This window comes from Panulirus ornatus, chromosome 1 (genome assembly GCF_036320965.1).
Source record: "Panulirus ornatus isolate Po-2019 chromosome 1, ASM3632096v1, whole genome shotgun sequence".
Taxonomy (NCBI): domain Eukaryota; kingdom Metazoa; phylum Arthropoda; class Malacostraca; order Decapoda; family Palinuridae; genus Panulirus; species Panulirus ornatus.
The window spans coordinates 24,199,122-24,775,837 of NC_092224.1; the positions used below are offsets into that span (position 1 = coordinate 24,199,122).

Consider the following 576,716-nt stretch of genomic DNA (forward strand, 5'->3'; position numbering starts at 1 on the left):
CAGAATGGAAAAAGGTGAGAACAAAGGACGTAAGGGGAGTGGGGTAGAAATGGGATGTGTTTAGGGAAGCAGTGATGGCTTGCGCAAAAGATGCTTGTGGCATGAGAAGTGGCATGAGATGGAGTGAGTATTTTGAAGGTTTGTTGAATGTGTTTGATGATAAGAGTGGCAGATATAGGGTGTTTTGGTCGAGGTGGTATGCAAAGTGAGACGGCTAGGGAGAATGATTTGGTAAACAGAGAAGAGTAGTAAAAGCATTGCGGAAGATGAAAGCCGGCAAGGCAGCGGGTTTGGATGGTATTGCAGTGGAATTGATTAAAAAAGGGGGTGACTGTATTGTTGACTGGTTGGTAAGGTTATTTAATGTATGTACAACATGGTGAGGTGCCTGAGGATTGATGGAATGATTGCATAGTGCCATTGTACAAAGGCAAAGGGGATAAAGGTGAGTGCTCAAATTACAGAGGTATAAGTTTGTTGAGTATTCCTGGGAAATTATATGGGAGGGTATTGACTGAGAGGGTGAAGGCATGTACAGAGCATCAGATTGGGGAAGAGCAGTGTGGTTTCAGAAGTGGTAGAGGATGTGTGGATCAGGTGTTTGCTTTGAAGAGTGTATGTGAGAAATACTTAGAAAAGCAAATGGATTAGTATGTAGCATTTATGGATCCGGAGAAGGCATATGATAGAGATGCTCTGTGGAAGGTATTAAGAATATATGGTGTGGGAGGCAAGTTGTTAGAAGCAATGAAAAGTTTTTATCGGGGATGTAAGGCATGTGTACGTGTAGGAAGAGAGGAAAGTGATTGGTTTTCAGTGAATGTAGGTTTGCGGCAGGGGTGTGTGATGTCTCCATGGTTGTTTAATTTGTTTATGGATGGGGTTGTTAGGGAGGTGAATGCAAGAGTTTTGGAAAGAGGGGCAAGTATGCAGTCTGTTGTGGATGAGAGAGCTTGGGAAGTGAGTCAGTTGTTGTTCGCTGATGATACAGCGGATGTGCTGGAAATGAGATGTTTGAGGACAATATGTGGTGTGAGGTGGTTTGATCGAATAAGTAATAATAGGGTAAGAGAGATGTGAGGTAATAAAAAGAGTGTGGTTGAGAGAGCAGAAGAGGGTATCTTGAAATGGTTTGGTCACATGGAGAGAATGAGTGAAGAAAGATTGACCAAGAGGATATATGTGTCAGAGGTGGAGGTAACAAGAAGTGGGAAACCAAATTGGAGGTGGAAAGATGGAGTGAAAAAGATTTTGAATGATTGGGGCCTGAACATACAGGAGGGTGAAAGGCATGCAAGGAATAGAGTGAATTGGAACGATGTGGTATACCGGGGTCGACGTGCTATCAATGGATTGAACCAGTGCATGTGAAGCGTCTGGGGTAAACCATGGAAAGTTCTGTGGGGCTTAGATGTGGAAAGGGAGCTGTGGTTTCGGAGCATTATTACACGACAGCTAGAGACTGAGTGTGAACGAATGTGGCCTCTGTAGTCTTTTCCTAGCGCTACCTCGCGCACATGAGGGGGAGGGTGTTGTTATTTCATGTGTGGCGGTGTGGTGATGGGAATGAATAAAGGCAGACAGTATGAATTATGTACATGTGTATATATGACTGTGTGTGTGTATATATGTATACGTTGAGATGTATAGGTATATGTGTGTGTGTGGACGTGTATGTATATACATGTGTATGTGGGTGGGTTAGGCCATTCTTTCGTTTGTTTTCTTGCACTACCTCGCTAACGCAGGAGACAGCGACAAATCAAAACAAACAAATAAATAAATGACTCATGATGAGGTGCCTGAGGATTGGCAGAATGCTTGCATAGTGCCATTGTACAAAGGTAAAGGGGATAAAAGTGAGTGCTCAAATTACAGTGGTATAAGTTTGTTGAGTATTCCTGGGAAATTATATGGGAGGGTATTGATTGAGAGGGTGAAGGCATGTACGGAGCATCAGATTGGGGAAGAGCAGTGTGGTTTCAGAAGTGGTAGAGGATGTGTGGATCAGGTTTTTGCTTTGAAGAATGTATGTGAGAAATACTTAGAAAAGTAAATGGATTTGTGTGTAGCATTTATGGATCTGGAGAAGGCATATGATAGAGATGCTCTATGGAAGGTATTAAGAATATGTGGTGTGGGAGGCAAGTTGTTGGAAGTAGTGAAAAGTTTTTATCGAGGATGTAAGGCATGTGTATGTGTAGGAAGAAAGGAAAGTGATTGGTTCTCAGTGAATGTTGGTTTGCGGCAGGGGTGTGTGATGTCTCCATGGCTGTTTAATTTGTTTTTGGATGGGGTTGTTAGGGAGGTGAATGCAAGAGTTTTGGAAAGAGGGGCAAGTATGCTGTCTGTTGTGGATGAGAGAGCTTGGGAAGTAAGTCAGTTGTTGTTTACTGATGATACCGCACTGATGGCTGATGCAGGTGAGAAACTGCAGAAACTTGTGACTGAGTTCAGTAAAGTGTGTGAAAGAAGAAAGCTGAGAGTATATGTGAATAAGAGCAAGGTTTTTAGGTACAGTAGGGTTGAGGGACAAGTCAATTGGGAGGTAAGTTTGAATGGAGAAAAAGTGGAGGAAGTGAAGTGTTTTAGATATCTGGGAGTGGATTTGGCAGCGGATAGAATCGGAAGGGAGTCACAAGAAGGGGGAGGGGGTGAAAGTTCTGGGAGTGTTGAAAAATGTGTGGAAGGCGAGCACATTATCTTGGAAAGCAAAAATGGGTATGTTTGAAGGAAGAGTGGGTCCAACAGTGTTATATGGTTGTGAGGCGTGGGCTATAGATAGTGTTGTGCGGAGGAGGGTGGATGTGTTAGAGATGAGATGTTTGAAGACAATATGTGGTGTGAGGTGGTTTGATCGAGTAAGTAATGAAAGGGCAAGAGAGATGTGTGGTAATGAAAAGAGTGTGGTAGAGAGAGCAGAACAGGGTGTCTTGAAATGATTTGGTCACATGGAGAGAATGAGTGAGGAAAGATTGACAAAGAGGATATGTGTATCAAAGGTGGAGGGAACGAGGAGAAGTGGGACACCAAATTGGAGGTGGAAGGATGGAGTGAAAAAGATTTTGAGCGATTGGGGCCTGAACATGCAGGAGGGTGAAAGGTGTGTAAGGAATAGAGTGCTGTCAATGGATTGAACCAGGGCATGTGAAGCGTCTGGGGTAAACCATGGAAAGTTTTGTGGGGCCTGGATGTGGAAAGGAAGCTGTGGTTTTGGTGCATTATACATGACAGCTAGAGACTGAGTGTGAACAAATGGGATCTTTATTGTCTTTTCCTAGCACTACCTTGCACACATGAGGGTTGTCATTTCGTGTGTGGCGGGGTGGCGACAGGAATGAATAAAGGCAGCAAGTATGAATTATGTACATGTGTATATATGTATATGTCCCCTATCCCTGGGGATAGGGGAGAAAGAATACTTCCCACGTATTCCCTGCGTGTCGTAGAAGGCGACTAAAAGGGAAGGGAGCGGGGGGCTGGAAATCCTCCCCTCTTTTTTTTTTTTTTTTTCCCAAAGAAGGAACAGAGAAGGGGGCCAGATGAGGATATTCCCTAAAAGGCCCAGTCCTCTGTTCTTAACGCTACCTCGCTAACGCGGGAAATGGTGAATAGTATGAAAGAAAAGAAAAAAGTCTATGTATGTATATGTATACGTTGAAATGTATAGGTATGTATATGTGCGTGTGTGGACGTGTATGTATATACATGTGTATGGGGGTGGGTTGGGCCATTCTTTCATCTGTTTCCTTGTGCTACCTCGCTAATGCGGGAGACAGCGACAAAGTATAATAATAATAATAATAGAATGCGACTAAACGGGACGGGAGTGGGGGGCTAGAAACCCTCCCCTCCTTGTATTTTAACTTTCTAAAAGGGGAAACAGAAGGAGTCACGCAGGGAGTGCTCATCCTCCTCGAAGGCTCACATTGGGGTGTCTAAATGTGTGTGGATGTAACCAAGATGAGAAAAAAGGAGAGATAGGTAGTATGTTTGAGGAAAGGAACCTGGATGTTTTGGCTCTGAGTGAAACAAAGCTCAAGGGTAAAGGAGAAGAGTGGTTTGGGAATGTCTTGGGAGTAAAGTCAGGGGTTAGTGAGAGGACAAGAGCAAGGGAAGGAGTAGCACTACTCCTGAAACAGGAGTGGTTGGAGTATGTGATAGAGTGTAAGAAAGTAAACTCTAGATTGATATGGGTAAAACTGAAAGTTGATGGAGAGAGATGGGTGATTATTGGTGCATATGCACCTGGGCATGAGAAGAAAGATCATGAGAGGCACGTGTTTTGGGAGCAGCTAAATGAGTGTGTTAGTGGTTTTGATGCACGAGACCGGGTTATAGTGATGGGTGATTTGAATACAAAGGTGAGTAATGTGGCAGTTGAGGGAATAATTGGTATACATGGGGTGTCCAGTGTTGTAAATAGAAATGGTGAAGAGCTTGTAGATTTATGTGCTGAAAAAGGACTAGTGATTGGGAATACCTGGTTTAAAAAGAGATATATACATAAGTATACATATGTAAGTAGGAGAGACGGCCAGAGAGCGTTATTGTATTACGTGTTAATTGATAGGCACGCAAAAGAGAGACTTTTGGAAGTTAATGTGCTGAGAGGTGCAACTGGAGGGATGTCTGATCATTATCTTGTGGAGGCAAAGGTGAAGATTGTGTAGAGGCTTTCAGAAAAGAAGAGAGAATATTGGGGTGAAGAGAGTGGTGAGAGTAAGTGAGCTTGGGAAGGAGACTTGTGTGCGGAAGTACCAGGAGAGACTGAGTACAGAATGGAAAAAGGTGAGAACAAAGGAGGTAAGGGGAGTTGGGAAGGAATGGGATGCATTTAGGGAAGCAGTGATGGCTTGCACATAAGATGCTTGTGGCATGAGAAGCGTGGGAGGTGGGCAGATTAGAAAGGGTAGTGAGTGGTGGGATGAAGAAGTAAGATTATTAGTGAAAGAGAAGAGAGAGGCATTTTGACAATTTTTGCATGGAAATAAATGCAAATGACTGGGAGATGTATAAAAGAAAAAGGCACGAGGTCAAGAGAAAGGTGCAAGAGGTGAAAAAGAGGGCAAATGAGAGTTGGGGTGAGAGAGTATCATTAAATTTTAGGGAGAATAAAAAGATGTTTTGGAAGGAGGTAAATAAAGTGCTTAAGACAAGGGAACAAATGGGAACTTCAGGGAAGGGGGCCAATGGGGAGGTGAAAACAAGTAGTGGTGATGTGATAAGGAGGTGGAGTGAGTATTTTGAAGGTTTCTTAAATGTGTTTGATGATAGAGTGGCAGATATAGGGTGTTTTGTTCATGATAGAGTGGCAGATATACGGTGTTTTGGTTGAGGTGGTGTGCAAAGCGAGAGGGTTAGGGAAAATGATTTGGTAAACAGAGAAGAGGTAGTAAAAGCTTTGCGGAAGATGAAAGCCGGCAAGGTGGCGGGTTTGGATGGTATTGCAGTGGAATTTATAACAAAAAGGGGGTAACTGTATTGTTGACTAGTTGGTAAGGTTATTTAATGTATGTATGATTTATGGTGAGGTGCCTGAGGATTGGCGGAATGTTTACATAGTGCCATTGTACAAAGGCAAAGGGGACAAAGGTGAGTTCTTAAATTACAGAGGTATAAGTTTGTTGAGTATTCCTTGTAAATTATATGGGAGGGTATTGATTGAGAGGGTGAAGGCATGTACAGAGCATCAGATTGGGGAAGAGCAGTGTGTTTTCAGAAGTGGTAAAGCATGTGTGGATCACGTGTTTGTTTTGAAGAATGTATGTGAGAAATACTTAGAAAAGCAAATGGATTTGTATGTAGCATTTATGGATCTGGAGAAGGCATATGACAGAGTTGATAGAGATGCTCTGTGGGAGGTATTAAGAATATATGGTGTGGGAGGCAAGTTGTTAGAAGCAGTGAAAAGTTTTTATCGAGGATGTAAGGCATGTGTACGTGTAGGAAGAGAGGAAAGTGATTGGTTCTCAGTGAAGTAGGTTTGCGGCAGGGGTGTGTGATATCTCCATGTTTGTGTAATTTGTTTATGGTTGGGGTTGTTAGGGAGGTGAATGCAAGAGTTTTGGAAAGAGGGGCAAGTATGAAGTCTGTTGGGGATGAGAGAGCTTGGGAAGTGAGTTGGTTGCTGTACACTGATGATACAGCGCTGGTGGCTGATTCATGTGAGAAACTGCAGAAGCTGGTGACTGAGTTTGGTAAAGTGTGTGAAAGAAGAAAGTTGAGAGTAAATGTGAATAAGAGCTCGGTTATTAGGTACAGTAGGGTTGAGGTTCAAGTCAACTGGGAGGTAAGTTTGTATGGAGAAAAAGTGGAGGAAGTGAAGTGTTTTAGATATCTGGGAGTGGATTTGGCAGCAGATGGAACCATGGAAGCAGAGGTGAATCATATGGTGGGGGAGGGAGCGAAAATTCTGGGAGCCTTGAAGAATGTGTGGAAGTCGAGAACATTATCTCAGAAAGCAAAAATGGGTATGTTTGAAGGAATAGTGGTTCCAACAATGTTGTATGGTTGCGAGACGTGGGATATGGATAGAGTTGTGTGCAGGAGGGTGGATGTGCTGGAAATGAGATGTTTGAGGACAATATGTGGTGTGAGGTGGTTTGATCGAGTAAGTAATAATAGGGTAAGAGAGATGTGTGGTAATAAAAAGAGTGTGGTTGAGAGAGCAGGAGAGGGTGTTTTGAAATGGTTTGGTCACATGGAGAGAATGAGTGAGGAAATATTGACCAAGAGGATATATGTGTTAGAGGTGGAGGGAACGAGGAGAAGTGGGAGACCAAATTGGAGGTGGAAAGATGGAGTGAAAAAGATTTTGAGTGATCGGGGCCTAAACATGCAGGAGGGTGAAAGACGTGCAAGGAATAGAGTGAATTGGAGCGATGTGGTATACCGGGGTCGACGTGCTGTCAATGGATTGAACCAGGGCATGTGAAGCGTCTGGGGTAAACCATGGAAAGTTCTGTGTAGCCTGGATGTGGAAAGGGAGCTGTGGTTTCGGTGCATTATTACATGACAGCTAGAGACTGAGTGTGAACAAATGGGGCCTTTATTGTCTTTTCCTAGCACTACCTCGCACACATGAGGGGGGAGGGGGTTGTTATTTCATGTGTGGCGAGGTGGCGATGGGAATTAATAAAGGCAGACAGTATGAATTATGTACATGTGTATATATGTGTATGTCTGTGTGTGTGTGTATATATATATATATATATATATATATATATATATATATATATATATATATATATATATATGTATACGTTGAGATGTATAGGTATGTATATTTGTGTGTGTGGACGTGTATGTAGATACATGTGTATGTGGGTGGGTTGGGCCATTCTTTCATCTGTTTCCTTGCACTACCTCGCTAATGCGGGAGACAGCGACAAAGCAAAATAAATAAAATAAATAATAAATATATAATAATGATAATAATTATAATAATAATAATAATAATAATAATAATAATAATAATCACTTTCCTCTCTTCCTACACGTACACATGCCTTACATCCTCGATAAAAACTTTTCACTGCTTCTAACAACTTGCCTCCCACACCATATATTCTTAATACCTTCCACAGAGCATCTCTATCAACTCTATCATATGCCTTCTCCAGATCCATAAATGCTACATACAAATCCATTTGCTTTTCTAAGTATTTCTCACATACATTCTTCAAAGCAAACATTCTCAGTGAATGTAGGTTTGCGGCAGGGGTGTGTGATGTCTCCATGGTTGTTTAATTTGTTTATGGATGGGGTTGTAAGGGAGGTAAATGCAAGAGTCCTGGAAAGAGGGGCAAGTATGAAGTCTGTTGGGGATGAGAGAGCTTGGGAAGTGAGTCAGTTGTTGTTCGCTGATGATACAGCGCTGGTGGCTGATTCATGTGAGAAACTGCAGAAGCTGGTGACTGAGTTTGGTAAAGTGTGTGGAAGAAGAAAGTTGAGAGTAAATGTGAATAAGAGCAAGGTTATTAGGTACAGTAGGGGTGAGGGTCAAGTCAATTGGGAGGTGAGTTTGAATGGAGAAAAACTGGAGGAAGTGAAGTGTTTTAGATATCTGGGAGTGGATCTGTCAGCGGATGGAACCATGGAAGCGGAAGTGGATCATAGGGTGGGGGAGGGGGCGAAAATTTTGGGAGCCTTGAAAAATGTGTGGAAGTCGAGAACATTATCTCGGAAAGCAAAAATGGGTATGTTTGAGGGAATAGTGGTTCCAACAATGTTGTATGGTTGCGAGGCGTGGGCTATGGATAGAGATGTGCGCAGGAGGATGGATGTGCTGGAAATGAGATGTTTGAGGACAATGTGTGGTGTGAGGTGGTTTGATCGAGTAAGTAACGTAAGGGTAAGAGAGATGTGTGGAAATAAAAAGAGCGTGGTTGAGAGAGCAGAAGAGGGTGTTTTGAAATGGTTTGGGCACATGGAGAGAATGAGTGAGGAGAGATTGACCAAGAGGATATATGTGTCGGAGGTGGAGGGAACGAGGAGAAGAGGGAGACCAAATTGGAGGTGGAAAGATGGAGTGAAAAAGATTTTGTGTGATCGGGGCCTGAACATGCAGGAGGGTGAAAGGAGGGCAAGAAATAGAGTGAATTGGAGTCATGTGGTATACAGGGGTTGACGTGCTGTCAGTGGATTGAAGCAAGGCATGTGAAGCGTCTGGGGTAAACCATGGAAAGCTGTGTAGGTATGTATATTTGCGTGTGTGGACGTGTGTATGTACATGTGTATGGGGGGGGGGGGGGGGGTTGGGCCATTTCTTTCGTCTGTTTCCTTGCACTACCTCGCAAACGCGGGAGACAGCGACAAAGTATAAAAAAAAAAAAAAAAAAAAAAATAATAATAATAATAATAATGAGAGGTGTGTCCAAAGTCGGAGGTCATTTCATCAAATTGGACGACGAGTGTTTGGCTGTGGCGTCTTCAGCACCGTTCATGGAAAACGAGTCTTACATAAGTCCCAAAAATCCCTGGTGTGAACAGTGAGCCAGCAGCGTTGTATAGAACGTTTATCCTTAAGCAAAGAAAGATGGTGGACGTCAAGGACCTCATCACCCACCGCTTCAAGTTCTAGGAGGATAGAAGGCGTATGAGACGTTGCGAGACGTGTGTGAGACCTCGAACTCGTGTGTTTGATGACTTTTAGAACACTGGAACGTGAAAAGAACAGAAAAGCGCGTTGAAGCAGACAAAAGGAGTGAGATAGTTACTGCTTGTGAATCGCCTCCAAAGAGTGTCCTGAAGTTTGATGATGACTCAGAATTTCCTCCAGTGTAAACAGTGCAGTTAGTAACTCTGGGACTTTCCCATAATTGAGAACATTTCTTCATGTCATGTTTTTGGGCTGAGAAGGCAGCTTATATTCAAATTATTGTTGCAAAACTATCTCAGTAAATATCATCCAGATCTTTGTGATGAATGTTAAATATTGCAAGTGTAATGAGAGATTTTAACTATGTATAATGTTTCTTGTACATTAGCATACTACTGGGAAGATGTGCTGAAGATGAAGCAAGATAAAGTTCAGTAATTTCAAGAGAATCAGTCTGTCCTGGTTGTCTTAGTTTTTTGATGCTTAACATTTGGTGAAGTAAGGCATTTACATCATATGTTTTAATTTAATGAAAGTATTTTCCTTCTTTTCAGTAATTTAAGAATATTTTTATGGTACACATGAATTGATGTATATGACTGTGTATATATATATGTGTGTGTATGTGTGTGTTATTTACTTATTTATTTATTTTGCTTTGTCGCTGTCTCCCACGTTTGCGAGGTAGCGCAAGGAAACAGACGAAAGAAATGGCCCAACCCACCCCCATACACATATATATACACACACGTCCACACACACAAATATACATACCTATACATCACAATGTACACATATATATACACACACAGACACATACATATATACCCATGCACACAATTCACACCGTCTGCCTTTATTCATTCCCATCGCCACCTCACCACACATGGAATACCATCCCCCTCCCCCCTCATGTGTGCGGGGTAGCGCTAGGAAAAGACAACAAAGGCCTCATTCGTTCACACTCAGTCTCTAGCTGTCATGCAATAATGCCCGAAACCACAGCTCCCTTTCCACATCCAGGCCCCACACAGCTTTCCATGGTTTACCCCAGACGCTTCACATGCCCTGATTCAATTCACTGACAGCACGTCAACCCCGGTATACCACATCGATCCAATTTACTCTATTCCTTGCCTGCCTTTCACCCTCCTGCATGTTCAGGCCCCGATCACTCAAAATCTTTTTCACTCCATCTTTCCACCTCCAATTTGGTCTCCCACTTCTCCTCGTTCCCTCCACCTCCGACACATATATCCTCTTGGTCAATCTTTCCTCACTCATTCTCTCCATATGTGTGTATGTGTGTATATATATTTATATTTATTTATTTATTTTGCTTTGTCGCTGTCTCCCGTGTTTGCGAGGTAGCGCAAGGAAACAGACGAAAGAAATGGCCCAACCCACCCCCTTACACATGTATATACACACACGTCCACACACACAAATATACATACCTATACATCACAATGTACACATATATATACACACACAGACACACATATATACCCATGCACACAATTCACACCGTCTGCCTTTATTCATTCCCATCGCCACCTCACCACACATGGAATACCATCCCCCTCCCCCCTCATGTGTGTGGGGTAGCGCTAGGAAAAGACAACAAAGGCCTCATTCGTTCACACTCAGTCTCTAGCTGTCATGCAATAATGCCCGAAACCACAGCTCCCTTTCCACATCCAGGCCCCACACAGCTTTCCATGGTTTACCCCAGACGCTTCACATGCCCTGATTCAATTCACTGACAGCACGTCAACCCCGGTATACCACATCGATCCAATTTACTCTATTCCTTGCCTGCCTTTCACCCTCCTGCATGTTCAGGCCCCAATCACTCAAAATCTTTTTCACTCCATCTTTCCACCTCCAATTTGGTCTCCCACTTCTCCTCGTTCCCTCCACCTCCGACACATATATCCTCTTGGTCAATCTTTCCTCACTCATTCTCTCCATATGTGTGTATGTGTGTATATATATTTATATTTATTTATTTATTTTGCTTTGTCGCTGTCTCCCGTGTTTGCGAGGTAGCGCAAGGAAACAGACGAAAGAAATGGCCCAACCCACCCCCTTACACATGTATATACATACACGTCCACACACGCAAATATACATACCCATACATCTCAATGTACACATATATATACACACACATACACCTACATATATACACATGCACACAACTCACACTGTCTGCCTTTATTCATTCCCATCGCCACCTCACCACACATGGAATAACATCCCCCTCCCCCCTCATGTGTGCAAGGTAGCGCTAAGAAAAGACAACAAATGCCTCATTCGTTCACACTCAGTCTCTAGCTGTCATGCAATAATGCCTGAAACCACAGCTCCCTTTCCGCATCCAGGCCCCACAGAACTTTCCATGGTTTACCCCAGACACTTCCATGCTCTGATTCAATCCATTGACAGCACGTCGATCCCGGTATACCACATCAATCCAATTCACTCTATTCCTTGCCCGCCTTTCACCCTCCTGCATGTTCAGGCCCCGATCACTCAAAATCTTTTTCACTCCATCTTTCCACCTCCAATTTGGTCTCCCACTTCTCCTCGTTCCCTCCACCTCCGACACATATATCCTCTTGGTCAATCTTTCCTCACTCATTCTCTCCATGTGCCCAAACCATTTCGAAACACCCTCTTCAGCTCTCTCAACCACACTCTTTGTATTTCCACACATCTCTCTTACCCTTACATAACTTACTCGATCAAACCATCTCACACCACATATTGTCCTCAAACATCTCATTTCCAGCACATCCACCCTCCTGCACACAACTCTATCCATAGCCCACGTCTCGCAACCATACAACATTGTTGGAACCACTGTTCCTTCAAACATAGCCATTTTTGCTTTCGGAGATAATGTTCTCGACCTCCACACATTCTTCAAGGCTCCCAGGATTTTCGCCCCCTCCCCCACCCTATGATTCACTTCCGCTTCCATGGTTCCATCCACTGAATGGGGCCTTTGTTGTCTTTTCTTAGGGCTACCTTGCACACATGAGGGGGGAGGGGGATGTTATTCCATGTGTGGCGAGGTGGCAATTGGAATGAATGGAAAAAGGTGAGAACAAAGGAGGTAAGGGGAGTGGGGGAGGAATGGGATGTATTTAGGGAATCAGTGATGGATTGCGCAAAAGATGCTTGTGGCATGAGAAGAGTGGGAGGTGGGTTGATTAGAAAGGGTAGTGAGTGGTGGGATGAAGAAGTAAGAGTATTAGCGAAAGAGAAGAGAGAGGCATTTGGACGATTTTTGCAGGGAAAAAATGCAATTGAGTGGGACGTATAAAAGAAAGACAGGAGGTCAAGAGAAAGGTGCAAGAGGTGAAAAAAAGGGCAAATGAGAGTTGGGGTGAGAGAGTATCATTAAATTTTAGGGAGAATAAAAAGATGTTCTGGAAGGAGGTAAATAAAGTGCATAAGAGAAGGGAGCAAATGGGAACTTCAGTGAAGGGGGCTAATGGGGAGGTGATAACAAGTAGTGGTGATGTGAGGAGATGGAGTGAGTATTTTGAAGGTTTGTTGAATGTGTTTGATGATAGAGTGGCAGATATAGGGTGTTTTGGTCGAGGTGGTGTGCAAAGTGAGAGGGTTAGGGAAAATGATTTGGTAAACAGAGAAGAGGTAGTGGGAGCTTTGCGGAAGATGAAAGCCGGCAAGGCAGCAGGTTTGGATGGTATTGCAGTGGAATTTATTAAAAAAGGGGGTGACTGTATTGTTGACTGGTTGGTAAGGTTATTTAATGTATGTATGATTCATGGTGAGGTGCCTGAGGATTGGCAGAATGCTTGCATAGTGCCATTATACAAAGGCAAAGGGGATAAGAGTGAGTGTTCAAATTACAGAGGTATAAGTTTGTTGAGTATTCCTGGGAAATTATATGAGAGGGTATTGATTGAGAGGGTGAAGGCATGTACAGAGCATGGTGAGGTGCCTGAGGATTGGCAGAATGCTTGCATAGTGCCATTATACAAAGGCAAAGGGGATAAGAGTGAGTGTTCAAATTACAGAGGTATAAGTTTGTTGAGTATTCCTGGGAAAGTATATGAGAGGGTATTGATTGAGAGGGTGAAGGCATGTACAGAGCATCAGATTGGGGAAGAGCAGTGTGGTTTCAGAAGTGGTAGAGGATATGTGGATCAGGTGTTTGCTTTGAAGAATGTATGTGAGAAATACTTACAAAAGCAAATGGATTTGTATGTAGCATTTATTGATCTGGAGAAGGCATATGATAGAGTTGATAATGCTCTGTGGAAGGTACTAAGAGTATATGGTGTAGGAGGCAAGTTGTTAGGAGCAGTGAAAAGTTTTTATCAAGGATGTAAGGCATGTGTACGTGTAGGAAGAGAGGAAAGTGATTGGTTCTCAGTGAATGTAGGTTTGTGGCAGGGGTGTGTGATGTCTCCATGGTTGTTTAATTTGTTTATGGATGGGGTTGTTAGGGAGGTGAATGCAAGAGTTTTGGAAAGAGGGGCAAATATGCAGTCTGTTGGGGATGAGAGAGCTTGGGAAGTGAGTCAATTGTTGTTCGCTGATGATACAGTGCTGGTGGCTGATTCATGTGAGAAACTGCAGAAGGTGGTGACTGAGTTTGGTAAAGTGTGTGAAAGAAGAAAGTTAAGAGTAAATGTGAATAAGAGCAAGGTTATTAGGTACAGTACGGTTGAGGGTCAAGTTAATTGGGAGGTAAGTTTGAATGGAGAAAAACTGGAGGAAGTAAAGTGTTTATATATCTGGGAGTGGATCTGGCAGCGGATGGAACCATGGAAGCGGAAGTGAATCATAGGGTGGGGGAGGGGGCGAAAGTCCTGGGAGCCTTGAAGAATGTTTGGAAGTCGAGAACATTATCTCGGAAAGCAAAAATGGGTATGTTTGAAGGAATAGTGGTTCCAACAACATAATGTTGTATGTTTGCGAGGCGTGGGCTATGGATAGAGTTGTGCGCAGGAGGGTGGATGTGCTGGAAATGAGATGTTTGAGGACAATATGTGGTGTGAGGTGGTTTGATTGAGTAAGTAATGTAAGGGTAAGAGAGATGTGAGGAAATAAAAAGAGCGTGGTTGAGAGAGCAGAGGAGGGTGTTTTGAAATGGTTTGGGCACATGGAGAGAATGAGTGAGGAAAGATTGACCAAGAGGATATATGTGTCAGAGGTGGAGGGAATGAGGAGAAGTGGGAGACCAAATTGGAGGTGGAAAGATGGAGTGAAAAAGATTTTTAGCGATCGGGGCCTGAACATGCAGGAGGGTGAAAGGCGGGCAAGGAATAGAGTGTATTGCATTGATGTGGTATACCGTGGTGAACGTGCTGTCAATGGATTGAATCAGGGTATGTGAAGCGTCTGGGGTAAACCATGGAAAGTTCTGTGAGGCCTGGATGTGGAAAGGGAGCTGTGGTTTCGGGCATTATTACATGACAGCTAGAGACTGAGTGTGAACGAATGGGGCCTTTGTTGTCTTTTCCTAGTGCTACCTCACACACATGAGGGTGAGGGGGATGTTATTCCATGTGTGGCGAGGTGGCGATGGGAATAAATAAGGGCAGACAGTATGAATTATTGTGTATATATGTATATGTCTGTGTGTGTATATATATGTGTACACTGAGATGTATAGGTATGTATATTTGCGTGTGTGGACGTGTATGTATATACATGTGTATGGGGGTGGGTTGGGCCATTTCTTTCGTCTGTTTCCTTGTACTACCTTGCAAATGCGGGAGACAGCGACAAAGCAAAATAAAATAAAATAAATAATAATAATAATAATAATAATAATAATAAAATATATGGTGACTGAGGCATGTGATAAATTTTGCAGCTGTGGTGGAAGAATGCTGGTGACATTTATAGATAATCTAACTGGGGATTCAAATGAGGGAGGGAACTATTATATCATCAATTGATGATGTTAGCAGTGAAAGTGTCCATCATCAAATGACAAGTATAACAGTTAAGGGTGATGAAGAATGCAGAGAAACATTCAGATAAATTAAGATGCGAAGGTGGGCTCTGACAACCTTGCACAATGTTAACAGTGTTCAGAAGATGACAAGAGTACATCTTGGGTGAGAAAATGGAACAAAATTCTTTGCAATATAGGTGGAGGATCAAAATCTGAAATAAACTGCCTAAAGCTAAATTGTGTTCAGGCAAAGGCTCCAAATGTTAATCACCTCCACAAAATTGGTATGTATTTTTTCTAATGGTGAGTGAAAGAAGGTGTTCTTTGGAAGGTGCTGGGGAAGCATCCATATTTTTCCCAATCATTATTAGCTTCAATTTAAAATGCACAGATTCTCTGTTAAATACATTTTTCCAATTGAATATCCCTCACAAAGCTGGGCAAAGGTGTATTATGATATGGTTGCCATAATTTTCAGTTTGTTTAGTTCACCCTATTTACTGAGCAAGATTAGTTACTAAATAGCACTAGAGAGATGAATTACTTCTGAAGGTCTTCTCTCATTCTGCTGATGATGAGGGATCAAAAATAACATTAATTTCTTAATGAAAATAGGATGTAAAGTTAATAATTATCACTACAGTGGAAATTTACTCTGAAGATGTTACATAATTTCTTTGCTAATGAAGTATCAAAAGTATAGGACTTTGGGTTTTTTATTTAAACAATATGTCATTCCATCACAGAAACATTGTACAAGTCTCCTTCAGTAAATGTGGGTAGAGGCATATTAAACTGGCTGATAGGTACTCACAACTGCTCTCCTTGGACACAGAGGCTCACACCAAATTTGAAAGACCTGGCAAAGTACAAACCTCTTGTTTTTTGATGAGATAAATCTTGCATATCTGGCCAGGAGAGTTTGTGAATGAGGTATACACTAACTTGCAAATAACTTCTAATGATGTAAAAAGACAACTCTAGCACAATTCTTGTTGAATATGTACATAAATGAAATTTACAAAGTTTGAAAATGTGTATTTTTTATGGCAGATGAAAATTGTGAAAACATGGGCACTGATGTTGTATGAGATTGGTGAACTGGTTAAAAATACCAATTCTGTATTTCAAACAAGAGTAACCAACCAGGTGTTGCCATACATGTCCACTTTAACATATTACAACAATTTCATTACTTTTTCATGTACAGATTTTTCTATTATATACTAAAAAATCAATAAAAATAAAAAAGCTACAAAAAATGCATGACTTTGTTATGTCCATTTAAACAAGTTCTTAACTTATTAAAAATCATCACCAAAGATTAAATCATGTAAGATATTCAAATAGCCAAATTTTTAAACTGATATGTAAATGAAACTTGACCTCTGATTGTAATCTTTCACTACTGATAGGGCTCTCATGCCTGCATGTCTTAAGACTACAGCAACCCCCAAACAAAAGTTTCCTACATGGGCATCCTTTTTAAAATGACTTAGACATCTCTATGGCTATTTTTATTCTCATTTTTTCAAATATCTCTACCTTGCTGTCTATGCAAATCATCATGTTCTTAACTTTAAGACATGAGCAATAACCCGAACCACAGCCATAGGCAAATGAACTCATGAGGAATTGCACATACTTTATACTTAGAAATTTGGTGTTCATGACTTTCTAGTATATGCATCCAAATTTCTGTAGAAAAATTTAACTCAGGCACTCGTCTTCCTACTTGAGTACCCAGAGGCACAGTATCTTCACAAAAGTCAGGATGCACATGAGTATTACCTCACTTTCTACCATGGACAGACATTACAGGATTCCTTTGGTAAGACTGTGATGAATCTAATTATAGAAGACACATACTACTACAATAGTTCAGTCAGGTCCCGTATGTCATTTCTGTACAAAAATGTAACTTTTTTGTAAAACCTCCCTAATTACAAAATATGATTTCAAACAGGTAAAGTCAAAATGACTTCATAATGTCAAAACTATGTCAACCACAGTGGAGCACAGTGATTGCTATTAGAATCTGCTACAACATTAATGGTAGTGTTGGTTATCGCAGAGTCTGTGAATGTAGTTGTGGTGGAAAGAGAATAGCAGCGGCGACGATGGTGGCTGGCATTATGATGGGGATTGAAATGGAGACCATTTTGGAGGTAGTGTTGCCGTCACGATGTCATCATTTCACTCCCACTTCCTCCACCACTACTGGTTACTGGCCCCTTCAATGAGTCATTTATGTCACGACGAAACACTGACAAGTTCTGGGTGAATCTGCAACAAGGAAACAAGAATATCACTAAAACAATTAGGGCCACATATTACATTTAAAAACATTTTAGTACAAACTTTGTGGCTACTACTTCTGTAAAACAGGAAATGTTTTACATCTTCAGGGCCTAATCTCTGAATTTTCTGAAGCAGGGAGGGCAATGTTGTTTCCTACAGGATGGGGTGGCACTGGGAACGGATTGAAGGCCATCAAGCATGAATATGTATATGTGTATATATGTATATGTCTGTGGATGTATATGTTGATGTATATTTTTTCATACTATTTGCCATTTCCTGCATCAGCGAGGTAGCATCAAGAACAGAAGACTGAGCCCCAGAGGAAAAACCCCCATCCGACTCCCATCTCCATTCCTTCCCTTGGAAAAGAAAAAACCAGAGGGAAGTATACATAGTATATTATACTTAATTGCTATTTCGCGCATCAGCTAGGTAGCTCAAGGAAACAGACGAAGATGGCCCAACCCCTCATATACACACACACACACACATATATTATTATTAGTATTATTATTATTATTTTGCCTTGTCGCTGCCTCCCACGTTTGCGAGGCAGCATAAGGAAACAGACGAAAGAAATGGCCCAACCCACCCCCATACACATGTATATACATACACGTCCACACACGCAAACATACATACCTATACATCTCAATGTACACATATATATACACACAGACATATACATATGTACATATGTACATAATTCATACTGTCTGCCTTTATTTATTCCCATTGCCACCTCGCCACACATGGAATAACATCCCCCTCCCCCCTCATGTGTGCGAGGTAGCGCTAGGAAAAGACAACAAAGGCCCCATTCGTTCACACTCAGTCTCTAGCTGTCATGTAATAATGCCCGAAACCACAGCTCCCTTTCCACATCCAGGCCCCACAAAACTTTCTATGGTTTACCCCAGACGCTTCACATGCCCTGATTCAATCCAATGACAGCACGTCGACTCCGGTATACCACATCAATCCAATTCACTCTATTCCTTGCCCGCCTTTCACCCTCCTGCATATTCAGGCCCCGATCACTCAAAATCTTTTTCACTCCATCTTTCCACCTCCAATTTGGTCTCCCACTTCTCCTCGTTCCCTCCACCTCCGACACATATATCCTCTTGGTCAATCTTTCCTCACTCATTCTCTCCATGTGCCCAAATCATTTCAAAACACCCTCTTCTGCTCTCTCAACCACGCTCTTTTTATTTCCACACCTCTCTCTTACCCTTACATTACTTACTCGATCAAACCACCTCATACCACATATTGTCCTCAAACATCTCATTTCCAGCACATCGACCCTCCTACGCACAACTCTATCCATAGCCCACACCTCGCAACCATACAACATTGTTGGAACCACTATTCCTTCAAACATATCCATTTTTGCTTTCCGAGATATTGTTCTCGACTTCCACACATTCTTCAAGGCTCCCAGGATTTTCGCCCCCTCCCCCACCCTATGATTCACTTCCACTTCCATGGTTCCATCCGCTGCCAGATCCACTCCCAGATATATAAAACACTTCACTTCCCCCAGTTTTTCTCCATTCAAACTTACCTCCCAATTGACTTGACCCTCAACCCTACTGTACCTAATAACCTTGCTCTTATTCACATTTACTCTTAACTTTCTTTTTTCACACACTTTACCAAACTCAGTCACCAGCTTCTGCAGTTTCTCACATGAATCAGCCACCAGCGCTGTATCATCAGCGAACAACAACTGACTCACTTCCCAAGCTCTCTCATCCATAACAGACTGCATACTTGCCCCTCTTTCCAAAACTCTTGCATTCACCTCCCTAACAACCCCATCCATAAACAAATTAAACAACCATGGAGACATCACACACCCCTGCCACAAACCTACATTCACTGAGAACCAATCACTTTCCTCTCTTCCTACACGTACACATGCCTTACATCCTAGATAAAAACTTTTCACTGCTTCTAACAACTTGCCTCCCACACCATATATTGTTAGTACCTTCCACAGAGCATCTCTATCAATTCTATCATATGCCTTCTCCAGATCCATAAATGCTATGTACAAATCCATTTGCTTTTCTAAGTATTTCTCACATACATTCTTCAAAGCAAACACCTGATCCACACATCCTCTACCACTTCTGAAACCACACTGCTCTTCCCCAATCTGATGCTCTGTACATGCCTTCACCCTCTCACTCAATACCCTCCCATATAATTTACATAAACGCACATATACATATATATACCTTTCATCATATAAATACATATACAGACTCAGACAAATATACACATGTTCATATTAATACTTGCTGCCTTCATCCATTTCCATCTCATTCCTCTCCCTCCAGTGAGGTAGCACCAGGAAAAGACAAAAAAGCCACATTCGATCACACTCAGTCTCCAGCTATCATGTGCAATGCTCCGAAACCACAGCTCCCTTTCCACATCCAGGCCCCACAGACCTTTCCATGGTTTAACCCAGATACTTCACATGCCCTGGTTCAATCCATTGACAGCACATTGACCCCTGTATACCACATCATTCCAATTCACTCTGTTCCTTGCACGCCTTTCATCTTCCTGTATGTTCAGGCCCCAATCACTCAAAATCAATTTTACTTCATCCTTCCACCTACAATTTGGTATCCCACTTCTTGTTCCCTCCACCTCTCACACATATATCCTCTTTGTCAATCTTTCCTCACTCATCTTCTCCACTTGTCCAAACCATTTCAACACACCCTCTTCTGCTCACTCAACCACACTCATTTTATTATTACCATACATCTCTCTTACCCTTTCATTACTTACTCAATCAAACCACCTCATACCACATATTGTCCTCAAACATCTCATTTCCAACACATCCATCCTCCTCTGCACAACCCTATCTATAGACCATGCCTCACAACCATATAACATTGTTGGAACCACTATTCCTTCAAACATACCCATTTTGGCTCTCTGAGATAACATTCTTGCCTTCCACACATCTTCAATGCTTCCAGAACCTTCACCCCCTCCCCCACCCTGTGACTCACTACCACTTCCATGGTTCCATCTGCTGCTAAGTCCACACCGAGATATCTAAAACATTTCACTTCCTCCAGTTTTTCTCCATTCAAACTTACTTCCCAATTAACTTGCCCCTCAACCCTACTGAACCTACTAACCTTGCTCTTATTCACATTTACTCTCAACTTTCTCCTTTCACACACTTTACCAAACTCAGTCACCCACTTTTGCAGTTTCTCACCAGAATCAGCCATCACTGCTGTATCATCAGCGAACAACATCTAACTCACTTCCCAAGCCCTTTCATCCACAACAGAATGCATACTTGCCCCTCTCTCCAAAACTCTTGCATTCACCTCCCTAACACCCCCATCCATAAACAAATTATACAACCATGGAGACATAATGAACCCTGCCACAAACCAACATTCACTGGGAACCAATCACTTTCCTCTCTTCCTACTCTTACACATGCCTTACATTCTTGATAAAAAAATTTCACTGCTTCTAGCAACTTACCTCCCACACCATATACTGTTAATACCCTCCACAAAGCATCTCTATCATATGCCTTCTCCAGATCCATAAATGCTACATACAAATCCATCTGTTCTAAGTATTTCTCACATACATTCTTCAAAGCAAACACCTGATCCACACATCCTCTACCACTTCTGAAACCTCACTGCTCTTCCCCAATCTGATGCTCTGTACATGCCTTTACCCTCTCAATCAATACCCTCCCATATAATTTCCCAGAATACTCAAGAAACATACCTCTGTAATTTGAACACTTACCTTTATCCCCTTTGCCTTTATACAATGGCACTATGCATGCATTCTGCCAATCCTCAGGCACTTCAACATGAACGATACATACACTGAATATCCTTACCAACCAGTCAACAACACAGTCACCCCCTTTTTTCATAAATCCCACTGCAATACCATCTAAACCTGCCGCCTTGTCGGCTTTCATCTTCCACAAAGCTTTTACTATCTCTTCTCTGTTTACCAAACCTCTCTCACTTTGCACATCACCTCGACCAAAACATCTTATATCTGCCACTCTATCATCAAACACATTCAACAAATCCTCAAAATACTCACTCTATCTCCTTCTCACTTTATCACTGCTTGTTATTACCTCCCCATTAGCCCCCTTCACCAATATTTCCATTTGTTCTCTTGTCGTATGCACTTTATTTACCTCCTTCCAAAACATCTTTTTATGATAAGAAAATACATTAGATCTGAGTAGGTGTACGGTACTTGTAGGGAGATGGTAGGACTAGCCTAGTGGTCCAGTTCTAAAGAAGGTAAAATGTACAACTAACAATCCGACATGGAAGGTGCAAGATGGTTTGAGGCACTACTTTAACACTCCTGGCTTAAGATGGTAGTACCAACCTGGTTGGCTGCTGTCAACAAACAGCCTTCTACCTGTTTATATATTCTTGCCTTGTCATCAAAGAATGCAAGAAAGTTTTTCTAAGTGGAATAGGTTAAATAGGTCAGCATTTAAAGACCAGATTCATTATCCCCTCAATTAGGTTTTATTCAACTATGCTCCTTAAAAGGGTGGTATTATTAAGATTAGATATATTTACACAGACTTTACAAAGACTTTCCTAAATGATAAATGAAAAAGGAGGGGATGTCTAAAAGTAAACATAATAAACACCTCCAAATCTTTAATAACTTGGCCAACTCTGGGGAAGACTATTCTATACAAATTTAACCAAAGATGCCCCAGAAAAGTAAGCTCTTTAGTATAAATACTAAGTCTTTCTTCATTTGAAAAACTTTTCTTACAAGGGGTAAACCTGAGCAGCCCAATCCCCCACTGCTTTACTGCATGGCAATGGTTAAGGTGTAGATCTGCCAGTCTACAAACACCATGTGATTCCAACCCACCTTCTGAGACTTAGGAAAAATCTTTGTCCACAAGATGTTCCCAGCATTTTCAATTCTGCAAAAAACAGTCTCTGTGAAAAGAGAAATCTTACAACTTGATCAAGCTATGGGGCCCCATAGTGGAGTGGGATTACTGATTGGCTGAAGGACAGACCTCAACTGAGCAAAAGGATGCTACCACCAAATAGGTAGTCAATGAAGGGTGAGAAGCACTAACTCACCAAATGGCTGGGAGCTGAGGAGTTTCTAACTCCTATATATCTCAAGAGATTCTCTTAAGGCTTGTGGGACAAACCACTACAAGAGAACACGGCTATTTTAGGCATGGAGAGAAAAAAACAATTTTGCGGTTAACTGAAAGTTAATTGTGAGAAATACTAGTTATGCACAAACCAGAGATAATCAGGTTAATGAGCACCAAAGAACTGTTAAGTATAGCTAAACATCTTCATATATTGTTATCATATGATATAAACAAGATACCACAACACACCTGTCTTTTTTAGAATGCCTTAATCAATAATTAACTTACAATAAATCTGTGTTCAGATCTTTACAAAAAAACTTGTAACAAATTTCTGGCCCTGGTAGGTGCAATACTGAATGGTACTAGGTTCAGTGAGATTGGAAAATTTTGCTGTAAAGTGTTTCTGTTGTAAGGCAGTTTCTAGTAATCAGTTGCACAAATAAGAAATGGAAGTAAATTTTTCTATGTGATATGTTATCCTATGAAACAGGTATATAGAGAGAGCCCATAAAATCCACTGCAGTACAGTACAGTAATAGTCATGGAAAGATCAACAATGGCAGGGTCATATTTGTTTTATAATCATCACTACATTATCAAACTATGTGACTATTCAACAACAACCATATATACATGTAATTTCCTAAAAGAATGTATTGAAGAAATTCTAAGAACAACTGCTGTAAACATAATGAAGCACAAAATAACTCACTTATCCCTATTTTTGGTGAGAAGGTTGGGCTCAATACCCTCCATTAGACTATCAAACCACTGTGCCATTGCACTCTGTTTGTCTGGTGCTTGTTGACTGATGATCTGTTGCCTTAGCTGTCCAAAATACTGAAAATAAAAGACTTTATGAAACATGAGATTAAGTGTAAATGTAAACTGAATTATAAAACAGTATAAACATTAAAGACAAAACTAAAACAATCTGAAGAAAATGCAAACTGACAAATTGGGCCTTCACAGTGTCAGGCACTGAATAATATTCAGACTTATAAAAACTCCATATAATACACCACAAACAAAGAACAAAGTAATTATAAGACAGATGGAACTTGCTATCATGAATTAATTAACACTTAAAGGCATAAGATTTTCCTCTGACAAACAACAATATCTAATGAGCCTCTACAAGGTATATACACAAGTATCACAGATCCAAATCCATGACATCAAGAGACTTTTGTAAAGTTGATACATGTTCCAAGAACTGATACTGTAAACTGTATCAACTGATTTTAGTATCCAGGGAGTCCTCGCAAAACAAAGAGGTTACATTCCAGTGATCTGTCATAATGGCAGAATGTTTTTGTGCACATAACTGACACCCATGTTATTTTTACTATTTTTTTTGGGGGGAGGGGGGGTTATATTCCTGATCAAAAATTTCCCCAACAAAATTCTCACATTGGACTATATCCCAAATAGATAACCAAATATTCCTGAACATATATTTCCCCAACCAAATTCTCACACTGGACTATATGCCAAACAGATAACCACAGTCTATTATGATGTAAGACAGACTCTCTGATTCAACAACTGCTGCCAGTTTACCAGCAAATAAGATTATTTTCAATGATTCTTACTGAGAATGCTAGTGACGAGGGACTGAGGTAGGTGGTTGTGGAGTGGCATAAGGGTTGTGTGAATAATTTGTCAATCCTTCTAAAGTAAGTTTTTTCATTTCAATATCTGATATTTATGTTTGCTGATGTATTTGGTCATTATTTTACCTATTCTTACATTCTCAAGCTAGATAGATCCCACTTTCATGGCATATTAATGATATAAAAGCATAAAAACTTGGTGTTCCTTATAAAATGACCATCAGTGGCTACTGTTAACTGTATCAATTGGTTTCAGCATGTATGGTGTCCTAAAAAAGTAGAGGTTATGTTCCTAATGGTGTATCATTTGGCAGAATGTTTTTATGTGGGTAACTAACACCAAGTTATAGGGGAGATTATATTCCTGACCAAAAATATCCCCAACCTAATATTCATGTTGGACTATATCCTATGCAAATTACCAGTCTATTATGATGTAAATTAGGCTGATTCAACAACTGTTGCCATTTTACTGGTAAATAAAATGATTTTTCATGTTTCTTACTGAGAACGCTAGTGATGAGGAACTGAAGTAGGTGGTTCTGGAGTGGAACTGAGGTTGACTGAATAGTTTGTCACACCTTCCAAAGTACATTTACCCTTTCAATATGTGATATTTATGCTTGCTGATGTATTTGGTCATTATTTTACTTATTCTACCATTTTCAAATTAAATAATCTCATCGCATAGTAAAGATATTTAAACAAAAACCTGGTGTGCATAGTGAGAGGGTCAGGAAGAATGGTTTGGTGAACAGAGAAGAGGTGGTGAAAGCTTTGCGGAAGATGAAAGCCGACAAGGTGGCTGGTTTGGATGGTATTGCAATGGAATTCATTTGAAAAGGGGGTGACTGTGTTGTTGACTGGCTGGTAGGGATATTCAGTGTATGTATGGTTCATGGTGAAGTGCCTGAGGATTGGCATATTGCATGCCAAATCCACTCCCAGATATCTAAAACACTTCACTTCCTCCAGTTTTTCTCCATTCAAACTTACCTCCCAATTTACTTGTCCCTTAACCCTACTGAACCTAATAACCTTGCTCTTATTCACATTTACTCTCAGCTTTCTTCTTTCACACACTTTACCAAACTCAGTCACCAACTCCTGCAGTTTCTCACCCGAATCAGTCATCAGCACTGTATCATCAGCGAACAACAACTGACTCACTTCCCAACCTCTTTCATCCCCAACAGACAGCATACATGCCCCTCTCTCCAAAACTCTTGCTTTCACCTCCCTATCAACCCCATCCATAAACAAATTAAACAACCATGGAGACATCACGCACCCCTTTTGCAAACTGACTCACTGGGAACCAATAACTTTCATCTCTTCCTACTTGTACACATGCCTTACAATCCTTTGTAAAAACTTTTCACTGCTTCTAGCAACTTACCTCCCACATCATATACTCTCAAGACTTTCCACACAGCATCTCTATCAACTCTATCATATACCTTCTCCAGATCCATAAATGCTACATACAAATCCATTAGCATCTCTATCAACTCTATCATATACCTTCTCCAGATCCATAAATGCTACATACAAATCCATAAAGTATTTCTCATACATTCTTCAAAGCAAACACCTGATCCACACACCCTCCACCATTTCTGAGCCCACACTGCTCTTCCCCAATCTGATGCTCTGTACATGCCTTTCCCCTCTCAATCAATTTCCCAAGAATACTCAACTATTTTTATCTCTGTATTTGAACACTCATCTTTCTCCCCTTTGCCTTTGTACAATGGCACTATGCATGAATTCTGCCAATCTTCAGGCACATCACCATGAATGATACATACTATGAATATCCATACCAACCAGTCAACAACACAGTCACAACCTTTGTTAATAAATTCCACAGCAATACCATCCAAACCAGCCGCCTTGCCGGCATTCATCCTCCGCAGAGCTTTCACCACCTCTTTTCTGTTTACCAAACCATTCTCCCTGACCCTCTCACTTTGCCCAGCCTGAGCCAGGTACCACTTTTATCGACAAAACCCTAAGGGTAGATGAACAGGTGGGTTGACTGTGGACTGACTGCTGTAACCAGCAACTGAACCTATGCACTCAACCCTGGGTGGCCCATAAAAGTATCATAGTCAGGAACACTAACTGCTACACCAGGGAGGCCTTTAAAAATATATGGGGGCAGACATGGTTTTTTTATGGATATTGTATGATGAGTAGCTTTGAGATGCAATATGACAAATATAAGCAGCATTCCAGAGCCAACCAACTTAAAGAAGTAAGAAAGAGCAAGGAAATTGTAAAGCACATAATCTATAAGAAACTTTGAAAAGAATACTGTGGACAAAGCAGGTGAAAATCCAAAACTTTTCCATAAATTTGTCAGCAGATATCACTTAAAGGGCTAAATGTTTAACAAATGAAAATATTTGAGAATGGCAATATAAAAAGTGCAGCAACACTGCAAAAGCTAACCAGGGTGAGCTGAAATGATTCAGACATATGGAGAAAAGGAGCAAAGAAAGGCTATGTGAATCTAAGTGTCAGTAATGGAGGGAGTAAGGGAGATGAGGGAAATAAAAAGTATTATGGAAAGATGGAGTAAAAGAGGCTTTAGCATATGTAGGTCTGGACATTCAGGAGGGGTAAAGGATTGCATGGGGGAGTATGAATCAAATCAACGTGATAAACAAGGGCAACCTGTTGTCAACTTATTGATCCAGAGAATGTGAAGCAATCATGGTAAAATGAAGAGTAGGCTGTAGGGCTTGGCTTGTTTTATGGTTCGTCATTAATGAAAGCCAAAGACTAAATGTCTGCAAATGAGATCATTCTTCATCTGTTCCTGAGCCATCTCACTAAGGTTAACATAAGGAAATGTAGGTACACTAAAGGAAGAGGTACAAGTATGAAGTAATGGATACAAATAAGCAGCTATATAAATGAGGAAAGAATGTGTAAATTGAGACAAAGTGATTAAAACAAGCAAGTAGGGGTAAGGAAGGTGGAGTACTGAAGCAGATGGGTAATGAAATCCTAAATGAGTTAGGTAAGGCATTAACATAAAAATATAGGAATACAAACAAATGAAGACCAATTGAAAAAGTTCTTATAAATGAAGATGAATAACATGGATATTAGGAAAGTAAATGTAAGGAAAAGGAAAAAAAAAAAAGCGGAGCATAATGTTGTGAATAAACTGAAACTACAACTGTAATTCTGGATGTTTTTAGTTCAATAATAGTTACAATTCTAGAAAAATACTAATACACAAAAGAATAAATTGGAAAAGCACACTTTACCTCATTATTCAATAAAATGAGTGGTAGAAGTGGACGTGACATGCTCCACTGGTTTCTACAATCTTCAAACATAATGATGTTGAGAACTGTGGCCAACATCTGCTGAAGGATGGATGGCTGGTGCTTCATGACCTTCACCAAGGCATCAGTCTCCAAGTCTACTGAGCCTTTTTTACCTGTAAATTTGTAAAACCTATGTTTACATGGGGTTTCTATATTCAAGGAAGAGACAGGAATTATTGAACAAATTATCATCCTACTGCAAATAGTGTTAGAGTTCTTCTCTCCTGCTGCAGCTGGGTTACATAACTAACGCTTAAAGACCAAACGCTACACAAAGCCAAGCAAAAGTAAACACATATTCACATAAATATATCAAGTCATATCCTCCCATGATATATATACATAATATATATACATGTGTATGTGGGTGGGTTGGTTCTTTCTTTCGTCTGGTTCCTTGCGCTACCTTGCTAACGCGGGAGACAGCAACAAAGTATAATAAAAAAAAGTAATATATATATATACACACATACACATCCACACACACACATATACATACCTATATATTTCAACGTATACATATCTATACATACACAGACATATACATATATACACATGTACATAATTCATACTTGCTGCCTTTATTGATTCCCGTCGCCACCCCACCACACATGGAATGACAACCCCCTCCCCCTACATGCGCACGAGGTAGTGCTAGGAAAAGACAACAAAGGCCACAGTCGCGCACACTCAGTCTCTAACTGCCATGTATAATGCACCGAAACCACAGCTCCCTTTCCACATCCAGGTCCCACAGAACTTTCCATGGTTTACCCCAAACGCTTCACATGCCCTGGTTCAATCCATTGACAACATGTCGACCCTGGTATACCACATCATTCCAATTCACTCTTTTCCTTGCACGCCTTTCACCTTCCTGCATGTTCAGGCTCTGATCGCTCAAAATCTTTTTCACTCCATCTTTCCACCTCCAATTTGGTTCCCCACTTCTCCTCTACCCTCCACCTCTAACACACATACACATAATTTTACAAAAGAAGGAATGGAGACTTGGGCCAAGTGAGGATATTCCCTCTAATTCATACTCCTCTGTTCTTAACGCTATATATATATATATCCCTGGGGATAGGGGAGAAAGAATACTTCCCACGTATTCCCTGCGTGTTGTAGAAGGCGACTAAAAGGGAAGGGAGCGGGGGGCTGGAAATCCTCCCCTCTCTTTTTTTTAATTTTCCAAAAGAAGGAACAGAGAAGGGGGCCAGGTGAGGATATTTCCTTAAAGGCCCAGTCCTCTGTTCTTAACGCTACCTCGCTAATGCGGGAAATGGCGAATAGTATGAAAGAAAAGAAAAGATATATATATATATATATATATATATATATATATATATATATATATTATTATACTTTGTCGCTGTCTCCCGCGTTAGTGAGGCAGCGCAAGGAAATAGAAGAAACAATGACCCAACCCCAACATACAAAGTATATACATACACGTCCACACACGCCAATATACATACCTATATATTTCACTGTATACACATATATACATACACAGACATATACATATATACAAATGTACATAATTCATACTTGCTGCCTTTATTCATTCCCTTCGCCACCCTACCACACATGAAATGATAACCCCCTCCCCCAGCATGCGCCCGAGATAGTGCCAGGAAAAAACAAAGGCCACATTCATTCACACCCAGTCTCTAGCTGTCATGCATAATGTACCGAAACCACAGCTCCCTTTCCACATCCAGGCCCAACAAAACTTTCTATGGTTTACCCCAGACACTTCACATGCCCTGGTTCAATCCATTGGCAGCAGGTCGACCCCTGTATACCACATCATTCCAATTCACTCTATTCCTTGCACACCTTTCACCCTCCTGCATGTTCAGGCCCCGATCGCTCAAAATCTTTTTCACCCAATCTTTCCTCCTCCAATTTGGTCTCCCACTTCTCCTTGTTCCCTCCACCTCTGACTCAAATATCCTCTTTGTCAATCTTTCCTCACTCATTCTCTCCAGGTGACTAAACCATTTCAAAACACCCTCTTCTGCTCTCTCAACCACGCTCTTTTTATTACCACACATCTCTCTTACCCTTTCATTACTTACTCACACCACATATTTTCCTTAAACATCTCATTCCCAACACATCCACCCTTCTCCAAACAACTCTATCTATAGCCCACGCCTCGCAACCATATAACATTGTTGGAACCACTATTCCTTCAAACATATCCATTTTTGCTTTCCGAGATAATGTTCTTGCCTTTCACACATTTTTCAATGCTCCCAGAACCTTTGCCGCTTCCCCACCCTGTGACTCACTTCCACTTCCATGATTTCATCCGCTGCCAAATCCACTCCCAGATATCTAAAACACTTCACTTCCTCCAGTTTTTCTTCATTCAAACTTACCTCCCAACTAACTTGCCCCTCAACCCTACTGTACCTAATAACCTTGCTCTTACCCACATTTACTCTCAGCTTTCTTCTTTTACACACTTTACCAAACTCAGTCACCAGCTTCTGCCGTTTCTCACCTGAATCAGCCAGCAGCGCTGTATCATCAGTGAACAACAACTGACTCACTTCCCAAGCTCTCTCATCCATAACAGTCTGCATACCTGCCCCTCTCTCCAAAACTCTTGCATTCACCTACCTGTCAACCCCATCCATAAACAAATTAAACAACCATGGAGACATCATGCATCCCTGCCGCAAACTGACATTCACTGAGAACCAATCATTTTCCTCTCTTCCTTCTCATACACATGTCTTACATCCTCGATAAAAACTTTTCACTGCTTCTAACAACTTGCCTCCAACACCATATATTCTTAATACCTTCCACTGAGCATCTCTATCAACTCTAGCAAATGCCTTCTCTAGATCCATAAATATATATGCCCACACACGCATGTATACATACCTATACATTTCAACGTATACATACAAATGCATACACAGACATATACAAATATACACATGTACATATTAATACTTGCTGCCTTCATCCATTCCCGTCGCCACCCCACCACACATGAAATAGTACCCCCCCATCCACCTACCCACACGCAAGGTAGCACTAAGAAAAGACAACAAAGGCCACATTCGTTCACACTCAGTCTCTAGCTTTCATGTGTGATTCACCAAAACCACAGTTCCCTTTCCACATCCAGGCCCCACAAAACTATCCATGGTTTATCCCAGATGCTTTACATGCCCTGGTTCAATCCATTGACAGCACACCAACCATGGTATGCTACATCGTTCCAATTCACTCTATTCATTGCACGCCTTTCATCTTCCTGTATGTTCAAGCCCCGATCGCTTAAAATCTTTTTCACTCTATCCTTCCACCTCCAATTTGGTCTCCAACTTCTCGTTCCCTCCACCTCTGACAAATATATCCTATTAGTCAATGTTTCCTCACTCATTCTCTCCATGTGACAAAAGTATTTCAATACACCCTCTTCTACTCTCTCAACCACACTCTTTTTATCACCACACATCACTCTTATCCTTTTATTACTTACTCGATCAAACCACCTAACACCACATATTGACCTTAAACATTTCATTTCCAACACATCCACCCTCCTCCACACAACCATATAACACGGTTGGAACCACTTTTCCTTCAAACGTACCCATTTTGTGCTCCGAGATAATGTTTTTGCCTTCTATACATTCTTCAACGCTCCCAGAACCTTTGCCCCTTGCCCCACCCTGTGACTCACTTCTTCCATGGTTCCATCCGCTGCCAAATCCACTCCCAGATATCTAAAACACTTCACTTCCTCCAGTTTTTCTCCATTCAAACTTACCTCCCAATTAACTTGTCCCTCAACCCTACTGAACCTAATAACTTTGCTTTCTTCTTTCACACACTTTACCAAACTCAGTCGCCAACTTCTGCAGTTTCTCACCTGAATCAGTCACCAGCGCTGTAACATCAGTGAACAACTGACTCACTTCCCAAGCCCTCTCATCCACAACAGATTGTATACTTGCCCCTCTCTTCAAAACTCTTGCATTCACCTCCCTAACAACTCCATCCATAAACATATTAAACGACCCTGGAGACATCCCGCACGCCTACCACAAACCAACATTCACTGGGAACCAATCACTTTCCTCTCTTCCTACTCGTACACATGCCTCACATCCTTGAAAAGAACTTTTCATCGCTTCTAGCAACTTACACACCATATACTCTCCATCCATAAACATATTAAACAACCATGGAGGCATCATGCACTACTACCACAAACTGACATTCACTGGGAACCAGTAACTTTCCTCTCTTCCTACTCGTACACATGCCTTACATCCTTGATAAAAACTTTTCATTGCTTCTAGCAACTTACCTCCCACACCACATACTCTTAATACTTCCAGAAAGCATCTCAATTAACTCAATTATCATAATCATATCAATTAACTAAATTATCAATTAACGCAATTATCATATGCCTTCTCCAGATCCATAAATTCTACATACAAATGCATATGTTTTTCTAAGTATTTCTCACATACATTCTTCAAAGCAAACACCTGATCCACACATCCTCTACCACTTCTGAAAAAACACTGCTCTTCCCCAGTCTGATGCTCCGTACATGCCTTCACCCTCTCAATCAATACCCTCCCATATAATTTCCCAGGAATACTCAACAAACTTATACCTCCGTAATTTGAACACTCATTTTCATCCCCTTTTCCTTTGTACAATGGCACTATGCATGCATTCTGCCAAACCTCAGGCACTTCACCATGCTCCTACATATATTGAATATCCTTACTAACCAGTCAACAACACAGTCATCCCCTTTTTCAATAAATTCCACTGCAATACCATCCAACCCCACCACCTTGCTGGCTTTAATCTTACACAAAGCTTTCACTACCTCTTCTCTGTTTAACAAATCATTCTCCCTGACCCTCTCACTTCGCACACCACCTCGATCAAAACACCCTATATCTGCCACTCTGTCATCAAACACATTCAACAAACCTTCAAAATACTCACTCCATCTCCTTCTCAATTCACCACTACTTGTTATTACCTCCCCATTAGCCCCCTTCACCAATATTCCCATTTGTTCTCATGTCTTACAGACTTTATTTATCTCCTTCCAAAACGTGTTTTTATTCTCCCCAAAATTTAATGCTACTCTCATTTGCGCTCTTTTTCACCTCTTACACTTTTCTCTTGACCCCCTGCCTCATTCTTTCAAACATCTCCCAATCATTCGCACTACTTCCCTCTCTCTTCTCTCTCACTAACAATCCCACTTCTTCATCCCACAATTCACTACCCTTTCTAATCTACCCACCTCCCACCTTTCTCATGCCATTGGCATCTTTTGTGCAAGCCATCATTGCTTCCCTAATATCTACATGTATATATTTATTATACTTTGTCGCTGTCTCCTGTGTCAGCAGGGTAGCGCAAAAAAACAGACAAAAAAATGTCCCAACCAACCCACATACACATGTATATACATACTCGTCCACACACGCACATATACATACCTATACATTTCAATGTATACATATATATACATACACAGACATATACATATATATACATACACAGACATATACATATATACACATGTAAATAATTTCATGCTGTCTTTATTCATGCCCGTTGCCACCCCGCCACACATGAAATGACAACCCCCTTCCCCCACATGCACGCACGGTAGCACTAGGAAAAGACAACAAAGGCCACATTCATTCACACTGTCTCTAGCTGTCATGTATAATGCACTGAAACCACAGCTCCCTTTCCACATCCAGGCTCCACAAAACTTTCCATGGTTTACCCCAAATACTTCACATGCCCTGGTTCAGTCCACTGACAGCAGGTCGACCCTGGTATAACACATCCTGCATGTTCAGGCCCCGATCCCTCAAAATCTTTTTTAATCCATCTTTCCACCTCAACTTTGGTCTCCCACTTCTCGTTCCCTCCACCACTGACAAATATATCCTCTTTGTCAATCTTTCCAAACTCATTCTCTCCATGTGACCAAACCATTTCAATACACCCTCTTCAGCTCTCTCAACCACACTCTTTTTATTACCACACATCTCTCTTACCCTTTCATTACTTACTCGATCAAACCACCTCACACCACTTATTGTCCTCAAACATCTCACTTCCAGCACATCCACCCTCCTCTGCACAACTCTATCTATAGCCCATGCCTCGCAACCATATATCATTGTTGGAACCACTATTACTTCAAACATATCCAATTTTGCTTTCCAATGTTCTCGCCTTCCACACATTTTTCAACGCTCCCAGAACTTTCGCCCCTTCCCCCATCCTGTGATTCACTTCCACTTCCATGGTTCCATCTGCTGCCAAATCCACTCCCAGATATCTAAAACACTTCACTTCCTCCAGTTTTTCTCCATTCAAACTTACCTCCCCGTTGACTTGTCCCTCAACCCTACTGTACCTAATAACCTTGCTCTTATTCACATTTACTTTCAGCTTTCCTCTTTTACACACTTTACCAAACTCAGTCACCAGCTTCTGCAGTTTCTCACCCTAATCAGCCACCAGCGCTGTATCATCAGCGAACAACAACTGACTCACTTCCTAAGCCCTCTCATCCACAACAGACTGCATACTTGCCCCTCTCTCCAAATCTCTTGCATTCACCTTCCTAACAACCCCAACCATAAACAAATTAAACAACCATGGAGACATCATGCACCCCTTTCGCAAACCAACATTCACTGAGAACCAATCACTTTCCTCTCTTCGTACTCGTACACATGCCTTACATCCTAAATAAAAACTTTTCACTGCTTCTAGCAACTTTCCTCCCACACTATATATTCTTAATACCTTCCACAAAGCATCTCTAACAACTCTATCATATGCCTTCTCCAGATCCATAAATGCTACATACAAATCCATTTGCTTTTCTAAGTATTTCTCACATACACTCTTCAGAGCAAACACCTGATCCACACATCCTCTACCACCTCTGAAACCACACTGCTCTTCCCCAATCTGATGCTCTGTACATGCTTTCACCCTCTCAATCAATACCCTCCCATATAATTTCCCAGGAGTACTCAACAAACTTATACCTCTGTAATTTGAGCACTCACCTTTATCCCCTTTGCCTTTGTACAATGGCACTATGCAAGCATTCCACCAATCCTTAGGCACCTCACCATGAGTCATACATACATTAAATATCCTTAACAACCAGTCAACAACATAAGTCACCCCATTTTTTAATAAATTCCACTGCAATACCATCCAATCCCACTGCCTTGCTGGCTTTCATCTTCCGCAAAGCTTTTACTACCTCTTCTCTCTTTACCAAATCATTCTCTCTAACCCTCTCACTTCACACACCACCTTGACCAAAACACCCTATATCTGTCACTCTATCATCTAACATATTCAACAAACCTTCAAAATACTCACTGTATCTCCTTCTCACATCACCACTACTTGTTATTACCTCCCCATTAGCCCCCTTCAACAATTTCCCATTTGTTCTCTTGTCTTACGCACTTCATTTCCCTCCTTCCAAAACATACTTTTATTCTCCCTAAAATTTAATGATACTCTCTCACCCCAAGTCTCATTTGCCCTCTTTTTCACCTTTTGCACCTTTCTCTTGACCTCCTGCCTCTTTCTTTTATACATCTCCCACTTATTTGCATTATTTCCCTGTAAAAATCGTCCAAATGCCTCTCTCTTCTCTTTCACTAATAATCTTACTTCTTCAATCCACCAATCACTACCGTTTCTAATCTGCCCACCTCCCATGCTTCTCATGCCCCAAGCATCTTTTGCACAAGCCATCACTGCTTCCCTAAATACATCCCATTCCTCCTCCACTCCCCTTTCATCCTTTGCTCTCACCTTTTTCCATTCTGCACTCAGTTTCTCTTGGTACTTCCTCACACAAGTCTCCTTCCCAAGCTCACTTACTCTCACCACTCTCTTCACCCCAACATTCCCTAAATATATATATATTTTTTTTTTTTTTTTTTTTTATACTTTGTCGCTGTCTCCCGCGTCTGCGAGGTAGCGCAAGGAAACAGACGAAAGAAATGGCCCAACCCCCCCCCCCATACACATGTATATACATACGTCCACACATGCAAATATACATACCTACACAGCTTTCCATGGTTTACCCCAGACGCTTCACATGCCTTGATTCAATCCACTGACAGCACGTCAGCCCCAGTATACCACATCGCTCCAATTCACTCTATTCCTTGCCCTCCTTTCACCCTCCTGCATGTTCAGGCCCCGATCACACAAAATCTTTTCACTCCATCTTTCCACCTCCAATTTAGTCTCCCTCTTCTCCTCGTTCCCTCCACCTCCGACACATATATCCTCTTGGTCAATCTTTCCTCACCCATCCTCTCCATGTGCCCAAACCACTTCAAAACACCCTCTTCTGCTCTCTCAACCACGCTCTTTTTATTTCCACACATCTCTCTTACCCTTACGTTACTCACTCGATCAAACCACCTCACACCACACATTGTCCTCAAACATCTCATTTCCAGCACATCCATCCTCCTGCGCACAACTCTATCCATAGCCCACGCCTCGCAACCATACAACATTGTTGGAACCACTATTCCTTCAAACATACCCATTTTTGCTTTCCGAGATAATGTTCTCGACTTCCACACATTCTTCAAGGCCCCCAGAATTTTCGCCCCCTCCCCCACCCTATGATCCACTTCCGCTTCCATGGTTCCATCCGCTGCCAGATCCACTCCCAGATATCTAAAACACTTCACTTCCTCCAGTTTTTCTCCATTCAAACTCACCTCCCAATTGACTTGACCCTAAACCCTACTGTACCTAATAACCTTGCTCTTATTCACATTTACTCTTAACTTTCTTCTTCCACACACTTTACCAAACTCAGTCACCAGCTTCTGCAGTTTCTCACATGAATCAGCCACCAGCGCTGTATCATCAGCGAACAACAACTGACTCACTTCCCAAGCTCTCTCATCCCCAACAGACTTCATACTTGCCCCTCTTTCCAAAACTCTTGCATTTACCTCCCTAACAACCCCATCCATAAACAAATTAAACAACCATGGAGACATCACACACCCCTGCCGCAAACCTACATATATACATATATATATATATATATATATATATATATATATATATATATATATATATATATATATATACATATATATATATATATATATATATACATATATATTTTTTTTTTTTCCAAAAGAAGGAACAGAGAAGGGGGCCAGGTGAGGATATTCCCTCAAAGGCCCAGTCCGCTGTTCTTAACACTACCTCGCTATCGCGGGAAATGGCGAATAGGTATGAAAGAAAGATATATATATATTATATTTATAAATATAAATATGTACTGTCTATTCCCTACTTATGACCAATGCAACTTACGACCGTACCTACATACAACCAAAAAAATATATACATGAAAAACATACATAAATACAAAAATCAAGCTTGGTCATATGTCCATCAGTGATAATGGCTGCATGCGTATAACAGTGAATGTCAGATGATGTCCAGGTATAATGTACATCACAGCATGTCTCTCAATTCTCATTCTCAGTTACCATTCAGTAAGCACATGTTATTCAAGTGAATCTAACAAATTTTCGAGGTGGATTAAACCATTTTCATATGAAACAACAAACATGATGGTGAGGAAGAGGAAAAAATCCATCACATGTTGATAGATCTGGGAAGAATCCGAGGAAGATGCTTGATTTTGGAATTGAAAAGGAAGGTAATCACCCAATATCAAAGAGGAAAAAAAAAGTTAATTTGATTGCACGTGATCTACAATTGTCCCATTCAACAGTCTCCACAATTTTAAAGGACAAAGAAAAAGTATGAGAAGCAGTGAAAAGTTTGGCAAGTATGAAGTATATGATAATAACAAAGCAATGACAAGAACCCATCCATCAAATGGAAAAGTGTTGATGTTGTGAATGAAAGATCAAATTTAAAAACGTGTACCACTAAGCTTACTAACAATTCAGGCAAAGGCCAGAAGTCTTTTTGAGACTCTGAAGGGGGGAAAGGACAGGGGTTACATCAAGAACTTCACAGTAAGTCATGGTTGGTTCAATAGATTTCAAAAAAAGATATAGCTTACACAACATTTAAATCACAGATGAAGCAGCACGTGATAATGAAGAAGCTCCTGAAAAGGTAAAAAATAAACCAAAGACTTATTCTATATTAAACCGTAGAGTGATTTAGAAAAAATGTCAATTCATAAAATTGATCAAACAGAAATGAGATAATCACAACAGCACTTAAATAATGAAAAAACAGAAATGATGAAATATGAACCAAAGAATCCTAAAAAAAAAAAAGGGTAAAAGGAAACTACAGAATCATAAAGATGGTTAATAAAAAATGAAATAACCATGATAGAAATTAAGTAGGATAAAGAAATCTGTAATGGTATAAGAATTCTGAATGCCATTCTAACATACATCCAATCTGTGTCCATTTAGAGATACAACCAGTCAGACAGTCTAAACGGTACTCGGACATATGTCGTGAGAGAAAATATATACACATATTTTTTTTCTTCCATATATTCGCCACTTCTCAGTATGTGAGGTAGAGTCAAGAACAGATAACTGAGCCTTTAAGGGAAAATCTTCATTTAGCTCTCATCTCTGTTCCTTCTTTTGGTAAAGCAAAACAGGAGGGGAGGGTTTCCAGCCCCAACCATTACCCCTCTTAGTCACCTTTTGCAACATGCAGGGAATATGTAGGAAGTATTCTATCTCCCTATCTCCAGGATCATATATATATATATATATATATATATATATATATATATATATATATATATATATATATATATATACATATATTTTTTTTTCTTTTCTTTTATACTTTGTCGCTGTCTCCCGCGTTTGCGAGGTAGCGCAAGGAAACAGACGAAAGAAATGGCCCAACCCCCCCCCATACACATGTATATACATACGTCCACACACGCAAATATACATACCTACACAGCTTTCCATGGTTTACCCCAGACGCTTCACATGTCTTGATTCAATCCACTGACAGCACGTCAACCCCGGTATACCACATTGCTCCAATTCACTCTATTCCTTGCCCTCCTTTCACCCTCCTGCAAGTTCAGGCCCCGATCACACAAAATCTTTTTCACTCCATCTTTCCACCTCCAATTTGGTCTCCCTCTTCTCCTCGTTCCCTCCACCTCCGACACATATATCCTCTTGGTCAACCTTTCCTCACTCATTCTCTCCATGTGCCCAAACCATTTCAAAACACCCTCTTCTGCTCTCTCAACCACGCTCTTTTTATTTCCACACATCTCTCTCACCCTTACGTTACTTACTCGATCAAACCACCTCACACCACACATTGTCCTCAGACATCTCATTTCCAGCACATCCATCCTCCTGCGCACAACTCTATCCATAGCCCACGCCTCGCAACCATACAACATTGTTGGAACCACTATTCCTTCAAACATACCCATTTTTGCTTTCCGAGATAATGTTCTCGACTTCCACACATTCTTCAAGGCTCCCAGAATTTTCGCTCCCTCCCCCACCCTATGGTCCACTTCTGCTTCCATGGTTCCATCCGCTGCCAGATCCACTCCCAGATATCTAAAACACTTCACTTCCTCCAGTTTTTCTCCATTCAAACTCACCTCCCAATTTACTTGACCCTCAACCCTACTGTACCTAATAACCTTGCTCTTATTTACATTTACTCTTAACTTTCTTCTTCCACACACTTTATCAAACTCCGTCACCAGCTTCTGCAGTTTCTCACATGAATCAGCCACCAGCGCTGTATCATCAGCGAACAACAACTGACTCACTTCCCAAGCTCTCTCATCCCCAACATATATACATATATATATATATATATTTTTTTGCTTTGTTGCTGTCTCCCGCGTTTGCGAGGTAGCGCAAGGAAACAGACGAAAGAAATGGCCCAACCCATCCCCATACACATGTATATACATACGTCCACACATGCAAATATACATACCTACACAGCTTTCCATGGTTTATCCCAGACGCTTCACATGCCTTGATTCAATCCACTGACAGCACGTCAACCCCGGTATACCACATCGATCCAATACACTCTATTCCTTGCCCTCCTTTCACCCTCCTGCATGTTCAGGCCCCGATCATTCAAAATCTTTTTCACTCCATCTTTCCACCTCCAATTTGGTCTCCCACTTCTCCTCGTTCCCTCCACCTCCGACACATATATCCTCTTGGTCAATCTTTCCTCACTCATTCTCTCCATGTGACCAAACCATTTCAAAACACCCTCTTCTCCTCTCTCAACCACGCTCTTTTTATTTCCAAACTTCTCTCTTACCCTTACGTTACTTACTCGATCAAACCACCTCACACCACACATTGTCCTCAAACATCTCATTTCCAGCACATCCATCCTCCTGCGCACAACTCTATCCATAGCCCACGCCTCGCAACCATACAACATTGTTGGAACCACTATTCCTTCAAACATACCCATTTTTGCTTTCCGAGATAATGATCTCGACTTCCACACATTCTTCAAGGCTCCCAGGATTTTCGCCCCCTCCCCCACCCTATGATCCACTTCCGCTTCCATGGTTCCATCCGCTGCCAGATCCACTCCCAGATATCTAAAACACTTTACTTCCTCCAGTTTTTCTCCATTCAAACTTACCTCCCAATTGACTTGACCCTCAACCCTACTGTACCTAATAACCTTGCTCTTATTCACATTTACTCTTAACTTTCTTCTTTCACACACTTTACCAAACTCAGTCACCAGCTTCTGCAGTTTCTCACATGAATCAGCCACCAGTGCTGTATCATCAGCGAACAACAACTGACTCACTTCCCAAGCTCTCTCATCCCCAACAGACTTCATACTTGCCCCTCTTTCCAAAACTCTTGCATTTACCTCCCTAACAACCCCATCCATAAACAAATTAAACAACCATGGAGACATCACACACCCCTGCCGCAAACCTACATTCACTGAGAACCGATCACTTTCCTCTCTTCCTACACGTACACATGCCTTACATCCTCGATAAAAACTTTTCACTGCTTCTAACAACTTGCTTCCCACACCATATATTCTTAATACCTTCCACAGAGCATCTCTATCAACTCTATCATATGCCTTCTCCAGGTCCATAAATGCTACATACAAATCCATTTGCTTTTCTAAGTATTTCTCACATACATTCTTCAAAGCAAACACCTGATCCACGCATCCTCTACCACTTCTGAAACCACACTGCTCTTCCCCAATCTGATGCTCTGTACATGCCTTCACCCTCTCAATCAATACCCTCCCATATAATTTACCAGGAATACTCAACAAACTTATACCTCTGTAATTTGACCACTCACTCTTATCCCCTTTGCCTTTGTACAATGGCACTATGCACGCATTCCGCCAATCCTCAGGCACCTCACCATGAGTCGTACATACATTAAATAACCTTACCAACCAGTCAATAATACAGTCACCCCCTTTTTTAATCAATTCCACTGCAATACCATCCAGACCTGCTTCCTTGCCGGCTTTCATCTTCCGCAAAGCTTTATATATATATATATATATATATATATATATATATATATATATATATATATATATATATATATATATATATATATATATATATCCCAGGGGATAGGGGAGAAAGAATACTTCCCACGTATTCCCTGCGTATCGTAGAAGGCGACTAAAAGGGGAGGGGGCGGGTGGCTGGAAATCCTCCCCTCTCGTTTTTTTTTAATTTTCCAAAAGAAGGAACAGAGAAGGGGGCCAGGTGAGGATTTTCCTTCTAAGGCCCAGTCCTCTGTTCTTAACGCTACCTCGCAAATGCGGGAAATTGCGAATATGAAAAAAAAAAAAAAGGAATAGAGTGAATTGGAGCGATGTGGTATACAGGGGTTGACGTGCTGTCAGTGGAGTGAATCAAGGCATGTGAGGCGTCTGGGGTGGACCATGGAAAGCTGTGTAGGTATGTATACACGTGTGTGGACATGTGTATGTACATGTGTATGGGGGGGGGGGGGTTGGGCCATTTCTTTCGTCTGTTTCCTTGCGCTACCTCGCAGACGCGGGAGACAGCGACAAAGTATAAAAAAAAAAAAAAAAAAAAAAAAATATATATATATATATATATATATATATATATATATATATATCTTTCTTCTTTTAAACTATCCGCCATTTCCCGCATTAGCGAGGTAGTGTTAAGAACAGAGGACTGGGCCTTTGTGGAATATCCTCACCTGGCCCGCCCCTCTGTTCCTTCTTTTGGAAAATTAAAAAAAAGAAAAAAAAAAACGAGAGGGGAGGATTTCCTGCCTCCCGCTCCCTCCCCTTTTAGTCACCTACGACACACAGGGAATACGTGGGAAGTATTCTTCATCCCCTATCCCCAGGGAGGTGAGTTTGAATGGAGAAAAACTGGAAGAAGTGAAGTGTTTTAGATATCTGGGAGTGGATCTGGCAGCGGATGGAACCATGGAAGCGGAAGTGGATCATAGGGTGGGGGAGGGGGCGAAAATTCTGGGGGCCTTGAAGAATGTGTGGAAGTCGAGAACATTATCTCGGAAAGCAAAAATGGGTATGTTTGAAGGAATAGTGGTTCCAACAATGTTGTATGGTTGCGAGGCGTGGGCTATGGATAGAGTTGTGCGCAGGAGGATGGATGTGCTGGAAATGAGATGTTTGAGGAGGACAATGTGTGGTGTGAGGTGGTTTGATCGAGTGAGTAACGTAAGGGTAAGAGAGATGTGTGGAAATAAAAAGAGCGTGGTTGAGAGAGCAGAAGAGGGTGTTTTGAGGTGGTTTGGGCACATGGAGAGAATGAGTGGGGAAAGACTGACCAAGAGGATATATGTGTCGGAGGTGGAGGGAACGAGAAGAGGGAGACCAAATTGGAGGTGGAAGGATGGAGTGAAAAAGATTTTGTGTGATCGGGGCCTGAACATGCAGGAGGGTGAAAGGAGGGCAAGGAACAGAGTGAATTGGAGCGATGTGGTATACCGGGGTTGACGTGCTGTCAGTGGATTGAATCGGGGCATGTGAAGCGTCTGGGGTAAACCATGGAAAGCTGTGTAGGTATGTATATTTGCGTGTGTGGACGTATGTATATACATGTGTATGGGGGGGGGTTGGGCCATTTCTTTCGTCTGTTTCCTTGCGCTACCTCGCAAACGCGGGAAACAGCGACAAAGTATAATAAAAAATAAAAAATATATATATATATATATATAATCTATTTTACTTTCATTTATTTTGCTTTGTCGCTGTCTCCCGCGTTTGCGAGGTAGCGCAAGGAAACAGACGAAAGAATGGCCCAACCCACCCACATACACATGTATATACATACATGTCCACACACGCAAATATACATACCTATACATCTCAACGTATACATGTATATACACACACAGACATATACATATATACACTTGTACATAATTCATACTGTCTACCTTTATTCATTCCCATCGCCACCCCACCACACATGTAATAGCAACCCCCTCCCCCCTCATGTGTGCGAGGTAGTGCTAGGAAAAGACAACAAAGGCCACATTCATTCACACTCAGTCTCTAGCTGTCATGTAATAATGCACCGAAAAAACAGCTCCCTTTGCACATCCAGGCCCCACAGAACTTTCCATGGTTTACCCCAGACGCTTCACATGCCTGGTTCAATCCATTGACAGCACGTCAGCCCCGGTATACCACATCGTTCCAATTCACTCTATTCCTTGCACGCCTTTCACCCCCCTGCATGTTAAGGCCCCGATCACTCAAAATCTTTTTCACTCCATCTTTCCACCTCCAATTTGGTCTCCCACTTCTCCTTGTTCCCTCCACCTCCAACACATATATCCTCTTGGTCAATCTTTCCTCACTCATTCTCTCCATGTGACCAAACCATTTCAAAACACCCTCTTCTGCTCTCTCAACCACACTCCTTTTATTACCACACATCTCTCTTACCCTATTATTACTTACTTGATCAAACCACCTCACACCACATATTGTCCTCAAACATCTCATTTCCACCACATCCACCCTCCTCTGCACAACTCTATCCATAGCTCATGCCTCGCAGCCATATAACATTGCTGGAACCACTATTCCTTCAAACATACCCATTTTTGCTTTCCGAGATAATGTTCTCGACTTCCACACATTCTTCAACACTCTCAGAATTTTTGCCCCCTCCCCCACCCCATGATTCACTTCCGCTTCCATGGTTCCATCCGCTGCCAAATCCACTCCCAGATATCTAAAACACTTCAATTCCTCCAGTTTTTCTCCATTCAAACTTACCTCCCAATTGACTTGTCCCTCAACCCTACTGTTCCTAATAACCTTGCTCTTATTCACATTTACTCTCAGCATTCTTTTTTCACACACCCCACCAAACTCAGTCACCAGCTTCTGCAGTTTCTCACACGAATCACCCACCAGCATTGTATCATCAGCGAACAACAACTGACTCACTTCCCAAGTTCTCTCATCCACAACAGACTGCATACTTGCCCCTCTTTCCAAAACTCTTACATTCACCTCCCTAACAACCTCATCCATAAACAAATTAAACAACCATGGAGACATCGCACACCCCTGCCGCAAACCTACATTCACTGAGAACCAATTACATTCCTCTCTTCCTACAAGTACACATGCCTTGCATCCTCGATAAAAACTTTTCACTACTTCTAACAACTAGCCTCCCACACCATATATTCTTAATACCTTCCACAGAGCATCTCTATCAACTCTATCATATGCCTTATCCAGATCCATAAATGCTACATACAAATCCATTTGCTTTTCTAAGTATTTCTCACATACATTCTTCAAAGCAAACACCTGATCCACATATCCTCTACCACTTCTGAAACCACACTCCTCTTCCCCAGTCTGATGCTCTGTACATGCCTTCACCCTCTCAATCAATATCCTCCCATATAATGTACCAGGAATATTCAACAAACTTATACCTCTGTACTTTGCACACTCACCTTTGTCTCCTTTGCCTTTGCACAATGGCACTATGCAAGTGTTCCACCAATCCTCAGGCACCTCACCATGAGTCATACATACATTAAAAAACCTTACCAACCAGTCAACAATACAGTCACCCCCTTTTTTAATAGATTCTCCACTGCAATACCATCCAAACCTGCTGCCTTGCTGGCTTTCATCTTCCGCAAAGCTTTTAGTACCTCTTCTCTGTTTACCAAATCATTTTCCCTAACCCTCTCACTTTGCAGACCACCTCGACCAAAACACCCTATATCAACCACTCTATCATCAAACACATTCAACAAACCTTCAAAATAATCACTCCATCTCCTTCTCACATCACCACTACTTGTTATCACCTCCCCATTAGCCCCTTCACTGAAGTTCCCATTTGTTCCCTCGTCTTACACACTTTATTTACTTCCTTCCAAAACATCTTTTTATTCTCCCTAAAATTTAATGATACTCTCTCACCCCAACTCTCACTTGCCCTCTTTTTCACCTCTTGCACCTTTCTCTTGACCTCCTGCCTCTTTCTTTTATACATCTCCCACTTATTTGCATTATTTCCATGCAAAAATCATCCAAATGCCTCTCTCTTCTCTTTCACTAATAATCTTACTTCTTCATTCCACCACTCACTACCCTTTTTAATCTGCCCACCTCCCACACTTCTCATGCCACAAGCATCTTTTGTGCAAGCCATCACTGCTTCTCTAAATACATCCCATTCCTCCCCCCCTCCCCTTACGTCTTTTGTTCTCACCTTTTCCCATTCTGTTCTCAGTCTCTCCTAGTACTTCCTCACACAAGTCTCCTTCCCAAGCTCACTTACTCTCAGCACTCTTTTCACCCCAACATTTTCTCTTCTTTTCTGAAAACCTCTACAAATCTTCACCTTCGCCTCCACAAGATAATGATCAGACATCCCTCCAGTTGCACCTCTCAGCACATTAACATCCAAAAGTCTCTCTTTCGCACGCCTATCAATTAACACGTAATCCAATAGCGCTCCCTGGCAATCTCTCCTACTTACATACGTATACTTATGCATTCTCTCTTTTTAAACCAGGTATTTCCAATCACCAGTCCTTTTTCAGCACATAAATCTACAAGCTCTTCACCATTTCCATTTACAACACTGAACACCCCATGTTCACCAATTATTCCCTCAACTGCCACATTACTCACCTTTGCATTCAAATCACCCATCACTATGACCTGGTCTCGTGCATCAAAACTACTAACACACTGACTCAGCTGCTCCCAAAACACTTGCCTCTCATGATCTTTCTTCTCATGCCAAGGTGCATAGGCACCAATAATCACCTATCTCTCTCCATCCACTTTCAGTTTTACCCATATCAACCTTGAGTTTACTTTCTTACACTCTATCACATACTCCCACCACTAATGTTTCAGAAGTAGTGCTACTCCTTCCCTTGCTCTTGTCGTCTCACCAACCCCTGACTTTACTCCCATGACATTCTCAAACCACTCTTCCCCTTTACCCTTGAGCTTCCTTACACTCAGAGCCAAAAAATCCATGTTCCTTTCCTCAAACGTACTACCTATCTCTCCTTTTTTCTCATCTTGGTTACATCCACACACATTTAGACACCCCAGCGTCTGGGGTAAACCATAGAAAGCTGTGTAGGTATGTATATTTGCATGTGTGGACGTATGTATATACATGTGTATGGGGGTGGGTTGGGCCATTTCTTTCGTCTGTTTCCTTGCGCTACCTCGCAAACGCGGGAGACAGCGACAAAGCAAAAAAATATATATATATATATATATATATATATATATATATATATATATATATATGTGGCAGTTGAGGGAATAATTGGTATACATGGGGTGTTCAGTGTTGAAAATGGAAATGGTGAAGAGCTTGTAGATTTATGTGCTGAAAAAGGACTGATGATTGGGAATACCTGGTTTAAAAAGCGAGATATACATAAGTATACTTATGTAAGTAGGAGAGATGGCCAGAGAGCGTTATTGGATTACGTGTTAATTGACAGGCGTGCGAGAGAGACTTTTGAATGTTAACGTGCTGAGAGGTGCAACTGGAGGGATGTCTGATCATTATCTTGTGGAGGCTAAGGTGAAGATTTGTATGGGTTTTCAGAAAAGAAGAGTGAATGTTGGGGTGAAGAGGGTGGTGAGAGTAAGTGAGCTTGAGAAGGAGACCTGTGTGAGGAAGTACCAGGAGAGACTGAGTACAGAATGGAAAAAGGTGAGAACAATGGAAGCAAGGGGAGTGGGGGAGGAATGGGATGTATTTAGGGAATCAGTGATGGATTGCGCAAAAGATGCTTGTGGCATGAGAAGAGTGGGAGGTGGGTTGATTAGAAAGGGTAGTGAGTGGTGGGATGAAGAAGTAAGAGTATTAGTGAAAGAGAAGAGAGAGGCATTTGGACGATTTTTGCAGGGAAAAAATGCAATTGAGTGGGAGATGTATAAAAGAAAGAGACAGGAGGTCAAGAGAAAGGTGCAAGAGGTGAAAAAAAGGGCAAATGAGAGTTGGGGTGAGAGAGTATCATTAAATTTTAGGGAGAATAAAAAGATGTTCTGGAAGGAGGTAAATAAAGTGCGTAAGACAAGGGAGCAAATGGGAACTTCAGTGAAGGGCGCAAATGGGGAGGTGATAACAAGTAGTGGTGATGTGAGAAGGAGATGGAGTGAGTATTTTGAAGGTTTGTTGAATGTGTTTGATGATAGAGTGGCAGATATAGGGTGTTTTGGTCGAGGTGATGTGCAAAGTGAGAGGGTTAGGGAAAATGATTTGGTAAACAGAGAAGAGGTAGTAAAAGCTTTGCGGAAGATGAAAGCCGGCAAGGCAGCAGGTTTGGATGGTATTGCAGTGGAATTTATTAAAAAAGGGGGTGACTGTATTGTTGACTTGTTGGTGAGGTTATTTAATGTATGTATGACTCATGGTGAGGTGCCTGAGGATTGGCGGAATGCGTGCATAGTGCCATTATACAAAGGCAAAGGGGATAAGAGTGAGTGCTCAAATTACAGAGGTATAAGTTTGTTGAGTATTCCTGGTAAATTATATGGGAGGGTATTGATTGAGAGGGTGAAGGCATGTACAGAGCATCAGATTGGGGAAGAGCAGTGTGGTTTCAGAAGTGGTAGAGGATGTGTGGATCAGGTGTTTGCTTTGAAGAATGTATGTGAGAAATACTTAGAAAAGCAAATGGATTTGTATGTAGCATTTATGGATCTGGAGAAGGCATATGATAGAGTTGATAGAGATGCTCTGTGGAAGGTATTAAGAATATATAGTGTGGGAGGAAAGTTGTTAGAAGCAGTGAAAAGTTTTTATCAAGGATGTAAGGCATGTGTACGTGTAGGAAGAGAGGAAAGTGATTGGTTCTCAGTGAATGTAGGTTTGCGGCAGGGGTGTGTGATGTCTCCATGGTTGTTTAATTTGTTTATGGATGGGGTTGTTAGGGAGGTAAATGCAAGAGTTTTGGAAAGAGGGGCAAGTATGAAGTCTGTTGGGGATGAGAGAGCTTGGGAAGTGAGTCAGTTGTTGTTCGCTGATGATACAGCGCTGGTGGCTGATTCATGTGAGAAACTGCAGAAGCTGGTGACTGAGTTTGGTAAAGTGTGTGGAAGAAGAAAGTTAAGAGTAAATGTGAATAAGAGCAAGGTTATTAGGTACAGTAGGGTTGAGGGTCAAGTCAATTGGGAGGTAAGTTTGAATGGAGAAAAACTGGAGGAAGTGAAGTGTTTTAGATATCTGGGAGTGGATCTGGCAGCAGATGGAACCATGGAAGCGGAAGTGGATCATAGGGTGGGGGAGGGGGCGAAAATTCTGGGGGCCTTGAAGAATGTGTGGAAGTCGAGAACATTATCTCGGAAAGCAAAAATGGGTATGTTTGAAGGAATAGTGGTTCCAACAATGTTGTATGGTTGCGAGGCGTGGGCTATGGATAGAGTTGTGCGCAGGAGGATGGATGTGCTGGAAATGAGATGTTTGAGGACAATGTGTGGTGTGAGGTGGTTTGATCGAGTGAGTAACGTAAGGGTAAGAGAGATGTGTGGAAATAAAAAGAGCGTGGTTGAGAGAGCAGAAGAGGGTGTTTTGAAGTGGTTTGGGCACATGGAGAGGATGAGTGAGGAAAGATTGACCAAGAGGATATATGTGTCGGAGGTGGAGGGAGCAAGGAGAAGAGGGAGACCAAATTGGAGGTGGAAAGATGGAGTGAAAAAGATTTTGTTTGATCGGGGCCTGAACATGCAGGAGGGTGAAAGGAGTGCAAGGAATAGAGTGAATTGGAGCGATGTGGTATACCGGGGTTGACGTGCTGTCAGTGGATTGAATCAAGGCATGTGAAGCGTCTGGGGTAAACCATGGAAAGCTGTGTAGGTATGTATATTTGCGTGTGTGGACGTATGTATATACATGTGTATGGGGGGGGGTTGGGCCATTTCTTTCGTCTGTTTCCTTGCGCTACCTCGCAAACGCGGGAGACAGCGACAAAGTATAAAAAAAAAAAAATATATATATATATATATATATATATATATATATATATATATATATATGGTTCCAACAATGATATATGGTTGCGAGGCGAGGGATATAGGTAGAGTTGTGCGGAGGAGGGTGGATGTGCTGGAAATGAGATGTTTGCGGACAATATGTGGTGTGAGGTGGTTTGATCGAATAAGTAATGAAAGGGTAAGAGAGATGTGTGGTGATAAAAAGAGTGTGGTTGAGAGAGCAGAAGAAGGTGTTTTAAAATGGTTTGGTCACATGAAGAGAATGAGTGAGGAAAGATTGACAAAGAGGATATATGTGTCAGAAGTGGAGGGAACAAGGAGAATTGGGAGACCAAATTGGAGGTGGGAAGATGGAGTGAAAAAGATTTTGAGTGATCAGGGCCTGAACATGCAGGAGGGCGAAAGGCGTGCAAGGAATAGAGTGCATTGGAACGATGTGGCATACCGGGATTGATGTGCTATCAATGGATTGAACCAAGGAATGTGAAGCGTCTGGAGTAAACCATGGAAAGTTCTGTGGGTCCTGGATGTGGGAAGGGAGCTGTGGTTTCGGTGCATTATACATGACAGCTAGAGACTGAGTGTGAACGAATGTGGCCTTTGTTGTCTTTTCCTAGCGCTACCTCGTGCACATGCAGGGGGGAGGGGGTTGTTATTTCATGTGTGGCGGGTTGGCGATGGGAATGAATAAGGGCAGACAGTATGATTTATGTACATGTGTATATATGTATATGTCTGTGTGCGTATATATATATGTATACGTTGAGATGTATAGGTATGTATATGTGTGTGTGTGGACATGTATGTATATACGTGTGTATGTGGGTGGGTGGGCCATACTTTCGTCTGTTTCCTTGCGCTACCTCACTAACGCGGGTGACAGCGACAAAGTAAATAAAAATAATAAATATGAATATACATATATTCTTTCTTTTCTTTTAAACTATTTGCCATTTCCCGCATTAGCGAGGTAGCATTAGGAACAGAGGACTGGGCCTTTGGGGGAATATCCTCACCTGGCCCCCTTCTCTGTTCCTTCTTTTGGAAAAAAAAAAAAGAATATATGGTGTGGGAGGCAAGTTGTTAGAAGCAGTGAAAAGTTTTTATCGAGGATGTAAGGCATGTGTACATGTAGGAAGAGAGGAAAGTGATTGGTTCTCAGTGAATCTAGGTTTGTGGCAGGGGTGTGTGATGTCTCCATGGTTGTTTAATTTGTTTATGGATGGGGTTGTTAGGGAGGTGAATGCAAGAGTTTTGGAAAGAGGGGCAAGTATGAAGTCTGTGGTGGATGAGAGAGCTTGGGAAGTGAGTCAGTTGTTGTTCGCTGATGATACAGCGCTGGTGGCTGATTCATGTGAGAAACTGCAGAAGCTGGTGACTGAGTTTGGTAAAGTGTGTGAAAGAAGAAAGTTAAGAGTAAATGTGAATAAGAGCAAGGTTATTAGGTACAGTAGGGTTGAGGGTCAAGTCAACTGGGAGGTAAGTTTGAATGGAGAAAAACTGGAGGAAATAAAGTGTTTTAGATATCTGGGAGTGGATCTGGCAGCGGATGGAACCATGGAAGCAGAAGTGAATCATAGGGTGGGGGAGAGGGCGAAAATCCTGGGAGCCTTGAAGAATGTGTGGAAGTCGAGAACATTATCTCGGAAAGCAAAAATGGGTATGTTTGAAGGAATAGTGGTTCCAACAATGTTGTATGGTTGCGAGGCGTGGGCTATGGATAGAGTTGTGCGCAGGAGGGTCGATGTGCTGGAAATGAGATGTTTGAGGACAATGTGTGGTGTGAGGTGGTTTGATCGAGTAAGTAATGTAAGGGTAAGAGAGATGTGTGGAAATAAAAAGAGCATGGTTGAGAGAGCAGAAGAGGGTGTTTTGAAATGGTTTGGGCACATGGAGAGAATGAGTGAGGAAAGATTGACCAAGAGGATATATGTGTTGGAGGTGGAGGGAACGAGGAGAAGTGGGAGACCAAATTGGAGGTGGAAAGATGGAGTGAAAAAGATTTTGAGTGATCGGGGCCTGAACATGCAGGAGGGTGAATGGCGTGCAAGGAATAGAGTGAATTGGAACGATGTGGTATACCAGGGTCGACGTGCTGTCAATGGATTGAACCAGGGCATGTGAAGCGTCTGGGGTAAACCATGGAAAGCTGTGTGGGGCCTGGATGTGGAAAGGGAGCTGTGGTTTCGGGCATTATTGCATGACAGCTAGAGTCTGAGTGTGAATGAATGAGGCCTTTGTTTTCTTTCCCTAGCGCTACCCCGCATACATGAGGGGGGAGGGGGATGGTATTCCATGTGTGGCGAGGTGGCAATGGGAATGAATAAAGGCAGTGTAAATTGTGTGCATGGGTATATATGTATGTGTCTGTGTGTGTATATATATGTGTACATTGAGATGTATAGGTATGTATATTTGTGTGTGTGGACATGTGTGTATATACATGTGTATGGGGGTGGGTTTGGCCATTTCTTTCATCTGTTTCCTTGCCCTACCTCGCAAACGCGGGAGACAGCGACAAAGCAAAATAAATAAAAATAAAATAAATATATATATATATATATATATATATTTTTTTTTTTTTTTTTTTTATACTTTGTCGCTGTCTCCCGCGTTTGCGAGGTAGCGCGAGGAAACAGACGAAAGAAATGGCCCAACCCCCATACACACGTACATACACACGTCCGCACACGCAAATATACATACCTACACAGCTTTCCATGGTTTACCCCAGACGCTTCACATGCCTTGATTCAATCCACTGACAGCACGTCAACCCCTGTATACCACATCGCTCCAATTCACTCTATTCCTTGCCCTCCTTTCACCCTCCTGCATGTTCAGGCCCCGATCACACAAAATCTTTTTCACTCCATCTTTCCACCTCCAATTTGGTCTCCCTCTTCTCCTCGTTCCCTCCACCTCCGACACATATATCCTCTTGGTCAATCTTTCCTCACTCATTCTCTCCATGTGCCCAAACCATTTCAAAACACCCTCTTCTGCTCTCTCAACCACGCTCTTTTTATTTCCACACATCTCTCTTACCCTTACGTTACTTACTCGATCAAACCACCTCACACCACACATTGTCCTCAAACATCTCATTTCCAGCACATCCATCCTCCTGCGCACAACTCTATCCATAGCCCACACCTCGCAACCATACAACATTGTTGGAACCACTATTCCTTCAAACATACCCATTTTTGCTTTCCGAGATAATGTTCTCGACTTCCACACATTTTTCAAGGCTCCCAAAATTTTCGCCCCCTCCCCCACCCTATGATCCACTTCCGCTTCCATGGTTCCATCCGCTGACAGATCCACTCCCAGATATCTAAAACACTTCACTTCCTCCAGTTTTTCTCCATTCAATAAAAAGATGTTCTGGAAGGAGGTAAATAGGGTGCGTAAGACAAGGGAGCAAATGGGAACTTCAGTGAAGGGCGTAAATGGGGAGGTGATAACAAGTAGCGGTGATGTGAGAAGGAGATGGAATGAGTATTTTGAAGGTTTGTTGAATGTGTCTGATGACAGAGTGGCAGATATAGGGTGTTTTGGTCGAGGTGGTGTGCAAAGTGAGAGGGTTAGGGAAAATGATTTGGTAAACAGAGAAGAGGTAGTAAAAGCTTTGCGGAAGATGAAAGCCGGCAAGGCAGCAGGTTTGGATGGTATTGCAGTGGAATTTATTAAGAAAGGGGGTGACTGTATTGTTGACTGGTTGGTAAGGTTATTTAATGTATGTATGACTCATGGTGAGGTGCCTGAGGATTGGCGGAATGCGTGCATAGTGCCATTGTACAAAGGCAAAGGGGATAAGAGTGAGTGCTCAAATTACAGAGGTATAAGTTTGTTGAGTATTCCTGGTAAATTATATGGGAGGGTATTGATTGAGAGGGTGAATGCATGTACAGAGCATCAGATTGGGGAAGAGCAGTGTGGTTTCAGAAGTGGTAGAGGATGTGTGGATCAGGTGTTTGCTTTGAAGAATGTATGTGAGAAATACTTAGAAAAGCAAATGGATTTGTATGTAGCATTTATGGATCTGGAGAAGGCATATGATAGAGTTGATAGAGATGCTCTGTGGAAGGTATTAAGAATATATGGTGTGGGAGGCAAGTTGTTAGAAGCAGTGAAAAGTTTTTATCGAGGATGTAAGGCATGTGTACGTGTAGGAAGAGAGGAAAGTGATTGGTTCTCAGTGAATGTAGGTTTGCGGCAGGGGTGTGTGATGTCTCCATGGTTGTTTAATTTGTTTATGGATGGGGTTGTTAGGGAGGTAAATGCAAGAGTCCTGGAAAGAGGGGCAAGTATGAAGTCTGTTGGGGATGAGAGAGCTTGGGAAGTGAGTCAGTTGTTGTTCGCTGATGATACAGCGCTGGTGGCTGATTCATGTGAGAAACTGCAGAAGCTGGTGACTGAGTTTGGTAAAGTGTGTGGAAGAAGAAAGTTGAGAGTAAATGTGAATAAGAGCAAGGTTATTAGGTACAGTAGGGGTGAGGGTCAAGTCAATTGGGAGGTGAGTTTGAATGGAGAAAAACTGGAGGAAGTGAAGTGTTTTAGATATCTGGGAGTGGATCTGTCAGCGGATGGAACCATGGAAGCGGAAGTGGATCATAGGGTGGGGGAGGGGGCGAAAATTTTGGGAGCCTTGAAAAATGTGTGGAAGTCGAGAACACTATCTCGGAAAGCAAAAATGGGTATGTTTGAGGGAATAGTGGTTCCAACAATGTTGTATGGTTGCGAGGCGTGGGCTATGGATAGAGATGTGCGCAGGAGGATGGATGTGCTGGAAATGAGATGTTTGAGGACAATGTGTGGTGTGAGGTGGTTTGATCGAGTAAGTAATGTAAGGGTAAGAGAGATGTGTGGAAATAAAAAGAGCGTGGTTGAGAGAGCAGAAGAGGGTGTTTTGAAATGGTTTGGGCACATGGAGAGAATGAGTGAGGAGAGATTGACCAAGAGGATATATGTGTCGGAGGTGGAGGGAACGAGGAGAAGAGGGAGACCAAATTGGAGGTGGAAAGATGGAGTGAAAAAGATTTTGTGTGATCGGGGCCTGAACATGCAGGAGGGTGAAAGGAGGGCAAGAAATAGAGTGAATTGGAGTCATGTGGTATACAGGGGTTGACGTGCTGTCAGTGGATTGAAGCAAGGCATGTGAAGCGTCTGGGGTAAACCATGGAAAGCTGTGTAGGTATGTATATTTGCGTGTGTGGACGTGTGTATGTACATGTGTATGGGGGGGGGGGTTGGGCCATTTCTTTCGTCTGTTTCCTTGCGCTACCTCGCAAACGCGGGAGACAGCGACAAAGTATAAAAAAAAAAAAAAAAAAAAAAAAAAAATATATATATATATATATATATATATATATATATATATATATATATATATATATATATATATATATATATATAATTTTCCAAAAGAAGGAACAGAGAAGGGGGCCAAGTGAGGATAATCCCTCAAAGGCCCAGTCCTCTGTTCTTAACGCTACCTCGCTAATGCGGGAAATGGCGAATAGTATGAAAGAAAGAAAGAAAGATATATATATATATATATATATATATATATATATATATATATATATATATATATATATATATATATATATATATATGCTCCCTTGTCTTACGCACTTTATTTACCTCCTTCCAGAACATCTTTTTATTCTCCCTAAAATTTAATGATACTCTCTCACCCCAACTCTCATTTGCCCTTTTTTTCACCTCTTGCACCTTTCTCTTGACCTCCTGTCTCTTTCTTTTATACGTCTCCCACTCAATTTCATTTTTTCCCTGCAAAAATCGTCCAAATGCCTCTCTCTTCTCTTTCACTAATACTCTTACTTCTTCATCCCACCACTCACTACCCTTTCTAATCAACCCACCTCCCACTCTTCTCATGCCACAAGCATCTTTTGCGCAATCCATCACTGGGAACTTCAGTGAAGGGCGCAAATGGGGAGGTGATAACAAGTAGTGGTGATGTGAGAAGGAGATGGAGTGAGTATTTTGAAGGTTTGTTGAATGTGTTTGATGATAGAGTGGCAGATATAGGGTGTTTTGGTCGAGGTGGTGTGCAAAGTGAGAGGCTTAGGGAAAATGATTTGGTAAACAGAGAAGAGGTAGTAAAAGCTTTGCGGAAGATGAAAGCTGGCAAGGCAGCAGGTTTGGATGGTATTACAGTGGAATTTATTAAAAAAGGGGGTGACTGTATTGTTGACTGGTTGGTAAGGTTATTTAATGTATGTATGACTCATGGTGAGGTGCCTGAGGATTGGCGGAATGCGTGCATAGTGCCATTGTACAAAGGCAAAGGAGATAAGAGTGAGTGCTCAAATTACAGAGGTATAAGTTTGTTGAGTATTCCTGGTAAATTATATGGGAGGGTATTGATTGAGAGGGTGAAGGCATGTACAGAGCATCAGATTGGGGAAGAGCAGTGTGGTTTCATAAGTGGTAGAGGATGTGTGGATCAGGTGTTTGCTTTGAAGAATGTATGTGAGAAATACTTAGAAAAGCAAATGGATCTGTATGTAGCATTTATGGATCTGGAGAAGGCATATGATAGAGTTGATAGAGATGCTCTGTAGAAGGTATTAAGAATATATGGTGTGGGAGGCAAGTTGTTAGAAGCAGTGAAAAGTTTTTATCGAGGATGTAAGGCATGTGTACGTGTAGGAAGAGAGGAAAGTGATTGGTTCTCAGTGAATGTAGGTTTGCGGCAGGGGTGTGTGATGTCTCCATGGTTGTTTAATTTGTTTATGGATGGGGTTGTTAGGGAGGTGAATGCAAGAGTTTTGGAAAGAGGGGCAAGTATGAAGTCTGTTGGGGATGAGAGAGCTTGGGAAGTGAGTCAGTTGTTGTTCGCTGATGATACAGCGCTGGTGGCTGATTCATGTGAGAAACTGCAGAAGCTGGTGACTGAGTTTGGTAAAGTGTGTGAAAGAAGAAAGTTAAGAGTAAATGTGAATAAGAGCAAGGTTATTAGGTACAGTAGGGTTGAGGGTCAAGTCAATTGGGAGGTGAGTTTGAATGGAGAAAAACTGGAGGAAGTGAAGTGTTTTAGATATCTGGGAGTGGATCTGGCAGCGGATGGAACCATGGAAGCGGAAGTGGATCATAGGGTGGGGGAGGGGGCGAAAATTCTGGGAGCCTTGAAGAATGTGTGGAAGTCGAGAACATTGTCTCGGAAAGCAAAAATGGGTATGTTTGAAGGAATAGTGGTTCCAACAATGTTGTATGGTTGCGAGGCGAGGGCTATGGATAGAGTTGTGCGCAGGAGGATGGATGTGCTGGAAATGAGATGTTTGAGGACAATGTGTGGTGTGAGGTGGTTTGATCGAGTAAGTAACGTAAGGGTAAGAGAGATGTGTGGAAATAAAAAGAGCGTGGTTGAGAGAGCAGAAGAGGGTGTTTTGAAATGGTTTGGGCACATGGAGAGAATGAGTGAGGAAAGATTGACCAAGAGGATATATGTGTCGGAGGTGGAGGGAACGAGGAGAAGAGGGAGACCAAATTGGAGGTGGAAAGATGGAGTGAAAAAGATTTTGTGTGATCGGGGCCTGAACATGCAGGAGGGTGAAAAGAGGGCAAGGAATAGAGTGAATTGGAGCGATGTGGTATACCGGGGTTGACGTGCTGTCAGTGGATTGAATCAGGGCATGTGAAGCGTCTGGGGTAAACCATGGAAAGCTGTGTAGGTATGTATATTTGCGTGTGTGGACGTATGTATATACATGTGTATGGGGGTGGGTTGGGCCATTTCTTTCGTCTGTTTCCTTGCGCTACCTCGCAAATGCGGGAGACAGAAAAAAAAAAAAAATATATATATATACACATAGCAGCGGAGGGAACCATGGAAGCCGAAGTGAGTCACAGGGTGGTGGAGGGGGCGAAGGTTCTGGAAGCACTGAAGGATGTATGGAAGGCAAGAATGTCATCTCTGTAAGGAAATATGAGTATGTTTGAAGGAATAGTGACATCGTCATATGCTTTTTTCAGATCCATAAAAGCTACATACTTTAAACTTTTTGCAAGACACTTTTCCACAGTCATCTCTACAACAAAACTCCGATCATTATTGGGGTGGGAATGGGGAGCTGGAAACCCTTCCCTAACTGTATTTCAATTTCTAAAAGGGGAAACAGAAGAAGGAGTCAAGAGGGGAGTGCTCATCCTCCTCGAAGGCTCAGATTGGGGTGTCTGAATGTATGTGGATGTAACAAAGATGCAAGATGAGAAGAAAGGAGAGATAGGTGATATGTTTGAGGAAAGAAACCTGGATGTTCTGGCTCCAAGTGAAACAAAGCTCAAAGGTAAAGGGGAGGATAGGTTTGGGAAAGTCTTGGGGGTAAATTCAGGGATTGGTGAGAGGATAAGAGCTAAGGAAGGAATAGCAATACTCCTGAAACAGTTGTGGGAGTATGTGATAGAGTGTAAAAAAGTGAATTCTAGATTGATGTGAGTAAAACTGAAAATGGATGAAGAGATGGGTGATTATTGGTACTTATACACCTGGTCATGAGAAGAAAGATAATAAGAAGCAAGTGTTTTGGGAGCAGATGAGTGAGTGTGTCAGCAGCTTTGATGCATGAGACCAGGTTACAGTGAAGGGTGATTTAAATGCAAAGGTGAGTAATGTGGCAACTGAGGGTATAATTGGTGTACATGGGGTATGGTTAAAGGGCATCATTGGATTACATGTTAATTGATAGGCATATAAAAGAGAGACTTTTGGATGTTAATGTGCTGAGAGGGGCAGCTGGAGGGATGTCTGATCACAATTGTGTGGAGGCGAAGATGAAGATTTGTAGAGGTTTTCAAAAAAGAAAAGAGAATGTTGCAGAGAAGAGAGTGGTAAGAGTAAGTGAGTGCAGAAAGGAGACTTTTGCGATAAAGTATCAGGAGAGATTGAGTGTAGAATGGCAAAAGGTGAGAACAAATGACAAAAAGGGAGTGGGTGAGGACTGGGATGTATTTTGGGAAGCAGAGATGGCATGTGCAAAAGATGCCTGTGGCATGAGAAAGGTGGGAGGCGTGCAGATTAGAAAGGGTTGTGAGTGATGGGGTAAAGAAATAAAGTTGATAGTAAAAGAGAAAAGAGAAGCCTTTGGGTGATACTTCCAAGGATGGAGTGCAAATGACTGGGAGACATATAAAAGAAAGCAGAAGGGGGTCAATAGGAAGGTGCAAGGGTTGAAAAAGAGGGCAAATGAGAGGTGGGGTGAGAGAGCATCATTAAACTTTAGGGAGGATAAAAAGATGTTTTGGAAGGAGTTAAATAATGTGTGTAAGACAAGAGAACAAATGGGAACATCAGTGAAGGGGCAAGTGTGGAACTAATAACAGGTAGTAGCCCTCTCATCCCCTACGGACTGCATACTTGCCCCTCTCTCTAAAACTCATGCATTTACCTCCCTAACCATCCCATCCATAAACAAATTAAACAACCATAGGAACATCACACACCCCTACCACAGACTGACATTCACTGGGAACCAATCACTCTCCTCTCTTCCTACTCGTACATGTGCCTTACATTCTTAATAAGAACTTTTCACTGCTTCTAGCAACTTACCTCCAACACCATATACTCTTAAGACCTTCCACAAAGCATCTCTATCTTCCATATTGTATGCCCTCTCCAGATCCATAAATGCTACATACAAATCCATCTGCTTTTCTCAGTATTTCTCTCACACATTCTTCAAAGCAAACATCTGATCTACATATCCTCTACCACCTGTGAAACCACACTGCTCTTCCCCAATTCGATGTTCTGTACATGTCTTTTCCCTCTCAATAAATACCCTCCCATATAATTTCCCAGGAATACTCAACAAACTTATGTCTCTGTAGTTTGAACACTCACCTTTATCTCCTTTGCCTTTGTACAATGGTACAATGCATGCATTCCGCCAATCCTCAGGCACTTTACCATGATTCATACTTACATTGAATATCCTTACCAACTAATCAACAACACAGTCACCCCCTTTTTTAATAAATTCAATTGCAATGCCACCCAAACCCACCATCTTGCCAGATTTCATCTTCCACAAAACTTTCACTACCTCTTCTCTCTTAACCAAACCATTCTCCTTGACCCTCTCACTTCACACTCCATCCTGACCAAAACACCCTATATCTGCCACTCTATCATCAAATACATTCAGCAACTCTTCAAAATACTCACTCCATCTCCTTCTCACTTCATCACTACCTGTTATTACTTCCCCACTTGCCCCCTTCAACTATATTCCCATTTGTTCTCTTGTCTTAAGCACATTATTTACCTCCTTCCAAAACTTATTATTCTTCCTAAAGTTTAATGATACTCTCCCAGCCCAACTCTCATTTGCTCTCTTTTTCAACCTTTGCACCTCTTTCTCTTGACCTCCTACTGCTTTCTTTTATACATTTCCCAGTTATTTGCACTCCTTCCAGGCAAGTATCATCCAAACACCTCTCTTTTCTCTTTCACTAACAACTTTACTTCTTCATCCCACCACTCACTACCCATTCTAATCTGCCCACCTCCCATCTTTCTCATCCCACATGCATCTTTTGCACATGCCATCATTGCTTCCCTACATACATCACATTTCACCTACTCTCCTCAGGTCATTTGCTCTCAACTTTTGCCATTCTACACTCAAGTGCCTGATGCATGCCATAGCATAAAGGCAAAGGGGATAAAGGTGAGCATTCAAACAACAGAGGTATAAGTTTGTTGAGTATACCTGGGAAGTTATATACGTAGGCATTGACTGAGAGGGTGAAGGTATGTACAGAGCATCAGATTGGGTAGAAGAAAACTGGTTTCAGAAGCAGTAAAGGATGTGTGGATTAGGTGTTTGCTTTGAAGAACGTGTGTTAGAAATACTTATAAAATGGATTGAAATGTGGCATTTATGGATCTGGAGAAGGCACATGACAGGATTGATAGAGATGCTTTGTGGAAGGTATTAAGAATATATGGTGTGGAAGGTAATATGCCAGATGCAGAGAAGTAGGAGGAGAGGAGAGTGAATGGTTCCTAGAGGAGGTCGGTCTGCAGCAGGGGTGTCCGATGTCACCATGGTTGTGTAATCTGTTTATGGATTGGGTGATGAGGGAGCTAAATGCAAGAGTCGTGGAGAGATGAGTGAGTATACTGTCAGTTGGGGATGAGAGGGCCTTGGAAGTGAGTCATTTGTTATTCACAAAAGTCGATGACTGAATTTGGAAGAATGTGTGAAAAGTGAAAGTTGTAAGTAAATGTCAATTAAAGCAAGATTATTAAATTTAGCAGGGTTAAGGGACAAGTTAGTTAGGATGTAAATTTGAATAAAGAAAAATGAGAGGAAGTGAAGTGTTTTCAATAACTGGGAGTAAACTTGGCAGCGAATGGGACCATGAAATTTGGAGTCATAGGGTGGGGAAATAGGCAAAGGTTCTGGAAGCGATGAAGAATGTGTGGGAGAAAATGTTATCTTGAACAGCAAAAATGGGTATGTTTGAGGGAATAGCACTTCCAACGATATCATACGTTTGTGAAGCATAGGCTAAAGAAAGGGTTGTGCAGAGGGGGTTGAATGTGTTGGAAATGAAATGTCTGAGGACAATATAAAGTGTGAGGTGGTTAATTAAGTAATGAAAAGGTAAGGGAGATGGATGAGAGAGCAGAAGAGTGTTGAAATGGTTTAGACATATGGGGAGAATGAGTGAGGAAAGGTTGACAAAGAGGATATTTGTGTCAGAAGTGGTGGGAACAAGAGCAGGGAGACCATATTAGGGATGAAACAATGGAGTGAAAAAGATTTTGAGTGATCAGGGCCTGAACATGCAGGAGAGAGAAAGGTATGCATAGAAGAGTGAATTTGAAAAATGTGGTATACTCAACAGCCATCAATGGACTGAACTGGGGCATGTGAAACATCTGGTGTAACTCATGGAAAGGTCTGGTGGGTCTGGATGTCAATAAGAACTGTGGTTTTGGTGTATCACACACGACAAGTAGAGAATGAGTGTGAGCAGATGTGCATTTCTTTGTCTGTTTCCTGGTACTACTTCATTGGCACAGGTGGCTAGCAACTGGGTGTGGGGGAGGAAAAGTAAATGTATATATTGTCTTTCATCCTTTGCTTCATGCATTTTGTGCTGTTTCCCGAGAGGCAGGGTGGTGGTGGGAATGGATGAAGTCGAGCAAGTATGAATATGGTTTGGGAAAGTCTTGGGAGTAAAGTCAGGGGTTGGTGAGAGGGAAAGAGCTAAGGAAGGAGTAGCAATACTCCTGAAGCAGGAGGAGTTGTGGGAGTATGTGATAGAGTGTAAAAAAGTAAATTCTAGATTGATGTGGGTAAAACTGAAAGTGGCTGGAGAGAGATGGGTGATTATTGGTACCTATATACCTGGTCATGAGAAGAAGGATCATGAGAGGCAAGTATTTTGGAAGCAGCTGAGTAAGTGTGTTAGCAGGTTTGATGCACAAGACCAGGTTATAGTGATGGGTGATTAAAATGCAAAGGGTATAATTGGTGTACATGGGATGTTTAGTGTTGTAAATGGAAATGGTGAAGAGCTTGTGGATTTGTGTGCTGAAAAAAAGACTGGTGATTGGGAAAACCAGGTTTAAAAAGAGAGATATACATAAGTATACGTCAGTGAGTAGGAGAGATCGTCAAGTCAAAGGGCATTATTGGATTATGTATTAATTGATAAGTGTGTAAAAGAGAGACTTTTGGATGTTAATGTGATGAGAGGGGCAGCTGGAGGGATATCTGATCACTATCTTGTGGAGGCAAGGGTGAAGCTTTGTAGAGGTTTCCAGAAAAGAAGAGAGAATGTTGGGGAGAAGAGTGTGGTGAAAGCAACTGAGCTTGGAAAGGAGACTTGTGCGAGGAGTATCTGGAGAGATTGAGTGTAAAATGGCAAAAGGTGAGAGCAAATTATGTGAGGCAGTGGGTGAGGAATGGGATGTACTTAGGGAAGCAATGACGGCTCGTGCATACGATGCATGTGGCATGAGAAAGGTAGGAGGTGACAGATTAGAAAAGGTAGTGAGTGGTGAGATGAAGAAGTAAGGTTGTTAGGGAAAAAGAGAAGAGAGGCATTTGGATGATATTTGCAGGGAAGTAGTGTGAATGACTGGGAGATGTATAAAAGGAGGTTAAGAGAAATGTGCAGAGGTGAAAAAGAGGGCAAATGAGAGATGGAGTGAGAGAGTATTATTAAATTTTAGGGAGAATGAAAAGATGCTTTGGAAGGAGGTAAATAACATGTGTAAGACAAGAAAACAAATGGGAAAATCAGTGAAGGGGGCAAGTGGGGAGGTAACAACAAGTAGTGATGAAGTGAGAAGGAGATGGAGTGAGTATTTTGAAGGTTTGTTGAATGTGTTTGATGACAGAGTGGCAGATATAGGGTGTTTTGGTCAGGATGGTGTGCAATGTGAGAGAGTCACAGAGAATGGTTTGATTAAGAGAGAAGAGGTAGTGAAATCCAGCAAGGTGGCAGGTTTGGATGGTATTGCAGTGGAATTTATCAAAAGGTGGGTGACTGTGTTGGTGATTGGTTGTATGCATGTATGGATCATAATGAGGTGCCTGAGGATTGGTGGAATATAAGCATAGTGGCATTGTATGAAGGCAAAGGGGATAAAGGCGAGTGTTCAAGAGGAATAGAGGAATGTGTTCAAGAGGAATAGAGGAATAAGTTTGTTGAGTACTCCTGGGAAATTATAAGGGAGGGTATTGATTGAGAGGGTGAAGGCATGTACAGAACATCAGAATGGGGTTTCAGAAGTGGAAGAGGATGCATGGATCAGGTGTGTGCTTTGAAGAATGTATGTGAGAAATACTTAGAAAAACAGATGGATAGGGATGATAGAGATGCTTTGTGGAGGATTTTAAGAGTATACAGTGTGGGAGGTAAGTTGCTAGAAGCACTGAAAAGTTTTTACCAAGGATGTAAGGCATATGTATGAGTAGAAAGAGAGAGTAATTGGTTCTCAGTTACTCTTGGTCTGTGGCAGGGGTGTGTGATGTCACCATGGTTGTTTGATCTGTTTATGGATGGGATGGTTAGGGAGGTAAATGCAAGAGTTTTGGATTGAGGGGTGAGTATGCAGTCTGTTGTGGATGAGAGGGCCTAGGGAGTGAGTTAGTTGTTTGCCGATGATAGAGCTCTGGTGGCTGATTTGGGTGAGAAACTGCAGAGAAGTTGGTGAATGAGTTTGGAAAACTGTGTGAAAAGGGAAAGTTGAGAGTAAATGTGAATAAGAGCAAGGTTATTAGATTCACTAGGGTTGAGGAACAAGTTAATTGGGATGTAAATTTGAATGGAGAAAAACTGGAGGAAGTGAAGTGTTTTAGATATCTAAGAGTGGACTTAGCTGCGAACGGAACCATGGAAGCGGAAGTGAGTCACAGGGCAGGGGAGGGGGGTGAAGGTTCTGGGAGCAATGAAGAATGTGTAGAAGGAGAAAACATTATCTCTGAGAGTAAAAATGGGTATGTTTGAAGGAAAAGTAGTTCCAACAATGTTATATGGTTGCAAGGGATGGGCTATAGATAAGGTTGTACAGAGGAGGATGAGTGTGTTGGAAATGAAATGTTTGAGGACATTTCAAGGGGCCCAGCAAGTGTCTCCATACCTTCCTTCAGCACAAATTGATAGACTTCATCAGGAACGAAGGCACACAAACTCACTTATCCAACTTAAAAACCAAAGCTATCCCTTATGCATTCAAACAATAAAGTTGTTTTCCTTTATCTTGCTTTAGCATTAAGTATTCTGAAAAATAGCTTCTACAGCATCAATGGAATGGCTGCTAACATTGATAATTCAAGGTCAACGTTCACATAAAGTATCATCTTCAAGTATTTGTCATATAAAGTCCTGGTTTTCTAAAATACATTCTTATCTTTTCTAAAAGCACTATGATATGATTCACCATTTATACAGTACATATAATGTCATACAGATTCTTGGCTGTACCAAACTTGAGCATGAATATGAGTGCAGTGTTGCAGCATTCTTCAAGACTGAACTTCCAAAGACAAGTCAAGAAATGGAGTTCGGTTTCAGTACCCCTGAATCACTTGGGAATATGTGGAGATAGGCAAGATACTTTCTGTGTGAGACATGACAGTCAAATGGAGTGAGAATAGGAGGACAGTGAAGAAGAAACAGTAGATTCTGTAAGGATAACAATTTTGTGTGCAAAGAAGTATAAAGAAGAAAACAGAAAGGGATCACTGAAACTGAAGCAGAGGCATGAATGTCTGGCAGAGGGTAATGGGTGACAAGCAAATGACACTGAGGCAGTGAGGAGGGTAAGAAATACCTCAGAATACTACGATGAGATTTTACCAGCATGGCAAGCTAGCATGTAACGCTAACCCCAAGTCTTGCTTGCTGAATAGTTATGCGGAAGACTGTGAGGAAAATGAATAGGGTCCTTCAAGTATGGGAGAAAGAATTTGCAAGTTCTTATCCTTACAATAATTTTCTCTTGGTAAAATAATATGCAGTTACTGCAAACATATGTAAACTTCTCTTGAACCAAAGTTTTGAAAGAGACTAACAAGAGTCAAGTAAGGTGGTGTCATTAAGGTTTGTGGGTTTGTGGGGAGGGGAGAAAGGATTTCGTAGAAGCCATATGAGTTAGATTGGGAGGGATATGGTGACCCATGGGACCACTCCACTGACCCAAAGGTACACTGGTCAGTAAAAATGGTTTCAATTAACTCACCATTATTCGGCAACTATCCAAATGACAGCAATGAAATAAAAAAAATAATCAGTATAAAGCTATGCTTTAAGTGGTCTTGGAATGATTTTGATTGGCTTTGTAGTTCAAAAGAATAAGGAGTGAGGAGTTTCCATTAATCATTTGCCATTATACAGTGATTATGCAAAGATGGTCATAAAGTTTTCTTAAACGACTGTGATCATTAACAGTGATTCTAGTTTTAATGTGATACGCACAGGGCTGAGGTACCAGAGAAAATGAGTCAATTCGTATATTTGTCCCATTATTTGCCCCATTACTTAAAATTTTCCTTATTCTTGGTTCTGTCTCATTCAAATTTGGCACAATTTTTGAAGGATAGTTGCTTAATACTGCTACACCACAGATTTTCAGGCTGTGTGCATTTCTGAATTTACCCAAATATGAACTTCTGTCTTGAACCAGAACTAAGACAATATAAAAAATAATTAAAGCTTTTCTCCTTTTATACGAAAGTTTATATATCAAAATGAGTGTCATAATGATGAAAAAAAGTTGTGAAAACACTAAAAGATAAAAGTATAGCAAAAACAATACACAAAAAGCAGCTGCATTTTATCATCTTAATGAATTGCTAACTTATCATAAAAACAAAACCATAAGTATAATAATGATAATAATAATAATAATATGGATGGATGTGCTGGAAATGAGATGTTTGAGGACAATGTGTGGTGTGAGGTGGTTTGATCGAGTAAGTTACGTAAGGGTAAGAGAGATGTGTGGAATGTGAGGTGGTTTGATCGAGTAAGTAACGTAAGGGTAAGAGAGATGTGTGGAAATAAAAAGAGCATAGTTGAGAGAGCAGAAGAGAGTGTTTTGAAATGGTTTGGGCACATGGAGAGAATGAGTGAGGAAAGATTGACCAAGAGGATATATGTGTCGGAGGTGGAGGGAACGAGGAGAAGTGGGAGACCAAATTGGAGGTGGAAAGATGGAGTGAAAAAGATTTTGTGTGATCGGGGCCTGAACATGCAGGAGGGTGAAAGGAGGGCAAGGAATAGAGTGAATTGGATCGATGTGGTATACCGGGGTTGACGTGCTGTCAGTGGATTGAATCAGGGCATGTGAAGTGTCTGGGGTAAACCATGGAAAGCTGTGTAGGTATGTATATTTGCGTGTGTGGATGTATGTATATACATGTGTATGGGGGTGGGTTGGGCCAATTCTTTCGTCTGTTTCCTTGCGCTACCTCGCAAATGCGGGAGACAGCGACAAAGCAAAAAAAAAAAAAAAAAAAATAATAATAATAATAATAATAATAATAATAATAATAATAATAATGATAATAATACTAATAATACTAATAATAATAATAATAATAATAATAATAATATGTAAGAAAAACATGGATTTGTATGAAGCATTTATGGCTCTGGAGAAGGCATGTGATAGGGTTGAGAGAGATGCTTTGTGGAAGGTTTTAAGAGTATATGGTGTGGGAGGTAAGTTGCTAGAAGCAGTGAAAAGTTTTTACCAAGAATGTTAGGCATGTGTACGAGTAGGAAGAGAGGAGAGTGACTGGTTCCCAGTGACTGTCAGTCTGCGGCAGGGATGTTTGATGTCCCCATGCTTGTTTAATTTGTTTATGGATGGCGTGGTGAGGGAGGTAAATGCATGAGTTTTGGAGAGAAGGGCGAGTATACAGTCTATTAGGGATGAGAGGGCATGGAAAGTGAGTCAGTTGTTCTTCGCTGATGATACAGCTCTGGTTACTGATTCGTGTGAGAAACTGCAGGGGTGGGTAACTGAGTTTGGAAAAGTGTGTGAAAGAAGAAAGTGAAAGTTGAGAGTAAATATGAATAAGAGCAAGGTTATTAGGTTCAGTAGGGTTGAGGGACAAGTGAATTGGGAAGTAAGTTTGAATGTAGAAAAATTGGAGGAAGTGAAGTGTTTTAGATATCTTGGAGTGGACTTAGCAGCAGATGGAACCATGGAAGCAGAAGTGTGTCAAAGGGTGGGGGAGGGGGTAAAGGTTCTGGAAGTGATGAAGAAGGTGTGGAAGGAGAGAACGTTATCTCAAAGAGCAAAAATGGGTGGGTATGTTTGAAGGAATAGTAGTTCTAACAATGTTATGAGGTTGTGAGGCATGGGCTATAGATAGGGTTGTACAGAGGAGGGTGGATGTGTTGGAAATGAGATGTTTGAGGACAATATGTGGTATGAGGTGGTTTGATCAAGTATGTAATGAAAGGGTAAGAGAGATATGTGGAAATAAAAAGAGTGTGGTTCAGAGAGCAGAAGAGGGTGTGTTGAAAAAGCTTGGACACATGGAGAGAATGAGTGAGGAAAGATTGACAAAGAGAATATATGTGTAAGAGGTGGAGGGAACAAGAAGAAGCAGGAAACCAAACTGGAAGTGGAAGGTTGAAGTGAAAAAGATTTTGAGTGATCGGGACCTAAACATAGAGGAGGGTTAGAGGTGTGCAAGGAATAGAGTGAATTGGAATGATGTGGTATACCAGGGTTGATGAGCTGTTAATGGACTGAACCAGGGCAATTAAAGCATCAAGGGTAAACCATGGAAAGGTCTGAGGTTTTGGTGCATTACATATGACAGCTAGAAACTGAGTGTGAATGAGTGTGGACTTTTTTATCTGTTTTCCTGGTGCTACCTCGCTGAAGCAGGGGGTAGCTATGCTGTTTCCCGTTGGGCAGGGCAGTGCCAGGAATGATTGAAAGCAAGCAAGTATCAATATGTACATGTGCATATATGTATATGTAGGTGAATGTATATGTATGTATATGGTGATATCTATATGTATGTTTATGTGAGATTATGGGCGTTTATGTACACACGTGTGTATATGAGTGGATGGTCCATTCTTCGTCCGTTTCCTGGGGCTACCTCACTGATGCAGGAAATAGCTATTATGTATAATAATAATAATAATAATAATTTTTTTTTTTTTTTTTTTTTTGCTTTGTCGCTGTCTCCTGCGTTTGCGAGGTAGCGCAAGGAAACAGACGAAAGAAATGGCCCAACCCACCCCCATACACATGTATATACATACGTCCACACACGCAAATATACATACCTACACAGCTTTCCATGGTTTACCCCAGACGCTTCACATGCCTTGATTCAATCCACTGACAGCACGTCAACCCCGGTATACCACATCGCTCCAATTCACTCTATTCCTTGCCCTCCTTTCACCCTCCTGCATGTTCAGGCCCCGATCACACAAAATCTTTTTCACTCCATCTTTCCACCTACAATTTGGTCTCCCTCTTCTCCTCGTTCCCTCCACCTCCAACACATATATCCTCTTGGTCAATCTTTCCTCACTCATTCTCTCCATGTGACCAAACCATTTCAAAACACCCTCTTCTGCTCTCTCAACCACGCTCTTTTTATTTCCACACATCTCTCTTACCCTTACGTTACTTACTCGATCAAACCACCTCACACCACACATTGTCCTCAGACATCTCATTTCCAGCACATCCATCCTCCTGCACACAACTCTATCCATAGTCCACGCCTCGCAACCATACAACATTGTTGGAACCACTATTCCTTCAAACATACCCATTTTTGCTTTCCGAGATAATGTTCTCGACTTCCACACATTCTTCAAGGCTCCCAGAATTTTCGCCCCCTCCCCTACCCTATGATCCACTTCCGCTTCCATAGTTCCATCCGCTGCCAGATCCACTCCCAGATATCTAAAACACTTCACTTCCTCCAGTTTTTCTCCATTCAAACTCACCTCCCAATTGACTTGACCCTCAACCCTACTGTACCTAATAACCTTGCTCTTATTCACATTTACTCTTAACTTTCTTCTTTCACACACTTTACCAAACTCAGTCACCAGCTTCTGTAGTTTCTCACATGAATCAGCCACCAGCGCTGTATCATCAGCGAACAACAACTGACTCACTTCCCAAGCTCTCTCATCCCCAACAGACTTTATACTTGCCCCTCTTTCCAAAACTCTTGCATTCACCTCCCTAACAACCCCATCCATAAACAAATTAAACAACCATGGAGACATCACACACCCCTGCCACAAACCTACATTCACTGAGAACCAATCACTTTCCTCTCTTCCTACACGTACACATGCCTTACATCCTCGATAAAAACTTTTCACTGCTTCTAACAACTTGCCTCCCACACCATATATTCTTAATACCTTCCACAGAGCATCTCTATCAACTCTATCATATGCCTTCTCCAGATCCATAAATGCTACATACAAATCCATTTGCTTTTCTAAGTATTTCTCACATACATTCTTCAAAGCAAACACCTGATCCACACATCCTCTACCACTTCTGAAACCACACTGCTCTTCCCCAATCTGATGCTCTGTACATGCCTTCACCCTCTCAATCAATACCCTCCCATATAATTTGCCAGGAATACTCAACAAACTTATACCTCTGTAATTTGAGCACTCACTCTTATCCCCTTTGCCTTTGTACAATGGCACTATGCACGCATTCCGCCAATCCTCAGGCACCTCACCATGAGTCATACATACATTAAATAACCTTACCAACCAGTCAACAATATAGTCACCCCCTTTTTTAATAAATTCCACTGCAATACCATCCAAACCTGCTGCCTTGCTGGCTTTCATCTTCCGCAAAGCTTTTACTACCTCTTCTCTGTTTACCAAATCATTTTCCCTAACCCTCGCACTTTGCACACCACCTCGACCAAAACACCCTATATCTGCCACTCTATCATCAAACACATTCAACAAACCTTCAAAATACTCACTCCATCTCCTTCTCACATCACCACTACTTGTTATCACCTCCCCATTTGCGCCCTTCACTGAAGTTCCCATTTGCTCCCTTGTCTTACGCACTTTATTTACCTACTTCCAGAACATCTTTTTATTCTCCCTAAAATTTAATGATACTCTCTCACCCCAACTCTCATTTGCCCTTTTTTTCACCTCTTGCACCTTTCTCTTGACCTCCTGTCTCTTTCTTTTATACGTCTCCCACTCAATTGCATTTTTTCCCTGCAATAATAATAATAATAATAATAATAATAATAATAATAATAATAATAATAATAATAATCGTAATAATAATAATAATAATAATAATAATAATAATAATAATAATAATAATAATAATAATAACAACAACAATAATATCATTATTATCATCACTATTATTATCATCATTATTACTATTATCAAAATTGATAGCTGATTCCCGTGTCAGCGAGGTATCACCGGGAAACATATAAAGAATGGCCCACCCACTCATATACAATTGTATATACATAAACACCCATACACACACATATACATACATATACATGTATAAGCACACATACACACAGACGTACATATATACAAACGTACATATTCATACTTACTTGCCTTCGTCCGTTCCTGGCACTACCCTGCCTGACAGGAAACTGCATTGCTACCCTCTGCTTCAGTGAGTTAGCACCAGGAAAACAGAAAAAAGGCCACATTCAACCCACGCCAAAAGAAACAGCATTACTATCCCCTGCTTCAGTGAGTTAGCACCAGGGAAACAGACAGAAAAGGCTACATTCGTCCACATTTAGTTTCTAGCTGTCATGAGTAATGCAACAAAACCACAGCTCCCTAACCACATCCAAGCCCCACAGACCTTTCCATGGTTTACCCCAGACACTTCACATGCCCTGGTTCAATCTATTATTGACAGCATGTCAACCCCGGTATACTACATCATTCCAATTCACTCTATTCCTTGCACGCCTCTTATCCTCCTGTATGTTCAGGCCCCGATCACTCAAAATCTTTTCACTCCATCCTTCCATATCCAATTTGGTCTCCTGCCTCTCTTTCTTCCCTCCATCTCTGACAAACATATCCTCTTTGTCAATCTTTCCTCACTTATTTCTCCAAATGTCCAAACCATTTCAACTCACCCTCTTTTGCTCTCTCAACCCCACTATCTTAATTTCCCCACATCTCTCTTACCATTTCATTACTTACTAGATCAAACCACCTTACATCACATTTTGTCCTCAAACTTTTCATTTCCAACACATCCACCTTCCTCCGTACAACCCTATCTATAGCCCATGCCTCACGACCATATAACAATGTTGGAACTATTATACCTTCAAATATACCCATTTTTGTTCTGAGATAATGTTCTCTTCTTCCAAACATTCTTCATCGCTCCCAAAACATTTGCCTCCTCCCCCACCCTGTGACTCATTTTTGCTTCCATGGTTCCATTTGCTGCTAAGTCCACTTCAAGATATCTAAAACACTTCACTTCCTCTACTTTTTCTCCATTCAAACTTACCTCCCAATTAACTTGTCCCTCAACCCTACTGAACCTTATAACCTTGCTCTTATTCACATTCACTCTCAGCTTTCTTCTTTCACACACTTTAACAAACTCAGTGACCAACTTCTGCAGTTTCTCACCCGAATCAGCCACCACCACTGTACCAACAGTGAACAACAACCAAGTTACTTCCCAAGCTCTCTCATCCACAACAGAATGCATACCTGCCCCTCTCTCCAAAACTCTTGCATTCACCTCTCTAACAATTCCATCTATAAACAAATTAAACAGCCATGGAGACATCACGCACCCCTGCTGCAAACCAACAGTCACTGGGAACCAATCACTTTCTCCTTACTTGCACACATGCCTTACATCATTTGGTAAAAACTTTTCACTGCTTCTAGCAACTTACCTCCCACACCATATACTCTTAAAACCTTCCATAAAGCACCTCTATCAACCTTATCATATGCCTTTTCAAGATCCAAAAAATGCTACATACAAAAACATCTGTTTTTCTAAGTATTTCTCATACATTCTTCAAAGCAAACACCTGATCCACACATCCTCTACCGCTTCTGAAACCACACTGCTTTTCTCCAATCTGATGCTCTGTTCATGCCTTTACCCTCTCAACCAATACCCTCCCATATAATTTCCCATGAATACTCAACAAACTTATGATTCTGTAATTTGAACACTCACCTTTATCCCCTTTGCCTTTGTACAATGGTACTAGGCATGCATTCCACCAATCCTTCAACACTTCACCATGATCCATACATATATTGAGTATCCTCACCAACCAAATCAACAATGCAGTAACCCCCTTTTTCAATAAATTCCAATGCAAAAACCATCCAAACCTGCCGCCTTGCTGGCTTTCATCTTCCACAAAGCTTTCACTACTTCCTCTCTGTTTACCAAACTGACCCTCTCACTTCGCACATCACCCTGACCAAAACACTCTATATCTGCCACTCTATCATCAAACACATTCAACAAACCTTCAAAATATTCACTCCATCTTCTCACTTCATCACTATTTGTGTAATCTCATTACACAAACCTCTTTGCTAAGCTCATTCACTCTCACCATTCTCTTCCCATCCACATAATTTTCTCTCTTCCTAAAGCTTCTGCAAACCTTTACACTTGCCTTCAAGAAACAGTAATCAGACATTCCACCAGCTGCCCCTCTCAGCACAATCACATCCAAAAGTCTTCTTTGCCCCTAAGTCAATAATAAACCTACACCACTCACCCACGTATACTTATGTATATCCCTCTCTGTACACCAGTCCCTTATCAGCACAAATCTTTACAAGCTGTTCGTCATTTTCATTCACAATATTGGGCATCCCATACTCCCCAATCATACTCAACTACCAGATTGTTCACTCTTGCACTCAATGCACCCATCACTTATGTATAAATATATACACAATTATTGTGCAAGTGAACATCCACTTTCATAGAACATCTAATGCCCTCCAACAGTAAGGCTTTCAATCCCAGACCATTTGTGTGGTAGTTGGGTAAACTAAACTCTTGACTATGCTGCCCATAATAAATTACTTCAATTGCTATCAATCTAATTCCTTTCATCTCACATCCAAGAGTGACGGGCTCTCAACCAGTCAAATCCCATCAGGCTCACATTACCCAGCAGCAAGCAGTTTCACGAAACTTATTGCCAAACATGGAGGTACAGAAACAATTGCAATGTAAATGAACTTGCATTTTTCATAAAAAAAATAATGCCCTCCTAAAAAAGGATTTGAGCCCCATACCATTAGGGAGCAAATGGGAACTTCAGTGAAGGGGGCAAATGGGGAGGTGATAACAAGTAGTGGTGATGTGAGAAGGAGATGGAGTGAGTATTTTGAAGGTTTGTTGAATGTGTTTGATGATAAGAGTGGCAGATGTGGGGTGTCTTGGTCGAGGTGGTGTGCAAAGTGAGAGGGTTAGGGAAAATGATTTGGTAAATAGAGAAGAGGTAGTAAAAGCTTTACGGAAGATGAAAGCCGGCAAAGCAGCAGGTTTGGATGGCATTGCAGTGGAATTTATTAAAAAAGGGGGTGACTGTATTGTTCACTGGTTGGTAAGGTTCTTTAATGTATGTATGATTCATGGTGAGGTGCCTGAGGATTGGCGGAATGCGTGCATAGTGCCATTGTACAAAGGCAAAGGGGATAAGAGTGAGTGCTCAAATTACAGAGGTATAAGTTTGTTGAGTATTCCTGGGAAATTATATGGGAGGGTATTGATTGAGAGGGTGAAGGCATGTACAGAGCATTAGATTGGGGAAGAGCAGTGTGGTTTCAGAAGTGGTAGAGGATGTGTGGATCAGGTGTTTGCTTTGAAGAATGTATGCGAGAAATACTTAAAAAAACAAATGGATTTGTATGTAGCATTTATGGATCTGGAGAAGGCATATGATAGAGTTGATAGAGATGCTCTGTGGAAGGTATTATGAATATATGGTGTGGGAGGCAAGTTGTTAGAAGCAGTGAAAAGTTTTTATTCTTTCTCCCCTATCCCTGGGGATAGGGGAGAAAGAATACTTCCCACATATTCCCTGTGTGTCGTAGAAGGCGACTAAAAGGGGAGGGAGCGTGGGGCTGGAAATCCTCCCCTCTCGTTTTTTTTTTTAATTTTCCAAAAGAAGGAACAGAGAAGGGGGCCAGGTGAGGATATTCCCTCAAAGGCCCAGCCCTCTGTTCTTAACGCTACCTCGCTAACACGGGAAACGGCAAATAGTTTGAAAGAAAAAGAAAAAAAAGTAAGGCATGTGTACGTGCAGGAAGAGAGGAAAGTGATTGGTTCTCAGTGAATGTAGGTTGCGGCAGGGGTGTGTGATGTCTCCATGGTTGCTTAATTTGTTTATGGATGGGGTTGTTAGGGAGGTGAATGCAAGAGTTTTGGAAAGAGGGGCAAGTATGCAGTCTGTTGTGGATGAGAGAGCTTGGGAAGTGAGTCAGTTGTTGTTCGCTGATGATACAGCGCTGGTGGCTGATTCATGTAAGAAACTGCAGAAGCTGGTGACTGAGTTTGGTAAGTGTGTGAAAGAAGAAAGTTAAGAGTAAATCTGAATAAGAGCAAGGTTATTAGGTACAGTAGGGCTGAGGGTCAAGTCAATTGGGAGGTAAGTTTGAATGGAGAAAAGCTGGAGGAAGTGAAGTGTTTTAGATATCTGGGAGTGGATCTGGCAGCGGATGGAACCATGGAAGCGGAAGTGAATCATAGGGTGGGGGAGGGGGCGAAAATTCTGGGAGCCTTGAAGAATGTTTGGAAGTCGAGAACATTATCTCGTAAAGCAAAAATGGGTATGTTTGAAGGAATAGTGGTTCCAACAATGTTGTATGGTTGCAAGGCGTGGGCTATGGATAGAGTTGTGCGCAGGAGGGTGGATGTGCTGGAAATGAGATGTTTGTGGACAATATGTGGTGTGAGGTGGTTTGATCGTGTAAGTAATGTAAGGGGGAGAGAGGTGTGGAAATGAAAAGAGTGTGGTTGAGAGAGCAGAAGAGGGTGTTTTGAAATGGTTTGGTCACATGGAGAGAATGAGTGAGGAAAGATTGACCAAGAGGATGTGTCAGAGGTGGAGAGAACGAGGAGAAGTGGATGACCAAATTGGAGGTGGAAAGATGGAGTGAAAAAGATTTTGAGTGATCGGGGCCTGAACATGCAGGAGGGTGAAAGGCGTGCAAGGAATAGAGTGAACTGGAACGATGTGGTATACCGGGGTCGACGTGCTGTCAGTGGATTGAACCAGGGATTGTGAAGCGTCTGGGGTAAACCATGCAAAGTGTGTGGGGCCTGGATGCAGAAAGGGAGCTGTGGTTTCGGTGCATTATTACATGACAGCTAGAGACTGAGTGTGAACGAATGGGGCCTTTGGTGTTTTTCCTAGCGCTACCTCGCACACATGAGGGGGGAGGGGGTTGTTATTCCATGTGTGGCGGGGTGGCCATGGGAACAAATAAAGGCAGACAGCATGAATTATGTACATTTGTATATATGTATATGTCTGTGTGTGTATATATATGTGTACATTGAGATGTATAGGTATGTATATTGTGCATGGGTGGACATGTATGTATATACATGTGTATGTGGGCGGGTTGGGCCATTCTTTCGTCTGTTTCCTTGCGCTACCTCACTAAAGCGGGAGACAGCGACAAAGCAAATAAAGCATTAGTGTGGCTGCTGGATATGCTAAACATGTAGCTATGCTACCCATATTTGGAAAATGACTTTTTGATTACTAGTAATAACATTTGTCTCATGTCTGTGAGCAAAGTGGTCTCGGCTGACCAAATCAAGTCAGGCTCACATAATCCAGCAGCCAGTGGTTTTATCAAACTTACTGCCAAATTTGGAGGTATAAGGTCATAATTATTGTGGAAATCACATTTACATGGAATGCATAATTCCCCCAACAGCAAGGATTAGAACCCACTAACACTTGTGCAGTAGCTAGGTAGGCTAACAACTCAGCTCTACTGCACATAATAAGGAAATGACTTCGATTATCACCAATCAATTACCCTTCATCTCTCAGCCATGAGGAAATGGTCAAATCTCCATTTTTGCTCTCCAAGACAATGTTCTCTCTTTCCATACATTCTTCATTGCCCCCAGGATTGCTAAGTCCACTCCAAAATATCTAAAACACTTCACTTCCTCCAGTTTTTCTCCATTCAAACTCACCTCCCAACTAATCCCTCAACCCTGCTGAACCTAGAAACCTTGCTCTTATTCACATTTACTCTCAACTTTCTCCTTTCACACTCTTCCAAACTCAGTCACCAACTTCTGCAGTTTCTCACTCGAATCAGACACCAATGCTGTATCATCAATGAAGAACTGACTCACTGCCCAGGCCCTCTCATCCCCAACAGACTACATACCCACCCCTCTCCAAAAATCTTGCATTTACCTCCCTAACCACCCCATCCATAAACAAATCAAACAACCATAGGGGCATCACACACCCCTGCCGCAGACCAATCTTCACAAGGTACCAGTCACTCTCCTCTCTTCTTACCTGAACACATAGCTTACACCCGAGGGAAAACTTTTCACTGTTTCTAGCAACTTACTTCCCACATCATATACTCTTAAGACCTTCCACAAAGCATCTCTATCAACCCTATCATATGCTTTCTCCAGATCTATAAATACTACATACAAATCCATCAGTTTTCTAAGTATTTCTCATATACAGGTACACCACTGAATTTCCGGCAACTGATGGTTCGGTACCTCCTTTAGTCCAGACAAAATTACGTGAGAGAACGTGAAATTACCATGGCCACCAGACTAGGTTACTGGGCGGCCACAGATGGTGTTGTGTGTAGGGCGCGCCTATTTACATTCTTCACACTGCACATGTATACACATGTACATAATTCATGCTTGCTGCCTTTATTCATTCCCGTCGCCACCCCGCCACACATGAAATGACAACCCCCTCCCACCACATGTGCGTGAAGTAGCACTAGGAAAAGACAACAAAGGCCACATTCGTTCACACTCAGTCTCTAGCTGTCATGTATAATGCACTGAAACCACAGTTCCCTTTCCACATCCAGGCCCCACAGAACTTTCCATGGTTTACTCCAGATGCTTCACATGCCCTGGTTCAATCCACTGACAGCACGTCAACCCCGGTATACCACATTGTTCCAATTCACTCTATTCCTTGCATGCTTTTCACCCTCCTGCATGCTCAGGCCCCGATCGCTCAAACTCTTTTTCATTCCATCCTTCCACCTCCAATTTGGTCTCCCACTTCTCCTTGTTCACTCCGCCTCTGGCACATATATCCTCTTGGTCAATCTTTCCTCACTCATTCTCTCCATGTGACCAAACCATTTCAAAACACCCTCTTCTGCTCTCTCAACCACACTCTTTTCATTTCCACACATCTCTCTCACCCTTAAATTACTTAGAAACACTCCCCTCCTTGTATCTTAACTTTCTAAAAGGTGAAACAGAAGAAGGAGTCACGTGGGAAGTGCTCATCCTCCTCGAAGGCTCAGACTGGGGTGTCTACATGTGTGTCTATGTAACCAAGATGAGGAAAAAGGAGAGATAGGTAGTATGTTTGAGGAAAGGAACCTGGATGTTTTGGCTCTGAGTGAAACAAAACTCAAGGGTAAGGGGGAAGAGTGGTTTGGTAATGTCCTGGGAGTACAGTCAGGGGTTGGTGAGAGGACAAGAGGAAATGGAAGGAGTAGCACTACTCCTGAAGCAGGAGTTGTAGGAGTATGTGATAGAGTGTAAGAAAATAAACTCATAAACTGATATGGGTAAAACTGAAAGTGGATGGAGAGAGATGGGTGATTACTGGTGCCTAAGCACCTGGTCATGAGAAGAAAGATCATGAGAGGCAAGTGTTTAGGGAGCAACCGAGTGTGTGTGTCAGCAGTTTTGATGCACGAGACCGGGTTATAGCGATGGGTGATTTGAATGGAAAGGTGAGTAATGTGGCAGAAATCTAGGCTTGGACTTGGCAATGTTCCTGAAATATTTTAGTCCATGTTTTGGATCCACAGGGTTATGATCTCTTGAATGAGGTGAGGCACTGATGAGGTGTTGCAGGATGCAGTTGCCTGATCATGCATCATGAGTGCCCAGAGCACCTACAAAGCTCACATGTACCCCACATTTTCTTGCTTTCAGGCAAGAATTTGAGCCTACTCCTTCTTCGAAAGATAAGAGCCAACTATCTTGATGTACAGGTACAAGAAATACAGGGGCCAGAGGCAGAATTTCCAAACTGAAGTCGAAGACAGTAAGGGTAAAGAAAAAAAAAATTTCTTAAGATAGCCTGAAGCACACTGAGGCAGGATGCTGGTACTCCCATCTTTAAAAACATCAATCTTAGCGAGCAGATTTACACTGATTCCACCAAGATAGTCATAGTCTTTTACCCACAATAAACCTTAAGTGTATATCACCTTTGAAAATATATGAGGATGGGGGGTGGACATCGTCTTTTGTGAACACAATAAAAAAGACTAAGGAAACAACTGAAATGGCAAAAATATAGAGGAAATGCAAAACTCTGGTATTCCAAGCATGCACATCAACCTGATCACAATGCACTTTTGCAATTCAGGTGCTAAAAGCCTCCAATCTAAAAGCTACGCTTCCCCAAGGAAGTCCACTTGCACCTCTGCAGTTTCCCACTCTAATGTATGATGAAGAGGCATATACAAAACACTGGAAAGAAGGTAGGACTGGGTGGACTGTCTCTATGTGGAATGCCAAATGGCATTTGACACTTTATCAAATAGGAGGCTAATTAAGAAGCTGGATGACCTAGCAGAGATAAGAGGGGAAACTCCTGCATTGGATAGATTATCTCAGTGGGCGGAAACAAAGGATGCAAGTTAGAAGAGTTTTTTTGAAACAGGTTGAAGTGACAAGCAGAGTACCACAGAGTTTGGTTCTGGAACAATTACTCTTTAAGTTCTATATCAATGACTTGCCTCAATCCTACCTGAACATGTTTACAGATGAAGCAGAGGTCATGATGATGTGGTGGTGAGGAAGATTGCATCAGCTGACAAGGAAACCTAAACAGACTATAAAGTTGGTCTTAAGTGCAGTTGATGAAATGCAACTCAAGCAACAGTAAAATAATAAGAATGGGACGAGGCAAAAGATGGCCCCAGTGCGATTATTACCTTGCAGTAAACAAATATCAGGATTCTGTGTGTGAGAGAGACCTAGGAGTAGACGTCATCCCTAACCTGTCTCTAGAGTCCAATATCAGAATAAAGAGACAAACGGCCTGCTGGCAAATATCAGAATAGCTTTCAAATACATATAGGATTATGGAAATATCTATATTTAGCAAGGTATTCATATCCTATATAAGGACAAAATCACAAAATGCTTCTCAGGTTTGGTCATCATACCTAAAGAAGCACAAAGAATTCACAGAGAATGTCCAGAGTGCAACAAAGATGGTACCAGAATTTTTTTCATACTTAACTTCCATTTCCTGCATTAGCATGATAGCACCAGGAACACATGAAGAAAGGCCACATCCACTCACATCCATTTTCAAGCTTTCATTTATAGTGCATCGAAACCAACACTCTCTATCCACAACCTGGTCACACAGACCTTCAATGGTTTACCCTGGATGCTTCACATACATGGGGTTCAGTCCCCTGACAGCATGTTAACCCCAGTATACCACATCTTCCCTTTCAACCTCCTCCGTATTCAGGCCCTGATTGCTCAAAATCTTTTTCACTCCACCCTTCCATCCCCAGCTCGGTCTCCCTGTTCTTCTAGTTCCCTCCACTTCTGACACACACATATCCTATTTGCCAATATCTCCCCACTCATTCACTCCACATGTCCAAACCATTTCAACATACCTTATTCTGCTCTCTCAACCAGTCTTTTTATTACCTCACATCTCTTTTATCCTTTCATTACTTACTTCATCAAACCACCTCACACATGTTGTCATCAAGTGTTTCATTTCCAATACATCCACCCTCCTCTGCACAGCCCCATCTATAACCTATGCCCAGCATCCATATACTATTGTTGGGACTACTACTTCTTCAAACATACCCATTTTTGTCCACCCAAATAATGTTCTCTCTTTCTACACATTCTCCATCCCCACCTCTATTCACACACACACACAAACACACACACAACTAACCTCTGCTTCCAAGGTTCCATTCGCTGCCATGTCCACTCCCAGCCATCTAACATACTTCTCCTCCAACCTTTCTCCAAACATGCTCACAGAATTGTCTGTAAATCTATCTATCTTGGAAGAGAAAATACTGAGGAGTGACCTAATTACAGCCTAATTACAGTTTTTAAGAGGTCAATGAAGTGGACAATGGACGGTTTGGACAGTTCTTTAAGAGATATTGTCATACAACTACCAGAGGATATAACATGAAATAAAGAAAGAAACTTGTAAACAGGATGTAAGGATATACTTTCATAGCATAAGAGTGGTGTATGAATGGAAGAGACTGATTGAGGACGTGGTTAATGCAGACAATAGACAGCATACATAAATTCAAGAGGTATGATAGTAGAAAGTGTTTAAATGATGGGGCCCCTTGCATGTAAAGCTTCCTCACCATACAGTACATACAGGTTTTTACGAACAGGCTATCAGTTACTGCTTCATATTATCAATTGTTGAAGATATTGAAACAAATATGGATGTTTCTTTAGAAGCAGAAATTACAAACAGTCATCAGTCATGTCTTCCTGTCGTCCATGATAATTATCAAGCAGTTTAATGAAGTATGGTTCAATTCTCTTGTTAAAAAGTGATATGAATTAATACTCACTAATACAAATAACCAGAAGATAACTTACCACTATATCATGGCTGAGTAATGCAAAAAAATGTACGAGTAATCATGTTTATTATGTACTCACCATCAGCAAGGACAACAAATACGTCTGTTTGGATGAATTTTTGTAAACTTCCATGATGACAACAAAGAAGAGGATGAAAATCTTCAAAACTTTTATAAATTCTGAATATGAATACCACTGTGTACTATTACATCTTTCAAGATGGGCAAACTATCAAGCCAGAAATGTGCTAAGATCATTCACAACCTGCACACATCATCTGAAAGCATTACTATCATTGGGAACAAAGGACAATACTTCATTCTCTTTACAACATATTGGTTCAATAACAGTAACAGACATTCCTGGAATGAATGGTATCCAATCCATACTTAACACGAGCTGGCAGAAAACAACATAGCTTGACTATTTGGAGGGGGAAAACTTTCATTAAAAACATATGACATTGTTAACAGTTACTCAAAACAGAAACTTTCCAATTTTGATACATAGGTCACTAATCTACCACAGTTTTGCCAAACACAGTCTTGAGGACACGCACTTAAAAAAATGGATACCATTCTACTAACCATGGTACCAAGTTCTGAGTACCAATGGTTTTCCACAGTACCACAAAAATTTTATCAATGCACCTGTAGAGTATCAAATGGCTGCAGGATGCGTATGGCCGTCCAAAAGACCACCATTTCTAAGAAGAGGTAGGAGGAGTGTTATGACCAGGTGAAGTTGCTAGGGTAAGCATTAAGATAGCTTTTTGTGCTGGCTGCTTAATGGGAGTGTGGAGGAATGGCATCAGTGGTGACACAATGCCACCATATCATTACTTTACAGTTCTATATACTGTTTCTTTGTACTTTCACAGATTATTCACATTGTTTTTGAGGTAAAACATGTTCATTTCTAACCATGAAGTGTAGACTACAGGACTTTATATCTCAAGGATCACTTCCCCAATCCCCTACATCCCGTAGAACCTGTCCCTTGCCAACAATGATGTTGCCAACGACAGGTTCTTCCACAAACATAACAAAAATGGTTGGCAAGGGACTTTAGTATTTTTTTTTTTTTTTTTTTTTTTATACTTTGTCGCTGTCTCCTGCGTTTACGAGGTAGCGCAAGGAAACAGACGAAAGAAAGAAATGGCCCAACCCCCCCCCCATACACATGTATATACATACGTCCACACACGCAAATATACATACCTACACAGCTTTCCATGGTTTACCCCAGACGCTTCACATGCCTTGATTCAATCCACTGACAGCACGTCAACCCCGGTATACCACATCGCTCCAATTCACTCTATTCCTTGCCCTCCTTTCACCCTCCTGCATGTTCAGGCCCCGATCACACAAAATCTTTTTCACTCCATCTTTCCACCTCCAATTTGGTCTCCCTCTTCTCCTCGTTCCCTCCACCTCCGACTCATATATCCTCTTGGTCAATCTTTCCTCACTCATTCTCTCCATGTGCCCAAACCACTTCAAAACACCCTCTTCTGCTCTCTCAACCACGCTCTTTTTATTTCCACACATCTCTCTTACCCTTACGTTACTCACTCGATCAAACCACCTCACACCACACATTGTCCTCAAACATCTCATTTCCAGCACATCCATCCTCCTGCGCACAACTCTATCCATGGCCCACGCCTCGCAACCATACAACATTGTTGGAACCACTATTCCTTCAAACATACCCATTTTTGCTTTCCGAGATAATGTTCTCGACTTCCACACATTCTTCAAGGCCCCCAGAATTTTCGCCCCCTCCCCCACCCTATGATCCACTTCCGCTTCCATGGTTCCATCCGCTGCCAGATCCACTCCCAGATATCTAAAACACTTCACTTCCTCCAGTTTTTCTCCATTCAAACTCACCTCCCAATTGACTTGACCCTCAACCCTACTGTACCTAATAACCTTGCTCTTATTCACATTTACTCTTAACTTTCTTCTTCCACACACTTTACCAAACTCAGTCACCAGCTTCTGCAGTTTCTCACATGAATCAGCCACCAGCGCTGTATCATCAGCGAACAACAACTGACTCACTTCCCAAGCTCTCTCATCCCCAACAGACTTCATACTTGCCCCTCTTTCCAAAACTTTAGTATATTTACTTCAAATATGACTTTCTGCATTACTATTACACAGCAAGTGATTCATCTTGTAAAAATTCTGGTTAAGTTCATTTCAAAAAGAAAATAGTTTCCTGATCTTTAAAAAAAAGTAGCATTCCTGCATTACATTTACTTTCATAAAAAAACTTGACTTTAGCAATACAATCATCTTTTGCTTATTCTTTGACTTAAATAATGGAATCATCTTTTGTTTATTCTAAAAGTATCTTTCTCTCCTAGCAATAAAAATGTTGTCATGCAATATTTAGATATATCAAAATTATGATTTTCTCATGATACATAACATCAAAGCAAATAATGTGAAACTAAATATCCTGAAAACATAAGTAGGCAGTAACAGTTAACTAACGCTGTAACTTATTGTTAGGAATGTAATTCTCATTCTTTACAAAAAAGGGAAAAAATATCTTAGATCTTCAAACTGTTTAAAAACTTAGTAAACCCTAAAAGCAGAAAATATTTGGTATCACACAGTCTGTGATTTTTCTTAAATTTTCTTTATTTTCAACTAAAAACTGGCAAAAAATATTTATGACTCTCAGAAACTAATCTGCAAAAAGATCATGTAAACAAAAGGAAAATCTGATAAAAAAAATCTGAATAGTACATGAGAAAACATCTCACACAATAACTTTAACCATCTAATTTCTAGGCTTACGATACTTAATTTAGCAAAAATAATTTTCATAAAAACAAAGCTCTTCTTAAACTTACTGAAATTCAAAAGCATTGTCGTTAATTTGTTGATTTTATAAAATCAATCATTTTTTTTTTTTCAAATCTTTTTCAATTCAAAAACAGTGAAAATTAATTTGATCCCTTAAAATACATTTGCATAATGATTATGTGCATAAAAGTAAATCATAAGAAATTCATTTCGTAGAGAAGAAAGCTACAACTTGCACCAAAACTTTGACTAAAGTGGGATGACAATGCTAGAGTTACATATAAACTCTTATCATTCTTCGAAGAGTCAAGCTAAATATGAATCTCCACTGTGATGGAAGACATAGAAGATTGTAAAAGACAACTATAAAATCCAAAAGGTGCCATAGATATGATGAAAAAAGATACACATCTATGCTCCAGAATCACATACAACACAATCTACAAGAAATACTACAGATTGCAAAAAAAAAAATGCATTTGTGTAACAATCTGCAAAATGTACCCAATTAAACAAAATGTGTAAGACACACAGACCTGAAAACCAAGGCTTCAAACTGACTGATTCATCATTGGAACAACAGAGTGGCTCCATACTAAATTGGGTTTTGGTGGTGTAGATGTGCCTCTAACATCAACACAAGCTTCATAAACGTATGGTGAGGTATGCCCTCTGTCATTAGTTCATTTAAAACCCACATCTTTTTTGGAAGCAATGCTAAACCTTGTTCAAAATATCATATACGCTGATGCCAGAGGGGAGTCTGTCTGAATAAAAGAAAAAATGCAAGTCTTCCCTTGGAGCCCAGTTGTCAGCAAGGTGGTTTCTCACATGCAATATATGCCACATGCTATTTGATCAGTCTATATTGTGCAGAGCAGCAGAGCAACAGCAGTCAGAGGGTAAATCAAAGCCTGTCTGATCATCATGCCTCTTGTTAAACGTTCAATGATCCAGGAGGCTATCAGATTTATCTATGATTTGATTCATAGGTATCAATTAAATAAACTTGGTAAACAATTCCATGACCAATGACATGAGTAAAAAGGATGAGATGGATACTGATACAACTAATCCAGCTATAGTGAGGAAAGAACTATTCACTGTCAAGCAGCATACGAATGGTGGTGAAATCAGTAATACAACCTAGGAACCTCCAAAGTAGTAATGATAATCAGCACTGGCTTGAATCAATTCAAATCATATGAAAATTTCAACAATTAACATCACAATTGGATCTTCCTTCACTCATATATGGGATAAAGTACCAGTCTATCAAAACAATAACTTCTTAGTCATCTTCTGATCATTTAATGTCATCTTAAATTGTGGCTTTCGCAAAAGCTATTTACATTCTCCTATGGCTTACTTACTCTAACATTAAAAATGCCTACAAAGTTTGGGTTTGGATGTGGTTCATCAAAACATTCCTGAAATCCTAGGTGCACAGACAACAAGAAATGAGATTTGATATTTAAGGTATGTAGTATTGCAATGTAATCCCAACTGCATCCAGGAGAGATTAGAAGAATGGCAAAAGGAGAGAGTAAACAAAGTAGGGGTGGGTGGCGAATGGGAGGTATGTGCAAAAGCAGTGCTGGCATGTGCAAACAACCTGGGTAGCATGCAGGAGGAGGAAGGTAGGCAGTTGAGAAAGGATAGAAAGCAGTGGGATGACCTATTAAATTTCCTACTGAAAGAGAAAACACAGGTGTATGGGTGATACTTACAGGGAAGGAGTGCAAATAATTGGAAAATGTACAAAAGAAAGCAGCATGGAGTTCAAAGAGAAAGGTGCAGAGGATGAAAAGAGGGCAAATGAGAGTTGGGGTGAGCAATTATCAATTAACTTCAGGGATAATAAGATGTTCTGGGAGTAGGTTAATCGTAGAATAAAAAACATGGGAGCATCAGTGAAAGGGGCCTATAGGAAAGTGGTAACAAGTAAGGCTGGGATGAGAAGGAGATGGAGTGAGTGTTTTGAAGGACTGCTGAATGTGTTTGATGAGAAGGATGTAGATATAGGGTGTTTGGGTCAGGGAGGTATGCAAATTGGGAGAATCATGGAAAGTTGTTTGGTGGAGAAAGAAATGGTTGTGAAAGCCTTTTGTAAAATGAAATGTGGAAAGGCAGCTGGAATGGATGGTATTGCAGTTGAATTTCTAAAGAAAGGGGTGACTGTATTGTTAACTGGTTAGTTAGGATTTTCACTCTAAGTATGGATCATGGTGAGGTGCTTCAGGATTGGTGGAATGCAAGTACAGTGCCAATATATAAAGTCAAAAGGTACAAAGGTGTATATCAGAATTACAGAAGTATAAGTATGTTCAGCACACTCGTTAAGATGAATAGGTGAGACGTGATTGATAGGGTGAAGGCATGTACAGACATTAAATGGGGAAAGATCAATAAAGTTAAGGAGTGGTAGAGGATGTGTGGATCATGAGTTGCTTTGAAGAATGTGTGGGAGAAATACCTACAAACAAAGAAGATTTTGCATGTGATATACAAAGATCTGGAGAAAGCATATGATAGGGTTGATAGATATGCCTTGTGCAAGATCTTATGAATGTGTGGTGCAGAAGGAAAGTTAAGAGAAGAGCGAGAAGTTTTTATTAAGAGTGTAGATCACAAGTATGAGTAGGAAAAGTGGAAAGTGAGTGGTTCCAATTGAAGGTTGGTCTGTGGCAGGGGGTGGGTGTGACGTTACCAAGGCAGTTTAATTTGTTGACATATGGGGTGGTGAGAAGTAACTGTAAGGGTATTGAAAAAAGGAGAGTATAAATTTTATAAATGGTGAGAGGGGGGAGGGGGTTCCAGGAAGCAAGTCAGTTGTTGTTTGCTGATGACATAGCACTTGTGGCAGAGTCAGGTATGAAATTACAGAAGTTGGTGACTGAGTTTGGGAAAATGATACCAAATCTGAATAATCCCTAGGGATGGGGGAGAGAGAATACTTCCCATGCATTCCCCACATGTTGTAGAGGGCAACTACAGGGGAACAGAAGCGGAGGGCGGCGGCTAGAAACCCTCCCCTCCTTGTATTTTAACTTTCTAAAAGGGGAAACAGAAGAAGGAGTCACGCGAGGAGTGCTCATCCTCCTCGAAAGCTCAGATTAGGGTGTCTAAATGTGTGTGGATGTAACCAAGATGAGAAAAAAGGATAGATACATAGTAAGTTTGAGGAAAGGAGCCTGGATGTTTCGGCTCTGAGTGAAAGGAAGCTCAAGGGTAAATGGGAAGAGTGGTTTGGGAATGTTTTGGGAGTAAAGTCAGGTGTTGGTGAGAGGACATGAGCAAAGGAGTATGTGATAGTGTGTAAGAAAGTAAACTCTATATTGATATGGGTAAAACTGAAAGTGGATGGAGAGAGATGGGTGATTATTGGTGCCTATGCACCTGGGCATGAGAAGAAAGATCATGAGAGGCAAGTGTTTTGGGAGCAACTGAGTGAGTGTGTTAGCAGTTTTGATGCACGAGACTGGGTTATAGTGATGGGTGATTTGAATGCAAAGGTGAGTAATGTGGCAGTTGAGGGAATAATTGGTGTACATGGGGTGTTTAGTGTTGTAAATGGAAATGGTGAGGAGCTTGTAGATTTGTGTGCTGAAAAAGGACTGATGATTGGGAATACCTGGTTTAAAAAGAGATATACATAGGTATACATATGTAAGTAGGAGAGATGGCCAGAGAGCGTCATTGCATTACGTCTTAATTGATATGCGTGTGAAAGAGAGACTTTTGGATGTTAATGTGCTGAGAGGTGCAACTGGAGGGATGTCAGATCATTATCTTTTAAAGGCAAAGGTGAAGATTTGTAGAGGTTTTCAGAAAAGAAGAGAGAATGTTGGGGTGAAGAGAGAGGTGAGAGTACGTGAGCTTGGGAAGGAGACTTGTGTGAGGAAGTACCAGGAGAGACCGAGTGCAGAATGGAAAAAGGTGAGAGCAAAGGACGTAAAGGGAGTGGGGGAGGAATGGGATGTATTTAGGGAAGCAGTGATGGCTTGTGCACAAGATGCTTGTGGCATGAGAAAGGTGCGAGGTGGGCAGATTAGAAAGCGTAGTGAGTGGTGGGATGAAGAAGTAAGATTATTAGTGAAAGAGAAGAGAGAGGCATTTGGTTGATTTTTGCAGGGAAATAGTGAAAATATCTGGGAGATGTATAAAAGGAAGAGGCAGGAGGTCAAGAGAAAAGGTGCAAAAGGTGTAAAAGAGGGCAAATGGGAGTTGGGGTGAGAGAGCATCATTAAATTTTTGGGAGAATAAAAAGATGTTTTGGAAGGAGGTAAATAAAGTGTGAAAGACAAGAGAACAAATAGGAACATCGGTGAAGGGGGCAAATGGGGAGGTAGTAAATAGGCGTGGTGATGTGCGAAGGAGATGGAATGAGTATTTTGAAGGTTTGTCGAATGTGTATGATGATAGAGTGGCAGATATAGGGTGTTCTGGTCAAGGTGGTGTGCAAAGTGAGAGGGTGAGGGAGAATGATTTGGTAAACAGAGAGGAGGTAGTGAAAGCTTTGTGGAAGATGAAAGCCGGCAAGGCAGCGGGTTTGGATGGTACTGCAGTGAAATTCATTAAAAAGGGGTGACAGTGCTGTTGAGTGGTTGATGATGATATTCAATGTATGTATGGTTCATGGTGAAGTGCCTGAGGATTGGCAGAGTGCACACATAGTGGCACTGTGCAAAGGCAAAGGGGATAAAGGTGAGTGTTCAAATTACAGAGGTATAAGTTTGTTGAGTATTCCTTGGAAATTATATGGGAGGGTATTGATTGAGAGGGGGAAGGCATGTACAAAGAATCAGATTGGGGAAGAGCAGTGTGGTTTCATAAGTGGTAGAGGATGTGTGGATCAGGTGTTTGCTTTGAAGAATGTATGTGAGAAATACTTAGAAAAACAAATGGATTTGTATGTAGCATTTATGGATCTGGAGAAGGCATATGATAGAGTTGACAGAGATACTCTGTGGAAGGTATTAAGAGTATATGGTGTGGGAGGCAAGTTGCTAGGAGCAGTGAAAAGTTTTTATCGAGGATGTAAGGCATGTATACGAGTCGGAAGAGAGGAAAGTGACTGGTTCTCAGAGAATGTCGGTTTGCGGCAGGGGTGCGTGATGTCTCCATGGTTGTTTGGGGTTGTTAGGGAGGTGAATGCAGGAGTTTTGGAGAGGGGCAAGTATGCAGTCTGTTGTGGATGAGAGGGCTTGGGAAGTGAGTCAGTTGTTGTTCGCTGATGATACAACGCTGGTGGCTGATTCGGGTGAGAAACTGCAGAAGCTGGTGGCTGAGTTTGGTAAAATGTGTGAAAGAAGAAAGCTGTGAGTAAATGTGAATAAGAGCAAGCAAGGTACAGGAGGGTTGATGGACAAGTCCATTGGGAGGTAAGTTTGAATGGAGAAAAACTGGAGGAAATGAAGTGTTTTAGATATCTGGGAGTGGATTTGGCAGCGGATGAAACCATGGAAGCGGAAGAGAGTCACAGCATGGGGGAGGGGGCTAAAGTTCTGGGAGCACTGAAGAAAGTGTGGAAAGCCAAAACATTATCTAGGAAAGCAAAAATGGCTATGTTTGAAGGAATAGTGGTTCCAGCAATGTTATATGGATGTGAGGCGTGGGCTATAGATAGGGTTGAGCGGAGGAGGGTGGATGTGTTGGAAATGAGGTGTCTGAGGACAGTATGTGTTGTGAGGTGGTTTGATCGAGTAAGTAATGAGAGGGTAAGAGAGATGTGTGGTAATAAAAAGAGTGTGGTTGAGAGAGCAGAAGAGGGTGTATTGAAATGGTTTGGTCACATGGAGAGAATGAGAGGAAAGATTGACAAAGAGGATATATGTGTCAGAGGTGGCAGGAATGAGGATAAGTGGGAGACCAAATTGGAGGGGGAAGGATGGAGTGAAAAAGACTATGAGCGATTGGAGCCTGAACATGCAGGAGGGTGAAAGGCGTGCAAGGAATAGAGTGAATTGGAATGATGTGGTATACCAGGGTTGACGTGCTGTCAATGGATTGAACCAGGGCATGTGAAGCATCTGGGGTAAACCATGGAAAGTTGTGTGGGCCTGAATGTGGAAAGGGAGCTGTGGTTTCGGTGCAGTATACATGACAGCTAGAGAATGAATATGAACGAATGTGGCCTTTGTTGTCTTTTCCTAGCACTACCTCGCATGCGTGCGGGGGAGGGGGGTGTCATTTCATGTGTGGCAGGGTGGCAACGGGAATGAATAAAGGCAGCAAGTATGAATTATGTACATGTGTATATATGTATATGTCTGTGTATGAATACGTGGAAATGTATAGGTATGTATATGTGTGTGTGGATGTGTATGTATATACATGCCTATGTGGGATGGCTGGGCCATTCTTTTGTCTGTTTCCTTGTACTACATCGCTAATGCGGGAGACTGCGACAAAGTATAATGAATATGAAATAAAATAAATCTGAATAAAAGGTTTAGCAAGGCAGAGGGAAAGGTTAGTTGGGGTTAGAGTTTGCATGGAGAAATTTCGAGGAAGTGAGGTGTTTTAAATACCTGGGAGTGGACACAGCAACAAAGGAACCATGGAAACTGAAGTCAACATAGGGTAAGTAAAGGGAGAAAAGCTCTGGGAGCAGTGGGGAATGTGTGCAAAGAGAGGTAGTTATCTGGGAGGGCAAAAATTGTTATGTTTGAAGGTAAAGGAGCCCTAACGATGCTGTATTTTTGCAAGGCCTGGGATGTTTGTAAGGATTTGAGGAGGGTGAATGCACTGGACATCAGAAGTTTGAGGACATTGTGTTAGGAAGCCTGTTCAAAAAAGCAAAAGGGTAAGAAACAGGTGTGTTAACAGGAAGAGTGTGGTTGAGAGAGCAGAAGACGGTATGCTGAAATGATACAGACATGGAGAGAATGAGCGAGAAGAGGCTGACAAACAGGAAAAATGATACAGACAGGGGGAGAATGAATGAGAAGAGGCTGACAAACAGGAAAAATGATACAGACATGGAGAGAATGAGATGAAGTTGGCAAACAGGATATATGTGTCAGAACTGGAGGGGACAAGGAGAAGGAGGAAACCAAACTAGACATGGAAGGAAGGAGAGAAAAAAAATTTGAGTAACCGGAGCCTGAACATTCAGGAGGGTGAGAGGTGTGCAAGGAATAGAGTGACCTGGAACAATATGTCTTACAGGGGCATGTGCTGTCAATGAACTGAACCACGGCATTTGCAGCAGCCAGGAGAAAACATGGAATGGTCTGTGGGGCCGGGTTTTGGATAAGAGCTGTGGTTTCAGTACACTGCACATGAAAGCTAGACATTGGATGCAAGCAAATGCAGCCTTTTTTCATCTGCTCCTGGCACTACCTTCCTAATGCAGGAAACAGCAGGCAAATATGAAAGCAAAAGAAAAAGAAAAGCTTTCAGAGCACACAACTGGTTCATATATCTACCTCTCCTGAAGTCACATTGCTTATTCCTAATGTGATGCTCTGCGCATGCCAGAATCCTATAAATCATGACTCTTCCATACTTTTTAAAAGGTATACTCACCAAATATATGACTAATTTTTTTTTTTTTTTTTTTTTTTTGCCGCTGTCTCCCGCGTTTGCGAGGTAGCGCAAGGAAACAGACGAAAGAAATGGCCCAACCCACCCCCATACACATGTATATACATACATCCACACACGCAAATATACATACCTACACAGCTTTCCATGGTTTACCCCAGACGCTTCACATGCCTTGATTCAATCCACTGACAGCACGTCAACCCCGGTATACCACATCGCTCCAATTCACTCTATTCCTTGCCCTCCTTTCACCCTCCTGCATGTTCAGGCCCCGATCACACAAAATCTTTTTCACTCCATCTTTCCACCTCCAATTTGGTCTCCCTCTTCTCCTCGTTCCCTCCACCTCCGACACATATATCCTCTTGGTCAATCTTTCCTCACTCATTCTCTCCATGTGCCCAAACCATTTCAAAACACCCTCTTCTGCTCTCTCAACCACGCTCTTTTTATTTCCACACATCTCTCTTACCCTTACGTTACTTACTCGATCAAACCACCTCACACCACACACTGTCCTCAAACATCTCATTTCCAGCACATCCATCCTCCTGCGCACAACTGTATCCATAGCCCACGCCTCACAACCATACAACATTGTTGGAACCACTATTCCTTCAAACATACCCATTTTTGCTTTCCGAGATAAATATTTGTGCATTTAATATACATGCATTCTGCCTGTATTCAGGCACCTCACTTTGGGCAATGCATACAATGAAGAGCTAAACTAACCAATTTACAAAAATATCATCCACTGCTGCCACCGTTTTGTCATATTTCATCTTCAGCAGGCTTTCAGTACCTCCTCTCTATTCACCATACTATTGAGTAGGAATTATTTGTTCTGTAGACTACCACATCCCAGAGACACCATACATGCTACTCTATATCCTATTACATTCAATAGTCCTTCAAAATTCTAGCTCCACCTCTTTTTCACCTCCTCTTTGTGTGCCGCCAGTTTCTCATCCGCTTGCCTCACTGATGCTCTCACCTAAGTTCACTTTCCTAACATTATTCATCTCTACCAAAAACAATTTTTATTCACTCTTATGTTAATCAGTAATCTCTAACTTCATGTCTTTTTCATCTTTTGTACCTTCCTCTTCACCTAAGCTGCTTTCCCTTGTAAATATTCCTAATCACACAGACTTCTTCCCTGTACCATCCATACACCTCACTTTTGTTTCATTAGCAATTTAACTTCTTCATCCCAACACACAGTACCCTTTCCCATTACTTATTTCTATTTACATCAGATACACCAAGCTCCCTAATTAGACCCTAAAATACTGCATCACCCACTCTTGTATTCCAATCCCCTAATAAAAGGCCTTAACAATATGCATCAAGATTGCCCAAGCACTTACTCAGCTCTTCACAAAAATCTGTTTTCTCTTCCTCATTCCCCTCACTATTGGGGCATGTGTACCAACAATCACCCACATCTCATTGTTTATTATCTAACTCATCCACATGACTCAAACTAAATTCATTAAACTCTTGAACACAGTCCCACTGCTAGCATCTTCATTACAAGTGCACCCATCTTTGCTCTCTTCTTCACACTATCCCTAGACTTTATTGCTTTTGACATCACCAACACATTCTACTCCCTTCCCTTTGAGCTCAGTTTCACTCAGAGCCAGATCATCCAGGTTACACAGCACCTGTCTCTTCCTTTTTTTCATCTTTAAATCAAAGCACATTTGAACACCTTAGCCTGAGCCTTCAAAAGAGCAATCTTCTCTTGTCTCTTCAGTTCCCACTTATGCAGGAGATCCATGGGTATCTTTCTTATTTCCCTATCCCCCAAGGATCAATTCAAATTAAAAAATCAATAAGTAAATAAAAAAGTAAAAAAATAACTTACTTTTTCTACCCTCAATAATACTGTGACCAGATGATTCCAGTCTAAAACCATAAGCAACCTGAGTGTTTAACTGAATACAGAAATTGGACACTTCTTGTAACTGCCAAAACATCTCAGTAAAAGAATACAAATCAGAGGGGCCATCTATGCTTGAAGTGTTCAAACACATCCAAGCAGCCACAGTGGTATGCAAGGAATATTAAAAACAATCCTATGTTTTTACTTAACAAGAGTGTTAAAAGCTTTCCTTAGTATCTTGATAATCTCAGGACACAAGAAACAGCCCACTGAAGCTGTACTCTTCTTAAGCCAACAACCTCAGTATAATCATTCATCATGCTCTAACCAACAACCAGGGAATGAAGATAATCTCACAAATTCAAATGAGAAAAAAAAAAGGTTTCTAGGAACCACAAACTGAAGCTTTATTAGACAATCTCTGTGAACGTGCTTGTGTTTGCATTTCAGCAGCACTACACAAAACAAAAATGACAAAATGAAATGTTATATCCAAGGATGATCACATCCTTCAACTGAAGTATGTCTGGGGATGCCCTGCCAAACAGGCTGCCCAAACAATACAGCACCTCATTTTGTTGCAAAAAATCATTATGGTGTCTGCCAATAACAATGCTTGACATGGTAATTCAATGAAATTAGGGCTTCACAGTTAAATTACTAAAGGAGTTAATACCCACGGTTAGATTGCCATGGTTTACCTAAAGTCAACCTACACTCATACCTACCACTTGAATCTGACAACCATGATCACATGATCAATGAATTCATTGGATGCAAAGAGTTGCCAGCTAGATGGGTGTGCACTTCAGTCAACAAAGTGCTGTAAAAATGTTTCACATACTTTGTAGCTTTTGACTGTCACTAATACTGAAATGAAGGTGAAACTCATCCAATCAGATACTAACCCAGTAAAATATCTCTGTGAATGAGGAAAGACTATGAGCCTTTTTAGGCAAACTATATCTATTTTCAGCCTATTTTGAGTCCTGATAAAATGCAGGGTACTATAATGTGGTTATCACTAAAATGACAAGCAAAGTAATTGGAAGCGATGGTCATAATAAAACTTATCAATCAAAAATTATCAATTCTAACTCTCTCATTACTTACAGTGGTAGTCATCTACCCCTATGACAGCTGGCACAGATGCTACCAACATGTGGGAATCAAAGTTATATTTAGTCTGTCACACCTCAAAAACAAACAAAATTATGAGACTTACTTTTCGGGAGTTCTAGGTTATATCAATTTACACATGCAAATAAAGGAAAAGGAAAATCTATAGGAAAATCATAGACAAACTGTCTATGATTTAACAAGCTGATCAAAAGTATGTATCCCTTTATGACTTTCAGTATTCTAATGAATTGTAACATGAAAAGATATCATCTATTACAGTTTCTATTGGTACATCATAAAAATATATATATATCTGGTAATTAATGGCTGCATGCTTGAGGGATCAAAGGATCACCATTCAATGAATTACAAGTTTAAATTGAACACAGATCCCTTCTAATATGCTTTAAAAAAAATAGTCATGATACTACATATCTGCAAATACAAGCTTTGAATTCAAAACTAATACTTTACCTTGAAGCTGGTTTGATGACATACCTATATAACTGGCAAATGCATCTCTCATAATGCTATGAAAAGAAATTTGCAAGTGCAATGACAGATATAAATGTAAATAAAATACATGGTGAATGAATACAAGGAGGGTCAAAGAGTAAATCAATACACAACTTACAAAGGTATCAAACATTTACAACCAAATCCATAAAAATCAAAATCAAGCAGATCATTCATTAATATGCTACAACATACAAGCCACAAACAGATTTTGAAAAGGTAAGTCACAGCATGTGAAAATATTACTCACTCTTCTGGTGTAAGACTTTGAAGAGGTAAGTGACTATGTGGTCAAGTGTCGCACAGCAGCCTGTACACACCATCGTATCTGGAATAGGACAGAGTTGCACATGCAAGTCTTAGTCTAAGTGGCAGAAAACCTTTACTTACTTTTCTGGTGCAAAAGTTTGTACAGGTAAGTGACTATATGGTCCAAAGTTGCACAGCAACCACTGCAGACCATTGTGTCTGAAAAAATGAATCATCATTAGTACTAAAGGTGATTACATGTCAAAAATCACTGAACCTTTCATTAGGTTCATAAACATTATTCTTTTTATAATTTTCTATCATTCTATCCAATAACCCATAATGATGATGATTATATTACGAAAAACTCTACCTATGTATGTAAGTATTTACGAAACTACTACATGTCCAAAGCCTCACATTAAAAGAATCCAAATTAAATCATTCAAAATCAGTTCATCATATCATTGATAAGATATTTCAAAGCATATCTAATGCAGTTTGTAACATTATTCTCACGTGCTAAATTCCATTCATACTTCTTACTTATAAGGTATTAGCAAATGAAACTCTCTTGAAAAATTCTTACATGCTTCAGCTTTGGCTACTCACAAATATATCAAACTCTGTTAAGCTGATGTGATATTTTTTAGAAATCATTTTTACATATATTCTCTCTAAATGCCAATAAAAGTTAAACTTATTCTCCCTGAAGTTCACTGATACTCAGTCACCCAACTCTCATTTGTCCTTTTTCAATTCATGCTTCCTCCTCTGGTAGGCAGCCACCAATCAGGGAGGTATAATACTGCTATTACCTGCCTAAGTATTGGGAGGGTTACTGATGGCTACATAGTGAGCCACCACTTCAGTGGTTGTCTAGATGAACTCCTTTGACCCAGGTAATTGTCTTTTCTCCCTGCCTCCCTGACACACAGCCTGCTGGCATTCTGTCCACAAACATACAATCTCTCCTTGTCACACATAACACTTGACAGCACTTAACTTACACAACTCTTTCTTCATAACTCAAGAGTTTTCCTGTGTTAAGCACCATGCACTAGCCCTACCTTTTGGCAAAATGGTAGGAACAACAGATAGAAGTACTAAGTATGGTAGGAACAACAGACAGAAGTAGTAAGTATGGTAGGAAGAAAAGATAGTAGTTGTAAGAAAGAACATTTGACAAGAGTATTAGGCAAAAACAGAAGACAGAAGTAGTAGGAAGGAACATTAAGTGGGAGCATTAGGTAGAAGTAATAGGTTGGAACATTTGATAGAAGTCAACACAGACATTAGGTAGGAGCCTCTAAAAACACTACACTAGGGCTGCCCCGTGCCAGTGGTCTCTTATGGGAGAGGCACTAAGGCTAAAAAAAACTCCACTGAGTTCATGATTTATGGAAACTCTTTTGCTGTGGCACTCCCTTAAGGGAGTATCTGAAAGGAACAGGCATCAGATAAATAGATAACTAGACAGCATCTTCCTCTTAAGCCCCTGCCACTTTCTCTTGTATATTTTCTAATCATTTGCATTTGCACTCCTTCCCTGTAAGTACTACACATAAGAGCACCTCTCCCTTCTCTTTCACTAGTATCTATAGTCCGTCATCCTACCGGTCATTACCCTTCCTTACCTTCCCACCTTCCATCTTTTGCAAGCCACACACTTCTTGCACATGCCAATACTGCTTCCTTGTATATCTCACATTTCTCACCTTGCTTCATTTACAAATACTTTTTGCCATTCTACACCTAGTCTCTCCTGGGATTAACCACCCTTTTCTCACACAAATAATTTCCTCTTTTCTGAAAACCTCTACAAATCTTCATCTTTGCCTCCACCAGGTAATTATCAGATATCCCACCAGTTGCCCCTATCAACAAATTCACATCCAAGGATCTCTCTCAACACATTCACCTTCAAGGATCTCTCTTTTGAATGCATATCACTTAGGATGTAGTCCAATAATGCCCTCTTACCGCCTTGCGAAGTCCCTCTTTTTAAAAAGGTTTTCCGAATCACAAGTCCTTTTCCAAAACAAAACAACACAAGCTGTTCACCATTCTATTTCACCTCACTGAATACCCTGTGTCTCCCAATCATTCCCTCAAGTGCCACATTACTCATCCTTGCATTTAAATTACCCATCACTGATATCCAATCCATTACATCAAAACTGCTGACAAACTCACTAAATGCTCCCAGATGACTTGCCTCTCATGATCTTTCTTCTCATAGCCAAGTGCATAAGCACTAATAACTAATTACCGACCTCCTGCAATCCATGTTCATTTCGACCCATATCACTCTGGGGCTCATCTTAAACTATTTCACATATTCTCACAACCCCTGCTTAAGCAGTATTGCCACCCCTTCCTTAGCTCTTGTTCTCTTACCAACCCTTGATATTACCTCTAAGAGATTTCCAAACCAATCTTCCCTTTTACCACTGAGCTTCAATTCACTTAGAGCCAGATCATCCAGGATCCTCTCCTCAAACATACTACCTATCTCTCTTTCCTCTCATGTTGGTTACATCCATGCACCTTCAAACATTCCAGCCTGAGCTCTTAAGGAGGATGAGCACTCTTCACTTGGCTCCATCTTCACTTCCATCTTTTAGAAATTGAAATTCAAGAGGGAGTGGGGTGAGGGTGGGAGGCCAGCCCCCCTGCTCCCATCTCTTTCAGTTGCCTTCTATGACATGCAAGGAATATGGAGGCAAAATTCTTTCTCCTCCATCTCAGGGATAAAATATATATGTTCACAGGTGTTACTAGACTCTGCCTACTAAAGGTTACACTACGAGTGAAAAGTTACCTTTGGCAAGGCTGTATAACAGGGAGTATATATCGTGGAATATCTTTAGTTTGGAATGGCTGGGACAAAGCATTTGCTGGATTAACAGTTTTTCCTAAGTATAAATTGCAGACATTTACAAGGCTTATAAAAGTTTAACAAGAGTAAAGTTTGAGATGAGTAATAATATCCATTATTACTCATCTCAACAAGACACAGTTAAATTATCATCATTTCAATCTAAGTTCCTTAGGGCATTATGTATCTATTATTACTCATCTCAACATGACAGAGTTAAATTATCATCGCTTCAATCTATGTTCCTTAGGGCATTACGTATTTGCGGTACAGAGTTTATTGATGATAAGTTTGAGAGGATATATTCTATTGGATCTAGGTACCCTAGATCTTTCATTGATAAATCCCTGAAGTTAGCAGAACCCAAACCTCCCATTGACACCAAGACTCTTTTAGTTCTCCCTTTTGAAGATAATTTTACTTTCCTTCCCATGTTGCTTAAATCCTTTAATGTAAATGTTGCCTTCAGCAGCAATAATACTGTAAAGAATATCTTAATCAGGAACTCACCAGAAAATTCTCCTGGATGCATCTATAAAGTGCCATGTAGAAATTGTGATAAGTTTTATGTTGGGCAGACTGGTAAGGATCTTTCTGTTAGACTTAAGAAACATAAATATAGTATAAGAACAGGACAAGAACTAAATGCCTTGTTTAATCATGTTAAAAACTACGATCATTGTACTGACTGGAGTAATGCCATCATAGTTATTAACTCCAGTACCACAAGAAATATCACTGAATCTTCTATTATTAATTACACAAATAATTAAAACCTTAATATTAGTGAAGGTCTACAGAAATTAGATGCTTTATTGATAAAATTCATAAACAAATCCCCTTCTTGTCCATATAATATGTTTACGATACACTCCTTGTCTGTCTTGGACAATCACTTGTTTACCAAATGGTGTCCTAGCTTCTTCTATTCGCTCTATATCAACTGACTTATATGTCTTTCTTGTATCTCCCCTGATGATGCAATTATTACACGAAAGTGCAATTGGGAACTTATCGTGTTTCATTTTCCCCGTGAACTCATAGGAATATATATATATATATATATATAACATGATGAGAGAGCTTGGGAAGCGAGTCAGTTGTTGTTCGCTGATGATACAGCACTGGTGGCTGATTCATGTGAGAAACTGCAGAAGCTGGTGACTGAGTTTGGTAAAGTGTGTGAAAGAAGAAAGTTAAGAGTAAATGTGAATAAGAGCAAGGTTATTAGGTACAGTAGGGTTGAGGGTCAAGTCAATTGGGAGGTAAGTTGGAATGGAGAAACACTGGAGGAAGTAAAGTGTTTTAGATATCTGGGAGTGGATCTGGCAGCGGATGGAACCATGGAAGCGGAAGTGGATCATAGGGTGGGGGAGGGGGCAAAAATTCTGGGAGCCTTGAAGAATGTGTGGAAGTCGAGAACATTATCTCGGAAAGCAAAAATGGGTATGTCTGAAGGAATAGTGGTTCCAACAATGTTGTATGGTTGCGAGGCGTGGGCTATGGATAGAGTTGTGCGCAGGAGGGTGGATGTGCTGGAAATGAGATGTATATATATATATATGTATATTCTTTTTTTCTTTTTCTTTTATACTATTCGCCATTTCCCGCGTTAGCGAGGTAGCATTAAGAACAGAGGACTGGGCCTTTGAGGGAATACCCTCACCTGGCCCAATTCTCTGTTCCTTCTTTTGGAAAAAAAAAAAAAAAAAAAAAAAAAAAAAAAAAACGAGAGGGGAGGATTTCCAGCCCCCCGCTCCCTCCCCTTTTAGTCGCCTTCTACGACACGCAGGGAATACGTGGGAAGTATTCTTAATCCCCTATCCCCAGGGATAATATATGTATATGTATATATATATATATATATATATATATATATATATATATATATATATATATATGTATATATGTATATATATATATATATATATATATATATATATATATATATATATTTTTTTTTTTTTTTTTTTTTTTTTTTTTTTTTTTTTTACTTTGTCGCTGTCTCCCGCGTTTGCGAGGTAGCGCAAGGAAACAGACGAAAGAAATGGCCCAACCCCCCCCCATACACATGTACATACACACGTCCACACACGCAAATATACATACCTACACAGCTTTCCATGGTTTACCCCAGACGCTTCACATGCCCTTGCTTCAATCCACTGACAGCACGTCAACCCCGGTATACCACATCGCTCCAATTCACTCTATTCTTGCCCTCCTTTCACCCTCCTGCATGTTCAGGCCCCGATCACACAAAATCTTTTTCACTCCATCTTTCCACCTCCAATTTGGTCTCCCTCTTCTCCTCGTTCCCTCCACCTCCGACACATATATCCTCTTGGTCAATCTCTCCTCACTCATTCTCTCCATGTGCCCAAACCATTTCAAAACACCCTCTTCTGCTCTCTCGACCTACACTCTTTTTATTTCCACACATCTCTCTCACCCTTACGTTACTTACTCGATCAAACCACCTCACACCACACATTGTCCTCAAACATCTCATTTCCAGCACATCCATCCTCCTGTGCACCACTCTATCCATAGCCACGCCTCGCAACCATACAACATTGTTGGAACCACTATTCCCTTCAAACATACCCATTTTTGCTTTCCGAGATAATGTTCTCGACTTCCACACATTCTTCAAGGCTCCCAGAATTTTCGCCCCCTCCCCCACCCTATGATCCACTTCCGCTTCCATGGTTCCATCCGCTGCCAGATCCACTCCCAGATATCTAAAACACTTTACTTCCTGAAGTTTTTCTCCATTCAAACTCACCTCCCAATTGACTTGACCCTCAACCCTACTGTACCTAATAACCTTGCTCTTATTCACATTTACTCTTAACTTTCTTCTTCACACACTTTACCAAACTCAGTCACCAGCTTCTGCAGTTTCTCACATGAATCAGCCACCAGCGCTGTATCATCAGCGAACAACAACTGACTCACTTCCCAAGCTCTCTCATCCCAACAGACTTCATACTTGCCCCTCTTTCCAGAACTCTTGCATTCACCTCCCTAACAACCCCATCCATAAACAAATTAAACAACCATGGAGACATCACACACCCCTGCCGCAAACCTACATTCACTGAGAACCAATCACTTTCCTCTCTTCCTACACGTACACATGCCTTACATCCTCGATAAAAACTTTTCACTGCTTCTAACAACTTGCCTCCCACACCATATATTCTTAATACCTTCCACAGAGCATCTCTATCAACTCTATCATATGCCTTCTCCAGATCCATAAATGCTACATACAAATCCATTTGCTTTTCTAAGTATTTCTCACATACATTCTTCAAAGCAAACACCTGATCCACACATCCTCTACCACTTCTGAAACCACACTGCTCTTCCCCAATCTGATGCTCTGTACATGCCTTCACCCTCTCAATCAATACCCTCCCATATAATTTACCAGGAATACTCAACAAACTTATACCACTGTAATTTGAGCACTCACTCTTATCCCCTTTGCCTTTGTATAATGGCACTATGCACGCATTCCGCCAATCCTCAGGCACCTCACCATGAGTCATACATACATTAAATAACCTCACCAACAAGTCAACAATACAGTCACCCCCTTTTTTAATAAATTCCACTGCAATACCATCCAAACCTGCTGCCTTGCCGGCTTTCATCTTCCGCAAAGCTTTTACTACCTCTTCTCTGTTTACCAAATCATTTTCCCTAACCCTCTCACTTTGCACATCACCTCGACCAAAACACCCTATATCTGCCACTCTATCATCAAACACATTCAACAAACCTTCAAAATACTCACTCCATCTCCTTCTCACATCACCACTACTTGTTATCACCTCCCCATTTACGCCTTTCACTGAAGTTCCCATTTGCTCCCTTGTCTTATGCACTTTATTTACCTCCTTCCAGAACATCTTTTTATTCTCCCTAAAAATTTAATGATACTCTCTCACCCCAACTCTCATTTGCCCTTTTTTTCACCTCTTGCACCTTTCTCTTGACCTCCTGTCTCTTTCTTTTATACATCTCCCACTCAATTGCATTTTTTCCCTGCAAAAATCGTCCAAATGCCTCTCTCTTCTCTTTCACTAATACTCTTACTTCTTCATCCCACCACTCACTACCCTTTCTAATCAACCCATCTCCCACTCTTCTCATGCCACAAGCATCTTTTGCGCAATCCATCACTGATTCCCTAAATACATCCCATTCCTCCCCCACTCCCCTTACTTCCATTGTTCTCACCTTTTTCCATTCTGTACTCAGTCTCTCCTGGTACTTCCTCACGCAAGTCTCCTTCCCAAGCTCACTTACTCTCACCACCCTCTTCACCCCAACATTCACTCTTCTTTTCTGAAAACCCATACAAATCTTCACCTTAGCCTCCACAAGATAATGATCAGACATCCCTCCAGTTGCACCTCTCAGCACATTAACATCCAAAAGTCTCTCTTTCGCGCACCTGTCAATTAACACGTAATCCAATAATGCTCTCTGGCCATCTCTCCTACTTACATAAGTATACTTATGTATATCTCGCTTTTTAACCAGGTATTCCCAATCATCAGTCCTTTTTCAGCACATAAATCTACAAGCTCTTCACCATTTCCATTTACAACACTGAACACCCCATGTATACCAATTATTCCCTCAACTGCCACATTACTCACCTTTGCATTCAAATCACCCATCACTATAACCCGGTCTCATGCATCAAAACCACTAGCACACTCATTCAGCTGCTACCAAAACACTTGCCTCTCATGATCTTTCTTCTCATGCCCAGGTGCATATGCACCAATAATCACCCATCTCTCTCCATCAACTTTCAGTTTTACCCATATCAATCGAGCATTTACTTTCTTACATTCTATCACATACTCCCACAACTCCTGTTTCAGGAGTACTGCTACTCCTTCCCTTGCTCTTGTCCTCTCACTAACCCCTGACTTTACTCCCAAGACATTCCCAAACCACTCTTCCCCTTTACCCTTGAGCTTCGTTTCACTCAGAGCCAAAACATCCAGGTTCCTTTCCTCAAACATACTACCTATATATATATATATATATATATATATATATATATATATATATATATATATATATATATATATATATATATTTTTTTTTTTTTTTTTTTATACTTTGTCGCTGTCTCCCGCGTTTGCGAGGTAGCGCAAGGAAACAGATGAAAGAAATGGCACAACCCCCATACACACGTACATACACACGTAAATATACATACCTACACAGCTTTCCATGGTTTACCCCAGACGCTTCACATGCCCTGATTCAATCCACTGACAGCACGTCAACCCCGGTATACCACATCGCTCCAATGCACTCTATTCCTTGCCCTCCTTTCACCCTCCTGCATGTTCAGGCCCCGATCACACAAAATCTTTTTCACCCCATCTTTCCACCTCCAATTTGGTCTCCCTCTTCTCCTTGTTCCCTCCACCTCCGACACATATATCCTCTTGGTCAATCTTTCCTCACTCATCCTCTCCATGTGCCCAAACCACTTCAAAACAGCCTCTTCTGCTCTCTCAACCACGCTCTTTTTATTTCCACACATCTTACCCTTACGTTACTCACTCGATCAAACCACCTCACACCACACATTGTCCTCAAACATCTCATTTCCAGCACATCCATCCTCCTGCGCACAACTCTATCCATAGCCCACGCCTCGCAACCATACAACATTGTTGGAACCACTATTCCTTCAAACATACCCATTTTTGCTTTCCGAGATAATGTTCTCGACTTCCACACATTCTTCAAGGCCCCCAGAATTTTCGCCCCCTCCCCCACCCTATGATCCACTTCCGCTTCCATGGTTCCATCCGCTGCCAGATCCACTCCCAGATATCTAAAACACTTCACTTCCTCCAGTTTTTCTCCATTCAACCTCACCTCCCAATTGACTTGACCCTCAACCCTACTGTACCTAATAACCTTGCTCTTATTCACATTTACTCTTAACTTTCTTCTTCCACACACTTTTCCAAACTCAGTCACCAGCTTCTGCAGTTTCTCACATGAATCAGCCACCAGCGCTGTATCATCAGCGAACAACAACTGACTCACTTCCCAAGCTCTCTCATCCCCAACAGACTTCATACTTGCCCCTCTTTCCAAAACTCTTGCATTTACCTCCCTAACAACCCCATCCATAAACAAATTAAACAACCATGGAGACATCACACACCCCTGCCGCAAACCTACATTCACTGAGAACCAATCACTTTCCTCTCTTCCTACACGTACACATGCCTTACATCCTCGATAAAAACTTTTCACTGCTTCTAACAACTTGCCTCCCACACCATATATTCTTAATACCTTCCACAGAGCATCTCTATCAACTCTATCATATGCCTTCTCCAGATCCATAAATGCTACATACAAATCCATTTGCTTTTCTAAATATTTCTCACATACATTCTTCAAAGCAAACACCTGATCCACACATCCTCTACCACTTCTGAAACCACACTGCTCTTCCCCAATCTGATGCTCTGTACATGCCTTCACCCTCTCAATCAATACCCTCCCATATAATTTACCAGGAATACTCAACAAACTTATACCTCTGTAATTTGAGCACTCACTCTTATCCCCTTTGCCTTTGTACAATGGCACTATGCACGCATTCCGCCAATCCTCAGGCACCTCACCATGAGTCATACATACATTAAATAACCTTACCAACAAGTCAACAATACAGTCACCCCCTTTTTTAATAAATTCCACTGCAATACCATCCAAACCTGCTGCCTTGCCGGCTTTCATCTTCCGCAAAGCTTTCACTACCTCTTCTCTGTTTACCAAATCATTTTCCCTAACCCTCTCACTTTGCACACCACCTCGACCAAAACACCCTATATCTGCCACTCTATCATCAAACACATTCAACAAACCTTCAAAATACTCACTCCATCTCCTTCTCACATCACCACTACTTGTTTTCACCTCCCCACTTGCGCCCTTCACCGAAGTTCCCATTTGCTCCCTTGTCTTACGCACTTTATTTACCTCCTTCCAGAACGCACTTTATTTACCTCCTTCCAGAACATCTTTTTATTCTCCCTAAAATTTAATGATACTCTCTCACCCCGACTCTCATTTGCCCTTTTTTTCACCTCTTGCACCTTTCTCTTGACCTCCTGTCTCTTTCTTTTATACATCTCCCACTCATATATATATATATATATATATATATATATATATATATATATATATATATATATATATAAATGAATAAAATAAATCTATTTATTCATTTTGCTTTGTCGCTGTCTCCCACGTTTGCAAGGTAGCGCAAGGAAACAGACAAAAGAAATGGCCCAACCCATCCACATACACATGTATATACATACACGTCCACACACACAAATATACACACCCATACATCTCAATGTACACATATATATACACACACAGACACATACATATATACACATGCACACAATTCACACTGTCTGCCTTTATTCATTTCCATCGCCACCTCGCCACACATGGAATAACATCCCCCTCCCCCTCATGTGTGCGAGGTAGCGCTAGGAAAAGACAACAAAGGCCCCATTCGTTCACACTCAGTCTCTAGCTGTCATGTAATAATGCACCGGAACCACAGCTCTCTTTCCACATCCAGGCCCCACAGAACTTTCCATGGTTTACCCCAGACACTTCACATGTCCTGGTTCAATCCATTGACAGTACGTTGACCCCGGTATACCACATCGATCCAATTCACTCTATTCCTTGCCGCCTTTCACCCTCCTGCATGTTCAGGCCCCAATCACTCAAAATCTTTTTCACTCCATCTTTCCACCTCCAATTTGGTCTCCCACTTCTCCTCGTTCCCTCCACCTCCAACACATATATCCTCTTGGTCAATCTTTCCTCACTCATGCTCTCCATGTGCCCAAACCATTTCAAAACACCCTCTTCTGCTCTCAACCACGCTCTTTTTATTACCACACATCTCTCTTACCCTATTATGACTTACTCGATCAAACCACCTCACACCACATATTGTCCTCAAACATCTCATTTGCAGCACATATTGTTTATGGATGGGGTTGTTAGGGAGGTGAGTGCAAGAGTTTTGGAGAGAGGGGTAAGTATGCAGTCTGTTGTGGATGAGAGGGCTTGGGAAGTGAGTCAGTTGTTGTTCGCTGATGATACAGCACTGGTGGCTGATTCGGGTGAGAAACTTCAGGAGCAAGTGGTTGAGTTTGGTAAAGTGTGTGAAAGAAGAAAGCTGAGAGTAAATGTGAATAAGAGCAAGCAAGGTACAGGAGGGTTGATGGACAAGTCCATTGGGAGGTAAGTTTGAATGGAGAAAAACTGGAGGAATTGAAGTGTTTTAGATATCTGGGAGTGGATTTGGCAGCGGATGGAACCATGGAAGCAGAAGTGAGTCACAGGGTGGGGGAGGGGGAAAGGCTTTGGGAGCATTGAAGAATGTGTGGAAAGCAAGAACATTATCTTGGAAAGCAATAAATGATTCTTTTGAAGGAATAGTATTTCCAACAATGTTATGTGGTTGCAAGGCATGGGCTATAGATTGGGTTGTACGGAGGAGGGTGGATGTGTGGGAAATGAAATGTGTGAGGACAAGATGTGCTGTGAGGTGGTTTGATCAAGTAAGTAATGAAAGGGTTTGGACACATGGAGAGAATGAGTTAGGAAAGATTGACAATGAGGATATATGTGTCAGAGGTGAAGGGAACAAGAAGTGGGTGACCAAACTGCAGGTGGAAGGATGGAGTGAAAAAGATTTTAAGCAATCAGTGCCAAAACATACAGGAGGGTGAGAGACAGAAAAAAAAAAAAAAAGACTTATTCGTTAACCGTCTTTAGCTGTCATGTGTAATGCAGTGAAACCACATCCAGCCCCTACAGACCTTTCCATGGTTTACCCCAGATGCTTAACATGTCCTGGTTCAGTCCAGTGACAGCACATTGACCCCATTATACCACATCATTCCAATTCACTCCAGACACTTCACATGCCCTAGTTCAACCCACTGGCAGCCTGTCAACCCCAGTATACCACATTGTTCCAATTCACTCTATTCCTTGCATGCCCCTCACCCTCCTGCATGTTCAAGCCTCATTCTTTCAAAATCTTTTTATCCCATCCTTTCACTTCCAATTTGGTCTCCCACTTCTTTTTCCCTCCATCTATGACACATATATCTTCTTTGTCAACTTTTCCTCACTCATTCTCTCCGTATGTCCAAACCATTTTAAAACACCCTCTTCTGCTCTCTCAACCACATTCATTTCATTACCACACATCTCTGTTACTCTTTCATTATTTACTTCATCAAACCAACTCACACCATATATTGTCCTCAAACATTTCATTTCCAAGACATCTGCCCTCCTTTGTCCATACAACCCTATCTATAGCCCAGGCCTTGCAACCATATAACATTGTTAGAGTTACAATTCTTTCAAACATATCCATTTTTGCTTTTTGAGATAACATTCTCTCTTTCCTCACATTCTTCATTGCTCCAAGAACCTTCACCCCCTCCCCCATCCTATGACTCACTTCCGCTTCCATGGTTCCATTTGCTGCCAAGTCCATCCCCTGATATCTAAAAAACTTCACTTCCTCCAATTTTTCTCCAATCAATCTTACATCCCACTTTACTTGTTCCTCAACCCTGCTGAACCTAATAATCTTACTTTTATTCACATTCACTCTAAACTTTCTTTTCACACAGTCTTCCCACATTCACTCTCAACTTTCTCTTTTCATATAATCTTCCAAACTTAGTCTCCAAATTCTGTGTTATCTCACTCAAATCAGCTACCAGTGCTGTATCTTTGGTGAACAACAAGTAACTTACTTCCCAGGCCCTCTCATCCCCAAAAGACTGCATAGTTGCCCCTCTTCAAGACTCTTGCATTTACCTCCCTCAAAATCTCATCCATGAACAAATTCAAAAACCATGGTGACATCACACACCCTTGCCACAGCCTGACCTTCACCTGGAACCATTCACTCTCCTTGCTTCCTAGTTGTACCCACACCTTACATCATTGACAAAAACTTCTCATTGCTTCTAGCAACTTGCCTCCCACACCATATACCCTAAAGATCTTCCACAAAGCATCTCTATCAACCCTGTCATATGCATTCTCTGGATATATAAATGCCACATACAAATCCATCTGTTTTTCTAAGTATTTCTCCGACACATTCTTCAAAGCAAACACCTGATCCACATATCCTTCACCATTTCTGAAACCACACTGCTTCACCCTCTCTATCAATACCCTCCCATACACCTTACTAGGTATATTCGACACACTTGTACCTTTAAAAAGTAGTTTGAATACTCACCTTTACCCCCTTTGCCTTTATACAATTGCATTATACATGCATTCTGCCAATCCTTTGACACTTCACTATGATCCAAACATGCAATGAATATCCTTATCAACCACTCAGCAACACAATCACCCTCTTTCTTAATAAATTCACCTGCAATACCATCCATTCCTTCAGTATCTCCCTATATTTTAGCTCTATGTTAGTGTCATCTGAACCATCTCAGTTAGATTTTCATGCCTTAAGTGCTGTGGCCCTGCTTGGGAGGCATAGTCCAATTTTGGTGTATGTTATAAATGGCTTCCCAAACATTTCCTTATCCTTTTGCCTAAATGCTATCTAAAAAATCTGCCAGCAGACATTTTGCCTCTTACACTTCTCGTGATATGGAGCTCCTATGATAAGCCTTGCACAATGCTATCCCTTTGATCTCTTTCATACACACATTCCTGTATCGAAATTTCTTATAAGTAACACATTCCAGTATCTAAAATTCTTAGTAATAAGTTCAAAAAGGCCTTGTTTAATTGTGTACCATCATTATTACCTGGCTCGTATCCCTGAGGTAGGGGGAAAGAATTCTACCTCCAAATTACCTGTATGTTGTAGAAGGCGACTAAAAGGGAAGGGAGTAGGGGGCTAGAAATCCTTCCATCCAGTTTTTCCTCTTCCAAAAGGAGCAGAGAAGGGGGGCCAAGTGAGGATTTTCCCTCTACAGGCCAAGTGAGAATCTTCCATCAAAGGCTCAGTCCTCTGTACTTAATGCTACCTCACTATTAGAGGAAATGGTGAATATACGATGGGAATGGATGAAGGCAAGCAAGTATGAATATGTACATGTGTATATATGTATATGTCCTTGTATGTGTATGCATGTGTATGAATATGTTGATATGTATATGTGTGTGTATGGGTGTTTATGAACATATATGTGCATATGCGTGGATGGGCCATTCTTCGTCTGTTTCCTAGTGCTACTTTGCTGACGCAGGAAAAAGCGATTAAGTACAATAATAAATATATATATCTATATCTATATCTATATTTTTTTTTCTTTTCTTTTTTGCTTTGTCGGTCTCCCGCGTTTGCGAGGTAGCGCAAGGAAACAGATGAAAGAAATGGCCCAACCCACCCCCATACACATGTATATACATACGTCCACACACGCAAATATACATACCTACACAGCTTTCCATGGTTTACCCCAGACGCTTCACATGCCTTGATTCAATCCACTGACAGCACGTCAACCCCGGTATACCACATCGCTCCAATTCACTCTATTCCTTGCCCTCCTTTCACCCTCCTGCATGTTCAGGCCCCGATCACACAAAATCTTTTTCACTCCATCTTTCCACCTCCAATTTGGTCTCCCTCTTCTCCTCGTTCCCTCCACCTCCGACACATATATTCTCTTGGTCAATCTTTCCTCACTCATTCTCTCCATGTGTCCGAACCATTTCAAAACACCCTCTTCTGCTCTCTCAACCAAGCTCTTTTTATTTCCACACATTTCTCTTACCCTTACGTTACTTACTCGATCAAACCACCTCACACCACATATTGTCCTCAAACATCTCATTTCCAGCACATCCATCCTCCTGCGCACAACTCTATCCATAGCCCACATCTCGCAACCATACAACATTGTTGGAACCACTATTCCTTCAAACATACCCATTTTTGCTTTCCGAGATAATGTTCTCGACTTCCACACATTCTTCAAGGCTCCCAGAATTTTCGCCCCCTCCCCCACCCTATGATCCACTTCCGCTTCCATGGTTCCATCCGCTGCCAGATCCACTCCCAGATATCTAAAACACTTCACTTCCTCCAGTTTTTCTCCATTCAAACTCACCTCCCAACTGACTTGACCCTCAACCCTACTGTACCTAACAACCTTGCTCTTATTCACATTTACTCTTAACTTTCTTCTTCCACACACTTTTCCAAACTCAGTCACCAGCTTCTGCAGTTTCTCACATGAATCAGCCACCAGCGCTGTATCATCAGCGAACAACAACTGACTCACTTCCCAAGCTCTCTCATCCCCAACAGACTTCATACTTGCCACTCTTTCCAAAACTCTTGCATTCACCTCCCTAACAACCCCATCCATAAACAAATTAAACAACCATGGAGACATCACACACCCCTGCCGCAAACCTACATTCACTGAGAACCAATCACTTTCCTCTCTTCCTACACGTACACATGCCTTACATCCTCGATAAAAACTTTTCACTGCTTCTAACAACTTGCCTCCCACACCATATATTCTTAATACCTTCCACAGAGCATCTCTATCAACTCTATCATATGCCTTCTCCAGATCCATAAATGCTACATACAAATCCATTTGCTTTTCTAAGTATTTCTCACATACATTCTTCAAAGCAAACACCTGATCCACACATCCTCTACCACTTATGAAACCACACTGCTCTTCCCCAATCTGATGCTCTGTACATGCCTTCACCCTCTCAATCAATATCCTCCCATATAATTTACCAGGAATACTCAACAAACTTATACCTCTGTAATTTGAGCACTCACTCTTATCCCCTTTGCCTTTGTACAATGGCACTATGCACGCATTCCGCCAATCCTCAGGCACCTCACCATGAGTCATACATACATTAAATAACCTTACCAACCAGTCAACAATACAGTCACCCCCTTTTTTAATAAATTCCACTGCAATACCATCCAAACCTGCTGCCTTGCCGGCTTTCATCTTCCGCAAAGCTTTTACTACCTCTTCTCTGTTTACCAAATCATTTTCCCTAACCCTCTCACTTTGCACACCACCTCGACCAAAACACCCTATATCCGCCACTCTATCATCAAACACATTCAACAAACCTTCAAAATACTCACCCCATCTCCTTCTCACATCACCACTACTTGTTATCACCTCCCCATTTGCGCCCTTCACTGAAGTACCCATTTGCTCCCTTGTCTTACGCACTTTATTTACCTCCTTCCAGAACATCTTTTTATTCTCCCTAAAATTTAATGATACTCTCTCACCCCAACTCTCATTTGCCCTTTTTTTCACCTCTTGCACCTTTCTCTTGACCTCCTGTCTCTTTCTTTTATACATCTCCCACTCAATTGCATTTTTTCCCTGCAAAAATCGTCCAAATGCCTCTCTCTTCTCTTTCACTAATACTCTTACTTCTTCATCCTACCACTCACTACCCTTTCTAATCAACCCACCTCCCACTCTTCTCATGCCACAAGCATCTTTTGCGCAATCCATCACGATTCCCTAAATACATCCCATTCCTCCCCCACTCCCCTTACTTCCATTGTTCTCATCTTTTTCCATTCTGTACTCAGTCTCTCCTGGTACTTCCTCACACAAGTCTCCTTCCCAAGCTCACATACTCTCACCACCCTCTTCACCCCAACATTCACTCTTCTTTTCTGAAAACCCATACAAATCTTCACTGGAGTGGTAGTTTTCATACATGGTGCTTTGACAAGAAAATAGTGAAATTGGAAAAAATGTAGCTTAGACATTGAAGCTTATTGATACAGTGGTCATATTGATGAGAACTACTATTGACGTCTGTGTGGATAAATTGTGCATTTCCTTTTTCCATGGCCAGGGGTTGAACCATTGTGTGACATCCATTTTTTTTCATTTCATTTCAAGCTAGAAGTTTCAGTTTTCTGGATTGTTTCTTGCATTTTTCATATGTATATATGTATGTGTGTGTGTGTATATGTGCGTGTGTATGTGTGTGTGTGTGTGTGTATATATATATATATATATATATATATATATATATATCCCTGGGGATAGGGGATTAAGAATACTTCCCACGTATTCCCTGCGTGTCGTAGAAGGTGACTAAAAGGGGTGGGAGCGGGGGGCTGGAAATCCTCCCCTCTCGTTTTTTTTTTAATTTTCCAAAAGACGGAACAGAGAAGGGGGCCAGGTGAGGGTATTCCCTCAAAGGCCCAGTCCTCTGTTCTTAATGCTACCTCGCTAACGCGGGAAATGGCGAATAGTTTGAAAGAAAAAAAAAAAAATATATATATATATATATATATATATATATATATATCATCCCTGGGGATAGGGGTGAAAGAATACTTCCCACGCATTCCTCGCGTGTTGTAGAAAGCGACTAGAGGGGACGGGAGCGGGGGGCCAGAAATCCTCCCCTCCTTGTAATTTTTTAACTTTCTAAAATGGGAAACAGAAGAAGGAGTCACGCGGGGAGTGCTCATCCTACTCGAAGGCTCAGACTGGGGTGCCTAAATGTGTGTGGATGTAACCAAGATGTGAAAAAAGGAGAGATAGGTAGTATGTTTGAGGAAAGGAACCTGGATGTTTTGGCTCTGAGTGAAACGAAGCTCAAGGGTAAAGGGGAAGAGTGGTTTGGGAATGTCTTGGGAGTAAAGTCAGGGGTTAGTGAGAAGACAAGAGCAAGGGAAGGAGTAGCAATACTCCTGAAACAGGAGTTGTGGGAGTATGTGATAGAATGTAAGAAAGTAAATTCTCGATTAATATGGGTAAAACTGAAAGTTGATGGAGAGAGATGGGTGATTATTGGTGCATATGCACCTGGGCATGAGAAGAAAGATCATGAGAGGCAAGTGTTTTGGGAACAGCTGAATGAGTGTGTTAGTGGTTTTGATGCACGAGACCGGGTTATAGTGATGGGTGATTTGAATGCAAAGGTGAGTAATGTGGCAGTTGAGGGAATAATTGGTATACATGGGGTGTTCAGTGTTGTAAATGGAAATGGTGAAGAGCTTGTAGACTTATGTGCTGAAAAAGGACTGATGATTGGGAATACCTGGTTTAAAAAGCGAGATATACATAAGTATACTTATGTAAGTAGGAGAGATGGCCAGAGAGCGTTATTGGATTACGTGTTAATTGACAGGCGCGCGAAAGAGAGACTTTTGGATGTTAATGTGCTGAGAGGTGCAACTGGAGGGATGTCTGATCATTATCTTGTGGAGGCTATATCTATATATATATATATATATATATATATATATATATATATATATATATATATATATATATATGTATGTAGCATTTATAGATCTGGAGAAGGCATATGATAGAGTTGATAGAGATGCTCTGTGGAAGGTATTAAGAATATATGGTGTGGGAGGCAAGTTGTTAGAAGCAGTGAAAAGTTTTTATCGAGGATGTAAGGCATGTGTACGTGTAGGAAGAGAGGAAAGTGATTGGTTCTCAGTGAATGTAGGTTTGCGGCAGGGGTGTGTGATGTCTCCATGGTTGTTTAATTTGTTTATGGATGGGGTTGTAAGGGAGGTAAATGCAAGAGTCCTGGAAAGAGGGGCAAGTATGAAGTCTGTTGGGGATGAGAGAGCTTGGGAAGTGAGTCAGTTGTTGTTCGCTGATGATACAGCGCTGGTGGCTGATTCATGTGAGAAACTGCAGAAGCTGGTGACTGAGTTTGGTAAAGTGTGTGGAAGAAGAAAGTTGAGAGTAAATGTGAATAAGAGCAAGGTTATTAGGTACAGTAGGGGTGAGGGTCAAGTCAATTGGGAGGTGAGTTTGAATGGAGAAAAACTGGAGGAAGTGAAGTGTTTTAGATATCTGGGAGTGGATCTGTCAGCGGATGGAACCATGGAAGCGGAAGTGGATCATAGGGTGGGGGAGGGGGCGAAAATTTTGGGAGCCTTGAAAAATGTGTGGAAGTCGAGAACATTATCTCGGAAAGCAAAAATGGGTATGTTTGAGGGAATAGTGGTTCCAACAATGTTGTATGGTTGCGAGGCGTGGGCTATGGATAGAGATGTGCGCAGGAGGATGGATGTGCTGGAAATGAGATGTTTGAGGACAATGTGTGGTGTGAGGTGGTTTGATCGAGTAAGTAACGTAAGGGTAAGAGAGATGTGTGGAAATAAAAAGAGCGTGGTTGAGAGAGCAGAAGAGGGTGTTTTGAAATGGTTTGGGCACATGGAGAGAATGAGTGAGGAGAGATTGACCAAGAGGATATATGTGTCGGAGGTGGAGGGAACGAGGAGAAGAGGGAGACCAAATTGGAGGTGGAAAGATGGAGTGAAAAAGATTTTGTGTGATCGGGGCCTGAACATGCAGGAGGGTGAAAGGAGGGCAAGAAATAGAGTGAATTGGTGTCATGTGGTATACAGGGGTTGACGTGCTGTCAGTGGATTGAAGCAAGGCATGTGAAGCGTCTGGGGTAAACCATGGAAAGCTGTGTAGGTATGTATATTTGCGTGTGTGGACGTGTGTATGTACATGTGTATGGGGGGGGGTTGGGCCATTTCTTTCGTCTGTTTCCTTGCGCTACCTCGCAAACGCGGGAGACAGCGACAAAGTATAAAAAAAAAAAAAAAAAAAAAAAAAATATATATATATATATATATATATATATATATATATATATTATTCTTTATTTTGCTTTGTCGCTGTCTCCTGCGTTAGCGAGGTAGCAAAGGGAAACAGACAAAAGAATGGCCCAACCCACCCACATACACATGTATATACATACACGTCCACACACACAAATATACATGCCTATACATCTCAATGTACACATATATATACACACACAGACATATACATATATACACATGTACATAATTCATATTGTCTGCCTTTATCTATTCCCATCGCCACCTCGCCACACATGGAATAACAACCCCCTCCACCCTCATGTGTGCGAGGTAGCGCTAGGAAAAGACAACAAAGGCCCCATTCGTTCACACTCATTCTCTAGCTGTCATGTAATAATGCACCGGAACCACAGCTCTCTTTCCACATCCAGGACCCACAGAACTTTCCATGGTTTACCCCAGACGCTTCATATGCCCTGGTTCAATCCATTGACAGCACGTCGACCCCGGTATACCACATCGTTCCAATTCACTCTATTCCTTGCACGCCTTTCACCCTCCTGCATGTTCAGGCCCCGATCACTCAAAATCTTTTTCACTCCATCTTTCCACCTCCAATTTGGTCTCCCACTTCTCGTTCCCTCCACCTCCGACACATATATCCTCTTGGTCAATCTTTCCTCACTCATTCTCTTCATGAGACCAAACCATTTCAAAACACCCTCTTCTGCTCTCTCAACCACACTCTATTTATTACCACACATCTATCTTACCCTTACATTACTTACTCGATCAAACCACCTCACACCACATACTGTCCTTAAACATCTCATTTCCAGCACATCCACCCTCCTGCGCACAACTCTATCCATAGCCCACGCCTCACAACCATATAACATTGTTGGAACCACTAGTCCTTCAAACGTACCCATTTTTGCTTTCCGAGATAATGTTATCGACTTCCACACATTCTTCAAGGATCTCAAAATTTTCGCCCCCTCCCCCATCCTGTGATTCACTTCCGCTTCCATGGTTCCATCCGCCGCCAAATCCACTCCCAGATATCTAAAACACTTCACTTCCTCCAGTTTTTCTCCATTCAAACTTACCTCCCAATTGACTTGTCCCTTAACCCTACTGTACCTAATAACCTTGCTCTTATTCATATCTACTCTCAGCTTTCTTCTTTCACACACTTTACCAAACTCAGTCACCAGCTTCTGCAGTTTCTCACACAAATCAGCCACCAGCACTGTATCATCAGCGAACAACAACTGACACTTCCCAAGCTCTCTCATCCATAACAGACTGCATACTTGTCCCTCTTTCCAAAACTCTTGCATTCACCTCCCTAACAACCCCATCCATAAACAAATTAAGCAACCATGGAGACATCACACACCCCTGCCGCAAATTTACAGTCACTGAGAACCAATCACTTTCCTCTCTTCCTACTTTTACACACGCCTTACATCCTTGATAAAAACTTTTCACTGCTTCTAACACTTGCCTCCCACACCATTATTCTTAATACTTTCCACAGAGCAGCTCTATTAACTCAGTCATATGCCTTCTCCAGATCCATAAATGCTACATACAAACCCATTTGCTTTTCTAAGTATTTCTCACATACATTCTTCAAAGCAAACACCTGATCCACACATCCTCTACCACTTATGAAAGCACACTGCTCTTCCTCAATCTGATGCTCTGTACATGCCTTCACCCTCTCAATCAGTACCCTCCCATATAATTTCCCAGGAATACTCAACAAACTTATACCTCTTTAATTTGAGCACTCACTTTTATCCCCTCTGCCTTTGTACAATGGCACTATGCACGCATTCCGCCAATCCTCAGGCACCTCACCATGAGTCATACATACATTAAATATCCTTACCACCCAGTCAACAATACAGTCACCCCCTTTTTTCATATATTCCACTGCAATACCATCCAAACCTGCTGCCTTGCCAGCTTTCATCTTCCGAAAAGCTTTTACTACCTCTTCTCTGTTTACCAAATCATTCTCTCTTACCCTCTCACTTTGCACACCACTTCGACCAAAACACCCTATATCTGCCACTCTATCATCAAACACATTCAACAAACCTTCAAAATACTCACTACATCTCACATCACCACTACTTGTTATCACCTCCCATTAGCCCCCTTCACTGAAGTTCCCATTTGTTCCCTTGTCTTACGCACTTTATTTACCTCCTTCCAAAACATCTTTTTATTCTCCCTAAAATTTAATGATACTCTCTCACCCCAACTCTCATTTGCCCTCTTTTTCACCTCTTGCACCTTTCTCTTGACCTCCTGCCTCTTTCTTTTATACATCTCCCACTCATTTGCATTATTTCCCTGCAAAAAAATCATCCAAATGCCTCTCTCTTCTCTTTCACTAATAATCCTACTTCTTCATCCCACCACTCACTACCCTTTCTAATCTGCCCACCTCCCACCTTTAGCGCAAGCCATCAATGCATCCCTAAATACATCCCATTCCTCCCCCACTCCCCTTACCTCCTTTGTTCTCACCTTTTTCCATTCTGTACTCAGTCTCTCCTGGTACTTCCTCACACAAGTCTCCTTCCCAAGCCCACTTACTCTCACCACTCTCTTCACCCCAACATTCTCTCTTCTTTTCTGAAAACCTCTACAAATCTTCACCTTCACCTCCACAAGATAATAATCAGACATCCCTCCAGTTGCACCTCTCAGCACATTAACATCCAAAAGTCTCTCTTTTGTGCGCCTATCAATTAACACGTAATCCAATAACGCTCTCTGGCCATCTCTCCTACTTACATAAGTATACTTATGTATATCTCTCTTTTGAAACCAGGTATTCCCAATCACCAGTCCTTTTTCAGCACATAAATCTACAAGCTCTTCACCATTTCCATTTACAACACTGAACACCCCATGTACACCAATCATTCCCTCAACGGCCACATTACTCACCTTTGCATTCAAATCACCCATCACTATAACCCGGTCTCGTGCATCAAAACTACTAACACACTCACTCATCTGCTCCCAAAACACTTGCCTCTCATGATCTTTCTTCTCATGCCCAGGTGCATATGCACCAATAATCACCCATCTCTCCCCATCTACTTTCAGTTTTACCCATATCAATCTAGAGTTTACATTCTTACACTCTATCACATACTCCCACCACTCCTGTTTCAGTAGTGCTACTCCTTCCCTTGCTCTTGTCCTCTCACTAGGCCCTGACTTTACTCCCAAGACATTCCCAAACCACTCTTCACCTTTACCCTTGAGCTTTGTTTTACTCAGAGCCAAAACATCCAGGTTCCTTTCCTCAAACATACTACCTATCTCTCCTTTTTTCTCATCTTGGTTACATCCACACACATTTAGACACCCCAATCTGAGCCTTCGAGGAGGATAAGCATTCCCCACGTGACTCCTTCTTCCGTTTCCCCTTTTAGTAAGTTAAAATACAAGGAGGGGTGGGTTTCCAGCCCCCTGCTCCCGTCCCCTTTAGTCGCCTTTTACGACACGTGAGGAATGCGTGGGAAGTATTCTTTCTCCTCTCTGCCATTTCCCGCATTAGCAAGGTAGCGTTAAGCACAGAGGACTGAGCCTTTGAGGGACTATCCTCACTTGGCCCCCTTCTCTGTTTCTCTTTTGGGAAATAAAAAAAAAAGAGAGGGAAGGATTTCCAGTCCCCCGGCTCCCTCCCCTTTTAGTCGCCTCCTACGACACACAGGGAAAACGTGGGAAGCATTCTTTCTCCCCTATCCCCAGGGATATATATTATTATTATTATTTTGCTCTGTCACTGTCTCCCGCGTTTGCGAGGTAGCGCAAGGAAACAGATGAAAGAAATGGCCCAACCCACCCCCATACACATGTATATACATACACGTCCACACACGCAAATATATATACCTATACATCTCAATGTACACATATATATACACACACAGACACATACATATATACAAATGCACACAATTCACACTGTCTGCCTTTATTCATTTCCATCGCCACCTCGCCACACATGGAATAACATCCCCCTCCCCCTCATGTGTGCAAGGTAGCGCTAGGAAAAGACAACAAAGGCCCGATAAGTTCACACTGGTATTCCTGGTAAATTATATGGGAGGGTATTGATTGAGAGGGTGAAGGCATGTACAGAGCATCAGATTGGGGAAGAGCAGTGTGGTTTCAGAAGTGGTAGAGGATGTGTGGATCAGGTGTTTGCTTTGAAGAATGTATGTCAGAAATACTTAGAAAAGCAAATGGATTTGTATGTAGCATTTATGGATCTGGAGAAGGCATATGATAGAGTTGATAGAGATGCTCTGTGGAAGGTATTAAGAATATATGGTGTGGGAGGCAAGTTGTTAGAAGCAGTGAAAAGTTTTTATCGAGGATGTAAGGCATGTGTACGTGTAGGAAGAGAGGAAAGTGATTGGTTCTCAGTGAATGTAGGTTTGCGGCAGGGGTGTGTGATGTCTCCATGGTTGTTTAATTTGTTTATGGATGGGGTTGTTAGGGAGGTAAATGCAAGAGTTTTGGAAAGAGGGGCAAGTATGAAGTCTGTTGGGGATGAGAGAGCTTGGGAAGTGAGTCAGTTGTTGTTCGCTGATGATACAGCGCTGGTGGCTGATTCATGTGAGAAACTGCAGAAGCTGGTGACTGAGTTTGGTAAAGTGTGTGAAAGAAGAAAGTTAAGAGTAAATGTGAATAAGAGCAAGGTTATTAGGTACAATAGGGTTGAGGGTCAAGTCAATTGGGAGGTGAGTTTGAATGGAGAAAAACTGGAGGAAGTGAAGTGTTTTAGATATCTGGGAGTGGATCTGGCAGCGGATGGAACCATGGAAGCGGAAGTGGATCATAGGGTGGGGGAGGGGGCGAAAATTCTGGGAGCCTTGAAGAATGTGTGGAAGTCGAGAACATTATCTCGGAAAGCAAAAATGGGTATGTTTGAAGGAATAGTGGTTCCAACAATGTTGTATGGTTGCGAGGCGTGGGCTATGGATAGAGTTGTGCGCAGGAGGATGGATGTGCTGGAAATGAGATGTTTGAGGACAATGTGTGGTGTGAGGTGGTTTGATCGAGTAAGTAACGTAAGGGTAAGAGAGAAGTGTGGAAATAAAAAGAGCGTGGTTGAGAGAGCAGAAGAGGGTGTTTTGAGATGGTTTGGGCACATGGAGAGAATGAGTGAGGAAAGATTGACCAAGAGGATATATGTGTCGGAGGTGGAGGGAACGAGGAGAAGAGGGAGACCAAATTGGAGGTGGAAAGATGGAGTGAAAAAGATTTTGTGTGATCGGGGCCTGAACATGCAGGAGGGTGAAAGGAGGGCAAGAAATAGAGTGAATTGGAGTCATGTGGTATACAGGGGTTGACGTGCTGTCAGTGGATTGAAGCAAGGCATGTGAAGCGTCTGGGGTAAACCATGGAAAGCTGTGTAGGTATGTATATTTGCGTGTGTGGACGTATGTATATACATGTGTATGGGGGTGGGTTGGGCCATTTCTTTCGTCTGTTTCCTTGCGCTACCTCGCAAATGCGGGAGACAGCGACAAAGCAAAAAAAAATATATATATATATATATATATATATATATTTTTTTTTTTTTTTTTATACTTTGTCGCTGTCTCCCGCGTTTGCGAGGTAGCGCAAGGAAACAGACGAAAGAAATGGCCCCACCCCCCCCCCCATACACATGTATATACACACGTCCACACACGCAAATATACATACCTACACAGCTTTCCATGGTTTACCCCAGACGCTTCACATGCCTTGCTTCAATCCACTGACAGCACGTCAACCCCTGTATACCACATGACTCCAATTCACTCTATTTCTTGCCCTCCTTTCACCCTCCTGCATGTTCAGGCCCCGATCACACAAAATCTTTTTCACTCCATCTTTCCACCTCCAATTTGGTCTCCCTCTTCTCCTCGTTCCCTCCACCTCCGACACATATATCCTCTTGGTCAATCTTTCCTCACTCATTCTCTCCATGTGCCCAAACCACTTCAAAACACCCTCTTCTGCTCTCTCAACCACGCTCTTTTTATTTCCACACATCTCTCTCACCCTTACGTTACTTACTCGATCAAACCACCTCACACCACACATTGTCCTCAAACATCTCATTTCCAGCACATCCATCCTCCTGCGCACATCTCTATCCATAGCCCACGCCTCGCAACCATACAACATTGTTGGAACCACTATTCCTTCAAACATACCCATTTTTGCTTTCCGAGATAATGTTCTCGACTTCCACACATTCTTCAAGGCCCCCAGAATTTTCGCCCCCTCCCCCACCCTATGATCCACTTCCGCTTCCATGGTTCCATCCGCTGCCAGATCCACTCCCAGATATCTAAAACACTTCACTTCCTCCAGTTTTTCTCCATTCAAACTCACCTCCCAATTGACTTGACCCTCAACCCTACTGTACCTAATAACCTTGCTCTTATTCACATTTACTCTTAACTTTCTTCTTCCACACACTTTACCAAACTCAGTCACCAGCTTCTGCAGTTTCTCACATGAATCAGCCACCAGCGCTGTATCATCAGCGAACAACAACTGACTCACTTCCCAAGCTCTCTCATCCCCAACAGACTTCATACTTGCCCCTCTTTCCAAAACTCTTGCATTTACCTCCCTAACAACCCCATCCATAAACAAATTAAACAACCATGGAGACATCACACACCCCTGCCGCAAACCTACATTCACTGAGAACCAATCACTTTCCTCTCTTCCTACACGTACACATGCCTTACATTTTCGATAAAAACTTTTCACTGCTTCTAACAACTTTCCTCCTACACCATATATTCTTAATACCTTCCACAGAGCATCTCTATCAACTCTATCGTATGCCTTCTCCAGATCCATAAATGCTACATACAAATCCATTTGCTTTTCTAAGTATTTCTCACATACATTCTTCAAAGCAAACACCTGATCCACACATCCTCTACCACTTCTGAAACCACACTGCTCTTCCCCAATCTGATATATATATATATATATATGTTAGGGTGAAGAGGGTGGTGAGAGTAAGTGAGCTTGGGAAGGAGACTTGTGTGAGGAAGTACCAGGAGAGACTGAGTACAGAATGGAAAAAGGTGAGAACAATGGAAGTAAGGGGAGTGGGGGAGGAATGGGATGTATTTAGGGAATCAGTGATGGATTGCGCAAAAGATGCTTGTGGCATGAGAAGAGTGGGAGGTGGGTTGATTAGAAAGGGTACTGAGTGGTGGGATGAAGAAGTAAGAGTATTAGTGAAAGAGAAGAGAGAGGCATTTGGACGATTTTTGCAGGGAAAAAATGCAATTGAGTGGGACGTATAAAAGAAAGACAGGAGGTCAAGAGAAAGGTGCAAGAGGTGAAAAAAAGGGCAAATGAGAGTTGGGGTGAGAGAGTATCATTAAATTTTAGGGAGAATAAAAAGATGTTCTGGAAGGAGGTAAATAAAGTGCGTAAGACAAGGGAGCAAATGGGAACTTCAGTGAAGGGCGCAAATGGGGAGGTGATAACAAGTAGTGGTGATGTGAGAAGGAGATGGAGTGAGTATTTTGAAGGTTTGTTGAATGTGTTTGATGATAGAGTGGCAGATATAGAGTGTTTTGGTCGAGGTGGTGTGCAAAGTGAGAGGGTCAGGGAAAATGATTTGGTAAACAGAGAAGAGGTAGTAAAAGCTTTGCGGAAGATGAAAGCCGGCAAGGCAGCGGGTTTGGATAGTATTGCAGTGGAATTTATTAAAAAAGGGGGTGACTGTATTGTTGACTGGTTGGTAAGGTTATTTAATGTATGTATGACTCATGGTGAGGTGCCTGAGGATTGGCGGAATGCGTGCATAGTGCCATTGTACAAAGGCAAAGGGGATAAGAGTGAGTGCTCAAATTACAGAGGTATAAGTTTGTTGAGTATTCCTGGTAAATTATATGGGAGGGTATTGATTGAGAGGGTGAAGGCATGTACAGAGCATCAGATTGGGGAAGAGCAGTGTGGTTTCAGAAGTGGTAGAGGATGTGTGGATCAGGTGTTTGCTTTGAAGAATGTATGTGAGAAATACTTAGAAAAGCAAATGGATTTGTATGTAGCATTTATGGATCTGGAGAAGGCATATGATAGAGTTGATAGAGATGCTCTGTGGAAGGTATTAAAAATATATGGTGTGGGAGGCAAGTTGTTAGAAGCTGTGAAAAGTTTTTATCGAGGATGTAAGGCATGTGTACGTGTAGGAAGAGAGGAAAGTGATTGGTTCCCAGTGAATGTAGGTTTGCGGCAGGGGTGTGTGATGTCTTCATGGTTGTTTAATTTGTTTATGGATGGGGTTGTTAGGGAGGTGAATGCAAGAGTTTTGGAAAGAGGGGCAAGTATGAAGTCTGTTGGGGATGGGAGAGCTTGGGAAGTGAGTCAGTTGCTGTTCGCTGATGATACAGCGCTGGTGGCTGATTCATGTGAGAAACTGCAGAAGCTGGTGACTGAGTTTGGTAAAGTGTGTGAAAGAAGAAAGTTAAGAGTAAATGTGAATAAGAGCAAGGTTATTAGGTACAGTCGGGTTGAGGGTCAAGTCAATTGGGAGGTGAGTTTGAATGGAGAAAAACTGGAGGAAGTGAAGTGTTTTAGATATCTGGGAGTGGACCTGGCAGCGGATGGAACCATGGAAGCGGAAGTGGATCATAGGGTGGGGGAGGGGGCGAAAATTCTGGGAGCCTTGAAGAATGTGTGGAAGTCGAGAACATTATCTCGGAAAGCAAAAATGGGTATGTTTGAAGGAATAGTGGTTCCAACAATGTTGTATGGTTGTGAGGCGTGGGCTATGGATAGAGTTGTGCGCAGGAGGATGGATGTGCTGGAAATGAGATGTATGAGGACAATGTGTGGTGTGAGGTGGTTTGATCGAGTAAGTAACGTAAGGGTAAGAGAGATGTGTGAAAATAAAAAGAGCGTGGTTGAGAGAGCAGAAGAGGGTGTTTTGAAATGGTTTGGGCACATGGAGAGAATGAGTGAGGAAAGATTGACCAAGAGGAGATATGTGTCGGAGGTGGAGGGAACGAGGAGAAGAGGGAGACCAAATTGGAGGTGGAAAGATGGAGTGAAAAAGATTTTGTGTGATCGGGGCCTGAACATGCAGGAGGGTGAAAGGAGGGCAAGGAATAGAGTGAATTGGAGCGATGTGGTATACCGGAGTTGACGTGCTGTCAGTGGATTGAATCAAGGCATGTGAAGCGTCTGGGGTAAACCATGGAAAGCTGTGTAGGTATGTATATTTGCGTGTGTGGACGTATGTATATACATGTGTATGGGGGTGGGTTAGGCCATTTCTTTCGTCTGTTTCCTTGCGTTACCTCGCAAACGCGGGAGACAGCGACAAAGAAAAAAAAAAAAAATATATATATATATATATATTTATTTATTTTGCTTTGTCGCTGTCTCCCGCGTTTGTGAGGTAGCGCAAGGAAACAGACGAAAGAAATGGCCCAACCCACCCCCATACACATGTATATACATACACGTCCACACACGCATATATACATACCTATACATCTCAATGTACACATATATATACACACACAGACACATACATATATACCCATGCACACAATTCACACTGTCTGCCTTTATTCATTCCCATCGCCACCTCGCCACACATGGAATACCATCCCCCTCCCCCCCTCATGTGTGTGAGGTAGCGCTAGGAAAAGACAACTAAGGCCCCATTCGTTCACACTCAGTCTCTAGCTGTCATGCAATAATGCCCGAAACCACAGCTCCCTTTCCACATCCAGGCCCCACACAATTTTCCATGGTTTACCCCAGACGCTTCACATGCCCTGATTCAATCCGCTGACAGCACGCCAACCTCGGTATACCACATCGATCCAATTCACTCTATTCCATGCCCGCCTTTCACCCTCCTGCATGTTCAGGCCCCGATCACTCAAAATCTTTTTCACTCCATCTTTCCACCTCCAATTTGGTCTCCCACTTCTCCTTGTTCCCTCCACCTCCGACACATGTATCCTCTTGGTCAATCTATATATATATATTTAATATATATATATTTTTAATTAGTCACTGTCCCCTGCATTAGCGAGGTAGCGCAAGGAAATAGATGAAAGAATGGTCTCTGGTGACTTTAAGTGGCTTCAAAGCAGCCTTCAATGCCAACATGCAGGAGCTTAAACCATGCCAACATTTTGCTGTACCTACACTAAAAATATGGGATATCTAGGTGCTACAAAGAGGTACAGATATTCTGAACCTTGGCAGATGATCTTTTTTGGCTTTTTGGAACAGACTATGGTACCCTAGAATCCTGCCTTTGATCCTGACATATCTTGATCATAATAAGACACTGCTAAGTTGCCCATTTTGAAAATAAGTCAACTAAGTTTAATCTATAAAGATGGGTTGGCTTCTGATGACCTCAGAGCTGCCTACAAGGCCAATTTGCAGTAGCTTAAAATGTTGCTCCCACTCTTAATTACCTACATCGAAAGTCTGGGATCTCTAGGTGTTACATGAAGCTAAAGTAACTCAACCTTGAAAGGTGGCCTTTCTTGGCCTCTAGGAGCCTTGACTCCTGCCTTTGATCTTGAGATGCCTTGGTAGCCTTGACTCCTGACTTTGATCCTGAGACACCTTGATTATAATCTAAGGCTACTGGGTCAACTAGTTTGAAAAAGAGCTAAATGAGTGAGATCCAAAAGGATGGGTTAGCCTTTGGTGGCCTTAAAACTGCCTTCAAGGCTAATGTGTAGTAGCTGCAGTTCTAAAAAAAGAAAAAAAAAACAGCTTAGACAAAATCTCATCCCATAAACAGAAATCAGAGAGCAAATACAAACTTTAGACTTCAAACTGATACTCCTTTCTGATTGCAGTGGATCACAACAGTCAGAGTAACCAACTCTAACATGCATTAAAGATGAACAACTACTACTGCACCAACCCAGCCCTTGGTCACTAACACATTATTTTCTGCAAACATATTTTTACATGCCTAACACAGCTACTGCAACTATCATTGTACATTATGCCTCCTCCTGCCCTTAATAAGTCAAAGGAATGATGAGGGGCCTTATGTCACTAGCATTGGAAAAAGAATCTTGCTGTTAGTTGCCCATATAACACACTGTGTTTGTTCACTGTTTCTGCGACATTTCCGTAAACTCAAGCATGCTCACCCTAGCAAATGGGTTACTGTCTTGGGGAACTAGTGATAGTGATGCTGATTTGGTTGGATACTGAACATGATCATAACAGGAGAGTGATCTTGATTATGATATGGAAAATAAAGGTAGATTATTCAAGAAAAAGTGATGGCAGGTTCAGATGTAAATAGTTCAGGTCATTATGCTGTAATTAACAATTAAGTTAATTAACAGTAATGCAGTTCATGATGTATCTAAAAACAATAAAAACAAGCCATGTACAAAAACTGTATGGTCTGCAGGGAGCCATTTTACTTGATCATTATTTATTCACTCGATATAATGTTAAAAAGAATTGTCAAAAGTGTGAAGTGTGATATCATTATAATGAAAACATATATATGTGAAATCATGTAGACTAAGCCTGCCGGTGGTGAGGCACTGGGGTGATGATATAATCTGTCAAGTCAGCAGCAACAATGCAGCTGGTGAGCACATGAACTTTAAATTCTGTATAACACCAAATAAGGATAGTTTCTAATTTTTTTCCTTTTTTTTTTTTTTGTTTTTCTTGCCTTTTCTTGATATCTACCTCCAATTAATTGATAAGGCCAATAAATTTATTTTTTTCAAACACCCATACTGTGGCCCCATAAATTCTAGGGGTCACACAGATTGCAGGTTAAACATTTCTGACAAAAGTAAATGATACCCTATCTCCTAAACAACACAATAACATACTGATGAGGCACTGTTAAAAAATCAGCTACAACCATACCTCACCCCTGAACAGGAAAATCATAAAAAACATAAATAAAATTCATCTAGAATCAACAGCTCACTTTCACTCCTAATGATATAAACAATGCAATTAAAACCATAAAGAACTCTCCTGCAAAAGGTCTTGACAGAATATCAAACTTTCACATAAACACCCTGGTCCAGTTGCGATCCAAGCACTTACAGATAACTTCAAGCACTCCTGGCTACACGACAAAATCCTTACCATCTGAAAACTTGTTAAATAACACTAATCCTCAAACTTTCCAAACCACCAAACTCCACCCCCCAAATCCTACTGCCCTATACCATATCACTTCTGTCTACATAACATGACTTTAAACCTAACTAGTCTACCACCACACTACACACAATCATCAAACAGCACATCCAGCTCTTACAGGACTCCAACTGCCTGTGGATACTCTGTAAGTGAATGTCAACTCATGAAAGAACTCACTCCAAAGGATTTCATCACTTCCATGCTAACTGAGGTAACACAGCCTTAGACCTGCAAGAGCCCCAGGAAAAAGGGTCCTCAGTAACACTAAGGCTCTTTCAAGAATGAAGCCCTGGGAAAATTACAAATAAAATAAATAAATGCACATACATGCAAGGTTATTAGGTACACTATGGTTGATGGTCAAGTCAATTGGGAGGTAAGTTTGAATGGAGAAAAACTGGAGAAAGTGAAGTGTTTCAGATATCTGGGAGTGAATTTGGCAGCAGATGGAACCATGGAAGCAGAAGTGAGTCACAGGGTGGGGGAGGGGGTGAAGGTTCTGGGAGTGTTGAAGAATGTGTCGAAGGCAAGAACATTATCTTGGAAAGCAAAAATGGGTATGTTTGAAGGAATAGAGGTTCCAGCAATGTTATATGGTTGCGAGGAGTGAGCTATAGATGGGGTTGTGCAGAGGAAGGTGGATGTGTTGGAAATGAGATGTTTGAGGACAATATGTGGTGTGAGGTGGTTTGATTAAGTAATGAAAGGGTAAGAGAGATGTGTGGTAATAAAAAGAGTGTGGTTGAGAGAGCAGAAGAGGGTGTATTGAAATGGTTTAGTCACATGGAGAGAATGAGTGAGGAAAGATTGACAAAGAGGATATATGTGTCAGAGGTGGAGGGAACAAGGAGAAGTGGGAGACCAAACTGGAGTTGGAAAGATGGAGTGAAAAAGATTTTGAATGATAGGGGCCTGAACATGCATGAGGGTGAAAAGCGTGCAAGGAATAGAGTGAATTGGAACAATGTGGTATACTGGGGTCGACGTGCAGTCAATGGACTGAACCAGGGCATGTGAAGCATCTGGGGTAAACCATGGAAAGTTTTGTGGGGCCTGAATGTGGAAAGGGAGCTGTGGTTTCGGTACATTATACATGACAGCTAGAGACTGAGTGTGAACGAATGTGACCTTTGTTGTCTTTTCCTAGCATTATCTCACGTGCGTGCGGGGGAAAGGTGTGTCATTTCATGTGTGGCGGGGTGGCGACAGGAATGAATAAGGGCAGCAAGTATGAATTATGTACATGTGTATATATGTATATGTCTGTGTATGTATATATATGTATACATTGAAATATGTAGGTATGTATATGTGCATGTGTGGAAGTGTATGTATATACGTGTATGTGGATGGGTTGGGCCATTCTTTCGTCTGTTTCCTTGCACTATCTTGCTAATGCAGGAGACAGCGAAAAAGTATAATAAATAAATGAATATTAAATGGCTTTACCAATGACAACCTTCCTTCCACACAGTGTTGGTGGCAACAACAACAAAAAAAAGATATGGAACCATCTGTCAACACATTTACACACAAATGATCAACTCCACCCTCAACAACAATGACAGAAAGTGGTCAGCCAACTTCACAGCTGGCTGCCATGCTTCACCTCAAGAAAAAAAGAAAATAATAATAATAAATGGATCCCTTTCAAAGAGTCATGGCATTATCCAAGGATCCATTTCAAAGGGTTCCTGCAGCTTCAATGCAGCAGTATAATCAGTAGCAGGGACAGGATGAACTCTTTTGAAAGAAATCTTTTGACAAGACTGTATTCCACTTCATCAACTGACAATGATACATCCTTCTCAAAGGTGACATCTCACTCAGACAGTAACTTCAAGCAAGTGAAGTTCACACATACATACATTTACCTTTCTGCCCCAGGATGCCCTTCTATGAGGGTTCTAGAGTGCTCAGAAAGCAGGACAGATCTGTTCAGCAGGACCAAAGGTCAAGAAGTGTGGTGAAGTTATGTGTGTCTTTGTGAAATGAGTGCAGGACATCTGAAGAGTACAAATACATGTACATTGAATCTTCATACCTGTTCACTGTTTCCCCTGATAGTAAAGTAGCAACAGGAACAAAGAGCAAACTTATTAATTCATATCCACTCTCTGGTTGTCATGTGTACTACACCAAAACCAGAGCCCCCTATCCCCAATCGTCTCACAGACCTTTCCGTGAATGCTTCATATGCCCTGTTTCAGCCTCCTGACAGCATGTTGTTCCCTGTTTACCATATCACTTCAATTCACTACATCCCATGCCCACCTCACATCCTACTGCATGTTCATGCCCCAAACTTCATCCTTCCACTTCCTACTTAGTTTCCACCTTTCCCTTGTTCACTTCAATTCAAACATGTATACCCTCATAGAAATCCTCTCCTTACTCTTGTTCTTCATTAATCCATACCATTTCAGCACACCCCCTTCATCTCTCTCATACAGACTCCTCTAAAACAAGAATGTAGCATTGTCAGTAAAGAAAATGGGCTACAGTCTCATCAAGGACTCTTGCTCCAAATGAGTACATTATTTCCCTATACTACATGGATTGCAGCCTCAAAGCTGAAGTAGGCCCATAAAAGTAGTCCGGGGTTATATAATCATAACAATGATACAATTTTGTTTATACTTATTACATGAGTTTACATGCTATGCTGCCTAAAAGAAAGCTTAACTTAATCAAACTTTGTTTTAATAGTTGTTACACAAACCACCAACTATGTTACTAATGGATACACTCTTCACTCTTGAAATTCTATCAATAAAACAGGTTTAGTGTACAGCTGAACACACATATTGAAGCAGGGGCATAAAGTGGGAGGCCTTGAATCTCAGGTGCAAATTATAGGGCTCTGAACTTTAGTCTCCTGATAACTACATCAACCAATTGACATTTCAAGACTACTCCCCTTTTCTACTATTCAAATATATAAAAAGAATTAATCATTCTAGGTTCTCTACAAAAACACCCCTTTACTAATATCTATAATGTATGATGTATGATAACACCCCAGCATTTTTCATCAACAAATATATATATATTTCCAAATAAAAGAGTAGCATCTCCATTTTTATGCCTATGCTACAGGATGCAATTTTGTTAGAGACAAAGGACGAATAAACTAAAATAGAAATAATACATAGCTGTTGGAATAAAATTCCCAGGGGGATGCCTTACCATACACAGGATCTGTGAGTTGAAGATAAAAGATGAAATATGGTCAGTTTTTCATTTCATGCGAAAGTTTACATATCATACCTGGTAGAGTTTTACATAAATATGAAGACTATAAAGCCCTGAAACTCAAACATCTCAGTTCATAAGTGTACAATAAACATTATACACTTAAAAACTCATGTCTTGCCAATACAATTATTCTACAAGAACATTACATTTTGTAATGCATTTTGTTTCAGGAAGTTCACCCACATTCCCTATGACAATATCTTTATCATGTATTACAGGTGGAAAGACATCCTGCACCAGAAACAACTAGAGAAAATATATTAAAAAAATGCACAACTTTTCACATGCAGTGACATTCATCAGCTTACTTTTATCTGAGATAAGTGTATATCACTACCATTAGCAATGGTCTTGCAAGCAAGCAAAAATGTTGCAGAACCATGAGATAGCATTGTGAAAATACATTGCAGAACCATGAGATAGCACTGTGAAAATATAAGTGATAAGGGCTTCCAAACATAAGCTCTTGTGATTTAGAAATGAAGGGAGGCAGTAATTTTTAAAGTATTAGCTGATTCAAGACATATTTCCATACTTATTTATGTGCTGTTGCCTAAGATAATAATTAAGACATAAGTAAACAAGTAGCAAGGCAAGACAAGGCTGTTTAAAATGAATGAATAGCCTTTACTGAGGAACAAAGAAGGTAGGTCACAAAATCCCCTACCTTGTTTTAATAAACATGTAAAAAGCATACTTTGACATTTATTTATCATATTTATTTATTTTGCTTTGTCGCTGTCTCCCGCGTTTGCGAGGTAGCGCAAGGAAACAGACAAAAGAAATGGCCCAACCCACCCCCATACACAATGCATATACATACACGTCCACACACGCAAATATACATACCTATACATCTCCATGTACACATATATATACACACACACACACTTTTTTTTTTTTCATACTATTCGCCATTTCCCGCGATAGCGAGGTAGCGTTAAGAACAGAGGACTGGGCCTTTGAGGGAATATCTTCACCTGGCCCCCTTCTCTGTTCCTTCTTTTGGAAAATAAAAAAAAAAAAAAAAAAAAAAAAAAAAAAAAAAACCGAGAGGGGAGGATTCCTTTTAGTCGCCTTCTACGACACGCAGGGAATACGTGGGAAGTATTCTTTCTCCCCTATCCCCAGGGAAAACACACACATACATACATATATACCCATGCACACAATTCACACTGTCTGCCTTTATTCATTCCCATCGCTACCTCGCCACACATGGAATACCATCCCCCTCCCCCTCATGTGTGCGAGGTAGCACTAGGAAAAGACAACAAAGGCCCCACTCGTTCACACTCAGTCTCTAGCTGTCATGCAATAATGCCCGAAACCACAGCTCCCTTTCCACATCCAGGCCCCACACAACTTTCCATGGTTTACCCCAGACGCTTCACATGCCCTGATTTAATCCACTGACAGCACATCAACCCCGGTATACCACATCAATCCAATTCACTCTATTCCTTGCCCGCCTTTCACCCTCCTGCATGTTCAGGCCCCGATCACACAAAATCTTTTTCACTCCATCTTTCCACCTCCAATCTGGTCTCCCACTTCTCCTCGTTCCCTCCACCTCCGACACATATATCCTCTTGGTCAATCTTTCCTCACTCATTCTCTTCATGTGCCCAAACCATTTCAAAACACCCTCTTCTGCTCTCTCAACCACGCTCTTTTTATTTCCACACATCTCTCTTACCCTTACATTACTTACTCGATCAAACCACCTCACACCACACACTGTCCTCAAACATCTCATTTCCAGCACATCCACCCTCCTGCGCACAACTCTATCCATAGCCCACGCCTCGCAACCATACAACATTGTTGGAACCACTATTCCTTCAAACATACCCATTTTTGCTTTCCGAGATAATGTTCTCGACTTCCACACATTCTTCAAGGCTCCCAGGATTTTCGCCCCCTCCCCCACCCTATGATTCACTTCCGCTTCCATGGCTCCATCCGCTGCCAGATCCACTCCCAGAAATCTAAAACACTTTACTTCCTCCAGTTTTCTCCATTCAAACTTACCTCCCAACTGACTTGACCCTCAACCCTACTGTACCTAATAACCTTGCTCTTATTCACATTTACTCTTTGACATTACAGTTTGAGAAAAGAAGCAATGATTCAACAATTTTCATGCAGAGAATTCTGAAAAGAATTTATAAGGTCTGAATGAAATCCTGGACAGTCAATTCATTTCCCTTTCATATTGAAGTTTGTAAGTAAGCTATAAACATTTTCAATTTCTTAAATTTCAAAGTCTTTCCCCTTGATAGAAAGTTACGATTTCAATATGGAAACTAATGCCCTCTTTTCATTAAAACATAACTGTTTTTGGATGTAATAAGATGGACATCTCTAATTCATTACTAAATGTATCTGTCATGTTTGAGAAATTCCTTAATGATACAGAACTACAAACACTGCCCTTGCATCAGGACCAATAATAACTTGATTTCATTTGTATTTCATGTATCAAAGAAATGGAAAAATGCAGCAAATACAATTCTTGTCCAACCTTACACTTAATGTTTTTCCTTAACAATGTGATGATGATCAATACTTCTATTCTGCCTAAATAATCACACACATCACCTCTTACCAACTTAATTTTGTTCCCTCATTTGGCGATCAACAATGATTAATGAGCTCTTAGCGAGGGCACTCATAGCAATTAACATGTTAACTTTTCCAGTTTCTGTTTATATATCCAGCAGACTCATTGTATCATTAAGAGCCTACAGAGATTTCTTCCACCTCTAAAAAGGTGAAAGAAAATTCTGCTTTCCTCAGCACCTGAAGGTCATACATATATGAAGCACCCACAGAAAATGTGCAGATTGTTGGATGACTTAAGTTGTTATAACAGCCATTTGTGTATCAGTTGATGAGGAAAGTCATGAAGAATAATATAAGAAATGTGATAAAGAAAAATCACCTGGAGGGGCTTTAGCAGGATTACATATTGAGGAAGGAAGCCTGAAATGGAGACATCCCCCTGACCTGGAGTTTATGGAAGAAATTACATAATTGCACTTGATTTTCTCTTTATATAATCCTGGGGTACTGAAGGACTTTTAGAAATGTTAAGCAAAGAGCATGATATTTCCTAAGAAAAAGTAGCTCCAATATCCTCCCCCACCAATACCAGCCACTTGATGCATCCATACATTTGCAGTATCAAGGTGTAAAATTTCCGTTTATTTTATTCATCAATGTTGTGCCTGTGTATGGAATAAGTGTTTATCAAATATAAGAAGTGTTAAGTAAATAGAAAAAACCTTCAATATCCTCCCTAAATGTACTAGCCAATCTCTCTCATCCTTGATGTTCTGAGAAAAGTGCAACATTTCTGAATAAACCTGTCATTCACAATCAATACCATACCTGTGTATGAAAAAAAGTCCAACTGAAAAAGAACGATCAATAAAAAAGAAACGTCATCTTCATGTCTTTCTTGTTTTATTGGAAGCTATCAAATGCACCATTAATACCCCCTGTACCTGCTCACTTGGCATTGGCCTACACCAACACAAAGGGTAATAATATATATTTTTGTGCATTTTCTATTACTTTTGAATGCAATTGTATCACCATCTATTCCTTTCATTTTTTATCACTGTTATGGAATTTCTGGGCCATGATTGCAATTCAAAGATTAAATTTCAAAATAATTTCTATACATGTCTTATTTCACTCAATTTTTCACAAAAGCTGATCAAACTGTATAAAAAAGGGTTCAATTGTATCCAAAACTTCTTTAGAAAATCTTAAACCAATCAAAAAAACAACCACAGTTACACCTCTTGAAACTAGGTATCAAAATTTAGTTTACTCCATTTTTATAGTTTACATCATAACTTACTATATTAAAAAACTCATACAACATAAGGTGGGCACAGTAAGTTATATCATGAAACTCTTCCACACACCTAACAGGAGTAATATATCAGTTAAAGACCAAATACTCATGGTTAGGGATCCAAGGATAGTTGATGCTTATCAGGATGAAAAAGTTTGTGAATTTCTTCTTGAAAATGTATCCATAATGTAATGCACTACAACTTTAACACTAATGAGATGGGATGGGAAGAAGACCAAGGAAAGCACTAAAATTGATATCTGGAAGACATACTAATGCTAAGGGACTGGAAGAGAGCTAATGTCATGCCTGTTTATAGGAATAAAAATAATTAGAAATTACATTAAAGATTTGTATCTCTTATGAGTGTGATCTGTGAAGATGGAAAGATAACAGAAAGCAATGAGATTACTTGCAGTCATGGCAACATGGGTTTCAGAGGAAGATTGTCATGTGCAACATAAATTCCAGGCTTACAGAATTAGCTACAGTTTAAAGATGATGATGGAAGGACTGTGTTCTATGATGGCCAGAAGGCATCTGACACCGTCCCACAAAAGAGGTTGGTAGAGAAACCACACTTTCAGGCAAGTTTAAGTGAATGACTCCTTCAGTCTTTCAAGCATCTAAGCAAAAGGGGAAACAGGGCACACATTAAAGGTGCCCTTTGGAAGTGAGTTGGAGTATCCTATCTATAGCATGCATATGACCTAATTGTAGACAAACCTCTAATTCAGTAATTTCTTTTGATAAAACAGAATCAAACTGAAAAGGGAGATTAGAAGGCAGCAATATTGATACAGTATCTAAAAGTTTGCTGTGTTACAGCAAAAGATCTTTTCTTTTTTCTTTTAAACTATTTGCCATTTCCCGCGTTAGCGAGGTAGCGTTAAGAACAGAGGACTGGGCCTTTTTTGGAATATCCTCACCTGGCCCCCTCTGTTCCTTCTTTTGGAAAATAAAAAAAAAAATGAGAGGGGAGGATTTCCAGCCCCCCGCTCCCTCCCCTTTTAGTCGCCTTCTACGACACGCAGGGAATACGTGGGAAGTATTCTTAATCCCCTATCCCCAGGGGGAACAGCAAAAGATAAACGGCTATATATATTTGCCTAGAATGAGAGACAACAAAGAATGGAGACATAATGACACCATCCCACAAAAGATGTTGGTAGAGAAACCACACTTTCAGGCAGGTTTAAGTGAATGACTCCTTCAGTCTATCAAACATCTGAGTAAAAGAGGATAAAGGGCACACATTGAAGGTGCCCTCTGGAAGTGAGTTGGAGTATCCTATCTAAAGCATACATATGACCTAACTGTAGACACATCTCTAATTCAGTAATTTCTTTAAATGAAACAGGATCATTCTGAAAAAGTAGATTAGAAGGCAACAAAACTGGTACAGTATCTGAAAGTGTGCTGTGTTACAACAAAAGGTAAATGGCTCTATATTTGCCAAGAATAAAAGACAACAAAGAATGGAGACATAATGACAACTTTCAAGTTTCTGAAAAAAGCTGTAAAATCAGGAAATAAGATCAATGAGAGTTCACCGCAAAACCAAGGTACGGAAAATGATAAAAAGGAAAAAGAGGTGTCTATACATGGAACAAAATGTGGATGAAAGGAATGTAATGACATTATGAACTGCACACAGTATACAGAAACTGGAAAAAATGTAAGGTACTACAGAAAGTTTACAAGTCAAGGACCTACAAGTTATTCTATGGGCCTGCATGGTGTGATGTTAGTGGTGCTGACCGTGATGCATTCATGGGTCAACCAGGGTCAAGTGCATAGGTGTTAATCCTGGCTAGCAGCAGTCAGTTCACAATCAATCTAGCCATATATCCTCCTCTAGGGGTTGGTCGATAAAATAAGTACCTAGCTAGTGGAGAAAGAACACTTACCACATGTTCCCTGTGTGTTGTAGAAGGTGACTAAAGGGGACAAGAGTTGGGGGCTGGAAACCCTCCCCTCCTTGTATTTCAATTTCTAAAGAGGGAAACAGAAGGAGGATTCAAGCAGGGAATGCTCATCCTCCTCGAAGGCTCAGACTGGGGTGTCTGAATGTAACCAAGATGAGAAGAAAGGAGAGATAGGTGGTATGTTTGAGGAAAGAAACCTAGATGTTCTGGCTCTGAGTGAAAAAAAACTCAAGGGTAAAGGGGAAGAGTGGTTTGGGAAACTCTTCGGAGTAAAGTCGGGGTAGATGAGAAGACTTGAGCTAAGGAAATAGAAGCATTACTCCTGAAACAGGGGTTGTGGGAATATGTGATAGAGTGTACGAGAGAGAGAAAATTCTAGATTGTTGTGGGTAAAACTGAAAGTGGATGGAGAGAGATGGAATATTATTGGTGCTTATGCACTTGGTCATGAGAAGAAGGATCATGAGAGGCAAGTGTCTGGGGAACAGCTGAGGGAGTGTGTCTGCAGCTTTGATGCACGAGACCGCGTTTTAGTGATGGGTGATTTCAATGCAAAGGAGAGTAATGTGGCAGTTAAGGGTATAATTGGTGTACATGGGGTGTTCAGCATTGTAAATGGAAATGGTGAAAAGCTTGTGGATTTGTATGCTGGTGATTGAGAATACCTGGTATAAAAAGAGAGTATACATATACACACAAGTATACACATGAGAGTAGAAGAGATGGTCAAAGGGCACAATTGGATTACGTGTTGATTGACAAGCATGTAAAAGAGACTTTTGGATGTTAATGTGCTGAAAGGGGCAGCTGAGGGGATTTCTGATCACTATCTTGTGGAGGCAAAGGTGAAAATTTGCAGAGGTTTTCAGCAAAGCAGAGAGAATGTTGGGGAGAAGAGAGTGGTGAGCTTGGATAGAAGACTTGTGTGAGGAATTATCAGGAGATATTGAGTGTAGAATGGCAAAAGGGGAGAGGAAATGAAGTGAGGGGAGTAGGTGAGAAATGGGATGTATTTAGGGAAGCAATAATGGCTTGTGCAAAACATACATGAGAAAGGTAGGAGGGGGCAGATTAGAAAAGGGTAGTGAGTGGAGGGATGAAGAAGGAAAGTTGTCAGTGAAAGAGAAAAGAGAGGCGTTTGGACAATAGTTGCATGAAAGGAGCACAAATGACCGGAAGATGTATAAAAAAAAGTGACAGGTCAAGAGAAAGGTGCAAGGAATGAAAAAGAGGGCAAATGAGAGTTGGGGTGAGAGTGTATCATTAAACTTTAAGGAGAATAAAAAGATGTTTTGGAAGGAGGTAAATAACATACGTTAGATAAGAAAACAAATGGGAACAACAGTGAAGGGGCAAGTGGGGAAGTAATAGTGATGAAGTGAGGAGATAAAGTGAGTATTTTGAAGGTTTGTTGAATGTGTTTGATGATAGAGTAGCACCTTTAGGGTGTTTTGATCGGGGTGGTGTGCGAAGTGAGAGGGTCAGGGAGAATGATTTGGTTAAGAGAGAAGAAGTAGTGAAAGCTTTGCAGGTAAATCTGGCAAGGTGGCAGGTTTGGATGGTACTGCAGTAGAATTTATTGAAAAAGGGGGTGACTGTATTGTTGATTGGTTTGTAAGGATATTCAATGTATGTATAGTTCACGGTGAAGTGCCCGAGGATTGGCGGAAATGCATGCATTGTGCCACTGTACAAAGGCTAAGGAGACAAAGGTGAGTGTTCAAACTACAAAGGCATAAGTTTGTTGAGCATTCCTGGAAAATCATACAGGAGGGTATTGATTGAGAGGGTGAAGGCATGTACAGATTGGGGAAGAGCAGTGTGGTTTCAGAAGTGGTAGAGGATGTATGGATCAGATGTTTGCTTTGAAGAATGTGTGCAAGAAATACTTAGAAAAGCAGATGTATTTGCTTGCAGCATTTATGGATCTAGAAAAGGCATATGACAGGGTTCAAAGAGATGCTCTGAGGAAGGTCTTAGGAGTATATGGTGTGGGAGGCAAGTCACTAGAAGCAGTAAAAAGCCTTTACCAAGGATGTAAGGCAGGTGTAGAAGTAGGAAGAGAGAAGAGTGATTGGTTCCCAGTGAATGTCAGTTTGTAGCAGGGGTGTGTGATGTCTCCATGGTAAATTTGTATATGGATGGGGTGGTTAGGGAGGTAAATGCAAGAGTCTTGGAGTGAAAGGAGAGTATCAAGTCTGCTGGGGATGAGAGGGCTTGTGAAGTGATTCAGTTGTTGTTCATCGATGACAGAGCTCCGGTGGCTGATTCGAGTGAGAAACTTCAGAAGTTGGTGACTGAGTTTGGAAAAGTGTGTGAAAGGAGAAAGTAGAGAGTAAATGCGAATAAGAGCAAGGTTAATAGGTTCAGTAGGGTTGAGGGCAAGTTGATTGGGATGTAACTTTGAATGGAGAAAAATTGGAGGAAGTGAAGTGTTTTAAATATCTGGGAGTAGACTTAGCAGCAAATAGAACCATGGAGGCAGAAGTGAGTCACAGGGTGGGAGAGGGGGCGAAGGTTCTGGAAGCGATGAAGAATGTGTGGATGGAAAGAACATTATCTCAGAGAGCAAAAATGGATATGTCTGAAGGAATAGTGGTTCCAACAATATTATACGGTTGTGAGGCATGGGCTATAGACAGGGCTGTACAGAGGAGGGTGGATGTGTTGGAAATGAAATGTTTGAGGACAATATGTGGTGTGAGGTAGTTTCATCAACTAACTAATGAAAAGGTAAGAGAGATGTGTGGATATAAAGACCGTGGTTGAGAGCGCAAAAGAGGGTGTGTTGAAATGGTTTGGACATATGGTGAGAATGAGTGAAAAAAGACAGACAAAGATGGTGTATGTGTCAGAGGTGGAGGGAAGAGGGAGAAGCATGAGACCAAACTGGAAGTGAAAGAACGGAGTGAAAAAGATTCTGTGCGATAGGGGCCTGAACAAACAGGAGGGTGAAGGAATAGAGTGAACTGGAATGATGTGGTATACTAGGGTCAATGTGCTGTTAGTGGACTGAAACAGGGCTTGTGAAATGTCTGGGGTAAACCATGGAAAGGTCTGTGGGGCCTGGATGTGGCTAGGGAGCTGTGGTTTCGGTGCATTACACATGACAGCTAGAGACTGAGTGTGAACGAATGCAGCCTTTTTTTTTTTTTTTTTTGTCTGTTTTACTGGCGCTACCACACTGAAGCAGGGGGTAACGATGCTGCTTCTTGTGGGGCAGGGTGGTGCCAGGAATGGATAAAGGGAAGCAAGTATGAATATGTACATGTGTATATATGTATATGTCTGTGTATGTGTATGTATATGCATGTATATGAGTATATACTGATTTTTTTTTTTTTTTTATATTTTGTCGCTGTCTCCCGCGTTTGCGAGGTAGCGCAAGGAAACAGATGAAAGAAATGGCCCAACCCCCCCCCCATACACATGTATATACATACGTCCACACACGCAAATATACATACCTACACAGCTTTCCATGGTTTACCCCAGACGCTTCACATGCCTTGATTCAATCCACTGACAGCACGTCAGCCCCGGTATACCACATCACTCCAATTCACTCTGTTCCTTGCCCTCCTTTCACCCTCCTGCATGTTCAGGCCCCGATCACACAAAATCTTTTTCACTCCATCTTTCCACCTCCAATTTGGTCTCCCTCTTCTCCTTGTTCCCTCCACCTCCGACACATATATCCTCTTGGTCAATCTTTCCTCACTCATCCTCTCCATGTGCCCAAACCACTTCAAAACAGCCTCTTCTGCTCTCTCAACCACGCTCTTTTTATTTCCACACATCTCTCTTACCCTTACGTTACTCACTCGATCAAACCACCTCACACCACACATTGTCCTCAAACATCTCATTTCCAGCACATCCATCCTCCTGCGCACAACTCTATCCATAGCCCACGCCTCGCAACCATACAACATTGTTGGAACCACTATTCCTTCAAACATACCCATTTTTGCTTTCCGAGATAATGTTCTCGACTTCCACACATTCTTCAAGGCCCCCAGAATTTTCGCCCCCTCCCCCACCCTATGATCCACTTCCGCTTCCATGGTTCCATCCGCTGCCAGATCCACTCCCAGATATCTAAAACACTTCACTTCCTCCAGTTTTTCTCCATTCAAACTCACCTCCCAATTGACTTGACCCTCAACCCTATTGTACCTAATAACCTTGCTCTTATTCACATTTACTCTTAACTTTCTTCTTCCACACACTTTACCAAAAATGCAATTGAGTGGGAGATGTATAAAAGAAAGAGACAGGAGGTCAAGAGAAAGGTGCAAGAGGTGAAAAAAAGGGCAAATGAGAGTTGGGGTGAGAGAGTATCATTAAATTTTAGGGAGAAAAAAAGATGTTCTGGAAGGAGGTAAATAAAGTGCGTAAGAGAAGGTAGCAAATGGGAACTTCAGTGAAGAGCGCAAATGGGGAGGTGATAACAAGTAGTGGTGATGTGAGAAGGAGATGGAGTGAGTAGTTCGAAGGTTTGTTGAATGTGTTTGATGATAGAGTGGCAGATATAGGGTGTTTTGGTCGAGGTGGTGTGCAAAGTGAGAGGGTTAGGGAAAATGATTTGGTAAACAGAGAAGAGGTAGTGAAAGCTTTGCGGAAGATGAAAGCCGGCAAGGCAGCAGGTTTGGATGGTATTGCAGTGGAATTTATTAAAAAAGGGGGTGACTGTATTGTTGACTGGTTGGTAAGGTTATTTAATGTATGTATGACTCATGGTGAGGTGCCTGAGGATTGGCAGAATGCGTGCATAGTGCCATTGTACAAAGGCAAAGGGGATAAGAGGTGAGTGCTCAAATTACAGAGGTATAAGTTTGTTGAGTATTCCTGGTAAATTATATGGGAGGGTATTGATTGAGAGGGTGAAGGCATGTACAGAGCATCAGATTGGGGAAGAGCAGTGTGGTTTCAGAAGTGGTAGAGGATGTGTGGATCAGGAGTTTGCTTTGAAGAATGTATGTGAGAAATACTTAGAAAAGCAAATGGATTTGTATGTAGCATTTATGGATCTGGAGAAGGCATATGATAGAGTTGATAGAGATGCTCTGTGGAAGGTATTAAGAATATATGGTGTGGGAGGAAAGTTGTTAGAAGCAAAGTTTTTATCGAGGATGTAAGGCATGTGTACGTGTAGGAAGAGAGGAAAGTGATTGGTTCTCAGTGAATGTAGGTTTGCGGCAGGGGTGTGTGATGTCTCCATGGTTGTTTAATTTGTTTATGGATGGGGTTGTTAGGGAGGTAAATGCAAGAGTTTTGGAAAGAGGGGCAAGTATGAAGTCTGTTGGGGATGAGAGAGCTTGGGAAGTGAGTCAGTTGTTGTTCGCTGATGACACAGTGCTGGTGGCTGATTCATGTGTGAAACTGCAGACTTGACTGATATACTGATATGTATATGTATGTATATGTGCGTGTATGAGCATTTATGTATATACATATGTATATGAGTGGATGGGCCATTCTTTGTCTGTTTCCTGGGAAACAGCAATTAAGTATAATAAATTAATAATAATAAATATGAATATTAATATCAATAATCAGATTTATTCAATCCCATGCATGTCTCTCACCCTCTTTAATGTTCAGGCCTCTAAACCCTAAAGCCTTGCTGACCCCATACTTTCTTTTCCCCGGCCTCTTTCCACTTCCTCCCTCTACTAACGATGTGCATGTATTATCATAAGTGACTAACATGGCACTGGCAAAACATACCCTATTCGTGGCCATCTCGGCTGAAAGGAAAATAAAGCAAAAAAAGAATACAGCAATTAATTAAAACTTCTCAGGTGTTTGTATGCTTGAATTTAGAAGGTAGAGAGGTTATGGGAAAAGTGAAAGATGAAAAATGAAAAGAGATTCCATTGTCTTGTTGTTCAATGGAAGCAGGAATACAGTAGTATCACAAGGATCAATCCTTGTGCAGCTGGTCTCCATACAGAAATAATGGGAAGCAGCAAAAGATACAAGTCTTAGGGCCAAGCTTTTGTGGCAAGGACATAAGCAGACAACACACAAAAGCAGGGACTAGTATAATACCCGTAGAATATGGACAGGGCAGCAACAACACACTGGACAGAGAGAAATGACTGAAGATGGTGCCTGGAGAATTAATGACAGAGACAGCCGTTGATTCCACTCTAAGTAACAGAGAGATGAAAGAAGAAACACCTTAAATTTGTGATAAGTACTTGTTAATGAGACAAGGAAGACCCATGTATATATGACATAATTTCTCACAAGATAAATAAAAACACTTCACCCTCAGCTTTTCAGAAGGAAATTTGTACAGTTGATTATGTGGGGTTTCCAGGGCTGAGAGAATTTTGTTGATTTTGTAATGATGATTATGCAGAGTTTCTATAATTGAGTACAGGTTTTGGTTATGTCCAACATGTTTATGTTATGGCAGGGATGAACTGCAGTGCTCTGAAACTGACTGGAGGAAAAATGTGAATAATGAATAATGAATAATGAATTTCATTATGAACTATGAATAATGATTTCATTCAAGCACCAATGAATTTTACCAGGTATGTGCTTACCCATCCTGAGATACAAATTAAGATAGGAGATGTGTTCTATATGAGAAATAAAACAAATATTACAGTGAAATGAGGAGAAAAATGAGCTGAAGTATGGAGAATGGAATTATCAGGAATGGGGTTACACAGTGAAGAGAAATAATCTACAAGAGAATGAAGAGACTAAGTAATATGGCAGAATCCTGAGGAACCCCACTATTGATAGAACAAAAAGGCTATGTTGCTCAAGAAAAACATGTTGCAATGGACCAGCTATAGGTGGAAGATAGTCATCAGGTAACAGATACAAGTTAAAAATCCAAAGGAGGGAAGTTTGTAAAGACATGCCACACCACCTGTAATATGCTTAGGAGATTGCAAAGTCCACAACAAAAGTTTCACCAAAATCTTGGATAGACAAGGACTAGAGAAGAGTTACAAAGGAGGCATCACCAGTGGACCAGTGATCACAAAGAAAGAAATAGGATTCTACGTATTTGAGAAAGTGAGAGTTAAGGATAGTTTAAAAGACTTTGGAGATGGCAGAAGAGAGCAATGGGGCAATAGCTGGAGGGGTTAGAACAGTCTCCTTGTTATGGATGAGCTATACTATGGAATGCTTCCAAGAGGAAGGAGAAATTTGGGTTTTGAGACAGACAAAATGGGAAAGCATGGATTGGAATTAGCTTGGAGGTACAACCCCTTAGGAATCAAGGAGGTATGCCATTTGGGCCTGAGCCTTGTCCGCTTCAGCTGGGAAAGCCAGTCTTTCTTTATTCATCCTTTCCACATATCTGCATTAATTCAGCACAACCTGACCAGGTCTCTCAAACACTGTGCTTACTAACTAACCACTCTCTCAAACTTTCATACATTACAGGATCAACTCACTTCACACCACATACTGCCCTAAAACACTTCATTTCCAACATGTCCATCCTCTACTATTCTGTTCAACACTGGGGACTACTATATTCTCACAAATACCTTTCTTTGCCCTAACAGATACTGAACTCTCCTTCCACATACTCCTAAGTGCACCCAGGACTTAAGCCACCTCTTGTAACCTAAGACCACTTCAACCCCAAATCCACTTCCAGGTTCCTAAAGCACTGCACTTATTCCAGGTCATCCCCATTCAACATTATTCTCAAATCATCCTGACTTTTTTCCCCTCTTATACTAATGTTCATATTCACTCTCAACCTTCTCCTTTCACACACACTCCCAAATTCCATCACTAACTTGTTGTGTGTGCTGAAAAAGGACTGGCAATTGGGAATACATGGTTTAACAGAAGGTGTATACATAAATATACAAGAAAGAGAGGGGTTGGGGTTAGCAGGCATTACTGGATTAGGGACTACATGACAAGCACGCACTGGGATACTGATGAATGTCAATGTACAAAGAATGGCAGCAGGTGGGATGGTAGATCATTTCATCATGATGAGAGTGTGGAAGCTTGTAGAGGTTTTAATTAAGATGGAATGCTATAATAGTAAAAAAAGTGGCAAAAGTGAGTGAGCTTGGAAAAGAGACCTATGTGCATAGATACTATGAGAGACTGAGAGAAGAGAAGCATAAGGTGAGAGTAAGTGGAACAAAGGAAGAGTGAGAGAAGTAGAAGGTACTTATAAAAGCAATGCACAATGTTTACAAAGACAAAAGTATTTGGAACGCAGGAGGCAGGAAGTGTGCATGTCAAAAAGGGTAGGGAGTGATAGAATAGGGATGTAAAAAATTCATATTCTATTTATCATACTTAGTCGCTGTCTCCCACGTTAGCAAGGTAGCGCAAGGAAACAGACAAAAGAATGGCCCCCACCCACATACACATGTATATACATAAACATCTACACATGCACATTTACATTTCAACATATACACACATATACATACAAAGACATAAACATATATACACATGTACATATTCATACTTACTGCCCTCATCCATTCCCGTCGCCACCCCACCACACATGAAATGGCACCCCCCTTCCCCGTGTGCGTGAGAGGTAGCACAAGGAAAAGACAACAAAGGTCACATTCGTTCACACTCAGTCTCTAGCTGTCATGTGTAATGCACCGAAACCACAGCTCCCTTCCCACATCCAGGCCCCACAAAACTTTCCATGGTTTATCTTAGATGCTTCACATGCCCTGGTTCAATCCACTGACAGCACATCGACCCCGGTATACCACATCGTTCCAATTCACTCTATTCCTTGCACACCTTTAACCCTCCTGTTTGTTTAGGCCCCAATCACCCAAAATATTTTTCACTTCATCCTTCCACCTCCACTTTGGTCTCTCACTTCTCCTTGTTCCCTCCACCTCTGACACATTTATCCTCTTTGTCAATCTTTCCTCACTCATTCTCTTACCCTTTCATTACTTACTCGATCAAACCACCTCACACCACATACTGTCCTCAAACATTTCATTACCAAAACATCCACCCTCCTCCACACAGCCCTATCTATAGCCCATGCCTCGCACCCATATAACATTGTTGGAACCACTACTCCTTCAACCATACCCAATTTTACTCACCAATTTTACTACACATTCTTCAATGCTCCCAGAACCTTCGCCCCCTCCCCCATCCTGTGACTCACTTCTGCTTCTATGGTACCATCTGCTGCTAAATCCACTCCCAGATATCTAAAGCACTTCACTTCCTCCAGTTTTTTTCCATTCAAACTTACCTCTCACATGACTTGTCCCTCAACCCTAATGAACCTAATAACCATGCTCTTATTCACATTTACTCTCAGCTTCTTCTTTCACACACTTTACTAAACTCAGTCACCAACTTCTGCAGTTTCTCACATGAATCAGCCACCAGCACCATATCATCAGCGAACAACAACTGACTCACTTCCCAAGCCCTCTCATCCACAACAGACTGCATACTTGCCCTTCTCTCCAAAACTTTTGCATTTACCTCCCTAACAACCACATCCACAAACAAATTAAACAACCATGGAGACATCACACACCCCTGCCGCAAACCGACATTCACTGGGAACCAGTCACTTTCCTCTTCCTACTCATACACAAGCCTTACATCCTTGATAAAATCTTTTCACTGTTTCTAGCATCTTACCTCCCACACCATATACTCTTAATACCTTAATACCAGCTCTATCATATGCCTTTTCCACTTCCATAAATGCTACATACAAATCCATCTGTTTCACTAAGTATTTATCACATATATTCTTCAAAGCAAACACCTGATCCACACATCTTCTACCTCTTCTGAAACCACACTGTTCTTCCCCAATCTGATGCTCTGTACATGCCCTTACCCTCTCAATCAATACCATCCCATATAATTTCCCAGGAATACTCAACAATCTTATACCTCTGTAATTTGAAAACTCACCTTTATCCCCTTTCACTTTGTGCAATGGCACTACGCATGCATTCTGCTAATCTTCGTGCACTTCACCATGAACCATACATACAATAAATATCTTTACCAGTCAGTTAACAACACAGTCACCCCCTTTTTTAATAAATTCCACTACAATACCATCCAAACCTGCCACCTTGCCAGCTTTCATCTTCTGCAAAGCTGTACATACGTATATGTGTGTAAGTAGGAGAGATGGCCAGAGAGCGTTATTGGATTACGTGTTAATTGATAGGTGTGTGAGAGAGAATTTTGGATGTTAATTTGCTGAGAGGGGCTTCTGGAGGGATGTCTGATCATTATCCTGTGGAGGTAAAGGTGACAATTTGTAGAAGTTTTCAGAAAAGAAGAATGTTGGGGTGAAAGAGTGGTGAGTGTGAGTGAGCTTGGAAAGGAGAACTGCGTGAGGAAGTACCAGGAGAGATGGAGTGCAGAATGGAAAAAGGTGAGAGCAAATGACAAGGGGAGTGGGGGAGGAATGGGATGTATTTAGGGAAGCAGTGATGGCTTGTGCAAAAGATGCTTGTGGTATGAGAAAGGTGGGAGGTGGGCAGATTCCAAAGGGTAGTGAGTGGTGGGATGAAGATCTAAGATTGTTAGTGTAAGAGAAGAGAGAGGCTTTTGGACGATTTTTGCACTTTTGCACGATTTTTGCAGGGAAGTAATGCAAATGACTGGAAGATGTATAAAAGAAAGAGGCAAGAGGTTAAGAAAGGTGCAATGGGTGAAAAAGAGGGCAAATGAGAGTATGGATGAGAAGAGAGTATCATTAAATTTTAGGGAGAATAAAACGATGTTTTGGAAGGAGGTAAATAAAGTGCGTAAGACAAGAGAACAAGTGGGAACATCGGTGAAGGGGGGTAATGGGGAGGTAATAGGAGGTAGTGGTGAAGTGAGGAGAGGAAAGAGTATTCTGAAGGTTTGTTGAATGTGTCTGATGATAAGAGTAGCAGATATAGGGTGTTTTGGTCGAGGGGGAGAATGGTTTGGTAAACAGAGAAGAGGCAGTGAAAGCTTTGTGGATGTAAAATATCTTATCAAAAAGGAAAGAGCAAATGGATGGTATATGAAGGGAAGAAGTGTGAGTGATTGCGAGGTTTATGAGAGAAAATGGCAGAGGGTCAAGAGAAATGTATATGAGTTGTAAAAGAGGGTAAATGAAAGATTGGGTAAGAGAATATTAGAGAACTTCAGGCACAATGAGAAAATGTTTTGAAAGGTGAAAACAGTGAGGAAAACAAGGAAAAACAGAAAGAGTTAGAGAACCAGGTGGAAAAGTGAAAACAGGCAATGAAAAGGTAAAGAAGAGATGTAATGAGCATTTTGATAGATTTATGTTTCAGATGATAGAGTGGTGGATATAGTGTGTTTGGGACAAGGTGGGACAAGACAGCATGCAATATGATAGAGTCCTGACAAATGGTAAAAATAAGGTAGGTAGTAAAAGTTTTGCATAAGGTGAAGTGTGGCAAAGACCCAACAGTGGACTGAATTGCGGCCGAGTTACTCAAGAAATGGGAAGATAGTGCTTTTGATTGAGTACTCGGGTTATTCAACATTTGTATGGTATAAGGTGAGGTGCCTGAAGACTGGAAGAAGGCATGAATAACACCTTTTTGCAAGGGAAAGGGGGATTAAGGTGAATGCTTGAATTACAAAGATATAAGAATGTTGGGTATACCTGGTAAAATGTATAAAAAAGTGGTATATGAGAGGGTGGTGGCACATAAAAAACACTTGATTCAGAAGGGGCAGTGTAGCTTCAGGGAAAGAAAAAGGATGTGTGAATCAGGTGAATGATTTGAAGAATTTGTTTACAAAATCCTTCAAGAAAGAGAGTGAACCATTATACATGGCATTTATGCATCTGGAGAAAGGCCATTACTAGGCTCTGAGTTCTTGTATGGGGGGTTACAAATATATGGAAAGTTACTAAACAAAGTGAGGATTTTTACCACTGGACTTTTACTGAGTAAGGCATGTGTGTGAGTAGGAAGGTTGGAGGATGAGTGATTCTAGATGAAGGTGGGTATGTGTCAAACATGTGTGATGTTACCTTAACTGTTTAATCTGCTTATGGTAAGGTGGTAAGGAAGATGAATGCAAGGGATTCAAAGCAAGGTACAGATCTATAGTATACCAAGGATAGAGCGTATGGGAGGAGAAGAAGTTGCTGTTTGTATCAATACGACTCTTGTGGCAGACTCCAAGGAGAAAATCCAAATTACACAATAACAGTATAATATTTATATGTAAAAACTGTTTTTATATGCAGTCTTTCCTTTCTGAACTGCAGCACTTCCACTAAAAAATGGCAATACTGCACAAAGGCATACTGAGGATGCTAAATTACATTAAAGCTCTCCTCACTTAAACTTAGATGCATTAAACTACATATTACATCAACTAAAGGTTTATGTAATACAAGGAACTGGCCTTACAATGACACTCACGTTCTGCTGATGGGTTCAAGTACTGTATTGTGGGTGGAGCTTTCCCTGCAACAGTCGAGTCTGGCCAAATATGTAACATGATCAAACTTCAAGAGTATCTAACACAAAAATACTACAATTTGTATAAAACATATATAAAAACTAAAACCATAACTTAGAGATTTCATTAACATTAGAATTTCTTCTTTGAAGAATCTTATCTAAATTCAGATATCAATCACCCATACAACAAATTTCTGTATCTTAACTGAAACAATATGGAAGAAGAGCATAGAAAATGTATGGAATTAGACATTGTAACAGAAACCACTAGAAACTGATATGTTCAGTCATAACAGATGAATAAGACATTACTCTGGATGTTGAACTGATGTTATAATAATAAAAATGAGGGCTCAGGCTAAGGTGCTGATATGAAGCACAGTATACTTAAGAAAAAGAGGAATGCATGCATTTCTTAACTCATCCCTCCTTTACAATTCAGGTGTCCAGTATACTTTTTATTTCTCCCTCTCCTCACTTTAGTTCCAAAATATATACTCCCTTGGTAAGCATTCTATCTACCATCCATACTGCAGTCTTTCACCACTTTAAAATATGCTGCATTACTATGACAACCATTTTCTTTTATCCTACATATCTTTGAGTTGTTAGGGAGGTAAATGCAAGAGTCTTGGAAAGAGGGGCAAGTATGAAGTCTGTTGGGGATGAGAGAGCTTGGGAAGTGAGTCAGTTGTTGTTCGCTGACGATACAGCGCTGGTGGCTGATTCATGTGAGAAACTGCAGAAGCTGGTGACGGAGTTTGGTAAAGTGTGTGGAAGAAGAAAGTTAAGAGTAAATGTGAATAAGAGCAAGGTTATTAGGTACAGTAGGGTTGAGGGTCAAGTCAATTGGGAGGTGAGTTTGAATGGAGAAAAACTGGAGGAAGTGAAGTGTTTTAGATATCTGGGAGTGGATCTGGCAGCAGATGGAACCATGGAAGCGGAAGTGGATCATAGGGTGGGGGAGGGGGCGAAAATTTTGGGAGCCTTGAAAAATGTGTGGAAGTCGAGAACATTATCTCGGAAAGCAAAAATGGGTATGTTTGAAGGAATAGTGGTTCCAACAATGTTGTATGGTTGCGAGGCGTGGGCTATGGATAGAGTTGTGCGCAGGAGGATGGATGTGCTGGAAATGAGATGTTTGAGGACAATGTGTGGTGTGAGGTGGTTTGATCGAGTAAGTAACGTAAGGGTAAGAGAGATGTGTGGAAATAAAAAGAGCGTGGTTGAGAGAGCAGAAGAGGGTGTTTTGAAATGGTTTGGGCACATGGAGAGAATGAGTGAGGAAAGATTGACCAAGAGGATATATGTGTCGGAGGTGGAGAGAACGAGGAGAAGAGGGAGACCAAATTGGAGGTGGAAAGATGGAGTGAAAAGGATTTTGTGTGATCAGGGCCTGAACATGCAGGAGGGTGAAAGGAGGGCAAGGAATAGAGTGAATTGGAGCGATGTGGTATACAGGGGTTGACGTGCTGTCAGTGGATTGAATCAAGGCATGTGAAGCGTCCGGGGTAAACCATGGAAAGCTGTGTAGGTATGTATATTTGCGTGTGTGGACGTGTGTATGTACATGTGTATGGGGGGGGTTGGGCCATTTCTTTCGTCTGTTTCCTTGCGCTACCTCGCAACTGCGGGAGACAGCGACGAGGTATAAAAAAAAAAAAAAAAAAAAAAAAAAAAAAAAAAAATCTTTGAGATTCATCCTAACTTCAAGATAACCACAAAACTTTTGGAGGAAAGCAGTATCCCACTGCTTGAAGTCATCTGGCAATCCTACAGTTGCAAATGCATATCAACACAACTGGAAATGATTTCATAAGACAATGTCTTTAACAGTCCAGCCAGTTGCCAGTCTTAACAGCCTTTATTCCTTTATCCTTGTAAACCGTGATAAGTTTAAACATTCTATATTATCTCTATTCTTTTTATAATTTCTCCATTCATCACACAGCTATTCTTACATTCTTTCAGTTCAAACAGAACTGCATTTACATCTATACATGTTAATCTCTTTGTTGTTCGCTGATGATACAGCGCTGGTGGCTGATTCATGTGAGAAACTGCAGAAGCTGGTGACTGAGTTTGGTAAAGTGTGTGGAAGAAGAAAGTTAAGAGTAAATGTGAATAAGAGCAAGGTTATTAGGTACAGTAGGGTTGAGGGTCAAGTCAATTGGGAGGTGAGTTTGAATGGAGAAAAACTGGAGGAAGTGAAGTGTTTTAGATATCTGGGAGTGGATCTGTCAGCGGATGGAACCATGGAAGCGGAAGTGAATCATAGGGTGGGGGAGGGGGCGAAAATTTTGGGAGCCTTGAAAAATGTGTGGAAGTCGAGAACATTATCTCGGAAAGCAAAAATGGGTATGTTTGAAGGAATAGTGGTTCCAACAATGTTGTATGGTTGCGAGGCGTGGGCTATGGATAGAGTTGTGCGCAGGAGGATGGATGTGCTGGAAATGAGATGTTTGAGGACAATGTGTGGTGTGAGGTGGTTTGATTGAGTAAGTAACGTAAGGGTAAGAGAGATGTGTGGAAATAAAAAGAGCGTGGTTGAGAGAGCAGAAGAGGGTGTTTTGAAATGGTTTGGGCACATGGAGAGAATGAGTGAGGAAAGATTGACCAAGAGGATATATGTGTCGGAGGTGGAGGGAACAAGGAGAAGAGGGAGACTAAATTGGAGGTGGAAAGATGGAGTGAAAAAGATTTTGTGTGATCGGGGCCTGAACATGCAGGAGGGTGAAAGGAGGGCAAGGAATAGAGTGAATTGGAGCGATGTGGTATACAGGGGTTGACGTGCTGTCAGTGGATTGAATCAAGGCATGTGAAGCGTATGGGGTAAACCATGGAAAGCTGTGTAGGTATGTATATTTGCGTGTGTGGACGTGTGTATGTACATGTGTATGGGGGGGGGGGTTGGGCCATTTCTTTCGTCTGTTTCCTTGCGCTACCTCGCAAACGCGGGAGACAGCGACAAAGTAAAAAAAAAAAGAAAAAAAAAAAAAAAAAAATGTTAATCTCTACCTTTTTTAAAACCCCACTGCATATAACCAACCTATAATTAATGTAAAATACCCCTTAATCAGTCTACAATCAATGGTAATTAATGATCATACCTTTTAGGGCAACCTATCACTGTAAAGCATGCAACAACATGCCTATGGACTACACGCACCAAGTGGACACAGCCATTTAGGAATTACATGTATCCCAGCTCTAAATTACATATAAACCAATAAATGTGGTAATTTTTTTCATAACTGTCCTCTGTTCTTCATGTTACCAATATAGTGCCAGGAAAAGATGAAACATTGACCTCATTCACTCATATCCATTCTTTAACTGTCATGTGCAATGCACACAAACCAAAAACCCTTAAACAAACCCAGTCCAACAGACCCTCTGTGGGCCCCACTGACAGCCTCACATGCCCTACTTCAGTCCAGTGACAGCACGTAGCTCCTTGTAAACTACACTGCTTCAATTCTCTCTATCCCATGCATGTTTTACACCCTCCTGTTTTTTTTTTTGTGCAAGTCCCAAGCACTCAAGACTTTTTCCACTCTGTCTCTGTATATCCAATTCAGTTTCCCCCTTCTCTTTGTACACTCCACTTCTGACACATGCACCTTTTTGTCAACCTCTCCTCACCCATTCTCTCCATATTTCAAGACCATTTCAATACACCATATTCAGCTCTCTCAACCATACACTTATCATTACAACACATCTCTCTTACCCTGACATTTCTAATTCAATCAACCTTCATCACACCACATATTGTCCTCACTCAATCATACTCTTTCATAAATCCTCATCAAAAGCCCTAGCCTTGCATCCATACAATACAGCTGGGACTACAATCCCTTAAAAGAGGCCATCTTTGTCCTCAATATACCCAGGATCTTTTTCCCTCAGCCATCTTGTGACACTTCAGCTCCCAAGGTTCCATTCTCTGCCATATCCAGTCTCAGGCATCTAAAACACTTCACTTCCTCCAAGTTTTCTTCATTCAAACTCACACAACTCCTAACCTGTCTCTTATCACTGCTAAACCTAATAACTTTGCTTTTATTCACAGGTACACTCAATTTCCTCCTTTCACACATTCTCCCCAAATTTCTGCAGTTTCTTACTTAAATGTGCCACCAGCACCGTTTCATCAGCAAACACTATTTCACCTCCTAAGATCTCCCATTCTTGAAAGATTGCAGACCAATCCCTCTCCCAGAAATTCTCATATTCACCTTCTTTATCAGTCCTTAAACAGATTAATCAGCCACTGTAACTTCACACATCCCTGCCACAGTCCCATCTTCACCTGGTATCATTCCCTCTCCTCTCTAACCACTCTCACACACACACACCTTATTTCTCTTCATAAAAATTCCTCACAAAATCTAATAGCTTTCCTCCCATACCATTTATTTGTAATATCTTCCACAACATGTCTCTATCACACCTTCTCTCCATTTCCATAAATACTAAAGAAAAATCCTTCTGTTTCTAAACATTTCTCACACACATTCTTTAAAGCAAAACACCTGATCCACACATCCTTGAGCACTCCTGAAACCACATGGTGAGATTTTCTAATAAACGTTCATTTTCATATAAAAAAAAATTACATGCTAACAATCTTGACTGCTCCATCTTGTTACAAGGACCCTACTGGAAATAAGTTTGTAAAACTTCAGTAGGTTATCCTAGTAAAAGCATCTATGTACCCTACCGGGGTGTATTGCACGTGTATATCTATCATAATGTACGAGGGTCCCCGAATAAAGTCAATCAATCTATCTAAAAGACCCCATTTTCTATAACTTTTTCTACTCACACTGGTCTGAAATCGAAAGTGACTTGGAAGTCTTAATGCACTAGTGATAATTGAATTATTGTCATAACTCCCTCTTAAAAATGTCTTAATAATAAAAAAATCTTAAAAGATGAGAAACTACCTACAACAATTTCAGATATGAATGACATATGAATAATAATGAGTAACATGGAAAAAAATCACTTTTCTCAAAGTATGTCCCAGTGTTTGCAGCCCACAGTCAGCAAAATAAATTGAAGAAGTTAAGCAACAATGGCATTTGTTTATTATCCAGAGTTCCAATAATGTAGAGTTCAATCTAATGCTCTAGACCTGACAGTCTTCACAATAATACATAAATTTGAAAATAACATTATATCGTAACTTTCTTTTAAAATTAGCTACTCTTAAAGCAAAAGGAAACAAAACTGCAACTCTTCTCAGAGAAATAAATTTTATGAATAATATTTAAGTTTATTCCCTACATGGTAAAACTTCTAAATGACATCACAATAACATCAGTGGACAGGGAAAACAAATAAAAAATCTCGAGTCCCAGTAAAACTAAAATTACATCACTGGAGACAGGCATACTGCTAAGGGAATGGAAAAGGGTGAATGTCATATCAAATGAGTGTGGTATGTAAGGTTCAAGAAAAAATGTTTGGAAATCAAATGGAAAACTTTTTGCACTAGAGAAATTTCCTAATTGAAAGACAGCATGGTTTTAGGGAAAGGAGGTCATATGTACCTAACCTCTTATAGAGTTTTATGAGAGAGTGAGCTCAGTCCTGGACTAAAGGGAAGGTTTGGAGACTTTGCATCTGGATTGCTAGATGGCATTTGACACTATACCAACAGGTGGCTGATTATGAGGCTGAACCACCATGCAGGAATAAGGGGGTAACTCCTTTGTTGGAATGGAGATTATCTAAGAGAGAGGGAACAAGGGATGCATGTCAGAGGAGCCTTTTCCAAATGGGTTGAGGTGACCTGCAAAGTTCAGCATTACCTTACAAAGGTGATCTGAAACTTGGTTCATGAAAGTCAATCCTTGCAACTGAAGATGGGACAAAGAAAAAGATGGCCTCAACATGATTATTACCTTGCAGGAAGATTCTGTGTATGTCACCAAAGTCCCATAATAACAGGAGTACAGCAAAAAAGACAAACTGTCTGCAAGCAAATTTCAGAATAGCTTTCAAGTATATGGATAAAGAAATATTCATCATGCTTTTCATATCCTACATGAAAAAATAACTAAAATATGCTTCTCAGGTTTGGTCACCACACCTAAGAAGAACAAAGAAGTCCAAGAGAAAGTTGAGAGGAGGGCAACAAAGATGGTACCAGGATTAAGAAAGCTAAGCTTCAGAGAAAAGCTGGGGGTTTTAAATCTATCCACCTTAGAAGAAAGAAGAGTAAGAGATGACTTGATCACAGCTTTAAGTTCTTTAATAGATCAATGAGACTGACAGTGCAGAGGAGTCTGAGAGGCATAAGGATAGAGGAACCTGAGGACATAACTTGAAATTAAGAAACTTATAAATAAAAATGTATAGAAATACTTTCATATTATCAAAGTGGTGGATGCTTGGAACAAACTGACTGAGGACTTGGTTATTGCAGACAGCATGCATAAATGCAAGAGGTTGTATGATTGCAGTGTTAAAGAGATGGAGTGCCATAAGTGTAAAACTCCATCCCATACATTTCAAACAGGTAATTACCACCATATGAACCCCTTTCCAACAACCACTTTCCTATCCCAAAAGGTAACCTTCTTGCTCAACTCCTGTGCCAGACCAAGGTTCAACCCCGAACATTTTCCATGCTCATGTTTTTTTTTCATCATTGGGGAGGAGGGTGATGCTGTGGTTATCGTTTGACAATTACTAATGTAAGCCAGTGGCATTCACTCCATCCCTGTATCCCTAGAGTATATCTACCTATATCATCTGGTCCCATTACTAAAAAAAATATTTCTGTAATGTGCAACAATTACAAGGACAGAGGCCTTAAATTTGCTCATCTCGTAAGCAAGAAGAGTGAGAGGTGACTTGATTACAATCTTTGTTTTTTGAACAAATTGCTAATGCAAACAGTAAACAGTACCTCAAGAAATATACTGCACAGCCCTAGCTTATCGAAATGCTACAACCGCCTGGGTCCAAGTACCTCAGGCAACAATCCCTACACACACCTTCCCACTACAAGCACCAAACAAACAATAGCACAGAAAACAAAACTTCACCCAGAACAAACTAACTCCACAGCTCAAGAGAAGTCTATTAACACACTGAACATCATACAATTTAACACTAATGGGAGAAAAAACAAGCATTTAAAAATACTCAGCCTACACCAAACTATTGCCCTCATAAGAAAAAAAAAAAATCCCATCCAGATCTGCCATTCTTCCCTCCTATAACTATACAACTTTAAGACAAGACAGATATCAATGACAAGGAAGAGAGCATCCCTTTCACAAATCAATCAAGGTACAAAAGAGATCATAAACAGCAACAACATTATTGAACCACAACACATAGAAACAGAAATGCAGAAAACTTACTACAATGTTACCAACACCTATATTCCTCCATTCATATAATCCCCCAGTACATTTTCCAACAAGAAAGCCTGCCAAACACACCTAACATCTCACTCAGGGGAGATTTCAATACCCATCATCCTGCATGGCTAAACACTGACACTCAAGATACTTAAGAAGAACTGCCCATAAACCATCTATAACCCTTCAATACCCTCAATTTCTGCAAACATCCAGCCAAACTTCTAACCCAACATCTCCAAAAACCAACCTCAAAAGACATTATCTTCTACACCCCTGCACTGCACACAAAGATGACCTCAAGCACACTACGTGAAATCCCCTCTCACCACTCACCCATTCTGAAACCACCTATACTAAACCATGTTGCATAGCCACACAGTCTCCAATAAACATACAAAAATTATAGGAAATCAGATTGGTCATCATTTACACAATACACAGCAACAAAGCTTCAAGACTTCATCAAAGATAGTTCCCCATTTCCTTAAAAACACTCAACTAACACCACAAATCAATCCCAGAAAAATCATGCACCAGAAAGGTGCAGCACATAATATACCCAAACTTCTACCTGCACACTGTAGACCTTATAAAAAAAGAAACATGCTTATTTATTCATTTGTCCTTCGATTTATCCTCAGGATGTGGAAAGTTATTAACCGCTGTTCCTTACCAATATATGTCCCATGTGTTTTACTTCTCTACTCTAACTTCTTTAAATTCATCAAGTTTTGCTATCCATATTTCATCAAAAACTTCCTCAACAGATCATGTTCTGCCTCTATGGCTATGAAACAAAATTATTTCATTATATATTTTATTTTGCTTTGTCGCTGTCTCCCGCGTTTTTGCGAGGTAGCGCAAGGAAACAGACGAAAGAAATGGCCCAACCTACCCCCATACACATGTATATACATACACGTCCACACACGCAAATATACATACCTATACATCTCAATGTACACGCATATATACACACACAGACATATACATACATACACATGTACATAATTCATACTGTCTGCCTTTATCTATTCCCATCACCACCTCGCCACACATGGAATAACATCCCCCTCCCCCCTCATGTGTGCGAGGTAGCACTAGGAAAAGACAACAAAGGCCCCATTCGTTCACACTTAGTCTCTAGCTGTAATGTAATAAAGCCCGAAACCACAGCTCCCTTTCCACATCCAGGCCCCACACAACTTTCCATGGTTTACCCCAGACACTTCACATGCCCTGATTCAATCCACTGACAGCACGTCGACCCCGGTATACCACATCGATCCAATTCACTCTATTCCTTGCCCGCCTTTCACTCTCCTGCATGTTCAGGCCCCGATCACTCAAAATCTTTTTCACTCCATCTTTCCACCTCCAATTTGGTCTCCCACTTCTCCTCATTCCCTCCACCTCCGACACATATATCCTCTTGGTCAATCTTTCCTCACTCATTCTCTCCATGTGCCCAAACCATTTCAAAACACCCTTTTCTGCTCTCTCAACCACGCTCTTTTTATTTCCACACATCTCTCTTACCCTTACATTACTTACTCGATCAAACCACCTCACACCACATATTGTCCTCAAACATCTCATTTCCAGCACATCCACCCTCCTGCGCACAACTCTATTCATAGCCCATGCCTCGCAACCATATAACATTGTTGGAACCACTATTCCTTCAAACATACCCATTTTTGCTTTCCAAGATAATGTTCTCGACTTCCAAACATTCTTCAAGGCTCCCAGGATTTTCGCCCCCTCCCCCACCCTATGATTCACTTCCGCTTCCATGGTTCCATCCACTGACAGATCCACTCCCAGATATCTAAAACACTTTACTTCCTCCAGTTATTCTCGAATAGCATCCAAAATAGTACTGTAATGTCATGTTATAATGCAGTTCTTTGCAATGAATTTGAGATAATACACTCACCAAATTACTCCCATTTTTTCATTATAAATGAGCTGTTACGACTTAATGCAAGCTCAGCTGGCTGCACACCGCAGGATGCAGACGTTGCACATGCCATGCTGCACCCCATATCAGCTCTCTGTGAGCATTCAAAAAGAGGAAGCATTGTCTACCACTTGTAGATTTCTGCACTTCTGCCCACTTCATCCAGTCACCACTAAGCCAAAGTGTTCACTTTTTTCAAGATACTGAATGAACTTGGATGTTGGTGAAGCACTTCAGCAGTTGCTTGCAGTTACGGTGTTAATGATAAGAGCATCCAAAGAAGAAAAGCAAATCTACCAGGAAAGCCTTTTTTCAGCAATCCTTTTTGAAGATGATAATGCATCTTAGGTTGCCAATATATATGAATATGGAGGATGCTCTTCCACCTAACCCTTCAACATCCACAAAAAAAAAATTTCTCCCAACCCTAAAAACTTGGGAATCTAAAGAATAATGAAGTGCCTTTTTCCTAAAAATAATAAAGATTATGTTAATGGAATGCAGAAGACAAATCTAAGAGAAAATCTGGATTGTGTTTAAATGCATAATTACAAGAATAAGTGGAGCCTTGTTATGGATAGGGAGCTCTGATTTTGGTGCATTAAACATGAGAGCGAGAGAATGGGATGTAAGTAGGTGCAGCCTTTCTTTGTCTATTCCTGGTGCAACCTCACTCATCTAGCACATTCTGCTACACTTCCAAACTAAACATTGTCAAGTATAATCTTGCCACAAAGTATGAAATACATTTTGTTTCTGCATGATTACATGAAAGTTGCTGTTATTCTTACTTATATATTGCAAACTGAGTTTTTCGTATAATGATTAACACAAAATTCCCTTGTTTAAAGAACAGAATGTAATACTTATGAGAAATATCATGTGATGTGTGGACGGCAGCCACCCAGACATGCAATTCTTTATCGTCTTTTGAGTCTGTTTAGAAGTGAAAAAGGGAGCAAATGAGAATTGGGGTGAGAGAGTATCATTAAATTTTAGGGAGAATAAAAAGATGTTTTGGAAGGAGGTAAATAAAGACAAGGGAACAAATGGGAACATCAGTGAAGGGGGCTAATGGGGTGGTGATAACAAGTAGTGGTGATGTGAGAAGGAGATGGAGTGAGTATTTTGAAGGTCTGTTGAATGTGTTTGATGATAAAGTGGCAGATATAGGGTGTTTTGGTCGAGGTGGTGTGCAAAGTGAGAGGGTTAGGGAGAATGATTTGGTAAACAGAGAAGAGGTAGTAAACGCTTTGCAAAAGATGAAAGCTGGCAAGGCGGCGGGTTTGGATGGTATTGCAGTGGAATTTATTAAATAAGGGGTGACTGTATTGTTGACTAGTTGATAAGGTTATTCAATGTATGTATGACTCATGGTGAGGTGCCTGAGGATTGGTGGAATGCTTGCATAGTGCCATTGTACAAAGGCAAAGGGGATAAAAGTGAGTGCTTAAATTACACAGGATAAGTTTGTAGAGCATTCCTGGTAAATTATATGGGAGGGTATTGATTGAGAGGGTGAAGGCATGTACAGAGCATCAGATTGGGGAAGAGCAGTGTGGTTTCAGAAGTGATAGAGGATGTGTGGATCAGGTGTTTGCTTTGAAGAATGTATGTGAGAAATACTTAGAAAAGCAAATGGATTTGTATGTAGCATTTATGGATCTGGAGAAGGCATATGATAGAGTTGATAGAGATGCTCTGTGGAAGGTATAAAGAATATATGGTGTGGGAGGCAAGTTGTTAGAAGCAGTGAAAAGTTTTTATCGAGGATGTAAGGCATGTGTACGAGTAGGAAGAGAGGAAAGTGATTGGTTCTCAGTGAATGCTGGTTTGCGGCAGGGGTGCATGGTTTCTCCATGGTTGTTTAATCTGTTTATGGATGGGGTTGTTAGGGAGGTGAATGCAAGAGTTTAGGAAAGAGGGACAAGTATGCAGTCTATTGTGCATGAGAGAGCTTGGGAAGTGAGTCAGTTGTTGTTCATTGATGATACAGCGCTGGTGGCTGATTCGGGTGAGAAACTGCAGAACCTGGTAACTGAGTTTGGTAAAGTGTGTCAAAGAAGAAAGGTGGGAGTAAATGTGAATAAGAGCAAGGTTATTAGGTACAGTAGGGTTGAAGGACAAGTCAATTGGGAGGTAAGTTTGAATGGAGAAAAACTGGAGGAAGTGAAGTGTTCTAGATATCTGGGAGTGGATTTGGCAGCAGATGGAACCATGGAAGTGGAAGTGAATCATAGGGTGGGGGAGGGGGTGAAAGTTCTGGGAGCATTGAAAAATGTGTGGAAGTCGAGAACGGTATCTTGGAAAGCAAAAATGGGTATGTTTCAAGGAATAATGGTTCCAACAATGTTACATGGGTGCGAGGTGTGGGCTATAGACAGAGTTGTGCTGGGGAGGAAGGATGTGCTGGAAATGAGATGTTTGAGAACAATATGTGGTGTGAGGTGGTTTCATCGAGTAAGTAATGAAAGGGTAAGAGAGATGTGTGGTAATAAAAAGAGTGTGGTTGAGAGAGCAGAAGAGAGTGTTTTGAAATTGTTTGGTCACATGGAGAGAATGAGTGAGGAAAGATTGACAAAGAGGATATATGTGTCAGAGGTGGAGGGAACAAGGAGAAGTGGGAGACCAAATTGGAAGTGGAAAGATGGAGTAAAAGATTCTGAGTGATTGGGGCCTGAACATGCAGGAGGGTGAAAGTCGTGCAAGGAATAGAGTGAATTAGAACGATGTGGTATACTGGGGTTGACGTACTGTCAATGGATTGAACTAGAGCATGCGAAGCGTCTAGGGTAAACCATGGAAAGTTTAGCGGGGCCTGACTGTGGAAAGAGAGCTGTGGTTTCGGTGCATTATACATGACAGCTAGAGACTGAGTGTGAGCGAATGTGGCCTTTGTTGTCTTTTCCTAGAGCTACCTCATGCACATGCACGGGGAGGGGGTTGTCATTTCATGTGTGGCATGGTGGAAACGGGAATGAATATAGGCAGACAGTATGAATTATGTACATGTGTATATATGTCTGTGTGTGTATCTATATGTATACATTGAGATGTATAGGTATGTATATGTGCGTGTGTGGACGTGTATGTATATAAACGTGTATGTGGGTGGGCTGGGCCATTCTTTCGTCTGTTTCCTTGCGCTACCTCGCTGATGTGGAGGACAGCAACAAAGTATAATAAAATAAATATTTCAAATGAAAAAGTAAAAAAGTACATTCATATTATGGAGTCCTTCTGCACCAGTCTAAAAATCAGAAAATGAGATATCTGGGATATCAAATCTCTATTAAAGTTCCCTGTTATCCCAACATGCTTCAAAGTGACAAAATGCTTGAATGAATCAAGAAATCAGTCCTTATCAGTTGAACAGGGGTCTTACATGCAACTGAGAAGTGCCGAACACTTGAAAATGATTGTGCCCAAGCATTTCTTCTGTTTAACAGTAGATATGCAACACAAAACACTGTAATATTATAATTCAAGACTCGTTATCTACCAATAAACTTTGCACCCTTATCATTAGCATTATGTCAGGTAATATGTTTACCTTCAGTTCAAAGGAACCCTACATATCTAAAACTTAAATATTTCTGCAAACACCAAGCAGTAATCTAAGTACCAGATGGATGGGCATGTCTATAACCTAATTCCTTAGTTTAACGTTAATCCCGCACACTTATAAACATCAGACATCTGACTGTGTCCAACTCCCTTACATATTTCTATGTAAACCCTACATACTGACAAACAGTAAGAAATACCAGAGAGAGTCTACAATATATCCCAAACAAAATTCTGCTGCACACAAAGAAAATATTATTCTTTTTCTAAATATCTTATTCAAATCCATATATAAAGTTTATGCACTGATGCAGTTCTGTCTTGCCAACACAAGACTAATATGACTTACCTATGGCAGAGAGTCCTTCAGATATTGAAGACAGAACATAAAGGAATACATTGGGTTCTAACGTCGATAAGAAGTTCATATGGTCCTGCGCAAGACACTCAAGTAGTACGTAATATGTCTGGGACAGCTTTGGATATACCTGTGATAAAAGGAAATACAAGACAGTGTTTGGTATGCATGTGATTAAAAAAGTAACGATCTTTTACTTTTAACCCTTGATGAAAAATTATTCAGAAGTAAGTGTACTGGCTAAAAACCTCTTTTTATGCAGAGATAATATCATTTGTCTACAGGTGTCTAAATTACAATACACAAGGTTGGATTGATTAGCAATGTCTCTAAGCTAAAAGGCATAAAAACTAAGCAGAAAACAAATGGTATTATTATAACCTAATAGTTCCAAGTAGTGCCACCAGCCAGGGCTTATAAAAGCTTGACCCAACAGAAACTAAGAATGGCACAAACCATGAGTGAAATGATGGAAGTATATGATACAGACAACTGACTTCAGTCACACTGGAACAAATATTTCATAAAAAAACTCTAAAGGACCCTGTCTGCACTCTGACAAGTTATGGTGCAAGGACTCTATCCATACTTGTATAAGTTGCCTCTCCCTGCCTTCAGTTAAATTCAAAAGTGCCCTTTTCCATTACGCTAAGGTGCTTAAAGTCACTAGCAACTATAACTAGCATTGTTATAAAATGCTTGAGTGTTAGTTACCCATATAATACAATGCCCTACCCTCTAAGGACTGTAGCCATATTTGTAAGGTTTGTCTTTTCTTACCATCATTTAAATTGTAAGGCATGCTTATCAATATGTAGAGATGTCTTCTGTCAATGGCAACTACAATCAGAGCTGGGAAAAATCTTAGTGTCCCAGTTAACCACATAACATGAAAGAAGGTACGGCCCTAGTGTGCATGACTGATATGCCACAAGCCAATTAAATTCTTATTAACAATAGTTTTGGGGGTACTAATCATCATAGTAATATTTTGGCTGTTGTTGAACTGTTAGCAATGAAAAAAAGTTCTTTGTGTTGAAGTAATACATAGGCAATGTCAGAGAAGAGACAAAAATGTATAAAATGTATAAGTCAGCAAAAGGAAAAAAAGTGAAAAGCCAGCAATACATCAAATCAAAATGTCTGTAGAGCAAGGAATATGGATAATTCAACTTATACTTCCTATTCTTAACTTTTCTTGATATTCCCTAGTAAATGATAAGCTTAAAATAATTTTCAAATTCTTTGATAAGCCTCAGTCATGGCGACCCCTATAAATTTTCAAAAGGTTTGGTACTTTAGGATTAAATGCTTATTTCATTAAAGGATCAAATGCAGGTGATTCTGAATCCAAAACCACTGAAGGCTGCCTTGACCTTATGAACAACAAAAATTTTGCCTTTCATGGAAAGAAAGATTATAAAGCCACAATGTAAACTTTTAATAAAACTAGATGCAACCCTTTTAAAGTTATTGTTGGACATACTACAAAACTAGTTCTAACAGCTGCTTAGATGTACTACGCAAGGACTCACTAAACCATCATCCATCACCAAAACCCTCCACAAATATGTGATATGACCCAAATGACCCTTTCCCCTTTAACTTCTCCAATCACCTTCCTTTCCAATCAGGAATAGCAAACATAAATGTGGAATTAAGATTGTCATTTTCTCTTTCTATTAACAGAATTCATTGTACGGTATGTATATCATAGTACATGTAAACAGTAGTTTTTTTATTGGTAAAATACAAGGTACTGTCATATTAGTAATGAAAACACTAATCTCTATTACTTACATTATTTAATTTACACAGCAACTTTCAATAACACAACTATCCACTAAATCAAAAGGTCCCTGTATACTTATGTACTCGTCAAGTCTTTAGGACCAAACAATTATGCATAAGGTAGGGAAGTTGCCCTATACACAAGTAATATCTTTGTGGGGTTGAAATCTAAGTGATGGGTAAAGTGGACCTGCATTATGGGAAAGGATAGCTCAGTGGGACAGATGGAACCTGGTAGCTTAATGCCTCCAAGACCTAGTTTCCATCAATCTCTGGGACAGATGGAACCTGGTAGCTTAATGCCTCCAAGACCTAGTTTCCATCAATCTCTTTAACAAAAATTCCTCACTGCTTTTCTCTTTCCTTTCATAGTTCTGTAATTCCACCTCTTGATTAAAATGAACACAACTGGTATTACTGCAACATCCACTCTTTCTTAAAAACTCCACATCATGGAAATAGCTGAATCTGCTTCTTAGAAATTGGGAGTCCTGTTTATCTGTCAATTATTTTCTTTTTCAATAATCAATCTGTTTATAAATAGGACCAATCTCTCCTCATTTGAAGTAATGCTCTCAAAACTGAGGTAGTTCTAGCTCTGCATCCTTACTTGACAGAGTTGAGGTAAAAGCGATTTACATCATAAACTCTCCATGGATAGCTCTAAAACTTGACTTGATTACCCTATGCTAAAATGTTGGCTCACTTTCCCAATTCTATAGGTATTACTTTGGTTCTTGCTCCCGACCAAAAACTATGACCTAGTACAGTTTAAAAGACATTTTTTCACTTCCTCCAAAATTCATGTATACTTTCCCTTATCTCTTCTTTCTCCCTTTCATAATCCTCTCTATATTTCATGTAAGGTTCAACCTTGATTTGGACTTTCGTCCATACCTGGAATCTCTAACACACACACTTGCACAAAACAAATAAATAAAATATATATCGTTAAATTTTAGGGAGAATAAGATGTTTTGGAAGGAGGTAAATAAAGTGCATAAGACAAGAGAACAAATGAGAACATCGGTGAAGGGAGCTAATGGGGAGGTAATAACAAGAAGTGGAGAAGTGAGAAGGAGATGGAGAGAATATTTTGAAGGTTTGTTGAATGTGTTTGATGATGAAAGCAGTGTGGTTGATAATAAAAGAAGATTTAGGGTGTTTTGGTCAAGTGGTGTGCGAAGTGAGAAGGTCAGGGAGAATGGTTTGGTAAACAGAAAGGAGGTAGTGAAAGCTTTGCAGAAGATGAAAGCCAGCAAGGCGGCAGGTTTGGATAATATTGCAGTGGAATTTATCAAAAAAGGAGGTTGACTGTGTTGTTGACTAGCTGGTGAGGATATTCAATGGATGTATGGTACATGGTGAAGTGCCCGAAGATTAGCAGAATGCATGCATAGTGCAATTGTACAAAGGCAAAGGGGATAGAAGTGAGTGCTCAAATTACAGAGATATAAGTTTGTTGAGTATTCCTGGGAGGAGGGTATTGATTGAGAGGGTGAAGGCATGTACAGAGCATCAGATTGGGGAAGAGCAGTGTGGTTTCAGAAGTGGTAGAGGATGTGTGGATCAGGTGTTTGCTTGGAAGAATGTATGTGAGATATACCAGGAAAAACAGATGGATTTGTATGTGGCATTTATGGATCTGGAGAAGGCATATGGTAGAGTTGACATTAATGCTTTGTGGAAGGCATTAAGAGTATTTGGTGTGGGAGGTAAGTTGCCAGAAGCAGTGAAAAGTTTTTATCAAGGATGTAAGGCATGTTTACGAGTAGGAAAAGAGGAAAGTGATTGGTTCCCAGTGAATGTCGGTTTGCAGCAGGGGTGCATGATGTCTCCATGGTTGTTTAATTTGTTTATGGATGGGGTTCTTAGGGAGTTGAACGCAAGTGTTTTGGAGAGAGGGACAAGTATGCAGTCTGTTGCGGATGAGAGGGCTTGGGAAGTGAGTCAGTTGTTCGCTGTTGGTGGTTGATTCAGGTGAGAAACTGCAGAAATTGGTGACTGAGTTTGGTAAAGTGTGTGAAAGAAGAAAGCTGAGAGTAAATGTGAATAAAAGCAAGGTTATTAAGTTCAGCAGGGTTGAGGGACAAGTTAATTGGGAGGTAAGTTTGAATGGAAAAAAACTGGAGGAAGAGAATTGTTTTAGATATCTGAGAGTGGATTTAACAGCAGATGGAACCATTGAAGCAGAAGTGATTCACAGAGTGGGGGAGCGGGCGAAGGCTCTGGGAGCATTGAAGAATGTGTGAAAGGGGAGAGCATTATCTCGGAGAGCAAAAATGGGAATGTTTGAAGGAATAGTGGTTCCAACAATGTTATATGGTTGCGAAGCTTGGGCTATAGGTAGGGTTGTGCGGAGGAGGGTGGATGTGTTGGAAATGAAATGTTTGAGGACAATATGTGGTGTGAAGTGATTTGATCGAGTAAATAGTGAAAGGATGAGAGATTTGTGGTAATAAAAAGAGTGTGGTTGAGAAAGCAGAAGAGGGTGTATTGAAATGGTTTAGTCACAAGGAGAGAATGAGTGAGGAAAGATTGACAAAGAGAATATATGTGTCAGAGGTGGAGGGAACGAGAAGTGGGAGACTAAATTGGAGGTGGAAGGATGGAGTGAAAAAGATTTTGAGAAATAGGGGCCTGAACATACAGGAAGGTGAAAGGCGTGCAAGGAATAGAGTGGATAGGAACAACGTGGTGTACCAGGGTCAACATGCTGTCAATGGATTGAACCAGGGCATGTACAGTATCTAGGGTAAACATGGAAAGTTTTGCGGGGCCTGGATGTGGAAAGGGAGCTGTGGTTTCAGTGCATCACACATGTCAGCTAGAGCATGAGTGTGAACGAATGTGGCCTTTGTTGTGTTTTTCATAGCGCTACCTCGCACGCGTGTGAGGGGTGCTCTTTCATGTGTGGTGGGGTGGTGACGGGAATGGATGAAGGCAGTGAGTATGAATATGTACATGTGTATATATGTATATGTCTGTGTATGTATATGTATGTATATGTTGAAATGTATAAGCATGTATATGTGTGTGTGTGTGTGTGTGTGTGTGTGTGGGCGTTATGTATATACATGTGTATGTGGGTGGGTTGGGCCTTTCGTCTGTTTCCTTGCGCTCCCTCACCAACATGGGAGATAGTGACTAAGTATAATAAATAAAAGAAATAACTCTCTTACCCTTTCATTACTTACTTGATCAAACCACCTCACACCACATATTGTCCTTAAACATTTCATTTCCAACACATCCACCCTCCTCCACACAGCCCTATCTACAGCCCATTTCTTGCAACTATATAACATTGTTGGAACCACTATTCCTTCAAACATACCCATTTTTGCTCTCCGAGATAACTTTCTCACCTTCCACACATTCTTCAGTGCTCCCAAAACCTTCGCTCCCTTCCCCACCCTGTGACTCACTTCCACTTCCATGGCTCCATCTGCTGCTAAGTCCACTCCCAGATGTCTAAAACACTTCACTTCCTCCATTCAAACTTACCTCCAAGTTAACTTGTCCCTCAACCCTACAGAACCTAATAATCTTGCTTTCATTTACTCTCAACTTTCTTCTTCCACACACTTTACCAAATTTAGTTACCAAATTCTGCAGTTTTTCACCTGAATCAGCCACCAGCGCTGTACCATCAGAGAACAACAACTTACTTCCCAAGCCCTCTCATCCACCACAGACTGCATACTTGACCCTCTCTCCAAAACTATTGCATTTGCCTCCCTAACCACCCCATCCATAAACAAATTAAACAACCATGGAGATATCATGCACCCCTGCCACAAACCGACATTTACTAAGAACCAATCACTTTCCTCATTTCCTACTCGTACACATGCCTTACATCCTAGTTAAAACTCTTCACTGCTTCTAGCACCTTAACTCCCACATCATATACTGTTAAAACCTTCCACAAAGCACCTGTATCCACCCTATCATATGCCTTCTCCAGATTCATAAATGCCACATACAAATCCATCTGTTTTTCTAAGTAATTCTCGCATACATTCTTTAAAGCAAACACTTGATCCATACATCCTCTACCACTTCTGAAACCACACTGCTCTTTCCCAGTCTGATGCTCTGTACATGCCTTTACCCTCTCAATCAATACCCTCCCATATAATTTCCCAGGAATACTCGACAAACTTATGCCTCTGTAATTTGAACACTCACCTTTATCCCCTTTGCCTTTGTACATTGGCACTATGCATGCATTCCCTCAATCCTAAGACATTTCACCATGATCCATACATACACTGAATATCTTTACCACCCAATCAACAACACAGTCACCTCCTCTTTTAATAAATTCCACTGCAATACCATCCAAACATAAATAAAGCATGTTAAGAATATGCGGAAAGAGATATTAATATCTGAGAAAACAAAAATGGGTATGCTCCAAGATATAGCAGTCCCAACTATTACATGGAAGCATGTCATAGGCTACTGATGATGTGTGGAGGAGGGTGGATGTGCTGGGAATAAAATGTTTTGAGGACAACATATTGTCTGAGGAGGTTTGACTGAGTGCATAATAAAGAGACAAGTGTGGTAATTAAGAGTGTGGTTGAGAGAGCTGAAGGTGAGCTGAAACAGTTTGAAGATATGGTGAGAATGAGTAAGGAAAGGTTGACAAAGAGGATATATGTGCCAGTAGTAGAGGGAACATGGAGAAGCGGGAGAACAATCTGGAGATGGAAGGATGGAGCGAAAAAAATTTTGAGTGACTGGGGCCTGAACATACAAGAGGGTAAAAGGTGTGCATGAGATAGAATGAACTGGGAGGCTGTGGTATACAGGTGTTGATGTTAACTAGATGGACTGAACTAGGGCATATGAAGCAGCTAAGGGAAATCATGGAAAGGCCTGTGGAGCCTGGTTGTGGACAGGGAGGAGTAGGTTCATTGCATTATATATGACAGTTAAAGAATGGATGTCACTGAATGCAGCCTTTCTTCATCTGCTCCTGGCACAAACTCGCTAACAAGGGAAATCATATTCAAGTATGAAAAAATATATGTACAAAGCACTCACCAAGAGATCTGACTGTGGTATTGATAGCAGCAGTTTAACAAAAGTGTGTAATGCAGAGTCCAGGGCATCATCACCATAGAGGCGGAAGACTCCAAAGTTGACATAGTTGCCACATAATGCTGCCTTGAGCATAGAAAAGCAAATGCTTATACCCTTCAGCCTCATAGGGTATATTTGATCCTTTGGAATGTTATCACCTTGAGTAAGAATTCTTGAACCTGAAATAAACCATAAACAATTACCATTTTTCAAGCAAATTTGTATGCGTACCTAAAACTTGATGTAACTATCAAATGTAACATATTGATTCTATACTTTTATATATGGGATAGAAAATCACTTCAAAACTTACAAGGCAAATCCAATAACAACCTAAACCTTTTCATTAATCATTAATACTAAGTCATCAATACTAATCATTAATATTAAACTTTAAAAAGATCCTTATTTCATTTACTCATATTGTATGTACATTGCCCATCAATAAATTTGGCATGAGTGGACCCATGCCAATTACACTGATGCAAATCACTTTACGCCAACTAAAATAGTGTTGGTGTCCACCAGTGAAGTTAGAGCCCTCTAGCGAGCTATGGTAACTACGTAATATACATACATAATATTCCCAACAAGATCATATGGATGAGAGGCATTGGCTATAGATAAGGCTAAACAGAGGAGGGTAGATATGTTGGATATGAAATGTTTGAGGGCAATATATAGTGTGAAGTAGTTTGATTAAGTAATGAAAGGGTAAGAGACATGTGTGGTAATAAAAAAGGTATGGCTGAGAGAGCAGAAGAGGGTATGTTGAAATAGTTTGGACATATGATGTGAGGAAATGTTGATACTGAGGCTATATGAGTCAGAAGTGGGAGGAACAAGGAACACGGGGTGAGGATGGAGTGAGAAAGACTTTGATCAACTGGGGCCTGAAGATGCAGTTAGGTGACAGGGGTTCACTTGATATTGAATTGGAAGAATGTGGTATACTGGGGTCAATGTGCTATCAATGGACTAAACCAAGGCATCTGTAGCATCTGCAGTAGAGCATGGGAAGGTCTGTGGGGCCTAATTGTGGATAGGGAGCTGTGGTTTCAGTGCATCACACATGCAACTGAGAGAATGGATGTGAGCGAATGTGGCCTTTCATTGTTTGTTCCTGGCACTACCATGCTGACACAGGAAATGGAGATCAAGTATGGACAAAAATAATAAATATATGTTTTTTTTTTTGTTTTTTTTTTGCCACTGTCTCCCGCTTCTGCAAGGTAGCGCAAGGAAACAGACGAAAGAAATGGCCCAACCCACCCCCATACACATGTATATACATACGTCCACACACACAAATATACATACCTACACAGCTTTCCATGGTTTACCCCAGACGCTTCACATGCCCTGATTCAATCCACTGACAGCACGTCAACCCCGGTATACCACATCGATCCAATTCACTCTATTCCTTGCCCTCCTTTCACCCTCCTGCATGTTCAGGCCCCAATCACACAAAATCTTTTTCACTCCATCTTTCCACCTCCAATTTGGTCTCCCACTTCTCGTTCCCTCCACCTCCGACACATATATCCTCTTGGTCAATCTTTCCTCACTCATTCTCTCCATGTGCCCAAACCATTTCAAAACACCCTCTTCTGCTCTCTCAACCACGCTCTTTTTATTTCCACACATCTCTCTTACCCTTACGTTACTTACTCGATCAAACCACCTCACACCACACATTGTCCTCAAACATCTCATTTCCAGCACATCCACCCTCCTGTGCACAACTCTATCCATAGCCCACGCCTCGCAACCATACAACATTGTTGGAACCACTATTCCTTCAAACATACCCATTTTTGCTTTCCAAGATAATGTTCTCGACTTCACACAATCTTCAAGGCTCCCAGAATTTTCGCCCCCTCCCCCACCCTATGATCCACTTCCACTTCCATGGTTCCATCTGCTGCCAGATCCACTCCCAGATATCTAAAACACTTTACTTCCTCCAGTTTTTCTCCATTCAAACTTACCTCCCAATTGACTTGACCCTCAACCCTACTGTACCTAATTACCTTGCTCTTATTCACATTTACTCTTAACTTTCTTCTTTCACATACTTTACCAAACTCAGTCACCAGTTTCTGTAGTTTCTCACATGAATCAGCCACCAGCGCTGTATCATCAGCAAACAACAACTGACTCACTTCCCAAGCTCTCTCATCCCCAAAAGACTTCATACTTGCCCCTCTTTCCAAAACTCTTGCATTCACCTCCCTAACAACCCCATCCATAAACAAATTAAACAACCATGGAGACATCACACACCCCTGCCGCAAACCTACATTCACTGAGAACCAATCACTTTCCTCTCTTCCTACACGTACACATGCCTTACATCCTCGATAAAAACTTTTCACTGCTTCTAACAACTTGCCTCCCACACCATATATTCTTAATACCTTCCACAGAGCATCTCTATCAACTCTATCATATGCCTTCTCCAGATCCATAAATGCTACATACAAATCCATTTGCTTTTCTAAGTATTTCTCACATACATTCTTCAAAGAAAACACCTGATCCACACATCCTCTACCACTTCTGAAACCACACTGCTCTTCCCCAATCTGATGCTCTGTACATGCATTCACCCTCTCAATCAATACCCTCCCATATAATTTACCAGGAATACTCAAAAAAATTATACCTCTGTAATTTGAGCACTCACTCTTATCCCCTTTGCCTTTGTACAATGGCACTATGCACGCATTCCGCCAATCCTCAGGCACCTTGCCATGAGTCATACATACATTAAATAACTATGTTATATAACTATTTAACTATGTTAAATAAATATGTTGTATATTTTTTATTTATTTATTATACTTTGTCGCTGTCTCCCGCGTTTGCGAGGTAGCGCAAGGAAACAGACGAAAGAAATGGCCCAACCCCCCCCCCCCCATACACATGTATATACATACGTCCACACACGCAAATATACATACCTACACAGCTTTCCATGGTTTACCCCAGACGCTTCACATGCCCTGATTCAATCCACTGACAGCACGTCAACCCCGGTATACCACATCGCTCCAATTCAATCTATTCCTTGCCCTCCTTTCACCCTCCTGCATGCTCAGGCCCCGATCACACAAAATCTTTTTCACTCCATCTTTCCACCTCCAATTTGGTCTCCCTCTTCTCCTTGTTCCCTCCACCTCCGACACATATATCCTCTTGGTCAATCTTTCCTCACTCATCCTCTCCATGTGCCCAAACCACTTCAAAACACCCTCTTCTGCTCTCTCAACCACGCTCTTTTTATTTCCACACATCTCTCTTACCCTTACGTTACTCACTCGATCAAACCACCTCACACCGCACATTGTCCTCAAACATCTCATTTCCAGCACATCCATCCTCCTGCGCACATCTCTATCCATAGCCCACGCCTCGCAACCATACAACATTGTTGGAACCACTATTCCTTCAAACATACCCATTTTTGCTTTCCGAGATAATGTTCTCGACTTCCACACATTCTTCAAGGCCCCCAGGATTTTCGCCCCCTCCCCCACCCTATGATCCACTTCCGCTTCCATGGTTCCATCCGCTGCCAGATCCACTCCCAGATATCTAAAACACTTCACTTCCTCCAGTTTTTCTCCATTCAAACTCACCTCCCAATTGACTTGACCCTCAACCCTACTGTACCTAATAACCTTGCTCTTATTCACATTTACTCTTAACTTTCTTCTTCCACACACTTTTCCAAACTCAGTCACCAGCTTCTGCAGTTTCTCACATGAATCAGCCACCAGCGCTGTATCATCAGCGAACAACAACTGACTCACTTCCCAAGCTCTCTCATCCCCAACAGACTTCATACTTGCCCCTCTTTCCAAAACTCTTGCATTTACCTCCCTAACAACCCCATCCATAAACAAATTAAACAACCATGGAGACATCACACACCCCTGCCGCAAACCTACATTCACTGAGAACCAATCACTTTCCTCTCTTCCTACACGTACACATGCCTTACATCCTCGATAAAAACTTTTCACTGTTTCTAACAACTTTCCTCCCACACCATATATTCTTAATACCTTCCACAGAGCATCTCTATCAACTCTATCATATGCCTTCTCCAGATCCATAAATGCTATATACAAATCCATTTGCTTTTCTAAGTATTTCTCACATACATTCTTCAAAGCAACACCTGATCCACACATCCTCTACCACTTCTGAAACCACACTGCTCTTCCCCAATCTGATGCTCTGTACATGCCTTCACCCTCTCAATCAATACCCTCCCATATAATTTACCAGGAATACTCAACTCTGTAATTTGAGCACTCACTCTTATCCCCTTTGCCTTTGTACAAAGGTACTATGCACGCATTCCACCAATCCTCAGGCACCTCACCATGAGTCATACATACATTAAATAGCCTTACCAACCAGTCAACAATACAGTCACCCCCTTTTTTAATAAATTCCACTGCAATACCATCCAAACCTGCTGCCTTGCCGGCTTTCATCTTCCGCAAAGCTTTCACTACCTCCTCTCTGTTTATATGTTGTATGGTTATAAAATATGTTGTATGGTTATAAAAAGTGTGGTTGAGAGAGCAGAGGAGGGTGTGTTGAAATGGTATGGACATATGGAACGAATGAGAGAGGAAAGTTTGACAAAGAGGATGTATGTGTCACAGGTGGAGGGAACAAGAGGTGAGATACCAATCTGGAGGTGGAAGGATGGAGTGAAAATTATTTTGAGCATCGGGGCCTGAACATGCAGGAGGGTGAGAGGTGTGCAAGGAATAGAGTGAATTGGAACGATGTGGTATACCGGGGTCGACATGCTGTCAATGGATTGAACCAGGGCATGTAAAGCGTCTAGGGTAAACCATGAAAAGTTCTGTGGGGCTTGGATGTGGAAAGGGAGCTGTGGTTTCAGTGCATTATTACATGAAAGTTAGAGACTGAGTGTGAACATGAGAAGGGAGGGGGTGGTTATTCCATGTGTGGCAAGGTGGCGATGGGAATGAATAAAGGCACACAGTATGAATTGTGTACATGTGAATATATGTAAATGTCTGTGTGTGTATATATATGTATACATTGAGATGTATAGGTATGTATATTTGTGTGTGTGGACGTGTATGTATATACATATGTATGTGGGTGGGTTGGGCCATTCTTTCGTCTGTTTCCTTGTGCCACCTCGCTAACGCGGGAGACAGCGACAAAGCAAAATAAATAAATAATAAATAAATAATAAATAAAATATATATATATATATATATATATATATATATATATATATATATATATATATATTCTTTCAAACTATTTGCCATTTCCCGCATTAGCAAGGTAGCGTTAAGAACAGAGGACTGGGCCTCTGAGGGAATTATCCTCACCTGGCCTCGTTCTCTGTTCCTTCTTTTGGAAAATTATAAAAAAAAAAAAGAGAGATATATATATTCCTATGAGTCCATGGGGAAAATGAAACACGAAAAGTTCCCAAGTGCACTTTCGTGTAATAATCACATCATCAAGGGAGACACAAGAGAGAATATAACAGTCAGTTGATATACATCGAAGAGACAAAGCTAGGACGCCATTTGGCAAACATGTGACAATCACATGTGACAATTCACTCTATTCCTTGCACGCGTTTCACCTTCCTGCATGTTCAGGCCCCGATCACTCAAAATCTTTTTCACTCCATCTTTCCACCTCCAATTTGGTCTCCCACTTCTCCTTGTTCCCTCCACCTCCAGCACATATATCCTCTTGGTCAATCTTTCCTCACTTATTCTCTCCATGTGACCAAACCATTTCAAAACACCCTCTTCTGCTCTCTCAACCACACTCTTTTTATTACCACACATCTCTCTTACCCTATTATTACTTACTCGATCAAACCACCTCAAACCACATATTGTCCTCAAACATCTCATTTCCAGCACATCCACCCTCCTGCGCACAACTCTATCCATAGCCCACGCCTCGCAACCATATAACATTGTTGGAACCACTATTCCTTCAAACATACCCATTTTTGCTTTCCGAGATAATGTTCTCGACTTCCACACATTCTTGAACACTCCCAGAAGTTTCATCCCCTCCCCCACCCTATGATCTACTTCCGCTCCCATGCTTCCATCCACTGCCAAATCCACTCCCAGATATCTAAAACACTTCACTTCCTCCAGTTTTTCTCCATTCAAACTTACTTCCCAAATGACTTGTCCCTCAACCCTACTGTACCTAATAACCTTGCTCTTACTCACATTTACTCTCAGCTTTCTTCTTTCACACACCTTACCAAACTCAGTCAACAGCTTCTGCAGTTTCTCACATGAATCAGCCACCAGCGCTGTATCATCAGCGAACAACAACTGACTCACTTCCCAAGTTCTCTCATCCACAACAGACTGCATACTTGCCCCTCTTTCCAAATCTCTTGCATTCCCCTCCCTAACAACCCCATCCATAAACAACTTAAACAACCATGGAGACATCACACACCCCTGCCGCAAACCTACATTCACTGAGAACCAATCACTTTCCTCTCTTCCTACACATACACATACCTTACATCCTCGATAAAAACCTTTCACTGCTTCTAACAACTTGCCTCCCACACCACATACTCTTATTACCTTCCACAGAGCATCTCTATCAACTCTATCATATGCCTTCTCCAGATCCATAAATGCTACATACAAATCCATTTGTTTTTCTAAGTATTTCTCACATATATTCTTCAAAGCAAACACCTGATCCACACATCCTCTACCACTTCTGAAACCACACTGCTCTTCCCCAATCTGATGCTCTGTACATGCCTTCACCCTCTCAATCAATACCCTCCCATATAATTTACCAGGAATACTCAACAAACTTATACCTCTGTAATTTGAGCACTCACTTTTATCCCCTTTGCTTTTGTACAATAGCACTATGCAAGCATTCTGCCAATCCTCAGGCACCTCACCATAGATCATACATACATTAAATAACCTTACCTACCAGTCAACAATACAGTCACATTAAAAGGCTCCCAAAAAACAGGCCCTAACAACATATCAAACTATGACATAAAACATTTCAACCTAACTGCAATCCATGTACAATAATCAAAGATACAGTATCTTTAACCAACCACTCAAGGCTACACAATAAAATTACTCACATGGAAACCTTCCAACAAAGATTCCATCCTGAAATCCACCAAACTAACCAACCCCTTTTTTCAATCTCCATACATCACTATTATCTTTTTTTCATTATACCTGATCACTGCTTCCTGCATCAGCGAGGTAGTGCCAGAAACACAGATGAAGAAAGAATGGCCCATCCACTTATATACACATATACAGGGTATCTTAATAAAAGTTTACCTAATTTAAATGCATGCCATTCTCTCATAATGAAACTTACATAATTTTTCCTTTCAGACTGCAATTTCACATGAAATGGTATTTACATCTGAGCAAAAAATCAAGACTTTAGTTGTGGTACAAGACCAAATCATACATCAAGGTCTGTCGTCAGTTCTGTTGCCAATACCATGTCTGGACACGTGATGCTCCAAAAAATAATGTTAAAGCATCTTGAAAACAAGGGAACTGCCCACAGCACACAAGAGCAACAGCGGGCATCCAGCAGCAACTACCAAAAAATCAAATGAACACTAATGCTAAGCACAACTCAACTGTCAACAGCCCCAAGAAATCCCACCGTCGCCACTCCCAGGAACTGGGAATGTTTGCCAGCAGTGTGTGACCTGGCTCATGCAGGATGGAGCCCCACCTCATACTGCACATAGCACTAATTGCCTACCTGCATCAGTTGTTCAACAACTGCCTCCTAACCCTCGGCATTGGTAAAGAATGGGCACTTCACAGCCACGACCTGAACTCACTGGACTTCTGGCTGTGGGGGGCTACCAAAGGATCTATGTACGCTGGCAAACCTAGTACAACAGACCAGCTACAGCTGGCTGTAGCTAACTACCTCCAGCATATCACAACTGAGACTTTCAAGAAAGTCGGACAGAACTTTGGCATCAGAATCAAGGCCTATCTTAACTGCCATGGTGCATACATCGAGAACATACATTATAAGGAATTTGCAAAAATACAAATTTAGGACCAATGAAATAATCAATGCAATTTATAATATCTGTTCTGGAAAATACCATGACATGAACTCTCATTGATAATACCCTTCAGAGTTCTATGATATATCATTGTCCCGTAATAAACAACTGAAATCGTTACAATTTTTTTGAAACACACATGGGTACATACATACATATACATATCAACATATATACATAAACATACACAGACATATACATATATACACATCACTACTATCATTAATATCCATACTCAATGTAAAGCTGATCTACAACAGATTCAGTCAAAATAAAGTATCCCACTCTCATCCAACCAAAACCCACAACGAAGTACTATTCACTATGTGTCTTATCAAGGAACTTGACCCTATTCCTTATCAAAGACTTCTTTGATAATCTCAATTTCAGCGGCTATTTATGGCTCGATTTGTCCTATTTCAATCTCTGTAAAGGATGCAAACTTGTGGGCAAACATTCAACCTTGAATAAGATAGAGTAATTTTTAAAGAATATCTCAATGCACTCTCCATACAATTCATCTACTTTACCCTAAACTACACCTCATACACCTAATCAACCACACTGTCAAAAGCACATATTACAAAGCTAGAGACCAAAGAAGAACAACACTCACAACAATCACTGGCTGCCTAGCAAACACAAACATTCAATAAACACACAAAAAAATTGCTATTACAATTTCACTTCAGTATACTTGGCACTCAGTTCTCTGCAACAGCATCACATCTCTCCCACCTGAACCAATCCATAATAAGCTTCCAACCCCTAAGTAAACAAAAAGTTCACTCCTACTTCATACTTTAATCTCTTAAGCAGGAATTTGAAATTCCTGGGTTTCTTAAAGAATGGGAGTTTTTCAAAGGAAACACATTTTCTTCTCTTGTGAAATGAAAGAACATCATATAAAAATAACAATATAAAAATAAGAGAGAAACTACAGAAACAGGCCTCACCTTTCCCTTAGATATTCAAAGAAGAAATAAAGCAAAAAAGTTTCTAGAGTGAGCACACTGATTAGATAACTAGAAACACTATAGAGTTTGGTACTAGCATATCTCGACTGTCACCAATTTGTTTATACAGTGTTTTAATGCACTTAGTCTTTTTTTATCATAAAATAGATTTTCATCATCAAACAGTTTATCCTCTAGACTGCTACACCCCTTATCTCTACTGATCAAATGCTGGTGAACTTGATGTCAACTACAATTAGCAGTCTACTGTAACATCCTTCCCACACTATGGCTCAAAGGTAAGTGAAGAACTCATGAGCAATTGTTTGTAAGATAGAATAAGGCATCTCGCATCACTAATACAGATCATCTGAAATCTGATTGTTGTTGCAAAAATACAAATCACAGATCTATGAGAGAACCCCTTTATCAGGTAGCAAACATTATATTTACATAAGGTCTGGTCATAAAGTTCACAACCCATATGTTCTCTCCCAACAAACATGTCATTCCCAAACATAAACACTCTCATTATAATGACTCAAAAACCACCAAACAACTGCTCTCCCAATTCAGTCTTAACCCTTTAACTCTTGCATATTGTATATGCAGCCTGCAAGAAATTTTGCATTCACTGCTCCACATGGCATATCAAGTTTTAAAATTACTACCATAGATTCAAATGTCAGCTGATGTATTACTCTTCCCTAAGCCTACTTATGTGAATATCAAGCCAAGTATCACCTGGAAAAAAAATTTTCATCCATTCAGTCAGATCCTAGACACAGGGTTCCCACTCTTTTACTGACATAAAATTCAAGGCTTTTTCCAGGATATTTCCAAGAAAATGCCAATCCATTCAGACAAAGAGTTAATCCACCTTGGCGTAAAGGAGAATAGTCTTAGATTAGGATTTCCTTCTATAATGTCAACTTGTTTTGGACTCAAATAAAATGCCTTTTCAATTTATAAAGATTCAATTATTTTAGCGTTAGCTATTTCCTTGCAACATTCATCCGTAACTTCCTCTGAAAATTGTTTCTCTCTTGTTAAAGTTCTTGGTTCCAATTCAATGCTAACTAAACGCTTTGAAAGTAAACATGCGATATTTATAAAAATTTCCCAATCTTTGAACGTATTTGTATTTAACGATATTGCATTGGGAAAAAAAAGACTTTAACCCAATCTGAGTCAATAAGAGTTGACTTTGCAAATGCAAAGAATGTTTTTTCAAAAAATTGGCCATCATGATCATTATTAACCATTGCTTTCATTACTCCATAACAGATGTGAGCAAGCGCTATCGAGACAGCGATTTCAGTTCGATTTGTACCATACAACTCGCCCCAAAAAAAGCCGCAATGTAGCAATAAAGTATATTCTGTTTCACGGGTTTTTCCCGGACATTTTCAATTTTACGCATTTTCCAGGCCTTTTCCCGGCCGGGAGCACCTCAAATAAAATTCCCGGGTTCTTCCTGTTTTCCCGGTAGCATGGGAACCCTGTAGACACAATGGTACATAAAGCATCAACTTCTTTGCCACAAGTGATGCACTTGCACTCTGAGGATTATAAATTGATGTACAAAATATATCACATATAGTTTCTCAAGCGAGGAAAAATTATTTCAGGCATGACTAAAGTAAACAGTGTTGAAGAACTGTTTAGAAAGCACAATGACAGCAGCAAGTGAGCTTGGTATGAGGGAGGAGAAGGAAGAGAAGTGCATCACTATGATAACCTCATCACCCATTCATGGCCAAACAACAATCTCCTAAAGCTTCCCACATCAACAGAATAGTGAGGACATAATTTTTATGCATATTCTTATTTTCACATATCTATCTATCATTTCAAAAGAAAAAACTTTTTGAGAAACAAAATCTTTATGCACAACAGGGGTCCAACAGAAAATTTTAATCCACAATAAAGAGGGCTAAACTCCCCTTCACCAGACATACGCAGACATACAACCATCTAAAACTATACTCCCGCACATGTAACGGAAGTATTTTTTCATTTGCGTTCTGTACACTACGAAGCTCTCTAACATTACAAACACTGTTTCAGCATATTCCTCCAGCTCAAGATGCAACTTCCACATCAAATATACAGTAAAACCTCTGTTATCCATAATTCAAGATAAAAAAAATTAAAATCAATGTATGTTTTTCTCTTTCAGTTGGCAAACCTTTGGAAAAAAATAAAAAGAAGTAAAAGTATTTCAAACTGCATGTGCACCATGCCACAAGGATTAGTATACTCGCAACCTTATGTTTTGTGGCACTGGCGATTGTTTAATATCTCCCATGTGCTTTCTGACACGGTGCTGTGTGGTGTTCTTGCACACATGTATTTTGTATAACCTTAATACCTGTTGTGAACAATGGAACCTTTCAAGTATCATCAGCAATTGCCTGATAGCTTCTCAAAGCCATCTACATCACACACAAAGTGAACATTATCAAGGATTTCATTGTCTGCATGACAAATATTCATGACATCACCCAGCAGCAAAAGAAGAATGAGGCATTTAGTAGTGCTTATTTTATCACATATATTAGTATTCCCTTTAAGCAAAACATTTACTATTAAGTAAAATATTCTAAAATGTGTATGCTACAGAAAGTGTGCCAAAACTTCAGTCAGGGTTGGTGGTTAAGGGAAGTATGCTACATTCCCGCCAGCGGGTCAGTCTCGCAGTTACCACCACTGTGTGCTGATTTGTGCAACTTGTGTAATTTGGATATACCTGCAATTGTGGTTTTTCTGCATTCCATTGTGATTGTGTTTGAAAATATGGCATTCAAACATCCAGCACTATCTACCCACGACCACCAGTTAAAGGGAAGAGAACCTCTCTGATCTTAGACAAGAAGCGAGAAATCTTACAGAACACTGATGCTGATTAGGGAAAGTCATTGAGGTAGAAAATGCATCAAAACTTCAGTGAGGGCAGGCAGGTGGAGAAAGCAAGGATCTTGGGTGGAGTATGCCAAGTTCCCGCCAGGGGGTCAGCATCGCAATTACCACCAGTGTGCAAATCTGTACTACTTGTACAATTTGCATGTACCTGCTAATGTGATTTTCCTGCAAAATGCAATGGTTTTGTTAATATGTCATCCATACATCCAGTAACATTGTCTCCTACCCTGGAACTAGCAGTTAAATGGAAGAGAACCTCTTTGGCCTTAAGCGCAAAGCTAGAAATCTTAAGATGCACTGATGCTGGTGAGGGAGTGTCACGTTTGAGTATGCTTACAAGTCACAACATAAAGAATGCTGAGAAAATTCGAAGTGCTGTGGTCCACTCTACTCTCCTGTCTGGTAATGTAACCACTAGAGTCAGAAATATGCTTATGGAGATGATGGAGAAAATGTTCTCATTATACAGAGAACACGAGATGAAGAAAAAAGCAGTCTTAGTAACCTTCAGCTCTGGTCTAGCTCTAATGATTTACGAGCATTCACCTAAAGAAGACAATATAGCTGAGCCAATACCATTCCAAGCAAGGAAAGGATGACTAGATAATTTTATTCAACTTCAAAAACTACATAATGTGAAGGTAACAAGAGAATCCACCAGTAATGACGACAAAGCTATGGCACACATCCCATTTTTCTCTGCATGTTTATTGGTTTGCTACATGTAATTTCCCTCTGTGCAGGGTCTTTGCAGAACATAACCCTTGCATAAAGCAAGGGATGAGCAATTTCTGAATTATTTGATACCTCTACCTATTTACATCTGATGCCCATTCCCTCTGGGCAATACATTCCAAGCTAGGAAAGGATGACTAGATAATTTTAGTCAACATCAGAAGCTACGTAATGTGAAGGTAACAAGAGAATCCACCAGTACTGACCACAAAGCTACTGCACACATCCTATTTTTCTCTGTATGTTTAATGGTTTGCTACATGTAATTTTCCTTTGTGCAGGGTCTTCACAGAACACAACCCTTGCATAAAGCAAGGGATGAGCAATTTCTGAATTATTTGATACCTCTACCTATTTAGATCTGATGTGATTCCCTCTGGGAAATCCCTCAAGGGAATGGCCATGGCAAAAGAGTCTCCACTGCTGGTGAACTCCATTGCCGCTTCTTAGCCTTCAGTGCCTCACACTTAAGAGGCCACTGGTAGAAGGCAACTCTAGCTAATTACTTGTACCTCATATGTCTACCTGATGTTCCAACCTAATGCTCCAGCTTAATGTTCTTAGATTACTAGTTCTGTCTATTGCTCCTAACATTATGCCAAAAGACAGGGCTAGTGCAGTGTGCTCACCTCTGGAAAATCTGGAGATATGGAGAATGAGTTGTGTGAGCTAAGTGTTGTCAAGTCTTATGTGTGACAAGGAGAGATTGTATGAGGTCAGAATGCCAGCAGTCCATGTATGGGTAAGGCAAAAAGAAAAGACAGTTACCTGGATCAGAGGAGTGCAACTTGGCAACCACAGAAGTGCTGGCTAACTATGCAACTATTACCAACCCTCTTGATACCCAAGTGGATAATAACGATCATATACCTCCCTATCTTTACCAAAAAAATCAGATTTTTTTCATTCTAAATAGCTGACTTGCTAAGCATTTCAGATAACAAAGGTTTTACTGTACCAGACAACCATTCCTCAAATATCTTGTACTAAACTCACATGGATATACATACATCACCACACTTCTTGACCTATAATTCTGCCCAGCAAACGAGGTTATCTTACAAGGGAATATTGGAATAAGAAAGTATGGTCAACATAAATTGGTATTCTCTGTTGTTAAGCCTTTCACATATGAATATAAGATAATCGAAGGGTATCTTGATAATACCACTTACCCTCTGTGAACTGTCTCTAAAAATTAACATCCTTTCCTCCTCTCAACTGTAATCATTTGAGTCTCATTTCAATTACTGCTTAAGTATTTAATTTCTTCCATGGAAGGAGAGAGACCAACTAACAACCAGAAGGAAACAAAAATCCCTACCTATATATAACTGTACAAAGAATATACTTCAAAGATAGTTTGAGTGAAATTTTGGGTAGTCTATCCCTTTATCAAAGACTATCAAGATCTCTCAAAAATCTAAAACATATTCACAAACCTTACCATATGTACATATGACTTTGCTGGCCTCTCGAAAAAGCAGGATACCATTAGGCGATGAGACATCAAACTGGAGCCTTTGAGATCTGTTTTGTACTAACTCAGCAAAGAGTTTGAGTACTGGGGTAGTGATTTGAGGATCATGACTCCAAATCTCCACACCTCTAACCAAAACACCTGTATATGTTGGGTATCTAAAGAAAATTGTCAAGGAAAGATTCACATAACATGATGAATATATGAGTTGCTTGCAAATTTTCATCACTGCTTTGCAAATCTCTATTACCACTACTCACTTTTCTACAAATAAAACAATGAGGATAAAGATGGTAGGAACCTCTTCAAATATTTCAGTGACAAAAACTAGTGCAAATTACTGTGACCTAAAACATTTGTGTTTTAAAAGGAATTTCATTTTATTTTGTTTTGTCGCTGTCTCCCGCATTAGCGAGGTAGCTCAAGGAAACATACGAAAGAATGGCCCAACCCGCCCACATACACATGTATATACATACACGTCCACACACGCAAATATACATAGTTATACACCTCAATGTACACATATATATACACACACAGACATATACATATATACACATGTACATAATTCATACTGTCTGCCTTTATTTGTTCCCATCGCCACCTCGCCACACATGGAATAACAACCCCCTCCCCCCTCATGTGTGCGAGGTAGCGCTAGGAAAAGACACCAAAGGCCCCATTCGTTCACACTCAGTCTCTAGCTGTCATGTAATAATGCACCAACACCACAGCTCCCTTTCCACATCCAGGCCCCACACAACTTTCCATGGTTTACCCCAGATGCTTCACATACCCTGGTTCAATCCATTGACAGCATGTCGACCCCGGTATACCACATCATTCCAATTCACTCTATTCCTTGCACGCCTTTCACCCTCCTGCATGTTCGGGCCCCGATCACTCAAAATCTTTTTCACTCCATCTTTCCACCTCCAATTTGGTCTCCCACTTCTCCTCGTTCCCTCCACCTCTGACACATATATCCTCTTGGTCAATCTTTCCTCACTCATTCTCTCCATGTGACCAAACCATTTCAAAACACCCTCTTCTGCTCTCTCAACCACACTCTTTTTATTTCCACACATCTCTCTTACCCTTACATTACTTACTCGATCAAACCACCTCACACCACATATTGTCCTCAAACATCTCATTTCCAGCACATCCACCCTCCTGCGCACAACTCTATCCATAGCCCACGCCTCGCAACCATACAACATTGTTGGAACCACTATTCCTTCAAACATACCCATTTTTGCTTTCCGAGATAATGTTCTCGACTTCCACACATTCTTCAAGGCTCCCAGAATTTTCGCCCCCTCCCCCACCCTATGGTTCACTTCCGCTTCCATGGTTCCATCCGCTGCCAGATCCACTCCCAGATATCTAAAACACTTCACTTCCTCCAGTTTTTCTCCATTCAAACTTACCTCCCAATTGACTTGACCCTCAACCCTACTGTACCTAATAACCTTGCTCTTATTCACATTCACTCTTAACTTTCTTCTTTCACACACTTAACCAAACTCAGTCACCAGCTTCTGCAGTTTCTTACATGAATCAGCCACCAGCACTATCATCAGCGAACAACAACTGACTCACTTCCCAAGCTCTCTCATCCACAACAGACTGCATACTTGTCCCTCTTTCCTAAACTCTTGCATTCACCTCCCTAACAACCCCATCCATAAACAAATTAAACAACCATGGAGACATCACACACCCCTGCCACAAACCTACATTCACTGAGAACCAATCACTTTCCTCTCTTTCTACACGTACACAGGCCTTACATCCTCGATTAAAACTTTTCACTGCTTCTAACAACTTGCCTCCCACACCATATATTCTTAATACCTTCCACAGAGCATCTCTATCAACTCTATCATATGCCTTCTCCACATCCATAAATGCTACATACAAATCCATTTGTTTTTCTAAGTATTTCTCACATACATTCTTCAAAGCAAACACCTGATCCACACATCCTCTACCACTTCTGAAACCACACTGCTCTTCCCCAATCTGATGCTCTGTACATGCCTTCACCCACTCAATCAATACCCTCCCATATAATTTACAAGGAATACTCAACAAACTTATACCTCTGTAATTGGAGCACTCACTCTTATCCCCTTTGCCTTTGTACAATGGCACTATGCAAGCATTCCGCCAATCCTCAGGCACCTCACCATGAATCATACATACATTAAATAACCTTACCAACCAGTCAATAATACAGTCACCCCCTTTTTTAATAAATTCCACTGCAATACCATCCAAACCTGCTGCCTTGCCGGCTTTCATCTTCTGTAAAGCTTTTACTACCTCTTCTCTGTTTACCAAATCATTTTCCCTAGCCCTCTCACTTTGCACACCACCTCAACCAAAACACCCTATATCTGCCACTCTATCATCAAACACATTCAACAAACCTTCAAAATACTCACTCCATCTCCTTCTCACATCACCAATTCTTGTTATCACCTCCCCATTAGCCCCCTTCACTGAAGTTCCCATTTGCTCCCTTGTCTTACGCACTTTATTTACCTCCTTCCAAAACATCTTTTTATTCTCCCTGAAATTTAATGATACTCTCTCACCCCAACTCTCATTTGCCCTCTTTTTCACCTCTTGCACCTTTCTCTTGACCTCCTGCCTCTTTCTTTTATACCTCTCCCACTCATTTGCATTTTTTCCCTGCAAAAATCGTCCAAATGCCTCTCTCTTCTCTTTCACTAATAATCCTACTTCTTCATCCCACCACTCACTACCCCTTCTAATCAACCCACCTCCCATGCTTCTCATGCCACAAGCATCTTTTGCACAAGCCATCACTGCTTCCCTAAATACATCCCATTCCTCCCCCACTCCCCTTACCTCCTTTCTTCTCACCTTTTTCCATTCTGTACTCAGTCTCTCCTGGCACTTCCTCACACAAGTCTCCTTCCCAAGCTCACTTACTCTCACCACTCTCTTCACCCCAACATTCTCTCTTCTTTTCTGAAAACCCCTACAAATCTTCACCTTCGCCTCCACAAGATAATGATCAGACATCCCTCCAGTTGCACCTCTCAGCACATTAACATCCAAAAGTCTCTCTTTCGCGCGCCTGTCAATTAACACGTAATCCAATAACGCTCTCTGGCCATCTCTCCTACTTACATACGTATACTTATGTATATCTCGCTTTTTAAACCAGGTATTCCCAATCACCAGTCCTTTTTCAGCACATAAATCTACAAGCTCTTCACCATTTCCATTTACAACACTGAACACTCCATGTATACCAATTATTCCCTCAACTGCCACATTACTCACCTTTGCATTCAAATCACCCATCACTATAACCCGGTCTTGTGCATCAAAACCACTAACACACTCATTCAGCTGCTCCCAAAACACTTGCCTCTCATGATCTTTCTTCTCATGCCCAGGTGCATATGCACCAACAATCACCCATCTCTCTCCATCAACTTTCAGTTTTACCCATATCAATCTAGAATTTACTTTCTTACACTCTATCACATACTCCCACAACTCCTGATTCAGGAGTAGTGCTACTCCTTCCCTTGCTCTTGTCCTCTCACTAACCCCTGACTATACTCCAAGACATTCCCAAACCACTCTTCCCCTTTACCCTTTAGCTTCGTTTCACTCAGAGCCAAAACATCCAGGTTCCTTTCCTCAAACATACTACCTATCTCTCCTTTTTTCTCATCTTGGTTACATCCACACATATTTAGACACCCCAATCTGAGCCTTTGAGGAGGATGAGCACTCCTCACGTGACTCCTTCTTCTGTTTCCCCTTTTAGAGAGTTAAAATACAAGGAGGGGAGGGTTTCTGGCACCCCGCTCCCGTCCCCTTTAGTCGCCTTCTACGACACGTGAGGAAAGCGTGGGAAGTATTCTTTCTCCCCTATCCCCAGGGATAAGGAATCTATAACCCTATATTACAATAGCACTACTAAAGAGCTAAAAGCAATCTAAAGGGCCACTTTCAAAGCTAAAAAAATTTTGTCCTGTGTTACAAGGAGACTTTTTTTTTTTAACTAAATAATTAACAATTTTTCCCCAAAGAATTGATGGACAAAATACTTGGCTACTTCAAAGTAAGATAATGAAATTAAAGGCAAATAAATTCAGTGTTTCAAAGGAAAGGAAAATCGCATTAAAACATCAGTCTGCACGGAGAAAATCAGGAAACTGTAAATGGATATAGATATCTGGTATTAAGGTTAAAAAACAAAGCTGACTGAAAAGCTAAAATTGTGAGCAAAGTCAGGCAAGGGAGAAAAACTAGAGGTGCAATGAAAACTTGGTGAATGGAAAAAAGTAAATGTAGAGAGTACAAAAAGCATAAATGGAGTACTTATCCTGTTTCTGATGTATGGATCTGAAAGATGTTTAAACAGGTGAAGCCACATAAAAAGTAATAGTAACAGAGGGGAGTGATTTGTGCAACAGAACTGGAAGAAAGATGATGTAAGTCATATATGCAATAGGAAGATATAATTAGAAAAGGTCATGGATGGAAGTCTTTCAGGATAGTATGGACATGAAGAACCTATGTCAGACAATAGACTGGTCAAGAAGATACAAAGTATCGTATTACACTGGTCAAAATGATAATATTACAGAACTACAGTCAGTGGTACAAAGAGGATAAGTAGACAGCAAAACTGATGGACAGAAACAGTCAGATAAAAATATAAGATGAATGATGTAGGATCAGATGAAATAGAAGCATAATGAATATGGACAGTCTTATTTGATAAATCAACTTAGAATGCACATTGCAAAATTATGCATCACATATATTTATGTTTTCTTTTTGTTAGCTGAAATGGTATGGGCAAAAGAATATCCGAATTAAGGTCAACTCATCAACCTACGTGTGTGGATGTAACCAAGATGAGAAAAAGGAGAAATAGGTAGTATGTTTGAGGAAAGGAACCTGGATGTTCTGGCTCTGAGTGAAACAAAGCTCAAGGGTAAAAGAGAAGAGTGGTTTGGGAATGTCTTGGGAGTAAAGTCAGGGGTTGGTGATAGGACAAGAGCAAAGGAAGGAGTAGCACTACTCCTGAAGCAGTTGTGGGAATATGTGACAGAGTGTAAGAAAGTAAACTCTGATATGGGAAAAGCTGAAAGTGGATGGAGGGAGATGGGTGATTATTGGTGCCAATGCACCTGATCATGAGAAGAAAGATCATGAGCGGCAAGTGTTTTGATAGCAGCTGAGTGAGTGTGTTAGTAGCTTTGATGCACAAGACCGGGATATAGTGATAGGTGATTTGAATGCAAAGGTGAGTAATGTGGCAGTTGAGTGTATAATTGGTGTACATGGGGTGTTTAGTGTTGTAAATGGAAATGGTGAAGAGCTTGTAAATTTGTGTGCTGAAAAAGGACTGGTGATTGGGAATATCTGATTTAAAAAGAGAGATATACATAAGTATACATATGTAAGTACGAGGGATGGCCAGAGAGCATTACCGCATTACGTTTTAATTGATAGGCGTGTGAAAGAAAGACTTTTGCATGTCAATGTGCTGAGAGGGGCAACTGGAGGGATGCCTGATCATTATCTTGTGGAGGTGAAGGTGAAGATTTGTAAAGGTTTTCAGAAAAGAAGAGAGAATGTTGGGGTGAAGAGAGTGGTAAGAGTAAGTGAGCTTGGAAAGGAGACTTGTGTGAGGAAGTACCAGGAGAGATTGAGTGCACAATGGAAAAAGGTAGAGCAAATGACGTGAGGAGAGTGATGGCTTGTGCAAAAGATGCTTGTGGCATGAGACAGGTGGGAGGTGGGCAGATTAGAGAGGGTAGTGAGTGGTGGGATGAAGAAGTAAGATCGTTAGTAAAAGAGAGGAGAAAGGCATTTGGACAATTTGTGCAGGGAAGTATTGCAAATGACTGGGAAATGTATAAAAGAAAGAGGCAGGAGGTCAAGAGAAAGGTGCAAGAGGTGAAAAAGTGGGGAAAAGAGGGCAAATGAGAGTTGGGGTGAGAGAGTATCATTAAATCTTAGGGAGAATAAAAAATGTTTTGGAAAGAGGTAAATAAAGTGCGTAAGACAAAAGAGCAAATGGGAACATCAGTGAAGGGGGTTAAGGGGGAGGTAATAACAATTCATGGTGAAGTGAGGAGATGGAGTGAGTTATTTCGAAGGTTTAATGAATGTGTTTGATCAAATAGTGGCAGATAAAGGGTGCTTCCGTTGAGGAGGTGTGCAAAGTGAGAAGGTTCAGGGAGAATGCTTTGGAAAACAGAGAAGAGGTAGTGAAAGCTTTGCAGAAGATGAAAGCTGGCAAGGCGGCAGGTTTGGATGGTGTTACAGTGGAATTTATTAAAAAAAGGAGTAACTGTGTTGTTGACTGGTTGGTAAGGATATTCAATGCGTGTATGGCTCAAGGTGGAAGGCCTGAGGAGTCACAGAATGCATGCATAGTGCCACTGTATAAAGGCAAAGGGGATAAAAGTGAGTGTTTAAATTACAGAGGTATAAGTTTATTGAGAATTCCTGGGTAATTATATGGGAAGGTATTGACTGAGAGGGTCAAGGCATGTACAGAGTATCAGACTGGGGAAGAGCAGTGTGGTTTCAGAAATGGTAGAGGATGTATGGATCAGGTATTTGCTTTGAAGAATGTATGTGAGAAATACTTAGAAAACAAATGGCTTTGTATGTGGCATTTATGGATCTGGAGAAGGCATATGATAGAGTTGAAAGAGATGTTCAGTAAAAGGTATTAAGAGTACATGGTGTGAGAGGTTAGATACTAGAAGCAGTGAAAAGTTTTTATCGAGGATGTAAAGCATGTGTATGAGTGGGAAGAGAGGAAAGTGATTGGTTCCCAGTTAATGTCGGTTTGCGGCACGGGTGTGTGATGTCTCCATGGTTGTTTGTTTGTGGATGGGGTGGTTAAGGAGGTGAATGCAAGAGTTTTGGAAAGATAGGATTGTTGATAGGAGGGCTTGGAGAGTGAGTCAGTTGTTGTTCGCTGATGATGCAACACTAGTGGCTGATTCAGGTGAGAAACTGCAGAAGTTGCTGTGTGAATTTGGTAAAGTGTGTGAAAAAAGAAAGATGAAATTAAATGCAAATAAGAGCAAACTTATCATGTTCAGTAGGGCTGAGGGACAAGTTAAGTGGGAGGTAAGTTTGAATGAAGAAAAATTGGAGGAAGAGAAGCATTTTAGATATCTGGGAGTGGATTTAGCAGTGGATGGAACCACGGAAGCAGAAGTGAGTGACAGGGTGGGGAAGGGGGCGAAGGTTCTGGGAGTGTTGAAGAATGTATGAAAGGCATAAATGTTATCTCAGAGAGCATAATGCGTGTTTGAAGGAACAGTGGTTCCAACAATGTTATATGGTCGTGATAGGCATGGGCTACAGATAGGGTTGTGCAGAGGAGGGTGGATGTGTTGGAAATTAAATGTTTGAAGACAATATGTGGTGTGAGGTGGTTTGATCAAGTAAGTAATGAAAGGGTACGAGACATGTGTGGTAATAAAAAGAAAGTGGTTGAGAGAGCAGAGGAGGGTGTATTGAAATGGTTTGGTTACATGGAGAGAATGAGTGAGGAAAGATTGACAAAAAGGATATATGTGTCAGAGGTGGAGGGAATGAGGAGAAGTGGGAGACCAAATTGGAGGTGGAAAGATGGAGTGAAAAAGATTTTGAGCAATTGGGGCCTGAACATACAGGAGGGTGAGAGGCATGCAAGGAATACAGTGAATTGGAATGATGTGGTATACCATGGTCGACATGCTGTCAATGGATTGAATCAGGGCATGTGAAGTGTCTGGGGTAAACCATGGAAAGTTTTGTGGGGCCTGGATGTGGAAAGGGAGCTGTGGTTTCAGTGCATTACACATGACAGACAGAGAGTGAGTGTGAGTGAATGTGGCCTTTATTGTCTTTTCCTAGAGCTACCTCACATGCGTGTGAGGGTGAAGGGGTGCTATTTCATGTGTGGTGGGGGGCAACAGGAATGGATGAAGGCAGCAAGTATGTATATGTACATGTGTATATATGTATATGTACATGTGAAGAATGTGTGGAAGTCGAGAACATTATCTCGGAAAGCAAAAATGGGTATGTTTGAAGGAATAGTGGTTCCAACAATGTTGTATGGTTGCGAGGCGTGGGCTATGGATAAAGTTGTGCGCAGGAGGATGGATGTGCTGGAAATGAGATGTTTGAGGACAATGTGTGGTGTGAGGTGGTTTGATCGAGTGAGTAACGTAAGGGTAAGAGAGATGTGTGGAAATAAAAAGAGCGTGGTTGAGAGAGCAGAAGAGGATGTTTTGAAGTGGTTTGGGCACATGGAGAGGATGAGTGAGGAAAGATTGACCAAGAGGATATATGTGTCGGAGGTGGAGGGAACAAGGAGAAGAGGGAGACCAAATTGGAGGTGGAAAGATGGAGTGAAAAAGATTTTGTGTGATCAGGGCCTGAACATGCAGGAGGGTGAAAGGAGGGCAAGGAATAGAGTGAATTGGAGCGATGTGGTATACCGGGGCTGACGTGCTGTCAGTGGATTGAATCAAGGCATGTGAAGCGTCTGGGGTAAACCATGGAAAGCTGTGTAGGTATGTATATTTGCGTGTGTGGACGTATGTATATACATGTGTATGGGGGGGGGGCCATTTCTTTCGTCTGTTTCCTTGCGCTACCTCGCAAACGCGGGAGACAGCGACAAAGTATAAAAAAAAAAAAAAAAAGTGTATATATGTATATGTGTGTATGTACATGTATGTATATGTTAAAATGTATAGGTATGTATATGTGTGTGTGTGTGGGCGTTTATGTATATACATGTGTACGTGGGTGGGTTGGGCCATTCTTTCGTCTGTTTCCTTGCGCTACCTCGCAAACGTGGGAGACAGCGACTAAGTATAATAAAATAAAATGACATTTTTTAACATAATTCAAGCAAAGGATACATCCAATCAAAGAGCATCATATATGAAGTCTTTGTGTTAAATGCATAAGCTAAGCCTCGCAGATCCCTAGCAAGGCCTATTAACCCTTTCTTAGCTTCTTCTGCCTGGAACACTGGAGTTTCTGCTTGAGCCAGTAGTCGACCTACACTATCAAATGCACCTGAAAAAGAAAGATATATGATAATTAATGAATGGGAAGAAATTAAAATACCTGTTGATGAAATTTCACGAAAAATAAATGTATCACTTGAAAAGCTGTTGTCAAAGATATTTTTATACTTACCTGCCTTGGGATCAAAACATGCAATCACCTCATTTACACATATTCAGTTTAGGTCTCTTGTATAATGTACCAACCAGACACTATCATCCACAGCCAATCATCAACTACTTTTCCATGCTTTTCCTTTATCACTTAACATGTCCTGGGTCAGTCCACTTATAGCTCAATGCCCCCTACCTCAAATCAATCAATTAAACAATCACCTTATTTACACTTATTCAGCCTCTAGCTGTCCTGTATAAGGTACCACTAACATCCACAGCCACGCCCTAAATACTACTCCATACATTTTCATTAATCATTTCACTTGCCCTCAGGCAGCCCACTAACAGGTCATTGTTCCCCCATCCAACTAATCTTATCCAAAATGTTCAACAACTGATAACCCACAGCCTCCCTCACTTCATCCTTCCATCTTGTCAATTTCTCCCTCCCCTTGTTCACAATATTTCCAATAAAAAAAATCCTCTTTGTCAGTCTCTCTTCACTCCTCTTCTCCATGTATCCAAACCATTTCAGCACATCTTGATCAGCCCTTTAAGTCAGAACAAGTTCACAATCACATCTCTATCTGTCAATTTAATTTCATACATGATCAACCAGCCTAATGCTACATACTGTCCACAGGCATATCATTTCTAATACATTAACCCTCTTCCTTCTTTTGCAGTTACTGTGACTACATTTTCATGGAGGCCATATTGTAACAGTATCCATATCTTCAAGTTAGCTATATTGTCACTGCACTCATACAACTCTGGTGAGAATAGTATACCTACAAACATACTCATCTTTGATTTTACAAACAATCCTTGATGGAATAAGGACTAAATTCTGTGTTCTACACCATGTCCCACTTCATCTCCCACAAGTACATTCACTGTCATGTCCTCTCCCAGGTAACTAATGCGTTCCACTTTCTCTAGGTTCTCTCTATTTAATCTCATACTCACACTAACCTGTCTCATGCCCATGTTGCACCTCATTACCACACTTCTGTTTAAATTGTCTTTCAGCTTTCTTCTTTTACAAAATCCCTAAAACTCAAGAACTAGCTTATGGAGTTTCTAAAGTCTCTCACTTGAGCCTAATCATTTCCAAACAACTACTAATTCATCTCCAATGCACCCCCTAGTATACAACAAACTTGCCCATTACTCCTAATCCCTCAAATTTACCTCCTTCACCATCCTGTCCAAGAAAAGATTCAAGTCTTGGCAACATTACACATCCTTTACCCAGAACCAATCACATTCTTGCCTTCCTCTCTGCACATGTGACACACTCCCAGTAAAAACTATCTGTGTTCAGTAACACTCCAATTTCATGTAAAAGAGAATAACCATAGTTACGATGAACAGCATCTTTAATAGAGACATGTAGATTCATTATAATGTCTTCATCAGTGGTAAAACAGGGAAACTGTAGAAATCATTAAAAGTCAAACTGCACAATGAAAAGCTACTAATAAGTCTAAAAAAATGCAGTAAGATATCCTTAAGCTTGCACTATATTCAAAGGCACCTATAAACATTACTGTGTAAGGGTGATGTTGTCTTACTGTGCTGTTTTCATATAGTTTTGTATTGTACTGAATAACTTTCCATCATATTAGTTTTTGCAATCTTTTACTGTTTCTGGAATAAAGGTACTGTTCATTATGACCCCATTTATTCAGTTCCCCAGAAGATAAAAGTTCCCTAAGAGCAACCTCATGTCTAAAACATTAAATCTAATCCATATATATGAAGCAACCTCTATATTGCACCTTTATCAATTTTACAGTATACTTTCTCCAGATCATCATATGCTCACTAATCATACTTCTTCAAAGTAAACAACTAGTACAACACCCTCAAACTCTCTTGAAACCAATTTTCTTTTCTTTCATTCATATTTGCTATTTCCCACATGAGCAAGATAGCATTTACAACAGATGACGGAGCCACAGGGAAAAAAACTCATTTGGCTTTTTCTTCCGTTCCTTTCTGTGTCAAGTGATTGTGGAGGAGAGGCATTCCAGCCCCATGATGCCACCACTCTCAGTCACCTTCTATGACACTCAGGAGACACATTAGCTGTATTCTTTCTCTCATTTTTGCTACTCTATGCACAACACCATCCTCTCAATCATTGCTTTTCCATACCCCATGGTAGTTATGCTCAACATACATACACCTCTGTAATTTGAACATTCCCTTTTGTCCTCTTTGCCTTTATAAAGGGGCACTAAACATGCACCCTAACAGTCCACAGAAGACTTATTTCTTTTTTTTCAATTGAGCCATGCATGCACTGAACAGCCTGACTAGCCAATTAACAATACCATCATCCTGTGTGGGGAAGTACCAGGAGAGACTGTGTACAGAATGGAAAAAGGTGAGAACAATGGAAGTAAGGGGAGTGGGGGAGGAATGGGATGTATTTAGGGAATCAGTGATGGATTGCGCAAAAGATGCTTGTGGCATGAGAAGAGTGGGAGGTGGGCTGTTTAGAAAGGGTAGTGAGTGGTGGGATGAAGAAGTAAGAGTATTAGTGAAAGAGAAGAGAGAGGCATTTGGACGATTTTTGCAGGGAAAAAATGCAATTGAGTGGGAGAAGTATAAAAGAAAGAGACAGGAGGTCAAGAGAAAGGTGCAAGAGGTGAAAAAAAGGGCAAATGAGAGTTGGGGTGAGAGACTATCAGTAAATTTTAGGGAGAATAAAAAGATGTTCTGGAAGGAGGTAAATAGGGTGCGTAAGACAAGGGAGCAAATGGGAACTTCAGTGAAGGGCGTAAATGGGGAGGTGATAACAAGTAGCAGTGATGTGAGAAGGAGATGGAATGAGTATTTTGAAGGTTTGTTGAATGTGTCTGATGACAGAGTGGCAGATATAGGGTGTTTTGGTCGAGGTGGTGTGCAAAGTGAGAGGGTTAGGGAAAATGATTTGGTAAACAGAGAAGAGGTAGTAAAAGCTTTGCGGAAGATGAAAGCCGGCAAGGCAGCAGGTTTGGATGGTATTGCAGTGGAATTTATTAAGAAAGGGGGTGACTGTATTGTCGACTGGTTGGTAAGGTTATTTAATGTATGTATGACTCATGGTGAGGTGCCTGAGGATTGGCGGAATGCGTGCATAGTGCCATTGTACAAAGGCAAAGGGGATAAGAGTGAGTGCTCAAATTACAGAGGTATAAGTTTGTTGAGTATTCCTGGTAAATTATATGGGAGGGTATTGATTGAGAGGGTGAAGGCATGTACAGAGCATCAGATTGGGGAAGAGCAGTGTGGTTTCAGAAGTGGTAGAGGATGTGTGGATCAGGTGTTTGCTTTGAAGAATGTATGTGAGAAATACTTAGAAAAGCAAATGGATTTGTATGTAGCATTTATGGATCTGGAGAAGGCATATGATGAGTTGATAGAGATGCTCTGTGGAAGGTATTAAGAATATATGGTGTGGGAGGCAAGTTGTTAGAAGCAGTGAAAAGTTTTTATCGAGGATGTAAGGCATGTGTACGTGTAGGAAGAGAGGAAAGTGATTGGTTCTCAGTGAATGTAGGTTTGCGGCAGGGGTGTGTGATGTCTCCATGGTTGTTTAATTTGTTTATGGATGGGGTTGTAAGGGAGGTAAATGCAAGAGTCCTGGAAAGAGGGGCAAGTATGAAGTCTGTTGGGGATGAGAGAGCTTGGGAAGTGAGTCAGTTGTTGTTCGCTGATGATACAGCGCTGGTGGCTGATTCATGTGAGAAACTGCAGAAGCTGGTGACTGAGTTTGGTAAAGTGTGTGGAAGAAGAAAGTTGAGAGTAAATGTGAATAAGAGCAAGGTTATCAGGTACAGTAGGGGTGAGGGTCAAGTCAATTGGGAGGTGAGTTTGAATGGAGAAAAACTGGAGGAAGTGAAGTGTTTTAGATATCTGGGAGTGGATCTGTCAGCGGATGGAACCATGGAAGCGGAAGTGGATCATAGGGTGGGGGAGGGGGCGAAAATTTTGGGAGCCTTGAAAAATGTGTGGAAGTCGAGAACATTATCTCGGAAAGCAAAAATGGGTATGTTTGAGGGAATAGTGGTTCCAACAATGTTGTATGGTTGCGAGGCGTGGGCTATGGATAGAGATGTGCGCAGGAGGATGGATGTGCTGGAAATGAGATGTTTGAGGACAATGTGTGGTGTGAGGTGGTTTGATCGAGTAAGTAACGTAAGGGTAAGAGAGATGTGTGGAAATAAAAAGAGCGTGGTTGAGAGAGCAGAAGAGGGTGTTTTGAAATGGTTTGGGCACATGGAGAGAATGAGTGAGGAGAGATTGACCAAGAGGATATATGTGTCGGAGGTGGAGGGAACGAGGAGAAGAGGGAGACCAAATTGGAGGTGGAAAGATGGAGTGAAAAAGATTTTGTGTGATCGGGGCCTGAACATGCAGGAGGGTGAAAGGAGGGCAAGAAATAGAGTGAATTGGAGTCATGTAGTATACAGGGGTGACGTGCTGTCAGTGGATTGAAGCAAGGCATGTGAAGCGTCTGGGGTAAACCATGGAAAGCTGTGTAGGTATGTATATTTGCGTGTGTGGACGTGTGTATGTACATGTGTATGGGGGGGGGTTGGGCCATTTCTTTCGTCTGTTTCCTTGCGCTACCTCGCAAACGCGGGAGACAGCGACAAAGTATAAAAAAAAAAAAAAAAAAGTGTATATATGTATATGTGTGTATGTACATGTATGTATATGTTAAAATGTATAGGTATGTATATGTGTGTGTGTGTGGGCGTTTATGTATATACATGTGTACGTGGGTGGGTTGGGCCATTCTTTCGTCTGTTTCCTTGCGCTACCTCGCAAACGTGGGAGACAGCGACTAAGTATAATAAAATAAAATGACATTTTTTAACATAATTCAAGCAAAGGATACATCCAATCAAAGAGCATCATATATGAAGTCTTTGTGTTAAATGCATAAGCTAAGCCTCGCAGATCCCTAGCAAGGCCTATTAACCCTTTCTTAGCTTCTTCTGCCTGGAACACTGGAGTTTCTGCTTGAGCCAGTAGTCGACCTACACTATCAAATGCACCTGAAAAAGAAAGATATATGATAATTAATGAATGGGAAGAAATTAAAATACCTGTTGATGAAATTTCACGAAAAATAAATGTATCACTTGAAAAGCTGTTGTCAAAGATATTTTTATACTTACCTGCCTTGGGATCAAAACATGCAATCACCTCATTTACACATATTCAGTTTAGGTCTCTTGTATAATGTACCAACCAGACACTATCATCCACAGCCAATCATCAACTACTTTTCCATGCTTTTCCTTTATCACTTAACATGTCCTGGGTCAGTCCACTTATAGCTCAATGCCCCCTACCTCAAATCAATCAATTAAACAATCACCTTATTTACACTTATTCAGCCTCTAGCTGTCCTGTATAAGGTACCACTAACATCCACAGCCACGCCCTAAATACTACTCCATACATTTTCATTAATCATTTCACTTGCCCTCAGGCAGCCCACTAACAGGTCATTGTTCCCCCATCCAACTAATCTTATCCAAAATGTTCAACAACTGATAACCCACAGCCTCCCTCACTTCATCCTTCCATCTTGTCAATTTCTCCCTCCCCTTGTTCACAATATTTCCAATAAAAAAAATCCTCTTTGTCAGTCTCTCTTCACTCCTCTTCTCCATGTATCCAAACCATTTCAGCACATCTTGATCAGCCCTTTAAGTCAGAACAAGTTCACAATCACATCTCTATCTGTCAATTTAATTTCATACATGATCAACCAGCCTAATGCTACATACTGTCCACAGGCATATCATTTCTAATACATTAACCCTCTTCCTTCTTTTGCAGTTACTGTGACTACATTTTCATGGAGGCCATATTGTAACAGTATCCATATCTTCAAGTTAGCTATATTGTCACTGCACTCATACAACTCTGGTGAGAATAGTATACCTACAAACATACTCATCTTTGATTTTACAAACAATCCTTGATGGAATAAGGACTAAATTCTGTGTTCTACACCATGTCCCACTTCATCTCCCACAAGTACATTCACTGTCATGTCCTCTCCCAGGTAACTAATGCGTTCCACTTTCTCTAGGTTCTCTCTATTTAATCTCATACTCACACTAACCTGTCTCATGCCCATGTTGCACCTCATTACCACACTTCTGTTTAAATTGTCTTTCAGCTTTCTTCTTTTACAAAATCCCTAAAACTCAAGAACTAGCTTATGGAGTTTCTAAAGTCTCTCACTTGAGCCTAATCATTTCCAAACAACTACTAATTCATCTCCAATGCACCCCCTAGTATACAACAAACTTGCCCATTACTCCTAATCCCTCAAATTTACCTCCTTCACCATCCTGTCCAAGAAAAGATTCAAGTCTTGGCAACATTACACATCCTTTACCCAGAACCAATCACATTCTTGCCTTCCTCTCTGCACATGTGACACACTCCCAGTAAAAACTATCTGTGTTCAGTAACACTCCAATTTCATGTAAAAGAGAATAACCATAGTTACGATGAACAGCATCTTTAATAGAGACATGTAGATTCATTATAATGTCTTCATCAGTGGTAAAACAGGGAAACTGTAGAAATCATTAAAAGTCAAACTGCACAATGAAAAGCTACTAATAAGTCTAAAAAAATGCAGTAAGATATCCTTAAGCTTGCACTATATTCAAAGGCACCTATAAACATTACTGTGTAAGGGTGATGTTGTCTTACTGTGCTGTTTTCATATAGTTTTGTATTGTACTGAATAACTTTCCATCATATTAGTTTTTGCAATCTTTTACTGTTTCTGGAATAAAGGTACTGTTCATTATGACCCCATTTATTCAGTTCCCCAGAAGATAAAAGTTCCCTAAGAGCAACCTCATGTCTAAAACATTAAATCTAATCCATATATATGAAGCAACCTCTATATTGCACCTTTATCAATTTTACAGTATACTTTCTCCAGATCATCATATGCTCACTAATCATACTTCTTCAAAGTAAACAACTAGTACAACACCCTCAAACTCTCTTGAAACCAATTTTCTTTTCTTTCATTCATATTTGCTATTTCCCACATGAGCAAGATAGCATTTACAACAGATGACGGAGCCACAGGGAAAAAAACTCATTTGGCTTTTTCTTCCGTTCCTTTCTGTGTCAAGTGATTGTGGAGGAGAGGCATTCCAGCCCCATGATGCCACCACTCTCAGTCACCTTCTATGACACTCAGGAGACACATTAGCTGTATTCTTTCTCTCATTTTTGCTACTCTATGCACAACACCATCCTCTCAATCATTGCTTTTCCATACCCCATGGTAGTTATGCTCAACATACATACACCTCTGTAATTTGAACATTCCCTTTTGTCCTCTTTGCCTTTATAAAGGGGCACTAAACATGCACCCTAACAGTCCACAGAAGACTTATTTCTTTTTTTTCAATTGAGCCATGCATGCACTGAACAGCCTGACTAGCCAATTAACAATACCATCATCCTGTGTGGGGAAGTACCAGGAGAGACTGTGTACAGAATGGAAAAAGGTGAGAACAATGGAAGTAAGGGGAGTGGGGGAGGAATGGGATGTATTTAGGGAATCAGTGATGGATTGCGCAAAAGATGCTTGTGGCATGAGAAGAGTGGGAGGTGGGCTGTTTAGAAAGGGTAGTGAGTGGTGGGATGAAGAAGTAAGAGTATTAGTGAAAGAGAAGAGAGAGGCATTTGGACGATTTTTGCAGGGAAAAAATGCAATTGAGTGGGAGAAGTATAAAAGAAAGAGACAGGAGGTCAAGAGAAAGGTGCAAGAGGTGAAAAAAAGGGCAAATGAGAGTTGGGGTGAGAGACTATCAGTAAATTTTAGGGAGAATAAAAAGATGTTCTGGAAGGAGGTAAATAGGGTGCGTAAGACAAGGGAGCAAATGGGAACTTCAGTGAAGGGCGTAAATGGGGAGGTGATAACAAGTAGCAGTGATGTGAGAAGGAGATGGAATGAGTATTTTGAAGGTTTGTTGAATGTGTCTGATGACAGAGTGGCAGATATAGGGTGTTTTGGTCGAGGTGGTGTGCAAAGTGAGAGGGTTAGGGAAAATGATTTGGTAAACAGAGAAGAGGTAGTAAAAGCTTTGCGGAAGATGAAAGCCGGCAAGGCAGCAGGTTTGGATGGTATTGCAGTGGAATTTATTAAGAAAGGGGGTGACTGTATTGTCGACTGGTTGGTAAGGTTATTTAATGTATGTATGACTCATGGTGAGGTGCCTGAGGATTGGCGGAATGCGTGCATAGTGCCATTGTACAAAGGCAAAGGGGATAAGAGTGAGTGCTCAAATTACAGAGGTATAAGTTTGTTGAGTATTCCTGGTAAATTATATGGGAGGGTATTGATTGAGAGGGTGAAGGCATGTACAGAGCATCAGATTGGGGAAGAGCAGTGTGGTTTCAGAAGTGGTAGAGGATGTGTGGATCAGGTGTTTGCTTTGAAGAATGTATGTGAGAAATACTTAGAAAAGCAAATGGATTTGTATGTAGCATTTATGGATCTGGAGAAGGCATATGATAGAGTTGATAGAGATGCTCTGTGGAAGGTATTAAGAATATATGGTGTGGGAGGCAAGTTGTTAGAAGCAGTGAAAAGTTTTTATCGAGGATGTAAGGCATGTGTACGTGTAGGAAGAGAGGAAAGTGATTGGTTCTCAGTGAATGTAGGTTTGCGGCAGGGGTGTGTGATGTCTCCATGGTTGTTTAATTTGTTTATGGATGGGGTTGTAAGGGAGGTAAATGCAAGAGTCCTGGAAAGAGGGGCAAGTATGAAGTCTGTTGGGGATGAGAGAGCTTGGGAAGTGAGTCAGTTGTTGTTCGCTGATGATACAGCGCTGGTGGCTGATTCATGTGAGAAACTGCAGAAGCTGGTGACTGAGTTTGGTAAAGTGTGTGGAAGAAGAAAGTTGAGAGTAAATGTGAATAAGAGCAAGGTTATCAGGTACAGTAGGGGTGAGGGTCAAGTCAATTGGGAGGTGAGTTTGAATGGAGAAAAACTGGAGGAAGTGAAGTGTTTTAGATATCTGGGAGTGGATCTGTCAGCGGATGGAACCATGGAAGCGGAAGTGGATCATAGGGTGGGGGAGGGGGCGAAAATTTTGGGAGCCTTGAAAAATGTGTGGAAGTCGAGAACATTATCTCGGAAAGCAAAAATGGGTATGTTTGAGGGAATAGTGGTTCCAACAATGTTGTATGGTTGCGAGGCGTGGGCTATGGATAGAGATGTGCGCAGGAGGATGGATGTGCTGGAAATGAGATGTTTGAGGACAATGTGTGGTGTGAGGTGGTTTGATCGAGTAAGTAACGTAAGGGTAAGAGAGATGTGTGGAAATAAAAAGAGCGTGGTTGAGAGAGCAGAAGAGGGTGTTTTGAAATGGTTTGGGCACATGGAGAGAATGAGTGAGGAGAGATTGACCAAGAGGATATATGTGTCGGAGGTGGAGGGAACGAGGAGAAGAGGGAGACCAAATTGGAGGTGGAAAGATGGAGTGAAAAAGATTTTGTGTGATCGGGGCCTGAACATGCAGGAGGGTGAAAGGAGGGCAAGAAATAGAGTGAATTGGAGTCATGTAGTATACAGGGGTTGACGTGCTGTCAGTGGATTGAAGCAAGGCATGTGAAGCGTCTGGGGTAAACCATGGAAAGCTGTGTAGGTATGTATATTTGCGTGTGTGGACATGTGTATGTACATGTGTATGGGGGGGGGGTTGGGCCATTTCTTTCGTCTGTTTCCTTGGCGCTACCTCGCAAACGCGGGAGACAGCGACAAAGTATAAAAAAAAAAAAAAAAAAAAAAAAAAAAAAAAAATCATCCTGTTATTTGAGAAACATCGGGAATCTCATCCACTTCTGATGCTCTTCCCTACTATTCATGTGCACAAACTACCGTAATCTCTTTCTCATTTCACTTTCTAATTCATCATAACTTTCAGTCTGCATGCCTCCTTTTCCCTGGTATATCACATCTGCCTTCCTATCATCTGCCACAATCCCCCTCTTGCTTTTCTCACTGTAATCCCCATTTCCTCTCTTGCTCTCCTAACACAGTTTACTTACTTTCAAGACATTTCCTTTTCTTTTTACACCTCTTACCTCCCCCTTTGTCAGCTCTCATACTATTCTCCTTATCTCCATCATTTTTCTTGTACTCCTTCCAATCACTTGCACTCCTTCCTGGCAAATGCCATCTATACTCCTCCATTTTTTCTTCCACTAACAATTCAAATTCCTCATTCGAAAGATCATCAAACTTTTCATATGTGCACAGTCCACACTGTCTTTCATATCGCAAATGCAGATACGAAATGCTTCGCTACATACCTTCAACTCCCCTCAATTCACTGATCCTTACCCTCCATCACTCTTTATCTAAACTCTCCAGGTATCTCTCCACACAGGTCATTTTCCAAGTACATCAACTCTAACTGGTTTCAAAGATATGTCATTTCCTCTTTTCCTACATCCACCACAAGCTTGTTTTTTTACTACTTTGGTCACCTTCCAGAGGCTTAATATTTCAAATGAGACATCAGAATCACCTTACTCAGTATTCTCAAAGAAAAGTTCGCTTCCATTTTTGAGCGTGTCAACAAAGTAGCTGCTTGCATATTTAAATCATACTATGGTAGACTGTAATCAACAAGAATATTATTACATTCTTTTTCTTTAGAAAGACAACGTACTGTGCTGTATACCTATACATCAACTCTGAAAATACTTGCTTATTTGAAAAATATAACAGGGTTATAATATAAGTTGGTATTTCAACTATCTCCCCTATCCCAGAGGATAGGCGAGAAATAATACTTCCCACGTATTTCCTGCATGTCGTAGAAGGTGACTAAAAGGGGAGGGAGCAGGGGCTGGAAATCCACCCCTCTCGTTTCTTTTTTCAATTTTCCAAAAAAAAGGAACAGAGAAGGGGGCCAGTTGAGGATATTCCCTCAGAGCCCCAGTCTTCTGTTCTTAACACTAATGCGGGAAATGGCGAATAGTTTGAAAAAAAAAAAAATCAACTAGAAGAGATCATTTATGTCACACTTATATGAGTATTCTAATGTACTAACATATTTACTTGGTTACACTGTAATCCTTATAAATCTAATTGGAAGCACATTTCCATTAGTCTCGCACTATACTTAGTCACTCAACCTCCTGCACTAAAAACATCTTTATAACTTACTTCATCCCTATCCTGGTCCTGCATGCTACATGGCACATACCAACATCTGAATTCACACCATCCTTCACCCGTCTCTAACCCTCTATCAACTTGTATATCTCTTGTCATACTATCTTGTAATCTTTCTCATTGTCCAGGTCTTGTTCACTAGTCTTCAAGTTCTGCCTATCAAGTTGTATGGTCCCAGAATTTGTTATCACTTCATATGACCTTTCATCCAACCTCTTGCCTCACTGTTCCCTTCTGACAGGTCTACAAGAATAATTGGTCTGATCCTTACCATATCTCCCTCTAATGGGTCAAGATCTTTAGCTGTACTATTGTGGTACCTTGCACTCTTCAAATTCTTGAGTCTTCTCTTTTCCTTTTCAAGAAAGACATCTCATAGAGAACCTAAATTTCACCATCAAACTATTATCCATAGTTAAAACTGAATAAACTCATTGCAATGCCATTCCGTCTGGGTGGAAAATAGTGGTTTCAAGTGTCTATTTCCTACAATGATTCTTTATTTAGCTACTTATTCTTTTCCATAGTTGATCACCATTTCCTGCATGAATGAAGTAGCACCAGGAACAGACAAAGAAAGGCCATTCTATAGATGTCATATGTAATGCACCGAAATCACAGCACCATATCCATAACCAGGCTCCACAGGCCTTTCCATGGTCTATATTAACATAAATACAGTGGTTCAAATATATATCTTCTCTCCATCAAACTGAATCCACAACAAATCAGGTGTCTGAAGTTTGATGATTACAAACTCAAAAACTTTTCAGTTTACTTGTAATAAATACAGTTAGCTTTTGCAATGATCTTTCATCTTTGGTCCTATATACAAAATATAATGAAATCATTTCTATATCCATATGTTTGTTTTCAACTGGATATAAGAAACAATACAAGGAAGCTTTCTTGTCAGCCAACATGCTGTGCTTGTTCATTAATGAAAAAATACTATTCACTATATGTACTATGTCTGGGTTGCCAATTATAATGAGCATCCACCAGAGACTGTTCAGAAATTTATGTCCACAACTGCATATTAGTCTCCAACACACTATCATCTAGACATGATGCATGACACTCAATGACAACAATAAATGAAAAGGACAAATAATGGCAAACACTTACTTGTAATAGGGATCATAAACTGCGTGAATTTTTCCTCATCTTCTCCTAACTCAACCATCAACAACCGCCCCAAAGATGTATAAAATAACGTCCGACTTCTCATCTCCTGAACTGAGACACCTACGCCCAGGAATGGGAAATGTTCACTCTGTAAAAATCATTAGGCTATAAAGAATAATGACCCATGCTTTAGATATCCTTACAATTAACATTAAACATGATACAATTCAAGCATGTAACAACTTTATAAATAAGAACAACTTTATAAATATCCATGAACTACCATTCATCCCCAGCAATAAATTTGTTTTTCATCCCTGACTGCCAATTCCCGCATTACCGAGATGGTGCCAGGAACTGATAAAGAAAGGCCAAATCCATTCTCTAGCTTTTATGTGTAATGCACTGAAACCACAGCTCCCTATCCAAAACCACCTCACAGACCTTTCCATGGTTTACCACATATGCTTCACATGTCCAATGACAGCATACCAACCCCTGTATTCCACATCACTCCAATTCACTTAATCCCAAGCACACCTTTCATCCTCTTGCATGTTCAGGCCCTGATTGCTCAAAATCTTTTTCACTCCTTCCTTCCATAATCAATTTGGTCTCCCAGTTCTCCCTGTTCCCTACACTTCTGTCATAAACATCCTCTTTATCAACCTTTCCTTATTCATTCACTCTATACGTCCAAACTATTTCAGCACACCCTCTTCAGCTCTCTCTCAAGCACACACTTTTCATTACAACACTTCTCTCTTACCTGTTCAATAACTACTTGATCAAACCACCTTACACCACATACTGTTCTCAAGCATTCCATTTCCGACAACACATCCACCCTCCCCAGCACAGCCCTATAGCTCATGCCTCACATCCTAATATTTTTGGAACTACCACACCTTCAAACATACAAAATTTTGCCTTCTCTAAAGATGGTCTCTCTTTTCACACACTTTTCAGTGCTCCCAAACCTTCACTCCTCATCCAACCTATGACTCCCTTCCAATTCCATGGTTCCATTCATTGTAATGTCCAATCCCAGTCATCTAAAACACTTCACCTTCTCCAATTCTTCTCTATTCAGACTAACACCCCAACTAACATGTCCCTCTAACCCAATAATCTTGTTTCTATTCACATTTTACTCTCAACTTCTTCCTTTTACACACTCTTCCAAACCTCAGTCACAACTTCTGCAATTTCTCACTCAAATCTGCCAGAAGTGTTGTATCATCAGCAAACAACAACACACTCGTTTTTCAAGCCCTCTCATCCCCTACAGACCGCATGTTTCCCCATCTCTCCAAGACTCTAACATTTAACTCCCTCACCAATCCATCCATAACCAAATTAAACAACCATGGTGATATCACAAAACCCCGTCGAGGGCCAAACTTTACATTTAATCTACTCGTACAAATGCCTGACACTACTGATAAAAACTTCTCATTGCTTCTGGCAGCTTTCCTCCAACATGCATATTCTTAAGACCTTCTAAAAGGCAGTTCTATCCACCTTATCATATGCTTTCTCCAGATCTATAAATACCACATTATTTCTCACTCAAATTCTTTGGAGCAAACACCTGACCCACACATCCTCTACCACTTCTGAAACCAATCTGCTCCTCCCCAATCTGATGCTTTGTACATGCCTTCATCCTCTCAATCACAAACCTTTCATACACCTTACCAGATACACTCAACAAACCTATAAATCTATAGTTTGAACACTCACCTTTATTTCCTGTGCCTTAATGCAATGGCATTATACATGCATTCCATCAATACTCAGGCATCTCACCATGATCCAAATATACATTGAAAATCCTAACTAACCAATCAACAACACAGTCACCCACTTTCTTGATAAATTTAACTGCAATAACATCCACTCCAGCTACCTAACCACATTTCATCTTAGATAAGGCTTTCACCACCTCTTCTCTCTTCAAATTACTCACCATGACTATTCATCATACCACTCACCATGACTCTCACTCTGCATACCACCCCAACCAATACATGCTCTATCAGACACCCTATCACCAAACACATTCAAAAGTCCTTCATCATACTCATACCATATCCTCCTCACTTCTCACAACCTGTTACCAATTACCCTATTGCCCCCTTCACCACTGTTCCTATTTGTTCTCTGGTTTTTTGTACATTATTTACCTTCTTCCAAAACATCTTAGTCTCCTAAAATTTACTAATACTCACTCACATTAAATCTCATTTGCCCTCTTTTTCAACCATTGCATCTTCCTCTTGAATCTCCTTCCACTTTATCAAAACTGGGATGAAAAAGTACCGTCTGATGTAGTATACTTAGAATTCCAAAAGGCTTTCGATAAAGTACCTCACAAAAGACTTTTACACAAAACCAAAGCACACAGATTTGGTATAGAACTCTGTACATGGATCAGAGAATGGCTTCCCAGAAGAATGCAGTGTGTCATATCAAACGACGAAGCCTAAGACTGATTAGACATAATGAGTGGTGTGCCACAGGGGTTGATCCTATGCCCAATTCTTTTCACAATACACCCTAGACCTTGGTCTCATATCTAAGATCTCCATATTTGCTGATGACACTAAACTAGGAGGTAGAGCTGTAAACAGGCGGGAGTGCATAATGATTCAAAGAGATCTTAACTCACTAGAAGAGTGGTCAGAAAAGAATATATATTACGACTACAAACTATCTGGAAACTCTGTAACTAAAGTGAATGAAGAAAAGGACCTTGCAGTTGTCATATGCAGCAATCTGAAGTAAACTAAACAATGTCAAGCAGCAAGGAAAAAATGGCAACCAAATGTTAGGTTTCATAGCCAGGAACACAGATTACAAGACACCAGAAACAATTCTAACACTTTATAATTCTCTAGTATGACCACACCTTGCATATGCAGTTCAGTCATGGTGCTTTAACTATAAAAAAAATGAGGGAAATCAAAGACATGCGACATAATTGATCCCATTCCCCAGAAATCTGGTTTATGAAGAGAGGCTAAAATGAATCTCTTCTTCCTTAAAAACAAAGACTTCACAGCAACTTCATTCAACTATTCAAAATTCTTTGTAAGTTCGATAATGTAAATCACGAACATCTTTTTGAAATACAAAAAAATACAGTTACCTGGACTTGTTGAATAAAACTCAAAGCTAAAAGTTGTAGTACAGACATGGAAAAAAGATTCTTTTCCTATAGGTGACTTGAGCACTGGAATAAGTTACCATCAGAATAAGATATAGTGAATGCTCAGACTACAAATACATTCAAAGTTGTTTAGGCAACTACCTTATAAATTCAAGTATACTCTGAGAAAAACACCAGAAATAAACTGTATAAATGACAGCGAAAACAGGGACAGTAGAAGGCTAATGTGCAGCATTGGGGAGTCAGTGACAGCTTAAAAAACTGCTGAGCGGAATTATTTTTCTTGTCAAGTTAAACTTCTCTTTCTTTTTTACCAGAAAACCCAGTCATGAGCCAATCAAGCATCCTTTTGTCTATCTTTCTCATGTAAACTCATGTACATACCCCAATCATTTGTAATCCTTCCCTGTAAGTACTACCCAAATACCTCTCTTTTCTCTTTCTTTAGCAACTTTACTTCATTACACAACTCAATACCCTTTCAAATATGCACAACTCCCACCTTTTGCAAGCTACATGCATCTCTAACAAATGCCGGCAATGCTTCTCTAAATACCTCCCATTCTCACTCTCACCTTTTGCCATTCTACACTTAATCTCTCCATGCATTTCTTCACACATCTCTTTTTTAAGCTCACTTACTCTCGCTACTCTCTTATCATTGGCCCTAGTTTCCACTTTTCCAATCTCTACAAATCTTCACCCCTCACCTACACACGATCAAACATCCCATCAGCTGCCCCTTTCTTTCTTTCATACTATTCGCCATTTCCCGCATTAGCGAGGAACCGTTAAGAACATAGGACTGGGCCTCTGAGGGGATATCCTCACCTTCCCCCTTCTCTGTTCCTCCTTTTGGAAAATTAAAAAAATGAGAGGGGAGGATTTCCAGCCCCCCCGCTCCCTTCCCTTTTAATTGCCTTCTACGACACGCAGGGAATATCAGCAAATTTACATCTAAAAGTCTCTCTTTTACATGCCTATCAATCAATATGTAATCCAATAATGCCTGTTGAACATCTCTCCTACTCACATACTTATAATTGTGTACGTCCCTCTTATTAAACTAGGTATTCCCAATGACCAGTCCTTGTTCAGCACACAACTCCACAAGCTGTTCACCATTTCCATTCATGTTACTGAATATTCCATGCTCCCTATTATACTCTCAACTTCCACACATTCACCTTAGAATTCAAATCAACCATCATTAATACCTAATCTCTTGCATCAAAACTGCTGACACACTTACTCAGGTATTCCCAAAATACTTGCCTCTCATGATCTTTCTTCTCATTGCCAGGTACATAAGCACTAAAAATCACCTATATCTCACCATCCACTATCATTTTTACCCATATCAATCTAGAGTTCACTGCCTTCCACTCTTTCACACACTCCCACAACTCCTGCTTCAGAAACAGTGCAACTACTTCCTTAGCTTTTGTCATCTCACAAATCCCTGAAATTACTGCTATGAATTTCCAAACCATTCTTCCCCCTTTACTCTTGAGTTTTGTTCACTCTGAACCAGAACATCCAGACTTCTTTCCTCAAACATACAACCTATGTCTCCTCTCTTCTCATCTTAGTTATAACATAAATCTAATAATAATTTTTTAAAAAGTCGAATAGATTTATTGTTTCTTCCACTAACATCACAATATGTTTCTCTGAAATACATGAGGTAAGATCAAACATGATAATGTATTCACAGTATAAAAAGGCTCTAAAAATATTTCAAAAGACACCTCTTAAATTCAAAGTAAAAATGTGGGTTTAGGGGAATGAAAAATCTCCTCTTCAAGGCTGCACCCTCAGGGCAATGAGACATTCCACAGGAATATCAAGTCATGATTCCTTCCTGATCCCATCAAACTGGTAACGAAGCCCTGCTTTGCCACCTTTCTCAAGCAATTTGAATCAGCCTCTGCTCTTCAAGTTTTACCCTCTCAGCTAGCTGGTGACTGACCCCTGGCTTAAGTCACCTACCCTTTGGCTCTTCGAAGCCAAAGCACTCACATTTCACAGATCTCAGCACCAACCCAAGGTGGTCACCAAAAGGTGCTAAGAATGGTTTTTCTAATTAGAGAGGAAGGCCATGTACAGCATAAAGAACAGAATAAATAGCTAGCTTTCTCTTCTTATGCTATACCCTGCTAACACTGAGAACATACCAAGAATAACATGGAAGGCAAAAAACATTCACAATACACAACAAATAAAAAGTTAAGTAAAGTGAGGAGGAGGGTGGATGTGTTGGAAATGAAATGCTTGAGGACAATATGTGGTGTGAGGTGGTTTGACCAAATAAGTAATGAAAGGGTAAGAGAGATATGTGGTAATAAAAAGTGTGTTTGAGAGAGCAGAAGATGGTGTATTGAAATGATTTGGTCACATGGAGAGAATGAGTGAGGGAAGATTGACAAAGAGAATATATATGTCAAAGGTGGAGGGAATGAGAAGCAGGAGACCAATTTGGAGGTTGAAGGATAGAATGAAAAGGATTTTGAGCGATCTGGGACTGGACATACAAGAGGGCGAAAGGTGTCCAAGGAATAGAGTGAATTGGAACGATGTGGTATTCCGTAGTCAATGGGCTGTCAACAGATTGAACCAGGGCATGCGAAGCATCTTGGGTAAACCATGGAAAGGTCTTTGGTGCCTGGATGTGCAAAGGAAGCTGTGGCTTCAGTGCATTACACGACAGCTAGCGACTGATTGTGAACAAATGTGGCCTTTGTTGTCTTTTCCTAGCACTACCTCATGCGCATGCAGGGAGAGGGGGGGGAATAAATAAAGGCAGCAAGTATGAATCATGTTCACATGTATATATGTATGTGTATGTATATATATGTATACACTGAAATGTAAAGGTATTCATATGTGCGTGTGTGGACGTGTATGTATATACATGTGTATGTGGGTGGGTTGGGCCATTCTTTCGTCTGTTTCCTTGCACTACCTCGCTAACGCCAGACAGCGACAAAGTATTATAATAAAAATATTTTATTATACTTTGTCGCTGTCTCCCACGTTAGCAAGGTAGTGCAAGAAAACAGACGAAAGAATGGCCCAACCAACCCACATACACATGTATATACATATACATCCACACATGCAAATATACATACCTATACATTTCAACGTATACATATATATACATACACAGACATTTTTTTTTTTTTTTTTTTTTTTATACTTTGTCGCTGTCTCCCGCGTTTGCGAGGTAGCGCAAGGAAACAGACGAAAGAAATGGCCCAACCCCCCCCCCCATACACATGTACATACACACGTCCACACACGCAAATATACATACCTACACAGCTTTCCATGGTTTACCCCAGACGCTTCACATGCCTTGATTCAATCCACTGACAGCACGTCAACCCCTGTATACCACATCGCTCCAATTCACTCTATTCCTTGCCCTCCTTTCACCCTCCTGCATGTTCAGGCCCCGATCACACAAAATCTTTTTCACTCCATCTTTCCACCTCCAATTTGGTCTCCCTCTTCTCCTCGTTCCCTCCACCTCCGACACATATATCCTCTTGGTCAATCTTTCCTCACTCATTCTCTCCATGTGCCCAAACCATTTCAAAACACCCTCTTCTGCTCTCTCAACCACGCTCTTTTTATTTCCACACATCTCTCTTACCCTTACGTTACTTACTCGATCAAACCACCTCACACCACACATTTTCCTCAAACATCTCATTTCCAGCACATCCATCCTCCTGCGCACATCTCTATCCATAGCCCACGCCTCGCAACCATACAACATTGTTGGAACCACTATTCCTTCAAACATACCCATTTTTGCTTTCCGAGATAATGTTCTCGACTTCCACACATTTTTCAAGGCTCCCAAAATTTTCGCCCCCTCCCCCACCCTATGATCCACTTCCGCTTCCATGGTTCCATCCGCTGACAGATCCACTCCCAGATATCTAAAACACTTCACTTCCTCCAGTTTTTCTCCATTCAAACTCACCTCCCAATTGACTTGACCCTCACCCCTACTGTACCTAATAACCTTGCTCTTATTCACATTTACTCTTAACTTTCTTCTTCCACACACTTTACCAAACTCAGTCACCAGCTTCTGCAGTTTCTCACATGAATCAGCCACCAGCGCTGTATCATCAGCGAACAACAACTGACTCACTTCCCAAGCTCTCTCATCCCCAACAGACTTCATACTTGCCCCTCTTTCCAGGACTCTTGCATTTACCTCCCTAACAACCCCATCCATAAACAAATTAAACAACCATGGAGACATCACACACCCCTGCCGCAAACCTACATTCACTGAGAACCAATCACTTTCCTCTCTTCCTACACGTACACATGCCTTACATCCTCGATAAAAACTTTTCACTGCTTCTAACAACTTGCCTCCCACACCATATATTCTTAATACCTTCCACAGAGCATCTCTATCAACTCTATCATATGCCTTCTCCAGATCCATAAATGCTACATACAAATCCATTTGCTTTTCTAAGTATTTCTCACATACATTCTTCAAAGCAAACACCTGATCCACACATCCTCTACCACTTCTGAAACCGCACTGTTCTTCCCCAATCTGATGCTCTGTACATGCCTTCACCCTCTCAATCAATACCCTCCCATATAATTTACCAGGAATACTCAACAAACTTATACCTCTGTAATTTGAGCACTCACTCTTATCCCCTTTGCCTTTGTACAATGGCACTATGCACGCATTCCGCCAATCCTCAGGCACCTCACCATGAGTCATACATACATTAAATAACCTTACCAACCAGTCAACAATACAGTCACCCCCTTTTTTAATAAATTCCACTGCAATACCATCCAAACCTGCTGCCTTGCCGGCTTTCATCTTCCGCAAAGCTTTTACTACCTCTTCTCTGTTTACCAAATCATTTTCCCTAACCCTCTCACTTTGCACACCACCTCGACCAAAACACCCTATATCTGCCACTCTGTCATCAGACACATTCAACAAACCTTCAAAATACTCATTCCATCTCCTTCTCACATCACCGCTACTTGTTATCACCTCCCCATTTACGCCCTTCACTGAAGTTCCCATTTGCTCCCTTGTCTTACGCACCCTATTTACCTCCTTCCAGAGCATCTTTTTATTCTCCCTAAAATTTACTGATAGTCTCTCACCCCAACTCTCATTTGCCCTTTCTTTCACCTCTTGCACCTTTCTCTTGACCTCCTGTCTCTTTCTTTTATACTTCTCCCACTCAATTGCATTTTTTCCCTGCAAAAATCGTCCAAATGCCTCTCTCTTCTCTTTCACTAATACTCTTACTTCTTCATCCCACCACTCACTACCCTTTCTAAACAGCCCACCTCCCACTCTTCTCATGCCACAAGCATCTTTTGCGCAATCCATCACTGATTCCCTAAATACATCCCATTCCTCCCCCACTCCCCTTACTTCCATTGTTCTCACCTTTTTCCATTCTGTACACAGTCTCTCCTGGTACTTCCCCACACAGGTCTCCTTCCCAAGCTCACTTACTCTCACCACCTTCTTCACCCCAACATTCACTCCTCTTTTCTGAAAACCCATACTAATCTTCACCTTAGCCTCCACAAGATAATGATCAGACATCCCTCCAGTTGCACCTCTCAGCACATTAACATATATATATATATATATATATATATATATATATATATATATATACACATGTACATAATTCATACTTGCTGCCTTTTATTCATTTCCGCCACATGAAATGACAAATCCTCCCCCGCATGCGCGCAAGGTAGCGCTAGGAAAAGACAACAAAGGCAACAGTCGTTCACACTCAGTCTCCAGCTGTCATGTATGATGCAATGAAACCACAGCTCCCTTTCCACATCCAGGCCCCCACAACTTTCCATGGTTTACCCCAGAAGCTTCACATGCCCTGGTTCAATCCATTGACACCACGTCGACCCCGGTATACCACATCGTTCCAATTCACTCTATTCCTTGCACGCCTTTCACCCTCATGCATGTTCAGGCCCCAATCGATCAAAATCTTTTTCACTCCATCTTTCCACCTCCAATTTGGTCTCCCACTTCTCCTCATTCCCTCCACCTCTGACACATATATCCTCTTAGTCAATCTTTCCTCACTCATTCTCTTTATGTGACCAAACCATTTCAAAACACCCTCTTCTGCTCTCTCAACCACACTCTTTTTATTACCACACATCTCTCTTACCCTTACATTACTTACTCGATCAAACCACCTCACACCACATATTGTCCTCAAACATCTCATTTCCAGCACATCCACCCTCCTGCGAACTCTATCCATAGCCCACGCCTCGCAACCATACAACATTGTTGGAACCACTATTCCTTCAAACAAACCCATTTTTGCTTTCCGAGATAATGTTCTCGACTTCCACACATTCTTCAAGGCTCCCAAAATTTTTGCCCCCTCCCCCACCCTATGATTCACTTCCGCTTCCATGCTTCCATCCACTGCCAGATCCACTCCCAGATATCTAAAACACTTCACTTCCTCCAGTTTTTCTCCATTCAAACTAACCTCCCAATTGACTTGACCCTCAACCCTACTGTACCTAATAACCTTGCTCTTATTCACATTTACTGTCAACTTTCTTCTTTCACACACTTTACCAAACTCAGTCACCAGCTTCTGCAGTTTCTCACATGAATCAGCCACCAGCACTGTATCATCAGTGAACAACAACTGACTCACTTCCCAAGCTCTCTCACCCACAACAGACTGCATACTTGCCCCTCTTTCCAAAACTCTTGCATTCACCTCCCTAACAACCCCATCCATAAACAAATTAAACAGCCATGGAGACATCACACACCCCTGCCGCAAACCTACATTCACTGAGAACCAATCACTTCCCTCTCACCCTACACGTACACATGCCTTACATCCTCGATAAAAACTTTTCACTGCTTCTAACAACTTGCCTCCCACACCATGTATTCTTAATACCTTCCACAGAGCATCTCTACCAACTCTATAATATGCCTTCTCCAGATCCATAAATGCTACATACAAATCCATTTGCTTTTCTAAGTATTTCTCACATACATGATGAAAGCCGGCAAGGCAAGGCAGCAGGTTTGGATGGTATTGCAGTGGAATTTATTAAAAAAGGGGGTGACTGTATTGTTGACTGGTTGGTAAGGTTATTTAATGTATGTATGACTCATGGTGAGGTGCCTGAGGATTGGCGGAATGCGTGCATAGTGCCATTGTACAAAGGCAAAGGGGATAAGAGTGAGTGCTCAAATTACAGAGGTATAAGTTTGTTGAGTATTCCTGGTAAATTATATGGGAGAGTATTGATTGAGAGGGTGAAGGCATGTACAGAGCATCAGATTGGGGAAGAGCAGTGTGGTTTCAGAAGTGGTAGAGGATGTGTGGATCAGGTGTTTGCTTTGAAGAATGTATGTGAGAAATACTTAGAAAAGCAAATGGATTTGTATGTAGCATTTATGGATCTGGAGAAGGCATACGATAGAGTTGATAGAGATGCTCTGTGGAAGGTATTAAGAATATATGGTGTGGGAGGAAAGTTGTTAGAAGCAGTGAAAAGTTTTTATCGAGGATGTAAGGCATGTGTACGTGTAGGAAGAGAGGAAAGTGATTGGTTCTCAGTGAATGTAGGTTTGCGGCAGGGGTGTGTGATGTCTCCATGGTTGTTTAATTTGTTTATGGATGGGGTTGTTAGGGAGGTAAATGCAAGAGTTTTGGAAAGAGGGGCAAGTATGAAGTCTGTTGGGGATGAGAGAGCTTGGGAAGTGAGTCAGTTGTTGTTCGCTGATGATACAGCGCTGGTGGCTGATTCATGTGAGAAACTGCAGAAGCTGGTGACTGAGTTTGGAAAAGTGTGTGGAAGAAGAAAGTTAAGAGTAAATGTGAATAAGAGCAAGGTTATTAGGTACAGTAGGGTTGAGGGTCAAGTCAATTGGGAGGTGAGTTTGAATGGAGAAAAACTGGAGGAAGTGAAGTGTTTTAGATATCTGGGAGTGGATCTGGCAGCGGATGGAACCATGGAAGCGGAAGTGGATCATAGGGTGGGGGAGGGGGCGAAAATCCTGGGGGCCTTGAAGAATGTGTGGAAGTCGAGAACATTATCTCGGAAAGCAAAAATGGGTATGTTTGAAGGAATAGTGGTTCCAACAATGTTGTATGGTTGCGAGGCGTGGGCTATGGATAGAGTTGTGCGCAGGAGGATGGATGTGCTGGAAATGAGATGTTTGAGGACAATGTGTGGTGTGAGGTGGTTTGATCGAGTGAGTAACGTAAGGGTAAGAGAGATGTGTGGAAATAAAAAGAGCGTGGTTGAGAGAGCAGAAGAGGGTGTTTTGAAGTGGTTTGGGCACATGGAGAGGATGAGTGAGGAAAGATTGACCAAGAGGATATATGTGTCGGAGGTGGAGGGGACAACTAGAAGAGGGAGACCAAATTGGAGGTGGAAAGATGGAGTGAAAAAGATTTTGTGTGATCGGGGCCTGAACATGCAGGAGGGTGAAAGGAGGGCAAGGAATAGAGTGAATTGGAGCGATGTGGTATACCGGGGTTGACGTGCTGTCAGTGGATTGAAGCAGGGCATGTGAAGCGTCTGGGGTAAACCATGGAAAGCTGTGTAGGTATGTATATTTGCGTGTGTGGACGTATGTATATACATGTGTATGGGGGGGGGGGGGGTTGGGCCATTTCTTTCGTCTGTTTCCTTGCGCTACCTCGCAAACGCGGGAGACAGCGACAAAGTATAATAAAAAAAAAAATATTCTTCAAAGCAAACACCTGATCCACACATCCTTTACACTTCTGAAACCACACTGCTCTTCCCCAATCTGATGCTCTGTACATGCCTTCACCCTCTCAATCAATACCCTCCCATATAATTTACCAGGAATACTCCACAAACTTATACCACTGTAATTTGAGCACTCAACTCTTATCCCCTTTGCCTTTGTACAATGGCACTATGCAAGCATTCTGCCAGTCCTCAGGCACCTCACCATGAATCATACATACATTAAATAACCTTACCAACCAGTTAACAATACAGTTGTACATGTGTATATATGTATATGTCTGTGTGTGTATATATATGTATACGTTGAGATGTATAGGTATGTATATTTGCATGTGTGGACATGTATGTATATGCATGTGTATGTGGGTGGGTTGGGCCATTCTTTCGTCTGTTTCCTTGTGCTTCCTCACTAAAGTGGGAGACAGCGACAAAGTAAAACAAATAAATAAATAATAAATACATTGAAATGTATGTATATGTGCATGTGTGGGCGTTTATGTATATACTTGTGTATCTGAGTTGGTGGGTTGGGCCATTTCTCATCTGTTTCCTTGCGCTACCTTGCTAACACGGAGATGGTGATTAAGTATAATAAATGAAATAAAAAAAATATAAAACATAATGTTTTCATGCAGCTAAGAAAGTGCAAATAACATTAGTCATGGATTTCAAGTAAAAATTTTTTCAATTCTATTCTTAAACATACATATCTATGTATGTATGATTCATGGTGAGGTGCCTGAGGATTGGCAGAATGCTTGCATAGTGCCATTGTACAAAGGCAAAGGGGATAAGAGTGAGTGCTCAAATTGAGTATTCCCAGGGAAATTATATGGGAGGGTATTGATTGAGAGGGTGAAGGCATGTACAGAGCATCAGATTGGGGAAGAGCAGTGTGGTTTCAGAAGTGGTAGAGGATGTGTGGATCAGGTGTTTGCTTTGAAGAATGTATGTGAGAAATACTTAGAAAAGCAAATGGATTTGTATGTAGCATTTATGGATCTGGAGAAGGCATATGATACAGAGTTGATAGACATGCTCTGTGGAAGGTATTAAGAATATATGGTGTGAGAGGCAAGTTGCTAGAAGCAGTGAAAAGTTTTTATCGAGGATGTAAGGTATGTGTATGTGTAGGGTGAGAGGGAAGTGATTCGTTCTCAGTGAATGTAGGTTTGCGGCAGGGGTGTGTGATGTCTCCATGGTTGTTTAATTTGTTTATGGATGGGGTTGTTAGGGAGGTGAATGCAAGAGTTTTGGAAAGAGGGGCAAGATTGCAGTCTATTGTGGATGAGAGAGCTTGGGAAGTGCGTCAGTTGTTGTTCGCTGATGATACAGTGAAGGTGGCTGATTCATGTGAGAAACTGCAGAAGCTGGTGACTGAGTTTGGTAGAGTGTGTGAAAGATGAAAGTTAAGAGTAAATGTGAATAAGAGCAAGGTTATTAGGTACAGTAGGGTTGAGGGTCAAGTCAATTGGGAGGAAAGTTTGAATGGAGAAAAACTGGAGGAAGTAAAGTGTTTTAGATATCTGGGAGTGGATCTGGCAGCGGATGGAACCATGGAAGCGGAAGTGAATCATAGGGTGGGGGAGGGGGTGAAAATCCTGGGAGCCTTGAAGAATGTGTGGAAGTCGAGAACATTATCTTGGAAAGCAAAAATGGGTATGTTTGAAGGAATAGTGGTTCCAACAATGTTGTATGGTTGCGAGGCGTGGGCTATGGATAGAGTTGTGCGCAGGAGGGTGGATGTGCTGGAAATGAGATGTTTGAGGACAATGTGTGGTGTGAGGTGGTTTGATCGAGTAAATAATGCAAGGGTAAGAGAGATGTGTGGAAATAAAAAGAGTGTGGTTGAGAGAGCAGAAGAGGGTGTTTTGAAATTGGTCTGGGCACATGGAGAGAATGAGTGAGGAAAGATTGACCAAAAGGATATGTGTGTCGGAGGTGGAGGGAACGAGAAGAAGTGGGAGACCAAATTGGAGGTGGAAAGATGGAGTGAAAAAGATTTTGAGTGATCAGGGCCTGAACATGCAGGAGGGTGAAAGGCGGGCAAGGAATAGAGTGAATTGGATCGATGTGGTATACCAGGGACGACGTGCTGTCAATGGATTGAATCAGGGCATGTGAAGCATCTGGGGTAAACCATGGAAAGTTGTGTGGGGCCTGGATGTGGAAAGGGTGCTGTGGTTTCGGGCATTATTGCATGACAGCTAGAGACTGAGTGTCAATGAATGGGGCCTTTGTTGTCTTTTCCTAGCGCTACCTCGCACACATGAGGGGGGAGGGGGATGTTATTCCATGTGTTGCGATGGGAATCAATAAAGGCAGACAGTGTGCATTGTGTGCATGTGTACATATGTATGTGTCTGTGTGTGTATATATATGTGTACATTGAGATGTATGGGTATGTATATATTTGCGTGTGTGGACGTGTATGTATATACATGTGTATGGGGGTGGGTTGGGCCATTTCTTTCGTCTGTTTCCTTCACTACCTCGCAAACGTGGGAGACAGCGACAAAACAAAATAATAATAATAATAATAATAATAATAACATCTATAGTACTACATTTAACCACTTTAATTGGTGGATCATTCAATATGTCAACAATCTGTTCAAGAAGTATTTTGCCTTGCCTGAGGTAAAATATTTGCCCACAAGTTTGTAACCACTACTTCTAGTGAAATCAGATGAACCTAACTACTATGTAAGGTGCTAGATGGACATGACCAATGCCTTCAATCATTTTGAATGCCTGTGTTTGATCATCCTAAAACCTTCACTTTTATAACTTTCCACTTGAAAAGAAAGATTTACCTACTGGAATAGGGCCAATGCAGCAGCCAAGATCATATCCAAAGTGCATGAAAACTGTGCTATAGGGAGGGACTACCAGACATGAAATTATCTATATTGAAAGAGTGAAGATAGAGGGGAGCCATGATTACAACACAAAGGTTTCTTGGTTCCTCATTTTACCTGATGAAGTTTTTCAAAACTAAAAATGAGAGGTTACAAAAAAGGAAATAACAGGAAACTAAGTAAGAATCAAGGTAATAAACAAAGATATTGAGAATGTAAGCAACTCTTCTAAAAAAAAAGTTTGTGGATACATGAAACAAGCTCAGCAAGGAAACTTTACATTTAAACAATACAATGAAAAGTTCAAACTTTTACATAATACTGAATAGAATTCAAGAGATGGAGCCCCATGAACACAGAACTCACTCACTCCCTATGTTGCAAAAAATAAGTAATCACACCCCTAATCATGTATAAACAGCACAAAAATAAACACTCATACAATATCTATGCCACAAGACCATAGCCATATTGGAGGGGCAAACTGACTGAACTCCCATCATACAAAATGTGTATCTTGTACTTCATTCGAGGACTGGAAGGTTACTATCTACCTTATCTACATTACTGCTACAATATAGTGGTTCCAGAGAAAAGGTAAACATTAAACTCACCGTGTGGTTATTGAGCATGAACTGCACCTCCTCAAGTTTGACAAGTTTACGAACACTATTATAACTGATGGACAGGTCTGATAGAAGCGTCAAGGTGCGAGTCAAAATTTGTTCACAATGGCCCCAATACTTAAGGTTGGTGATACTGGAATGAAAACATATAATGAAAAATATTTACATTAACATCTAAAACCAATAAAATCCATCAATCATTTTATATTACTCATGCAATTTACCTTTTGGAATCTAATGACATTAAAACATTATTTTCAATGTTCATCAGATATTATTTTAACAGTAAACTAGGGATAAGAATGCAATATGAAATTCTGTAGACTATTCTGAACTGCAGTCAATGTGAGTGCTCTTACCAGATGAGAAAGCAAAAATCTGAGGAAGTGGAAAACTGGTGAGAAATAGCAATGACAAGAGGTTTTTGAAAATGACAAGTGATACCTAGCAGGGTAAGAAAACCATAAAAAATTGTTCATGGGTCCCCAACTCAAAGAAAAAATTATTTCCAATTTTCAAACCCTATCCTTCTCTCCTTTAAGGTTTATTGCATTAGCAAATGAGCAGACCTACACAAGGAGGAGGGTTAGAAAAAAAAACTTTCATATAAGAGTAACCGAGAGAGAGAGAGAGAGAGAGAGAGAGAGAGAGAGAGAGAGAGAGAGAGAGAGAGAGAGAGAGAGAGAGAGAGAGAGAGAGAGAGAGAGACAGAGAGACAGAGAGAGACAGACAGAGAGAGAGAGACAGACAGAGAGAGACAGACAGACGAGAGAGAGAGAGAGAGAGAGAGAGAGAGAGAGAGAGAGAGAGAGAGAGAGAGAGAGACACTGAATCAAAGGAGCACTGAAAATCAATTCTCCTTATGAGGGAATCCCAGGACCACAGGGTTGATTCGCATCTAAGGTAAAATTCTGATGAAGGTGGAAGGGTGCTAAAAGTCTTTATACTAGAATTTCTCCAAAACGGTTCTCTACGAAGGCCAAGGTAAAGACCATCTTCTCACATGCTCTAATGGAAAACCAAAGTCAATTAAAAAAAAAGTGTTCGATATCTACAAAAAGGATGTGAAATCCTTCACAATTTCTGTCATTCTTGTGTAGGGACCCCACTAATTTTCTCTGTACTGTTCTAATTCCAGTACATATGCTGCTGCAGCAAGTACTGCAGATACATACATCTTGCTGGGAAGGACTGGTTTTGAACTAAGATGTACAAATTAAAGGTACCGATGGCAATCCTGGTGATTCAAGTGGTCAAGAGAAGCAACTGGGCATAAGGAAGGAAGCTCTCTTGAAAGTTCCAAGAGTAGATGAAAAATGGCTACAACCAGACCTGATCATTTCATTCTAGGACAAAAGCAGGGGATTTTGCTGAATTTAAACATCTTAACAGACTGTGCAAAACAAAATTCTTGTGTCAAGACTTAGTACAAAAGTTACTAACTCTCCTCCCTGAGCCCAAAGCTATAAAGATAAAAGTTCATAAGAAATGATGAGGAGCTAAACTGCCATTACGGATTCCGGACTGTAATAGGTCTAAAAAACGAAATCTCCAAATTGGGCTGTGAAGGAACTGGCAAACACTTTCCTCAAAGGAAGGTCTGGTGAAGAACATCTCAAATCAAAACTGTTACAAAGCCCCCCAAACCTAGAGACTAGGGTTCTTAAAGGGCACTCTTAAGAGGTGGAAGCACTACAGGCCTTGTTCTGCACTGTAAAACATCAGAAAAATGTAACCTGAAAACGCAAGCCATATCTAAGACATCAGATTCTTCATGGAAGGCAAATGTATTTCAAGGCAGTCTGTACTGAGTTGTGTAACATGGCACATATTATGTAAAAGATCATACATTAGCATACCAAAAACCTCTGCCTGTAGGAGGTGCATGGTATCAAGAAGTCCTTCCACTTTGAGGTTATCAGGGTTTGAATCTTAAAAAAAGAATTTGTTGAAAAAAACTTTTCCCAATACAATAACTTGGAGAAATAACTCCAACAACTATAAGCAAAGGATGGAGGACCTGTTCTAACCACCCTTACTTCTAAAAAAATAGAGAAAAACATATACTGAAAGTAACACAAAGGTTCTGGTAGCAGAGAGATCCACTGATGTGCCACTCAAAAGGAGAGAAAATCAACTGCAAAAGCCACACTCTTTAATTAAATCTATTGGTAGCATCTGATTTGGAAAAGGCATCTGCCTCGATAGTACATTCCCTGGAGATAAGAAGTTTGGAAAATAGTTCTCAAGACACACTCAGGAACATAAACTTGCCACAAAAAATAAAGGAGATGAGGATCCACTGGAGCACTGTGCATCTGGTATCTGACACACAGAGTTTTGCTCATAAAAAAAACCCACAAAGCACCCATGTTCAGTATGCTCTGGGAAATGAACAACCGCACTTCTGTATCCCTTGAAGGGCTATATAATAATCTAAAGAACAAAATTCCACCCGGATTCAAAACATCAGTCCTAACTACCAGAAAAGCTGTTGGGGATCCTACAAGTGCATGAGTTCAAAATTCAAAAAGTTCCCAGGGAAGGGCTTGGAAGATCTCTGTAGCTAAACGAAAAAATGTTAACCCACAAGTGATCTTCTGTAATGCAGCCTCGCCAAGTATGCACACGGCTTCAAAAAGTGTTTGCCCAGAAGTTGCTCTAACAGACGTCAAGAAACTATGGTCCAAGTCATTAACCCTTAAATGCTGGGAGGCTTACACAGCTGTCTAAGGAACACCAGGAGTATTAATAGTAGCATTAATCTTCTTTTTTTAACACCAATATTATGGATACTCAGAGTGGCCTTGGTTTCTACCCTATATAGGACGACACATACCTTCCTAAATTTCTCAACCACTCTCCTAAGGGATCTACGCTTTAACTTTAGGTTATAAGATATCCATATGAAATATGTTAGCTCATTCTTTTTATATATATCCACTTTGCCAATCCCTTTTAATAACTTTAAGGTTGTAATCAGGTCATCCCTCAGACTTCTCTCTTCCTAGGTGGGTAAATCTAAAGCCTACAGCCTTTCCTTGTAGTGTGTGTGTGTGTGTGAGTGAGTGCTGAGCCATGTGTGACTGTGGATACTAAAATCTCCACAGAGTATTAACAGTAGCACTAATCTTTTTTTTAACACCAATAATATGGATACTCAGAGTGGCCTTGGTTTCTGCCCTATATAGGATGACACATACCCTCCTAAATTTCTCAACCACTCCCCTAAGGGATCTAGGCCTTAACTTTAGGGTTATAAAATATCCCTATGAAATATGTTAGCTCATTTTATATATATATATAAATGTGAATAAGAGCAAGGTTATTAGGTACAGTAGGGTTGAGGGTCAAGTCAATTGGGAGGTGAGTTTGAATGGAGAAAAACTGGAGGAAGTGAAGTGTTTTAGATATCTGGGAGTGGATCTGTCAGCGGATGGAACCATGGAAGCGGAAGTGGATCATAGGGTGGGGGAGGGGGCAAAAATTTTGGGAGCCTTGAAAAATGTGTGGAAGTCGAGAACATTATCCCGGAAAGCAAAAATGGGTATGTTTGAAGGAATAGTGGTTCCAACAATGTTGTATGGTTGCGAGGCGTGGGCTATGGATAGAGTTGTGCGCAGGAGGATGGATGTGCTGGAAATGAGATGTTTGAGGACAATGTGTGGTGTGAGGTGGTTTGATCGAGTAAGTAACGTAAGGGTAAGAGAGATGTGTGGAAATAAAAAGAGCGTGGTTGAGAGAGCAGAAGAGGGTGTTTTGAAGTGGTTTGGGCACATGGAGAGAATGAGTGAGGAAAGATTGACCAAGAGGATATATGTGTCGGAGGTGGAGGGAACGAGGAGAAGAGGGAGACCAAATTGGAGGTGGAAAGATGGAGTGAAAAGGATTTTGTGTGATCGGGGCCTGAACATGCAGGAGGGTGAAAGGAGGGCAAGGAATAGAGTGAATTGGAGCGATGTGGTATACAGGGGTTGACGTGCTGTCAGTGGATTGAATCAAGGCATGTGAAGCGTCCGGGGTAAACCATGGAAAGCTGTGTAGGTATGTATATTTGCGTGTGTGGACGTATGTATGTACATGTGTATGGGGGGGGTTGGGCCATTTCTTTCGTCTGTTTCCTTGCGCTACCTCGCAAACGCGGGAGACAGCGACGAGGTATAAAAAAAAAAAAAAAAAAAAAAATATATATATATATATATATATATATATATATACATATATATATATTATCCCTGGGGATAGGGGAGAAAGAATACTTCCCACGTATTCCCTGCGTGTCGTAGAAGGCGACTAAAAGGGGAGGGAGCGGGGGGCTGGGAATCCTCCCCTCTCACTTTTTTTTTTAATTTTCCAAAAGAGGGAACAGAGAAGGGGCCCAAGTGAGGATATTCCCTCAAGGGCCCAGTCCTCTGTTCTCAACGCTACCTCGCTAATGCGGGAAATGGCGAATAGTATGAAAGAAAAGAAAGAAAGATATATATATATATATATATATATATATATATATATATATATATATATATATATATATATATATATCCTAAGTATTTCTCACATACATTCTTCAAAGCAAACACCTGATCCACACATCCTCTACCACTTCTGAAACCACACTGCTCTTCCCCAATCTGATGCTCTGTACATGCCTTCACCCTCTCAATCAATACCCTTCCATATAATTTACCAGGAATACTCAACAAACTTATACCTCTGTAATTTGAGCACTCACTCTTATCCCCTTTGCCTTTGTACAATGGCACTATGCACGCATTCCGCCAATCCTCAGGCATCTCACCATGAGTCATACATACATTAAATAACCTTACCAACCAGTCAACAATACAGTCACCCCCTTTTTTAATAAATTCCACTGCAATACCATCCAAACCTGCTGCCTTGCCGGCTTTCATCTTCCGCAAAGCTCCCACTACCTCTTCTCTGTTTACCAAATCATTTTCCCTAACCCTCTCACTTTGCACACCACCTCGACCAAAACACCCTATATCTGCCACTCTATCATCAAACACATTCAACAAACCTTCAAAATACTCACTCCATCTCCTTCTCACATCACCACTACTTGTTATCACCTTCCCATTAGCCCCCTTCACTGAAGTTCCCATTTGCTCCCTTGTCTTACGCACTTTATTTACCTCCTTCCAGAACATCTTTTTATTCTCCCTAAAATTTAATGATACTCTCTCACCCCAACTCTCATTTGCCCTTTTTTTCACCTCTTGCACCTTTCTCTTGACCTCCTGTCTCTTTCTTTTATACATCTCCCACTCAATTGCATTTTTTCCCTGCAAAAATCGTCCAAATGCCTCTCTCTTCTCTTTCACTAATACTCTTACTTCTTCATCCCACCACTCACTACCCTTTCTAATCAACCCACCTCCCACTCTTCTCATGCCACAAGCATCTTTTGCGCAATCCATCACTGATTCCCTAAATACATCCCATTCCTCCCCCACTCCCCTTACTTCCATTGTTCTCACCTTTTTCCATTCTGTACTCAGTCTCTCCTGGTACTTCCTCACACAGGTCTCCTTCCCAAGCTCACTTACTCTCACCACCCTCTTCACCCCAACATTCACTCTTCTTTTCTGAAAACCCATACAAATCTTCACCTTAGCCTCCACAAGATAATGATCAGACATCCCTCCAGTTGCACCTCTCAGCACATTAACATCCAAAAGTCTCTCTCTCGCACGCCTGTCAATTAACACGTAATCCAATAACGCTCTCTGGCCATCTCTCCTACTTACATAAGTATACTTATGTATATCTCGCTTTTTAAACCAGGTATTCCCAATCATCAGTCCTTTTTCAGCACATAAATCTACAAGCTCTTCACCATTTCCATTTACAACACTGAACATCCCATGTATACCAATTATTCCCTCAACTGCCACATTACTCACCTTTGCATTCAAATCACCCATCACTATAACCCGGTCTCGTGCATCAAAACCACTAACACACTCATTCAGCTGCTCCCAAAACACTTGCCTCTCATGATCTTTCTTCTCATGCCCAGGTGCATATGCACCAATAATCACCCACCTCTCTCCTTCAACTTTCAGTTTTACCCATATTAATCGAGAATTTACTTTCTTACATTCTATCACATACTCCCACAACTCCTGTTTCAGGAGTATTGCTACTCCTTCCCTTGCTCTTGTCCTCTCACTAACCCCTGACTTTACTCCCCAAATGGATTTGTATGTAGCATTTATGGATCTGGAGAAGGCATATGATAGAGTTGATAGAGATGCTCTGTGGAAGGTATTAAGAATATATGGTGTGGGAGGAAAGTTGTTAGAAGCAGTGAAAAGTTTTTATCGAGGATGTAAGGCATGTGTACGGGTAGGAAGAGAGGAAAGTGATTGGTTCTCAGTGAATGTAGGTTTGCGGCAGGGGTGTGTGATGTCTCCATGGTTGTTTAATTTGTTTATGGATGGGGTTGTTAGGGAGGTAAATGCAAGAGTTTTGGAAAGAGGGGCAAGTATGAAGTCTGTTGGGGATGAGAGAGCTTGGGAAGTGAGTCAGTTGTTGTTCGCTGATGATACAGCGCTGGTGGCTGATTCATGTGAGAAACTGCAGAAGCTGGTGACTGAGTTTGGTAAAGTGTGTGGAAGAAGAAAGTTAAGAGTAAATGTGAATAAGAGCAAGGTTATTAGGTACAGTAGGGTTGAGGGTCAAGTCAATTGGGAGGTGAGTTTGAATGGAGCAAAACTGGAGGAAGTGAAGTGTTTTAGATATCTGGGAGTGGATCTGGCAGCGGATGGAACCATGGAAGCGGAAGTGGATCATAGGGTGGGGGAGGGGGCGAAAATTCTGGGGGCCTTGAAGAATGTGTGGAAGTCGAGAACATTATCTCGGAAAGCAAAAATGGGTATGTTTGAAGGAATGGTGGTTCCAACAATGTTGTATGGTTGCGAGGCGTGGTCTATGGATAGAGTTGTGCGCAGGAGGATGGATGTGCTGGAAATGAGATGTTTGAGGACAATGTGTGGTGTGAGGTGGTTTGATCGAGTGAGTAACGTAAGGGTAAGAGAGATGTGTGGAAATAAAAAGAGCGTGGTTGAGAGAGCAGAAGAGGGTGTTTTGAAGTGGTTTGGGCACATGGAGAGAATGAGTGAGGAAAGATTGACCAAGAGGATATATGTGTCAGAGGTGGAGGGAACGAGGAGAAGAGGGAGACCAAATTGGAGGTGGAAAGATGGAGTGAAAAAGATTTTGTGTGATCTGGGCCTGAACATGCAGGAGGGTGAAAGGAGGGCAAGGAATAGAGTGAATTGGAGCGATGTGGTATACCGGGGTTGACGTGCTGTCAGTGGATTGAATCAAGGCATGTGAAGCGTCTGGGGTAAACCATGGAAAGCTGTGTAGGTATGTATATTTGCGTGTGTGGACGTATGTATATACATGTGTATGGGGGGGGGTTAGGCCATTTCTTTTGTCTGTTTCCTTGCGCTACCTCGCAAACGCGGGAGACAGCGACAAAGTATAATAAAAAAAATAATATAAATATATATATCCACTTTACCAATACCTTTTAATAACTACGGTTGTAATCAGGTCACCCCTCAGCCTTCTCTCTTCCAAGATGGGTAAATCTAAAGCCTACAGCCTTTCCTTGTGGTGTAGTGTGAGTGCTGAGCCATGTGTGGTTGTAGGTACTAAAATCTTCAGAGATGTGTAAAGTACACTGGTCAAGTTTTGCAGTTACAGAGCATATCTGGAGGGGCATGTGGATAGGGGAGGTAGGAAGGTGTTGATTATATTGTAATTATTCTGTGCAACTTTATTCATAAGAATTGCCTTTCTAGGGTATTGCTCTAGTGTCATTAGTAATGGAGAATGATTTAGTTATGTGGACAACTGTTTTGATTCCTTGTACATGTCCATGTTGTCTCTCTTCTCTTATGGTTGTATAGCTGTTGAAACGTGGGAGGGAGGACTTGGATGTGAGTCTGGTTTCTTGAATGAAGGTTAAGTGGATACTGTGAACTCTGGTGATAAGTTGCAGGATGTTTAGTTAGTCACTGGGGATCTGACCTATAGTAGGTTTTGCTTGTGAAGAGTAAGACTGAGTATTCTGTGCTGTTGTTCGCTGGGTGTTTGTCCTAGGGGTGCAGGGAGTTTGAGAGGGTGTGATGTATTATGTGTAAACTTGAAAAACAAAGTCCAGTATATAAAAAATTGGACCAACAAAAACATAACTCATTTAGTTTACCATTTAAAACAAAATACATCTATAACAATCGATCCAGCAGTTTTCAACAAGAGATTCTTTCTTTTTCATAATTCACCTAGGAAAAATAGGTAATCTGAAAGCCCCTACATCATGAAGTAAATATGAATCTGGGTGACAGAGCTTAAGAAAATGAAAAGTCAGGTTAGGAACTAGCTAAAACATGCAGGGATCAAAACAAAATTCAAGAACAAACATTCCTGTGAAGGGCATTTATCATGAAGTGGAACAGAATTTTGGTCAAACCTGGAAAAAAATTATGGCTAGGCCAGCAATTAACAATGGAATCCATTAGTCAAAACTTTTATCCTGACGCTAGATGCAACTGAAATCATCTCAAATCATTCATGTAAAGGAAGGCAAATCAACAGAGGACCTAAACAGGAGCTTAAATATATACTTTAATCAAAATATGTGGCTTAAACATATAAATTTCAAAATCATACTCAAACTTATGCTTTCTACCTTTCAATCCAGTTGGATATCCCATTATAAAATGTCCTGCTAATGCTATACAAAGCTAGCACTTAAATAATCAAATCAATCTTTAAGTTCCAATTAACTGTAAAAACTACCAAAATGTTATACCTCTCTTGTCACTAAGATTTAAAGAGAACCATCTTTACCACACTGTGAATACATTAAATGAACCAACTAACTGCAAAAGACCTGATGAGCAAGCAGACAACATAGGAGATTAAGATACTGAGTCTTACCTAAAACATAAAATGTTGCTCTGAACTTCAAAGAATTTCAGAGTTCTAGCATTCTTAAACAGAGGAATTATTGTGATAGTTACTGTGTGTTTCACAAAAAATCTTTTCTTTCTTTCACACTATTCGCCATCTCCCGCATTAGCGAGGTTGCGTTAAGAACAGAGGACTGGACCTTTGAGGGAATATCCTCATCTGGCCCCCTTCTCTGTCCCTTCTTTTGGAAAAAAAGAAAAAAAAGAAAAAAAATCACATCATATAATTCTCAGCAACTATTTGTGTATTTGCCATTAATACTGCTGAAAGTTCAGTGCTTTGAATGTCTTCCATATCAAGTTTGTAGCACCAAAACTATAAGATGAATAACGATTCAGTCTCTATAAACGAAATGGGAAATGTGGCACTGGTGTTAAGCCATTTCAGGTCCGGCCTGAAACTTATTGCATGAGGCAAGATACTTTACTAGATCTTTTAAAGGCCCTTTATTAAATAAGATCCAAAGAAGCTTTCCAAATCAAGTGTTAGCAATAAAACTATAACATAAAAACTCTTCAGTCTCTTAATTACTAAAATGGGAGATGTGGCAATAGTGTTGGACCATAGATGGTGGTTTCTAAGTAGGTCTGGTCTGAAACCTATTTCATGAGGCTAGATACTTTAACAAACCTTTTAAAGGCTTTCTAAATTCTCTCATTCTATGCAAAACAGAAGCTTTGTTTATTCACTGTGAAAACTGCTACAGACATATATCTTACTTACATCTTTCTAACAAATACAGCTAAAACCATGGACTCATCATTAAGTCCAAGGATTTCTGAGAGTCGTCGATAAAACTTGGAGGTCTTGTGAACTTGATCTCCAACATAAATTTTCCGAAACTGCTCAAAAAAAGATATTGTGGCTAATTCACGGCGTTCACAACCTCCCTGTGGAAGGCATGTGTCTGTCAAATTCATCAGCTGCAAAACCCTGTTAACAAGAAAAATAACATTAAAATTTACTCTAAATTTCAGTCACAGTGAAATTTAACTAATTTCTGTAAAACAAAAACAAGACACATTTACATTGACAAGTGTCCTGCCACTCATTACTTCCATTTGTGTAGAATTTTCTCTCCTGCTTTACCAAGGTAAGGTCTAGAGCAAAAGAACAATGGCCTCATTTGCACATCTCCACTGTCAAGCTGTCCTGTGTAATGTATCAAAACCAGTACCTATCACCTACAGATAAGCCCTAAAGACCACTCCATGGATATTACTATTACTGCTTCAAATAACCTGGTTCAGTCCAATCACAGCACACCATCTCCATATACAATATCAATCTATATCAATCTAATTCATCCTACAATGTCCACAAAAAAAATCTTGTCTACCTCCCCATACACTTCCAAAGGTGATGTCAAACTTGCATTTAAGAACTTTGTCATCTCTCCATTGGTCTTGATTACCATCTACAGAAGTCTTGGCATGAAACTGGCAAGGTTCCTGAAGTATTCAAAGTCCATGTTTTAGGTTCATAGGGTCTTGATCTGAATGAGGCAAGACACTGATGAGGGGTTGCAGGTGACTGATCATGCATTTTGAACCCACACTGCACTAGAATTTCAAGTGTACCCATATTTTCTTGCTTCCTAAGAATTTGGACTTTCTCCTCCTTGGAAAGGTGGGAACCAACTATCTTGAAGCACTTGTGGAAGAAATACAGTGCCAAGCAGTGAAATTTCCAAAATGCAGTGGTAGCCTGGAAGAATCAAGAAAGAACATCCTTTCTTCAAAAATCCTTTTTTCAAGATAGCATGAGGACCACTGAGGAAGGTTGTTGGTGCTCACACCATTAGAAACACATCTCAGTGACAAGATATATGATGATTTCACCCTGAAAGCATTCACAATATCATTGGAGGAAGATATAGTGAAGTGGAAGAGAGCAAATGTCATGCCCATGTTCAACACTTCTGCTGTGTAATTACATTTCACAAGAATGCCTCTAAATCAGTGTTTCCCAAACCCATGATCACAAACCAAATGAGGGTTGCAGAATGGTCTGAAAAAAACAGAAATAAGAAAATAAAAAATTCTAACATACAAAATAGTACCATTATATTTGCATCACAATTTTGGAATATAAAGCATCACTGAGACACTGGAACAGGAAAATAGTTGTAAGTAATAAAGCATCAATAAATTTACGAAAACTCCTGACGTATTCGAGTCTATTCATGTCCATTACTTGTACACCAAAGCAGCTGGAGCCTGACACACAGTGTCATTTCTTTATTCATTTCTGGAGCTGCTGTCTTGAATGACTGACGTGCTGTGATATACAGTTACAATAACGTAAGTTTTGTTTGCCTCTTACTTTTTTTGTTTAATGCGATTGCCAAGATACTTCATGAGTAGAATACCATCTAATAATCTAACAGAGGAAACAGCTTAGGCCTTGGAATTTTCACTCAAAGAAGATAACTTGCAAAAGATAAACTTTACTATTATGACTGGTGTGATACGGTTGGTAATTTCTACATGAGTGTGTTTTACAATTAAATTATTATCACTGAGTATGCGGGTGAGCATTTGTGAATAAGTGAGACTTGCAATTAAATTATTATCATTGAGTATGTGGGTAAGCATTTGTGAATAAGTGAGATAAGTATGTGATAGAACAACGAATGGTGCAAAGATAGAATATTTGAATTATTCTTATATCATGGTCTTTGCATTTACATTCAAATTCATGGGCAGAGTCCTTGTATTCATCTAATAATCATATATACATACAATTTGACGAAAAGTCACAAACTACTAATTTCTGTTTGAAAACACAGAGAGGTATACTCATACACACTTTTCTGAGAACAATTTTCATCATGTATCTGTTATTATTTTTCCCTGGGGATAGGGGACAAAGAATACTTCCCACGTATTCCCTGCGTGTCGTAAAAGGCGACTAAAAGGGGAGGGAGCGGGGGGCTGGAAATCCTCCCCTCTTTTTTTTTTTTTTTTTTTTTTTTTTTTTTTTTTTTTCCCCCCCCCAAAAGAAGGAACAGAGAATTGGGCCAGGTGAGGGTATTCCCTCAAAGGCCCAGTCCTCTGTTCTTAACGCTACCTCGCTAATGCGGGAAATGGCGAACAGTTTGAAAGAAAAGAAAAAGATCTGTTATTATCATTATTACAGGTTGAGCATCCCTAATCTGAAAATCTAAAATCTAAAATGCTCCAAAGTCCAAAACTTTCTGAGCAATGACATGATGTTTCAAGTGGAAAATTTCAAACCTGACCTCACTTACCCATGCTGGGCTCTGAAACTCTGTTGGTGCCAGTTTGTTATAAACCATCATTACCACCAGGCCTACGTGCATTACTCACTATTTTTGCTTATTCTCTGCTCTGTGTGAATAAGTGTACGAAAATGATTGCTTATCAATACCATATGAATTCAGAGTCCAGAATGAAGGTGATGCCAAAACAAAAGACTGTCCATAATGGTGACTAAGGTTGTGACACCTTAACTTTCTGATGGTTCAGTGTTACAAAAACTTTGTTTCATGTGTAAAATTATCAAAAAATATTGTATGCATTACCTTCAGGCTATAAGTTGTATATGAAACCTAAATGGATTTTGTGTTCAGACTTGGGTTCCATCCCCAATATATCTCTATCTATAATCCATCAGGACAAATGTGGAAAACAGAATGGTTTGGAAACAAACAGGTTAGAGCGGAAACATACCTCAATGTTTTGCCTGTTCAACCATCTTCCTCAGGATATACTGATCCCAGCATTCGGCAGGACCATATTCCCCAGCAAGTGATGGGCATCCACTCAGATGCCTCGGCGTGTTGCTCTCTGATTGGATTACTTGTCCTGCTGCCTTCATCCATTCACAGCAATCTGCACTGCCTGATATGACCAAAGGATGACCCCGGACTTTGTGTTAACATTGTTCTTAATCCCTTCCTCTAGGTAAGCTTTCACGCTATCACTAAATGGTTGACGCCAAGGCAACTACAGGCAAGTGACAAACCATTTAGTAATAGCATGAAAGCTTACTAAGCAGAAGGGATTAAGAACATTAATACAAGGTCTCGGTTCATCTGCTAGTCATGTCAGACAACAGAGATCATTGGGAACAGGTGGAGGCAGTAGGCCAAGCAATCCAATCAGAGAGTGAAAAGCCGAAGTGTCTGACCAGGTGACCATCATTTGCCAGGGAACACAGTCCTGCCGAATGCTGGAATCAGTATATCCTGAGGAAAACAGTTGAATGGTCGAAACGTTGAGTTATTTCTTCCCATACCATCTTGTTTTTCACATACCTCATTGTTATCTTTTTCATCATACTTGATCACCGTTTCCCATGTCAGCAAGGTAGCACCAGGATACAGACGAAGAATGGCCCAACCACTCATTTACACATAAATATACATAAATGCCCATAAACACACATAAACAAACATATAAATATACATATCAATATATACACATAGACAATCATATACAAAGACATACACATACACAGATATATACAACAATACACATGTACATATTCATACCTGCTTGCCCTCATCCATTCCTGGCGACACCCAGCCACACAGGAAAAAGCATCACTAACCCCTGCTTCAGCAGTAACGCCAGGAAAACATACAAGAAAGGCCACCTTCATTCACACTCAGTCTCTAGCTGTCATGTGTAATGCACTGAAACTACAGCTCCCTATCCACATCCACGCCCCACAGATCTTTCCATGGTTTACCCCAGACGTTTCACATGCCCTGTTTCAATCCACTGACAGCATGTCAACCCTGATATACCGCATCATTCCAATTCACTCTATTCCTTGCATGCCTCTCACCCTCCTGTATGTTCTGGCTCCAATCACTCAAAATCTTTATTACTCCATCCTTCCACCTCCACATTAGTCTCCTGTCTCTCCTGGTTCCCTTCATCTCAAACACATACATCCTCTTTGTCAACGTTTGCTCACTCATTCTCTCCATATGTCCAAACCATTTCAACACAACCTCTCTGCTCTCTCAACCACACTCATTTCATTACCATATATCTCTCTTACCCATTCATTACTTACTCGATCAAACCACCTCACACCACATACTGTCCTCAAACATTTCATTTCCAACACATCCACCCTCCTCCATACAAACCTAACTATAGCCCATGCCTCTCAACCATATAATATTGTTGGAACTACTATTCCATCAAACATACCCATTTTTGCTCTCTGAGATAACATTCTCCCCCTTCCACACCCTATGACTCACATCCACTTCCATGGTTCCAATAGCTGCTAAGTCCACACCTACATATCTAAAACACTTCACTTCCTCCAATTTTTTTCCATTCAAACTCACATCCCAACTAATTGGTCCCTCAACCCTGCTGAACCTAATAACATTGCTCTTATTCACATTTACTCTCAACTTTCCCCTCTCGCACATTTTTCCAAACCCAGTCACCAATTTCTGCAGTTTCTCACTTGAATCAGCCACCAGTGCTGTATTATCAGCAAACAACAACTGACTCACTTCCTAGGCCCTCTCATTCCCAACAGACTGCATACTTGCCCCTCTCTCATAAACTTTTGCATTTAACACCATAACCAACCCATCCATAAACAAATTAACCATGGGGACATCATACACCCCTACAGCAGACCGACCTTCATGAGGAACCAATCGCTCTCCTCTCTTCCTATTTGTACACATGCCTTACACCCTCGATAAAAATTTCTCACTGATTCTAGCAGCTTACTTTCCACACCGTATAGTCTTAAGACCTTCCACAAACCATCTATCCACCCTGTCACATGCCTCCTCCAGATCCATAAATGCCACATACAAATCCATCTGTTTCTCTAAGTATTTCTCACACACATTCTTCAAAGCAAACACCTGATCCAAACATCCTCTACCACTTCTGAAAAAAACCACACTGCTCCTTCCCAGTCTGATAACTGTACATGCCTTCACACACTCAATCAATACACTCCCATATAATTTTCAGGGAATACTTAACAAACTTATGCCTCTGTAGTTTGAACCCTCACGTTCATCCCCTTTGCCTTTGTACAATGGCACTATACATGCATTCCACCAATCCTCAGACACTTCACCATGATCCATACATACATTGAATATCCTTACCAACCAATCAATAACACACATCAACCCCTTTCTTAATAAATTTCATGCTTGAATTTGAGAGGGAACGATGGCTCAATGCAAACAATGGCAGTATAATCCTGAGTTTCTGAAATACGGCTTCGCTGAGCTGTAAGAGAAATCAGGGAATGTCCGACCTCAAAGTGTCCAGTGCCTGCAACGAATCTATGAAAGAAAACAAACTAAAACATCATTTGTGTTCAGTTCATCCAAACTTTGTTGAAAAGCCACTAAGGTACTGGAAGGATAAGAAAGAACAGATAAAATGAAGTCAGAGTGATGCTCCTTCAGGTTCAGCTTTTTCTTTGGAGAAAGCTTCCCTTGCATCCTTTGAAGTGGCATGGTGCATTGCAAGATGCAAATAGCCTCATAACATTGGAGAGGAGCTGGTGAAATCAGCAGCAGTGGCTATGGTGAAATCCTTTTGGGAAAATGTTAATAAGAAGGTTGAATTGGTGCCACTTTCTAACAGCAGCATCAAACGTTGAATTGATCACGTCATTAGATTTTTGGATCAAATAATTGTGGCGCTGAAAAAAGCAGGAAAATTTAATTGCAGACAGATGAATCTGTAGACAATGCTGGCAAACCTCAACTCACGGTTCTTGTGAGGTACAGAGGAGATGACAGAATTCTGCAGGAATTTCTGTTCTGTAGTTCCTTAGCCACAACCACCACTGGAGGAGACATTTTTGTAATGGTGAACAATTTTTTCTGGAAACACAACTTAGACTGGTTGAATTATCTGGCTATATGTACTGATGGAGCTTCATCTATGATGGGAAGTCATGTAGGTTTTGTCATTCAGATTAAAAGAAAACCCTGATGAACAGTTTCAAAGCAAGAGCTTTGAACTCATGCATTTTCCATAAAATGTGTGAAGAGATGGGATCACATCACCAGGACTTATTTTTCCACTCTGGTGTCCGCTGGCTGTCTCGAGGGTGCATTCTTGACTGGGTTATTGAACTAAAATCTGAAACAGTCTTTCTCCAAGAGAAGCTTAACCTGGCCAACTGCTTCAAAGATCCAGCTTAGGTGGCAATGCCAGCTTATTTAGGCAACACTTTCAGGCATCTAAATAACTGAACTCAGACATGCAGGGCCAAAATCAAACTATGATGGACATTAGTGAAAAAATTACCTCATTCAAGAAGAAACTTGCACTTTAGAGATAAAAATTAACCAGGGGAAAAACAGCTGCTTTTCCAGAACTGAGTGTAGTGCTTGAAGATTCAAGAAATAGCCCATGCTAACGTTAAAGTGGTTTTCTCAAGATCATTTGAAGAAGCTTCATTTGGAAATGGACAGATATTTGCCAGAAAACATTAGTAATGTGTTCAGTATAAACATCAGTGAAGTTGGAGAAAATATCCCTGGTTTTCAAGAAGAATTTATAGACCTCCAGGAAAATCTGGTGCAGAAACATTTTGAAAGTCTCTCATACTCCAAATTCTGGGCTCAACTCAAGCATAAGCCTATTCTGACTCGTGAACAAGAATTTTCAGCTCTAATGACGATCAGGACCAAAGCAAGGAACTAACAGAATCCTCAGCATGATTTGTCCTGCGCTCTATCTATCAACATAAAGGCAAATGTGGACCTCGCCCATTCAATGAAGGAACATCATGGTAGCCACTAAAATACAAAATGTTTTCTTCCTTTTAACTTTTTGCAATGAAGTCCATCTGAAGAAAGAAATTATCAAATTCCTGTCATTTGTGTGATCATATAAAAGCATCATCATGGTAACCACAATTTTTGTTTACTAAATTTAGAGGCAAAGAATTAACAGTCAGAAGGGCACACTCATGAAGCAGTGTCATAGCTGCCAGTCAAAGGTTTGTTTTTTCTTTGCTTGCCTAATTTTGCAAGAAATTACCTTTGCATGAAGTGCCTTTCATCTTCTTTGATCAACACACGAAATATCAAAACTTACTGATTATTAAATTAAAGTAAAATTCAGTAAAATCTATTGGATAAAACTACATTTCCTCCCTGATGGTCACCAGGCCAAAAAAGTTCTATGTTCAGGGTCACATCCAAAAAGTTTGGGAAACACTGTTCTAAATAACCAATTATCTGTTGAAAAATTAAAGTCCTTGTGAGTTATTTCTTACATTTTCTGCCTTAAGTATGAAGTCTACAAATATGAGATGAGAAACACTTTTAAGTGGCATGAAAGCATGAAAACTGCTTTTTTAAGGAAAATATTATCTAACATTATATCTAAATTGAACTGATAATGATGAAATGTCATGTCTAGACAATTCTACACACATGTCATTTCAAAGATCTGAAAAAAATTATATTCTTATACAGTTATGAAAGGTCTTGCACTACAGGATAATGTTTATTTAAGTACATTAGAAAGTCATACAATAAATTCACGTCTCAGACAGGGAAAGATACTTTACTAAGAGTCCCCATCTTATGAACAGGTTATGTTCTGGACCCTGTTTGTAAGCTGAATTGTTTGTAAGAGGGTAAATACAAAGATATGATAAGATTTTCCATAAAAATTGAGGAAATCCCAACACCCACCCATAATAATGTAATAAATATTGTATTCTGAAATAAGTGCAATTAATATATCATATCAAGCAACATTTCATGAAAAATATGCACATTCAAGTAATTCTGCAGTTCACAAGCATGAATGTTTGCTTATATCTCAGAGTAGAAATCAAACAATATTTTTTGGAGCTCATCTGTAGGTCACATTCATAAGTCTGGGACTCCCAGTATGACAATATTCAAGTATCATTCACATCCATAATTAAGCGAAACTAATCATCCTCATCAATTTTCTCAAATCACTCTCCATCCTTCTATATCTCTGATGCCCGTTCCCTTTGGGAACTCCCTCAAGGGGGTGGCCACGGAAAAATTATTCATAACTGATGAACTCCAGTGCTGCTTCTCAGCCTTTAGTGCCTTACCCTTAACAAGGAACTGACAAAGGGCAACTCTAGCAAGTGTTTCTAGAGGCTACTATCTAATGTTCCTTCCAACTACTACTATCTGATGAGACTACCTAATATTCCTGCCTAATGTTACAACCTATTACTTCGGCTTAATGTTCATACCTAAAGCTCCTATCTAACATTCCTACTTATTACAGGTACACCATCGAGTTTCTGGCAACTAATGGTTCAGCACCTCCTTTAGTTCAAACAAAATTACGTTAGGGAACTTGAGATTACCTCAGCCACCAGACTAGCTTACTGGGCGGCCACAGATGGCATTGTGTGTAGGGTGCACTTATTTACATTCTTTACACTGCACTTGGTGGTGATACTGCAATTCTGTGAGATTCTTAGCTTTTTTTGCTTAAATTCAACCCTAGCTATGGCTTCTATGACATGTGAGAGTGTCAGTCGTGGTGTCAAACATAAACACCAGTCCATATCAATCCAAGATAAAGTAGATCTGTTGGAAAAAATGGACCATGGTGTTTCGGTGCATAAGCTGTGTGACATCTACAGTATTGGTTCATCAACTGTTTATGATATAAAGAACCAAAGGGAGAAAATATTGAAATTCTATGCAGACAGCAATTCCAAAAAGCAAATGACAATTAGAAAAACTATGAAAGATGGTAAGAGTACTGAACACGATCGAGTGATGATGCAATGGTATCAACAGCATCGGAGTGATGGAGTGGACTTGTCAGGTAGCATGATAATGGACCAGGTTAAGTTGTTCCATGAAGAACTTAAATTACAACATGAGCGTGACTATAGTGAAGGACAGATTCAAAGATCCAAGAAACATCATGGAATTTCCATGAATAAAGAGTGCTGGTGCATAACGTATTTTATTTACTTATTTAATTTACATTTACTATTTGTTTAATTTGAATTTCTAGCAGTCCAAGGATACTTTAGACACATGGGAGATGTATAATTAGTGAGTTAGAGGTGTGTTGATGAATCATCATCATGCGACCATGGTTGGTCCGTCAAAAATGGTTAATTTGGCAAGGCTTTGGAACCAAGAGTGCTTGAAAATCAGAGGTGTACCTGTACTTCTATCTATTGCTCCTACCATTTTGCAGAAAGGCGGGGCTAGCACAAAGCACTCACCACAGGAAAATCTGGAACTGTGAAGAATTAGCTGTGTGAGTTAAGTGCTGTCAAGTGTTATCTGTGACAAGGAGAGATTGTATGTTTGTGGACAGAATAGCAGCAGTCCATGTGTTGGTGAGACAAAAAAAAAAAAAAAAAAAAAAAGCTACCTGGATCAAAAGAGTGCAACCTGACAATTACTAAAGTGCAGGCTTGCTATGCAGCAATCACTAACCCTCCTAATACCCAAGCACGTAGTACTATCATTATACCTCCCAGGTCAGTGGCTGCCTACCAGCTACTACCTACCAAATTTCCAAAAAACTTTTACCTTTCCATAAAAAATGAATAAGCAATTTGTGCAATAAATCCAATCTTTCCATGACCCATGCAAAACATTACACCATAATTTCAAATACGACTAATCCATATGATTACTTACCTACAGACAAGTTCTCCATCCATGGCATCATGGTCATCACTAGTATTGAATGATACACGACCACCAATGGCAGACCCTATCATATACACCAACCACGTTAACTGACCTAAAAAAATTAAAAAGTTCATTACACAATGGGTAACTGCAATACTTTACCATGCATATCAAAAAATATATTCGTCAAAGACATTCAAACATGATCAACAAAACCCATCTCACCACTTGCAAGAATGGGAAACAGCACAGGTGTAAGTAGAGTTCCTGCAGAACTGCTTTTTACCCTTGGGGCAATGACAATAGCAAGATCTATAACTGTATAATGGTTAAGAAGGTTAATATCTACCTTCTCACTTCTCAAGTTATCCCCATCCTGCACATTTAGTGCACTATCACACCATGGTCACACTCATCAAAGGCTTTTGTCCAGTCAGTGTATTGTGCATTACCATCATCTTTTCCCCATTTCCACTGTGAATTTACTATACTGATCAGTGATATCAAGTAACTGAGTGAGTCATGAACTTCCTTCAGCGAAAATGTTACCATAAGTTATACAGATCATTTGATTAAAAGAAATCAGTAAACTCACATCTTAGGATTCTCACAAAAATTTTGACATGCATTATGAAGGCTACTTTTTGGTGGTCTTTGGAACTACTTTGCTTGGATTTACTTAAATATTTTTTACAGTTTCTCAGATTCTTTCCAAGTCCAGGCTCACTTCCCAAAGGATGCTTACTGCCCATGCTATTGCTGCTTTGCATTTCTTTATAAACACAAGAGTTCCAAGAGCAGAATGCATGGGCATGCTCTCAATGGCCCTCTTGAAATCTTGCAGCAATGTGACAAAATCAGCTTAAATATAACCTTTGGGGAACATCGTTTAGAATAAAATCAAATAGGTCATTCATAGTTAATATTAAGTTTTCATATGTGAATGTGCATGTCATCAAATTTACCATCTTGGGTTTTCACATATTACTTGCACATATGGAGTACTGTATGTAAGTTTAATGCTGGCTTTATTACATATCATTTGTTTTTTACATGTCATTAACTTCACTGGTGGCTGGACCTCTCATCACAATCCTGGTACACCTGTCCAACTGTGATTCAGTCCACCCATGACATAAGCACCTCATGGATGTGGCTCATGTATCTGCATCTGTATGGTTGTTTAAAAAGTGTTTCTAGCACTGGCACTTCAGTGTTATATTTTAAAGCCAATGAATATAAAATATATTGGGTATATGGACATTCAAATAGTGAAAACATTCAGTTATTGATACCAAGAATGCCACAAAAGCATTCATCACAAGAGACAACATTTGGAGACTGAATTTGCTGAAACTTATTGAGCTATCAAACCCTTAAGTGTATCTGATGTGGGTGACTCTATACTGAAATATATGCAAGAAAAATATTACTAATTTCAATTCCCATCTGATTTTTTTATTTTCTTTATTATATATGATTGCCATTCCTCGCGTCAGCTAGGTAGCGCCACTAAACTGATGAAGTGGCCCATCCACTCACATACACATATATATACATAAATGCAAATACACACACATATACATACATATCAACATATACATATGCATAAACAAACATATATATATACACATGTACATATTCATACTTACTTGCCTTCATCCATTCCCAGCGCTGCCCCATCCCACAGGAAAAAGCATCGCTACCCCTGCTACAACAAGGCAGAACCAGGAAAACAGACAAAAAGGGCCACAACTGTTCACACTCAGTCTCTAGCTGTCACATGTAATGCACCAAAACCACAGCTCCCTATCCACATCCAGGCCCCACAGACTTTTCCATGGTATACCCCAGACGTTTCACATGCCCAAGTTCAGTCCATTGATAGCACGTCGACCCTAGTATACCACATCGTTCCAATTCACTCTATTCCTTGCACGCCTCTCACCCTCCTGAATGTTCAGGCCCCAATCACTCAAAATCTTTTTCACTCCATCCTTCCATCTCCAATTTGGTCTCTCACTTCTTGTACCCTCCACCTCTGACACATATCCTATTTGTCAACCTTTCCTTACTCATTCTCTCCATATGTCCAAACCATTTCAACATAAAAATATATGGCATTAGTGCAGACTGATTGAATGATACCTAAAAAAAGGATTGAGGAATTTATGCATTATTCATCTTCATATGATACCTAACACCAGGATTGAGGAATTTATGTATTGTTCACCTTCATATCTTTATTCATGCTGTAATTCTAACTAAATTTAGAGACACTATAACTCAGTAGTTATATTTTCTATAGATGAAGTAGAAATTACAAATTCTTATAAATGCACATAAAAAAGTATTCATCCTTTCACAATTTCATATAGGTATAGGCTTTTCACATGTCCACCATTCTCCATTAATCATATAGATTGGAAATAAGTCATCACTGCCAAAACTCTTGAAAATATGCAGTGGATTCCATAAGCATCTCACAGATGGGGAAAAAAGGTGAGTACAATTATCAAGCATTTTAAGATACAGTCTTCAGAACTGTTTGATAATTGTACAGTTATCTGCACAAATGAAAATGCAGTTGTGTGTTATCATCACATGCTACAGAATTTACATCTACACATGCTTCATACTCATGTAACACTTAAATAATCTAAAGAAACAGCAGTTTATGATAAATACACTGGTTGGGATGGGGTCAACTACAAATGCTTAATTTATTTATTTATTTTATTTTATTTTGCTTTGTCGCTGTCTCCCGCATTTGCGAGGTAGTGCAAGGAAACTGACGAAAGAAATGGCCCAACCCACACGTCCACACACAAAAATATACATACCTATACACCTCAATGTACACATATATATACACACACAGACATATACATATATACACATGTACATAATTCATAGCCTGCCCTTATTCATTCCCATCGCCACCTCACCACACATGGAATAACATCCCCCTCCCCCCTCTGTGTGCGAGGTAGCACTAGGAAAAGACAACAAAGGCCCCATTCATTCACACTCAGTCTCTAGCTGTCGTGTAATAATGCCCGAAACCACAGCTCCCTTTCCACATCCAGGCCCCACAGAACTTTCCCACATTAGCGAGGTAGCGCAAGGAAACAGACGAAAGAATGGCCCAACCCACCCACATACACATGTATATACATACACATATCTACTCATATAATTTTTTCTTAATTTCATGAAATGAAGCAGTTTGTGATGAATACACTGCAAAGGTGAGAGTATCCAGTACATTGCATTTGTTTTGATGGGAATTTTTGATTGCAGTTCATGATGTGTCTGTGTGACTGATTTCAATAGCTAATATAAATTAAGCAGCATATAAGAATTATACTACTAGGGAAGGGTAGTTTAAATTTTCTCCAAAAACATATGATCAGCCAAGGCTTTGATTCCGACATCTGTATACTCTACTTACAATGGATACTGTATAATAAGGAGCCATTTTAGTGCAGTCCTCTTAATATTGCATAGTGCATTATATGTAAGTTATACATTATTCTGTCCAAAATCATACAATCTCTCCTTGTCATACATAACACTTGACAACACTTAACTCACACATCTCATTCTTAGATACTAGATTTTCCTGCGGTGAGCACTGGGCGCCAGCCCTGCCTTTTGGCAAAATGGTAGGAGCAATAGATAGAAGCAACAAGTAGGAACATTTAGGCAGAAGCATTAGGTAGAAATATTAGGTAATAGTAGTGGGTTGGAACATTAGGCAGGAGCATTAGGTGAAAATAGTCAGTAGGAACATTAGGTAAGAGCTTCTGCAAACATTGCCCTATAGCTGCCCTCTGCCAGTGGCCTGTTAAGGATGAGGCACAAAAGGCTAAGCAGCAGCACTGAAGTTCACTAGTTATGGAGACTCTATAGCTGTGGCCACACCACTGAAGGAGATTTTGTCAGGAACAGGCATCAGAAATATAGAGAGATTTCATTCAGAAACGTTTTATTTATCTATTTCATTTTGCTTTGTCGCTGTCTCCCGTGTTAGCGAGGTAGCGCAAGGAAACAGATGAAAGAATAGCCCAACCCACCCACATACACATGTATATACATACATGTCCACACACACAAATATACATACCTATACATCTCAATGTACACATATATATACACACACAGACATATACATATATACACATGTACATAATTCATACTGTCTGCCTTTTTTTATTCCCATCGCCACCTCGCCACACATGTAATAACAACCCCCTCCCCCCTCATGTGTGCGAGGTAGCGCTAGGAAAAGACAACAAAGGCCACATTCGTTCACACTCAGTCTCTAGCTGTCATGTAATAATGCACCGAAACCACAGCTCCCTTTCCACATCCAGGCCCCACAGAACTTTCCATGGTTTACCCCAGATGCTTCACATGCCCTGGTTCAATCCATTGACAGCACGTCGACCCCGGTATACCACATCGCTCCAATTCACTCTATTCCTTGCACGCCTTTCACCCTCCTGCATGTTCAGGCCCCGATCACTCAAAATCTTTTTCACTCCATCTTTCCATCTCCAATTTGGTCTCCCACTTCTCCTCATTCCCTCCACCTCTGACACATATATCCTCTTGGTCAATCTTTCCTCACTCATTCTCTCCATGTGACCAAACCATTTCAAAACACCATCTTCTGCTCTCTCAACCACACTCTTTTTATTTCCACACATCTCTCTTACCCCTACATTACTTACTCGATCAAACCACCTCACACCACGTATTGTCCTCAAACATCTCATTTCCAACACATCCACCCTCCTGCGCACAACTCTATCCATAGCCCACGCCTCGCAACCATACAACATTGTTGGAACCACTATTCCTTCAAACATACCCATTTTTGCTTTCCGAGATAATGTTCTCGACTTCCAAACATTCTTCAAGGCTCCCAGAATTTTCGCCCCCTCCCCCACCCTATGATTCACTTCTGCTTCCATGGTTCCATCCACTGCCAGATCCACTCCTAGATATCTAAAACACTACTTCCTCAAGTTTTTCTCCATTCAAACTTACCTCCCAGTTGACTTGACCCTCAGCCCTACTGTACCTAATAATCTTGCTCTTATTCACATTTACTCTTAACTTCTTTCACACACTTTACCAAACTCAGTCACCAGCTTCTGCAGTTTCTCACATGAATCAGCCACCAGCGCTGTATCATCAGTGAACAACTACTGACTCACTTCCCAAGCTCTCTCATCCACAACAGACTGCATACTTGCCCCTATTTCCAAAACTCTTGCATTCACCTCCCTAACAACCCCATCCATAAACAAATCAAACAACCATGAGACATTACACACCCCTGCCGCAAACCTACGTTCACTGAGAACCAATCACTTTCCTCTCTTCCTAAACGTACACATGCCTTACATCCTCGATAAAAACTTTTCACTGCTTCTAACAACTTGCCTCCCACACCATATATTCTTAATACCTTCCACAGAGCATCTCTATCAACTCTATCATATGCCTTCTCCAGATCCATAAATGCTACATACAAATCCATTTGCTTTTCTAAGTATTTCTCACACACATTCTTCAAAGCAAACACCTGATCCTCTACCACTTCTGAAACCACACTGCTCTTCCCCAATCTGATGCTCTGTACATGCCTTCACCCTCTCAATCAATACCCTCCCATATAATTTACCAGGAATACTCAACAAACTTATACCACTGTAATTTGAGCACTCACTCTTATCCCCTTTGCCTTTGTATAATTGCACTTTGCAAACATTCCGCCAATCCTCAGGCATCTCACCATGAGTCATACATACATTAAATAACCTTACCAACCAGTCAACAATACAGTCACCCCCTTTTTTAATAAATTCCACTGCAATACCATCCAAACCTGCTGCCTTGCCGGCTTTCATCTTCCGCAAAGCTTTCACTACCTCTTCTCTGTTTACCAAATCATTTTCCCTAACCCTCTCACTTTGCACACCACCTCGACCAAAACACCCTATATTTGCCACTCTATCATCAAACACATTCAACAAACCTTCAAAATACTCACTCCATCTTCTCACATCACCACTACTTGTTATCACCTTCCCATTAGCCCCCTTCACTGAAGTTCCCATTTGCTCCCTTGTCTTATGCACTTTATTTACCTCCTTCCAAAACATCTTTTTATTCTCCCTGAAATTTAATGATACTCTCTCACCCCAATTCTCATTTGCCCTCTTTTTCACCTCTTGCACCTTACTCTTGACCTCCTGCCTCTTTCTTTTATACATCTCCCACTCATTTGCATTCTTCCCTGCAAAAATCGTCCAAATGCATCTCTCTTCTCTTTAACTAATAATCTTACTTCTTCATCCCACCACTCACTACCCTTTCTAATCAACCCACCTACCACGCTTCTCATGCCGCAAGCATCTTTTGCGAAAGCCATCACTGCTTCCCTAAATACATCCCACTCCTCCCCCACTCCCCTTACCTCCTTTCTTCTCACCTTTTTCCATTCTGTACTCAGTCTCTCCTGGTACTTCCTCACACAAGTCTCCTTCCCAAGCTCACTTACTCTCACCACTCTCTTCACCCCAACATTCTCTCTTCTTATCTGAAAACCCCTACAAATCTTCACCTTCGCCTCCACATGATAATGATCAGACATCCCTTCAGTTGCACCTCTCACCACATTACCATCCACAGGTCTCTCTTTCGCGCGCCTATCAATTAACACGTAATCCAATAACGCTCTCTGGCCATCTCTCCTACTTACATACGTATACTTATGTATATCTCTCTTTTTAAACCAGGTATTCCCAATCATCAGTCCTTTTTCAGCACATAATTCTACAAGCTCTTCACCATTTCCATTTACAACACTGAACACCCCATGTGTACCAATTCATTTTTCATAAACACTTTTTATAAAAAATCTACCAGACCCTAAGTGGGTGAGAAAGTCACTCAGACTAAGATCCTGAGAAAATCAATGGTATTTTTACTTCAATGAACACCAATTCACACTTCTTTAGTACCTCACTCATCACATGAATATCATCAAAGAATGCCCTATTTTGTTTTTAGTGGGCCAGCCTATGGAACTTGTGGTCCTTGATTTGCTTTTTGCATATATAGGGAAATGCTTCTTTTTCCATCTAAATTCTGGTTTTCTTCATACTCTAGGTCTAATGTGATATCATATAATCATCTGTCTTCTCACATTCTTGTTTAAACCTTTTGCACTTTTTAATCACTGGTGTGTCTATCTTGTTTGGACTGCTTCTGTAGTCAAACATTTCTGCCACAAAGGATGTAACTGCCATTGCATTATAAACAGTCCAAGGAGCTCTTCCAGTCAGGAGTGATTCTCACTGCATCATAAACAGCCTATTATCTACTTCTTCCCAATCTATACATTCACTACTGACAATGAATCTGTTTAATTCACCTCCACGGTTGCATGTGTTACGCCATGATGATTTAGGTGTTCGTGTTTCTATAATGTTCTGATCAGGGAATGATGTATCTGAAATGGTGACACCATAAATATGTTAAGTCCACATTATTTGTAAAAACAAATCCCTGACTTAATTTTTCTTGTTGGTTCCACTACTTGCAAACAAGGAGAGAACTTAACACACACTCTAAATACTGTAGTTCAGTTTTGTGAAATGTTTATCTGAGCTACCTTTAGCAAGGGTCTCATTTACAGTATTTTCTTTGCCATTTTCATCCACTTCTGTTTGGATTTTTCTCTTTTGTAACTTGGTTATCATGATTATTGAAAGAAGATTCCAATTTTCTTATCTGTTCTTTATGTTCTTGTGATCTTGCATCTGGTAACCTTTAGATTAATGCCATGACCAAATCAAGGTTTAAAATCTTGAAAACTATAACTTCCATGAGGAATCTAGCAGTTTATGTGTTATACGTTATCTCTGGAAACAGGGGAAAAAGAATAATAGCCACACTGGGCATGAGAAGAAAGATCATGAGAGGCAAGTGTTTTGGGAGCAGCTAAATGAGTGTGTTAGCGGTTTTGATGCACGAGACCGGGTTATAGTGATGGGTGATTTGAATGCAAAGGTGAGTAATGTGGCAGTTGAGGGAATAATTGGTATGCATGGGGTGTTCAGTGTTGTAAATGGAAATGGTGAAGAGCTTGTAGATTTATGTGCTGAAAAAGGACTGATGATTGGGAATACCTGGTTTAAAAAGCGAGATATACATAAGTATACTTATGTAAGTAGGAGAGATGGCCAGAGAGCGTTATTGGATTACGTGTTAATTGACAGGCGCGCGAAAGAGAGACTTTTGGATGTTAATGTGCTGAGAGGTGCAACTGGAGGGATGTCTGATCATTATCTTGTGGAGGCTAAGGTGAAGATTAGTATGGGTTTTCAGAAAAGAGGAGTGAATGTTGGGGTGAAGAAGGTGGTGAGAGTAAGTGAGCTTGGGAAGGAGACCTGTGTGGGGAAGTACCAGGAGAGACTGTGTACAGAATGGAAAAAGGTGAGAACAATGGAAGTAAGGGGAGTGGGGGAGGAATGGGATGTATTTAGGGAATCAGTGATGGATTGCGCAAAAGATGCTTGTGGCATGAGAAGAGTGGGAGGTGGGCTGTTTAGAAAGGGTAGTGAGTGGTGGGATGAAGAAGTAAGTGTATTAGTGAAAGAGAAGAGAGAGGCATTTGGACGATTTTTGCAGGGAAAAAATGCAATTGAGTGGGAGAAGTATAAAAGAAAGAGACAGGAGGTCAAGAGAAAGGTGCAAGAGGTGAAAAAAAGGGCAAATGAGAGTTGGGGTGAGAGACTATCAGTAAATTTTAGGGAGAATAAAAAGATGTTCTGGAAGGAGGTAAATAGGGTGCGTAAGACAAGGGAGCAAATGGGAACTTCAGTGAAGGGCGCAAATGGGGAGGTGATAACAAGTAGCGGTGATGTGAGAAGGAGATGGAATGAGTATTTTGAAGGTTTGTTGAATGTGTCTGATGACAGAGTGGCAGATATAGGGTGTTTTGGTCGAGGTGGTGTGCAAAGTGAGAGGGTTAGGGAAAATGATTTGGTAAACAGAGAAGAGGTAGTAAAAGCTTTGCGGAAGATGAAAGCCGGCAAGGCAGCAGGTTTGGATGGTATTGCAGTGGAATTTATTAAAAAAGGGGGTGACTGTATTGTTGACTGGTTGGTAAGGTTATTTAATGTATGTATGACTCATGGTGAGGTGCCTGAGGATTGGCGGAATGCGTGCATAGTGCCATTGTACAAAGGCAAAGGGGATAAGAGTGAGTGCTCAAATTACAGAGGTATAAGTTTGTTGAGTATTCCTGGTAAATTATATGGGAGGGTATTGATCGAGAGGGTGAAGGCATGTACAGAGCATCAGATTGGGGAAGAGCAGTGCGGTTTCAGAAGTGGTAGAGGATGTGTGGATCAGGTGTTTGCTTTGAAGAATGTATGTGAGAAATACTTAGAAAAGCAAATGGATTTGTATGTAGCATTTATGGATCTGGAGAAGGCATATGATAGAGTTGATAGAGATGCTCTGTGGAAGGTATTAAGAATATATGGTGTGGGAGGCAAGTTGTTAGAAGCAGTGAAAAGTTTTTATCGAGGATGTAAGGCATGTGTACGTGTAGGAAGAGAGGAAAGTGATTGGTTCTCAGTGAATGTAGGTTTGCGGCAGGGGTGTGTGATGTCTCCATGGTTGTTTAATTTGTTTATGGATGGGGTTGTAAGGGAGGTAAATGCAAGAGTCCTGGAAAGAGGGGCAAGTATGAAGTCTGTTGGGGATGAGAGAGCTTGGGAAGTGAGTCAGTTGTTGTTCGCTGATGATACAGCGCTGGTGGCTGATTCATGTGAGAAACTGCAGAAGCTGGTGACTGAGTTTGGTAAAGTGTGTGGAAGAAGAAAGTTGAGAGTAAATGTGAATAAGAGCAAGGTTATTAGGTACAGTAGGGGTGAGGGTCAAGTCAATTGGGAGGTGAGTTTGAATGGAGAAAAACTGGAGGAAGTGAAGTGTTTTAGATATCTGGGAGTGGATCTGTCAGCGGATGGAACCATGGAAGCGGAAGTGGATCATAGGGTGGGGGAGGGGGCGAAAATTTTGGGAGCCTTGAAAAATGTGTGGAAGTCGAGAACATTATCTCGGAAAGCGAAAATGGGTATGTTTGAGGGAATAGTGGTTCCAACAATGTTGTATGGTTGCGAGGCGTGGGCTATGGATAGAGATGTGCGCAGGAGGATGGATGTGCTGGAAATGAGATGTTTGAGGACAATGTGTGGTGTGAGGTGGTTTGATCGAGTAAGTAACGTAAGGGTAAGAGTGATGTGTGGAAATAAAAAGAGCGTGGTTGAGAGAGCAGAAGAGGGTGTTTTGAAATGGTTTGGGCACATGGAGAGAATGAGTGAGGAGAGATTGACCAAGAGGATATATGTGTCGGAGGTGGAGGGAACGAGGAGAAGAGGGAGACCAAATTGGAGGTGGAAAGATGGAGTGAAAAAGATTTTGTGTGATCGGGGCCTGAACATGCAGGAGGGTGAAAGGAGGGCAAGGAATAGAGTGAATTGGAGTCATGTGGTATACAGGGGTTGACGTGCTGTCAGTGGATTGAATCAAGGCATGTGAAGCGTCTGGGGTAAACCATGGAAAGCTGTGTAGGTATGTATATTTGCGTGTGTGGACGTGTGTATGTACATGTGTATGGGGGGGGGGGGGGTTGGGCCATTTCTTTCGTCTGTTTCCTTGCGCTACCTCGCAAACGCGGGAGACAGCGACAAAGTAAAAAAAAAAAAAAAAAAAAAAAAAAAAAAAAAAAAAAAAAAAAAAAAAAAAACCTCCTGAGTGTCATACAAGGTGACAAATGGGGGTGGGAGCATGCATCTCGAAATCCTCCCTTTCTATTTCAATATTTTCCAAAGATACAGAGGAAGTCTATCGAATTTTCTGAGCCTCAGTTGTCTGTTCCTAGTACTAGCTTGCGAAGGTAGGAAATGGCAAATAGGTGTGAAAGAAAAATTATGTTAAAAGTACCTATCTATCTATATCTCTGATGCTGTTCCCTTTGATAACTCCTTTGAGATGGTGGTCAGAGCAAGAGAGTCTCCATAATTGGTGAATGCCAGTACCACGTCTTTGCCTTTAGTGCCTCACTCTTACTGGGCCACTGGCAGATGGCAACTCTAGCGCAGATTTTTTTCAGAGGCTCCTTCCTAATGTTTCCACAAACTACTATCACCTAATGTCTACCTTATGTTCCAACCTACTACTCTCTAATGTTCCACCTTACTACTACTACCTAATGTTCCAACTTACTACTTCTACCCAATGCTCCCAGCTAATGTTCATACCTACTACTTTTACCTAAAGTTTCTACCTAATGCTCCTGTTTAATATCTAATGTTATAAATGCAACTCTAATTTACACATCAAATCCTCACATCCTTCTTATTTAGCAGCACCAACACAAGATAAGATTTGGAATCCAAACCACTGCTGACTAATGTATTTGTGGAAGATTCATTACTGCTAGCCAAGAATAAAGACAAATTACAAAAGGTATTTATTTATCTATTATACTTAATCGCCATCTCCCACGTCAGTGAGGTAGCACAAGGAAACAGACAAGGAATGACCCAACCCACCCACATGCATGTGTATGCATGAATGCCCATATGTGCACATGTGCATACATATATATACACATCAATAAATTTTAGGGAGAATAAAAAGATGTTTCGGAAGGAGGTAAATAAAGTGCATAAGACAAGGGAACAAATGGAAACATCAGTGAAGGGGGATAATACTTCCCAAGCATTCCTCACGTGTCGTAGAAGGCGACTAAAGGGGATGGGAGCAGGGGGCTGGACACCCTCCCCTCCTCGTATTTTAAAGTTCTAAAAGGGGAAACAAAAGAAGGAGTCACGCGGGGAGTGCTCATCCTCCTCGAAGGCTCAGATTGGGGTGTCTAAATGTGTGTGGATGTAACAAGATGAGAAAAAAGGAGAAATAGGTAGTATGTTTGAGGAAAGGAACCTGGATGTTTTGGCTCTGAGTGAAACGAAGCTCAAGGGTAAAGGGGAAGAGTGTTTTGGGAATGTCTTGGGAGTAAAGTCAGGGGTTAGTGAGAGGACAAGAGCAAGGGAAGGAGTAGCACTACTCCTGAAACAGGAGTGGTGGGAGTATGTGATAGAGTTTAAGAAAGTAAATTCTTGATTGATATGGGTAAAACTGAAAGCTGATGGAGAGAGATGGGTGATTATTGGTGCATATGCACCTGGGCATGAGAAGAAAGATCATGAGAGGCAAGTGTTTTGGGAGCAGATGAGTGAGTGTGTTACTAGTTTTGATGCACGAGATTGGGTTATAGTGATGGGTGATTTGAATGCAAAGGTGAGTAATGTGGCAGTTGAGGGAATAATTGTTGCACATGGGGTGTTCAGTATTGTAAATGGAAATGAAGAGTTTGTAGATCTATGTGCAGAAAAAGGGCTGGTGATTGGGAATACCTGGTTTAAAAAGAGAGATATACATAAGTAGGAGACATGGCCAGAGAGCGTTATTGGATTACGTGTTACTTGATAGGTGCGCGAGAGACTTTTGGATGTTAATGTGCTGAGAGGTGCAACTGGAGGGATGTCTGATCATTATCTTGTGGAGGCGAAGGTGAAGATTTGTAGAGGTTTTCAGAAAAGAAGAGAGAATGTTGGGGTGAATAGAGTGGTGAGAGTAAGTGAGCTTGGGCAGGAGACTTGTGTGAGGAAATACCAGGAGAGACTGAGCACAAAATGGAAAATGGTGAGAACAAAGGACATAAGGGGAGTGGGGGAGGAATAGGATGTATTTAGGGAAGCAGTGATGGCTTGCACAAAAGATGCTTGTGGCATGAGAAGCATGGGAGGTGGGCAGATTAGAAAGGGTAGTGAGTGGTGGGATGAAGAAGATAAGATTATCAGTGAAAGAGAAGAGAGAGGCATTTGGACGATTTTTGCAGGGAAATAATGCAAATGACTGGGAGATGTATAAAAGAAAGAGGTAGGAGGTCAAGAGAAAGGTGCAAGAGGTGAAAAAGGGGGCAAATGAGAGTTGGGGTGAGAGAGTATCATTAAATTTTAGGGAAAATAAAAAGATGTTTTGGAAGGTGGTAAATAAAGTGCATAAGACAAGGGAGCAAATGGGAAACTTCAGTGAAGGGGGCTAACGGGGAGGAGATAACAAGTAGTGGTGATGTGAGAAGGAGATGGAGTGAGTATTTTGAAGGTTTGTTGAATGTGTTTGATGATAAGAGTGGCAGATATAGGGTGTTTTGGTCGAGGTGGTGTGCAAAGTGAGAGGATTAGGGAAAATGATTTGGTAAACAGAGAAGAGGTAGTAAAAGCTTTGCGAAAGATGAAAGCTGGCAAGACAACAGGTTTGGATGGTATTGCAGTGGAATTTATTAAAAAGGGGGGTGACTGTATTGTTGACTGGTTGGTAATGTTATTTGATGTATGTATGACTCATGGTGAGGTGCCTGAGGATTGGCGGAATGCTTGCATAGTGCCATTGTACAAAGGCAAAGGGGATTAGAGTGAGTGCTCAAATTACAGAGGTATAAGTTTATTGAGTATTCCTGGTAAATTATACGGGAGGGTATTGATTGAGAGGGTGAAGGCATGTACAGAGCATCAGATTGGGGAAGAGCAGTGTGGTTTCAGAAGTGGTAGAGGATGTGTGGATCAGGTGTTTGCTTTGAAGAATGTATGTGAGAAATACTTAGAAAAGCAAATGGATTTGTATGTAGCATTTATGGATCTGGAGAGGGCATATGATAGAGTTGATAGAGATGCTCTGTGGAAGGTATTAAGAATATATGGTGTGGGAGGAAAGTTGTTAGAAGCAGTGAAAAGTTTTTATCGAGGATGTAAGGCATGTGTACGTGTAGGAAGAGAGGAAAGTGATTGGTTCTCAGTGAATGTAGGTTTGCGGCAGGGGTGTGTGATGTCTCCATGGTTGTTTAATTTGTTTATGGATGGGGTTGTTAGGGAGGTAAATGCAAGAGTTTTGGAAAGAGGGGCAAGTATGAAGTCTGTTGGGGATGAGAGAGCTTGGGAAGTGAGTCAGTTGTTGTTCGCTGATGATACAGCGCTGGTGGCTGATTCATGTGAGAAACTGCAGAAGCTGGTGACTGAGTTTGGTAAAGTGTGTGGAAGAAGAAAGTTAAGAGTAAATGTGAATAAGAGCAAGGTTATTAGGTACAGTAGGGTTGAGGGTCAAGTCAATTGGAAGGTGAGTTTGAATGGAGAAAAACTGGAGGAAGTGAAGTGTTTTAGATATCTGGGAGTGGATCTGGCAGCGGATGGAACCATGGAAGCGGAAGTGGATCATAGGGTGGGGGAGGGGGCGAAAATTCTGGGGGCCTTGAAGAATGTGTGGAAGTCGAGAACATTATCTCGGAAAGCAAAAATGGGTATGTTTGAAGGAATAGTGGTTCCAACAATGTTGTATGGTTGCGAAGCGTGGGCTATGGATAGAGTTGTGCGCAGGAGGATGGATGTGCTGGAAATGAGATGTTTGAGGACAACATGTGGTGTGAGGTGGTTTGATCGAGTGAGTAACGTAAGGGTAAGAGAGATGTGTGGAAATAAAAAAAGCGTGGTTGAGAGAGCAGAAGAGGGTGTTTTGAAGTGGTTTGGGCACATGGAGAGAATGAGTGAGGAAAGATTGACCAAGAGGATATATGTGTCGGAGGTGGAGGGAACGAGGAGAAGAGGGAGACCAAACTGGAGGTGGAAAGATGGAGTGAAAAAGATTTTGTGTGATTGGGGCCTGAACATGCAGGAGGGTGAAAGGAGGGCAAGGAATAGAGTGAATTGGAGCGATGTGGTATACCGGGGTTGACGTGCTGTCAGTGGATTGAATCAAGGCATGTGAAGCGTCTGGGGTAAACCATGGAAAGCTGTGTAGGTATGTATATTTGCGTGTGTGGACGTATGTATATACATGTGTATGGGGGGGGTTGGGCCATTTCTTTCGTCTGTTTCCTTGCGCTACCTCGCAAATGCGGGAGACAGCGACAAAGTATAATAAAAAAAAATAAATAAATATGTGCTATGTATATATATATATACATATATACATATTATCCCTGGGGATAGGGGAGCAAGAATACTTCCCACGTATTCCCTGCGTGTCGTAGAAGGCGACTAAAAGGGGAGGGAGCGGGGGGCTGGAAATCCTCCCCTCTCATTTTTTTTTTAATTTTCCAAAAGAAGGAACAGAGAATTGGGCCAGGTGAGGGTAGTCCCTCAAAGGCCCAGTCATCTGTTCTTAACGCTACCTCGCTAATGCGGGAAATGGCGAATAGTTTGAAAGAAAAGAAAGATATATATATATATATATATATATATATATATATATATATATATATATATATATATATATATATATATATATATGAACCCTGGGGATAGGGGATTAAGAATACTTCCCACGTATTCCCTGCGTGTCGTAGAAGGCGACTAAAAGGGGAGGGAGCGGGGGGCTGGAAATCCTCCCCTCTCGTTTTTTTTTTTTTTTTCCAAAAGAAGGAACAGAGGGGGCCGGGTGAGGATATTCCAAAAAAGGCCCAGTCCTCTGTTCTTAACGCTAGCTCGCTAACGCGGGAAATGGCGAATAGTTTAAAAGAAAAAAAAGAAATATATATATATAGGGGAGAAAGAATACTTCCCACGTATTCCCTGCATGTCGTAGAAGGCGACCAAAAAGGAAGGGAGCGGGGGCTGGAAATCCTCCCCTCTTTCTTTTTTTTTTCCCCAAAGAAGGAACAGAGAAGGGCCAGATGAGGATATTCCCTCAAAGGCCCAGTCCTCTGTTCTTAATGCTACCTCGCTAACGCGGGAAATGGCGAATAGTATGAAAGAAAGAAAGATATATATACATATGTATATATACATATATATAATCATGCTTGCTGCCTTCAGCAAGGTAGCACCAGGAAAGGACAAAAAAGGCCACACTCGTTCACACTCAGTCTCCAGCTGTCATGTGTAATGCACCAAAAACACAGCTAGCCCTCCACATCGAAGCCCCATAGACCTTTCCATGGCTCACCCCAGATGCTTCACAAGCTCCGGTTCAATCCATCGACAGCACGTCGACCCCAGTATACCAAATCACTCCAATTCACTCCACTCCTTGCATGCCTTTCACCCTCCTGTATGTTCAGGCCCCAATCACTCAAAATCTCCTTCACTCCATCTTTTTACCTCCAATGTGGCCAACCACTTCACCTTCTTCCCTCCACCTCTGATAAATATATCCTCTTTGTCAATCTTTCCTCACTCACTCTCTCCCCTCCACCCCTGATAAATATATCCTCTTTGTCAATCTTTCCTCACTCACTCTCTCCATGTGTCCAAACCACTTCAACACACCCTCCTCTGCTCTCTCAACCACACTTTTTTCCTTACCTCACATCTTTCTCATCCTTTCATTACTTACTCGATCAAACCACCTCAAACCACATATTGCCCTCAACGTTTCATTTCCAACACATCCACCCTCCTCCCCACAAACCTATCCATAGCCCATGCCTCACAACCATAGAACATTGTTGGAACCACTATTCCCTCAAACATACCCACCTCTGACTTACTATTGCTTTTATGGTTCCATCTCCTGCTAAGTCCACTCCCAGATATCTAAAACACTTTACTTTCTCCACTTTTTCTCCATTCAAACTTGACTCCCAATTAACTTGTCCCTCAATCCTAATGAACCTAATAACCTTGCTCTTATTCACATTCACTCTCAACTTTCCTCTTTCACACACTTCACCAAACTTAGTCACCAACCTCTGCAGTTTCTCACCCGAATCAGCCACCAGCGCTGTATCATCAGCAAACAACTGACTCACTTCCCGAGCCCTCTCATCGCATACTTGCCCCTCTCTCCAAAACTCTTGCATTCACCTCCCTAACCACTCCATCCATAAACAAATCAAACAACCATAAAGACATCACGCACCCCTGCCACAAACCGACATTCACTGGAAACCATTCACTTTCCTCTCTTCCTAGTCATACATATGCTTTACATCCTTGGCAAAAACTTTTCACTGCCTCTAGCAACTTACCTCCTACACCATATACTCTTAATACCTTCCACACAGCATTTCTATCATAAATGCTACATACAAATCCATCTGTTTTTCTAAGTATTTCTCACATACATTCTTCAAAGCAAACACCTGATCCACACATCCTCTACCACTTATGAAACCGCACTGCTCTTCCCCAGTCTGAGGTGCTATACATGCCTTTACCCTCTCAATCAATACCCTCACATATAATTTCCCAGGAATACTCAACAAACTTATGCCTCTGTAATTTGAACACTCACCTGTATCCCCCTGCACCTGTACAATGGCACTATGCATGCATTCCGCCAATCCCCAGGCACTTCAACACGATCCACACACACACACTGAATATCCCCACCAACTAATCAACAACACAGTCACCCCCTCCTTTAACAAATTCCACTGCAACACCATCCAAAACCGCCACCTTGCATGCTTTCATCCTCCGCAAAGCCTTACTACCTCTTCTCTGTTTACCAAATTATTCTTACTGACCCTCTCACTTCGCACACCACCCTGACCAAAACACCTTAAATCTGACACTTTATCATCAAACACACTCAACAAACCTTCAAAATACTCACTCCATCTCCCTCTCACTTCATCACTTCTTGTTATTACCTCCCCATTTGCCTCCTTCACCAATGTTCCCATTTGTTCTATTGTCTTATGCACTTTATTTACCTCCTTCCAAAACATCGTTTTATTCTCCCTAAAGTTTAATGATACTCTCTCACCTCAACTCTCATTTGCCCTCTTTTTCACCTCTTGCATCTTTCTCTTGACCTCCCACCGTTTTCTTTTATACATCTCCAAGTCATTTGCACCACTTCCAGCAAAAATCGTCCAAGCATCTCTCTCTTCTCTTTCACTAACAATCTTACTTCTTACTTCTTCATCCCACCACCCACTATCCTTTCTAATCTGCCCACCTCCCACCTTTCTCATGCCACATGCATCTTTTGTGCAAGCCATCACTCCTTCCCTAAATACATTCCATTCCTCTCCCACTCCCCTTAGGTAAAATGATCAAATCAACAGTTGTAAAAGAAGCAAATCAAAGGTAAGCGATACCAAGAGTAAAGTGATAGCTTTTGAAAAAGGAAAAAAAGAAGTGATAAATTTGCAAATCCTTATATACTAATAAAAAATGATGAGCCGAATTACAAAGCTGGGATGGGTGATGAATCACAGGAGGAGGTTAGACAATTTAAGAATTAGGTCCAGTACTTTGCAAACACAGCATATTGGAAGAATAAAGGAAGGAAAGAGCTGTCATAGAGAGGATGATTATTAGATACTAGAAAGGAGAACTGTGTGAGAAAGCACCAGGAGAGACTGAGTGCAGAATGGAAAAAGGTGAGCAAATGATGTAAGGGGAGTGGGGGAGGCAGCTTCCTTAAACTTCCAGCAGAGTACAATAATAATTTCTAACCCTGCTGGTCTGAGCAGCAAGTAGTTTCTTGTGATATTGGGAGAAATATATCTCACCGGACTAAACTAAGGTATATATTCTGGGATGAACAATCTCATGTTTTGTCATTTAAGATACAATACATTCTTGGAACTTATGCCAAATATGAAACAATATTTGCCCAAGTAAAGATTTTTGGCTAGCAACACTGGGAGTGAAACAAGTTTGGATAGATTCGATAAAATGTACGGAACTGTCATTGATGTTAGTCAAAAAATGAGGGCTGTAGTTCAAACTACGTCCAAGAAATAAAATTAGTAAAAAATATTTCTTTACTCTTGTGAGAGTGTTTTTAGCATATAATCCTTACCATCATCAAAGGAGACAATCAAATTTAAGGCATTTTCATTAATATTACTCAACTAATTGGTGATACTTTCTATCATCCCTTTATTAACAATACAATAGCATAAAAACTCGAACATCATCCAATGTAATCCCTTGCTGGATGTTTCATTTATATGCACACATAAAAGGGAACGAGGAGAAGTGGGAGACCAAACTGGAGGTGGAAGGATAGAGCGAAAAAGATTTTGAGCGATCAGGGGCCTGAACATACAAGAGGTGAAAGGCATGCAAGGAATAGAGTGAATTGGAACGATGTGGTATACCGGGGTTGGCGTGCTGTCAATGGATTCATCCAGGGCAAGTGAAGCATCTGAGGTAAACCATGGAAAGTTTTGTGGGCCCAGATGTGGAAAGGGAGCTGTGGTTTCGATGCATTACACATGACAACTAGAGACTGAGTGTGAACGAATGTGGCCTTTGTCGTCTTTTCCTAGATCTACCTCACGTGCACACAGGGGAAGGAGGGTGTTATTTCATGTGAGCTGAGGTGGTGACAGGAATGGATGAAGGCAGCAAGTATGAATGTATACAGGTGTATATATGTCTGTGTATGTATATGTATTATCCCTGGGGATAGGGGAGAAAGAATACTTCCCACACATTTCCAGCGTGTCGTGGAAGGCAACTAAAAGGGGATGAGCGGGGGGCTGGAAATCCTCCCCTCTCGTTTTTAACTTTCCAAAAGAAGGGACAGAGAAGGGGGCCAAGTGAGGATATTCCCTCAAAAGCTCAGTCCTCTGTTCTTAATGCTACCTTGCTAATGCGGGAAATGGCAAATAGTATGAAAAAAAAAATGTATATGCATGTATACATGGTAATGTATAGGTATCTATATGTGTGTGTGTGGGTGTCTATGTATATACAAGTGTATGTGGGTGAGTTGGGCCATTCTTTCGTCTGTTTCCTTGCCCTACCTAGCTAATGTGGGAGACACAACTAAGTATAATAATAAAAAAAAAGTTTATGACCATGTTCAATAATGTTTATGTCTTTTTATGTGGGGAGTGGTGAAACTCTGTGGTACAAAGGTTGTTCTTTATGGTATGGGCACTAACAAATGGTTAGAGAAGGACAAATAGCTATCAGAGAGAGGTCCGGAGAGAAAAAAAATAATATATGGTACCAAAACTGAGAGCTGAGTTAGTGAAAGGCTGGGGGTTATAAACTTCCCCACCACAGAAGAGAAAAAGAGTACGGGTTGATTCACAATGTTAAAGTTTCTAAACTAGTTTTGTGTCAAAAGAAAACAGTTCTTTGAGAGATGTAAAGACAGAGCAACCAGAAACCACAACAAGAAACTAAGCAAGAATCTTGTTAAAGAAGATGCTAAGCAATATTTTTCAGCATCATAGTGGATAAGTAGAATCTATTTATCTGTCTATTCATATCCTTGATGCCCGTTCCCTCCATGAACTCCCACAAGGGGGTGATCATGGCAAAAAAGTCTCCATAACTGGTGAACTCCAGTGCCACTTTTTAGTATTTAGTGCTTCACCCTTAATAGGCCACTGGAAGAGGAAAACTAGTGCAGTGTTTCCAGAAGCTTCTACTTAATGTTTCTAACAACTACTTCTACTTAATGTGTTACCTAAAGTTCTTCACTAATGTTCCAACCTACAGCTTCTACTTTATACTCCCACCTAATTTTCTACTAGCTACTTCTACCTAATGTTTCTGCCTAATGCACCAGCCTAATGCTTCAACCTACTACTTCTATCTATTGCTCCTACCATCTTGCCAAAAGGCAGGGGCTAGCACACAGCACTCATTGCAAGAAAATCTGGCGTTACGAAGCATGAGTTGTGAGAGTTAAGTGTTGTCAAGTGTTATGTGTGACAAGGAGAGCTTGTATGTCTGAGAACAGAATGCCAGCATTCTACATGAGGGTAAGGCAGAAAGAATAGACAGATACCTGGGTCACTGGAATGCAACCTGACAATCAGTGAAGTGATAGCTTACAACGCAACCATCACTAACCCTCCCAATACCTGGGTGGGTAGCACCAGTAACATACCTCCCTGGGAGGTGGCTGTCTATCAACTGGATGAATGGAATAAAGTAAGGAATGAAAATATGAATGCTGAAAGCATACAAATACCATGCAAATAGATAAATATAGTTCTATGAATGAAGCTGCAGTAATGAACGGTAGAGGATCCTTGCTGTGTTAGCAGATGAGATGGAATAAGTGATGGTGAAGCATAATGAAGATGTGAGATGTAAGAAGGAGGACAAGACATGTTTTTGGCCAGTAAAGAGTGGACAAAAACAGCACTTTAAAGTTATCTAGCACGTGAAATGGAGAAATAATAACCAAGAAAATAGAAGATAACAAAGCATTGGAAAAATGGTAGAAAGTATAATGAGAAAAATCCAACATGGTAGGAGCATGATGAAGAATGCCAGGGAGGTGTGCTCGAACACAGCTTAGAAGACTTTTTTGCTGGAGACACTTCAGGGAGAATTTCTCAGGTAGGAACGTCTGACTCTATATGATGTGTATTGGACAACATTTAAATAATGTTAAAAGCTTTTATAAAGAGAGTAGTGCTTGAGGGAGGGGTAAGTGGTGCTATGAGTGAGGTACGAAGAAATAAGGGTGTACATCAATGCTGTGTGATTGTAGTCAGGAGGTCCCTGAAGTAAATAAAAATGAAAAAAGTTTGTTGAGTTGTGTGCTAAAAGAGGAATAGTGATTGAGAATGCTTCATTCAATTAAAGGTATATTCAGAAGTAAACATGGGTGAGTATTTGGGGGTCAATGTATTATGTATTATTGGTTGATTCACAAGGACGCACAGAAGACACTTGTAGATGTAAACATGCTTAGTGGAGCAACAGGTAGAATGTTTGATCACTTTTTGGAGGAAGAGAATGTAAAAGTTGGTGGTTTTTTTTTTTCAGAGGGGAAAATGACTTGTATGTGAAAGTTGTGAAAATGAGAAAGTCTGGAAAAGTGGCCTGTCTGCAGGACAGAGGAGAATCCAAATGGAGAATGGCATAAGGTGACTGAATGAAACAAGGGAAATGGAGGAGAGGATGAAATTTAAGTATGCACTGCTAAAGTATGCAGGTGAAGTGTTTGAGATGCAATACAGGATGTGGACCCATGAAAAAGAGTAGTGAGTGGTGGCAAAAGAAATTAAATCACACTTGAAAGAGAAAAGAGTAAGTGCATGGACATTATCTATAAGGAAGGAGTGCAAGTGATTAGAAAAAATACAGAACAAAGAAAAATGAGGTCAAGAGAAATATCTGAAAGTTGAAATCATGGCAGCTGAAAAATGACAGTGTGCAAGAACTTCAAAAAGAATACAATAATGTTTTAAAAGATGAATAATGTGTGGAGAACAAGATAACATATAAAGGCAATAAAGGGAGGAGCAGATAAGGAAGTATTGAAAGACATAAAAGGTGCAACTAAAAGATAGAGTGAGTATTATAGACAACTGCAGTTAAATGACTGGTAGGTGGTGTGGTTGTTTTCAGGACGAGGTTGGAATGTAGAACAAGAATAATGGTGAATGAGAAACCCTAAAAAGAAAGAGAAAGTTAGAATCAGCCAAGGTACAGTCAGAAATGAAAACTGACTTTCTACAAGTTGCTTTGTCATTATGAGAGGCAAATGCCTTTAGAATGGAAAAGCAGAGTAAAGGGTTGTGACAAAAGTTCTTGAAGATGCTTTTGGATAAAGCCCTTAAGACCAAAAGGACATACTAGAAAAAGGAGAGATGAGGTTGTCATGCTTCCGGATGAAGGAAGTATGATGAAAATGGGAATCAGGAATTGAGTATATGCATGGGGGTAGGGGGATGGGGAAAGGGACTGGGTATGAATAGGTATGAAAAAAATTACAGATTTCTGTGAAATCAATCTTTATTCAATTAGAAAACACATTCAGAATAAAAATTTATGATTGTTAATCACTCCTTTCATATAAATAGTAATCAATATGTAACATTCCTTAGAGAGCAATACAGCAACCACATAAGCACCAGAGTCAGTTTTAGATTACAGAATATTCAATATAGCCATGTAAAAAACGACCATGGCTCAGAAACAGGGAAAACAACATGTACATGCATGTAACCCCATTTCCTTTTCTGTTTGCCCAATGAATGTCATCTGCAGTGATTTCAGGCAGAAATGTAAACTGAATGCAAGTCAGAGGGACATTTTCCATAATCTAATATGCCAAGTCCCTTATCTGAATGGCCTACATAAGAACGGGTAGACCATGGCTTGGTTGAAATAATCTTCGAGGAAGAGGGAATATACGCCTCTATTCCTGAAACAATAACCTCTGTTACTTGTTTAGCAGAGGTAAAGGTATCATCTAACGATATGCAGTTATCTTCCCATGGAAAGTTAAAAATCTACCTAATCAAGTTAGTCCAGTCACCTCTGCTGAAGTGCTAACGTCAACATTTACAAAGAAAAGCCAGAGGGGTTGTGACTATAGGGAGAAAATGACAATAACGTGAACAAATGAATCAACTAAGAACAACACTGCACAGCTACAGTGTGAAAGATTGGGGATGAAAAACAGACTCAGAGAACTGGGACTCTGGTCATGATAGTCTAAAATACGGGTAGGGCAACTGAATATTTTTCCAAATTTTTATGAGAACATGAAACTTTCAATCCCCCGCATCATCTGTAACTGAGAATTTCAGCCATTCCCTAAGACATACACTGGAATCCCTTTAATCAAGGTCCTTGGCTTAAGGATAAGAGTATGACACCACCTCAAGGCACAAATATGCAAAGTCAAAGATATCTATGCAGTCTACAGAACTGGAAAAGTAACAGGTGAAACAGGAAATCAGTGGTAACTAAGAAAATTTTAGCCACATGACATCGAGATTCAAGGTCTACAAGACATTTGACAGGCATGCTGGTGGTGGAATAGGTATACTCTCCTCATAAGTGGAATCATGAACGAAAGTTGCAGTGAATATGAAAGATTACTGAAAACAACGTTAAACAGCCATCTCCAAAGGCACTAGAATAAGATGTGCCAGCAATATGGCATTCAACACGATAAAAGTTAACAAAAAGACTGAATATGTCGGTTACATGATTGGAAAGTCAGGTCTACTACAGCAGAAAGGATTTTGGGAAGAATCACATTATTAGTGCCTGAGCCCTTCCTTTTGTTGATAGGCAAGATGTGCAAGTTTCTGGCAATTCTTTACACCACATACTTGAAAGAAAGGGCCACAAGCTCACTGAACTTGCTGATCTCTCCATCTGAAGGTTTATTATAAGAAAAATGAAGAGAAGGAAAGAATGTGAAGATAAAAAGTAAACACAAGTGGAAAATACATAAAATATGAGTAGGATGAAGAGGCTGAAATGAGCTTGATGCTTTAGTTTTAATGAAACTGAAAGCAAGAGCAGCAACCCTGACATAAAATGTGTAATCTGGTACCAGACAACATCTTGACAATCATAAGTAAAGAGACTTAAAGGCTGATGAATGAAAAAAAAATTATGGGCAAGAGTCCTAAGAGGTGCAGGTGATACTACTGCCTGAGCTCTCCTTGTTGGTAGCACAGACAACTAGAGTTTCAAGAGATTCTTTGCACCTCATACCAGAAACTATCGGCCATAAGCATGATGGACTTTTTCCTTGCTTTACTTAAAGGTTTATAAAAAAAAGAGGAAGCAGTGTGGGAAGGAATGTGGAAACAAGGATTAGAAATCAAAAGAATACAATCATGGTGCAAGTAGGAAGAAAATGCACAAACTAGCCAAGTAGTTTAGTTTCAATGAGATGGAATGTAAGACCATCATACCTGATATGGATTGTACAAGAAGGTTTTGAACACTATCTAACAATCCTTTGTAGAAAGACCAGGAATGTTGATTAAATCCATGTGAAAAGTGTCTATTTGAAGGCCAAGGATTTTAAAATGAACTGGTGCTACTGCTACCTGGGCCCACCTTCTCAACAGCATCAGAGACAAGCAGATTTTTCAAGATTCTTTGTTCCCCATACATGAAATTAGACGCCAAATGCTTGCTGGACTTTTCCACACTTGTATTCCAAGATTCGTGATGAGAAAAGGTAGAGGAATAATAATGAGAAGAGAGTAATATTAGGAAGTAAAAATGAGACAGACACAGAATGGTGTATGAAGGAAGGTGTTGATACAAGCCCAATACTTCAGTTTCAATTACATATAGTAAGACCTGCAATCCTGAAAAGGAGAGTCTAAGATAGTTCCAAGCATCAGTTTAACATCCAAATGTTGCAGCAGTAGTACCAATCAGTGGCTGCAGTCTACAACCTACCTAAAACTTCATTATTTGTACCTAAAACTTCTAAATAGTTTGAGAATTTTTCAAAGCTTTCATGTGACATGTGAATTTCTAAAATGCAACCTAAATCCTCAACATATCCTTTCCTAGCTTCACCATTGTAAAAATTGCAGTTTAAAGTCCAACTTTCAAAGTCATGTGATCATTTACATGATTTGACATAGACTGTAATTGTTGCCAGTGAGTAAACCACCCAAGCTCTCTCATCCCCAACAGACTTCATACTTGCCCCTATATATAAATAAATATTTTATCATTTTCATTTTGTTTTGTCGCTGTCTCCCACGTTTGCGAGGTAGCACAAGGAGACAGACGAAAGAAATGGCCCAACCCACCCCCATACACATGTATATACATACACGTCCACACACGCAAATATACATACCTATACATCTCAATGTACACATATATATACACACACAGACACATACATATATACCCATGCACACAATTCACACTGTCTGCCTTTATTTATTCCCATCGCCACCTCGCCACACATGGAATACCATCCCCCTCCCCCCTCGTGTGCGAGGCAGCGCTAGGAAAAGACAACAAAGGCCCCATTCGTTCACACTCAGTCTCTAGCTGTCATGCAATAATGCCTGAAACCACAGCTCCCTTTCCACATCCAGGCCCCACACAACTTTCCATGGTTTACCCCAGACGCTTCACATGCCCTGATTCAATCCACTGACAGCACGTCAACCCCGGTATACCACATCGATCCAATTCACTCTATTCCTTGCCCGCCTTTCACCCTCCTGCATGTTCAGTCAAAATCTTTTTCACTCCATCTTTCCACTTCCAATTTGGTCTCCCACTTCTCCTCGTTCCCTCCACATCCGACACGTATATCCTCTTGGTCAATCTTTCCTCACTCATTCTCTCCATGAGCTTGGGAAGTGAGTCAGTTGTTGTTCGCTGATGATACAGCGCTGGTGGCTGATTCATGTGAGAAACTGCAGAAGCTGGTGACTGAGTTTGGTAAAGTGTGTGAAAGAAGAAAGTTAAGAGTAAATGTGAATAAGAGCAAGGTTATTAGGTACAGTAGGGTTGAGGGTCAAGTCAATTGGGAGGTGAGTTTGAATGGAGAAAAACTGGAGGAAGTGAAGTGTTTTAGATATCTGGGAGTGGATCTGGCAGCGGATGGAACCATGGAAGCGGAAGTGGATCATAGGGTGGGGGAGGGGGCGAAAATTCTGGGAGCCTTGAAGAATGTGTGGAAGTCGAGAACATTATCTCGGAAAGCAAAAATGGGTGTGTTTGAGGGAATAGTGGTTCCAACAATGTTGTATGGTTGCGAGGCGTGGGCTATGGATAGAGTTGTGCGCAGGAGGATGGATGTTCTGGAAATGAGATGTTTGAGGACAATGTGTGGTGTGAGGTGGTTTGATCGAGTAAGTAACGTAAGGGTAAGAGAGATGTGTGGAAATAAAAAGAGCATGGTTGAGAGAGCAGAAGAGGGTGTTTTGAAATGGTTTGGGCACATGGAGAGAATGAGTGAGGAAAGATTGACCAAGAGGATATATGTGTCTGAGGTGGAGGGAACGAGGAGAAGAGGGAGACCAAATTGGAGGTGGAAAGATGGAGTGAAAAAGATTTTGTGTGATCGGGGCCTGAACATGCAGGAGGGTGAAAGGAGGGCAAGGAATAGAGTGAATTGGAGCGATGTGGTATACCGGGGTAGACGTGCTGTCAGTGGATTGAATCAAGGCATGTGAAGCGTCTGGGGTAAACCATGGAAAGCTGTGTAGGTATGTATATTTGCGTGTGTGGACGTATGTATATACATGTGTATGGGGGTGGGTTGGGCCATTTCTTTCGTCTGTTTCCTTGCGCTACCTCGCAAACGCGGGAGACAGCGACAAAGTATAAAAAAAAAAAAAAAAAAAAAAAAAAAAAGAGTAAACCACCCATGAAAGAGAGTCTTTTCTGCATTATTTAATTTCCTGTACATTAGTAAGTAAAATAAAATGCTTCTGAGAGAAGTAGGTAAGCATAGTGTAATTTGCATATACTAGTTTCTTTTAACAGATGCCATTTTTTAATTTAATCCAAGATACATTAACCTGTAAAATACTAGATAATGTGTGTACACTTTAGTGAAGCATGGCTTGAGATAACATACAGTATTAGACAAACTAGAAAGTTAAAAGGAATGGGAGAAGGAATGTTATTATAACAGAATGATATAAATGAATACTATATTCCCTATGATTATCTGAGATACTTCAATGAATCCCTGTAAAGCTACATACTTGACTATGTAAACATGAGGAGTCAGTATTGATGACTAAAACAATGGAATACCAAGAATGAAATATAAATAGCTAAGCTAAAAATATTTTACATCTATTATCATATAAAACTATCTTCAATTATTTTTAAAAGAAAACATCGCCTTTTAAAATTTGCAACAAAAAAACACAAAAAGAAAAAGTGAAAAAAAAAAAGCAAGCTAAAGCTATACCTTCTAATATTGCAATCTCCTCCAACGAGTGTTGTGACCGGCTGTTCATGCGTGCAGAAATCAGTTCTTGATAACGCTGAGCAGTCTGTTCAAACAGCTGTACAAGGAGTGCACAGGTTTTTGCATATTCACACCGACCAATTGTTGATAGCTGAGAACATACATCAATGGCTATAATTATAGTATACTTAAGTAAAAGGTAAGCAGGACCAAAACGTTCAAGGCATTACACACAAAAGAACAGTAGTACTATAAAGAAACTTAACACAGTAGAATTATACCAAGAGTTTTCTACAAATATACAATCAACATACATACCTCAGAATATCAACGGTATGCATAGAAAAAATAAATGGACTACTGGCAATAACCTTTACCCTTACAAAGTGGCTGCACACATAACTATACTTTCCTATGTGTACTCAAGATGAAAATGAGTAATTCCTTAGGTGAGGTTATGGTTGACAAAATAGTCATAGTCCAAATTATGTAAAACACCTTAACAATTATGATACAATGAAAACTTATAAAAACAAATCATATCACCATGAGCACATAGTGATGGTAAAGTTCTAAAAGTTGGAAACATAAATGAAAGAAACAAACAATATTAGTATGTGAAGCATCTGTGATAAACCATGGAAAGTTTTGTGCGGCCTGGATGTGGAAAGGGAGCTATGGTTTTTACACATGACAGCCACACATGAAATGGCACCCCCATCCCCCCGGGTGCGTGCGAGGGTGTACTAGGAAAAGACAACAAAGGCCACATTCATTCACACTCAGTCTCTAGCTGACATGTATAATGCACTGAAAACCACAGCTCCCTTTCCATATCCAGGCCTCACAAAACTTCCCATGGTTTACCCTATACACTTCACATGCCCTGGTTCAATCCACTGACAGCACATCGACCCCGGTATACCACATTGTTCCAATTCACTCTATTCCTTACACGCCTTTCACCCTCCTGTATGTTCAGGACCCGAACGCTCAAAATCTTTTTCACTTCATCCTTCCACCTCCAATTTGGTCTCCCACATCTCCTTGTTCCCTCCACCTCTGACACATATATCCTCTTGGTCAATCTTTCCTCATTCATTCTCTCCGTGTGTCCAAACCATTTCAATACACCTTCTTCTGCTCTCTCACCAACACTCTTTTTATTAGCATACATTCTCTTAGCCTATTATTACTTACTCGATCAAACCACCTCACACCACATATTGTCCTCAAACATTTCATTTCCAACACATCCACCCTCCTCTATACAACCCTAACTATAGCCCATGCCTCGCAACCATATAACATTGTTGGAACTACTATTCCTTCAAGCATACCCATTTTAGCTCTCCGAGATAATGTTCTCTCCTTCCATACATTCTTCATTGTTCCTAAAACCTTCACCCCCTTCCGTTTCCATGGTTCCATCTGCTGCTAAGTCCACTCCCAGATATCTAAAACACTTCACCTCCTCCAACTTTTCTCCATTCAAACTTACATCCCAATAAACTTGTCCCTCAACTGTACTAAACCTAACAATCTTCCTCTCATTCGCATTTACTCTGGGGACAAAGGAGAAAGAATACTTCCCACATATTCCCCACATGTCGCAGAGGGCGACTAAAGGAATTTACAAATATATGGATAAAACAGCTACAGGATATGGGGTGTAACTAACATTCTAAATATACAAGAATAATACAATGTATAGCATGGCAATTGCCTAAGTTGTGTTCAGATGAGCTTGAAATAATAACACTTGACATAAAAAAGAAAAGATTCATAAAGAGACAAAAAAAATAAAAAATTTTCCATAATCCTCTCAACAGACTGGTCTCTCAGGCATCATTTTCATCTGAAATACTAATATAATGAAGTGAAATAACTTTTCTCTTAAGAAATGAAAGAATATTGTATAAGAATAAAACAACAATCAAGAAGTAAATAATATTGTTCTTAAGTTACTCAGGAAGAAACAAAAAGCTTGTGGCAAGATGGTACTCCCATCACAGCAATTTTGATCAAGATATCTTACCAACTGCATACTTCCACAAGTCTTTTATTTCTCCTTGAGTAAGTTGAGGACAATTACACTTTTTTATGTTGATATTTCATTATTCTTATAAGGAGTTCTTTTGTTTCAAAAGAGAGAAATAGTTATTTCATTTACTTTATTATACTGGTATCTATGATGAATTTGATGTTTGGGAGACTGATCCAGTGAGAGCAAGAGGGCAAAGTAATTGTTTTATCTTCAACTGACATGAATTTTTTGCATTCTATGTCTGTTATATGAGCTCATTTGAACACAGACGAAAGAATGGCCCACCCCATCCACATACACATGTATATACATACATGTCCAAATACGCACATATACATACCTATACATTTCAACGTATACATATATATACATACAAAGACATACACATATATAAACATGTAAATAATCTATACTTGCTGCCTTTACTCATTCCTGTCGCCACCCCGCCACACATGAAATGACAACCCCTCCCCCCGCACGCATACGAGACAGTGCTAAGAAAAGACAACAAAGGCCACATTCATTCACACTCAGTCTCTAGCTGTCATGTATAATGCACCAAAGCCACAGCTCCAATTCCACATCCAGGACCCACAAAACTTTCCATGGTTTACCCCAGACACTTCACATGCCCTGGTTCTATCCACTGACAGCACGTCGACCCCGGTATACCAAATCATTCCAATTCACTCCATTTCTTGCACGCCTTTCACCCTCCTGCAAGTTCAGGCCCCAATTGCTCAAAATCTATTTCATTCCATCTTTCCATCTCCAATTTGGTCTCCCACTTCTCCTTGTTCCCTCCACCTCTCACACATATATCCTCTTGGTCAACCTTTCCTTACTCATTCTCTCCATGTGACCAAACCATTTCAAAACACCCTCTTCTGCTCTCTCAACCACACTCTTTTTATTACCACACATCTCTCTTACCCTTTCATTCCTTACTCAATCAAACCACCTCACACCACACATTGTCCTCAAACATCTCTTCTAACACATCCACCCTCCTCCGCACAACTCTATCTATAGCCCACACCTCGCAACCATATAACATTGTTGGAACCACTATTCCTTCAAACATACCCATTTTTGTTTTCCGAGATAATGTTCTCGACTTCCACACATTTTTCAAAGCTCCTAAAACTTTTGCCCTCTCCCCCATCCTGTGACTCACTTCCGCTTCCATGGTTCCATCCGCTGCTAAATCCACTCCCAGATATCTAAAATACTTCACTTCCTCCAGTTTTTCTCCATTCAAACTTACCTCCCCAGTGACTTGTCCCTCAACCCTATGTAACCTAATAACCTTGCTCTTATTCACATTTACTCTCAGCTTTCTTCTTTCGCAACAGGATAAAAGCAAATATATATATATTTATTTTACTTATTTATTTTGCTTTGTCACTGTCTCCCGCGTTGGTGAGGTAGCGCAAGGAAACAGACGAAAGAATGGCCCAACCCACCCACATACACATATATATACATACACATCCACACATGCAAATATACATACCTATACATCTCCACTTATACATATATATACACACATAGACACATACATATATACACATGTACATAATTCATAGTCTGCTTTTATTCATTCCCATCACCATCCTGCCACACATGAAATAACAGCCCCCTCCCCCTCATGTGTGCGAGGTAGCGCTAGGGAAAGACAACAAAGGCCACATTCGTTCACACTCAGTCTCTAGCTGTCATGTACTAATGCACCGAAACCATACCTCCCTTTCCACATCCAGGCCCTACAGAACTTTCCATGGTTTACCCCAGACGCTTCACATGCCCTGATTCAATCCATATATATATATATATATATATTTTTTTTTTTCAAACTATTTGCCATTTCCCGCGTTAGCGAGGTAGCATTAAGAACAGAGAACTGGGCCTTTGAGGGAATATCATCACCTGGCCCCCTTCTCTGTTCCTTCTTTTGGAAAATTAAAAAAAAAAAATAATGAGAGGGGAGGATTTCCAGCCCCCCGCTCCCTCCCCTTTTAGTTGCATTCTACGACACGCAGGGAATACGTGGGAAGTATTCTTTCTCCCCTATCTCCCCTATATATAAATATATATATATATTTTTTTTTTTTTTTGCTTTGTCGCTGTCTCCCGCGTTTGCGAGGTAGCGCAAGGAAACAGATGAAAGAAATGGCCCAACCCACCCCAATACACGTGTATATACATACGTCCACACACGCAAATATACATACCTACACAGCTTTCCATGGTTTACCCCAAACGCTTCACATGCCCCGATTCAATCCACTGACAGCACGTCAACCCCGGTATACCACATCGCTCCAATTCACTCTATTCCTTGCCCTCCTTTCACCCTCCTGCATGTTCAGGCCCCGATCACACAAAATCTTTTTCACTCCATCTTTCCACCTCCAATTTGGTCTCCCTCTTCTCCTCGTTCCCTCCACCTCCGACACATATATCCTCTTGGTCAATCTTTCCTCACTCATTCTCTCCATGTGCCCAAACCATTCCAAAACACCCTCTTCTGCTCTCTCAACCACGCTCTTTTTATTTCCACACATCTCTCTTACCCTTACGTTACTTACTCGATCAAACCACCTCACACCACACATTGTCCTCAAACATCTCATTTCCAGCACATCCATCATCCTGCGCACAACTCTATCCATAGCCCACGCCTCGCAACCATACAACATTGTTGGAACCACTATTCCTTCAAACATACCCATTTTTGCTTTCCGAGATAATGTTCTCGACTTCCACACATTCTTCAAGGCTCCCAGAATTTTTGCCCCCTCCCCCACCCTATGATCCACTTCCGCTTCCATGGTTCCATCCGCTGCCAGATCCACTCCCAGATATCTAAAACACTTCACTTCCTCCAGTTTTTCTCCATTCAAACACACCTCCCAATTGACTTGACCCTCAACCCTACTGTACCTAATAACCTTGCTCTTATTTACATTTACTATTAACTTTCTTCTTCCACACACTTTACCAAACTCAGTCACCAGCTTCTGCAGTTTCTCACATGAATCAGCCACCAGCGCTGTATCATCAGCGAACAACAACTGACTCACTTCCCAAGCTCTCTCATCCCCTACAGATTTCATACTTGCCCCTCTTTCCAAAGCTCTTGCATTCACCTCCCTAACAACCCCATCCATAAACAAATTAAACAACCATGGAGACATCACACACCCCTGCCGCAAACCTACATTCACTGAGAACCAATCACTTTCCTCTCTTCCTACACGTACACATGCCTTACATCCTCGATGAAAACTTTTCACTGTTTCTAACAACTTGCCTCCCACACCATATATTCTTAATACCTTCCACAGAGCATCTCTATCAACTCTATCATATGCCTTCTCCAGATCCATAAATGCTACATACAAATCCATTTGCTTTTCTAAGTATTTCTCACATACATTCTTCAAAGCAAACACCTGATCCACACATCCTCTACCACTTCTGAAACCACACTGCTGTTCCCCAATCTGGTGCTCTGTACATGCCTTCACCCTCTCAATCAATACCCTCCCATATAATTTACCAGGAATACTCAACAAACTTATACCTCTGTAATTTGAGCACTCACTCTTATCCCCTTTGCCTTTGTACAATGGCACTATGCACGCATTCCACCAATCCTCAGGCACCTCACCGTGAGTCATACATACATTAAATAACCTTACCAACCAGTCAACAATACAGTCACCCCCTTTTTTAATAAATTCCACTGCAATACCATCCAAACCTGCTGCCTTGCCGGCTTTCATCTTCCGCAAAGCTTTTACTACCTCTTCTCTGTTTACCAAATCATTTTCCCTAACCCTCTCACTTTGCACACCACCTTGACCAAAACACCCTATATCTGCCACTCTATCATCAAATACATTCAACAAACCTTCAAAATACTCACTCCATCTCCTTCTCACATCACCACTACTTGTTATCACCTCCCCATTTGCGCCCTTCACTGAAGTTCCCATTTGCTCCCTTGTCTTACGCACTTTATTTACCTCCTTCCAGAACATCCTTTTATTCTCCCTAAAATCTAATGATACTCTCTCACCCCAACTCTCATTTGCCCTTTTTTTCACCTCTTGCACCTTTCTCTTGACCTCCTGTCTCTTTCTTTTATACGTCTCCCACTCAACTGCATTTTTTCCTGCAAAAATCGTCCAAATGCCTCTCTCTTCTCTTTCACTAATAATCTTACTTCTTCATCCCACCACTCACTACCCTTTCTAATCAACCCACCTCCCACTCTTCTCATGCCACAAGCATCTTTTGCGCAATCCATCACTGATTCCCTAAATACATCCCATTCCTCCCCCACTCCCCTTACTTCCATTGTTCTCACCTTTTTCCATTCTGTACTCAGTCTCTCCTGGTACTTCCTCACACAAGTCTCCTTCCCAAGCTCACTTACTCTCACCACCTTCTTCACCCCAACATATATATATATATATATTTTTATTTAAACTATTTGCCATTTCCTGCGTTAGCGAGGTAGCGCTAAGAACAGAGCACTGGGCCTTTTTTGGAATATCCTCACCTGGCCCCCTCTGTTCCTTCTTTTGGAAAATTAAAAAAAAAATGAGAGGGGAGGATTTCCAGCCCCCCGCTCCCTCCCCTTTTAGTCGCCTTCTACGACACGCAGGGAATACGTGGGAAGTATTCTTAATCCCCTATCCCCAGGGATAATATATATATATATATATATATACATATATATATATGGCCAGAGAGCGTTATTGGATTACGTGTTAATTGACAGGCGTGCGAAAGAGAGACTTTTGGATGTTAATGTGCTGAGAGGTGCAACTGGAGGCATGTCTGATCATTATCTTGTGGAGGCTAAGGTGAAGATTTGCATGGGTTTTCAGAAAAGAAGAGTGAATGTTGGGGTGAAGAGGGTGGTGAGAGTAAGTGAGCTTGGGAAGGAGACCTGTGTGAGGAAGTACCAGGAGAGACTGAGTACAGAATGGAAAAAGGTGAGAACAATGGAAGTAAGGGGAGTGGGGGAGGAATGGGATGTATTTAGGGAATCAGTGATGGATTGCGCAAAAGATGCTTGTGGCATGAGAAGAGTGGGAGGTGGGTTGATTAGAAAGGGTAGTGAGTGGTGGGATGAAGAAGTAAGAGTATTAGTGAAAGAGAAGAGAGAGGCATTTGGACGATTTTTGCAGGGAAAAAATGCAATTGAGTGGGAAATGTATAAAAGAGAGAGACAGGAGGTCAAGAGAAAGGTGCAAGAGGAGAAAAAAAGGGCAAATGAGAGTTGGGGTGAGAGAGTATCATTAAATTTTAGGGAGAATAAAAAGATGTTCTGGAAGGAGGTAAATAAAGTGCGTAAGACAAGGGAGCAAATAGGAACTTCAGTGAAGGGCGCAAATGGGGAGGTGATAACAAGTAGTGGTGATGTGAGAAGGAGACGGAGTGAGTATTTTGATGAATGTGTTTGATGATAGAGTGGCAGATATAGGGTGTTTTGGTCGAGGTGGTGTGCAAAGTGAGAGGGTTAGGGAAAATGATTTGGTAAACAGAGAAGAGGTAGTGAAAGCTTTGCGGAAGATGAAAGCCGGCAAGGCAGCAGGTTTGGATGGTATTGCAGTGGAATTTATTAAAAAAGGGGGTGACTGTATTGTTGACTGGTTGGTAAGGTTATTTAACGTATGTATGACCCATGGTGAGGTGCCTGAGGATTGGCGGAATGCGTGCATAGTGCCATTGTACAAAGGCAAAGGGGATAAGAGTGAGTGCTCAAATTACAGAGGTATAAGTTTGTTGAGTATTCCTGGTAAATTATATGGGAGGGTATTGATTGAGAGGATGAAGGCATGTACAGAGCACCAGATTGGGGAAGAGCAGTGTGGTTTCAGAAGTGGTAAAGGATGTGTGGATCAGGTGTTTGCTTTGAAGAATGTATGTGAGAAATACTTAGAAAAGCAAATGGATTTGTATGTAGCATTTATGGATCTGGAGAAGGCATATGATAGAGTTGATAGAGATGCTCTGTGGAAGGTATTAAGAATATACGGTGTGGGAGGAAAGTTGTTAGAAGCAGTAAAAAGTTTTTATCGAGGATGTAAGGCATGTGTACGTGTAGGAAGAGAGGAAAGTGACTGGTTCTCAGTGAATGTAGGTTTGCGGCAGGGGTGTGTGATGTCTCCATGGTTGTTTAATTTGTTTATGGATGGGGTTGTTAGGGAGGTAAATGCAAGAGTTTTGGAAAGAGGGGCAAGTATGAAGTCTGTTGGGGATGAGAGAGCTTGGGAAGTGAGTCAGTTGTTGTTCGCTGATGATACAGCGCTGGTGGCTGATTCATGTGAGAAACTGCAGAAGCTGGTGACTGAGTTTGGTAAAGTGTGTGGAAGAAGAAATTTAAGAGTAAATGTGAATAAGAGCAAGGTTATTAGGTACAGTAGGGTTGAGGGTCAAGTCAATTGGGTGGTGAGTTTGAATGGAGAAAAACCCGAGGAAGTGAAGTGTTTTAGATATCTGGGAGTGGATCTGGCAGCGGATGGAACCATGGAAGCGGAAGTGGATCATAGGGTGGGGGAGGGGGCAAAAATTCTGGGAGCCTTGAAGAATGTGTGGAAGTCGAGAACATTATCTCGGAAAGCAAAAATGGGTATGTTTGAAGGAATAGTGGTTCCAACAATGTTGTATGGTTGCGAGGCGTGGGCTATGGATAGAGTTGTGCGCAGGAGGATGGATGTGCTGGAAATGAGATGTTTGAGGACAATGTGTGGTGTGAGGTGGTTTGATCGAGTGAGTAACGTAAGGGTAAGAGAGATGTGTGGAAATAAAAAGAGCGTGGTTGAAAGAGCAGAAGAGGGTGTTTTGAAGTGGTTTGGGAACATGGAGAGAATGAGTGAGGAAAGATTGACCAAGAGGATATATGTGTCGGAGGTGGAGGGAACGAGGAGAAGAGGGAGACCAAATTGGAGGTGGAAAGATGGAGTGAAAAAGATTTTGTGTGATCGGGGCCTGAACATGCAGGAGGGTGAAAGGAGGGCAAGGAATAGAGTGAATTGGAGCGATGTGGTATACCGGGGTTGACGTGCTGTCAGTGGATTGAATCAAGGCATGTGAAGCGTCTGGGGTAAACCATGGAAAGCTGTGTAGGTATGTATATTTGCGTGTGTGGACGTATGTATATGCATGTGTATGGGGGGGGTTGGGCCATTTCTTTCGTCTGTTTCCTTGCGCTACCTCGCAAACGCGGAAGACAGCGACAAAGTATAATATAAAAATATAAATAATATATATATATAGTGATTGGTTCTCAGTGAATGTAGGTTTGCGGCAGGGGTGTGTGATGTCTCCATGGTTGTTTAATTTGTTTATGGACGGGGTTGTTAGGGAGGTGAATGCAAGAGTTTTGGAAAGAGGGGCAAGTATGAAGTCTGTTGGGGAGGAGAGAGCTTGGAAAGTGAGTCAATTGTTGTTCGCTGATGATACAGCACTGGTGGCTGATTCATGTGAGAAACTGCAGAAGCTGGTGACTGAGTTTGGTAAAGTGTGTGAAAGAAGAAAGTTAAGAGTAAATGTGAATAAGAGCAAGGTTATTAGGTACAGTAGGGTTGAGGGTCAAGTCAATTGGGAGGTAAGTTTGAATGGAGAAAAACTGGAGGAAGTAAAGTGTTTTAGATATCTGGGAGTGGATCTGGCAGCGGATGGAACCATGGAAGCGGAAGTGGATCATAGGGTGGGGGAGGGGGCGAAAATTCTGGGAACCTTGAAAAATGTGTGGAAGTCGAGAACATTATCTTGGAAAGCAAAAATGGGTATGTTTGAAGGAATAATGGTTCCAACAATGTTGTATGGTTGCGAGGCGTGGGCTATGGATAGAGTTGTGTGCAGGAGGATGGATGTGCTGGAAATGAGATGTTTGAGGACAATGTGTGGTGTGAGGTGGTTTGATCGAGTAAGTAACGTAAGGGTAAGAGAGATGTGTGGAAATAAAAAGAGCGTGGTTGAGAGAGCAGAAGAGGGTGTTTTGAAATGGTTTGGGCACATGGAGAGAATGAGTGAGGAAAGATTGACCAAGAGGATATATGTGTCGGAGGTGGAGGGAACAAGGAGAAGTGGGAGACCAAATTGGAGGTGGAAAGATGGAGTGAAAAGGATTTTGTGTGATCGGGGCCTGAACATGCAGGAGGGTGAAAGGAGGGCAAGGAATAGAGTGAATTGGATCGATGTGGTATACTGGGGTTGACGTGCTGTCAGTGGATTGAATCAGGGCATGTGAAGCATCTGGGGTAAACCATGGAAAGCTGTGTAGGTATGTATATTTGCGTGTGTGGACGTATGTATATACATGTGTATGGGGGTGGGTTGGGCCATTTCTTTCGTCTGTTTCCTTGCGCTACCTCGCAAACGCGGGAGACAGCGACAAAGCAAAAAAAAAAAAATATATCTTTTCTTTTTCTTTCATACTATTCGCCATTTCCCGCGTTAGCGAGGTAGCGTTAAGAACAGAGGACTGGGCCTCAGAGGGAATATCCTCACCTGGCCCCCTTCTCTGTTTCTTTTTTTCCTTCTTGAGAAACTCCATTGCAAAGCTTATGGATTTTAGAGGTGAAACCTTTGGGAAAAAATCCTTAAACCTAACAATATATCTGAAGTCCCAGTTACTGCAGAGTTCATAAACTAAGTTGCAAGATAGCAGAGATTGTTCAAGAAATTGAGCCTCATGATTATAAAACTCCCTCCTTGTAAAGTATAAACTGGAAATTACAAATAAGTATATACATACATACATACATACATACAAAAAAAATACATACATGCATACATACATATACATAAAATCCTCTACAAACCTGGTCAAGCTGTTGTTGAATGACAGTAACATCATCTAAAGGATCATCTAAACCTTCACGCAGCACCACACTGACACTTTCTAGCCGAGAGGATACATATGCCCGAACAACTTCTGGTGTGTACGTTTCCAGTAGATGTGGTTCTGTTGCCTGTGAAGATATTCTAAATCAAGTTTTACAAAACAAGAAAATAAAATAAAGAAAAATATAACACAATAAAAGTTTTAACAATTTGAACACCTTGGGAATAAGCAATGGGTGTATTCCTGAAAATTACATACAACTGAGTGGTGAAACTGTTTGGTCTTCTCTAAAAAGAAGGGAATCAGATATAGGTACCTCTTCACTTCTGCATTGCTTAAACCAAACTTGTGCCACTTCATCAAGCTCTACTAACCTTGCTCTGGCTATGCTCTTGTTTGTTTCACTGTCAGATCTTTTCTCATTTCTTCTTGCTATCCAAAATTGTTGTGCTTACAACATCCTCAGATTAAATGATTTGCATACAGAAAAACTGTCTAGTTTCTGTAAAATTCCAACTTATGCATGGCTGTAAGATTTTAAACAAAACTGCTTCTCCAGTGTTAACAAGATAGCACCTGGAACATATGAGCAATGCCTCATATGCAAACATCATTCTCTATATGTAATGAATAATGCACTCAAATCAGCTCCAAACATTCACAAGCAAACCCTAGAGACCACTTCATATACTCTGGTCTAACCCACAGACAGTATGCTGCCCCTCTGTATATAAAAACAACCAAACTAATTTTATCCCATGCAACCACTTCACTCTCCTAAATGTTCAATCCCTAGTAACACAGTCTCTCACTTTATCCTTTCAACTCCTTCTCAGTTTCCTTATCCCCCTTCCTCCTTCCACCTCTGACATTTAGATATGCTCACTTAATCTTTCTCATCCTTTCCATACATCCATACCTCTTCAACACTTGGTTACTTCTCTCAGTCATACTGCATTTACTGCCACACCTCATCCTTATACTTCTTTACATGTACAAATCCAACTCTCAACAATGTCCTCAAGAATCTTGTTTCAGATATCTCCATACTATTCAGTTATATTGATTATGGGGGCCAAGACTCACATTCACATAACACTGCTGGGACTACTTTCACACTTACTATACTTAATCACTGTCTCCTACGTTTGCGAGGTAGCACAAGAAAACAGACGAGGAACGGCCTAACCCACCCAAGTACACATGTATGTACATAAATGCCTACACAAGCACATGTACACACATATACATTTCAACGTATACATATATAGACATATACATATATACACATGTACATATTCATACTTGCTGCCTTTAACCATTCCCGTTGCCGCCCCAACACATGAAATAGCATCCTTCCCCCCTTCCAGCAAGGTAGTGCTAGGAAGAGAAAAAAGGGCTAGATTCATTCACACTCAGTCTCTAGCTGCCATGTGTAATGCACTGAAACAACAGCTCCCTTTCCACATCCAAGCCCCTCAGACCATTCCATGGTTTACCACCAGATGTTTCACACACCCTGGTTCAATCCAGTGACAGCACATCGACCCCAGTATACCACATCGTTCCAATTCACTCCACTCCTTGCACACCTTTCATCTTTCTGTATGTTCAGGCCCCGATCGCTCAAAATCTTTTTCTCTCCATCCTTCCACTTCCAATTTGCTCTCCTGCTTCTCCTTCTTCCCTCCACCTCTGACACATATACTCTTTTTGTCAATTTTTCATCACTCATTCTCTCCATGTGTCCAAACCATTTCAATATACCCTCTTCTGCTCTCTCAACCACACTCTTTTTATTACCACACATTTCTCTTACCCTTTCATTACTTACTCAATCAAACAGCCTCACACCACATATGGCCCTAAAATATTCTATTTCCAACACATCCACCCTCCTGCACACAACTCTATCTATAGCCCATGCCTCGCAACCATATAACATTGTTGGAACCACTATTCCTTCAAACATACCCATTTTTGCTCTCTGAGATAATGTTCTCACCTTCCACACGTTCTTCAACGCTCCCGGGACCTTTGCCCACTCCCCAACCCTGTGACTCACTTCTGCTTCCATGGTTCCATCTGCTGCTAAGTCCACTCCCAGATATCTAAAATACTTCACTTCCTCCAGTTTTTCTCCATTCAAACTTACCTCCCAATCAACTTGTCCCTCAACCCTACTGTACCTAATACCCTTGCTCTTATTCACATATACTCTTAACTTTCTTCTTTCACACACTTTACCAAACTCAGTCACCAACTTTTGCAGTTTCTCACCCAAATCAGCCACCAGTGCTGTATCATCAGTGAACAACAACTGACTCACTTCCCAAGGCCTCTCATCCACAACAGACTGCATACTTGCCCCGCTCTCTAAAACTCTTGCATTCACCTCCCTAACATCCCCATCCATAAACAAATTAAACAACCATGGAGACATCATGCACCCCTGCCACAAACCGACATTCACTGGGAACCAACCACTTTCCTCTCTTCCTATTCGTACACATGCCTTACATCCTTTGTAAGAACTTTTCACTTTTTCTAGCAACTTACTTCCCACACCATATACTATCAAAACCTACCAGAAAGCATCTCTATCAACTCTATCATATGCCTTCTCCAGATCCATAAACGCTACATACAAATCCATCTGTTTTTCTAAGTATTTCTCACATACATTCTTCAAAGCAGCCACCTGATCCACACATCCTCTACCACTTCTGAAACCACACTGTTCTTCCCCAATCTGATGCTCTGTGCATGTCTTTACCCTCTCAATCAATAACCCCCATATAATTTCCCAGGAATACTTAACAAACTTATGCCTCTGTAATTTGAACACTCACCTTTATCCCCTTTGCCTTTGTACAATGGCACTATGCATGCATTCCGCCAATCCTCAGGCACTTCACCATGAGCCATACATACAATGAATATCCTTACCAACCAATTAATAACACAGTCATCCCCTTTTCTAACAAATTCCACTGCAATACCATTCAAACCCGGCGCCTTACTGGCTTTCAGCTTCCGCAAAGCTTTCACTACCTTTTCTCTGTTTACCAAAACATTCTCCCTAACCCTCTAACTTCATACACCAACCTGACCAAAACACCCTATATCTGCCAGTCTATCATCAAACACATTCAACAGACCTCCAGAATACTCACTCCATCTCCTTCTCACTTCATCACTACTTGCTATTACCTCCCCGTTTGTCCCTTCACCGATGTTCCTATTTGTTCTCTTGTCTTACGCACTTTATTTACCTCTTTCCAAAACATCTTTTTATTCTCCCTAAAGTTTAATGATACTCTCTCATCCCAACTTTCATTTGCCCTCTTTTTCACCTCTTGCACCTTTCTCTTGACCTCCTGCCACTTTCTTTTATACATCTCCCAGTCATTTGCACTACTTCCTTGCAAAAATCATCCAAACGCCTCTCTCTTCTCTTTCACTAACAATCTTACTTCATCCCACCACTCACTACCCTTTCTATTCTGCCCACCTCCCACCTTTCTCATGCCACATGCACCTTTTGAGCAAGCCATCACTTCTTCCCTAAATGCTTCCAATTCCTCTCCCATTACCCTTATGTCATTTGCTCACATTCATGTACATATACAATCAAATATATACATATATATACACATACATATACACATACATATGATATTCTCTCACCCCAACTCTCATTTGCCCTCTTTTTCACCTCTTGCACCCTTCTCTTGACCTCCTGCCACTTTCTAATATACATCTCCCAAACCTTTGCGCTACTTCCCTGCAAAAATCATCCAAACAACTCTCTCCTCTTTCACTAACAATCTTACTTCTTCATCCCACCACTCACTACCCTTTCTAATCTGCCCACCTCACACCTTTCTCATGCCACATGCATCTTTTGCGCAAGCCATCACTTCTTCCCTAAATACATCCCTTTCCTCTCCCACTCCCCTTATGTCATTTGCTCACATTCATATACATAAACACACAAATATATACATATACACACACATACATATATCCACATGTACATACTCATACTTGCTTCCCGTCATCCATTCTCTTCTTCCCCACACCCAATCGCCACGCCCAGCGTAAGGGAGGTAGCACTAGGAAACAAAGTCCACATCCACCCACACCCATACATGAGCTGTCATGTGTAATGCACTGACCATAGCTCCCTATCCACATTCAGGCCCCACAGTCATTTCCATGGTTTACCCCAAACACTTCACATGCCCCATTTCAGTTCATTGACAGCACCTGAATATGTGTGTGTGTGTGTGTGTGTGTGTGTGTGTGTGTGTGTGTGTGTGTGTGTGTGTGTGTGTTTTCAATCATACCAGGAAAAAGTAAAATCATCCTACTCTGGCCACCATCTATACAACTGATGGAGCATCATCGCATAAGAATAACACATTTTATGGGTTTAATGGTTTCTAAGGACATCAGGGCAAGATGATTTTCTGCCTGTGTCTGTCTCATCTGTAAAGGTTAAGGCCAACAGACCTGTAGTATGTGTTGCCTCAATAACTCCAAGGGATGCTCAGTGTAGGTTGTTTGGGGCTGCTTTCAGCCCCAGTTTTGTGAAACTTGAAAAAAGGCAAAGCTGCAACCACTGTTTATCTCATGCAAAAGGTGCAGATACTGTGAGCAGGTTCAAGTGAGGAGTGACAGAGCAGTGTACACGCTGGAGCTATCTGAATGGCTGAAAGCACAGCAAATCAGGGAAGCTTGTTGGAAACTGTTAGTATTAATGGGAGTAGAGCCTAACTCCATGTTAGATGGCCTCGAACATTTGTATCAAGGAGCAAGAAAAGTCCAATCAGTGCAGCTGCCACAACTGTTCAACACATACTGATAAGCTGGACAGAAGCAAAAATGCATGAGGAGCAAGGAAGATAGTGCAATCCTCACAGTCTTTCAAACCTGTCACTTTTCAACTTTTTAAAAAATAACCAAATAACCTGTAGCTTACACATTTACAATCAGAGATCTTTAGAAACCACTCATCTTTTCTCATAATTCCCAATCTTCCTTTGCAATACCATAAGAAACATTTTGGGATGAGCAATCTAGAAACTTTCTTCATTCTAAAATCTACATTACTAACCTTCATATACGGCACAGATCCAACCATGCGTTGCCACAGGGATAGCAGATAGTGCACACTGTTTGGAGCAAACTGCCACATGTTCAGGGACTCAACAGTGAACTTTGCGATCAGTTGGATTGCATCTGGATAATGTTCTACAGTCACTAGTTCACCTAACTGATAGTTGCTCTTTAATCGAAGCAGCAGCCGGCAAAATTCATGGTAGTTGGAGGGGTCACTCAGGCCCTACAGAAAAGGAAAAGTTTGCATACTGATATTACTAAAATCACCTACAGCACATGTATATATAACAAGTATCACAAACAGTACACAATATCTGTGTACTAAAATCAAAGAATAAATGAAAGAATGGTTATTCAACTGTGGTCTAGGTTTTCACTGCTGACTATGCACTGGATCACCCAGGTTCAAATCCTGAGCATGAAAGTCATCCTCTGATCAATACAGCAGTTCATCCTACCCTTAGGGCTAGTCTATAAGTGGGTGCCCAGTTTAGAATGGGGTATATATACTTCATTTCATTTCTAATAACCAAGGATCACTTTCTATGAAAGAATCTTAGTGTTATCTGAGACTCCCCTAAATTTCCTCCAGCCACGAGTAGAGAACTGAAGACTCCTTTAGGGTGAGAAATTCTTTGATGAGACTGCATTCCCAATAATACAGCCTCACGGAAGTGTAACCTCCTGTAGACAAAGTCTGGCAACACCTGGTGTGGATGGCATTGCAGCTGAGTATGTATGGATCAAAATGAAATGCCTGAAGATTGGTAAAATACATGTATAAAGAAACTCTATAAAGGCAAGACAGGCAACATGCATGTTTTAATTTCAGAAGTATTAGCCTGCTGCGTGTACTGGGTAGGATGTATGGACAAATGGTGACAGGGTGGTTGAAAGCATGAAGCATCAGACTGGAGGGACACAATGTGGTCTCGGGGGTGGTAGAGAATGTGAGGATCAGGTGTTTGCTTTGAAGAATGAGTGTGATCAATACTTAAAAGATACAGGAGGATTTGTAAATCACATATGTGGATCTGGAAAAAGAATGCGAGTGTAGATATTGGTGCTTTATGGAAAGTGCTAAAAACATCTGGTGTGGGAGCAAAGCTACTGGCAGCAGTGAGTTTTCATCAAGGGAGTAAGGAATGAGTGTATGAGAGTAAAGAGGAGAGTGAGTGGTTCCAGGAGAAAGTGGGGATGCAGCAGGGGTGTGCGATGTCACCATGTTGAATCTGTTTATGAATGTGGTGGTGAGGGAGGTGAATGCAAAGGTCTTTGAGAGAGGAGCAGGTATGCAGTCTGCTGTTTTTTTGGCTTTTTTTTCTGTATACTGATGATACAGTAATGGTGGTAGATGCAAGTAAGAAACTGCAGAAGCTGGTTTCTGAGTTCGAGAAACTATGTTAAAGGAGAAAGTTGAGATTAAATAAGAATAAAAGCAAGGTTATTAGGTTTAGCAGTGAAAAGAGAGAGGTTATTTGGAGTGCGAGTGTAAAGGGAGGAACAAGACTGCTTTAGGTACCTGTGAGTGGATATGGCAGTAAATGGAACTATGGGAATTGATCATGTAAGCCATAGTGCCATAGGTCTCAGGTGCGTTTGGGAATGTGTGGGAAGAGAGATCACTGTCTTTAAGGACAAAGATGAGCAAATTTAATGATACAGTACTCCTGTCAATGTTATAGGATATGAGAAACAGGCCTTTAATAAAAATGTAAAGGATATGGTAAATGTGTTGGAAATTAAATTTCTGAGGACAATATATGGTGTTAGGAGGGATGATTGCATAAGAAATAATTGGGTAAGCGAGAGAGGTGTCAGTTAAAGGAGTATGAAAGAGCAGAGGAGAATATGCTAAAATGATCTGGACATACAAAGAGGATGAGTGAGGAAAAGTTAATGAAAAGAGTATTCATGTAATTTTTTTTTTATTTCTTATTATACTTTGTCGCTGTCTCCCGCGTTTGCGAGGTAGCGCAAGGAAACAGATGAAAGAAATGGCCCACCCCCCCCCATACACATGTATATACATACGTCCACACACGCAAATATACATACCTACACAGCTTTCCATGGTTTACCCCAGACGCTTCACATGCCTTGATTCAATCCACTGACAGCACGTCAACCCCGGTATACCACATCGCTCCAATTCACTCTATTCCTTGCCCTCCTTTCACCCTCCTGCATGTTCAGGCCCCGATCACACAAAATCTTTTTCACTCCATCTTTCCACCTCCAATTTGGTCTCCCTCTTCTCCTCGTTCCCTCCACCTCCGACACATATATCCTCTTGGTCAATCTTTTCTCACTCATTCTCTACATGTGCCCAAACCACTTCAAAACACCCTCTTCTGCTCTCTCAACCACGCTCTTTTTATTTCCACACATCTCTCTTACCCTTACGTTACTCACTCGATCAAACCACCTCACACCACACATTGTCCTCAAACATCTCATTTCCAGCATATCCATCCTCCTGCGCACAACTCTATCCATAGCCCACGCCTCACAACCATACAACATTGTTGGAACCACTATTCCTTCAAACATACCCATTTTTGCTTTCCGAGATAATGTTCTCGACTTCCACACATTCTTCAAGGCCCCCAGAATTTTCGCCCCCTCCCCCACCCTATGATCCACTTCCGCTTCCATGGTTCCATCCGCTGCCAGATCCACTCCCAGATATCTAAAACACTTCACTTCCTCCAGTTTTTCTCCATTCAAACTCACCTCCCAATTGACTTGACCCTCAACCCTACTGTACCTAATAACCTTGCTCTTATTCACATTTACTCTTAAATTTCTTCTTCCACACACTTTACCAAACTCAGTCACCAGCTTCTGCAGTTTCTCACATGAATCAGCCACCAGCGCTGTATCATCAGCGAACAACAACTGACTCACTTCCCAAGCTCTCTCATCCCCAACAGACTTCATACTTGCCCCTCTTTCCAAAACTCTTGCATTTACCTCCCTAACAACCCCATCCATAAACAAATTAAACAACCATGGAGACATCACACACCCCTGCCGCAAACCTACATTCACTGAGAACCAATCACTTTCCTCTCTTCCTACACGTACACATGCCTTACATCCTCGATAAAAACTTTTCACTGCTTCTAACAACTTGCCTCCCACACCATATATTCTTAATACCTTCCACAGAGCATCTCTATCAACTCTATCATATGCCTTCTCCAGATCCATAAATGCTACATACAAATCCATTTGCTTTTCTAAGTATTTCTCACATACATTCTTCAAAGCAAACACCTGATCCACACATCCTCTACCACTTCTGAAACCACACTGCTCTTCCCCAATCTGATGCTCTGTACATGCCTTCACCCTCTCAATCAATGCCCTCCCATATAATTTACCAGGAATACTCAACAAACTTATACCTCTGTAATTTGAGCACTCACTCTTATCCCCTTTGCCTTTGTACAATGGCACTATGCACGCATTCCACCAATCCTCAGGCACCTCACCATGAGTCATACATACATTAAATAACCTTACCAACCAGTCAACAATACAGTCACCCCCTTTTTTAATAAATTCCACTGCAATACAATCCAAACCTGCTGCCTTGCCGGCTTTCATCTTCCGCAAAGCTTTCACTACCTCTTCTCTGTTTACCAAATCATTTTCCCTAACCCTCTCACTTTGCACACCACCTCGACCAAAACACCCTATATCTGCCACTCTATCATCAAACACATTCAACAAACCTTCAAAATACTCACTCCATCTCCTTCTCACATCACCACTACTTGTTATCACCTCCCCATTTGCGCCCTTCACTGAAGTTCCCATTTGCTCCCTTGTCTTACACACTTTATTTACCTCCTTCCAGAACATCTTTTTATTCTCCCTAAAATTTAATGATACTCTCTCACCCCAACTCTCATTTGCCCTCTTTTTCACCTCTTGCACCTTTCTCTTGACCTCCTGTCTCTTTCTTTTATACATCTCCCACTCAATTGCATTTTTTCCCTGCAAAAATCATCCAAATGCCTCTCTCTTCTCTTTCACTAATAATCTTACTTCTTCATTCCACCACTCACTTCCCTTTCTAATCAACCCACCTCCCGCTCTTCTCATGCCACAAGCATCTTTTGCGCAATCCATCACTGATTCCCTAAATACATGTAAATTCATGTAATATGTGAGAGAAACAAAGAAAAGGGGAAAATCAGGGAGGAGGTGGAAGGATGCAGTGAAAGATGCCTTGAAGGCTTGGGGCATGAACAAGCAGGAGGTGCGACAAAGTATAATAATAAAAATATATTTATTTATTATTATTATTTTGCTTTGCCACTGTCTCCGGTGTTAGCGAGGTACCACAAGGAAACAGATGAAATAATGGCCCAACCCACCCACATACACATGTATATGCATATATGTCCACACACGCAAATATACATACCTATACATCTCTATGTATACATACATATACACACACAGACATATACATATATACACATGTACATAATTCATACTGTCTGCCTTTATTCATTCCCATCGCCACCTCGCCACACATGGAATAACAACCCCCTCCCCCCTCATGTGTGCGAGGTAGCGCTAGGAAAAAACAAAAAAGGCCACCTTCGTTCACACTCAGTCTCTAGCTGTCATATAATAATGCACCGAAACCACAGCTCCCTTTCCACATCCAGGCCCCACAGAACTTTCCATGGTTTACCCCAGATGCTTCACATGCCCTGGTTCAATCCATTGACAGCACGTCAACCCCGGTATACCACATCGTTCCAATTCACTCTATTCCTTGCTTGGTCAATCTTTCCTCACTCATTCTCTCCATGAGACCAAACCATTTCAAAACACCCTCTTCTGCTCTCTCAACCACACTCTTTTTATTACCACACATCTCTCTTACCCTATTATTACTTACTCGATCAAACCACATCACACCACATAATGTCCTCAAACATCTCATTTCCAGCACATCCACCCTCCTGCGCACAACTCTATCCATAGCCCACGCCTCGCAACCATACAACATTGTTGGAACCACTATTCCTTCAAACATACCCATTTTTGCTTTCCGAGATAATGTTCTCGACTTCCACACATTCTTCAAGGCTCCCAGAATTTTCGCCCCCTCCCCCACCCTATGATTCACTTCCACTTCCATGGTTCCATCCGCTGCCAAATCCACTCACAGATATCTAAAACACTACTTCCTCCAGTTTTTCTCCATTCAAACTTATCTCCCAACTGGCTTGACCCTCAACCCTACTGTACCTAATGACCTTGCTCTTATTCACATTTACTCTTAACTTTCTTCTTTCACACACTTTACCAAACTCAGTCACCAGCTTCTGCAGTTTCTCACATGAATCAGCCACCAGTGCTGTATCATCAGCGAACAACAACTGACTCACTTTCCAGGCTCTCTCATTCACAACAGACTGCATACTTGCCCCTCTTTCCAAAACTCTTGCATTCACCTCCCTAACAACCCCATCCACAAACAAATTAAACAACCATGGAGACATCACACACCCCTGCCGCAAACCTACATTCACTGACAACCAATCACTTTCCTCTCTTCCTACACGTACACATGCCTTACATCCTCAATAAAAACTTTTCACTGCTTCTAACAGCTTGCCTCCCACACCATATATTCTTAATACCTTCCACAGAGCATCTCTATCAACTCTATCATATGCCCTCTCCAGATCCATAAATGCTACATACAAATCCATTTGCTTTTTTAAGTATTTCTCACATACATTCTTCAAAGCAAACACCTGATCCACACATCCTCTACCACTTATGAAACCACACTGCTCTTCCCCAATCTGATGCTCAGTACATGCCTTCACCCTCTCAATCAATACTCTCTCATATAATTTACCAGGAATACTCAACAAACTTATACCAGGAATACTCAACAAACTTATACCTCTGTAATTTGAGCACTCACTCTTATCCCCTTTGCCTTTGTACAATGGCACTATGCAAGCATTCCGCCAATCCTCAGGCACCTCACCATGAGTCATACAGACATTAAATAACCTTACCAACCAGTCAACAATACAGTCACCCCCTTTCTTAATAAATTGCACAGCAATACCATCCAAACCTGTTGCCTTGCCGGCTTTCATCTTCCGCAAAGCCTTTACTACCTCTTCTCTGTTTACCAAATCATTTTCCCTAACCCTCTCACTTTGCAAACCACCTCGACCTAAACACCCTATATCTGCCACTGTATCGTCAAACACATTCAACAAACCTTCAAAATACTCACTCCATCTCCTTCTTACATCACCACTACTTGTTATCAGCTCCCCATTAGCCCCCTTCACTGAAGTTCCCATTTGTTCCCTTGTCTTATGCACTTTACTTACCTCCTTCCAAACCATCTTTTTATTCTCCCTAAAATTTAATGATAATCTCTCACCCCAACTCTCATTCGCCCTCTTTTTCACCTCTTGCACCTTTCTCTTGACCTCCTGCCTCTCTCTTTTATACATCTCCCACTCATTTGCATTATTTCCCTACAAAAATCGTCCAAAGGCCTCTCTCTTCTCTTTCACTAATAATCTTACTTCTTCATCTCAACACTCACTACCCTTTTTAATCTGTCCACCATCCACGTTTCTCATGCCACAAGCATCTTTTGCGCAAGCCATCACTGATTCCCTAAATACATCCCATTCCTCCCCCACTCCCCTTACCTCCTTTGTTCTCACCTTTTTCCATTCTGTACTCAGTCTCTCCTGGTACTTCCTCACACAAGTCTCCTTCCCAAGCTCACTTACTCTCACCATTCTCTTCACCCCAACATTCTCTCTTCTTTTCTGAAAACCCCTACAAATCTTCACCTTAGCCTCCACATGATAATGATCAGACATCCCTTCAGTTGCACCTCTCACCACATTAACATCCAAAAGTCTCTCTTTCGCGCACCTATCAATTAACACGTAGTCCAATAACGCTCTCTGGCAATCTCTCCTACTTACATACGTATACTTATGTATATCTCTCTTTTCAAACCAGGTATTCCCAATCACCAGTCCTTTTTCAGCACATAAATCTACAAGCTCTTCACCATTTCCATTTACAACACTGAACACCCCATGTATACCAATTATTCCTTCAACTGCCACATTATTCACCTTTGCATTCAAATCACCCATCATAAATATTTATATTTATTTATTATACTTTGTTGCTGTCTCCTGCGTTAGCGAGGTAGCTCAAGGAAACAGATGAAAGAATGGCCCAACCCACCCACATACACGTCAACACACGGACATATACATACCTATACATCTCAACGTATACATATATATACACACACACAGACATATACATATATACACATGTACATAATTCATAGTCTGCCCTTATTCATTCCCGTTGCCACCCCGCTACACATGAAATGACAACCCCCTACCAAAGCATGCACATGAGATAGTGCTAAGAAAAGACACCAAAGGCCACATTCATTCACACTCAGTCTCTAGCTGTCATGTATAATGCACCAAAACCACAACTCCCTTTCCACATCCAGGCCCCACAAAACTTTCCATGGTATACCACAGACGCTTCACATGCCCTGGTTCAATCCATTGACACCACGTCGACCCCCATACACATGCCTTGATTCAATCCACTGACAGTATGTCAACCCCGGTATACCACATCACTCCAATTCACTCAATTCTTTGCCCTCCTTTCACCCTCCTGCATGTTCAGGCCCCGATCACACAAAATCTTTTTCACTCCATCTTTCCACCTCCAATTTGGTCTCCCTCTTCTCCTCGTTCCCTCCACCTCCGACACATATATCCTCTTGGTCAATCTTTCCTCACTCATTCTCTCCATGTGCCCAAACCATTTCAAAACACCCTCTTCTGCTCTCTCAACCATGCTCTTTTTATTTCCACACATCTCTCTTACCCTTACGTTACTTACTCGATCAAACCACCTCACACCACACATTGTCCTCAAACATCTCATTTCCAGCACATCCATCCTCCTGCGCACAACTCTATCCATAGCCCACGCCTCGCAACCATACAACATTGTTGGAACCACTATTCCTTCAAACATACCCATTTTTGCTTTCCGAGATAATGTTCTCGACTTCCACACATTCTTCAAGGCCCCCAGAATTTTCGCCCCCTCCCCCACCCTATGATCCACTTCCGCTTCCATGGTTCCATCCGCTGCCAGATCCACTCCCAGATATCTAAAACACTTCACTTCCTCCAGTTTTTCTCCATTCAAACTCACCTCCCAATTGACTTGACCCTCAACCCTACTGTACCTAATAACCTTGCTCTTATTCACATTTACTCTTAACTTTCTTCTTTCACACACTTTACCAAACTCAGTCACCAGCTTCTGCAGTTTCTCACATGAATCAGCCACCAGCGCTGTATCACCAGCGAACAACAACTGACTCACTTCCCAAGCTCTCTCATCCCCAACAGACTTCATACTTGCCCCTCTTTCCAAAACTCTTGCATTCACCTCCCTAACAACCCCATCCATAAACAAATTAAACAACCATGGAGACATCACACACCCCTGCCGCAAACCTACATTCACTGAGAACCAATCACTTTCCTCTCTTCCTACACGTACACATGCCTTACATCCTCAATAAAAACTTTTCACTGCTTCTAACAACTTGCCTCCCACACCATATATTCTTAATACCTTCCACAGAGCATCTCTATCAACTCTATCATATGCCTTCTCCAGATCCATAAATGCTACATACAAATCCATTTGCTTTTCTAAGTATTTCTCACATACATTCTTCAAAGCAAACACCTGATCCACACATCCTCTACCACTTCTGAAACCACACTGCTCTTCCCCAATCTGATGCTCTGTACATGCCTTCACCCTCTCAATCAATACCCTCCCATATAATTTACCAGGAATACTCAACAAACTTATACCTCTGTAATTTGAGCACTCACTCTTATCCCCTTTGCCTTTGTACAATGGCACTATGCACGCATTCCGCCAATCCTCAGGCACCTCACCATGAGTCATACATACATTAAATAACCTTACCAACCAGTCAACAATACAGTCACCCCCTTTTTTAATAAATTCCACTGCAATACCATCCAAACCCGCTGCCTTGCTGCATAATATGTACACACCATAATATGCAATTACTTTAGAATTTCAAACAGTATATGTTCTATTATTCTTTTTTTCCATACGAGTGCCATTTACCACAAGAGTGAGGAAATGTCAAGAACAGATGACAGAGCCTTAGATGGAAAATTCCTCACCTGACTCCGTGCTTTGTTCCTTCTTTTGGAAAGTAATACAGGAAGGGAGGATTTCCAGCCACCCACTCCCACCCCTCTAGTCGCCTAGTATGCAGGGAATACATAAGCAGTATTCTTTCTCCCCTGTCCCCATGGATAAATTCACATTCATATATATACATAAATCTATGTAAATTATCTACATAAACATTCTTTATTGCTTAGACAATGCAAAAATTACGTAATATCCTCGATGGCATGTTGATCGTTACTGAACAGCCAGTTAGCAATTTTCTGCAAAGAATGTAGAAACATTCTCAAAGTTGTCAAGACATTCCTTATTGATTCATTCCTCACCAATTACCAACATCCAGGATTGCTAAATGCCCCAGACCATATTTGGCACACTCATAGTAAATTGCTAAAGGCATTCCATGCTATAAACAGCACATAGCAATTAATGGGTAAATGAAATGGGTAATTTAGCTAAAAGACAACATGATAAGGAAACCATATTCTATAAAGTACATTATCATCACACCCTAAGCTCCCTTTCACAAAGAGGTCTCAGGGTTCCTGCATCTCCACTACATTCAGTAGCAGGGAAATGATACAGCTTCACTAAAGGGAACTTCCACAGGCAATCTAACCCCAGGCACAAGGAGTACAGCAACACCAAGTATGTACATTACAAAACTAAACAATAAAAATACTAATATTATTATATCAAAACAAAAAAACAACCATATCATATTCTTTCTTTGCCCATCTTTATGAATGCAAATATGTCAGAAGATCTAGGAATAATATAAAACTTTAACAAACACCACTTTAGTGGAAAAAGTAAATCACAAAATAATGCTTTGTGGCTAGCATATGCACTGGTTAGAATGCATCAATATGTGGTGCAATGTGATTATACTGCCACATCTGAGAATATCAACTTATACAAAATTAAGTAATACATCAAATTATAAAAGGAAAATATTTATCTATTACACTTAATCGCCATCTCCCGTGTTAGCGAGGTAGCACAAGGAAACAGACGAAAGAATGGCCCAACCAACCCACATACACATGTATATAAATAAACGCCCACACACACACATACCTATACATTTCAATGTATACATACATATACATACAGAGACATAAGCATATATATACATGTACGTAAAATGAAAATAACGAAATAATGCATATGTAAAAAAAAGTATATTGAAAAACATGAAAAAATTGATTATCCAAGCAAAGGGACATAACTATTCAGTAATGCTGCATGCAATTTTCCTATGGGTAAAAAGTAAAATATACCTCATTGGACTAACCTGTGGATTTTGTAAAATATTCCTAACTCCATTGACTAGTTGAGAGAGAAACTTTGCTCGTTCCTCATTGCTAAAAAGCGTTCGCCTCACAGAGGCTATCTGGACCAAACATGATAATGTCTGAAAAGAAAAAGAAAGTATCTTTTTACACAATAATATCATTGAACAACTTAATTTTAACTTTCATCATACAATATATGTTATGTTGCTGTGCAAGCCAACCTAATGTATAGGCCTTAAAAAAAAGACAACTTGAAAAAGAGACTCTAAACTACAGGTATCTAGGTATGACACAAATGGAATAAGTAATCATGTATTTCAATATCAAGGTAAGGGAGTTCCACATCCACATCCTTTTCAAAATCATACAATTTCATAAGTTTCTCCACAATGTTTGCATTCATATTTTCATCACTCAGCTTATTCATCTCATTCACAGAGGTATTTCATTTGTACCTTTTCAAGAAGTTTCTTGTTTAATTTCTTGCTATAACATTTGGTCACTCTTCCTTTAAATCTTTCAAAGAACTGCTCATTGTTAACAGTGTAACACTTGGTTTAGCATTCCTAACTGTGATGCATTCACGGACCATCCGGGGTAGATTGCATAGGTTCAAATCCTGGGTGCACAGTTGATACACATTCAACTCATCTGTTAATCCTGGCACTAACTCGCTGAAGCGGGAGAGAGCAATGCTGTTTCCTGTCAGGTGCAGTAGCACCAGGAATGGATTGGAGGCAAGCAAGTATGAATATGTACATGTGTATATGTGTGAAATGTATATGTTGATAAGTATATGTATGTGAGCGTATATTTATGTGTATGGGCGTTTATGTACATATGTGTATATGAGTGGATGGGTCATTCTTCGTCTGTTTCCTGGTGCTACCTCACTGACACAGGAAATGGCGATCAAGTATAATAAAAAATATGGACTGAACCAGGGCATGTGAAGCATCTAGGGTAAACACTGAAAAGGTCTATGAGACTTGGAAGTGGATAGGGAGTTGCGGTTTCAGTGCATTAGACATGACAGCTAGAAACTGAGTGTGAACGAATTTGGCTTTTTTTGTCTGTTTTCCTGTTGCCACCTCGCTGACGCAGGTGGTGGTAATGCTGTTTCCTGTGGGGCGAAGTGGCGCTGGGAATGGATGAAGGCAAGTGAGTATGAATATATACCTGTATATATATGAATATGGCTGTGTATGTGCATGTATACGTATATAAATGTTGATGTGTATATGTATGTATGTGTACGTGTATGTATCAGAGCATATGTATAAAAGTATGTGTATATGAGTAGATGGGTCTTTCTTCGTCTGTTTCCTGGAGCAATCTCACTGGCATGGGAAACAGCGGCCAAGTATTAGTATAACAAATAAATAATTTTGGAAACTATGCAAACCTCAATCATTTCTATGGTAATGCAGATTGGGAAATTGAATTCAATAGCCAGGAACCAGGGTGCTGTGTTGAAGAATTCTGTGAAATTTACACTGAAGGAGTAGAAGCATGGGTACCTAAAGCCTCAAATACAGAGGGAATGGTAACAAAGAAAAAGGAATGATTTAATAAAAGATGTCACAGAGCAAAGGAGCTAAGATGTGCAGAGATGAAGATATGGACAGAACTCTAGCCAATTAACATATGCAAGGTATAAAAGAGAATGGAGCAAGTCTAGCTGGATAAAAAAAAGAGGAACAAAGAAACTTTGAAAACAATGTTGAGGAAAATGTTGTCCTACGGCATTTCATTTCTAATGTGTCCATACTCTTCCATTCTTTTGAATTCAGGGCCCAAAATTCACATCTAAACAACACTGCCATGACTAATATATTTTCAAACATAACCTTAAATTACATTATGCTAATGACAATACCATAAATAAGCCAGCAATCTAAAGACAAGCATGGAAACTTGAAAGATCACATAATATTTAGTACCATATCATAAAGAACACTGAATGATGACAGCTGCCATTCAAATCTTGACAGTGTTGTATAGATGTGAATCATGGGCCCTGAATGCATAAGAATGGAAGATGATGAACATATTGGAAATGAAATGCCTGAGGAAAATATTTTCCACAATATTATTAGATTCAGAAGGGTTGAGGGACACGTTAATTGGGATGTAAGTTTGAATGGAGAAAAACTGGAGGAAGTGAAGTGTTTTAGATATCTAGGAGTGGACTTAGCACCAAATGGAACCATGGAAGAGGAAGTGAGTCACAGGGTGGGGGAGGGGGCAAAGGTTCTGGGAGCAATTAGGAATGTCTGGAAGGAGAAAACCTTATCTTGGAGAGCAAAAATGGGTATGCTTCAAGGAATAGTACTTTCAACAATGTTATGTGGTTGTGAGGCATGGGCTATAGATAGGGTTGTACTGAAGAGGGTGGATGTGTTGGAAATGAAATGTATGAGGACAATATACGGTGTAAGGTGGTTTGATTGCATAAGTAATGAAAGAATAAGAGAGATGTGTGGAAATAAAAATAGCATGGTTGAGAGAGCAGAAGAGGGTGTGTTGAAATGGTTTGGACATATGGAGAAAATGAGTAAGGAAAGATTGACAAAGAGGATATATATGCCAAAGGTGGGGGAACAAGGAGAAGCAGGAGACCAAATTGGAGGAGGAAAGATGGAGTGAAAAGATTTTGAGCAATCGGGGCCTGAACATAGAGGAGGGTGAAAGGCATGCAAGGAATAGAGTGAATTGGAACAATGTGGTATACCAGGGTCGAAATGCTGTCAATGGACTGAACCAGGGCATGTGAACCATCTGGGGTAAACCATGGAAAGGTCTATGGGGCCTGGATGAGGGTGGATAGGGAGCTGTGGTTACGGTGCATTACACATGACAGCTAAAGACTCAGTGTAAATGAATGTGGCCATTTTGTATTTTCTTAGTGCTACCTCTCTGAAGCAAGAGGGTAGTGATGCTGTTTCCAGTGGGGTGGGTTAGCACCAGGAATGGATGAAGGCAAGCAAGTATGAGCATGTACATGTGTATATATGTAAATGTCTGCGTATATATGTAAATGTCTGTGTAAGTGTATATATAGATATATGGGTATGTATATATATCTTTTTATCATACTCAATTGCTGTCTCCTGCATTAGTGAGGTAGCCCAAGGAAACAGACAAAAGAATGGCCCAACCCACCCACATACACATGTATATACATACATGCCCACACACGCACATATATATACCTATGTATTTCAATGTATACATACATACACATACACAGACATATACATATATACACTTATTCCTATGAGTCCACAGGGAAGATGAAATACGATAAGTTCCGAAGTGCACTTTCGTGTAATAATCACATCATCAGGGGAGATACAAGAAAGAAATATAAGTCAGTTGATATACAATGAAGAGACATAGCTAGGACACCATTTGGTAAACAAGTGATTGTCCAAAACAGACAACGAGCGTATCATAAACTTATTATGTGGACAAGAAGGGGAATTGTTTACAAATTTTATCAACAATAAAGCTATCCAATCTACATATACCTTCACTAATATTAAGGTTATAATTCTTTGAGTATTTAAGAATAGAAGATTCAATGATATTTCTCGTGGTACCGGCAGAGTTAGAGATAATAACTGAGATGGCATTACTCCAGTCAACACAATGATCATAGTTTTTAATGTGATCAAACAAGGCATTTGATTCTAGCCCTGTTGCTTAAGTCTAACAAAAAGATCCTTACCCATCTGCCCAAGATTGCATGATCCATAGGAAAGGAAAAAAGTTTAAGTTTAGCATTTTAAGAAAACCTATCAATATATGCTCATATATCCATTATTACTCATCTCAACATGACAGTTAAATTAACATCATTTCAATCTATGTTCCTTAGGGCATTACATATTTCAAGTCCAGAGTTTATTGATGATGAGTTTGAGAAGATATATTCTATTGGATCTAAGTCAAAGTACCCAAGATCTTCCATTGATAAATCCCTTATGTCAGTAATCATTTTATAGAGTTGAACCCAAACCTCCCATTGACACCAAGAATCTTTTAGTTCTCCCTTTTAACAATAATTTTACTTTACTTCCCAAGATGCTTAAGTCCTTTAATGCAAATAAATGTTGCCTTCAGCAACAACACTACTGTAAAGAATATCTTAATCAGGAACCTACCAGAAAATTCTCCTGGATGCATCTATAAAGTGCCATGTAGAAATTGTGATAAGTTTTACGTTGGGCAGATGGGTAAGGATGTTTCTGTTAGACTTAAGCAACATAAATATAGTATAAGCTCAAGAAAAGAATCAAATGCCTTGTTTAATCACGTTAAAGACTATGATCATTGTACTAACTGGAGTAATGCCATCTCAGTTATTAACTCTAACTCCACCAGTACCACAAGAAATATCACTGAATTTTCTATCATTAAATACACAAGGAATTATAAACTTAATATTAGTGAAGGTCTATACAAATTGGATAGCTTTATTGTTGATAAAATTTGTAAACAATTCCCGTTCTTGTTTACATAATAAGTTTATGATACGCTCAATGTCTGTCTTGAACAATCACTTGTTTACCAAATGGCGTCCTAGCTACATCTCTTTGTTGTATATCAGCTGACTTATATTTCTTTCTTGTATCTCCCCTGATGATGTGATTATTACATGAAAGTACACTTGGGAACTTATCATGTTTCATTTTCCCCATGGACTCATAGGAACATACTTGATCACGCGCAAAATTGTGATCCTTTCCAACATATATACACATGTACATATTCATACTTGCTGGATTCATCCATTCCTGTTGCCACCCCGCTACACATGAAATAGCATCCCCCCAAGGTAGCACTAGGAAAAGACAACAGAGGCCATATGCATTCACACTCAGTCTCTAGCTGTCATGTGTAATGCACCAAAACCACAGCTTCCTTTCCACATCCAGGCTCCATAAAACTTTCCATGGTTTACCCCAGACGCTTCAGATGCCCTGCTTCAATCAACTGGCAGCACGTCGACTCCAGTATACCACATGGTTCAAATTCACTCTATTCCTTGCACGCCTTTCACCCTCCAGTATAATCAGGCCCTAATCACTCAAAATCTTTTTCACTCACTCATTCCACCTCCAATTTGGTCTCCCACTTCTCCTCGTTCCTTCTACCTCTGACACATATATCCTCTTTCTCAATCTTTCATCACTCATTCTCTTCATGTGACCAAACCATTTCAATACACCCTCTTCTGTTCTCTCAACCACAATCCTTTTATTACCACACATCTCTCTTACCCTTTCATTACTTACTCAATCGAACCACCTCACACCACATATTGTCCTCACACATTTCATTTCCAACACATCCACCCTCCTTAACACAATCCTACCTACAGCCCATGCTTTGCAACCATATAACATTGTTGGAACCACTATTACTTCAAACATACCCATTTTTGCGCTACGAGATAATGTTCTTGCCTTCCACACATTCTTCAGTGCTCACAGAACCTTCGCCCCCTCCCCACCCTGTGACTCGCTTCTGCTTCCATAGTTCCATCAGCTGCTAAGTCCACTCCCAGATATCTAAAACACTTCACTTCTCCAGTTTTTCTCCATTCAAACTTACATCCCAATTATCTTGTCCCTCAACCCTTGCTCTTCTTCACTTTTACTCTCAGCTTTCTTCTTTCACACACTTTACCAAACTCAGACACCAACTTCTGCAGTTTCTCACATGAATCATCCACCAGCACTGTATCATCAGCAAATAATAACTGACTCGCTTCCTAAGCCCTCTCATCCACAACAGACTGCATGCTTACCCCTCTTTCCAAAACTCTTGCATTCACCTCCCTAACCACCCCATCCATAAACAAATTAAACAATCATGGAGACATCAAGCACCCCTGCCACAAACTGACATTCACTGGGAACCAATCACTTTCCTCTCTTCCTACTCATACACATGCCTTACATCCTTGGTAAAAACTTTTCACTGCTTCTAGCAACTTCCCTCCCACACCATATACTCTTAATACCTTCCACAAAGCATCTCCATCAACCCTATCATATGCATTCTCCAGATCCATTAATGCTACATACAAATCCATCTGTTTTTCTAAATATTTCTCACATACATTCTTCAAAGCAAACACCTGATCCACACATCCTCTACCACTTCTGAAACCACACTGCTCTTCCCCAGTCTGATGCTCTATACATGCCTTTACCCTCTCAATCAATACCCTCCCATATGGTTTCCCGGGAATACTCAACAAACTTATACCTCTGTAATTTGAACATTCACCTTTCTCCCCTTTGCCTTTGTACAATGGCACTATGCATGCATTCCGCCATTCCTCAGGCACTTCACCACGAACCATATATACAGTCAATATCCTTACTAACCGATCAACAACACAGTTACCCCCTTTTTTAACAAGTTCCACTGCAATACCATCCTAACCCACCACCTTGTTGGCCTCCAACTTCTGCAAAGCTTTCACTGTATGTGCATGTAGGGCATTTATGTGTATATATAAGTGTACATGTGTGGATGGGCCATTCTTAGTCTGTTTCCTGGCACTACCTCGCTGACATGGGAAATGGCAATCAAGTATAATGAAAAAAAATATATCATTTTCATGGTTTCTTTGTTCCTCTTTTCATATCTTGCAATACTCATGCACCACTTTTGCTGGCACTGTGACAAATAGTTGCCAGATGCTGTGAGCATTTCATCCACATAAAAGAAAATGTAGAGATTATGGGGTTAGTTATCTTCACATAACAGGAGAAAAAAAACACTATGCAGTCACAACAGCAAAGACAAAGTCAGGAAATTTTCTTGGATATCTTCATGAAAATTTCATAAATTTCATGCAAAAGAGTTATGTGTGTTAAATGATATGTGCTAAGTCACTGATATATGCCAATGAAAAATATAACAAAAGCAAGAATAATGTAACAGTATATTCATAAGTCTGGCAGAGCTGACTGGCAGACATTTTTCCCCCACTGAAGCCTTACAGTAGCAGGATAACCAAATGCATCCAAACCTTTCTTTTACTTTCAAACCTGTTCACTGTTTCTCACATGAGCGAGGTAACACCAAGAACAGACTAATAAAAGGCCTCATTCACTCACATCCATTCTCTAGCTATCATATGTAATGCACCAAAACCAGTCCAACATTTTTGTGATCGAGCTAAGTACTCTAATCACTGTCTTAATCATTTTTCTTTTCAAGCCATACTGAGGGAGGAAAGGCACGACAAACCTGCCACTGCACACGCGGGGTTAAGGAAGTTAGTCATCAGTAGAGGATAAAGGCAATCTGATGGACAGCTTCCATCACAAAACAACAGTCATCTGTACCTAAACTGATATCATGTCCTAGACATGGTAACTGTCTCAGATGCTGATGTATATGAACATCAAAACATAGCTTTTCTGGAGAATGAAATTTCACAGGACTTAACTAAGTTATAATCTTTGAATAAAATCATACAAACTTACCATAGGGGACAATGTTGCTGGAAGAGAAGCATAAAGATCGAAGAACAGCTGAACCGTGGAAAAGTCAAGAAAGGCAGGTCTCCACGATGTGGGAATCTGAACTGTTCCCAAGTCATCACTGCTCTCATCCACAGACGTACCAATGAAGTCAAATGTAAGGCAGTTTAGTGCTGTAATTACAAAAGTAAAAGATAGTATCCTTCTTATTCTATAACTTTCATTCAAATTACATGATATCTGGCAATAGGAAGAAAATTGCTATGCACGAGGCTTCTAAGCAAAGACTGGTGCAACATGAAGGTATATATGCTTTCATATCTCATTCATATATTGCTTTGGACTATAAATAATAAAACAATCCCTATAGAAAGAGCACAGTAACCATACTAACTAGCACTAAAACCATGTAAGAGAATACACTTATCCAAACTCACAGGAAATGAAAACATGAGTACTAAGCTTTCATCTACAATGTAAGATGAAGGCTTGCAATCTTTGTGTCTTCTTTTTCTGTGAGTTTGGATAATTTACTTACCATTCTTCCATTATGGATATAGAAAAATATTTTTTTCATATCTTACTGTCTTTTCACCTAAACAAGGTGCTATCAGGATCAAACAAACAATGGTTTCATTTGCATACATTCAATCTATAGATGTCATGTATAATGTACTAAAAACCAAGCCTACCATTCAAAACCAAAGCCACAGACTACTCTTGATTGCTTTATATACTTCAGTCCAGCCCTTTGACAGCATGCTGACTTCCATACACCACATCACTCCAACTCATTACAGTAGAAATGGTATTACAAAAATTCTGGTGAAGACCTGACACACCAGTTATTTCAAAAACAAACAAGATACAGAGGTGAGAAAGTAAATCACAAATAAATCATAAGCGTCCGTGGCAACTGCTCAAGGACTTCTAGCTTCCATCAACAGGGCACATGATGGACGAGGGAGCTGAATGAGCTTTAGAGCAATTCTGATGCAAAGGATTGAATCTTACAGCTTAGGGGATTTGAATGCAAAAGTGGGTGATGTGGCAAGAGAAGGTGTAATTAGGGGAACATGGTACACCCAGTCAAAATCAAAATGGGAAATAGCTTGTGCTGAAAGAGGATTGGTAATTGGGAAAACTTGGTTTGGAAAAATGAGCATATATAAGAACATTATCCCTGGGGATAGGAGAGAATGAATACTCCTCACATACTACCTGTGTATCATAGAAAGCAACTAAAAGGGGTGGAAGTGGAGGGATGGAAATCCTCCCTCCAGTTTTTTTTACTTTTCCAGAAGGAACAGAGAAGGGGACCACATGAGGATTTTTTTCCTCTACAGTCAGTAATCTGTTCCTAATGCTACCTCACTAATGTGGGAAATAATGAATATGTATGAAAAAAATGGATGAAGGCAATCATGAAAATGTACATGGGTTTATATGTATATGCTTGTGTGTGTGTATGGTTATGCATGTTTATGTGCATATGTTGATATGTATATGTATGTATATGTGTAAGTATGGGCATTTATGTGTATATATTCATATATTTTTATTTTTTCATTTATTATATTTTGTCGCTGTCTCCAGTGCTAGTGAGGTAGTGCAAGGAAACAGACAAAAGAATGGCCCAACCCACACACATACACATGTATATACATCCATGTCCACACACACAAATATACATACCTATACATTTCAACATATACATATATATACATACATAGACATATACATATATACACATGTACATAATTCATACTTGCTGCCTTTATTCATTCCCGTCACCACCCCGCCACACATGAAATGACAACCCCCTCCCCCCACATGCGTGCGAGGTAGCACTAGGAAAAGACAACAAAGGACACATTCGTTCACACTCAGTTTCTAGTTGTCATGTATAATGCACCGTAACCACAGCTCCCTTTCCACATCCTAGCCCCACAAAACTTTCCATGGTTTACCCCAGACCCTTCACCTGCCCTGGTTCAATCCAATGACAGCACGTCGATCCCAGTATACCACATCATTTCAATTCACTCTATTCCTTGCACACCTTTCACCCTCCTGCATGTTCAGGCCCTGATCGCTCAAAATCTTTTTCCCTCCATCCTTCCACCTCCAATTTGGTCTCCCACTTCTCCTCGTTCCCTCCACCTCTGACACATATATCCTCTTGGTCAATCTTTCCAGACTCATTCTCTCCATGTGACCAAACCATTTCAATACACCCTCTTCTGCTCTCTCAAACACACTCTTTTTATTACCACACATCTCTCTTACCTTTTCATTACTTACTCGATCAAACCACTTCACACCACATATTGTCCTCAAACATCTCATTTCCAACACGTCCACCCTCCGCACAACCCTATCTATAGCCCACACCTTGCAACCATATAACATTGTTGGAACCGCTATTCCTTCAAACATAACCATTTTTGCTTTCCGATATAATGTTCTCACCTTCCACACATTTTTCAACGCTCCCAGAACTTTAGCCCCCTGCCCAAACCTATGACCCACTTCAGCTTCAATGGTTCCGTCAGCTGCCAAAAATACTCCCAGATACCTAAAACACTTCACTTCCTCCAGTTTTTCTCCATTAAACTTACCTCCCAATTGACTGTACCTAATAACCTTGCTCTTATTCACATTACTCTCAGCTTTCTTCTTTCACCAACTTCTGCAATATCTCACCAGATTCAGCCACCAGTGCTATATCATCACCGAAAAACAACTGACTCACTTCCCAAGCCCTCTCATCCACAACAGACAGCATTTTTGCCCCTCTCTCCAAAACTCTTGCATTCACCTCCCTAACAACCCCATCGATAAACAAATTAAACAACTATGGAGACATCACGCACCACTTCCGCAAACTGACATTCACTGAGAACCAATCACTTTCCTCTCTTCCTACCCATATACAAGCCTTACATCCTCGATAAAAACTTTTTTTTTTTTTTTTTTGCTGCAGTCTCCCGCATTTGCAAGGTAGCGCAAGGAAACAGACGAAAGAGATGGCCCATCCCACCCCCATACACAATGTATATACATACACGTCCACACACGCAAATATACATACCTATACATCTCAATGTACACATATACACACATAGACACATACATATATACCCATGCACACAATTCACACTGTCTGCCTTTATTCATTCCCATCGCCACCCTCCACACATGAAATAACAACCCCTTCCCCCTGCTTGGGCGCAAGGTAGCGCTAGGAAAAGACAACAAAGGACACATTCGTTCACACTCATGTAATAATGCACAGCTCCCCTTCCACATCCAGGCCCCAAAGAACTTTCCATGGTTTACCCCAGACGCTTCACATGCCCTGATTCAATTCATTGACAGCACGTCGACCCCGGTATACCACATCATTCTAATTCACTCTATTCCTTGCACGCCTTTCACCCTCCTGCATGTTCAGGCCTCGATCACTCAAAATCTTTTTCACTCCATCTTTCCACCTCTAATTTGGTCTCCCACTTCTCCTCGTTCCCTCCACCTCTGACACATATATCCTCTTGGTCAATCTTTCCTCACTCATTCTCTCCATGTGACCAAACCATTTCAAAACACCCTCTTCTGCTCTCTCAACCACACTCTTTCTATTACCACACATCTCTCTTACCCTATTATTACTTACTCGATCAAACCACCTCACACCACATATTGTCCTCAAACATCTCATTTCCAGCAGATCCACCCTCCTCTGCACAACTCTATCCATAGCCCCACACCTCGCAACCATATAACATTGCTGGAACCACTATTCTTCAAACATACCCGTTTTTGCTTTCCAAGATAATGTTCTCGACTTCCACACATTCTTCAACGCTCCCAAAACTTCCGACCCCTCCCCCACCTTATGATTCACTTGATTCACTTCCGCTTCCAATTCACTTCCTCCAGTTTTTCTCCATTCAAACTTACCTCCCAAATGACTTGTCCCTCAACCCTACTGTACCTAATAACCTTGCTCTTATTCACATTTACTCTCAGCTTTCTTCTTTCACACACTTTACCAAACTCAGTCACCAGCTCCTGCAGTTTCTCACATGAATCAGCCACCAGCGCTGTATCATCAGCGAACAACAACTGACTCACTTCCCAGGCTCTCTCATCCACAACAGACTGCATACTTGCCCCTCTTTCCAAAACTCTTGCATTCACCTCCCTAACAACCCCATCCACAAACAAATTAAACAACCATGGAGACATCACACACCCCTGCTGCAAACCTACATTCACTGAGAACCAATCACTTTCCTCTCTTCCTACACGTACACATGCCTTACATCCTCAATAAAAACTTTTCACTGCTTCTAACAACTTGCCTCCCACACCATATATTCTTAATACCTTCCACAGAGCATCTCTATCAGCTCTATCATATGCCTTCTCCAGATCCATAAATGCTACATACAAATCCATTTCCTTTTTTAAGTATTTCTCACATACATTCTTCAAAGCACACACCTGATCCACACATCCTCTACCACTTCTGAAACCACACTGCTCTTCCCCAATCTGATGCTCTGTACATGCCTTCACCCTCTCAATCAATACCCTCCCATATAATTTACCAGGAATACTCAACAAACTTATACCTCTGTAATATGAGCACTCACTTTTATCCCCTTTGCCTTTGTACAATGGCACTATGCAAGCATTCTGCCAATCCTCAGGCACCTCAACATGAGTCATACATACGCTAAATAACCTTACCAACCAGTCAACAATAGAGTCATCCCCTTCTTTAATAAATTCCACTGCAATACCATCAAAACCCGCCGCGTTGCCGGCTTTCATCTTCCGCAAAGCCTTCACTACCTCTTCTCTCTTTACCAAATCATTTTCCTAACCCTCCCACTATGCACAACACCTCGACCAAAACACCCTATATCTGCCACTCTATCATCAAACACATTCAACAAACCTTCAAAATACTCACTCCTTCTCCTCACATCACCACTACTTGTTATCACCTCACGATTAGCCCCCTTCATTGAAATTCCCATTTGTTCCCTTGTCTTACGTACTTTATTTACCTCCTCCCAAAACATCTTTTTATCTTCCCTAAAATCTAATGATACTCTCTCACCCTAACTCTCATTTGCTCTCTTTTTCACCTCTTGCACCTTTCTCTTGACCTCCTCCCTTTTTCTTTTATACATCTCCCAGTCATTTTCATTATTTCCCTGCAAAAATCGTCCAAATGCCTCTCTCTTCTCTTTCACTAATAATCTTACCTCTTCATCTCACCACTCACTACCGTTTCTAATTTGCCCACCTCCCATGCTTCTCATGCCACAAGCATCTTTTGCACAAGCCATCACTGCTTCCCTAAATACATCCCATTCCTCCCCCATTCCCCTTACATCCTTTGCTCTCACCTTTTTCCATTCTGTACTCAGTCTCTCCTGTTACTTCCTCACACAAGTCTCCTTCCCAAGCTCACTTACTCTCACCACTCTCTTCACCTAATAGGAATGAATAAAGGCAGAAAGTATGAATTATGTACATGTGTATACATGTATATGTCTGTCTGTGTATATATAAGTATACATTGAGATGTATAGGTACGTATATTTGCGTGTGTGGACATGCATGTATATACGTATTTATGTGGGTGGGTTGGGCCATTCTTTCGTCTGTTTCCTTGTGCTACCTTGCTAACACGGGAGACAGCGACAGCTCAGATTGGAATGTCTAAATGTGTGTGGATGTAACCAAGATGAGAAAAAAGGAAAGATAGGTAGTATGTTTGAGGAAAGGAACCTGGATGCTTTGGCTCTGAGTGAAATGAAGCTCAAGGGTAAAGGGGAAGAGTGGTTTGGAAATGTTTTGGGAGTAAAGTCAGGGGTTGGTGAGAGGACAAGAGCAAAGGAAGGAGTATTACTACTCCTGAAACAGGAGTGGTGGGGGTATATGATAGAGTGTAAGAAAGTGAACTCTTGATTGATATGGGTAAAACTGAAAGTGGATGGAGAGAGATGGGTGATTATTGGTGCATATGCACCTGGGAATAAGAAGAAAGATCATGAGAGGCAAGTGTTTTGGGAGCAGCTGAGTGAATGTGTTAGCAGTTTCGATGCACGAGCCCGGGTTATAGTGATGTGTGATTTGATTGCAAAGGTAAGTAATGTGGCAGTTAAGGGAATAATTGGTGTCCATGGGGTGTTCAGTATTGTAAACAGAAATGGTGAAGAGCTTGTAGATTTGTGTGCTGAAAAAGGACCGGCGATTGGGAATATCTGGTTTAAAAAGAGAGATATACATAAGTATATGTATGTAAGTAGGAGAGATGGCCAGAGAGCATTATTGGATTACGTGTTAATTGATAGGTGTGTGAAATAGAGACTTTTGGATGTCAATGTGCTGAGAGGTACAACTGGAGGGATGTCTGATCATTAGCTTGTGGAGACAAAGGTGAAGATTTGTAGAGGTTTTCAGAAAAGAAGAGAGGCTGATGGGGAGAAGACAGTGGTGAGAGTAAGTTAGGTTAGAAAGGAGACTTGTGTGAGGAAGTACCAGGAGAGATTGAGTGCAGAATGGCAAAAGATAAAGAGCAAATGATGTAAGGGGAGTGGGGGAGGAATGGGATGTATTTAGGGAAGCAGTGATAGCTTGTGCAAAAGATGCTTGTGGCATGAGAAAGGTGGGAGGTGGGCATATTAGAAAGGGTAGTAAGTGGTGGGATGAAGAAGTAAGACAGTTAGTGAAAGAGAAGAGTGAGGCATTTGGACAATTTCTGCAGGGAAGTAGTGCGAAAGACTGGGAGACATGTAAAAGAAAAAGGCAGGAGGTCAAGAGAAAGGTGCAAGAGGTGAAAAAGAGGTCAAATGAGAGTTGGGGTGGGAGAGTATCATTAAATTTTAGGGAGAATAAAAAGATGCTTTGGAAGGAGGTAAATAAAGAGCGTAAGATAAGAGAACAAATGGGAACATCGGTGAAGGGGGGATAATGGAGGTAATAACAAGTAGTGATGAAGTGAGAAGAAGATGGAGTAAGTATTTTGAAGGTTTGTTGAATGTGTTTGATGATACAGTGGCAGATATAAGGTGTTTTGGTCAGGATGCTGTATAAAGGGAGAGGGGTCAGGGAGAACTGTTTGGTAAACAGAGAAGAGGTAGAGAAAGCTTTGCAGAAGATGAAAGCCAGCACAGCTGCACAGTTTGTATGGTATTGCATTGGAATTTATTAAAAAAAGGTGATGACTGAATTGATGATTGGTCGGTAAGGATATTCAATGCATGAATGGATCATAGTGAAAAGCCTGCGGATTGGTGGAATGCATTCATAGTGCCATTGTACAAAGGGGATAAAGGTGAGTGTTCAAATTACAGAGGCATAAGTTTGCTGAGTATTCCTAGGAAATCATATGGGAGGGTATTGACTGAGAGGGTAAAGGCATGTACGGAGTATCAGATTGAAGAAGAACAGAGTGGTTTCAGAAGTGGTAGAGGATGTGTGGATCAGGTATTTGCTTCAAAGAATGTATGTGAGAAAAACTTAGAAAAACAGATGGACTTCTATGTAGCATTTATGGATCTGGAGAAGGCATATGATAGGATTGATAGAGATGCTTTGTGAAAGGTTTTAAGAGTATATGGTGTGGGAGGTAAGTTGCTAGAAGCAGTGAAAAGTTCTTACGAAGGATGTAAGGCATGTGTACGAGTAGGAAGAGAGGAAAGTGACTGGTTCCCAGTGAATGTCGGTTTGCAGCAGGGATGCATGATATCTCCATGGTTGTTCAATTTGTTTATGGATGGGGTGGTTTGGGAGGTAAATGCAAGAGTTTTGGAGAGAGGGGCAAGTATGCAGTCTGTTGTGGATGAGAGGGCTTGGGAAGTGAGTTAGTTGTTCGCTGACGATATAGCACTGGTGGCCGATTTTGGGTTAGAAACTGCAGAAGTAGGTGACTGAGTTTGGTTAAGTGTGTGAAAGAAGAAAGCTGAGAGTAAATGTAAATAAGAGTAAGGTTTTTAGGTTCAGTTGGGTTGAGGGACAAGTTAACTGGGAGGTAAGTTTGAATGGAGAAAAACTGGACGAAGTGAAGTGTTTTAGATATCTGGGAGTGGACTTAGTAGTGGATGGAACCATGGAAGTGGAATGATGATAATATATCTTAAAATTTCATTCAACCAAATAATCTGTACATCACTTGTCAAGAGACTGAAAGGAGACTGCTTTCACCTTGAAGCCACATGAACCTTTTGTAGGAATCACTTTATAGTACAGTACTGGGGTCTTTACAGCACCTAACTTTAAATACTGGCAAAACAGCAGGGAAGTTCATTTCTCTCAATTACACTATCTGATACATGAATAATAATAAATACATATCAATTACAAAGCTCCTACCTAACCGAAGTAGATGCGTCATTAGTCCATGTTGACTCTCATCACTGAAATTAAGGGTCTTGGAGTTCTCAAGAGCTGTTCTGAGAAGAGTGCAAGAAAGCTGGAAAATATCATATAGCTGTGAGTCTCTAAACGAGCTTGCAATTTTCCGGTGTTTCGTTAGGGATTTGTTTGCATCTGACTCAGATATCTGGTTCATCTCAGCAGTCAGCTGGGCAAGAAGTTGAACTCCAATAACACAGTGGTCCACGGAGCCCTGTCAGTAATGAAAACTTAATCAAAGTTTCAAAATCATCATAGCTAATATTCTTTGTCAATGGCTGTATCTGTAAATGAATACTTGAACAGAAAACTTAATTTTTCAGGATTCACAATTCAACATCATTAAACAACGTGTCACATATAAGTACACTCAAGAAAAAACCTAGTACAGTATTTCCCTGCCATACATTTGCTTTGTAATGAATATAATTCACATGAAAAAATCAGAATTTTCATATTTGTTTATTCTGAGAGGTACTTAAATAAAAAAACAATCTTTTGCACAAAAATAGAATATAGACAATCACTTAATAAAAATATTAAAGTACAGTATACAATATGAAAACAACATGCACTCCAGGATTTAAATCACATATTACACTGAAAAACAGCATTAGAAGAAAAAGAAAAGGGTAAAAGACTGCAACATTAACATTTAAGAAATAGCTTTCTGAGGTTAATGTCCCATGAGTATGAGTTATTTCTTGGGGAATGTGGGTTAGATTCCTTTCCTACTTTCATAAATTGCTGAGGATGCACAGCTTCACACATCCTTTTGTGTCAATTTTGAAATCGCTGAAGCCTTTGGTCAACTAATGGAGTTTGCTCGCAGACAATCAGTAACCATCACCAGACTGACGTCATCTTCCATTCATATCCCCAAAATCCTGGGATTCACAATTCATGGATTGTGACATCAATGCAAGGATGCCACAGAAAGTTACAGAAACAAGTTTTTTTGAAAAGAGGGATGGCTAGGCAAAATGAGAAAAACAAGAAAACCTGATCATGGCACACCAACTTGAAGAAAAATGGCTTTTCATCTTCGAAACCTATATCTCTCTCCTGTCCTTTAAGTCCCACAAGTATGAAAGTATACCCACACAAAGAAAATCTAGAAAAAAGCTTTCAAATCATACTAAAACTAAGAAGAAAATACCTTTACAGACATTTAGAGGTTCACAAGAAATAGATTATCTGTGAGAAAGTAAAAACACAACCACACATTAGATCTACCACACTAAACTAGAGTACTACTTAAGGTGTTAGAAAAGTTTCAAGGTCCTCTCATCTTGAATTCCTCCAACAAAGGATTCCTAAAGAAGGTTAAGGTGAGGCCACCTCCCTAACATAAAGTTTTTTTTTTTTTTTTTTTTTTTTGCTTTGTCGCTGTCTCCCGCATTTGCGAGGTAGCGCAAGGAAACAGACGAAAGAAATGGCCCAACCCACCCCCATACACATGTATATACATACGTCCACACACGCAAATATACATACCTACACAGCTTTCCATGGTTTACTCCAGACGCTTCACATGCCTTGATTCAATCCACTGACAGCACGTCAACCCCGGTATACCACATCGCTCCAATTCACTCTATTCCTTGCCCTCCTTTCACCCTCCTGCATGTTCAGGCCCCGATCACACAAAATCTTTTTCACCCCATCTTTCCACCTCCAATTTGGTCTCCCTCTTCTCCTCGTTCCCTCCACCTCCGACACATATATCCTCTTGGTCAATCTTTCCTCACTCATTCTCTCCATGTGCCCAAACCATTTCAAAACACCCTCTTCTGCTCTCTCAACCACGCTCTTTTTATTTCCACACATCTCTCTTACCCTTACGTTACTTACTCGATCAAACCACCTCACACCACACATTGTCCTCAAACATCTCATTTCCAGCACATCCATCCTCCTGCGCACAACTCTATCCATAGCCCACGCCTCGCAACCATACAACATTGTTGGAACCACTATTCCTTCAAACATACCCATTTTTGCTTTCCGAGATAATGTTCTCGACTTCCACACATTCTTCAAGGCTCCCAGAATTTTCGCCCCCTCCCCCACCCTATGATCCACTTCTGCTTCCATGGTTCCATCCGCTGCCAGATCCACTCCCAGATATCTAAAACACTTCACTTCCTCCAGTTTTTCTCCATTCAAACTCACCTCCCAATTGACTTGACCCTCAACCCTACTGTACCTAATAACCTTGCTCTTATTCACATTTACTCTTAACTTTCTTCTTTCACACACTTTACCAAACTCAGTCACCAGCTTCTGCAGTTTCTCACATGAATCAGCCACCAGCGCTGTATCATCAGCGAACAACAACTGACTCACTCCCACATAAAACTTAGGGTGAGCCATCAAGGCTAGTATCTTACTCCATACAGAAATAAGAGATTCTCATTCTGAACAGATATAACCCTTAAAGGACTGAGCCCTATGAATTTAGGAGAGTTTTCCAGGAACAAGGTTTATCAGAAAAAAAATCAACTTGATTAGTTACTAAGAAATACTATGAACAGTTAAAGAAAAATAAGAAAAATCCATATCTGTTGCTGTACAGAAATTCAAATTTGGCATGCCATGTGAACTCAATTCATAATGTGTACGCTGACTTTTTCTGACTCATAGGCTCTCTACCACATCAATGGATTAGAGATACTCAAAGGACTTTTCCTGGTGCTAAAGGACCAACATTCTCCAAATAATGGTCATCAAATGCTCACAAATTAGCCACCAGTTGGTAGAGGATGTTCACCAGAGCTGTACCTTCCCCCATCATATCATTAGGGTATCTGGAATGCTATGATTCTTCCCTGGTGCTAACTGTAGCTGTTTGTGACGTAAGTTATGTCTACTTACAAATAAAGCTCCCCTTTCAATTTATATGAAGGAAGGAAAATGCAACCCATACTAGTACTATGGTGTCCACAGGATGAGATATTGTGAGATATGGGCACCTACTGTTCTACAAGTGTTTTCCAGTGTTAGTTATTGTTGCTAGGGACATAAAGCACCTCTACATACAAATAAAGTTTGCCTTTGAATTTAAATCCAAGTACAGCTTGGGTCTCCAAGTACTGTACAAGTATGGATGGGGTCCTATATGAGTAAGCTTGATGCTCTCTTGAAGCAACAGCAATGACTGTCAGAGATGAAAGTGATTGAAAGCAAAATAAGTGAGGAGCAATGAGGATATAGTAAGGGATGTATGAATCAGATATTTTGCGGCGAGATTGACATGGAAAAGTATGCAGCTTTTATGGATCTGGAGAGAGTGTATGACAGAGTAGAGTGGAATGATTCATGGGATGTGTTAAAGATAAATGGGGAAGGGGTACAACTGCTGAACAGAGAAAGCCTTCTATAAAGGTGCAAATGCATGTGTAAGAGTGGATGGAGAGTATACTTGTGGGTGTGAGGCAAAGCTGTTTGATGTCACTGTGGCTTTTTAACAAATGTATGGATGGAGTGATACAAGAGATGAAAACAAAATTAGGGAGACGGGTGAAGAGATGGACTGTGGTGGTATGGTATGGTGGCTCGTAACAAGCCTGTATGCAGATAATACTTTGTTGTCTGTTACGAGTGGAAAAGAATTGCAGAAGGTTGTAAAGTGTGTTTTATGATGTGTATAAACTTAAATGATTGAAGATAAAAGCAAGTAATAGGTAATACATAAGTATACATATGTAAGTAGGAGAGATGGCCAGAGAGCGTTATTGGATTACGTGTTAATTGATAGGCGCGCGAAAGAGAGACTTTTGGATGTTAATGTGCTGAGAAGTGCAACTGGAGGGATGTCTGGTCATTATCTTGTGGAGGCGAAGGTGAAGATTTGTAGGGGTTTTCAGAAAAGAAGAGAGAATGTCGGGGTGAAGAGAGTGGTGAGAGTAAGTGAGCTTGGGAAGGAGACTTGTGTGACAAAGTACCAGGAGAGACTGAGTACAGAATGGAAAAAGGTGAGAACAAAGGAGGTAAGGGGAGTGGGGGAGGAATGGGATGTATTTAGGGAAGTAGTGATGGCTTGCGCAAAAGATGCTTGTGGCATGAGAAGTGTGGGAGGTGGACAGATTAAAAAGGGTAGTGAGTGGTGGGATGAAGAAGTAAGATTGTTAGTGAAAGAGAAGAGAGAGGCATTTGGACGATTTTTGCAGGGAAATAATGTAAATGACTGGGAGATGTATAAAAGAAAGAGGCAGGAGGTCAAGAGAAAGGTGCAATAGGTGAAAAAGAGGGCAAATGAGAGTTGGGGTGAGAGAGTATCATTGAATTTTAGGGAGAATAAAAAGATGTTTTGGAAGGAGGTAAATAAAGTGCATAAGACAAGGGAGCAAATGGGAACTTCAGTGAAGGGGGCTAATGGGGAGGTGATAACAAGTAGTGGTGATGTGAGAAGAGATGGAGTGAATATTTTGAAGGTTTGTTGAATGTGTTTGATGATAGAGTGGCAGATATAGGGTGTTTTGGTCGAGGTGGTGTGCAAAGTGAGAGGGTTAGGGAAAATGATTTAGTAAACAGAGAAGAGGTAGTAAAAGCTTTGCAGAAGATGAAAGCCAGCAAGGCAGCAGGTTTGGATGGTACTGCAGTGGAATTTATTAAAAAAGGGGGTGACTGTATTGTTGACTGGTTGGTAAGGTTATTCAATGTATGTATGATTCATGGTGAGGTGCCTGAGGATTGGCGGAATGCGTGCATAGTGCCATTGTATAAAGGCAAAGGGGATAAGAGTGAGTGCTCAAATTACAGAGGTATAAGTTTGTTGAGTAGTCCTGGTAAATTATATGGGAGGGTATTGATTGAGAGGGTGAAGGCATGTACAGAGCATCAGATTGGGGAAGAGCAGTGTGGTTTCAGAAGTGGTAGAGGATGTGTGGATCAGGTGTTTGCTTTGAAGTATGTATGTGAGAAATACTCAGAAAAGCAAATGGATTTGTATGTGGCATTTATGGATCTGGAGAAGGCATATGATACAGTTGATAGAGATGCTCTGTGGAAAGTATTAAGAATATATGGTGTGGGAGGCAAGTTGTTAGAAGCAGTGAAAAGTTTTTATCGAGGATGTAAGGCATGTGTACGTGTAGGAAGAGAGGAAAGTGATTGGTTCTCAGTGAATGTAGGTTTGCGGCAGGGGTGTGTGATGTCTCCATGGTTGTTTAATTTGTTTATGGATGGGGCTGTTAGGGAGGTGAATGCAAGAGTTTTGGAAAGAGGGGCAAGTATGCAGTCTGTTGTGGATGAGAGGGCTTGGGAAGTGAGTTAGTTGTTCGCTGACGATATAGCACTGGTGGCCGATTTTGGGTTAGAAACTGCAGAAGTAGGTGACTGAGTTTGGTTAAGTGTGTGAAAGAAGAAAGCTGAGAGTAAATGTAAATAAGAGTAAGGTTTTTAGGTTCAGTTGGGTTGAGGGACAAGTTAACTGGGAGGTAAGTTTGAATGGAGAAAAACTGGACGAAGTGAAGTGTTTTAGATATCTGGGAGTGGACTTAGTAGTGGATGGAACCATGGAAGTGGAATGATGATAATATATCTTAAAATTTCATTCAACCAAATAATCTGTACATCACTTGTCAAGAGACTGAAAGGAGACTGCTTTCACCTTGAAGCCACATGAACCTTTTGTAGGAATCACTTTATAGTACAGTACTGGGGTCTTTACAGCACCTAACTTTAAATACTGGCAAAACAGCAGGGAAGTTCATTTCTCTCAATTACACTATCTGATACATGAATAATAATAAATACATATCAATTACAAAGCTCCTACCTAACCGAAGTAGATGCGTCATTAGTCCATGTTGACTCTCATCACTGAAATTAAGGGTCTTGGAGTTCTCAAGAGCTGTTCTGAGAAGAGTGCAAGAAAGCTGGAAAATATCATATAGCTGTGAGTCTCTAAACGAGCTTGCAATTTTCCGGTGTTTCGTTAGGGATTTGTTTGCATCTGACTCAGATATCTGGTTCATCTCAGCAGTCAGCTGGGCAAGAAGTTGAACTCCAATAACACAGTGGTCCACGGAGCCCTGTCAGTAATGAAAACTTAATCAAAGTTTCAAAATCATCATAGCTAATATTCTTTGTCAATGGCTGTATCTGTAAATGAATACTTGAACAGAAAACTTAATTTTTCAGGATTCACAATTCAACATCATTAAACAACGTGTCACATATAAGTACACTCAAGAAAAAACCTAGTACAGTATTTTCCCTGCCATACATTTGCTTTGTAATGAATATAATTCACATGAAAAAATCAGAATTTTCATATTTGTTTATTCTGAGAGGTACTTAAATAAAAAAACAATCTTTTGCACAAAAATAGAATATAGACAATCACTTAATAAAAATATTAAAGTACAGTATACAATATGAAAACAACATGCACTCCAGGATTTAAATCACATATTACACTGAAAAACAGCATTAGAAGAAAAAGAAAAGGGTAAAAGACTGCAACATTAACATTTAAGAAATAGCTTTCTGAGGTTAATGTCCCATGAGTATGAGTTATTTCTTGGGGAATGTGGGTTAGATTCCTTTCCTACTTTCATAAATTGCTGAGGATGCACAGCTTCACACATCCTTTTGTGTCAATTTTGAAATCGCTGAAGCCTTTGGTCAACTAATGGAGTTTGCTCGCAGACAATCAGTAACCATCACCAGACTGACGTCATCTTCCATTCATATCCCCAAAATCCTGGGATTCACAATTCATGGATTGTGACATCAATGCAAGGATGCCACAGAAAGTTACAGAAACAAGTTTTTTTGAAAAGAGGGATGGCTAGGCAAAATGAGAAAAACAAGAAAACCTGATCATGGCACACCAACTTGAAGAAAAATGGCTTTTCATCTTCGAAACCTATATCTCTCTCCTGTCCTTTAAGTCCCACAAGTATGAAAGTATACCCACACAAAGAAAATCTAGAAAAAAGCTTTCAAATCATACTAAAACTAAGAAGAAAATACCTTTACAGACATTTAGAGGTTCACAAGAAATAGATTATCTGTGAGAAAGTAAAAACACAACCACACATTAGATCTACCACACTAAACTAGAGTACTACTTAAGGTGTTAGAAAAGTTTCAAGGTCCTCTCATCTTGAATTCCTCCAACAAAGGATTCCTAAAGAAGGTTAAGGTGAGGCCACCTCCCTAACATAAAGTTTTTTTTTTTTTTTTTTTTTTTGCTTTGTCGCTGTCTCCCGCATTTGCGAGGTAGCGCAAGGAAACAGACGAAAGAAATGGCCCAACCCACCCCCATACACATGTATATACATACGTCCACACACGCAAATATACATACCTACACAGCTTTCCATGGTTTACTCCAGACGCTTCACATGCCTTGATTCAATCCACTGACAGCACGTCAACCCTGGTATACCACATCGCTCCAATTCACTCTATTCCTTGCCCTCCTTTCACCCTCCTGCATGTTCAGGCCCCGATCACACAAAATCTTTTTCACCCCATCTTTCCACCTCCAATTTGGTCTCCCTCTTCTCCTCGTTCCCTCCACCTCCGACACATATATCCTCTTGGTCAATCTTTCCTCACTCATTCTCTCCATGTGCCCAAACCATTTCAAAACACCCTCTTCTGCTCTCTCAACCACGCTCTTTTTATTTCCACACATCTCTCTTACCCTTACGTTACTTACTCGATCAAACCACCTCACACCACACATTGTCCTCAAACATCTCATTTCCAGCACATCCATCCTCCTGCGCACAACTCTATCCATAGCCCACGCCTCGCAACCATACAACATTGTTGGAACCACTATTCCTTCAAACATACCCATTTTTGCTTTCCGAGATAATGTTCTCGACTTCCACACATTCTTCAAGGCTCCCAGAATTTTCGCCCCCTCCCCCACCCTATGATCCACTTCCGCTTCCATGGTTCCATCCGCTGCCAGATCCACTCCCAGATATCTAAAACACTTCACTTCCTCCAGTTTTTCTCCATTCAAACTCACCTCCCAATTGACTTGACCCTCAACCCTACTGTACCTAATAACCTTGCTCTTATTCACATTTACTCTTAACTTTCTTCTTTCACACACTTTACCAAACTCAGTCACCAGCTTCTGCAGTTTCTCACATGAATCAGCCACCAGCGCTGTATCATCAGCGAACAACAACTGACTCACTCCCACATAAAACTTAGGGTGAGCCATCAAGGCTAGTATCTTACTCCATACAGAAATAAGAGATTCTCATTCTGAACAGATATAACCCTTAAAGGACTGAGCCCTATGAATTTAGGAGAGTTTTCCAGGAACAAGGTTTATCAGAAAAAAAATCAACTTGATTAGTCACTAAGAAATACTATGAACAGTTAAAGAAAAATAAGAAAAATCCATATCTGTTGCTGTACAGAAATTCAAATTTGGCATGCCATGTGAACTCAATTCATAATGTGTACGCTGACTTTTTCTGACTCATAGGCTCTCTACCACATCAATGGATTAGAGATACTCAAAGGACTTTTCCTGGTGCTAAAGGACCAACATTCTCCAAATAATGGTCATCAAATGCTCACAAATTAGCCACCAGTTGGTAGAGGATGTTCACCAGAGCTGTACCTTCCCCCATCATATCATTAGGGTATCTGGAATGCTATGATTCTTCCCTGGTGCTAACTGTAGCTGTTTGTGACGTAAGTTATGTCTACTTACAAATAAAGCTCCCCTTTCAATTTATATGAAGGAAGGAAAATGCAACCCATACTAGTACTATGGTGTCCACAGGATGAGATATTGTGAGATATGGGCACCTACTGTTCTACAAGTGTTTTCCAGTGTTAGTTATTGTTGCTAGGGACATAAAGCACCTCTACATACAAATAAAGTTTGCCTTTGAATTTAAATCCAAGTACAGCTTGGGTCTCCAAGTACTGTACAAGTATGGATGGGGTCCTATATGAGTAAGCTTGATGCTCTCTTGAAGCAACAGCAATGACTGTCAGAGATGAAAGTGATTGAAAGCAAAATAAGTGAGGAGCAATGAGGATATAGTAAGGGATGTATGAATCAGATATTTTGCGGCGAGATTGACATGGAAAAGTATGCAGCTTTTATGGATCTGGAGAGAGTGTATGACAGAGTAGAGTGGAATGATTCATGGGATGTGTTAAAGATATATGGGGAAGGGGTACAACTGCTGAACAGAGAAAGCCTTCTATAAAGGTGCAAATGCATGTGTAAGAGTGGATGGAGAGTATACTTGTGGGTGTGAGGCAAAGCTGTTTGATGTCACTGTGGCTTTTTAACAAATGTATGGATGGAGTGATACAAGAGATGAAAACAAAATTAGGGAGACGGGTGAAGAGATGGACTGTGGTGGTATGGTATGGTGGCTCGTAACAAGCCTGTATGCAGATAATACTTTGTTGTCTGTTACGAGTGGAAAAGAATTGCAGAAGGTTGTAAAGTGTGTTTTATGATGTGTATAAACTTAAATGATTGAAGATAAAAGCAAGTAATAGGTAATACATAAGTATACATATGTAAGTAGGAGAGATGGCCAGAGAGCGTTATTGGATTACGTGTTAATTGATAGGCGCGCGAAAGAGAGACTTTTGGATGTTAATGTGCTGAGAAGTGCAACTGGAGGGATGTCTGGTCATTATCTTGTGGAGGCGAAGGTGAAGATTTGTAGGGGTTTTCAGAAAAGAAGAGAGAATGTCGGGGTGAAGAGAGTGGTGAGAGTAAGTGAGCTTGGGAAGGAGACTTGTGTGACAAAGTACCAGGAGAGACTGAGTACAGAATGGAAAAAGGTGAGAACAAAGGAGGTAAGGGGAGTGGGGGAGGAATGGGATGTATTTAGGGAAGTAGTGATGGCTTGCGCAAAAGATGCTTGTGGCATGAGAAGTGTGGGAGGTGGACAGATTAAAAAGGGTAGTGAGTGGTGGGATGAAGAAGTAAGATTGTTAGTGAAAGAGAAGAGAGAGGCATTTGGACGATTTTTGCAGGGAAATAATGTAAATGACTGGGAGATGTATAAAAGAAAGAGGCAGGAGGTCAAGAGAAAGGTGCAATAGGTGAAAAAGAGGGCAAATGAGAGTTGGGGTGAGAGAGTATCATTGAATTTTAGGGAGAATAAAAAGATGTTTTGGAAGGAGGTAAATAAAGTGCATAAGACAAGGGAGCAAATGGGAACTTCAGTGAAGGGGGCTAATGGGGAGGTGATAACAAGTAGTGGTGATGTGAGAAGAGATGGAGTGAATATTTTGAAGGTTTGTTGAATGTGTTTGATGATAGAGTGGCAGATATAGGGTGTTTTGGTCGAGGTGGTGTGCAAAGTGAGAGGGTTAGGGAAAATGATTTAGTAAACAGAGAAGAGGTAGTAAAAGCTTTGCAGAAGATGAAAGCCAGCAAGGCAGCAGGTTTGGATGGTACTGCAGTGGAATTTATTAAAAAAGGGGGTGACTGTATTGTTGACTGGTTGGTAAGGTTATTCAATGTATGTATGATTCATGGTGAGGTGCCTGAGGATTGGCGGAATGCGTGCATAGTGCCATTGTATAAAGGCAAAGGGGATAAGAGTGAGTGCTCAAATTACAGAGGTATAAGTTTGTTGAGTAGTCCTGGTAAATTATATGGGAGGGTATTGATTGAGAGGGTGAAGGCATGTACAGAGCATCAGATTGGGGAAGAGCAGTGTGGTTTCAGAAGTGGTAGAGGATGTGTGGATCAGGTGTTTGCTTTGAAGTATGTATGTGAGAAATACTCAGAAAAGCAAATGGATTTGTATGTGGCATTTATGGATCTGGAGAAGGCATATGATACAGTTGATAGAGATGCTCTGTGGAAAGTATTAAGAATATATGGTGTGGGAGGCAAGTTGTTAGAAGCAGTGAAAAGTTTTTATCGAGGATGTAAGGCATGTGTACGTGTAGGAAGAGAGGAAAGTGATTGGTTCTCAGTGAATGTAGGTTTGCGGCAGGGGTGTGTGATGTCTCCATGGTTGTTTAATTTGTTTATGGATGGGGCTGTTAGGGAGGTGAATGCAAGAGTTTTGGAAAGAGGGGCAAGTATGCAGTCTGTTGTGGATGAGAGAGCTTGGGAGGTGAGTCAGTTGTTGTTCGCTGGTGGCTGATTCATGTGAGAAACTGCAGAAGCTGGTGACTGAGTTTGGTAAAGTGTGTGAAAGAAGAAAGTTAAGAGTAAATGTGAATAAGAGCAAGGGTATTAGGTACAGTTGGGTTGAGGGTCAAGTCAATTGGGAGGTAAGTTTGAATGGAGAAAAACTGGAGGAAGTAAAGTGTTTTAGATATCTGGGAGTGGATCTGGCAGCGGATGGAACCATGGAAGCGGAAGTGAACCATAGGGTGGGGGAGGGGACGAAAATTCTGGGAGCCTTGAAGAATGTTTGGAAGTCGAGAACATTATCTCGGAAAGCAAAAATGGGTATGTTTGAAGGAATAGTGGTTCTGACAATGTTGTATGGTTGCGAAGCGTGGGCTATGGATAGAGTTGTGCGCAGGAGGGTGGATGTGTTGGAAATGAGATGTTTGAGGACAATATGTGGTGTGAGGTGGTTTGATCGAGTAAGTAATAATAGGGTAAGAGAGATGTGTGGAAATAAAAAGAGTGTGGTTGAGAGAGCAGAAGAGGGTGTTTTGAAATGGTTTGGTCATATGGAGAGAATGAGTCAGGAAAGATTGACCAAGAGGATATATGTGTCAGAGGTGGAGGGAACGAGAAGTGGGAGACCAAATTGGAGGTGGAAAGATGGAGTGAAAAAGATTTTGAGTGATCAGGGCCTGAACATGCAGGAGGGTGAAAGGCGTGCAAGGAATAGAGTGAACTGGAACGATGTGGTATACCGGGGTCGATGTGCTGTCAATGGATTGAGCCAGGGCATGTGAAGCGTCTGGGGTAACCCATGGAAATTTCTGTGGGGCCTGGATGTGAAAAGGGAGCTGTGGTTTGGTGCATTATTACATGACAGCTAGAGACTGAGTGTGAACAAATGGGGCCTTTTGTTGTCTTTTCCTAGCGCTACCTCGCACACATGAGGGGGGAGGGGGTTGCTATTCCATGTGTGGCGAGGTGGCGATGTGTACATTGAGACGTATAGGTATGTATATTTGCGTGTGTGGACGTGTATGTATATACATGTGTATGTGGGTGGGTTGGGCCATTCTTTCGCCTGTTTCCTTGCGCTACCTCGCTAACACGGGAGACAGCGACAAAGCAAAATAAATAAATAAATAAAAGGGGTAATGATGTTGAAAGTAAACAAGATTGAAAGTAATGATTTTGCAGAGCCCTAGATAGTTAGAAAAGAAAATGTACAGAACTGCATTACAGATATAGAGGGTAGAAAGACTGAAAGACGTGACTGAATAAAGGACTAGGGAGTCACCTTAGCTAATTTTGGTGATATGGAAGGACACTTATGGGATAGAGCAGTGCATGGCAGAATATACAATGGGTCCATTTAAAGAATAATGAATGGAAGAAGTTTATGTATAGAAGTGAAGAGGGATTAAGGTAAAACCACAGTCCTCTCGAGCCTGACCTATGCATCCAAAACATGGGCATGGGATGAGTTATAGAGTTCAAGAATCTAGGCTGTGGAAATGAGTTATTTAGGAGGAGGATGTGGTATGACTTGATGGAATGAGATATTAATGAAAGGGAATGCAAAGGGAATGAATTGTGCAGTGGTAAATTGGATGAAACAATACTCTTTGGTGATTTAGGTGAGCAGAAAGAATGCAAAATGAGAGAGCTTATGACGAGAGTGTATGAAAGTACGACTAAAGGGGTTAGCATGAGAAGACCACCTGTATCAGGAAGAAATAAAGTGATAATAGTACTGGAGAGATGGAAACGAGGATGAATGCATGGAATGGTGAAGATGTGGGAGGCATGTAAGAACAAAGATAAGTGGAGATGCTTTTGCCATCGTTATCCCCTTGATGAGCATTCCCAGAGAAAGGGAGAATCAAAGATAGAAAAAGAGATCAGTCACCTGTTCCCACTGCTACCTAGGTAAAGTGGAAAATGGTGAAAAAGTAAGAAAAATCAGTATCATTCCAGTATCTGATTGTTTAATTTTCCATACTTGATTGCTGTTACCCACGTTAGTGAGGTAGCACCAAAAACAGACGAACAAAAGCCACATCTGCACACATCCACTCTTCAGCTGCAATGTGTAATGCATCGAAACCACAGTTTTCTATCCAAATCCAGGTCCCACAGACCTTTACCCAGGATGCTTTACATGCCCTGGTTCAGTCCACTGACAGCATGTTCACCCAGTATACCACATCATTCCAATTCATTCTATCCTGTGCATGCCTCTCACCCTCCTGCATGTTCAGACATCAATCACTAAAAATCTAAAAATCTTTTTCTCTCCATCCTTCCACCTCTAATTTGGTTTCTCATTCCCCTTGTTCCCTCCACTTCTGACACATATATCCTCTTTGCCAACATTTCCTTACTCATTCTCTCCATATGTCCAAACCATATCAACAAACCCTCTTCTGCTCTCTCAACCACACTCTTTCTATTACCACACATATCTCTCATCCAGTCATTACTTGCTTCATCAAACCACCTCATACCACATACTGTCCTCAAACATTTCACTTCCAACACATAAACCATCCTCCATACAACCTAAGCTATGGACTATGCCTCGTAACCATATAATATTGTTGGAACTATTAATCCTTCAAACATAGCCATTTTTGCTCTCTGAGGTAATGTCCTCTCTTTCCAACATTCTTCATCACTACCAGAACCTTCATCCCCTTACCACACCCTATGACTTGCTTCCACTTCCATGGTTCCATTCACTGCCAAGTCTACTCCAAGATATCGAAAACACTTCACTTCCTCCAATTTTTCTCCATTCAAACTTACATCCCAACTAACTTTGTTCTACAACCCAGTTGAACCTAATAACCTTGCTCTTATTCACATTTACTCTCAACTTTCTCCTTTCACACACTTTTTCAAACTCAGTCACCAAACATGTGCAGTTTCTCACTTGAATCAGCCACCAGTGCTGTAACATTAGTGAACAACAACTGACTCATTTCACAGGCCCTCTCATCCCCATCAGACTGCATACTCACCCCTCTCTCCAAAACTCTCATACTTACCTCCCTAACCACCTCATCCATAAACAAATTATACAACCATGGTGACATCACACACCTCTACCTCAGACTGATCTTCACTTTCCTCTCCTCATATTAGTACACACGCCTTACACCCTTGATAAAACTTCTCACTGCTTCTCATGGCTTACCTCCCAGACCATACATCATTAAGACCTTCCACAAAGCATCTCTATCAACCCTATCATCAGCCTTCTCCAGATCCATAAATGCCACATTCAAATCCATCTGTTTTTATAACTATTTCTCACAAACATTCTTCAAAGTAAATCCCTGATCCAAACATCCACTACCTCTTCTGAAATCATATGCTCCTCTCCAATCTGATGCTCTGCAAATGCCTTCTCTCTCTCAATCAATACCCTACCATACAATTTTCAAGGCATACTCAACAAACTTATTCCTCTGTAGTTTGAACACTCACCTTTATCCCCTTTGCCTTTGTACAATGACACTATACATGCCTTCTGCCAATCCTCTGGCACTTCACAATGATCCATACATACAGTGAATATCCTTACCAACCAATCAACAACAGTCATCCCCTTTCTTAATTAATTTAAATGCAATACCATCCACTCCCTCCATCTTGCCGGATGTCATCTTCTGCAAGGCTTTCACCACCTCTTCTCTCTTCACAAAACCCCTCTCCCTGACTCTCTCACTTCACAAACCACCCCAACCAAAACACTACATTTGCCACTCTTTCATAAAGCACATTCAACAATCATTCAAAATACTTACTCCATCTAATCCTCACTTCATCACTACCTGAACTACTTCCCCACTTGCCCGTTTCACTGATGTTCCCATTCATTCTCTCATCTTATGCACATCATTTACCTCCTTCCAAAACATCTTTTTATTCTCTCTAGAGTTTAATGACTCTCACACCAATTCTCATTTGCCCTCTTTTTCAACCCCTGCTCCTTCATCTTGATCTCCAGCCACTTTCTCTTATACAACTCCCATTCATTTGCACTCCTTCCTTGTAATTGTCACCTAAAAGCCTCTCTTTTCTCTTTCACTAACAACATTACCAACTTTAGTCCTTCATCCTACCACTTACTACCCTATCTGCCCACCTCTCACCTTTCTCATGCCACATGCATATTTCGCACATGCCATCACTGCTTCCCTAAATTCATGTCATCTGCACTCACCTTTTGCCATTCTACACTCTATTCTTCATGGCATTTCTTCACACAAATCTCCTTTCCAAGCTCACTTACTCTCACCACTCTCTTCTCCCCAACACTGTCTCCTCTTTTTTGAAATCCTCTACAAATCTTAACCATTGCCACCTCTCAAAAGATAGAAATCAGACATCCTACCTGCTGCCCATCAGCACAATTACATCCAAAAGTCTCTTTTACACGTCTATCAATTAATACTTAATCCAATAATGCCCTTTGACCATCTCTACTACTCACGTATGTATACTTGTTATAGCTCTCTTTTTAAACCATGTATTCCCAATCACCATGTACTCGCAATCACTAGTCTTTTTTCAGCACACAAATCCACAAGCTCTTCAACATTTCCATTCATAACAGTGAATACCCCATGCACACCAATTACACCTTCAACAGCCACATTACTAACCTTTGCATTCAAATCACCCATCACTAATACCCAGTCTTGCACAACAAAACTGTCTCTCCTGATCTTTCTTCTCATGACCAAGTGCATAAGCACCAATAATCACCCATCTCTCATCATCCACTTTCAGTTTTACCCACATCAATCTAGAATTTACTTCCTTGCACTCTATCACACACTCCCACAACTCCTGCTTCAGGAGTAATGCTGCTCTTTCCTTAGCTCTTGTCCTATCACCAACCCATGGCTTTACTCCTAGGACACTTCCAAACTATTCTCCCCATTACCCTTGAGCTTCATTTCACTCAGAGCCAAAACATCCAGGTTTCTTTCCTCAAACATACTATCTATCTCTCCTTTCTTCTCATCTTGGTTCCATCCATATACATTCAGACACACCAATTTGAGCCTTGGAGGATGTACATATTCATACTTGCTTACCTTAATCCATTTCTGGCGCTATCCCACTCCAGAGGAATCAGCATTGCTGCCCCCTGCTTCAGCGAGGTAGCACCAGGAAAAGACGAAAAAAGGCCACATTCGTTCACAATCAGTCACTGGCTGTCATGCGTAATGCACCAAAACCACAGCTCCCTATCCACATCCAGGCCCCACAGGACTTTCCATGGTTTACCCCAGACATTCCACATGCCCTGACCTGATTCAGTCCACTGACAGCATGTTGACTCCAATATACCATATTCCAATTCACTCTATTCCTTGCACACCTCTCACCATACAGTATGTTCAGGCCCCAATTGCTCAAAATCTTTTTCACTCCATCCTTCCTCCTCCAATTTGGTCTCCCGCTTCTTGTTCCCTCCACCTCTGACACATATCCTCTCAGTCAATCTTTCCTCACTCATTCTCTCCATATGTCCAAACCATTTCAACAAACCATCTTCTGCTCTCTCATTAAATTTAAGTATTCATCAGTTCTTGAAATGAATGGTAATTAATATTCATAAATATCTTAATGCTTTACATACTTCAAGGGAATGTAAACTTAATCATGGTTTTCCATTTATTTGTATATATACACTACTATTCACTCTAAATAAAAAGAATCCTTATCCTTACCTGAAGAAACTGAGATACATCACCAACAACATTTCTGAATGCCCATTTTTCCTTGTCAAGGCCATCAAACCAGCCTAGTTTGGTGATGCGCCCAAACAACACCACCAGGCCTTGAGTTACATAGTGAACCAGTTTAGGACGAGTTGCCAGATAATTCAAAACATAATTACCTGTGAAAAAAAATAAGCATTAAATGTCAAACCTAACTTCTTTCATTTTTCTTAAGAACTAATGACTTACACCGAAAGGGGTAATGCCAATTTTTTTTTGGCAGTCACATGTGAAAACCAGTACTGAAAGACCAGAAAGAAAATATCTATTTCACTTACAATTACCCTCGGACCAATTTCTATGAAAGAATCCTGGTTAGTACCCAGGATCGTTCTACAGGAACCTGCAGGCCAAGACTGCACTTCTTCCAGTGGCAAGGTAATACAGACTCCTTTGGAGCAAGAGGTTCTTTGATGAGACTGAATTCCCTCGCTGAAGTGACTTTTCATTCACAGTGTAACCTTAAGCAAGCAAAGTCTGGTAACATCAGAGCACAACAGTGGCTTTCAGGTTCCCCATCCCAGCCCAAGTTAAAGCCCTTTCTTTCTACCTCATATATACATAGGTTGCTGGCATTCAGTCCAAAAAATGCTCTCTCTCCATCTCTTAAATTGCACTTAAAAACACATAACTCACATGACTCACTGCTTTTCAGTATAAATTATCATACGAATCCTATGCAATAGCCCTTCCTAAATGCAAAATCTCATCACAGGTAAAGAAAGTTCAAGAGATGGGGCTCCAAAAGTGTAGAACTCCCCTCCCCCATACAGTACAAATATGTAATTGAAACTTTCAAAATAATCTACCCTGTACTCTCCGAGTAATACTACTTAGTAATTACATATGCTTAAATACAAGCATGGGTTTCATCCGAAAAAAAAATTCTGCTTATGCCCAAAGGAGAAATTGCATTTGGACTATACAAAAAGAGACTACAGAAAAGGGTACAGCACTGATAGAAGGGATGAATACTATAGACATCCACAGAAGCAATGATATCCCAAAGAATGTAACAATGGCACTAAACTACAATGTCTCTTTTCTTGCATTAACAGTGAAGTGAAGGTTCCATCTGAGATTCAAAGACTTTTGTTTGCTTATGTTATTCAAAGCATTTAACTGCAAGAAACAGTTTTTATGAAAATGATTTTGCTTCTGAACAGAAGGACTCTGCTCACTAGATCTACTACCCTGTACCACTGTGTGAAAAATTTCAAGGGAGACCCCCTAAGGTTAAGGAAACTAAAGTCAGCAAAGCTGTATCATCATCAGTACAGAAAAACAAATGGAAAGTAAAATGACAATTGTAAGAAATGCTTTCAGCTAATGATATACCTATCACTTCATTTGGAGGTGATTTGCCACATGAATAAAATACATGCAATGATTTCTGGCAGAGAAGAAAACTGAATAAGAAAAAGGAGTGTTTTTCCAAGTCTGATATGCCAGGCCCCTTGCCTGGATGGCCTACAGACAAGGATGGTTAAACCAAAGACAAAAAGAAAAGATAATCTTAAAGGAAGAGAGGACAGATGCTTCCATTCTTGCAACAAAAGGCTCTGCTGCATGCTCTGCAGAAGCATTATATACTGAAAGGAATTAATCTTCCCCTAGAAAACAGAATAGCTGTAATCCAGAAAGCAATACAAAATAGTAATTTCAATCCAACATGACACAAGCAGAAACATTCTGATCATGGCCATCTTTGATGAAAGAAAAATACAGTAAAAGATAATTAATCAAGAGATTAGTTACAGTTCCTCTGGTACTTGCAGACCTAGCTCTTAAAGGAGAAAAGTCTGCAGGAAGAAGGAAAGAAAAGAGAAGGAAAAATTTTTCACAGCTCTGATGTAAAGAAAGAAAAGCAGGCAACTTCAGTCAATCCTCATGTTGCTGTTCCCCACATAAAAATTACTGGCTGGGATGCATCAGCTAGGTGCATGCCAAGTGTTCAGTTCTTAGCAGAAAGGACAAATACAGACAGGTCATGAGAGAAGCAGATGAAACAATAGCTGTAAAACATGGAGAAGACAGCAACATCACAGCCATGGCTGACATTTAGAAAGAATATTATGAACATCACAGCCATGGCTGACATTTAAAAAGAATATTATGAGGAGGGATAGTGATTAAGGTGGGTAGCAGTTTGTAGGCAGCCATCGACCAGGGAGGTATACTACCAGCAGTACCTCCCTGGATATCAGGAGGGTCAGTGACGGCAGCACAGTGGGCCAGTGCATCAGTGGTTGTCAAGTTGCACTCCTATGATCTGAGTAGCTGTCTTTTCTTTTTGCTTCACCCACATGTGGACTACTGGCATTCTGTGCACAATCTCTCTTTATCACACATAACACTTGACAACATTTAACTCACACAACTCATTCTGTGTAACTCTCTATTGAAAATTCCCCACAACTTTCCTCTGAAATACTAGGAAACCTCATTTTATGGAAATAGCTAAATGTGCCCCTATGAAACTGTAAGTCTTCTGTGGAGTCAAAATTTCACTTCTTCTGAACAGCTGCTCCATTTATTCAAAGGACTGATCCATCCTTGTATGGTGTGCTGCTCTCACATCTGGGGTATTTCTAGCTCTGCATCCTTACTTGCCACAGCTGAGCTGAAAGCAGTCAGACTTATCAACTCTCTTAGGCTAACTTCAAAACCTGTCCCACTTGCCCTATGTGGCAATGTTGGTTCACTTTCCCCCTTCTATAAGCAATACTTTACTTTTAGCTCTTGAAAGCTGGCTACTTGTGTGCCCACACCATTAGGTACACCAGGCAATACTCAGCAAACTGTTACGTCACATGATTACCGTGTGGCTGTTGGCAACTCAAAGATGGGCATTTTTTATATTGTTTCTTTCTGTACACCTCAAGGCTTTGGAACTCTTTATTCTCTCACATCTTTTCCAATAACTATGATCTGGCACATTTTTTTTTAAAAGACAGGTTTTTTACATCCTCAAAAATTCATAAACACTTTTCCTTGTCTCTTCTTTTTCCTTTTCATTAACCTCTTTATGCTTTAAGGCCTGGCCCTTGATGTGGACTTCTGTCCATGACAGGAGTATCCAACATAATAAAAAAGGAGATTCAGTTCTCAATCTAACTATTTATCAACCTCAATTCCATAGACACTGTTGACTCTGTGGACCTTACAGAAAATTTTAATGTAATTCAGTGATCTTTAAAACGTACTGTCTTGCCATAATTGGAACGTGTCCTGTCTGAGGCATATCTATGGCACTTGGAATGTCCCCACAAATTCTGTCTGTCCATCCCTCAGGGTACACTGCACCTCCATCATCCATGTAGGTACTCTTCTGCACTCAAAAATAAGGAGAGTGCTGAATGAGCTGCACACAAAAAAGAAAATCTCTCATTCTGGTTCTTTTGGAGAGGATACGGAAAAGGAAATGCATGAGATGGTACTCAGTGGGGCTTCCCACTGCACTTCAATTATCTCAATTAAATTTTCCATTATATGTTTCCCCTTCACATTAAATCTGCTCCATGGCAGCATTTGCTCTGCTCTGGTGATTTAATACCAATACCTATTCATAACCCATTACATTGTGATCAGAGCACACTGATCACAGAAGTTGATGTCACTCATTAAGCATGCATTTTTGTATTGAGAAGGTCTAAGGTGTTATTTCTCCATGTTGGTTCTGTTTTCACCAACTGAGAACCAACCTGTCACACAGCTGAAATAGTTTTCTTTTTGTAACTGCTCATTTGAGCTGCTTCCACTTGAATTTCAGGTTACAATGCTGTTTCCCATTTGTTTCCATCTATCATGAGGCAGGCAGAGGTCATCTTAAAAGATCAAGTTTGAGCTTCAATTTGCAAGGAGATCAAAGCAAGTTCTACATCTATTTGTCCTACAATTTCCTGTTTTTGCATCACCATATATCATAGATCAGTGCGATGACCAGGTTTTGATTTTCAAGCTAGACAAAATGTACTTCTACTATATCACTTGGGGAATTTAGGAGTTCAGTTTATATAAGAGCAGCATTTACATACAGTTCAATTCCTCTACACATTCTTCCAGTCCTGTCACAACAGTACAGATTGTAATCTGGGATACAAACCTTATTATTCATGAGATCATTAAAGACCATTAATGCAAAAACTGCAAATATATTTCATCTAACTCAGTCAACAAGCCATTTTTGCAGAGGATTCTTTAATCTTGTATGATATGAGTTCCTGTATGATGGCATAAAGGATGTTACACAGCTTGTTTCTGAGATACTGTGTGTGTGTGTGTGTGTGTGTGTGTGTGTGTGTGTGTGCGTGTGTGTGTGTGTGTGTGTGTGTGTGTGTGCGTGTGTGTGTGTGTGTGTGTGGGGGGGGGGGGGGGGGGGGGCAACATTGCCCTGCTTTGGTGCTCTGATCTCAGTTCTTTTAGCATTTTGTAAATGGAAGACAAGTGGTATTTCTTCCTCAAGCAGTTCTCCCCTGCCTCTATTTGGCCCTATGACCTATCTATCTTTCTTTTATCTCTGATGCCCACTCCCTCCAGGAACACCATCAAGGGGTGGCACGGCAAAAGAATCTCCATTTATCCCTGTCCTAACATGCCTCCCTTGCATACACAATTCAACGCATTCTTCCTCTGTTTCTCTCACTCCTGTATTCCTTCACCCTACTTGCCCATGTCACAGGTGGTCTTCCACTCACATAAATCCCTTTAAGTGCACTATCATACACTCTCCTTGTAAATTTCCAGTCTTGTATTCTTTCCACATGCCCAAACCACCTCAAAGTATTATGTTTCACCCATTCTACCTCTCCACAATGCATTCCTTTTGCATTCTTTGCTATACCATATCTCTCATACACCATTTCATTATTTTCTCCTTCCATCTAGTCACACCACATGCTCTTCTCAATTAGTTCATTTCCACAGCCTGGATTCTTGACCTCTGTGCCTCATTCCAAGACCATATTTCGGCTGCATAGGTCAGGGTTGGGAGGACTATGCTGTCCGTAAACCCTCTCCACTTTACTTATACTATTATTTTATGAAGGGACACAATAACTCTTCTACCTTGTACTGCTCTCTCTTATCTATCCTTCCATATCACCACACTTACCCAAGATAGCTCCCAGATACTTAAATTCCCTCACTTCTTCCGGTCTTTTTCCCCCATATCCACAGCACAACTTAGCACACTTTCTTCTTTCACCCTATAAGGTTTAACTAAATCTATACTTTCACTCCATTTCTTTTCAAACACCATTACTTTACTTCTACTTGCATTTACCTTTAATCTCCTCCACTTACACACATCATAAAACACACAACCTTCCGCAACTTCCCTTCACTCTGCGCAAACAATACAGTATCATACACAAACAGCCACCATATCTCTGCCATACTCCATCTCTGCACACCTTTTTCCTAGTTTTTCCTTCATCTTTCTTATCACTCCATCCATATATATATATATATATATATATATATATATATATATATATATATATATATATTAGTGAAAGAGAAGAGAGAGGCATTTGGACGATTTTTGCAGGGAAAAAATGCAACTGAGTGGGAGATGTATAAAAGAAAGAGACAGGAGGTCAAGAGAAAGGTGCAAGAGGTGAAAAAAAGGGCAAATGAGAGTTGGGGTGAGAGAGTATCATTAAATTTTAGGGAGAATAAAAAGATGTTCTAGAAGGAGGTAAATAAAGTGCGTAAGACAAGAGAGCAAATGGGAACTTCAGTGAAGGGCGCAAATGGGGAGGTGATAACAAGTAGTGGTGATGTGAGAAGGAGATGGAGTGAGTATTTTGAAGGTTTGTTGAATGTGTTTGATGATAGAGTGGCAGATATAGGGTGTTTTGGACGAGGTGGTGTGCAAAGTGAGAGGGTTAGGGAAAATGATTTGGTAAACAGAGAAGAGGTAGTGAAAGCTTTGCGGAAGATGAAAGCCGGCAAGGCAGCAGGTTTGGATGGTATTGCAGTGGAATTTATTAAAAAAGGGGGTGACTGTATTGTTGACTGGTTGGTAAGGTTATTTAATGTATGTATGACTCATGGTGAGGTGCCTGAGGATTGGCGGAATGCGTGCATAGTGCCATTGTACAAAGGCAAAGGGGATAAGAGTGAGTGCTCAAATTACAGAGGTATAAGTTTGTTGAGTATTCCTGGTAAATTATATGGGAGGGTATTGATTGAGAGGGTGAAGGCATGTACAGAGCATCAGATTGGGGAAGAGCAGTGTGGTTTCAGAAGTGGTAGAGGATGTGTGGATCAGGTGTTTGCTTTGAAGAATGTATGTGAGAAATACTTAGAAAAGCAAATGGATTTGTATGTAGCATTTATGGATCTGGAGAAGGCATATGATAGAGTTGATAGAGATGCTCTGTGGAAGGTATTAAGAATATATGGTGTGGGAGGAAAGTTGTTAGAAGCAGTGAAAAGTTTTTATCGAGGATGTAAGGCATGTGTACATGTAGGAAGAGAGGAAAGTGATTGGTTCTCAGGGAATGTAGGTTTGCGGCAGGGGTGTGTGATGTCTCCATGGTTGTTTAATTTGTTTATGGATGGGGTTGTTAGGGAGGTAAATGCAAGAGTTTTGGAAAGAGGGGCAAGTATGAAGTCTGTTGGGGATGAGAGAGCTTGGGAAGTGAGTCAGTTGTTGTTCGCTGATGATACAGCGCTGGTGGCTGATTCATGTGAGAAACTGCAGAAGCTGGTGACTGAGTTTGGTAAAGTGTGTGGAAGAAGAAAGTTAAGAGTAAATGTGAATAAGAGCAAGGTTATTAGGTACAGTAGGGTTGAGGGTCAAGTCAATTGGGAGGTGAGTTTGAATGGAGAAAAACTGGAGGAAGTGAAGTGTTTTAGATATCTGGGAGTGGATCTGGCAGTGGATGGAACCATGGAAGCGGAAGTGGATCATAGGGTGGGGGAGGGGGCGAAAATTCTGGGGGCCTTGAAGAATGTGTGGAAGTCAAGAACATTATCTCGGAAAGCAAAAATGGGTATGTTTGAAGGAATAGTGGTTCCAACAATGTTGTATGGTTGCGAGGCGTGGGCTATGGATAGAGTTGTGTGCAGGAGGATGGATGTGCTGGAAATGAGATGTTTGAGGACAATGTGTGGTGTGAGGTGGTTTGATCGAGTGAGTAACGTAAGGGTAAGAGAGATGTGTGGAAATAAGAAGAGCATGGTTGAGAGAGCAGAAGAGGGTGTTTTGAAGTGGTTTGGGCACATGGAGAGAATGAGTGAGGAAAGATTGACCAAGAGGATATATGTGTCGGAGGTGGAGGGAACGAGGAGAAGAGGGAGACCAAATTGGAGGTGGAAAGATGGAGTGAAAAAGATTTTGTGTGATCGGGGCCTGAACATGCAGGAGGGTGAAAGGAGGGCAAGGAATAGAGTGAATTGGAGCGATGTGGTATACCGGGGTTGACGTGCTGTCAGTGGATTGAATCAAGGCATGTGAAGCGTCTGGGGTAAACCATGGAAAGCTGTGTAGGTATGTATATTTGCGTGTGTGGACATATGTATATACATGTGTATGGGGGGGGGGGGGGTTTGGGCCATTTCTTTCGTCTGTTTCCTTGCGCTACCTCGCAAACGCGGGAGACAGCGACAAAGTATATAAAAAAAAAATATATATGGAGAAGTATATATATATATATATATATATATATATATATATATATATATATATGGAGAAGTAAAGTATGTATGTAGCATTTATGGATCTGGAGAAGGCATATGATAGAGTTGATAGAGATGCTCTGTGGAAGGTATTAAGAATATATGGTAAGGGAGGCAAGTTGTTAGAAGCAGTGAAAAGATTTTATCGAGGATGTAAGGCATGTGTACGTGTAGGAAGAGAGGAAAGTGATTGGTTCTCAGTGAATGTAGGTTTGCGGCAGGGGTGTGTGATGTCTCCATGGTTGTTTAATTTGTTTATGGATGGGGTTGTTAGGGAGGTGAATGCAAGAGTTTTGGAAAGAGGGGCAAGTATGAAGTCTGTTGGGGATGAGAGAGCTTGGGAAGTGAGTCAGTTGTTGTTCGCTGATGATACAGCGCTGGTGGCTGATTCATGTGAGAAACTGCAGAAGCTGGTGACTGAGTTTGGTAAAGTGTGTGAAAGAAGAAAGTTAAGAGTAAATGTGAATAAGAGCAAGGTTATTAGGTACAGTAGGGTTGAGGGTCAAGTCAATTGGGAGGTGAGTTTGAATGGAGAAAAACTGGAGGAAGTGAAGTGTTTTAGATATCTGGGAGTGGATCTGGCAGCGGATGGAAACATGGAAGCGGAAGTGGATCATAGGGTGGGGGAGGGGGCGAAAATTCTGGGAGCCTTGAAGAATGTGTGGAAGTCGAGAACATTATCTCGGAAAGCAAAAATGAGTATGTTTGAAGGAATAGTGGTTCCAACAATGTTGTATAGTTGCGAGGCGTGGACTATGGATAGAGTTGTGCGCAGGAGGATGGATGTGCTGGAAATAAGATGTTTGAGGACAATGTGTGGTGTGAGGTGGTTTGATCGAGTAAGTAACGTAAGGGTAAGAGAGATGTGTGGAAATAAAAAGAGCGTGGTTGAGAGAGCAGAAGAGGGTGTTTTGAAATGGTTTGGTCACATGGAGAGAATGAGTGAGGAAAGATTGACCAAGAGGATATATGTGTCGGAGGTGGAGGGAACGAGGAGAAGAGGGAGACCAAATTGGAGGTGGAAAGATGGAGTGAAAAAGATTTTGTGTGATCGGGGCCTGAACATGCAGGAGGGTGAAAGGAGGGCAAGGAATAGAGTGAATTGGAGCGATGTGGTATACCGGGGTTGACGTGCTGTCAGTGGATTGAATCAAGGCATGTGAAGCGTCTGGGGTAAACCATGGAAAGCTGTGTAGGTATGTATATTTGTGTGTGTGGACGTATGTATATACATGTGTATGGGGGTGGGTTGGGCCATTTCTTTCGTCTGTTTCCTTGCGCTACCTCGCAAATGCGGGAGACAGTGACAAAGCAAAAAAAAAAAAAATAATATATATATATATATATATATATATATATATATATATATCAAAAAGCCACAGTGACATCACTCAGCCCTGCCTCACATCTATATGTATCCCAAAACTTTTACTCAGCTCTCCATCCACTCTTACACACATATTTGATGCTCTCTTACACACATATTTGCTGCTCTATGACCTAGCATAAAAAACTTGTCCAACCATATTTTTGTTCATTGCAATGGTATGAAGGGAGTAGATCAAGATCATCTCAATATTCCAAAGCCTGTTGATGTTCACAGTACTAGTTAAAGCAAAGCCTTTCATCTAGCAACAATCTGCACATTTCTGAGCATTACAAACTGCAATTCTCCAAGGTGGCCTTTGTTTTTCTTAAGCAAGCAAATACATTTTGTGGGCACTGATATTTACACTTTCCCTGATATGTTGCACCAGTTTTGCCAAGCATACAAAAACCCTATGCACAGTATTAACATACTCTGAACATTAGATGATTTCATTACTTTCTCATTGTTTCACTCTTATCTCTCTCCATATCACTGTCTGAGCTTGTAGTAGCTTCCAGGCCTCCATTTCCCATTGTATGCTCTCCCTCCCTCTGCACATCCAAATTAGTGATTCCCCATATCCAAGTTAGAGCTTGTAATGGCTTCCTGGCCTCCACTTTCCAAGTTACTTCCCACAGTATTCTCTCTCTCCCTTTCTTTCCACATTTAAGGCAATGTCTACTCTAAGTTTCTTAACACCAGCAATGGTATCATCTGCAGTACTTCCTAACTCATCTGCCATATCTGTGTCAATCTCCATGATGTCTTCCATATCACTCTCAATTTCAACATTTCCAATGTCCAAACCTGCGTCAGTGCTCATGTGAATGTAATGTTTAGCAAGTTCTTCCAGTTATTGCAGAACATGGTTAATGACTGCAAAATTTGTCTGCTGATGGGCAGAAGCCCCAACCAAGAATATTTCTGCATGCATGGAGAAAAATATCTGCACTGAACTACAAGGCTGAATGCTTTTATTTTGATTTACATTATAGCCACACAAGAGAAGAGGAATACTTGCTGGCAAATCAAACATATAATTCCCTGTTGTTTGTTTAGGATGGACTTGCATTTCAAACAATTATTAGTCATAATTCCTGCCTTCTTCTGGATGATTATCTATTGGAAGAAATTAAGGTGAAACCTGACGATAATAACTGCAGTGCTAATGACTCTGCTAATAATAGATAAATAAACAAGCCTTAAGTTAAACTAACCTGTTAGAAAAGCTAGCCAGTCTATCAAATATGTATAAATATAAGGTTTCTATAATCTACTGTAGTGTGCCATATGTCTACAGCCAAACCTATACAGATAGTTCCTCAACACTTAAGTATAAGCTACATGAATCCACTAAAGATCAAGCTGGATTTCCTCAAAACTACAAGCCAAGAGAACCCCCAACACCTGATAACTCATCATTACAGCTGATTTTCCATAAGACTCCTAAATAGCACATCAAGGTCTAGAAGGCATTCAAACAAAGAAAAAAAGAACAAATGCCAAACATTGAAAATAATATTAAAGGGAATAGATTATCATGAAAAAGCAGAGAAAATCAACTTACGTATGTCTATCCTCTGCTGAAGTGTCAGGGTACATGGGTTTCTTGACACAAGCTTGGTTAACGTGGTGGCTGCCAAATACTGTGAGTAAGATGACTGAGCCCGATCTAAAAGTAACTGGCATTGGCTGAGTGTAGCAGCTCCACGACCTGACTGGAACTCCACCAAAGCTTTTTCTGCTTCCTGCCGCTGAACACCATCATTAGCCTCATGAAGCTGCTTGCACAACAACTCTAGTTTCACCACCTCCTGAGGAATAAAGTATATACATAAATTTCACAATTATTTCAATAATGGTTTCTTGCTGGTCTCTATTTCAATTTAATGTCCTAATAACTACATCAAAAATGGTCACAAGGTTGGCAAACTTTTCCTACTGATTCTGGACAAGCTATGGAGGAATGGGAAGGGTGAGCTCTCCTCCCTCTTCATTTTCCAAGGACAAAAGCCTGGCACTCTCCATCAGGTGATTCCAAATTCACCCAATCCCTAAAAACTAACTCTCAATCATTTTACTTTCAGCTACATGGGCAGAAGACATCAGTGCAAGGTCATCTTCCAATAATTCTGCCCCCTTATCTGACAAATTTGTGATATCCAAAGTCCTATTACTTTGACATATCATCATCAATGGCCTGATTACATAAGAATATTATGATGTTTGTAATTTTGGCTTTCAGATCACTTTTTTTTTAGGCACATACAATTTCTATCTACTAACCAAAACTATCTAGCTGGACTGCACTGCTGACAGAGGTGCATACCGATTTCTGGGCTGGCAAGGTATGGCTCAAATGTGAATGCATATATGACAAGAAAAGCCAACATTCATTAATGAAAGAAATTTGTATCACAACACAAACTAAAAGAGTGGCAAGACATAAGGAAAGACAAGAACATGTTGAGTAAGGGTAGGCAAAACACAGGTAAGGTACCACAGAGTAAGATAAGACCCAAGGTGAGGCAAAACCCAGGGTAGGTGAGATTAACAGTTTCTCCCTCATTTTACCAAATGTATGGAGCTTGTTATAAGGTACCTTCATGAATGAAAGAAATTTGTATCACTACACACAACTAAAGGAGTGGGAAGACTTAAGGAAAAGTAAGCACAGGTTGAGTAAGGGCAGGCAAAACACAGGTAAAGCATCACAACATAAAATAAGACCCAGGGTGTGGCAAAACCCAAGGTAGGTGAGATTAACAGTTTCTCCCTCATTTTAGCTAAAGTATAGAGCTTGTTATAAGGTACCTTTGTGCATAGTCTCATCAATACTGGTTGAAATGAACTGGAATACTGACACAAAGATGCTATTTCTGGAAACATTAAACCAGAAAAAAAGGCTACAAATGGCCAAGTCACAAACTTGTCATCAGCATTTTGTGGAGTGATGGGGTTGATGGGGTTAAAGATGCTTTGTGGAATTTTGTGGAATAAATGGAGTGGGAGGAAACCTACTATAAGCAAAGAGGATTTTATTCAAAGTGTAAGATGTATGAATGAGTAAGAAGAGAGGAGAGTGAGTAGTTCCAGGCAATAGTTGGTCTGCAGCAGGAGTGTGTGTGATGTCACAATGGCTACTTAATTTGTTTATGATAAATGTAAGGGTCTTGTACAGAGGGGTGTGTATGTAGTATGTAGGAGGTGAGGGGGGCCTAGGTAAGTGAGTCAGTTGTTTGCTGATGACACAGCACTAGTGGCAGATTTTGTGTGGGAAACTGTGAAAATTTGTAACTGAGTTTGGGAGTGTGCATGGAAGGATGAAGTTGAGAGTAAATGCAAATAAAAGTAAAGTTATTAGGTTTAGCAGAACAACAGGACAGGGTACTTGGAATGTATGTTTGAATCAAGGAAACTGGGAAGAAATTAAGTGTTTTAGACACCTGGGAGTGGACAAGGCAGTAAATGGAACCATGGAAGCAGAAGTGAGTCATAGGGTGGCAAGGGGGAGAAGGATCTGGATGCACTGTAGAATGTGGTCAGTATCTGGGATGAAAAAATGGGCATGTGTTGGAAATGAAATGTATGAGGACAATATGTGGTGTATGGGGGTTTGATCAAGTAAGTAATAAAAGGGTAAGGAGAAGTGTGGAAATAGAATGTGGTTGAGAGAGCTGAAGAGGGTGTGATGAAATGGTTTGGACATATGGTGAGAAAGGGTCTGGAGAGGTTGACAAGAGAATATTAGCATCAGAAGTGGAAGGGAAAAGAGACAGGAGAGATCAAATTGGAGATGGAGGGATGGAATAAAGAAGATTTTGAGTGATCAAGGCCTAAACATGCAAGTGGGTGAAAGGCTTGCACAAGTCAGAATGAACTGTGGCATGCGAAGCAGCTGGGGGAAATCATGAAAAGGTCTACGGTGCTTGATTGAGGAGTGTTGTGATTTCATGCACTACACATGACAGCACACAAGTTTGAAAAAATAACATGGAGTATATAGAGAGACATATTTGCACTCATTTTCATGAATAATGCTGAAATATGTTCAGAGTAATGAGGAAAAGTACCATCTTGGTGACCTCTGAATACCTTAAAGATGGGCTAATCACAAATTTGATATACAGAATGTCATGCTCAGGCACACAAAAAGACACTTTGTGCCAAATTTAAGGAACAATAGTTGAAATATGGTCAAGTATCAGACAAAAAAAAATCTTTTTAGCAACCTGTGGCCCTAAAAATGAAGGAATGGTGCAACTTCTTATCTACCGATGATAAAGGACAAACTGAGCAAAAATATTATCTATCACTCCAGAGGATATAACTATCCATTACTATGTAAAATATAGGTAGGGTGTTCTGTACACATTGAACCCCTATCATATCAATTTATCAAACAACCTTGTAAACTTCTGTTAACCTGCAATGTCTCCATTCAGTTTAATTACCATGCTTATTCCATTCATTCACCACTCTATTATCATGAAAGTACTTTACAACTTTTTTAAACGTTTCTCAGCTTCTTGAAATGCATGAACAATCTTTTTTAGTGAGAATAACTGTGGGAAAGTATCTAGAGAAAGGTAAGAAGCTGTATGCCCCTTTATGGAGAAAGCATATGATGGAGTCGAGTGAAATATTTCATGGGACGTGCCACGGATAAATGGGGTTGGAGGACAACTGTTGGATAGTGTGAAAGTCTTCTCCTGAGGAGTAAAAGTGTGTGTAAGATTGGATGGAAAGTTGACTAAAAGTTTCAGTATACATGTAGGTGAAAGGCAGGGCTATATGATGTCACCAAGGCTTTTAAACATATATACTGTATGGATGGAGTCATAAAAGATATGAAAACAAAACCTAGAAAAAAAGGGCACAGAGATGGAGTGTGGTGGTGAAGTAAGGTGGCTAGTGGCAAGCATGGAGTGTGGTGGTTAGATAAGGTGGCTAATGGCAAGCCTGACTGTAGAGGATACCATGTCGTTTGCAGTGAATGAAGAGGAGTTGCACAAGGTTGTAAATGTGTTTTATGATGTGTGTAAGAATAGTACTGGTTGAAGGTAAATGCAAGAAAAAGTAATGTAATGGTGTGTGAAAGGAAACAGAGTGAAAGTATGATATTTGCAAAGCCTATAGAGAGAAAATATATCAAATTTCTATAGAGACATGGGGGGAGAAAGGCTGGAAGAGGTGACAGAATTAAAATAATTGGGGGCTATTATGGATAAGTTTGGTGATATGGCAGAAAAAATAAGGGAGAGAGCAGTACAGAGTAGAAGAGTCACTGGGCAGCTTAACAGAATAATGAAGGGTGATAGTATGGATTTGAAGAAAGGATTAGCAACAACACAGGCCTCCTGACCCTGACATATGCAGCCAAAACATGGACATGGGAGTCTGGGGTCAAAAATCCAGACCGAGGAAATGAGTTATTTGACAGGAACTTTTTGTATGATTGGATAGAATGATGAAAGTAATAAGGGGATGTATGAGAAATTTGGTATGGCAGGAAATGTAAAGGGAATTAACTGTATAGGGGTAATATGGGTGAAACATAATACTTTGAGGTGATTTGGGCATGTGGAAAGAATGCAAGAAGGGGAGTTTGCAAGGAGAGCATATGCTAGTATAATTGAATTGGTTGGTGTGAGAGGGAAACCACCTGTGACATGTGGAAATAGAGTGGAATAGTATTGGAGGGAAAGAAATGGGATAAGAATGTGTGTCATGGTGTAAGCAAGGGAGGCATGTAAGAATAGGGATAAGTGGAGGCCCTTTTGCCATGGCCACCCCTTTGATGGGAGTTCCTAGAAGGAATGGGCATTAGATATATAGATACACAGAGACACTCAGATTGAAGATACAAAGACAGAAAGATAAATATACAGATAGAATTCTACGCTGCTCTCAAAGAACTGATTACTTTTAACATCATGGGTATATCAGCAATTCTCAATGTTTTTTTCATGGCAGCCTATTTCAATTACCACAGTGACTACAGCTCCACCCATGAATAAATCAGTTCAGTTGTGATAAAGTAACCATTAAAATCAGAAAGCTTAGGTAGGTGGAGGAAGCAGGGTTACTGAAAACAGCAAACTGAGCAAAACAACCTAGACTTAGCACTATCATGATCTCAGGCAGGTAAATGTACCACCCACTGAGTCTGGGGTTCTCCATGTACTTCACCCTAGCACAAAGCATTTACATCTTTTCCATGAAATAAATACCATTTTGCTGAGATAGATATACATTCTATTTACCAAAATGACCCTGAAAAGTTTATTTAAAAAGTTAATTTAAACATTTATGAAAATAGTTTTTCTAAGAGAAATAGGAAAAAATCAGTGTGAATAATTAAAACTATTTCAGCAATATTTACAGAAAAAATAACTTGATATATTTTCTTAAGAATTTAAATAATATAGAAAAAAACAAAATTATGAGGAAAAGTCATGGGGAACCAGCTCTATCTGCTTGGGCCTGGGTTTCAAAATCTAATTCAGTCACACAAACGAGTGTCAAACATGTTTATAATTTCATCAAAAACAAGCTTAATACATAAAGGTTATCCAACACCCACTTCATTCAAAGAAGAGCACTAAAAGTTTTGGCCTGCAATTGCTGCCCCTTGTGATGAGACCTTGTAGCTTTTGTGGCATCAACAAGTGAAAGTTTAAACCTTTTTGAATGTCAGCTCATCCAATGCAGAAGCTTCACAGCTGTCAGCCATTATTTGTACATTCATTGATATGTAAACAGTTTTCATGAAGCTAAAAATACATAAATACAGCAAATGACGTAACAGGAGTGGAAGAGGAATAGGATGTATTTAGGGAAGCAGTGATGGCTTGCGCAAAAGATGCCTGTGACATGAGAAAGGTGGGAGGTGGGGCAGATTAGAAAGGGTAGTGAGTGGCAGGAAGAAGAAGTAAGATTGTTAGTGAAAGAGAAGAGAGAGGCATTTGGGAGATTGTTGCTGGGAAATAATGCAAATGACTGGGAAACATATAAAAGAAAGAGGCAAGAGGTCAAGAGACAGGTTTAAGAGGTGAAAAAGAGGGCGAATGAGAGTTGGGGTGAGAGAGTATCATTAAATTCTATGGAGAATAAAAAGATGTCTTGGAAGGAGGTAAATAAAGTGCATAAGACAAGAGAACGAATGGGAACATTGGAGAAGGGGGCAAATGGGGAGGTAATAACAAGTATTGGTGAAGTGAGAGGGAGATGGAGTGAGCATTTTGAAAGTTTGTTGAATGTGTTTGATGATAGAGTGGCAGATATAGGGTGTTTTGGTCGAGGAGGTGTGCAAAGTGAGAGGGTCAGGGAGAATGATTTGGTAAACAAAGAAGAGGTAGTGAAAGCTTTGTGGAAGATGAAATCTGGCAAGGCAGTGGGTTTGGATGGTACTGCAGTGGAATCTATTAAAAAAGAGGGTAACTGTGTTGTTGACTGGTTCGTGAGGATATTCAATGTATGTATGGTTCATGGTGAGGTGCCTGAGGATTGGCAGAATGCATGCATAGAGCCACTGTACAAAGGCAAAGGGGATAAAGGTGAGAGTTCAAATTACAGAAGTATAAGTTTGTTGAGCATTCCTGAGAAAGTATATGGGAGGGTATTGATTGAGAGGGTGAAGGAATGTACAGATCATCAGATTGGGGAAGAGCAGTGTGGTTTCAGAAGTGGTAGAGGATGTGTGGATCAGGTGTTCGTTTTGAAGAATGTACATGAGAAATACTTAGAGATACAAAGGGGCTTGTATGTAGCATTTATGGATCTGGAGAAGGAATATGATAAGAGTTGATAGAGATGGAAGGTATTAAGAGTATATGGTGTGGTAGGTAAGTTGCTAGAAGCAGTGAAAAGTTTATACCAAGGATGTAAGGCATGTGTACAAGTAGGAAGGGAGGAAAGTGACTGGTTCCCAGAGGATGTCGGTTTGCAGCAGGGATGCGTGATGTCTCTGTGGTTGTCTAATTTGTTTAAGGACGGAGTGGCTAAGGAGGTAAATGCGAGTTTTGGAGAGAGGGGCAAGTATGCAGTCTGCTGTGGATGAGAGGGCTTGGGAAGTGAGTCAGTTGTTCGCTGATGATATAGCGTTGATGGCCGATTCGGGTGAGAAACTGTAGAAGTTGGTGACTGAGTTTGGTAAAGTGTGTGAAAGAAGAAAGCTGAGAGTAAACGAGAATAAGAGCAAGGTTATTAGGTTCAGTAGGGTTGAGGGACAAGTCAATTGGAAAGTGAGTTTGAATGGAGAAAAACTGGAGGAAGTGAAGTGTTTTAGATACCTGGGAGTGGATTTGGCAGTGGATGGAACCATGGATAAAGAAGTGAGTCACAGGGTGAGGGGGTTAAAGGTTCTGGGAGCGTTGAAGAATGTGTGGAAGTCGAGAATGTTATCTCGGAAAGCAAAAATGGGTATGTTTGAAGGAATAGTGGTTCTAACAATGTTATATGGTTGTGAGGCATGGGCTACAGATAGGGTTGTGTGGAGGAGGGTGGATGTGTTGGAAATGAAATGCTAGAGGACAATATGTGGTGTGAGGTGGTATGATCGAGTAAGTAATGAAAGGGTAAGAGAGATGTGGGGTAATAAAAAGAGTGTGGTTGAGAAAGCAGAAGAGGGTGTATTGAAATCGTTTGGTCACATGGAGAGAATGAGTGATGAAAGATTGACAAAGAGGATAAATTTGTCAGAGGTAGAGGGAACGAGGTGAAGTGGGAGACCGAACTGGAGGTGGAAGGATGAGTGAAAAAGATTTTGAGCAATCTGGGCCTGAACATACAGGAAAGTGAAAGGCGTGCAAGGAATGGAGTTAACTGGAACAATGTGGTATACCGGGGTCAATGTGCTGTCAATGGATTAAACCAGGGCATGTGAAGCGTCTGGGGTAAACCATGGAAAGTTTTGTGGGGCCTGGATAGGGAGCTGTGGTTTTGGTGCATTACACATGGCAGCTAGAGACTGAGTGTGAATGAATGTGGCCTTTGTTGTCTTTTCCTAGCGCTACCTCGCACGCACCCGGGAGTGGGGTGCCATTTCATGTGTGGAGGGGTGGCGGCGAGAATGGATGAAGGGAGCATGTATGTTCATGTGTATATATGTATATGTGTATGTATATGTATGTATACATTGAAATGTATAGGTATGTATATGTGCGTGTGTGGGTGCTTAAGTATATATAAGTGTATGCGAGAGGATTGGCCATTATTTCATGTTTCCTTGCGCTACCTCACTAACGCGGGAGACAGCGACAAAGTATAATAGAAAAATAAATAAATAATAAAAATACATTAAAAAGAATGGTACAAACACAGACACCTGAGCTACAAATATAGACACCAGTGTTCCAAGTGAACTGAAGGAAAGTTGAACAGATGTGCCATACTTGTATGATGAGAGATCCAACCACCACACATGTGAATGACATTCATGAAGGCCAGTGATACACAATAAAGGCAACATCACATTCACAAACAATATTTCACATGCACATTCACATGTGAAAACCCTCACAAGGGTAAATCTAAATATATGCACTTTTGTGCATGAATATTCTGAGAGTTAATGACACTTTCAAAATGTATTAACTACACAATAATGTCTGTGCTCTGAAACAGTATGTAATGTATACTACAGTCTCAATAATTCATTAGCAATTACCATATTCACAAAGCCGCATTTCTACCAATGATAGTTACACTGTGATCACATAACATTGTTAATTTTGGAGATTACCACATTTTTATTGCACACTAACTAAACAGAAGAACCATAATTACTTAGCACCATTCTCTATACTTGTTTTCCATTTCCCACCCTACCAAAGCAGTGTGAGGAACGGATGAACAATGGTCTCAACATCACACATCCACTCTCTAGCTATCACATACTGCATTATGCACTGAAACTAGAGCCTAACATTCTCAGCCAAGCCCCACACTCTATTTGATGTTTCTCCGACTGCTTCTCAGCCAAGCCCCACACTCTATTTGATGGTTTCCCCAACTGTTTCATATGAACTGGTTCAATTCAGTGATAGTATATCATGCCCATATGCTACATCAATCTAATTCATTCTATCCCATGAATGCCTCACACACTTCTGAACATGAAAGCAATAATAGTTCAAAGCTTCCTTCACTCTATCTCTCCATTTCCCTCTTGGACTTCCCCTCCCCCTTCTGAATCATAAGTCATCTTAGTCAGTATGTCTTCGTTCATCCTCTACATGAGTTTGAACCATTTCAACATATCATGACCAGCTCTCTAAATCAGAATGAACTTCCAACCACATCTCTCTCTTATGCTGTAATTCATTACACAATCAAGTTGCCTCTTATCACATACTGTCCAGGACATTTCACTCCCAAGTCTGCCCTCTTCCATTCTTTTGCACTCAGGGCCCAAGATTTACACCTATACAGCACTGCTGGGACTTACATAATTTCAAAAAAGCCATCTGTCTATATTTCTGATGCCTGTTCCCTTCTGTAACTCTCTCGATGGCCAGAACACTAGAATCTCCATAACTAGTGAACTCCAGCCTTTAGTGCCTCACCCTCAAAAGGCCACTGGCAGAGGGCAAGTCTAGTGCAGGGTTTGTCGAGGCTCCTACCTATTGTTCCTACTAACTCCTAATGAACACTCCCACCCAATGTTCCTAACAACTACTTCTACCTAATGTTTCAACCTAAAGCTCCTGCCTAAATGTTCCTATCCATAACTTCTACTTGTTGCTCCTATCATTTTGCCAAAAGGCAGGACTAGTAGAAAGCACTCACCACAGGAAAACCTAGAGTTATGAAGCATGAGCTGTGTGAGTTAAGTATTGTCAAGTATTATGTATGATGAGGAGAGATTGTATGTTTATGGACAGAGTGCCAGTAGTCCATGTGTGGGTGAGGAAGAAAGAAAAGACAGCTACCTGGGTCAGAGGAGTGCAACTTGACAACCACTTAAGTATTGGCTCACTACACAGCCATCACTAACCCTCCCGAAACCCAGGCAGGTAGCATTGGTAATATACCTCCCTGGTCATTGGCTGCCTACCAACTGCCTACCCTAATCACACAAACCTATTTCTATGATAACAAAGATTGCAAAATGGAGCTAAAGAAAATAAGAGGAAATACTCTTCCAGTACAAGCGGTAGATGAAAACAGCAAAGCTACAGAAAAGTATGAAAAAACTGTATGACAGTAAAGAACCTATGAATGATGGTGTCTCACAAGTGCAAAACTCACTCCACATATAATAGAAATAGGCAATTACACATTTTTTCTCAATGCTGTATCCATTTTCAAGATACCACTGTTGCAAAACTGGTAACCACTACAAATTATAACGAATCCCAAAATATAAACATTAAACCTTTCTTTCTTAAAACAAAGCAATTTCAAACTATCATTTTATACCTCTACTGCAAGTATAGTTTATGTAAGTTATAAAAGTCATGCCCTTATAATACACTCTTATCAGAGGAGCTACAAAGTGCAATTTCCTGTTGACATAAAACAAAGAAACTGCAATTTCTCTACACCACTGTTTTCTAAACAGGATATACCATTTCTTATTCTAATTCTTTCATACTAATCAGCTGTTATCATCCTTTTGAGCAGTGTACACATCTAAATTGGGTACTATATATCTTAAGCATCATACTCTCTGATGGTTGTTTAGTTTTTTCCCTTTATAATCAAAACAAATCTTAGTTTGATGTTATATATCATCTAACTTTAGAATTTAAAAACATTCAAAATGGAAAATATTCAAAATCGATACTCAAAACTTTTTTCCTTTGAGGAAATATTATTCATATCATTATACTTTGTCGCCATCTCCCACGTTAGCGAGGTAGCACAAGGAAACACACAAAAGAATGGCCTAACCCACCCACATACACATGTATATACATATACGTCCACACACACACATACACATACCTATACATCTCAACATATACATATATACATACATACACACACATATACATATATACACATGTACATAATTCATACTGTCTGCCTTCATTCATTCCCGTCGCCACCCCTCCACACGAAATGAAAACCCCCTCCCCCGCATGTGTGTGAGGTAGCGCTAGGAAAAGACAACAAAGGCCACATTCATTCACACTCAGTCTCTAGCTGTCATGTACAATGCACCAAAACCACAGCTCCCTTTCCACATCCAGGCCCCACAAAACTTTCCATAGTTTACCCCAGATGCTTCAAATGCCCTGGTTCAATCCATTGACAGCACGTCAACCCCGGTATACCACATCATTCCAATTTACTCTATTTCCTTTAAGGAAATATGTGCCTTTATTATGCTACAATCTACATTGTTAGGTAAAGTTCCAGTTTATGGGCACCATATATCAGTGAACTCCTTTTACTTATAAGTGATAAAGATCAATGGAGCATGATTTGGAGAGTTACATTTCTAACCTATATATAATCTTATCTTATTTATAATTACCCTAAGAAGAGTCACTAGGTCCCTTAATAAAATAATTAAGGGACACCATAGTCTTCCCAACCCTGACCTATGCAGCCAAAACATGGACATGAAGTGAGTCAAAGGTCAAGAATCCAGGCTGCAGAAATGAGCTATCTGAAAGGAGCATGTGGTATGACTAGATGGAATGAAAGAAGATATGAAGCGGTGTACAAGATATGTGGTATGGTAGGGAATGCAAAGGGAATGAATTGTGGAGTGGGTGAAGCATAATACTTTGAGGTGGTTTGGGCATATAGAAAGAATGCAAGACTGGGATTTTACAAGGTGAGTGTGTGATAGTACAATTAATGGGGTTGGTGTGAGAGTAAAACCACCAGTAACATGGGTAAATCGTGTGAAAGAATACTGGAGGGAGATAAATGGTGGAGGAAAGCGTGGAATGGTGTATGCAAGGGAGGCATGTAAGGACAGGATTAAGTGGAGAATCTTTTGCCATGGCCAACCCCTTAATGGGAGTTCCCAGATGGAATGGACGTCAGAGATATAGAGAGATAGATGAACTATCCTCAGACCAATCTTAATGAAACAATCCTGGTGTAACCTATAACCTATCTAAAGGCTCCTGCAACCCAAGGGTGCACTACTTACAGTAGCTGGGAGATGTAGACTTGATAGGCGAAAGAAGTTCTTTGACAAGACTGTACTCCCAACAATAAATGGGGTAGGCTATGAGGATCAAGGAAAGTGTCAGTGAAATGCATCTTGAAATCAGCAGTAACTATAAACCCTTATTAACTTTCCCTATCAACTGAAACTTGCCATATTTTTCAAGCCATTTGAAAAGTATGTAGATCTTATAGTGTCCACAAATTCAGTTGCAGGGAGCTTTTCTGTGTTTACTCCATACCCCCACAATAAAAGCAATAAAGTAGGAGAAAGCCGACAACAATGATGTTACTATATATATTTACTATGATAGTGAAAACTGGAAAATCTTGGCTTCGAAGTGGTCAGGCTAGGTTTTCATAAGTTCTGTTGATTTCTTTTAGCATCCACTTACATTTGCTTCATATGTATCTTGTTCATCATAGCCATCCTCATTCATTAAATCATAGTTTCTACGATAAACACAATATTCCACATTATGAGCCTCTATCTAAATAACTTCAAGTACGAGTTTACTCAGTATGTTTCTTTCAAATCCATAAGTTTTTTCTGGGATGGTCCTAACATCAATGCAGGCAGCTGAAGGATTCGTGACAAAATCATGTTATTACGAAACAAGAAATTAAATACTTACTAACTGAACTACAAAACTAACATATAACAGTTCTGAGCTTAGTAAACACAACTAATATCCTTTTAAAAATAAACTTACATCAAATGATCCAATCCCTAAAAATGCAGGGAATAAAAACAGAGTAGCACTTGACAAAATCATACATGTTTGAAGGATTATCATCATGTTCTATGACTTGATCCACAAATTTAGTCTACATATCTAGATAAATCATTATCAAACTAAGAACATGGACCAGATTTTGCTTCTCAAAGAAATGGCTGGCAATAAATGTGAAAACAATATACTGTAATGACGTCCCTCTACCTGGGGTCGAATTTTGATTAGAAACAATCACACTAGTTTAGGATCACTCAGTGAAGAGCCAAGTCTTGTGAGGTTGAGAGCCTTACGAACCACAGGCTTCAGCAAGTACCAACCCCACACACCAAACACAAGCCCCAACATGTACCAACCCCACTCAACAAAGGCGACCTACAGTCCACCTCTAAGCTTAAGCTACCTTACGATTGTTCCTTTCAAAGGGTTTTTTACTGTACAGTTGAACCGTACAACTACCAAACAAATATAAATCAATCACAAAGAAATATAACCTGCCATGGAATTATGATGACCATAGAATCCTATCGTCTCTTGCTGGATATGACAGACACAACTTGAAAATCAGAAAGCTTACACAGGGTAGTATCAACTTAATGGATTCGTGTCCCTTACATATAATAATATGGTTAAATAAAGTATCATATGTGGTATACATTTAAAGATGTCATTTTCTATTCTGCCGCCAAAGTTGTTCGTTTTGACTCCAAACAACATGCTGTCACGGGAAATGCTCATACAGACGAAGTTTAGTATCCAAATGATGAAATGAGTTACCTTCCTTTATCTTGATGTTTGACCACCTTTTCATTCACTAATGTTTTCATACTTGGGAGATAATATGTCATAAGAATGACGCTTTCTTGTGGTTGATTCATTATGACGCTCTTCATTCATAAAATTAAGTATATGAAAGAAAAATAAGATTGTTTTGATGCGTACCTGGTCCTCCGCCATGGTGGTGCTGCCATCTGTCGGGAGCGGGGGTGAGGGGTGAAGGGGGTTTGGGGTTGTCGCCCCCCCCCCTACCACCACCCCATTCCTCCTCTCCCCAGCCAGACACGCGGGGGGCGAGGGGGGGTCACGCAGAAAACATCGTCACACACCACACGTCACACCTACTTCACGTCACACCTACTTCATGGACCACAAAAATTATACATAACGCATTACACCACACACCAGACCTTACATTACACCACTCATTACACATAACACTTTTCACAAGACAAGTCACGTCACATATTACACGTCACATTACATACTATACATCGCAAACCACACGTTGCACCGCACGTTACACACATGCCAAATCACACGTCATACATCACGTGACATGTCAACAGGGTCAAGCAAGAATTGTGCTATCTGTGGATCTTTCTTAAATCTACCGGTAAGGTATCAGTATGCAGATATTATTCAGCTCGCCACGGAAGGATTTCATTCTCACTGACCAAACTGAGGGATTAAAGCTGAAGACTTCTAGGTGACTACAAATGTGAGGGATGAGAATGGAATGAAGAAACACTGGTAACATCCTACGCTGTGTTGCTCTCGACTGGGAAGCGTGGCTGCTGCGCCACCGGTGTAATTCAGGCACAAGAATAGGAAAAAGAGATGAGGTTAAATCTTACTAAACTGCAGGAAACATGATTCATTGTCTGATCTCATGATCCTGCAACAGATTTTAAAAGACGTTGCTGAAGTCCCGTGGTTTTGCTGCATGATGGAGGAGGAAGTACCAAGGTCTCGTGGCTGTGTGCAGGAGGGAGGAGGCCTTGTCAAGGTCTTACGGTTGTGCTACAGGAAGAGGGATTTGTTTTGTCATGAGTAAGATGATTTGTTGCGTTGTGCTACAGGGGAAGCAGGACTCATTGGTGAAGTCCTGTGACTACACTGCAGGAGGGGGGGGGGGGGGACGCGTTGCGTTGTCCTGAAGGAGGGAGAACACTCTGAAGAGGTCCTGTGACTATGCTGCAGGAGGGACGAGGCGTTGTGTTGTGCTGCAGGAAGAAAACACTGGTGAGGTCCTATGACTAAGCTTGCAGGAGAGAGGAGGCATCGCTGAATTCCTTTGATGTCGCTGCTGCATGAGGAAAGAGGTACTGCAGAAGTTATATGGTGCTCCAGGAGGGATGAGGCCTGCTGGCTCAAGACATGTTCAACGGTGTGTCCATCTTTGCCCTTATAAATATTGGCCTGTCTTTCCATGCAATGCTCAATCTAACCAGGACGTTTGGCTCCCTTTCTCTCCCTGTGCTACTCTCCAGCTCCCAAAGTTCCATCAATGGTCATGTCTACTACCAGTTATCTGAAATACTCCACTTGTTCCAAGTTCACTCCGTCCAAACTGACACTAAACTCAACAAAACTCTCCTCCCTGTCAAACCTCATGACGTTACTTTAATTCACATGAACTCTTAACTTTCTCCTGCAACACATTTCCAAACTTAGACACCAACTTCTAGTTTTTTTTTTTTCACTTAAATCTGCCACCAGGACTGTGTCATCTGCAAACAAGTGACTCACCTCCTAGGTCTCCCCCCAAACCCCTCATACACTGGACCCGTCCTTCTCTCCTAGACCATGGCATTTACCTCCCTCACCATCCGATCCATAAACAGATTAAACAGCCATAGTAAAATCACACACCATTGATGCTGACCTACTTACACATTAGAGCACTTACAGTCCTCCCTTCCAACTCGCACACAAGCCTTACCCTCTCGATGAAAACTTTTCAATACTTCTAGTAACTTTCTTTCTACACCACTTTCCACTTTTCACCTTCCACAACGAATTTCCAGTAACCGTATCATGTGCTCTTCAAATCCAAAAGTGCCACATACAAATCCTTTAACATCCCATCCATAAACTGATTAAACAGCCATAATGGCATTACATGTCCACATATCCTTGATGCAGAAGGGAAAGGGAGTGCAAGTGTTTGAGAAGGCGAGGCCATTAAGCAACAGTTGGAAGAGTTCGCTTGGTTCCAGTCTTAGGGATGAGCTGCATCGAGGTAAGCTTCCAAAATGAAGAGAGAGTTTGAATTTTCAGACAGAGACCAAATAAGACAGCAAGGTTCGGAACTGACTCGGAGGGACAATTTCTCAGGACTAAAAGTGATATGCCATCGGGGCCATGAAAATACATGAGATGGAACAGTTCAGCACGATGTAATAAGGACAGATCAGATGCACGATCATCCAAAATTGAGTTAATGGAATAGAAGTACCTAAAACAGCGGCTCTATCAGTTGGAGAGTTAGCTATAGGTTGATTAGGTTGGAAGAAAGGAATACAGGTTGAATCGCAAAAGTTACTGGAGATGCTTCTGGTTAAGGGCCAGATAGATGTGCTGGTAGAAGTCCAACCAGCACGCTTTTCAAAGGGTGCGCTTGGCTTTGTGAAGAACAGCTGTGCAGTGATTCCATGAAGAAATGAAAGCGGAGTGGGATTCAAGGGAAGGGGAGAGTTTCATAGCCTGATACGACAAGCATCAGATCAGGTGTCATCATATGAATAAGGGTAGGGGGGGGGGGTGACAGTCAGGGATGTGCGTGCCTCATGGAGGGAGGCAGCCGGGGAGGGGGGGGGGAGAGGAAGATTTAGTGAAGGGTATGTAACATTCCGTCCTAGCCAAGTCAACCTCCGATATACGTTCAACACGATATGAGGCATCCCGGCCATACCCCTTCCCAGGGCAAGTCGGGAAAGACGCCGATCAGGAACGTCTGCCCAGCTCACAAAATGTCAAAGTTGACGTTTCGAAAGGGGGGGAGGGGGAAGAGGATGGTCTTACCCAATCAAACGATATAGAAATAACGTTGTAGTCGGAGGACCCTGTGGGGGCAAAAACAGTATATGTTCAGAAATGATAAAAACGTACAGTGTGTTGGAGTAGTGGTGATGACGGTTGGGAACTCGTGTTAGGTGTTAAAGTAATTTGCTTCATTTTGTAAAGGAGGGAAAGAGAAAGGGCCTTTGCTCCACCGAGATCTTCTAGGACAGAAATGAACCATCTCATGTAGAGTATCTTAAAAGTCCTTCCATAAAAGAACTCAGCAAGTGGATGTGAAGAGAGCGATACTGTGTGGCAGGATGTCAAATAGTTGAAGAGTTGCACACAATATGAGGAGATGAGGTGGTGTTGGGCGGATATATAAAACATACAAGCGAGCTTATAAAGTGCAGAAAGTTTTGACACAGATGGCTTCAAAAGTTGGGATATTCAAGATCCACGAGGCGAGCAAAGGGTACAAACACCATTCTTGGAGCGGAAAGGACGGTAGGAATAAAAGATCTGATGGTGTAAGAGAAGAAGCAGTCTTAGACAGCTGGGTTTCAGAGATGATCATCGGAAGAAATGAAGAGATGATGTTCTACAGAGAACGTTAGTTTTGAGACTACGAATGTTGTGGAAATGAACAGAGAATGTGCCAGGCCTATGAGCTGTGCTTGGTTACGTGACGTCAGTCAAGGGGGCCATCAGAATTATAAACCCATCCTCGACCAGTACTGCCATTCCAATGCGGCACCGGAAGATCCTGTGAAAGATGCACTGCCGTAATTATGGATATAAAAGGGAAGAAAATTAGAACATAGAGCGATGAGTTGTGTGAATCAGGTGTTGTCAAGCGCTGTTTGAGATGCAGAGGGTGATTCTATTCTTTTGCCATTAACGTACGTGTAGGTGAGCCAGGGAGAAATGATGTCTGCTTGGGTCAGGGAGGGGAACAGCACAGTCCTGGGCCACCGGGTCACCATCACTAACCCTCCCGACAACAAAGCGATAGCGCTTGGTCGGTGGCTCCTTGCCACGTACTACGATCACAGGTTTGAGGCTATAATATGTCCAACATGGAATGAGAGAAGAGGTAGGAGTGAGGGTGACTTGAACCCAACCTTTAAGTTTTTCAGCCAGTGTGATGACGTCAACAATGAACTTTGAGAAAGACAAGGATACAACATACAGAGGCCATGATATGAAATAAAGCAAAGACCTTGTTATTTAATATATAAAAAAAAAAGATTCTCATAAGACAATAGTGTGGATGAGTGGAATAAATTAAGCAATGAAACTGTAATTGTGGACAGCATATAGAAGTTTAAAAAGTTGTATGATGGAGGAGAAAATTCAAGAGGTTTCACCCCACGAGAGTAGAATTTCTTCCCCATATGGTACTACTAACAAGTAATCACACACACACACACACATGCTCTCGCACAACAGAATGTAAATTCTAACAAAATGAGAAAGGAAGTCACGGAAAAGGTGCTTGAGGACCTCCAGGTTAGCGATGGTAAACAGCTGGTGGATGAGTGTTTAAAGAGTTGTTAGTGGAGATATCAAAGTGTACAAAGATGGATGATGAGAGACTGCATGAGACCAGTCGTGAGCAGCTGAGTGACACAACAAACACTAAAATCTAACTGTTGTCAGAGCTCGAGGGAAACAGACCGGTCGTGACAATTGGTACAGAAGAACAATGAATCCAGGGGGATGAGTTACAAGGGGAGGGAGTTAATGGATATTCGAGGAGGATGAGCATTCCGTCCTTGGCTCCTGCTTCCTCTTTTAGAGATTGAAATACAAGAAGGGGAAGGTTTCCGGCTGCCTGAGGCATCACGAAAGGAGCTGAACACAGAAAATTTCCTGGAGATCTGGGAGATGCTATAATGGACAGACAAGGATTTTCCTAACGGTTGCATTACAGTTGGTGGACGGGGTGAAGCGATAAAGTCATCGTAAAATAGTGCCACCTTGCGCATTAGAGAGCCAGAGGTATCAACAGAACATAATCCATATTGAAAATGATGTTAAAAGCCGATGGGTTTGCAGAAAATTGTAAAGAACCTGAATGTGAGGAGCACAGGGGTAATGTTACGACAGACATCATGAATATACCTGAGATTAAGGTACAGTTGAGAAAGTACTCAGTAATGAAACCTAATTGCACGTACTTTATCCATCAGATATGTACAATATCAAGGAAAGAGAAAATGGAGAAAGGAATGGACTGGACCTTCCGCGAGTCGAACTACTGTACAAAATTCCACAGAGTAATGGCAGATGATGAACCCTTCACTCGGCTTGTTCTGGGCAAAATTGTGATTGACAAACGGCTTCACATCACTGGTAACAAATTATTCAGGGCCAAAAGAGCTGGAAGAGAGAGAGAGAGAGAGAGAGAGAGAGAGAGAGAGAGAGAGAGAGAGAGAGAGAGAGAGAGAGAGAGAGAGAGAGAGAGAGATTGGAGTAACAATAAGGAAGGCACAGGAAACATCGTAGTTTGTCATGCAGAGTGGCGGACAAGAGACCCCCAGATTCGGGATGACATTAACTGCAGGGATATCGGCCAAACCAACACGTACTCGGAAGGTAGTAACAGCACAAGGTGGTCCCGTTTGTGGAGTTTCTAAAAAAAAAAAAAAAATGCCGGATTATTAGAGTTCAACACAATCAAAGACGCCGCCATACCGGCAGACTGAATTTAGTCCCTATATTTCGTGGTCTTGTAATCGAGTGTTTCATCCATGGAGCTCCAGTTGGTGTAAGAGACCATGTAGTCTTCGCAATGAAACGCACCATTAACAAAGTGCTGGTGCATAAGAAAAAGAACCAAACCAGTTGAAGGAAATCCACTGAAGAGAACTACATAGGAATGTATAGGTTCTAGAAAAATACAGAATGGAAGATTTCATCTCAAGACATGAGAATTGAACATTACTGAAACAATATATGAACTCTACTACATAGTGTTAGGAGGCAGGCACCAACAGTAAGGCATGGAGAGAAAAGAACAACAAAAATGTGTAACTACTGGATACGAGAATATCTGCAAGAATGTGAAAGTAGACACCACTGAGAAAAAGATCCAGACAACAAAGTAGCTGCTAGAGTGTTCGAAAGATATGATTACATGAAGATAATATAATAGGAACAAGAGGTATGATAAATGAAAGATTCACCCTAAACTCCCTCAGAATTCAGTAGGCAAGGAGTTCCTGACACAGACGAATCTATACATCAGGAGCAGAATGCTAAATTTAGAATATTTATCGAAGAAGACTTAGAACTTCCAGCACTACCGGACTGAGGAGGGGAGTTTATACCCTAGAAAGCAATGATGTCAAAAGTCTGGACGGAAGAAAGTTCATAAAGGAACTGGCCTCGCGAGAGCTTCACAGACCGATTAGAATACCACAAACTGTGTTTAGTGGGTGTATGGAAACCCTCGATTTGCCGCTAGCGGGTGTTGAAGGTCATGCTGAAGTAACGTTATGCTTTAGTGGAATGAAGGACAGTAACTGTAGTGTTGATAAAGAAATAACCTTGGACTGCAGACGGGTTTCTAATTAGATATAATCTGCAGACTACAGGGTGTTGGTCCGCCGATAAAGGCAGGTCTACAGTGTACAAATTACTGGCCTACTGGTTACAGAGCACTAACCTGCAGGCTAAAGACTTTGGTATGTAGATACAAGCTACTGGCCTACAGACTACTAAAATCCAGGCTGCAGATTACTAGCATGCAGGCTGCAAGCTACTGGTCTGCCAGCCACTGGAGGAGAGAACCATGAAACACACGGGATGCTGGCTACCGTCCTGCAAATATGTTGAGAGAAAATGTGCGTAACAAACCTCTTGAAGTGAGACGGATGGTTATGACTGTATATTATTGGACTGGTAGAGAATGTTCCAATACTGTTCCTCCCAGAAAATTGAAAACGGTTTGGAATTTCACTCTGGGAAGGGATACCGGAAGGAAGACTGCAAGACTGAACAGCCGCCCTCAAAAGCTAATGTAAGTCATTGTTTACCCTCAAGGTAATCGTCTCCTGAAAAAGAGAAGCTCAGATTTTAATGATTTCTATAGTAGTTATAGATCTTCAATAGTTATCCTGTTCTCAGTTAATTTTCCACTGACTGATGAAGTATTCCGGAATTTGGACACCTGAGGCATCATACACTTTGTAAATACATCCTCTGAATCTAAAGGAATGTACTGACGACACTGATATGTATATGTATATATGTATATATCGTTGGGACTACAGTATCTTCAAAAATACCCGTATTCGTCCTCCCAGAAAGCGACCTCTCTTTCCACACATTCCATAGTCTTTGGCCCTTTCACCAACCCTTTGACTCTCTGCCACTGGGATTGTGGATAAGCATTTGTTTTACCTGAGTTTTTACTCTGTTCCTGTTCGTTATGGCTTTATTTTGGTTAAGCCTCTAAGAGTACTTTCAAAGGGTTCCATTTTCCTTTAAGATTCCTGAATGTGGGCGGGGGTCACATTCGTAAATCTCAATAATCTAAGGTTGGTCAGAACTTTTGGGGCTACACATCAAACCTGTCCTTATATCCTTACCTGTTGCGTCCATTTCAAGTTTCCTTCATCACCAACGTACATCCCCGTCAAATGACCCACGACTGTCAAATCTTCCCCAGCATTCTAACACTGGTGTATTTTGTGAAGGATTGATGGTTGTAAAGCCCTGAGCGCCGCTTATCATGCCTTATCAACCACTGAAAACACGGCCAGAGTTCATCCTTTAGAAATGCTATTCCCGAGTTGCTTCTTCCATGCCTCACAGAGTTCGTTGTTTTCCAAGTAGCAAAATGCAGGCCTCGCCCGGGAGAAAACACCTTGTGTTGATTAATCTACCACCTCGCTCCTTACTATTCACCGTTCAGTTTCTTAAAATCACTGGACAAAATCGTTATTTTGCTGATTAGTCGGCACCGATAGATCAAAGTTTATTTTGCCGACTAGTTTATAGTCATAATTTTTCTTACGTCATTTCTGGGTTACACTGAAGTAGGGTTGGGACAGGTGCGGAGACTTTCGATTGGAGGATGAAAAAGGTTAATTATTTCAATAATATGATTTTTAACACTGTTGTAACCAAAGTGGCAACATCTCTTCACATCAAAATTGTTATTTACATGGAATTAAACGTTTAAAAAAAATAATCTATAACAAAAAGTTGAATAATAAAACAGTTGATACTGATAATGAGGAAATCAAGGAAAATACAGTAGGTGGTAAAATATGACCCACCGGTACTTATTTAAAACCACCACCACAGATAAGAGCAAATAACATCAGCAAGACTTCCTCTTTTTTTCAAAGAAACATGAGAACACACAATGTAGCAAAGAGGAAGCGTTTACATCCTGTACAGACTCCTCAATGCCTTTGTGACGTATCGTGTTTGGGTCATTAAAGCTATTAAGATTCAAGTTATTACCATTTGACATAAACCTGAACTCTGGAATCTTCAGGTGTCCAAGATATTTCTCACATAATGTACATACCTTCTGTATGGTTTTTAACAGTCTGAGGAAGAAGTCTTCTACCGAACTGAAAATTATCTTGAGGGAGCTTAGCCGGTTATCTATCTTCGACTGGCAGTTATCACTTAAAACTAATTACATATAAGCTGCATCTGCTCACCTGCATACTTTACTAGGCTTGTCCTGAAATCATATGGGCAATTAATCCTTAGCTGAAAGTGTTGATGGCATGGATGTAACATTATACTGTAAGCTTAAACTTGGAGCAACAGTGGGTCGCTGCGACCCAATGTGCTCCAAACTATTATTTATGTATCACCCAAACAAAATATTTGTATTCTTGTAAGGTTTCTTCAAAGAAAATGGTGAATCTGTTGACAAAACGATTTCAAATACCATTGACGGTCTGTTGAAAGTAGTGCGTTTCTGTGATTTGTTTCATTCTTGTATGAGTTTTGGCATGCTTATGATACCATAGACTTGCTAAGCAGTTGTGCAGACACGTTAATGACAAGACAAAATTAAAAAAAAAAATACTGTTACTCATGACGTGCCAATGACATTGCATGTTAGAAGATTTTTTTTCCATACTTGAGTTAACACGGCCGACATGGTCATTCTTGCCGAAATTGCAAAGCCCCTATATAATCATACTAACGGACGCTCTGTGTAATTAATTTGCTCAATAACATAAACAGATTTATGCTTATTGAAGCTAAATTACTTTTCCCTAAACATCGACATTGGTTTTAGATATCGTTATTCAGTTGTGCAAAGGTAAAGTAGTGTATGAAGATTAAGACGACCAATGCAAGGGTGATTTGAATATCTTATTCTATTTTATGAAACGACAAAGACGTCGTTAGGGAAAATGAAGTGTTCGTTACCGTAAACGAGGAAGAATATTTTTCTAAGTCATCAGAAGCATAAAAGCTTCATTTGGCCTCAATTTACCATTAATATCTACCTTGTATTTGATATAATTTGAAAATTAGGTGATTGTTATGGTCGCCATACCCAAACCTTGAAGCCCTTTGTGTATGTTCATGTAGACACAAACGGATTTCATTGCATACACGACTGTATGAATTAACGCAAGACGAAAGTAAACGAAAAGGTATGACGTAACGCACTACAAAGTGCTATATTTCAGCTACAGTAATCACATTTGGGGCAAATTTCGGTACTTAGTTCGAGTTAGGTGAAGTATAGACATGTTCTATTCCCATACCCAAAATTTCTGTCTCGTCGTCGAAATATAACATCTTGATTCCTCATCCTTGCGTACCAAGGTGTATTACAAGATATAATCCGTTAGTGTCGTCTACACGAACGTAAACAACGCCTTGTAAATGATAACAATAAAGACATAAATTAGATATGAAAAATATCATAAATATCGGCAGCGAGAGAAGGTTTAGTGCGTTTTTTTTTTTCCTTTTACAAAATTCTTTCATATTTACATAAATTGTCTTTACACATTTGATTTGATCCCAGTCACTTATGTAATATTCTAGAATAAGTGACAATGCACTTAGAAAAGCATTTAGTTAGTTCCATTAACACCCCCTAAGGCTCTGTTCAAATTGTCTTTATATATATATATATATATATATATATATATATATATATATATATATATATATATATATATATATATATATATATATATATATATATATATATATATATATATATATATATATATATATATATATATATATATATAATATATATATATATATATATATATATATATATATATATATATATATATATATATAAACTGGTAATTCTAAAAGAAATCATGCTCGCCATATATTGCATTCTATTAATACCACACAACAGGTAACAAAGACAGCCCTACATTGGTACTAAAATTAATATGTGGGTCGCTGTCTAGAGTATCTCCGCATCCCTATTTACTCTGAATATTGACAGAATATATTCTGTAAAACTGATTTAGTGAAGTAGAAGGGATAAAAGTGTCAGTTGTAGCGCATAATTTAAGCATTGGATTCAATCAAAAAGTAGGGTTTCATATACGTAAGAAGAATGAGATTGATTAATGGAAAAGTAAACATAAATAACTTGAAATGTATCATTAGAACCTAGAGAAACCTTTCCTTGTGTCTGCTATGATGGTAAAATTATACCAATATTCGTCAGAGGCATTTGTTTGTCGACATTCAACACTTTTTGGTAGTGCATTATTATGAGCGTGACTGGTATATTTTTAACTAGGATCTGGATTATTATGATAAATCTTGAACTTTAGGGAAGTTAGGTGAGATTTTGACGTTCTTTGAATTACTGTCTACAATTGTATTATTTTTTAAGTGAATTAATGCCATAATGATTCTAATAAGTATTCATAGTTGAATGAGAGTACAAAAGAAAGCTAAAATGGTCATCTGTAGACATTGCTATTATTTCATCGAACCATATTAATCTCTTAAAATATAAATAACCATTTCTCAAAGCTAGTTCAGTTGTGGAGTTAACTTTTACTGAAAAAATTATCCAAATCATCATCCGCTGTCCAGATCACTTTAACCGAGTCTTAAGAATCCGAAGAAATGAGTTTCTTCCACTTTCAAAAGTTACTTATTTAGTGTCACTTTTTTCTCCAGAACTGGTACTAGCCTAAGATTAATCCTGGCTCTGGAAAGAAGTAGAGCTAACTCATGCAAAATCTTGTGCCATAAGTTTTAATCACATCTTGGTTGGGGCTTTAGTTAGGTCTAAGGATTATAGTTGAAGGTAAGGTTGAAGTAGATCATAGGTTATCCAAGGTAGGTCATAAGACTACTTAAGGACGTAACATAAGGCTAGGAACCTATTTTATGTAATAGAATAATGTAAGGATCTGACATGTGTAGTTAATGTATCATAACATTGGACCTAACCTATGACATCACCAAAGAATCTATCCTAGCTTTAAAATAGGGATAGATTTATCACAGTTTCGGTTCCGGAATATCCAATTTATACACATTATGTGAGCTGCTTGGGAGCTATCTTCGGTAAGTTTGGTATATGGAAGGAGAGATAATGGAGAGGGCATTACAGAGAAAAAAAGTCTTTGTGTTCATAATAGAATAATGAAGGGTAGATGTGTTAAGTATGGAAGTGAAGAAGGGATTAAGGAAGGGTATAGTCCTCCCGACTCTGAGGTATGCAGCCAAAACATGGATTGGATATAGCCACAGTAGCTAAGAATTTAGGCTGTGGAATTGAGCTATTAGAGATTGTGGTAAGACTACATGGAATGAGGAAAGAAATGAGGGGGCTGTAAGAGAGATTTGGTTTGGCAGGGAATCCTAAGAGCAGAGTGAATGAAACAAATACATTGGGGTAGTTTGAGAACGTGGAAAGAATAAAAGAGCTTATGAGGAGATTGTATGATAGTACGATTAAAGGGATTGAGATGAGAGGAAGTCCACAAGTGACATGGCAGAAGAGGGTGGAAGAGTACTGAAGGGACAGAAATGGTGGAAGAGTGTGTACTATAGTGAATGCGAGAGAAGCATGTGAAGACCTTCCTCCATCATGTTATATGGGTGACTGAGACACTATGATTCTTCCCTTGTGCTAACTGTAGTTGCATGTGACATACATTACCTCTGCATACCAAAAAATAAACTCTTCCTTATCTAAATGACAAGAAAAAGATAATATGTACAAGAGCAACAGGGATAGGGGAGGGAGAGGGGGGCTGGAAATCCTACCTTCCCATTTTTATTTTTCCAAAAGAAGGAAGAGAAGGGGGCCAAAAGAGGATATTCCCTCTAAGGCTCAGTCCTATGTTTCTTAGTGCTACCTTCCTAACACGGGAAATGGCGAATATGTATGAAAAGAGTCCCTACTGGGTAGCATGTTTCATCTGGATAGCTCACACTGATTATTTTCCAACGCTAATCTTGTGATATAAGAAACCTCTAAATACTGATTAAGTGCAACTTCCAATTCAATGAAAAGGGAAGTGACAACCTTTACAAGTGTAGCTACAATCCCATGCAATAAACCATTTAAGTAAGGGTACAGTCCTGAGGGAGTTCTGATGTTTTTCCCTCTAGTGATTTTCATTAACTCTAATTCTTCCACTTTTATGAGATATTCAAGTTTCTCTAAATCATATGGATTAAAAAGTTTCACTTACATTGCTTGAGGGCCAATATCCAACCTCATCAATTTAAGTCACTTTTACTTCCACTCTTTGTCCAAGGAAATAAAAGTACAGCTGAATGGTTTAGGTCAACACATTTCATTAAATGAAGTGAAAAAATCTTGTCTTTAATACTATTCTAACATGTTTATAATCTTACAATGCCCTCATCATCATTATTTTCCAGCTGAGTCATATCTATGTGATACAAGAGGTGGAAAAGTAGAATGAAAAACTGTGAAAACACAATATGCTTGAGGATCAGGTGTGAGCATAAGACATGCACAGTGCGGTGGAAAGTAGAATAAGAAAGTGTGTGAAACTAATGTAAAGACTGAGGGTTAGGCAGAAGAACAGACTAAAGGTATAACAAAGTTAAAAGTAGATGTCAAGATCAAGTGTAAGAGTAATTGAAAGGTAGAATAAAAGAGGGTGTGAAGCTAATGTAAAGACTGAGGGTTAGGTAGGACAGACTAAGGGTAAAACAAAGTTAAAAGATGTCAAGAGCAAGTGTATGGGGAATTGAAAGGTAGAATAAGAGAGGGTGTGAAACTAATGTAAAGATCTAAAGTTAAGCAGAGGGACAGATTAAGTGTATAAGAAAGTTAAAGACAGATGTAAAGACCAAGTGAAAGGGGAAAGGGATGAGATATATGTAAAAGAGACAGATGCAAGTATGGATAAATGTCTAGGTACATGATTAACAGAATACTGGAAAACTAAATATAATACACATGACCAACACAACCTTTCTGATGTAATACAGATGTACATGTTATTTTCAAAAATAATATTATAAATAAAAACATTCTTAATCCATCTATCTACCTATCGATCTATATCTATGATGCCCATTCCCTCACAGATCTTCCTTAAAGGGGTGGCCATGGCATAAGAGTCTCCATAACTGGTGAATTCCATTGCCACTTCTTACCCTTTAGTGCTTCACATTCTCAATCAATTTCATATCTTTTCCATTTCTTTCTCTTTATTTCATAAATTTTTACTGTTTCCTGCATTAGCACAGTAGGTAGGTAGTAGCTGGTAGACAGCTAATGATAAGGGAGGCATATTGATAGTACTACCTGCCTGGGTGTATGAAGGGTTAGTGATGGCTGTGTAATGAGCCAGTACTTTAGTAGTTGTGAAACTGCACTCCTTTGACTGAGTTAGCTGTCTTTTCCTTCCTCACCCACACACATGTGTACTACTAGCATTCTGTCCACAAGCATTCACTTTCTCCTTGTCACACATAACACTTGATAACACTAACTCACACAGCTCATTCTTTGTAACTAGATTTTCCTGAAATAAGCACTATGCACTTACCCTACCTCTTGGCAAAACAGTAGGAGGAATGGATAGAAGCAATAGGTAGGAACATTGGGAAGAAGTAGTAGGCAGGAACATTAAGCAGGAGCATTAGGTAGAAGTAGTCACATGGACCATTAGGTACAAGCCTCTGCAAACAATGCACCAGAGTTGCCCTCTGCCAATGGCCTGTTAAGAGTGAGGCACTAAGGACTAATTAGTAGCACTGTAGTTCACTAGTTATGGAGACTCTACTGCCATGGCCACCCCACTAAGGGAGTCCCCGGTGGGAACAGACATCAAAGATAAAGATATATAGATAGATGGCAAGGTAACTCCAGGGACAGATGAAGAAAAGGCCTCATTCACTCACATCCATTCTCTCGCTCTGTTGTGTAATGCGCTAAAACCACAGCCTCCTTATTACATACAAGACCTTGCAGACCTTTGTGGTTTCCACGGATGATTCATATGCCCTGGTTCAGTCCACTGACAGCAAGGTGCCTCCCAGTGTACCACATCAGTAACCATTCACTCCATCCTGTGCACAGCTTTCACCCTCCTGTGTGTGTTCAGGCCTGAGCACTTTAAATCTTTTCCAATTCATCCTTCCATCTCTGATTAGGTATCCTCTTGCTCCTTCCCTCCACTTTTAACACACACATCCTTTGTCCATCTCTCCTCACTTGTTTTCGACATATATCCAAACTATTTCAGGACACCCTCTTTTTATCACCACATCTCTCTCTTACCCTATCATTACTTCCTCAGTCTACCCACCTCACACCACATACTGTCCTCAAACATTTCATTTCCAACACATGCACCCTCTTCCATTCATTCTTTATAGCCCATGCCTTATGTCCATTTAACATTGTAGGGGCAATATACCTGCAAACATTCCCTGCCAAATAGCAACTTGTCTTTCCACAAGTCTTCAATACCCCCAGAACCTTCACCCCCTCACCCACCCTCAACACACTTTTGCTTTCATACTTCCATTCACTGTCCACTCCCAAGTTTTTAAAAACCTACTTCCTCAAAGTTTTCTCCATTCAAACTCACACTCCAACTAACCTGTCTCCCTACACTGCTAAACCTAATAACTTTGTTATATTTCACATTTACTCTCAACATCCTCCTTTCACACAATCTCCCAAGTGCAAACAACAACTTGTGCAGTTTCTTATTCATATCTGCCACCAGTGCCACATCATCAGCAAACAACTGAGTCACTTCCCAAATTCCTTCACCCTTGACAAACTGCATACATGCCCCTCCCTCCAAGACCCTCACATTTACCTCCCTTACCACCCCATCCACAAACAAATTAAACAGCGATGATGACATCACACAAACCAGCCACACACCAACCTTCACCTGGAAACACTCATCCTCCTCTCTATCTTTTCACACACATGCCTTACTTTCTTGATAAAAACTGACTGCTAATACCATTCCTTTAATAAATTTATGGAACATTTCTAGTAACAATTATTATACATAAAAAGTTTCCAAGTCAACATTGGAACTGTATTTTCAGGTTCCTGTCACAGCCATATGAGATAATGACAGAAATGAAAAATACTGTGTCAGTGAAAAAGTATTAAATTATACACGTATATAATACAGACAGACTCTGTCCAAATGTGGGTGCTCTCAATGAAAATACTTTAAATAATTTACTCTTTTAACATCTGTTCCCTCCCTACATTTGTAAAAAAGTATCTAAAAAAACAAGAGTCCTTGGTTCTGAATTTTCCCTTAAGCTTAGTGGTTGTTCTACAAAATTTTCTTCTCTATTTGTGGTGTTCCTTCTGCTGCTGTCTTATATGCTCAAATTTAGGTGCCTTCTCAATGACATAATTCATCTCAAGGCTGCCAAGGTCATTCTGAATTACATTTATTAAGCTATTAGAGTGTTATGGGCATACTAGTTAAAACAATTCAGTAACAAACCTCCAGGTGATGAATAAAACATAACAGACAATAAATATGTCTTTAAGATGAACCTGTACATACTATTACCACTGAATTTCTAACAATGATCCATGCAAAATTAATAGATAATAATTCTCTTATATACCAAATTCCCTATCCCAAGGTACTGCCGAGAACTAATGAACAACAACCAGATTTTCACACTTCCACTCTACTTTTCACGAAAGTAAACTGTACTGACACCAGTGCCCTCAATCCACATCAAAATCACACTGATTGCTTCATGTTTTATCTAACCACCTCATAAACCAGGAGTGGCCAACCGGCATTGCTTAAAAGGCAAATATGTGGCAAATGAATCATCCCTGTGTCATAGGTGACTAAAGGAGACGGGAGCAAGTGGGCAGAAACCCCCTTTCCCGTATTTCAATTTCTAAAAGACAGAACAGAAGAAAGCTCAGGATGGGAGATATAAGTAATATGTTTGAGGAAAGAAATGATTTGGAAATGTCTCAGGAGTAGAGTCAGGGGTTAGTGAGAGGATAAGAGCTAAGAATGGATTAGCACTACTCCTGAAGCACGAGCTGTGGGAGAGTGTGAAAAAGTGTAAGGAAGTAAGTTCAAGAATGATGTAAGGTAAAAATGAAAATGGAGGGCAAGATACAGGTCAAAGATCATGAGAGGCAAGTGTTTTGGGAGCAGCTGAAAGACTGTATCAGTAGTTTTGATGTAAGAAACCAAGTGATGGGTGATTTGAATACAAAGATGAATAAAGTGGAAGGTGAGTATGTAAATGGGGGTATGAGATATTCAGTATATGAAAGGATATGGTTAACAGCTATTGGAGCTATATGCTGAAAAGGGACTGGTGATTGGGAATACCGGGTTTAAGAAGGGGGACATATACAAGTAGAAGAAATAGTCAAAGGGCATTACTGGGTCGCATATCAATTGCTAGCGGTGTAAAAGAGATACTTTTGGATGTAAATGTGCGGAGAAAGGCAGCTGGTGGAATGTAAAGGCGAGGGTGAAGATTTGTGGAAGTTTTCGAAATAAAAGAAACAACGTCAGTGACATTAGAGTGGTGAGAGTATGTGAGCTTGGAAAAGAGACTTTTAATATCTATTTATTTTACTTTGCCGCTGTCTCCCATGTTAGCGAGGTAGCGCAAGGAAGCAGACAAAAGAATGGCCCAACCCACCCACATACACATGTATATACATACACATCCACACATGCACATATACATACCTATACATCTCAACGTATACATATATACGTATACACAGACAGACATATACATATATATACACATGTACATAATTCATACTGTCTGCCTTTATTCATTCCCATCGCCACCCCGCCACATATGAAATAACAACCCCCTCCCCCCGCATGTGCACGAGGTAACGCTAGGAAAAGACAACAAAGGCCACATTTGTTCACACTCAGTCTCTAGCTGTCATGTATAATGCACCGAAACCACAGCTCCCTTTCCACATCCAGGCCCCACAGAACTTTCCATGGTTTAACCCAGAAGCTTCACATGCCCTGGTTCAATCCATTGACAGCACGTCGACCCCTGTATACCACATCGTTCCAATTCACTCTATTCCTTACACGCCATTCACCCTCCTGCATGTTCAGGCCCCGATCACTCAAAATCTTTTTCACTCCATCTTTCCACCTCCAATTTGGTCTCCCACTTCTCCTCGTTCCCTCCACCTCTGACACATATATCCTCTTGGTCAATCTTTCCTCACTCATTCTCTCCATGTGACCAAACCATTTCAAAACACCCTCTTCTGCTCTCTCAACCACACTCTTTTTATTACCACGCATCTCTCTTACCCTATTATTACTTACTTGATCAAACCACCTCACACCACATATTGTCCTCAAACATCTCATTTCCAGCACATCCACCCTCCTCTGCACAACTCTATCTATAGCCCACACCTCGCAACCATACAACATTGTTGAAACCACTATTCCTTCAAACATACCCATTTTTGCTTTCCGAGATAATGTTCTCAACTTCCACATTCTTCAATGCTCCCAGAACTTTTGCCCCCTCCCCCACCCTATGATTCACTTCCGCTTCCATGATTCCATCCTCTGCCAAATCCACTCCTAGAATTGTATAAAGAAATACTGGGAGAGACTGAGTGTGGAATAGCAAAAGGTGAGAGTAAATGAAGCAAAGGGAGTGGGTGAAAAATGGGAGGTATTTACGGAGGTAGTGATGGCATGTGCAGATGTAAGTGGTATGCATAAGGTGGGAGGTGCACAGATAAGAAAAGGTAGTAAGTAGAGTTGCTCAGGAAAGAAAAAAGAGAGGCATTTGGACATGACTCAGGGAAGGAGTGCAAGTGACTGGAAGATGTATAAGAGAAAGCACTAGGTCAAAAGGAAGGTGCAGGGGTTGAAAAAGTGGGGAAAGAACTGTTGGGATGAGCAAATATCAGTAAACTTTAGGGAGAATAAGATGTTTTGGAAAGAGGTTAATAATGTGTGAAAAACAAGAGATCAAATAGGAACATTAGTGAAGGAGGCAAAAGGAGAAGTGGTGACAAAAAGTGATGAAGTGAGGAGGAGGTGCTTGGGTCTGGGTGGTATGCCGAGTATATGAGTTATGAAGAGTGATTTGAAGAAGAGAGAAGAGGTAGTGAAAGCCTTACATAAAACGAAATGTGATAAGGCAGCTGTACTGGATGGTATTGCAGATGAATTTCTTAAGAAAGGGGGGGTGACTACATTGGTGATTGGTCGGTAAGGATTTTTCAATGTACATACAGATCATAATGAGGTGCCTGAGGACTCGCAAAATGCATGCACAAAGCCACTGTGTTAAGGCAAGGGAGATAAAGGTGAGTGTTCAAACTACAAGGGGTTAACTTTGTTGAGTGTACCTAGTATGATGAATGGGAGAGTACTGACTGAGAGGGTAAAGGCATATACAGAGCATCAGACTGTGGAAGAGCAGTGTGGTTTCAGAAGTAGTAGAGGATGTGTGGATCAGGTGTTTGCTTTAAAGATTATGTGGGAGAAATATTTAGGGAAAGAGATGGATTTGTATGTGGCATTTATGGATATGAAGAAAGCATATGATACAGTAATACAGATGCCTTGTGGAAGGTCTTAAGAATATATGGTGTGGAATGAAAGCTAGTACAAGCAGTGAGAAGTTTTTGTCAAGTGTAAGGCATGTGCGCAAGTAGAAAGAAAGGAGAGTGAATAGTTCCAAGAGAAGGTTGGTCTATGGCAGCGTTGTGTGATGTCACCATGGTTGTTTAATTGGTTTATGGATGCTGTGTTGAGGGTGGTAAATACAGGAGTCTTGGGAGACAGCGAGCGTGCAGTCTATGAGGGATGAGATGGACCAGAAAGTGAGTCAGTTTTGTTTGATACAGCACTGGTGGCAGATTTGAGTGAGAAACTGCAGAAGTTCAGTGATTTAGTCTGGAAGTGTGTGAAAGAAGGAAATTTAAAGTAAATTTAAGTAAAAACAAGGTTATTAGGATTAGCAGTATTGAGGGACACATTAGCTGGAGTGTAAGTTTGAATGGAGAAAACTTCAAGGAAGTGAAGAGTTTTAGATACCTGGAAGTGGCCATGGCAGCAAACGAAAACGTGGAGGTGAATAATAGGGTGGGTGAGGGGGATAAAGGTTCTGGAAGCAATGAAGAAAGTGGAAATAGAGAATGTTACCTAGGAGGCCAAAAATAGGAATGTTTGAAGGTATAGAAGTCCCAACAATATTATATATGTGTGAGGCATGGCTATTGATAAGGTATTGATAAGTGCACAAGAGGAAGGATGCGTTGGAAATCAAACACCTGATGATAATATGTACGGTGCGATGGTTTGATCAAGTAAATAATTAAAGGGGATGAGAGATGTGTGGTAATAGAAAGAGTTTGGTTGAGAGAGCAGAAGAGGGTGAGCTAAAATGGTTTGGAAATATGGAGACTATGAGAGAGGAAAGGTTGACAAAGGAGACGTAGGTGTCAGAAGTGGAAGGAACAAGGGGAACTGGGAGACCAAATTGAAAAAGATTTTGTGTGACTGGGGCCTAAATATTCAGGAGGGTGAAAGGTATGAAAGGGATAGAGTGAACTGGAACAGTGTGGTATACTGGGGTTGACATGCTATCAATGGACTGAATGAGGGCATGTGAAGTGTGGGGTAAAACATGGAAAGGTCTGTGGGGCTTGGTTGTGGATAGGAAGCTGTGGTTTCAGTGCATTACACATGACAGCTAGAGAATGGATGTGTGTTCTTGGCGCTAACTTGCTAATGCAGGAAATTGCACTCAAGTATGACAAAAAAATATGCTCCCTCATCATATTTGTAAAAAAGTATCTAAAATAGAGAGTCCTTGGCTCTAAATTTTCCCCTAAGTTCAGTGGCTGTTCTAAGAAATTTTCTTCTCTCTTTATGGTGTTCCTTCTGTTGCTGTCTTATACGGTCATATTGGGGCTCCTTCTTGACAACATAATTCATCTCAAGGCTGCCAAATGTATGGTGCTTGATGTTTTCAGGGTTGTCATCTTCCATTTCTAGGCGATCGGCCAAGGTCATTCTGAATAAAATTTCGAAAGCTAGTAGATTGTTATGGACATTAGAGTTAAAACACTTATGTGACAGTTACAAAACTCCAAGTGATGAACCAAGTATAAAGGACATGATGAATCTACTTGTAACCGCTATTAACACTTTTAATTCCTAAAAATATTCCGCCCAAAATCAACAGATAATCATTCCTTTGAATATTTGATTCCTAGTCCCAATAATTGCAATGGAATATGTAAACACCACTACTACTTTTATGAAGTAGAGGGCTCCAACTCCTTACTCTGCAAAATTGTGTGAACATATATGATATTTTCATATAACAGACAGAATATGTTTTACTTATTTTGTGGGGGCCATATAGAACATATTACCCATCAATGGCACCAGAGTTATTAATTAACATGAGAGCATCTTTCTGTACACTTCTCATTGTGACAGCCATGCTTATTGCAAAAAACAGACAAAGATTGGCCCATCCACTCATTTACACACACATATATATTTTTTTTTTTTTTTTTTTTTTATACTTTGTCGCTGTCTCCCGCGTTTGCGAGGTAGCGCAAGGAAACAGACGAAAGAAATGGCCCAACCCCCCCCCCCCATACACATGTACATACACACGTCCAGACACGCAAATATACATACCTACACAGCTTTCCATGGTTTACCCCAGACGCTTCACATGCCTTGCTTCAATCCACTGACAGCACGTCAACCCCTGTATACCACATGACTCCAATTCACTCTATTTCTTGCCCTCCTTTCACCCTCCTGCATGTTCAGGCCCCGATCACACAAAATCTTTTTCACTCCATCTTTCCACCTCCAATTTGGTCTCCCTCTTCTCCTCGTTCCCTCCACCTCCGACACATATATCCTCTTGGTCAATCTTTCCTCACTCATTCTCTCCATGTGCCCAAACCATTTCAAAACACCCTTTCTGCTCTCTCAACCACGCTCTTTTTATTTCCACACATCTCTCTTACCCTTACGTTACTTACTCGATCAAACCACCTCACACCACACATTGTCCTCAAACATCTCATTTCCAGCACATCAATCCTCCTGCGCACAACTCTATCCATAGCCCATGCCTCGCAACCATACAACATTGTTGGAACCACTATTCCTTCAAACATACCCATTTTTGCTTTCCGAGATAATGTTCTCGACTTCCACACATTCTTCAAGGCTCCCAGGATTTTCGCCCCCTCCCCCACGATATGATCAACTTCTGCTTCCATGGTTCCATCCGCTGCCAGATCCACTCCCAGATATCTAAAACACTTTACTTCCTCCAGTTTTTCTCCATTCAAACTTACCTCCCAATTGACTTGACCCTCAATCCTACTGTACCTAATAACCTTGCTCTTATTCACATTTACTCTTAACTTTCTTCTTTCACACACTTTATCAAACTCAGTCACCAGCTTCTGCAGTTTCTCACATGAATCAGCCACCAGCGCTGTATCATCAGCGAACAACAACTGACTCACTTCCCAAGCTCTCTCATCCCCAACAGACTTCATACTTGCCCCTCTTTCCAAAACTCTTGCATTTACCTCCCTAACAACCCCATCCATAAACAAATTAAACAACCATGGAGACATCACACACCCCTGCCGCAAACCTACATTCACTGAGAACCAATCACTTTCCTCTCTTCCTACACGTACACATGCCATACATCCTCGATAAAAACTTTTCACAGCTTCTAACAACTTGCCTCCCACACCATATATTCTTAATACCTTCCACAGAGCATCTCTATCAACTCTATCATATGCCTTCTCCAGATCCATAAATGCTACATACAAATCCATACAATATCTTTCTTTTTTTCTTCTTTTAAACTATTCGCCATTTCCCGCGTTAGCGAGGTAGCTTTAAGAAAAGAGGACTATATATATATATATGGATGTGTGGATCAGGTGTTTGCTTTGAAGAATGTATGTGAGAAATACTTAGAAAAGCAAATGGATTTGTATGTAGCATTTATGGATCTGGAGAAGGCATATGATAGAGTTGATAGAGATGCTCTGTGGAAGGTATTAAGAATATATGGTGTGGGAGGAAAGTTGTTAGAAGCAGTGAAAAGTTTTTATCGAGGATGTAAGGCATGTGTACGTGTAGGAAGAGAGGAAAGTGATTGGTTCTCAGTGAATGTAGGTTTGCGGCAGGGGTGTGTGATGTCTCCATGGTTGTTTAATTTGTTTATGGATGGGGTTGTTAGGGAGGTAAATGCAAGAGTCCTGGAAAGAGGGGCAAGTATGAAGTCTGTTGGGGATGAGAGAGCTTGGGAAGTGAGTCAGTTGTTGTTCGCTGATGATACAGCGCTGGTGGCTGATTCATGTGAGAAAACTGCAGAAGCTGGTGACTGAGTTTGGTAAAGTGTGTGGAAGAAGAAGTTAAGAGTAAATGTGAATAAGAGCAAGGTTATTAGGTACAGTAGGGTTGAGGGTCAAGTCAATTGGGAGGTGAGTTTGAATGGAGAAAAACTGGAGGAAGTGAAGTGTTTTAGATATCTGGGAGTGGATCTGGCAGCGGATGGAACCATGGAAGCGGAAGTGGATCATAGGGTGGGGGAGGGGGCGAAATTCTGGGGGCCCTGAAGAATGTGTGGAAGTCGAGAACATTATCTCGGAAAGCAAAAATGGGTATGTTTGAAGGAATAGTGGTTCCAACAATGTTGTATGGTTGCGAGGCGTGGGCTATGGATAGAGTTGTGCGCAGGAGGATGGATGTGCTGGAAATGAGATGTTTGAGGACAATGTGTGGTGTGAGGTGGTTTGATCGAGTGAGTAACGTAAGGGTAAGAGAGATGTGTGGAAATAAAAAGAGCGTGGTTGAGAGAGCAGAAGAGGGTGTTTTGAAGTGGTTTGGGCACATGGAGAGAATGAGTGAGGAAAGATTGACCAAGAGAATATATGTGTCGGAGGTGGAGGGAACGAGGAGAAGAGGGAGACCAAATTGAAAAAGATTTTGTGTGACTGGGGCCTAAATATTCAGGAGGGTGAAAGGAGGGCAAGGAATAGAGTGAATTGGAGCGATGTGGTATACAGGGTTGACGTGCTGTCAGTGGATTGAATCAAGGCATGTGAAGCGTCTGGGGTAAACCATGGAAAGCTGTGTAGGTATGTATATTTGCGTGTGTGGACGTATGTATATACATGTGTATGGGGGGGGTTGGGCCATTTCTTTCGTCTGTTTCCTTGCGCTACCTCGCAAACGCGGGAGACAGCGACAAAGAATAAAAAAAAAAAAAAATATATATATATATTCTTAATACCTTCCACAGAGCATCTCTATCAACTCTATCATAGGCCCATGCCTCGCAACCATACACATTGTTGGAACCACTATTCCTTCAAACATACCCATTTTTGCTTTCCGAGATAATGTTCTCGACTTCCACACATTCTTCAAGGCTCCAGGATTTTCGCCCCCTCCCCCACGATATGATCAACTTCTGCTTCCATGTTCCATCCGCTGCCAGATCCACTCCAAGATATCTAAAACACTTTACTTCTCCAGTTTTTCTCCATTCAAACTTACCTCCCAATTGACTTGACCCTCAATCCTACTGTACCTAATAACCTTGCTCTTATTCACATTTACTCTTAACTTCTTCTTTCACACACTTTATCAAACTCAGTCACCAGCTTCTGCAGTTTCTCACATGAATCAGCCACCAGCGCTGTATCATCAGCGAACAACAACTGACTCACTTCCCAAGCTCTCTCATCCCCAACAGACTTCATACTTGCCCCTCTTTCCAAAACTCTTGCATTTACCTCCCTAACAACCCCATCCATAAACAAATTAAACAACCATGGAGACATCACACACCCCTGCCGCAAACCTACATTCACTGAGAACCAATCACTTTCCTCTCTTCCTACACGTACACATGCCATACATCCTCGATAAAAACTTTTCACAGCTTCTAACAACTTGCCTCCCACACCATATATTCTTAATACCTTCCACAGAGCATCTCTATCAACTCTATCATATGCCTTCTCCAGATCCATAAATGCTACATACAAATCCATACAATATCTTTCTTTTTTTCTTCTTTTAAACTATTCGCCATTTCCCGCGTTAGCGAGGTAGCTTTAAGAAAAGAGGACTGGGCCTTTGAGGGAATACCCTCACCTGACCCAATTCTCTGTTCCTTCTTTTGGAAAAAAAAAAAAAAAACAGACGAAAGAAATGGCCCAACCCCCCCCCATACACATGTATATACATACGTCCACACACGCAAATATACATACCTACACAGCTTTCCATGGTTTACCCCAGTCGCTTCACATGCCTTGATTCAATCCACTGACAGCACGTCAACCCCGGTATACCACATCGCTCCAATTCACTCTATTCCTTGCCCTCCTTTCACCCTCCTGCATGTTCAGGCCCCGATCACACAAAATCTTTTTCACTCCATCTTTCCACCTCCAATTTGGTCTCCCTCTTCTCCTCGTTCCCTCCACCTCCGACACATATATCCTCTTGGTCAATCTTTCCTCACTCATTCTCTCCATGTGCCCAAATCACTTCAAAACACCCTCTTCTGCTCTCTCAACCACGCTCTTTTTATTTCCACACATCTCTCTTACCCTTACGTTACTCACTCGATCAAACCACCTCACACCACACATTGTCCTCAAACATCTCATTTCCAGCACATCCATCCTCCTGCGCACAACTCTATCCATAGCCCACGCCTCGCAACCATACAACATTGTTGGAACCACTATTCCTTCAAACATACCCATTTTTGCTTTCCGAGATAATGTTCTCGACTTCCACACATTCTTCAAGGCCCCTAGAATTTTCGCCCCCTCCCCACCCTATGATCCACTTCCGCTTCCATGGTTCCATCCGCTGCCAGATCCACTCCAAGATATCTAAAACACTTCACTTCCTCCAGTTTTTCTCCATTCAAACTCACCTCCCAATTGACTTGACCCTCAACCCTACTGTACCTAATAACCTTGCTCTTTTTCACATTTACTCTTAACTTTCTTCTTCCACACACTTTACCAAACTCAGTCACCAGCTTCTGCAGTTTCTCACATGAATCAGCCACCAGCGCTGTATCATCAGCGAACAACTGACTCACTTCCCAAGCTCTCTCATCCCCAACAGACTTCATACTTGCCCCTCTTTCCAAAACTCTTGCATTTACCTCCCTAACAACCCCATCCATAAACAAATTAAACAACCATGGAGACATCACACACCCCTGCCGCAAACCTACATTCACTGAGAACCAATCACTTTCCTCTTTTCCTACACATACACATGCCTTACATCCTCGATAAAAACTTTTCACTGCTTCTAACAACTTTCCTCCCACACCATATATTCTTAATACCTTCCACAGAGCATCTCTATCAACTCTATCATATGCCTTCTCCAGATCCATAAATGCTACATACAAATCCATTTGCTTTTCTAAGTATTTCTCACATACATTCTTCAAAGCAAACACCTGATCCACACATCCTCTACCACTTCTGAAACCACACTGCTCTTCCCCGATCTGATGCTCTGTACATGCCTTCACCCTCTCAATCAATACCCTCCCATATAATTTACCAGGAATACTCAACAAACTTATACCTCTGTAATTTGAGCACTCACTCTTATCCCCTTTGCCTTTGTACAGTGGCACTATGCAAGCATTCCGCCAATCCTCAGGCACCTCACCATGAGTCATACATACATTAAATAACCTTACCAACCAGTCCACAATACAGTCACCCCCTTTTTTAATAAATTCCACTGCAATACCATCCAAACCTGCTGCCTTGCTGGCTTTCATCTTCCGCAAAGCTTTCACTACCTCTTCTCTGTTTACCAAATAATTTTCCCTAACCCTCTCACTTTGCACACCACCTCGACCAAAACACCCTATATCTGCCACTCTATCATCAAACACATTCAACAAACCTTCAAAATACTCACTCCATCTCCTTCTCAGTTCATCACTACCATTTATTACATACCCACTTGCCCCTTCACTGATGTTCCCATTTGTTCTCTAGTGTTACACACGTTATTCATCTCTTTCCAAAACATCTTTTTATTCTTCCTAAAATTTAATGATACACTCTCACCCAACTTTCATTTTGCCTTTCTTCTTTCACACACTTTATCAAACTCAGTCACCAGCTTCTGCAGTTTCTCACATGAATCAGCCACCAGCGCTGTATCATCAGCGAACAACAACTGACTCACTTCCAAGCTCTCTCATCCCCAACAGACTTCATACTTGCCCCTCTTTCCAAAACTCTTGCATTTGCCTTCTCAGATCCATAAATGCAACATACAAATCCATACAATATCTTTCTTTTTTTCTTCTTTTAAACTATTCGCCATTTCCCGCATTAGCGAGGTAGCGTTAAGAACAGAGGACTATATATATATATATGGATGTGTGGATCAGGTGTTTGCTTTGAAGAATGTATGTGAGAAATACTTAGAAAAGCAAATGGATTTGTATGTAGCATTTATGGATCTGGAGAAGGCATATGATAGAGTTGATAGAGATGCTCTGTGGAAGGTATTAAGAATATATGGTGTGGGAGGAAAGTTGTTAGAAGCAGTGAAAAGTTTTTATCGAGGATGTAAGGCATGTGTACGTGTAGGAAGAGAGGAAAGTGATTGGTTCTCAGTGAATGTAGGTTTGCGGCAGGGGTGTGTGATGTCTCCATGGTTGTTTAATTTGTTTATGGATGGGGTTGTTAGGGAGGTAAATGCAAGAGTCCTGGAAAGAGGGGCAAGTATGAAGTCTGTTGGGGATGAGAGAGCTTGGGGAAAAGTGAGTAGTTGTTGTTCGCTGATGAAACAGCGCTGGGGCTGATTCATGTGAAAAAACTGCAGAAGCTGGTGATTTGATTTTGGGTAAAGTGTGTGGAAGAAAAAATTTTAAGAGTAAATGTGAATAAGAGAAAGGGTTTTTAAGGTACAGTGGGGGTTGAGGGTCAAGTCAATTGGGAGGTGATTTTTGAAGGGGAAAAAACTGGAGGAAGTGAAGTGTTTTAGAAAACGGGGGGAGTGGATCGGGCAGCGGGGGAAAACCATGGAAGCGGAAGGGGATAAATAGGGTGGGGGGGGGGGCAAAAATTTTTGGGGGCCCCTTGAAAAATGTTTGGAAGTCGAGAACTTTAACTGGGAAAAAGAAAAAAGGGGGAAATGTTTAAAAGGAATAGGGGTTTCCAAAAAAATGTTGAAAGGTTGCGAGGCGTGGGCTATGGATAGATTTTTGTCCCAAAGGAGGAGGGATTTTCTGGAAATGAGATGTTTGAGGACAATTTTGTGGGTGAGGTGGTTTGATCGAGTGAGTAACGTAAGGGTAAGAGAAAAAGTTGGAAAAAAAAGAGCGGGGTTTTGGGGAGAGCAGAAGAGGGTGTTTTAAGTGGTTTGGGCACATGGAGAGAATGAGTGAGGAAAAAATTGCCCAAAAGAGAATATATGTTGGGAGGTGGAGGGAAGAGGAGAAGAGGGAAAACCAAAATTTGGGAAAGGTGGAAAGATGGATTTAAAAAAAAAAAAAAATTTTATTTATATTAAATAATAAATAAAAAATAAAAATAATTTATTAAAATAATTTTTTTTCTTTCATTAATTAATTTTCCCGGAAAGGGAAAGGTGGGGGTTAAAACCAAGGAAATTTATATTATATTTTTATTATTATTAATATAAATTTTTTAATTAATTTTTTTCTTTATTCCAAAAACCTCCAAAACCAGACAACAAAAATAAAAAAACAAAAAAAAAAAAAAACAATAATATTCAATTTTTATATTTTATATACACACAGGAAAAACCTCGCTACCCCCTGCTTTAGTGAGGGTTTGTGGGCCCGGAAAAACAGACAAAAAAAGGGCCCATTCATTCACAGTCAGTCTTAGCTGTCATGTGTAATGCACCAAAAACCCCACTCCCTTTCCACATCCAGGCCCCAAAGAACCCCTTTTCCCTGGTTTCCCCCGCCCTTTTTACATGCCCTAGTTTTGTCCCCTTGACAAACACATCAACCCCAGTTTTACCACCAATTCACTCTATTTTTGCCCCCCCTTTACCCCCCTGATGTTCACCCCCGAACACCCCAAAATCTTTTTCACTCCCTTCTTTAACTTCCAATTTGGTTTCCCTGCTTCTCCTTGTTCCCTTCACCTCTGACACATATATCCTCTTTGTCAATCTTTCCTCACTCATTCTCTCCAAATGTCCAAACCATTTCAACACACCCTCTTCTGCTCTCTTAAGCACACTCTCTGTATTTCCACACATCTCTCTCTTACTCTTTCATTACTTACTCGATCAAACACCTCACATCACATGATGTCCTCAAACATTTCATTTCCAACACATACACCATCCTCCATACAGCCCTATCTATAGCACATGCCTCACAACCATATAACATTGTTGGAACTACTATTCCTTCAAACATACCGATTTTTGCTCTCTGAGATAATGTTCTCTCCTTCCACACATTCTTCATCACTCCCACAACCTTCACCCCCTCCCCCATCCTGTGACTCACTTCCACTTCCATGGCTCCATCCACTGCTAAGTCCACTCCCAGGTATCTAAAACACTTTGCTTCCTCCAATTTTTCTCCATTCAAACTTACATCCCAATTAACTTGTCCCTCAACCCTACTGAACCTAATAACCTTGCTCTTATTCACATTTATTCTAAACTATCTCCTTTCACACAATTTTCCAAAGTCAGTTACCAACCTCTGCAGTTTCTCACCCAAATCAGCCACCAGTGCTGTATCACTGGCAAGCAACAACTGACTCACTTCCCAGTCCCTCCCATCCACAACAGACTGCATACTTGCCCCTCTCTCCAAAACACTTGCATTCACCTCCCTAACCACCCCATCCATAAACAAATTAAACAATCATGAGGATATCACACATCCCTGCCGCAAACCGACATTCACTGGGAACCAATCACTCTCCTCTCTTCCTACTTGTACACATGACTTACATTCTTGGTAAAATCTTTTCACTGCTTCTAGCAACTTACCTCCCACCCCGTATACTCTTAGTACCTTCCATAAAGCATCTCTATCAACCCTATCATATGCCTTCTCCAGATCCATAAATGCAACATACAAATCCATCTGTTTTTCTAAGTATTTCTCACATACATTCTTCAAAGCAAACACCTGATCCACTTATCCTCTACCACCTCTGAAACCACAATGCTCTTCCCCAATGTGATGATCTGTACTTGCCTTCACTCTCTCAATCAATACCCTCCCAATAATTTCCCAGGAATACTCAACAAATTTATGCCTCTGTTGTTTAACCAATCACCTTTATCCCTTTTGTCTTTGTACAATGGCGCTATGCATGCATTCCACCAATCCTCAGGCACTTCACCATGATCCATACATACAATGAATATCCTTACCAATCAGTCAACAACAATGTAACCCCCTTTCTTAATAAATTCCACCGCAATACCATCCAAACCTGCCGCCTTGTCGGATTTCATCTTCCGCAAAGCTTTCACTACCTCTTCTCTGTTTACCAAACCGTTCTCCCTGACCTTGTCACTCTGCACACCACCCCGGCCAAAACACCCCATATCCGCCACTCTATCATCAAACACATTTAACAAACCTTCAAAATACTTACTCCATCTCCTTCTCAGTTCATCACTACCATTTATTACATACCCACTTGCCCCTTCACTGATGTTCCCATTTGTTCTCTAGTGTTACACACGTTATTCATCTCTTTCCAAAACATCTTTTTATTCTTCCTAAAATTTAATGATACACTCTCACCCCAACTTTCATTTGCCTTCTTTTTCACCTCTTGCACCTTTCTCTTGACCTCCTCCCACTTTCTTTTATACATCTCCCTGTCATTTGCACTACTTCCCTGCAAGTATCTTCCAAATGCCTCTCTTTTCTCTTTCACTAACAACCTTACTTCTTCATCCCACCACTCACTATCCTTTCTAATCTGCCCACCTCCCACCTTTCTCATGCCCCATGCATCTTTTGCGCAAGCCATCACTGCTTCCCTAAATACATCCCATTCCTCACCCACTCCCCTCATGTCATTTGCTCTTACCTTTTGCCATTTTACATTTAATCTCTCCTGGTTCTTCCTCACACAAGTCTCCTTTCCAAGCTCACTTACTCTCTCCACTCTCTTCTCCCCAACATTCCCATCTTCTATTCTGGAAACCTTTACAAATCTTCACCTTTTCCTCCCCTCCACAAGACAGTGAACAGACATCTCTCCAGCGGCCTCTCTCAGCACATTAACATCCAAAAGTCTCTCTTTTTTACACATCTATTAATCCAATAATGCCCTTTGATAATCTCTCCTACTCACATATGTATGCTTATGTATATGTCTCTTTTTAAACCAGGTATTCCCAATCACCACACAAATCCACAAGCTCTTCACTATTTCTATTTAAAATACTGAACACCCCATATACACCAATTATACCCTCAACTGCCATATTACTCGCCTTAGTATATAAATCACCCATCACGATAACCCAATCTCATGCATCAAAGCTGCTAGCACACTCATTCAGCTGCTACCAAAACACTTGCCTCTCATGATCTTTCTTCTCATGACCAGGTGCATAGGCACCAATAATCACCCTTCTCTCTCCATCCACTTTCAGTTTTACCCAAATCAATCTAGAACTTACTTTCTTACACTCTAACACATACTCCCACAATTCCTGCTTCAGGAGTAGTGCCACTCCTTCCTTAGCTCTTGTCCTCTCACCAACCCCTGACTTTACTCCCAAGACCACTCTTCCCTTTTATCCTAGAGCTTCGTTTCACTCAAGAGCCAAAACATCTAGGCTTCTTTCCTCAAACATACTGCTACCTACCTCTCCTTTCTTCTCATCTTGGTTACACCCGCACACATTCAGACACCCCAAACCTGTTTCCTGCATCAAAGAAGTAGCACCAGGAAACAGACGGAGAATGGCCCATCCACTCACATACACATATATATACATAAACGCCCATACACGCACATATACATATCAACATATACATACACAGATATATACATATGTGCATATTCATACTTGCTTGCTTTCATCCATTCCTATTCCTTTGATTGGGAAATGAAACACGATAAGTTCCCAAGTGCACTTTCGTGTAATAATCACATCATTAGGGGAGATAAAAGAAAGAAATACAACAATCACTTGATATACAACAAAAAGACGTAGCTAGGACGCCATTTGGAAAACAAGTGACTACCCAAATGGAGGTTGGGTGCGTTCGAGTCTGGTGTCAAGCGTATCATAAACTTATTATGTGGACAAGAAGGGGAACTGTTTACAAATTTTATCAACAATAAAGCTATCCAATTTATATAGAACTTCACTATACAATATTAGTAACCATTGCTCATGTAAAGAAGAAACATTACTTACCTGCTAATTCTTTTTCTTCTGGTTTTCAGGTCTGACAACGAATCAGCTGCAATGATATTAAAACTCTTCCTCTCAGCTGTCTGCTTCTTCTCATTAGTAATGTCCATTTCAGTCAGTTTTCCCTTATTCATGTTCTTGTTTTGCCTCCAATTTTCTCTTTGGGTTCTGAAGTCTTGTTTATTCATGCGCATTTTCTTGACTGTGACCTATCAAAGATAACGTCTTCAATAATACTAAAATAGTAATTATTCTACATATACTTATTTATTCATTTTTTTTCATTATACTTGATCGCCATTTCCCGTGTCAGCAAGGTAGTGCCAGGAAACATACGAAGAACAACCCATCCACTTACATACACATTTTTTTTTTTTTTTTTTTTTTTTTTTATACTTTGTCGCTGTCTCCCGCGTTTGCGAGGTAGCGCAAGGAAACAGACGAAAGAAAATGGCCCAACCCACCCCCATACACATGTATATACACACGTCCACACACGCAAATATACATACCTACACAGCTTTCCATGGTTTACCCCGGACGCTTCACATGCCTTGATTCAATCCACTGACAGCACGTCAACCCCTGTATACCACATCGCTCCAATTCACTCTATTCCTTGCCCTCCTTTCACCCTCCTGCATGTTCAGGCCCCGATCACACAAAATCCTTTTCACTCCATCTTTCCACCTCCAATTTGGTCTCCCTCTTCTCCTCGTTCCCTCCACCTCCGACACATATATCCTCTTGGTCAATCTTTCCTCACTCATTCTCTCCATGTGCCCAAACCATTTCAAAACACCCTCTTCTGCTCTCTCAACCACGCTCTTTTTATTTCCACACATCTCTCTTACCCTTACGTTACTTACTCGATCAAACCACCTCACACCACACATTGTCCTCAAACATCTCATTTCCAGCACATCCATCCTCCTGCACACAACTCTATCCATAGCCCACGCCTCGCAACCATACAACATTGTTGGAACTACTATTCCTTCAAACATACCCATTTTTGCTTTCCGGGATAATGTTCTCGACTTCCACACATTTTTCAAGGCTCCCAAAATTTTCGCCCCCTCCCCCACCCTATGATCCACTTCCGCTTCCATGGTTCCATCCGCTGACAGATCCACTCCCAGATATCTAAAACACTTCACTTCCTCCAGTTTTTCTCCATTCAAACTCACCTCCCAATTGACTTGACCCTCAACCCTACTGTACCTAATAACCTTGCTCTTATTCACATTTACTCTTAACTTTCTTCTTCCACACACTTTACCAAACTCCGTCACCAGCTTCTGCAGTTTCTCACATGAATCCGCCATCAGCACTGTATCATCAGCGAACAACAACTGACTCACTTCCCAAGCTCTCTCATCCCCAACAGACTTCATACTTGCCCCTCTTTCCAAGACTCTTGCATTTACCTCCCTAACAACCCCATCCATAAACAAATTAGTGCCATTGTACAAAGGCAAAGGGGATAAGAGTGAGTGCTCAAATTACAGAGGTATAAGTTTGTTGAGTATTCCTGGTAAATTATATGGGAGAGTATTGATTGAGAGGGTGAAGGCATGTACAGAGCATCAGATTGGGGAAGAGCAGTGTGGTTTCAGAAGTGGTAGAGGATGTGTGGATCAGGTGTTTGCTTTGAAGAATGTATGTGAGAAATACTTAGAAAAGCAAATGGATTTGTATGTAGCGTTTATGGATCTGGAGAAGGCATATGATAGAGTTGATAGAGATGCTCTGTGGAAGGTATTAAGAATATATGGTGTGGGAGGCAAGTTGTTAGAAGCAGTGAAAAGTTTTTATCGAGGATGTAAGGCATGTGTACGTGTAGGAAGAGAGGAAAGTGATTGGTTCTCAGTGAATGTAGGTTTGCGGCAGGGGTGTGTGATGTCTCCATGGTTGTAATTTGTTTACATACACATATATAAATATAAACACACACACACACACACACACATACATATTCATACATATCAACATATATACATACACATACATAGACATGTACATATATACATATGTACATATTCATACTTGCTTGCCTTCATCCATTTCTGGTGCTACTGGGGTAAACATGCTGTCAATGGACTGAACCAGGGCACATGAAATGTATGGGGTATACCATGAAAAGGTCTGTGGGGCCTGGATATGGATAGGGAGCTGTGGTTTTGGTGCATTACATGTGACGGCTAGAGACAGTGTGAATGAATGTGGCCATGTTTTCTGGCGCTACCGCACTGATGCAGGGGGTAGTGATACTGTTTCCTGTCAGGAAGGGTGGAGCCAGGAATGGATGAAGGCAGGCAAGTATGAATATGTATATACATGTGTATAAATGTATATGTCTGTGTATGTATATGTATTTATATGTGTATAAGTTGATATGTATATGTACATGTATGTGCTTTTATGTATATAAATATGTGTATATGAGTAGACAGCTGTTCTTTGTCTGTTTTCTGGCACTACCTTGCTGACATAGGAAATGGCAATCAAGTATAACAAATAAAATAAATATATATACACAAAAGGCGACTAAAGGGGAGCAGTGAAGGCTGGAAACCTTCCCCTCTTTGAAATTCAATTTCTAAAAAAGATACAACAAAAAAAAAGAGCTAAGCAGGGAGTGCTCATCATCTACAAAGGTTCAAGCTGGGGTATCTAAATGTGTGTGGATGTAACCAAGATGAGAAGAAAAGACACAGAAACCTGGATGTAGTGACTCTGGTGAAACAAAGCTCAATCTTAGAAGTAATATCAGGAATTGGTGAGAGGAAAAGAGCTAATAAAAGAGTAGTATTACTCCTTTAGCAGGAGTTCTGGAAATGTGTGAGAGTGTAAGGAAATGAATTCTAGACTGATGGGGGTAAAAATATAAGTGGACGGTGAGAGATGGGTGATTATTAATGCTTATGCATTGGCCATGAAAAGAAAGATCATGAGACACAAGTGATTTGGGAGCACCTGAGTGAATGTGTTTGGATGCAAGGGACAGGGTATCATTGATGGGTGCTTTGAATAAAGGTGAGTGATGTGGCAATTGAGGATATAATTGGGGTACATGGGTTATTCAGTGTTATGAATTAAAATGGTGAACAACTAGTGGAGACGTGTGCTAAAAAAATGAATGGTGATTGGGAATACCTGGTTTAATAAGAGGGGCATACAAAAAAAATATAAGTGTAGGAAAGATGGTCAATGGGCATCAATGTATTATATATTAATGGATAGGCATGTAAAAGAGACTTCTGGATGTAAATATGCTAAGAGGGGCAGTGGGTGGGATGTCTGATCACTATCTTCTGGAGGTGAGAATGAAGAGGTGTAGCCATCATAGTTAAAGAGGAAACAATATCAGTAAGAAGAAGGTGGTGAAAATAAGTGAGCTTGGAAAAGAGGCTTGTGTGAAGAATTTTTTTTTTTTTTTTTTTTTTTTTTTTATACTTTGTCGCTGTCTCCCGCGTTTGCGAGGTAGCGCAAGGAAACAGACGAAAGAAATGGCCCAACCCCCCCCCATACACATGTACATACACACGTCCACACACGCAAATATACATACCTACACAGCTTTCCATGGTTTACCCCAGACGCTTCACATGCCTTGCTTCAATCCACTGACAGCACGTCAACCCCTGTATACCACATGACTCCAATTCACTCTATTTCTTGCCCTCCTTTCACCCTCCTGCATGTTCAGGCCCCGATCACACAAAATCTTTTTCACTCCATCTTTCCACCTCCAATTTGGTCTCCCTCTTCTCCTCGTTCCCTCCACCTCCGACACATATATCCTCTTGGTCAATCTCTCCTCACTCATTCTCTCCATGTGCCCAAACCATTTCAAAACACCCTCTTCTGCTCTCTCAACCACGCTCTTTTTATTTCCACACATCTCTCTTACCCTTACGTTACTTACTCGATCAAACCACCTCACACCACACATTGTCCTCAAACATCTCATTTCCAGCACATCCATCCTCCTGCGCACATCTCTATCCATAGCCCACGCCTCGCAACCATACAACATTGTTGGAACCACTATTCCCTCAAACATACCCATTTTTGCTTTCCGAGATAATGTTCTCGACTTCCACACATTTTTCAAGGCTCCCAAAATTTTCGCCCCCTCCCCCACCCTATGATCCACTTCCGCTTCCATGGTTCCATCCGCTGACAGATCCACTCCCAGATATCTAAAACACTTCACTTCCTCCAGTTTTTCTCCATTCAAACTCACCTCCCAATTGACTTGACCCTCACCCCTACTGTACCTAATAACCTTGCTCTTATTCACATTTACTCTCAACTTTCTTCTTCCACACACTTTACCAAACTCAGTCACCAGCTTCTGCAGTTTCTCACATGAATCAGCCACCAGCGCTGTATCATCAGCGAACAACAACTGACTCACTTCCCAAGCTCTCTCATCCCCAACAGACTTCATACTTGCCCCTCTTTCCAGGACTCTTGCATTTACCTCCCTTACAACCCCATCCATAAACTAATTAAACAACCATGGAGACATCACACACCCCTGCCGCAAACCTACATTCACTGAGAACCAATCACTTTCCTCTCTTCCTACACGTACACATGCCTTACATCCTCGATAAAAACTTTTCACTGCTTCTAACAACTTGCCTCCCACACCATATATTCTTAATACCTTCCACAGAGCATCTCTATCAACTCTATCATATGCCTTCTCCAGATCCATAAATGCTACATACAAATCCATTTGCTTTTCTAAGTATTTCTCACATACATTCTTCAAAGCAAACACCTGATCCACACATCCTCTACCACTTCTGAAACCGCACTGCTCTTCCCCAATCTGATGCTCTGTACATGCCTTCACCCTCTCAATCAATACCCTCCCATATAATTTACCAGGAATACTCAACAAACTTATACCTCTGTAATTTGAGCACTCACTCTTATCCCCTTTGCCTTTGTACAATGGCACTATGCACGCATTCCGCCAATCCTCAGGCACCTCACCATGAGTCATACATACATTAAATAACCTTACCAACCAGTCAACAATACAGTCACCCCCTTTCTTAATAAATTCCACTGCAATACCATCCAAGATAGGCAAAAGATGAGAGTAAATGAAGCAAAGAAAGTGAGAGAGGAATGAGGGGTATTTAGGGAAGCAGTGCTGACATGTGCAAGAGATGCATGTGGCATGCGAAAGGTGGGAGGTGGGCAGGTTAGAAAGGATAGCGAGTGGTGGAATGGTGAAGTAAGCTGCAAGTGAAAGATAAAAGGGAGATGTCTGGGTATTATTTACAAGGTGTTTTGGCCAGGGTGGTATGCTAAGTTAGAGAGTCATCAAGAGTGGTTTGGTGAAAAGAGGCGGTGAAAGCCTTACAAAAGATGGAATGTGCAAGGCACTGGAGTGGATGGTAAAGCAGCTGAATTAATTAAGAAAGGGGGTGGTTGTTTTGTTGATTGGTTTGTTAAGATTTTCAATATAAGTAAGGATCATGGTGAGGTGTTTGAGGATTGGTGGAATGCATGCATAAAGCCACTGTATAAGGGCAAAAAGGGATAAAGGTGAGTGTTAAAACTAGAAGTATAAATTTACTGAGTGTACCTGGTAAGTACATGCATATTTGTGTTCATTCAGTAGATACCCAAACTGACAAATATTTTAACCAGTATCTATAGTCTTTGCATTTACAAAATTTGACAGTAGCTTATTCCTATGTTCACTGAATATATCTGAATCTTTTTTTCCACTTCAGTGTGACATCTAGCATTATGTTTCATTCCATTTGTCCTTGCAACTGTATTTTCATAAACTTTAAAAAGATGCCCGTGATTTACTTTGTCAAACTGATTTTGGTTACCAAGAAGTGTAATCTTCTTAGCCTTTCTTCACACACCAGATTTCTGAGAGCTGGAGTTCATTTTGTCAAAAAATATAAGTAGTTTTTCCTCTTTTCCCTCATCTTTCTTCAACAGAACTGCACTTTACATTCAAGATCTTGTCTTACAAGAGCATTAAAAAGGGTCAGAATCATTGGAGGCATTTTCTAACAAAGAAAATGAAATCTCATTTTCTCCTTTCACTTGTAGCTAGACATTGTTCAGAACACTTCAGATTATTATAAACAGAAGGGTCAAGATCATTCTCTTCATATAATTTAGTTAGCAGATTTCCAAAAAGCTGATTGTCATGTTTAGTGTTCTTATCTCCAATGTGCATAACTTTACATTTGTCTACATCAAATTTCATCTGCCACTTGTGCCATTTGTCTGACAACTCTGCTATATTGTTAAGATCTCTGGATTATTCAATGTTAAGATCTCTGAATCATTTCACATTCCAGCCCAATTACAGCTCTCCCTCGTAATTTGTATCGACAAATTTGAATGTCTTAGAGACACAACCCAACTCGACATCATTAATGTCTATCATGAAAAAAGTAGGGTCAGGGACCAACCTCTGTAACAAACCACTTATCAAGTTCAACCAGTGGCTCGGCAATTTTAAACTACACACGCTTTCTGTTGGTAACCAGTCACTCTACCATGCACATAATATTCATTCCCTATTCCATGTGATTTTAAATTATATAGCAGTCTCTTATGAGGTACTTTATCAAAAGCCTTTCCAAAGTCTACACATATTACATCAGAGGGTATTTCTGAGTTCTGAGTCCCAATTGTCATATACAACATTAAAAATATTATTAAGTTTGTTAAACAAAATCTTTTGTTGCAAAAGCCATGCTGGTTATCCAATATTATTTTGTGATTTTGTGATCTTCCAGAAATGTTGCAATATCCTATCATCTTATTTTCCATTTATTGAAAGATGACAAGTGGATAACTGATCAGTAACTGCAGGCACATTTTCTTTTTTATCTCTTTTCTTATATATACAGGCATCATTTGCCAATTTCCAAGTTTTGTTAAATTACTTCATTATGGAAATATCAACTGCTATCTGATTTCCTTTATGAATTCTAATGTTAGCTTACCAGGACCAGTTAATTTGTTTGGGTTACTTTGGTTTAAGTAATATAGTACTTTTTTTTTTTTTTTTTTTTTTTTATACTTTGTCGCTGTCTCCCGCGTTTGCGAGGTAGCGCAAGGAAACAGACGAAAGAATATAGTACTTATAACTCTCAATTTCAGTTAGCTTTAATCTTTCTTCATCAGACCTTCAAAACAATTAAGGTATGCATGATTCTTCTTCAACTGGAGAAACAGAGGAGGAGGATTTACCTAATATGAAGGCCATTTTTCTGTTGTCATCAACAATTTTACCATGTTCAGTAATCACTGTTCCTACCATATCTTTCACATTCTTTGTCTTACATATCTGAAAATTTACTCAGTGTTATTTATAATATCAATGGAAATTATTCATGTTCACATTTACTTAATCTTATGACCTTTTACCAATCTCTTTGCATTCTTACAGTGCATTTTCATGGCTGGATGACTTTCACCATTTTCCATTAACTTGGGTTTCTTTTAGTTGTTTTCATTAAGCAAATCAGTTCTATTTTTCCTCGTCCTCCATGTCAATTTTGATTTTGCAATAGATCTTTTCATTACTCTTGGTACGTTTTCACTCTCATTGTAGAGTAGTTTATATTTTGAAATATTTCACATCTCTTCCATTGCATCATCTAATTAGTATTGATTATTTCATGTCTCATTTTCTGATAGTTTCCTCATCCATGATTAGGGAACAAGAGTTTTTTATTCATTTCAAATCTTGTATCTACCTATAGTGTAGTAATATCATGATCACCATTTGCCAAAACCTGGCCTGCCTCACAAAAGTCAATCCCTGGTGAAGGTAAAAATGCAATAAAAGGATATGTGCGAGAGGTGCTACTAAGAGACAATGTGTAAATATGTTAAAAACCTTTTTTTTTTAAGAGGGATATGAATCTGTGAGAATCAATCACTGAAAATGGGAAAAACCTTGTTTCTGCATTGAAACAAAAACAGATATCCTGTTGTGGAAGCAAGATATTCATGAAATTATCACATGCTAACTATAAAGTAACATGTATACCTCACGTTCTTCATCGGCAATGTCAGATATAATAGAATCTGAATCTGAACTCTCCTCTTGTTCCAAATCATCCTGAAAAATGCAAAGAAAATTATACTATTAACACATACATTCATAAATATTTGATACAAATATAATCTAACAGGAAGCAGTCTACAAGAATCTGTGTGACAGAGACATTATAATTGTTGAGACCATACATAACTCACTACCAAAACACTGTCACAAGTATAAAGGAGACAAACTGTCTACTGGTAAATATTAAAATTACTTTTAAGTACATGGTTAAGTAGGTTGTAGTTGGCTGGCAGCCACCAAACGGCGGTATATTACCGGTACTACCTGCCTGGGTATTGGGAGGGTTGGTGACTGCCGAGTGGTGAGTCAACACTTCAGTGGCTGTCAAGCTGCACTCTTCTGACCCAGGTAGCTGTCTTTTCTTGCTGCCTTACCCACAAGTGGACTGCTGGCAGTCTGTCCACAAACATACAGTTCCTCCTTGCCACACATAACACTTGACAACATTTAATTCACTCAATGCATTCTTCATAACTCTAGGTCTTTCCTGTGATGAGCAGTATGCACTAGCCCTAACTTCTGGCAAAATAGTAGGAGCAATATACAGAAGTATATTGGAACATGAGACAGGAGCATTAGGTAGAAACATCAGCTAGAAGTAGTAGGTTGGAACATTAGGTGGGAGCATTAAGTAAAAATAATTGGTAAGATCATTTGTCTGACAAATGAGACGAGAAATACTCAGTAGGAACATCAGAACGAACCTCTGAAAACACTGCATTAGAGTTGCCCTCTGCTACTGTCCTGTTAAGGGCAAGGAACTAAAAGCAAAAAATGGCAATAAAGTTCACCAGTTATGGAGACTTTTGCGGTGGTCACACCCCTAGAGGAAGTTCCCAAAGGGAACAGGCATTAGAGATAAACATTCAGCAAGTTTTTCACAATACATATAAGACCCAGACTGGAATATGTTTCTCAGTTATGGTCACTGTACTCTAAGATGCATAGAAAATAGAGAAGGGAGAAAAAGGTTAACCTCACTCATTCTCTCCATATGACCGAACCTTTTCAACACACCCTCTTCTGCTCTCTCAACCACACTCTTTATTTCCTTACATCTCTCTCACCTTTTCATTACTTACTCAATCAAACCACCTCACACCACATATTGCCCTCAAACATTTCATTTCCAACACATCCACCTTCCTCCAGAACCCTACTTATAGCCCATGCCTCGCAACCATATAACATTGTGGGAACTACTATTCCTTTAAACATGCCCATTTTTGCTCTCCAAGATAATGTTCTCTCCTTCCACACATTCCACATAGCTCCCAGAACCTTTACCCCCTCCCCCACCCTGTGACTCACTTCTGCTTCCATGGTTCCATTCACTGCTAAGTCCATTCCCAGATATCAAAAACACTTCACTTCCTCCCATTTTTCTCCATTCAAACTTACATATCAATTAACATGTCCATCAACCCCACTCTCTCTCCAACCCCACTCTTATTCACATTTTTCCTTTCACACGCTTTTCCAAACTCAACGTCGGATCAGCCACTAAAGCTGTATCATCAGCGAACAACAACTGATTCACTTCCCAGGCCCCTCTCTCCAAAACTCTTCCATTTACCTCCATAAGCACCACATCCATAAACAAATTAAACAATCAATTTGACATCACACACCTCTGTCACAGACTGACATTCCCTGGAAACCAATCACTCTCCTTTCTTCCTACCGATACATATGCCTTACATCCTTGGTAAAAACTTTTCACTGCTTCTAGCAACTTGACTCCCACACCATTAAGGCATGTGTACAAGTAGGAAGAGAGGAAAGTGATTGGTTCCCAGTGAATGTCAGTTTGCGGCAGGGGTGCATGAAGTCTCCATGAGTGTTTATGGATGGGGTGGTTAGGGGGGTGAATGGAAGAATTTGGAGAAAGGGGCAAGTATGCAGTCTGTTACGGATGGGAGGGCTTGGGAAGTGAGTCTGTTGTTGTTTGCTGATGATACAGTGGCTGATTTGGGTTAGAAACTGCAGAAGTTGGTTGTTGAGTATGGTGAAGTGTGTGAAAGAAGATAGTTCAGAGTAAACATGAATAAGGGCAAGGTCATTAGGTTCAGTGAGGTTGAAGGACAAGTTAATTGGGAGGTACGTTTGAATGGAGAAAAACTGGAGGAAGTGAAATGCTTTAGATATCTGGGAGTGGACTTAGCAGAGGATGGAACCATGGAAGCGGAAGTGAGTCACAGGGTGGGGGAGGGGGCGAAGGTTCTGGGAGCGTTGAAGAAAGTGTGGAAGGCAGAACGTTATCTCGGAGAGCAAAAATGGGTATGTTTGAAAGAATAGTGTTTCCAACAATGTTATATGTATGCAAGGCATGGGCTATAGATAGGGCTGTGCAGAGGAGGGTGGATGTGTTGGAAATGAAATGTCTGAGGACAGTATGTGGTGTGAAATGGTTTGATTAAGTAAGTAATGAAAGCATAAGAGACATATGTGGTGGTAAAAGTGTGGTTGACATGCTGTCAATGGATTGAACCAGGGCATGTGAAGTGTCTGGGTTAAACCATGGAAAGGTCTATGGGGCCTGCATGTGGAAAGGGAGCTGTGGTTTTCGGTGCATTAAACATGATAGCTAGGGACTGAGTGTGAATGACTGTGGCATTCTTTGTCTTTTCCTGGCACTATCTTGAGAGAGAGAGAGAGAGAGAGAGAGAGAGAGAGAGAGAGAGAGAGAGAGAGAGAGAGAGAGAGAGAGAGAGAGGATATATATATCTTTCTTTTTCTTTCATACTATTCGCCATTTCCCGCGTCAGCGAGGTAGCGTTAAGAACAGAGGACTGGGCCTCTGAGGAAACATCCTCATCCAGCCCCCTTCTCTGTTCCTTCCTTTGGAAAAAAAAATATATATATATATATATATATATATATATATATATATATATATATATATATATATATATATATATATATGGAAAGCTGTGTAGGTATGTATATTTGCGTGTGTGGACGTATGTATATACATGTGTATGGGGGAGGTTGGGCCATTTCTTTCGTCTGTTTCCTTGCGCTACCTCGCAAACGCGGGAGACAGCGACAAAGTATAATAAAAAAATAAAATATAATATATATATATATATATATATATATATATATATATATATATATATATATATAGTCGCCTTCTGCGACACGCGGGGAGTGCGTGGGAAGTGTTCTTTCTCCCCTGTCCCCAGGGATGATATTTATATATATATATATATATATATATATATATATATATATATATATATATATATATATATATATATATATATATATCCCTGGGGATAGGGGATTAAGAGTACTTCCCACGTATTCCCTGCGTGTCGTAGAAGGCGACTAAAAGGGGAGGGAGCGGGGGGCTGGAAATCCTCCCCTCTCGGTTTTTTTTTTAATTTTCCAAAAGAAGGAACAGAGAATTGGGCCAGGTGAGGGTATTCCCTCAAAGGCCCAGTCCTCTGTTCTTAACGCTACCTCGCTAATGCGGGAAATGGCGTATAGTTTGAAAGAAAGTATAATGAGTGAGGAGAGATTGACCAAGAGGATATATGTGTCGGAGGTGGAGGGAACAAGGAGAAGAGGGAGACCAAATTGGAGGTGGAAAGATGGAGTGAAAAAGATTTTGTGTGATCGGGGCCTGAACATGCAGGAGGGTGAAAGGAGGGCAAGAAATAGAGTGAATTGGAGTCATGTGGTATACAGGGGTTGACGTGCTGTCAGTGGATTGAAGCAAGGCATGTGAAGCGTCTGGGGTAAACCATGGAAAGCTGTGTAGGTATGTATATTTGCGTGTGTGGACGTGTGTATGTACATGTGTATGGGGGGGGGGGGGTTGGGCCATTTCTTTCGTCTGTTTCCTTGCGCTACCTCGCAAACGCGGGAGACAGCGACAAAGTATAAAAAAAAAAAAAAAAATATATATATATATATATATATATATATATATATGATGTCTCCATGGTTGTTTAATTTGTTTATGGATGGGGTTGTTAGGGAGGTGAATGCAAGAGTTTTGGAAAGAGGGGCAAGTATGAAGTCTGTTGGGGATGAGAGAGCTTGGGAAGTGAGTCAGTTGTTGTTCGCTGATGATACAGCGCTGGTGGCTGATTCATGTGAGAAACTGCAGAAGCTGGTGACTGAGTTTGGTAAAGTGTGTGAAAGAAGAAAGTTAAGAGTAAATGTGAATAAGAGCAAGGTTATTAGGTACAGTAGGGTTGAGGGTCAAGTCAATTGGGAGGTAGGTTTGAATGGAGAAAAACTGGAGGAAGTAAAGTGTTTTAGATATCTGGGAGTGGATCTGGCAGCGGATGGAACCATGGAAGCGGAAGTGGATCATAGGGTGGGGGAGGGGGCGAAAATTCTGGGACCCTTGAAGAATGTGTGGAAGTCGAGAACATTATCTTGGAAAGCAAAAATGGGTATGTTTGAAGGAATAGTGGTTCCAACAATGTTGTATGGTTGCGAGGCGTGGGCTATGGATAGAGTTGTGCGCAGGAGGATGGATGTGCTGGAAATGAGATGTTTGAGGACAATGTGTGGTGTGAGGTGGTTTGATCGAGTGAGTAACGTAAGGGTAAGAGAGATGTGTGGAAATAAAAAGAGCGTGGTTGAGAGAGCAGAAGAGGGTGTTTTGAAGTGGTTTGGGCACATCGAGAGAATGAGTGAGGAAAGATTGACCAAGAGGATATATGTGTCGGAGGTGGAGGGAACGAGGAGAAGAGGGAGACCAAATTGGAGGTGGAAAGATGGAGTGAAAAGGATTTTGTGTGATCGGGGCCTGAACATGCAGGAGGGTGAAAGGAGGGCAAGGAATAGAGTGAATTGGAGCGATGTGGTATACAGGGGTTGACGTGCTGTCAGTGGATTGAATCAAGGCATGTGAAGCGTCCGGGGTAAACCATGGAAAGCTGTGTAGGTATGTATATTTGCGTGTGTGGACATGTGTATGTACATGTGTATGGGGGGGTTGGGCCATTTCTTTCGTCTGTTTCCTTGCGCTACCTCGCAAACGCGGGAGACAGCGACAAAGTATAAAAAAAAAAAAAATATATATATATATATATATATATATTGGGAGGTGAGTTTGAATGGAGAAAAACTGGAGGAAGTGAAGTGTTTTAGATATCTGGGAGTGGATCTGGCAGCGGATGGAACCATGGAAGCGGAAGTGGATCATAGGGTGGGGGAGGGGGCGAAAATTCTGGGGGCCTTGAAGAATGTGTAGAAGTCGAGAACATTATCTCGGAAAGCAAGAATGGGTATGTTTGAAGGAATAGTGGTTCCAACAATGTTGTATGGTTGCGAGGCGTGGGCTATGGATAGAGTTGTGCGCAGGAGGATGGATGTGCTGGAAATGAGATGTTTGAGGACAATGTGTGGTGTGAGGTGGTTTGATCGAGTGAGTAACGTAAGGGTAAGAGAGATGTGTGGAAATAAAAAGAGCGTGGTTGAGAGAGCAGAAGAGGGTGTTTTGAAGTGGTTTGGGCACATGGACAGAATGAGTGAGGAAAGATTGACCAAGAGGATATATGTGTCGGAGGTGGAGGGAACGAGGAGAAGAGGGAGACCAAATTGGAGGTGGAAAGATGGAGTGAAAAGATTTTGTGTGATCGGGGCCTGAACAAGCAGGAGGGTGAAAGGAGGGCAAGGAATAGAGTGAATTGGAGCGATGTGGTATACCGGGGTTGACGTGCTGTCAGTGGATTGAATCAAGGCATGTGAAGCGTCTGGGGTAAACCATGGAAAGCTGTGTAGGTATGTATATTTGCGTGTGTGGACGTATGTATATACATGTGTATGGGGGGGTTGGGCCATTTCTTTCGTCTGTTTCCTTGCGCTACCTCGCAAACGCGGGAGACAGCGACAAAGTATAATAATAAAAAAAAAATAATATATATATATATATATATATATATATGAATGGATGAAGGCAGCAAGTATGAATATGTACATGTGTATATATGTGAATGTCTGCGTATGTATACACTGAAATGCATAAGTGTGTATGTGCGTTTATGTTATATCATGTGTATGTGGGTGGGTTGAGCCATTACTCGACTGTTTCCTTGCACTACCTCACTGATGCAGGAGACGGAATATTAAGTATAATAAAAAATAAATTAAACTGTACCAAAACCAACTTAACATCTGCATACAGTACCACACAGTCATTATGTAGTTTGGGTGATATTTAATGAAAACTTAGTAAAAGGGTACTCAACTGAAACATGGTGATACCAGCTTTAGGTGTAGCTGAGTGGAACAGGGTAGACTGAGTGTTACAGGAAGGAGAGGAAGGGGCACTTGGGTTGTCTAGATCAAACCTGAATTATTCAATTCAACTTATTTTGCCATACCACAGGTAATGCGTGTTAAAGAATAACTTTAAGAGTCTAAAGATAAATGTTAGACACCTAGGTAAATGATATAATCATGAGTTTCTGACCAGTATCAAACCTCCAAAGCACATCCAATTTAACCTCAAGACTGATAGCCTTAAATCCTAGACACCCATTAATATTTTTAACATTTAACTTACTGTGGAGGCAGTAAATAATGGGGTAGATGAAAAAATTACTTTCCCATTTAGTGTTATACAAATTGAATGGTATACAGTTGTGACATGATTAAAGCATGTATGATAAATAACCAGACAATCTGAAAGGTGTCCAGCCATTTTTCCTTACCATATTAAAAGCACAATCATTTACTACAGCACATCAAAAACATAAAGGTAACCTAGTACAGAGACCCACAAACTTGGCTTCAACAATCACTCTCTGACCAGTATCAAACAACCTCCTAAGCAACTCTAAGAGTGATAGGCTTATGTCCAGTACCCCCATGAGTATCTTTAACACTCCTTCCAGATAAACTGGAAATGCCTACATTTACTGTGGATCCGGTAAATAAGTGGATTGTGGTAAACAAAAACAAATATATTTTTCCAGCTGGTGGGATACAAACTGAATGGTATTTTGCTGTGATGTAACTGAAATATAATTCATATACAAATATAATTCATAACATTATTTTTCATACAACAAAATTTATCTCTGAGGTGGAGGAGAAAGAATTCTACCTCCAAGTGCCCTGAATGTCAAAGAAGGTGACTAAAGGGGAGAGGCAGAAAGGCTGGAAAGCTTTCTCAGCCGTTCTTATATTTCAGTTTACAAAAGATAGAACAGAAGAAGGAGCCAAGCAAGGAGTGTTCACCCTCCATGAAGACTCGGGTTGAGGTGTCTAAACGTGTGTGGACATAACTAAGATGAGAAGAGAAGGGAGAGACAGGTATTATGTTTGGGGAAAGAAACTTGGATGTTCTGTCTCTGGGTGGAACAAAGCTCAAAGGAGAAGAATGGTTCCAAAATCTCTCTGGATTAAAGTCTGGAGTTGGTGAGAGGGCAAGAGCTAAGGAAGTGGTAGCACTACTGCTAAAGCAAGGGTTGTGGGAGTGTGTGACTGAATGTAAGAAACAGAGCTCTAAACTGATATGGCTAAAATGAAAATAAATTGCAAGAGATGGGTGATTATTAGTGCTTATGCACTTGGCCATCAGAAGAGAGTTCACAAGAGGCAAGTGTTTCGAGAGCAGCTGAGTGAGTGAACCAGCACTTTGGATGCAAAAGACTGGGTATTAGTAAATGGTGATTTTAATGCAAAGGTGAGTAATAAGGCAGTTGAGGGTATAATTCGGAGGCATGGAGTATTCAGTAACATGAATGGAAATGGTAAACAGCTTGTGAAGCAGTATGCTATAAAAAGACTGGTGACTAGGAATACCTGATATCAGAAGATGGACATAAACAAGTATATCCATGAGCAAGTAGGAAAGATGGTCAGCAGAAATTCTTTGATAATGTACTAATCGACAGGCATGCAAAAGAGAGACTTTTCGACTTGAACGTGCTCAAGAGGGCAGCTGGTGGAATATATGATCATTATTTTGTGGAGGATAAAGTGGATATTTGTACAGGTTTTCAAAAAGAGGAAGCAATATCGGTGAGAGGAGAGTGGTGAGAGTAAGTGAGCATCAAAAAGACAACTATATGAAGAAATATCGGAAGAGACTGAGTGTAGAATGGCAAAAGATGAAAGAAAGTGAAACAATGGGAGTGGGTGAGGAATGAGAGGTATTCAGGGAAGCAATGCTGGTATGTGTGAGAGATGTGAGTGGCATGTGTAAGGTGGGAGGTGAGCAGATTAGAAAGGTTAAAAGGCTAGTGAGTCATGGAATGACAAAGTAAAGTTGCTAGTACAAAAAGAAAAGAGAGATATATGACAAGACCTACAGGGAAGGAGCGCAATTGATTAGATGTTTAGGAGGGAGGTGCAGGGGTCAAAGAAGAGTGCAAATGAGAGGTGGAGTGAGCATCAGTAAAGTTCAGGGAGAATAAGGAAATGTTTTAGAAAGAGGTCAATAGTATGCAAAAACCAGCATCAAATGTAAGGTGTTTGGGTTGGGATGCTATGTGAAGTGAGGAGTCAGGACGAGTGGTTTGGTGAAGAAAAAAGAGTCAAGGTAGCTGGAGTGGATGGTACTGTAAGTGAATTTCTTAAGAAAGGGCTCAAATGTGTTACTGATTGGTTAATTAGGATTTTCAACATATGTACGGAAAATGAAGAAGTATCAGAGGATTGGAGGAATGCAAGTACAATGCCTTTGTATAAAGGCAAGGGGGATATAGGTGTGTGTTCAAACTACAGAGATAGAAGTTTGCTGAATGTAAGTTGTATGGAAAGGTAGTGATTGAGAGCATGAAGACATGTACAGAGCATCAGACTGGGGAGAAACAATGTGGTTTACTGATGTGGTAAAGGATAATTGGATCAGTTGTTTGCTTTAAAGAATGTTTGTGAAGAGTACTTATGAGAAAAAGGATTTGTATGTGGTATTTATGGATCTGGAGAAAGTATATGATACAGTTGAGAGATATGCCTTGTGGAAGGTCTTAAGAATATATGGCAAGGGGAGAAAACTGCTACAAAGAGTAAGCAAGTTATTATCAAGGGTGTATGGCATATGTAGGAGAAGGAAGCTAGGAAAGTGAATGGTTCCAAGGGGGGTACAGCCACTGGCAAGGATGTTTGATATCACCTTGGCTATTTAATCTGTTTATAGAAGTAGTGGAAAGGGAGGTAAATGCAAAAGTCTTGGAGAAAGGAGCGAGTATGCAGTCTAAAGGGGATGAGGGGGACCAGATAACTGAGTCAGTTGTTTGTTGATGACAAAGCACAGGTGGCAGGTTCAAGTGAGAAACTGCAGAAGTTGGTGACAGAGTTTGAGTGTGTGAAAGGAGGAAGTTGAGAATAAATAAGAATAGAAGCAAATTTATGAAGTCTGGCAGGGTAAAAGGACAAGTTAGTTGGGTGTGAGTTTGAATGGAAAGAAATTGGAGGAAGTGAAGTGCTTTAGATATCTGGAAGTGGATATGGTAGCACAAGTGAGTCATAGGGGTGGGTGAGGGAGCAAAGGTTTTGGAAGCACTGAAGAATGTATGGAATGAGAGGAAGTTATCTGGGGGGTAAATTAGGTATGTTTGAAGTTATAGTAGTTCCAACAATGTTATAAGAAAGTGGGCATAGGCTATAGATGAGGTTGTGCAGAGAAGGGTAGATGTGTTAGACAGGAGATGTTTGAGGAAAATATGTAGAGTGAGGTAGTTTGATCAAGTAATAAAAGGGTGAGAGAAAAGTGTAGTAATAAAAATGTGTGCTTTATTAAAAGGGCTAAAGAGGGAATGCTGAAATGGTTTGGAGATATAGAGAGAATTAGTGATGAAAGGTTAACAAAGAGGATACATGCGTCAGAAGTGGAGGGAACAAGGAAAAGGAAACCGAACTGGAAATGGAAGGTTGGAGAGAAAAAATTTTGAGTGATCTGGGCCTAAACATGCAAGAGGGTGATAGAATGAATTGAAACAATGTGGTATACAAGTTTGACACAATGCCAATGGACTGAACAAGAGCATGTGAAGTAGCAGAAGAAAACCATGCAAAGGTCTGTGGGGCATGGTTATGGATTGGTAGTTGTGGATTTGGTGCATCACACATGAAAGCTAGAGAATGAATGTGAACGGATTCTGCATTTTTTTTGTCTGTTGTTAGTGCTATCTTGCACATTACGATCAAGAATGCAAAAAAATATAAGAAATACATGATATGTAAATAAATAACTTAAATTATGGTTATAAACTTTATATAATAAAGAAACATTTTTTAACACTGAAAAAATATATCTGAAAATTTTTAATGTTTTCAATCTGTTGCAAGTCCAAGCATAGCATCATTAGATGATGGAACATGCCTTAAATCTGAAGTGTATTTGTTGCAAGTCCAAGCACAGCATCATTAGATGATAGAACATACTTTAAATCTGAAGTGTATTAAGTCTAAAATGTGGCAACTTGAGGCATTAAAACTCAAGGTCTCCTTGCATTCTAATAAAATCTATTTCTGAGACTGGCCTGTTTCTTACAAATTCATACCTTGTTCCTTACATGTCAACACTGTACTACCTAAATGTCCACTATGACAAATGATCTGCAGCAGAGGATGAGAACACATGGAGTTTACTTACTCTGTCTTTTAAGAACTCCCGTTCTTCTTCCTCTTCTTGCATTTTCTGCTTTACTTTCTTCTTGTCAATCCTACTTAGTACAGGATTTAACAATCTGGAGAGAAAAAATGATGTGGATAATTCCTTTTTCGATATCACGAGGAATGTCAAAACTGCCTCTTGATATAAAAGTCTCAAAAGCTACTAAATGCTCCACATGATAACAGCACTAATGAATTTAAACACCTCAAGTTAACAGTCATACATATAAAAACTTTTAACATTCTAGTTTTGCAATACAGTCCTGATATCTGAACACATATCTTTAAAAACAAATGATATTTCGCTGCACTTCTAAAGGTATTGAGGCTATTTCTACATTCAATAAGCCTATCAATCCTCTATCAATAAGTCATTAAACACAATCACTGTTTGAAGTTCTTTAAATACTATTCATCCAAAAATGCTAACGCCATTCTGAAACACAATCACTGTTTGAAATTCTTTAAATACTGTTCATCCAAAAATGCTAACACCATTCTGCTGAGTGCTTAATAACAATCAAAACACTGGCAAAAGTCTGAGTTTTGACATTTGGAAATCTTTTTCTTTACTAGGCAGTGTCCAGTGAGTAAAAGAGATATTCTCTAAGAATACTGCCACAGGGAACAATAGTTTTCCCTATTTGTCAAAATCCTCTCAATAATATAGCAACTGCTTGCTCATTTTGGGCCTGCCCTCAGCCAATCAGAGAATGCCACAGAGATGCCATCACCAACTTGTACGCTCTTAGCCATAAAAATCTCACTTACTCACAGGTCACACACATCAACCCAGAAGCAGTTCCAGTTTGTACAAGATTTTTCAGAAAATAGAGAGGGGAAGGCAAGACAAGGCAAAGACAATGAAAAAATGCTCACAGTCTACACCTCCAAATGGAAAGTTTTTCAAATTTCAGAACCTATATTCTCACCTTTGCAGTCTGTCCCATATGCATGAGAAAGTACTCACATGAAGAAGAAGGGTTGAATCAAGGGTGTGTAACATTCACCATGGTAGATTAATCTGTTCATAGATGAGGGGTTTTGGAGAGAGGGGCTGGTATGCAATATGGTGAAGGTAAGGGGGCCTGGAGGGTATTTGCAGATGACATGGCTCTGACGGCAGACTTGAATAAGAAACAGTGGAAGTCAGATTCTGAGTTACGAGGAAATGCATGAAAGAAGGAAGTTAAGAGTTCATGTGATTAAAAGTACAGTATATCCATTGAAGGTTTGTTGAATGTGTTTGATGATAGAGTCGCAGATATAGGGTGTTTTGGTCGAGGTGGTGTGCAAAGTGCGAGGGTTAGGGAAAATGAGTTGGTAAGCAGAGAAGAGGTAGTAAAAGCTTTGCGGAAGATGAAAGCCGGCAAGGCAGCAGGTTTGGATGGTATTGCAGTGGAATTTATTAAAAAAGGGGGTGACTGTATTGTTGACTGGTTGGTAAGGTTATTTAATGTATGTATGACTCATGGTGAGGTGCCTGAGGATTGGCGGAATGCGTGCATAGTGCCATTGTACAAAGGCAAAGGGGATAAGAGTGAGTGCTCAAATTACAGAGGTATAAGTTTGTTGAGTATTCCTGGCAAATTATATGGGAGGGTATTGATTGAGAGGGTGAAGGCATGTACAGAGCATCAGATTGGGGAAGAGCAGTGTGGTTTCAGAAGTGGTAGAGGATGTGTGGATCAGGTGTTTGCTTTGAAGAATGTATGTGAGAAATACTTAGAAAAGCAAATGGATTTGTATGTAGCATTTATGGATCTGGAGAAGGCATATGATAGAGTTGATAGAGATGCTCTGTGGAAGGTATTAAGAATATATGGTGTGGGAGGCAAGTTGTTAGAAGCAGTGAAAAGTTTTTATCGAGGATGTAAGGCATGTGTACGTGTAGGAAGAGAGGAAAGTGATTGGTTCTCAGTGAATGTAGGTTTGCGGCAGGGGTGTGTGATGTCTCCATGGTTGTTTAATTTGTTTATGGATGGGGTTGTTAGGGAGGTGAATGCAAGTGTTTTGGAAAGAGGGGCAAGTATGAAGTCTGTTGGGGATGAGAGAGCTTGGGAGGTGAGTCAGTTGTTGTTCGCTGATGATACAGCGCTGGTGGCTGATTCATGTGAGAAACTGCAGAAGCTGGTGACTGAGTTTGGTAAAGTGTGTGAAAGAAGAAAGTTAAGAGTAAATGTGAATAAGAGCAAGGTTATTAGGTACAGTAGGGTTGAGGGTCAATTCAATTGGGAGGTGAGTTTGAATGGAGAAAACCTGGAGGAAGTGAAGTGTTTTAGATATCTGGGAGTGGATCTGGCAGCGGATGGAACCATGGAAGCGGAAGTGGATCATAGGGTGGGGAGGGGGCGAAAATTCTGGGAGCCTTGAAGAATGTGTGGAAGTCGAGAACATTATCTCGGAAAGCAAAAATGGGTATGTTTGAAGGAATAGTGGTTCCAACAATGTTGTATGGTTGCGAGGCGTGGACTGTGGATAGAGTTGTGCGCAGGAGGATGGATGTGCTGGAAATGAGATGTTTGAGGACAATGTGTGGTGTGAGGTGGTTTGATCGAGTAAGTAATGTAAGGGTAAGAGAGATGTGTGGAAATAAAAAGAGCATGGTTGAGAGAGCAGAAGAGGGTGTTTTGAAATGGTTTGGTCACATGGAGAGAATGAGTGAGGAAAGATTGACCAAGAGGATATATGTGTCGGAGGTGGAGGGAACGAGGAGAAGAGGGAGACCAAATTGGAGGTGGAAAGATGGAGTGAAAAAGATTTTGTGTGATCGGGGCCTGAACATGCAGGAGGGTGAAAGGAGGGCAAAGAATAGAGTGAATTGGAGCGATGTGGTATACCGGGGTTGACGTGCTGTCAGTGGATTGAATCAAGGCATGTGTATGGGGGTGGGTTGGGCCATTTCTTTCGTCTGTTTCCTTGCGCTACCTCGCAAACGCGGGAGACAGCGACAAATCAAAAAAAAAAAAAAAAAAGAAAATCCATTCATATAAACTTAAGTGTATCAGAATTTTGCTTGTAATGGACCCTCAGGACCCCAGTGAACTAATTGTGGCATCTAAAGGAAACTTTCATAAAATTCTATTAAATAACAATTTCTTTCAGTAAGGTAAAAACCCACTGGACTGAATGTAGGCTGTAATGATACTGTCTGTTACTCTCTCACCTCAGTCCAGGACACTGGGCATCAGAAAAACATGAAATCCTATTAGTGCACTTTTTCTTTATTTCACTAATGTACAATATCCTTTCTGCGCACATACATGTAGTTTAAATTGATTTACAGTAGTTAAATGATGCAATAATCTCTTTTATGCCTTTACACCTATAAGACAGCGTGGTCACTACCTGACAATCTGAGATCAGGATGCACTTGGTCAACGTATAAAAACTCTGAGCCTGTGTTCATAAGCAACTGCAGTGCTTTTGTGGCAGAGACTACTATCCATTTTACACATGCTAAGAGGTCCAGGAAACATCCCAGGAGTGCTGAAGATGACTGAGAATCAAACATGAGGAAAGTAGGTTATATTTCAAGCACAACCCATTTCTGACCAGGAGGTGATTCAGTGACTTCAAGCAACCTTGTAGCTATTTTCTGCTAATTCTGCTACTCCCTGAACACCACCAGCCTTATGGAGTTGTCCTACAACAGCAGTTATCTCTGCAGGAATTAGTTATTACAACTGTTAATACAGTCTGCAAAAATCTTGTCCACCTCCCCATACATTTTCAAAGGCAATGTCAAACTGAAATTTTTCTATGTGTACCTCTCCTTCGACTTTGGTTACCATCTGCAGACGTCTGGGCAAGGAAGTGGCAAGGCCTCTGAAGTACTCTAGGCCCATGTTTTGGGTCCATAGGGACTTGATTTCCTAAATGAGATCATAAACAGATGAGATATTGCAGGAAGCAGCCACCTGATCATGTATTCTGAGCACCCAGTACATCAAGAAATTTCACGTGTACCCATATTTTCTTGTTTACAGGCAAAAATTATGGCTCTCTAACCACCTTGAAGCACAGGTGGGAGAAAAACAGTGCCCAGAAGCAAAATTCCCAAAATGAAGTGGCATCTTGGAAGAGTAAAAAAAGAAAATTGTTCCCTCTAAATAACCTTGGGTATGCTGAGGTAAATTTCTGGTGCTCACACCAATAGAATCAGTAGTCTCAGCGACCAGATGTGTGATGATTTCACTCTGAGAATGTCATATGCTTGTACCCATAATAAACCTTAATAGTGAAATATATCAGGGTGGACACGACTTTTTGTGGACACCATTTCAATTATTAATATTTCTTGGAAAAATTTGAGATGCAGCAGAATTCAGCTTTTAACAAACCACCCTCCACCCAAATTAGTCTTACTTTATGGCAAGGAGGTTTAGCAGGGCAAAAAGACAATTTGGTATGAGTGTGGGTCTGACAGGAGAGAACTGAGGGAAGTGTGATATCATGGAGACTTGGGAGTGGACATGGCAAAAGATGAAACAATGGGAGTTGGAGTAAACCAGATGTGACTGAAGGAGTAAAGGTCCTCAGTGCACAGAGAAGTATGCAAAAGGGGAGGTCACTGTCTGAAAGGGCAGCAATGGACGAAGGGTATGACTGATGTTCCAGAAGTCTGAACAGTGCTATAAGGATATGAATCACAGTCCCCAAATGCAAAAGTATTAAAAAGGGTGGATAAGTTGGAAATGAAATGCCTGAGGACAAGTGGTGTAAGGTGGGTTGACTGAGTAAGGAATGACATTGAGAGACAAGTGTGGCATAACTGGAGTATGTTCAGGATGTTCAAGACGGTTGAGCATGGTGTGTTGAAACAGTCAGGACATACTAGAAGGTTGAGTGAAGAGAGACTGACTAAGAGGATATCTGTGTCAGAAGTGGAGGAAACAAGGACAGGAAGACCAAATATGAAATGGAAAGATGGAGTGAAAGATGCCTAAAGTTACTGTGGCCTAAACATGCACTAAAATATATGAAAAAATGTCACAGAGAACATCTAGAGGTAATATGGAACCACAATTAGGGGAATGGCAACATGTTTCCATAAGACCTGAGGAATAATAGATATGAACCTTGAAAAATTACTTATTCTGAAAAAGGCTTGGAAATTTAATGCTGAGCTTTACATACTATTTGCTGACCTGTGACCAAAGTAGCCTTTATATTCTGTAACAAGAAGCAAATTATTGAAATGTTTGTCAGTTTATGGAGTAAAGAACCAGCTACTAAAAGCAATAAAAAACACATCCCTGATTAGAGTAAATATATCTTTTTAAAATGAAAAATGGGTCTGATATAAAAAGTGGACTGAAAGAAGGCAGTGCATTATGCCCTGTACTCTTCATAACACAGGCATGTAAACTCATCAAAAATGTAAACCAACATCAACAATCACCAATCAAGATTACTGCACATGTAGATGATATTAACAACTGGGAAACAAGTAGAGAATCTCTTCAGGAAGCAAAAGAAATATGGGAGAGAGCATTAAATGACAAAGAAGAAAAAAAAAAAAAAAAAATACAATCAAGTGTGAGGTTTCAGCATTCAGAATATATCAAGAATTTCTGAACTTATGAACATAAAATCAAATCAGTTAATACTGCCACAAACAGAATTCACATACCTTGGAGTCAAATTATAGCAATGGGGGAGATTCAAGCACAACAGCAAGCAGACCCAGAGTGAGAGATGAAGAGATGATATCCAGAAATTCTTATGAAGTACACAACTTAAAAACTAGATGGACTACAAGAGGATGAAAATTTCCAAAACAGAGTGGAAAGATGCTTGTTACTGACAGGCTATAAACTTACATGAGGGCACAAGTAAGAGATGCAGCAAATCACATGGGTGAGGTGCCAAAGTAGGGGAGATCAGCCTCTTGTTTCACCTGAATTCTAACTTTTGACTGGTAAACTAAGCAGCTGATTCTGTGACACAGTAAATTGCATGTACTTTGACCATTATCATTCTCAGAGTGACTTGAAAGTTGCTTCACTTGCATGTCAAAGAAGCAATGGCACTCAATCTTCATTCTTTTTTAATTTTCATTTTGCTTTGTCGCTGTCTCCTGCGTTTGCGAGGTAGCGCAAGGAAACAGACAAAAGAAATGGCCCAACCCACCCCCATACACATGTATATACATACACGTCCACACACGCAAATATACATATCTATACATCTCAATGTACACATACATATACACACACAGACACATACATATATACCCATGCACACAACTCACACTGTCTGCCTTTATTCATTCCCATCGCCACCTCGCCACACATGGAATACCATCCCTCTCCCCCCTCATGTGTGCGAGGTAGCGCTAGGAAAAGACAACAAAGGCCCCATTTGTTCACACTCAGTCTCTAGCTGTCATGCAATAATGCCCGAAACCACAGCTCCCTTTCCACATCCAGGCCCCACACAACTTTCCATGGTTTACCCCAGACGCTTCACATGCCCTGATTCAATCCACTGACAGCACGTCAACCCCGGTATACCACATCGATCCAATTCACTCTATTCCTTGCCCGCCTTTCACCCTCCTGCATGTTCAGGCCCCGATCATTCAAAATCTTTTTCACTCCATCTTTCCACCTCCAATTTGGTCTCCCACTTCTCCTCGTTCCCTCCACCTCCGACATATATCCTCTTGGTCAATCTTTCCTCACTCATTCTCTCCATGTGCCCAAACCATTTCAAAACACCCTCTTCTGCTCTCTCAACCACGCTCTTTTTATTTCCACACATCTCTCTTACCCTTACATTACTTACTCGATCAAACCACCTCACACCACACCCTGTCCTCAAACATCTCATTTCCAGCACATCCACCCTCCTCCGCACAACTCTATCAATAGCCCACGCCTCGCAACCATACAACATTGTTGGAACCACTATTCCTTCAAACATACCCATTTTTGCTTTCCGAGATAATGTTCTCGACTTCCACACATTCTTCAAGGCCCCCAGGATTTTCGCCCCCTCCCCCACCCTATGATCCACTTCCGCTTCCATGGTTCCATCCGCTGCCAGATCCACTCCCAGATATCTAAAACACTTTACTTCCTCCAGTTTTTCTCCATTCAAACTTACCTCCCAATTGACTTGACCCTCAACCCTATTGTACCTAATAACCTTGCTCTTATTCACATTTACTCTTAACTTTCTTCATTCACACACTTTACCAAACTCAGTCACCAGCTTCTGCAGTTTCTCACATGAATCAGCCACCAGCGCTGTATCATCAGCGAACAACAACTGACTTACTTCCTAAGCTCTCTCATCCACAACAGACTTCATACTTGCCCCTCTTTCCAAAACTCTTGCATTCACCTCCCTAACAACCCCATCCATAAACAAATTAAACAACCATGGAGACATCACACACCCCTGCCGCAAACCTACATTCACTGATAACCAATCACTTTCCTCTCTTCCTACACGTACACATGCCTCACATCCTCGATAAAAACTTTTCACTGCTTCTAACAACTTGCCTCCCACACCATATATTCTTAATACCTTCCACAGAGCATCTCTATCAACTCTATCATATGCCTTCTCCAGATCCATAAATGCTACATACAAATCCATTTGCTTTTCTAAGTATTTCTCACATACATTCTTCAAAGCAAACACCTGATCCACACATCCTCTACCACTTCTGAAACCACACTGCTCTTCCCCAATCTGATGCTCTGAACATGCCTTCACCCTCTCAATCAATACCCTCCCATAAATTTACCAGGAATACTCAACAAACTTATACCTCTGTAATTTGAGCACTCACTCTTATCCCCTTTGCCTTTGTACAATGGCACTATGCACGCATTCCGCCAATCCTCAGGCACCTTACCATGAGTCATACATACATTAAATAACCTTACCAACCAGTCAACAATACAGTCACTCCCTTTTTTAATAGATTCCACTGCAATACCATCCAAACCTGCTGCCTTGCTGGCTTTCATCTTCCGCAAAGCTTTTACTACCTCTTCTCTGTTTACCAAATCATTTTCCCTAACCCTCTCACTTTGCACACCACCTCGACCAAAACACCCTATATCTGCCACTCTATCATCAAACACATTTAACAAACCTTCAAAATACTCACTCCATCTCCTTCTCACATCACCACTACTTGTTATCACCTCCCCATTAGCGCCCTTCACTGAAATTCCCATTTGCTCCCTTGTCTGACGCACTTTACTTACCTCCTTCCAGAACATCTTTTTATTCTCCCTAAAATTTAATGATACTCTCTCACCCCAACTCTCATTTGCCCTCTTTTTCACCTCTTGCACCTTTCTCTTGACCTCCAGTCTCTTTCTTTTATAAATCTCCCACTCAATTGCATTTTTTCCCTGCAAAAATCGTCCAAATGCCTCTCTCTTCTCTTTCACTAATAATCTTACTTCTTCATCCCACCACTCACTACCCTTTCTAATCAACCCACCTCCCACGCTTCTCATGCCACAAGCATCTTTTGCACACTCCATCACTGATTCCCTAAATACATCCCATTCCTCCCCCACTCCCCTTACTTCCATTGTTCTCACCTTTTTCCATTCTGTACTCAGTCTCTCCTGGTACTTCCTCACACAAGTCTCCTTCCCAAGCTCACTTACTCTCACCACCCTCTTCACCCCAACATTCACTCTTCATATGTCAAGTAAATGAATGTCTCCTATCTATCTATCTCTGATGCCCGTTCTCTCTGGGAACTCTCACCAAGGGGTGGCCATGGCAAAAGAGTCTCCACTTATCCCTGTCCTTACTTGCCTCCCTCTTACTCACTATTCCACACATTCTTCCTCTGTTTCTCTCCCTCCAGTATTCCTCTACCATATCTGCCCATGTCACATGTGGTCTTCCACTCACACCAACTCCTTTAATTGTAATATCATACACTCTCCTGGTAAACTCCCAATCTTGCATTCTTTCCACATGCTCAAACCACCTCAGAGTATTACATTTCACCCACTCTATCTCTCCACAATTCATTCCCTTTGCATTCCTTGCCATACCACATCTCTTATACACCCTTTCATTTCTTTCTTCATACCATCTAGTCACACCACATGCTCTTCTCAAACAGCTTATTTCCACAACCTGGATTCTTAACCTATGTGCCTCATTCCACATCCATGTTTTAACTGCATAAGTCAGGGTTGGGAGGACTATGTTGTCCCTTAATCATCTCTTCACTTCCATACTTACACCTCTACCCTTCATTATTCTATAAAGGGACCTAATGACTTTTCTACCTACTACTGCTCTCTCCCTTATCTCTCCTTCCATATCACCATACTTACCCAGGAGAGCCCCCAGATACTTAAATTCTCTCACTTCTTCCAGTCTTTTTCCTTCCCATATCCACAACACGATTTAGTGCACTTCCTTCTTTCACTTCATATGGTTTTACAAAATCTATACTTTCACTCTGTTTCCTTTCAAATACCATTACTTGACTTTTACTTGCATTTACCTTCAATCTCCTCTGCTTACACACATCATAAAACACACTTACAACCTTCTGCAACTCTTCTTCGCTCTTTGCAATTAACACAGTATCATCCACAAACAGGTTTGCCACTAGCCAACGTATCTCACCACCACACTCCATCTTCATTATATCCTGGATTTAGTCGTACCCACATCAACATATCAAACAAAACCAAGTCATACAAAACTTTAGGGAGAATACCTATACTCAGTTGAATCCTTATCAATGTGAAAGTCAGCACTAGAGAAAAGATCTGCAAACCGGTCATCTTTCAACAATGCTTGTGCTGCTGCCACATTCTTCTTCTTACCACCTTCTCCTTCCTCCATTATCCGCTCAAATAAGTCACTGTTAACAGCAGGAAGTTTCTGAAATATAAAAAAAAATATCATTTACCTATTTATATATTTTACTTTGTTGCTGTCTCCCGCATTAGCGAGGTAGCACAAGGAAACAGACAAAAGAATGGCCCAACCCACCCATATACACATTTATATACATACACATCCACACACGCAAATATACATATCTATACATCTCACCGTATACATATATATACACACACAGACATATACATATATACACATGTACATAATTCATACTGTCTGCCTTTATTCATTCCCATCGCCACCCCGCCACACATGAAATAACAACCCCCTCCCCCTGCTTGTGTGCAAGGTAGCACTAGGAAAAGACAACAAAGGCCACATTCGTTCACACTCATTCTCTTGCTGTCATGTATAATGCACCGAAACCACAGCTCCCTTTCCACATCCAGGCCCCACACAGATTTCCATGGTTTACCCCAGACGCTTCACATGCCCTGGTTCAATCCATTGACAGCACATCAACCCCGGTATACCACACCGTTCCAATTCACTCTATTCCTTGCACGCCTTTCACCCTCCTGCATGTTCAGGCCCCGATCACTTAAAATCTTTTTCACTCCATCTTTCCACCTCCAATTTGGTCTCCCACTTCTCCTCGTTCCCTCCACCTCCGACACATATATCCTCTTTGTCAATCTTTCCTCACTCATTCTCTCCATGCGACCAAACCATTTCAAAATGCCCTCTTCTGCTCTCTCAACCACTCTTTTTATTTCCTCACATCTCTCTTACCCTTTCATTACTTACTCGATCAAAGCACCTCACACCACATATTGTCCTCAAACATCTCTTTTCCAGCACATCCACCCTCCTCTGCACAACTCTATCTATAGCCCATGCCTCGCAACCGTATATCATTGTTGGAACCACTATTCCTTCAAACATACCCATTTTTGCTTTCCAAGATAACGTTCTTGGCTTCCACACATTCTTCAACGCTCCCAGAACTTTCGCCCCCTCCCCCACCCTATGATTCACTTTCGCTTCCATGGTTCCATCCGCTGCCAAATCCACTCCCAGATATCTAAAACACTTCACTTCCTCCAGCTTTTCTCCAAACTTACCTCCCAATTGACTTGTCCCTCAACCCTACTGTACCTAATAACCTTGCTCTTATTCACATTTACTCTCAGCTTTCTTCTTTCACACACTTTACCAAACTCAGTCACCAGCTTCTGCAGTTTCTCATTCGAATCAGCCACTAGTGCTGTATCATCAGTGAACAACAACTGACTCACTTCCCAAGCTCTCTCATCAAAATTTTGTGCGTGATCAAGTGTATTCCTATGAGTCCACAGGGAAAATGAAACACAATAAGTTCCCAAATGCACTGTCATGTAATAATCACATCATCAGGGAGACACAAGAGAAAAATATAACAGTCAGTTGATATACAATGAAGAGACATAGTTAGGACACCATTTGGTAAACATGTGATTGTCCAAGATGTCTGAAAATCGCATTTTACCAAATGGTATCCTAGCTGTCTCTTGGTTGTATATCAACTGACTGTTATATTTCTCTCTTGTGTCTCCCCTGATGATGTGATTATTACACGAAAGTGCTCTTGGGATCTCGTATTTCATTTTCCCTGTGGACTCACAGGAATATTTTTGTGTGTGGCGGGGTGGCGATGGGAATGAATAAAGGCAGCAAGTATGAATTATGTACATGTGTATCTATGTATATGTCTGTGTACGTATATATATGTATATGTTGAAATGTATAGGTGTGTATGTATTCCTGTCGCATCTGGATACACCCAACCTGGTCCTAGATCTGAAATAATATGAGGTAAGTCAGTATCCAAAGCCCGAGGAATATCATATTACCAGTAGACTGGTCACAGGGTGGACTTAGACTGAGCTGATGCTGTTACTGCCTAACATGTGGAAAAAATGGTTAAGAGGCATTTACCTCATCAGTATGGTAGGAAGCCATGAGGTTTCTAACCTCCAGAGGTCTGAATTATTTCTCATGGCTTGCAGAACAAACCAACCTTAAACCAACATTTAAAAAAATCACACAACAAAACAGTGTACCAAAGTCTTTAAGAAAAATCTAGCATTAAATACACTAATTGTAGCACTACATCATTCAGTTTCCTTACCTTGGTTTGAATTCCTCGTTCATTCTCTTTAGTAATCTTCTGCCTTACTTTACGTTTCATGAAATCATTATAATCAAATGGATTAGCTATAAGTCTTGCTTTGTTGTACAATCGGACATCAATGTAGTAGCCATGCATCACAGCACGTAGCATGTTACTACCTAAGAACAAAAATATCACATTATCAACAAATGGAAGATTCATTACACTTTTGTATACATTATACATATTTCAACTCATACATAAAATGCTATTAAGCATCTTAGAATGCCTATCCCAACAAACAATCATAAATCATGCAAATGACAAACCTAAGGATTTTATTTACTATTTTCAGTCAACTGAAAATCCATGATTTTATTCACATATACATACCTATACATCTCAATGTATACATAGATACGTATACACAGACAGACATATACATATATACACATGTACATAATTCATAGTCTGCCTTTATTCATTCCCATCGCCACCCCACCACACATGAAATGACAACCCCCTCCCCCTGCATGTGCACAAGGTAGCACTAGAAAAAGACAACAAAGTCCACATTCATTCACACTCAGTCTCTAGCTGTCATGTATAATGCACCAAAACCACAGCTCCCTTTCCACATCCAGGCCCCACAGAGCTTTCCATGGTTTACAACAGAAGCTTCACGTGCCCTGGTTCAATCTATTAACAGCATGTCGACCCCGGTATACCACATCATTCCAATTCACTCTATTCCTTGCACGCCTTTCACCCTCCTGTATGTTCAGGCCCCGATCACTCAAAATCTTTTCCACTCCATCCTTCCACCTCCAATTTGGTCTCCCACTTCTCCTCGTTCCCTCCACCTCTGACCCATATATCTTCTTTGTCAATCTTTCCTCACTCATTCTCTCCATGTAACCAAACCATTTCAAAACACCCTTTTCTGCTCTCTCAGCCACACTCTTTTTATTACCACACCTCTCTCTTAACCTTTCATTACTTACTCGATCAAACCACCTCACACCACATCCATCCTCTGCACAGCTCTATCTATAGCCCACGCCTCGCAACCACATAAAATTGTTGGAACCACTATTCCTTCAAACATACCCATTTTTGCTTTCCAAGGTAACATTCTTGCCTTCCACACATTTTTCAACACCCCCAGAACTTTCGCCACCTCCCCCACCCTACGATTCACTTCCACTTCCATGGTTCCATCCGCTGCCAAATCCACTCCCGGATATCTAAAACACTTCACTTCCTCCAGTTTTTCTCCATTCATACTTACCTCCCAGTTGACTTGTCCCTCAACCCTACTGTACCTAATAACCTTGCTCTTACCCACATTTACTCTCAGCTTTCTTCTTTCACACACTTTACCAAACTCAGTCACCAGTTTCTGCAGTTTCTCACCCGAATCAGCCACCAGTGCTGTATCATCAGCGAACAACAACTGACTCACTTCCCAAGCTCTCTTATCCACAACAGACTGCATACTTGCCCTCTCCCCAAAACTCTTGCATTCACCTCCCTAACAACCCCATCCATAAACAAATTAAACAACCATGGAGGCATCACGCACCCCTGCTGCAAACCGACATTCACTGAGAACCAATCACTTTACTCTCTTTCTACTCATACACATGCCTCACATCCTCAATAAAAACTTTTGACTGCTTCTACCAACTTGCCTCCCACACCTTATATTCTTAATACCTTCCACAGAGCATCTCTATCAACTCTATCATATGCCTTCTCCAGATCCATCAATGCTACATGCAAATCCATTTGCTTTTCTAAGTATTTCTAACATACATTCTTCAAAGCAAACACCTGATCCACACATCCTCTACCACTTCTGAAACCACACTGCTCTTCCCCAATCTGATGCTCTGTACATGCCTTCACCCTCTCAATCAATACCCTCCCATATAGTTTCCCAGGAATACTCAACTAACTTATACCTCTGTAATTTGAGCACTCACCTTTATCCCCTTTGCCTTTGTACAATGGCACTATGCATGCATTCTGCCAATCCTCAGGCACCTCACCATGAGTTATACATACATTAAATAACCTTACCAACAACTGTCACCCCCTTTTTTAATAAATTCCACTGCAATACCATCCAAACCTGCTGCCTTGCCGGCTTTCATCTTTCGCATCTTTCCCAAAGCTTTCACCACCTCTTCTCTGTTTACCAAATCATTCTCCCTAACCTTTTCACTTTGCACACCACCTCGACCAAAACACCCTATATCTCCCACTCTATCATCAAACACATTCAACAAACTTTCAAAATACTCACATCACCACTACTTGTTATCACCTCCCAATTAGCCCCCTTTACTGATGTTCCCATTTGTTCCCTTACCTTACACTCTTTACTTACCTCCACCCAAAACATCTTTCTATTCTCCCTAAAATTCAATGATACTTTCTCACCCCAACTCTATATCTCAAAAACAGAAATATAGAGAAGTATACATATGTGAGTTCCTCTTCTGGAAAATTAAAAAACGAGAGGGGAGGATTTCCAGCCTCCCGTTCCCATATATATATATATATATATATATATATATATATATATATATATATATATATATATATATATATATATATATAGGATTGGCGGAATGCGTGCATAGTGCCATTGTACAAAGGCAAAGGGGATAAGAGTGAGTGCTCAAATTACAGAGGTATAAGTTTGTTGAGTATTCCTGGCAAATTATATGGGAGGGTATTGATTGAGAGGGTGAAGGCATGTACAGAGCATCAGATTGGGGAAGAGCAGTGTGGTTTCAGAAGTGGTAGAGGATGTGTGGATCAGGTGTTTGCTTTGAAGAATGTATGTGAGAAATACTTAGAAAAGCAAATGGATTTGTATGTAGCATTTATGGATCTGGAGAGGGCATATGATAGAGTTGATAGAGATGCTCTGTGGAAGGTATTAAGAATATATGGTGTGGGAGGCAAGTTGTTAGAAGCAGTGAAAAGTTTTTATCGAGGATGTAAGGCATGTGTACGTGTAGGAAGAGAGGAAAGTGATTGGTTCTCAGTGAATGTAGGTTTGCGGCAGGGGTGTGTGATGTCTCCATAGTTGTTTAATTTGTTTATGGATAGGGTTTTTAGGGAGGTGAATGCAAGAGTTTTGGAAAGAGGGGCAAGTATGAAGTCTGTTGGGGATGAGAGAGCTTGGGAAGTGAGTCAGTTGTTCGCTGATGATACAGCGCTGGTGGCTGATTCATGTGAGAAACTGCAGAAGCTGGTGACTGAGTTTGGTAAAGTGTGTGAAAGAAGAAAGTTAAGAGTAAATGTGAATAAGAGCAAGGTTATTAGGTACAGTAGGGTTGAGGGTCAAGTCAATTGGGAGGTGAGTTTGAATGGAGAAAAACTGGAGGAAGTGAAGTGTTTTAGATATCTGGGAGTGGATCTGGCAGCGGATGGAACCATGGAAGTGGAAGTGGATCATAGGGTGGGGGAGGGGGCGAAAATCCTGGGAGCCTTGAAGAATGTGTGGAAGTTGAGAACATTATCTCGGAAAGCAAAAATGGGTATGTTTGAAGGAATAGTGGTTCCAACAATGTTGTATGGTTGCAAGGCGTGGACTATGGATAGAGTTGTGCGCAGGAGGATGGATGTGCTGGAAATGAGATGTTTGAGGACAATGTGTGGTGTGAGGTGGTTTGATCGAGTAAGTAACGTAAGGGTAAGAGAGATGTGTGGAAATAAAAAGAGCGTGGTTGAGAGAGCAGAAGAGGGTGTTTTGAAATGGTTTGGTCACATGGAGAGAATGAGTGAGGAAAGATTGACCAAGAGGATATATGTGTCGGAGGTGGAGGGAACGAGGAGAAGAGGGAGACCAAATTGGAGGTGGAAAGATGGAGTGAAAAAGATTTTGTGTGATCGGGGCCTGAACATGCAGGAGGGTGAAAGGAGGGCAAAGAATAGAGTGAATTGGAGCGATGTGGTATACCGGGGTTGACGTGCTGTCAGTGGATTGAATCAAGGCATGAGTATGGGGGTGGGTTGGGCCATTTCTTTCGTCTGTTTCCTTGCGCTACCTCGCAAACACGGGAGACAGCGACAAAGCAAAAAAAAGAAAAATATATATATATATATATATATATATATATATATATATATATATATATATATATATATATATATATATATATATGGGAAGAGCAGTGTGGTTTCAGAAATGGTAGAGGATGTGTGGATCAGGTGTTTGCTTTGAAGAATGTATGTGAGAAATACTTAGAAAAGCAAATGGATTTGTATGTAGCATTTATGGATCTGGAGAAGGCATATGATAGAGTTGATAGAGATGCTCTGTGGAAGGTATTAAGAATATATGGTGTGGGAGGCAAGTTGTTAGAAGCAGTGAAAAGTTTTTATCGAGGATGTAAGGCATGTGTACATGTAGGAAGAGAGGAAAGTGATTGGTTCTCAGTGAATGTCGGCTTGCGGCAGGGGTGTGTGATGTCTCCATGGTTGTTTAATTTGTTTATGGATGGGGTTGTTAGGGAGGTGAATGCAAGAGTTTTGGAAAGAGGGGCAAGTATGAAGTCTGTTGGGGATGAGAGAGCTTGGGAAGTGAGTCAGTTGTTGTTCGCTGATGATACAGCGCTGGTGGCTGATTCATGTGAGAAACTGCAGAAGCTGGTGACTGAGTTTGGTAAAGTGCGTGAAAGAAGAAAGTTAAGAGTAAATGTGAATAAGAGCAAGGTTATTAGGTACAGTAGGGTTGAGGGTCAAGTCAATTGGGAGGTGAGTTTGAATGGAGAAAAACTGGAGGAAGTGAAGTGTTTTAGATATCTGGGAGTGGATCTGGCAGCGGATGGAACCATGGAAGCGGAAGTGGATCATAGGGTGGGGGAGGGGGCGAAAATTCTGGGAGCCTTGAAGAACGTGTGGAAGTCGAGAACATTATCTCGGAAAGCAAAAATGAGTATGTTTGAAGGAATAGTGGTTCCAACAATGTTGTATGGTTGCGAGGCGTGGGCTATGGATAGAGTTGTGCGCAGGAGGATGGATGTTCTGGAAATGAGATGTTTGAGGACAATGTCTGGTGTGAGGTGGTTTGATCGAATAAGTAACGTAAGGGTAAGAGAGATGTGTGGAAATAAAAAGAGCGTGGTTGAGAGAGCAGAAGAGGGTGTTTTGAAATGGTTTGGGCACATGGAGAGAATGAGTGAGGAAAGATTGACCAAGAGGATATATGTGTCGGAGGTGGAGGGAACGAGGAGAAGAGGGAGACCAAATTGGAGGTGGAAAGATGGAGTGAAAAAGATTTTGTGTGATCGGGGCCTGAACATGCAGGAGGGTGAAAGGAGGGCAAGGAAAAGAGTGAATTGGAGCGATGTGGTATATCGGGGTTGACGTGCTGTCAGTGGATCGAATCAAGGCATGTGAAGCGTCTGGGGTAAACCATGGAAAGCTGTGTAGGTATGTATATTTGCGTGTGTGGACGCATGTATATACATGTGTATGGGGGTGGGTTGGGCCATTTCTTTCGTCTGTTTCCTTGCGCTTCCTCGCAAATGCGGGAGACAGCGGGAAAAAAAAAAAAAGAAAAAAATATGCATACATACACAAGTGAGGATATTCCCTCAAAGGTTCAGTCCTCTGTTCTTAACACTACCTTGGTAATGCAGGAAATGGTGAATAGTATAAAAAAAAAAAAAACATGTGAGTAGGAGAGATGGTCAAGGAGCATTATCAGATTATATATTAATTGATAGGCGTTTAAAAGACAGACTTTTGGATGTAAACATGCTGAAAAGGGCAGCTAGTGGGATGTCTTATCACTGTCTTGTGGAGGTGACGGGTGGGGATATGAAGAGGCTTTCAAAAAAGAGAAGACAATGTCAGGGAGGAGAGAGTGCTAAGAATAAGTGAGCTTCAGAAGGAATCCTGCTTGAAGAATGCTAGGGGAGATTGAGTGAAGAATGGCAAAAGTAAGAGCAAATGAAGTGAGGGGGAGTGGGTAAGGAATGGGAGCTATATAGGGAGGCAGTGATGGCTTGTGCATGAGATGCATATGGCATGCGAAAAGTGGGAGGTGGGCAGATTAAAAAAGAGTAGTGAGTGATGGGATGAAGAAGTCAAATTGCCAGTGAAAGACAAAAGAGAGGTGTTTGGGCAGTATTAACAAGGAAGAAGTGCAAATGATTGGGAGAAATATAAGAGTAAACAGCAGGAGGTCAAGAGGAAGGTGCAGGGGCTGAAAAAGAGACCGGCAAAAAAAAAAGAAAAAAAAAAAAAAAAACTAACATGTTTTGGAAGGAGGTAAATAGTGTGCGAAAGACAAGAGAACAAATGGGGACATTGGTGAAGGAAGCAAAAGGGGAAGAGATAACTTAAGAGTTGCTTCACAATCTCAGTATAAGCCCTATTTCTTTTGCTGAATGAAATATCATTGTAAGATCATTAAATCATATAATTAAACCTTTAAATGATCACATGTTGAAAATACTTCATGAATTTTCATCTTAACAGTTATGAGGTACTTTCTAGACAGCACAAGCAGTATGCAATAATCATTATGATTATTTCAAGTGTAGAAGCTCCTTCTTTTGTTATATTGTACAACACAATGAGGAGCTTCTATACCTGACATAATCATAAAAATTATTTCATAATGCTGTCTCTAGATGGAAAATACAGGTACCAGTTCAGGGTATTCTATAGTCCAAAAACCTTTTTGTTCCAAAACTGGAATACAACACAATGAGGAGCTTCTATATTTAATGTAATCATGAAAATTATGAGGTATTTTCTAGACAGCACAAGCAGTATGCAATAATCATTATGATTATTTCAAGTATAGAAGCTCCTTCTTTTGTTATATTGTACAACACAATGAGGAGCTTCTATACTTGACATAATCATAAAAATTATTTCATAATGCTGTCTCTAGATGGAAAATACAGGTAACAGTTCAGGGTATTCTATAGTCCAAAAACCTTTTTGTTTCAAAACTGGAATACAACACAATGAGGAGCTTCTATATTTAATGTAATCATGAAAATTATTTCATAATGCAGTTTGTGGCTGAAATATACCCCATAACTGTTAAGCAAAAAATTATGAAGCATTTAAAACATTACCATTATTATATCAATATACTTGATCGCTGTTTCCTGCATTAGTGAGGTACTGCCAGGAAAGAGACAAAGAAAGAAACATCCATACTAATACACATATACATACAAACACGTACATACATGTACATCTATTTATTTATCATACTTAACCACTATTTCCCACATCAGCGAGGTAGTGCAAGGAAGCAGACGAAAAATGGCCCAACCACTCATATACACATATATATACATGAATGCTCATACATGCACATATACATACATATACATACACAGACACATACTCCTATGAGTCCAAGGGGAAAATGAAACATGATGTTCCCAAGTGCACTTCTGTGTAATAATTACATCATCAGGAGAGACACAAGAGAGAAATATAACAGTCAGTTGATATACAATGAAGAGATGTAGCTAGGACGCCATTTGGTAAAGAAGTGTGTCCAAGACAGACAACGAGCATATCATAAACTTATGTGCAAAAGAAGGTGAACTGTTTACAAATTTTATCCACAATAAAGTTATCCAATTTGTACTGACCTTCACTAATATTTGGGTTATAATTCTTTGTGTATCTAATAATAGAAGATTCAGTGATATTTCTCGTGGTACTGGAGTTAGAGTTAATAACTGAGATGGCATTACTCCAGTCAATACAATGATCATAGTTTTTAACATGATTATACAAGGCATTTGATTCTTGTCCTGTTCTTATACTATATGTTGCTTAAGTCTAACAGAAAGATCCTTACCAGTCTGCCCAACATAAAACTTATCACAATTTCTATCTGATACTATATAAATGCACCCAGAGAACTTTCTGGTGAGTTCCTGATTAAGATATCCTTTATAGTATCATTGTTGCTGAAGGCAACATTTACATTAAAGGATTTAAGCAACATGGGAAGTAAAGTAAAATTATTATCAAAAGGGAGAAATAAAAGATTCTTGGTGTCAATGGGAGGTTAGGGCTCAACTCTATAAAATGATTTCTTTGCTAACTTAAGGAATCTATCAATGAAAGATCTACGGTACTTTAACTTAGATTCAATTGAATATATCTTCTCAAACTCATCATCAATAAACTTTGGACTGCAAATATGTAATGCCCTAAGGAACATAGATTGAAATGATGATAATTCAACTCTGTCATGTTGAGATGAGTAATAATGGATATATGAGCATACACCAATAGTTTTATGTATATGCTAATCTTAAACCTGTTTCCTTGCCTATGGACCCTGCAATCTAAAAATGATAACATACCATTATTTTCATTTTCTACAGTAAATTTGATGGAAGGTACTAAATTGTTAAAGGAAGAAATGTTTGTAAATTTTCATTTGTTGGCCAAACACAAAGAACGTTATCTACATACCTAAACCAAATAGCATTAGAAGGTAAGATATCCTTTAGTAATTTTGTTTCAAAAAATTCCATATAAAGATTACTTAGTACAGAAGAAAGAGGGTTACCCATTGCCATACCAAATTTTTTAGCATAATAATCTCCAATGAATTGAAATACACAGTCTTTTATACACAATTTTATCAGTTCAATGAAAACAGACTTTGAAATCAGTAAATGAATATCATCCAAAACATCAAATAAATATTCTAAAAGGTCATCAACTGGAATTTTTGTGAAAAGTGAGGAAACATTAAAGCTAACAAGTTTGAAATCAAAATTAACACTGATACTGTTAAGCTTGTTAACTAAATCTGCATTGTTCATGATATTACAATTTGATATCTTGCCCACTAATGGGATTAATAAAGAAACTAACCATCTTGACAATTTTTGTGATGGAGCCTACTGAACTCACTATAGGACTTGCTGTAAATTTTGTTTATGTGTTTTGATAAGTCCAAACATATATGGCAATGAAGGAGACAAAGATGAAAAACTTTTGATAAGAGAACCATTACCTTTCAACAACTTCAGTCCTTTATTGAAATGGGAATTAAATGCTTCTAGAGGATTCTTACTGAGTTTAAAATATGTTATGTTATCATTTGAAAGATCATTCATTTTACATAAATAATTACTTTTGTCCATAATCACAACAGTGTTAGCCTTAACTGCTTTAGTAATATGTATCTCATTGTCTTTTTTTAAGGTGTTAATAGCCCTTATAAATCTTTTAGGGCAATTAGGTCCCACTGGTTTTGACAAACTGGCATACACTAAACCCTTACAGATATCAATTTCATCATTAGATATATTACTGTATTTCTCTAAATTGCAAAAAGACTTTGTGACATCAACACAGCTGGCTTCCCTATTAGAGCACACAAAACTTAATCCACAGCCTAAAGCACACAAGGAGTCCTTATCTAGTCGTTTATTGGACAAATTTATCACAAAAGAAGGGTTCATGTTCTTAGTACAGTCACTGTTTTCAATAAGATGTTCCAACTTACAATTCAGTCTCATTTGTAGCCTACTGCATTCACTTCTTAATCTATTACAGCAATTGTTGCAGCAGTCTCGTCGACCATTTGACAAATTCCAAAACATCATTTTAAAGAAACATATTGAACTAAAGAAGACTGAAATGGAGGAGGCTTTTCGCATTACAATAGAGAAGAAACGTCTTTCAAATGGCTATACCAACATATTGGAAGTACCAGATGGACTATTGCTACAATACATTAAGAAGATAAATCCCATAAGTTAGCAAAGAAATCATTTTATAGAGCTGAACCCAAACCTCCCACTGACACCAAGAATCTTTTAGTCCTCCCTTTTGATAATAATTTTACTTTACTTTCCATGTTACTTGAATCCTTTAATGTAATTGCTGCCTTCAGCAACAATAATACTATAAAGAATATCTTAATCAGGAACACACCAGAAAATTCTCCTGGGTGCATTTATAAAGTGCCATGTAGAAATTGTGAAAAGTTTTATGTTGGACAGACTGGCAAGGACCTTTCTGTTAGACTTAAGCAACATAAATATAGTATAAGAACAAGACAAGAATCAAATGCCTTGTTTAATCACTTAAAAACTATGATCACTGTATTGACTGGAGTAATGCCATCTCAGTTATTAACTCTAACTCCAGTACCACAAGAAATATCACTGAATTTTCTGTCATTAAATACACAAAGAATTCGTTGTATATCAAATGACATAATTCTCTCTTGTGTCTCCCCTGATGATGTGATAATTACACGAAAATGCACTTGGGAACTTAGAGTGTTTCATTTTCCCCATGGACTCATAGGAGTATGTGTCTGTGTATGTATATGCACGTATACACTGATATGTATATGTATGTATATGTGCATTTATGGGCGTTTATGTATACATATGTTTATATGAGTGGTTGGGCCATTCTTCATCTGCTTCCTTGCACTACCTCGCTGATGCGGGAAAGTGTTTCATTTTCCTCATGGACGCATAGGAATATACTTGATCACGTGCAAAGCTGTGATCCTTTCCAACAGACACATTCATATTTACACACGTATATATTCATACTTGCTGCCTTCATCCATTCCTGTTGCTACCCCGCCACACAGGAAATAGTACCCCCACCCTCTACAGAGAGGTAGCGCCAGGAAAAAAAAAGGCCACATTCATTCACACTAAATCTCTAGTTGCCATAGGTAATGCACCAAAACCAAAGCTCCCTTTCCACATCCAGGCCTCACAGACCTTTCCATGGTTTACCCCAGATGCTTCACATGCCCTGGATCAATCCACTGACAGCACGTCAAGCCCGGTATACTACATCGTTCCAATTCACTCTATTCCTTGCACGCCTTTCACCCTCTTGTATGTTCAGCCCCGACAGCTCAAAATCTTTTTCACTCTATCCTTGTACCTCCAATTTGGTCTCCCGCTTCTCCTTCTTCCTTCTACCTCTGACACATATATCCTCTTTGTCAATCTTTCCCCACTCATTCTTTTCATGTGACCTAACCATTTCAACATACCCTCTTCTACTCTCTCAACAACACACTTTTTATTAACACACATCTCTCTTACCCTTTCATTACTTTCTTGATCAAATCACCTCATACCACATACTGTCCTCAAACATTTCATTTCCAACACATCCCCCCTCCCCCATACAACCCTATTTATAGCCCATGCCTTACAACCATATAAAATTGTTGGAATCACTATTCCTTCAAACATACCTATTTTTGCTCTGAGATAATGTTCTCACCTTCCACACATTCTTCAATGCTCCCAGAACCTTCACCCCCTCCACCACCCTGTGACTCACTTCCACTTCCATGGTTCCACCCGCTACTACATCCACTCCCAAACATCTAAAACACCTCACTTCCTCCAGTTTTTCTCCATTCAAACTTACCTCCCAATTAACTTGTCCCTCAACCTTACTAAACCTAATAACCTTACTTTTATTCACATTTACTCTCAACTTTCTCCTTTCAAACACTTTACCAAACTCAGTCACCAACTTCTGCAGTTTCTCACCCGAATCAGCCACCAGCTCTGTATCATTGGCAAACAACAACTGACAATTCCCAGGCCCGCTCATCCACATCAGACTGCATACTTGCCCCTCTCTCCAAAACTCTTGCATTCACCTCCCTAACCACCCCATCCATAAACAAATTAAACAACCTTGGGGACATCAAGCACCCCTGCCACAAACCAACATTCACTGGGAACCAATCACTCTCCTCTCTTCCTACTCATACGCATGCCTTACATCCTTGGTATAAATCTTTCACTGCTTCTACCAACTTACCTCCCACACCATATACTCTTAAACCTTCCACAAAGCATTTCTATCAACACTCATATGCCTTTTCCAGATCGGTAAATGCTACATACAAATCCATCTGTTTTTCCAAGCATTTCTCACGTACATTTTTCAAAGCAAACACCTAACCAACACATCCTCTATCACTTCTGAAACCACACTGCTCTTCCCCAATCTGATGCTCTGTACAAGCCTTTACCTTCTCAATCAATACCCTCCCATATAATTTCCCAAGAATACTCAACAAACTTATACCTCTGTAATTTAAACACTCACCTTTATCCCCTTTGCCTTTGTACAATGGCACTATGTATGCATTCTGCCAATCCTCAGGCACCTCACCATGATCCATACATACACTGAATATCCTTACCAACCAATCAACAACACAGTCACCCCGTTGTTTAATAAATTCCACTGCAATAACATCCAAACCTGCTGCCTTGCTGGCTTTTATCTCCTGCAAAGCTTTCACTACCTCTTCTCTGTTTACCAAACCATTCTCCCTAACCCTCTTACTTCACAATCAACCCCATCCAAAACACCCTATATCTGCCACTCTATCATCAAACACATTCAACAAATCTTCAAAATACTCACTCCATCTCCTCATTTCATCACTACTTGTTATCACCTCCCCATTTGCCCCCTTCACTGATGTTCCCATTTGTTCTCTTGTCTTATGCATGTTATTTACCTCCTTCCAAAAAAGTCAGGGGTTGGTGAGAGGACAAGAGCAAAGGAAGGAGTAACACTACTCCTGAAGCATGAGTTGTGGGAGTATGTGATAAGAGTGTAAGAAAGTAAATTCTAGATTGATGTGGGTAAAACTGAAAGTGGATGGAGAGAGATGGGTGATTACTGGTGCATGCACCTGGTCATGAAAAGAAAGATCATGAGAGGCAAGTGTTTTGGGAGCAGCTGAGTGAGTGTGTCAGCAGCTTTGATGCACAAGACCTGGTTATAGTGATGGGTGATCTGAATGCAAAGGTGAGTTATGTGGCAGTTGAGAGTATAATTGGTGTACATGGGGTGTTCAGTGTTGTAAATGGAAATGGTGAAGAGCTTGTGGATCTGTGTGCTGAAAAACGCCTAATGATTGGGAATACCTGGTTTAAAAGGAGAGATAAATAAGTATACGTATGTGAGTAGGAGATATGGTCAAAGGGCATTACAGGATTACGTATTAATTGACAAGTGTGTATAAGAGAGACTTGTGGATGAGAATGTGCTGAGAGGGGCAGCTGGAGGGACGTCTGATCACTATATTGTGGAGGCAAGGGTGAAGATTTGTAGAGGTTTCCAGAAAAGAAGAGAGTGGTGACAGTAAGGGAGCTTGGAAAGGAGACTTGTGTGAGGAAGTACCAGGAGAGATTGAGTGTAGAATGGCAAAAGGTGAGAGCAAATGATGTGAGGGGAGTGGGGGAGGAATGGGATGTATTTAGATAAGCAGTGACGGCTTGCACAAAAGATGCACCTAGCATGAGAAAGGTGGGAGGTGGGCAGATTAAAAAAGGATAGTGAATGGTGGGATGAAGAAGTAAGGTTGTTAGTGAAAGAGAAGAGAGGCATTTGGATGATTCTTGCAGAGAAGTTGTGCAAATGAATAAGAGATGTATAGAAGAAAGCAGCAGGAGGCCAAGAGAAAGGTGCAAGAGATGAAAAAGAGGGCAAATAAGTGTTAGGGTGAGAGAGTACCATCAAATTTCAGGGAGAATAAATATACATACATATACAAACTTTGACAGTGAATGTAGGTTTGCGGCAGGGGTGTGTGATGTCTCCATGGTTGTTTAATTTGTTTATGGATGGGGTTGTTAGGGAGGTGAATGCAAGAGTTTTGGAAAGAGGGGCAAGTATGAAGTCTGTTGGGGATGAGAGAGCTTGGGAAGTGAGTCAGTTGTTGTTCGCTGATGATACAGCGCTGGTGGCTGATTCATGTGAGAAACTGCAGAAGCTGGTGACTGAGTTTTATAAAGTGTGTGAAAGAAGAAAGTTAAGAGTAAATGTGAATAAGAGCAAGGTTATTAGGTACAGTAGGGTTGAGGGTCAAGTCAATTGGGAGGTAAGTTTGAATGGAGAAAAACTGGAGGAAGTGAAGTGTTTTAGATATCTGGGAGTGGATGGAACCATGGAAGCGGAAGTGGATCATAGGGTGGGGGAGGGGGCGAAAATTCTGGGAGCCTTGAAGAATGTGTGGAAGTCGAGAACATTATCTCGGAAAGCAAAAATGGGTATGTTTGAAGGAATAGTGGTTCCAACAATGTTGTATGGTTGCGAGGCGTGGGCTATGGATAGAGTTGTGCGCAGGAGGATGGATGTGCTGGAAATGAGATGTTTGAGGACAATGTGTGGTGTGAGGTGGTTTGATCAAGTAAGTAACGTAAGGGTAAGAGAGATGTGTGGAAATAAAAAGAGCGTGGTTGAGAGAGCAGAAGAGGGTGTTTTGAAATGGTTTGGGCACATGGAGAGAATGAGTGAGGAAAGATTGACCAAGAGGATATATGTGTCGGAGGTGGAGGGAACGAGGAGAAGTGGGAGACCAAATTGGAGGTGGAAAGCTGGAGTAAAAAAGATTTTGTGTGATCAGGGGCCTGAACATGCAGGAGGGTGAAAGGAGGGCAAGAAATAGAGTGAATTGGATCGATGTGGTATACCAGGGTTGACGTGCTGTCAGTGGATTGAATCAGGGCAAGTGAAGCGTCTGGGGTAAACCATGGAAAGCTGTGTAGGTATGTATATTTGCGTGTGTGGATGTATGTATATACATGTGTATGGGGGTGGGTTGGGCCATTTCTTTCGTCTGTTTCCTTGCGATACCTCGCAAACGCGGGAGACAGCGAAAAAAAAAATATACAAACTTTGACAGTGCATTATGTGCGTGGGAGCCAATGCATACAAATTAAGATACTAAAGATGGGGTTGTTAGGGAGGTGAATGCAAGAGTTTTGGAAAGTGGGGCAAGTGTGCAGTCTGTTGTGGATGAGAGAGCTTGGGAAGTGAGTCAGTTGTTGTTCGCTGGTGATACAGCGCTGGTGGCTGATTTGTGTGAGAAACTGCAGAAGCTAGTGACTGAGTTTGTTGATGTGTGTGAAAGAAGAAAGCTGAGAGTAAATGTGAATAAGAGCAAGGTTATTAGGTAAAGTAGGGTTGAGGGACAAGTCAATTGGGAGGTAAGTTTGAATGGAGAAAAACTGGAGGAAGTGAAGTGTTTTAGATATCTGGGAGTGGATTTGGCAGTGGATGGAACCATGGAAGTGGAAGTGAATCATAGGGTGGGAGAGGGGTGAAAGTTCTGGGAGCGCTGAAGATTGTGTGGAAGTCAAGAACATTATCTCGGAAAGCAAAAATGGGTATGTTTGAAGGAATAGTGGTTCCAACAATGTTATGAGGTTGCAAGGCATGGGCTATAGATAGAGTTGTGCAGAGGAGGGTGGATGTGCTGGAAATGAGATGTTTGAGGACAATATGTGGTGTGATGTGGTTTAATCAAGTCAGTAATAATAGGGTAAGAGAGATGCGTGGTAATAAAAAGAGTGTGGTTGAGAGAGCAGAAGAGGGTGTTTTGAAATGGTTTGGGCACATGGAGAGAGTGAGTGAGGAAAGACTGACCAAGAGGATATATGTGTCAGAGGTGGAGGGAACGAGGAGAAGTGGGAGACCAAATTGGAGGTGGAAAAATGGAGTGAAAAAGATTTTGAGTGATCGGGGCCTGAACATGCAAGAGGGTGAAAGATGTGCAAGGAATAGAGTAAATTGGAACGATGTGGTATACCGGGGTCGACGTGCTGTCAATGGATTGAACCAGGGCATGTGAAGCGTCTGGGGTAAACCATGGAAAGTTCTGTGGGGCCTGGATGTGGAAAGGGAGTTGTGGTTTCGGTGCATTATTACATGACAGCTAGAGACTGAGTGTGAACGAATGTGGCCTTTGTTGTCTTTTCCATGCGCTACCTCATTCACATGAGGGGGAGGGGGTTGTTATTTCATGTGTGGTGGGGTGGCGATGGGAATGAATAAAGGCAGACAGTATGAATTATGTACATATGTATATATGTATATGTCTGTGTGTGTATATATATGTATACGTTGAGATGTAGAGGTATGTATATTTGCGTGTGTGGACGTGTATGTATACATATGTGTATGTGGGTGGGTTGGGCCATTCTTCTGTCTGTTTCCTTGTGCTACCTCGCTAACACGGGAGACAGCAGCAAAGCAAAATAAAAGAAAAAAAATAAAATAAACTATTCACTAGCTTTATCTATATACAGTTTTGACAGGTAATTTGCTTCCCTTTCCTCTTTATACATTCTTGCAGGCATGAAGACACCAATTCTGCCAAGTTCTTGAGAAGCCGTGGGTCCAAATTATGCCACTTTTCACAAACGGCCACCTCAAGCTTGGGGCCACTGCTAGTATCCTTCACTGAAATTCAGCACTTAACGATGCTCCAAAGTTCTCTATTGGATTGATATCTGGGCTGTTTCCAGACCAATCACTGATGTCAATAAGCAACTGCTTCACAGATTTTGCCATATGGCAAGGAATGCCATTCTGCATGAACATGTCCACAAACATAAGCATTCTGATAAACAGCCCATCAGTAGCTTGAGGTAGTTGTGTTGATTCATGGTTTGATGTCTGGGCAGAAGGACAAGGTCACCAGTTCTAAAATTGGAAAAACAACCCAAACAATGAGAGAACCAGGGTGTTTAACAGTACTGAAAGTGTACTTGGAATCAAGAGGGTCACTCCTGGGGCGCCAATAAACATGACAATTTGGTTCCCAATCACAGAAAACGTGGCATTGTCGCTCCATAGTATGTGCTTCCACTTGGTCTTAACCCCCTGAAGGTATGTCTTAGCAAACATGATCCAAGGGTGCCTCTGCACAAGGGTGTGGAGAGGCTTCTTTCAGGTACGATGGTAGCTGAAGTTAAGGTCATCGTGGATGTGTTGATGAATGGTCCTTACTGACACTTCATCAAGCAGTCCTAGCTTTTTTCTTTTAAGTTTTGAGCTGACAATCATGGATGAGCTTCCAGCTGACATTCCAGGATGGTTAGTATGCATGGTGAAGTCTTCTGAGCCTTCCCGGGGCTTCCCTTGTGTGCTGGCATTGCCTTACCTCCACTGTAGTGAAATCTTCTGAACATACCTGAACTGATTGGACACTAACACTGACAATTCTCAAATTTCTCTCACTAGCCTCTGTGCCTTGTACAGACTAATAATTGCAGCTATTTGCTCTTTTGTCAAGTCCTTTCGCTTCTGCCATTACAGATAGAGAGCATGAAAACCTTCGGCAGTAGTGTATCAGAATGGTACAAACTCAAGTAGACCATCAACATTTATCAATTTCCTACTAATGATAAAAGACAACTCACAGTTGTTTCTATGGGCATGCTCATAGCTCTGCCCCTCTCACACATAATGCAATGTTGACATGTGTACATATCAACATCTTTCTTTCATACTATTTGCCATTTCCCGTGTTAGCGAGGTAGCGTCAAGAACAGAGGACAGGGCCTTTGAGGGAATATCCTCACCTGGCCCCCTTCTCTGTTCCTTCTTTTGGAAAAAAAAAAGAAAAAAAAAACGAGAGGGGAGGATTTCCTGCCCCCTCTCCCTTCCCTTTTAGTTGCCTTCTACAACACACAGGGAATACATAGGAAGTATTCTTTCTCCCTTATCCCCAGGGATACATATCAACATATACATACATATACATATATATACACATACACATACATATACATATATACACACACACAGATTCATACGTGCTCACCTTCATCCATTCCCGGTGCCACCCTGCTCCATAGGAAACAGCATCACCACCCCCTGCATCGGCAAGGTAGTGCCAGGAAACACACAAAAAAGGCCATATCCACCCACACTCATTCTCTAGCTGTCATGTGTAATGTACCGAAACCACTGCTCCCTATCCAAACCCAGGTCCCACACACCTTTCCAAGCTTTACCCAGGACACTTCACATGCCCTGGTTTAGTCCACTCCAGTCAACCCCAGTATACCACAATATTCCAGTTCACTCTATTCCATGCAAGCCTTTCACCCTCCTGTATGTTCAGGTCCCAAATGCCAAAAATCTATTTTGCTCCATCCTTCTACCTCCAAACTGGTCTCCCATTTTTTTTCCCTCCACCTCAGAAGTATATATCCACTTTGCCAACCTTTCCTCATTCATTCTCTCCATATGTTCAAACCATTTCAACACACCCTCTTCTGTTCTCTCAACCTCACTCTTTTATTACCACAGATCCCTCTTACCCTTTCATTAATTACTCAATCAAACCACCTCACACCACATACTGTCCACAAACATTTCTCAATCAAACCACCTCACACCACATACTGTCCACAAACATTTCATTTCCTACACATCCATCCTCCTCCAAACAACCCTATCTATGGCCCATGCCTTGCAACCATATAGTATTTTTGGAAATTATTAAGCATTTTAAACATGAAGTAATCTAAAGGCTTAATTGCATCATTTAATGATCCTACATCAACTTTTCACCCCAAGATTCATATTCACCACAAGGAATAGGCCTTATACTGATATCACGAAGCAAATCTAAGTTCCTAAAAAACCTTTTACTACCAAAATTGGTTCATAACACAATTAGGATCTCCTATACTTGAAATAATCACAAAAACATGTCATAATGCTACCTCTGGCTGGAAAATATCTAATAAATGTGAAGCAAAAAAATCATGAAGTGTTTTTATTTATATTTTTTATATGTTATACTTGATCACTGTTTCCCGCATAAGCGAGGTAGCACCAGGAAACAAACAAAGAATGGCCTATCCACTCATAAACACATATACATACATAAACGCCCATACATGCACATATACATACATATACATATCAACATATACACATATACATACACATACAGATATATACATATACACACATGTACATATTCACATTTGCTTGTCTTCATCCATTCCTGTAGCTACTCCATCCCACAGGAAACAGCATTGCTACCCCCTGCTTCAGAGTGGCAGCACCAGGAAAAGATGAAAAAGGCAACACTTGTTCACACTCAGGTTCTAGCTATCATGTGTAATGCACCAAAACCACAGCTACCACAGACTAGGCTCCACAGACCTTTCCATGGATTACCAAAGATGTTACACATGCCCTGGTACAGTCCACTAACAGCAAATCGATCCTGGTACACCACATCATTCCAATTCACTCTATTCCTTGCACACCGCTCATCCTCCGGTATGTTCAGACCCTAATCGCTCAAAATCTTTTTCACTCCATCCTTCCACATCCAATTTGGTCTCCCACTTCTTGTTCCCTCCACCTTTGACACATTTATCCTCTTTGTCAACCTTTCCTCGCTCATTCTCTCCATATGTCCAAACCATTTCAACATGAAATGTCTTCATGATACAGGGACCACTGACTCACCAATGAGGTCATGGAGACCAAGCTGCTTAAGTTCATCTTCTGTGACAAACTTGTAATCATCATAATGAGCTGGAGCTTCTTCTTCTTCCAACTCTTCGATCAGAGCATCAAGATGTGAACACCATTTAGGAGCAGCACCTAGACTCTGAAATGGGAGAAGCTACTTTTACTGAACAGCATCCAAAAGATAAATATATATCTACAAACAATAAACTTTCGAGGCAGAAAAAGCCATATCATCTGTAAAAAAAATTTATTTAATTTTCTTATACTGGGAATCTGAAAAAGTAGAGCATTTCATATCTTAACTCATCCATTAACTCTTTTTTCAATTCTTGAATTAGCTGCCTCTACCTCGAGGAGAAATATACAGCCATTAATGCTGTAGTGGTATCCTTCACATTGTAACCAAATGCAAGTCTAAATATTCTACATACTACAGTACATTTATGTGAAGATAACAAAGAGGTCTGCAAAAGATCTAAGCCTCACATTATATAACAATTCTAGCAGCTGTGACCCTCTTAAAGATAGGTGATTTTTTTCATACTTGATTGTCATTTCCTGCATTAGTGAGGTAACACAGGAACAGCCAAAGAAAGACCACATTTATTGACATCCATTCTCTATCTGTCATGTGTAACGCACTGAAACCACAGCTCCCCATCCACAACCAGGCCCCACAGACCTTTCTATGATTCATCTCATCCACTTCACATGTCCTGATTCAGTTCAGTGACAGCATGTCAACCCCTGTACACCCACTCCACCCTGCACACACCCCTCACCTTCACGTTTGTTCAGGCCACCAATCACTCAAAATCTTCTTCACTCCATCTTCCCATCTCTAATTTGGTCTATCAGCTCTCCCTGCTCTCTCCAACCCTGACATACATATTGCCCCTGCCAAACCCTCCCTACTCATCCTCTCCACAAGTCCAAGCCACTTTAGCTCCCTTAACCATAATCTTATTACCATACTACTTCCCCAACCTTCCATTACTCACTCAATCTTACCATCCCTCAAACAACCCCTCACAACATACTGCACCCAAACACATCACCTCCAAGAAATCCACCCCCTTAGCACATTCCCATCCACAACCTATGCCTTGCATCCATAAAACACTGTTGAGACCATTATACCCCTAAAAACACCCAGCCTTGCTTCCCCAGACAATGATTTACCCCTCCACACACTCTTCAGTGCCCCAGGAGCCTAAGCCATCCCACCCCATTCCTCAACCCCACTTCAATGATTCCATTCACTACCATGTCCACTCCCAGGTATTTAAAATACTTCACCTCCAAACTTTTTTCATTCAAACTCACAAACCAACCAACCTCTCACTCAATCATATCAAACCCAAAAACCTTACTTTTACCCATGTTTACTCTCGATTTCCTGCCATCATGCACTCCTCCAAACTCAGTCACCAACCTGTGCAGTTTCCCACTCAAATCCACCACCAGTGCTATATCAAAAGCAAATGACAATGGATTGACCCCCCATGCCCCTCACCTCCTACAGACTGCACACTTGCCCCTCTCTCCAAGACCCCTGCATCTGCCCCCCCCCCCCAACGAAACCACAAACAAACCAAGCAGCCAAAGTGACATCATACACACCCATCAATGACCAACCTTCCCCAAGGACCAATCACTCACCTCTCCTCTCCTCCTACTCATAAACATGCCCTACACCTCTAACAAAAACTTCCCAGTGCTTCCAGCAACTTTTGTCCCACACCATATATTGTTTTAACTTTCTATAAGGTATCTCCATCAACTGCATCACATGTCTCCTCCAGATCCATAAACACCTCACACAAATCCATCAGCCCTTCTAAGCGCCTCTTACACACACTCTCCAAAGCAAATACCTGATTCACACATCCCCACCACCTCTAAAACCAAATTGCTCCTCCCCAGTCTGATGTTTTGCATATGCCCCTAACCTCCTAACCATCACTCCTGCACACAATTCACCAGGCACACTCAACAAACCCACATCTCTGTAGTTAGAAGACTCCCCCCCTCCCAATGCCCCCATCCAGTGGCACCACACCTGCACTTCAACACTTCGAAATCCTCAGATGTCTCACCATGATCCACACACATACGCACTCAAAACTCCAACCAACCAATCACCAAAACAGTCACCAACTTTCCTAAGAAATTCAACTGCAACGCCATCCACTTCAGCTACCCTGCCACACCTCAGCTCACATAAAGCTTTCACCACCTTCACTCCCTTCTCCAAACCACTCTCCATGACAATCACTTTGCGCACCACCCTAACCTAAACACCCTGTATCCACCACCTCATCATCAAACACGCCCAGCAGTCCCTTAAAACACTCACTCCATCTCCTCACCTCATCCCTATCCGTAAACACCTCTCCCCTTGCCCCCTGACCAATGTTCCCATGTGTTCTCCCACTCCTTGCACATTACTGACCTCATTCCAAAACAGCTCACTCTCCCCAAAGTCCACTGATACTTACCAACCCCAACTCTCATTCACCCTTTTTTCAAACCCCTGCATCTTCCTCTTGACCTTCTGCTCCTTTCTATTAAACATCTTCTAATAACTTGCACTCCTTCTCTGCATATACTGCCCATAAACCCCTCTTTTCCTTTTCACAAGCAGCTTTACATCTTAATCCCACCACTCATTGATATTTCTAATCTGCCCACCTTCCACCTTTTGCATGTCACATGCATCTCTTGTGCCAGACTGTTAACCTATACTTTCAGTAACACCCTCCATGATGGAATAGTCCAGTTGGACTGGACACAAGCAAAAGTTATTCCTATCTATTTATTTATTTATTTTGCTTTGTCGCTGTCTCCCGCGTTAGCGAGGTAGCGCAAGGAAACAGATGAAAGAATGGCCCGACCCACCCACATACACATGTATATACATATACGTCCACACAGGCAAATATACATACCTATACATCTCAACGTATACACATATATACACACACAGACATATACATATATACACATGTACACAATTCATACTGTCTGCCTTTATTCATTCCCATCGCCACGTCATTCCTATATGCAAAAATAAAAGCCACAAAGTGCCTAGCAATTACCGTCTGATTAGCCTCAAATCACTTATAGGTAAACTTCTCGAGTCGATTATTAGAAATAAAATCGTAGCCTACCTGGAACAACAAAGTCTCATCAACAATACACAGCATAGTTTTAGAGGCATAGATCATGCCTTACAAACATTCTTGAATTTCATCATACATAATTCAATACCTAAGATAAGACAAAAGCAATAGATATTATATTTCTGGACTTCCAGAAGCATTCGGCAAAGTCTCTCGAGTTAAATCAATGAATAAAGTCCAAGCCTTAGGCATTAATGGTTGCACAAGAAACTGGATAGGACCCTGGTTTGGTAAAGTGATAGGAGGCAGTCATAATGAATGGTGAATCATCACCACGGTCACCCATTACTAATGGGGTTCACCAAGGATCTGTACTTGGCCTATACTCTTTATCATTTAAATTAACGATATTGACAAAGGGCTGAACAACTTAGTGTTCAAATTTGCAGATGAGACAAATAATGGCATAGCCATGTTAACTGAAAAAGATAGGCTACGATTACAAGATCTACATAAAATTGCTGATTGATCTAGAAAATGGCAAACACCATTTAACATCAAAAGATATCAGCTGTTACAAGTATGAAGCCTAACAAAAAATCGATCAAGAACTGATGAGCTACAAGATAAAGGAAACCCCCTAGTGTGAGGGATCTAGGGATCACTCTCTCAGGCAACATCAAGTTCTCCCAGCACCGTAATGAACTGTCCACAAAGCAAATAGGATATTCGGATTTATTAAAAGAAACTTTACATAAAAAAGCAAGGGTGTGGTATTGCCACTTTACCTAAGTCTAGTTAGAACACATCTCGAATATGCAGTAAAGTTTTGGGACCACCACTTGAGCAAGGATATTCTTAAATTGAAAGCAGTTTAGTAAAGAATAATTAAATTGATTCCTTCTTTGCATAGCAAACCACATGAGGAAAGACTGCAAGAATTGAATTTGCTCTCCCTGAGCAAGAGGTGGAAGTACTGATATCCAGGGCAATTTAATAGAATGTTTAAAATACTTAAAGAATTCAACTATGTCAATATTGAAAATTCTTTTACCGTAATGCCAGCAATACCAACAAGAGAAAATGAACATAAAGGTCACCGAGTTGATCTGGACTGTACAAAATATTTCTTTGCCAACGACATTACTGATGCATGGAATGAGCTTCCATAAAATAATGTTAAGAATAACACCCTTAATACCTTTAAAATTAGGCTTATTCATCACTTGTAATCCTCCTGTAGTGAACAATTCATTTAATCAGTCAATGTATCACAGACGTGTTGTATGCTACCTTCAAAACCACTGATCTCTCCCTGGCTGCAATAAAATACCAAAACTGATTAAACCATGTCACCTGCTTTGATAGAATATGTAAGAATTACTATATCATCCTTCAACATCAGGTGACTTGAGAGGCTGGAGCTTAAGTTTATCCTTACTCTTGTCTTTATGACAAAAAGGGAAGGGATGCATGTCATTGATGATGGGATGCAAGACATATTCATGTTCATTCTACCTTATGAATTTCTTATAAAAATTTCCTTCATGCACATTAATCCTGCAAGGTATTTTTTTTGCCTATTTCCCATCTAGCGCAATGCTGGAGGGAAAGGAGGGTGGGGAGAGAGCCTTTGCTTTACTATCCTTTTCTTTTACTACTTTTAAGGGGACTGCATTTTTTTCTTTTAAAGTAGCATCAAGGCAAGACCACCTCAATTGAAACCTTGGGTCTGTGTGGTCTGCGTATCTATGAAACATACAAGCACTGCTTCACTAAACACCCCCTATTCCTCAACCATAACCCTAGTTTCATTTACTATCACCTTTTGCCATTCTACACTGGTCTTTCTTTAAAGGTCTCTTTTCCAAGCTCACTTACTCTCACCAATCTCTTCTCTCCCACATTGTTTCCTCTTTTCCAAAAGACTCTAAAAATCTTCACCCTCACCTCCACAAGGTAGTGATCAGACATCCCACCAGCTGCCCCTCTCAGCATTCATAATCAAAAGTCTCTATTCTAATCACCAATCAGTTAATATGCAATCCAATAATGGCCACTGATATCTTTCATACTCTCACACATACACTCATGAATATTCCTCTTTTTATACCAGGTATTCCCAATCACACAACTATACAAGGTAACAGATGTTAGCAATAAGAACCCTTAAACATCATATTTTATATTCATTTATCTATTAATTTATTTATATACAAGTACACCACCGATTTTCCAACACTCTTGGTTCCAAAGCCTTGCTGTACCAACCGTGGTCAAGTAATAACTCATCAACTCATCTCTAACCCACGAATTATACATCTCCCACGTGTCTAAAGTATAAAATGGGACTGCTAGAAATCTAAATCAAACAAATATTAAACGTCTGAGCACCCTAAAATGGTAAATCTGTCCTTAGATTGTTTGAATCCTGTGGGGTCTTCTTCGTCTTTTGTTGTTAGTGTTTTCCTAGGTTTGCATTGCATTATACACCTGCTCAGGACTGAGGTGCTCATCAGCTACAAGTTTCACAAATTCATCCACATACTTAGCAGCTCCTTTGCGGTTTACAGAACGCTTTTCTCCGCACTCTATATTCATGGAAATTCCATGACGCTTCTTGAATCTTTGAAGCCATCCTTCACTACAGTCATGCCCATGTTGTAATTTAACTTCTTTATGGAACAACTTAGCCTGGTCCATTATCATGCTACCTGAAAAGTCCACTCCATCCCTCCCACTCTGTCGAAACCATTCCATCATTACTCGATCGTGCTCGGTACTCTTACCATCTTTCATAGTTTTTCTAATCATCATTTGTTTCTTGGAATTGCTGTCGGCATAGAATTTCAGTATTTTCTCTCTTTGCTTCTTTATATCATAAACAGTTGATGAACCAATATTGTAGATGTCACACAGTTTACACACCAAAACATCAGGGTCCACTTTTTCAATACTGCTACTTTATCTTGGATCGATATGGATTAGTGTTTTACGTTTGACATGACTGACACTCTCATATGTCTTTGAAGCCATAGCTAGGGTTAAATCTAAGCAAAACAAGCTAGGAATCTCACAGAATTGCAGTATCAACACCAACAAGTGCAGTGTAAAGAATGTAAATAAGCGCACCCTACACACAACGCCATTTGTGGTCGCCCAGTAAACAAGTCTGGTGGCCGCAGTAATTTCAAGTTCCCTCATGTAATTTTGTCTGGAATAAAGGAGGTGCTCCCTATCCACATCCAGGACCCACAGACACACCCACATCAGTACACAGCCAGATATGTACACAGCTACATCAGTACACAGCCACATCAGTGCACAGCTGCATCAGTTCACAGCTACATCAGCACACAGCCACCTTTCCATGGTTCACCCTAGACATTTCACATGCCCTGGTTCAGTCCAATGATAGCACATCGACCCCAGTATACATCATATATGACATCATATATGACAAAAAGATTTCCAAAAGTGCCAAATATCTTACTACATATACCTGAGAGTACTACATTACCTCACATGCTTGGCAGCAAAGCAGCAGAAGTTAAAGGGTATGTAAATGTAAACAATGTTTCATCCAGTTGAGTGGTATGCAATTTTGTTCAGAAAACTATGATCTAATTAATCATAATAACAACTCAGGGATTTTTTTCAAAGTATCTGAGAACGTACTGCACACACAGTGTACCCTGGATATTTGAACCATTGAAGCAATGGAGTTAAAATCATATCAACTATGATCTGTGATATTTCCTTCCCACACATTACTTATATGTATATCTTTCAATGCTTCCAGCATATAACTCCCCCAATACCATGATAACATACTTCTATCTACTACACAATTACTAGTCCAACAAACAATTAATTATCCATAGTTACAAGCCATAGAACTATTTAATCATGCATCTTCTTCCATTAAATGTTGCTTAATATCTTGTTCTATTAATTATATTTACTGTGGAATACAGTACCTAATACATTATTACATTTAGGTATACTCTAATTTTACATGTTTCTTTAAATTTGTAACTCATGAAATTCAACTTCAAAAGGTCAAGAAATAACCTCATAAGTCAGCCTCTTTCATTAATAAAATTTCTGGTTCAAACTGATTCAGTTACGGTAAAACCCCATTTTAACTTTATCTGGACCCCACTACATTAAATCTGAGATCAAATAAATTTTGGCCATCAGGACATGTTACAGCTTGTTGCACATCACCTCAGGGCTCATTTTTCTTATATGTCCACATACAATGTTCTCCCTGCACACATTGCACTTAGTTTACATCAATTTACAATATTCTAATGGTACAGGACTGATTTTTGTACATCCACACCTAAAAAAGATAATCTGGGTAGAAATTTCAAGACCCAGCAAGACACTGCTCATTAGTCAAGAGATAAACATAAACTTAGTCAAGAAAAACAAACTCAGTGCCCTTGTGTTCTCACAGCATTTTTTTTTTCTTAACAAAGCCTATTTTTTCAGGATACACCATAGCAAACAAGAGCCACAGCAATGTTGCACATACAAAGAGGTCCAGGAAAGACCTCAATATTGCTTAGGAGCTGAAAATGATCAGTCATCATGAGCATGAGGTAAGTAGCAAAACAAGGAAATTTGTTAGTTTTCAGGACAATAACCCTTCCTCTTCTACAAAAGTTATGAGGAAGGGAATGCATGAACAACTTAAGAGTGATGTGCTTTAAGTGATACCAGCAATACAATGCTGAGGGAATCTCAGTGGGTAGTGTTAATCGCCAATAATTCTGCCACTCAGCTGGGCTTGGCAGATCAGTCATTTTTATGCCATACAAGGATGACTCCATCGTCTCTGCAACTGACATATGCCTGGTGGGCAAGAAAGTGAATGAGGAAGTAATGAACGCTGACATGAGTGCTGTGAAACCATTTTATTTTATTTCATCTTATTTTATTTTATTTTGCTTTGTCGCTGTCTCCTGCGTTAGCGAGGTAGCGCAAGGAAACAGGCGAAAGAATGGCCCAACCCACCCACATACATATGTATATACATACACATCCACACATGCAATATATACATACCTACACATCTCAACGTATACATATATATATACACGCACACACATATACATATATACACATGCACATAATTCATACTGTCTGCCTTTATTCATTCCCATCGCCACCCCGCCCCACATGAAAATAACCATCCCCCTCCCCCCAAATGTGCACGAGGTAGCGCTAGGAAAAGACAACAAAGGCCACTTCCGTTCACATTCAGTTTCTAGCTGTCATGTAATATCATTTTATATAAAGCTAAAAACTCATCAACAACAACAGCCTCATGGATACCTCATAAAGTCTTCGGGAGTCTTGATTCTACAGTCCAGGCTGCTGGATTGAGTCACTGGTCAACAAAGCTGTTGGAAGCAGCAGCCCTCAGGCCCACATGGCCCCCCATAACCTGATTGGACTTGAACCCTTTGTAAATCCCTGTCCAATGCACTTGAACTTCCCTACCAAGCATATCATGCTGTTTCTGATGGAACATGGCAAGGTGTTGGAGAGTCTTGAGCACTAGATGATTAAAGTGATCTCTCTTTTCATGCATATGGCACCTTTGGATTTCAGAAGTAGTATTTCACAAAGTCTCCCATGCCTGTCATGCCAGTAGGATGTTATTTTTTGTTGTTCCCATTAACTGAATTCATTTACTACATCAATATGGGTTGTGAAAGCTTTCTGGACAATTTTTAAATCTACAATTTAATACACGCCATAGGGTGATACTAGAATGTAGCAATACTCAATTCACAAAAGAATTAGTGTCTTGAATAATATCATTATCAGGTTTTCTTTCCTTATCCTGAAGGTCCACAGGATCCAGCAAGTCATCCTTCTGCATGAGTCAACTGTTGTTTGGTTGTTTGCTGAAGTTTAGCTTGTCAGACATTACCACTCCAAGGTCTTTTCACATTATTCATCTGGTCTATGACAACATCTGTGTCTGACAAAAATCCTGCACTGTTTTCATTTCTTCATTTTTCCCATACTAGGAGAGTTAAAATTTATCTGCATTTAAAAGCATGTTGTTTTCAGTTGTCTAGTTACAAGACTTCATTCATATCTCTTTGTAGCCTTTCAGCATCTTCTAGAGATGTGATTCTTATAACTGTTTTTGTATCACCTGCAACGGATGATATGGAACAGTGGCTCATGTTTGCATCAATGTCAGATACAAGAATGAGGAGCAGGAGGCATGCAAGTAGAGTCCCTTTGGGAACTGAACTTTTCACTATGTAGGCACTGGATATGACAAGGTTTATAACTTCCTGTTGTGATCTATTAGTTACTAAGTTGCATATCCATCTCCTAATTTTTCTAGTTATACCCGTGTTTTGCATTTCATGTGTTATTATTGCATGGTTACATTTGTCAAATGCAGTTGTAAAGTCTGCGGGTAGAAGCAAGAAACCTTGCATCATCAACAATCTCCTAAGCCATCTCCCTGTGCTATATCATGGGAACAAGACCACATGGTTTACTTAAGATTTCTTCTCTGACCGGTCCTACAAGCACTTTGTTCCCAGTATAAGAGGTAATCACGAATATTATAAAGGTGGCCCCACAAGAAGTGAGGGCTGAGCAGCTCCTTAGCAATGATCCAGCCCATCCAGGTTCAAGTAAACTGTTCAGCAGGGATGGACAGATCAAGACAACATTCCCCCCTGCCAGCACCACCACCTAAATCCAGCCGATGGATCAGGAAATCATTGTATGTTCTAGGAGATTCTACAGGAAATGGAACTTGAACCAGTGTTTTGTGATCAATGTCAGCCCTGAAGAGGAGAAAGACAAGCCAAACAGAACCTACATATCCTAAATATCTACAGCATCAAGGATGCAAATTCTAAATGGGATGATGCCTAGAACTCTGTCCCTCTGGAAGCCCCTTCAACATGACTGGAACAAGGTGCTGCAGAAACCTAAAGAGGAGCCTGAATTTGAGGAAGATCTTAAAGATTTTAAAGGAGTCCTCAGCTAAGCTGGAGACAACTTTGAAGTGGAAGAAATATGAAGTAGTGGTTCAAGAATGATAATCAAGAATGATAATCAGCCTAACTTACTGATGACAAAACGGTCAAGGAAGTCCATCGGTCATTTGGAGAAAGAAATGGAAGAGGAAGACAATGGTGACCCCCCAGAAGTGAGGTTCAATGATACTTTGGCTACTATTGGCACCCTCCTCAGGTTCACTGTCCACGAAAACAATACCTTACATGAACATATAATGAGAAGCAGGTATAGCCTGGTTAGGATGCAACAGGACTTGCTGAAGCAGTCAAACATTGACAACTTTTTCAAGCCTTAGCAGTCTCCCATAAGGTCCAAGGCAATGAGTGGACAATCAGCATTTCCAGCTTCCACCTTCAATGAAGCTTCCCTCTCAACCTCTGGGACTGAAGGAAATCCAAATACACCCAAGAATGAATTTGTTCTCATCCAGAGTAGTCTTTGCTACTCCCTGCACACCTCCAGCCTCAAGGAGGTGACCTATAAATACAGTTATCATCAAAGGAATAAGGCAAATTTCCATTACACTTGTTTATAATCCATTTATGTTAATGTTCCTTGAAAAAATTCTGGATGTAACCCATCTGCCCACTTAGTCTGTTAGAACAGAGTTTTACTTCAAATAATTTTCTTAAACATCATTAATTCAAACACATTCTAAAATCATATACAGATCTCGGTAAGTACTTTATATGCAAGCACTGCTTAACCACTTAAAAGAAAGATTTGATATAAAACCTGTCAAATGAATTCCTTGTTTTTCTTCTTCACATTCATCATAACAGTGCGTGCAATCCTCCATCTTCACGGTACAGAAAAACCTCTGTTATCTATAATTTAATACAATAAAATGTTGAAAGCAACATATATTTTCAATTTCATCTGGCAACTCTTGATTACCATAAAAAAATCCAGAAAAATAAAAATGATACAAAATAATATTTCAATAGCATACGCACTGTGCCACAGTGATTAGTGTACTCACCAACCAGAATTTTTTTGTACTGATGATTGTTTACCGTCTCCGATGAGCTTTCTGGCATGGCATTGTGTGCTAGTCTTGCACATTTATGCATTCTGTGCACCCTGGATTACTACTGTGGATAATAGCCCCCTTTCAAGCATCATAAGCAAATGCCTTACAGTTCTTTAAAGCCATCTATGTCTTGCATGAAGTGCTAGAGGAACTTCCTAAGCCTTAAAAAAGATGGAGTTGAGCAAGAGGCTGGCTAAGGGCAAGTCCCATGTGGCTCTTATGAAGGACTTCAATTTCAATTGCTTATTTGCTTCCATATATTTAAGTATCATCTATGTAAAACATTTACAAACAGGTCATACATCTTTGCAATTTCCTACATTAGCAAGGCAGCATTAAGAACAGAGGATTGAGCCTAAGAGGGAAAAATCCTCACTTGGCCTCCTTCTCTATTCCTTCTTTTGGAAAAGTAAAAACTGAAGGGGAGGACTTCCAGTCCCACACTCCCTCCCCTTTTAGTCGCCTTTTATGACACACAGGTAATATGTGGGAAGTATTCTTTCTCCCCTATCCCCAGGGATAATAATTATTACAAACAGGTACAATATCTTAAAGTATTGCAATTTCTGAATTAATTACTATGTTTAAAAGACTTGAATAACAGGAAATTTTGTCATTTGAAATGGCGGATTACCCAAGCATTTCAGATAACAGAGGTTTTACTGTATATTTTGGGATAAAATATAGTACTCTTACTTATATATCAAAAGTCTCTTCTAAAAACAGTAAATTTCTTTAGCATTATCACATTATACTCTTTCTTCTTAACTAATAACAAGCTAATAAATATCCCACCAGATTTAGCTTTGATTTTTCATATAGAGTAATTACAAATACATACAGGCAAGAAGTATGTCTGAATCTTTTTATCCTCGGTGGCCACGAAGAGCATTCCAGAATCTGACACTAAAGAAAGATCATTGCAGTCTACTCCTGGCTCGATGCTGGTATGTGGAGCTCCCTGCAATGTGCAAACATTATGGTACAATTAACATCATCTTTAGATACTATAAAAGCAGCCAAATGAAAGTCCACAAGTAACATTAAAGCACTCTAATTACTACAAACTATAATACATACAAATACAAGTGCATCTATAACCAATAAATGCCCTATTCCTCTTCAAAATCAAGTTGGTCATAACAGATATATACAGGGTGTCCCAAAAAAATGTACTCACTTTTTGACACCCTATAACCCACTGAACTTTTTTAGGGTCAACTGGATCTGCAAAAAGAAAAAAAATTCAGGGAGTTATAGGGTGTCAAAAAGTGAGTACAAAAAATGTACTCACATTTTGACACCCTATAACTCAATGAATTTTTTTAGGGTCAATTGGATCTGAAAAAAGAAAAAAAAATCAGTGAGTTATAGGGTGTCAAAAAGTGAGTACATTATTTTGGGACACCCTGTAATATGATGACCAGATACTTAAGTTAATAACCTGCAATGTACAAAGTTCTTAAATCCTGAAACTCCTAACAGCTTCAAGACACAACACCTAGTTTACCTTATACAAAGTAAATTACAGAATCAACCTTGACAAAAGCATTAGGGAATGACTTCTATTAGAATATGAAAACTACTGTAGACTTTTAACTAGTCATCAATAATTCTGAGGACAAGGATACCTTTCATTTTACTTACTGAATCTTTATTCCAAATTTTGACCATCTTTGAAGACATGGAGAGAACCAACCCACATGAGCTATGGAATTCCAAATCCTTTATAGGAAATCCATCACTGTGATCTTTTATTAGCAGGGGTTTGTCTGACCGGATGTCATAGAGAAGTACCTATGAAAGTAAAACAAAAGCATAGAAATCAAAAAGAAATAGCTTTCATACACAATCGAAACTTATTTTACAACAATAAGAAAAACTTCAATTCCAATATTGATGGTTATAAAGTAAAATAAAAAAGAAAATTAACATGAGGGCCATCCTCCCACTAAGTATATACCATGACAAGCCCTAGATTGATATCAGGCTTGCATTCCCTATCTTCAAAGGCAATGCACTGCTAAAATATAGGGTATATGGGTGGAACAACATGGCTAAAATCAACATTTCTAAGGAGGAACATAACTTGGAAACTTGGAAGAATGTTTTCTCCACAAAACAAACTTTCTGTAAGTTGTCAGCATATTGCTTCACATAATAAAGCAAGCCTCATGAAGACAGACCATGTTTCACTGACCCTACGAGATTCTCAACAGCTGAGGAAAGTGCATTTGTATCAAATCCTGTAAAGAGCTAATTCACATAGCACAAATTTTCCACATCAATGGAAAATTACTGTCACTAATACAATTAAAAGAAAACAATAAAATGAGATATATCAGCTATAACTTTTCATGGATGTTTTACACCTATACTGAACTCTATAACTAGTATCTTCAATTCATAACTGAAACATACATCGAATCCACATGGGTAAGGGGTAACTGAGGAGGTATGATTATGTCTACACTGCTTACGGGGTTGATTTTTTCATACTTAACCATGTTAATGAGGTAGTGCCAGGAACAGATAAAGACAGACCAAATTTGCTTATATCCATATTTGAACTGTCATGTGTGATGCACCAAAACCACAACTACCTATCCATAACCTGACCCCACACATGTTCTGGTCCACTGACAGCAGGTTGACCCCTGTATACCAAACTGTTCCAATTAACTCTATCCCATGCATGCCCTTCACCCTTCTGCACGTTCAGGCCCCGATCAGTCAAATTCTTTTTCACTCCATCCTATCTTTAATTTGGTTTCCCCTTTCTCCTTGTTCCCTACACTTCTGACAAGTATATCCTCTTTGTAAACCTTTCTTCATATATTTGCTCCATATGTTCAAAACATTTCAGCACATCCTCTTCAGCCAAACTATACTCTTTTTATTGCTACACCTTTCTCTAACCTTTTTATCACTTATTCGATCAAAAAACTTCACAGAACATATTGTCCTCAAACATTCAATTTCCAACACCTCCACCCTCCTACATACAGCCTCACCCATGCTTCACAACCATACTATACTGTTGGGACTACCATACCTTCAAACATACTTATTTTTTCCCTCCCAGATAATGATTTTTCCTTCTACATATTCTTCAGTGCTTCCAAAATGTTTGCCCCCTCAGCCACTCATTCACTTCCACTTCCATGGTTCTATTCATTGTCATGTCCACTCTAAGGTATCTAAAACACTTCATTTCCTCCAATTTTTCTTCACTGAAACTCATACCCCAAACTAACCTATCCTTCAACCCTGCTAAATCTAATACCCTTGCTTTATTCACATTTACACTTAGAGTCCTTTTTTCACAAACTTTTGCAAATTCAGTCACCAACTTCTGCAGTTTCTCACCTGAATTTGCCAACAGTGCTGTATCATCAGCAAACAACAACTGACTCCCTTCCCAGGCCCTCTCATCTCATTCAGACTGCGTACTCCAAGACTCTCACATTTACCTCCCTCATCAACCCATCCATAAACAAATTAAACAGCCATGGTGACATCACACACTCCTGCCAAAGACTAACTATCACTTAGAACTATTCACTCTCCTCTCTCCTACTAGTACACATGCCTTACACCTTTGATAAAAACTTCTTACTGCTTGTAACAGCTTTCTTCCCTCATCATATATTACCAAGACCTTCCACAAAGCATCTCTACCAGCCCCACCATATACATTCTCCAAATTCATAAATGTCACACACAAATCCACATACATTCTTTGGAGTAAACACCTGATCCATATATCCTCTACCACCTCTGAAACTACACTAATCCTCCCAAACCTGATTCTCTGTAAATGCCTTCACCCTCTTACTTACTGCTCTCCCATACAACTTTTTTTTTATGTTGAAGGTTCCAGTCACCAACAAAAGTCCTTAAAAAGGCTGGGCCTTAATTGAAATACAGAGAATTATGAAATGGAAAAATAAAAGACAAGGGAAAGTATTTACAAATTTTGGGAGTGAAAGACCTGTCTTTTGAAATATGCCAAGTCATAGTTATTGGGAAAAACATGGGAAGGTAGGGTATTCTAAAGCTTCGAAGTGTAGTTTGAACACACCTTTATCCCCTTTGCATTTATATGTACATTCCACTAAATCTTAGGCACCTCACCATGATCCATATGTACACTGAAAATCCTAAATAACCAATCAAAACAGATGACCTTTTTCTAAAGTAATTTAACTGCAGTACAATCCACTCCAGCCAACTTGCCACATTTCATCTCAGGTAAGGCTTTAACTACCTCTTCTCTCTTCACCAAACCACTCTCCATGACTCACTTCTTATACTAACCTGACCCTAACATCCTACATCTGCCACCTTATAGACAAAAACTTTCAACAGTCCTTCAAAATAATCACTCCATCTTCTCACTTCATTAATAGCTGTTACCAATTGCCCCTCTGTCCCTTTCACTGATGTTCCCATTTGTTCTTTTTCACATTATTAACCTACTCCCAAAACATATTCTCCCTAAAGTTTACTGGTCCCTGTTCATCCCATCTCTGCTGCTTTCTTTTAAACATCTTCCAAGCATTTACACTTTTACTCTGTAAGTACCACCCAAATGCCTTTCTTTTCTCTTTCATATGCAACTTTACTTCAACCCACCAATCACTACCCTTTTTAATCCACCCAACTTCCTCCTTTTGCAAGCCACATGCATCTCTCACGTATGCCAGTACAGCTTCTGAAAGTACCTCCCATTTCTCACCCATTACCTTGCTTCATTTACTCTAATCTTTTGCCATTCTACACTCAAGCTCTCCTGGTATTTCTTCACACAAGTCTCTTTTCTAAAATCACTTACTCCCACCACTCTCTTCTTACCGATGTTTTCTCTTTTCCAAAAACCTCTACAAATCTTCACCCTTTCCTCCACAAGATAGTGATCAGACATCCCACAAGCTGCCCCTCTTAGCACACTTACATCCAAAAATCTCTCTTTAAAATTCCTTTAAATTATTATGTCATCCAATAATGCCTGCTGACCATTCTTCCAACTCTCATACATATATTGGATATTCCCAAATACTGGTACTTTTTCATCACACAACTCCACAAACTGTTAACCATTTCCATTCATAATTAATACCCCATACCCTCAGTTATACCCTTAACTGCAACATTCACATCACTCATCACTAATACATAGTCTCTTGCATCAAAACTACTGACACACTCATTCAGCTCCTAAAACACTTGCCTCTCATGATCTTTGTGCTCAAGGCCAAGTGCATAAGCACTAATAATCACCCATCTCTTGCCATCCAATTCAATTTTTACCCACATCAGTCTCAAACTCACTTCCTTACACTCTTTCACACACTTGCACAACTCCTGCTTCAGCAGTACTGCTTCTCCAAAACCTGACTTTACTCCTAAGATAGTTACAAACCATTCTTTCCCTTTATCCTTGAGCTTTGTTTCATTAACAGCTAGAACATTCAGGCTTCTTTCCTCAAACACTACCTACCTCTCTTTTCTTCTCATCTTAGTTACATCTAAACACATTTAGACACAACAGCCCACAACTAAAAAGGATAATTCATCAACTAATGAACTGTGACAGTGCTATGATGGAACTAATTAATTAAACCACATGCTAGAGGTGAACTTTTTCTCTAAAGACACACAAAATCAATAACTTACAAAGAGCACACAACTTAGGCTACACAATGCAAAACAGGCCAATAACTGACCAGCCATGATTGTACCAAAGCTTCAAATGTATCTTTGGCCCCCTAAATGAAAAATCAGCCAGAAACTGCCCTGCCCAATACTGCCCAACCTCCCATGGAACAGACATTTGATCAAAATATAAAATAAGCAAACAAATGACATGCCATAATTCTGCCTACACTTCCAAGGCTTAAAAGTGCAAAATCAGTTGAAAAGGTATCCATCTCAATCCAAATAAATTTCCTAAAGTGCTAAACTTCAACACCAAAACTGCAAAATCAGCCAACAACTGACATGCCCTAATCCCACCAAAACTCCCATGGAAAAAAATTTACTTTACCTGTCCTGTTTGTGTGCCCACACCTAGTGTAAGAGAATCATTAAAGGCAAGGGCTGTGACACCTAGCTGCTTCACTGACATATAACTATCTAATCTGAAAAGAAAAACATATACATATATCAAAGAAAAGAAAAAATATAAACATCAATAAAGTTCTCTGAAAATTTTGAAATTTCATAATCAGGCATAATGGCTTCATAAATTTCCTCATATAGGAGGAAATCTGTAGTTTTTACAAAATCTTCATGGTATCCAAATAAATAATAAGGGCAACTATTCAGCGAAAGAATCAATCTATATTCATTAGAATGTTTTCTACCACAGTGAAGAGGAAGCATAGCATACTTCAGTACTCATAAGTCATTTATATAAAAATTACATTTCATACTGATGTCTTGAAAGATGAAATCAGTTTTCACTCCACATCAACATTACTGCATGTAAGCTCTTTGAGTACTGGTGTCTGAACAATAACTGTTCTCCATGAAAAAGCTGCCAAGATCCCTTTACTCCAGGATTACTTATTCAAGCTGTATTTAAACTTACAATTACAAAGATATTTATACAACAATGGAAGAATTCACTTCAGGAGTATACTTGATCTTCTACTGTCAATCTTATAATGTGTTGAAGTTTTGTAACGTTTCAGCACAATTTGCTTAAGAGTGCAGGAGTGAGGCCAAAGTGTCGAATGAGTTGCCATTATACATTTCATCATTTATTAGTTCTGAGTTACCAGCTGCCCTAACTATTAATACAAGAGGTTTGATTACATATGTTGAAAACAGTATTCTTGCCAATTTAGTTTCAGCCTATAGGATTAATGGTAGAGAAATACTGGATGTAAATATCTTTGCTAAAGATCTTGTGATATGCATCGTTAACATATACTATCATTATATTATTATACAAAATCACCATTTCCTGCATCAGCGAGGTAGCACCAGGAAACAGGCGAAGAATGGCCCATCCACTCATATACACACATTTTTTTTTTTTTTGCTTTGTCGCTGTCTCCCGCGTTTGCGATGTAGCGCAAGGAAACAGACGAAAGAAATGGCCCAACCCACCCCCATACACATGTATATACACACACGTCCACACACGCAAATATACATACCTATACATCTCAATGTACACATATATATACACACACAGACACATACATATATACCCATGCACACAATTCACAGTCTGCCTTTATTGATTCCCATCGCCACCTCACCACACATGGAATACCATCCCCCTCCCCCCTCATGTGTGCGGGGTAGCGCTAGGAAAAGACAACAAAGGCCTCATTCGTTCACACTCAGTCTCTAGCTGTCATGCAATAATGCCCGAAACCACAGCTCCCTTTCCACATCCAGGCCCCACACAGCTTTCCATGGTTTACCCCAGACGCTTCACATGCCCTGATTCAATACAATGACAGCACGTCAACCCCGGTATACCACATCGATCCAATTCACTCTATTCCTTGCCCGCCTTTCACCCTCCTGCATGTTCAGGCCCCGATCACTCAAAATCTTTTTCACTCCATCTTTCCACCTCCAATTTGGTCTCCCACTTCTCGTTCCCTCCACCTCCGACACATATATCCTCTTGGTCAATCTTTCCTCACTCATTCTCTCCATGTGCCCAAACCATTTCAAAACACCCTCTTCTGCTCTCTAAACCACGCTCTTTTTATTTCCACACATCTCTCTTACCCTTACATTACTTACTCGATCAAACCACCTCACACCACACATTGTCCTCAAACATCTCATTTCCAGCACATCCATCCTCCTGCGCACAACTCTATCCATAGCCCACGCCTCGCAACCATACAACATTGTTGGAACCACTATTCCTTCAAACATACCCATTTTTGCTTTCCGAGATAATGTTCTCGACTTCCACACATTCTTCAAGGCTCCCAGAATTTTCGCCCCCTCCCCCACCCTATGATCCACTTCCGCTTCCATGGTTCCATCCGCTGCCAGATCCACTCCCAGATATCTAAAACACTTTACTTCCTCCAGTTTTTCTCCATTCAAACTTACCTCCCAATTGACTTGACCCTCAATCCTACTGTACCTAATAACCTTGCTCTTATTCACATTTACTCTTATATTCACACACTTTACCAAACTCAGTCACCAGCTTCTGCAGTTTCTCACATGAATCAGCCACCAGCGCTGTATCATCACCGAACAACAACTGACTCATTTCCCAAGCTCTCTCATCCCCAACAGACTTCATACTTGCCCCTCTTTCCAAAACTCTTGCATTCACCTCCCTAACAACCCCATCCATAAACAAATTAAACAACAATGGAGACATCACACACCCCTGCTGCAAACCTACATTCACTGAGAACCAATCACTTTCCTCTCTTCCTACACGTACACATGCCTTACATCCTCGATAAAAACTTTCACTGCTTCTAACAACTTGCCACCCACACCATATATTCTTAATACCTTCCACAGAGCATCTCTATCAACTCTATCATATGCCTTCTCCAGATCCATAAATGCTACATACAAATCCATTTGCTTTTCTAAGTATTTCTCACATACATTCTTCAAAGCAAACACCTGATCCAGACATCCTCTACCACTTCTGAAACCACACTGCTCTTCCCCAATCTGATGCTCTGTACATGCCTTCACCCTCTCAATCAATACCCTCCCATATAATTTACCAGGAATACTCAACAAACTTATACCTCTGTAATTTGAGCACTCACTCTTATCCCCTTTGCCTTTGTACAATGGCACTATGCACGCATTCCGCCAATCCTCAGGCACCTCACCATGAGTCATACATACATTAAATAACCTTACCAACCAGTCAACATACAGTTACCCCCTTTTTTAATAAATTCCACTGCAATACCATCCAAACCTGCTGCCTTGCCAGCTTTCATCTTCCGCAAAGCTTTTACTATCTCTACTCTGTTTACCAAATCATTTTCCCCAACCCTCTCACTTTGCACACCACCTCGACCAAGACACCCTATATCTGCTACTCTATCATCAAACACATTCAACAAACCTTCAAAATACTCACTCCATCTCCTTCTCACATCACCACCTACTTGTTATCACCTCCCCATTAGCGCCCTTCACTGAAGTTCCCATTTGCTCCCTTGTCTTACGCACTTTATTTACCTCCTTCCAGAACATCTTTTTATTCTCCCTAGAATTTAATGATACTCTCTCACCCCAACTCTCATTTGCCCTCTTTTTCACATCTTGCACCTTTCTCTTGACCTCCTGTCTCTTTCTTTTATACATCTCCCACTCAATGCATTTTTTCCCTGCAAAAATCGTCCAAATGCCTCTCTCTTCTCTTTCACTAATAATCTTACTTCTTCATCCCACCACTCACTACCCTTTCTAATCAACCCACCTCCCACTCTTCTCATGCCACAAGCATCTTTTGCGCAATCCATCACTGATTCCCTAAATACATCCCATTCCTCCCCCACTCCCCTTACTTCCATTGTTCTCACCTTTTTCCATTCTGTACTCAGTCTCTCCTGGTACTTCCTCACACAAGTCTCCTTCCCAAGCTCACTTACTCTCACCACCCTCTTCACCCCAACATTCACTCTTCTTTTCTGAAAACCCATACAAATCTTCACCTTAGCCTCCACAAGATAATGATCAGACATCCCTCCAGTTGCACCTCTCCGCACATTAACATCCAAAAGTCTCTCTTTCACGCGCCTGTCAATTAACACGTAATCCAATAACGCTCTCTGGCCATCTCTCCTACTTACATACGTATACTTATGTATATCTCGCTTTTTAAACCAGGTATTCCCAATCACCAGTCCTTTTTCAGCACATAAATCTACAAGCTCTTCACCATTTCCATTTACAACACTGAACACCCCATGTATACCAATTATTCCCTCAACTGCCACATTACTCACCTTTGCATTCAAATCACCCATCACTATAACCCGGTCGCGTGCATCAAAACCACTAACACACTCATTCAGCTGCTCCCAAAACACTTGCCTCTCATGATCTTTCTTCTCATGCCCAGGTGCATATGCACCAATAATCACCCATCTCTCTCCATCAACTTTCAGCTTTACCCATATTAATCGAGAATTTACTTTCTTACATTCTATCACATACTCCCACAGCTCCTGTTTGAGGAGTACTGCTACTCCTTCCCTTGCTCTTGTCCTCTCACTAACCCCTGACTTTACTCCCAAGACATTCCCAAACCACTCTTCCCCTTTACCCTTGAGCTTCGTTTCACTCAGAGCCAAAACATCCAGGTTCCTTTCCTCAAACATACTACCTATCTCTCCTTTTTCACATCTTGGTTACATCCACACACATTTAGACACCCTAGTCTGGGCCTTCGAGGAAGATGAGCACTCCCCGCGTGACTCCTTCTTCTGTTTCCCATTTTAGAAAGTTAAAAAAAAAATACAAGGAGGGGAGGATTTCTGGCCCCCCACTCCCGTCCCCTCTAGTCGCCTTCTACAACACGCGAGGAACGCGTGGGAAGTATTCTTTCACCCCTATCCCCAGGGATAATATATATATATATATATACATATATATATACATACACACACATACGCACATATACACACACACACACACACACATATACATATATATACATATGAAAAATGTAAGAAATAATTTAGAAAACTGAAACTTCTAGCTTAAAATGAAATGAAATTGATGGTATTCTTAATAAAATAAAGATCAGCCAACTAATCAAGGCAAGAGGCAGAAGCCAACTTACACCTCTGATAAGCTAGTTAAGGGCTGGAATACATTGCTAAGAAAAGCACAGAGTTGATAGAGTTAAAAATCCACATTATACTCGAACCAGGATAACCATGACTCAAATTGCTGAATGTACAACAGAGGTAAGACAATAAGCATGAAAAAAATATTGGAATGATTTTCTAGAAAGTGTTTCAAAAACAAAGAACTTGACATGCGGGTGGAGAGAAGTGAATAAAGCAAGGGGAATAAAGGGCAAAATTATTTCTCACCCTGATCCAAAAAGGGCAAAATTATTTCTCACCCTGATCCAAAAGCTAAAGCTGATGAACTTATAAATGGGCTAATACCAGCTTTGAAAGCTTACCAGGTAATATAAAAGATTATCTAAGAAATTGCCACTCCAACAGAAGGCAGTTGTTTGATAGGCAGAAAAATCTTAATGATGATACATGTGTACCAATTACTAATGATGTATTATTGAATGCTATTCTAAAGGGAAGGTCAACAGCTCTAGGGGAGGTTGGGTTGACCTATGGTATATTAAATCATTTAGTTGCAATGGAGAATAGTCCTATACTAGATCTTTTTAACATATCTTTTGAGAAGGGAAAATTATCAATTTGGTGGAAGACTGGCCTTATTCAAATAAATTCCCAAAGGTGATAAAGATTACAGGCCCATAACATTAACAACTTGTTTATGTAAAATGACAGAAAGAATTATCTTGAATAGGTTGATTTATAAATTGGGTAACCTCATATCTGAAAATCTATTTGGGTTTATCAATGGCAAGAGTACAACTGATTGTGTTATAAATTGTTTGAGTAATGCTGACATTAATTATAGTTTTTGTTGCCTAAAAAGGTGCTTCTGATAAAGCAAACAAAGATATAATACTTGAAGAGCTGATAGATAAAGGAGTCTAAGGGCATTTACTGAAATGATTGGTGATTATTTGTCAGAGAGAAGAGCAAAAGTTTGATTTCAGGGTTTTGAATTTGAAGAGAGGCATCTTGAGCTGGGTACTCCACAAGGGGGAGTTTAAAGTCCCATCCTTTTCAATGTTTTAATGAATCACATAGGCAGATGTATATTTGCAGAAGGTACACAAGTTATACTTCATGAAGATGATATTCTATTACAGTGAGTTAATGAAGATTTTGAGGATGGAATCAAATCTCCCAAGTCTACATCACAGAATTAGAGTTGGTTGTTGCTGCTGTTGTTAGGATGGTTAGGAGAGGTGATGATGGACTAGTTTCTTTGTTATTCTGCATTTAGTTACTTCCATTCCTCTATCAATCAACTTTTATATACACTTTTCCAGGTATATTTAAGACTCATTCCCCTACTGCTGCTACATACATCCTTAGCACCTTTTCCTTTAAATAAAGGAACAATACTAGCTTTCACCAAATCCTTAGGCACAACCTTACATTTCCATGCTAAATTAGATACCAAATGCATCCATTCATCATACATTCTCCTCAATACTTCAACATCTCAGCCGTCATCCCATCCACTCCAGGTGCCTTCCTACTTTCAGCCTCATTACTGCCCTTTTTATCTCCCTTCTTGCTATTGGCCCATGCACTTGTATTCAATTCTTTCCATCATCCATACCCATGCATGTAACAAATGCTGCCTTAACTTTTCCCACATTCATCTGTTCTTCAAAATACTCTTTCCATCTTCCTTTCATTTCCTCCTTTTGATTCAGTATCTCCTCTTTCACATTAACATTTCCAATGTAACATCCACCTCTTTCCTTTTTCACCTCCTTCTGGTATAATTTCTTATTCTCCTTTAACTTTTCACTCAACTTTCTTCCAAAATCTCCAGCTATTCTTTCTTTGCTTTCCTCTATCAGCTTCTTAACATTCCGCTTACACATATTTTTCCCTTTGCGAAACTTCCAATGATACATTCCTTTCAAGCAATCTACATTATGCCTTTTTCTATGCATCCACAGCATTTCTAATTCTTAATTTTTATAATCCTTATAAAAAGACACCAAACTAGAACATATCAGAGACATTATTACTATTTAATCACAAAAAGAAAAATTCATTTCTCCTATCTTGAAAAGAAGAAAACTCTTGGCAAACTTCACACTTCTTAACATTTGCTATTCTGTTTCTGAAAAAAAAGGCAAAGAAATAATCATAGTATCAATTTTGCATTCCGTCATAGTTAATGTCATTCCATAAGTCAGTTCACAACCAAAAGTTTCTGACAACCCCAAGAAAAATGAACTCTTGCCAAAAGGAGATTGTCCCTTCTAGTTCCTCTTCCTGTAAAAACTGATTCCAATGCTGGTGGCAATGAACAGATGGCTACATACAAAGTTTAAGGATTTAGGAAATGACTGCCCTGCCGAGGAACTTAAGGTATAAATTTTTTGTTAATTGTGAAAAATACTAAACTAAATAAGAACTGGCAAAACCATATGAAATAGTGACGAGGGCTAGTTTGGCCCTCATCCAAAGTGATCCCCAGGCTAGTCCTAAAAGTATCATAGGTTGTAGATTAATCTATGTATTCTAAATTTACAGCAAAACTGCAAATGACAATAAAAAGCTTTTCCTGAGAATAACTTACAGTAACTTACATTTTGAAGAGATATAACAATGCACAGAAACCACAGAAAGGAACTATGAACAAAAATGAAGGTTTAATCTAGATAATACAAAACTGAACTGATGTGATCTAAATTAAAATAAAAAAAATGGCTTTCAGGTGAAATACATGTACAGCCTTTCCCTCTGAGTCCAGATAAGTGAAAGTACATTCCTCTTTTATCCCTGGGGATAGGGGAGAAAGAATACTTCCCACGTATTCCCTGCGTGTCGTAGAAGGCGACTAAAAGGGAAGGGAGCGGGGGGCTGGAAATCCTCCCCTCTCGTTTTTTTTTAATTTTCCAAAAGAAGGAACAGAGAAGGGGGCCAGGTGAGGATATTCCCTCAAAGGCCCAGTCCTCTGTTCTTAACGCTACCTCGCTATCGCGGGAAATGGCGAATAGTATGAAAAAAAAAAAAAAAAAAACATTCCTCTTCATTCTAAACAATCAACTTACTGAATATTTTCTGTAGCCATATGCATGGCACAATCCAAGACACCAACTCTATGCTTTGATCTTGGGTCCCAAGCTTCAACTCTACCATCTTCAGTTCCACATGTAAACATATAATGAACTTTGTTGAAAGTACATTTATTCACACTTATGGCATCTGTCTTCAAGGCATTCATGAACCGTCCCTGGTTCAGATTCAGTCTGTATATTTCACTCCTGGAAAAAAAAAGTAAAGATATACCATGACAACTGAGGGAAGACCCCTTCATAAAATCTGAAAGTTCCATTATTCCATTACTCTGTCAAAACAACTTCCACAGTACTAATATATCATTAATCCACTATCTGCCAAAATAAGTTTGCTTTCCGTATATGTAGTACTTTTGTAAGAATAATGTAGTTACTCTTACAAAATGAATAAAGGAGAGCTTTGAAGATAGAACAAATGTCTAAGGCAAATTTCTGCAAACGGTAACACATCCTTTGATATTTCTCAGGGTTAGAAGCATCTAATCCCTACCTTGCAGTACTAGCTTAAACCTCTCACTCTTCACTAACCAACTTTCAATGGATGTGGCCTTCAACTTGGTCCTGGTTCCCCTCTGCCAATCAGCAACTACCACTAAGTGATGATGTCATTGTTATACCAACTTACTCACTAGTCAGACTGGCTATCTCATGGGACATCACCTTAACGGTATTTAACAATGGTTTAGATATAAGTTTTTCAAAAGAGAGGGGAAAAAGTAGGGTAGGAAACAGCAGTCTGAAAAATTACTCACAGGACACCACCTTGGAGAAAAACAGCTTTTGACTAAAAACTATTCTCACAACCTTTCCTTTCTTACCTGGGTCAGTCTGTCCCATAGTCTATGACAACATATCAAATGAAGGAGGAGGATTAAAGAGAAACATTTCAACCAACAGGATACTATGAAAAAAACAGTTAATATAAATGCATCCTGTAGCACATGAGCAAACTTCTGCCATGAGGGAGGCAAACCCATCATGCAAGGCTGGCTCTCAACATTTGCATTTATTCCTTAACAAAGATACAGAGGAATGGCAAAGACCTATTCTTATTCTCCTTCATGGAAAAGCTTCTCAGAAAGATCAGAACAGAAGCCATCTTTCTGACGTCACAGGATCTGATATACAAACAGTCTTAATCCAAAATATGTTCCTTGCTTACAGGGTTTTCAACACTTCCTGAACAAACATAATCAGAAATTTCCCTCAACTGGGTCAGATGATCTCTTGGATCTAACATACAAAAGGCAATGATTTTCCAAGATGTAATCAATACAAAGGTAATATGAAACTAATGAATTTGTTTTCTAAAAGAGTTTGGATTGATATTACCTAAAACCAGTCATAACTGAAAAATGATAATGTTCTTATGTCTGGACATATGTATTCTTTGGACTTCTCTCAGCCCTAGGGGATATCAGAAAGAACTTTAAAAAATATCCAATCAGGTACTTATTGGCAAAAAGATTTCTCTGACTGTAACCAATTCAAAAGCTTTGCAATTTTCCATTTATATTGCAATGGGGGAGAGTAAGTCCCCTCAAGAAGAAAAACCTAAGAAGCTTTTCCCAAGATGGTCCATGCAGGTTTATTCTTAAGCCAATGAACAGTGATTTCTTATAGTATTTGCATCTGGCAACAGTTTCATAAACATGTTTATCACAAAAAATGGAAAAGGTTACCAAAAAGACAGCTCCTGAAATTCAAAACAATCTGAATGTTCTTAGACAACTGAGAATATTCCAAAATGACTGATACTATCTCTGGGTACAAAAAACAAAAATATGAAGCATGTCATTTGTTACACAGCCTTCTAATCAGAATGTAGCACTGATGATAAAATTTATCAGTGCAATATTTAAAACCCAGCACTAGGTGTAGGGGTCCTGACCCAAGAGTAAAATGGGTTAGAAAACCTTTAGGTATCAACCAAAGGGAACTGTACAGCTGTAAAAATTTTGGAGCAACAAATTTATCTATCTATCTATCTTTATCTCTGACACCTGTTCCAAATGAAACTCCCTCAAAGGAGTGGTCACAGCAACAGAGTCTCCATAACTAAAGAACTCCAATGCCACTTTTCAGCCTTTAGTGCCTCACACTTAACAGGCCACTGGCAGAAGGCATGTCTAGTGAAGTGTTTGCATGGGTTCCTACCTAATATTCGCAATGAGTACTTATGTCTAATGCTCCTGCCTACATGTTCCTACCTAATACTTCTATCTGCTGCTCCTACCATTTTGCCAAAAGACAGGATTAGCACACAGTCCCCAGTGCTCACCACAGGAAAATATAGAGTTATGCAGAATGAGCTCCATGAGTTAAGTGTTGTTAAGTGTTACATATAACAAGAGACTGTATGTTTGTGGACAGAATGCCAATTATCCATATGTTAGTGAGGCAAAAAGAAAAGACTGCCACCTGGTTGGAAAGTACAACTTGACAAATACTAAAGTGCTGACTCACTAAACAGATGTCATTAACCCTCTTGATACCCAGGTGGGTGGTACTGGTAATACACCTCCCTGGTTGTTGGCTGCCTACCAACCGCAGACAATTATTTTTCATTTTGCATACTTCCTATTTTTCACCTTGAAGAAGAGAAAGTAACTACTATGTGGTCTATACAATCATTAATAAAAACTGAGGCTTTTTTTTTTTTTTTGCTGTCTCCCGCGTTTGCGAGGTAGCGCAAGGAAACATGAAAGAAATGGCCCAACCCACCCCCATACACATGTATATACATACGTCCACACACGCAAATATACATACCTACACAGCTTTCCATGGTTTACCCCAGACGCTTCACATGCCCTGATTCAATCCACTGACAGCACGTCAACCTCAGTATAACACATCGATCCAATTCACTCTATTCCTTGCCCTCCTTTCACCCTCCTGCATGTTCAGGCCCCGATCACACAAAATCTTTTTCACTCCATCTTTCCACCTCCAATTTGGTCTCCCTCTTCTCCTCGTTCCCTCCACCTCCGACACATATATCCTCTTGGTCAATCTTTCCTCACTCATTCTCTCCATGTGCCCAAACCATTTCAAAACACCCTCTTCTGCTCTCTCAACCAAGCTCTTTTTATTTCCACACATCTCTCTTACCCTTACGTTACTTACTCGATCAAACCACCTCACACCACATATTGTCCTCAAACATCTCATTTCCAGCACATCCATCCTCCTGCGCACAACTCTATCCATAGCCCACGCCTCGCAACCATACAACATTGTTGGAACCACTATTCCTTCAAACATACCCATTTTTGCTTTCCGAGATAATGTTCTCGACTTCCACACATTCTTCAAGGCTCCCAGAATTTTCGCCCCCTCCCCCACCCTATGATCCACTTCCGCTTCCATGGTTCCATCCGCTGCCAGATCCACTCCCAGATATCTAAAACACTTTACTTCCTCCAGTTTTTCTCCATTCAAACTTACCTCCCAATTGACTTGACCCTCAACCCTACTGTACCTAATAACCTTGCTCTTATTCACATTTACTCTTAACTTTCTTCTTTCACACACTTTACCAAACTCAGTCACCAGCTTCTGCAGTTTCTCTCATGAATCAGCCACCAGCGCTGTATTATCAGCGAACAACAACTGACTCACTTTCCAAGCTCTCTCATCCCCAACAGACTTCATACTTGCCCCTCTTTCCAAAACTCTTGCATTCACCTCCCTAACAACCCCATCCATAAACAAATTAAACAACCATGGAGGCATCACACACCCCTGCCGCAAACCTACATTCACTGAGAACCAATCACTTTCCTCTCTTCCTACACGTACACATGCCTTGCATCCTTGATAAAAACTTTTCACTGCTTCTAACAACTTGCCTCCCACACCATATATTCTTAATACCTTCCACTGAGCATCTCTATCAACTCTATCATGTGCCTTCTCCAGATCCATAAATGCTACATACAAATCCATTTGCTTTTCTAAGTACTTCTCACATACATTCTTCAAAGCAAACACCTGATCCACACATCCTCTACCACTTCTGAAACCACACTGCTCTTCCCCAATCTGATGCTCTGTACATGCCTTCACCCTCTCAATCAATACCCTCCCATATAATTTACCAGGAATACCCAACAAACTTATACCTCTGTAATTTGAGCACTCACTCTTATCCCCTTTGCCTTTGTACAATGGCACTATGCACGCATTCCGCCAATCCTCAGGCACCTCACCATGAGTCATACATACATTAAATAACCTTACCAACCAGTCAATAATACAGTCAACCCCTTTTTTAATAAATTCCACTGCAATACCATCCAAACCTGCTGCCTTGCCGGCTTTCATCTTCCGCAAAGCTTTTACTACCTCTTCTCTGTTTACCAAATCATTTTTCCTAACCCTCTCACTTTGCACACCACCTCGACCAAAACACCCTATATCTGCCACTCTATCATCAAACACATTCAACAAACCTTCAAAATACTCACTCCATCTCCTTCTCACATCACCACTACTTGTTTTCACCTCCCCATTTGCGCCCTTCACTGAAGTTCCCATTTGCTCCCTTGTCTTACGCACTTTATTTACCTCCTTCCAGAACATCTTTTTATTCTCCCTAAAATTTAATGATACTCTCTCACCCCAACTCTCATTTGCCCTCTTTTTCACCTCTTGCACCTTTCTCTTGACCTCCTGTCTCTTTCTTTTATACATCTCCCACTCAATTCCATTTTTTCCCTGCAAAAATCGTCCAAATGCCTCTCTCTTCTCTTTCACTAATAATCTTACTTCTTCATCCCACCACTCACTACCCTTTCTAATCAACCCACCTCCCACTCTTCTCATGCCACATGCATCTTTTATGCAATCCATCACTGATTCCCTAAATACATCCCATTCCTCCCCTACTCCCCTTACTTCCATTGTTCTCACCTTTTTCCATTCTGTACTCAGTCTCTCCTGGTACTTCCTCACACAAGTCTCCTTCCCAAGCTCACTTACTCTCACCACCCTCTTCACCCCAACATTCACTCTTCTTTTCTGAAAACCCATACAAATCTTCACCTTAGCCTCCACAAGATAATGATCAGACATCCCTCCAGTTGCACCTCTCCGCACATTAACATCCAAAAGTCTCTCTTTCGCGCGCCTGTCAATTAACACATAATCCAATAACGCTCTCTGGCCATCTCTCCTACTTACATACGTATACTTATGTATATCTCGCTTTTTAAACCAGGTATTCCCAATCACCAGTCCTTTTTCAGCACATAAATCTACAAGCTCTTCACCATTTCCATTTACAACACTGAACACCCCATGTATACCAATTATTCCCTCAACTGCCACATTACTCACCTTTGCATTCAAATCACCCATCACTATAACCCAGTCTCGTGCATCAAAACCACTAACACACTCATTCAGCTGCTCCCAAAACACTTGCCTCTCATGATCTTTCTTCTCATGCCCAGGTGCATATGCACCAATAAACTGAGGCATTATGGATTTGTATGTAGCATTTATGGATCTGGAGAAGGCATATGATAGAGTTGATAGAGATGCTCTGTGGAAGGTATTAAGAATATATGGTGTGGGAGGAAAGTTGTTAGAAGCAGTGAAAAGTTTTTATCGAGGATGTAAGGCATGTGTACGTGTAGGAAGAGAGGAAAGTGATTGGTTCTCAGTGAATGTAGGTTTGCGGCAGGGGTGTGTGATGTCTCCATGGTTGTTTAATTTGTTTATGGATGGGGTTGTTAGGGAGGTAAATGCAAGAGTTTTGGAAAGAGGGGCAAGTATGAAGTCTGTTGGGGATGAGAGAGCTTGGGAAGTGAGTCAGTTGTTGTTCGCTGATGATACAGCGCTGGTGGCTGATTCATGTGAGAAACTGCAGAAGCTGGTGACTGAGTTTGGAAAAGTGTGTGGAAGAAGAAAGTTAAGAGTAAATGTGAATAAGAGCAAGGTTATTAGGTACAGTAGGGTTGAGGGTCAAGTCAATTGGGAGGTGAGTTTGAATGGAGAAAAACTGGAGGAAGTGAAGTGTTTTAGATATCTGGGAGTGGATCTGGCAGCGGATGGAACCATGGAAGCGGAGGTGGATCATAGGGTGGGGGAGGGGGCGAAAATCCTGGGGGCCTTGAAGAATGTGTGGAAGTCGAGAACATTATCTCGGAAAGCAAAAATGGGTATGTTTGAAGGAATAGTGGTTCCAACAATGTTGTATGGTTGCGAGGCGTGGGCTATGGATAGAGTTGTGCGCAGGAGGATGGATGTGCTGGAAATGAGATGTTTGAGGACAATGTGTGGTGTGAGGTGGTTTGATCGAGTGAGCAACGTAAGGGTAAGAGAGATGTGTGGAAATAAAAAGAGCGTGGTTGAGAGAGCAGAAGAGGGTGTTTTGAAGTGGTTTGGGCATATGGAGAGGATGAGTGAGGAAAGATTGACCAAGAGGATATATGTGTCGGAGGTGGAGGGAACAAGGAGAAGAGGGAGACCAAATTGGAGGTGGAAAGATGGAGTGAAAAAGATTTTGTGTGATCGGGGCCTGAACATGCAGGAGGGTGAAAGGAGGGCAAGGAATAGAGTGAATTGGAGCAATGTGGTATACCGGGGTTGACGTGCTGTCAGTGGATTGAATCAAGGCATGTGAAGCGTCTGGGGTAAACCATGGAAAGCTGTGTAGGTATGTATATTTGCGTGTGTGGGCGTATGTATATACATGTGTATGGGGGGGGGGGGGGGGTTGGGCCAGTTCTTTCGTCTGTTTCCTTGCGCTACCTCGCAAACGCGGGAGACAGCGACAAAGTATAATAAATAAATAAAAATAAATATATAAACTACACAATGCTCCACAATTTCACATCTAAATTCTGAATGGTCGGCCAATATCATTCTACATTTCTATATCTAATAATCCCCATCCCTTATCCTGGCCTTTATAAAACTGAATTCCCATCCTACAAACAAATATAATTTCATAAATTATTTTGCATACTTAACTTGGGACACTAAGCCATGAATAGCTTCATCACTCAACTATACAGATGATGGTAAGCTAAATTGTCATCATAATACCTCCTAAAAGTCACTCAGTATGAGACAGACTTTGGTTTTAGGAAAGGCAATGCTTGCATTACCTTCAGTCCTACATATACAGTTTGAAGGGACCTGCTAGGAGTATTTTCCCATTTTTTATTGAAAAATATAAATATCATTTCACTCTACTGTTCAGTTCACCTGAAAACTTTTCAAACTAAAACAGAAGCTCCCTATCCATTAATTCTTTTTGAAAAGATTAGTTCTGATATAATAACAAAAACATTATTTCTACTCTGACAGACTTCTTCTTTAATATCTCATGAATGGGAATCCGCTGGCTAAGTTAAGGTGCCTGTGCCATAAAATGATAAGCTATGACAACCTAACAACATATTTTTCATCCTTAAACATCCACTTACTTTAAAATAATCATGGCCCAAAATAAGTTAATTCATACAGATAAATAATTACTTCCATGGAGGTCTCTTTGTTTACAGCTACAAAATCCCCCAGCAAGAAAGGGGCTTAAGAACACCCCTTATCAAGATTAACTGAAGGAGAGAGAAAAAATTAGGCTCTAAAAGTTTCCAGTCCATAATCAGGGTGTCTGTTGTACTGCCCTTTGTTGAATACTGGATATAAAATGTTTAAAATAAGGCATTTGTTTTGGTTACAAAAAACTCCTCCTGAAGAATGACCTCTAATGAAAAGAACCAATTCCTATACATCTCTTCCAACAAATATTTCTGTTGCCATGGAAACCAACATGAGAGGACATCACCTCATACATCACAGGCTCCTTGAAGATAGGAAACCTGATAAAACAAACACATAGCTGTATCCTGCTAAGGAAAGTTTTTAGGGAAAGGATTTTCAAAACCTTAGTTCAGAGGCAACAGGGTTACAATTGCATTGTCCAGAAGGACTAAAATCCTGCAGTCTGAATTCAAGACGTTCTAAGAGATGAAAAGCTACGTGTTCCCTAATGTTGATGTGGAGGGATCTTTGTTCCTATTCTGAAATCCCAGTTACATAGCCTTTTGAAGAGGAGGCTGGAGGAGCCATACAACATTTGGGTTGTGGAAGCTTATCATATCTGTCCATCAGAACTAAGGAGATGAAAGATTTATAGTATAAGGCTATCTGCTGATCTTTATTTATCCCTTTGGATGTAATGGTCACATACAACATCAACTCTATTACTATCACCCTTAGTGGCAACAGTCATATTTCCTCCATAGCCATTTAAAAACATACCCATTTCACCAGCAATACACTGCTTTTTTCTGAATACTCTGGTGTTTTCCCCACTGTATAAATAGGCATGAAAAGGAGAGAAAGGTGGTTCTAATGTGTGATATGAATGCAAAAGTTGGATGAAGTGAAATGGGTGAGAAAGTTGGTAAATGGGGAGTGCCTGAAGTACATGAGAATGGAGATATCTTGAGGATGTCCATGGTAAGAAGGCTTTATTTCTTGCAAACACCTTTTTTCAGCAAAATATATACATGAATGAGACATAATGGAAGATAATGACAAATGGGTTTGATTGATAATAGGGCAGTGGATGAAAGTTTGAGAAAGGTTGTGCTCGATGCTTGAGTTAAGAGAGGATTCTTTGGAGATTCTGATCATCTTGTTTGTGAAGGAAAGATTTAAGAAGTGGAGGTATGGCATCTGGACGAATGCTGAAGTAAAAGTGCTGGCAAGGGAAAAGATGAATTACAGAGAATACAAGGAAGTTTTGGAAAGAGGGGCAAGTATGAAGTCTGTTGGGGATGAGAGAGCTTGGGAAGTGAGTCAGTTGCTGTTCGCTGATGATACAGCGCTGGTGGCTGATTCATGTGAGAAACTGCAGAAGCTGGTGACTGAGTTTGGTAAAGTGTGTGAAAGAAGAAAGTTAAGAGTAAATGTGAATAAGAGCAATGTTATTAGGTACAGTAGGGTTGAGGGTCAAGTCAATTGGGAGGTGAGTTTGAATGGAGAAAAACCCGAGGAAGTGAAGTGTTTTAGATATCTGGGAGTGGATCTGGCAGCGGATGGAACCATGGAAGCGGAAGTGGATCATAGGGTGGGGGAGGGGGTGAAAATTCTGGGAGCCTTGAAGAATGTGTGGAAGTCGAGAACATTATCTCGGAAAGCAAAAATGGGTATGTTTGAAGGAATAGTGGTTCCAACAATGTTGTATGGTTGCGAGGCGTGGGCTATGGATAGAGTTGTGCGCAGGAGGATGGATGTGCTGGAAATGAGATGTTTGAGGACAATGTGTGGTGTGAGGTGGTTTGATCGAGTAAGTAACGTAAGGGTAAGAGAGATGTGTGGAAATAAAAAGAGCGTGGTTGAGAGAGCAGAAGAGGGTGTTTTGAAATGGTTTGGGCACATGGAGAGAATGAGTGAGGAAAGATTGACCAAGAGGATATATGTGTCGGAGGTGGAGGGAACGAGGAGAAGAGGGAGACCAAATTGGAGGTGGAAAGATGGAGTGAAAAAGATTTTGTGTGATCGGGGCCTGAACATGCAGGAGGGTGAAAGGAGGGCAAGGAATAGAGTGAATTGGAGCGATGTGGTATACCGGGGTTGACGTGCTGTCAGTGGATTGAATCAAGGCATGTGAAGCGTCTGGGATAAACCATGGAAAGCTGTGTAGGTATGTATATTTGCGTGTGTGGACGTATGTATATACATGTGTATGGGGTGGGTTGGGCCATTTCTTTCGTCTGTTTCCTTGCGCTACCTCGCAAACACGGGAGACAGCGACAAAGCAAAAAAAAAGAAAAAAAAAAAAAAACAAGGAGAATGAAAGGGTGACAGGAAGTTTGGATGAAAGTGTAAAATTAGTAGTTGGATGTAAGGCTGTGAGACATAAAAATAAAAGTGTTGATGGATGGTGGATGGCTGAGACTAGAAATGCTGTGGAGGGGATGAAAGAGGAACTTAGTACATTGCTTGAAATAAATGTGCCATTAAAGTTCAGCAAAGAAGGAGGGAAGAATATAAGATGCATAAGAGATATGTAAAGAAGCAGATAGAGGAAAGCAAAGATAGAGGAGATGAAGAAAGTAGAGTGAAAAGTTTAAGGAAAACAGGAAATTGTACTGGAAGGAGGTGAAAAAGGAAAAAAGTGGATATAACATTGGAAATGTAAATGAGAGAAATAAAAAAACCAAAAAGAGGAAGTGAAAGGACGATGGAAAGAGTATTTTGAGAAACTGGCGAATGTGGCAAAAGGTTAGACACCAGTTGTTACATGCATGGGTATGGAGGATGGAAGGAAAAGGATACAAGTGCTGGGGCCTAGAGCAAGAAGGGAAGTAGAAAGGGCAATAATGAAGATGAAAGTAGGAAAGGCACCAGGAGTGCATAAGATTACAGCTGAAATGTTGAAGTGAGGAGGAGAAAGTGTGATAGAGTAGTTGCATTTGACATGTAATTTACCATGAATGCAGAAGGTTGTGCCTGACAAATTGGTGAAAGCTATTATTTTTGCTATATTCAAAGGAAAAGGTGCCAAGGGTGTACATAGCAATTCTAAGGGAATAAGACCATTAAGTAAACCAAGAAAAGTGTATGAAAAAGTGTTAGCTGCATGAGCTAGAGGAACAGAGGGGAACTTATTTCTGTTACAGAGTAGAACCACTCATCTGTGTCATACTCTTGACCAAGTGACTCCATAACAGAACGATCATCATTGCACGACAACAGACCATCTTCAAGGGAGAAAAATTCTTTGAAAACTACATGGCAATCACAATAAGAACAAACTTTACTTTCCTTCAAAAGATTCCAGCCCTTTAACCTGGAATCCAAAAGTTTAGTTTGCTTCTTAAACAAATCTAAATCAAGGACGAGATCATTAAGATCTCCTCGACTCAGCAAATGTGATTCACTTGAAGAAAAGTTTGTTTCAAACGTTGGATCCATATTGTCCTCTACTTGGTCTAGACCAACTTTCTCATCACCAGACTCATCATCACTCAGTATCATGTTTCTTGGAGGCTCTGGCACATGTAATTCCTGACTGTGAGGTACTGGCCTCATAGCAGATGGTAAATAAGGATATTTAAGAGTATGCTTGGATCTTCAGTTCTATTCATTTTTCTATCATACTTAATTGCCATCTCCCACATCAGCAAAGTAGCACAAGGAAACAGACAAGGAATGGCCCAACCCACCCACATACACATGTATATACATAAAAGTCCAAATGCACATATACATACATATACATATAAACTTATACATACATATACATACATACAAATTTACATATTCATACTTGCTGCCTTCATACATTCCCATACACCCCCCCAGCGAGGTAGTGCCAGGAAAAGACAAAAAGTCCACATTCGTTCGCACTCTGTTTCTAGCTGTCATGTGTAATGCACCAAAACCATAGTTCCCTTTCCACATCCAGGCCCCACACACCACCTTTCCATAGTTCACCCCAGATGCTTCACATGCCCTGGTTCAATCCAGTGACAGCACATTGACCCCGTATACCATATCATTCCAATTCACTCTAATCCTTGCATGCCTTTCACCCTCCTGTATGTTCAGGCCCTAATCGCTCAAAATATTTTTCACTTCATCCTTCCCCCTCCAATTTGGTCTCCCGCCTCTCCTTGTTCCCTACACCTCTGATATATATATCCTCTTTGTCAATCTTTCCTCATATATTCACTCCATGAGCCCAAACCACTTCAAAACACCCTCTTCTGCTCTCTCAACCACACTCTTTCTATTACCACACATCTCTCTTACCCTTTCATTACTTACTCGATCAAACCACCTCACACCACAAATTGTCCTCAAGCATTTCATTTCCAACACATCCACCCTCCTCTGCACAATCTTATCTATAGCCAATGTCTCACAACCATATAATATTGTTGGAACCACTATTCCTTCAAACACCCATTTTTCACTAACTAAAATAATGTTCTTGCCTTCCACACATTCTTCAACGTCCCCAGGACCCTTTGCCCACTCCTCCACCCTGTGACTTACTTCTGCTTCCATGGTTCCATCCACTGCAAAGTCCACTTCCAGATCTCTAAAACACTTCACTTCCTCCAGTTTTTCTCCATTCAAACTTACCTCCCAATTAACATGTCCCTCAACCATACTGAACCTTATAACCTTCCTCTTATTAACATTTACTTTCAACTTTCTTCTTTCACGCACCTTACCAAACTCAGTCACCAACTTTTGCAGTTTCTCACACGAATCAGCCACCAGCACTGTATCATCAGCGAACAACAACTGACTCACTTCCCAAGCCCTCTCATCCACAACAGATTGCATACTTGTCCCTCTCTCTAAAGCTCTGGCATTCACCTCCTTAACCACACCATCCATAAACAAATTAAACAACCATGGAGACATCACGCACCCCTGCTGGAAACCGACATTCACTGGGAACCAATCACTTTCCTCTCTTCCTACTTGTACACATGCCTTACATCCTTGGTAAAAACTTTTCACAGCTACTAGCAACTTACCTCCTACACCATATACTCTTAAAACCCTCCAAAAAAAATCTCTATCAACCCTATCATATGCATTCTCCATATCCATAAATGCTACATACAAATCCATTTGCTTTTCTAAGTATTTCTCACATATATTCTTCAAAGCAAACACCTGATCCACACATCCTCTACCACTTCTGAAACCTCATGGTTCTCCCCCAGTCTGATGCTCTATACATGCCTTTACCCTCTCAATCAATACCCTCCCATATAATTGCCCAAGAATACTCAACAAACTTATGCCTCTGTTATTTGAACACTCACCTTTATCCCCTTTGCCTTTGTATAATTGCACTATGCATGCATTCTGCCAATCCTCAGGCACTTCACCATGAGCTATACATATACTGAATATGTTTATCAACCAATCAACAACACAGTCACCCCCTTTAATAAATTCCACTGCAATACCATCCAAACCTGCCGCACTGATGGCTTTCATCTTCTACAAAAGCTTTCACTACCTCTTCTCTGCTTACCTAACCATTCTCTCAGACCCTCTCACTTCACACACAACCCTGACCAAAACACCCTAACCCTATATCTGCCACTATATCATCAAACACACTCAAGAAACCTTCAAAATACTCACTCCATCTCCTTCTCACTTCATCACTACTGTTTATTGCCTCCCCATTTGCCCCCTTTCACCAATGTTCCCATTTGTTCTCTAGTCTTATGCACTTTATTTACCTCCTTCCAAAACATCTTTTTATTTTCCTTAAAATTTAATGATACTCCCTAATCCCAACTCTCATTTGCCCTCTTATTCACCTCTTTTACCTTTCTCTTGACCTAATGCCACTTTCTTTTATACATCTCCCAGTCATTTGCACTACTTCCCAGCAAAAATTGTCCACACACCTCTCTCTTCTCTTTCACTAACAATCTCACTTCATCATCCCACCACTCACTACCCTTTCTAATATGCCCACCTCCCACTTTTCTCATGCCACATGCATCTTTTGCACAAGCCAACACTGCTTCACTAAATAAATCCCATTCCTCCCTCATTCCCCTTTTATCATTTGCTCTCACCTTTTGCCATTCTACACTCAATCTCTCCTGGTACTTCCTCACACAAGTCTCCTTTCCAACCTCACTTACTCTTACCACTCTCATCTCTCCACATTCTCTCCTCTTTTCTGAAAACCTCCACAAATCTTTACCTTCATCTCCACAAGACAGTGATCAGACGTCCCTCAAGTTGCCCCTCTCAGCACATTAACATCCAAAAGTCTCTCTTTTACACGCCTATCAATTACCACGTAATCCAATAATGCCCTCTGGCCATCTCTCCTACTCACATATGTATACTTATGTATATCTCTCTTTTTAAACCAGGTATTCCCAATCTCCATTCCTTTTTCAGCACACAAATCCACAAGCTCTTCACCATTTCCATTTACAACACTGAACACCCCATGTACACCAATCATACCCTCAACTGCCACATTACTCACCTTTGCATGCAAATCATCCATCACTATAACCCGGTTTCATGCATCAAAGCTGCTAACACACTCACTCAGCTGCTCCCAAAACACTTGCCTCTCATGATCTTTCTTCTCATGACCAGGTGCACAGGCAACAATAATCATCCATCTCTCTCCATCCACTTTCAGTTTTACCCATATCAGTCTAATGTTTACTTTCTTACACTCTAACACACACTCCCATAACTCCTGCTTCAGGAGTAGTGCTACTCCTTCCTTTGCTCTTGTCCTCTCACCAACCCCTGACTTTACTCCTAAGACATCCTATGCTACTCCTTCCTTTGCTCTTGTCCTCTCACCAACACCTGACTTTACTCCTAAGAATTCCCAAACCACTCTTCCCCTTTACCCTTGAGCTTCATTTCACTCAGAGTCAAAACATCCAGGTTCCTTTCCTCAAACGTACTACCTCTCTCCTTTTTTCTCATCATGGTTACATCCACACACATTCAAACACCCCAATCTGAGCCTTCAAGGAGGATGAGCACTTCCCGCATGACTCCTTCTGTTTCCCCTTTTAGAAATTCAAATACAAGGAGGGGGGTTTCCAGTCCCCCACTCCTACTCCCCTTTAGTCGCCTTCTCTGACACATGAGGGATACCGTGGGAAGTATTCTTTCTCCCATATCTTCTGGGATTGATTTTATACCATTCATATTTGTTGGGCAGAAGTAGCAATCTGAAGCATAATTTTTGGGTACTCTTCAAACCATAGGAATGGCAAAAGGCATAAGTCATGAACCTTTCGCCCATGCTGTGAGAAGCCCAACACATGTGACACAACAAATATGGGGGCCAGGAGGCCCAACTTTATCCTGGTAACCCACTTTACAACCAAAGTAATGCTCATAACATTTTTCAATGAGGGGCATGAAAGAATGTTTTTACGATATGAATGTCAATTCACTGTAGATGTAGCAGAAAGAATTCAGACTATTTACACAGTTTCTCAGCATCATAATGGTGGATGGGGTATTGGCACAACACCTGAATCCACAAAAGCACAATCTGTCAGCAGAGTGGAAAAATTCAGTGTTTACAAATTGAGTTCTAGTCTGCAACTGACAGAGAACTGCTACTCAAGAGTGGGCACTGTTTGAATGGTCCAACATTTCCAGTCGTGTTTCTGCAGGCCCCTAGTGACACATTCATATAGGCTTGTGCTTTCAAAAAGAAGCTATTGTACTTCACAAACAATGAAAATAGCTGTGTTTGCTAAACTTTTTGTTTCAAATGCTCAATAGAGCACTAGTACATATATACTGTACATAATGATACATGAATAAGCTGGAACAAAAAACTATGGGTGATTGAGAAATTCTGAAAACATATCTGGATTCAGCATGAAAAAATACATATGAAACATATTTCTTCATGGGACAAAATCTTTGTTGATTTGATAATTATCAAAGACATCCAAGAATCAAAATGTTTGAGCATATGGGAGTGGAGGGGGGATTCAAAGACTGTGGATACAATAGAAGGAGGAGGGATTTAAAGACTGGATACACAAGAAGGAGGAGGGATTCAAAGAGTGTGGATACAGAAGTTAAAGCAACAGGACTATAGTTAGAGCAGTCACCCCTGTTTGAGTTTAAGACTGAGTTGTGAGGGGAGTAGTTTACTGCTTCTCAGGACATTTCAGCGTGTATGTGTTTTGTCAGTGTTATGTTTGCAGGAACTGCTTAAGTATGAGGCAGGGGTATGAGGTTGATGGTTAATTATGGAGAGGTTTGAGAGAGGGGTCTTGTGCTGTTGATAAGAACATAAGGATGAGCATGCTTAACCTATCTACCTATATGTATCTCTGATGTCCATTCCCTCCCATGACAAATGTCTCCATTACTGGCAAACTCCAGTGTCACTTCTTAGCCTTTAATTCCTTACCCTTAACAGGCTTCTTGCAAAAGGCAACTCCATAGGTTCCTACCTAATGTTTTTTTCTGACTATTTCTACCTAATGTTCCAACCTACTACTTCTACCTAATACTCCCACCAAATGCTCCTACTAACTTCTTCCACCAAATTTTCTACCTAATGCTCCTGCCTAACATTACTACCTACTACTTCTATCTTTAGGCAGGGCTAGCACACAATCTCATGAAAGGAAACTCGGGAGTTAGGAAAAATGAGTTGTTAGGGTTAAGTATTGTCAAGAGGATATGTGTGACAAGGAGAGACTGCATCTTTGTGTAAAGAATGCCAGTAGTCCACATATACATGAAGCAAAAGAAAAGACAACTATCTGAGTCAGCTGAGTACAACTTGACAAACAATGAAGTGCTGGCTCACTACACAGCCTTCCCTATGCCTCCAGATACCCTGGTGGATACCACTGGAAACATACCTACCTGGTCAATGGCTGCCTACTTACCAACTACTATCTTCAATATTCATGAAAATAAGAGTTTGTAACCCCTGTGCTTTAATCTACCTATTTATCTATCAACATTCCTGATACCTGTTCCCCCCAAGAACTCCCTCAATGGGGTGGCCACAAAATAAAGTCTTCATAAAAGGTGAATTTCAGAGCTGCTTCTCAGCCTTTACTGTCTCACCCTTAACAGACCAGTGTCAGAGAGCAACTCTGATGCAGTGTTTCCAGGGGCCTCTACCTAAAGTTCCTACCGACTACTTCTACCTACCTAATATGTCTACCTAATGTTCCTGCCTGAAGTTCCAACCTACAACTTTTACCTAATCCTCCTGACTCTACATCTACCTAATGGTCCTACCTAATGCTCTTGCCTACTGTTTCCACCTACTACTTCTATCTATTGCCCCTACTATTTTGCCAAAGGCATGGCTAGCACATAGTGCTCACTGCAGGAAAATCTAGAATTACAAGGAGAGAGTTGAGTGATTTTAATGTTTTCAAGTGTTAAGTGTGACAAGGAGACTGTATGCTTGTGGACAGAGCAGCAGTTCACATCTAGGAGAAGCAGAACAACAATAAAACATTGTGATCATTAGCTTACCCAGATGCAGCAATATAGAGATCACAAGATGGGTAATGATATGCCAAGTCACGGCCAAATTTTGGAATGCGTGTTCGAAACCATCGCCCTGCTTGACTGTGAAACTCAACATATCTTTCTTCTTGCAAAAAAACCAGCTGAAATAAAAAAATAATAGCTTGCACAGAAAGTTAATTTTTCAAAAGTAATAGCTTATTACTTATAACACAAACAATGCTATATCACTGGTTCCCCAGCACTGATACGAGTACCACCAGTCATGTGAAAAAAAAATAAAGACAGCTACTCTGTGGAGATATTTTCATTAAATGTCATATGATATGTTTTGCACACAATATCTTTAAATGACAACACATATGTAAGATTTATTCACAATCAAAACATTCTATTTAAGCAAAATGAGATATTTAGATGAAATGTAACACAAAATGGGGAAGCAAGTTGCATGTCTCAAGGATCTTGAGTCCCCAAACTCTGATGTGGCTCAAGGTCTGTTTTCCAACCATCACATTTTTTCCTGTTTCACCCACTGCTCTCCTAATTCTAAAAATTTCAAATCTTTCTTCAACTACCTAATCTCCTGCCAGAGAGACTAGCATCCTCTTATCTGCAAGCCAAGATCTCCCACTGAGGGAATTTCAACATTCACTATAGGAAATGGTTGAAGTCCTCTCATGTGCATGGTGGGGTAACTGAAGCCCTCATATTCTCCATTCTCAAAGATCTAGAGCAAATTATCCCTCACCCTAATTTCATTCCTGGCCGCTGTGACCACTCTCCCAATATTCTGGATCTGTTTTTCACCTCTAATCAATCCTGCTGCAACTACACAATTTTGCCCCGAATTGGTTCATCTGACCACTCTCTCATAAATGCATATATATCAATGGTAACTCCCCCTCCAGGAGCCCCTTCTTTATGTAAATACTGGCACTTTAACAAAGCTGACTGACTTTCCTTATGTAAGGTACTGTCTCATATGTAGTGATGCTTCTGTCTCTGCCAAACATGCAGCAGAGGTTATTTTTGTGAGAACAGAAGCATTCATCCACAATTCCTCAAAGACAACCTCTTCTCTCAATCCATGGTTCAACCATTCCTGTTCTAAGGCCATTCAGGCAAGGGATCAGGCATTCTGGGCTTGGGAAAACTCTCCTTCTTCCATCTCCCAATCAGCATTTATCACTGCCTGTAATCATTGCAAGTACATTATCTGTCAGGCAAAGCATTCCTTTATTCAAAGGAAGTGTGATAACCTCTCCTCTTCATCCACTGATAGGTCTTTCTGGTCTTTAACTCAGGGAATCCCTAACAACTTTCCTTCACTTTTCCTTCTAACGACAATGTACCTGTCTCTCCAACAGACAAAGCAACTAACTATATCTGGTTCCCATTTCTCCTCTAACTCCACCTTGGATGACTCTAACATTACTTTATCCAATGATGCTCCTCTTACTAATCCTATGCCACTCCCTATAATCTCTGGATTGTCAGAAAAGCACTTTTCTCTCTGGACATAACAAGCTTACAGTCCTGATGGCATCCATCTCTAGGTACTGAAAAAGTGTGCCTCTGAACTTGCACCTGTGTTTGCTCATCTGTTCTGTTTCTGTTTAAAAACCAGACCTTTTCCTTTTTCTTGAAAGCATGTGTTACTACACCCCATGCCTAAGAAGGGTGACCATTCTAATCCCTTGAACTATCATCCTGTTGCTTTACCATTTACTATTTCCAAAGTCTCTGATTCCCCTCATCAACTCTCAGATCCTTAGATATCTTGAATCTCAGTCTTGTCTCTGATCACTAGTATGGCCTCCATAAGGCAAGATCCACTGGTGATATTCTTTCCTGTCTTACAAATGTCTGGTCATCATCCCTGAAAGATTTTGGGGAATCCTATGTAGTTGCCATTGACATATCCAAAGCTTGTGACAGGGTGTGGCATCGGGATCTCATCTCCAAGCTCCCCTCTTTTGACTTCTCTCCCTCACTTTGCTCTCTCATATCTAGCTTCCTTTCTGATCAATCTATCTCCATGGTTGTTGATGGATCAGCCTCCCCACCTTTCTCCACCAACAGCAGTATCCTTCAAGGTTCCTCCCATTCCCTTCACTGTTTCTCCTTTTCATTAATGATTTCCTCTCTTTCACAAAGAACCGAATGCATTCATATGCTGACACATCATTTTTGCTCCTTCTTCTCTTACATGATCTGCATCTCATCTCTACACAACTTCCTCAATAAACTCAGGCTTGGATAGAATATCTCTGTGAGGTACGCAAATTCCAGTTAAGTTTGATGCCTCCCAGACCCAGTTTCTACCAATAGATCTAATGAGAACTCTTCACAACAACTTTCCTCTCTCCTTTGATGGTCCTGTAATTCCACCTTTAAACTCAATGAACATACTTGGTATTACTGTAACATACATTCTTTCTTGGAAACACCACATTATGGATAGCTAAGTCTGCCTCTAAGAAGCTGGGAATCATATTCAGATACCAAAATTTCTTCTCCTCATAGCAGTTGCTTCATTTACACAAAGGACTTATCCATCCTTGTATGGAGGACTAATCTCACATCTGGTGGGAGGAGGGTTACCTTTGCACCCTTACGTGAAAGAGTTGAGACAAAAGTAGTCTCCCAGACTAATATCAAAACTTGACCTACTTGCCCTAAGCTGTAATGTTGGCTCACTTTACCTCTTCTTAAGGTATTACTCTGGTTTTTGTTCCCAAGGGCTGGCTGCATGTGTGCACCCACCACTAGCTAGACTATGCAGTGCTTGGCAAGGGTGGGCCATTTTGATAACTGTTTCTTTCCCTACACCTTGAAACTTTGGAACTCTCTACTCTCTCATGTCTTTCTTTATAACTAAGACATAGCATAATTCAAAAGACAGGTTTTTCACTTCTACCAAAACTTGGAAATACTTTCCCTTGTCACTTTTCATGTGTGGCGAGGTGGCGATGGGAATGAATAAAGGCAGACAGTATGAATTATGTACATGTGTATATATGTATATGTCTGTGTGTGTATATATATGTATACGTTGAGATGTATAGGTATGTATATTTGCGTGTGTGGTCGTGTATGTATATACATGTGTATGTGGGTGGGTTGGGCCATTCTTTTGTCTGTTTCCTTGCGCTACCTTGCTAAAGCGGAGACAGCGAAAAGTATAAGAAATAAATAAATGACTGCATGAGATATTCAAAACACTAGGGTTAAGGTGTGTTCAGACCACTATCTGTTGTCAAATGTATTTAAAAAATCTGTACAGTTCTAGACTCTGAACAATGCTTGGATCTGCAAGCAATGGCACTACAAGGTAGGAAAGTATGGGAACAATTGGTGTGGTAAAGAATCTTCCTTGAATGGGATTACCAAACACTATCATCTGCTATCTGTTATAAAAAACATTTCTTGAGTATGCTTCTCTCTCTCTCTCTCTCTCTCTCTTACATTAGCTGAGATGGCATGGGCAACTGAATGCCCTAATCATGCCCATCTCATGAATGCTATGTATATATGTACATATCCTAGCCTAATCCAAGTAGTAAAACTTACCTGAATATCTCATATTTGTATATAAAGAAGAATAAATTATCAAGTTAAAATTACATTTGCAATAATGAGAGAAAATTCAGGAAGTCTGGACGAGTTCTAAAACTCATAATTCAAAACAAAAACAATATAGTTATGGTTCAGCTTCATCATCGTATTTCAGTCATGTTTCATGTGAAGTCACTTTATCATTTCTGCATTCCATCTTCTTTAAAGGTGCTTTGATGAATGGAATTGCCACAACATCCATATACAACCTAGAGTCTGATTCAGATATTCAGTTCATGCTTCTTTTGAACATTTTTGGCCAATTTTGGTTCAAAGTCCTGCAATTAAAGGAAGGTTAACATGCAACTATTTGATATTTCTTCCCTCATGGGCAAAATAATGATGCCATGATTGCATATTTTGTCAACCTGTATCTGTTTTAGAAAAACTATTCATTCTTTTTTCAATACATAAGTCAGCCCTTTCACTTTCTTATAATTTTTTATCATAATCAAATAGTATTTGGTAAACAACAACTCTTTCCTTCAACTTCCAAGTCTTCTTTGTCTATCATAAGCATTAGACAAACATTTTTAAAAATGAAAACCTCCAAATACATGGTAAGAGACATAATGCACAGGATATATGAAAAAAAAATTAGAAGCACCAACTACACCTAAAACACTGGAGTAACAGCTCATTTCAAATTACATAAACCCAGAGAGTAGCAATGCTTTTTTTTGCTGACTGTACATGCCTAGTTGCATGTGATCCACAAGTGGAAATGGAGTTAATCATGAGAGAGAGAGAGAGAGAGAGAGAGAGAGAGAGAGAGAGAGAGAGAGAGAGAGAGAGAGAGAGAGATTGTAATGGTAAACAACTATCACTTCCCTTACCTTGCTAAAATCATCTGAAAGAATATCAAACTGAACAACTTCTGCATCAAAGCATCTCTCAAACTTCAGAGAAAGAGCAGCTACTTCATAGCATTTCACTCTCGGTTTGTAAGTGCCAGTGGCTAAAACATAGCGACCATCTGGTGATACACGGATGCAACCACTCACATCAGGCATACTAAAGTCCTGAATCAGTTCTATCCTACGTCGAATATCTGAAAAAAATTTTAGTTAAAAAATTACATAGGACATATACAGCCACTCATATACAGCACTTCCACACATGGTAAAATAAAGCATTACAATTACATAAGTGTACCAAAACCATTTAAGATTTATCTTTAATGCATAGCTTTTACCTCCATATGTCTCCTAAGCAGATTTTTACTAAGGATAAGACCAGATTATTTTAGAAGAGAATGCCTTTGAGAATGTAAATTTTTTTTAAAGAAAAGATTGTACCAGGATTGTTTCTCATTTTCTGTTAATAGAAGTCATTGTACAAAATGTACATTGTAATACCTTATATTTTCCAGGTTGTTGATACTGTAGTTTTTTGCTGGTCAAATACTTGGTGCTGCGTTATCAATAATGAAACCCCCGTAATCTCCATGACATCCAGGTACACCTCTGATTTTCTGGCACTCTTGGTTCCAAAGCCTTGCCGGATTAACCATTTTCCTGGAGCAACTGTGGTCATGTAATGATGATTCATCAACACACCTCTAACCCACTAATCATACATCTCCCATGTGTCTAAAGTATACCATGGACTGCATGCATTCCGCCAGTCCTCAGGCACTTCACCAAGGTCCATACATACAGTGAATATCCTTACCAACCAATCAACAACAAAGTCACCCCCTTTTTAATATTTTCCACTATCTTCCCAGATTTCATCTTCCGCAAAGCTTTCACTACCTCTTCTCTCTTAATGAACCTATTCTCCCTGACCCTCTCACTTCGCAAACCGTGACCTTACACAAATAAAATAGGAAAGATGAAAAGAATGAGAGTTTGCCAGGCAAATTTACTTTAAACAAAAGAATTCAAGAAGCAAAGAAGACAGGGACATGTATATGGGATAACAAATAAGAGATAAATGAGAAATTACGTCAAAGGGTAAGCACTGAAAACTAAAGTGATTCACTTACCAACATCTCTCTTTGATAGTTCCCTTCTTTTCCGGTCAGTTAACCACTGCAAAGATAAGATATGTTTACCTAGATATCTGGAACATCAATTTTTCAAGAGAATATTACTGAATGTAATACCAAAAGGAACAAAAGATTACCCTCTAAAAGAGTCAGCTTTGAACTTGCAAAAACCATGGTTTTGAACAAGAATCCTCACTTTCCCTTGCCCTTTATTCATATATTTCTCCTACATAGCCATGAAAATTATACAGCTGACACAAGCAAGGCTGGCAAAACTATAAAAAAATTCACATTTACACATACAGCTTACAAACAGTCTGAATATAATGTATGGCAAATCCATACAAAAAAAATGCGAGAGCTCTACACCTGAGCCCTATCCATTATGTTAATGCCACTGCATTCACCATGCAACCCTACTATGTATGGAGAAGTCAAGAAATCCTACAGAAGATGCACATCCACACATTAAATAATAATTTCTGAAGCTGTCTCACCCTCACAAAATAATAGATTTTACTAATAAAATCTCTTAGTAATCATTTCTTTGCAAGAGAACACTTCTGAAATTAACACACATCCCACTACATATGCCTGAATATGCTCCTGTAGCCCACATTAAACAATGTTTCACCATGTCAACTCATACAATATATCATTCTGGTAAATTAGAGTAATTGTTTAGCTACTTACAGTACGTTTTCGGTACTTTATATAATTCAATGTGATTACAGAAATACTTATGAAGGACAGGTCTACCTTATTATTTGTACTGATTTACATCATGGGAACGACAGTATCTATATCAGGGACTCTAAGGAGTTAATGTAAAAGTAGGGACTAAAATTGTAAAACCTAAGCAAAATTTCCTAGCACTCAAGATTTATCTTAATGTTTAACATTCTAGACAAAATATAATAATCATAAAAATTAAAATGCAACGCCAACATGGTGCCAGAAGTAAACAAACAGATAACACAGCACAATCCTCAGTTGACGAGCATAATGTTGGTATACTCCCAATATCCCTTTGACTCGTAAAATATTGAAAAAAGGTGTCTTAGGATCACAGACACTTTTACACTTCATCTTTCATGATTTCATTGAAATAAGACATCTAACACTTACGTCAGGAAGTGACTTTCCAGCACTTAAATTGTAAACTTTAATATTGTTGCGTCCATCTAAAGCCTTCATCCTGACTTAAATTATTTCTTATATACACTCAAAAAGTTACGAAACCGTTCTTCTAATTTCTTCGTTTTCTTGGGTTAATTAAGTATCAGGTGTTAATGTGGACCTTAATAACATGTGCTTTTCATCCACGTGTCTCAAGTTCCTATGGCGAAATCCAGGTAGGTTAATTCCAAAGGGCTAATTTCCTTCCCAATTTTTTCTTCGCCTTTTTATTTCTATGATCTGGCTGTCAGCTTCTGGTAGTATCTAGTCATGAAAACACTCAAAAGTCGCCCAGACATCACACATCAAGCAATGTACAGGCAGGACCACGTATTGTTATCAAACGGTGTTGTTGTTGACCTGGCGAACAAACTAGACGAGCACGGAAGGTGGTGAACACATCCAGCGAACCAAACACCTAGACTATAAACGCACATATTTCAACAAATGCTGTGGTTTCGGTGCATTATTACATGACAGCTGGAGACGGAGTGTCAACGAATGGGGCCTTTGTTGTCTTTCCCTAGCGCTACCTCGCACACATGAGGGGGGGGGGGGGGGTTGTTATTCCATGTGTGGCGAGGTGGCGATGGAAATAAATAAAGGCAGACAGTATGCATTATGTACATGTATGTACATGTGTGGTTTCAGAAGTGGTAGAGGATGTGTGGATCAGGTGTTTGCTTTGAAGAATGTATGTGAGAAATACTTAGAAAAGCAAATGGATTTGTATGTAGCATTTATGGATCTGGAGAAGGCATATGATAGAGTTGATAGAGATGCTCTGTGGAAGGTATTAAGAATATATGGTGTGGGAGGCAAGTTGTTAGAAGCAGTGAAAAGTTTTTATCGAGGATGTAAGGCATGTGTACGTGTAGGAAGAGAGGAAAGTGATTGGTTCTCAGTGAATGTAGGTTTGCGACAGGGGTGTGTGATGTCTCCATGGTTGTTTAATTTGTTTATGGACGGGGTTGTTAGGGAGGTAAATGCAAGAGTTTTGGAAAGAGGGGCAAGTATGAAGTCTGTTGGGGATGAGAGAGCTTGGGAAGTGAGTCAGTTGTTGTTCGCTGATGATACAGCGCTGGTGGCTGATTCATGTGAGAAACTGCAGAAGTTGGTGACTGAGTTTGGTAAAGTGTGTGAAAGAAGAAAGTTAAGAGTAAATGTGAATAAGAGCAAGGTTATTAGGTACAGTAGGGTTGAGGGTCAAGTCAATTTGGAAGTGAGTTTGAATGGAGAAAAACTGGAGGAAGTGAAGTGTTTTAGATATCTGGGAGTGGATCTGGCAGCGGATGGAACCATGGAAGCGGAAGTGGATCATAGGGTGGGGGAGGGGGCGAAAATTCTGGGAGCCTTGAAGAATGTGTGGAAGTCGAGAACATTATCTCGGAAAGCAAAAATGGGTATGTTTGAAGGAATAGTGGTTCCAACAATGTTGTATGGTTGCGAGGCGTGGGCTATGGATAGAGTTGTGCGCAGGAGGATGGATGTGCTGGAAATGAGATGTTTGAGGACAATGTGTGGTGTGAGGTGGTTTGATCGAGTAAGTAACGTAAGGGTAAGAGAGATGTGTGGAAATAAAAAGAGCGTGGTTGAGAGAGCAGAAGAGGGTGTTTTGAAATGGTTTGGGCACATGGAGAGAATGAGTGAGGAAAGATTGACCAAGAGGATATATGTGTCGGAGGTGGAGGGAACGAGGAGAAGAGGGAGACCAAATTGGAGGTGGAAAGATGGAGTGAAAAAGATTTTGTGTGATCGGGGCCTGAACATGCAGGAGGGTGAAAGGAGGGCAAGGAATAGAGTGAATTGGATCGATGTGGTATACCGGGGTTGACGTGCTGTCAGTGGATTGAATCGGGGCATGTGGGGCGTGTGGGGTAAACCATGGAAAGCTGTGTAGGTATGTATATTTGCGTGTGTGGACGTATGTATATACATGTGTATGGGGGTGGGTTGGGCCATTTCTTTCGTCTGTTTCCTTGCGCTACCTCGCAAACGCGGGAGACAGCGACAAAGCAAAAAAAAAAAAAATATATATATGTTTATGTCTGTGTGTGTATATATATGTGTACATTGAGATGTATAGGTATGTATATTTGCGTGTGTGGACGTGTATGTATACTTACAAGGGAAAGATTATTAATATGCAGGAACTTACAAAGGCAAAGATGCTAGAAATGGAATAGCTAAAGGTTGATATATCTCACCTAAACAATTGAGGGCGCAGAAATTAGAAATAAGTGAAGGAACTGAATGAAGTCATAGAGGAGGCCAGAGAGCAACAGGATAAAAGCAAATATATATATTTATTTTATTTATTTATTTTGCTTTGTCGCTGTCTCCCGCTGTCTCATCAGTAACTGGAAGTACCGCCACTTTGATGTCTGAGTGTCACCTGCAGCGTCGCCTGAAAGGGGTGGTGGAAAAATTCCAAGTCCTAGAACAAACTGGTTTCGAAGATATTTCCATTTTTTCTCTTTTGTTTTCGAAAAGAAAAGACGAGAGTTAGAAGGGATTTAAGAACAATATGCTTTACTTATAATTATTATTATTTAGCATATTTTTTTCGGGTACCTTGCAGTGATCATCCTTCAAGACCATTGCATTCACTTTTAGAGTGGGTGCATCCACGGTCGAACACAGTGTTCCCGAGACTTGTTGCATTGTGGAACGAGCTGCAACAAGACCACATGTCATTGCCATAAAGAAGACTTTCACATCAGTCGCAGATTTTTACATTTAGAATTTCCCTAACAATTTACACTCCGTTGATGGGAAACACATTCGTGTTGTGTCCCTAAAATTCAGGATCTATATATTTTTTTTTTTTTTTTTTGCTTTGTCGCTGTCTCCCGCGTTTGCGAGGTAGCACAAGGAAACAGACGAAAGAAATGGCCCAACCCACCCCCATACACATGTATATACATACGTCCACACACGCAAATATACATACCTACACAGCTTTCCATGGTTTACTCCAGACGCTTCACATGCCCTGATTCAATCCACTGACAGCACGTCAACCCCGGTATACCACATCGATCCAATTCACTCTATTCCTTGCCCTCCTTTCACCCTCCTGCATGTTCAGGCCCCGATCACACAAAATCTTTTTCACTCCATCTTTCCACCTCCAAGTTGGTCTCCCTCTTCTCGTTCCCTCCACCTCCGACACATATATCCTCTTGGTCAGGCTTTCCTCACTCATTCTCTCCATGTGCCCAAACCATTTCAAAACACCCTCTTCTGCTCTCTCAACCACGCTCTTTTTATTTCCACACATCCCTTTTACCCTTACGTTACTTACTCGATCAAACCACCACACACCACACATTATCCTCAAACATCTCATTTCCAGCACATCCATCCTCCTGCGCACAACTCTATCCATAGCCCACGCCTCGCAACCATACAACATTGTTGGAACCACTATTCCTTCAAACATACCCATTTTTGCTTTCTGAGATAATGTTCTCGACTTCCACACATCCTTCAAGGCTCCCAGGATTTTCGCCCCCTCCCCCACCCTATGATCCACTTCCGCTTCCATGGTTCCATCCGCTGCCAGAGCCACTCCCAGATATCTAAAACACTTTACTTCCTCCAGTTTTTCTCCATTCAAACTTACCTCCCAATTGACTTGACCCTCAACCCTACTGTACCTAATTACCTTGCTCTTATTCACATTTACTCTTAACTTTCTATATATTTCAACTATAAGTTCTTTTCTATTGACCTTCGAAGTGTTGTGGATGCACGCTGTAAGTTCACAACTATTGATGTATACCCGGGTATGTGGAAAACAAAGCGATGGTGGTTCGTTTAAAGCCTCAGAAGTGTACAAGGAATTGAAAAAAAAAATATGTCGAATATTCCAGAACTTTCTTGTATACCACATTCACTAGTGTCACTTCCGCATGCATTTGCAGGGACGAGGCCTGTCCACTTTTTCCTTTCCTCCTTAAGCCATACGGTGTAAAGAACTTGACCTTTGAAAAAGACTGCTTCAACCAGACTAAACAAATTCGGAAAGGACTGGAGACAAAGACAAACATAAGCAAATTTAGTAAAGTAACGCTGGGAAGAATATATCCCAACGATATTACCACACGGTAACAGGATAACTCACATGGAGAGCACCAAGATATTAGCGCGAGGAAAAGCGGTGCGTACCAGTCTGTATAGATTCAGGCACTTTCCAGTGAGTCAAAAATTACACCCAGTTAGGGCCATGATCATACTCTTCCTAACTTATTCATCCATACTAACGTATCTCGCCTCCAAGTAACGCATGCTAAGTAACAAATTATACAAAATATGGCTCTACGATTCGCCACAAGTGAAAAATATTTGCCCAGCATTGAAAACACCGTAGAACAGCACGAAAGATTAAACTAATCAGACCATACCTTTAACAACCCAAAAAGCATGGAAGAGATAACGATGATACACAACAGATAATTCCGAGGCCTCATCGTTGCACAAAACTAACAGTTTAACTTTGCAAAGGAAATATCCCTAGAAAAACCAAATGGACATTATTCATACATCCGAAATCTGTCTGGGTTATAAAGATAGGCACCAAAAACACGTTTCCAGATAATCCCAATAAGCTAAAAAAAAAAAAAAAATACACTATACACACTTCATTCTTCTTTTCCATTTAAACTATCACTTCTCCATCCCCTGTCCCATCTCTTCTTCCTCTTCTATAACCACCCTATTAGAAAAAGGAAAAATAGGAGAGGGATGGAAAGATCAAGACTGGAAAAATGGCCTTGCAGGATAAAGGGAGGATTTAGGAAGAATCAAAGAGGATTGGTAATAGGTGCATGTAATACCTTAGCTCGGCGGTATCATCGTCTCCGCAACCTACATTCATCTTAGAAGCTGGGTTTTGTTACGGGACATAACTTACTGATTACTTTTGGTTTGGAAGAAGATCTCATACCAAATAAGGAGGAATGAGGAATGAAAGAAATGCATATTAAAGATTAATGGAGGCTATAACATTGCCTAACATATTTTTGGTAACGAAAGAACTGGTTATAATAAAAAATTATCCTTATGCTAGACTGAGTCACTTAGCTAGAAATACTAAAGCAAGTTAGAAAACTTGAAGACAAGGTGAAATTTATAGGGGTATTAAAAAAATGTGACAGATCATAGGAAAAGTGAGATAAAAACAGAATATGGGTGCTTCCCAACTTACATTGGGGGTTACATTCCTATGAAACCATTGTAAGTTGAAAGTATTATTATAAGTTGAAAGTATTATTATTATACTTAATCGCCTTCTCCTGCGTCAGCGAGGTAGCGCAAGGAAACAGACGAAGAATGGTCCAACCCACCCACATACACATGTATATACATAAACGCCCACACACGCACATATACATACATATACATTTCGATGTGTGTATACACAGACATACACATATATACACATGTACATATCCATACTTGCTGCCTTCATCCATTTACATCGCCACCCCGCCACACATGAAAATATCCCTCCCCTCCAGAGAGGCAGTGCCAGGAACAGACAAAAAAGGCCACATTCGTTCACTCTCAGTTTCTAGCTGTCATGTGTAATGCACCGACACCACAGCTACCTTTCCACATCCAGGCCCCACAAACCTTTCCATGGATTACTCCAGACACTTCATATTCCCTGGATTGATACACTGACAGCACGTCGACCCCAGTATACCACATCTTTCCAATTCACTCTATTCCTTGCATGTCTTTCATCTTCCTATATGTTTAGGCCCCAATCGCTCAAATCTTTTCCACTCCATCCTTCCACCTCCAATTTGGTGTCCTGCTTCTCCTTCTTCCCTCCACCTCTGACAGATATATCCTCTTTGTCAACCTTTCATCACTCATTCTCTCTTTGTGTCCAAACCATTTCAACAAACTCTCTTCTGCTCTCTCACCCACACTCTTTTTATTACCACACATCTCTCTTACCTTTTCATTAATTACTTGATCAAACCACCTCACACCACATATCGTCCTCAAACATTTCATTTCCAACACATCCACCCTCCTCCGCACAACCCTATCTATAGCCCATGCCTCACAACCATATAACATTGTTGGAACCACTATTCCTTCAAACATACCCATTTTTGCTCTTCGAGATAACGTTCTCACCTTCCACACATTCTTCAATGCTCCCAGAACCTTTGCCCCCTCCAACACCATGTGACTCACATCTACTTCCATGGTTCCACCCACTGCTAAGTCCACTCCCAGATATCTGAAACACTTCAATTCCTCCATTTTTTCTCCAATCAAACTTACCTCCCAATTAACTTGTCCCTCAACCCTACTGAACCTAATAACCTTGCACTTATTCACATTTACTCTAAACTTTCTTCTTTCACACACTTTACCAAACTCTCACCAATTTCTGCAGTTTCTCACCCAAATCAGCCACTAGTGCTGTATCATCAGCGAACAGCAACTGACTCACATCCCAAGCCCTCTCATCCACACCAGACTGCATATTTGCCCCTCTCCAAAACTCTTGCATTCACCTCCCTAACCACTCCATCCATAAACAAATTAAGCAACCATGGTGACATCACGCACCCCTGCCCCAAAACGACATTCACTGGGAACCAATCACTCTCCTCTCTTCCTACTCGTACATATGCCTTACATCCTTTGTAAATACTTTTCATTGCTTCTAGCAACTTACATCCCACACCATATACCCTTAAAACCTCCCACAAAGCATCTCTATCCACCCTTTCATATGCCTTCTTCAGATCCATAAATACTACATATAAATCCATCTGATTTTCTAAGTATTTCTCGCATACATTCTTCAAAGCAAACACCAGTTCTACATCCTCTACCACTTCTGAAACCACACTGCTCTTCCCCAAACTGATGCTCTGTACATGCCTTTACCCTCTCAATCAATACCCTCCCATATAATTTCCCAGGAATGCTCAACAAATGTATGCCTCTGTAATTTGAACACTCACCTTTATCCCCTTTGCCTTTGTACAATGGCACTATGCATGCATTCTGCCAATCCTCAGGCACTTCATAATCCTTACATACATTGAATATCCTTACCAACCAATCAACAACACAGTCACCCCCTTTTTTTTCATAGATTCCACTGCAGTACCATCCAAACCTGCCACCTTGCCGGATTTCATCTTCTGCAAAGCTTTCACTACCTCTTCTCTGTTCACCAAATCATTCTCCCTGACCCTCTCACTTCGCACACCATCCAGACCAAAACACCCTATATCTGCCACTCTGTCATCAAACACATTCAGCAAACCTTCAAAATATTCACTCCATCTCCTCACTTCATCACTACTTGTTATTACCTCCCCATTTGTTCTCTTGTCTTATGCACTTTATTTACCTCCTTCCAAAACATCTTTTTATTTTCCCTAAAATTTAATGACACTCTCCCATCCCAACCCTCATTTGCCCTGTTTGTCACTTCTTGCACCTTTCTCATGACCTCCTGCCTCTTTTTAATTCCCTGCAAAAATTGTCTAAACGCCTCTCTTCTCTTTCTCTAATAATCTTACTTCATCCCACAATTCACTACCCTTTCTAATCTGCCCACCTCCCACCGTTCTCATGCCACATGCATCTTTTGCACAAGCCATCACTGCTTCCCTAAATACATCCCATTCCTCCCCCACTCCCATTACATCATTTTCTCACTTTTTGCCATTCTGCACTCAATCTCTCCTGGTACTCCCTCACACACATATCTTTTCCAAGCTCACTTACTCTTACCACTCTCTTCTCCCCAACATTCTCTCTTCTTTTCAGAAAATCTCTACCAATCTTCACCTTCACCTCCACAAGATAGTGATCAGACATCCCTCTAGCTGCCCCTCTAAGCACATTAACATCCGAAATCTCTCTTTTACACACCTATCAATTAACACATAATCCAATAACACCCTCAGGCCATCTCTTCTACTCACATACGTAAATTCATGTATATCTCTCTTTTTAAACCAGGTATTCCTTTTTCAGCACACAAATCCACAAGCTCTTCACCACTTCCATTTACAACACTGGACACCCCATGTACACCAACTATACCCTCAACTGCCATATTACTCACCTTTGCATTCAAATCACCCATCACTATAACCCGGTCTCATGCATCAAAGCTGCTAACACACTCACTCAGCTGCCCCCAAAACACTTTTCCTTATGACCAGGTGCATAGGCACCAATAATCACCCATCTCTCTCCTTCCACTTTCAGTTTTACCCATATCAATCTAGAGTTTAATTTCTTAAACTTTATCACATATTCCCACAACTCCTGCTTCAGGAGGAGTGCTACTCCTTCCTTTGCTCTTGTCCTCTCACCAACCTCTGACTTTACTCCCACGACATTCCCAAACCACTCTTCCCCTTTACCCCTGAGCATCGTTTCACTCAGAGCCAAAACATCCAGGTTCCTTTCCTCAAACATACTACCTATCTCTCCTTTTTTCTCATCTTGGTTACACCCGCACACATTTCGACTCTCCAATTTGAGCCTAAGTTGAAAAAACATTTAATACTGTACATTTAACTGACTGAATATCATAGCTTATCCTGGCCTACCTTAAACCTTCTCAGGACACTTACATTTCTCTTCCAAAAATTATTATATGCAGCTCTTCTTTAAAAGCTTCAGCACATTCAGTAGCTGCACTTGCTGCATCTCCATTAACCTTTACATTATGAAAATTATGACATGCCTTCTGAAGTGTTGGATCCAACCATGACTTGCTGTAAACATTTGCATATACAAAGGATCATCAGCATGCCGTTTTAGCATACTGAAAAGACTTCTTGCCTTAGCCTGGATCATCAACAGGCTAAGTGGTATGTGCTTTTGTATCTGGTCTTCCATCCACATGACAAGTAACTTTTCCTTATCATCAATTGGCCCACCTCTTTTCTTCGTGATAACAATGGATTTAAACGATGCTGAAGATTTCACTGCATCATGTTAACTCGCTTCTTATCCTTTAAGATGGTCAAGATCATCGATTGCAAAAGCCCTAACACGTGCAATGGCCATTACTTGCTTGCCACATTCATGCTGGGCAATCATCTTTAATTTCATCTCAAGAGTAATTGTCTTCTTCTCACCAGAGGCAGGAAACAGGTGGGCATTTTGTAAATGATGGGATGCAAAAACACAAAATACAAAATACAAAGAATGCTGGCAACACAATACATTGTAGAGTAATGGTAGTTTGCACTTGTGATCATGTGGCTGACTGGATGCTGCGGCTCACTGCCACTGTGCAGCATCACGAAAGAGTATCATACCACATATTGCTAGCTCGGAAAAAGATTAAAATTCAAAATTTGAAGTAAGGTTTCTACTGAATGCTTATCGCTATTGCACCATCATAAGGTTGAAAAATTGTAAGTCGAGGAGCACCTGTACAGTCAGAGGGCAAAAATCTTTAGATGTCAAAGGAAGCAAAAGGACATAGTAAATGTCAGCATTGCAGACAGGGCAGCAGTGTTATATGGTAAAGTCAGAAAAAGTAATACATACAAGCATACAAATTATGATGGATTAATATTTAATGGTGAAAGCTGGAATTCAAGGATTGTACAAAAGAAAGTGCATGTGATATTGTTGGTAAAACAAAACCTAAAGATGTGGAAACTACAGAAATCTAAACAATTTCTATGGTAGCATAGACTGGGAAATGGAGTTCAGTATCCAAGAACCAGGGCTTTATGGTGAGAAGTTCTGTACAATTCATGATGAAGGAACAGGGTTCAAATACAGAGAGAATGTTAATAAAGAAACAGTGTTTTAATAAAAGATGTCAAGAAGCACAGGAGCTTTGAGGTATGCAGTAGCAAAGATATGAGTGGCACTCCAGCCAATCAGTATCTGAAAGGTATAAGAGAACAATGAATAAATACAGCAAGATAGGAAATTAGGAACGAAGAAACTTTGGCAAGAATATTGTGGACAAGGTAAGAGAAAATCCAACTTCAATCAAAAAAGTTTATTGAGTCATTTGGGGTTTCAGAGAGGAAAATTGAAGGGAATGACATAAGGATGTGTGATAAAATGAATAAATTCTAAAGGTTTTCACATTAGGAGACTACAGCCCCATTACCAGTGAGATACAATAAAGAGGTATTAGAAAACAATGACATGACTAAAAAAGACATTGACAGAATGCTAAAAATTTTAATTATATGGATGCATAAATACTTACCTCCACACACCAGTGAGACAAGGCACCTTGAAAAGGATTGCTGTTGCAAACACAGAGCAAGCTAAAAGAACTATTGAAAACTGAATTAATAAAACTGTCAAAACCCTTTGCAAAAGAAGGGTGAGATGCATATATTTTCTGAACATATGATATTGAGTTCAATGATTATATTTCATAACCCAAGTAATTATTTCATTTCCATCATTTTGGCATTTTTAGGAAGAACATTGTGTTTGTTGCATGTTACACTATGTATAAAAAGAGACTGATTAGTGATATCCATATTTTTTTTATTTCTTTTGTTACTTAAGATTTGGGTAAATTTTTTACTCTTCCCCTAAAAATAGAATAAGGGTCTTTAGGCCTCTGCTCACTGTCTTTCTTAAGGTACTCCTGGCATTTTGAGGATACATCATAGGAAATACATATGATGAAGAGTGGCACAAGAACTGATGCCTTTATGAATGACAGGTCACAAAAAATGTACACATGGTGAAAGGTTGGCTGAGAAGGTAAGTTATGAAGCTTTACCCACATTACTCAACCTGGTAACCATGTCATTGGAAAATCTAGTAATAGTTTATTGCCAGATATCAACCTAACTGGAAAATAGTATTTGTGACCCTGGACAGCTAACTTATGTCATTACACATACATTATCGGGAAACAACAAACAGTACATGACCAGAGAATGTAGATGATTTTGTAAATTTTTATTTGTTGTATTCAGTCTTTGCACTCTGGGATATTAAACAAAGTAGCCAGGCAGCCTGTGTTAAGATCAGTGTTTTTGGCAGTTTGGAAACTCAAGAATTAGATTTACTTTGTTTCAGGAATGGTATCAGATATCACTAATGTTCATATATTCACTTCTATAGCACAAATGCATGAGTTTTTTTCTGTAATATGGGCTTTTATTCAACATAAAAAGATCAAGGCATCTGTAAAATCAGGAAAAGAAAATAGACTATATGACATTCTTTCAGAGGACAAAATTACATGACACTGTAAAAACTAGCATCAGTAATAATTTTTGGCAATAATCACAAAGCATTTTTTGGGCTGTTTCACTGGTGACCACTTGAAGTTTTACAGCAAGTAGTTCAGCACTGGTCCTAACTGAGAGGGTGAGGGATTCAATTCCCTAAACTGTACAATTTTAATAAACAGATATCTTTATTTTACAGTTGTTCACCTTAAAACAGGTTACATTTTATCAAGTTAATCATTAACAAAATAGCCTTCCTGCAACTAATTTTAGTTTCCCATCATTCAGCCAGAGTGTATCTTGGATGTCTCAGTCAGTATATAAGTATCAATCAATGGTGCCATAACTGTCCAAATAACACTACAGAAAGGTATTAGGTTAACTGTCCATGTCTGATTATTTTCTCAGTGATGCAGTATCATAACAGTAGATCCTTTTTTGTATTTATTTACATAAGCACTTAGCAGACTTCTTTGAAACAGCATTTACTTTAAATGATTACAGAAAAGACTGAATGTCATTTATTTCTAAGTTAAGGAGATGTAAAGAACAGGAAAGATTCTATATATCATTCTCACATGATACTAAATTATCTAAAAAACATATCATAGGAATAACCAAAAAGCAGAAAATCATAATAAAATGCTCTGAATACTTTGTCTCTTTCACTGTTACTCAAGGTGGAGAAGTAAGTCCTGGTAAAGTCAGCAGTGGGAGTACCTCTTGCAATGTGTAGCCTGGAGAATTCTGTGTGCTTCAGAGGAAGCCCCATTAGCTGGCTTAGGTACTTCTCATCCTCAGCAAAGGTCTCCACCTGAGGAAAAACCCAACTTTAGGTGACACAAAGGTTTAATAATCTTGTTCTTTGGGTTTACCTTGAGATGAATTATGTTGATATTACTATTTTCTTAGAAATCTTCAATATTCTTTTAAATCTATTAACCATGTGTGGAATGTGCAAGCATAGAAATACACTTTCTGGTGTTTTGAGGAGGCTCTGCAATGCGTATTTTGGAAACAGGCATACATAATATTATTGTATTAATGTGTGATTGCTATCTTCTCTGGACATAATTTTGATATATGTATATGGAGGTATATATAGACAGGAAACAAGTTGCTTCTTTGGGACCCTTGTAGTTTTCAACCACATCTACTGAACAGGACCACAGGTCATTAAATGTGGTGATGATGTGTGTATGTCCATGTACGGAGAGTGCAAGGCAACTGCGGAGTAAGTGTTCAGTGTCTCCATTGTGGAAGCTGCACCCTGGGGCACAAGCAGTCTTGCGATATACTGAAACAGTGTTTGTAATGTTGGGGCAATGGGTGATGTCCAGAACACAGATGGAAAAGGTTGACTCATACATGTCTGGGAGTGTAGTTTCAGATGAGTGTATGTTTGATGGGGCAGTGTTTAAAAGTGGTTTGGGAGGGTGGTTGTTTGGCACTTTTTGGATCATTTAGGTGTGTGCATATTTTGTCTATTGTGTTTGTGAAGGGATCTGTGATTATAAGTTTCTATAGTTTGACAGGGGTCTGTTTTTTATTTCTACATGCGCAATGGTGGTTGGTTATGGAGTGACTTAGATAAAAAGGGTCTATTGCAGTTGCCAAAAATGAGTGTTGAGCATAATGAGATGATGCTGCATTGAAAGTATTTTTTTCATTGTGCATAAGTTAAATGTTTGAGATTGCTAGGAAGCTGGTCACTATTCTAAGTACTTTGCTTTGTGTGCTTTTTAGCAATGTTATATTCAGTTTAGACAAAGTGGGTAGCCAGGCAGGGAAAATGTAGTTTAGGGTATAGTGGATGAATTGTTTCTTGAAGAGACTACCTAATTCTTTTCATTGTTCAAATCCGGTACCAGTAAGTGCTCTGAGGGTGTTAGTTTGTTTAAATTCTTTAGGTTGGTGTGTGTGGTGTGGGGAGTAAATGCTGTATCATATTTAATTACAAAGGAAGATTTGAACATACTGGTATCCAAGCAGGGAGAATACCTTGCCAATAACACTGGGTCTGGGATCTATCTAAGCTTGTTCAATTGTAATTAGTTGGGAAACCTATTTCTAATGTGAATATATTAAACTTAGTTCTAGCTGGAAATGGGGACCTTGTCTATAATGCTGTAGTTGGCAAAACATTTACTACAAATGATCGGTGACAAAATACTTTTGAGCTAACTTTCAATGCTGCTTGTTATTCTGGTCAGCATGATAGGTGCAGAAATACCACATTTTAGACCTGCTGGTTTTGATGACCTTTACACTGGTCTTGATAGCCAAATTCATATGTGGGTTACTTCTAAGGTTTTCTCCCTTGTTCACTCAGTCTTTAATATATCATTTCACCTCCTTGACACTTTGGGAAGTGGCCATACTTGTGTAATGTGGACAACATGACTATGCTGTCTGTAATGATGTATATCAGCTTTATGTTCAATATCCTTTTGGCTGAACATCATCCTGATTCCCCTTAGGTCAGGTATCCACTGCAAGAAATGATATGCTTTCAATGGACTGAACAAGAGCATTTGAAGCAACTGGGAGAAATCATAGAAAGGTTTGTTGATCTGGCTGTGGATAGGTGGCTGTGGCTTCGGTGCATTACACACAAAAGATTGAGAATGGATGTTAGTGAATCTTGCTTTTATTTGTCTGTTCCTGAAGCTACCTTGCTAACACAAGAAATTGAAAAAAATGAGAAAAATAAGATAAAATCCAGTACAAGGTATACAGCATGCCATGCTATCATCATAAATCTTTACCATATTTCGTTTTCAGTGCAACACTTTTCTTCATTCCTGACAAATCAAAAATTTTTACTCCTGTCTTCTTTAATCACCTTTTTATAGCTGAGGCCTTCCTTGGATTTGCAACAGTTATATACCTTTTGTTTTCTACTCTATTGCAGTAAATATAACCTCTATGCCTTTTCATTATGTTACTGCACTACTTCTTTAGATTAATTTACAAACCTTTGGGGTAACACAACTTCTTGGATGCTTCTATGATGTATTTGTTCTCTTCCTTCAGGTATTCACTACTGCATATTCTAACCGCAGTAATGTGCCCTTGAAAGTAGAGAAGAGACGTATTATGAAGGCATTCAAGAAATTGCGATACTTGGAAGGTTTATTAGTTAAACTCCAAATGAAAGCCAATAACATACTGAAAAGGGGCAGAGGGAATGTTGAAAGCAACACAGTGGAAAACATGAGGTATATAACAGACCCAAAGGCAAGGAAAGCCTCAGATATAATTAAGATTCTTAAAAGACAGGAAATGAATAAATGATGCTTCATCAAGGAAGAAGATAGGTAAGTCACAAGAAACAAAAAGGGATAAAAGCTGCAGAGAGGAATAGCATGGTATATGGTATACCTTGAGATGGATGTCTGGCTACTTGCTATGGGGGAAACAGGACAAGATATGACCAAAAAGATAATGACCATACACTTGAAATATGTCATCAGAGGCCATGAAATAAACTCATCCACACAGACAAGTATGATAACTTACTGAGTTGGCAAAAGATTCAGAAAAACCTTGGAAGCTGACTACATGTTCATGGGAGAAGTGACCAACAACTGTGATGGTTTCATATGATGAGCTACAGCAGCTGCAAACATAATGGTGATGGCATGTGCAGGGACAGTGTCAGGAACTAGGTTAGTCAGCCAGCTGGGGGATTTTTTCTTCCATGTTCACATCAAGGCTGAGCCTTAACTGAAATATAGAGAGAATTATGAAAGGGAAAAAGAAAGTATTTATGAATTGTGGAGGAACCAATAAACTTGTCTTAAAATGTGCTAAGTCATAATTACTGGGAAAGACATGAGAAGGCAGAGAGTTCCAAAGCTTCAAAGTGTAGGGAAAGTAAGTTATCAAAATGGCCCTTCCTTGAGTTTCCAACAGCCAAAGAATGCATTGCATTGCAATGTCCAATAAGGTGAAAAGTGGCCAGTAGATCTATAGTTTTGTCTTTATATCTTAAGTTCAGCAGGGTTGACAGACAAGTTAGTTGGGATGTGAGTTTGAATGGAAAAAAATTGGAGGAAGTGAAGTGTTTTCGATATCTGGGAGTGGACTTAGTAGCAAATGGAAACATGGAAGTGGGAGTGAGTCGTAGGGTAGGGGAGGTGGTGAAGGTTCTGGGAACGATGAAAAATGCGTGGAAAAAGAGAATGGTATCTCAGAGAGCAAAAATGGGTATGTTTGAAGGAATAGTAGTTCCAACAATATTATATGTTTGCAAGGCATGGGATATGGATAGGGTTGTATGGAGGAGGGTGGATGTGTTGGAAATGAAATGTCTGAGGGCAATATATGGTGTAAGGTGATTTGATCAAGTAAGTAATGAATGGGTAAGAGAGATGTGTGGTAATAAGAATAATGTGGTTGAGACAGCAGAAGAGGGTGTGTTGAAATGGTTTGGACTATGGAGAGAATGAGTGAGGAAAGGTTGACAAAGAGGATATATGTGTCGAGGTGGAGGGAACAAGAAGAAGCAGGAGAAAAAATTGGAAAATTGGAGGTGGAAGGATGGAAGAAAAAGATTTTGAGCAATCTGGGCCTGAACATGCAGGAGGGTGAAAGGCATGCAAGGAGGAATAAATTGGAATGATATGGTATATCGGGGTTGACATGCTGTCAATGGACTGAACCAGGGCATGCAAAACGACTGGGGTAAACTATGGAAAGGTCTGTCGGGCCTGGATGTGGACAGGAATTGTGGTTTTGGTGCATTATACATGATAGCTAGAGATTGAATGTGAATGGATGTGGCCTTTTTTGTCTGTTTTCCTGGCACAATCTCGCTGATGCAGGGGGTGGCAATGCTATTTCCTGTGGGGTGGGGAAGCGCTTGGAATGGATGAAGGCAAGCGAGTATGAATATGTACATGTGTATGTATGTACATGGCTAAGTATGTGTATGGATATGTATGTATATGTTGATATGTACATGTATATGTATGTAAATGTACATGAGCATGAAATGCATGCAAGGAACAGAGTGAAATGGAATGATGTGGTATACTGGGGTCGAAGTGCTGTCAATGGATTGAACTAGGGCATGTGCAGCACCTGGGTTAAACCATGGAAAGGTCTGTGGGGCCTATATGTGGATAGGGAGGCGTGGTTTCGGAGCATTACACATGACAGCTTGAGACTGAGTGTGAACAAATGTGGCCTTTTTTGTCTTTTCCTGGCACTACCTCACTATCAACAGCAGTGTCCCTCAAGGTTCTGGCCTGTCCCCCGCTTTTTTCTCCTTTTTATTAGTGATTTCCTCTCCCACAAAAAAACAAATACACTCATATGCTGCATTCATTCGCATCCTTCAATTTTGCTCCTTCTTTAGCTTGATCTGCATCTCATTTTGAAACAGCTTCCTCAGTAAACTGAGACTTGGACAGAATATCTTATTGGGTTAGATGAAACCTAGTTAAGTTTAATGCTTCCAGGACCCAGTTTCTATCCATCTCTCTATTGGAAACTCCTCACAACTCTCATCTCTCCTTTGACAGCTCAGTAATTCCAACTCTTGACTCAATGAACATATTTGGTATTACTGTTACATTCCTTCTTTCTTGGAAACCCCACATTATGGAAATAGCCAACTCTGTTTCTATGAAAAAGGGTGTCCTGTTTATATGTTGAAGCTTCTTTCCTTCTAAACAGCTGCTACATTTATGTTTGATTCATTCTTGTATGGAGTACCACTCTCACACCTGGGGTGGTTCCAGCAGTAGAGTCAAAATCAGTCTGACTTATAAACTCTCCCATTCAAACTTCAAAAGCTGACTGACCCTCTTGCCGTGCCATAATGGTGGTTCACTTTCCCTGTTCAATAGGTATGCCCGATTTTTTTTGGCTCCTGAGAGTTGGCTGCTTGTGTTTCCTCAGCACTAACTAGACCACACAATACTTGGCAAGCTTCTTCCTCACATGATTACTGTTTGGCTGTTAGCAACTCAAGGGTGGGCTGTTTTGATAACTCTTTCTTTCACTACATCTCGAAGCTTTGGGACTCTCTACCTTCTATATTTCCTAACAACCATGACCTAGGACAATTCAAAAGGCAGGTTTTTCACTTCCTCCAAAATTAAAATACTTTCTCGTCTCTTCTTTTTCCTGTTCATAATCATCTCTATTTTTTAATTAAGGCCTGGCCTTGATGAGGACTTTTGTTCGAGACTGGAACCTCTAAGTAAGAAAAAAATGTTTTTCTTTTCTTTTGAAAAATTAAAGAAATGAGCTTACCTTAGCTATGACATCATACTGAATGTCACAGGGAGCACATCGGTCATGTAGGGGTTGCCAGTGAACATCAATATTCTTCATGCAGTTGGAGTTGATGTACGGTAAGCATAGCAGCACTTGGTCGCTCACATACAGCACAAACTCCCGGAAGGAAGGAAAACTTGTGTCTGATGTTGTCATGAAAGATGAATTAGTTGTGAGTTGTATCTCGTGTGGTGCTTCGTTGACTGAAAGGGAGTCATTTCTCATCACAATGGATTCTTGATGTGAAGATCTACTATTAATTTTTATATCATTCATTTTTTTATTCTCAATCAGTTTTGTGTGTCTTAACGACGTCTCCAATGCGCTGCTTTCATCCTCAGAAGAGCTGTTATTAATTTGCTGTCCACGATATTTGGCAATCATTTCTAGCTGGAGATTCCTCTTGTAATTCTTTGGTATTTTGTCTCTGTAAGCTGAAACTAGCCTGAAGGCAAGAAAAGAAAAAATTTAATGCATTTTTTACCATCGTAGTTGAAGAAAAATTAAAAAGAAAAGATACTTCTTGTTCATGATTTCACATGAATCACTGAATTCTTTATTAGTCTACTCGTTTACTGTATTTCAGAGTTAAGCTCATTTGCATGTGGTCAAGAAAGTGATTATTCACAATTCAAGTATTTTGTTTATCACACATTATGACTATATGAAGGGACTCTCCATTAAGTGAAAGCCCCTTAAAACAGTTTGATAAGTAACCCTTTTCCATGGCTGTGGGACAGAGTCCTGGCCATTTGGCTGATGAGGGCAATACTTGTTCAAACTATGGCATGTCACCTGGTAAAGGGATGCCTGGCCATGATGAAAGTGATAGGTGGGACCTGCATCTCCCTGGCAGCATCCTTAGCTGTCAAGGGTGGAAAAGTATCTATGGCAGCTTCATGTATTTGAAGAGATGTCATGTTGGACACATCTTCACCTGCCCACTCCAGTAGTGTCCTCAGCCAGCTGGTGGTGCCTGCCTGAAGAAAGGAAATTGTGGGTAAGAGGTCAAAAGTAGAAAGTAAGAGCAGAAACTTCCATTTTTCATGCCTTTTCATCACTTAGCATTAGTGAGGTAACACCAGAAACTGATGAAGAAATAATGTATCTGCTCACATACACTTTCTAGCAATTATGCACACAACCCTGAAGCCAGAGATGACCCGCAGGTCTTTCTGTGGTTTTGCCTGACTACAACTTCATGTGTCCTGGTTCTTCCCACTATTATTATGTCACTCCCAGTGTATCACATGGCTCTATCCCATGCACACCTCACACCCTCCTGCATGTTTAGGGCCTGGTAACTTTAAGTGTCTTTCACTCTGTCCTTTCACCTTTTACTCATCTTCTCCTCCTCCTCAATCCCTGCGCTTCTGACACATATTTTCTCTTAGGCACTCTTCAATCATCCTGTCCATATCTCAGATTACTTCAGCACGCTCTGTTCAGCTTTCTCAATCATACTCTGTTTACTTCGACACCTCTCAAAGCGTCATTCCTTACTTGATCAATCCTGCTCACATTACATATTGTCCTCAGCCATTTCATTTTCAATCCATCCAACTTCTTGTGTACTTTTGCATTCAGGACCCAAGACTTGCATCTTTACAGCACCCTGAGGACTCTATCACCACCATAAGCACAATGCGTTAACGTTCTTTGGAATGGAAATAAGGGATGAAAAATAAGACAGTAAGATGTGGTTTTTTTTTCCACGCCTTGACGAGAGAGAGAGAGAGAGAGAGAGAGAGAGAGAAAGAGAATTTTATCTTCAAACCCACCCTATGGTTCATTTCAGCTCTAGTTGTTTCATCCACTGCCATCTCATTTCCCCTAAAAATCTCAATTACTTGAGGTTCTCTCCATTCAGACTCGTACTTAAACAGAACTGTCCCTGCTAAACCTAATTACCTTACTTTTATTCACAGTAATTCTGATCCTCCTCCTTTCACACACTCTCTGAAACTGAAATAAACTAATGCAACTTCTCAGTGGAGTCTGCGAACAGAACTGTGTCATCTGCAACAGAAACTGACTCATCTCCCATGCCTCAACCCCCAACAAACTTCAAACCCACCCCCTTCTACAAAACCTTCGCATTTACCTCCACCGCCATATCATCCATAAATGAATTAAACAGACCCACCTGGACTTGAAACCATTCACCCCTTTCCTCTTCCTGCTCACACAGCACCTTACTCTTTTGATAAAAAACCAACTTCTTGTAGCTTTCCTCCCAAACCTTTATATCCATAGCATCTCCCACAAAGCAAGTCTGTGGACAGTATCATACACCCTCTTCAGAACCATAAATGCCACATATAAACTCTTTCCTCAAGGTATTTCTTGCACAATTTTTTTGTTCACACACCCATTCTATGCATCCTTTACCTCTCATGAAGGTACATTGTTCCTCAGCGTTCTGATGCTTTGTACATGCCGAAACCCTCTCAGTCACATGTTTTATAAGTTACCAAGTATATTCAACAGACTTATATACCAGTGTAATTTCAATATTTACCCCCCCCCCCCACCCTCCTTGCCTTCATTGTGGTATTATATAGCCATCCCGCTAGTCCTCAGACACCTTAGCTTCAGCTGTACATACACTGAAATCCTAACCAATCATCAACACAGTCACCTTTCTCGCTTCGAAAGTGTTGATCCATTCACTTAGCTTTTAAAACTCACCTCTCAACCTCATTTTTCAAACTACCAGGTACACAAGCAATAACAATTATGCACCTCGTAATCCATCATACTTTTCACCCAAATCAGTGTAGGGCCCACTTCCTTACACTCACATATTCCCATGATTCCTCTTTTAGCAGAAGTGCCATCCCACCCTAAGCTGTCACCCTCACACTAATCCTAGACATTACCTCTAGGAAACCATTCTTCCTCTTTCCTCTTACGTTTAGTTTCGCTCAGAGAGAACATACGAGTTCCTTTCCCCTAAGTTACTGCCCACAGTATCTCTCCCATTTTTTTTTGGTTACATTACCTTTGCATTCCTGCAGTAAGCAAGGTGGTGCTTCGTGTCGAAGGTCAGTCTGTCGAAGACCGTGAACCTCTTGAGAGTTTTATAGTGACGGCGGCAGATGTGTGACACCCTTGCGCGACGCTCTGACATCACGGATTCCCAGTCACTAGTCAAGCTGTTCTGCAACGGGAAAAGGTATAAACATACACACACTCACACATGGGGGGTTGATATATCTTGATATATGATAAAATAGAAACAGAAAATACCAGATGTTGTACAACAATGGGAAAATGTGATCATGTAAAGCTTGAGGCTGATTACGTGGTTAATGAAGACGTGAAAATAAGACCACAGAGGAAACATAATTCTAAACTGAAGCTAGATTGTGTGATATTAGCATTAAGCAGGAGGACCACGAGTTTACGAGGAAGGACCTTTTTGGTTAAGTACATAGGTTGGGTTCCAGAAGTGAATTTCACTAGGGTGGGTATATTATATATATATATATATATATATATATATATATATATATATATATATATATATATATATATATATATATATATATATATATCATACTTAACCGATGTCTCCCGCGTTAGCGAGGTAGCGCAAGGAAACAGACGAAGAATGGCTCAACTCACCCACATTCACATGTATATACACATACGCCCACACACGCACTTATACATACGTATACATTTCACCGTATACATAAGTATACATACAAAGACATATACATATATACACATGTACGTATTCATACTTGCTGCCTTCACCCATTTCGTCTCCACCTCGCCACACACGAAATAGTATCCCCCCCCTCCATCGAGGTAGCACCAGGAACAAAGAGGCCACGTTCGTTCACACTGTCTCTAGCTGTCATGTGTAATGCACCGAAACTACAGCTCCCTCTCCACATCCAGGCCCCACAGACCTTTCCATGGTTTACCCCAGAAGCTTCACATGCCCTGGTTCAATCCACTGACAGCACGTCGACCACATCGTTCCAATTCACTCTATTCCTTGCATGCCTTTCACCCTCTTGTATACTCAGGCCCCGATCGCTCAAAATCTTTTTCACTCCATCCATCCACCAATTTGATCTCCCGCCTCTTCCCTCCACCTCTGACATATATATCCTCTTTGTCAATATTTCCTCACTCATTCTCTCCATGTGTCCAAACAATTTCAACACACCCTCTTCTGCTCTCTCAACCACAATTTTTATTACCACACTTCACTCTTACCCTTTCAGTACTTACTTGATCAAACCACCTCACACCACATATTGTCCTCAGACATTTCATTTCTAACACATCCACTCTCCGCACAACCCTATCTATAGCCCATGCCTCGCACCCATATAACAGTGTTGGAACCACTATTCCTTCAAACATACCCATTTTTGCTCTCCGAGATAACGTTCTCGCCTTCTACACATTTTTCAACGTTTCTAGAATCTTCTCTCCCTCCCCCACCTATGACTCACTTCCGCTTCCATGATTCCATCCGCTGCTAAGTCTACTCCCAGATATTTAAAACACCACTTCCTCCAGTTTTTCTCCATTCAAACTTGCATCCCAATTAACTTGTCCCTCAATTCTACTGAACCTAATAACCTTGCTCATATTCACATTTACTCTTAACTTTCGTCTTTCACACACCTTACCAAACTCAGTCACCAACTTCTGCAGTTTCTCACCCGAATCAGCTTCCAGCACTATCATCAGCGAACAACAACTGACTCACTTCCCAAGCCCTCTCATCCACAGCAGACTGCATGCTTGCTCCTTTCTCCCCAAAACTCTTGCATTCGCCTCCCTAACCACCCCATCCATAAACAAGTTAAACAACCATGGAGAAATTATACACCCCTGCCGCAAACCGACATTCACTGGGAACCAATAATTTTCCTCTCTTCCTACTCGTACACATGCCTTACATCCTTGATAAAAAACTTTTCACTGCTAGCAACTTACCTCCCACGCCATATACTCTTAAAACCTTCCACAAAGCATCTCTATCAACCCTATTATATGCCTTCTCCAGATCCATAAATGCTACATACAAATCCATCTGTTTTTCTAAGTATTTCTCACATACATTCTTCAAAGCAAGCATCTGATCCACATATCCTCTATCACTTTTGAAACCACACTGCTCTCCCCTAATCTGAAGTTCTGTACATGCCTTTATCCTCTCAATCAATACCCTCCAATATCATTTTCCAGGAATACTCAACAAACTTATGCCCTTGTAATTTGAACACTCACCTTTATCCCCTTTGCCTTTGTACACTGATACTATGCATGCATTCCGCCAATCCTCAGGCACTTCACCATGATCCATACATACAATGAATATCCTTGCCAACCAATCAACAACACAGTCATCCCCCTTTTTAATAAATTCCACTGCAGTAACATCCAAATCCGCCGCCTTGCCGGCTCTCATCTTCCGCAAAGCTTTCACTGCCTCCTCTCTATTTACCAAAACATTCTTCCTGACCCTCTCACTTCACACGCCACCCCGACCAAAACGCCCTATATCTGCCACTCTATCTGCAAACATATATATATATATATATATATATATATATATATATATATATATATATATATATATATATATATATATATATATATCATCCCTGGGGATACGGGAGAAGAATACTTCCCACGTATTCCCTGCGTGTCGTAGAAGGCGACTAAAAGGGAAGGGAGCGGGGGCTGGAAATCCTCCCCTCTCATTTTCCTTTTTTTTTAATTTTCCAAAAAAAAAAGGAATAGAGAAGGGGGCCAGGTGAGGATATTCCCTCTAAGGCCCAGTCCTCTGTTCTTAACGCTACCTCGCTAGTGCGGGAAATGGCGAATAGTATGAATATATATTTTTTTTTTTTTGCTTTGTCGCTGTCTCCCGCGTTTGCGAGGTAGCGCAAGGAAACAGACCAAAGAAATGGCCCAACCCACCCCCATACACATGTATATACATACGTCCACACACGCAAATATACATACCTACACAGCTTTCCATGGTTTACCCCAGACGCTTCACATGCCCTGATTCAATCCACTGACAGCACATCAACCCCGGTATACCACATCGCTCCATTTCACTCTATTCCTTGCCCTCCTTTCACCCTCCTGCATGTTCAGGCCCCGATCACACAAAATCTTTTTCACTCCATCTTTCCACCTCCAATTTGGTCTCCCTCTTCTCCTCGTTCCCTCCACCTCCGACACATATATCCTCTTGGTCAAGCTTTCCTCACTCATTCTCTCCATGTGCCCAAACCATTTCAAAACACCCTCTTCTGCTCTCTCAACCACGCTCTTTTTATTTCCACACATCTCTCTTACCCTTACATTACTTACTCGATCAAACCACCTCACACCACACATTGTCCTCAAACATCTCATTTCCAGCACATCCATCCTCCTGCGCACAACTCTATCCATAGCCCACGCCTCGCAACCATACAACATTGTTGGAACCACTATTCCTTCAAACATACACATTTTTGCTTTCCGAGATAATGTTCTCGACTTCCACACATTCTTCAAGGCTCCCAGAATTTTCGCCCCCTCCCCCACCCTATGATCCACTTCCGCTTCCATGGTTCCATCCGCTGCCAGATCCACTCCCAGATATCTAAAACACTTCACTTCCTCCAGTTTTTCTTCATTCAAACTCACCTCCCAATTGACTTGACCCTCAACCCTACTGTACCTAATAACCTTGCTCTTATTCACATTTACTCTTAACTTTCTTCTTTCACACACTTTACCAAACTCAGTCACCAGCTTCTGCAGTTTCTCACATGAATCAGCCACCAGCGCTGTATCATCAGCGAACAACAACTGACTCACTTCCCAAGCTCTCTCATCCCCAACAGACTTCATACTTGCCCCTCTTTCCAAAACTCTTGCATTCACCTCCCTAACAACCCCATCCATAAACAAATTAAACAACCATGGAGACATCACACACCCCTGCCGCAAACCTACATTCACTGAGAACCAATCACTTTCCTCTCTTCCTACACGTACACATGCCTTACATCCTCGATAAAAACTTTTCACTGCTTCTAACAACTTGCCTCCCACGCCATATATTCTTAATACCTTCAACAGAGCATCTCTATCAACTCTATCATATGCCTTCTCCAGATCCATAAATGCTACATACAAATCCATTTGCTTTTCTAAGTATTTCTCACATACATACTTCAAAGCAAACACCTGATCCACACATCCTCTACCACTTCTGAAACCACACTGCTCTTCCCCAATCTGATGCTCTGTACGTGCCTTCACCCTCTCAATCAATACCCTCCCATATAATTTACCAGGAACACTCAACAAACTTATACCTCTGTAATTTGAGCACTCACTCTTATCCCCTTTGCCTTTGTACAATGGCACTATGCACGCATTCCGCCAATCCTCAGGCACCTCACCGTGAGTCATACATACATTAAATAACCTTACCAACCAGTCAACAATACAGTCACCCCCTTTTTTAATAAATTCCACTGCAATACCATCCAAACCTGCTGCCTTGCCGGCTTTCATCTTCCGCAAAGCTTTTACTACCTCTTCTCTGTTTACCAAATCATTTTCCCTAACCCTCTCACTTTGCACACCACCTCGACCAAAACACCCTATATCTGCCACTCTATCATCAAACACATTCAACAAACCTTCAAAATACTCACTCCATCTCCTTCTCACATCACCACTACTTGTTATCACCTCCCCATTTGCGCCCTTCACTGAAGTTCCCATTTGCTCCCTTGTCTTACGCACTTTATTTACCTCCTTCCAGAACATCTTTTTATTCTCCCTAAAATTTAATGATACTCTCTCATATATATATATATATATATATATATATATATATATATATATATATATATATATATATATATATATATATATAGATAGATAGATAGATAGATCACCACCTCCGACAAGTCGTCTTAAATGTAATGACACTATAGCAGCAAATGGCAGTAAACAATAGAATTACGAATTTCAGGTTGCCATACCCTACAATACTGAGACATAAACGTACCATTGAAGTGCTACACAATAAAGTACTCTTTTATGGATAAGAAGCATGTTCACGATCACCAGGCTGCGGAAGAGAGTACTTAGGCTAATTTGAGTAGATACAAGAACGAATAAGATGAGAAACATCAGGGTAAGAGGGGATCTGAATGTAACATCTATGATAGAACGAATGAGAATAGGATTAGGTAGTATGGTCACGTACAGAGAATCCAAGGCATGACATGACAGGAAGTATTTGAACAGGACTCCTGATGATAGACGTCCTAGAATGAAATGGATTTAGGGCATTAGGTACTCAATTAGAAGAAGGAAGAAAAATATCTAAGACGACAGAAAGCACGAGGAGAGGAATGAGTGACGATTTATAAGGAAGCAGGCGACTGACTGATAGAGTCTAACTGGCGTCTGCTGAGTTCCTGAAATGATACCTCTTATGATACGTTTCACCATAAAAAAGATTTTCGATATCAAAACTATTTTATGTAAATTACATTATCTATCATTTCCTCGCCACCTGCTGAGATCAGTTTACATTTGTGGTCCTGTTATCTTACCCTCTGATCGCACACTTAAAGCTTGACAATAGATTAAAGTTGGTCCCTGAGTCTAGCGCTAGTTGCTAGTGTCATGTATTTGTGTGCTATGGTGTTGAGAATGAGACAGATGGCTGGACGGGTAGAAGATGCCTGCGCGTCTGTCTTTACTGCTTACCTTCTGAGCAGCCGAGGGAAGTTGGCCAGCATCTTGATGTTGGTGCCGTCGCCCCGGAGCTGTGGTGACCTGTTGAGCGTTGGTGTTGCTGGGGTCAGAGCTGCCACTGGTCTCGTGCCTGGTAACAGACCGGGGAGTATTGATGATAGCGTGTGTGACCGTCTGTATGGTACTTATGGTCTGGTTGTATTTCGTAGGGGTGCTAGTGTTGTAATAGGTTTTGTGGTAGGTGTTGTGGGAAACAGCCAGGGTGGGTTTCATTAAAGCTGGCCTGGGGAGGCGGAAGGTGGAGTTGGAAGTGGAGTGCTCTAGCCACACGGCACACAACCAAGCCGTCCCCACCAACACCACAACTGCCCACCGCCAACACTGACGATACGACCTCGCCATCACAACCTCACCGAGACAAGCACCTTCATCAACACCCACATAATCATCATTGCGTTCCCGTCACTATAAATGAGGTCCATAGGTGACATTTTCCAAGCCTAGATGTGCTAGATATTGTACATTATCTACATTTTCACTGTGGTGGAGGGATGTATTGAAATGACTAAATAAACGAGTTTCAGAGTAACAGGGAATACCACATTTGAGTATAATGAAACTTGCTGTGTGATATGAGGCGATTTGTGATGACCTGTCGATCTCCAGGCATGAGATGGAATGAATATATTGTGCATACACTAAGTAGGGTCACAGCCAAGCTTATCACTGTTCTTAACTCCTTGAGCACGGCGGTGCTAGCGTGGAGGGTCAGACAAGACACCAAGCCACCATATCCAAGGATCTTACCGTCACGACGAAGTGCATGCGACGGACACTTTGCATCGCTGAGGATAGCATCATGTGATGAAGATTTTATGGGTTTAAAAGTTACAGAAATGACAGAAATTCATGATAAGTTCCACCTCTGAACTTCATGACTATCATTAACTTCTCAAATACTTAATCAATGACGAGCTTGAAATCTCGAGGAGACGAATGTAACATCTTCCAATGACACGGCACATTCGGGTAACAATACTCTTAGGGTATTTGTATAGATTTTTCACACCATAACTCTACACTCTGGTCAATGAATATCTCATGAGGCGGGAGACACATGTCACTCTGTTCTGTTAGAGAGGCTTTGCCTAACTGTCGTCGGTACGAGGGAACGACTAACCTGAAAAGGTGAAATCTTGTAACTTGCCACACTGCCTGGTAGGTTACCAACGAGGGAAAAAAAGCTTAAATGCTTCACAAATATTCAGAAGTAGACATAGATGCAAGTGATATTCCTTGATTGTAGGTGTAGGTAATTGGTGAAACACAGCATTTAACATGTTTCTTTCTTATAAGTAATCATTAACCAATACTGTTACGATAAATCATATTTTAACAGCCGCCATCATGAAAAAAAAGTATAACTTTACATGAAGATAACGCTTTAACATTAATCGTAGGTCTGGATCAAAACATGTGAAATACCAAAAGCATCACGGAGAATAACTTGTACTGGTTGTATCTTGACTGTATCCCGGGCTTTTTCATCAATTAGTTTACCGTGAAATGCTGATGATAATACTCCAGGTGATGCAGAGCCCAAGCTGAGGTAGGTCATTTGCGGCCTGGGGTCCCGGAACTACTTTCACTCGTCTTGCTGCTCGCACTGCTAGATCTTGCTATATTCATATTATGATGCCAACGACCTTATCTATATCTCGTTCTGAACCTTCAAAAACATAGACTGAAATTGTTGCGATAAAGGGCGCACCTCGGAACAGAAATATTTATCATATCTGCTCGTACTACATCTAGAAAATGTTTCTTTAATTTTAGTGGTGGCATCGTCATCTTTGCTTTCTCTCTCCTTACAGATGTTGTTGGTTCTCCTTTCCATTGTTTGACGTCATCTTCCTTTGTTTTGTTTGTTTTCTTCGTTGTTTTTTCATGTAAATCTACTTTTCATTCTTTTGAAACTTTTCGTTTATATTCATTTTCATCAATTTCCGTTCACTTTTATTATGACAGCGTTTCTTCCTGTCATCTTAACCTCATGTACTTCTCCCATCTAATTGCCGTTATCCGCTACTTCATGTCTTTTTATTATCATTTTCTTATCATCTTTGTTGTTATTTAATTCCTGCTGACTCCTTATCTCTTTCTGTTGTTCTGCTCCCAACTGAGCTCTTGTTAGTCCTGTCTATCGTCTTTTGTTTCTCTGTGATTATTCTCCGTCTCGTCTGTTGTCCTGTTAAAGATACGCTACTAGCGGCCTCATTCTGGCATGGATTGTTGTATTTAAATGGGCTATCTATTTTCTTTTTTTCAACTCTCGGTCTGTTGTCTTCTGTTTCCTGTCAAATCTCGCCGTCTTTTTTTCTCCCCCCCCCCTTTTTTAAGTTGTTATGTTTCCTATCAATTCCTTGTCTCTTCTGTGTTCCTCTGTTTCCAACTGAATCATCTTGGCCTCTCTTCCGTTATATTTTGTATTCTGCCGACTAGCCGTATCATTTGGCTTGTGTTCCGTATCCTGCTGAGTTCTCTTGGTCCGTGCTCTGTCCGTGGTCTGTTACTGGTGTACTGTCTAATTTTTCTTTGTATTGTCTCCTCACGGTCATCTCCGCCTCGTTTTTCTCTCCCTGTTATTGTAATTGTCATCCAGATTATAGACGGAGATATGTTTTTGCTGTTTTTCTTCTTATTCTTTTTCATATCAGCTGACAGCATCGGCAACTGAATGCCCTAATCGAGGTCAATTAATATTTTCTTCGTTTCTTATACTTTGGATGCTCCAATCACGGACAAAAGTCCACGTCTAGGTCGGGCCTTAATTGAAATATGAAGTCACTTAAAGGGGAGAAATAAGAAAGAAGGGAAAGTATTTACGAATTTTGGAGGAAATGAAGAACCTGTATTTTTTTTTTTTTTTAATATATCAGGTCATAGTTGGGAAAAACATGAAATTATAGAGTTCCATAGCCTCAAGGTGTAGGGAAGGACTTATGTTGGTTCCAAAGCTTCGAGGTACAGGGAAAGACATGAGATGGTAGTCCCCCCCACTCCCCCCGCCGCAAACACCACCACCATCACCACCACCAACGTATGGGAAAAATTCAACCACTCCCTATGGTGAACGTTGAAATCCCGTAAGTAGAGGAATTCGGCTTGCCCGTAAGAAGACTCCAGTCTCATGGCAGGAATTTATGTAGGTAAAGAAAGATATAAAATATGCAGAATTAAGAGAGGAGTAGGCGAACCAAAGGAAAACAATGTTAGTTGGGAGACAGACCTTGAGTCAGATAACGTCAAAGTTTGAGGGCTCAAGGCCCTCGAGTCGTGTAACAGGTGTGTTGATGCTGGAATAAACACAGACACCACCTCTGAACCGGTATCGCGAATGGATATTATAGCTGGATATGAAAAAGGACTAGTGAGAACATCATTAGACGACTGGGTCCCAGAGAGAAGTAAGGTATTAGGAAAGAAGGCATCCAGCAGAAGAGAGGTTACTACAGAGGCCACGAATGTTGGTGTAATGAATAGAAAAAGAGGCAAGTCTTGTATACAAGAAAGGGAAAGGTCGTGGGAGAGGCTGCTACTGCAACTGAGTTCTCCTCATTGGCAGTAGTCAAGCGGAAACCCGGAGATTCTTAATACCCTATGATGTAGGGCAGCAGAGGCCATAGGTTTGTTGGACTCCATCATGATTGTATTTAAGAAAACGACTGTGCAGACAGGAGATGGTAGTACCACCCTTAGCGGCTCATGTCAACAGCCTACTACCCAATGGATTACTCCAAGGGTAGGGGACGGGATATCCCTTGAGTTTGTTGAGATATTGGGATGGGTAATACACTACCACCTGAGCCCTCCCCTTCGCAGCGGCAGAGTCGAACAAGAAAGTGTAGTCAGAGGTGCATACCTTAGATTTGCTGGGGTTGTGGTAGGAGACATTATTACATGAGCCCTCATTGGCAGCGGAGTCACTTTAGAGGTAGAGCATTTTCATCAATGTATTTCTCACAGCCTCTCTGCTCTGTATTGTGTTAAAATTTCACAACTGCCTTGAACATCTATACGTGAGCTTGTCATACGATATATGTATGACAGATTATACATAGCCCATGACATGAGAGCTAGTATGTGGTAAAATATAGCTGTTATAGTGGACAACATTTATTCTGTAGTTCTATTGTCCCAATGGACCATTTGGCTTAGCAGTACCATTCATCTGCTTCTGTGGTAATTTCATTACAAATGCCTACAAGACAAGAGTTTTCACTGTAAATGAAAAAGGAAAATGTAAGCCGGCCTGATGATAGCCAAGCTAACAAAAGCTATCAAATCATTGCTTCTAAGTCAGGTACACATTTATCGACCGATCTCGAGAGGAGGATCGGCAGCTGGGATGACTGTGGGTCAGTTGCTACGCCTAGGATTCAAACCAAAACGTGCGTAAATCATGGTCACCGACACTAACCACAATACCAGTGAAGCCCCTACTCCTATACTCTTGGCAGTGAGGATCCTCGCCTCGTCACACGGTTCTTTTAACTTAGTCACCCCAATTCCCCACTTCCCTTGAGGCTGTGACAATATGTTTGTCGCTGTCGTCTGACATTTCACGAGACCATCCTTCCTGCCAGGACTACTTGAGTATGCACAAGTGAGCAAGTACCAAGCCTCCCGTAGCCTCAACATTACCCAGTTTGACATTACACAGTCTTAGTATGATTCATCACATAATTAACTCTCTCTCTCTCTCTCTCTCTCTCTCTCTCTCTCTCTCTCTATATATATATATATATATATATATATATATATATATATATATATATATATATATATATATATATATATATATATATATGAGAAATACTTGGAAAAACTGATGGTTTTGTATGTAGCATTTATGGATCTGGGAAAGGCATATGATAGGGTTGATAGAGTAGCTTTGTGGAAGGTTTTAAGAGTATATGGTGTGGAAGGTAAGTTGCTGGAAGCAGTGAAATTTTTTTACCAAGGATGTAAGGTATGTGCACGAGTAGTGAATGTCAGTTTGCGGCAGGTATGCGTGATGTCCCAATGGTTGTTTAATTTGTTTATGGATGTAGTGGTTAGGGAGGTGAATGCAAGAGTTTTGGAGAGAGGGGAAAGTATGCAGTCTGTTGTGGATGAGAGGGCCTGGGAAGTGAGTCAGTTGTTGTTCGCTGATGATACAGCGCTGGTGGCTGATTCGGGTGAGAAACTGAATTAGTTAGTGATTGAGTTTAGTAAAGTGTGTGAAAGGAGAAAGTTAAGAGTAAATGTGAATAAGAACAGGGTTATTAGCTTCAGTGGGGTTGAGGGACAAGTATATATATATATATATATATATATATATATATATATATATATATATATATATATATATATATATATATATATATATGATAGAGTTGATAGAGATGCTCTGTGGAAGGTATTAAGAATATATGGTGTGGGAGGCAAGTTGTTAGAAGCAGTGAAAAGTTTTTATCGAGGATGTAAGGCATGTGTACGTGTAGGAAGAGAGGAAAGTGATTGGTTCTCAGTGAATGTAGGTTTGCGGCAGGGGTGTGTGATGTCTCCATGGTTGTTTGATTTGTTTATGGATGGGGTTGTTAGGGAGGCGAATGCAAGTGTTTTGGAAAGAGGGGCAAGTATGAAGTCTGTTGTGGATGAGAAAGCTTGGGAAGTGAGTCAGTTGTTGTTCGCTGATGATACAGCACTGGTGGCTGATTCAAGTGAGAAACTGCAGAAGCTGGTGACTGAGTTTGGTAAAGTGTGTGAAAGAAGAAAGTTAAGAGTAAATGTGAATAAGAGCAAGGTTATTAGGTACAGTAGGGTTGAGGGTCAAGTCAATTGGGAGGTAAGTTTGAATGGAGAAAAACTGGAGGAAGTAAAGTGTTTTAGATATCTGGGAGTGGATCTGGCAGCGGATGGAACCATGGAAGCGGAAGTGAATCATAGGGTGGGGGAGAGGGCGAAAATCCTGGGAGCCTTGAAGAATGTGTGGAAGTCGAGAACATTATCTCGGAAAGCAAAAATGTGTATGTTTGAAGGAATAGTGGTACCAACAATGTTGTATGGTTGCGAGGCGTGGGCTATGGATAGAGTTGTGCGCAGGAGGGTGGATGTGCTGGAAATGAGATGTTTGAGAACAATGTGTGGTGTGAGGTGGTTTGATCGAGTAAGTAATGTAAGGGTAAGAGAGATGTGTGGAAATAAAAAGAGCGTGGTTAAGAGAGCAGAAGAGGGTGTTTTGAAATGGTTTGGGCACATGGAGAGAATGAGTGAGGAAAGATTGACCAAGAGGATATATGTGTCGGAGGTGGAGGGAACGAGAAGTGGGAGACGAAATTGGAGGTGGAAAGATGGAGTGAAAAAGATTTTGAGCGATCGGGGCCTGAACATGCAGGAGGGTGAAAGGCGGGCAAGGAATAGAGTGAATTGGATCGATGTGGTATACCGGGGTTGACGTGCTGTCAGTGGATTGAATCAGGGCATGTGAAGCGTCTGGGGTAAACCATGGAAAGTTGTGTGGGGCCTGGATGTGGAAAGGGAGCTGTGGTTTCGGGCATTATTGCATGACAGCTAGAGACTGAGTGTGAACGAATGGGGCCTTTGTTGTCTTTTCCTAGCGCTACCTCGCACACATGAGGGGGGAGGGGGATGGTATTCCATGTGTGGCGAGGTGGCGATGGGAATGAATAAAGGCAGACAGTGTGAATTGTGTGCATGGGTATATATGTATGTGTCTGTGTGTGTATATATGTGTACATTGAGATGTATAGGTATGTAAATTTGCGTGTGTGGACGTGTATGTATATACATGTGTATGGGGGTGGGTTGGGCCATTTCTCTCGTCTGTTTCCTTGCGCTACCTCGCAAACGCGGGAGACAGCGACAAAGCAAAATAAAAAATAATATATATATATATATATATATATATATATATATATATATATATATATATATATATATATATATTCTACTTTGGTTTCTTTAGCATACGTCCCCACGTTACAGGAAACTTGAAAAGTTCAGTGTGGAAATGATGAGTCAAGCCACAACAGATAGTGCGGCTGACGGCGGGCCTCAGTGGCAGCCAGCCTGCAGGGTACCGACGGTGACCCTTCCTAAGCACACAGCCTGACACTAACCTGTCAATGTCGATATCACTAATTCGGTGCTCGTTGGGTGTTCTCCTACAGTGTTACTACTCTCTGAATGTGTTTTCATGATAGTGAAGATTGTGCACTTGAGTAAGACATTATCACTAAAAGATTACTGCTGCTTGAGGCTTCTTGTTGCTGTTGTTTTGAAGTGGCGCACTAGGCTGGCCACAGCCACAAACGACCACACATGAGTGTAACTGCTAGTAAGTAAACTAAACCATATATATATATATATATATATATATATATATATATATATATATATATATATATATATATATATATAAAACTTGTCTTTCTTGTGTACAATTCATGCTCAAAATAGTAGCTCAAGACTTTCTGTTTATTGGAAAACAGAATTCGAGCGGGGAGTGTTGATGGGTCGCATTTCCAAGATGACCCTAGAAAAAAAGTGATTCTCCAACTACGTAGAGATAAATGTATTAGGTTTCTCAGTTTCCAACATTTCTTGGTATAACAACGGGTGTGTCCAGGCACACTGGTGTGAGGCAATGGTGTGATTACTAATTGTGTTAAAGGGAGAGTTTTACACTCGAGTTACCCCTGTTGCTTATTCTTATATAAGTGTTTATCATTTTACTCACACACACACACACACACACGTTCTAAGCTATGCCAGGTGCCGTGTTATATTCGTAATTAGAGATATAAAACGGGTAATTCATTGTCTTAACGAACAGCTGCGATATTTATTTCATGAAAATATACCGTATATAACTGGCGTTGTACTAAGCATGCACCGTAATTGAGAAACAGTGAGGCGGTAGGCAAAAGCAGGCTTTGTTGGTAAATTCGCATTCAACATTTCTTCTCACTCTCCACCATTCCTCCTTGACCGAGGAAAGTCAAGACGTTAAAAAAGTTTAAGAATTGTGTTGCTTACGGTATCTGAAGTATTTTACAAATCCCCTGAATACACTTGTGATTATTATGGCACTACTTTTGTCTAACAATACTTATATACTATACTACACTTTACTATGTTACTTTTTTTTTTTTACTATACTTATGTGTGTGTAGGAAGAATTTTCTTCCTTTGAATGGATAATGGGTAACAACGGTAAAATACTAGCAAATTTTGATTTGGTGTGCCGCGAGGATCAAGCAGACTCGAACATTTGAAATAATAACAGTTGAGAAACCCTTCCCTAGTTGTTGATGTGACTGAAGCGCTCTAAGAGTACGTTTAGTGTTAAATGTTTAAGTTCGTTTATACATGGAAAAAAGGCAATTTACTTACATGAACATACGGCATTTGAATATGACTTCTAAGTTGTGAGTGCGGTGTTTGTGATCCGACGAACTCATTGTTCTTTAGGACCATCCTAATCATCCTAGGGGACCATCATCATCCTAAAGGGTCACCATCATCATCCCAAGGGGTCATCACCGAGGATCATCACGATCCTCTGTGACCATCATCATCCTTAGCAATCACCACCATCCTGTGTTAATCACTTTTGTGGGACATATTCGTCCCTAGTAATCACCATCACCTTGTGATCATCATCCACTGAGGCCATCATCAACCTTTGTAATCACTATCATCCTCTTGGACCATCATCATTATGAGGAGTCACATTGTCCTCACGATCATCACTTTTAGGGACGATTATTCTCCTGAAGGATTTCTTGCCATCATCCTTCGGGACCACAGTCATCCTCAGGGACCATTCATTATCTTCCCTGGGATCATCTTTTTACTTAGGGGGTTATCATCGTTAGGTATGATCACCATCGTCGCCATTGATCGCCATCATGCTCAGGGATCAACCTCATAGATCAACATTATCCTTAGGGATCATCATCGTCCTCAGTTATCACCCTCATAGATCACCATTATCCTGTCCTAAGGGATCATCATCATCCGAAGTCATCATCAACATCCTCATCATCCGCAGGGATCCATCATCCACAGTGGTCACCATCATCTGTATTGATCATCATCAGAGGTCATCACCATCATCCTCAGGGATCCGTCATCCATAGTGGTCACCATCATTTGTATTGATCATCATCAGAGGTCATCACCATCATCATCATCCTTAGGGATCCATCATCTGCAGTGATCACTATCATCCTTAGGGATTTTACCATCCAATATGATAACCATTATCCTCCTCTTCCTGCTCCTGCTACTCTTCCTCCTCCTTCTCCTGCTCCTCTTACTCCTCCTCCTCCTCCTGCTGCTCCTCTGCCTCCTTCTCTTGTTCCTCTTCCTCCGTGGTCCTTAACGGTATGTGAGTAGATCTTGTCCAAACTGATCGCTGCGGGGGTGATAGAGTTCTAACTGCAGCAAATCCTTTCATGCGATTTTCGGTGATATGATGCACTGTTAAATTTGCTGCTCATGTACTATGAATCTTTATCTCGCCACCATGAACTGTTCCCAGATGGTAGAGCGTAGCCACATACACCTTCCCGGAGGCCAGTCGACGGAGTTTTCCCAACGGACGAAGCGTCCAGAAAATCATTTCTTGATCATGGAAATTGTTATGGCATGGAAGGTCATGATCCTCTGGACACGTTATATTGGCCATTTCAGTAACATCGCTGAGGAAGGCAAAAGTAAAACAAAATATGAATAGTAAAAATGGCAGTGATGAATCCTTAAAGTGTATATAAGATATAAAAAAGATCACAAACATGATACGAGGTGAAGACACTGTTCAATTTGTAAAATTCTACATTTCGTAAGTTAAGAACTATAGTTCACAGGAATTCCCTGCCAGAGACAGAACAGCAGCACCATCCGGGCAGCGATATCCGGCGCTGCTGCTATCTAGTTGAACTCGTACATTTTCTTCTGATTTAAAGGGCACATTGTTGACGATTTTGGGGTCAAGCATCGTGAGCCGGATATGATACTTTGCTCTTTTCTGTGACGTTAAAGAGGCTTAACAACTCGAGAAATCAAAACGTTTCGATGGAGTTGTCAGGTAGGGGGTTCACGACCGCAGTTCACGTAATATATATAAGGTGAAGGCATGTACAGAGCACCAGATTGGGGAGGAGCAGTGTGCTTTCAGAAGTGGTAGAGGATGTGTGGATCAGGTGTTTGCTTTAAAGAATGTGTTTAAGAAATTTAGAGAAGATGGATTTGTATGTGGCATTTATGGATCAGGAGATATATGATAGGGGTGAGGGACATGCATTGTGGAAGGTCTTATATATGGTGTGGGAGGTAACCTGCTAGAAGCAGAGAAGTTTTTGTCAGGTGTGTAAGGCGTGTGTACGAGTAGGAAGAGGGGAGAGTGAATAGTTTCAAGTTAAGGTTAGTCTGCAGCAGGTGGGTGTGATGTCACCATGATTGTTCAACTTATTTATGAATAGAGTGATAAAGGAGGTAAATGCAAGTCTTAGAGAAAGGGGCGAGTATGAAGTGTGTGGGAAGATGAGAAGGCCTGGGAAGTGAGTCAGTTTTTGTTTACTGACAATGTAGCAGAAGTTGGTGACTGAGTTTGGAAGTGTGTGAAAGGAGAAAGTAGAGTGAATGTGAATAACAAGGTTAGTACGGTTATTAGCTTCAGCACGAATGAGGGGCAAGACAGTTGAGGTGTGAGCTTGAATGAAGAAAAGTTTAAGGTGGTGAAGTGTCTTAGATATCTGGGAGTGGACGGGGCAGCGATTGGAACCATGGAAGCAGAAATGAGTCATAGGGGGGGCGAACGTTCTGAAAGCACTGAGGACTATGTGGAAAGAGAGAACGTTATCTGGGAAAGCAAAAATAATGTTTTAAGAAATTGTAGTTCCAGCGATATTATATGGATGCGAGGCATGGGCTACGGATAAGGTTGTGCACAGGAGGGTGGATGTGTTGGATATGAAATGTTTGAGGACATTACGCAGTGTGAGGTGGTTTAATCGCCTAAGTAAAGTAAGGGTAAGAAAGATGTGTCGTATTAATGGTTTAGCGAGATGAAGGGTGTGCTGAAATGGTTTGGACGTATGGAGAGAATGAGAGGAAAAGATGACAAAGAGGATATATGTGTTTGACGCGGAGGGAACAAGGAGAAAGGGGAAACCATATTGGAGATGGAAGGACGGAGTGAAAAGATTTTGAGCGATTGGGGCTTGAGTATGCAGAAGGGTGAAAGCGCGGGATAGAGTGAATTGGAGGGATGTGGTATACAGGGGTTGACGTGCTGTCACTGGACTGAAGCAGGGCATGTGGAGGATCTGGGCTAAACCATGGAAGGGTTTGTGGTGCCTTCATGTGGATAGGGAGCAGTGGTTCGGTGCATTACACATGACAGCTCGAGCATGGTTGACAGCGGATGTGGCCTTTCTTCGTCTGTTTCCTGGCCCCTACCACGCTGCGCAGGGGGCGGCGATCGTGCGTGGGAAGAAGCGAATGTACAAGCATAAATTTTTTCTTTCATTCATTTGTGATGTTTCTTTTATGGCGGGGTGGCATCAGGAATGGATGACGGCGAACAAGTGTGAATACGTACATGTGTATTATGTGTTTATATATTTATATATATGTATGTATATATATATATATATATATATATATATATATATATATATATATATATATATATATATATATATGGAAAGAGGGGCAAGTATGAAGTCTGTTGGGGATGAGAGAGCTTGGGAAGTGAGTCAGTTGTTGTTCGCTGATGATACAGCGCTGGTGGCTGATTCATGTGAGAAACTGCAGAAGCTGGTGACTGAGTTTGGTAAAGTGTGTGGAAGAAGAAAGTTAAGAGTAAATGTGAATAAGAGCAAGGTTATTAGGTACAGTAGGGTTGAGGGTCAAGTCAATTGGGAGGTGAGTTTGAATGGAGAAAAACTGGAGGAAGTGAAGTGTTTTAGATATCTGGGAGTGGATCTGTCAGCGGATGGAACCATGGAAGCGGAAGTGGATCATAGGGTGGGGGAGGGGGCGAAAATTTTGGGAGCCTTGAAAAATGTGTGGAAGTCGAGAACATTATCTCGGAAAGCAAAAATGGGTATGTTTGAAGGAATAGTGGTTCCAACAATGCTGTATGGTTGCGAGGCGTGGGCTATGGATAGAGTTGTGCGCAGGAGGATGGATGTGCTGGAAATGAGATGTTTGAGGACAATGTGTGGTGTGAGGTGGTTTGATCGAGTAAGTAACGTAAGGGTAAGAGAGATGTGTGGAAATAAAAAGAGCGTGGTTGAGAGAGCAGAAGAGGGTGTTTTGAAATGGTTTGGGCACATGGAGAGAATGAGTGAGGAAAGATTGACCAAGAGGATATACGTGTCGGAGGTGGAGGGAACGAGGAGAAGAGGGAGACCAAATTGGAGGTGGAAAGATGGAGTGAAAAAGATTTTGTGTGATCGGGGCCTGAACATGCAGGAGGGTGAAAGGAGGGCAAGGAATAGAGTGAATTGGAGCGATGTGGTATACAGGGGTTGACGTGCTGTCAGTGGATTGAATCAAGGCATGTGAAGCGTCTGGGGTAAACCATGGAAAGCTGTGTAGGTATGTATATTTGCGTGTGTGGACGTGTGTATGTACATGTGTATGGGGGGGGGGTTGGGCCATTTCTTTCGTCTGTTTCCTTGCGCTACCTCGCAAATGCGGGAGACAGCGACAAAGTATAAAAAATAAAAAATATATATATATATATATATATATATATATATATATATATATATATATACATACGTACGTCTGTGTGTGTATATGAGTGGATGTGGCCTTTCTTCGTCTGCTTCCTGGCGTTACCTCGGTAATGCAGGAAACGGCGATCAGGTATAAAAAGATATACGTTTATCCTTTGGTTTGTGAAAAACAAAACAAAACGCCAGGTATTGTTTCCTTGAAGCTAAGTTTGGCATATGATTAGGATAATGATGTATGTCCACCACTGTATTAGTCATGAAACAGTTTGTTGTGAGTTTAACATTATTACAGGGTCATGTGAGTGGCTGGAGAACCCTCTCCGGGGCCGGCCTCGGCCCAGGCGAAACCACAAGCCCACCCGGACCAGGTAAGCCCGCCGCCGACAGGCTACCAGTTTACTAGTCTTGTACTGACCACTCTCGTCCGGTGGTTCCCCGTCACCCAGCCTCTCCTCACCATCCTTATTCTGCTGTTTTAAGGAACTCCCGTGACATTGCTCTTGCTCCTTGTAATAATATGCTGAACGCTTAACATTGCACATTGTTATCTTTGAAACCCCAAATTTATGCATCATTACATTTATTTGTCGAGGCCGGATTTTTAAACATGTCAACTGTTTGTCGAGGCCGGATTTATAGTTGGATTTTTAACATGTCAACTGTTTCAGCAGCACAGATTAACTACATGTAGTCTCACCAACGCTTCTCATTTCTCTCCTGCATTAGCTTTACTTTTTTTAAGTGTGTATCTTGGCAAGACCTTTTTATGTTATGTTAAAAAATCTATCACCATCAGTAGCATGCTGTTCTTAATCAGTAGACTGATTTTCACGTAGATTTGATATCTGTATACAAACTATGTAGAATATCTTGATCACCTGAGACTGCTTAGCCACTTCTGTATAATGATGGTATACCACATATTCCTGTACACTGATCTACTTGGAACACGAACAGCCACAGTGACCATGAATTTGCCCCTATATACTCCACATATCACATTCATCAACCCAGTATCATACCTTCATGTCTGACGCGGCTACTCCACACGTCATTTTCATCATCCTAGCCTAATCCCTTTCCATCGTACCTTCATGTCCGGTTCGGTTTTTGTGTCGTGAGCTGTGTACGTGAAGCAGCCATCTGACGGTGGCACCAGTCACACATTCTTCTCATGAGCCAATGTCAGACGTATGTCAGGCGAACTTCGCTCATTGTTCTAGCCAATGAAAGGAAGGTCGGCTGAGCAGACTCACTTCAGGTGAATGAATCTCCGACACAGTTTCCTACATGGAAAATCAGATGAATTAGTAAAACTGTTCTAGTATAAAACCTCACAAAAATGTATTTGACATGGTATCGCATGATGTGATTGCCCATTACATTTGAATATATTGGTATTTGTTTAAGTTAGTTTAAAAGCTACTGTTTCTTCTTCAGTCTCGATTTTTTAAGTAATCAAGTAAACCTGAGGTGTTTATACTACAACTTTTGTCTTCTTAACTCTTTATAAGCCGATATAGCCTCTCAGTGGAACACACACACACACACACACACACAAAAATATACCTGGTGGGGTATATATGTGTGTGAATGTGTATGTGTATTCATAGGGGTAAAGACATGGCACATTACCTCAAGAGAAAGAGACGGGGCAACACGAGTCTAAAACTCTACGTGGTCTCCCCTTAGCGCACACAGTAATCGTTTACAGAACTGAACAAAGACAAAACAACAGAAACCGTACCCCTAAGTTTGCCGGGAACTCATTTTTTAACGTATTTGAAAATCTTTGTATTGTCAGCGGCATTTGTGTGTAGAGTGTCACTTAAATCCCGATTGATTGGCTTCTTACAGGCAACAGCGTCGCGATTTTCTTTTTTTCGCGTATAATGACCTGTCTATAAGAAACAACTTATATCAAGTATTAAAAATCCACGGCAGCGCTCTCGCAGCTTCGTATTTTAGACAAAAGTGTTACTGACAAAAGCTCTGTTTCTAGAATACTGTCTCGTAGGGATATGAAGAAGGGAAGTGAAATCTGTGGCCTCATTGTGTCTGTAAACTCATTACGGTAAGATCTTCCTTAAGGAAAGGGAGTTTTTTTTTTTTTTTTTCATCCACCGAGGCCTTTGTGCTCTACTCTCGCGGTAACGCGCTGCACATGACATCTTCATTGCTGAATGGCTTGGGACTAGAACAGCCGAGTCCACAACATGTAAGCGTTAACTTCAAACGAAACGGAAGTTGATTTCAAGTAAAGGAAACGCCAGCTTCCTTTTGTGCAAAGTGAGGAAATCTGACGAGTGTTTGTTTTTCTGTACCCGTGAGCATGACCCCTGGTTATGATGGCCTGACTCGTTGGCTTGACCCATCATGGTCAGATCAAAGGCCTGACCATATCATATCCAAGGGTCGTACCACCTTACTCAAGGGTCATACAGTCTTCCTTTCATGCTCAGGGGGCTCCTGTCATGGGTTTCATAGTGCTAATCCTTAACGTTTCGTATCTTACTGTACGTGTTGTTACTTTAGTCTTCTTGTTCCAACGTCCTTCTCATGCAGTCTCTTCCTGCTAGGGAGCTGAAGAACGCTGTTCTACAAGACAGTGCCCTGGACCTCTTCTTTCCTACGGTCTCTGCTGACGACTCGGGATCCCCTGGCGTGACTCTCCTCGGCGCCGCTGATGTGAACGTGTCCACACCTCAGTACGGGTAGGTCGCCTGGTTATGACAGTATCGGGACGTGAAGAGGACTGAGTATTAACTAGCTTCACGCTGGAGGCTCTGGTATCCTGCAAAGTTCAAGAAATGTTTTGGTTTATCCTGAAAGTGTAAATAAGTTGTGAACGTAGTTAGTAAACTTATCATGCAACAGGCTTACGATTCCTTATGAAGACGAACCAGTGCAGGTGGTAGATCATGATGCCTCACATGAAAGCACAGGTTCGATTCCTGCACACTTTAGTCATCTGCGGGTTTCTTGGTTATCCTTAGCTTGAAACTTGTATCTAAATGGAGCAGTCCCGTGGGGATGGTAAACAAATGATACGGTGTGCTGGACCTATGATTAAAAACTACACGAACGTGAGGAGATAAAGTTTTGATACAGAAAATTGTTTTCATGTTCACGGAAAAGAAAGAAAACGTGTGTATGCTATTTGCTACCGACTGTGCTACTGACGGTAGCGCGGTCTTCGAGCTGCAGGAGCCCTGTAAAAGGAATATTTTCGAAGGACACAGTGTTGTAGAGGGAGGGAAGTGTACAATATGTGTATTTACCCATGCCAGGAGAACCATAGGGATGTGCTTTCTCTGCCCCCCATGTAAACAGTGAACAAGGGAGACATGGTCATCTTGTCCATGTACACCTGTGTACCACATAATCGTCCGTCTTCCCCATGTATCGTGAGAAGTGTCTTCACCTCACATCATCATACCTAACAAAGCATATAAATATGTGCTTCCCCTTGCCTTACCTTACCCTGTATATACGCCAGTGTGTCCACCTGTATCATGTTGACCTTACGTGTCCCGACAGCGTGGCGGCGTCGGGGATCCCTTCGTACCAACCAAGTCTTCCTTCCTTTACCCACCACCTGCCGGAGAAGGATCCTAACCCCTGTGGTGGCCAGGCTGGGGGAGGGCCGCCAGACGCTGGTGGTGGATACAAAACAGAGGAGGAAGAGGAAGGGGGTTGGGTGAGACACGCTGCAGGAGAACACATACTAGACGGAAGACGGAAAAAGATGAAAAAGAAAGCGGGTGACGCAGGTGTCAAGACACAGTTAGGAGAGGACGAAGAAGACTCCGACATCATCACCACGAAAGCGTAAGTTCTCTCACGTTCTTACTCTGGTCTTATAACGTCAAGCGTTACGACCTGCAGCGACTGTGTGAACGAATGTGGCCTTTGTTGTCTTTTCCTAGCACTACCTCGCACGCATGCGGGGGGAGGGGGTTGTCATTTCATGTGTGGCAGGGTGGCGACGGGATTGAATGAAGGCAGCAAGTATCAGTTATGAATGCCGCCCATACTACATGCTGGAGACGACCCGTGGTGTCTGGTGCTACGACTTGTATCGCAGGGACGACCTCTAAGAGACATACCCAACACTTAAACATTGATCTCCAAAGCTTGGCGGCCGTTTGTAAGTATGTCTGCTTGGGAGCCTTTTTATCATTATGTATGGTTGGCGGTCATTTGTCAGTATATGAGCTTGATGGCCATTTATCAGTATGTCTGTTTGGTGGCCATTGGTCAGTATGTCTGTGTGGCGGCCATTTGTCTGTTCTGCCTGGAGAATATTAGTCAGTGCTGCTTTGTGGACATTTGCATGTTTGCTGCTTGGCCATTTGTCTGTATTTTTTACGTGGAGGCCGTTTTGTCAGCATGTCTGCCTGGCGCCTGTTTGTTAGCTTGCCTGCTTGAAGGCCATTTTCTAATATGTCTACCAGGTAGCCATACTTCGTTCGGTATGTCTCCCTGGTGACCATTTATCAATATGTCTTCTTAGCGGCCTTTTGCCAGTATGTCTGCTCGGTGGCCATTTCCCAGTATGTCTGCTTGGCGGTCATTTGTCGGTATGTATGCCTGGCAGCCATTTATCATTGTATCTGTGCGGGAAGTGCTTACCAGTGCGTTTGGCATTTATTTGTCTGTCCGATTGCTTGTCAACCATCCGTCAGATTTAGCTTGGTGGCCATTTGTCTGTTTTTGCTTGGTGACCATTTCAAAATGATACGCTGATGAACACAGAACCGTAGGCGCTGGTGGCACGATTTGAATGACTCGCATCATTGTGTTGATCTCTCTTGACAGGCACAGTGTCCTCAACTTGACGGCCTTCCTCGAAAACCGTGTCCACATGTACATGACTAGTGGTGTGGGTGTCTCCGAGGGGTCGTGCACCGAAGATGAGGCCCTGTGCTTTACGTCAGAAGACGACGACGCCGGCGCCGTCCACGACGACGACGTCTCTCCTGTTGAAAGTGACTCTTCTACAAATGACTTCACCGAAGATTATGATTTTCTGGCCGAGATCGTCTCATCCACCGGAGAGGATTACCTTAATGATTGTTATATGAATAAAGTTTACTCATCTCCAGCTCAGATCGTTTCTCAGAGCGAATCGTATAAAGTTGACTCACTCGTTGAGGACGACTCTCCTGATGGTGGTCACTCGGCACTTACGGACGACCACGGCGTTATGAACGACCCCTCGCTCGCTACGGGACATCTAGAACCATTCGACTTTTCCTTCGGGACCAGCGGCTTACCAAAGGTCGAGTTGCTCACCGAGAAGCCTAGAGCGAAGGGCGACTCTCCATATGATGGGAATTCTCTTCCCGGAAGCAAAGGTACCGGTGCTGCTGCTGCTGAAAGCTCAGACGAACCTGCTGAACCGGTTGACGCTGACCTTGATGATCTTTTCCTCCTCGGGTCTGCTATCTCAAGCGGACGCAACGTTGAGGACTTTGACTTCACTCTTGAAAACTACTTCACTGAGATCTTCGGTTCGGCACATAAGAACCATGTCCCTCAGAATTTTGGTTTGTCTCTTGGAAACACACCAGCTGAAGGGATTGAAGTGCTCGGAAAACCACTGCATGAGGAAGCGGTGACACAAGGAAAATCTTCGGACAAAGAAAATTTGAAATATAGAAAATTCAGTGACGAAATTGTGGCGTTGGGAAAAGTGTTGACTGAAGAGAAAGCGGAAAGTAGCAGACCATTAAGTGAAGACTTACGGGTACTGGGGAGACCTGCCACTGAAGAAACGCTCACACCTGGAGAGCTATTTATGGAAGAAACCGTGGCTTTTGAAAAGATCAGTGAGGAAAGCCCCAGGAATTCTAAAAGTCCCATAACTGAGGATTCTTCTTTAACACCGATAAGATCACTACCTGTAGAGACAATGACACCTCGAACCCCTTCCACAGCAGAAACCGGTACCCCGAATGCACACAAGCCGTTCAGTGATGGTCCAGTAACGATAGCTAAAGGAAAGCGAGGTTACGGAACACCACCTCCTAAGCCTCCGAGGACCTTCCTCAGCGCAAAGCAAGGTGCGCCAGCTGGTGTCAGCAACAGCTGTCACCAATCGCCTGCTGGAGATGCACATGTCAGGGCTCAAGAGATACCTCATAAGTCTCAGAATGAAGATACAGTGAAGCGTTCTTTTGAATGTGGCACTAGGGATGAGAGGGAGGTTGCCGCAGGAACATCACTTCAAGGTGATGATAATCAAGCCTTGACACTTGGCCGTGATAGGAGTGCCGTTAAGAAAAAGGACAACATCGACCTGGGTGCCGAAGGACAGTTTGAGCCAATTTTGTCACTTGGTCCACACACTGCAGGAGTGGGTTCATTCTCACGAAATGAGGATGACGTGAATGTCTTACATAATCAACACGGCGACAATACGGTAGATGTAAACATACCGTGCAGTCCTGAAGAAAGGAACAAGATTTACAGGAAGGCCTGTCTCAGAAAGCGCAATGAGAAGCCCTCGCCACTCAACCCGGGCGTCGGTACGATCACCACGCATCCAGAAGGTAAGTTACTTCTCACTCGCACGTTATCTTACTCAGCATTCATTTGTAAGAGAAAGTGTAATCAAATCTTAAACCTTAATGTTTTCCGAGTTATGCAAGGGTATTTAGTTTTCTAGATCACTTGGATCAGAATATCTATAAGATCTTAGGATGTTAAAACGTAAGGAAACGTAAGTTTTGATGACCACTTTACATGCAAGGCAGCAAGCTATCATTTTATGTCGTACTGCAAATAAGATTATAGTTTCTAATGTAATCATCGTAATGTCTAAAACGCTGTACCTTGCAACTGCAACTGGGATACTTGGGGATTGGTGGTTGGCTATGGGTTGAGAAGGGTCGAGTGCAGTTGCAAAGAACGGGAGTGTCGAGCATCTTGAAGGGAGATGTACTGGAAATATTTTTGTTTCGCGGTGCAGGTTATAAATGTTCGTGGTTTCAAGGTAGCCGGTGATTGTTCTGAGTGTTCTGTTTTGTCTGATTTGCAGTTCTGTCATGTTTGACAAGGTGGATGACCAGATGGATGAAGTATAGGTTAAAGTGGAGCGGATGGACTGTTTGTAGAGGATACTAAGAGATTCTTGTTCTTTGCTAAATTTCGTTCCGAGGGTGTTTGTTGTATGGGGAGTGGAAGTCGTGTGTGTGTGTGTGTGTGTGTGTGATGCCCAGGATGGCTGGAATTTCGTTAAGTGGTTGGGGGTGCAGGTTGGTTATATTGTCTAGCAGTTGTTAGAGGTCGATACTCGACAATGATATCTGGATGAGCTAGTGTTGTAAGTCCGTGACGTGATGTTGCATGTTTCTTATATGTTTTTCTATACTATTACTGATAGGTTTCCAGGTCCACTCTTCCAGGGACTCTCACAGCTTCATGGCTACGATACACTTAGTAGCAGGGGAAAGGATGGATTCCTTTGACGGAGACCATCTTGTCCCTGTTACTGACTATAGCACAGTCTGGGGCGGGAGTCCTAAGTAACCCTGAACCTATGTGTGTTTGTACAGACCGCTATGAGAGCAGCTCCATCCCAGCCATTGTGAACATCAGTAATCCTAATTAACTGACTGTATCAACTTCCGCTCTTGTATCCGTGTAAATACTACCTCGTTCACCGATATATTCATTTTCGTTTTATGTTTCTAGCCTATAGCTGTAGTTAATTTGATGTATCTTCATTTCTTATTAGTGATATATCATTATCATGCCAACAATCACACACACACACACACACACACACACACACACTAGGATAGATACAGCGTTTTAGGTAAAGCGCAATTTTCTAACGCATGTAGAATGTCAGGTGGTGGTGCTCGTGATGGGCAAGTGGCGGTGGTGTGATAGAGAGCTTAGTTGCTGGATAGTCACGTGTGGAGACGTACAAACTTGCAAGTGAATCATCTGTGTACTTGTGAGCATCTTGCAGTCAGCAGGTTACTCGCTGTTTACCTTGAAGTTATAAGTATGGTTGTGGACATGAATTTCTGGTGGATAGTAACGATATCTGCCAGCTCAGCAGACGTAGTGGACTTGTAGTATATTGTAATTTTTCAAGAAAGAACGAGTATAGAAGGTTTTCAGGTGCAACGGATGTGGTGATTGGCTGACACAAATGCTAACTTGTAATTTTCTTTTTTACATCAACTTAACAACAGATGCATGAAGGGAGAAATAACTAAATTGTATTTCTTATACCAAACCGAGGATGACAAATCAGCGCAAAAGCTTAATGAAAGCATTGCATATAAACCAAAAAGGTTTTGATATTGTCATCGTACGTCAGGCACCTGACTTATCGTGGAACCGTTGTGATGGAAAGGAAAATATCAGTCAGTATATTTCATCCCTAGACTCACGAGAGTCAGTGAAAGATATAAACAGCTGAAACCACAATTCTGTCGCGTATCAAAGTAGATATTCATGGACTTTTTCTGTACGTGAGGAACTGAAGATCTCCCAATTGTGGATAACGCAGGAGAATGATTGTTACGATTAAGAGTACCGAACTACCACATACATCATGGACGGCACACTGTACATAATTCAAACACAGTTAAAGTTTCGTCGTTTAATATGTATTTTCTATTAGTATTAATCCGTTCAGTCCTGTAATTAAGCATTTAGATAATTAGACAAAAATACTTCATGATAATTCACTTCATGTACGTATATTTGCTACCTTTCGGCCAGAAGTATCATCATACATATTGCATGATAATTTCTAAATTTGAAAAAAAATTGACCTAATATGCAATTTTTTCTGAAAATAGATTTCCTTGAAACCTCATTGTAGGGCGTCATGTTTTTTCATGCTAATTACGATTTTGTTCTATATATATATATATATATATATATATATATATATATATATATATAATCCTCCCCTCATTTTTTTTTAATTTTCCAAAAGAAGGAGCAGAGAAGGGGGCCACGTGAGGATATTCCCTCAAAGGCCCAGTCCTCTGTTCTTAACGCTACCTCGCTAATGCGGGAAAATGGCGAATAGTATAAATATATATATATATATATATATATATATATATATATATATATATATATATATATATATATATATATATTGGGGTTTACAAGTCTTTTGATTGCGCAATAAGTGATTACATGATTAATTTATGATAATCCGCTTCAAATTTGTATGGTAACCGTTGACCAAAGGAACATTATAACATTTTACGTAAGTATTGGAAGTATAGAAGACTTTGAGGATGTTTTATTCCAATTCTGAAACAAAATGTTTTTGTCCTGAAGTATACGTGCCTTTCATTTCTTGCTATGTTTCACCGGAAAGTAGATATGCTTCAGAACGTAAGTATAAACTAGTATATCTGATGTATGTGACCTGAAAAATGCTCAGAAAGTAAGTGGAAGATCACTTCTAAGAAGGAAACTGCCTGTTGGAGATAAGATGGGTTCAGAGGATAGGTTTACAAAATTTCCTAGATGAAGAAAGAAGTGAGCAGATGGATTTTGTGTTCTTAGATTGCGTTACATAAAAAGTGGTGCAGAAACGGGACTTTACGGGGGACAGAAGAGGAAGATTCCGATGGATCAAAGATGTCCTGGTGAATGGAGATAGAAGTGTTAGAGGTGGGCTTTTCAAGCAAAGTGAATGATGCACCAGACGGATGACTGTTAACCATAAAGCCTTGGACAAGTTCCATCTTTGGCCAGATATGTGGTTGATGGGACTCAGCCTGACTAGCTGAAGAGTGATGAAGATTAGACGTAGTAAAGGGAGGCCAGGCCATGATAACCATCTTGCAGGAGACGGGTTTTACAAGAGTCTCTTTGTGTGACAGGGAACTTGAGGTGGCACTACCCTCAGCCCGTCCAGAATACCACACAAGGAGAAAATGTGAATGTAGAGAATCATCAGTTTGATATCAAAGTTACCTTTAAGTGCGCATGGAAAACTGACTCTTCGGACAATTTTTTTCTGAAGTGCGCATCACCAGCTTCATCGCCTCCTTGAGGAAAACTTCCGGACCTGCAGGAGGAGGTCTCCAGCACGGCGACATAAAATGCAAGTCACAGGGGTCAGCAGCTCCTGACATGACGACGCTGGGAGAGAGGAAGACGAGAGAAGGGATGATTGCAGTCTGCAACAATGTTAAACGATGACAAAGGTGGACATTGATCAGAATAGTTGATGTAAGAGTAGTAACTTTGACGCTAGGGATCCATACTGAGCAAGACATGAATTAAGAAAGACGTGAAGCAGCTCTTGTAAGACAACGGTAAAGAAATGGAACTAATTCAGGTGAAGAACCGGTGAATGTATAAATGATCCAAGATATTTAAAATGTTATACGATAGTAAGGAAAGATCATGAGATGGGCTCCATTAGCATAGTATCCCCTCCTGCGCTGAACACACACACACACACACACACACACACACACACACACACACACTTCCCCTCCACCCCGTCATATCCGGTCTTTCGGTGATAGTAACGTTCTACCCGCAAGTGTTGCGTTACATCCAACATATGGTAGTACATCAGTATTGCTCACCACACCATCAGTCTCAGTTATTGCTTCAAGCATGGCCCAGTTCCCTGAGGTTTGAGACGACCGCAATGATGGCAATAGGGAGGAGTCATGTCAGCAGAAGCGCGTCTCCTGGGATATGAGACGACACTGGCATCACAACCTCAGCTTCTGTAGCGCAAATCTTAAAAGCTGCAGCGCAGGCTCAGCTGCTGCAACACACCCTGTCTCACTATCCATAACAAGTCGTTTTGTTGTAGTTTAGGTAAAAAAAAAAAAAAGATAGTTTGACAAATCCACGAAGCAGAAGGATGAGTCTACTTAAAATTGTCGATGGAATCTAAAGGAACCGTTACTTCCAGCGTTCGTGACCAGGTGGCCTCTGTAACTACGTTGTGGTTTTGTGCTGTGTTACAGCTGAGTGAGGGGTTACAACCCCACGAGGTCTTACAGCACCATGACGGTTTTGTATCTCGAGGTCTTACAACACCACGAGACCATACAACGCCACGAGGTCATACACCACCACATTGTCATACACCACTACGAGGCCATACAGTACCATGTGGCCATACAACACCACGAGGCCATACAACACCATAGTGTCATACAACACCACGAGGCCATACAACACCACGAGGTCATACAATACGATTTCATACAACACCACGAGGCCTTACAACACCACGAGGTCGTACAACCACATTGTCATACAACACCACGAGGCCTTACAACACCACGAGGTCGTACAACCACATTGTCATACAACACCACGAGGCCATACAACACCACGATGCCATACAACACTACGAGGTCATACAACACCACGAGGTCATACAACACCACGAGGCCATACAACACCACGAGGCCATACAACACCACGAGGCCATACAACACCACGATGCCATACAACACCACGAGGTCATACAACACCACGATGCCATACAACACCACGAGGCCATACAACACCACGAGGCCATACAACACCACGAGGCCATACAACACCACGATGCCATACAACACTACGAGGTCATACAACACCACGAGGCCATACAACACCACGAGGTCATACAACACCACGAGGCCATACAACACCACGATGCCATACAACACCACGAGGCCATACAACACTACGAGGTCATACAACACCACGAGGCCATACAACACTACGAGGTCATACAACACCACGAGGCCATACAACACCACGAGGCCATACAACACCACGAGGCCATACAACACCACGAGGCCATACAACACCACGAGGTCATACAACACCATGAGGTTTTGGTTCAGTTGTGTCAACATTTTCCCGTGATTTTGAAGTAAGGGTTCAGTTTGTCAGGAGGGGGTGAGCGCGACAGTTTTACGACCCTTAAGTTAGACGTGCACGATGATCCGAGCCTTCGATATTAAGGCATAACCTTTGGCCTAACTTTTAAGGATCAGGGCACACGAAAGGTCATCATCCCGAAGGATCTTACCGTAGTGTTCAAGGGTCACGTAATCTTTAAGTTTCGTGCTGCCGGACTCAGGGATCAAGTTTTTCAATACTTGATATCCATTTCCCCGCCTTATCGAGATAGCGCCAAAAATAGGCGAAGAAAGACCATATTCGCTCACATCCATCCTCTAGCTGTCATGTGTAATGCACTGTAACCACTGCTCCCTATCCACAACCAGGCTCCACATACCGTTCCATGGTTTACCCCGGACGCTTCACATGCCCTGCTTCAGTCCACTGACAACACTTCGACCGCAGTATACCACCTCGTTTCAGTTCCCTTTATGCATTGCACGCCCTTCGCTCTCCTCGATGTTCAGGCCCCGATAGCCCCAAATCTTTTTCACTCAATCCTTCCACCTCTAATTTGGACTCCACTTTCTCCTTGTTTCCTCCAATTTTGACATATATTTTTTGTCAACCTTTCTTCACTTATCCTCTTCATTTGTCCAGGCCATATCAACACACCCACTTCAGCACTCTCAACCACACTCTTTTCATTACCGCACATCTCTCATACTCTTTCATTACTTACTCGACCAAACCACCTCACACCAAATATTGTCCTTAAACATTTCATTTCCAACACATCCACCCTCCTCCTCACAGCCTTACCTATAGCCCATGTCACGCTTCCATATGACATTGTTGAGATTACTGTACCTTCAAAATAAAAAAGATACTTATTTTTGCCATCTTAGATATTATCTCTGTCCACACATTCTTCAGCGCTCACAGAACCTTTGCCCCCCCTCACCCACCTTATGAATAAATTCCACTTTCATGGTTCTATTCGCTGCCATGTCCACTCCTAGGTATCTAAAACACTTAACTTTCTCCAAGTTTTCTCCGTTCAAGCTCACACCCCCCAATAACCTTGTTTTTTTTCACAGTTACCCTCAACTTCCTCCTTTCGCACCCTTCCAAACTCAGCCACCAACTAATGTAGTTTCTCTCTGGAATCTGTCATCAGTGCTGTATTACCACAAACGGCATCAAATAACAATTAACTCGTTTCCATGTCCTCTCATCCCTCACAGACTGCGTACTCCCCCTCTTTCCCAGACTTTTGCATTTATTTCCCTAACCACCCCATCCATAAACAAAATAAACACCCGTGGTGATTTCACACACACCATGCCGCAGACCAACCTTCACTTGGAACCAGTCACTCTCCTCTCTTCTTACTCGTACATGTGCCGTACACCCTTGACAAAAACTTCTCTGCTTCTAGCAGCTTACCTCCCACACTTTATATTCTTAAGACCTTCCGCAAAGTATCTCTTTCAACCCTATCGTATGCCATCTCCAGATCCATAAATACCACATAGAAATCCATGTTTTTCTAAGTATTTCTCACTCACACATTCTTCACAGCAAGCACCTGATTGACTCACCCTCTACCGCTGCTATTCCCCAATCTGATGCTCTTTACATGCCTTCACCCTCTCAGTCAGTACCCCCCTCCCCCTTATCATTTTTCAGGTATACGTAGCACACTTATGCCTCTGTAGTTTGAAAACACGCCTTTATCTCCTTTGCATTTGTACAATGGCAGTATACATTCCTCCAGTACTCAGGCACTTCACCATACATACATTGAATGATCCATACATACATTGAATGTCCTTACCAGCCAATCAACAACACAGTCACCCCCTTTCTTGATAAATGAATTCATCTGTAATATCATCCCCTCCCTCCGCCTTCCCGGATTTCATCTTGCGCAAGGCTTTCACCACCTCTTCTCCTTTCACCAAACCACTCTCCCTGACTCTCTCACTTCAGATACCGCCCCCACCTAAATACCCGACATCTGCCACTTTGTCGTCAGACATATCTAATAGTCCTTCAAAATACTCGCTCCATCTCTTCCTCACTCCATCACTACCTGTTATCACTTCCCCTTTTTCTTCCTTCACCGATGTCCCTGTTTTTTTCTCTTAGCTTTCACATTATTTACCTCCTTCCAAAATCATCTTTTTATTCTCCTGAAGTTTAATGTTATTCTATCATCCCAGCTCACATTTGCCCTCTTTTTCAACCCCTTGCACCTTCCTTTTGACTTCCTGCCACTTTCTCTTACACATCTCCCAATTATTTACACTCCTTCCTTGTAAGTACAGCCCAAACGCCTCTTTTTTCTCTTTCACTAGCAACCTTACTTCTTCATCCGACCACTCACTACCCTTTTTGATTTGCCCATCTTCCACCTTTCACCTTTCGCATGCTACATGCATCTCTTGCACATGCCATCATTGCTTCCCTAAATACCTCCCATTTCTCACCCACTCCTCTCACATCATTTGCTCTCACTTTTTGTCATTCTACACTCAGTCTCTCATGGTATTTCTTCACACAAGTCTCCTTTCCAAGCTCACTTACTCTCACTACTTTCTTCTCCCCGACACTGTCTCCTCTTTTTTGAAAACCTCTACAAATCTGCACCCTCGCTTCCACAAGATAGTGATCAAACATCCCATCCGCTCGACTCTTTGTTTCCTCTTTTATATATTATAATACAAGAAGGGGAGGGTTTTCAGCCACCGCTTCCTCCCCCTTTAGTCGCCTTCTGCGACACGTGGGAAATACGGAGTTAGAATTCTTTCTCCCCTCCTCAGGGACCTATGGAATTCTTCTTTAATCCTGTAGTCGACTTGTGGATACAACAGTACTTGTTGTTTTCTTAGGTCAACTCTTACAAAACGTTTGTTATTTGTCGGGTGGCTTAAAGGGCCTCTGCATGCGTGTGTGTGTGTGTGTGTGTGTGTGTTACATGTGTTACAGAACAACTAATCCTGGTGGCTGTGGATGTTGCAGGTACGAGATCGAAGCCTAAGGAGCCCCTGTTGGGGCGATCGTCCCGCGCCCTGGAGGAGGACCAGGAGGCCTGCCGTAAGTACACTTCTTCAGTAGCCAGCTGGCCCACCCATCCTTGCTCTCCCTATCATTATAGATTCTTACCTGCAGCGAGTACAAAGTGTCGAGGTTCAGACGCCCGAGGCATAAATGAAAGGAAACCCACTGAAATGATGACGGCCATAATGGTGACGGGATAACGAAAGGGAACATACGGAACGGTGAATATAAAGGGAAAGTAACGTGGGCCTTTGGTTGGTAGGCAACGGTTCTCAGTCTTAACCTCGCATTATTTCATCACCGCTCTCACCCGTGGTAGTTCATTGGGTTTCATTCTGCCTCAGTTGTGTGAACCGCAACGTTGCTGCTCAGTCCTGTACCTCCTGTATATAGCTCACATCCCTCATGATTAAGAATAATCCTTTCTCCGATCATATGCTCCTGTAAATGTCAGTAAAACTCCCTTCCAGTGCAGGTGGCAAAGTTATGTAAACAGAATGACAAAAAGTAAAGTTCAGTGTTGTTAATGTGTTGTGGAAATATTCATACCACCTGTAGCATAGGCTGAGCCGGACACTGTCATGCGCTGTCATGTGCCTCTTACAATGATTCCTCTTTGTTAAAGATCAAGAGAAAGGAGGCCACACAACAGTGTTATCACAGGGTTCTGTGGTGAGCTCATCGCTCCTCAAAGGAAAAATCTAGGGTTACGACGAACGAGTCTGAAGTACGTGTTGTCAAGTGTTTTGTGTGAGTTGGATAGATTGTACGTCTTTGGACTGAAAGCCAGCAGTCGACGTGTGGGTGAGGCAGAAAGAAAAGACCGCTACCTGGACGAAAGGAATGACACTTGATAGCTACCGAAGTGTTGGCTCAGTCCACAGACGTCACTAGCCCTCCCAATACCCAGACTGTAGTAGGTGGTAACTAGAGAGAGAGAGAGAGAGAGAGAGAGAGAGAGAGAGAGAGAGAGAGAGAGAGAGAGAGAGAGAGTGAAATAGATAGAGACCACACATTCCCAAGGTCCAAGAGAGGTAGTCTGGCTTTAACACTGCTAAAGAAAAACAAACAAACAAACAAAACCGCGGTCCCCTTAAAAACAGAAGATGGAAAGAACAGCAAAAGTCTTTTTCCAACCCTCCACCCTCTCCGGCAACACGCCGGACGGGAAAACAAGAGAGTTGGGCCTTGCCCGCTGTGAACTCTGCAGGAAATGAGAACCCCAAATGAGAGCGCAAAGTCTTCTATTAGGCGAATGTAAATTATGTGTACGATGAGTGTTGTGAGTCGAATTCCGCAACAACGTATGTTGCTTTTTATTTTTTACCAACTAATGCCTGTTTAACATTATTTTGTATGGGTGTGTGCGTACGTGTTTTAGTACCACTAGATACATTTCATGCTAGGACAGGAATGTAAATACTACAAGTCTCTTTCTCGTACGTGTGACACAGAGCGATTCAGGCTCTACAAGTTACCCACCCGTGTTCTCTTATGTGTGGACAGCTCAGCACGGGGCGGCCCTCAAGTTTTACTGCACCAAGTGCCGGACGGTCATCTGCCAAGAGTGTCGGGAGATGGCGCATCACCAGCCCGAGTACCACCAGGTCCTCAATACGCGCGATGCCCTGGCCATGCTCCGCACCGAAGCCGTAGCGCTCTTACGGCACTACACGCTCATCAGCTCGCTCCACGGCACGCTGGCTGACACCTACCACAAGTTCATCCAGGGCGCACGCCAGGTGAGTCCTGCGGCTAACGGTACTTCACTCGTCTCCTTCTTAACTTTATAGTTGGGCAATCTGTAGGCGAGTCTACAGGAGAGTAAGCAAACGAGAGAGATAGAGAGGAGTGAATAACCAGGAACTAAGAAAAGGATTAGTATCGAGAAGAAATGAATATACATAATGTTGTACGGGTTATTATAACACCAGGTCTTGGGGGAGAGAGAAGAGGCGAGAAAATTTGAGGAGATAGGATGAAAAAATGGAGGGTAGTTGTATCATGTGAGGAAACTGCACAGAGTCTGTCGGTAAAGCCTTATCTTCACGAGATAGATAGTTGATAGGACCGGATTTGTTTTCGTTATCAGCGGCACCCCGGCCTCATCCTGTGAGCGGCAGCGAATGTAAGTGATTGCAGGAGTTGTGAAGGATTTTTTGTCACTTTAGTAAGCAAACTGAAGAGTCACGTTGCTCAATACATAAGCTTACTATCCTATGATAATTTCAGATATGTTATCATTAATGACTTGTTTTGCCATCTCTTTGTTTGATCCTGTCCTAAAAAGATAATACTTTTATTTTTCACAGCTAGTGATCTAGGGTGTTTATATTTGTGACCATACTGGTTACAAACAAGCTACAGTGCCAGTAATATTCACAGGCTAAGATTATTATATATGCGACAATGTTTTGTCGTCTGCTGATAATATGCATGACCAAGAATCCTGGCCGGGAGGGTGTAAGATAATTCCTGTCTTGTCAGCTTTCCTGAGTCAGGACGTTGAAGTAAGCATCCTAAATGAAAGACAGTTGCTTATGTAATACACCAACTTCATCACAATTATGTCATAAGCGTCTGGCCACTGGCGTGACAAAGGCTTTTTGGAACCTCTGTAACCTATTTTCTCTTCCCGCTCACAGGATGAGTCTAGGATGCAGCTGACCAGCACAAATCTACAAATTACCCTGATAGTAATTACCTATATTGTAAAATCAGTATAGTAATATATTACCCAAATTACCCGTATAGTCATATATTAAATATATTACCCATAAAGTAATATAGCATACATTACCTGTAGTAATGCGCATGGCAGGTGACCGACACAAGAAGGACGCCAGGCGGCTAAACTGTCTTTTACTGATGATCTGTGCCGCTGAGAGATGCCCTGTCGTCAGCAAACCTGACCAATGTATTGAGTTCCCCTCCAACTTATATTTCTTCGTCAAGGTCTGCAAGTGCTTCTCTAACTGTTGCGTCTGCATCAGTGTTGAACAATAACTAGAAAGGGGAAGCCCTTTCTGACTACCCTAACCTTAACTACTGGCTATAGTTCCCCATCAGCATCCGTGACCTTTCCTGAAATGCAGGCTCCTGCAGCTCACATCCATATATCACTTCTTGCTCACTCTATCCTTCGTTTTCCAATCACCAGAGTTTTCAGCGTAACCTCAGCGTTTCTCCGTTGGATGACTGCTTTCAGCTCCAGCAAGTTACCCATCTGTGTATTCTTATGTGTGTGCCAAATATATAAACGTATCCACAACTTCCAGTTCTTCTCTGTTCAAATTTATCTTACCTTGTGGTGTCTTATCCCTTCTTACATTTATTCGTGTTCACTTTCAGCATCCTCTTTCTACATACTCCGTTGGAATGGTCCACTTCTCTTTCCTGCATATCTTTTACTTTAGCTAATGGTACAGTATCATCTGCGTACAGCATCTTCAAGAGGTTTCATTCTGTTTCTCCATTGCTATCCCACCGCGGCCGTCTCACCTCGCTATCATATCACGTAATGCCTCCATCCATTAAATCATTGGACAACCATACTGTGCGACATCCCAGAAACCTGACACAGTCCCACGTTCGTTGCGGAACCACTTACTCTTCTGTATGCACTTCTTCCATTATGAAAAGCTCTCAACGGTGTTCATCAGTCATCCATGATCACCATGTCATCAGAAATTCCCAAAGTGCTTTCTCATTTACTTGATCATAAAGAATAACAAGATGAGCTTAGGAAGGGAAGTTGGTGTATCTTTAGATAAAGAAAGTGTATGCTACATTCATAGATTTAGGTAAGACTGGATGAAGTATTGCTATAAAATGGTTTTCATATGACTTTCTGAGAGCTCACGCAATTTTCCTCAGAATCAGGAGTATGAAGCCATTTCCATATGCCTACGTCTGGAGGATGGCAAGGTCCTGGGGGATATAGTCCAGGAGGCGGAGGCGGTTGTGTCGTCCGTCAGCAGGCTGACGAAGATCTGGGAGAGAGTGAGGGAGTGGGAGAGGCGACAATACGAATGGGGAGACATGGTGTTCCTCGCCCACCGCTGCTCCCTGCTCGCCAACATCACCACCGCCACCGACAAAGTCTACCTCAGGTTAGTACCGCAGGCACACTGGCGACACCATCATGTCAGCACTGTCAGTTGGCAACACCGTCCTGTCATTAGGTTTCAGAGGTTTACACATTGCACAAAAATCAAATCAACATGTTCATGTACAACGGTCATGCACACAGAAAATGGGTATGTCTAATGTATACAGGACAAGCAAGTGAAGGTTTATTGTGAGCTGCTGGCTGAGAGGAGTGTAACTGTGAAAACGAGGAAGAAGCAGGTCACTGCAAGGCTCTGACGGGTAAGAGCAGGGGGTGTCCAACGTGTGAGCCATGAGTGGCTAAGTTGTCGTCCTTGGATAACTTTGTTACAAACATTTTCTTTATTCCTAACGGATAAAAGAAGATTTTTTTTTTCCAGAGTTGAATTTTGTTGCACTAGAATGATAGCACAAATGGGCGCGATTGCATCATTTTGATGATTTTTCATCATTGACCTTATGTTGTGCACTATTCTCATAATTTCACCATCACCCACAATAAGGAGATGAGTATCGTTCACGTCCATGTAGTAATTCATATGATTCAAGAACAACAGCGACCCCAAGATTCAGTCCTGCGGGACACCGCTTGAGTCTAGCCAGAAAAGGCGCTTCTGACACGTTTCATTCGCTCACGATGTTGTCAGCCCGAGTGGACTTTCTAGTTATTCCTGCATAATTCATCTTATACTATATTCTTCTTGTCATTCTTCTTTCTTTTCCTCATCTTCTTCCTCTTTTTCTTTCTTTCTTCTTTGTTTTATGTTTACAGAGGTGTCATTATTCATGACTTCTTTCCTGTAAACCCATGCTGCCTCTCTGTAAGGAAATTTCTCTTGCAAACTTAGTCCCACTTGATCTTGACTATTTCTAACAGCATTTGAGAGAGGTGCAGCATGGTGGGGAGGTGAAGATTTAAGTTGTTAAGAGAAAAAGAAAGCTTGGTTATGGCTGTATCTGCCAGTAAATAGCGATAAATGAAGGACAAACATCACAGAATATAAAGTACCGAGTAGAGAAAGCAGGAGAATGTTATATGTAATATAAAGATTAAAACAAATGGGATTCTTAGGAGAAAAATGAATGTTTAAAGCATAAGAGACTATTTTGTATGGAGGTAAATAAAAGTACAAGACTACGTTAAGGAGCTACAGCGTATTACACTAGCCTGAAAAAGTGCCATTGATTAAGAATGAAATTGCGAGAGCTTGTAAAGAACTGATCGGAGATGGAGATGAAAGATATATGTCCTTTGGTTAGTAGGATTAGAGGTATGGTGAGGGAAATGGTGAAGAGTTAGAGGTACGACTGCTGTTGTGTCGACCTAGCAAGTGAGCATGTAAAAGTAGCCAGGTGCCTCATGATTGGAACAAGTGCAGTAACTGTTTTAGGTGTAAGGGCAAAATATTCGCAATCAGTGCGTCAGGGAGTGAGGGACTGTTAGAGTCAGCCGGAAGGGAGCTGAGGGAGGAAATGGGAAAAAAAAAAAAAGAATACCGGTAGGAAAGGCTGTTATAGTATTTCGCAATAGAACAACTCAAGAAAGGTAGGACGAGAAAAGTTGTAAGAGTTAGTTATGGCCTGAAACAGAGGCGAGGTTGTTGCTTTACTTTTGGGACGCTGCCACACGCATAACATTAATGATTTTGGGTGGAGTTGATAGGTGAATGAGAGTCGAAGGAAGTAAAGTTTACCAGATACGATATGCTATGTCCATTGCCTGAATGACCTCAGAATAGCCTTAAAGGAAAAGGGGATATATACCTCCTTTCTCGCTAAAGCAGTCTCAGCTGTATACTCAACAGAGAAAAAGGGCAAGAGGCAAGAATCTGATAAAGAAATAGTGTGTTATTAAATTAATCCAGTCTGTTTAGAGGAGCCACCTACATGTGGAGGTGCGGTACAAGGGTATGTTTACAAGTGTGTGATAATGAACCAATTAGGGATAAAGTGGTTTAGCTACAGTTTGAAGAATTAGAGGTTGAAAAACAAACTAATTGTGTTTGGAAGATGGTCATTATTGTGTGGGATATGATTGAAAAATTGTTGCAGAATGGAAAACATGTGAGCTTCAAACCCAACTCCATCACTTGTGTGGGAAGATATCAGTCATTCCCTATAGTGTATGTTGAAGTCTCCTGAGTAAAGGCGCTCAGTTTGAGGATAGTATGATAAAACGGTCTAACGACAGGAATCAAGGTAGTCGAAAAAAAAAAAAAGGTGCAAACTTTGTAAAGCTAGGAGAGCAGTAGATGAGAGAATAATAGTTGTAGCTGGGAACTAATCTTATATCTAATGCCATTAAGGTTTGCAGATTCAAAGTCCACAAGGTGTACAGGAAACTTACTGGTGGTGGAATAAGCACAGAGGCTCCTGCGAAGCTGAATCGTGAATGAAGGTTATTGTGCGAGTGAAAGTAAAATTCGAAAACGTCTTCAGACTTTTGTGTCTCTCAGAGAAGTGAAATATTAGCAGAGGTACTAGCTAGATGGTGCTCAACTAAAGACAATTTAGTTTAAAGACAACGCTGGTGAAATGATTAAAGAGAGCGAATCAGGGGAAAAAAATTGTGTTATCGGAGAGGTAAGGGTCTTAGGAAGGCTAGGTACGACTAATGCACGATCATTTCTCTCTCATCAGCAATAGAGACAGGCAATACAACTGGCACTCTTTGCATCTTAAGATGCCGAAAACTAGGGACCGTGAGCGTCTAGACCCTTCCATGTTTTACATTTTCATCATAATTAATTGTTTCCTCCTGCAGGGCTGGGAACTGGGTGATGCCCACACCTTGGATCCAACTGAGTCACATGCTGCAACCTTATCTGAAGGAGGCGCCAAATTCTCCCAAGGACACACCTCAGTCAACACCCATCACCAGAGTAAGTGGCCGCAGAGGTCTCCTAAGGAGGCCCAGGTGGGTGCTCCAACGTTCAGAATCAAATGTAGCAGAAATCTGAATCGAGTGATATGAAGGTTATGTGAACGAGAAGCAGTAATGAGACGCAGGCTGGATAAGTTTACAGTTGAAAAGTGATTTAGAAATTTAGAGAAAGATTAAGGAATGAAAATGGGAGCTTTGCTAGTTGTACAGATGTGTAGGTTTATATTAATTATGTCTAAAGAGCACACAGGTTGGGGGAGGGGCAGCTGGAAGCCAAAATAGTTTATAAAATGTACAAATGTAAACAGTTGACAAAAAAAGAAAAAAAAAAGTTTGATGTGGGATTTGTTTGGTGTTTGACTGGCAGAGAAAGTGGAAAAAGAAAGCATAAGGAATAAGAGACGTTACTGGTACTCAGAGAGAGAGAGAGAGAGAGAGTTACTGGGTACTCTGCAGCAGAGGTAAAACTATTTAATTCAAGATGTTTGGAGCAAAGATAAGTCATCTTGATAAAGTTTACTTCAATAGATAAACAAACACCTTGATTTTTCGGTGGTTTGATCTGAATCAGAATTTCGCATGCCGATTAAGAAAATGAGGGAAGTTACATAAGTTGTAAAATAAGCTACGGGGACCTGTGAAAGAGAAAGATTTCGGAGTTGACATAAGTCCCTAAGCTGTCCCAGGAGTCCCACTTTAGGAAGATAGTTAAGGAGACCAACTGTTTGCTGGCAAATATTAGAACAGCATTCAAGTTCATGGATAAGGATATATTCAGCAAACTATATTAGTATTACTTGAGCCAAAACTAGACTATGCTTTTTAAGTTTGGTTACCGCACAAAGAGCTGTTAGAGAAGGTAGGGAACAACAAAGATGGCACTAGAATTAAGAGAGGCGAGTTACAGGGAAAGGATAAAGTCCTTAAATTTGTGACGTAGACAGTGGACATTTCTTCGAAAAATGTAGGGCGAGAAGTACCAGAGGACGTAGGGTAAAGTTAAGCAAGGAACTTGTTAAGAAAGATTAGAACTACTCTTATGGTACAAGAATGGTGGATGAATGGAATAAAATGAATGAAGGCATTTTAGTACAGACAACATGGAGAAATTTGAAAAGCTTTACAATACTCAAGAATGTTCAAAAGATGGTGCGCCACAAGTGTAAAAGTTCCTCCCCATATAACACAAACAGGCAGTCAAGAGAAAATCAAATTATGTAATTATTATAGAAATCATCAATTACAAGAGGATAGGTGCATGTTATGATTGCTCTGTCTTAATCATGTGAGAGGCAAGTTAGATTCTGGACAGGCTCCAGGTAGACAAGTAGAGTGAGTGGGTACTTTAAGAACTTTGAAGATTAACGACATTGCTTGTGTTTAGAGAAGAAGTCCGAGTCCGACGGGTATGAGGATGTGTAGCGGAGCCAAGGGCCAGTGCTTCCCAGACAATGCTCGTCAGGTCCTCCTCTCCAACCTCATCCCTTACATCATCTTCAACCCGGACATCAGGTGAGGCATTTGGCCCGCCCGCTAGTTTCCGTGTCACACAAGTGGCAACTCTCCCCTAGACCTCACACACAGGATAGACCCTGAATTTAGGCCACTTGGTACTAAATGTTGATACCAGCTGATGTTATGATTTTCTTTTTTGAAAGCTTATCATCTAAGTTTCCAATATCATTTGCTGGACATTTTTACTGTAGCTTTGTGGTTGAAATTTTCATTCGAATAGAAGCATGTAACAACTCTGGCAGGAATTCTAGAATTAGCACCACAAATGGTACATTTTGAAATGAATTTCTTTTCCTTTGCATATACGTTGGTAGGTTTAATGGTAATCGACTCTCAAGTCTTCACTAACCTCTCGAATCACGACCGTGTGACCCTTGGGTACGTTGGCGTGACCTTGATGTAGTAATCTTTAGAGGCCAGGTCAGGTCAGAGGCCAGAGCATCAAACCCAAGGGTTGTACCGTTGTGCAGAAAGGGTTCAGCAATAACTTCTTCCAATTCAGAACTTTTTCTCAACTCTCATTTTTTTTCCTGTAATCATCTGTTATGCAGACAGCGTGACTGTACTGGTCGTATCTCTTGTCATGCAGGTACTTCATACATGTCACCAACCACAGAGACGTGGACATAACCTTAATCGTGGTGCCAGATGAAGACCACTGGAAGGAGTACCTCAAGAAGCGACTCCGGTTTGCCGTCATGTCCCCCGGAGCTCTGCGTCAGAATGGCTTTACACCCTCGGAATACTCCCTCTTGATGGTGGAGAAGCTGCTTATGATGGGAGGCAGACATTACACACAACTGACTGCGTCTCACGTGGCCATGGGTACATCAGGAAACCCAGCGACCTCGACAGTGGTGAAAGTAAGCTTCCAAGACGTCGCCGTAGCAACAGGAAGGCTTGGACTTGCTCCAGCAGTGGGCCGCATCAAACAAGGTGATTTGATAATAGATCAAGACCCAAATGGTCGTTCCATTCTCTCTGTGGCTGTACGAGATATAGGTGAAACTCCTGCCCTCCGGTTAGGGCGTGTCGTCCTAGGGCTGGACGGCTTCACCTACCTGATGGAGGCCGGAAACATGAAACGGAACGAGAGCTCTGGCTTCCGAAATAGGATTTTGTCCACAGTTCGACGTGAGGAGGCGGCAGTGTATCAAGTTACCTTCGGTATGGATCTCTAGGAGATTCACTGAAGCTCCGCATTTGACGAGTTGACGCACTGGCTTTGCAGTGGTAAGGAAATAATAATGAAATACATGTTTTCAGTTTGATTACACAAACCATCTAAAGATGCCCCAAATATTTAATAATTTGAATCCTGGTGGCAACTTAAGTACTCACCAACGTAAGTAAAGAATAGCCTCATCTTTGAACGATTGGACGCTTATGACAACAAAACATCGTACATCATCAATGCCAACGGCCTCACTAAGTTCTGGCAAACTGAGAATTTTCACAGTCCTTGCACGAGACGGAAACTGCTCTCAGATAACGGCGAGAAGAATTGCATGGATTACTTACATGATCACGTAAAGTGAGATAGAGCCAATGAAGAGCAATAATAGGTACGAACTGATATATGATGATCTGCCTCGACCTGTCTGGTGGATGTATAATGTACCATTCCCCAGGGGAAGTCCACGAATCTTTACCTTAGCGGTCTACTCATGTTTGTGCCAGTTCAGGCGTCTAGTTGCTCACGAGTCAACACTGCCAGCGCTACCACAGCCGGGCTCGGCTGCCAACACCCTGCCGGCCTCGGCAGCCGACACCACTACTGGAATATGGCTTGAGAACAGTTATGAGCCAACCCAGAATTTTCCCGGTGCAGTGTCAAGTACCGTGTATCCAGGCGAGGTATCCAGGTTTAGTGCATCAAGGTATGGTCAAATCAACATCTCCAGGCGATGTGCTAATCTGATGTTAAACAGACAGTTGATCTGCCACATCTGATATGTTCAGCGAGGTACCAAGCTTCATTACCTCCTGGTGTCATACCTCATACATCTGATCATGTTCCTGACTCAGTCAAGTGTTCCGCCTTGTTTGGTTACAAGCGGTGATGAACGAGATGTCTGTCATACCTAAATATAAGCCAGATTCGATGCATCTAAATAAGCCAGATTCGATGTATTTAAACGTACCAGAATTAGTGTGGCAGAACTCGTACATGTGCCACATTCAGTCACTGGCAGGCTGTATATGAGCTTTCACATGTTACGGATGTGTTAGTCCTGGTCAGATGATGATCTTTTCGCCAAGTGATCCTGAAGAGAAACATCACAGATCTGTGGATTCCACGACTCAAATACCAGACAGGTTTTTGAACATGTCACCTTCCACCGTCATAAAACGTTAAGTTACGAGAAAGATACAGGAAGAGCGACCATTAATGATTGGTTAAAGTGCCATCTCAAGCATCATTTTCGCAGTACGTTATAAGTGAAAAGTGTTTGCCAGCTCGTCAGCGCTGATTAGGATACCATTATCTGCAGAACATAACCGTTATATCATGTCACGGCTTTGCTTGTCATGTTCATACGAAGGTCAAGTTCTCAAAGGAACAATGATAACATTCCAAATTAGTGGGGTAATTGTGTGTCCGTTATCTACCGTAAGAAATCTTTTCCCATTTCACCAGGATAACCCAAGAGCTGAGTGAGGAGGGAAAGAAGGAAGAACATTAAATCTGGTCACTAACTGTTATGACGGTTCCTCATGGTTGACACAGGAGGCTTTCATGGTAATCGTTGAGGGTGTGGAGCGGAGCCCTACGACTTGCTTCCCTTCATCCACACCTTACTGGAGGAACTGAAGGTGACACAGCTCAGCTCCCTGTGGTGTAATTCTTCAGAATAACAAAACTCAATCTTGTAAAAATCTTTTAATAGACTGTATATTTTGGCAACTTTCATTTATTACCCAATCTGATAGTCTTTTTTTTTCATTTTTTTTTATGAAGGTCATATACTGTGAGGATATAAGGCGGCCAACACCACTGACACCAGCCTCAGTCTAATCTTTTTTTTTTTTTTACGTATTATTTGGTAGCTGTGATGTTGGAACAATTATAACTACAAATTGAATTTACGTAAAGTAAGAAATTACCCAAACTATAAATATAAAAACTATGAGTACATCAACCAACATGTAAATATCAGAATTTTTTGCTATAACCGTGAAAATGATAAAGTTCCACATAACAATGACACAGACACAACACGTACTTCATCAGATGACTCTTCCTAATGATAATTCGTACACAACAAATGACATAGCTAATATCATGCATCACTTTACAGTCAGCGGCAGACCATGTGCGTTACTCCAGTGTGAAGCACCAGGTGTTAAATGTTAAGTTCTGGTAACACTGACACTGCTAGGCCAAGACCAACTCCCTGGCAGCCCCTGGCTGATGTATATCATTAGTTCAGCACCTCATAACCTCTGCGAGTCCGCCAGCAGTGGAAGCCTACCACCACAATCAAAGTCAGCAGTGCCACAGCGACCAGAGTCCACCAAAAGACGTAGATGGCGCGCGACTGGAGAAAGGTGACCACGCTGAGCCGGGATGCCATGTCTGGAGTCACCTCCGCCAGGATCTCGAACCACAACATCGGCAGGAACACCTCCGGTACTTCTCCCAAGATGCTGCAACAGAGAGAAGGTTTACACTGTTGTGGCTATGATATAATGGCTTTATCAGGCAAGAGTTACTATTGCACAGTGTTAAAGTGTTTCCAGAGTACTTAAAACGCCTTCGATTGTCCCATACAGAAGGCTACATCGGAAACAAAGCATATGATGTTCAGGACAGAGCATTCAACGGGATTGAGAGCTTTCTTAACAGAGAGATGAGAGATTAGACCAGGATAGACAACAGAGAGCCGTAAGAATGTGTTTTGGGACCTATTTTGTTTCAATTTATGGAAACACCTTAAACTGTGAAATGTCATCCGAAAACGTTTGCATATGACACCAGAATCTGGAATGGCATTTAAATCACAATAAAATGTCTTGCACCAGTAAGACTTATAAAAGTTAAGCAGTTGCCCAAGAACTTGCTTTTGAAATTCCATGTGGGAGAATGCAAAAGGATGGACAAGGAAGGTAAATGAGAAATACGAATAATCGGTCATTGGTAGAAGCAAAAAGTACGCTGGGTGAAGTTGGAGAGGAGTAGGACATTGGCATGTTTACGAGCCCCATGAAATTAACAGAGCAAGGCAGGAAAGTTACCTTCCGGAAAACAGATACAAAATAAGTAATGCAAACTTTCAGCTGAATAGATAGAAAAGGATTCAGGATATTATATAAACAGTCCACACCTCGGTGACTGTACAAGCTTGGTCACCACACCACATAAAGGACGTTGTTGATTTGGGAAATGACCAAGGCAGAGGCATCAACGCTGTTATTAGGCTCTAAATCAAAAGCTATGAGTAGAAGTTAAAGATTTTGATGCTACAGTCACTGCGGAAGAGGAGGTTAAGAAGAGATACAATAAACGTTCAAGATTCCATCAGGTAGAGAATGAATTGACAACACGGCCCTCTTCAAACCATCAAAATCGGCTAAGAAAAAAATATAATGAAATTATACATAGGAAGATTCAGTCGACATGAGATTTTTTTTTTTCAGCTAGAGATTTGCATATGAATGGAACAGTCGTCCGCAACATGTAATAAATACCAGCACCTCAAAAGAATTTAAAGTCAGACTTTATTGACGCCTAATGGACTAGAGGGAGACATCAAGAGACTTTATAATAGAGAAACGTAATGTACTACACTGTTAGGGTAGGGAAATGAGGGCCCAAGTTAAAGACTCGGGGATGTTTTTACTACGGGATGTATATCCTGATTGATTTGATACTCTTAATTTACTGTGCAAGTCCTGTGGTCGGAGGCGACGACCGAGCTGAAATAAAGTACAGCATAGTGATATGTGTATCACGTCACGTGTGATGTACCAGAACTGCTTAACCCACCGAGTGTGATGATATGACCTATGGGAGCGCCAGTCTGCCGAACTCATCACACCAAAGGATCGAACCGTTCTAGTATAAGCTTGTACCATCATAGTCCCAATTTCAACATATCTAACTTTAGGTAGTGGTAACCGTAATAATGAGCTATACTGTGCAAAGACATTTCTTAGCTACAGTCACTCAGACCTAAATGATACACTGGATATGTTTGAAGGTATAGTAGTTTCAACAATATTACATGGGCGTGAGGCATGGGCTACATATAATGCTTTGCAGAAGAAATGTTTGGGGGCAATGTGGTGTGTGGAAGGTTTGATCGAGTAATGAAAGGGGTAAGAGAGAGGTATGATTATAAAAATAAGGGTGTGGTTGTGGGAGGTGAAGAGGGTGTACTGAAATGGGTTGAACATATGGAGAGAATGAGTGAGGAAAAGTTTACAAAGTGGATATGTGTCAGAAATGAAGAGAACAAGAACAGGGACACCAAACTGCATGACAAAATAATTTCACCGATTTCGTGAGACACAACACTGACAGGATTTTTCTCGCTTCTGCTTTTCTTTTTAAGTACACAAGTGGAATATATAGATCGGTATTAACCTCAACTGGTTAACTAGTTAAAGATCACAACACCTGAGGGAAGATCCAGTTTCATTAATGAATGAATGATACAGACAAAGGAAGAACGTCTACTTACTCTATCTTGTCTAGGTGCAGCATCCCATGGCCGGGGTATGGCTGCACTTTCATGTTAATCTGCACCCTGGCCGCCACCCTCAGGGGTACACCAATCTCCTGCAGGGCATCATCACGTCATTAACACCCATACAGTCTCATCAACACCACCCATACAGTATCACATGCCAAAGGAAAAAGGATTTTCAGTTTGTCAGTTATAAGTAACGTACATTTCAGAATGAAAAACCATATAAAAGACAAACATTACTACTTTTTTATGACCATGGTCTCTCCATAGCATGAGACACACTGTACTGTACTGATGAATCTTCTCAGAAAGTTCGAGAAACTTTCTCATTTAATGTCAGGTGAAAAGAGGAAATGTAGGGCTTGACTAGTAAAAGCCCATACTGATTTCAAGAATGAGGAACTCTGTCAGAATGCAGAGTTCTGGTTACGTCATGAAAAATAGCTTGTCTTAAAATGGTGCGGTCATCTGACAGTATGAAGGACATCCAATGAACTCCTGATAGAGCTGACATTTGTGACACAACCTTACCGTATCAGTGGACATCATCCCTCAGGAAAACACTAACTATGATCCTCTGAAACTCAACTGTGCTGCTGATGGTTCCCCCAGCACCATAACATTATCACATGCTAATTAGATCCATACCAGTTGCTTCACATTTTCTGAAAGATAAATATTCTCCTCGAGCATGATGGTACTATCTCGGGACACAAGAGCATGACCCATGGGCGTAATGGCCCACTTGATCATACCAAAGGACGTGCCATCATGCTCAGGTTTCATACCTTCGTGCTAAGGGAACAAACATAATACAGAAAATGGCCACAGAACACTATTCCACGCCACGTCACGGCATTAACTACCATCACCCGTGTCGTGCATAAAGAGATCTCACCGGGATAAGGTCAAAAAAGAAGGAATGTTTCTCTTCGTCAGGAGCCAAGCCGGTGACGCCATCCAGTAGGTAGGGATCGGCGTTCAGGAAGTGAGGGAAGGAGATGAAGGCTGGGGCACCCATCCTGCAGGACTCAGCGTTCAGGAGACCTGGAGTGGGACACAAGAGAACGTGGAAAGATACGATATATGTGACCAATACGAGATTCTTTAGTCGATTTCGTTTCCGCGGGAGACGGGTGACACAAGATCTAGAGACAATATCAATGGCAAGTGCCAGAAGCCATATTAACCACTTAACAATCACTAGATAGTGCAGTGTCTATCTGATCTAAATCTAGTTTGAATCGGTTGCACTGAAGACATATCAGTCACATGCTGTAGTGATCACGACAGTGTGTCGACTGTGTTAACCAGACCCTTAAGGGTTAGATCAAAGTCCAAGGCCATCATGCCCATGGGTCGTACAATTGTACTCAATGGGTGAAACACTTTTAAGGAAGCTTAAGACTCATAAATTTCAGGTTTTGCAACTAAACAATTCGCAGATCAGTAAGCGCTGGCAACAGTGAACTGATGAGCATTTGAACTATCTTATAAATGCAGCAAAGGACGGGCATGATCAAAAGTGATGTTCGAGTAAATCTCTCCGTTAATGAATGGTGTGGAATTGACATACAGTCTCGGGACCCAGTATATGGATGGGGCTTCAGAGCTATGGTTCACTTAAAAAACGGAAATGATGGCCTCCTTTACAGCCGGAAGGCGTTTGAGAAGACTACACCTTCCCCTACACTGACGATGGTACAGCCTTGCCCAGAGCGACTTCATGCTCACGGTATAACCACATGCAGGCGGAGTCTGGCAACGCTAACTAAACATATATTTTACACAGCTTTTATACTTGTTCGCTGTTTCCCGCTAGTACGACATCTTTACCTCCGCCCTCCCACACATCAATATAGGGGAAGGCGTACTACTTATATGAGTAATATCTTCAATCATATACGTTATAGAGATATTATGTGAAGAGAAATATCATTTTGGAATTTCATATTATTTTTCATTTTCGCGCACGGGGCAACCAACTTTTCTGAAAGCTTGCACAATGAAAGGTCTAACTGTGCATCACCCTCCTTACTGATGTCAGAACACTACACTATTCCACGTACCATTAGAATCATTCAAAATGCATACGCTCGTGCAAATCTCAGTATCTAATTTTCCTTGACTTACTAAAGTTCTGGTAGAGCTTGGAGATTGACAACGGGCATACTTGTGGTCCAGCAAGGGGTTGTGCGGGCTACCCAGGTGTTGAGGGGACAGCCATGAGCCTCTCATCTGTAGGTACATTCTCTACATGTCCTCTGTGAGGGATAGGTGTGTCTACTCTATGGTGGTTGGAGTGTGTCTCACATATACAGGTGTGCGTGTGCCTCATTTATGTAGAACAAGAGTCAGTTAGTTCACTCATCTGCTACACCTGTGGGTATGTGTGTGTCTCACCCGTGACAATATGCAGTTTGATCACCTGTGGTGGAGTAAGTGTGTACCTCATCAAATATGGTAGAAATGTTCCGAAATTAACCTTAGTGGGTGAACACATAAGGTATGTGTGGGGCGCAAGTGCGAGCGTTTCTGTGAAAAGCAAGTGTGCATGTCTCACTCGTGGAGGCCAGTGTTCATGTCTCACTTGTGAGGACAAGAGTGGAAAAGTCACTCATGATAGTAAGTGTAGGTGGTTCCTTTGTGGATACGTGTGTGTGTGTGTGTGTGTGTGCGTGTGTGTCTTGTGTCGCGGATCAGTATATTTCAGCTGTCAAGGAAGGTGCGAGTGTTTCTCAGCCAAGGGGCATGCAAAACTGTACTTCATTCGTGAAAGCAAAAATTCCCGTGTCACCTGTGTGTGTGTGTGTGGGGGGGGGGGGTCATGCACAGCGAGGTCCACGACTGCGAGGACACGTGTGTGTTCCTACCCTGTGGAGGCTACGGGCGTGTCTCTCTCCCATGTGAAGAAAAGCCTGCGTTCCTCACCTGTGGGGGCACAAGTCCCCTTGACACAGTAGCACTCGTTGCCAGGAATAACACTGCCGTTGGTGAAAGTGTGGTTGGTACCCCAGTAGCGGTAGCCGGGCAAATCATCTATACCCCTCGTCTCCTCCTTGTAGAACAGCTTTATGCTCCTGGAAGGAAAGGAATGGGTGAGGGTTAAGGGGGAAGAGAAACGATCAAGTGTATCTGTGTTTAATGGATGAATGGAATGGAAGCCGAGAATATTACATCTCGTAGATGGAAAATTGTCGACATATATACAGAGTGTCCCCAAAAATGTATTCACTTTTTGATACTCCATAACTCACCGATTTTTTTTTCAGATCTGAGAAAAGAAAAAAATTCAGCGAGTTAGTTATAAAGTGTCAAAAAGTGAGTACATTATTTTGGGACACTCTGTATATTCAGTGTTACTGTATCTCACACTGTACAAGCTGACACTCCATGATGCCTACAGGGTGGCACTTTACAACCAATAACTGTCCTTCCACAAGCTCACTGACTTACATTCCACGTGCCTCCTCAGTCTAACACTTCATACTTCTGACATCCCAAACATCCACAAACTGACACCCACACGTCCATACTTGCACCCCGAGAGAGAACATACATACTCACACACACACACACACACACTGGCTATCTACACACTGACATTGGTCACATACATGCAAAGGTCAGAACTGAAGAAGATGAGGTGGTTCTTGCTCAGGTGGGGAGGGAAGAGCTCGCCCGCCGACCCTGCCACACGGTTACAGGGAGGTGCGAAGAAGGGCGTCTCCTGCTTGTAGTTCCACCAGTCTATGTCACCTGCCGTGAAAGAGAGGTTTTAGCGATGACAATCATTACACGACACGTTTCAAACGCAAAGTAAAGCGAAAACACATAATATCTCCTAAGTTTTATGAATAACTTAAATATTTGGACATTCTTCGTGATGTAGTGCACAGAATTGTCATATCAAACAGAGAAAGAAATGCTGTGTTATCGGAAGCAAACTCATTCTTCTGGATAACAAGAACTTAAAGTTGTAGCAGTACTTCGAGACTGTAACTTGTGTCTATAGTCGTGCAACAGCTTGAGGCGAACACTTGCCAGACATATAGACAAGTTGGCCCAGTTAAAGTAACTGAACTTGGCCGCCAGGTGTCTATGTGTTACATCTTACCGAGCTTAGCCAATGTGTCGACCCCAGTCATCATGTTGTACAGCCCATCATATTCTACTGACAAGTTGCGCTGCAAGAAAAAAACAAACTTATTACCATAGTCTGAAGATGGAAGTGTAGATGATCACGTCCTAACGTTTTGAATGTCTAGGATGAACGGGGTGTAGATGATCAAGTCCTAACGTTCTGACTGTCTAGGATGAATGGGGTGTCTTTCCTTACGAACATGGAAAATAATAAATTACAAATATATTCATAGATAGAAAATATGGTTTCGAAATAACATTTTAGGTTTTAAAGGATGAAGAGACATTTTCATACTGTTTATTGCGCCTATAAGGATCCGAGAAAGTACTTTCTCGGTGGGGGTTTGGAAATAGTCTTCCCACAAAATGAGGGGTTTCCACGAGGGTTTATTGTCGACTGTTTTAAGATATAAGGTCATCAGACTCTCATTCACAGGACTCAATGATCATACAGCAACTCATCTAAGCCTAAGAAGTCAGGTCACAGAGGTGAAGCTGGGCCATACATAGCCCCACCCACATTCAGTCGCTAGCTGCTGGTGACTAAATGATTATAGACAAGTAACAGTTTACTGGAATAATGCAGACATTCGGGTGATAATACGCAGTTGAGGTAATACAAGTATTACAGAACTGGGATGTCATGATGGTTACTAATTCACTAATCATAAAAGAGCTTAAGATCAGGGTGGGATGGATGGATGATATTTTCTAACGTTGGATAAGCACATGGGTGAGGTACAGCTAAATAAACAGGGAGGCACAGTACACAGTTGACCTTTGGCTGCTTGGGATAGCCACAAACACACGTCAGATTCATTTGTCGAATACCAAAGACCCGTTCTGATGGTCTCAACCAATGAAAAGCTTCTTAAGAAAGACATTATGTGCTCTAGAAAACAGCCCTGATTGTAAAAGGAGAACCACCTTTCTGACCCAACCAGAAATGATCCTTGCTGAACAAGCCTCGAAGAACGAATACATGTTCCAAGTAATTTTCTATGAGACCAAGAAAATCTTTTGACGGTCTGAACTGGACATAGAGAAAAATATTCCTTAAGAGGTGTTTTCCAGTACTGTATTAGAACAGGCTTATTCTTACTTTAAAGGTCTTATTTTCCCCCCAAACTCTGGATTTGGAAAACTTTACCCCAAATATGCATTTCACCTTCCTGTAGATTCTGATGACTTAAACTCATGAATTCATTAGCTCCTCATTCTTGATCCAAAAGCTTTAAGGAAGAGAGGCGACTTCAGGATCATGTTGGAACAATATTGTCCAGAAAGTTCCTTATATAAAGATATAACTCTATTCCACACGGGACTATATACAATGTCAGCGACCATGGAAAAGAACTCTTGTAAAACACTTACATGAAAAACAGTGGTTTTGGCTCTCTTCCTATTGTCAAGAAAGAGACTGGTAAAATACTCCAAGACGCTGACGCAAATTAAACGGCGAACATCAAAAATTGTATTGTCGGTTAAGCATTCTCCAAACTTTCCTCTCAACGCGTGGAAAATATCTAAACATAAAGAATCCAAAAGTCATACTCTCAAGTCATTTCCTTCTTCGACGTTGACGACCCTCTCAGATGTTTCGACGAATATCGCGAGGGAAGAGGCAAATCAGCAAATATCCTATTGCACCATAGATACATCACCCACCTCGAGGCTACCAGTTACTGAACCTCGAAAAGAAATGTATAAATCATCTTTCTAAAAAACATCTTAAAAATCCTCTTGAAGGATCGATCAGATGTTTTCTTACCTTGATCGTAACTACCTTGCTTTCTCTCCCTGATAACTAAAGCTACTTATTGTCGTTTAAGAAGCTTGTGATCTTCAAGGGTCAATTCTGAAGCCCTCATGATTGCATGAATCGAAGAGAGGGATCTACATAAACCCAAAAATTCTAATTACCCCAAATCTTCCTGTAAGAACAATTCAGCTTCCATCCTGTACCTTTTTTTCTTAACTTCAGTCAAAGCATCAACACTTCCTTACTGAATTTATCATGATGATTTAGGACATAATAAGAGAACTTTCTCTCAGGTCATCGTAAGTCAACTCTCGAACATGTTTCTGGCAGCAAGTGGGTCGAGTAATAAGATGGTAACTTTCAAGTCATCTTTAATTATGTAACAACAAATTACCCATCAGCATACTCTGAGGCCTAGCTAACGGTTGAAAACACCATCAGGAAGTGAGCATTCAGATCAAGGATGGCTGAATTTTCATAGAGATTAAATCTCCGTCAAGATGGATTAATTACCAGCTATTCTGATGCAAATGTTCCTCCACAGTTTTCTTCAACAAGTGTTTCATGCTCAGAGATTATCTGTTACATGGGGATCCTATTCTGTCTTCAAGATTACTTGAGTACTCTTAATTCAGAAGCAAAACTGGAGTACTGCGAGATATTCAGTTGTGTGTGACGACTGAAAGAAGTGATATGTTAGAATGTTTGAATAAAGTCATTTTAGCCTGGCTGTGCTTCTTACGGTTGTCTTGCTCTGGTGGGGGTAAACCAAAGTTTTTAACCAGCGTAGGTGTGGGTTACTCATGCCATTTCTGTTTTCCTTTTTTTTAAGTAATAGTAATAAATAAATAATAATAATAATAATAATACTAATAATAATAATAATAATAATAGCAGAAAAACAGAGGGCTCAAAACTATAGGTCACATACCCGGTAGAACCAAGCAAACTTATCATAGCTTGCAAGTCCATCAGCGGCACCCAGCAGCGGCGAGAGGAAGTGGAAGGTGCCGTTGTCCGCCACCACCTCCCTTTGTATCCAGTCCAGCAGCGGGTCCTGAAGAGGGAAGACACGTACTTCATCACCTGCCAGACAAGTGCTGCAGAGCCAGACTAGAGGAGGGTATGTTAAAGTTCTTCAACCACACACCCGGGAAAGTCACATTGTACGAAGCAGTTCGGACCAAATGCTTCATTCGTCCGGGTTGCAAGGTAGTCGTCATGGGGAGGTGCGGCGCCCCATACCACAAAGATGTGTGGATGTCTTCTGAAAAGCAGGATCAGGGGGAACAACAAGGAAAAGGCAGAGCGACAGGGAAAGGGCAGGCTATTGTGGGAAGGGCAAGGCAACATGGGAAAGGCAGGGAGACGGGAGAAGGGCAGGGCGACATAGGAAGGGGAAGAGCGACAGGGGAAGGGTAGAGCTACAGGGAAAAGGTAGATAAAGATCTCAGGAAGAGAGACGTTCACAAAGGAACAAGACAAACACCTTTCCAGTAGAGCTTCACCGTGGCATCCCAACCTACGAGAGAACAAAGTTAGGTTGCTGATGTTTGCCACTATCCCTACCCCGCTCTACCGTTTGCAGCTCCTTCATAAAGCTTCGAATATCGCTTCTACATTCGCACTATCATTAGACTTTTTTTTTTATACTTTATCGCGGTTTCCCGCGTTAGCGAAGTAGCGCCAGGAACAGGAGAAGAAGAAGAGGAAAGGCCACATCCGCTCACATCCATTCCCTAGCTGTCATGTGAAATGCACCGAAACAGGGCTCCCTCTACACAACCAGGAACCATAGATCTTTCCATGGTTTACCCCGGACGTTTCACATTCGCTGGTTCAATCCATTGACAGCACGTCGACCCCCATATACCATATCGTTCCAATTCGCCAGTCTCTTCCTTCAACCATCTGGACTTGTCAAAATTGCCTACTTATTTCTTTCAACTATCTACACATCCACTCATCATCCCCACCAAATCTCTCCGGCATCTATATATATTACCCAACAAACATTTTTCTTCTCCGTTACACAATTTCATCTCTCTTATCGCTCCATCCGACCCTCCCATCATTTCTTCTTCATCTAATTTAGCCATCTTTCGTTCTGCACCAACCCAGCTGCCACCTCCTTCCTCAAAATCCCCACTTGTCTCATCCTCAGAGCTTCCCTATGTTTCCCCTCCACACCTCTCAAGCTGACCTACCTCTACTCCAGTAAATATGATCTCGCTCACGGTGCCATTGATAATCGCACGCTCATCAAGCAAGTGAAACACTTCGTTGATTGCCGTAAGGTACATGGAGTGGTTCCGCACAGCCCATGCCACAGTCTGTGGAAAGAGTAATACAAGATTTAACGTTAAGTCATGCCTCCTGAAAATGAGTAAACCTGATGTTACTGTACTTATTATCCCTCAAGCACGGCGCTACGACCAGTAGGTTTGATAGTGTGGCTTATGACCAACCCCTAAAGTGTATGATAAAAGCACAGGATATCATACCAGCGTCGTATCGTACACTCTTCCCCCCACGGTCGTACCATCGTGCTCAAGGGGTTACTTCCGTCTCTAAACATTAAAAGCTTTTTACACTTACAACACAATCTTGATCCTGCTGCAAGTTGTACCAGTATGTTGTGAGAACAAAGGTTTCATAGCTGCTTCCCACACGTTTCCTGGCTGGAGACTGAGCTGGGAGGTGCACCGTGTGACTCATTTGGACAAGACACAGAACCATACTGACATGAACCATACGACCTTCGGCCTTACTATGGAGTCCAAGCGGAAACACATGTCAGCTCTAGTTATCTTGGTTTTTACGAACAAAGACACTTCGTCAGGGTGACCTTTTCCTTCATTATCAACTGCATGTTTTGACGTGTTCTTATCAATCTTTGATTTGAGAATCTATCTCTGAAACTGTGATAGAAATATACGAGGTGCCAAACCCCTTGAGAATTCTATACACTACTCCTGTGAACGAGAACCTCACTTTAGGAGATCTAATACCTATGTGTCAACAACTTGCACCTTTAAAAGCATTGGGATAATCTGATGCCAATCAGTAGAAGAGACCCCAACAGTGCAGGTTACTTTTTTAAAAGTGTAAGTTTTGTGTATAGTTCGACTGTTGTCTCACCATGCTGATCACAGATATACAAACTGTAGAATGCTTCTTAGAATTCGATTTGCCCAATCAACTATGCAAGGACAAAGTCCACAGATTATCAGTTAGGTTTATTGTACAAAACCCTTACCGAGCCTAATCCATTCACTTTCTGATAACCAAAGAACAACGACTGGCATCAGGACAGGAGGAGGGAAAGTAAGAGTAGCAGAGCATCAATGGCCTCGCCACGGGTGCTGTTGTGCAATGCGAGTCACTGGTTATGTGAGGAGCAGCACAGGTGGACCTTTGGCTGGAGAATCGCGACTGCGTGAACAGTCGGATGGGATGAGGTACGGTCGTGGGTGACGTTAGCAGTGGTGACGGGTCGTCTTTTCATGATAATTCAAGATAAACGATTTTTCAGATAATGTTAATTTCCCCCAAATAAATGTCATTTATATAACATGTAACATAGATGGCACAGTCCTCTTGCCGAACCTTCTCATAACAAAGACTTCCAAGGCCTGGATATAATGAAGACTCAGACGTTGACTTAGGTTACACCTCAAAAAACTCTCGACTACAACTCAAAGATTCCTACTACCTTGTCGAAGTGTCAGATTTTTGTAAACTTTTGGGTAAAGGAAAAAACAATAAAACCTTCCCCCAGCAGCTAGTACCCCGACTCACCACAGGGATGGTGTTCACGGTGACGATGGTGTCATACTGGGAGTTATTGCCGGAGAGGGTCTCGTCCCAGATCCACCACCGCTGCTGGTAGTAGGTCACGGTGTTGTTAGGGTGAAAGGTCACGTTCTGCTTCTCGTGGTACTCCCTGCCGGAGGTCAAGATCCAGTGGCCATTACGTAGGTGACGAGGTTGTGGGAGTGTGAAGGTATTCGTGAGGTTCATCTAGGGGTCTGCTGATTTACAAACTGGTATTAGTGTTAACATAACGCGCAACCAGTCTCACAGAGATCCACGGGAGAAACACGATACTTCCAGCTATCGATATGGTACGACCAAGCCAGTGTGAAGCACTGGGAACCACGAATATGAGATGGTGTTCGGTACAGACACCAGCTTTGAACCAGAACCGCGAGTGATTATAGTTGGATATGAAAAATGGGCTAGAGAATATCATTAGACAAATTGGTTCTTAGAACAAAACACACACACACACTTGATCGCAGTTTCCCGCGTCAGCGAGGTAGTGCCAGGAAACAGACGAAGAATGGTTCATCCACTCTTATACACACACACACATATATATATATATATATATATATATATATATATATATATATATATATATATATATATATATAAACATTCCTATGAGTCATAAACATGTGCATATTAATGCTTGCCTTCATCCATTCTAGCGTTACCAGCCCCACAGGTAACAGCATCGCTACCCCCTGCCTCAGCGAGGTAGTACCAGGAAAACAGACAAGAAGGCCACATTCATTCACAGTCTCCAGCTGTCATGTGTAACAATGCAACGAAACAATAGCTCCCTATCCACATCCAGGCCCCGCAGACCTTTCCATGGTTTACCCCAGACGTTTCACACGCAACTGATTTGATAAACCATTATCATTACTATCATTATTATTATCATTATCATCATCATCATTATTATATCAGTTATTATTCTATCATTATTAATATCATTACTATTCTTATTATCATTGTTATTATTATCATTATCATCAAAGACATAAGAGTTATGTGGACGTTATTTGTAAGGAAGGAGTGCGAGTGACAGGAAAGAGTATGAGAGACAGTAGCAGTAGGTCTGTAGGAGTGCAGCTGCTGAAAAAGATGGCAAATGAAAGATGGGGCTAGAAATTATTGTTGAAAAGTAGTACAAGGAAATATTTTGGAGGAAAGGGAACAACATGGCAAATGGGGCTAACAGTGAAGAGCATGGATAGTACATGTATATGGCATGATACACTCAGTGTCCTTATACAGGGCAAGGTGGGAAAGTGAATGCTCGAATTACGGATGTGCAAGTCTGCTGAGTATACCTAGAAAGATGGGATGCACAGAACAAGACTAGGGAGCAATGTGGCTTTAAGAATTAAGATATGTGGACCAGGTATTAGCCTTTAAATATCTATGTGAAAAATACTTCAAGGAAGAGAGATCTTTGTATATGGTCTTCATAAACCTGCAGCGAGAGTGGGTCGGGTGACAGAAAGGTGCTCTGTGGGAGGGACTAGTTAGTATGGAGTGAAAAGAAAGTCACTGAATGGAGCGAGGACTGCCTGCCAGGAAAGTATGTGTGTGTGTGGGTAGAAAGGGAGGAGGATGAGTAATTGTCAGTGATGATGGGATTTGCATCAATGGGTAGGAAGAGAGGAAGGCGAGTGGTTTTTAGAGATGATGGGTCTACATCAAGGGTGTATATTGTCACCTTGGCTATTTAATCTGTTCGTGGCCTTAGAAGAGAAAGGAGTGATGGGTGATCTAATTAAAACCCTGAAGTTTTATAAAAGATGAATGAAGTGGACACTGAACAGTTCTTTGAGAGACGTATGAACATAGCAACCATGGGTAATAACAAAATCAAGGAAGAAACGTTAAAAAAAAATATGTGAAGCAGCACTTTCATAACATACGAGTGGTGAATGAATGGAACAGAATGAATGACACGGTCGATTAATGCAGGCAGCATACACAAATCTAAGTTGTATGATACTAGAATATGTTCATGGGATGTGGCCCCACAGGTGTAAAACCCTCCCCAGACAGTACAAATAGGTCATTACAAATGGGTATTAGGTAATTCCAGTGCTCCTCCCTGAATCCCACACACTACTCTTCCCTGACCCGCCTGCACACTGCTTGTCCCTGATCTCCCACATACTGCACTTCCCTGCCCGCTGCACACTACTCCCTGATACCCACACACTTATCTTCCTTAATCCCCTTTACACTACTTTTCCCTGATCCCCCACATTGCTCCTCCCTGACCCTCAATACAATACTACTCCTTGTCCCCATGACACTGTTCATCCCTGACTCCAACATACTGCCCCTACAACATTTGGCAAATCCTGGACTCTCCACACGCTGCTTTACCCTAACCCCTAAACAATGTTCCTCCCTGACCCTCCCCCGCACATACCGCATCTCCCTGGCTACCGCACAGACGGTTTTCTCTAACCTTAGGCACACTGCCCTGATCCTAACTTATACTGCCTCTCCTTGACTCCCTTATCTCAATACACAGCCAATCCAAGATCGCTATACGCTGCCATCTCCCTACACACTGCCTTTCTCGATTCTCCCGTTCACACAGTGCCATTCTCTGACTTCCTTTCTGCGTCACAATCTTGGTTCCATCTACACAGATCAAGAAATTCTAACGCTATTGTTCTCTTCCAGCAGATAACCTCGTTTTACACCACCTTGTCTTCTGTTATCTGGCTTTCCCTTGTACTTTCAATATACTCCTCTCCCGCTTCTCCTAAGACCCACCTCCAGACGTAGGGACCGCACTCCTGCAGGATGGGCTTTTGACCATTCTTGAAGTCTTCAGCATTGGTGAGGTTGAAGAGGTACAGCTTCAGGAGAAGAGGCACCGGGGTAGCCTTCCACATCTCGTAGGCCTCCGATCCCTCGCGGATCTCCATGTGCTGTACAAGAGACGAACAGAATGTTTCCATAAGTTTTAAAAAGTTAGTTTTCCATTTCTTGAGAGCATCATCATGCAGCGCGGAGTGGGTACAGAGGAGAACAGACTGGGAAGCATAGTGTGTGGGCACCTGACAGGGTGGTGAGAGAGAAGTCAAACGTAGTGGTTAAGAGAGAACGCATCAGCAGAATACAGGAGGGTGGTGGCGTAAAAATGAATGGGCGTACAGAGGAAACATAACAGCGAAAGTGGCACGAGATAGAATATGGAAGAAGCGAAGACCAGCCAATACATTACATAGACAACAAATAGATCTTGATAATTTTATCAACGCTTTCCAGTGTCACCTTATTTGATTATATGTCGAAGTGCTTCAGGATGAACTGTTCGTAACTTTGGGAAATAGCTATTTACGCTATAAACACTTTTTATATTTCTCTGTGGTTGCTGAATTACCTGCGGGTATGATATGAAGCATCGCAGTTCACTGAACGACAATAGAGTATCGGGAAAACATGTATTTAAAAAAAGGTAATACATATGAAAAGAAAGATTAAAACCTCTAAATTCTTTACCTAACATCCTTTGCAGTCAAGATTTATCTTGCTTTATAATAATGTAGTCGAAATTCACCAGTCAAGCTTACTAAACTGCACCACTAACTCATGACAAAGCACGATTCCCGGAAGATAAATAAAATGTCCGTATATTTGTCAACATTTCAACTACTAAGTGAAGTTAGGTGTATTCTTTATTGGTTCTGTTAATATCTTACAAGTGCACTGCCTACTTTTCAATTTATCAAACTCCCATTTTCCATGGTATACACAAACCTTATCGCCTTAAACACCTTTCAGTGAAATACGATCCTCTATTTCATGCTTTGCAACTTTTTTCTTACAGCTTGTTGGATTGTGGACCAACCGTCGTGGTCAGGATTCGAACCTGTGCAGGTCGTCCGACCTCATGCTTGCATGTGAATGCATCATGGTCACTACAGCTAACCGCTGCACCATGGAGGTACATATTTTAGTCTCTACAGACAATATTGATACTACAGAACACAATTATTCAATAATAAGAGGTAATAGCAATAGTGAGCTACACTTATAAGTACCAAACCACCAACATTAGGCTAGGATCGGTATGTTGTTAATTCTTTATGGCTAAAATCCAACCTGACCTCATTTAATCTTATTTTGCATGGAAATGTAAGATTCCTTTTATCGAACTTTTGAGAAAACTTCAATGGGAATCTTTATCAACAATTTCGTAATAAAGTAATGTGATAATAATAAAGATTAATAACTTGACAACGCTAAACAAACCATATTACTAGCAAAAGAGAAATGAAAGCCAAGAGTAGTATCAAATGATTGCAATGCTTATCCCCTTTCTTCTTCCCACTCTTCTACACTGTTACCCTATTGCTGCTCGCGCCTCTTCATGATATAAGCTAAGCAGGTTTCTTCCACCTCGGTCGGAGTCTTACTTCCATAAAGAACTCAAAAAGTCAGAATACCAGCAGCTGAACACATGCTGCGGAAAGCTTTATGACCTGCATCTGCAAAACATCTTACGAATATACTGTAGCCTTTATCTAAAATGAGATATCACTACGGAGTATTTCGCACAACAGACTCAAGGAAACCAACCACATGACCCTGACTGCTAAATAAGGTGTAGTAGTCACAGGCAAGTGTTATACCCCTGAAAGTGGTTCCTTCGCCTCATTAACTTTTTACGGCAGAATGTACGCTCCTTACGCACGAAATATATCATGCCGAGATGAGGTTAGCCAATGGGGACCACGAGAAATGGTAACTTATCAAGAGGTTGGGCGGTGGAACATCCGCTCGGTCTGTAGTCTGTTTGTTGACATTCGATTCGCTGATTGTCTAGCAGCATTTCACGTAACCTCTTATTTTCCGCGTTAGTTTCCACTGTTTCCTTATTCAGTACCTTAAAATTCAGAGATCTATTCTATTCTCTAAATTACATATAATTCCCCAGCAAAATCACTCATATCCAAAGCTTGTTTTTGTGTGAAGCTAAAACGTACGAATACCCTGATAAGCTCTAATCTAACCACTTAAATACTACATTAAAACAACGTGTTTCCAGATTACATACACCCAGTCACACACATGCGTTATCGCAACTGCTGCACCTCACTCACCGACTGCATGATGGAATGTATGAGGGCGTAGTAACAGCCCGCCAACATGACCACACTGAACACTAGCACCAGCAACGCCAGCACCAGCAAGACTACCTGGCAGCGAGTCATAAACCGCAGCTTCTCCATCTCCTTCCAAATCAGATTTTTGTTCGGCAGGAGACGATCTTGCTCAGTGCCCACCGCCGCGTTGTCGTTCCCTGGGTCGCCCGATCCTTGTTGTCGGTGCCTCTCCTTGTCGTCCCTGGCTGCGTACGCATCACTTTCTTCAGGAAGAAAAAAAAAAAGGTAAGAAGGTAAACACCTGGCCAAATTTCTTACATGGCAACTACCAATTTGGTACAGCCGCCGTGAGATGGCGTGCGCGTTGTGTGAATTATACCATTTGTAATTAGTTTGTATGTTAAAGGGAGAGGTCTCTACATTCCGACCCGTGTGTGTTATAAGGAGAAAGTTTACGCTCGTGTTGCGCCCTCTCTTAACTTTGTATATATATACTTTTACCATGACTACTCCTATATGTGTACACTCCCACACATTAGACAGGTGTGTACACAGTTACAGGAATAAAGACATGTTAGATATATACAACTTTAAGAGATGGGGGTAACGCGAGCGTATAACTCTCCCCGTAACACACATAATAATCACACATCCCAGCCTAGCCAGATACGATACCTATTTTTTGACAATACCCGTATGGGCTTAGTTGTAATTACACATGGGCAGGGTGTGGCCCGACAGTCGCGCCCAGGACTCAAACCCATTGTGGTCAGAACTCGGGCTGTACTGTTGTGTTTCATAGTTGATAACTTTATTAAACCACTAAACCGCAAAGGCCCATGTGTGATGATCATATAATCATTTGAGTTACGTGGAGAGAGTTATACACTCATATTGCCTCGTCTCGACCTTGGATATATTTATCATGTTTTTATTCGTATGTGAATACACAAACACACACCCGCGCCTAAGCCAGATATCCATATATCGACTAGCCCAAAGGAGAGGATGAACACCTGGGTGGGGCCGAACCCAAGATTCGAACCACTACAACACAGAGGCCCGTGTTCGATTACTATTTGCTGTTAATATCTGTATCTTATGTGTGGCGGGGTGGCGACGAAATGGATGAAGGCAGCAAGTATGAATATGTACATGTGTATATATGTATATGCCTGTGTATGTATATGTATGCGTACGTTGAAATGTATAGGTATGTATATGTGCATGTGTGGGCGTTTATGTATACACATGTGTATGTAGGTGGGTTGGGCCATTCTTTCGTCTGTTTCCTTGCTCAACCTCGCTAACACGGGAGACAGCGATAAAGCATAATAAAAATAATATATACATACATACATATATATATTATATATATGTTAGTTTCGACAATACGGGTGAATATCCAACAATGCACTGTACAACTCCCTGAGAAAACCTTGCAGTGGGAGACTTTGAAACAACGACTAGCTGAAAAACTGACTAGCTCAGGACGCTGACTTTGACTTGCATGACAATATATCAGCGGACGGTTCTCAGCCAGTGACATGCTGAACGATCTCCCGATGAAGACGTGCTAGCTAGTGTGTGTGTGTTCGGATCATGGTTGCGGCAGTCGGTCCAGTCAACCAAATTGCTCATCCAACCCTGAAGGTTGGTCGATAAAATGGGTATATATATATATATATATATATATATATATATATATATATATATATATATATATATATATATATATATGATATGATGATCACGCTAGTTCGTGATAGGTATGAAGGCGAAATCACAATGCGGTTGTTCAGATAATCATATGTAACGTGCACTTTTCATACATGCTGCACTACATGTTTCACGGAGACAATCCGCCTCATCAGGCGCAAACAATTCTTGAAGTAAAAAAAAAAAAAGCTAATAGAATGTACAGGATGCTCACCAGTTACAAACACAGAACTGCTGTTCACATGCAGTCTAATGGGCACCAAGCCTAAGGTTGGCTATTCTTGGTCCGTGTATAAAGCCTTGGTATCCTCGGCTCTATATCTGTCATGTAACTAGCTAGGATTTTGAAATCTGCCCCACACATCATGTGTTCCCGCGCATGCGCATGTGGAATGGCGGAGGAAGCCGGACGACTGAGTGAGCGGTTGTGCGATATGAACGACCTTTGTGCTCACAGTTACTATACCATGTCGGTGTTGAGGCGTACATAATACTACGCTTTCCAAATACCTAGTCCGATGTTCATAAATGAATAGATGAGACAAATGGATGGATAAATAGATTAACTTGAATATATATATATATATATATATATATATATATATATATATATATATATATTTTTTTTTTTTTTTTGCTGTCTCCCGCGTTTGCGAGGTAGCGCAAGGAAACAGACGAAAGAAATGGCCCAACCCACCCCCATACACATGTGTATATATATACATGTGTATATACATATATATATATATATATATATATATATATATATATATATATATATATATAATCCAGATTGATTGCCGTCCCCCGTGTTAGCGATAACAGCAGACAACTAAAAGGTCACATTCTCTAGCTGTTATGTGTTATGTACCGAAACCACACCCTTCTATCCACAACCAGGCCCCACAGACGTTTCCATGGTTTACCCTGGCCGCGCCACTTGCTTTTGATCAGTTCATTGACAGCACTTCGCTCCCTGTATACCATATCGGGTTTTGTGGGGACAATCCACCTCATCAGGTGCCAGTACTGGCACCTGATGAGGTGGATTGTCTCCACGAAACATGACGCGCCACATGTATAGAAAAATTACGTTAAATAGAATTGTATGAACTACTGAAGTGCGATTTCACCTTCATACTATCATCAAGGACAAGTGTGATCGTCATCTCTCTCTCTCTCTCTCTCTCTCTCTCTCTCTCTCTAGATAGATAGATAGATAGATAGAGAGAGAGAGAGAGAGAGAGAGAGAGAGAGAGAGAGAGAGAGAGAGAGAGAGAGAGAGAGAGAGAGAGAGAGTCTCAGCAAAGGAAAGAAAACATGTTAGGACTTTTGGTACACTGATAGCAATTATCATTATCTACCTAGTGAAATAATTATCGTATTAGCAGGCATTGATAAACTATGGCCTTACAATCTCTTCCCCACACCTGCTGTTGTTGGGCCGGCTTCACCAGTACCCCCTGTCTTCCCCTCTGATACGCCCACCCTGACTCACGGTTTTTCTTCTTTTCTTGAATCCCACCATGACCACATTCCTTTTTTTTTTTTTTTTTTTTCATGCTGGAGGCTCCAGTCACAAACAAAATCCCACATCAAGTCTGTGCCTTGATTGAAAAATTGAGAGGTTAATGACGGGACAAAATGAGGAGGAAAACCTGTGTTTTGAAAAGTGCCAGGTCATAGTTATTGGGTGAGGCATGAGAGGGTAGAGAGTTCCAAAAAGCTTCGATGTGTTAGGAAAGAAACAGTTATCAGAAAAGCCCACCCTCGAGCTGCCAACGGCCACACAATAATCATGTGATGTAGAAGCTTGTAGAATATTGCGTGATGTAGTTCATGGTGAAGGCACACAAGAAGCCAGCCAGCTCTTGTCAGTAAAATCCAAAGTGATACCTGTATAAGAAGGAAGGTGAACCAACACTGTGGCGTAGGTCAAATGAGTCAAGTTTTGAAGTTAGCTTAGGAGAGTTTTTAAGTCTGATCGCTTTCGACCCAACTCCGTCAAGTAAGAATGCAGAGCTAGAACTACCTCAGATGCGAGAGCAGTACTCCATATGAGGGCGGGTCAATCCTTTGTATAAACAGAACAACTGTTCAGAAGAAAAGAAATTTCGACATCTAAACAGGACATCCACTTGCTTAGAGACAGATTTAGCTATTCCCGTAGTGTTGGGCTTACAAGAAAGACTGGGTGTTACAGTAATACCAAGTATGTTTTTGAGTCAAGAGGTGGAATTACAGAACCGTCTTAGGAGAGAGGAAAGTTATGAGGAAGTTTCAATAGAGAGATGGGTAGAAACTGGGTCTTGGGAGGTGTTAAACTTCACCAGATTTCGTCTGCCCCACTGAGATATCCTGTCCTAAGCCTGAGTCTGTTGAGGAAGTTGTGTCGAGACGAGATGCAGATCGGGTGAGAGAAGAAGGAGCAGTACACATTGCACATTACCTTGTGAATACCTTGTGAAGTCTTCAGAGTTCTTAAACCCTACAGTTCGGTCTGGGCCCAGGCTGCTGCAATGGGTCTTTGGTCAACCAAGATGTTGGAAGCCGTAACCCTGAGGCCCAAATAGCATCCACAGCCTGGCTGGTCTGGTACCCTTTGTAAGGCACTGGTCCGATGCACTCTTGAACTTGTTTACCGTGCATCCCATGCTGTTCCTGATGGTAAGTGGCAAGGATTCGAAGAGTTGGGCCACGTATATTTAAGATGTTGAAGCGATGCGCAGGTATAAACCCCCAGATTCCTATTTACAAGGAAGCTTACAGATGCCCAGGTACTTCCCCGAGAGAGAGAGAGAGAGAGAGAGAGAGAGAGAGAGAGAGAGAGAGAGAGAGAGAGAGAGAGAGAGAGAGAGAGTCCCGCAATAGAGTCCAACAGTAATGTTATCGTTGTGGATCAAAATATCTTGTGTCAGGACAGCGACCCAAACCAAGCATCACCATGAATTAGGATTAGTTCAGTTAATAACTTGAAAAATATAGGGTGGATCATGACTTTTGTTCTGACCTTTGACCTTAGCAACCGGCATTCAATAGGGGGGTCAAAGTTACCAAGAAGAAAAGTTCCCCATTATTGATCTCTGAAAAAAAATGGAATTGATATCCAATTGTGTGAGGCCCTCGCACTGTTATTGAGTAAGTCTTCGATGATGTTCATGTTAGATTCGCCAGGTATACTTGGCAAGGGCTCTTGTCATACTTTGTCATATTTCCTGGTATTACCCTTATCATACTGCCTGGCACAAACCCTTGTCATACTGCCTGGCACAGGTCCATGTAGCATTGCTCGACCAGTCCCTAGCCATGATATTTGGCACGGATCTTGTGAGACAGACTGCCGGTCCTCAGGTGCGGATCAATATCACGTAATTTCCAGTGCGACATAGAGAGAGAGAGAGACAGAGCGTGGCGGAGACCCACTGCACCACTGACTCGCTCAGATACAGGTGTTACTAGCTTTCCTGTGAGTGTTGCTGCTATCTAACCGCACTCTGTGGACATGTGTCTACGAAAATCTCGGACGGATTCGAAATCATGAGAACGAAACATACGCCTACATGACTCGGGTCATCTGGGGCTTGTGAAGGAATATCTGGAAGCCGAAAATATTCTTAAAACCTCTTGAAGATGACGTTATAACTCTTGGGTATAATGGCCTGGCATTTTAGCTGACCATTAAAGTTCCCTTTCTTCCACAAAATGATCCAGACGCATTCTTTTTGAAAACCTCCAAAGTCCTCACGTCAATCACACTCTCTGACAAGTCATTCCAACAATGTTCCTTTCTAACCTATTTTATCGCGAGTCCTCGACGATCACCCTGTAATCCTGGCGACAATGATAAGCGAAAAAAATCTGAATCGCGTCACTTCTCTTGATTCTAATCATATTACTCTTTAAACACTCTCCTTCATGTCTCGACTCCTTCAGCCTGTTCTCGTAATCCAAACTCTTCAATCCTCCGAAATGAGTTTATTTGCTCTATATGACGTGACCAGGTCTGAGGCGAAGTGCTGATGTGAGGTGACAAGATCAGAGATGCTGAAGTTAGGTGACCAGACATGATTACGCTAGCGAGGTCTTACATAGTAGTTAATACACTTAACAGATCACCTCTTTACACTTACAAATTACGTTCTTTCAAATCACACTTGATTTGATCATACTTTGTTTTCTTTGTGTCTGGCCTGTATACATTGCCTAAAAAAAAATCTTAGGTCACTGACAAAAATTACACCGACCTAATCTTTCTTAGTATAGTCGTACAACTGAATATAAATTAATTCAAACAACAAAATATCACTGAGTTCTGACGAGGCTTTGTGATAGTGGAAGAAAGTATGTTTAATTCAATTTGAAGCAGCAAACGACCAATTTCTGTCGTAAATTTGCTTTACAACTTATTGTCGTTCGCGATTTTCGATCTTATAATGCAGCCCATATCATTAATGTTTATGAAAGAGAACCGGTCTCAAAAATGATCCATGTGACACACCACCTGTGTCATCTAACCAACCAAAGGCTGGACTACGCTGTGTACTGACAGTCGGTCAATATCCTAATCATCGAGATAGAACCCGATCTGTGCCATGTCAAGACTTTTGTTAGTAACCTCTAATGTGAAACTTAATTCTACATTTTGTCATCTATCCACTTGCTGTTGTCAATCCACTCGCTGGATTCAATAATGACTTCTGCTCTCATGAAGAAACTTGTTTTTCTTAACCCCAAGATTTCGCTCACTATCTGTCCGCCCACATGACTAGCGTATCTGAAAGCCATTCTGAAAACTTTTGACGATGCATCCAACTTTGAATCATGTGTGAATTCCAGTATCATTTCTGCCTTCACCAATGTTTACATTGTTTAGATAGATATGAAAGTCACTGTACTAAATCCAACCTCTGCAGCACACCACTTCTAACTTCAAGCCGCTCATATTTACTTTTCACTAGAGTTAACTTTCTACCCCTGACCCACTCATCCATCAGTTATGAACTGGAAAAACATGAAAGTCTGTCAGTAGACAAAGCTTCAGCGATCATCATGGTGTAGTCCACCAGACAGACGGTGTTACTGGGAGCCCGGCGGCGTAAACAAACTGGGGAAACCATAGCGACGCGGACGCTGGTGAACGAAAACATAACGTTGACGACAAGCATGGGGACGATGGCGATCACAACAATGCCTCAATGGCACTGGTATAATGAATATGAACTTCACGTTAATATTACTTGGTATTCCACTTCATTACCTTGACTTCACTGACCTGTTGCAGGGGTATTTCAAATGCCCCAACAGAACTAAGATGATCATGAGGCGTTGCAAGTGTTGGCGGGACCCTGCTCTGGTGGTGAGGCTGACCTGTAGCGGCCAGGTTGTGATGACCTACTGCTAACCAGATCTCTGCTGATTTGAATGTATCCAGATCTCTAATATCATTGGCCAGGAATTAGTCCTGCGATGATACTGTGTGGTATTAAAACTAACCTGATGGTCATGACCCGTCGTGACTCGAACATTCACACACGTACCGCCATCATGTCGTACGTCGTTCCTGTCGCCGTCCGTCGACATCCTGTCGAATGGGTCAGCAGCGTGGGGTAGTGGGAGCTAGCTAGCGTGTGAGCCACAAGGTAGGCGGTGGATGGTCGTCCAGAAGCCGGGGTGATCACTCATTCACCAACCGGTCGGCAGATCCACACTGACCTGGTGTAGCATCACTAACTACGCTGATACGCCAGCTTGGTTGTGGTTCGGCTCATTACACCAGCAACAGAAAGAGATTTCGTCTTGAGCTGTAACGAACTTAATTCACGTTAGTTTGGATGCAACTGAGTCCATTTCAGCAAGTCCACTTTTATAATCTTCACGGTACAAAGAGGAACGCAGTCTAGGTGTCCTGTTCGGGGAGAAATGATCGCGAAAACGGTGTAAAATATTAGAATACAACCCGCACGTGACACCTCGCCACCACAACTGTTGCGCAGGGCTGAGGACGGTGTGAGGGCCGGGGGACGGTGCTGGGACCAGGGGACGGGGTGGGGGCAGGATGTGGAGGGGGGGGGGGGAGTCGGGGGGAGAGTGTGAGGGCGGAGGACGGTGTGGGGTTGAGGGTCTGAGCCGCTGTGGTTGCCTCCGTGCACTTGCACTTCCGAAGGGCGTGATTCAGTTATTTGCTTGTGTGGTAAGATGACTCACCAGAGTGCCAATGTGTCCAAGTGGTAGTGCAGCCATGCACCTAATCAGACACATTTGAACTGGCTCTGGTCTGCACCTAACAAACTCACATTTACATCATATGATCGTATGTCCCAGCATCATTGTTTTCAAAACTCAAGGCCTATTGTACGGACGCTAATGCATATGAAGATATTCCACCACGATGTCTAAAAATTTGCCATGCCTTTAACTATGCAGGCATCATGGATGTAAGTTACATATGAAGTTCAACTGTCAGACAGATTCTCTCCATGTAACCATCAGTACCACACCTGTATTCTGCCAACTCTGTATCATACGTCTGATGTACCCTACTCCGTCCGTTTAACCTCCGTACATCGTGTGTTTTCCTTTATGACGTAATGCTCATGCCTGCAATAACGGGGGGGGGGGGGGTGCGGAGGGGGGGGATGTTAGGGCTCTGTGTCCTTGGGGCCACGAAGGTCCGCCTTCCTCCCCAATGTCAGTGTAATAATGTCCAGAGATGTGCCTTTTCATCACAGTATTGTGTATATCTGATTTATAGCTACTTATTTGTTATTAAGCCACGACCCATTTGCACGAAAGTCTTGCTGTTACCCCTGACCTTTCTAAAAGCGCCTGCAGCCCAAGGATGCACCATTTCCAGCAGCAGGGAAATGTAACTTCTTTAAAGTAAGAAGTTCTTTGACAAGATTGTACTCCAAATGATACAACCTCTCCAAGGGTGACTTTACACTTCTTTGCAACCTCAGGCAGGCGGAGGCCGGTGAAAACATATATGTGCTTGTTCGATATATCATCCTTGCCAAGAACACACAAATCTTCATATATTACTTGTTTTACCGCCACTATCACTGTGTGTCATGTATATTACGTCGTATACAGCTGATGCATCCTTAACCGCTGTAGCTTCTCTGTTACTCCTAAGTTCAACTTTGTCCTATACATTGTTAAACAATGTATATTGTTAAACAATGTACAGTTTGTTTTTACAGCCTTCACTGTATCGATTTATCTTCTTTTCTGACCGGTAGAGGACTCTGGAGGTCTCTAGACCGACCCATCACCCTCCCATGTGGATGCACTGACCCCACTCTGCACTTGCCTCCACTCCACCCGCAAGTCATGTACCATTCCTCCGTGCTATCGGTGGGGTGTTGACCCACACAAGTCTCTCCGCCTACAGCCATGGCAACGAGGTACCGCTGGCGAGGAAGCCTTCCCTAGAGAACCTTCTGTGAGGAGGAAGATCCAATAAGTACCTAAGATGCTGTGTCTGCGGATTCTTAGAAAAAAAATGGGTATGGTAAACTTTAAAGAAAAAAAAAGAAAGATTCGTGACTCACCGCACGGCACCAGCTGCGTCGGTTCCCCTCCCACACACACAAATGTGTGCGTGTGTGTGTGTGTGTGTACGTACGGTACATGCGCATTTGTGTTTATCTATGCACGATTTTCTATATTTTCGTGTGTTTGCGTGTGCGTGATCACTATTTGTGATTATTATGTACGTGTTAAGGGAAGAGTTTTACACACGTGTGTGCGTGTGTGGGTGAGTGGTGGGTGGGTGGGTGTTACCAGGCTCTCCACACCGCACTAACTTCCCTGCCGCGCCACATAATGTCAGTGTTGACTGTCTTCGTATGGAAGTCATACGAGAAATAGAATCTTCACCGTTATCATTACTCTCACTGCTATCGGTCATCCTTATCAGGCTGCTTTCGTGAGCGAATGCGGTCCTCTGGCTGAGGGAGAGGGAAACTCCTCCGTCGTTTCATAACATTTTATTGATGTATATATAAAAATAATCTAACGCAAGGAATGATACGTTGTGTGGTGGATCCCATGTCCTCACCTTCCTGGATCGGTAGGCAGGATTGTGTGTAGTGATATGAGAGAGAGAGAGAGAGAGAGAGAGAGAGAGAGAGAGAGAGAGAGAGAGAGAGAGAGAGAGAGAGAGAGAGAGAGAGAGAGAGTCAGCAATCGACAAACACTAACATTAGCTCTGTGCCACTGACTTGCCAAATAGATATGATAATGAAGAGGAGAGAACAGATGCACACATGGTAATCTGAAGACCTGTCTGCCACTTTACCGCAGTCGTACAGACACCAGCGGTAATGCATCTTCTTATAAGGTATTTTGCCATAGCACTGGAGGCGGTACCAGGCAGCACTGTAGGCGGTACCAGGCAGCACTGTAGGCGGTACCAGGCAGCACTGGAGATGGTACCAGGCAGCACGGAATGTGGTACCAGGCAGCGCTGGAGGTGATACTAGGCAGCACTGGAGGCGGTACCAAGCAGCACTGGAGGTGGTACTGGGCAGCACCGGAGGTGGTACTAGGCAGCACTGGAGGTGATACTAGGCAGCACTGGAGGCGGTACCAAGCAGCACTGGAGGTGGTACTGGGCAGCACTGGAGGCGGTACCAAGCAGCACTGGAGGCGGTACCAAGCAGCACTGGAGGCGGTACCAAGCAGCACTGGAGGTGGTACCAGGCAGCACTGGAGGTGGTGCTAGGCAGCACTGGAGGTGGTACTAGGCAGCACTGGAGGTGGTACTAGGCAGCACTGGAGGTGGTACTAGGCAGCACAAGAGGTGGTACCAGGCAGCACTGGAGGTGGTACCAGGCAGGAGGTGGTACCAGGCAGCACTGGAGGTGGTACCAGGCAGCACTGAAGGCGGTACTAGGCAGCAATGAAGGTGGTACCAGGCAGCACTGAAGGCGGTACTAGGCAGCACTGAAGGCGGTACTAGGCAGCACTGAAGGCGGTACCAGGCAGCACTGAATTTGGTACCAGGCAGCACTGGAGGTGGTATCAGGCAGCACTAGAGGCGGTACTAGGCAGCACTGAAGGTGGTACCAGGCAGCACTGGAGGTGGTACTAGGCAGCACTGAAGGCGGTACTAGGCAGCACTGAAGGCGGTACCAGGCAGCACTGAATTTGGTACCAGGCAGCACTGGAGGTGGTATCAGGCAGCACTGAAGGTGGTAACAGGCAGCACTGAAGGTGGTAACAGGCAGCACTGAAGGCGGTACTAGGCAGCACTGGAGGTGGTACTAGGCAGCACTGGAGGTGGTACCAGGCAGCACGGAAGGTGGTACCAGGCAGCACTGGAGGCGGTACAAGGCAGCACTGAAGGTGGTACTGGGCAGCACTGGAGGTGGTACTGGGCAGCACTGGAGGTGGTACTAGGCAGCACTGAAGGTGGCACTAGGCAGTACTGGAGATGGTACTAGGCAGTACTTGAGGTAGCACTGGTAGATTTTGAAATTATCTACGTTGAAAACTACCTCACAAAACATAACCAAACTTATCCAGCTTGACTTAATATGGCTGAATTGGTTAGATCTGAGTGAGTGTATTTGAAAAATGATTTCTCAGATTCCAGTCCTTTAAACTACCCGATTTCTCACATTTCAGTACTTTAAAAACCACTTGAGACGACCTCAGCAAAACCTAACTCAATCTGGTTGAATGAGAATGAATATCATTACCTCTACGGAGGTCGTCTGGAGAACGAATGATTCCAAAGTTCGCCAGGACTAAAGACAGTGACCTTGACCACCCGCCTCCAGCTCAAGTGGCTTCCATCTCTGGGTTTCCTGTGACAGTTGGGCGCAACACTCGTGCCGGCGGACCCTGAGTGAGGCGTTAGCGTGTACCAAAGACGGAAGACCACTGTGTCGCTGGCGCCTACTTCGTGTGGACTTAGGGTCACCACACCTTGTCATACTTAAAAATGTAAAACTGTCTTTTCACTCTTCGCATATTTTCCTCGGCTGCATTTCTGATTCACACATCTTTCCTAAATTGCATTTCCTGTCTTCATACATCTAATTCGCACATTCAGTATTTCACTCATGAATATTCTTCACACCTGTGCATTTCATTCACCTCACGGTAGCATTCTCTGTTATGGGTACATGTTATACATACAAGTACAGTATCCTGATACAGCCATGGTATCTGTCTTCTATATTGTTAACATTCACCATATATGTCATTTGCATATCTCCCAAATTTCACATACATAGTTACCAAGGTCAGCAATGGCCAGTTTTCAATTCTTGAGGACACTGGTGCCATTGATCATACCTGACACAGGCAAAACTGAACATACTACAGCTATGGATGAACATATCTGGTAAAGGTATAGCTGAATATGCCTAGTACAGATATAGATGAAAGTACCTGGTCAAGCATAGCTTAACATACCTGGTAAAGTTATAGCTGTAAGTACCTGATACAAGTATAGCTGAACGTACTTGGTAACAATATAGTTGTACATATCTTGAATAAGTATAAATGAACATAAATGATATAGGTGTAGCTGAATATACCAGGGACAAATGGGTCTCAGCATACCTCGAACAAGTACATTTGAACATACATGGTATAAGCAAAACTTTTAATACGTATTTGGTAATTGAAAGACAAGATGCAAAGAGTTATTGTTTGAAGTATTTAGGTGTGACTAAAAAATTAGATACAACCACTTTCACCTGGGTCCA

General features: G+C 41.0%; 6 protein-coding genes, 1 long non-coding RNA gene and 1 other non-coding gene across 10 annotated transcripts in view; 1 reads left to right on the top strand and 7 right to left on the bottom strand.

Annotated features, from left to right (window-relative positions):
• Nucleotides 1-15,748: 15,748 nt before the first annotated feature.
• Ranbp16 (Ran-binding protein 16) lies at nt 15,749-350,477 on the bottom strand. Its single transcript, XM_071690784.1, has 22 exons — nt 350,343-350,477; nt 337,100-337,346; nt 326,424-326,593; nt 315,358-315,613; nt 301,140-301,309; nt 293,625-293,744; nt 283,005-283,232; nt 277,860-278,009; nt 266,964-267,114; nt 239,229-239,334; nt 229,295-229,504; nt 219,548-219,692; nt 204,072-204,219; nt 196,599-196,758; nt 182,448-182,638; nt 168,197-168,414; nt 161,339-161,477; nt 148,030-148,089; nt 94,705-94,782; nt 27,437-27,612; nt 23,249-23,376; nt 15,749-17,336 (listed from the first exon to the last, which is right to left on the bottom strand). The coding sequence occupies exons 1-22, from the start codon at nt 350,355-350,357 to the stop codon at nt 17,231-17,233; spliced, it is 3,372 nt and encodes a 1,123-aa protein (XP_071546885.1). The 5' UTR covers nt 350,358-350,477; the 3' UTR covers nt 15,749-17,230.
• On the bottom strand, nt 220,615-220,717 carry LOC139751294 (U6 spliceosomal RNA). The gene has a single exon (XR_011713323.1). It is a non-coding gene; the product is annotated as a U6 spliceosomal RNA (small nuclear RNA).
• A 15,697-nt stretch (nt 350,478-366,174) lies between the features above and the next one.
• On the bottom strand, nt 366,175-481,546 carry l(2)34Fd (lethal (2) 34Fd). The gene is made up of 15 exons (XM_071690884.1): nt 481,134-481,546; nt 480,003-480,048; nt 478,849-479,063; nt 474,398-474,534; nt 457,343-457,555; nt 449,513-449,606; nt 445,111-445,260; nt 444,305-444,424; nt 432,229-432,373; nt 412,924-413,084; nt 410,626-410,792; nt 400,879-400,972; nt 390,228-390,299; nt 382,169-382,374; nt 366,175-370,715 (listed from the first exon to the last, which is right to left on the bottom strand). The coding sequence occupies exons 1-15, from the start codon at nt 481,200-481,202 to the stop codon at nt 370,496-370,498; spliced, it is 2,109 nt and encodes a 702-aa protein (XP_071546985.1). The 5' UTR covers nt 481,203-481,546; the 3' UTR covers nt 366,175-370,495.
• Nucleotides 481,547-491,199: 9,653 nt separating this feature from the next.
• On the bottom strand, nt 491,200-511,177 carry LOC139758845 (carbohydrate sulfotransferase 11-like). The gene is made up of 7 exons (XM_071681070.1): nt 511,130-511,177; nt 509,033-509,151; nt 507,485-507,602; nt 501,714-501,872; nt 499,505-499,689; nt 498,686-499,154; nt 491,200-493,232 (listed from the first exon to the last, which is right to left on the bottom strand). The coding sequence occupies exons 1-7, from the start codon at nt 511,175-511,177 to the stop codon at nt 493,008-493,010; spliced, it is 1,323 nt and encodes a 440-aa protein (XP_071537171.1). The 3' UTR covers nt 491,200-493,007.
• Nucleotides 511,178-514,593: 3,416 nt separating this feature from the next.
• On the top strand, nt 514,594-546,638 carry LOC139764399 (uncharacterized). Of its 2 annotated transcripts, XM_071690989.1 has the most exons (11): nt 514,594-514,874; nt 520,586-520,661; nt 522,873-523,007; nt 523,834-524,124; nt 525,115-526,850; nt 535,183-535,257; nt 536,728-536,963; nt 539,098-539,333; nt 542,096-542,213; nt 543,600-543,727; nt 544,320-546,638. In XM_071690989.1, exons 1-11 carry the CDS (start codon nt 514,859-514,861, stop codon nt 544,909-544,911), a joined length of 3,639 nt encoding a protein of 1,212 aa, XP_071547090.1. In that variant the 5' UTR covers nt 514,594-514,858; the 3' UTR covers nt 544,912-546,638. The 2 variants fall into 2 exon arrangements, with proteins under 2 accessions (XP_071547090.1, XP_071547170.1); XM_071691069.1 differs by lacking the exon at nt 520,586-520,661.
• Nucleotides 515,933-522,943, bottom strand: LOC139764585 (uncharacterized). The gene is made up of 3 exons (XR_011716418.1): nt 522,809-522,943; nt 521,384-521,579; nt 515,933-517,245 (listed from the first exon to the last, which is right to left on the bottom strand). It is a non-coding gene; the product is annotated as an uncharacterized lncRNA (long non-coding RNA).
• LOC139764514 (protein croquemort-like) lies at nt 546,602-572,000 on the bottom strand. 2 transcript variants are annotated; one of them, XM_071691202.1, is made up of 12 exons: nt 571,530-572,000; nt 564,271-564,536; nt 561,935-562,092; nt 559,133-559,277; nt 557,539-557,664; nt 556,263-556,388; nt 553,544-553,613; nt 553,044-553,185; nt 552,358-552,506; nt 550,325-550,473; nt 549,418-549,515; nt 546,602-547,381 (listed from the first exon to the last, which is right to left on the bottom strand). In XM_071691202.1, exons 1-12 carry the CDS (start codon nt 571,570-571,572, stop codon nt 547,156-547,158), a joined length of 1,698 nt encoding a protein of 565 aa, XP_071547303.1. In that variant the 5' UTR covers nt 571,573-572,000; the 3' UTR covers nt 546,602-547,155. The 2 variants fall into 2 exon arrangements, with proteins under 2 accessions (XP_071547303.1, XP_071547402.1); XM_071691301.1 differs by lacking the exon at nt 571,530-572,000 and adding an exon at nt 566,207-566,343.
• Nucleotides 572,001-574,102: 2,102 nt separating this feature from the next.
• The window catches only part of LOC139764625 (protein croquemort-like), a 280,032-nt gene continuing 277,418 nt past the window's right edge, over nt 574,103-576,716 (bottom strand). Inside the window, 1 exon segment of the mRNA XM_071691508.1 lies at nt 574,103-576,716. This exon segment is cut by the window's right edge and continues 4,794 nt beyond it. The gene's annotated coding sequence lies outside the window, so the exon portion shown is untranslated.

What these genes read in the sequence shown, in the direction of transcription:
- LOC139764399 (XM_071690989.1), top strand. An exon ending in GACATCATCACCACGAAAGC is followed by an intron (nt 524,125 to 525,114) that starts GTAAGTTCTCTC and finishes CTCTCTTGACAG; the next exon opens with GCACAGTGTCCTCAACTTGA. An exon ending in GGAGGACCAGGAGGCCTGCC is followed by an intron (nt 535,258 to 536,727) that starts GTAAGTACACTT and finishes ATGTGTGGACAG; the next exon opens with CTCAGCACGGGGCGGCCCTC.
- LOC139758845 (XM_071681070.1), bottom strand. Translation starts at nt 511,177, where the DNA reads ATGATGGAGTCCAACAAACCTATGGCCTCTGCTGCCCTACATCATAGG. An exon ending in TTCCCTCGGCTGCTCAGAAG is followed by an intron (nt 501,873 to 507,484) that starts GTAAGCAGTAAA and finishes TTCCCGTTGCAG; the next exon opens with AACAGCTTGACTAGTGACTG. An exon ending in GCCAGGCATCCCTTTACCAG is followed by an intron (nt 499,155 to 499,504) that starts GTGACATGCCAT and finishes TCTTGCCTTCAG; the next exon opens with GCTAGTTTCAGCTTACAGAG.
- Ranbp16 (XM_071690784.1), bottom strand. An exon ending in CAGCAACATTGTCCCCTATG is followed by an intron (nt 293,745 to 301,139) that starts GTAAGTTTGTAT and finishes TTTTCTTTTCAG; the next exon opens with ACATTATCATGTTTGGTCCA. An exon ending in GTTTATGATCCCTATTACAA is followed by an intron (nt 196,759 to 204,071) that starts GTAAGTGTTTGC and finishes TTTCTTTTTCAG; the next exon opens with GTGCATTTGATAGTGTAGGT.
- LOC139764514 (XM_071691202.1), bottom strand. Translation starts at nt 571,572, where the DNA reads ATGTCGACGGACGGCGACAGGAACGACGTACGACATGATGGCG. An exon ending in TACATTCCATCATGCAGTCG is followed by an intron (nt 562,093 to 564,270) that starts GTGAGTGAGGTG and finishes TCTCTTGTACAG; the next exon opens with CACATGGAGATCCGCGAGGG. An exon ending in AGTTTGCTTGGTTCTACCGG is followed by an intron (nt 553,614 to 556,262) that starts GTATGTGACCTA and finishes TTTTTCTTGCAG; the next exon opens with CGCAACTTGTCAGTAGAATA.